The sequence below is a fragment of the Streptopelia decaocto genome (assembly GCF_964273445.1).
Source record: "Streptopelia decaocto genome assembly, chromosome: 2".
NCBI lineage: Eukaryota > Metazoa > Chordata > Aves > Columbiformes > Columbidae > Streptopelia > Streptopelia decaocto.
Window position 1 is genome coordinate 157,627,843 of NC_138655.1, and position 576,716 is coordinate 158,204,558.

At 42.2% G+C, this 576,716-nt stretch overlaps 6 protein-coding genes and 1 long non-coding RNA gene across 7 annotated transcripts; 2 read left to right on the forward strand and 5 right to left on the reverse strand.

The window, feature by feature from the left end:
- Window positions 1–21,363: 21,363 nt before the first annotated feature.
- On the reverse strand, window positions 21,364–237,366 carry SCN5A (sodium voltage-gated channel alpha subunit 5). The gene is made up of 28 exons (XM_082046668.1): window positions 237,309–237,366; window positions 195,290–195,608; window positions 193,477–193,587; window positions 188,293–188,390; window positions 184,751–184,879; window positions 179,855–179,946; window positions 171,721–171,951; window positions 156,494–156,557; window positions 141,865–142,006; window positions 140,135–140,332; window positions 135,439–135,621; window positions 132,640–133,041; window positions 123,836–123,968; window positions 120,146–120,384; window positions 115,390–115,563; window positions 113,587–113,943; window positions 92,325–92,795; window positions 78,021–78,149; window positions 71,133–71,253; window positions 61,207–61,361; window positions 56,512–56,685; window positions 41,069–41,191; window positions 34,785–35,066; window positions 28,183–28,236; window positions 26,466–26,607; window positions 25,281–25,381; window positions 24,518–24,788; window positions 21,364–23,482 (listed from the first exon to the last, which is right to left on the reverse strand). The coding sequence occupies exons 2-28, from the start codon at window positions 195,554–195,556 to the stop codon at window positions 22,248–22,250; spliced, it is 6,078 nt and encodes a 2,025-aa protein (XP_081902794.1). The 5' UTR covers window positions 195,557–195,608; window positions 237,309–237,366; the 3' UTR covers window positions 21,364–22,247.
- Window positions 237,367–259,403: 22,037 nt separating this feature from the next.
- LOC309435882 (sodium channel protein type 5 subunit alpha-like) lies at window positions 259,404–292,171 on the reverse strand (the record flags this gene model as incomplete). The annotated part of the gene is made up of 26 exons (XM_082044624.1): window positions 259,404–260,602; window positions 261,986–262,256; window positions 262,545–262,645; window positions 263,256–263,397; window positions 263,870–263,923; window positions 264,738–265,016; window positions 266,446–266,553; window positions 266,812–266,985; window positions 267,824–267,978; window positions 270,373–270,493; window positions 272,667–273,104; window positions 274,782–275,135; window positions 275,896–276,096; window positions 276,446–276,684; window positions 278,123–278,252; window positions 278,989–279,390; window positions 279,935–280,117; window positions 281,078–281,275; window positions 281,761–281,902; window positions 282,565–282,622; window positions 284,959–285,171; window positions 286,023–286,114; window positions 286,885–287,013; window positions 289,135–289,242; window positions 290,823–290,941; window positions 291,917–292,171. The coding sequence occupies 26 exons, from the start codon at window positions 292,169–292,171 to the stop codon at window positions 259,404–259,406; spliced, it is 5,865 nt and encodes a 1,954-aa protein (XP_081900750.1).
- Window positions 292,172–317,257: 25,086 nt separating this feature from the next.
- Window positions 317,258–354,336, reverse strand: LOC309435883 (sodium channel protein type 5 subunit alpha-like; the record flags this gene model as incomplete). The annotated part of the gene is made up of 25 exons (XM_082044625.1): window positions 317,258–318,408; window positions 319,499–319,763; window positions 320,591–320,691; window positions 322,687–322,828; window positions 323,779–323,832; window positions 324,748–325,002; window positions 326,897–326,985; window positions 328,558–328,765; window positions 329,207–329,361; window positions 330,105–330,216; window positions 332,456–332,908; window positions 333,665–334,018; window positions 335,156–335,308; window positions 335,423–335,661; window positions 337,762–337,864; window positions 338,511–338,699; window positions 340,008–340,202; window positions 341,483–341,627; window positions 342,699–342,762; window positions 343,400–343,606; window positions 345,857–345,948; window positions 348,708–348,836; window positions 349,888–349,989; window positions 351,330–351,448; window positions 354,064–354,336. 25 exons carry the CDS (start codon window positions 354,334–354,336, stop codon window positions 317,258–317,260), a joined length of 5,349 nt encoding a protein of 1,782 aa, XP_081900751.1.
- Window positions 354,337–368,431: 14,095 nt separating this feature from the next.
- On the forward strand, window positions 368,432–401,407 carry WDR48 (WD repeat domain 48). Its single transcript, XM_082046059.1, has 19 exons — window positions 368,432–368,520; window positions 379,206–379,346; window positions 381,042–381,120; window positions 381,393–381,475; window positions 381,594–381,723; window positions 385,769–385,857; window positions 386,391–386,492; window positions 386,852–387,076; window positions 388,388–388,462; window positions 388,803–388,905; window positions 389,206–389,303; window positions 391,197–391,304; window positions 391,698–391,794; window positions 392,316–392,411; window positions 395,701–395,806; window positions 397,204–397,291; window positions 397,816–397,892; window positions 398,659–398,851; window positions 399,437–401,407. The coding sequence occupies exons 1-19, from the start codon at window positions 368,473–368,475 to the stop codon at window positions 399,530–399,532; spliced, it is 2,034 nt and encodes a 677-aa protein (XP_081902185.1). The 5' UTR covers window positions 368,432–368,472; the 3' UTR covers window positions 399,533–401,407.
- Window positions 401,408–403,111: 1,704 nt separating this feature from the next.
- GORASP1 (golgi reassembly stacking protein 1) lies at window positions 403,112–414,345 on the reverse strand. The gene is made up of 9 exons (XM_082046065.1): window positions 414,201–414,345; window positions 410,440–410,520; window positions 408,926–409,129; window positions 408,170–408,256; window positions 407,683–407,813; window positions 407,013–407,154; window positions 406,064–406,208; window positions 405,556–405,714; window positions 403,112–404,945 (listed from the first exon to the last, which is right to left on the reverse strand). The coding sequence occupies exons 1-9, from the start codon at window positions 414,261–414,263 to the stop codon at window positions 404,662–404,664; spliced, it is 1,296 nt and encodes a 431-aa protein (XP_081902191.1). The 5' UTR covers window positions 414,264–414,345; the 3' UTR covers window positions 403,112–404,661.
- A 25,094-nt stretch (window positions 414,346–439,439) lies between these two features.
- Window positions 439,440–455,893, reverse strand: CSRNP1 (cysteine and serine rich nuclear protein 1). Its single transcript, XM_082046066.1, has 5 exons — window positions 455,754–455,893; window positions 448,384–448,579; window positions 445,355–445,614; window positions 444,278–444,574; window positions 439,440–443,180 (listed from the first exon to the last, which is right to left on the reverse strand). Exons 2-5 carry the CDS (start codon window positions 448,553–448,555, stop codon window positions 442,197–442,199), a joined length of 1,713 nt encoding a protein of 570 aa, XP_081902192.1. The 5' UTR covers window positions 448,556–448,579; window positions 455,754–455,893; the 3' UTR covers window positions 439,440–442,196.
- Window positions 455,894–545,229: 89,336 nt separating this feature from the next.
- Window positions 545,230–549,691, forward strand: LOC309436552. Its single transcript, XR_014183367.1, has 3 exons — window positions 545,230–545,368; window positions 547,877–547,999; window positions 549,089–549,691. It is a non-coding gene; the product is annotated as an uncharacterized lncRNA (long non-coding RNA).
- The last annotated feature ends 27,025 nt before the right edge of the window (window positions 549,692–576,716 follow it).

The window sequence follows — 576,716 nt, forward strand, 5'->3', positions numbered from 1 at the left end:
AGAAGTAGGCTGCTGACCTAAGCACTGTGTGTTCTGGTTTCTGCACTTATGCTGGAGCAGAAATAGTGTGGTTGTGTGACCCTCATCTCTACTTGGATTATTGCACCTGCATGAAAACAAAAATCATGTTAACTCCATGGAAACCTCAAATGGAGAATTCAGAAGAAAAGCTTTCCTATTTCAGGAGAAATAGTTTTTAAAAAACGAGGGAGTTCAGTGGGATTTTTCAGCCTCTGAAAAAAATTCTCAGTTATAATGAGTCATCTTTCCAATGCCAGAACTTAGAAGAAAGCTTTAACGTTACCTTTTGTGAATGAGGAGAGCAATGTCCACATCACAGTCTTTGTCTTCTAATTTAGCTAGTGTTGGGAAATTTTCCTATTTTATTTCAAAAAGTTCCTCCTTCCTCTAAAATAAAAAAAAAAGAATCCCCTTTCAAAATATTGGTTTTTTAAGATTCCTTATCAGAAGAAAGGAGGATACGCACCCAGAGAGACTATGTTTTTCTAGGAAGCACTTCTGCTGAAGTTCTCTCATCACTGCGATGCCGATCCAGGATTGACTCACATGTGGACTTCCTGCACAGCTCATCTACTGGAGGTGGGTGACCTGGCAGCATGGTGGCAGGTTACATTCCTCTGCAGACATAATGTAATTCATACTTGAAAGGATTATTTTAGTTCCTCACACAATAGTCAGCTCTATATTAACTGGAACAGATCTTTCTTCAGCTCAGTGTGAGCCTAGATTAGGGGACTAGAGCACCTTTCTTGGGAGAAGCTACTGAGAGAGCTGGGTCTGTTCAGCCTGGAAAAGAGAATCTGAATGGGGATCTCATCAATGTTTATAAATATCTCAAGGGTAGATGTCAAGAGGATGGACCAGACTCTGTTCAGTGGTGCCCAACAACAGGAAGAGGAGCAGTGGGCACAGACTGTAACACAGGAGATTCCATCTGAATATGAGGAGAAACTTCTTTCCTTTGAGGTGCCAGAGCCTGGACCAGGCTGCCCAGAGAGGTTGTGGAGTCTCCTTCTCTGGAGACATTCAAACCCACCTGGATACCTTCCTGTGTGATCTGCTCTGGTGAAGCTGCTTTAGCAGGTGGGTTGGACTGGATGATCTCCAGAGGTCCCTTCCAACCCCAACCGTTCTGTGATTCTCTCCTCCATGGACAGCCAAACTCGGAGAGCAAAGCACCCACGTTCTTTCAGTCCTGCTCTCTGAACACCCTGAAATTATAACCACCTCGGCCATAACCCTTGAACGATCCTTTCTGCACATCTTTGTTAGGAAGAGCGTACTCAGAGCTGATCCGTGTTCTTCACGAGCACATCCAGAACTGCTGATGAGAGCAGGTAATGATGATATAAAAATGGGTGAAATGTTGTTTTAACTTGGAAGTTACTTGTCTCATCTCAGAGGGAACAGCTGGCTCATTTTCTAAAGTGGCCTGGTGCTCAAACTGACTTCACATGCCTTGGGTTCAGGGCTCCCATAGGATGCTTTCTGATGTTCAAGATCTCTTCAGACTGCTGCATTATGCCATGCCCCATGGTAATACCCACTCTCAGATCTGTCACTCAGAAGTCACTGTCCTTACTTAACATCTGATAACCACTTGTCTAATGACCTCGTGGGTTGACCAGAGGCAGGCAGCACATTGAAACCTTAGTCACAGATCAGCTCCTGCACAAACAATGAGTCCCTTGCTCCTTCAAGGGAGATCGAAGTCACCTGAACACCAGTGCAGCTCTTCTCCACCGCCCAGACTACATATGGCAAGGAGAAACTGAAGCACTCCTTGATTGGACATTAGGGACTGGGACTGAGTTTTACTTTACCAGACAATGACTATTTTCCTTTACAGTGTCTTAAGACATATCTTGTCCTCTTCCTTCAGTTAATGTGCTTACTGGGGGTCTGGTGTTGTCACCTCAAAAAGAAGTGGCACAGTCCTACCAGTAAATCACTGTCCTTTTCAGATTTCCTGCTTTCCAATCTCAGAAGCCATACATACCAGGCTTCAAGTGCCATTTAAAAGCCTGCTCATGTGCTAGCTATTACTTTCCCTGTAAACCGAGGGGAGCGGACAACGTGCTGGAGGTCAAGGCTGCCATTCAGCCAGAGAAATGGGCAGACAGGAACCTCACAAATTGCAGCAAGCACAAATGCTCTTGTAATTTGCTCAGCAAGAGCAAATGCCACAGTCCTACACCTGGGGCAGAATTGCCCCACAAAATTGGAGCAGCTTGGGACTAACCAGCTTTGCAGAAAGGGTCCTGGTGGGTAACGGGTTGAATAGGAGTCTACTCTTAATAGTGAGGGTCTACCACATGCTGGGCTGTATGAACATGAGTAGAACTAATGTAAATGTTTCCTTCTCTTGAGCCTCATAAGGCCGTATTTGGATTACTGTGTCCAGTTTCAGGCTTCCCAGTTCAAGGGGGATATGACAAACTGGTTCTCATTCAGTGGATGGCCAGCTTGACGGTTAGGATGCTGGAGGGCAGAGAGTGTGAGAAGAGGGGGAGAAAGCAGATTTTCCTCGGCCTTGAAGGAAGAAAAAACTAAGAAGGCACCACACTGCTGTTTTGATCTACCTGATGTAGGATCAATGAGAAAATAGAGACATATTTTTTTCCCAAGGAGCACAGCAAAACAATGAAGGGCAGTGGCACAATTTGCAGCAATGGAAATGTCAATTATATATAAGGCGGGGGGTGTCGGGGGGAGCCCCCAAAAGAGTGATGCAACCTGGAACAGGGACACAAAGGCTGTGCCATCGCAGTTCTTGCTGATATTCAAAACCTGAGTAGATGGGGCTCTGAATCACCCAATTTAATATCAAACACTTGAACTGCCCTCTGCTTTGAGCAGGGCATTGCACCTCCAGAGGTCCTTTCCAGCCTAAATTATCCTATGATTTTATGGCACATTACTGACTTCTACTGCAGAAATCAAAGTTATAAACCATGGGTTTTATTCTAACTCTAGGCAATCTTTCAGATCCCTTCAGTCTATGCTTTTAAATGGTTGCAAGGTGAGGATTAGAGACCATTAATCTGATCCGGTATTCCCTGGGCAGCGTGGGAAGCGGAGGAGATATAATGCGAGCGCAGGAGCCGGTATCACCAGGGAGACGCAGCACACTGAGGTCTGGGATTTCCCGTGTGCTGAAGCCTGTGTGCCAGGAGTATCGCACTGTGATAGTTGGAGTTAAGAAGAAGCGTTAGCAGACAAGCTGTGTCACCGACCAGTAGAAAAGGATATTTGGGCAGGAGAGAGCAGAAGGACTAAATTTCTGGGTGATGCTCGTTGTGGGTTTAGCAGGTGTTGCTTGTGGTAGGAGGATGCTGATGCCTGAGGCTAGACAAAAGGGAGAAATTTTTTACACTGAATAGTAAACACTGTCCCAGGTTGCCCGGAGAGGTGGTGGATGAACCATCCCTGGAGACATCTCAGGCCAGGCTGGACAGGGCACTGAGCAACCTGATCTGGGTGAAGATGTCCCTGCTCATGGCAGGGTTGGCGCTGGATGAGCTTTGGAGGTCCCTTCCAACCCAAACTATTCTCTGATTTTATGATTCTGTAACCTTTAAGTCAGCGACCGAGCTGCCACTGTGAGAGGCTGTGGCATCGATAACCCCTTAGCACGTCCTTGCAGGCAGAAATTGAAGCAGGCAGCAGCTCCTAAAGTCTCTCCTGCTCACATCACTGTAACCTGCTTAATCAACTGCCTCTTCATTTAGATACAGCCCTGGTACAGGATGACTGGACAAAGAAGGTAACCTTCACCCATCTCTTAGGAGCATTGCAAAGCATTTCATTCTTCTCCTCCCCCATCACTTTTTCATGACCTCAAACTCCCCTGGAGGACTGTCAGAGTTTTGAATGATTTATTCCAGTAATGGCACAAGCCCTGCAGAGCCCAGCTCCTTCTTGTCAGCAGCTGCTGGCTGTTTGGGACAGCTCAGGTCACCAGAGGGTGCTGCTGGGGCCCTCCAAGCACCAGCCTGGCAGATTGAAAGCAAAATAAAGGTGCTCTCATGCCCCAGCTGCTGTTTTCTGTGCGGTCACCCGTGTACTTTCAGGCAGGTTGGCCTTTTCTCCTGTGCACTCCCCATTCCTGTGAAAGTAAGCTGTGTAAAAGGGCCTTTCTTTGCCATCTCAGGGTTGCAGCATCCTGGAGAGAGATGGTGTGCTCTCCTGAGATTTTGCTCATTCTCGTCCAAAAAGTCACCTGGCAGCCCCTCGGTGCAGGACGAGCAGGAGGGTCTATAAGGCTGCATGGATGACCATGGATATATTCTTCTTCCACCACCCCAGAAGGGAAAGCAGAGGATGTGTCTGTATCTGTGCATACGTGTGCGTATGCACAAACACTTACATGTATCTGCAGATAGAATCACTTAAAGCCCGTAAAATACAACACGTAAGTGTCACAGAGCAGCAGGAAAGTCCGTCTGGACCTTTTGGCTTCTTGTGCCTAAAGCTGCTGTTGCGACAGATTATCCTGCCTGTTTCTGAGGAATCCTTGAATTTAGTCTTAAATGTTTCGATACTGTTTGGTTTCAGCCAAGTTAATCCTCGCTGTCACTCGAGTACAGTTATTGATGTTCTACTCAGAGATTTGCAATTGTGCATAATGGGGCTAAAGTCCCTCCCTGTGTTTTTCATGCTGCTTTCAGAGAGCTTCTGTCGGGTGCGGAGGAGTGACCGAGCATTTTGCAAAGGAGTTGCCTGAAAATGAATTCTGCAGTCCTAAATGAGCGGCTTTATAATCCTTCTATCTGCTTCAGGCTGTCTCAGATTAATACTATCTGCCAGTCGCTTTCCCCCTCTCTAAAAAAGACACATATTTTTAGCCTCTCAACAAATCTGACACACTGGAGTTTCCTTTGTGTGTAATCCTGCTGTCACCATTTCTAAGTTGTTGTTTTTTGTTGTTTTTTTTATTTATTTTTTAAACTCTTCTTAACTTCATGTAGTCCAGGGCTGGGAATTTTAGATCAGTTATTGAAGTAGCTAGTGCTTATGATACATGTGTATTTATATTACTTGCAAGAGACACAGCCCTAAAAATTGGCACCAGGGGAAAAAAAAACAACATTATATAGGTCTGTAGAATCACAGAAAGGCTTTTATTCAAGACAAGCTCCGCGGTGGAGGGAATTGCTCTCTCCTGCCCACAGTTTTAACGTGCCCTGTGCAGGCCAATTGTGGTTATATAATACTGGCTCTGGAGCAGATGCTGCCGTGTTTGGGATGGGAGATTATAGCTGGCATGCACGACTAATGGAAGCTTTCTGACAAATGCAGCCACCCCTGCCAGGCGGGGGATCGCGGCGAGGCGGCCGCTCTGCAGCCTCTCGCTCGGCGGCTCTTCCCCGCCATCCTTTGCAGTTGGGATGGAGTCGGGGACCAGAGACGGAACGGATGCTGCAATGGGACACGGTGCTCCCTTTGGAGCAGGCAGCCTTCCAAAGCAACAACAGCAACAAAACCCAATAAACTGAGCAAATACTCTCCTGCTCAACTCGTGTGTGGCTGGAGGTGGACGAGGGGCTGTAACTGATGGACTGTAACAGTTGTCAGGGTGTCTCGTTTGGAGGAAGATGATATACCACATCCAGGATGGTTAGTGTGCTCCTGCGGCTGAGTATCTGATTGAATATTTCTTCGTGTTCCTTTGTGATTTGCCACATGTTTGGCGTATCGGGTGTCTCATTACCTTTTTCAGCGCCGTGACTTGGCTTTGTGGCATGTGCAGCGTAATGCCACCACGAAAATGGAACAGGCCCTTATCGCAGTGTGCTGGGTACAGCTCTGAGATAGGCTTTAACACTTAGGTATCGAAAGGCTATCGGAACAACCCCAAATCTGCTCTGACTGTTGCTTCATAAAATCTCGCATGTGATCTTTTGGTGGCTTGAGCTTTTTCCAGGCAGGTAGGAAACGGGAGAGAAGCAGAAGTAAAATCTCTGGCTGCTGTTCACAACATCGCTGCTCCCTTCCCCATCCTTGAGAGACTTTCTACGTCTGACTGATCAATGCCAATCCCTGCTGTCCCCGAGGGGCTGCAAATGTAGCCTCCCAAACATCCTACAGTTTGACAGACACGGCCCTTGCAGTCTGCTGGGCCTCCATAACCCTGGGCTGCTACATCGCGTTAAAGTGATGGACGAGGAAGAGCTGAACCCAGCGGATTCAAACCGCTCCTTGGCAGCACTTAAAAGCTGCTTCAGATCTGGATCCCATTAAAAAGAACTATCCAGTTTGGTTATCAAATAAAACACATCTATGCATAAGGCTCAATGAGCCAGTATTTCTAGTAGAGACTGGTATTTTCTGGTTTGACATATGTGGCACCATTGATGCACTTATGCTACCTTTACAGAAAAAGCTAAGCCATACTAGGGGTAGGATCCAGCTTTATCTTTCTCATCCCAAAATAAAATAATGAACAGGCTACCTCCTACTTATCCACATTTGGCCATTTCCAGGTTCACCTCTTCTGTTATTTTCTGATATCTGGCAAAACAGGCCTTTTGCTATTGCCATCAGTATTTGAGTCAAGCAGGGAGATGAGGGGAGTAATACATACACCATGAGACATCTCATCTGCCCATATGGACAGGTGGGAGAACTCCCAGCTCACCTCAGCCATTTCCTAAATCCCCACTGAGACAGGGTATTTCTGAGAAGAGAAAAAATAGAAGGGAGATCTGAAAGGTATGTAAGTGCCTCAAGTTTGCCTAATAATGTCACTTGGAAAGGTCTACCTGGGAGGTTCTTCCTACCTTCCCATCTCAGCTCAGTAGCCACCTCCACAGTCCTGAATAGTGACAGGTCAGATGTGTCAGACCTTCAGCCAAGGGAGGGTTGGACCTTTCTGGGCTGCAGACACGTATATTAACTTATAAGTAACACTTCAGTTTTTCCTTTTATTTTGCTCTTTTACAACCTCCACACACATGCATTCCATCCATCCATTTCACAGAGGGCAGAGAAAGCAGACAGATTCCTCAGGGGTTAATCTGCAACATAACCCTTGGTTTACACTTCAGGATCTTCTAGGCCCTGGTACCGGAGGTACCTGAGCTTGTTTTAAGCCTGCTGGCTTGCAGCAATATAGTTAAAACAGCACAGAGGTCAGCATGGGCTTCATAATTTACCCAAGCAGGCAGATGCGTCAGTTCATAGAGGGCTCTGTCCTCATGTCTGTGGTTACATTGCCACCAGCACCTGAGCTATGTAATGCCCATCTTGCAAAGACATGTCTACATGATTCTGTAGCTCCCGGTAGTGGTGTTACCAGAATAAAATCTTGGGCTCCTGCCGCTGTCCAAACCACAAAGCCTCCCTTCCCTCAGTAAACAGCAGCTGCTTCTTTTCCCAGAAGCGACCACATTTCAGCAATGGCTGTCACAATGCAAATATTTTCTAACCCACCACAAACACGTGGGTGGACTGTACTTAAGGGTTTGCGTTCTTAAAGTGAGAGATGCAAGTGTGGAGCTGGATGGTCTCACTGGGTTGGTTTGTTCATAGTGGGTGCAAGAGCAAATGATCACAGATTTGCTGTTCAAGAGCCGTGCTGTCAGCTGAATCCAAACAGTTCACTCTGTAACTAATGCAAAAATACAAAAAAGGTACAAATGTCAGTCTGTTACTTATGCAAAATATTAGAAGCATTGAACCACAGGAGGAAGAGCAGTGATCCTCTTCATGAACCCAATTGTAGTCGAAGGGTGGCACACGGACACTGGCACTGTGGAGCTCAAGCCACGTGTCTGCACCCCAGCTCCTTTGCCTCATTTGGACAGCAACAAGAGATGGGACTGCAAGTTATTGTGACTCTGTGGGGCTCTCCACAGACCCAGCAATAAACAGAGAGGCATTATTTCACTCTGTAGTGGGAAGGAAGCTATGGAAGAGCTTATTAACATGACCACTACCACCAAAATCCTCTAGGACTACTGTGGTCATTTTCTTAGGCTGTTCTGAGGAAAGCAAAAATGACAGCAGGGCCAAAAAGTGTTATGGTAGATCAAGGAGGCTTCAGGTAACAGCTTTCAGTTGCTGCTTCTCAGCAGGGTACTTCTTAACCCCCTTTTTCAAATTTTCATGAAGTTGGACATAGTTCAATTGTAAACAGCATATAAAGAATATGTCCAGTTATTTGAAGAGATATCAGATGACCTTGATTCTTTGTGGCATCAGCCACCTAGGGCAAAGACTGTCTATTCATGGCCAGGGCTGGGCTTGACATACAAAGTCCCGCAGAGCAGGATGGACCTGGGCAGAGCTAGGGCAGCTTTTCTGCCTTTGCAACCAAGTCCAACCAAGGCTTGAAATTGGTTTAGCTCAAATCTTAATGAAACAAAAGGCAGATAAGGAAACAGCATATTCAGAAAGAAGACTACAAAGTCCAAATATTTGAGCTTGATATTTCAATATGACTTATTCAGCCAAAGCTGCCATTAATAAATATACATGTACTTTTGATTCAGTCAAAATGTTTAATATAAAGTTGACCAAAACATTTGAATTTGGGACTTCATTCAGCTATTGAAAGAAAAACATCTGATGGCTGTGCTTCTCTCACTGAAAGTCAGGGAAAGAGAATCATTGTTAGCCAGCAATGAGCTGGAGACCTCCATGCTGAGAGATGGGGATAGAAAGAGAATAGGAGCCACGGCGTTTCTGGAGGGGACATCAACACGGCTGATAGCCCTGGACTGCCATGTGGCCTCTTGTGAAGCATCTTGTGTCCTTTTGAGCCTAAAACACCGGTCATAAGCAACGAAGGACAGACTGCATCTGCCCCATGGCCAGAGGACATCAGTCGTCAGTGCTCTTTGGAAGGCATCTTGTGAAGAAAGGGGGAATCCTTGGCTGATTTCTCCCTCTCGGAGAGCTGGCTCTTGCCGAGCATGCAATCTTTATAGATACTCCAAGTGTCAGCAGAAAGCTAACTCCTGGAACTCACCCACTGCTTCTCACGCTGATTTGTGGCAGAAGATTGCATTTGCTCTACATAAAAGCCTTTGCTTGTGCACAGCTGAATGATTACCCATTTTTAATGTGCTATGACAAGGACGACTGGGTCTTGAACCTTTTGGCCCTGCTGCAAGATCACTTTTAGCCTGCAGTGCAGTTTGAGTTTTCCTGCTGAGTGTGTCAGGAGACATACCAAGATTTCTTAGATGCCTCTTTGCTCTGAACGGAGGGACAGCTGCTGTTACGAGAGATGCCCAGAGCATCCTTTATGGATCAGCAGTAGTCATGCTGCACGCGGGGAGACGAGGAAAGCTGATTTACTGCTGAGTCAGATGCATTTGTCTCACTTTGGCCTTGGGTCCTGGGATGATGTTGCTGTCACTAGCAAGATGAGTTGTCACTAGCACAAGGAGCCTCCTGCCTCCCTCTCTGATCCCTTACAAACAAAAAGGAAAGAGATTTAGCAAGCAGGAAGCAAAGATAACAGCAAACTGCAGTTATATATTGGGTCAGCAGCTGCTTGGGGCAGGTTTCTAGCCCAGCAGGTTTTCTCCCCAGGAGTGGCGACAGCAGTAGCCAGACCATGCTTTGCATTCCTTGTGGTCATCTTCTTGCAAGACAGCAGACATTTGAACTTCATCTATATTAGATTTTGTGGTCACCTTGTAATGCAAGTGTAATTGAGCCCTTTTGTGGTTTTGGCTTTATTAGTGTTGCACTCGTTTTTAGCGTATAAAATAACCTACCTTTTCCATCCTCTGAAAATGAAAACCATGTTTTGGCTCAGACAAGTATCATCAGAAGCCCAGGATGGAGATGTGGAGTCCTCTCCAGGTAAATCAGTCTCAGAAATTCCTCCTGCAGCCACGTGTTTCCATGTGTATACACACACCCCCCTACAGATTTGTTTTTGTGCTTTTATGTTTTACAGTATGATGAGATTGGTTAAACTTAGAAAAAAAAAAAAAAGACAAAAACCAAACCCCAGACATTAATTCCACAAAGCCCTCAGTTCCTAGAAGCCTGCCAAGGAGAGCATATTCTCAAATGAGAATTTACTACACATTTTGGTGACTTGACAAATCAGCCACGTTTCTCATCGGGACTGAACAGATGGAGAAGCAGCCTGTCTGGGAAAGTCCCTGGGTTTCTCCAGGTGTGTGAGCCCTTCGTCAGAGTGATTATTCCTATACCACTAAGTGAGACACAGCCAGGTGCAGACCTCAGTGCTGGCACACTATCTTCCAGAGTACAAAATTCCTCTAAGTGCTGCACCACTTGCTCCCTGTGTGGTTTCTGGTAGCAGTAGCAGCTTGGTGGCGTCCTCAGGTCATCCCATGCCACCCATATTTAATCCCCCTGTACCATAACACAGCGCCCAATTTCTCATTGATTGTCTCCCATCAGCAGCTGCGTGTTCTACCCACATTTCATTTCCCAACAGCTGTTTCCCCTCTCATAAGGTCTTGAAGCTTTAGTGGAGGCTGGTCTACCAGCAAGCCCTGGTAGGTGAACAGTGAAAGATCCCTGTTCAAATCTGGGTCAGTTTGCATCTTCCAAACATGTTTTTCAGGGTTTAGACTGTCTAAGGACTGCTGCAGCTCACCGGGTTGGAAGGTAAGACCCTGCTCAGGCAGATCAGAGTTTAGTCCTGCCATCCTAGTGAGCCTCTGGACAAGAAGAACAACCTTGGATTAATTTTGGTTGCCAGCGTGGGTGTAACCCGTATGAGTTGGAAATACTGCCCAAGATGTGGCCCATGCAGGTGAACAGACCTGCCTGGCTCACTGCTCCAAAAATAATGATGTCTGAGGTTAAAAGAGAGCATGGTTTCATTGTGCTTACCTAAATCCTATAGCCAAAGTAAAACCCAACCCAACCCAACCCAACCCAACCCAACCCAACCCAAACCAAACCATAACAGTCAGAAGTTAATGTGTATCCTTATAAACAGGGAAATCAGTAGAAAACTTGCACTAGGAACCAGTGCAGGGAATCTCAGCGATTTTGCGGGGGTGGGGGAATGAAGCATGTCTCATGCTGGATGTGAGGCATTGACTTGTGCACAGTTGTACGGCTGTAAGCCAAGGGACAGTGGATTCATATCAAAGGAACTACCTTCTCATATATTTTGTCAGTGACATCACGCCCTTAAGAAAATCTGCGTCTTGCAAGCAGGCCTGTCTGACCCCATTAGCTTGGGAGGGAGGTGAGCGTTTGGAATGGAAACTCTCATCCTGACTCTTTCGTAGACCAATAAGACAGAGCACCAAGGTGAAAACATCAGAGTGACTCATAGCAAACTGAGCCGAAATAGAGGTGATATTGAAGCATTAATAACAGAATCTTTGCACTGTGGCGTTTAGAAAACCAGCTTTAGTGACGGCAAAGCAGTGTAGAAAGCAGATTTAGAGGGTGAACAAGCTGCTTGGTAGGACTGGAGAGCATGAAGTCTCTCTCCTTCAGTAAAGGGATTTATTTGCTGAGTAGGTGATAACATCAAACTGACATCCCTGGAGAGAGAGCATCCCTATTTAGGAGAGCGTCATGAGTATGTTTTGTCAGTCACTATGAAGGTATTTACATGCATTTAATCCATGCAGTCAGCTGGTGTGAGAGTCAAAGCTCTCAAATTAGAGCTGGGCAAGGACCTTAAGCTTCAGGCTCCAGGGATTTGGACACAGCTCTGAGACCAGAACCATGATACTTGCAACCGTCAACTAACTACACCAAGAACAGAGAGAATTACAAAAGCTTATATTGCTAATTGCAAACATCATCAGATAAAGAGGTTCCTACAGGTTTATGTTTTATCTCATTCTTTGCTCTGGGAAGCTCCCTTTAAATTTAGTTGGAGTTTGCTCCAGGACTGATTGCTAAGGAAGACACACCCTGGTTGCCTTCATGGAGGTGATAACATGTTTTTACTGAAAATACCTTGTTTTGCCCCACACTGGTTCTGAGCATATGGACTAAATTCCTTTCGGAGGAAACTAAGAGGGGAGCATAAAGGGTGTACTTTGCTCACCCTTCCCAATACATGTTGCGACACTGAACTGATTTGAGAGGTGCAAACCAGTGAGTCACCCCTCACTCCCCACGTCACATACAACCTTATAAAGCAACAGCCCTACTACCCCTGTTAGATTTGGACAGGGGCCACGTTTACCACCTTCTGTGGCCTGGGTAGCTCTTCACCTTCCCCCTGTCAGTGTCCAGGAGTGTTTCTATGCCAGACACTCCAAGAATGTCAAGGCCAACTAATCTTCAGGCTGATCTTCCCACCCTTCTGAGGGAGGCTGAGGTGTGAGGAGATCACAGCTGCTGGGTAGCAGGTTCGTGCTCTGCGCCCTGAAGCTGTTAAGTCCTTGAGACCCTACCCAAAAATAAGCTCCGCAGCCTTTGTGGATTATGATTCTCAGCGAATGCATACCATATGTGAAATGCAAGACCTCCTCATGGTGCAAGAGCATGGGTCAACAGCGAGCTGACAAACGGGGGCTTTATCCTTGGTGGTCACACCTGACAGGCTTCCCCTTGCACAGTGTAATTCTGTTTCACTGACTTCTCTTCAGCTATACCAAGGCAGCCCAATGACAGGCTTTGAATAGGATGAGAATCATATAGTCATTGAATCATAGAACAGTTTGGGTTGGAAGGCACCTTCAAGGCTCATCTAGTCCCACCCCTGCCATGAGCACGGACATCTTCACCAGATCAGGTTGCCCAGAGCCCCGTCCAGCCTGGCCTGGGATGTCTCCAGGGATGGTTCAGCCACCACCTCTCTGGGCAACATGGGCCAGTTTTTACCATTCAGTGTAAAAAATTTCTTCCTTATGCCTAGCCCAAATCTCCCCTCCTTTAGTTTAAAATGATCACCTCTTGTTCTATCACAACATGCCCTGCTAAACACTCTGTCCCCATCTTTCTTACAGGCCCCTTTTAAGTATGGAAAAGCAACAATAAGGTCTCCCTGGAACCTTCTCATCTCCAGGCTGAACACCCCAACTCTCTCAGCCTGTCCTCATAGGAAATCCCACTTCACCCAGCTGAGCATTTCTTTTTCTGGTTAGCCACTAAAAGCTTGCAGCGAAATGAAGGCCTCCTCCCCGGAGCCCAGCAAGCCTCCATCTGTGAGAAGCTAGTTGGTTTCTCTGCTGGTCGCTGTTGTCTTCCCAGTGGAGTAAGCGGGATGACTCGTTTAGCCAGGCTCTATTGCAAATGCTGTTAGAAGGAACTGCATTATTTTATATATATTTTTCTTTTTGCCAGGCACACACTCTTGGGAAAAGGAATTCCACTATGGCAAAAACTTAGGCCTTAAACCGGGGCATTTTGGTTGTCGGTTTGGTGTGGTTTGGTTTGCTTTGGTTTGTTTGTTTATTTTGGATTTTTAGTTTTGTTTGTTTTTGTGTTTTGTTTTGGTTCTTTTAATCCTATACCACCATCCAGCTGTGCAGTGTGCCCTGTCATATGGAAAGGACAGAAACAGCCTGGCTGTTGAATACTAGAGATTTAATATTACAGGGTTCCAGAGGGGCTTTTCTCTGACAATGGGGAGAAAGAGGATTAAATCCAAGTCCCCCAGCACAGCCCTGAGTTTAAAACAAAATAGAAAAAAAAAAAAAAAGAAAGGGGATCTTACTTCCTGTGGACGTATTTTTTAGCTCACCTCACCTTCTCTTTTGAGTTACTGCATCACAGTACTTTGTGACACACTTTCCGGGAGGTGAATCCAGCCACTGGGGTCCCATGTGCAGGAGCACATCCAGATTGCTGCCCCCGCACCTCCCCGCTGAGCAGCCTGCCCAGCTAAACCCTGCAACATTTCTTTGGGGATAAAGGAATACCAGAGCACCAGCCATGCAGGTGAGCAGTTACCTGTGCTGTGCACACACGGAGGCATCCGTCATAGGCCTCTGAGCTGCCTGCATGTCTGCATCGCTGCTGATGCTATTGAGATGAACATCACCTATGGCAAGCAATTTACACTAATGTCACCGCCACTGTGACACTACTTAGTTTACCCCCTCGCCCACCCACTATTCAATAACTACTCATACCAAAGCAAATCAAATTTCTCGTGTACTCCTATCCCTTCACCTTGCTTCTCTCCTTATTTTCTCAACGCTTTAAGCTTTTGATGAGACCCCCTTCACAAAAGTGAGGTGAGGGAGAGAGGTACACGGGCTGATCTTAGTCCTAAGGTGCATAGCCATTCTCCCAGCTCCCCATGGAAAGCAAAAAATGCAATAGTTTCAGCCTTGGCATCTTCCCATTTGTTAGCAAAAGCTATCCAACAAAAATCCAGACAAATCTTGAAGCACCGGAACTAACAGCATCTGTTTTTTCTGTGTTTCATGCCATGGAATTGATGGTCCCTGGTGGTTAACAAGTGCAAATTAATTGTTCCCTCTACAAATTGAAGCAATTAAAAGATCTGCCCTCTCTGTGAAAATTGTTTGTCTCTCCTTAAGACTCTTTTATAAAACATTTCCTTATTGCTGAAGCCTAACAGTGGATATCTCCTCAGACATTTATTTTCACAAAACTCGTAGGAATTCAGTTATTTTTGAGGCTCTCAACCCTCCATCAAAAAAGACTGAAACAGGACAGGGGAGAGACACAGGCAGATGCCCATGGGTGCTCTGAGCATGTAGCTTGTCTCCACAGAAAGCCAGACAAATGACAGAATCACAGAGTGGTTGGGGTTGGAAGGGACCTCTGGAGACCATCCAGTCCAACCCACCTGCTAACGCAGGGTCACCAGAGCAGATCACACAGGAAGGTGTCCGGGTGGGTTTGAATGTCTCCAGAGAAGGAGACTCTACAGCCTCTCTGGACAGCCTGTTCCAGGGCTCTGGCACCTCAAAGTGAAGAAGTTTCTCCTCATATTCAGATGGAACCTCCTGTGTTTCAGTCTGTGACCGTTGTCCCTCATCCTGTCGTTGGGCACCACTGAACAGAGTCTGGTTCATCCCCTTGACACCCACCCTGGAGATATTTATAAACATTGATCAGATCCACTCTCAGCTTCTCTTTTCCAGGCTGAACAGCCCCAGCTCTCTCAGTCTCTCCTCATCAGAAAGGTGTTCTAGGCCCCTCATCATCTTTGTAGCCCTCCACTGGATTCTCTCCACTAATTCCTTGTCCTTCTTAAACTGGGCAGCCCAGAACTGGACATAGTGCCACCTTCCCTCCTTTGAGGGCTGATATCACCATCCATCTTCCCCTTCTGGGCAAGGGACTTCTGTCTCCTAATGCTCAAGAAAAAGTTATCTTCACCCTGTTTCAACCACAGGCTTCAGCAAAGGCCCTGCACATCTGCAGCAGCTCAGCACAGCCCTGCTGAAGCACTTGTCATGGCTACAAAGCTCCCCCTGCAACATCCAGAGCAACCCACCTTCAAACTACAGCCAGTAAAAAATAATGTATTCCTTCAAGATCAATAAAACACCTTTCAGAAATACTAGGTGTGCCACCCAAGCACTGCCATGCTCCATTGTGAGAAGATGCCCCTTGTTTTGTTTAGAAAAGGGCCTGTATATAGGAGACAACATTGGGCTTAGGGTCCACTTTTCCTTGTGTCTGGGCTGCAATTGCACAAATATTTTCTAAAAAGCCATGCCTGCCTGATGCAATGAGCTTTTCTCCTTCTCAGACATCACCAAGACAAACGATGCTCCTGTTTCATCCTGTAGGACTTAGCTGGTCCTCAAAAAAAGCCAAAATATTTATTTGCATTCCAAGATGTCACTGAGGCCACCAAGGGTGAATTGTCCTGTGTAGCACTGGGGCCCATGCTTCCAGGTTTGTGTCCTCAGCATAAATCATTGTCAACTGCACTACTTGTCCCTGAGGTAAAAATGAAAATTATCTCATTTATGCTTGGTCTGCAGGTGTGGGAAGATTAAAAATTAAGACAAATGTGAGAAACTGGAACACTTTATGAACAGTTTATGAAAAAAGGGTTGGCAACCTGTCTCCTGTAAGGGTAACCGCTAAATTCCCTTTGGCTTTAGCGTAGCTGGGATTTCACAGAACACCCAGATATTTTAAAATACAGGTACAAAGTTCAAGTCACTTTTTCAGCATAGTAGAGCATTTTAACTCCTTTTAGGGCCTCTTTGCATGGCTTTATCATAACTGTCTCAGTCTTTGGTCTTTTAAAGCCCCAGGTTTTATGCTATCATAGTTGTTAGAAAAACAGAAAGCTCGAAAATATGAGCAGGACATACTATTGAAGTTTTGGGGAAATAAATAATAAACCCCCAAACAAGATACATTCCTTTAGAATTAAAATCTTATTTTTTAAGCCACTCTGGTGAAGTTTGAGCACCGTACTGTGACTTACGGTGTTGTGTGGCATTCAATATAGTTATTTTCTAGGGGAAAAAGACCCCCTGATGCCCTGGACTGGCAGGGATTCATGACCTGACATAAAGCCACGAGATTCCAGGGACAACAACGGTCTCAGAAACTTTGCGGCAGCAAAAGTACACGGGCCAGGAGCCGCTTGAAGTCCTGTTTGTCAGCTGGCTAAAATAGCTCGAGCGGAGGTGCTGACAAACCCATCCCCACACTGCAGCCCAACACCTCCAGCCCTCGCGGGGTTATCAGTGACGTTTGACTCCGAAGCATTTTTTTGCTCGCTGCCAATAGCTATTCCCTTTAGACTATGTGCTTTTGCATGCTTTCCCTTTGACACGGCTGCTATTTCTTTGCAATATGTAAACACTCAGAAGGATTTCCATGTTTGTTCTTTACCCGGTGCAGACGGACTTTCACAGCTCGCTGGGAGAATTGACGTGAAGAAGCAGCCGTTTCGCAAGCATTTGATTTTTTAACTTTTTTTTGGTGCTGTTCTCCTGTCTGTTTTCTCATGTTTTAAATCCAGTTGCACTCTTGTCGCAGCAACCCAGTACACAGCAGAAAAATGCGTTGCTGTTGTCAGAAACATGACACTTACTGTCATCCTACATGGGTGTCCTTTTAATACTAGAGCCCAGCGGAGGCTTCGCACTGCATAGCATTACAGCAACTTTTGATGATTATAAAAATCCTCTCTGGATCTAAAGCAAGCTCTAATGTGTGGCTTTTTCTAAGAAAGCTGCCTGAGTTTGCCCGCACTGCTGTAACTGTCTGTGCTAACTCGGACTTATTTCCAAAATGATCCTAGTGTTTAGTAAGACAATTTGCATCAGAAGTAAAAAGGAACTGAAACCACTAAAAAAACCTCAAGATGAACCTGGAAATTGCAGGACCTGACTCTGAACTCACACGTTTCACACAGGTTTTATTTAATAGATCTGTGGCTTTGTAAAATCAACAGAATTTGACTGATTTAAAAAAAACCCAAACCTATAAAAATTGACATTAACTGAGGAGCCAGTCCTCCAGGTTCCTTGCTAAGGGCTGGAAAACAATAAATTCCTTTGGCAAAAATGGTCAATATTATTTGACATATCATCTTGAAAAATGTGAAATCTGAAAGCCTTTAGAAACTTCCTCAAGATCTACATGAAAATAATGAAAGGCCTATAACCCAAAGCAGGCCCTAGCACAGTGAGGGGAACACATGTATAGGAGTTAGGTTATTCTGACAAAAATCTACATGTAGAAATTCTCATAGTGCCGATTATGGCCCAGGAATTCCTTCCCATGGGAATTCTGACTACAAATTCTAACAAGGAATTTCCTTAACTAGCCTGAACAAGTCTCTATAGAGAGTTCTCATTTCACCAAACTGCACCTTCCAACCAAAAATATCTTGCTGAAAATTTTCCAGACAGATTTTTTTCGATACACACAATTACTCAGAAGTCATATTATAATACAACACATCGTAGCAAAGCTAATTAAAAAAGTCTTTTGCACAAGTTGGACTTCCTCAGGTTAATGTAATACATGACTATAAATTGATTTTAATAAACTAATTCAAAGGACTGAGTGGATTTTTTCAGTGCAGTTAAAACCAGCTCAATTTTGTTCCGTTTTAATATGATTAGGAACCTGCCATGTTTAAACAGAAATCAGAGCACTGAAATAGGGTAACAAAATTGGTGCTACCCTGGGTGAAGATAAGGACGATTCATTCAATGCTGATAACAGCTAAGGGTTGTCTGTGTCCCTTCTGAAGCTCTTTCCTGGATTAAGACATGGCATGTGTTGAGAAGGATGCTACTCTTTGTTTAATATGAATTTTAACAAATGACTAATATAATAATAAGTAGAAAGCAAATCAATATAATTAAACTGGAAAAATATTCATATTAGCATTAAGAAAATATAATTTTTATATATATATATATTTAGTCTCTAGGTGGGATCCCATTTTTCCAGTAAAACCCTTCCTCCTCCAGCTAATTCTACTAGGCAGGTTGGGTTGAAATATCAATGCTGGGCTCATCCTGTAAGTTACTCTCTTTGAAGAGAAGCTTTAGAATCTGCTTCAAATCCATCTGAAGTACCCCAAAATTATCCAACGATTTCAACAAGCTTTGTCTCAAGCCTTTAATGCCCTGTTGTTAATCCTACAATGTAAGATGAACTGGAAGGGCTTTAATTGACAAGCCTTCTAACAAAAGTCACCATGCATTTCCCAATCAAATGTGCTGAAAAAGAGTCAGACATATAATAACATAGATGTTGATAAAATAACCCCCCAAAAAAGGCACAGGAAATATTTGTTATCCTTATTTATTTAATAAAGAAACATAATAAACTTGAATTTTTCCAGGTACAAACAATATCTCTATGATATTGGCTGATATTTTCCTTGCTCTTTTTGTAGCTTGAGTGATTCATGTGGTAGCCTTTATTGAACAAATCAACAAAAAAATGGTAGCACTCACCATGCTTATAGACAACGTGGGCCAACTATTGAGTTAGTGTCTTTAACCAGATCACTGCACTGGGAGGTTGTATCATTGCTCGATTCAGATTGGCATCTCCATTAATAAAGATCTGCAAGTGGGGTTATTTGATGTTTTTGAGGGCAGTTCTGCACACCACACAAAGATACCATTCCCTCTTCAGCTCTAAAGAAATGTACCACAAAACAACAGAAAGCCCAATAGAAACCCAACCTTCCAGTTACAAAGCTTTTGAAAGTAATTTACAATTCAGTTTTAGAAAGTTGCACTGTAAACATCTATAGTTAAGACGCTCTTTCAGGTTTTGGTTTGGTTTTTTTTTGCATCGTGGTTACTTTTTTCTTACAGGTTTTGGGTAGAAGACAGAATGGTTTGTAATTGCATCAGTACTATAGGGTCTCACAGCAATGATAACAAAATATTCAACACAAGGGTGAAATGACCAGAGGAAGAGCTCTTCTCTAATATAATCAGTGACCAGCTAATCATCCCATTATATCCTGTTCATTACTGGGTCTGACTTTTAGTATCAGTCAAATATTTTCTAATACAAGTTGCAAATAATTAAAATATTTAAAACAGCATGATCAACACCGCACTGCTGAGCACCGGCTGGCTTTTTTCTAGGGTTTTGAACAGTTTATATTGTATGTGGAAAAAATCAGATAAATGCCTTTTTTGTAGTATTTTCCCCTCTTCTTTTATTCTAAAGCTTTGAAAGGAAAATAATGTTACCAGTTGTCAGCCAATAAATGCTTGTTCAGCAAGTAATGAATGTACTATTTTCTAATTAAACAGTTTCATTATAGGCAGCAGCTCAATGCTAATGATCAATAAATCCCATTGAGAAGAAAACATTTTAATCAGTAAGTTGTATCCTCTGAGTGTCAGCCACTCTATAAACTCACAAGATACATATATATGTATAGGTATAAGTATGTGTGTGTGTATATATATATGCATATAAATATAAAAATCGCATACTCTTTCTGGGTGATATGTACAGTCAGAATAACATTACAGCATAAATACACAGGGAATCTGTATAAAGTTTCTCTAATTTGAGAAGCCTTGAGCATTTTTTTTTTTGTGGGGTTAGGGGTGGGGAGGGAAGAAAGAATAAAGAGTGTTTTCACTTTAAGGAACGAACAGCAGTTCCCTTAAGTTAGAATCTAATTACATACAAGATTTAAAGGCAACAAAATCCCTGGAGGAACAGCCCTATGTTATATACCATAGACATGGGGTTAAAAGGGCAAGAGAGCATGATTATAATAATACTTATATAGTACGTTTCATTCCCTTATAGCACTTTGCAACCAGAAAAGTCTTACAACACTCCTGTGAGGTAGGTAAGTATTATTATTCCCATTTTACAGATGGGTAAACTGAGGCACAGATAGGTTAAATTATTTGCCTAAAAATCATGTAGTAAGAATTAGGAATAGACCCCAGGAATCCTGATGGCAAATCCTCTGAATTAACTGACAGACCACTCTCAAGTGAATGCCTGAGACACCTCTCAATGAATGGAGAGAATATATTAGCCCATATTTACACAGATACATCGTCATCCTTTTGACATGTTGTATTTACATATTCTGACTTGTTTAGAGGACAGATAACAATGGCCATGGATAAACTTCACTGTAACATATAGCTTTAATTCTTGTTGCCAACTCCATGAGGATTTTGACTCCTTTACAACCTGGGATGTAACTAAATGTCAATTACAATACCCCTTAAATACATTCTTGATATCCTTGCTTCTCCAAGGTGAAAAGCACAATTACTCTTCCTTAAAGTGCAATGGCTCTTTATAGAAATCTCAAGATTTTCTACAAAGTCCAACCAAACCCAAAGACAGTCAGTCTGAAAGTGAAAAAGAACTTGTCTGTAGTTACGGACTTGTCTCTGTATTCCAGAAATGCTTTCTCACATTTGATTGAGGCTGAAACTTAAATAGTAATCTATGTTAGCACGTAAAGCCTCTAATACTCTTCTACAGCCACACACCCACGTTTCACCCCATTCTCATTTCTTTGGCCTGAAGCTGATGGATACATCAGCTGTCAATATTCCTTTGCCTGCAAGAATGAGGATACTTCCTTTTTCTAGTAAATTCTTTTTATTGGTTCCTGTATTTCTTCTCCTTCCCCAGTAATCTAACTATACTGTCTGAGAAAACAAACGGTGGACACCGAGTAGAAAGGATTCAAAACCTCAAAAGTTACATATGGATCCAGAGGCAATTCCCCTCCCACCTTCTTGATCTCACTGTTGCAGCCGTTCTGCACGGCCCAGTCGGTGTTGTTTATATTATTACCATTAGTAGCAGTAGTATTTCTGGAATAATGTTGATGCACAGTTTCCAATAAGGCTGCTTAGCTCAGTGTTCCTGGGGAAAATGTAACCTATCCCACTACCTTAACATAAACTTTGCCAGTGTACATGGTGCTTTGGAGCACGACACACAAACGTCATGCGCTATGTCTATGGCGAGTTTGATTGCGGTATTCAAAGCAGATTCTTGAAACATACTAAAAAATTAGTGCTTTTATTAACAGTTTTACAAACAGAATCCATTATTGTCTAGTTTCCTGAAGAACAAGCCATTTCTCTCAGTATTTTGACATAATTTCTTTTTTTTTTTTTTAATTTTATTTTTTGTATTTCTGCTGATGAGCAGTTGCAAGTCCCAAGAGGGAGGGCTTACTGTAATAAACAGTTAAAATGTTGCTAATTTGATAATTTACTTTGCAAAAACTTTCTTCTTCAAACGATGGGGATCCCGCAAGTTCCTATTACCTTGACTCAGAGTTCATCATGAAGAGTGTGAGGATCATTAATCTCCATGGAAAAAGAGACATCTTTTTTTTTAAGTAAAAAAATATCAAATATAATAAATTTATGAAAGACCATTCACAACATACACAGTAAGTGTTACATTTTGCTACAGCAGCTGTGATATTTCTTTTTTCTTTAGAACGCAAGGTCATACATTGCCATAAGTAAACACACTAATATGAGTAAGACCTTAAATGAATGTATACAGCCAGGCTTTATCTGTGGATAGATATACACTGTGTTTACTGTTTTAAAGTCTAGCATATTCTTATTCACACCATTGATATAACAGCTATGACCCTGCAAAGATTTTTCCTGTGCATATGTAAATATAAATATTGAGCCAAGTCAAAAAGAGCAGAGTCAAAGGTTATATGACTTATTAGACTCCTGTAGGTAAGGGTAAAACCTCCGTTATTTCTTTTGCAACTAATGTTTAATAAGAAGGCTGCTTCAATCGTTGTGTAGTTACAGCATTACATTCTGTAAACAGTATTTTAAAGCATTCTAAACAAACATTTAAACAATTGATTCTTTATCCCTGTCTGGTGAGAGCAGACAGTCAATAGCCTCATCACTTTTGCTCGAGTCTGTCATCTTCAGCTGCAGATTATCACTTGTACCTCTGGTGACGCTGTCGTAGGATGGAGGGAAAGACGTGGAGGACAGAGTTTCTGATTTGTCTATTGGCCTGCCATAGTTTTCGTTCATCATGAACGCAATGAGACCCTCCTTCTCGGGTGCATCATCCTCAAGGATGCTGCCGTCAAAAGTTCTGTGCCGGTACAAGTAAGATGCCTGCTTCATGGAGCGCCGAAACAAATGTCTCCTGTAGGCCCGTTGGATGACAATGGCGGAGACCTCTTCTTGTTTCCGTCTGAGAGTTGTTGTAATTGGTTCGTAAGAGATCTTAGACGGATTTGCTGCCATGAACTTTTCTTCCATCTGTATTTTAAGGGCATCCATCTCTCCAGATTCTCCTAGCACCCGTTTTGTAAAAGCAAACAAAATATCCAAGCAATGGATCCTATCTCCACTGACCATGGGCAAGTCCATTGCTATGAGTTTGATTTTGTTTGGTTTCGCTATGCGCAAAGGTTCTGATAGTGCGTCTGCAAAGTCTGAAAGTGCAGAATACTCAATAAACTGAGTGGCTTCAGGGTCAAACTTCTCCCAGATTTCATAGAACATATCAAAATCATCCTCACTTAGAGGCTCTGTACTTTCCTCAGTGGCTACACTGAAGTTCTCTAAAATAATGGCTATATACATGTTTACAACAATGAGAAATGATATAATGATATAAGTAACAAAGAATAAAATCCCTATGGCAGGGCTCCCACAGTCTCCCTTCGAACCATTTGCATTCGGAAGGTTTGGGTCACAATACGGTGGTCCAGTGTTTAAAATAGGGTTGAGAAGACCATCCCAGCCAGCTGATGTTGTGATTTGGAAGAGACAGAGCATGCTGTTAGCAAAGGTTTGGAAGTTGAACATGTCATCAATCCCATGCTCCTTCTTAACATAGGCAAAGTTAGCCATGCCAAAAATGGCATAAATGAACATGACCAGAAAAAGCAAGAGTCCAATGTTGAACAGAGCAGGTAGGGACATCATTAAGGCAAACAGGAGAGTTCGAATTCCTTTGGCTCCCCGGATGAGTCTTAAGATCCGGCCAATTCGAGCCAAGCGAATGACTCTGAAGAGTGTGGGAGAGAAGAAATATTTCTGGATGATGTCAGAAAGTACGGTGCCTTGAAAAGAGGCAAACAGAGAGTTAGTACATGGAAAATAATCATAGAATGGTTTTGGTTGGATAGCACCTTAAAGATCATCTAGTTCCACCTCCCCTGCCATGGGCAGGGACACCTTTCACTAGTTCAGGTTGCTCAAAGCCCCATCCAACCAGGCCTTGAACACTTCCAGGGATGGGGCACCCTCAACTTATGTGGGCAGTCTGTTCAAGTGCCTTAGCAAGAATATCTTCCTTGTATCTAATCTACATCTCATTTCTTTCAGTTTGAAGCCATCACCCCTTGTTCTGTCACTACATGCCCATTCATCTATTCCCTCCTTCAAAATGGAAACTGTATTGGAAGAGCCACATTTCTGAGTTCCTCCTGCTCACTGGATCAGTTGATCATCTTCCAGTTGAAGTTATTTCTAACTTCAACGAAAACTCTTTTGGCAGGATTCAGATTCACATTTGACGTGCATTTCTGTAACATCTACCATGTGATTGTTGGCGCCGCAGGACAGCATAAAGCACAAATTGACAATACAACTACATGTCTCTGTTTTTTCCCTTGGCTGGATGAGGCTTTGGAGCTCCAGATGCAACAGGACTGAAAACAGCCAGGCTCACTGCACCTGCCCAAACCTGCCCTGAAGGGCTGTTTCACACTGGTGTAATAAAAAGTAAATAGCAAAACAACAGCAGTCTACATGTGCCCTTTTCATGTGGCTTTTTTACTTCTCTTTGGCCATTATGCAGAACTGGGGTTAAGTGTATGGTACCGGTTCTGCACGATGTTTTATCATTAGGAACCATTAAGTGTACAGTGAAACTAATACTGTGGTGTGATAAACCTCATAATTTCACTGATCCCACAAGTTATTGTTAGGCAGTATTATGTTTTATTATTTAAATATTTTTAAAAAATATGGTTAGGATCTAATTCTCTGAGTTGAAAGTGTGTTTTATGGCATGAAGCCTTCAACTTTGTCTAATTAAATTTATGTCTGCCTTTTTAACTTTGGAGTTTGAGGGAAAATCTGGATTTGCCTACCTACGATAGACAGAATCACGACGACAAAGTCAAATATGTTCCAGCCATTGGTGAAGTAGTAGTGTCGCAGGGCCAGCATCTTGATGATGCACTCCCCAGTGAAGATGGCAACAAAAAGCATGTTGATTTTATGGAGGATGTTCACTTTTTCTTGACTTTGGTCATCTGTTTCCACCATCATGGTAACCATGTTAAGGCAGATGAGAATCATGATGGAGACATCAAAGATTTGTTTTGAGACAACATCAAAAAGAAAACCTTGGTATTTGTTCTGGAGGAAAGGAGAAGATTCAGTTAGGAAATTTGAACCATATCAAAATGATGACATAATTGTCTCCTGATTTATCAAAAAGTAGAAGAAAAGAGGCAATGTACTGCTTCTGAATAGAACTTAATAAACATAAAGATGATGAAGAATGGTTGGGTGATAGAGTTTTCAAACCCATTTAATCCATTGCTTCTTGAAACTACTGAAAAAAGACCTTGGACTGGGGCCATAAATTAATTCAATGCAGGCATGTGGCCACAGCCATGACTACATATGTAAATTGGACTTTTAGTCAATATTGGAGAACAATTGAAATTTTGTACCACAGAGGTCACTGGACTTGCAAGCACTGTCGAAAATCAAAACGTCTAAACACTAAGTGGCTTTCACCTGGAAACAGTCACTCTTCCTATGTTGGAAAGCTGAATTGCATTCATTCAATTAAATAAATATTCAGCTATTACACAGAGTTCAACTGAATGATGCCGTTCTTACCAGTGGCCTTGGGATTGGCTTTTGAGGTTTCTTAGATCCCAACTTCTTCATTGCATTATAATACTTTTTCTGTTCTTCTGTCATAAAGATATCCTGGCCACCTAAGTACAGGGTGAGAACAAAGATATTATTTTTGATGAAAAGAGGTACACTGCCTCCATCCAGAATTCAGGGCTGCATCCTCTTCTGTTTTCTTATTTCCCTTTTCATGTAGCTTTCATCAAAATATCTAAGAAGGGCTTGATGAGATGCAGTGCTGGGAGCTGCTTATTGCATGGAGTGGAAGAGCAGGAGACACAGAGCAGTTCAGGCACCGACAAGGAGCAAGACTCAGATTCTGTCGGTGCTCAAGGTATGTCCAGGGTGAAAGGGGAAAATGTAGGAAACTCAGCCCTTTGTTTAGAGCCTACAAGGCAGAGAGAAACACAGCTCTAAGGCCAGGCTGCTCCTCCGTGACCATGGCTGCACCTTGGGGCAGGGAGGTGATGGGTTGAGAAGAGGTTCCACTGCTTTTTGTGCAGAATCATAGAACAGTTTGGGTTGGAAAGGACCTCCAAAGCTCATCCAGTGCCACCCCTGCCATGAACAGGGACATCTTCACCCAGATCAGTTTGTTTAGAGCCCCATCCAGCCTGGCCTGGGATGTCTCCAGGGATGGGGCATTCACCACCTCTCTGGGCAACCTGGGCCAGGGTTTCACCACCTTCAGTGTCAAAAATTTCTTCCTGTCTGGCCTGAATCTCCCCTCCTTTAGTTTTAAACCATCACCCCTTGTCCTATTGCAACAGGCTCTGCTAAAAAGTCTGTGCCCATCTTTCTTACAGGCCCTTTTTAAGCACTAAAAGGCCACAATAATGTCTCCTTGGAGCCTTCTCTTCTCCAGGCTGAACACCCCAACTCTCTCAGCTTGTCCTCATAGCAGAGCTGTTCCAGCCCTCTCACCACTTCTGTGGCTTCCTCTGGACCAGACTATAATCCCCTAGCCTGGCTTTTCAGGATGCTCATCCTGTGGAGGCATCAGCAGCTGCTACAACTGTGCTTTTGCAAAAGCTCTGCAAGAGGGTTTCTGAGGCTGTTCTGTCAATGATAATCTCAAGCCTAATGTGGCAAAGCCCCTGCTTATACATCTATCTCTTGCCCTTATCTCTGCAGCAATCACAAAGTGATGTGTAGCATATGCTCTACTTATCTTTTTCTTTTGTTGGTTAAAATTGTCAATGATGACACCAATGAAGAGGTTCAATGTGAAGAAAGACCCGAAGATGATGAAAATCACAAAGTACAGATACATGTATAAATTAGACTCCCATTCAGGCTGCTCCTCACACTGCAAAGGGAAAAGGGAAAATGCAAAAATGAGACCATCTCTGCAAATATCACAATATTAATGCAGTTTAAAGAAAACTGTCCATCAGCAATAAAGATTATGGAATAGGCTAAATAGTGTAACTCCCACTAGCAGAGTCAATGCTCCATGGTCTCTGTTTGAAGTTTACTACTGGTATCTGCGATGCCCTGGTCATTTCAGCTGCATTTCACAACACTGTCACAGCGATCACACTGCTTCCAAAAGTGCAACTTCACAGTAAATCCTATAAAATGTTCTCAGTCTGAACCCAGAATGGGAAAATAATTTTCAGATTATCCCTAACCTTACATGAAGCAATAGTACTTATAAAAAGGGAAAGTACGATCGCAGTGTATTTAAATGCTACTTAAAAACTCTGTATCGAGAGTCAATGTGTTTAGAATTACAATTTTTCTTTTGTGAAGGGTGGAAATGAATAAAATCTTTTGTGGAAGGGCTGAGCAATGAAGTCCGGTAGCCTCAGATCACATAGACCACAGTTCGCAAAAATGCTCAGATTTGCCTCACCAGCTCCAGGAATCTATCCAAGATGCTAGAAGCTCGCATTTCCCTAAATACCATATTTTCTCATGGATACCCATGTGTTCAGTTAGTAGCCGGGAGGATACACACACGTGTACATGTAGTACAAGAACACATCAACATCATGAGCCATGTTACACAAAGGTACTTCTTAGCTCCATGGGTGTCATGAGTGTTTTTCACCCCTTATTCCTCCATTTATGGCTCGACTCCCTGTTATTCAATTCAGACTGCCTAATTCTCAATACCTGGTGTAAGCTTGTTCCTTTAATATTATTAAAAGAGCTACAACATCTTCATCAATAAAGAAATTAAAAAAAAAACCACAAATGAAACAAGAAAAACCCCAAAACAGAATCATGCATGATCTTGCAAGGGAAAAGCCCTTAATTTCAGGAAACTTGAAAGCTGAACGAGATGTCAGTAGGAACTGGTTACTAGCACAGGGCAGTCAGCAGTACCCAGAGGTCCAGCACGTTTCAAGCCAGAGTTCAAGTTCACACCAGCCTCTTTCCCTGCCAGGAGATCCTCCACCCTCCTTGGCTGGAGCTGATGGTTACAGACCAACGAGTTGCTGAAGGAGAAGATATAGTGTGGGTTGAGGATGGAGATTATAAGATAATGTAATTTAAACCCAGTGCTTTTTAAGAGGTTCTGGTTATCACAAATTAGATCCATGGAAAATATGGCAGTCAGCGGGGAAAGTGGAAGAAAGAGAGAGAACAATTCAAGTTTTTGACAGACTCAGTTTCACTCTGGAGGGGCCTCTTTGCTGTGAGTTTGCAGTACGAATAGATAAATCAGCTGTGTAGAACTGAGAGCTGCATTTGTTTTAATCCCAGAGTCATGATGCTTGAGTACCAGACACTAAAAAGGAGGATCCACAACTGCCTCAGCAAGAGTAAGACAGGGACTGGGAACCTGCCTGTATTTGGTTGCTGTTGTTACACATGATGAGTGCTGCAAAAATCAATGAAAAAGGAAATAACTGATTTCCTTGTAGTTACATACCTCTCGTGAATCCACTGCTGCATACATAATGTCCATCCAACCTTTAAATGTGGCCTGAAAAATACCCCACAAAACACATAATTAAATATATTAAATAAGCATATCTTGAAATTATGATATCACCTTTGTGACAAGTTTTCAAAATGCACTGTTGAGCATTTTCTTCACAGTTAATGAATTGCCTCTCTTTTAAAGCAACATGTGTCCGTGAGTTTATGTTCATTTAGACATTTAAAATCATTCCAGAATGGTTTTCTCTTAGATTCTCTCATTCATGTTTTCTGATTTTCTGCAGTTGTAGGGATAAACCAGAGCTTTTTAAATGAGATTTTAAAAAGGAGAGAAAACATGGAAATTAAATCTTTGGAAGCTTTGACCTTAAGAAATTCAAATAATGAAGAAACACAGTTACATAAAACAACACAGATCACTGTCCTGCACAAGTCTCAGACCAGGTGAGATGGGTCCTATCCACATTGGTTGTTCACACTGATGGGCAGGGACCACACTGTAGGATCCCTGTGAAGCTTGGAACCTTCCCTCTTTTAAAAAGGGGTTAATCAAGGCAATGATGTCAAAACCCAGGGAGATACATAAATCTCAGCTGACTTGAAAGGAGCAAAGGCAATCAACACCTGCTGTGAGCCTGGCCCCAGAAACTCCGTCTGCTTTACTGTTCAGATTTTATTCCTTGAAATCAGCCTTTCTAATTATCATTTTTTAAATAGTTTAAGCAAGATGGGACTCCACAGAAGCCAGTGCCTTTTACTGGAACCTGCACTGGAGAAAGGTTAGTTTCTCCTAGGAGAAACATGCAGAAGTGATTTTTACTATTCTGTAGCAAAACCATGACTCACTGGTCTCAATGTATGTCTCTAATTAGACACAGACTGATGCTCAACATACCTGGCATTAGGTCGGACTTTGGTCTAAGCCACATTACCTTTATATTAGTCCTCTGGGGTTGTTTCTTGTTTGACTTCTGACCCATTTAGACTCATCCTGGGTTTAAAATCAGTGTGAGGAGATAATGTGGCACTTTTTAGATTTATTGATTTAATTGGATTTACACTAGCAGGCAGGAAAGATCCATGCCCAATTTTCTTTTGAATCCTACTGACACTTAAGTTGAATTTTGTCGATCGTGTGCAGACATGCGATTCCAGATAAAGCTAATAGGAATTTGGCCAGTGGTTCCCAGGAGAAACCCAGATATTTATGTTGAGCTTGGTACATCCAGCTGTTTTAGAAATGCTCCAATATATACTCTCCAATATTAAATTGAATCCTGGAGGTAATGCTGCCTTCCCATTTCTCTCTGAATGCTACTGAGCCAAAGGAAAACATTGTACAAGAGGTCAACCATCTTTATCATGAAAGTATTTATAAAATAATGTTTGAAATGTTGCACTCATTTTTACCTACTGGGTAAAAGAGATTAAGCCCTAAAAATCAGAACCTTTTGGAAAATCTGTTCCATGGTACTGTGTGTTAGGAAACACTTCAGGTGTAAAGTGTTTACAGGAATGACCAGCGGTTTTATTGACACAAACAATTATTTGAACCTGTTATACTGATCCTCCTTAATTGTTCTAATATTTTCCCTTTTTCACTGTTCTCTTTCTGATGTGATGGACGATTTTCTGATGTCATTACATTGACTTGCAGCTTCCAGCTCAAAGTGCCATTCAGGAAGGGTAGACAGGATGAAACAAGAAATCCTTTTCCCTGTGCAGCAAAACAATATGATCTTACCCTGTACTCTTCTCCCACTTGGGAGGAAATCTTTTCTCTTGAGTAGCTATTTTACCCCTCAATATGTACCACAGATACAAGAGACTCTACTGCAAGGCACAGTGGCTTATAGCAATAACAGATGATGAAGTAATCTGACAAAAATAGATATTAAGAGAATGAAGTACTGTGATTTTCTGTTTTTCCCAGTTGTCCAGAAGTAAGAGAATTAAAAATCCACTGGGCTTCTGGAAAGCTTCCCTAGGCACTTCATCTGCAGAGAGTAAAAGATACTGAGAATGAAAGAAATATAACACTGGGAAAAGAAATTATTTATCTGGAATTAGTAACCACTTACACTCTGGATAAGGAAGTGACAAAATCTTCATGGGAGTGTTCGTGATATTATCCAGCCTGGAAGCTCTCCAGAGAAACACCATTTTCTACTGAAATTGTCATGTGATGAGATTATCTACTGATCAACTCATCTCGGGATGGGATTACATTTTGTTATTTGACTGGTGGTTATAGCTGCAATGCAGTAAATTAGTGGGGAGGGGGACAGGTGGGATGGCACTAGCTACCTTCAAACCATTTATTGTATAACCAAGTGGTGCCTTAAAATTAAAAAACCACAAACCTTTAAATCTACGAAGGTTTGGTTTTTTTCTAGAAGGGTACTGCAATAGTGCAATAAAAATGGCTGCTATGATGGCATAAATACCGGTCTTTGCACTTCCGAAATTCTTCTTTAAGCATTACTATTGGTGACAGAAACTTCTAAACTTTACAACAGAGCCACAACAGTACAGCCAAACTACACGTCTTTAAGTTGGCTGCTCTAACTCCACTGTCTGCCGGCTCTTCTGCTGAATTTTCACACTGAACATTTCTATTCTGTTTATTTTGCATTAAGATGATTTGTGGGCAAGTGTTGGACCCACCAGAGCACCCCGGAGGTCTGCGCTGGGCATTGCTTCTGCTCCCCTTGAATTTCCACCAGTAATTCCCCGTGGAAATACTGCTTACTCCTGATCTTTGGACACGTGGAGAAATCTACCCTGTCGCAATAATTTATCATTTGTTCAAAAGCACAGATTTTTTACACATTTTGCATACATGGTGAAAGTAAAATCTAGCATTACAGTTTACAGAAGTGCAAGAGATCGAGTAACTCAGTAACTTTAGACACACGCTGCTGTCTCATGACCATTTTGTAGCTGATTTATGAGCTCCATCATGACTTTGAACCTGGTATGAGAGGCTGATTTAACTCTACAGCTCCTGGTTGCTGTACTGGTCTAAGAGATCTTCTGTTATCTTCCCATTCTTTATCTGGAATCCCAAACTTACATTACATAGGACATACTAGATGTAAGTCTGTTCCTGGTTAAGGAGAACTCTTCCAAGCAAACCAGATGCTGCATGACAGACCACTTGTTTTCTTGGTGTTCTTCAATAAATTGCAGAAATTTCAAGACATGTTGCAAAAAAATACGTGGAGGTGATCACAATGTGAAGGGAAGGATTCCACAAGGGAAATGCGAAACTCCTACTGGAAATTTAAGATAATAGTTTGTTCAGCTCAAATACAGTTTTATAGAACATAGGTGCTGTGATCTGCAAAGCAATTCTGGGAATATAGAAAAAGCATTACCGAAGCACTGGGTTGTAGCAATTATTTTTTTCCTATTAGATTAGGGTGTTAAGGGTGTGAAATCCCCAGAAGAGTGAACCATCCTTCTTGCAAATTAAAAAGTCGTGATAATAAAGATCTTTTCCTCCCTGTGAGTGAGGCATTTTTCTTGCTCGTAGAGTGGGCAGAGACTATGTCCTATTTCAGTAATCTGTTGAGAGGCAGCGCTTTTGTTAGTTGCACAAGCTTTAAACTTGACTGACCACTTCACAGGAATGTTTTCTCACACTCATTAATTCAAAGTGGCATCTTCAGAACAACCTGATGGATCCTAAACACGGTAGGAAAAGAGCAAAGGGTATTTGGGGAAAGTTTCATGCAATTCTCAAACACACTGTCAGAAAGTTTGCCTCTGGATAGTTGTAAGCCTTACAGTTTCCGCAGTAGCAACTTCTCATTTATTTAAAGGATGCTGTTGAAGTGAAGACAGAACATTAGGCAGAAAAAATTGCTTTATGTATTTCCATTTAGACTTTCAGACACATTCAGGCATCCAAAGATAACTTCAGATTCACTTAAAAGGTGTGTTGCACAGCAGCTGCAAATGTCAACAGTCAAAAGACAAGTCCCACTTAAGAGCTCATGTTTTGGATCCTGGAGGGTTTTAACCAAAACGCTCATTTCGTCACTGCTCTGCACTGTCTCAGCGTGCACGAAGATGTATCAATGTGTCTGTCTCTTTAGGAGAGCTGCCCTGTTAACTGATACCCTGCAGTTCCTATGGTAGTTTGCTCATGAAACGTGACTCCATACAGAGGACATTTGGCAAGGAGGACCTGTAACCGACACCCCTCGGCTGGAGTCTCGCAAAAGCGATCCAGATGTTTGGGCCCCTTCTCTGTGGGTGTCATCTTTACACTTTATTGCCTAAGACTGTTGTTAGCAGCAGACATTAGAGCTCCAGGTGCAGGCTGAAAGTTAAAATCAATCCTCTAATGACATTTGGCTCCTGCTCTTCCTCCTGGAAGAAGCCAGCACCTGCCATAGGAACTGACAAGGTTTTAGGAATCCCTCGTTTCCTACCATCATCAGTTCGTCCAGCCTGCACAGACTCTACATTTACGGCACTTATTTTGTACTTCTGCAGCTGGAAAACCTGCTTCTTTGCTGCAAAATACAGGATCACAAGTTTGAGTGAAACCCGCAGGGCCATCAAGTCCATTTTCAGCTGAAAAACAGCAGCACTAGACCATCCATTCATAAACGTGCCGTGATCCACCTCACGACCAGTGATGGTTTTGCTGCCATCACTGATCCCAGCAGAAGGCAGTCCCACCTGCTGAACCAGCCAGTGTCACCAGTGTCCAGTGCCCAGGAACTGATGCTGCAGAACAGTAGAAGAGAGCACTTCAGGATACTCCTTAGACAATGCCAATTTAGGAAAAGTTGCAGATTTTCAGAAAGTGAGAGCGAGTCTTACAAAAGAAATGGTGATGGAATAAATACTACTCCGATGGAGTTTTTCCACCAAACAAACCAGGCATCTGTTATGCAGTCATGGAGGAGATAAGAAGGTTCAGGTGAGGCGTGATAATTTAAACCTGGAAATTTTTGCTCAGCTAGATTGGATGTTTAAATAAAAGACAAAGAAAGCACTATATAGAACGGGAAATCTAATTAAGGACGTTCAAAGTGAATTAATGTACCCTGCATGTGTGAGCTGAATATCATAATTACATGCAAAAGATAAAAGTCTTGCTCTCAGTGGAAAGAACCAAAAGTGATCGTGCCCATTCTAACCTTTCTGCTTTCCAGAGGGTATGAAAGCAAAGACTCGATGGACAGCAGTCAGAAGATCTCAAACTCAAGTGTCTGTGTACCAGGAAAAGAATATTTAAGGATATATATTTCTACAAGCAAAGAAAACTACTTGATGGAGCTATTTCATGAGACTGTGGCAGAGGAAAAAAGATCTGGGAGAAAGCAAATTTGTATCACAGGAAGGAGAAGGGCTGGCGGATCTGATGGGGACGGGTGGGAGGCTCATGCCCTCTTGGAAGGGCAGGCAGGGGTTTGGGGCAGTACCCTACTGCATTGCAAAGGGTGGATGTCTATATGAGATGAGAATTGATCTCCCACCACACAAGTTTTTACAGAACCAAGAAATGCCATCACAGATGCTTCAAAAGCGTAGCTTTCCTGTCCAAGGATATAGGACTTGTTTCACTCTGCGTACATAAAATCCAACACAGCAAACACTCCTAGAGCATATCCAGCCCTTGCCGTCACCAGGTTTCAGAGCAAATTAGGCACAAAGGAAGCAAGCATAATCACCACTATTTTACATGAGGGCCCCATGGAACTGAAACACAATTTGTCTGAAAGCACTCAGCAGGCCAGCAACAGAACCTGGTTGAGAAGATGGAGTCTCCTGTGGCTCCATCCATTAGGTTGTGCTGCATCACAAGTAAGTATCAATGCATACAACCCATTTATCCACATTTGGTGCTGAAACAGGTTGTAAAAGTGGCTTCCTTCTGGCTTTATAGAACAATTATTACCATCATCTTCATCCTCAACAGTCACTTCTCTGATACGCTCTCATGACCTTTCCAGAGAGACCAGGCTTTACAGAATTACACCACTCTGATTACCACCATGTTTCATAGTTAGGTTCAAAATGACTAATTATGTTTAGCAGGTAGAAATGAGGTGAGGAACCATGAGAAGCACCAGTGTCCTTCCCAAACATCTCCAAGGAAGGTGAGCACAGGACTGTAAATTAAGATTCCTCTGTGATCCCAGCTTCAAGCAGTAACTTCAGCTGAGTTACTGAAGATACGGTAACTTCACTTTTTCGCAGCAGGGTACAGTGAAATCCCGGGCCGTTCAGGAAGGGCAGTGCACTCTTTCTGCATGAACTGGAGCATGACTTTTTGTTCCTGGAACTGAACTTTGCTCTGGATTACAATATTGACCAAATGATCTTTAATTCACTTCAATAGTCCAATTACCTCCCAGAGGACTACATTAGTGATGCACCAGAAACTCAAAACCAGAAGCTGGCATCAATATCTCTAGGCCAAATTGATACGCCAAATATGACTCTTTTACCCTGATGGGTAAGGCTGAAAAACTCAGAAAAGTATAGAGGTTAACCTGAGCCTATAAGCTGATTATTTCAATTGGAACAAGCAACATTTGCCTATTAGTTCCTGGTGGTCACACTTACCACTTGTAGCAGAGCCAGGTACCCAGCACCAACATTATCGAAGTTAACTTTAACTTTCGTCCAGTAAAATGTGCCTGACACATTATAGAGTATACAGTCACTCATGTTGTTAATAATTTTAGGGTCTAAAGGCATATCTCCTTCTGTCTTATTAATGCACTTTCCAAACTTCCCAGCGAAGAGGTTCACTCCCATGATGCTAAAGATGAGCCAGAAGATGAGGCAGACAAGCAGAACATTCATGATGGAAGGGATGGCTCCCACGAGGGCATTGACAACCACCTTGGGTGAACCAGGAGAGAAAACACAGAATTAATGTCAGCACTTACACAGACACTTCGCTAATGAGCTGTTGTGCACCCTTGATTAACTGGGCTGAACCCTCACATGGTGACAGGTGGATAACTACTAACACTACCTTAGGAGCCAGACCACCATTAAAGGCTTCACACTTGATTATATTTTCACTCTTGTAATTGAAGAGCTAATCTGTTGGCATCCCACCTATGGGATGATGTTTTTTCAAGTGGAATCTTTTGATGCAGGAGCAATCTGCGAAGTCATCATGACCTCTCAGATTCTACTGGATAACACACTTCAGTAAAACCATCTCTAATAATCATATGATTAACTGGAAATGGCTGGGGTTCATCACAGTGTCTCAAAATAGAGAAAAAAAAATCTGAAATCTTTTACTGAACTCAACCTCTGTAGTTCTTGGGATGTGAACTCTAGCTGCGATAAATTTTGCTTATTTAAATAATAACTGATTGAAACATACTGTGCTAAACCAACTTTGACTTTCTGTTCAGTACACATGATTAAAACAGTGAAGCCATTCTAATTTAACAACCAAAAAAAAAGCATTATTTTTCTCCATTACATCCTCTGCAGCTCCTACAGACCAACCCAGGAAGGGCTGTAAACCCCTGTGTAAAACCATACATTTTCTGAGTGAAGAACGCTATGAAAAAATGTAGTTTTCCCCTTTCTATGTCAGCTCTTGGTATTCACAGGTTCTGGAGATGCTGCCATTGCACTCAGCCCAGGCAAAACTGCCCAGCAGCATTGCTGCAGACATGAGCCCCGCTACATGGATTGCTCTCCATCTCTATCTCATGCTTTGGAGATTAAAATCATAGGCAGACGCTAAGCTCTTCTCCTTCTACATTTCTGAAACTGAGACAAGGTGATATTGATCCATAAAAATTAAATTTTATTCAATTGTGAATCTGATTATGGAAAATGTCAGCTCTTGTTTTCTCTCGTATTAGTGTCCAATTTTCTGACAAGCTAATAATGCAACATTTGTTTCCCCATAATTTTTTTGCATTGCTGAGAAAGAAAAATACCCGGAAGAGTAAAATGGTTTTCATGCATGTAGAGCAGCAGCTTCATCTACAATATATAATACAAAATTATGTAGATCTTTCAAACCCCAGATTTATATTTTGTGCATTTATGAATGAAGCTAATTTTCACACAGGATATGGCCTCGGCCCTTGTCAAAGGGGGTTTCGTTTGCTGCTGTATGGGACAGTATTTTTGTTCCACTTTAATCCATGCAGCACAAAGCCACTGCACTTGTATTAGATTTGTCACTGAACTCAGTTCCAACCCGCAAGCCCTGTGACAGGACACAGACATCCAGGTTTCAGCACGGCCGTGCCCGCATCCTGCTTTTCTTCCTCCTGCTGAATTATGTTCAACGGCTTGTAGATAACAAAACACGACATGAGGCTGGAGCAAATCCTCTAACACTTCTCCGAATGAATTATTAACAAGGGGTTTCATTCTTCTCTCACTGCTTCTGCTCTTACACCAGCAGGATGCTGTTTGGTCTGCTGGAAGGACTCTTGATTTGCACTGAGACACGTGACAGGACTTAAAGACCTGAATACATAAAGGTAAGTTGTTATTATAAATTCATGTTAAAGTTCAGCTGCAAACCTTGCCAAGGAAAGAGCTACACTTCTGCTGCACCTAGGAACAACAACATATACAGCCATGTAGAAGAAAAGGTTTCATGCCTTTTGATTTCCACCAATGCCTTTATAGGTGAAACCATCTTCCAGGTGATTTCTTTAAGCATAGAAACTGAGCTACACTTTAATCTACAATGGTGCAAACCTAGAGCTTGTGGCCCAGGTATAGATTTGGTGGCCTAGCTCTCCTAATCTCACGGGCCACTTTCTCAGCTAAACCTGATTCAGATTTTAAATCCAGAAATAGACTCGCACAATGTGTTAATCCTCCCTTTGCTACAGCACAGCCCACCACACTTTCTGCAGTAATGCCAGGCTGTACCTCCTAACCAAGCCTGGGCATAACTTCTGCAAAAACATGTAATTTACAGTGTCAAGATTTCAAATAACAGGCAAAAATTATTATTACTAGATAATCTATTCCTGGTGTCCTTTGCTCTCACTGTTAGAAACAGGCGCTGTGTTTTTAGTCTGGATTTGTTGAACCTGAGGCACTACCTGTCTGCTGTTAGACAATCTTCTCCTATCATCCCTGTCTGCACTGTGTGTGAGTTACCACTGAACATCATTGCTTGGGGTAATTAAAAAAACAGAGCTTCTTTCTAATGGTCATGGTTCCTTCAGATTTCTGATTAATGCTCATAGATCCCTGCAGAGACTTTCCCATTTGTAATACCCCACTTCCAGCAGTTTCATGGAATTCCAGTATTGAAGCACTGCCCTCTCTCTCTGCTTGCTGAGTTATTTCCCTGCATATTGAGGGATTGTATTATTCACCTCATTTATCAGACCTTCCCAAAAAAGCTTGTGTCCCATTGAACAGTCATTCCAACCCCTAAGTCCTTCCCAGATGCTGTTTTCCAAGAAACATCCCCCAGAGTGACCTACTTTCCTCCTCCCGAGGTGTACGGTGTCTGTGGTTTTATTAAAATGCATGTTGTACGATTGATCAATTTTTCACTGTGATCGAGATCAGTCCGTATAAATCCCTTATCTGCAATACCACTTAGTACTCCGCTCGCTTTGTGTGTTGTCAGCAAAGATTTTACATTTTCTTCCAGGTGCCGTTAAAGTCCAGAGTAAGGACAGTTCTTATTCTGAAGAATCCCTTGCCCCAACACACTCATCACCAAATTTACAGTGTCATCGCTGTTTACAATTACTTTTTGAGATCCATCACCCATTTTAAATTAAACTATTTTGGCTTGGTACAAAGCTCATGTTTTCATCACAGTGTTCTGTGGTATCAGATTCTTCTCTGAAATCTGAGGCTATTGTATCAGCACGGTTACCGTCATCAGCATAATTTGTAATCAAATCAAAGGACCATATCAGTTTTACAAGAACTATTCCCCTGAAATCATGCTAGCTAGCATTAATTATGCTATTTCTTCCCTGCATTTATCTTGTAGCAGCCTCACCATGACTTTGCCTAGGATCATTTTCACATTAAATGGTCTATCATCATCCCACTCCTCCTTTTGAAATACTCCAACAACCTCCCTTGCCGGGAAGAAACTTGCAGGGAAGTGGCACATCTGAAATAATTCCCTGATGGACAACAAATGAGGAGACATGGGAGACTTCATGATTTGGGACAGGCAAACCTAAGTTAATTTACGCTGGGCTCTAATATGGCCTGGGAAGTGGTGGGTGACACAGGGTGGTGGCACATGCATGGCACCCCCAGGGTCTACCGTAACTGTCAGGTGGGAGACTGGTCTTATGGGAGTATTTTTTTGGGACAGAAGGGCAGGAAGGCAACAGTTTAGATGTTTTTTTGAAAATTCTTATGGGATGGGAGCTGCTGAGACTTGTGTCAAACTCAAGACAGGTTCCAGCTGGTTTGAAGACAGGGAAAGGACCAAAGTCTGATGGTAAAAGGTCCTCTTGGTCATCCAAGCCTCAGGACCAGTCATTTCCAAAATTTAGGTATGGCGTCAATGAAGTAAGTCTCTTACTGCAGTATAAATGAGAACTTCTTACCCATGTTCTAGCCATGTAGAGATCTTTCAGTTATTCAAGAAAAAGACATTATAATAGAGCAAACTCTTATAATTTTCTTACTGTCAGTGTTTGCTTCTCGACATTATCATTATATAATCCATCACTGCGCTAGCAATTTTCCTGTGCATTTTGGAGCATATGAGCTCCTAATAATGAAAGGTCTAACTGTCCCTAGTCGTGTTAAGTGTGGTTAGACAAACTAAAAATAAAATGATTTGATTTTCCAATAGCACGTATTCTCAATTACACTTTATCACGGTTTACAAGCTAATTCACTACCTCCAGTAGCTCAGAAAGACTGAATATATTTCATCTGCAGCAAAGGTACAGGGAAGGAAAGGGGTGTTGAGTCAGGGACCATGGAGACCTACAAGTAGGAGCACATTAGGAAGGAAATTTGCTGGGCTGATGTGTGTGTCTACACCACACAGGATCTCCTCCAAGCCATCCTCTTGCTATCCTCAGACAGGGATGAGGAATTTTCAGGCTATTATTTCTTTCCTATTTCAGCCTCACTTTTCTGATACGTTGTACTAGTCTGCCACTGCTTTTCAGGTTTGAATCCAATTTAGTTAAACTGATGCAAAGTCATGGGTGAACGTTCTTATGTCATCTTAGAATACGTTAAAGGGTTTTTGCTTGAACTTGCAAATCCACCAGTAGAAGCTAAGCCTTCATAAGCCAGATTTAAATTGATTTGAGAGAGTCTGTGCACAAATCACTCTGGTAGTTAAGCTAGTGCAGCTTTTGCCGATATCAACGTTTGCTCAATTTATGTATGTTTAATAAAGACTTGGAGTGAGGTCATAGAATCATAGAATCATTTTGGTTAGAAAAGACCTTTAAGATCATCGAGTCCAATCATTAACCTAACACTGACAAGTCTACCTCTGAACCATGTCCCTGAGAACCTCATTAGATGACATCGTGAGAGTGAGAGCTTTAATTGATGTCAGTAGTAAAACATCACCTTGTGCCAGCTGAGGATCTGCAGCTTTTTTTTTGTGAAAAATATTTGAAATATTTCCTGTGTTTACTGAAAAAGAGTGTGGTGAACAAAACAATTAAGTTTTGGCTGCCCAGATGGACAGAGCCTCTTGAATCTTTTTGTCTTAGTATTAACACAAAGGAGAGCGGTCTGCAACAAGATTTGTCTGATCTTCATCCACAAAAATACTATGATTTAGATAATAACAAGGTCTGCGGGACAAAGACATAGATCCCCAGTTCTGGTCATCCACACAACAGGCAAAGTATGGGTACAGTGTTTTCATAAGTTGCTCTATCACCATATTTCCTGGGTTATCACAACTAAGCTCTTCTGCCTTCAGTCTGTCTTACAAGGGTATTGCAATGAGAACAGTGACTTACTAGGAGCTCAGTGCATGAACTACACATTTTAGTCGCTGATGATTCAGACAAAAATTTTGTCTACAGGAAAGCTTTACCCTCAATATACTTCAATATGAAAGCTGTAGCATTTTTTGTTGCCCTAGTAGAGAGATTTGGGATCATCATGTTTTATGTGCTTTATCTTGCTAAGCAATCTGCACAATTAGCATTAACCTCTGTTTGTACAGAACACAGTTGTCATCTGCAGGTCATGCATGGTGCAAGGAGTTAAATAAAGTGCTTAACTAAACAATAACTGATTAGTGTACCAGGTAGGCTTAACAAATAAACTTGTATGCTGTGTGAATATAGTCACGCCGGCAAAGGAATGAAGGGAAAGAGGTGGATGCCCAATATGGAGCAACAAACACGAGCTACATGGTTTTAATGTAAATCCTGACATTCTGTATTAAAAATGCAATCTGTTCAAAGGAAAGATTTTATATAATCATTCATTTGCTTTCCCTATCTTTAGCATTTCTAATTTTTGCTTTAATTATTAGTGAAAAAGTCCTTAAGAACTTTCCCAGTCAGTGTCATTTTAATACATGTCACAAGCAAGGAGCAAACTTGTAGCTTGGTTATTCCCCTGATACGCCTTATAATTGAGAGGTAATTGTTAGTCAGATGCTTCCTCAGCCAAAAATCTGTTTTTTAAAGCACAATGTGACAAGTTAGGCAGCAGGATTAGTTTATCATTAAATCCACCAGAGGATAAAGCTCTAATGATACAATTGCAATCAAGACAAAGGAGGGATTTCTGATTTTGTTGTTTTGATACAGTGTTATCATCCATTTTCTTTGGCAGACAGAATGAAGACAAAACCATGTGCAACTGTTCCCTGTTACATGCTTGATGTTACACAGTTGAGCTTTGATTGATGCTTTATCTGTTCTTACCCTCATCCCTTCGAATCGTGACAATGCTCTCAAAGGTCGCAGGGCTCGGAGGGTCCTGAGGGATTTAATGGGACCCATCTCAGAGTATCCAAGTGTATTGGCTATGAGGCTTATTAAAGAGACCTGAATGAAGACACAAAGCAAAAATCCAATCTGTTAGTACAGTCCTGCCATTTGCCTTTTCTTCTGACTTTCCTTCCTGAAAAGAAACAGCTGGATAGTTGGAAACAGCTGGAACAGTGGGGAAAAAAAAGAACGGCGCCTTAAATGGAAACCATTAAATTAGACCAACACAGAAAAATAGGAAGTTTTTACATCCGCACATCCACAGAACTCTTACCAACTCACAAAACCTTTGTTTCCACCTTAATGCAAACTTTATAGGAAAAGAGACTTTCAAAGACGTTGTTTTTCTTTCAACTAAGCACACAGAAAACCTCTTAATGTCAGGTTGCACAAGGTGGGTGAGAAAAGAGATCACCATTACAAACCCCTACCTCGATGATGCTTGTGCTGTAGGTTTCCTGTACACCCCTCAAGGTCTGTATATCTTCCACTACTGAAAATACGATGATTCACGTGTTACAATTTAGGACTTTCTGGCTAAAAGCATCTGTAAGATCTAACCACTTCCAGCAGAGAGAAAAACAAGTAGGATTACCATTCAGTTACCGATCTTAAACTTACTGATTAGAAACGAGTCTTCTAGATTGCTGGTAAACATGACTTTGTACCATAGACTCTAAAAGAATGATGTGCATGGCTCTCTGATTCTGAACTTTTTCACTTTTTCTGGTTTCTGCACAGCCTTCAAGGCAGAAAAAAACTTGACGGGTGTTCAATGTTGAGGTTCATACCTCTTAAAGACTATTTCTGTGAAATAAACTATCCATGTCCAAAACCGGAGGAAGCACGGAGGGGTTCCAATGCTCTTCGTGTTCTCAGAGCTTTTGTAGTTCCCAGCTGGTCAGAAATGTTAATGCCACCAGGCACAGGACTGCAGTCTGGATGAACTGAATGGCAGCAGAGGTTGCCAGTGAGATTAAAAAGCCCACAGAGCAATTGGGTTTTTCACACCCAAATCTGTGTTCACAGCCTGAATTCTTACGGAACAGGAAGTGAGAGACAATCAGCTCTCCTGCCAATCTGAATGTATTAAAAAAAGAAACAAAATAAATCACCACTTGTTATTTAGAAAAGAGAGACCTATGCACATTGCTCATCACAGATCCCTTACTCCCGTCTTACTCTGTCTGTTTTCACAGCCTCAGTTATCATGGTACTGGATTATCTCACACCTACTAATCATAGAATCATTTTAGTTGGAAGAGACCCTCAAGATCATTGAGTCCAACCATTAACCAACTTTGGCACTAAATCATGTCCCTAAGAACCTCATCTACGCATCTTTTAAATCCCTCCAGGGATGGTGACTTCACCACTTCCCTGGGCAGCCTCAGTGCTTCACAATATGAGTGTGCAAACTTTGCCTGCAAGGAATGTGCTTTATTGTCATTTTAAAGATAGAAAGGAAGTCTGAACCTGGGGATTCTTCTACACGATAAAAAAAATAGCTGTTTAATGTAGAAGGAAATTCTAGGCTCCCCCCATGAAGACAGTTAGCTCTAGTGGAAAATCTTCCTATTTATTTTAGGGTAGAATGATTTTTCCTCTGAACCCCACTGTTGGCTGCCCAGCCCAGTTTCGCCCAGGAGGTTTGTGATAAAGCAGGATAAGATGAGCCTGGTTCCCTAAGTCACAAGCTAATGTCCTCTATGGAGGGACCTTTCTCTTGAATATGCATTCACGCATGTACCAGCGCTGTCTGCACAGCTAAGCATCTTTGTAAAACTTGCTCAATTTGTTAAATTATTTACCTATTGATGGCTTTATTGTGGCATGTGGGTGACAGCAAGCCTAAGGGCAGGAGGTCTCAGAGACACCAGGCCTGGGCTGGACACAGCAGGATGGATATCTGCTGGGGTAAGACAGCCCAGATTGGTGGATGACAAAGTGGCACAGAGGCTGACTGTCACATTTCAACATGTCACTCTTTAACACGGTGTGACACAAACTCACCTCCCACGTACAGACCCAGCGGCTGATGCGGAAGGAAGGCCTTAATAAACACTTCCGTGTTTTAGTGGTGAATGTGCGATAAAAACATCACAATGGACAGGCAGACCAGATTCAAGGTCTGATGTCTTAGGACCTTCAGACACTGGGCAGGTAAAAGTCACCAGTGAAGCCTTTGCTTCCATCTCTAAAAGAGCAGATCTGAACACATGACATGAGCACACCTAAGAAGTTATTTTAGCAGAAGTAATGGTATAGGTTTGACATATATTCACTAGAATGCTTCTTTCACCTAAATCCTGCTCAGTCAATGCTCACAGTTAAAGATGAAAATCTGGGTTTGACTTCAACACCATTTTAAACTCACCAATGCTTCCAAACCGAGGCAGCACCCATTTTCTGTCTTCCCTATTTCTTACCACCCTTGATTATACCCTGTACTCTGAAGCTTCATTAGCATGTAGTTCGAAGCCTTATCCTCTCATTCCCTCTCCCCATTGACTTGATGTTGCCTAAATAAGGAGAAAGGGCTGATGGATTTGTCTAATAACAGCAAGCAAATATGCAGCATACTTCTGTACTAAAGCTATTCAATGAAGTAATCTTAAAACTGTAATATAATTGGCACTATTGAGATGTCATGATAGGAGTAACACTGTGGCATATACTTCTGTCTTTGGTAGAAAGTTTACTGCAGAAAATGGCCTTAACCGCTCACAGCCTTGGAGCTCCCTATCCGGACAGGCTGGAGGTATAAGAAAACCAGCTCTAAGATGGCATGCTCAATGACAGGAGCCAAGATGTCTACACTCACACATTTCAAGGGAAACTCATCATCTCTAAAATACATGTAGAGATTTAAAAGAAAATTAATGAAATACAGAGCACCCAACACCCTTATTTGGTAGGTGTACCCACAATGACTGCAAGTCAGATGTTCCCAAGGTCTTCAGACTGCCTTGGTTCATGCATCTGCATGCTTCTTCCCTCATCCCAGATTTATATTCTATAAATTGCCTTTCTCCCAAGGCAAAAGATGTTCTCTTCAAATCATGGAAGGCCAGACTTCGGATCTGAGCGGGTTACCGGTTTCTTTAGAGTATCGTAAGTGTCACCCTGAAACACATCACAGGTGCTCTTGTCCTCCTGACACAGATTTACACAGCATTAGATATCTCTTCAGAGGATTAGGACGCAAAGCTGTGTAATACTTGGCAATGATTTACAAGGCTGGAGTCAGAGCTGAGCTTAGGACAACTTGTTTAAATGCTCGGCTGTTGGTTTTGAAGGTATATCCGTCAAATTTTATTCATAGGAGATTTACTAACGCAGAGACTTGGCCATTTGGACTTGATTAAAAGTGACCCGGAAGGCTATTTTTAGGGAAAAAATCAAGCAGTTTTCAAAATCGGTGCTGACTGCCCCACATAACCACAGGAAAAGGTGAAGTCAGCTGTTTCTGTTAGATTATTTTTTCCCGTTACAAGGCTGTGCAGCCCAGAGCTGCTCTGAGGTTCTACTTTGCGCTCTGCTTGGTACCAAAAACTTGCTGGCACCCAGAAAACATCTCCGGGGTCAAAATAACCTCCAGATTCTTTTCTCTTTGTGAATAGTTTTTTAGGTTTTTCAGGAAAAAAATACCCCTAAAGACCTGGCAGCAGTGGAACACTGTGGAAAGCAGGCAAATCCTAAGGATTCCTAAGAAGCTTTCAGAGGTTTCCATTTAAACCTTCCTTACCCTTAACTTAATCAAGTAATAAGGTCCTCTGTATTAGTTCTAGACTGTTCCTTATCCCCTTGACTTGCCGTTTAGTTGGTGCCTCTGAAGTCCCCAGCGTGATGTCGATCACTGCAATTTGCCATCTAGCATGAACCCCAGTGTACAATCTGGCCTGCAATGAGGGTCCCTAAAGTGGGGAGTGATCCTCATAAATCAGTGTAGTCAATCCCGCCTCCACAGACATTAATGGCAAAATTCTCACCAATTGTACGGGTCAGGATTTGTTTCATGTGGCAGCTCTTCCCTTTTGCTTTCCTCAGATCACCTCAGCACATCCCAACAAGAGCTCAGCCTTAGCATCTCAGTGGCTTCCCAAAATTTATTGCACCCTGAAACAGTCAGGACTTGGTGCCCAGCTCAATGGTAGAATTTCCCAGCAAAGCTCAGGCTCCAGGCAAAGCCACATTGATGTTACCTACACACCTTCCCTTCTCCTTGCTATCGTAACAGGCAGGGAGTGTTGAGTTTTCTCTGATCCTGGCATTTAGAGAAGTTTGTTGCCTCTCTTCCTTACTTTCTTTGCCCAGAAATACTTTTTCTATAAATTTATATTTATCCATATATACCTAGACCCATCTATGTATCTATATAGACGATATCTATAAAATATTCTATCTATATACTGGCATTTCTGTATTTCTATATTCCTACATGCAAGTTTATTTATATAGATTTTTACAGCGGTTTGTATGGCAGCTGGGTAAAGGGAGAGATAAAGGAAACCCACAGCTTTCATTTTAGCTTTTTCCATGTTATGCTCAGGAAAAAAAATGAGATATTTTACATCTTGTGAGTGCATTGAGCACTAGAAATCCCAATCATAGGGATTACCAGGCCTGTGGCTGGCGTTCTGAATCCTCCCGTCATCTACGTGGCTTAGTGGCATTAGCAGCTCGGGTCTAGAGTGCTCCATTGCAAGATATTCATATGTGTTTCCAGGGCAAAATCAAGAAGAATCAATTAATTTAGATGACTAGAACACAGGCAATGGTCTCTGAAGAGAGGATAGCCTCACTGATAACTGTTCAAAGTTATTGCCTAATATAGTCTAGTGAGATTAAAGCCTGAATTTCTGAATTATTTTGATGATCCACCACTACATTATATTTGACAAAAAAATAACGTCTTCTCCAGGCAACAGGAACTTCTCTTTTCAGTAACTGCCACTTTTTTGTTTTACTAGTGGAAGATTGTCACTCTTGAGATGAGAAATACGACTCATTTGTTTGTACTCGGGTGTCACCCATCTAGTGTGAGGTCCCCAGTGTGCTCACGTGGGTGCTCACAGTAATTAATCAGTTCAGAGACACACAGCATTTTTTAACAATTAAAATTGTTCATTAAGAACACACAGGGATAAAGTTATACAGTAACTATACATGTCTTTGTTATCTGACAGTGACTTAAGAAATCCGTGTTGTAAACCAATAGAAACCCCAGTAAAGCTGTCAGAAGGGAATTTTAAGGCTGTAGAAAAACAAAGTAGGAAGTGCGATAATGCAGCTTCCTTTCAGTGCACACAGGGGAAATAGTCCTTAATCAAAAGATGACAGACTCCTTTTCACAAGGAGCTGTTGCATTTGTAACTGTAGTGGGGTCCCTTCCTATATACATAAATCTTAAAAGCATATCAGTAGCACGCACAGGCTCCCTGGCCATGAAATGATGCTGGTGGCACAATCCGAAGGGCGCAGTTTTAGGGCAGTGCTTCACCTCAGGCTGACAGCGTTTCTCGTAGCAAGGAGGTGGGTTTGAGCTGGAATTGAGGCCGTTCCTCTCCTTTTTGTATTTCTTTCCACCAGCCTAAAAGCACATCACAGTGAGCATCCACTGGACTGAGCTGGAAGCAGACCTAAGCAGCACCATTCCAAGGCAGATGCTGCTTGGCATCGACAACATTTTTGAATTAACCCCAGATTGCCACTGAGATGAACTAACGGCAGAGCCCAGAGAACAAGAAGTTCTGCCTGGGCAATGGTAAAAACCCTCCTTGGCTGGTCATATAAATCCTAAAACCCATGAGAAAAATGAGAACAGCTACTAAATGTCTGCCTGCTGCAGCAGACAGCTGTGAGTGATACGCTGCAAGCTGCTGTCTCAGGGAGAAGAAGAGACCTTCCCAGTTTGGGCAACAGCATATGCTTTATGCAGCTAGGGATTTCATCAAATTAACCTGCTTGTTCAAATTGGAGGGGAGGGAGGCGGGGAAAAAAAAAAAAGGACATTTGAAAAGGAACACAGCAGTTGGGTTGAAAGCTCTGGCCACTTATTTAAATAAGCAGTTTCTGCTAATGCAGGTCCCTGGTGCTTTCAAAAAGCTTTTCGTGTGCCCCAGGAACCAGAGTCTCCCCCTCTCTAACTGTACTTTTTTTAACAAAAAAAAGAATAGTAGAAGAAAGAGAGCTTGGATTGCTGTGGGTGCCTCTTTCCATCCTGTCCATTGCTGCCAAGGACAGCGTTACCCCAAGAGCAGATCTGCACAGCCAGAGCAGCAGCCCGGCATCTGTAAAAGCCAGGCCTGTGGTCCCAAGTTGCTCCTTTGATTTGATAAGGAACAAAATTAGGTCTATACCCCAAACACAAACTGGAAAAACTACATCTGCAAATAAATTGAAGTACATGGAACTTATTGCCACTCTGATACACTGTTGGGTGAAAAGGACTGGTAAGAAGGTTAGTATTCCCTTTAGCATCTAACATTTCTGAGCAGAGGTTTATTAGAACGTTATTTTTAAAAAACATCTCTTTACCCTTTCCCTCTGATATTGTATTTTCTGCCATATAGATGCCTCATTGTATGACTGCACCTGCCAATCCAGAAATTGTATGGTACGAATGAAGGGCATAAAGTTAAAGGAAGGTTTTAAAATTAGGACACCAGAGAGAGACTAAGGTGACCTAAACCAAATTCCGACCTCTGCTACCTATTTCCTTGAATCATAACCCTCACATTCAGGTAAAGACTACGCGCTGCTCTGGAGTTAGTCCATGGCATGGAGATGAAAGTGTGTCTGCAAATGAGTTAATGAAGAGCTTTCCTCACCGGCAGCCGAGTTCATTACTGCTTGTGGAGTGCTCTCGTGTATTATAATATGATGGGCTACATGAGTGCCTACATTAATTATAAACAAAAATTATCTCCTGGAAAGCCTGATGGTACTTCTTATAACTCAGATTAAAAAGACTTTTACATCATCCACTTATTTTTTTTTCCTAGGACATTTCCTCTTGTTTTTTTATTTAGTTATTTACTTCCCCCATCTAATACTCAAACTAAGGCTGTGAAACTCTGTTAGTATTCCATCTTCTCAGCTTGTTTCCTGGTCCTCATGTCCATGCTTTTTGAGGCGGTGTTTCCTTTTCAGAGGGCAGCCTTGATGCAAACAGCATGTGCCACTCCTGTTGGCTTAAATGCTTTTGAATAAATCATTCCTGCATCCTAATTGCTTCCTGGCGGTTTCCAGAAGAACCTCTTTACGTCTTGCTGTTCTCTTAATCTGTCACCTCCTTTACACCTGCTCAGGCTTTTCTAACAACTCCAGTCAAATCCCAAGGCAGTTGGCTGTGAGTCAAGAATTAAACTTCAGCTAATTTCTGAGGGTGAGTCAAACGACCTGCTGCTGCGAGCTTACATCCAGCGAGACGGCAAACTGACTTATTGATTTGCAGTTTTCCCACCCCTACCATTTCCAAATGGATTTTCAGCCTGTCTCAATTCACCTTTTCACTGCAAACAGACACCTTTGCAAGACCTCCAGGTCCGTTTATCAGCTCTGGGTAGGGATGGCAGAAGGATTCCTGTGACTTTAGGGGAACAGGTGACACTCCGTGATCAGCCAAATCTTGGCCAAGACCCAAGGTCTTTCTCCTTGTTGCAGCAGCGGTGGCTGTGTGGGTGCAGCTGCCTTGAAAAGTCTGGTATTTCTACTGGGATTTAGAGCAAAAGGATTTCTTCATCATCAACTACGTTCTGCTTCTCATCCAGATGCTGTGAGGAGACACCCTTGATTTAGGACAGCTGAAGAGGAAAGATATTGTAGCCTTAAGAAGATCTCCAAACCCACCGCATAATTCATCCCAGGGTACCTTCTTGATGCTGAATGTTGTTGCCAGGAGTAGATGGGAATAGACTTGATTATTATTTATTGTTTGAAGGTAGCGTTATAATGCCAGGGGTCTGCATAGTTATTACTGAGAGCACATTTCCCTGGGGGCTCAGCCCCATTGACTCTGCCCTTGTTTGGTTTCCACAAGGTGCTGTTCTGCATTGGGTCAGTTTCCTAAAGCATTGACTTAATCAGATGTTCCTAACCAATATGAAAAATACCAAGTCGATGTGGGAAATATGACAGCCTTAGCCTGAAAATCATCTCTGTTTAGTTGGATTTTTGAAGCTGAGTTGATCCTGGTATTGCATTGAATATGCTAGGATGGAGAGGGACTCAAAATAATTATAGGTTCCGTGATTTCTGCCAGAAAGGACAATAGTACAAGTAGGAATCCTACATACTACAAGTCCTCATCTTCATTTGCCTTAGCAGACCAAAGCCAGTCACACCAGGGTAAGAGGCCAGCACAAAGTCTCTGCACCACTGGAGCTTTCAAGTTTCAACACAATTCCTTTGATCTCTCACTCCTCTAACAAAGAAGCCCTGACCCCTCTACAGGCTGTATCCCTCCCTTCACTTCTTCCTTCCTCCTGCCACCAGTCTCTTGAGCAGCCCATGGCCATTCTGGACAGAGCTACAAGGGTGGTGGGAAGAGGTTTTGCCGTTTGCAACTGTTGGGGTTGCAAAGGTGCTGGTCATCAGGCAGAGCAATCATAGAAACATGGAATAGTTTGGGTTGGAAGGGACCTCCAAAGCTCATCCAGTGCCACCCCTGCCATGAGCAGGGACATCTTCACCCAGATCAAGTTGCTCAGAGCCCTGTCCAGCCTGGCCTGGGATGTCTTCAGGAATGGGGCATCCACCACCTCTCTGGGCAACAAGGGCCACTGTTTTACCACCCTCGTATAAAATCTCTTTTTTCATGTCCAGCCTGAATCTCCCCTCATAGTTCAAAACCATTACCCCAGGAATTGTAGGACAACCCTTCTCTGTCCTTGCAGAGAGTGTGGGACTCTGTCTCCACTGTTAAGCAGAGCCTACATCTCTGTCCCAGCTCTGGTCCTCCATGCAAGGAAGAACATCTCTGTATAAGGAATTTGGCTGTTCCACTCACAGCAATGGAAAGGGTCAAACAAGCCACATGCAAGAGCTCAAGGTTTTATTCATTATATTCTTTCCAAGCATATTCTACTAAAAAGGGACATTGAAATGTGCTCCGTCGTCAAATAACTTCAAGAAATAAAAATGGTTGGTAAACCTAGTTCAGCACAATCTGAGTTGAGAATGGTTTTTTACATTGCTTTCAAAAGCTGAAATTCTCCCTCAGTAATTGAAATTCTTCAGTAATTGCTGTAATTCTTCATATTGCAACTGTTTAACAAGGTGTAGGCAGGCAATGAGCTACACTTACTACTGGACTTTTCTCCTCACGTTCATTTACTGTCCCTTTTCCTCCAGCTCCAGCATGTTTTGTCCTGCTGTGCCCTGTCTGAAACTGAGCTTGCGTTTTCTCTTGGCAAAGCCCAGTTGCTCCTTTTAGCATCTACGCGGTAACTAACATGAGGTGCAAACCAAGATAAGACAAGACATTTTGATGTTTTTGCATGTGTTATGTTGAGATAAAGCATGGGGAGGCAGAGGGGAGATTTACGGCCTCCACTGACCTGCTAACACACAGTAAAACCACTTATCTTCATGTGGATTTTTTTTTTCCCCTTATCCTGAATTAGGCAACATGTATTAAATGAGCTTTTTTTCTTTCTTTCTCTTCCCCAAACCAGGCTCCCTGCCTTCTTGAGAGGGATTCTCTTTCCTATTAATTCTCTGAGAGGTTTATGCCATCAGCACAGGCCCAGAAAGAATGTGCACTGAAAATCTTCAAAAATCCCACATGGGCATTTGCTTCGAGGAACTGGGAGAAAACCAGTCAAAAAACGAGCTCTGAATTAATAGCATCCTGTTGTAACCTGCGGATTTTTGATAACTTGCAGAGAGCACTAATAAATTCTCTCACAAGATGCTCCTCCAAGTGACAAGCTATATTATTTTTACTTTGCCTTGGCTGCATTTTTGTCATTCCGTTCCTGTGCACTTTTCTGAACAGAAAATTCGCATACAAATTGGATTTCAGTGCTGTTTGAGAACAACTCATTACAGCAGATTGTGTAATTACTGGTAAAGCAAACAGAAATCACCTTGCTAATCAACAGGGAATACAGATGGAAAAAACAATTAGCATAATCATAAGCCATCAATATTTACTTCACACAGCAAGTTTTTAATTGTCACTTAAAGACAATCCGACACAAAGGCATAATTTAATTCAATTCAATTTTTAACTGGGGATGGAAAGACTGGTTTAAATTGTTCATCTCAAACTCAAATATTATTATCTGCTCTTTAACTCGTCTAGCAGTGAAGTTTCCAAAGCAGAAATCTTAGAGCAAGTGCTTTCCAGGAAACTCTCTTGGAAAACATAATATCTGTATTTTTTAAGCATTCTTTGAGAGTGATGATGCATGTAATGACTAAACATCCATGAGCAGTTCTCAAAGAACCAACAGGAAATTTGGCAGCAGACAGGAAATTTGGCAAGCTGCTCAGTGGGGAATACAGAGCTCTACGTACAAACTCAGCCGCTCCAGGCAAACAGCAGAAACATGTTCTGTTATAACCATTCACAAGAGGTATGTGGGGGGAAACCTATGTATTATTCTACTTCCACAGAAGCATCTACAAGATTCTGCCTGCTGGACTTGTTGGATAACTCATCTGAGATGTCTGGTCTCCAAATCCATTGCTGAGCCTTGCTTGAACTATTTTGCAGACAGGTATGTTGCTTCAAGCTGTTGTGAGCCCCTGCCTCCAGGGTCACAGAGGTGCATGGAAAAATCTTTCTCCGCGGTGACTCAGCTGGAGAGAAACTGTTGGGGGCATCAGGTGAAAAACAGAGAACTCGAGATGACCGTCCCCTCCTCGCTGCAGGATGCAGCGTTAGGGCCCATTGCTGGAGATGGCTGAAGGGGAAGGAGGCTGCCAGCAGCTTTAAAAGAGCAATTGCTAAAAAAACCATAGCTTTCACAATTATCAAATCTTGAAAGATGAGACAATATTAGAGAGAACCTCACCTCCCTTCATCTCAAGTCAGTAAACGACAATCAGTTTTTATTAAGCCTGGATTGGGACTAACTTTTGGTCAATTAAATCGAACCCAAAAGCTGCAATGGAGATGGAGGATTTGTGATAATGGACTTTTATAAGCAGATGACATTAGTGCCCGCTTAAGAGGATTTTTCTGTGTATGCCACATGCAATGAAATTGGCTGTGACTTTTCTTCCTGAGCATTCTTACTAACAAGTTAGAGACTTTACATCCCTTTCCCGAGAGCTTTCTTGTGACAGCTTCTGTAGGGTACCAGTCTCTCCCCTCTGCCTTCAATGCATGATCAGCAAGCGAAGAAGCTGTTGAATGCAACACCTCCAGTCTTTAAATGATGCTAAGCTCCAGATTGATGCCTTTCCCAAACTGACCACTGTGATGGAATAATCCATCCGCTGTCAGCAGAGACCGGGACATAGCTCAGGATTAATTGGCTGAAGCTCAAACTAGATAAGCTCAAGATAATGTTTATAGGTCAGAAGAAACAATTGAAGTGAACATCAAACACGATGCCAGCATGCACGACTGGTGGAGTTTATCTGTCTCTTGTTTTAAAACCCTGTCGCAGGACACGCCTGGTTGAAAGCAGCTTTCATAAACATGCGTTCTGAATGCCATGTGCCTCCATCTCTGGCCAAGTTCAGGCTCCTTGTTTAATCTGCTTTGTACGGAGAGGTTTTGATCACATGAACGCTTGGAAAATATCTATTCTTTGTGAAAATATTTGCCTGTGCATCTTAGCAAAGAGGATTGTGAATAAACACCACTCCTGAAGGTGATATTGATGTCTATCTACACTTCAGACACACTGCACTCTCTGCTTTTCCCTCATTTAAAAGAGTCATGGACTGGCTGCCCAGCACTCCAATTCACGTGCGTAGAGAAGATATAGTTGCAGTGTAGAAGGGGGTTACGTTTAGCAGTATACTTGCTATTCGCAGGGAGGTATCGTATAGATGTACATTAATGCTTTTTGTTCAGTAAATCCAAGGTTCAACAGACATCTAAGGCATCTTTTCCAGGTGCCCTCAGTTGAAATGTGTTTTGTGGTTTGATTACTCTCAAAGAAATCTGTTGCGGTGTTGTTGATAGGACTTTATTGTATTGAAACGTATTTAAAAGCACTCTCTTATGGCTTTGCTACACTAACACACTTCTGTGAGATGCAGAGAAGCCCATTATGAGAGATCATCCTTTAGGGACTCTACATCCAGCAAAAATAGCTCCCAGTTTGTGGGTTACTGTGCATTTTGATGTTCAGGTTTTGCAAGACAGAATCTTCATTGGCAATCCACAATTGTGAGAAGGAGCCTTTGCTGTTCCACAGGCCAAAATCAGTGTCAAAGGTCTATCACAAGGCAGGGTAAGTACAAAAAACCAAACCAAACCAACAAAATCTGCAGCAATACACTTTTACCCTCTCTGGGTTCACTTTCCATTTAGAAATAGTGAATACTTGCAAATTTGAGCTAGTTTTATGAATTATTCACAAAAGAAAAAGGATTCTGAGTTGCATTTCTGCAATGAGAAAACACAGATGATAGATGGTTTCACATGTCCAATAAAAAATCAACCATCGCAGCTTGAATTTTGAATACCGATACCAAACTCCTAATGAATAATTTGCAGATCAGGATTTTTTAAGTGAATAATTTTAAACAAATAAATTTTACAAAATCAGACAAGTGGTTCATCTGCTTCTTTTGGAGCAGCTAATTCACCCATTCACTCCCTTCTGCAGCTCAGTTGCAGTGATTTGGTTCTCAAAGGACCAAAAAGAAAATGTAAATTGAAGTAAAAAGTGTGCTGGAAAAAAGAAAGCATGTCACTTTGACAATTCAGAGTGGCAGGGTGTGTGAGCAATAGGGTAGGAGATCATCTGCTAAACCCACTAAAAATACAGTACTGGGTTCTCATAATCTGCATTGGGAATGGGAAATGACTTTGAAGAAAAGAGTGGGGCACAGGGAAAAGCTTTTTTCACTGAGAACACTAAAGGGCAAGTGATTTCCTAGAGTCAGTTAATAAGTAAAACAACTCAAGGATGGAGCAACTTTTTGGCAAGATTGGGAGCCTGCAAAAACAACATTTACATGTGGGTTAAGAAAATAAAAAACTCTAGGTCATTAAGAAGGCTCTGGGGTGGATTTGCTGGGAATAAGGGGAGTCCCAGGGGCTTCTGAACCCCGTTCCCTGTAATGTTGTTTTATGTCATATCTGCTCGGGATGGGTGGCGAAGCCCCTTTCCCCAGCCCACCTGTGGCTGCCTCTGAAATCTATCATATAAAGTACATATTTCTAACAAGAGTGGAACTCATTTTGAACTGTAAATGATGCAGCAGGGCTCCAAACTGTTTCACTGAATTCATAGTGCAAACTCTTGTTCCTATCAGGAAGACCCTTGCTTATAGTTGTGACAATATCTGTCCCTCATCCAGCCCTTCTAACCTTCAGAAGCTTATTAAAACAATAACTCCAATAACAAATACCTGAAAGTCAATATCATACTTTAGGGGAGTCCTATTAGTCCCATTCTACAGACTGAGAAACCAGGAAAGAAAAGCTAGGTCACTCGACCTAAACCACAGGGAGCACTGTTTTCAGGGTTGGACTATAACTTAGGAACCAGTGGTTTCAAATTTTGTGGTTAGATAATTAAAACAGGCCTTCCTCTTCTGTTGAAGCTGATCTGTGAAAAATGAGTGCCTTCCCTTTAAGAGGTTTCCAAGCATGTATGCAAAGAAGAATTTATGACTTACAATTTATGTAAAGAACTTCCTTGTCATAAATCAATTTATTAAAGCTCTGGAGAAGCTTCCAAAGGCTCTGATCCAGCAGTGCACTTAAGACATGTCCATAACTTCAAACAAGTAAATCGTCCCATTGAAGTGCTTTCCTGGACTAGGGCCAAAGAAAGTGTAGCTGTCCCCTGAGTCTAGGTTCAGATGTAAAATGGGGAAAAATAATTTATCAAAAGTTTTAAAAGTTACAGTCATGTCAGAGCTCTGCCAGCCTTCCACATTAATACCTCAAGCTTATAAGAAATGGCCTCAGGGAGATAATTGCTTCCTTAGTGATAGACTGTGATGAAATGTTAAACCCCGTCTGGAGGATGGGGCTTGTCCTGGCTTTTGGCTGGCTTGTTTTTTTGCTGGCTTTTCCTGAATTTGGCAGATCCCACATCCAGGCAATGTGAAACTTCAAAGGGGACATGCCTGGTACCAGCAACACTCAGAATCACAAAATGGTTGGGGTTGAAGGGACCTCTGGAGATCATCCAGTCTGACCCACCTGCTAAAGCAGGTTCACCAGAGCAGATCACACAGGAAGGTGTCCAGGTGGGTTTGAATGTCTCCAGAGAAGGAGACTCCACAGCCTCTCTGGGCAGCCTGGTCCAGGCTCTGGCACCTCAAAGGAAAGAAGTTTCTCCTCATATTCAGATGGAACCTCCTGTGTTTCAGTATGTGCCTGTTGCTCCTCATCCTGTCATTGGGCACCACTGAACAGAGTCTGGTCCATCCTCTTGACACCCACCCTGGAGATATTTATCAGCGTCCCCTCTCAGATTCTCTTCTCCAGGCTGAAGAGACTCAGCTCTCTCAGTCTTTCCTGATAAGAAAGATGCTCCAGACTCTTCATCATCTTGTAGCTCTCTGCTGGACACTCTTGACACTCCTGGGGCATAAGCTCCCTTTTGTTGAACTATTATTCATTTTTAAGAACTACCCTCACAGAAGAACTAAGCATTGTGATATTTCAAGGATCTAGAGTATTTTGTAAGGTTTCGTAATAGTGAAATTACTTGGACAAGAGGACTATTCACACCTTCTTCTGGACTCCTTCACTGATAAATACTTGGGAGACAGGACTGAACATACTGTTACGCGCCCCTGGCAGCCTCACCGGGAAACTCCGCCAAGGACAGCTTCTCTAATCTGCTGAACGACTTGTGTGTCGAGGTCATGTGTGGAGCACTCAGGGGAAACTGGACCTCATGCTGGCCGTCAGTGTGGAAGGAGATGTCAAATGCTAAAAGAGAGAGCAAGTTCCTCAGGACAAGAAGGGAATGTGGCTCAAATTAGCAGGGTAACACCTCTGCATAAACAACACAAAGTGATCTCTGCTTTGGCACGCTGACTTTTGGGGATGCACGGTTATATACCAATTCTGCAGATCTCCTTGGAGGTTTGCCTAAGGTTGTTGCTCAGAATGAGTGACAGCTGTCATTTTGCAAAAACAAAGCTGATGAACAACAGCTCGTTCTTATGCATGACAAAGCCCAACACAAGAAGCATCATAGTTCCAAAATGATACTTACATCTACAATTAGGAAGTCAAGCCAGCACCAGGCATTGGTGAAATACTTCTTGAAGCCATAAGCCACCCATTTCAGGAGCATTTCCAAGACAAAGATGTAAGTGAATATCTTGTCAGCATAATCCAGCATAGTTTTTATGTTCTTTCTGTCTTCAAGGTAAATATCTTCAAAAGCCTGGAAGTACAAAAAATTGATGAAAACCATCTTCCAGGCTGTGTTAGAAAGCATTGGTGCTGTACTTCAGGTGTATAGTATTATCTGATGGGATATCACATGCTGTCTGTGATTTCTGATATATCTTAATGTTACCATCAGAATGAGTGCATAGGCACAAATAGGACTGACCCTAACCTGAAAGAGACCTGTTCAGCTTTCCATTACAATGGACATATGCTCAGCTGTTTCTCTCTCCAGCCTCTACTGATCAGACATCCTCTGGGTGTTAAGAGTTGCTCAAGCATCTTAAATTTGAAAACATGAATCTGTGAGCAGGGGCCACCCCAAGCAGCCCAAGGACATCCTGCCTCAGGTCCTGTCAGCTGTGCCACTGCTATCAGGACACCTCAGATGTCCCAGGTCATAGGACACCTGCTTTTAGGAGGCAGAATCCAACCTTTACATTTAGCTAAATACATCTTATTGCTAATGATGACAAATTGGGTTATTAACGCCTGTGTTACAGAGGGCCAGAGTTCCCTGGCTTCTGTTCAGCCATCACATTTCAGGTAGCTACAACTATCTGCCTCAAGAAATGCTTATCATTATTCACTTAACAGAACAATTATATTTTAAAGGTCAAGAGATCTATCTACCCATCTCATCTGTCTCTCTAACCTTATGCAGGGCATCATCAAAGGAAGTTCAGTATCTGTATCAAGTACAAGCAACTTAATAACCCCTTTAAATATTAAAGATATAAAACAATATGCCTACTAAAAGAAAACGAAAAAAATTGCCTCATATTTAGCTTTCACTTTATAATGTACATCAAATCAAAGGCAGAATCCTAGTGTCAGGGTTGCATATATACATCCCGTTGTGGGGTTTCTAAGTCAAGCAGTGGTTACGATCTGTGTCCCCAGCTACTCTTGCGACTGTCATCACACAAACTGCTCTCATATCCCTGTAACCTGGATGACCCAAGCTTCGATATCTTACCCTCCTCCTGTTGCGTGACCCAGAGCGCTTGGCAGCCAGAAACAACATAATTTGAGAGGGTCTGTGCTAATCGTCTTAATTATCTGCATTTACATATTTCAAGATCTGTAGCTACTTTCTGAGGAACTTCAAAAAGTTAGCAAACACCCAGTGCCTGGAGATAGAAGAAGCGTGTTACTTGTCACTCAAGCAGTCACACTGCTCTTTTGCCTGCCAAGGAACAGTAATTAAACTGACAAGAAAAGCTCTGGCAGCCCGTGCCAAAGCTTGTCCATTTGTCCCCACACTTTGGGGTGACGTTTTCACTGCAACTCGGTCTCCTATCTTGCCTTCAAAAATGATATTTCAAGAGTGTGAAAGAGCTGTTGGAGAAAGCCACATAAAACAATACACAGAGAGACTGGAGTTTATCACTTCTTGTAGGGGCTCACTCACTTTGTCAGATGACTTGCTGTACTTTGCAATTACTGCAAAAATAACAACAAACTATTTATAGTGATTTCCTCCTCTCCCTCCTTTGCTCTCCCTATTTTCTACTAGCTTGTCAAAAAGTACATCGTGTTTTGTCTACTAAAAGCACACTGTGAGTCAGGAAGCAGCTTAATAAAGGATGATAAAGATGCTACCTGCATGCCTCAGGTGCACTCATTACCCAAATGACAAAACTCTGTCACTTTGCATATTTTGCGTGGTGGCAACAGATGAAATCTTTGCGTTACAAAACATTATTAAGGGTTATTTCTTCTGCTTTGCTTTGTGTGTTAAAAGTGAATTAAACTGGATACCCAGAGTGTTATCTATCCCAAACACAGGCTCCCAGTTTGGGTGCTTATTGGTTAAACGCATAAGAAGGGGCTTTGGATCGTTTGCAGTAAACTATAGATATACTCTGGTGGTTAAACTACCACACACAAATATATATTGGCTTTTAAACTCCCTTAAGAACTTAGCATGTCCCAGGGATATAGACAGGTAAACTCAGTTTTTGGAAGATCTCACCCCAGAATAGCAGACAAAAAAACATCGTGTGATGCCTCTAACATCTCCAGTTAAAATACTGAAGCGCAGTGCTGATATGTACGAAAATGCAGCATAATTTACCATTATACAGAATTGCACTGGCTAAATTGAAAATTGCAATAAGTAAATGAAAGCACGCAATGAAAATTAAATGAGATTTATATAGCAGTGTTCAGTATCTAAGGCACTTTTAATTACGTATGTAAAGAAATGTATTCATCTAAAGTATATTATAGCAAGCGACGTGCCCCCTTTAAAATGTGTTAAAAATTAACATGCTGATTCTCAAGCTGGTGCAAGAACTGTCAAACTCCATTGATTTCAGCAAAGCTATGACAATTTTAAGCAGCCTATTATTTACCAAGTTTTTCAGCCTCTTACTTTTCACAATAAAATTGGTGAAATTTCATCCTGTTCCTGGTGGACCTGGAGAACAGTCCATGCCTTTCCTTTTTGCATCAACATTTATGTATTTCCACCTTCTTGTCTCCCTGCAGAGACTTTCTTTAAACTACATAAACTCAGTACTTGTGTGTTTTCCTCTCTTTTTTTAGGCCACTGGTAATTCGTGTTGCTCTCCTCTGGAGCTTCTTCAATTAGCCCTTGTCTTTCCCAAAGTGCAATGCCCAGAGCAGAAGCCACTGCTCCAGCTGAGGCCTCCTTGATGCCAACTGGAGTGGAAGAACATGCTTATTTGTACAGCTCAGTGGGGTGTTTGGCTTTTGTGCGGTGCTGTGGTGTAGTTTACTCCATCCTGTTTGTTGCCTGTTCTCTCTCCAGCCCTTTTTAGTAAATCTGCTACCTTAACAATCACCCTGCGCCGTGCCTTTCTGCCTGTGATTATTCCTGATGAGGTGAAGCAGGCACCTTTCTAAGATAATGTTCCTCTCACTGAGGGGGACTGATCTGTTTCTCTCAAGTTAATCCTGACCTCCAGAAATACATGGATAACCTGTCCAAACGTGGCACCGCCTGCAAATTTTGTAGGTGTATTTCTTACTCCGTCACACAAGAGAAGATCGGTGACCACCGGACCAAAGCCTGGAGAACTCTTGGTGTATCCCTTTGCCTCATGCCTGGATAAAAACCTGGATAAGTCCCACCAACTACAGTGACATTCCTGACATGTAAATGAGCAACATAAATACACGCTGCCATCGCTACAAAGAGTCCAGGGCTGATGATACAGAGAGGGTAATCCCAGGGTGCAGTGAGGTCTCGGGAGGAGAGGATCCCTTATCAGAGTCCTGGGCAATGACCAACCAGCCTCCATACATACACACTCATCTGTGCAAGGAAGGTACGGTGTTTTAACCTAAGGTGTATTCAAAATATGATAGGTGCCCACTAGGTTGATGGGTAGCACTGATTCAGTGCCCCCTGCAACTGTACGATTTGCTCTGCTGGTTACAAAATGCTAGGGAAGAGAAGGAAAGGGAAGAGAAAGAGGGAGAGGAGAGGGAGAGGGAGAGGGGGGAAGGGAAGGGAAGGGAAGGGAAGGGAAGGGAAGGGAAGGGAAGGGAAGGGAAGGGAAGGGAAGGGAAGGGAAGGGAAGGGAAGGGAAGGGAAGGGAAGGGAAGGGAAGGGAAGGGAAGGGAAGGGAAGGGAAGGGAAGGGAAGGGAAGGGAAGGGAGAAGAGGAGAGGAGGGGAGGGGAGGAGAGGAGAGGAGAGGAGAGGAGAGGAGAGGAGAGCAAGAGAAAGAGAAGAGGAGAGGAGAGGAGAGGAGAGGAGAGGAGAGGAGAGGAGAGGAGAGGAGAGGAGAGGAGAGCAAGAGAAGAGAGGAGAGGAGAGGAGAGGAGAGGAGAGGAGAGGAGAGGAGAGGAGAGGAGAGGAGAGGAGAGGAGAGGAGAGGAGAGGAGAGGAGAAGAGAAGAGAAGAGAAGAGAAGAGAAGAGAAGAGAAGAGAAGAGAAGAGAAGAGAAGAGAAGAGAAGAGAAGAGAAGAGAAGAGAAGAGAAGAGAAGAGAAGAGAAGAGAAGAGAAGAGAAGAGAAGAGAAGAGAAGAGAAGAGAAGAGAAGAGAAGAGAAGAGAAGAGAAGAGAAGAGAAGAGAAGAGAAGAGAAGAGAAGAGAAGAGAAGAGAAGAGAAGAGAAGAGAAGAGAAGAGAAGAGAAGAGAAGAGAAGAGAAGAGAAGAGAAGAGAAGAGAAGAGAAGAGAAGAGAAGAGAAGCCATCCCTGGAGCAAAGTACAAGCCTCCAGATGGGAACTACCATGGTGCAGTCATGGGATGCTGCAGAAGTAACTCCATGATACTTCCTCAAACAGATTTCCTTGAGGATTTGCTTTTCAAAACATGTGCATGTCATAATGTTACATTATAACAAAAGGAAGTTTCCCAACCATATGGTAAAGGCAGGTAAAATCAGAAAAGCAGAAAACTAATTTTAACCCTAAACGTGCTTTGCTTTGAGAAATGATCAGTAAGGGCTCATAAGATCTTAGAGACAGCTAACTAGAGGACACCTTCTATGAGATCCATATCCACGTCCAACCAGCTAGGAAATTGTGTTGTATTTACCAGGGCTCCGCTGCTCAGCAGGATCATGAATATGATGAAAGTTTCAAACCAGTTGTGTTCCACGATTCTGTAGCAAGTTTTCCGCAGCCTCCACCAAATTTTGCCTGGAAATTTCGTGATGTCCACTAAACAGCACGGGAAGAATCGCACACACACTGAAAAGGAGAAAAACAGAAACAAAGCAATTGTTAAAAAAGCCCTTTTAATGCACAAAGCTGTGCTAAACGACATTTCTTCTAGCAACAAACTATTGCATGGAGTTTTTCCTCCCCTGTTTTTCTCACCGATCTCTTCTAGTCTGCCTTTCATTTCCCCCGTTACTGCTCTGTTAAAAGACATACCAAATGACTTAAAATGTGTCCCAGTGATTTCTTGCTATGTTTTAATGATACAGAATATCTTGGCCATGAGTCACCAGTGCCCCAGGTTGATCACATTGTGTTAGCTGAGCTCAGGCAACACCCTTGATCAGGACTAATGACTCTAGCAGGGCATTACCAATAGTTTCCACATCCTTTTGAACAGAGGAAGGATATTTTCTTGGTACTACAATACCACTACAATTACTGATTAAAAGTGGCAATCTTATGAAAGCAACATGAAGGGAAAATGTGCGACAGCGTGGATGGGACCAATGTGCTGAAGAGACTCGAACAGCAAAAGCAGGAGCAGATTTTGATCTCTTGGACTCTCATGAGCTTAAATGAGACATTAGAACAACTTCGGAAATACAATTGGGCTGCTAAATTCTCTTTAGTGTCAGCAGAAATTTAGATATCCAGTCCACAGCAGGTTTCCCACTGATGCTTCACAGCATTTTTTGACCTTAGTGACAAATACTGTGTGATAGCTGAATGTTGTGGTGGTAATGGAGACCACACAAGGATTTCTGATAGGCGAAACCATGGCCATTGTTAGCTTCCTTAGCAACACTTATTTACTATAGTAAAAGCATATTGTCACTGGTAAAAGACAGATCCATCTTTCCCATTTAAAAAAGCACCATGTGCATTGCCTTGTGCTGGGTAAGAACCTAAAATTGTGTGAGAGGACGCTCTGGTAACCAGGATGTGTCCTTTTCCAGGCTGGCCATTCAGCCTTCTATCAGATATTTTGACTCAAATTCCACAACATTTACCCTCAGGAACTAGTTTATTTCTAAAAGGTAAGCTTATTGCCCAACATTCAATCCATGTGTTTTATAGAAAGAGACTTAGCTATGGAGGTTTATCAGTCTCACCAAGAGACTTAGCTATGGAGGTTTATCAGTCTCACCATGAGAAAAAAAAATCACAGTCCAACTGCTTCCACAGCTGAAAGGTGTCCAAGATCACTGACACGTCTTGAAGCACACAACAGCTGTTTGGAAGCTACAGGAGAGGACATCTCACTGTGGTGATGTAATGCAATGTTATTGCAAGTAGAAATAACGTTTAGGCAAGGAAGCTGAGGAAGGAAAGAGGGTGAGTGCCAAGGTTACACTGGCAGTAGATGCTGCTAATTCAAGGTGGCATAACTGAGGCGCTTGAGCTGCATGTGATATGCAAGGAGATAAAGTGCTGCTCCTGGGATGCCGGGATTCCCAAGCAGCTGGACATGGGGCTATGCTGGTAACAGGCTGTGCCAGGAGGAACAGACCTGGTAAATCTGCTCTGGTCCTCCTGGTGTTTTCTGTTAGTTTTATTATCCTATATCCCTGCCACAGAGCAGCAGAACTGTAGGATGTTTCATATGTCAACCACTCCCAGAGCTTCCCTTTCCCTCTCATTTCTGAGATTCTGTTTAGGTGTAGGCTCCTGGCTGTATGAGGTTTTTGTATGGGACTAACAGGACACTGAAATCATTTATGCAAAGGTAATGGGACAGTGACACACGTAACTACCTGTTCTCTACATGCCTGCATCACACAGACCCACACCGGTTCCCAGTTTGCCATGGTATTCTGGAATTCAGAGAAATTCTGGGCTCAGTTGAATATACTGAATTAATCAAAGTATTTGAGAAGAACATAATGCTAGAAGAAGATAGAAATGTAAGAACAAGCTCTCTGCCTCTTTGTAGGTCAGGTGCCACTCTGGCAAAGGCAAGTCCTATCCTTCCAAGCACTTCAATCCAAAACACCAAAGAATCATGTCAAGTGATAAAAGGATATCATATTAATCACTACTTTTTGCTAAAACAGGTACACTGCTCATAGATGGTCACGTGTGTGATTTGGGTATATTTTAGGAAGCTGGTAAATGAAATAGACATCAGGCATGCAATACTGCATGGTACCAGGATCCCTGAGCTATAACATCATATGAGCTAACACATACAGCAGCTCTGTTTAGAGATGCCCATGCAGTACAGTCCCACCAGCATGACATGACTGAGGGTGTTATTAGTTGCATCTCTTAGCAGTGCTATCAGGAAACTCTTCCACTACTTCCCATCCCAGAACTTGTACGGTCATTACCCTCTTTCAGGTGTCTGGTCCACACTCTGTGCTGTTACACAGGTACACTGCCCACCTCATTGGCAACTCAGCTCTGGATCAGGAAGACCGAAGTCTTGATCTTGTATCCCTCATTTGTCAATTCTAATGAGCAGGTTTTTCACTATATAAGTGTGGATTTCTCCTGTTAGGCAGAAATCCCCCTTTTTACTGGGAGCTGGAAGGGCTGTGAAGCTGGTGAAGGGTTTGGAGAAGCAGCCGTATGAAGAGTGGCTAAAATCACTTGGTTTGTTCAGCCTGGAGAAGAGGAGACCGAGGGGAGAGCTCATGGCAGCTCCAGCTCCTCACAAGGGGAGGAGGAGGGGCAGGACTGAGCTCTTCTCTTTAGTGACCAACGACCGAACCCGAGGGAATGGCAGAAGATGTTCCAGGGGAGGTTTAGGTTGGACATCAGGGAAAGGTTCTTCACCCAGAGGGTGCTGGACACTGGAACAGGCTCCCCAGGGAGGTGTCACAACCCCAAGCCTGACAGTGTTCAAGAAGAGACTGGACAACATCCTCAGACACACGGTGTGAACTGTGGGGTGTCCTGTGCAGGGACAGGAGTTGGACTCCATGATCCTTGTAGGTCCCTTCCAACTCAGGACATTCTGTGATTCTCTGATAATATGATATGATGTAGTTTTAGGTAGTCCTGCAAGGGACAGGGAGTTGTGCTCAATGATCCTTCCAACTTGAAATATTCTATGATTTTACAATTCTGTGTTAGGTATCTGGTCTGCATCGTTAACTGCCCTGACTTTAATCTAGCTGCAAGATACTAAACCCAAGCTGGCGTAGGCTTCAATAGGCACCACCAGAGATGGTTCAGCTCTTCAGCATCTCCTGGAATGCCAGACTATCTCCATCATCTACAGACATCCTACGAAAAGTCCTCCAGCTTAAGCACCTCAGGGGGGCACCTGACATTAGGCTGGGTGAATCTGATCCTTTGTGCCTTATAACTGCATAACCAGTGTCTGGGCTCAGCTAGTAACAGGCATGATGTGCTCTGTCATGCTCTTACAGAGTAGAAATGCTCTGTAAGTACAGTTGGAAAAGGTTAGGGTCTTCAGGGAAGTGGGTTTTCCCCATTGTAAGACAGCTGGATGAATCATTCCCCAGAAGAATCTGCCTCTTTCTTTCTGCTACACAGGGAGCCTATGTGACGACCTGAGCCCAGTCACAGCTAAAACTGGGGGATCACCTTCAAATTAAACACTAATGAGCAGGGCACCATGAGTTCCAAAGTCACTCAATTTGTGACAGAAAATACTTAAAAAAATGATATAAACAGGCTATTGCTGATTCAGTCAGCTTCCATCTGATAATCTACAGGTATTTTTAAAGACAGAAAGCCAACTAGGACCACTGATGATATTTTTTTTAATGCTCTTTGATGGCTTTCATGCAATTCCAATCTGAAAAAAGTAGTCCTGGTTACTGACAGTAATACCTTGAAAAATCCAAAATAGCTCCTCAGATGAGTCAGCCCAAAATCACAGTGCTATTAAATCCCATGCTTTTGATTGGTCTCAATTCAGAAATGTTTAGATCAGATTCTGATACAATTACTAATGTCAAGTAGCACTTTCGTGAATAATCATGCTGGCTGCATTTCAGATGAAATGCTATTTTTAACTATTCATAAATCAAACAGGAAAAAAAAGAAAACTAAAAGAAAAAAAGAAAACTGACCACAAATGAGACTTTTAATGAATTAGTAAAGATCTATTTCCATTTCAGATTTTCTGATTTCCCTCACTGACTGTTATTTCATGTCTGTGCTTTTCTGGACTCTCTCGTAGCTCTGGTAGCCTACTGTTCTGGTAACACTGACCCAAGCTTAAATGCTCAATTCGCGTTTCACAGAAAAAGTTTACCTGACCTTTGTCAGCATTCTAATAGTGTTTTTTTCATTCGTTTTTCCATTTCTGTGGAATCAGAATATCAAAAACATGCCAATGTGTCTAAGGCATGATCTGGTGAGGGTCTGGGTCTCAGGAATCATAACTCCTATTGGCTTCTATAACAAGACAGGTGGTCAGCAGAGCCCGGCTTCAGGTTTTGAAATCTACTTTATCCACACGAAGAAGATTATTCATTAACACCTTTTAGCACAGCAAGTGTCAGGGCAGGAATAAACCCTCAGCATTACTCACACTGCTTTGTCTAATAGGTTTGTGTTATCCCCCTGAAATCAAGGCTAATAGGGAACGGGTTGTGCAGAAGAAGCTGACCGCCTTGTGATTTAGTCAGGACTTAGTTTTGCCACTGTAGTTTATGGTGAGCTACATCTTTTTTGAGAGCAAACAGACTAATTTCCACCACGGCCTTTTGGGTAGTAGGTTACCGCTCAACAGAAACACAGAACAGCAGAAAAAGTCATTCTGAAAGGCTGAGTTATTTACTGGTAAATCAGTGAAGCTGCATCAGTGGTCAACCTGTCCAAGAACAACGTCTGTTTTCAATTCTCATTTGAACATTATATACCATTTGTCATGAAACAGAGACCTGTTTACCAAGAAACCTTTCTAAACACTCCTGTTTACCATTACATTATTTACTTTTTGTTTGTTTTTCATAACAAGGGACTTATTCCCTTCAGTCACTGGGGTGTCCTATAGCACAATCGCAAATTACAGATTAAAATGTGTCCACTGCAGATATGACAGAGAAATCTCTTACTTGAGCATCTGCCTCAATCATAAGCAAGTCGCTAGAAAAATAAAAAAGCCAGGAAAAGTTTAATTTACAATGCATTTTGTGTAAATATTCCTTGGTTCCACATTCACATTTTCTAGCCTGGTGCATTATTATAATCATGGAGCTGTTAGACTTGATTGCATTACCTTGGTGCATTGGGAAAAAAATCTCTTTGTAAATGTGGGAGCTATACTGCAAAACCTTCATCCTGCATGCATGACAGCCAAGACTATTGATTTCAGACTTATGAGTAAAGACTTTACAAATGCTCTGCTTGTTCACACAAATATATACATTTAAATTTACATAAAATTATTTAATATGTTTTGGATGGATTGGGCTGCTGATTCTCTTCTGTAAACCAGGAACATCAATTAGTTTCTTCTGTACTGTGGTCCAGTAAATCAGGTACCTTATGCTCAAACTGTGGTAACTTTTTTACTACCTTTAAACAGGAGTTCCCAATTATTGGAACTTTCATTTTTAGAACAAAACAGTATTTTGCTTAGCTTTGAATGCTACTTACAGCATTGCTTGGTTTGACACAAATACAGCTTCCTCAGCATAAACTCAAGCAGGTAGGTATTCATAATATGGTTTTAATATATATATACCTGCCAAGCTGTGTTTCTAATGACCAGTCTGGTTAGCTGTGTATGCTGAAGCAATAAAGCAAGCCTGGCTGTAGTCCCTTTGTAAGGCCCTGGCTGTCTCCCCATGCTGGAGGGAACATTATTTCTGCAGACTCTCTTTTTCTTGTCTTCTGGTCCCATTAACCCATTGACATGAATGGCTGCAGCTCTAGGGTGAACATGGAAAAGATTTGCCACCGCTTTCTCCAGAATTCAGGTACCTGAGATACACGAGGAGATTTGAGCCTTGTGTCATATGAACAGGTGCTGCCAAGAGAAAATCTGACAAATCCATAGTCTGCCAAGTGTTTTTACTCTTCCAAGGGCTTTGCAAGGGTACATTTCTTGTTTATTTGCTGCTCCTCAAAACATATCCTCTTGGATGGCACTACAAATGACAGTGTGATGCCTTGAAGCAACGGCAGTGGGCAACCTGGCCTACCAGCGATGTCAACCCTGCTTTGAGTGAGGGGGTGGACGAGTTGAAATGTAGAGGTCCTGGCCAACCTGAATAATTTAATTGTGTACATGCAATAGGACTGTAGAAGTCATCTGATGTCTGAAAATTGTATACAACAAAATACTAGCATGCCCTTCCTGTCACAAAAATACAACCTATCTCAGGTACCATGGCTACAAGAAAAAGATACTTTTAAACTTGGTTTTGTTCCATGATTTCTCTCTAGGATGACAACACGTTGAGTTGGGTTTGGTTTTACTCAGATTTTAAACATCATCTGGTGGTCGTCCCTGTAGCTTAGTTTAGATTTGTTCAGTTTAACAGTCTATTTTTGCTCCTCTTCACTTTTTTATTTCTAACCAGCCGCTAAGTGTGGTTGGGGAGGGCATGACGCAGATCCCATCATTAATCAGAGTAACTTCACTTTAGCACATGGCATTTTCCAGCTGCGATAATTGCTCTTACACGGTCACATGAAAAATGGGTTTTGGGCGTCCTTGGTGTCACGAGTTGCGATCAACCGCGCGTTGAGCAAGGTAGCTCATTCTCGCACGACCATCTGATGATACTCCTTTGAAACCTCTGCCAGCGGGCTATGTCCGGGGAATTACGCTTGAGGACACAGTGAAAACTTTCTCCTATTAGGGTCTGGGAGAGAGGAGCATGCTGGGGCCAGGGGGTTCTCTTTGGATGACCTTCTGTGAGACACAGAAGATAATGTCCAAACAGATAGCAAATTTTGATGGAGAGAACGCATACCAATGGAGGTAACAGGACTGGAGTGTTGCAAGGCATCTGGAGGAAAAAATACCCAAATAGCTGGCATTGGCTAGATGTTGCCTTCGCATCAAGTGGCAACAAGAATGATCTCTCAATTTCTATCAGTTTTTTCCCAGCAATTACTTGCTAGCTGCCAGACCCATGACCCTACCTTGGCTTCACATTTCCCGACCAAAGAATATTCCCCATTGACCCTAATCAAAGCTATTTTGAGATGATAACGAATTAATAAGTCTCCCCAAGAAAAACAACCTATGGCTTATCTGGGTCACCCAAGTCCTGGAAAACTGTGACCTCAGCAAACTTTCAGTAACTATTTCAAGAACATGCATTATCTTCATTGCCTTTGTTATCTGAAAAAGGGGGCTGAATCCGGAACATATTTGTTCAGGACATAACCTGTGCTGGATGTGTTTAGAAATGTCATAGTTTGAATTTAGATAGCTGGTGACCTAACAGGGTGAAAACTTAACCCTTCCTCTCTCACTCCTCCTCTTCATCTCACCTAATCTCCTTCTTTCACAAATATTAGCTGGTCATTCTCCCAAATATACCAAATACTGTTGTATCTATAAAAAGCCAGTAAAGGCAGCACTAGATAAACTTGCCTGGTGCATGCCCTTCAGAACTTCCATTTTACTACTGTATAAACTTGTCATATCTTTGCTAACTAGACTGTTTTTTTCTTGGCTTGCTTGTTTTTTAACTAGACTGAACTTCATAAGGTTTAATTGCAATGCTGAGTTTGGCTAAAAAATATAGGAAAACACTTTGTTTCCTTGCATAAATAAAAACAAATATTAATGTCGTTTCAGTAAGAACCACTTGGACTTTCAGTTTATGGCACTTTGACTTGAAATCTTATGAGTGAACATTTGCATGTTAAGTTTATGCATTTTTGCCAAATCTGTGAGGAATGTGATCACATTTAGCCTACACAGTAGCCTCTGAAAAACCTGCATTGATATGTGCTGCACAGGAAGGCAGAGCAGATATGTTGGGGAGGACATCACCTGCAAATGCATCCCCAGTGCCCCAGGACACCCCACACTGAGCCAAGGGCTGGGAGCAGGTTCTCCTTCCATTCCTAGTCAAAGCTCAAGGCTCAGCTGGTCGTACCCCCGGAGAAAAGGAGAACACCCCGACTTGAATACACATCAGTGCAGAACCAGGAGAGATGAGGAATAAAGGGTAAAAGAGAGGAGATGCTCAGAGGGAAGGAAGCAGGAGCCAGCAGGGTGGGTGTAACCTGGGACAAAGTTGGGGTTCAGCCCACACCACCTTCGTTTCTACATTTCTCTGATGTCAGGATGACGGGTGGCCTTCAAAACTGGCTTAATGCTTCCAGTGATCCATCTGGAAGAGCAGCGCTTGCTACCCTCTGTCCCACTGACAGCAGTGGAGAAGATCTGGCAAACTGGGTTGGTACGGATGTGGTCCTGCAGGATGGAGTTTCAGGCAGTTCTGGTTATTTTAAGACAGAGCAAATTACCGAGTGCTACTCCTCTGGGAATGAATCAGGGCCATGCACTGAATGAAGCGATGGGTTGCGGGATGTCTGCTTGTTTCTTTTAAAAATTGGAAGGTGATCATCTCCAAGCACAGTTTCACAATTTGTAAACTGGCATCTGCCTAGCATCAGTCTTACAGCACTGGCTTGTTTAAGCAATTATAATATAATTTCTCACTTTGCAGTGCACAACATAGATTGCTGCTCAGTAGCCTCATTAACAAATATATTGTGAAAGAATGAAAACACCAGATCTAATTTCTAAATGTTATTGTATGGGCCAGAATAGATATACCATGCTTTCTCGCATCAACTGCATTAATTTCTGGCTGCTGCTTTTAAGCAGAGCTGCCAAAAAAATGTTTAGATCCTAGGGACATTTGTAAGCCCTGCAGGGCTCCCTTACCTCATTCAATCATCTTTCTCACACATACAGAGATGCACATTTTTGCTGACTTCAGGGGCATTCATATACCCAGCAAATCATCTCTGTCTGATCCCATCTGAGCAGCTCTGTTTTTATTTATAATAATACTTGAATTTTCAAGGGAATATACTAACATTCAGCTAACCCTGTTTTTCCTAACCCAGATATAAAGGAGAATGAGGGAATTGACTGAAATAATATTTGGAATAAAACTTACTCTGAGAAGAAATAACTTAGGATGTTATTTACCTTATAGATTAAAATAGATCTTCTGATGCAGCTGGGTTTTAAACCTGCGTTTTGGAGCAGGTTGGTGTTAACAAATTAATAAAATGATGGTGTATTTCAGCATTAAGAGAGTTACGTAAATGTGAATTGTTATCTAAAGTAAGTAAAATACCCTTTACATAGCACATCCCTGGTCAGATGAAAGTTACTGGATGTGCTAATCTTAACAGCCTTTAAAATAAATGGAAGACAGTCCCTGGGACTCATGAACACTCCAGACAGTTTCTGCTAACTGCCTGTATACAGTTAAGCAACAGAAACTTCCTGATCTAGTGAGTTCTCTACAAAATTTGATCATGCACACATATTAACAGGCAAAAATCTTCATTGGCCAAGTGAGAAAAGTCAACATTTAAAAAAAACCAAACCCTTTATGGCACAAATTAAAAAAAGCCCAGCACATTAGAAGCTGCATAGTCTTTTAGAGCATGCTTTTGGCGTATCTCACCTTGGAAATTCAAAGACTAGTGATAACAAGTGATTCTGAGTGTGCGTTTGGAACATTACAGTATCTAAGAAATGAAGTGCACCCCGTGAAACGCTACTGCAAGCAGCCAGAGCAACGTGGTGTGAAGGTGGAGAAATGTTCACTAAGAGAAGAGGAGGCTTCTTGCCTCAGCACTGCAGTGAAATACACAGGCCCTTACCTTCGGGGAAGCAATCTTCAGGCTCCATCAGCTCCTCAGCAAACTCAGGGATCTGCTCCAGCAGTTCTGCAGGATTTGTCAAATCCACTGTGCTGCCTTCAGAAAGACTGATTTCATCAAGCTTGTTGTCAACAAGAGCAAAGATGAGGAAAACAAATTGATCAATCGCCCCGAAGGAAGTAGCTGAGTTTTTATTCCACTAACCAATATCCCAGCTAAAGCCACCACAACAGAGACATCGCCATGCATTCCACATGATGCCCACTCCTTGAGTGACAGCTCTGCCTACGCTGCGGTGAGCTAACGGTTCAACAACAACAAAACGTTAACACATAAAACTTACTTTTTAGAACAAAAGAGAAGCAAACCGTATAAAGAGACTAACAGCCATTGAATATTAATGGTAGGTGGAAGCTTGGAATGATGGAACCACTCATGATTTTAAGGCTTGTGCGTCCTGAAGGCTCATACCTTCAGATGGGGGGGACCAGAAGTGAGACCTAGCTCCTGAAATGCTGAAGGATGAATCTGATGACCTGTGTTGGGTTCCTGTCTCTGGATCCTCATTCTTGAAGCTCCTCACCCATGGCTGATGGGTGAAACCTGCACCTTGTGAGCCAGGACCATGCTCTGCTCCCTGTTGCCACAGCTTCTCCTCTGAGACGAACAGAAGTCCCTCTGTCACCAGGGCCTGGTGACACGATGCTACAGGCACACATATTTGAGAGGACCCTTCTACCTGCCTGACTTGTTCCCACCACATGATGTGACCCCTTGCCTTTTGGTCACACACTTCTGCTCTCAAGGTGACGTAGCAGGAGGGACACGTGGCTTTTGAAAGCCTTTCAGAGGCTCTGTCACTTGCCTGAAATATTTGATACCACCATCTTAGCTGCATTATTTAAATTCAGTGTTTCTCAAATCCTCCGCAAAACGGGGACAAGAATATTTGTGCTCCCTGAAGCATTGGTTGTCTTATCTATTTAGAGCAGGAACACTCAAGTAGATGAGGGTAATATATTTCTGGGAAATATATTACTCTAAAATTTTGTTTAGAGGTTGAATTTGCTATTAGAAGAGAAATGATGCATGATTAAATAACTCGCCCAAATATGAAACAGAAAATTCATTTCAGGCCAAAACTTTCTTTTGAGAGAATCAAAACATGTTCTTTAGAAGAAAGTAGGATTTTTTTCCCATATTTTATTTTACTAATCAAAATAAAAGATTTCTATTTTATGTTAATCCAAAATTATGTTTTACTTGATTATTCAGCTTGGCCACTAAAGTGGAAGATTTGCCAAGCCATGCTCAGAGTTTGTTTCTGACTGTACTAGGGCACTATCTGGCATAAGTGAAAAACACCAAAGCTGGTATCTTCTGTTGGTCATATTTGTTAACAGTCTTATTCTGTTCTCTGAGTACCTATTGAAATATTTTTGTGCTTTATCTTGCAATACTATTGTGTTTATTCAAAAAAAAAAAAAAAGAGGACAATAATACTTACCCATGCTTTTAAACAACCTGTGAGAGTTATATGAGAGATGGCATGTACACATAAAATATTATTTTCATGAGGATGATGGTGATGGAGCTGGAGAATAAGTATATAGCTTTATATATTTATTATTAATGTGAAAATGGGCCCTTTGTTTTCCAGTATATACGGTCAATGCAAAATTTATAGCTGAATTCAGAGAAATGCTGAACCTGGGGTAAAATGGGAAAGATTGACCATTCCAGCAACGCTTGCAAGCAGGGATGGAAGCTACTTGTTTGCAATTAGCTGCAGCATCCAGAAGGTCATAGTCTTGGCTAGGGTTTTTAATGCTCTACTCAAAAGGACTGCAAACAATCGAGAAGAGACCTTTTAAAAACAGAGTTAGAACAGAAAGCACAGGTCAAAGTCATGGATAAAGCCTCTAAAAAATCCATATTCAGAATTCAACTGCTGAACAGAGCCCATTTTCTACAGACTACCAACTGTATATGATGGCGGAAAAAATGTCATACTAAGTTTTAGCACAGTCAGAACTTTCTGATACTGTTCATTAGAGAATGCATTTAGTCATTATCTGCTCTGTTATGAAGACGTCAAAACACAGATCACCAAAATAGTCCTAAATCATACACAGCTGTAGGATGTAGAAAATAGAGGTTCCAATGAGAAAAGAAGCCTTGTTGGATATAATTCTTACCAACAGATGGAAATGAAAGAAAAGTGTGAGAACATCAGTTCAACAGCATTGTCAATGAGAGAGCTGAACTTAGCAGAGACAGGTTAGGAAATTCACAGAACATAACATGGTGCAATTGTAATAGACTACAGGAAAAACATCTTAAAGAATCAAAAAGTCTTGAGAGTTATTTATTGGGAAGAGTTTTCAGAAAATATTCGAATCCATTAGCATCAAAAGGGAGAGGAGGACCATGCAAGACAAAACAGGATTTCTTCTGGAAAGCTTTCAAAGAAGAAGAGGCAGCAAACATGGATTAGGAAAACACAGGACAAAGGTTTGAGGGTTCAAACTTTGACTAAAAAATGAACCATACATGTGAGAGAGGAGAGAAAGATTAGGAAAGCTTGTAGGTAAGAAGCAAAAGTTATTCTTTGCCAGAAAAGTTACAGGGATTAAGAAGGTTTTCATGAAATCAGTAATGGAAAGAGCTAGAGATATAACAACAATAGATGAGGGAGATGTAATTAATCAAAATTCAGTTGCCCGAAAAAATAAACGCTTTTTAAAAGAAACCCACAAGGCAATCAATAAAAAGAGGAGGGGGGGAAACCTGTTAGAATTCATACAAACTTATGTAGGAAAGTATCTAGAAAGCCTGAAATGTGCAAATCAGCAGATCCAGACAAGGCACATTGCAGGGCATAAAGGGATCCCATACACCAAGTTAACACACCATTAGCGATCAATAGTGAGTGCTCATGGAAAACTGGAAACAGCCCAGGAGAGCAGCAATAAGTAAACACGATACTGAGCTTAGAGAAGAGGAAAAAGGAACAATCATGGGAATCACAGATCAGTAAACGCTCCCTGTAGCCTGTGATTAAAGTAAATTAAATAAAGACTCAGAGGAGAAAAGGAGAGTGCCTTCTCTGAGTGAAATGTCATAGAGACATAAAGGCAGCAAGGTTTTCCTGTATGCTGGGGGTACTGTGCGCAAATGGGGTGCAAAGAGGCCAAAAGAAGGCAAAAAGGACAAATATTGAATTTCCTGTTTCTTGGAATGAGTGGAGCAAGTGTGCTAGGCAGAGATGACGGGATCTATCACAAGCCCCTTTGGGAGACCTCCCACTAGTACATAAATTTGTGATGCAAAGGGTAGTTTTTGATGAGTATCTGGGTGAAGTGGCTGTTTAAAGTACCTGGACAGGGCTTCCACAGCCACTGCTTGTGTCTGTAATAGTGGCAAATTGATTGAATTTTGGGGTTGTCATACGCAGGGGCAGGAGTTTGGCTCAATGATCCTTGTGGGTCCCTTCTAAATCAGGATATTCTATGATTCTATCTGAATGGGTTTTTCAAAAATCCTTTAGCGGTGAGATACTGAAATCTCATTGAAAGTTGATGTTTGCTCAAGGTTTAACTCTTATCACCCTTCCCCTCTCCCTCACCTCTGAAGATCACAGCCTTAAACTATCAAATTGACATATGATATATAAACCTTGAGAAAATATCTGGATATCTATTATAGAAAAGTCTACTTTTAAAATAAGTTGTATTCACCCATTACTGTGTGGAGAAAAGCCATCCTAAGCACCCAAATGTAACACAAAATTTGTCTTCAGAGGAGGAGGTCTGTAAGGATTAAAGTCAGCATTACGTTCAGTAAAGATATGGGGGTACTGGCTGATATAATTCTCATGTTAGCTGATAACATTAAATCTGAGAGAGTATTGAAACTGAGGAAGCAGAAAGGAACAGAGAGGGGAAACATGGAGAGAATACAGCAAAATGGGTCTTGACTCAAAACAGTACAAATGAGAGAGTTCCAGGGAAACGTCAGTAGAAATCCTGGAAACTTAGAGGAATATTAAAAAATCAGACATGATTTTGTAGTGGATATAACAATAAAGAAAACCTATATGAAAGCATCATGTCTAGGTAATGAGATACTATTTCCTCTCTTTACAGTCTGTGGAAGTTGTATTTGGAATACTGTGCCTACTTCTTGGCAAAACAACTCCGGAAAGGAACAGTTGAGGGAGTTGCAAAGAAAGAGGTAAAAAGATGTCAGAGGGCACAGAGATACTCATTTCAAAGAAATAATGAAAGAAAAATGGCATATGACTTCAAGGGGCAAGCCAAAGACAAAATGAAGCAAACAACAGTCTGTTATATTAATTCATAAAAAGAAAATTCATAAAATTGGTAAATGAGAGTAATGAAGCGGTACTTTAAAAGGGAAAAGAAGAAAAAAGTGGGGAGTTGGTTATTAAGGCAATACACGTAGCCATGAGGTTTTTTTCTAAGCAAATGAACTGTTCCCTTTGGTAAATGAAGAAATCTAAGTTGCCTGATACATTTAAAGGTAGATTCCACAAAGCTGTACAAAATATTTTGTGGGGCATTGTTTTGGCAGCGAAATCAACCAGTTTGTCCTCTGAGGTCTTATCCACCCGTGACATCAAGGATTTTATTTCTATGGTGTCTTTCTGGTGATCTATATAGGATGAATTTTTAATCATATAATGTATCCTTTACTGACATCAACAGCGTTTTATTCAGAAGAGATTCAATGCTTCCAGTTATCGACTGAATCACTCACAGCCCTGCCTCTTGGGCATACCAGATCTGTTAAGTTACTTCCTCGCAGTTGCTGGCTTTATTTGGCTAGTCGCAAGTTCTTGGGACATTCATCAAAAAGATGATTAGCATGTCCTCGTACGCTGGCACAAAGATTACTTCTGAATAGGAGGAGTGTAAGTATGTAACGTCCACACAAGATTTGGCCTTCAAAAATAGCATCCTTTGGCCTTTGCTCTTTCATGTTGGCATTCATAGCCTCATGCGAACTTCCGTTTGACTTCAAGTCATCCCTGGATTATTGCCATATTCCTCCACCTCTTTCTAAGCAGCCGCAAATAGAATCAATTATACTCTACTATAGAAAGGTGACACTTGTGTTCCAGGACCCTTTGAAAGTTGAGGGAGGAAATGGGGATTATTTCTTTATCACGATGTTGCTGAATATATCAAGGCTAGAATGTTCCTGATTTATCATGACATTTTGTTATAGCACTGAAAAAGGACAGAGTTTTCCAGTCTCTGTGTTAGGATCACAGGGTTTATTTATCTCAACAAGACACTTAAACATGAAAGATATCTAATATCCTGAGAGAAAAATTCCTGAAACTGTCTTCTAATTCCTCCTATTTACAATGCTTCGTCTCATTATTGTAAAGTTTTGAGGTTCTTTGGTAAATGTATATACATTTTTTCCCCTGATACTGGGATATCAAATATTTGAGTCTCCTTCCTCTAAAGTTCAGGATCTTTTCTTGCTGAAGACGAAGTTCAATATGCCAAGAAGTATTTTGGTAAGGAGAATTGCTCCTTAAAGAAATACCTCGTGGCTTAGGGGATTTCTGGTTGCTATGGGTGGAATTTAGCTCACCTAAGTGTACAACTCATCTAGTTACCTTGGGTTCCCTTTGTAGTCAATGGCGAGAAAGAGACACTTTCAGAAGATGATTCATCTGACCTAGTTTAAATGTTGCTTTCAGCCAGAGATGAGACGCATTTGCCTAACTACGTTGGCTCCAGATCCCCATTGACTATAAAGGGACCTCAGATGACAAGTTCAGATGCAGATGTCCACATTTAGTTCAGTAAATTCCACCCCATATGACAATATGAATCAGCAGGCCCGGAGAAGATGTGCTCTGGCTCTGTGATGTTTCCTGTTGTCCTGTCAAGATTTCTCCACAGGATCGTTCCTGCTGGGCACAATCTTGCCACCAGTTTTATAGCAGAATTAGGAGAGGTGTGATGCATGTAAATACTATGTCACCCTTTCTCCTTAATTAGTTCAGTCCCCCAAAACCATGACTGGTTCCAATCTCAAGGAGCTATGGAGTTCCCCAAACTCCCAGGACATCACCCAAAACCTCCCGTTCCTCCCTTCAAAGATGGGAATCCATGACTCTCTAATAACAAAAGGCAATTTTATGTCAATAAAATTCTAAATTGGGAAAAAACCTAACAAGCGAGCAAGAAAGATACAGTGAATTTAAAGTGTGGAGTCAATCAGTGTGCACTACAAAGATATGTAGTTTCGATATCCATGTTTATAAGGACAACATATTCTTACAAATTGAAAATAAATGTCAATGTGCAGACATCAAGAAACAATGAGTGAACTGCACTTTGTCCATCATTGGCTGAATGATACCAAGGCTCAGTATTTAGTGTCTTCATGCCAGCTACTTAAATTGTGGCACCTTTGTTGGTTCTATGTGCTAACAGGAAAATAAATGGTAATCTGCTACAGACAGCAGATGCCCTCCAGTGAACTCGGTCAGCAGATGTCATTCTTAGAGCTACTTTACAGTGGGAAAACACATACATATTTGCTCCTAAAATAAGACAGTAACATTATAGAAGACTTTGTGTTTTTTCAAAGTGTCTTGTCATCTCATCTCAATTTTCCAAGCTTTTCAATTATTTTTATGACAACGGAATCCTCTCTTTTCTTTACTAAGACTGTAATACCTACTACATACTATTGCTCTCCTACCATGGGACAAACATGTATTTTTTTTACAAGCTATAAATGCAACATAAATCAGTGACATGCACTACGGAGCTGGTGCAACAGATTGCATGCAGTATCAGGTAGGAAAGTTGTTTCTGTTACCTCTGTTTTCCCTACTGGAGGTGGTGGCTCAGCCTTCAACTGCTTATCCATGTGCAACTCATTGAACTCTTCACAAATCTCAGAGTTCTGACTCCGGACGCCTGGGCTTTGGCATCGCTGCCCCCTCAGCTGCAGCTGTTTGTCCTGCTGGAAATAATCCTAGATGGGTTTATTTTCTTTTTCTTTGGTAGCATGCTTATTTCTTAAGGAGAACTCCCCAGATAGAAGAGAAATAACCTGGACTATACTTGTCAGTGGATGACATCTTAAGGAAAATGGTAAGGAATAAGATAACACAAGTTTATGCTGTAGCTTTTCAGCTTTAGCAACTCGTTATGTCAAAATACCTGGCTGTACAAAATGGAAATACAGACAGGCCAACTTTTTTTTCTTCTGAGCTCCTATTCAACAAAACACTTAAGACTACTTTGCATCCACTGATGCCAACAGGACTTAACCACAGGTTGGAAGAAGAGCACATCCTTAAGTACTTCACTAAAAAGGGGTGAACTCTGGAATCAGAGCAATATTCTTTTTTTCCTGCAAACATGTCTAACTAGACCCAGTGCTTCCTAGTACAAATGGTGCCATTAAATCCAGCCACTTCTTCCTGGGGGGGTGATTATTGCTGCTGAACTCTCCAGAAGGACTAATGGCAGTAGAAAGAACGTTTGCAGGGTTGGTCCCTACATGTGGAGGCCCAGGTTCTCTGCTGGTGTAAATCAGTGTGGCTTTATTGATTCACCTAAGACAGGGATTTCTCTGAAAACTCCATAGCTCATCACAGCACTACCATCGTTCATGCCATTACTAATGCTGCTACTAAAATATTGATAAAACCCAAGCCGGTTTCAAAGGGTTGTGCTGAATTGCTTACAGAAGGACTTCCATGCTGAGAAAAAAATTACAAGCATAACAAGATTTCAACAGTAATTATTTAAACCTATTTATCTTTCACTTGTCCACCCTTTTTTTTTTTCTCCCCCCCGGCTTGACCAACATTCGACATTATTAATGTATTAAGCGAGTTTCCCTTCCCCAGAGAGCAGCAGCCTACCTGCCTCACTTCTAAAGCCACATCACCACAGGAAGTCCCTCAAGAGGTACCAGGAGCAGAAAAACACTTTATTCCAAATATAACTATCCGAAAGAACAGATGACACAAAGGAAGCAGTTGGTTAAGCAAATTGCTCTCCGTGTAAATACTTTCAGGCTGTCAGGTTCGTACCAGTCCTTTCAAATGTCGTTCCGTGTTTCTAGCAAATTAATTTAAAATCAAATTACTTGTTTCCTGCTTCAGAGGGCATGTGGTCTAAAATATATTCTAACTTTAATAAATGAAATTATGCGTGTCCAAGCCTGTACTACCCTCCGCATAAGAATGTATTACATACAATTTCTAGGCACAGTTTAGCACCGATCTTCGCAGGCCAGAGATTGCTCCATAATCATTAAGTTACAGTTCTGTCCCTGTCAAGAAGCAACACTCTTTAAGGTATATCTTTGAAAACAGTGTAATGTTCAGGGGAGAAGCTAATGTGGAAGGCACAGTATATACAAGTAAGGAGTATAGTTCCCAGCCTTAAAAAGTTTTTTTTTTTTTTAAATGAAATGTGAATACAACTTAGTACCAAGTAACCTTAATGGTATGATAGTGGTTGTAACACTAAAACAACAGAAACAATTGTTTTATCTTAAAAATGCAATGCAACCTGAGGTGACATCTCAAATTCATTAATGCAGAAAGGTTGTACACTCAGACTTATTAGAAATTATGCAGCGTACGAGAACAGACTCTGTAACTCAGCTGATCTGACAAATATTCAAGTATAGTGCAAATTACTGCACTACACTAGAGTCAAATGCCAAACCTACAACAATTCTTTATTTACTAACCCTCTGATTTAGCAACACTTTCCTAGAGCCTAAACTCCAAGAAACATGGACCCATCTGCTTCCCAGAAATCACAATTGCACAAGCTATCTGATAAGTTAACATTAATTAGAACTGATTAAATATATCCTGGCAAATTATCCAACGGGGATAACATGTGCCTGTGCTCAGACAATGATGTGGCTCATCACCACGTGTTTTCAGACTTGTCCTTCAAATTTCTAAGGTGGGAGAAAATCTCTAAGATATATAAACCTTTCAAAAGAACTGATTGTATAGATTGATCCCCAAAGGAGTGTTAGGGAATCAACTGCTGAGTTTTTTCAAACAACTGAAGGCAGCCTTGGTAAGCCACTCTCATGGGATGCAACAGTCTCATTTGCAGCACACGGCACCTGAAGATCAGCACAGACCTGTCTGGGAAAAGGTGCATTTGTTTCATTTTGTTTAACTTTGGACTGTTTGCTTTTGTTCTGATTCCAGATGATTCATTCTTCTGGCAGCAATGGCAGCGGGTTTATCTCCTGTAAAGCTCCCCACCGTGGGTGGTTTATATAATTTGTTTTTAATTTTTGTATCAAGTGCCATGTTGCCAAGGTAATACACATTATGTTAATATTTATTGATTCAGTTGTTTTCGTAATTTATAAAGTAAAATCATTCGGTGATACAAAAACTTCTTTCTGCGTGCAAATGGAGGGTTGGGAGCCTGGGACAGACATCAGCTCCTTTAGACCATAAGCCAAAAGTTTGCTTATCTCTCCTCTGATTTGGGCCTTAAAAAGAGGTGATCTGCCAACATTGGACCAGCAATTAGCACATGGAGGAGGATGGACATGGTGTTGTCCCCTTGCATGCTGCAGGTCAGTTGTAGCAGCAGAAAAACAGCAACCAGATTGAAAATAGAGCGTAATCTGGGTGACATCTCAAGTGTGTTTGTGCACGGACCCACGTACTTGTTTGCTGACACAAATAAGTACAAAGGCTCCACGCTGCGTTCTGCCTCTGAAAAGCACGGATCGGCTAATTGTTTCAGGCTCAAATGGGGATTAGTGCAAATGCCACTCGTTTGGAAAGAGGACTTGCTGTTGGCAAAACAAGACAAATGCCTGTCATCAGCACGGATTCACTTTATTCCTTCCCCATGGAAATACCATTTTTTTCCATCCTGTGCAAACAAATTTAGCAAGAGGATCCCAGGACCTGCCTTTTGGATGGCGAGAGCTCAAATGGGTTCTCCTGATGCTTCATTCACTCTCTAGTTCATGACCCTGGCTTGTAACATTTGTTCCCTGATGTCCTGGCCATGGCTGTTGTGGGAAAGAAGACGTGCAAAGCCCTTGATACCAGGAAGCTTCCTCCCCAAAGCAGGTGGGGAGGCAAAAAATGGGAACTGGCCCTGGAGCCCTGACCCCCTTGCAACTGTCACTGCAGAGCCAGCAAGCAAGGATGTGGCAGGATACATTCATTTTATGAGGTCGACAGGGCATCCCCTGCCTGTGGTGAGATGGTGCAAATGCAAACTGACCCTTACTAAATCTACAGTGCAATGGCAAGCTTCAATCCTATGTATCTTCTCTGCTTCCCACCACACTTGTGTACCTCTGTCTCCTTGAAAACCTATTTTGAGGCACTAATGGGATTTCAGGGATGTTCTGCAGTCACTTTGCAGGAATGAGGTGGTCAGGACATTTCCAGGTGCAGACTCAGAGAGGTGGAGGCTTGTCATGGTCCTCTCACATACAAGTCTGCACATACTTGGTCATACAGGTGGGACCCTGCTTTACCATGGGACACTACCCATCAGAGGAAGCATCAGCAGCAGCAAGGATGCTGCAACAGAAATATTTCTGGTTTAGCCATTCAGAGATGACTGACACTATGAAACTGAGCCTCCTCAAGAAATGCAGCTCAAAAGAGCAGCAGTTAGTCTTTTAATAGATGACAACATATTTCAACCTGCAAAGCTAGCTACAGCCAGTTTTCGGATGTCATAGTAGGAGTCTGAGGAGCTTTTCATGTAGAGCAAACCCAGTTCAGCAGTGTGACACACACAGTTATTTGAGGCCTGTTTACTCCGTAAAGGAATTGTTGATGTTTGTGTTCCTCCTTGCAGACAGCTATGGATTTCATAAAATTACCGTGCCTGGCAGCAACTGGCATCCTTTCTCAGCAACAGTTTGCATCTAGTAACTGGCACCCTTCCTCTGTGAAGAAGCCAAGAAGTAAATGATCGTGAAAACCGAACTGTTTATATCCTACCTCTACAAAAATGGAGAAGCGAGCAGATTGCAGTGCTGCTGAAATGCAGAGAACTTGCATTACTGCCTGGGTGGCACCTGTTTTGTGTGTAAACAGGAGACTACAGTCTGCAGAGCTGTCGGGCTGGCAACTCTCAGATATGCTGAATTCAGTCTTTCTGAGAAGCCTTGAAAGAATCTGGGCTAAAATGGGAGATAAATTGATAACCATGAACCAGGGAAACGAACCATGGGTTCTTATTGCCAGAATAGATCATTTATGATCTTGTTTCTCCTCTTTCACAAATAAATGTCAATCCTTGTAGCACTGATAAAAACAGTAGATTTATCTGGCTGCACATTAAGCATGAGAAGTCACCAAATACACCAGGAAAATCACCTCGCTTCCTCAGTACAAGAAGTGGAAGATTTATATAACTTACTCTACTAGGAATAAAAGAGGGCTGGTGTGCAGCTGTCAACTTCAAGCGTGCACATTTGAGAATCTCTCTATCCCGCTTTGAAGAATTGCTTCTGCAAAGCAGAGTTGCTACTCCTGGGTTTAATAAGAAATCAGAGGAAGACCCGGAGCAATATCACATCACAGCACTGGGATCACAGCTAAGACATGGAGACGACTCACGCTACGCTACATTCCTTTACAAGTCCATTTTATTAGCAGACTACAGCGTTTCCAAAACTGATATAAAGCATATGAAGCCCTACCTTAAGTCTGCAACACAGGAAGCACGTACATAAATTACGAGCTGTAGATTCCTCAGAGAGGGTATGGAAACGGAAAAGGGAAAGTCTAAACCTGATTATTTGAGACTGGGCATTCCTACTCTCCATCCTGTGCCACCTAGTCCGTTATTCCACTTCAGCAGAAACAACCAGACATCAGACCAGAACAGCCTGTAGATTTTCAGTTTTGCTGCTCTTAGCTACTCCTGCCAGTCTTTTCTGTTGCCATTCATCTGTGCAAAAGCCAGAAACAACCTGGTGCAAAGGGAGTAGTAAAAGGCCAGAATTAGAAAGTGCTGCTCACATTTGCTGTGTGACTACATCTGGATTTTTTCTTCTTCTTGATGACCCAGACTTTATTGGGACCCCATTTATTAAAGTACAAATCACTAACACATGCATGCAGAAGAGCAATGTTTGCAAAACAGGTTAAACACAATAGTCTCTGGGTCCAGAAACAGCATAAGCCTGTTCTCCATCTCCCGGTGAAGGCACCAGTAGGTGAAATGATGCTCCTAACCTGGATGTCCACAGGTCCCCAGGGAGTTTCCACTTGCGCTGTCAGCTGTCAGAGTTAATGCCATTGTAGTTTGAACTTACACCTGTTTAGCTAAACACAGAACTTGTCCTCCTGATGGACTTCAGAAACACATTTTTCCCCCCTGAAAGCTGTAAGGTATTTGGAAGCAAAGTGCAGTACTTCTTATAAAAAAAAAAAAAATGTGCACCTGTGAATACTTAGCTGGATAAAAACACCAATATGTGGCCCTTAAAATTCAGAATGGCCAAAGCTAAAGCTGGCCAGAAACCACAGCTGCTCAGCAGAGGCTGTTAAGAACAAAAACTCCCCTGGAACCAACCCTGGTATTTTCTTCCATTTTGAATAAAGGTGAACTAAAACTTTGCCAGACAAACATCGTCACAGCCACTAACTGCTGGTCGCTGCACAAGGGCTGGATGCTTTGCCAAACGTCATCCCTCAAGGAGGGAAACAGCAGTTCGGCGGTGCTACTTCTTGCATTAATCCAGAACATTATAAGCATTGAAACTCTGGCCACGGAGGAGCAAGGAACATTATTTCTAATGCCCTCTGCCTTGCTGGCCTAAGATCTTTTCCCACACCAGGCAAACACACTGCCCATAATAAAACACAGATTCATTATTCCAAGGGTTGACTCTTAAAATTAGTCTAAGTGGGAAAACTTGGCAAAAAAGATGGACTGTCAAAGTTAATTTAGCCTGTTATCAATTCAATAGGCTTAAATAGGCAGTGAAAGTATTTCATAAGTGTTCATTGTTCAGAGTTCAAGCTAATACCTTCTGCTAAATTGCATTTTGAAGTTTAATCACACTCTGCTTTATGTTTCTTTTGGTAATTGGGATCTCTCCACAGTATAATGTGAAGAACTCAAACTAATGGGCTCCTCTGATGGAAGTTTAAATTTTGGAAGTTTGCCTCAAAGTGCAGTGAGTGAGAGTGCCTGAAATAACCCGTTACCTTTCACCCAAATAAGACATTAATATTTTGATCCTTAAGGAAATCTTCTATTATTATAGGCAGTAGCAACAAAATAACCATTACTTTAAATTTTGTTATTTCGGACCATAATTAACAGGAATAATTTCAACCCCCCCAACACACACACACACACGCACTCACTGTCTCACTCAGCACAGGAGCTGCTGGGGAACTGGCTGCTGTTCATTTTGTCTAAAAATTTTAAATGTCGGCATTTTCTTTACCAAAGGGAGAAACAGTAAGAAATGCTCATTTCTAGGCAGCGTTTCGCTGCAGGGAGGGACATGGATACTGGGAAATGGCACCCACTAGGCTGTGACTGACGCGTAGGTCCCGGTCTGGGCACTTGTCCAAATGCATGTTGTCAAGTCCGCTACGCCTGATATCGGCTCTTTCAATGCCAGGCTTTTTTTTGTGTGTGTGTGTGTTAAATTCTCCCCCCTCTTTCTCTCCTCCATCATCTCCCTGTGTTTCCTGCACCTCAGGCGTTATGCTGTGGACAAATATATTTCCCTGCCACCGCGTCCTGAATAAGCATCCTAAAAACCTTTGTTCGCAGTGTGACTGCTCTAATCATGTCAGCAGGGACCTGACACGGAGTCTTCTCCTTCTGCCCCATCGTACTGAAATAAAACAAACACGAGTATCTTTCTATGTGTAAAACCAAAGATTAAGACGTTTAAATCTGGATAAAAATACAAGAATCTGGCCCTGAAGATTTAGAATGGCTAAGACTGGACAGACACCACAGCTGCTCAGCAGGGGCTGTTAACAGCAAAAACTCCCCTGGAACCATCCTGCCTTGGTATTTTCTTTCATTTTGAATAAAAACAAACTAAAAACTTCACCAGACAAACATCATCACGGCCACTAACTGTGGCTTTAAATCTGCTGCTGTGGCTTACAGTCCTTTTTCTAATGGCTTTGCTGCTCTTCTTCTGAAAATGATAAATACAGAAATATTCTATTCTATTGCTCAAAACAACTAGAAAATAGTTGAGTTCTACACAGTTTTCAGGAAACGCAAAGCAAAACATACAGTTTGAGAAGCAAGAAATCCAGGCAAGCCACATACCTAATAATAATGAAAAAGAACCTTGCTATCTTACTTCATGATCAAAAAATATGGGCCCAAATAAAGCTGACAAAAAGGATGCTGTAAGATTTATTGCATGCTGCATGCATATATACACATGGGCTCCCTCTCCTGCCAGTAAGAACTGGGGAGTCATCAACTGACTTCAGAGGTATTTTATCCAGTTGCACTAAAAGAGAACGTGTCCCACAGACTGGAACTGAAAGCACATGGAATATAAATACTGTCTGAAAGGGCATTATGGTTCCTGACAATAAAGTATATTTCCTGCAGTAAAAGGTTGAAATTAATGTGCCCTGTCAAATAAACACATGACTTCATAGTATTGCTGATTTATAGACATTAGAATTATTAGGAGCACAAGACACTGCCACAAAAAAAAAAATTATATCAAAATCTTTAAGCGCTGCCATTTTCATAGCAATTTTCAATAATTTCAGCTACAGGTATGTCAACCTGGAATAATTCTATTGACTTTTACAGAATCACTTCAGGTTTAGGAGCAGGTCAGTAATGCACAGAAATTGTACAGTGAAATTTCCACTGTATACAAAGGAAACAGATGTGGGTCCAGATGCAGATGGTGAACTCTCTGTTACCTGAGACATTTCATCTTTTCTCTGCCTTACAAATGATATATCACAGCTAAAATAAACTTAACAAGCTCTGTGCAGAAATTACTGGCTTTGACTCAGTGTTATGAGAAAGCTAAACCATGAAGATCCTAATGTTCCTCTCTGATCTCAAAATTATGAATCTCTTGCTGGTAGAAACATGCAAAACAAAAAAAAGCTATCAGAAAATGTTTCACCTCGTCAAATGAAATAAAATTAGTGGGTAATTCTGAAGTAAATATGGGGAAGAAGAGAATGAAAGCTTGGGGGTTTGATTCAGCTTAGAGCAATATAGAAACCATACCACTGAACAGAGACTGTGGTGGCAGTCAGCTCTGTCATTGACATGTACAGAGGCAGTCACTCCTTTAAAGTCTGGAAAACTGATTTTCCTGGAAAATGTAGTGGTGGAGCCCAGGCAAGGGTATACATGAGGGGAGAACTGCCAACTGAGGATAAATTAAAAAATGGAATATGACTGAGAAAGCATGGCGTGCTCTACAGCAAGGAATACTCGCCCTGGGTGCAAAACTCAGGCAACTTGCACCCCTTGGGTCCTCTGTGCAGACCCAAACCTCTTGAAAAATCACAGCGGAGGTGCTGCTCTGCCTTGGGGGGGTCTAGGAAGAGCACAGAGAAGTGCAGCTGTGCAGGTGGGAAACCCCAAGAGACGACGAAAGACGTTGTCCCCTTCCCACAGGCAATGTTCCCTGTCGGGTCACGGGAAGGCACAGCAGGCACAGCAACAGCTCTCTGCTATTTAAGGATTTCCACAGCCAAGGGTAAGCCTCAGGCAAGAGGGTGGGCAAGCCCTCCACCAGCTTTGAGGTCTCGGGATGGCACAAATGAGCCAGTTGGGGCTTGGCGGCTGCGCACGGAAAGTCAGATCTCCCGTGGTGTGCGTGCCTGGTGCCGAGGAAGGGGTAAGAAGCTGAAAAACGCTCCGTCCTACAGCAGGCAGCCAGCACTTTCCATATGACCCAATTAGCCACTCCGTCGGAACAAATCAATAATGGCATTTTCTGGAGACAAGCAGGCAAGTGCTGCTGGCTCGGCACTGCGCCGCATGTGAAAATACAAAGGTGTTATCTCTGCGGAAAGCAGCATCCGTGCCTGGCTTTGACACGGCAGAGAGGGCGAATGTGAGATGTGACCAAGAGCCACCAGCCACCACAGCATGGATTTTCTTCTCTGTGACACACTACAGTCAGCTCAAGTCAAGGGCAGTGGTTTGAGTAAGGCAGAAGATGCAGTAATTAAATTTAAGAAAGGGGAGAAAGCAATAACCACCCCGCTGGGCTGACGCAAACAATGAGGAAAATGTAGAGCCGTTTTCTGAGGTTGTGCTAATGAATTTTGCAAACTGTAGGAACTCATCAATACAGAAAAGGGTCCAGATCCCATGCAGAAAGACCTGGACATTGTTGAAGCCTGGGGTAATAGAAATGAGACAGAGTTCAATGGTAGAAGTGCAGGACACTGTACTTTGGGAACTCTTTCACTGGGTTATTAATTTGGAACCTCCTTTTAGTCTCTCACAGGATACCTCTGAACCACAAAGTGATGTTACTGTGAAAAAGGCACACACTATTCTGGGCTAGACCTGTGGACACCTAGAAGGTTAAGCAATACTAAAGCAGGAATTTTGAAGATTTAAGCTTTGGACTTAATGTTTCTAATGTAAATAGTACAAACCCTTCTGATGTCTGAAATTTTCAACGTAACTAAACTGCAGGTAAACTCTGGTAGGATCCACTGCATCAGGTGGACTGGACTGTGGGCAATGAATCATTCCATCACCTTATTGTCCCCATTATTTGTTTCTTACTCCCTCAGGAGACTGACAGTTGATGTCACATATGAAAAGATGGTCTTTATAAGCAATTACAAGACACTCTATGGAGGTTCAAAAAAATAAATGTTCATGTTTTAATCATCTAGGAAGCCACAATGAGAACCTGAAAGAGCCCTGAGAAGATGCAACATTTGCTGTGGTTCCTGCTGAGATTTTGAGAGCTTTTCTCCTGATAGGACAACCCATATTTAGGATGATACATCTCAAAGAAGGAGTAAAAAGGAAGACAATTTTCATGTAATAGAAGGTTATTTGGACACCATGTCCAAAGTATGATCAGGTGGATGATATTTTTTTGTTGTGATTATTCTTGTTCTCATTCTACTGTTAAACTTCTCTTCAAATCCTGAAAAAATCTTGTGGACTGACAGGGAAACACTTCCCCTCACTGCAAGCAGGGCAAGGAAGGGGTTTAGGTAAAGCCCTAAGTCAAAATGTCGCAGTGACTGGCATCAACACATGTATCACACAATAGAGATTAATTCATGAAGTTCAAGGCGGTCCTTTCTCAGCCTCACTCCTCTTCTGCCAGCTTCTTGCACCTGTCCTGACTTCCATTGTTCAGCTCTTTTTTCTGATCCTTTCACCGTATGTGTGGGCTACAGGCATGTGCCTCCTGCCTCTCTGAGTCAGAAGAGCATCTCACTTGCATCTCAGTAATCAAAGGAGATTTAGAAGCTATCAGGTGGTCTCGCTCCTTCGAGTGATGTGGCAATGACAGTGCCACAAATTGGGAGCTTTCAGGAAGACGGCTGCTGCCAGTGTAAGCTTTGATAATAGAAATGGCAGCTGAAATTTAAACTTAGACATTTCTATTACTCAGAGGAAAGTGTGCAGTCACAAAAGGTTTTCGCATCATCTGAAATTTCAAACTGCTGCACATAACACTGTGGAGCCCATTTCTCATAGCCACAATGGCTTACTTTAGAGTAGTTTTGTGACTCTCTGAGAAGAGCACAGCACTGGTACAGGACCTGTAAACTGAGCTGATCACCACCCTAAAATCCATCACTGGGATCAACAACTTCATGATTTTGCTTGAGAGCAGCCTCCCTTTATCCACCTGAACACAACAGATGAGTCTGGACTGATGTGAGCGCATGATGAACAGAATATGGTCCAGGATCTTCAACTGACAGAGAAGTGTAAAGGATGTGTAGGGATTGAGTAGATTTACCTAGCCTTGCACTTGAGAGGCATGAATACATAAACTCCATCTCCTTTCTCCTCCTCTCTATCGCACCAAATCTCCTTGCAGGAGGAGGAAGGCAGGTTCTGGCAATGCTGCCAAAGGGCTGCGAAATTCTAGGTCAGCCAACAACTATAAAGTGAAGCAGGGTACATTGTCTTCTCCTGAGAAGTAAATATACATATCACACTCTCTTTGTACATGCTAAAATATTTAAATATGTAAAAATATGGATTATAATTAGGGGGAAGTTAGAATAGATTTGAATGTTTAGTGTAGCCTCGATAGTTCTTGTTTCGTTTCTGTGTGATGCCCTCCACACAAAAAGATACTTCACTGTAATTGTGCCCTTTCAGAGCAATCATGTAAATTTTGCTCTTGTTCACATTGTTCTTCCTTTGCGAGCTCTGCTGTGGTTATTGTGGCCATCCTGGAGGAAAGGAGGTGAGAACTCCCTCAGAGTTGGGGTTTGCAGGATTACAGTGAGTGGGGAAGTTTATTGCTCAGAGTCCCACAGGGCTGCCCTTGATACAAAGGTCAGCACGCTGTAATTCTCACAACTCGACATCCAGGGAACTGGGATTTCATACTGACCTCCAGGTGCAATAACTTCTTCTGCAGTAACCTTGACTAAGAGAGGGTTTTTTTTTGTGGGTCCAGAGATCATAGATCGTTGGAATGGGCACCATTAAAAATTGTAGATCTTTGAATCATTCAAGATTTGCTTTCTCATGGCTCTGCTCCTTATGGAGACTTTTACAGCTGTGCAAATTTATCAGGGTTTTGCAGGAAAGCAAATGCAAAGCTCATCATGCAATTATAATTTCTGCTGTTGAGCATCTTCCTATTTTTATTTAGTTATTATGCCAATGTATTTTGAGTCTTCGAGTTGGAACCCCCCCACATACACACATTTTCCTCTCTAGAAATTTGCACAGGGGAACAGCAGTGACCTGCAGCAGCTGTTTGTCAAAGCCTGCAAAACACTAGTGACAAAGCTAATTAATACATTTCACAACTCCACGCCTTCTATTTAATGCACACATTAGCAGTGAACTACATTATTTCACTTGCAAACCAAACATCTTGTGGAAATGTGACAATGTTAACCTAGTGTTCATTGAAAATTTTGTGAAAAGGTACAGTGTGGAGTATTTTGGTTTACTTCTCCTACTTGGTTCTTACTATTTGGTTTAATTCTGAATCCTCAATGGTTGTATCATAATATGATAATATTTCAATATTATTGAAATAATTTGAATAAGTTTTCTTAAGATTTTAAAATCAACTTTTATTTATAATGTTCCATTTCAATAAAATGCCTACGCTTCTACATCAGTTCTCTCCCTTATGACTCCAGTGGATCTCACTAAAGGCCTAATTCCACACTTACTGTACAGAATAAAATAGATGACTACCTGTCCCATCTACTACTATACATGCCAGCACCTGCATGGACACATTGTGCAGCTAAATAGACATCCACATCTCTATACTTTTAAGGTACCATAAACTGTAAAAACCCCAAACCCTCCATGCTTTATGTTGCACCTTAGCTTGCAATTGTGAACATTGCTATGTGAATACAGTCATACAACATACACACCTGTGCATACGCACACAGACACACAAGCGTCTGGACCTCACGGACACTTATGTGCAAAGTTTCAACAAACTTTTGCTTTGTATTGTGAAAGGAAAACCTGAGAAATTTAAAGATTGTGACCCTCTGTCAGATGTAGCAGAAAGGTATAGATACCTTTAAAAGGAAAAAAACCCCTCCAGAATTAAACACATTTACATGCTATTATACTCATTTATGCTACTCAGTATTTGCAGACTTGTTAATACTAAGAAACCCATCTGCTATATTTATGTTTCACTTTTCAAGTGTACTCTGCTTGTAGGTTTAATTCAACGCTGGGAAAAGAAAATGACTTCAAAGAAAAAACAGATATTAACCACGCTACCCACATTGATCCGCAGGTCATTTCAGTAGAACTGTTCCTCAAAAACGATACAAAACATCTCCTACAAGCATTTACCAAAAATTTTAGACTTCTTTTTTTGTTACCTAGGTGTCCATTTGGGCAGCGGGGCTTGACCATAGAGTTTTCTGACCCCTCACCCTTCAGCTCCCCAAGGAGATGGTCAATGTGTAAGACTTGCTGGTGAGCAGATACATAAACACTGAAAGTATTTCCACCATGAAGCAGGAGAAATTAACATTTATCAGTCAATTTGTGCCCATCTCCTGACAGAGACTCCTTCCTCAGGTTTCTTTTAGGAACTTCTTTAAGAACAGCTTTGCTTCAAAACTTTCTTCCCCTCGACCAAGAGATTGGGGATCCCTTCTGGCAGCTGGATCCAAACAGCAGCTTTGATCCAGTGCCTGCTGAGCTCCACAGGTATCAGCCTGACTCAGAGGATGCTGGATCAAGGCTGAAGGGTCTGGAAAATATTAACTACCTACAGTGCATGGAGCCAAGAGAAAAAGCTGTTAGAAAGGGGAGAGGAGGAGAAGAAGAAAAAGAAAAGTGTGCCCATGAAGATTTTTCTTCTGCATTTTACACCAATACTCTGAACCACACAGAATTTTTCAGCCTTTACTACTAGAGTGCTCTGGGGAATATGAAAATCTGCAACGTCATACCAAAGAAAAGGCAAATAACTAATTTTTCTGCCTGAATACATACAATTACATATATTCTCTCTTTCTCTGGTGTCTTGTCATATCAGCCTCCACCTCACTCTGTTTTTAAGAGAACTACCTGGCCCTCAACTCTTGCTGCACAAATCAAACAAAGCCATTGCCTATTTTTGCGCACTGAGAAAATTCCATCATAATTAGAGGACCTAAGATTTGTTCTGTAACATTCCCATGATTCAGCTGAAAATAAAAACACAGGCTCCTGTGGGGGAAAGGGTTTAATTGTTCTGGTTAGAAGATTTAATCTAGACAAGCACGAAAAATACCAAGGGAATGCCTCTTGTTGGAGACAGAATTTTGCTCTTAGATATGCACGTGTAACTTCTTCTGAAGTTTACAACATATCAAAGGCAGGATTAGGCCATAGGACTTTTGCATCATGAGCCATGGATCCAGAGCAAGGGAAGGAACAAAAGCCATCTCAATAAGCTGCAACCAGCAAATATTTAGTTGCCTACCTGCTCCATTTCCGTAAAGGTGCTTTGCTCCTCATCTTCCTCCTCAATATCCGACTCTCCCACAGCAATAGGAACACAAATTGAAAGGTCAGGATTGGTCATAAAATCATCGTTGTCTGTAATTCCTAGGTGTTTCTCCCCATTTTTAGTCATCCCATCCTCAGCGTGGTTCTCTTTGTGATTCTCCATGTCTTTGCCAAGCTCAGCAGTTGTGTGACTGTTCATGCAATTGTTAAGGGCACCCGTGTTCTGGGCAGCAAGCTTCATCATTGCCTTCTTTTCAGCCGTCGTCTTGGGGTGCCGGAGAACATTGCAGCAAAAATTCCATGTCGTGCGTTTCACATACTGAAGACCCCTGTTGATCCGAGCAAAAGCAAGCTGCAGGTTGTTCATCTCCCCATCCTCATCTGGTGCTGAGAGGTTGTCAGCACTGAAAGAGCTTAGCAGCAAGGCCAGGAACAGGTTGAGCACCTGCAATGAATAAAGTTAAAAGGAAATCAATGACCCTTAATAATAAAGGGCAAATGTTTGGTCTTCGAAGCAGAAGGGTCCGAGTCTCATCTCATCTGTGCCACTGTACCACCAGCATTTGTGGAACTACCTCTAATAACAGGTGGTTTCAGTAGGAAGAGGAGGTCTGCAGACACATCTGAGCACATTAATTTCAGGTGCAGAAGTATAGCATAGGCAATAAGACACTCTGACATTCCCTTTCCACCTCCAACCTCCCAAAATATGAAAAAGGCAAAGCTTAGAAACAGAACATGTGATAAAATTTTCATTGGAAGTTACATAGTATAAGTATTCTCATAAGTGGTGGTATTATGATTTTCCTAATTGCCAGTATTCCATCTTGGAGAAAATCACTAATTGCAACGTTAATTGACATCCAGAAAGGTACTGCTTACATGTAGAAGAAGACTGTAGGAACAATGTTTCCGGAACCTTTTTGTTTTTTACTCAGTGTAAATATTGTATTTCATAGCATATAATAAATAGGGATCTGGACAAGCTCAAGAAATGGGCCCATGCGAACCTCATGAGGTTCAATGAGGCCAAGCACAAGGTCCTGCACGTGGGTTGGGGCAAACTCTGGTATCAATACAGGTTGGGGATGAAGGGATTGAGAGCATCCCTGTGGAGAAGGACTTGGGGGTTCTGGGGAATGAAAGATTGGACATGAGCTGGCAACTTCAGAACTGTCTAATTTATTGGTAGTGCTTGGCAAGATTAGACACAGCTACACATTTGGGTGACATATTTGATGATTTAAATCTCCTCCCAAAGGTGACTCAAACCCATATTAACTAAAATATATTTACTGAAAATGAACAAGGGCCAAATTGACCGGTATCAGTCTGGTATCAGACTCATCTTCTGCCTGTTCAAGGTAGGTGGGTGCCAGCTCTGTGATCTCCTGATACTACTAGAAATACTTGTTAGTCCCCTGGCTTCTGTCTTTCTGATAGTATTTTAAATGGATACAGTCTGTTAGACCAAAATAAACAGTATACGTACTGCACCTTACCAAAGAGCCACAAGCTTTTGCTATCATCCCCCCACCCTGTTCCTCCTTATTTCAAATATTCAAAATACATGAGATGGAACTTTGAAAACCAGTCTGCTCTTAATCACTCTGGTGACACTGCATTTGAAGTGTCTTGTCAGTGCTGTTTTGTAAAGTACTCTTTGCAATCACCATGATTATAAATGAAAGCAGTTGGTAGCACAGCAGATGCCCGGGTCCATTATGAACTACTGAATTTCCTATTGCTACACTGAGCACCACCCTGCTCTAAAGTAAAGTGAGATTAAAGCTAATTGTTTCTTAGATGGTCCATCATACTGGAGTGTCACTGACAGCTTCTGTGGGTCTCCTCTTGATCATTGTGGTGGTCTGGGGTGAACCAATCTTTCATATCCCACTCAGAGGTATTGTACGTGGTGTTGTGCAATAGGTAGTTGAAAACCAGAGTACTGGATATACTGCCAAGCAGTTGGGAGCCCATCGGTGAAGGAGTTGCTGGTAGAATCAGTTTAGCCATTTCCAGCCAAGTCTGGTAGAAGGATGTGGCCTCAGAGATAACCACATTGCTACAAGTGTCCTGAAAATCAGAACATGTGTATGGAAGGGACACTGCCCAGGTCACCAGTACAGACAGAGCTTGCACTAAGCCACGGTGTGTGTCTCCTTCCCAGTGGCAACCTAGGGACATGGGAAGCAGCTGGAAGAAGGGAGATGAAAAATAAATCCAGAATAAATATCTTCTGAACTTTATAAGTTCAATTCAGTTACCTTAACAAAGGTGCCTATTGTTGTCTGAGGTTATCTGAGGCATCTGCACCAGACTTACAGGAGATGTGTGTCCTCCTATCATCCAACCACGGCACAACAGGTATTACAGCAGGCCACAGACTGGCAGTGCTCAGGGAACTCAGCGACGTTTCAAGGATGGTACCTGCCTCCAGACTTGAACACCAAAGCCTGAGGGTCTAATGGGGAATTTAAGCCCTATTTCAATTAAAATAAATTAATCATGTAGACAGTGGAGCCTGACCAAATACAGGTGACCATGTTCGGGCTGCATGCAGCTGCCAAAATGTAGTTATCAAGTGCCCACCAACCCGAGCATGTCCAAGCCATCCTGAGGAAACTGGCCCACACAACATAGTAGTATGGGAGGTCAGTGTCTACTGGGAGACCAGGATGGACACCTTACATTATCCCCGGTGGGATAGACAAAACTGAGTCAACCCCTAGACCTCTGCAGACTGCAGTGGTACCTCAGGCATCTCCTCCATTCATTAATACCTCCATGTGGACACCCAAATTTTGTTATCAGAAGCTGAATTTCATCCTGTATTTCATTAATTCTGCCATCCACAGAATAACTTCTTTGCAATTTCTTGATTTAATTGTCCGTATTTATTTTGGATGTCAAACTACAGTTACATAAGTCTATCTAGATACACCTGCAGGTGTATATAATGGGTAGTAACATTCTTAGTGTTGTTATTTACCATGGATTATTAAAGCAATGTTGTTTGCTTCCCAGAAATGCAGCTGACATTTTGCACAAAAAGCTATTTGCACTTCATGCTTTTAGCCAAAAATAAATCTCAAATATCATTCCCTCCTTCCTTTGTGAGCAGGTAACCTCAGAGGTGTGTTGTTGGGCATTCAAATAAAGAGAACTGCGGTATAAGCACTTTTTGTTTACTTATTCTCCCCCATTTCACTGTACACTGCATTTTCCAGAAAAATATATGCTCAACCCATGACACACCACATTTCCTGTAAAAGGTTACTAATAATATCCAGTCGTTCTGGTTGCTAAAGCAATGCTTTCAGTTTAAATAAAAGCAAACTAAAGACTAATTCAGTTTTCAAAAGCAATGGCAGATTTGTATGTCCATATGGATCCCCTTAAAAAGGAATCCACTTTCCAGTGATACCAAGCAGTCAGTCTCTGAAAGCAAATCACTTTTTTGGTGCTTGAGGTTAGGAATCAAATGACAGAGACACTGAAAGAAACCCCAGCTCCTTCAGCATAATGATGTTAAGCATTTACCCTAATGACAGTACAGCATGCTTTGATGGGCTTCCTCACTTTTTCTTGCCTTTCCAAAGCTGGTGACACTGGTTATGCAGTTACAAGGCACAAAGGATCAGATTCACCCAGCCTAATGTCAGGTGTCCCCCTGAGGTGCTTAAGCTGGACAACTTTTCGTAGGATGTCTGTAGATGATGGAGATAGTCTGGCATTCCAGGAGATGCTGAAGAGCTGAACCGTCTCTGGTGGTGCCTATTGAAGCCTACGCCAGCTTGGGTTTAGTATCTTGCAGCTAAAGTCAGGGCAGTTAACGATGCAGACCAGATACCTAACACAGAATTGTAAAATCATAGAATATTTCAAGTTGGAAGGATCATTGAGCACAACTCCCTGTCCCTTGCAGGACTACCTAAAACTATATCATATCATATCATCAGAGAATCACAGAATGTCCTGAGTTGGAAGGGACCTACAAGGATCATCGAGTCCAACTCCTGTCCCTGCACAGGACAACCCCACAGTTCACACCGTGTGTCTGAGGGTGTTGTCCAGTCTCTTCTTGAACACTGTCGGGCTTAGGGCCGTGACACCTCCCTGGGGAGCCTGTTCCAGTGTCCAGCACCCTCTGGGTGAAGAACCTTTTCCTAAAGTCCAACCTAAACCTCCTCTGGCACATTTTTCTGCCATTCCCTTAGGTTCTATTGTTGGAAGACTAAAAGCATCATTCATGACTTGTCAAACACAACCAGGTGTCCAGAAAGTCCTTCTTGGTGTCAGTCTGGTACTCCGTGCCCCAGGCCAGTGGCGGCCAATCTTTATAACCAGGCAACCTTCACCAGGTGAGATTTGATCATGGATGCTTCAGCCCCATCCTGAGCAGAACTGCAGCACACAGGTAGCAAGCCTGGCATTGCACAAAGCCCTGCACCAATTCTGTGGTCACAGCAAGTAAGGAGCACAGAGGCATAGAGTTGTGAAGCTAATTCCTATCTCTCCAGCCATGGGGAGAAAGCAGGCTGCTGAAAGGACCACTCTTCCCCAAAGAGCCCTAGGCAGGGGCTGCTGGTGGAGGCTGGGACCCACCAGTACTGCCGTGGTGGTTTGCCTTCTCCACTCCTCAGCTCCATCATCTCCTTTTGTTTTGGTGATCACAGTAGAAAATTGGACAGTGTAATTTCAGATGACACCTTTTGATCAATCCCTCTTTGAAAATACCTGCTTACAAACTGTATTGCTGAAGTTAAAATACTTTTGGGTGGTGACTTTTTGAGTCCCTGGAAGTGTTTAAAAGATGTGTAGATGAGATTCTTAGGGACATGGTTTTGTTCTAGAGTTAGGCTACGGTTGGACTCAATGATCTTGAGGTTCTCTTCTAACTAAAATCATTCCATGATTCTAACTTAAAACCAGGCAACTACTCCTTAATTTTCTTTCCATTCTCCTATTTACCTTGATTTGACAAAAATGGAAAGATATACACATTTATGTGTTTTAGCCTTCCACCTGTTACTCAGTCAAACAGTGTCCAGCCCCTGCAATCCTTCTACACTCCTGTGAATTGCTTCAGCGATGCATTTGTTGCGCTAAATATGAGCTGAAAATCCACTGGAAAGTCCAAGGCCATTTCTGAGCAGATGGAAAATAATTCTGTATTTCATTTAGCTAGGAGTGAGCATGAAGTTGCACCTGCCCAAGTTCAATGGCAGGGTTAAGTGGTCTCCAAAGGGAGGTCATCAGCTACTGGTTCTGTTTGATTGAAGGGGATCACTTTTTCAGGCAGGAGGTTCAGAAAGCAGAGCAGTACAGGAGCTGTTCTCATGAGCTTGTAAACCCACAGGACCCTTCGAACATCTGAAGACACTCAGACTGCAGATGTGTATTGTCACCTCCACTGCAGGAGATGGGAGGATAGGAAGGACAGTTGAGGGCACATATGAGGGACCCGCATCACCTGAGGATGCTTCCCTGTGGATGAGGAATCTCCTAGGAGTCAGCTCAGCAGGTTTTTCTATAACAACAGGGACCAGAGCAGAAAACATGCCCTGTCGCTGAATTCCGTCATGCAAAAAAGCAAGCAGTTAAAACATATTGTATCCCTGTGGCAGCAAATTGTCACTTCTGTCACTCAGCTGCACAGAAAAGCCCAGACAGAGCAGCATGGTGAGGTACTTGCCAGAATTACCAAGGACTCAAATCTAATACTGTTTGGGGTTTTTTTTTGGTGAATAAAACAAGGCCCGTACACCTCAACCTATTCAAACCCACTTCTCTACCAGTTCTTGTTAGAGGCAGAACCAGCAAGAAGCTCTTCAGGTATCTCCGACCAGCAGAGGAAACTGATTTTCTTCCTTACTATTTGTTTTCTGATGGCAGTGGACATCTGCACTGTTCTTTGCCGAGCACAGATGGGAAAGATGCAGTTTTCTCTTTGAAGACCTTGATGACTTCTAGCAAGCATAATACAATAATACCAACTATTTTATTTTGTTTACTGTAGCAAAATCCACAAAGCTGCAAGGAAAAACTGCTCATAAAGGGGCTTTCACTGCATCAAGGAAGTGCAAGATTTAAGTTTAAGCCAGAGACCTACAATAAGAGGTCATCTAGTCCATCGCTCTGATACTGGAGGATTATTTCCATCCTTGGAAATATATTTTCCAATTCTTTGTACATTTTCATCCCAGGGCAAAATTTACCAAGAGAGAATACTCCTGCAAAAAGCAATTTACATGATCGTTTTTTTTTCTCTATTCCCTTTTTCTATTATTTCAGCTATTTGTGCTTGGTTAAGAAGCTTATATCCTCCCAGCCCAGTTTCTCTTGATCCTGTAGTCAATCTCATAATCCCATTCTCATGATATCTTAGTTTGTCGCTGTCAAAATGATCATGATACCACAAGCATGGAGTGTGGTCCTCATGGCCAGGGGCAGATGGGAGAGAACACAGATTGGAGCAGGATTGATCTCCTTCATGTATCTTGCCCAATATCAGTTAGGAAAACACATGGAAATGGGGATACGGATCTACTGTCCTGCAGCCAGACACATCCTCAAGTAGATCATGTTTGATCCTACAAGGCAGGCTAGAAGCTGTAGATGAGAGGTTTGTGAGGCACCATAATACCAGTTTGTTCCAACAGGTATTTTTATCTACTCCATGTTAATCTGCTTGCTGAAATAACTGGTTTATCTTTTTAAATATAAATAACAGTATAAATAAATATAATAATACAAATTAATAGAAACAATACACCAAATTCAGCTTATTTCCTATGTAAGATCTCTAAACTACCTAATGATGGTAATGAGAGCGGATGTTCTCCACAGGAAACAAAAATGGAAGTAATGTGGTAGGAATAATTCTCTCATATGCAAATACAAAAATGGCTATAAATTCAGTGATTCCATGTAAATTATTTCAATTTTCACTAAGAAATAAAAGAACAAGGCCCGATTTTTTCCCCCTGTCTTCACAGCTACCACATGGATTTCCCCTGCCCATGCAGAACAGCGCTCACAGAGATTGAGCTTGAAAAGCTGAGCCTTGGGGCACGGCTGACACTCACACTCCCTTTAGGGCAGACAAAGGCATCCAGGGTTTCCTTTACAGACAGGCCTGATCCAACCCATATGGCCAGAGGAGCTTGAGCTCAACATGTCCCATCCTAAAAATGATGGTTGCACCAGGTGAGATGAAACTAAGGAGTAAAAATGCCTTTTATCGCCATTGACTGTAAAGAATATGTGGTATTTACCATAAGGCCAGGAGTACTGCTGACCATTCTCCACTGCTGGCATTGACATTCCTTTTCCCCGCAGTTTCAGCCGTCTCTTGTGCAGCCTGTGGTGTTGAACCAGCACCAGGCAGAGAAGTGATAAAATCATAGAATCATTTTGGTTGGAAAAGACCCTTAAGATCACTGAGTCCAACAATAACCTAAATTTAGCACTAAACCATGTCCCTAAGAATCTCATCTATGTGTCTTTTAAACCCCTCCAGGGATGGTGACTCCACCAGTTCCATGGGCAGCCTGTTCCAATGCCTGACAACCCTTTCCATGAATAAATGTTTCCTAATGTCCAATCTAAACCCTCCCTGATGCTCACCCATGTTTGATGGTGTGTGCATGGTGGGGGGGGGACGGTCACCCTATTTTTCGCTTCAAAGTTTAAAGGGGTATGTATAATTAATGGGACAGATTACTTGGTGCTGTTCTCAACACTTCACATAGGAGTACATCTCCTTGAGTAATGGGAGGGTAGATTAAGCCAATTAATTACACTTCAGAGCACCTTTGTGTCACATAGGAGTTTTTTGAGGTCACTTTAAGCTGCATTCATCCCTCCCTGCTTTCAGTGGAGCTGTAAAGCTGGACTAGCACCGGGGTATGTTAGACTTGACATGGGTACATCCTTTTGAGAGGGGAAGGCAGGCAAAGGGCATCACATCAACATTGCTCTTGTTGCCAGTCTGACACACTGAACCACACAATGAAAATGCCTCTTCAGAGAGGAACGTCGAACTGAGATGGGAGTCTGATGCTTCACCAGCTCCTGTCTTGCAAGGACCAGTCGCCAGCCTCTGCCTCTCCTCACCCCCAGCTTCTACAGCACCCCAAAAGCAGGCAGAACAAGGGGACTTACGTCATTGTTACTGTGAAACACAACCCATGACACTTCTCACCATAACCTGGTGGATCCCTCACATTGCCAAGTCTTTTTCATTGTTTTACCCACCTGTGTTCGTATATACATGTACACAAACCATACCACTCCAAGAGCTGGTCAAGAACTACTGAACTGAATTTAGATTTTTTTTAGATTATGACTTTCAGTGTTTTTTGAAAGTAAGTCCCTTAAAAGTATCAGAAGATGAGTCTCTGGAAACCAAGTGCTTCCTGACCAGAAAGTCTTAGTCTCAAAGTCCTATATGAGAGAAGGGTGAGATGGTGAAGGGAGGCAGATAAATTCTTTCCACTACTGAAGCCACACCATAAAGCCAAACATGTTCCTGCATGTTTTTCTTCAGACATCAAAACAACACTGATTCGCCAGCATAGTAAGAGCTTCATCAGAACTGCTGTGGACTTCTCAAACTACTGTCTGGACAGACAAAATGTGGTATCAGTCAAGTCCAGTTGTGAACTTCTGCCAGTAAGACAGCTGCATTCACAATGTTAAAGGCTCAACATACCCCAAAAGCACCAGAGAAACTATGGAAAGTTTATTGATTACAAGCCAAGAGACAAGTACCTTTTTGCTGAGTCAACAAAAGTGTTTAGCTGTCATGGTGACGAGGGTGTCAAGACAACTGGAGAGCAAGACAGACTGTACAGGCTTGGACTGATTGTAAACACTTGAGAGTCTCCCAGTAAGGAGTTAGAAACACCTGTATTATCCCTGGAATATTTTCACTACTCGAATGCAAACACCTCATCAGCTCCTCTACTCATTATTATACAATGACTAGACACAAGAAAAAAATACACTAATTTTGGAAGTTTAAGCTCTGTGGTGTTTACCTAGAGACCAAACCAACCCTAACCCTGCATGGCTGAGCTCACAGGAATAAAACTGTGTGGTCAAGGCAGAGCAGGATCCCTGGAATCATCCCTTTAAAACTCAGATCCTACATGTTCCCTGACATGGGGACACCTGGCCATGACCAAAGACTACATTTAGTTTTGCGCTCAGCCACCTATTGGTCGTCATGTCCCTTGGGCCACCAGGACTGAAGATTAAGAGGTAATTCCCATTCACACATGGCAGGAAACATCTGGGGAAAGGTCAAGGCCACAGAGAAATGAAAGGATACAAAACCACAGAAAGAAAACCAGTGATAATGGCTATAGTAATGAATGACTTCCCTGCATTGAATTAATTACACCAAAGCAAAATCAGTATGAGGGTAGGCCTGGAGACAAGAAAATAAAATCAGAGAGTCAAGAAATAATTAATATTAGTTTTTCTTCTTTTTTTTTCTTTAATGAGTAGGGGAACACTATTTCCTTTAAAATGTTACTTTCTAAGCCATTTCCTAGGTTTGCTATTACAACTCGGGCTTCATCACAGAATCACACTTTCATATTAAGTGAAACGTGAAAAAGACTCCTATTTAGTGAAAATTTGGGGTGTGTGTTTTGCAGGTGCAGATCCCTGGGAGGGCAGGACAGGGTGACAGAGCTTTCTGCCAGCCAGGAGGGCCTCTTTCAGGAAAGCTGCAAAATAGATTTCTGCTAGTAATTTTGCACACTACGGAATTTGCGTTCATAGCACATGGCTGGGCTCGCAGCTTTCATATACCTCTGCTGGAGCACACAAGTGACCTAAGAGCAGGACAACTACCTTTCGTTAGAGAAACAGGGCAGAGAGGTTTACCAGAAGTGCTACTGATTACACATCCAAAACAAGAGCCACTCTGTATTTGCAAGACTGACACACGTGCCTCCTTGCTGTCCTCAAAAGTGACCCATTTCCAACGCCTCAATCGGCTCCTGGCTCCCATGGAGCCCCCACTCAGCACCCCGTCCCCTTTGGTCTCTGGGTTAGCTGTGGCTACTTCTGCAGGTTTCTTAGTTCCCAAAGTCTCAGGGAGATATCCTTGTTCTTTTGCAAGGAAGGGAAGGAGGTGGATGTCCTCTCGTCCTGCAGTGTGTGTCTACAGGTAGTTGGTTCTGAGCCGTGTTTTGCAGAGAAGCATCACTAAAATCAGAAAAAAAGCACTTCATGGAGGACTGGCTACCAGCATCCTTCAAGTCAAGTCTGTGCTCAACCGCATGATCAAAGCAAACTCTTCTTTCCAGGCATGATGACCTCATCTTTGACTACTTTCTTGTATCAGGAAATACAAAAGGTATTTTGCTGATGTGGAAATTTGAAAATTATTTTATTTATTAATTCTATTCTGCGTGCCTGGCTGCAATCCCATGAACTGGAGTTGTTTTAAATCTTCTGTAATGGAAGATGGACATAAAATTGGGGAAACAAAGGAGAAAGTTGGTGGTATAAGTTGTCCGTAAGAGCATTTTTAGGAGTTCATGCTTACTGCCAGTCTGCTAGAGAGGAGAAAGGAACCGAGAGCTAGGCAGCTAGACCATTTTACAATCTAAAAATTGCATCTGCAGTAGTAAACAAAGACAAGCCAAGACCTGTTCTCCATCCCTAGGGGCAAGCAGCTGACCTCCCTTAGCCCACTCCTCCCCCAGGCAGGTTTGTTTGTGGCTTCTGTCCCCAGACAGGGCTGTCCCTTGAATGCTCAGGCACCGGCTGTGACAGGGTGGCCCAGGGAATGTGCAAACCAAGAACAATGAGGGATGCTCATAATGTTTGAGTTCATGCCCTGGCCAGTTCATAGGTACAACCAGCTGCCTGTGTTTTCAAGCAGAGAGACATCGGCAGGCATTTTGCGCTGGCTGAAACTACCAGAAATTGGATGGCATGACAATTAGATGTGGGACACCATTGATTACAGGAGAGGAGAAGGGACATGGAAGTCCTTCTGGAAGAAACACCCACAGGGGAAGGGAAACAAACTGAGAGTAGAACTGCTTGAAAAATGTCCATCCTCAAAGACAAATGTAAGTCCCTATTTTCATCCCCATGAAAATTCAGCACAGAAAACATCAACGATATTAACAGTACAGCTGAGTCCAAACCCTGGTATCAGTTAGCATGTATTCATCCCCCCACAAAATATGACTGTGACCCACAGAAGGCAGAGCTTCTGTACAAAAGGTGGCTTGATCAAAAAATAAAACCACTTTTGCATTGAAATAATTACAAGAGTTTCAAAAGGCTTTGGGGTAGAGACTTGGATTTTGCTTGTGTATTGGGAAGGGTGACATGAAGATACACAATGACATGGAGATCGGAGAAGATGTCATAGAAGGCAAAAAGCCAAAGCAATGTTGAAAGAGGAGGAGATTTGCTCAAGGCATAAGAGTAGGAAGACTACAGCTGAGATATGCGGCAATGTCAAAGAGGGGATTACTATAATCAAGGCCAGAACTAACCAAAAAGAAAGAAAATACAGTTTAGGCAGAAGAAAAGTAAAGGAAGGGCAGATCTGGGTCATATTCAATGAGAACTAATTTAAACAAGAGTCTGGCTAGGGAAGATCCAAACAAAACCCAGACAATTCGCACAGCGACAATAATAAAAAGAGACACATTTAGTTGTACCTACCTTTGCACACTCTTGTCCATTTAAATTTGACTCAATGTCTTCTAGATTTTTAATATCTACCTAGCTATTAGCAAGAACTCAACAACTGACAAAACCCCACTTACACTATTGACCAAGGACAGGTGTAGTACAAAAGGTGGGCAGTATTTTCCCCTGCTGATGTCTACTACATTAGAAGGGCTGCAGGTTTTATTTTGAAAACTCAGGTACTCTTCAGTCCCCAGACTATGACCAAATCTCAACAAACAATATGCTAGTATCATCTTCACAAATAAAAATTATATATGTACATATAGATATATATAGTGGATTCTATTAAAAATATTTCATCTTGTCAGCAGTTCATATAATGGAGTCAATGCTTAAGCAATATTTTTAGAGAAAAATCTCTGACTTGGAAACACAATTAGAACAAAAGGCATAAGGATGGTTTCCAAGGGGCAGGTTGATTGAAATAATGTATTGGCATTCCTCTTGCTCCATATTTCTAAATCATCTCACACCCATGCAAGTCAATGGGAGATAGTTTGATATTCCCTGATATACGTACCTACAGAAGACCACTAGCATTATGATCAGATTCTGTTCCTCTCTGATACACTCCAGTGACTCATTTATAGATCAAAAAGCAATACTTTTAATTCTACTGATGCAAATCTGCACCAAATGCCAAAATCTGTCACAGCTCACCAATGAATCTCATTTGGATTATTGTTTTCAGGAATTCTTTACTTCACAGATTTAAAAAGAACCTTAGGCCAGTTTTTGTTTTCAGCCTCCTTTGAGCTGCATCAGAAACCGCTGCTCCTCTTCTGTACGCCATGTTTTATTAGGGTTTTGGCGATTTGTATTTAAAAAGATTTACCCCTCTGTGGATGGATGTTGCAGGGAAAAATTGGCAGTTTTGAGTATATGTTCAACATGGACACCATATAGTACCTTGAAACAGGAACCGAACACACTTGTCCCTTAATACAAGATGTGTGCTTGGATTTAGTCACCAAGCACCAAGATTCGACTCTTCAGAAGAAAGAACTGAGCCTGTGGCAGGATACAGAATCTCATAAATCTGGAGTGACAGAAGGAAGCAGATTACTTTTTCGGAGTACATTTTGAATGCAGTTTCTCCTCCCATCTTGTCTTTAACTCATATGAGGATGAAAGATTTCCATCTCTGCTAGGAGTCATCAGAGGCAACTGGACTGATTGACAGCTGGTGTCAGGATTTATCTTTTTGATTCATCACATGGTGCTATCTCTGTCTGGTGAACCTTCTGTGATTGTTGAGGATGTTTAATACTTAAGTAGATACAGCCAGATTTTTGGTCAAAAGCACCAGCTACCTGAGTGCTCTGCTTCCCAGACGCTGCTCAAGCAAGGGTGGAAAATGGGAAATACAAATAGCAAAAATTGCTTCGAGACACATGGACTATGCAGGTAGCTGGCAGGAAAAATATGGAGAAGCTGTGAAATGTGCTGGGGTCTAGCTACTTTCCTCTGAGGTTTGAATTCTCCAGTATCACACTAAATGTATCTGCTGCCAGCTGTAAGCATACATCAGTAGAAACAAAAAAGATGGTAACTTGTTGACAGTTGTTTTGATTCTATTTTGCTTGTGTCCCCAAATGTGCTTATTCATGTATTCTGGGCTGCTCTTCTGCAAAGCTGCACGTGACTCGAGAAAGAGAATTCGCCTCCCTTATATAAGTTCCCAAAGTTGATGAGACAGACTCAAATGACACTTCCACTTCTCGCTAATGATCCCTTGGGCTCTCTGGCTACTTTCAGACCCTCTTAACTCTCCAGCCCCCATCTCCAGTATTCCCCCAGCTCTCATTAGGGCTCCTGCAGCTTTCTGATGAGTCCTGCTCCTTGGCGCACCCTGCTCGTCGCGTTGCAGATTTTGTGTGTCCTGACGATGACTGTTACTGACATGCCTATTCTCGCCTGTTTGTCACAGTGGCCTTCTCAGCTGATGTAACCAAAACACAAGCGCACATTTCCAGAATGCTGGGAACTGCTGAAAGAGCAGATAAGGCAAACAAAGGCATCCAGGACACAAACTTGGAGGGACAGAGCGAGCAGAGGGAAGGTAGCACTCATTCAAAACTTAAGACAACCTGAACTTCGTGTTTAATCTCCTGTGGATGCACATTTCCTTGAAAAACACTGTTCTTCCCCAGCTTTATACAGTTGTATCTTATTCCCTCTTCCTTCCACTGTGCGAGAAGTGGAACTGGTGGGCCCCAAGGAGTGTACCTGCTTGGTGGTAGAAGTATAAAGCTTGAGGACACAGACCTTTACTCTGGTTTGAAAAATCAGAAAAACCCTAAAACCCAGAATGTTTTAACTGGTGTTTGTAATACCTTCTCCCCAAACTTGCTTTAATTTCCAGCAAGCAGATCTAACCTAATATTTGCAATTAGGAGGCACACCATATTTTAAAATAACCGTTCATTTATATTAATCACCAGATACAATACAAATACTACATTTCCCTCCAAGGAGATTAACCTTTATTCACAAAGTGGATGTCTTCAGTGGCCTCAATGAATAAGAGTATGTTTGGCATTAGAAGAACAAATAGTTACTTAATTCAGGGCAGCAAGTCTCATTACGACTCTTGAGTTGTATATTTCTCTAGGGATAGACAATAACAACTAGGAAAATGGGACTGGTAGTTCTAGATTTGTACGTAACTTGAAAATAAGGAGATAGCTGGAAAAGTGCTATCATGTCATCAGTGTGCCATTTTCATTTAATGAATGAGGCCTCATTCCTTTGGGGTAAAGCAAGACTTAATCACCCTGTAAAAAGTTTCATGGGCTTGAAACGCCCTGGTGTAATGATTAATGTCTTTTAAAATTGTCAGTCTTGATGTTGCTTCCCTCAGTGACAGTCCCTTCATGTTAGGCAGAAATACAAGTCTCATCTGAAGACCTCCTTTTACCATCATAATATGCTTTGGCCATCTGAGCTCTCTAAATGTGAAATTGTAATCCACTTTTACCTAGGCCTGTTATATGTCTAGGTATTTTGCTATTACTTGTGATTTTACCACAAGGGACAGTGATAGTCCTCTATATCACTTTCACGTAAACCAAGAGAAAACCTGACACATCACCATAAACCTCTTTCAAGCCTCGTTGTGATCTGCTGAGAAATTTGCAGTGATGGAGATGCATCAGTATTGGGTGAGACAGGATTTCATGGCTGCTTCTACACTAATAAATTAAATGTGCCCAGGAACATTTTTCTGGCACTGGGGACAAATGTAAAAAGATCATTTTGCTCCATATTATTAAACTTCTTTGGACCCTGCACTGACCACAAACTTCGAGCTGCGATGGTTCCTTGCCTGTGAAACTCCTGTACAGTTGGCCAGGTGATGGATTCCCACATGGTGGCCTACCAGTTCTCCTACACAGGTGGCCATATGCACTCTCTTATGTTCCTCGATTAGAGGTCATGGTGCTCATGTAGTAGCACTTGATAATTAACTCTAGGAAATGGTTTTATGTAAAAACAAAGTCCCCATGCTGAAGACCACACAAGGCAAATAGCAGCCCCATCTTGCATGTTTATACACTATACATCACAGCTACCTCTTGTGAATTCTGTTTTCTTGACTGCTAACACCAAACTAAAGGCAACATTAGCAAGTAAAGAAAAACAAAAACAAACAAAAAACCAAAACAAAAAAAACCCTGGAGTAAATAAATCTAATCAGAGCTAAACATTTACCACATGCCTTGACTTTGTTCTCAATGTTGAAAAAATAGGCAGGAAAGAAAACAGTTTATCTGGATAGACACAAATTTGCAGGCACACACAGAAACTGATTTTGCCTCACTGTAGGGTTACAGGCATATAGCTAGTAAATATTAGATAGCCACATGGAACTCAATGTCTCCTTATTTTACTTTGGGTCTGTCACTTAGGAAAATTATTCAGGACAAGAAATTGCTGTGATTTTTTTCTCAAAGAATAAGCTTCATATATACCTGTTGTCACTTCTCTTCCCCACTCAAAAAAACCTCCCCTCTCCACATATCCCCCTTGCACATCTGCCAGGCCAGGATCCGTGCTAAACAGCCCTTCATCCCTCTCACCCTTCTCCTCCTTCTAGAACAGTTATTCCCATCCGTGTTGTATTGGTGGTGCTCAGGACAACCTTCCAGCATCAGGGAGGGAGACTCTTGTGGAAGAACATGTTGACGTGGAAATGCTAAGAAGTTATGCAGTGCTGACATTCCTCATAACTTCCTTTCTTTCTTTCTCACCCTGTTGCAGAAGCATGCCTCTGTCAGAACAGGTCTGGTCATATGTCATTTTATCAACAGATTTTGGCTGTTAAAGATCAAAATGATGATGAATGAGAACTAATGAGTTTTTTTGGCATCTAACCAGTTTAAGAATCCACAGATTTTAACGTGATGGAGGTTTAGCAGCATTTTCCCAGAACATCTCTTCAAGGAACTGTCCTACACTGAGCTGTAGGAAAGGCATGTAGAGAGGAACAAACCTCTTTTTTTCCAAGAACGCGACATTTCCAGATTTCCGTGTGCCACAGTCATGGGTCATGATAAAACAGAAAAGATATCCATTAAGGCTGACTGAGATGTGGAAGTAGAATAAAAGGATGGATTCCAGAAGTATCTGACTTTTTCAGATAAAAGTTTCCAGTGTGTTTAACCAAAGTAGGTCACTTCAACTTTAATCCAAACCATGCTGAGCAGCTCTGCTGCTGGCTACTCAAACTGGCATAGGAAGACAAGACTGGAATGTCCTCTTGGGCCACCAAGTCAAGCCTCCTCCTAACATTTCTTCACAAAGTAATCAAGCTCCATCTCACACACTGCTGGTTTGGGGCTAGTCAGTCCTGCTGGAAAATCCTCCTAAACAACCTCACCGTGCTTATAGTCAGGAACCTCCTTTCCAATCCCAGCCTAAAGGCACCTACAGTGATTTATACTGTGTTGTTCTGGGATGTGCAGTATCCTGCAACTTAAATTGTTCTCCTCCTAGGCCTAGCTCTGCATTCCCCTCATCCCATACTGTGCTTTTCCCAATAGTACTTAATCCTTCTTGAGCATCAGTCATTAATGCGGTGTATTGCACATTCGGTACTGCAGATCACTGTGCAACAGCATTCATACTCTCCTTTCTCCTCTGTAATTACCTTTCCTGATATGTATTAGAATCTTATTCACTTTTTTAATGGGTGCAAGGCATTGGTATATTGGTACATCGAAACATTGTACTGGCTCAGTCAGCCAGGGTGTTATGTACATGAAGATATCTATGGCTGAGTTTACTTCCCAAGACTTCAGGAACAGAAACAGGTACTTTTAGGGTCTATTTAATCTGATGTATTTCTGATGTCTTTTTAGGTAAGATATTTTGTGACTTCACAAACTCCGTTAACCAGATCCGAGCACAAAGGCATCTCCATGCAGTTATCTCAGATATAGATGTCCACAGTGGCTGATATGTATACTTTTATTATCCTCTCAAACATTTGCTGTTGGTAACCTACTTGGCCATAGCATAAATTCTTAAATAGGGCTGAGTGCATAACCTTACACTTCGTATTGTGTAATTACATGCATCACACATTAATTCAATGATAATGGTTTTGCAATTCTTCCTATAGGATAGACTGATATGCTAGAAATCGGTGGTTGTTTATGCCTCTGTGTTATCAGAAAATGTCATTAATATTTTCCTGAATAAATAACATTTCCGTGGACGGCAGGCAAGAAAAAAAAGCCTAGGACTCATCCTAAGAGGCCTCTTCCAGGGTTGTATTTCACCTTTCAGAAAAATTCAGAAGATGTCACTTCCCTGGTTACAGACTCTACGTCTGGGCATGCTTGTGACTCCAAGAGGCAAAATCCACCATGGAAATGCAGCAGTGGATTACCAGCTTGTGGTGGATTGGGGAATGGTGGTGGATGTGCTGTGGAAGTACCAGGGATGTATGTAAATCAAAGGTGAGACAACAGCAGTGCAGAAACTCAGCCCTGAGGGTGAGTTAATTACTGCAGCTGTTAGCCTGGGGTAACACTGATGCTTTTTGGGTGCTGTTTATGTCATACACAGTCAAATCAGAGCATGAGCAAAGACAGTGAGTGCCTTTCTGCCCTGTGTCAAGCTGCCCTTCACTTGGTGGCACTTCAGGAGAAGCTGGTAGAAAACAGGCTTCATCTGGGGAATTATTTTCTTGCATTCTTCTCTTGTGATAGGACAAGGGGTGATGGTTCTAAACTAAAGGAGGGGAAGAGTCAAGCTAGACACCAGGAAGAAATTTTGACACTGAGGGTGGTGAAACCCTGTCCCAGGTTGCCCAGAGAGGTGGTGGATGAACCATCCCTGGAGACATCCCAGGCCAGGCTGGACGGGGCTCTGAGCAACCTGAGCTGGTGAAGATGCCCCTGATCATGGCAGCGGTTGGACAAGATGAGTTTAGAAGGTCCCTTCCAACCCAAACTACTCTATGATTCTAAGGGTGGCCAGCAGAAGAATAAAAGGGTGACTTTGCCAGTGTACGTAATGCACACACGATGAGGTTGGAAGGTTGTAGCTTCCATGACTGAGTGTCAGTTTTATTCATGCACATGGTTAGCACTCATTACACACAATTATCCCGCGAGAAGTGGCTGTGTCATGCTCAGTTCTCACATTGGCTGACCCAGCAGAGTAGGGGGCATCAGGGAGAGCCTCACTGCAAAAACCCTCCTTTATCTTCTTAATAATTCCTGTCTCAGTGACTTTCCTTATTAACCTCAGTAACATAAATGTACATAGGAAATATTTTAAGTCCTTTACAAAACTTCACAGTAAGAGTAATTATGCAGTTAGCAATTTCAGAAGCTCTTTCTTACAAATGAGGGAGAAACTATTTTATTATCTGTCTGGTTTGGTTCTACCTTCCAAAGTGGCTTCAATGACTCCAAAAATGCCTTCTGACAATAGTAGCACAGTATTATTGTGCAAAAGGCAGTTACACAGCACATAATTTTCCAACTATGCTGCCAAGTTTGGTTCTTTGAAGATAACTCAAATACCAGCTGACCGGCAATAAACATAGTTTCATGTGGCACTGTGCTGGTCCAAGACACCTTCAGGACATATGAATGCAAACCAAAGATTTAAGATTTACTAAAATACCTTTCAACAGCCGGACTGCTCTAACATGAAATTGCCAAGGGCACTTACTAACTTTCCTAGCTTTTCTTCCACTATTCCTCTGAATTTATGTTACTGGAGCTTGGTGAGACCTGCAAACCACATCACTGACCATACCACAGAATCGCAGTGGTTTTAACTCTTCCAGCACCAGTCTGCAGCCATCACTTTTACAGTAGTTAAAGAGCAGATGTGCTACGTAACACACAGCCTTGAAGTTGGGAAAGTGACCACAGACACTACCATAAGTACTGGCATATGTGACAGATAAAATATTTAATCTAGATGAGTGTGCAGATCTGCTACACAGAGAAAAATGCAGTAGGATTTCCTCCATGCTTTCAGAAACTAAGAAAGCATTCAGAATCCAAACTAGATATAACCTCAGGATAATGTTTTTTCATATCAGAACTGACTCTGGAAATGCAGAGGAAGAATAAGGATCTCAGCAAGTTAAAAGAGAAACTCTGCTGGCACGGATAGCAACCCAGTTACAGGTAAAACACTTAGCACTCGAGTCTTCTAATTTTGAAGGGTTCATGGTGCTTTTTGGGTACTGGAAGTTCTGCATAGGATGATATTCAGCAGATAATTGAGTTCGGGAGTTCAATGCACTCTCAGTGAGGAAAGCAAGAACTGTGTTGATGCCAGAGGAATAAGGACCTTTCCTGTACCTGCTAATCAACCTCATGAAATCTCTGTGTAACACAGTTGACACAAGATGAGTCTCATGATTCAGAATCTGTTGTTCTTTTCACACCTATGAATCATTTCCTCTTTTTTTTTTTCTTTTGAGTGATATACAGACAGTAATCATTCCTATTCACCAGTCACTGCCACATGCTTACTGGCTGAAAAAGATAAAGCTGACATTTTTGGTTTCAGCTGACCAGTAACTACAGCTTATCCGGGCTCAAAGAGGTTTTCAATATGTTTTTATACCTGAGACAGACTTTTTTGAGCACTGACGGTTAGATAGTTGTAGACAATGCTAATGCAATCTCTGCTGAATCAGATTTCATATTTAACAGAACTTACGCACACTGATGATTGTTAATATCTAAGTGCATCAGATGTTGCAAATTCACATCTTTCAATAACCCATGAATATTTCAAATGTTAACATTTTCCCCAGAATTTACCACATCTTATTTTCAAGTTTCATTATCATACACAGAATCCATTGCTTAATGGCAGGAGAAGATTCATTTTCTGGATCACATGCTAAACTCTCCAATAAGATATGCAGAAATTAATAATTTGCCCCAACTCCTCTATTTACATTTAGCTCCAAGAAAAATCTATAGAAAGGGAAGTTAGGGAAAAAAAAATAGGTAATCTGCCACTTTCTGAGTAAACATAGTTTAACGTTTTGACTTTATATTAAAAAAAAAAAACCCTATGAAATATAATTTGCTTTTGCAATGTAATATTTCAGTGGAAACTTCTAAAATACAAATTAACGTAAACAAAACAATGTGCTCTGTTTTTCTACAAGATCTTTCAATAAATTTCTACCCCAGCAGCTGAGAACCTAAACATTGGGTACTTAAAAGCATAACAACCACCAAATGCAATTGATAGCAAAACCCAACCTTTTTTTGTTTTTTTAATAGCAGCATCTACTATTAAACAACTCACTACATAAACAGTGAGCCCATTAGAGCCACAGTGTCAAAGATGCTCTGTAAGCTGAACAGGTAAAACATTGCCACAATGACTGCGAGCCAGCAAAGCGCTCCGTAAGATGTCAACAGGGAAATACAATTCAGTCTTAATAGGTTCAGAGCTTATGTAAGCCACGCTTATGGGATAGTCTATTAAAAAGGCAAGTGAGCAAGTGACATTGCTGTAAACACAGCATGCAGCTCCCTAGAACATCCAGGATAAAGACATTCAAAACTCCACTCAAAGACACTGTGTTAGTTGTAAGGTTCATGTGTTCTGGACCAAACATAAAGGGAAATAAAAATATCTCCCGAAACAGTGACAGCTGAGGTGATATTTACTTCTATATGGAAAAGAGATTTGGAATCCATTCAGCTCCATGAATGGCTTCAGAAACAAATTAAATATGACCGGCCCATATGCCTTTCTTCTAGTAAAACTTGACTTCTTTCACAAAAAAAAAAATAGTAAGCCTTCATTCCTAATCAGTAATGAAATGCTATCGATTTTGTACTTGGATGTGAACAAGTTTCTCTGGGTGACAACTTGGTTCATCAAATTAAACCCACGGAGCAATGTGAGATTTGCCATTTCCGGATTAAAAAAATGGTATATTTTCACACACTCAGAAGGGAAGGAAGAAATAAAACATCTCGAGAACTCACCACCAGGTTTCCTATCACCATGACCAACAAGAAGACGAGAAGGCACAGCGGCTGCCCAGCGACTTCCATGCAGTCCCACATGGTCTCGATCCACTCCCCACACAAAATACGGAAGATGATGAGGAACGAGTGGAAGAAATCGTTCATGTGCCACCGTGGCAAATTGCCAGTCGTGCTTATTTTCTTCACGTTGTCCATGTAGCTTTTCCCAAAAAGCTGCATTCCTACCACGGCAAAAATAAAGACGATGATTGCCAGCACAAGAGTGAGGTTTCCAAGGGCGCCCACCGAATTACCAATGATTTTAATGAGCGTATTTAAGGTCGGCCAGGACTTTGCCAATTTGAAGACTCGCAGCTGTGAACAAAACATAAACAACAGTGTCAGTTCACAGAAGCAAGAGAAATTTCAGCTGATTAATTATTAAAGTGGGTGACATGTGAAAGATGTTAAATGCCACAGTATGTGCGGTACAAGGTGATTTTAGCTGTACTTCCTGTTAACCCCACTACATCTATTAATAAAATATCAGTTGAGCTTCTTAGATGAGAATTAACCTTCCCAGAGCTCTGCTCTGCCTTGTTAGACAGATGTGCTTTTAGAGGCTTGTTCCCCCAATATCATGGTGGGGAGAGGATGTAAGGAGGAAATCTCAGGTCTTAATATATCCTTTTACGTTGCTTTTCCTCTTCAAATTAAACAGCCTGGCAGGCATTTGGGGGAAAGGGTTTAGGGTTAGATCCTACAACAAGAGAAGCAAGTCCTCTGTGTTTCCGAGCAAGCTTCAGCCAGCTGCTATTAGCTGTTAGTTCCCAGGGTGAAAATCACCTCTGTGCTGAGGATCACACAGTCTGTGCACAACCCACGTCCCACTTAAAACCCATTTTAAGGATATAAATGGTTCCTAGCCATTGTGTTGTGTTTTCAACTGAAGGCTTAATTTCAGCCCTATTGAAGAGGGATTGCTCAAAAACTGACAGGAGACTCTCAGGACCTAGCAGCAGCGGTGAAAAAATAGCATTTTCAATCAGTCCAGAGAATTTTAGGGGAAAAAAAAAAGAATATATATTTAAAAAAAAAAAAAGGTCTTCCGCTAAATATAACCATAACGGCTTATTTTTCTGGTCTTCACAAATCGTGCAACCATATCATGGCCAGAATGATTAGCATGGACATCCTGGTACATGAAGTGCAACGCAAATGTCAGGCTGGCAAGGAAACTACTTTTCTGTTCCAGTATGTCAACAGTCTCTCATTAATAGAATACCACTATCCCGGGCATAACAAAGGGGCTGACAGCTAAGGAGTTCCCAGGAAAGACAGATGCTATGTTATGCTGATCAGTTCTAGAAAAAAAAATAAATCATTCCGTGAATAATTCAAAGACATTTTCTTTTGACAACATTTAAAAGAACGGTGGCATGTTTATAACATAATATAGGAATAACAACTTCTAAAACAACAAGTTACTGGCTCTTGTATTTCTTGGGCTATCAATTATCTGCTGACTATGCTAACAGGTGTACAGGTATAAAATGGCAGATTTTTATTACAAATTGGAACTCAAACATTTTAAGTGTGCTACAAGTACCTGGCACAGATAGAAGGAATCAAATTATGTTCTCATTTACCCTGATGTAAATCTGGAACAATTCCATTTATCCCGCAGCCTATAATTAGTGTCATGTACTGTTCAAATTAAAGTCTTTATCGGCAGATTTGCTTTTAAGAAATTATGTTGCATTCATGTCAGAGTTTATATGTAATAAAAGAAGAGGGGTAAGAACAGAATAAGACCATTACCAATCGAAAGGAGCGTAAAACAGACAGGTTTCCCATGCTGGACAAACCCAGTTCCATCAGGCTTAGTATAACAATTATGCTGTCAAAAATATTCCAGCCCTGCTGAAAATAGTAGTAGGGATCAAGGGCAATTACTTTGAAGATCATTTCTGCTGTAAAAATCCCAGTGAATACCTGCAGAAAGAAAATATGAAGTCAAAGTAACTTTTTAAGTACAGCTTCTTGCTTGCAGACTTTCCACTGGTACAGCTGAACACAGCAGAAAGCAAAAACATTTTAAAAGCAAATACTCTATTTTGTCATGGCTGATTCTTTATCCTTATTACAACTTTGTCTAGTCTTTTCACAATAATATTCAATACTGCCGTAAACTTGCAATGACATCTGAGTTCAAGCTCTGGTTTGGAACATCCATTTCCATCTCCTTCTGCCACCTGAATAATCTCAGTGGTAGAAAAGAAAATGTAAAGGTGCCTTTTATAAAGGTTAAATCTGTTCATTTCAGTGGAGAAACCTGAATGAATAGAGTGGGAGTGTTAAAGGGGTATTTGGGTTGTAGTGTACATGCTGTATTATCCTTTTTATTTTGTTATTATTATCAATACCAGGGCAACGCAAGCCTCCAGTCATTCTGAGGTTATTACTGGCAGCAAAGGTGATTATAAACTCTTAATTTGAGTCCTAGTCTTTTTTTAACAATAGTCACGGCAATTTTCTTTTCACAGTATCTTGGGAACATATTGCTTATTTATGACCCAGTTCAAATGCCGTATGGTGGAACTTCTAATTGGAACATTTTTCTTTAAAACAACGTATAGATATTACCTATGAGGCAGAGGGAGAGGGAAAGGGAAGGCTACTGACAGCAATTTTAGTTTTAACATATTTCTGCAAAGTATCTCAGAGAATCAGCTCTTGTCCTTTCCCATGCCCTCCTTAAGTAACAGTTTAAATGCAGAACACAAGGCTACAATCAACTTAAATTGACTAAATGTGGGCACCGAGTTCTTCATATACTGTTTTATTTTTGTTCCAAGGCCCAGTACAAGCTGCACAGAGCTTTATGTTTCTGAAAAATCGTCTATTGTACATTTGTATTAAAGCACGTGGTTTTCCGTGAAACAATCAACATTAATCCATTATGTTGGTCAAAAAAGAGAAGGGAATCCAGAGCTCACATATAAGTAATATACACTCAAGGAGAAAAATTTTCCTTCCAATATGCTGAATATTTGCAGCATTATCCCAGCAAAACCGATCGACTCTAAGCAACAAGAGATGAGAAACCCATTAAGACATGGAAATGAAAAGTTAAGATTATGTAATTATGATATTATGGAACAAAAATACATTATCATAGCCTGCATTTGAGGTATGCTTGGCTTTACTCTGTAAAGCTTCAGGAACTAATTCTTCCAAACAGCCATTTTACACAATTCCTTGTGTAAAACATCTTTTCTTTCTCATCAGGAAAACGATGCCTTGGACTGCAACAACACATTGGGATAAAACAACATCCAGTCACCATCTCATACCAAAAACCCAACACAACAACCTGTCTCATGTTTCTCACTAGCCAACAATTTCTGAGTCATGGTGGTCAGAAGTACCACAGATTCCCGCTAGAATGCTCCAATTTCCCTTAGGACAGAGAACAAGACAAAACTGGATGTCTGGGAAATTGTATCCAAGGGACCGTCTTTAAAACCACGATGCCACGCTGCGTGCATTATGCAACCATCTTGCTGAGAAATGACTCAGGAGGATCACTTTCTTTGCCTGAATCATTTTAATCAATAGCCTTCTGAGAAGGAAATGCCACAGTGAGATAGAAAAATGTCTGTGCCTTCCTCAAGGCGTCAGGAACCGTGTACATGTACCAGCTATGAATTTCCAACAGTGGTTGTCAAATTACCGGCACCTGGTACATGGCGACTTGTGCTTGTACAAGTGGCTGGATACTCAATATGATAAAGGCTGGAAAGAAAACAAGTAACATTCCACTGGTGCTAAATATGCACTGCTGATTTGAAAGAATCTGTCTTAAAAAAACCCACCAAACTTCTATCATTTCAGCTATTTAAGCTCTAATTTTGCATAATGGTGCCTCAGTTTCTAAAGGAAAACAAAAATTGGGAGAATCTTCCTCTCTCTGCCTATTTTTTAAGTGGTGGTACCATGTAGGCAGATGAACCATGTAGAGATGTACATGTGCTTGTCAGGCCTTTTGATCTCATTTGAAAACGTTGGTTCCTGTAAGTGATGAACTAAAGGATTCTGAAGGCAGCAGGTGCGGCATGAATTAGATGGACAACAGGAGTGGGAGATCTCCAATGTCTGGCAGCAAACTAAGAATTGCTCTCCAAGAAACTGAATCCATACTCCACTTTTGTTCTTTCATTTCTCTCAGAAACACTTGTTTTGAGGAAAAAATGGCAAAGATCTGCCCTTTTAAGTACTTCCCCCCCGCTTTAATCATCACTCGAAGAGGGTTAGATGCAACGGGAAGATGACAAACAGACAGCAATGGGGGTAAAGGAGGGGTCTGGCAGTTGGTGGCTTTGAGGGCTGCAATCACCTGGCAGCCTGCCCTGGAGCTGGGGCTCCCTTCCCTTTCATAGGGGATTGCAAAAAAAACGTCAATTTTCATTAGAAATGACTTTGCAAAATCCTCCATGAAATGGAATTACCTTCCTCTGACCTGCTCTACCCACGATCAATCCAGTTATGTAGGGGTTTAGAAAAGCTGGTGAAGGGGGAGCTGGGACAGGCTGGTCTCTCACCAGCCCACCCTGCGATCTCAGAGGAAGGGGAGCCCTGTGCCACCAGTCTGCTACAAAAAAATATATTAGCAAGCAGTTTTGCTTATTTTACACTTTAGCATGAAGAAGAGAAATAGCTCCAGGCAGTGCTGAGAAACTCACAGTGATTTTTTTTTTTTTCAATAATTTTGCAATTATTTTTGCAAAAATTTCTTTGCAGTTCCACTCCCTGCTCATTGTCCCTGTTCCCCTGTTGGCACCTGGCTCAGCCCTGCGCAGCCCTGGCAGGTCTGCAGGAGTCACATTGGCAGATGGGATGCCAGGGCATAGAGTTTCACTGTCTGTGGTCTGCAAAGGGGGAAGCTGATCTGCCACAAGCAGAGCGAAGAGCAGACACATTCACTACCCAGAGTGCCAGAGGGGTGAAACAGCAGCATTGCCACCTGCTCTGATGGATACTGGGTCCCAGGGAGATTTTTAAAGTCATCTCAGAAGGCCACAAATTGTTGAGCAACAACCCCATAAATTCTTGAGCAACAACCCTGCGCAAGGGTTGGCTGCAAAGGGGAGCCCAATGTGGTCCTGCTAGATGACTTTCTGAGCTGCCCTTGTCTACTGCTTCCCATGGAGAGCAAGAATGTCGGTCTGAATCAAGAAAGACCCAAACTGATTTTTACTTAGTACAACAACAGAGGGAGATTTGCCATGACACAGCAGCTTAACAACGAGAAACTGGTCCCACAGCCCAAGAGAAGAGCCTCAACCTGCTCAAGGAGGCCCAGAGGTAAAATAACCAGGACCAGGGTAAAGAAAAAAACCCATTAGTGATGTACCACATATGCAAGGACTGAATCAAAAAGTCTAATTATTGCTACTATACACCTAACCCTGCCAGTGTAGGATGCTTCTCAATAAAGGCTGACATCTCATCTATAGCGTCTCTGCATACTCCAACTATAGTCAATGGTCACTACAGTCACTGGCCTCCAGGACACAGTTCACCTTACTCAAAAGTAAATGTGTTTAATACATTACACTAATTGTGCCTTAAAATTGTCCATTACTCTTCATTGACTTTAAAGGGAGACAAAGACAACCAGCTCTGACAGAGCCTCCTACACTGTAAGTACCTAAAGGCAGGCAAAGCAAATCCCACTTTGAGATACCACAGCCTTTGTTGTTATAGAAATAAAGGGCTTTTCTCATCTCCACTATGAGCTTCTCAAATTCAAACTCAGCAGCGTCCACCTTCCATGGTACTCCAGACTTTCTTATGATCCCACAGGATCTCTGTTTCTACCTCTAGATTTTAGGGGCAAATCCACCACACCTTAGCTAGGCGAAATGTGCCTTTTCCAATATAGACTCTTCTAAAATTAAAAAGAATGTAAACATTCGGTTTTAAAGCAGTAAAACACGGTAGATTTAAACATAATGTCAGAGAAAGACAATTAAAGAAACAGCTTCTCTTTTGTAGTACAAGAGGAATTTTAGTGACCCACCGGGTTAACAAAATTGTACCATGCTGCCTCTTGAAAGCCTGTTCTCCTGTCCTGCACATACACTCAAACATCACTCTATTTCCCTCCAAGATCTTGCCTTATTTTTTTTTGCAGGTTTCTTTAACTTAAAAGTCACTATTAGTCACCAAGAACTGCTTTACCAGAAATCCCAAATAAACCTCATTAACCTTTCTCTTATCTCATTTCCTTAAACAGATACAAACTAGATACCTGTATCAGGAACAGCCCAGAAGCGTGGCTTTAATAGTTGCTAATAACATTAGAATATGTTAGTTTAATAAAAATAGATCCTTTTCCTTCATCATTTCTCTTTGCCCACAGAAAGGGGTGACTATGTGGACTTGCTTGACATGTCATAGGCAAAGCGATGCTGACAGAATATCAAAACGGGATCTTCCCAAGCTGCAGCCAAAACTTTAAAAAGCAATAAAAACACTCCTCAGGCAGCACTTCAAGTTCATGTTCACTTACCAGATTGCCTATGTAAAGCATGTGGTCAAACTCCTTCGTCATCTTGTAATGTTCCAAGGCCATGAAGAGCGTGTTCAGCACAATACAAAGGGTGATGGTGAGGTCGGTAAACGGGTCCATTACCACGAACTTGACAAATTTCTTGATTAAAAGCCAAAGTGGGCAGCAATCCCAAATGAGAAATTTAACAGCAAAGTGGTTCCAGCACGGAGGACATTTCTGGTGTGATTCCTCAAGCTCTAAGTCACAAGCAGTAAAGTAACAGTCAATTCACACTGAGTTATATGACAAGAGAACACCTGAAATGACTCATAACATAAAGGAAGGCCCCTGAATTACCCTGAAGGTTTTTTTTTTTAGGATAAAAACATTTCTCTCCTAACAGGCTGGCAAATTACACACCTTGGGGTTTTTGCCAGTTGACCTGCACTTAGCAGACAGTGACCTATTCTGAATGTAATAACCTTTTAAAAGTGTCACAACCAAAAAGGGAGAATCACACTAAATATATTAAGTCTAGTATTATATATAGGCTCGGATTTTTACTCCTTTTTCCATTTTGGCAAACTCAAATGGATAAGAACACGCTATCTTCATTTAACTTAGATTAGAACATATTTTTTTCATTCCTAGGTCCTCTTTTTTGAAGTAACTTAAGTGATACCTTTTAAAGCAGTTAAGAGATGAAAGAGTTTAAATCCAATATTTAGAGCTCATTTAAATGCTTGAGAGCCAAAGTATCACCAGTTATCAATAGGGTTTCTGTTCTTGATGTGCAATCCAAAAAGGCATTAAGCCTCTGATTTCTTCTGAGAGGCCCAGATACAAAACCAGGGGAGTGCATAAGTCAGTTTGAAAATGCTGCTAAAGCTCCAATGAGCTTTTCAAAGGTGCTTTTAAATTATTACCTAAAATACAACTTTTATACGTTCATTTTGTTTGAGCACAAAAGACATGAAATAGCTTCATAAGTATAATTTGTGTTCAATGGTAAAAAAGAAAAGCTGAAAAAGACAGTTAATGGCTGAATGATAATGATTAGCGGAATTGCTTAATGCTTTCCTTTTCTGATTCCTTTATGGGTATGGAATGCTGTATAACGGTTTTAGTCTATATAATTAGAACCTGCACTGATAACAGGAAAACTTCAGCCAAGGCTGTTATTTCAGTCAGTCCATGAACAGCCTCCTTTCTCAAGCCAGGATGCATTCTCTCTGCATTTTCCTTCACTGGACAACAGAACTGTGGTATTAGGTGTCTTGTAGAAGGTTTCAAAATATCAGATGATGTCCTTCATGCACAGGTTTTGCACAGACATCTACACTGCTCCAAGACCTCTGCAAAACCAAACTGCTCCTGAGGAATAACTATCTCTTTCCAGGCTCAAACAGAAGGTTTAGAGGTAAGTGCCTCAAATCATGTGAGGACTGTCCATACCCTGAACAATTTCAATGCAAAGTCTTAATTTGGCTTTTTTTTTGGAAACCTACCTCAAAGTAATAAGGAATTCAGGGAAGCCACTTCCTAAAGGACTTAATTTTCCAGGTAAATCCAGAAGAACACATCTGTCTATATCCATACTCCTCATAATCACTTCTAACCAACCCTGCTGATTCCACTGTCATAAATTTTGCGCCCTTCATGACGGACACACATCAGATGTGACACATTTCCCCAAGGCTGCACACTGGACACAAGCCCCTTTAAGTCCAGGTTGCTGCTAAAAGGGTAGATGCATCTCTGTCAGTGACGTGTTATTTCTTGTCCTTTTGCCAGCTTTTGTGCTCCTGGACCTTCTGCGCGAGCTGGTTCTGCTCACAGATCCAATTGAAAACCAATTGCTTGTACAGTCTAATCAACCTACAGGAACACAGCAAGGGGAGGAGGAAGGTGTGACTGTCTTCTTTCAGCCATCATGTGCCATTGAAAAAGTTTAAATCAATTAAGAACCCACATCGTTTCCTCACTACAGGGAACCTTTGGAAACCACAACAGATTTAATAGGTTTTGAAAGACACGTACAAAAGGAAAAGTAAATATAGACTCAACTGTTGTGGTTTTGTTGGGTTTTTTTTCTGTTACTTTATATTGTTTAAAAAAAAAAAATAAGAAAAACACAGTCAAAGTTTATGTTGGAGGTATTTTTCCTTTCATTTTTGAATGAAAAAAGCATAGGTCCTTCTTTGTCTGCAACACTTTGCAATGTCTGCGAAACACAGCCAAGTGATGAATGGCTGAGAGCAGAAATCAGGTAACCAAAGGCGAATGGATTTCTGGTCTGGCTGTTGTACACAATTTGGCACAAATCCTACAGCTATTATTATAGTTAAAGCCTGGGATAGATTTTATTCTGATTTGATATTCCTCTTGTTAACAAGTATTGGATTTCAATGACTAATCAAAGGCTGGGAGTTAGAAAACCTTTGATAAAGATTAGAAAGGTTTTCTTCTATATGAGGTCAAAAATGCACACCCTCTGAGTAACCCTAGACTTGATAGTCTCTATTTCTATGGCAAAAAGTAATAGAAAGCATAATTAAATAAATAAGCAGAAGTCCAGCTCAGGCATTTTAGGCATTCTAAACACATTACAAAGAAGCAAATCAATCACAAAGTTAATTGCTAAATACCTCACAGAAAATAAGTAAAACCTTTGCAGACTACATTAAACATTAAAGCGATTATTTACCTTTTAAGAATACAACTCGTTATTTATTTAAACATATCTATATGTCTGTTTTGGCCACACTACTGTTGACTATAACCACAGGGGATGGTAAAAAGCTGAGGAAGAAGAAGGGCTTTGTGGTTAAACACTGGGCTGTGTCCAAAGACCTAGGTATAGTGCCTTTCTGCAAGGCGTTTCCCACAGAAGTCCTTCTGTCTTGCCTTCCTACTCATCAGTAGGCTGCAGGAGAATCCAAAATTCCCCTTGTTCCATGCTGCATTCTTGACAGAAGTTTTTCTATACTCTTAGTTGCTCCCTTCTATCTTATCTCAATTTACAGTCTAGACATGAGGAATTTTAAGTTCTTTCATGCTGTATGGAAAGAGCCTAGAAATGTTATGTCTTGCTATGGGTTGTTGTCTTGCTATCAATAAGTTTGTGAAAGGCAAATGGAAAGTTCCTGTGTATAGAAAGACAGAAGGGAAATCCTCCTGCACCTACTGAGAGGCCTAATGAGCAATGGAAACATTTGCTGTGAAATATTTGCATGGATAAATGGGTCCTTTGAGCACCCTTTAATTTCATGGTGGGATTCAAACATCCACCAAACTGTTGTGTCCCACCAGCTTCTCTGCATGAAGGAGACTTTCTTCCCCCACAGCTTGGAAGTTCTGCATGTAGCTGGTGACTGCACACACCAGGCTCTGCATCAGCTCAGTCACCCAAACAGTCAAGTCCTCCACTGCCCTGTATCTTGGTTAGCCCTGTGTAAATTAAATGCCATGGAGGCACAAAACGTTACCAGATCTGACTTTTTGATTATATGTCCAGCATTTTGTCAGAATTTTCACAAGTGCATTGATAAGATAGTGATTATATTGCTTTCCGTTACAGCTTCATCTGCAAGAACTATCTACAATGCGTTCTCACAAAACAAGATTTATTATGATCTTTTGTGTCACCTGTTCCTGCATGTCAAGGTGCATATGGCTTTGAGTTGGGGAACTAAAGATGTGTCCTACCTTCCAGGGCACTGGTGATGATGCTGACAGCGCTCACCGCCCTCTGCCTCTGAAAGGGTTCGTCCGAGTGGTCCACCGATGGGCGGTGGGTCATTAAAAGCTGCTTCTTGCTTGCCTCGTCCGAGGGGGAGGTCTGTTTAAATGAACACATGGGATCAGCAGAATAAAAACTAGGCAGACATAGGGTAGCACTTTCAAAGTGGTCTAAGCACTGTTTTTCCCATCTGAGAAGGTTTAAAGCTCACTGATTTCCCAATTAGACACATGCTGACAGGGTACTGCTTTTGAAAGTGGCACTTTGAGCCATTTTGGAATCTTTGCCCTGACCTTTACCTTCATCTAAACAGGTGAAAGGCGCAGGTGAAAATAAAGGGACGCTTCGGATGCTGGAGAAACAGCAATGCTGCTTTGCCATGCTCTTAGCTTCTGAAAGAAGCCCTGCTTAATTACATTAATTATTTCTGAAATGTGTTAACTGTTTAATTATACCATTAGAAGAGGAAAAGAGGCATGTGTAACAGCTCCATTACAGGCCTCTGATACCGTACCAAGCAAACTGGCTCCTCAACACATGTTTTTTCTTGTTCTGTAACACTGCCAAATCTCAGGAACATATTGTCATTCTGGTGATCTTTGGTGTCATGGATTCTGCAGCTCTGCAATTAGGAGAGAATCTCAGCTGCTTTTTTCTCAGGAAACATGAAAAATAACCCAAACTCTCTAGTTCTCATGTTTCTCAAGTAAAAGCTTAAAAAAACCACTACCACCACCAAAAGCTCACAAATAAATACCAGAAAAACAGAACTCCCGAATTGTCTTTACTTAATGTTTCATTTTAAATTAGCTTTATGCTTTTTGAAGGCTTGGGTTTCTGAAGTCAGACAGAAACACAGTATAGCTGCAGTCACACACTCTATTAAGTACTTTATATTGTCAGCTCACAGGAGCAAGATGCCAAGACTTTTATTATTACGAGCTCCCACTTCATATGGAGACAAATCTTGCTCGTTTTATTCCTCCAGCTCTCCCATGGGCAGAAGGAAACATGGTGGTTAAGGTGTAAGGATCTGGGAAAGCCAAGTTAACACCATTTTCTGTCACAGACCTCCTGGTCAAGATAGTCAGACTCCCAAAATAAATGTTTTAAAAGCCCCTGTCCTGCTTCTCCAAGAACACAGACTGTCAGGTCTGACACAGTATGTACGCAAGCAATGAACTGCAGATAGATGGATCCTGATGGTTCTTGAAATATAGCTCAAGGAAATGTGAAAGGATAAGAGGTTCCTATGAACATGAAAACATGGTTTATAGAGATGTCAGAGTAGCTGCTTTTGGTTCACCACAGTCAAATGAAGTACAGGGATTGGATTCAGTCTTCTGGATCTTCTCTCATCACTTGGGTGTGAAATTGCCCTAACCACACCAAGCAGCATCCAGGATGTCAAGCAAGACCTGCCATGGGCAGCAGCTTCACAGCTCTGCTGTCCATGCCTGGGATGTGTGCCCAGAAGGACTCAGGATCCCTTCTCTTGGCCATTCCTCTATCAAAACTGCTCTTCAGGAAAGGCAATTACATGAGAACAGCAGGAGAAAAGCACAGAAGCTCTATGAGCTGTCTTTCTGCAGTGTGACCTCTTCAGGGCAGGGGACATCCCCTTGTCAGGTGGTTGCAAAGGACAAAGCCACTTGGGACACCAAAAACAGTCAGGATACTTGGTCCAGGTCACTTCAAAGTACTGCAGTTGAAAATATCAATCACTGCAAGACCAGAGAAGATTAACTTTTAAAGCAAGCACTTAAAACTTTAGCAAAGCCAGGAAAGCAGCAATACTTCTAAAGTGCTTATGTTCTCTTTTGTTAAAACAATTGGCTCATTGTCCATTGAGTTATTGACAAGTCAACTCAACGTGAGAGGTGTAATCGGAACCTATTCAAACAGACTCCTACTTATGCACAACATAACAAGAAAACACTCTTCCCTTGGCATAGAAGCTGGGGAAACCAGGAGCGGTATTTCAGATGCATAAGTTCACTTGATTCCCTTTACCTCAAATACATTCAATTAACAAAAACGAAGAAAGAACAAATGTTTTATCAATTAAAAAAGCATCTACAAAATTGCGTAATACTTTGCACTAGTTTGGAGTACATAACAAATACATGGGACTGAAAAGTAATAACTAGAGAAAGAGATAAAAGACATGAGGGAGACAGATTTCTAATTAGAATAAACTAAAAATGCAAAAGCAAAGGAAAAACGTAAAAAAAAACCAAACCACCAGATAAAAACCCAATTATTCCAGTTCCCTCTGTCTGTAGCATGAATAGGAAAAACTCAGATTTAAAATTCCTCTGGATCATCTAACTCATTTTAAACTGTACCATCTTCCCACCCTGTCTGACGCAAAGCTTAGGACATACCAGTAGTGTGTCTTTCAACAATCTCATCCCCAGAAGTACCAGTTTTCTGACTCTCTACAAAGATACTATATTCCTATTGATGTGTGCAGAAGTGGTTGCAGAAGTTATGGGTTGGTGGCCTTTATCTGAAAGTTACCTTTTAGTCCTAAGTGCAAAGAGGATTCACTGCAGAGGTTAAATGTCTAAGGAAAAACATTCACAGAGTCATATTTCGTGTTTGATTCAGCTAAACTAGGGTAAATAAAAAGTCTGAATTAAACAGGTTTGGAATACCCTTCATAAAAAACATGGAATCATAGAACCATTTTAGTTGGGTGAGACTCTCCAGGTCATCAAGTCAAACCATTAAATTAACTCTGGCACTAAACTGTGTCCCTAAGAATCTCATCTAAACATCTTTTAAACCCCTCCAGGGATGGTGACTCCACCAGTTCCCTGGGCAGCCTGTTCCAATGCCTGAGAAAAATTTCCATGAAGAAATTTTTTCCTAATATCCAATCTAAACCTCTCCTGCCAGAGAACCAATTTTCTTTCCCTATATTTGATGTAATAGTCACAATTCAAATTTTGGAGTCACTCTATTTTTCTTTCCAGCCCAGCATCCTCTATCCTGCCATCTGTGTCATGAGAAGTGGTCCCCAACACTTCAGGAGCTCCTGCTGGAGTCAAGGGGACCATTTGCCGTGTGCGAAGGGGTATTTCTGAAGGAGATGTGCATGGCTTCTTCTTTCCTTCATCTGTGGAGGGATGAGCTGGTGCAATTTGCTGCTGGACTGCATTCAGAACTAATGATACCATGTGTGATTGATGGTCACCCACCCGTCCCCGCCGGGGGGCAGAGCCCCATGCCCACTGCTCCCTGCCAGCTGCTCGGTACCACGAAACGTCACCCCCAGAGCCACACAACGTCTGGCAGGCAATGTCGGGGTGTAAGAAATGCTCCTGTGCTCTTGCAGGAGGACGTGGTCTCTTTCCCAACATAGCAGTAAATTTGGAATATCACACAGTCATCTTGCAATTTACTATAAAGTATTTTTTCCAGGAAAGGAAGTTTCCATCCAGGTGAATTGCTTAAAAATTATTGAAGTTACTTAGTGACATTCATGAGCTTTTGTTCTTTGTAAAAATAGATCTGTGACTTGGTTTTTTTTTTTTTTTAATTATTTATTTTAGAACAGAGATAGCTAATAGTCACGCAATGAACCGGCAGTTTTTGCACTCTGAGATAGAGAGCAGTTCCAGGAACTGGACAAACAAGGCAGCATAAAGGCTATTATCATTACAGAGAGAATATACAAGGCTATTATCATTACAGAGAGAATATACACAGTCATTCACCATACTTATATTTCTGTAGAAATTAAGCAAAAATAACAAGAGTCCCCACAGTTATGCAAGGAGCCTCCTTGGGATCCAGATGAGAAATCACAGTGGACTTAAACACAGGCACCTCCAGCAGGACAAGATTATTTGTGTTGCTCCCTGATTGACTGGAAATGTTTCTCCTTTGCATTAGCTAAATTCTATAGGGACAGATATACTATTCAGTAATTTACATGTAAATGAGAATGCATAAACTGCAGAATTATTTTCTTCTGAGCTATGTCAAAACTGTTATATGAAAATGGGCTTACACACATCAGCATTTTAAAGACCACATTTGGGAACTGGGACAGGTTTAATTTTCTCCGTACAGTAAAAATCTTTTCAAGCATAAAAAGAGGTGGACAGGGCACACCATGAACAATGGACCCAGTAAGGCACTAGCACAAATATTTAATGAGATTGAAGGTGATCACAATAGCGTACAACATTATAAAAGAGGCCATTTAATTTTGTGGATACTTGATTATTTAAAGAGATGCACTGTAAACTGAAACAGCTTGCAGTATTTGTGTCAAATCAGAATGATTTACACTTGGGTTGTGCTGAAGTAAAATTCTAAATGAGCAGAAACCAGAGCTGTGGTGACAGCTCTCTGTGTGACAGTGGCAGAGGGCTAGCTAGCTTTCGTCCATTTGACTTATTGGTGGCAAGTCTTGGATGACTTATTTTGTTGACCTTTTTCTGAGCATGGAAACTGCGAACACTTTGCCTTTTTCACCCGTCCCATGGTAAAGCAAGAAGGGGAAAAAAGAAATTTTACCTTGGGGCAGTTTCAGGGTCAACAAGAAAATCTCAAACCAATGTGGTCAGCAAAACTGTTCTATGCTTAGTGAGAAGAAAAGTCAAGGTCTTTTTTCCCCCATAGAAAAAAGACTAGGAAACAAATTTATATAAAGATAACTTTCTAAATCCTTTGTTTGGGATCTCAATAAGCAGCCTGGCCCTTCTTAAGGGCTCATGCCCCAGTCGTTTTCACTGCTGTCAATTCTCGGCATTTCTGATTTCCTAAAATTGAAAAAAAATGTGCAGCCAAGAGAAAACTGAGGAAAGGTTGTACGTGCACGAGGGAGCCCCCAGGTAACTCCAACCTCCACCTCGCTGCTCATCCCAAAGCCATGTCACAGGTGGCCCAGCTCTGGTGAGTGGGTGAGAACAAAGCGGTGGGGACCACCACCCCACAGTCACCTGCCCACCTGCAAACAACCACCTCCTCAGTCTCATGTCCATTTTTCTGCCACTTCTAATCTCCAAAGTAATTGGAATGTCCGGCTAAACCAAAAGAACACAGTCATATCCTTGCAGAGTTACAGAAAGGGCTCCAGTTGGCTTTAGGAGGCAAGAGAGCTGCCATGTGTATTTTTTAATCCTCAAGAAATTCTTGAAAACCACAGGTGATGTCTTACTCATCCTCACCAGATCTCATGGACAAATTGAGCTCCAGGTAACGGCTCATTAACTTAATCCAATTCTGTTGAAACAGATCAATACCTTGTGAAGGGAGATGCTATTCTAACCTCTTAAATAACTAAGACACACCAAGACACAACAATACATAGCTACAAATAAATACTACAAGAATGTGCAGAAACTTCAGTTTGTAGTGTGCCCTGAAGTTACTTGCATAACATGCAAACTTTCTCTAAAAAAGGCAAAAAGCCCAAACTCCCAGTCCAGCGATCAGCAGGATCATAAAAAATGCATCATTTTTTCAAACCTCTCAGTCTCGAGTCAAACCAGAAAAAAGTAGGACTTTAAGTAGTCACCAGGTCATGCATGTGTCTTATTTACAGTGGGTTAAGTCTGATGAATCAGCAACTGTACCACTTGAAAAAAGCTGGTAGGAGCACAGGACCAGCCCTGAACCAGTCCTCTGCAGGATGCACCAAATATTTCCAGGACAATAACTAGGATTTACCATGGTTTTCTTGGGACAAGCTCTCTGCACCACTTGGACTTGAATGCCTGTTGCCCTTAACATCCAGATGAAGACTGCCTGGCCCAGAGTCACCTTTGTGGAGGGTGTTTGCAGATCATACTTTGATCTTGCACTACTTTGCTCTTCATATGATCTCAGAGGGCTTTCTATCTTGAAAACTGCAGTGTAACCTTCTGTGCTATCAAGGGCTGCTCTCTAACAACGCTGCCACCACTCCTTGTGGGTGCTGTTATGTGTCATGGGAACACCAATGGGTGTAGCAAGTGTGCAGAGAAGCATGGGTTCTTTGAAAAAGGATAGGATGCCCCTCCTCTTGCTCAGGCTGTGCACTGAAGGTTTTGGTGACTTGGCAGGACCACTCTGATGCAGAAGACTGCACAGATGGATGCCATTCTGCCAGTCACAGAATCACGGGCTGGTTGGGGTTGGAAGGGACCTCTGGAGATCATCCAGTCCAACCCACCTGCTAAAGCAGGGTCACCAGAGCAGATTGCACAGGAAGGTGTCCAGGTGGGTTTGAATGTCTCCAGAGAAGGAGACTCCACAGCCTCTCTGGGCAGCCTGGTCCAGGGCTCTGGCACCCTCAAAATAAAGAATTTTCTCCTCATAGTCAGATGGAACCTCTTGTGCTTCAGTCTGTGCCCGTTGCCCCTAATCCTGTTGTTGGGCACCACTGAAAAGAGACTGACCTTTAATTTCTTGTCCAGGGAAGATACAAGAGCCCAAGTGGGTCTTTTTCACCATGGGCTTACACTTGTATGAAATAAATAACAGTGGCAAGGTCAGTGGAGTTAATGTGGCAACTTCAACTTCACCCTGCAACATCTTTCTTTTGCCTCCCCCAAACATATGAAGGGACTATAAAAGAAGTCTAACAAATAACAAACCCAGCTTCAAATTTTAACAAGAAAAAGGTGAAACTAGTCAAACGCTAAGCCCAGAAGCACGTTGCTTTATCCCTGAGCACACTGAGGTGTTGGATTTGTTGATTCCTTTTGCCTGCACTCCACAGCTGAGGCTGCACATTTGTGCCCAGCGCTTATGGTTCCTGTAGCGAATACATCTGTACCGTAATGGGCTCCTTGCCAATTAGCTTTTAACTCCAGCTCACATTTTCTGGATAGATTAGATACCAAACCTGTTTTACAGAAGACACAACATCCTTCACATTGCATCACCGAGAGAGCATCTGTTACTATAGTGCCTGGGTGTTATTTCCTAGATGACCAGGGAACTGCCAAGTGAGCTCACCCACCCGGGCCATTCAATTTTCAACATCCATTTTTTTTAAAAAGGCAGGAAGCTGGCAAACAAAAATAAATGCCAGCAGAGCTCAAAGCCTCCCTGTCACCTCAGGGCCCAATCCTGTGAAATACCAATATTTGCTGTGAAAGCTTGAGTGCTCTCATGCTTTGTTAAGCTTTTTTTCTGACAGCTGGGAGAGCCTCAGCAGCCTGCAGAGCTGCCTTCCTTACAGAGAAAAGGGAAACATCAACTGCTCATCTACTGAGGCCTTTTTATTTTCAGATTTATTTTTTCTAACAGATGCCAAGCTTTCTTCCACAGTTCCTTTAATGCACAGCTTTTTTACACCAAGTTAAGTGCAATAAAACCCTGCTATCTACAAATAGTATTTCTTATGCTCAGCTGCCTAGAGATTGCTCTCAGGATGGATCTTCCTTGTCTGCAAAGAGTAAAAACGGGAGCACCCAAGCCCTAAAAGGACAAAGGTGTGAACATCTGAGAAAGTGGTAAGAGCCTCAAAGTTGTCAATAAAACAGGTAATTCTCACACCCCCCAGTTTCCCACACACGACATGGCCCCTCCTGTCAAGTACAGTGTGAAAATCTATTTGCAGGACTACAGGGAATGTCCAGATAGGTGAGGAAAAAAATTCAAATCTTGAAAGGGAAGAATCTGCTTGGCTTTAAAGAAAAATAAAACAACAACGAAACCTGCTCAATTTACTGATAATCTGACATCATGGCCAGGATCCATCTCACTCACCTAATACCTGTTAGAATCGCATTTGCTCATTTCCCCATCAATGTAACCTGGTCTTGACACCTTATTGCTCTGAGTGGGCTTCATATCACCTGACTTAAGACATGTGCAATATGGAGTTATTTACCTTGTAGTTAAAGTGAACAGAAGGAGGCACTTTTAGGTAGAGAGATTATTCTGACACATTTTAGAACTCTAAGATGAAATAAATCCTGCCCACACTGACTGTAACGACTAGACCTCTATTGCTTTAAAGACTTTTGAGAATGATGAGCTCCAATGTAGATTATCTACATTAAAAGGATTAAGTCCCACCATATCAAACTGGCAACCTGTCCAAAGTGCCCTGCATGTGTAGCAGCTGTTTCCAAAACACCATCTCATGGTTTTCTAAGTAAAGTCACGCTTGGCTCCTAATGATATCAATTGCAATGGTTTTATTTACAGCCTTATTAAATATTTTGCAGCAGTGATGCTCTGCAACAAAGATCCTGGCAATCTGCAAAAGGTTTGAAGTTGTTGATCATCTGCTCATCTTTCCTGCATGTTATTTGAACTGGATACTAATCTGTACTTGGATCTACCTTTGGGCTGTAAGAACAGCCCTCCATGAGTAGCTACACAGAAGACCAGAGATTAGATGTAAACAGCTAGCAACCAGTGGGGGAAAACGCAGTCTCAAGATGGTAAGACTCACACTGAATCATTTTAAAAACATCATTTTCTAGCCACTAGACAATGTCAGATATTGAAATGTCAAAAGAAACCAACTTAAAACATGTCCCTACAAGAAAAATTATCAAACCCAAGACTTAGGTATTTGCCTCCAGCCAGCTCTGAAGAGTAAGTGTCACCAGAATTCATGAAGCTCTCTCATGCAGCACTAGACACACGTTATTGTGGGATTAAGCCCCTTGTCTTCCCACCCTGACTAGGATGCTCAGTCTGGGCTTCTCACTGCAGACCTCAAATCACGTGTATCAATTACAGCAAACTCCAACAACATTCAGAAGGAAACAAGAGCGTGAATCACATACAAAAGTTATAAAGTACTCACCAGGTCGCCTGTCCCAGGCTTTTCCATAATAACTGGGGGGAGCAGTAACCCTGCAGGAGAAGTAGGGTCTGGGTTGAGTGCCCCGGTGCCTCCTCCTATCAGGGAAACCACACCATTGCAATCCACTGAGCTGTTCCTTTTGCCCGTCTGGGTGTAGTTGGGAGTAGTAGGGTGAGAACAATGGCTCACTTGACTTTGCACGCTCAGACGCCTCCCAGATCTTGGAATTAAGAGAGAGCCCCGGTGGCTTTCATTTTCCCCAGCAGTGCTGATCTCATCATCGGCAAAATCTGTTTCGGAGCCAGTGTCTCTGCCACGGAGTCGGAAACTGAATATGCTCCCGTGGCTGGTTCTGCGCTTCACCAAGTGTGCGCTGGGACCATAACTAAGGCCAAGGAGAGTCTAGAAACCCCCAGAAAGGAAAAAGGGGAAAGAGAAACAACATTTTGCAACATATTTTTTTTTTCAGGAGTGAGGAAGGTCTGGAGAGAGCAGTAAGTTCCATTTTAAATCAAAAGCTTCAGAGAAAGACTTAATCGCGCGTATCCAAACCTCCGCAAAGAGGTTGAATAGTCATTGCTAGCCATTAGGTATTTGTCTAGTAGTTGACAGTTAAAGATGTGCTAAAATAGGAGGGGTCAAGGAGGCATTTGCCTCCTAGCGTGAGACTTCCTTTGCTTCTACTCCCCCCCATCTGATAAGTGCCGAAGGACCTGGGAAGGCAGCACAAGGAGTGGAAGGCAGGAGCAGGGAAGGGGATCCAGCCCTGGTTTATCGCATTATCACACGTCTTCATAACAGCTGGGGAAGGAACATTGCAGTGGGAGAAGAAGAGATAAAGAAATGGGGCAGGAAATGAACTGCAGGGAAAATGAGAAGAAGAGGGAAGAAGAAGAAGCAGAATACGACGGAAGAAGGTGATAAAGGAAAACAAAACAAAAAAAAAACAAAACAAGAACAAGAAGAAGGATATGATTTATTAGTTTGTAAAATTATTATCCCAATGCATATGGCTGCTTTAAGGGGTAGGTAACCTCAGTACACAGCAGCTGCCCTCATACTCAAACATCAGCCTTGAGGACCAACTCTGACATCAGCTACTGAGAGCGAAACTCTGACAGAGCATCAGCAAGACGTAGCCAAGGACTAAACACACCTAAAGCCTGGCAGAGTAAAGAGGATGTTCAGAAAATGCATAAGGAATTCAAGTCTATCTCCTTCCCTTGTATCTTGAAGAGGAAATTATTGGAGTAAGAGCTTTTAGGCAGAAAACTATTTTGATTTTATGGCATGTACAGAATTTTCGGTTTCTCCAGGACTTTCTTGTGAGCCAGGTATATACAAAGAGAGGTCAGATCTCCACAGCACCCACAAACCAAAATGAAATCAGGCTTCATTTGAACTACAGTTTACAACACTGAGTTATGTAACGATGCTATTTTGTGACACTGGCACAGAGAAGAGTACAAAAACCAGGCCCTTTTCTGACTAAAAACAACACATTTGGATTGCTACCAAATTTTAATTGGTCAAAAATTCATGCCTGGGTTTCCATGGCACAGTCGTTGAGACTGATTTCTGATGGCAACACACCTCCAGCTGCTCAGACAGCATCTGAATGATGACTCAGCCTTGCTCCCTCCAACCATGCCAGACACAGCCTTTGCAGAGGGTATTTACTACAGCTTTGAAATGTGCCTCCCATGTTTCTCATGCGTATGACATCCAGGGGCGAAAAGTGAAAACAAGAAATAGTAATCTAAGAAACAAAGTGGCAATGCACAGCTCCAATCCATGGTCATTCTGGTATGTGGTGTCTTGAAACACATCCAGAATGAAGCTAACGAGCAATTCTAGCTTTAACGAAGGTGTGATTTGTAACACGGCCCACTCAACCAATGAGATTACAACAATAACTGTTAGATTAAAAAATGCGTGTCATTTACAGAAATCCAGTTCTGTGTAAGATTTGTGAGCTGGGGAGTCATTAATTGGTCACATTTACTTACAACACTTACATGTTTTCTATGAGCTTTTTATGGCTGCCAAATACCCCTAAATTCACTGACAGCAAAATGTAAAAGGACTTAGCCCATTACATGGCTATTCAACAAACCAAAATAAACTGATTTAAACTTTGCCCTCAGTTAAGCAAAGACTAATTATCTGCAGCTATTTATGATGATTTGATACATACAGCATGTGCAGATTCATATTCATGCATGTCAGTAACATTTATATAAAACCCTATTTAACAAGTCTCACTCTTTTTTTCCTTGCAATAGAAAGTAGAAACAAGTGCCTCAAAGTTTTGACTTGAAGGCAACTAGCAAAGGAATATAAAAATTTTAATAATGTCTTTGTATAGCATTTAAAAAGCCCTCAGAGACAAGTTTCTTCCTTTTCTCCTGCTCTATTTTCTTTTTAAGATTTGCAGGTTTCTTCTAAGAATTTTTCATCTCTAGGAGGGATAGGATAGATATAATCAGATGAATGAAATTAAAGTAAGAAAATAAGCCAGACTGTGGGTAATCTTGAAGCAAAAAAAAAAAAGGTTTAAAAAATGAAACAAAATATATTTGTAGGAATGTTTAATGGGCATTTTAAATTCATTTTGAAAATAAAGTGGTAATATGTTTCCTTCCACTGTTCTAACAGAGACTGTCTGCAGGTCAGTCATGATATTAAATATCTGATTCTTCTTTACTGCTGAAACTTTCAGCTTAATTGCCTTTTCAGAGCCTGGTCTGTCCAGCAAAGTGCAGTGTGGAATAAGTGACGTTTCAGATCATGGCTTACCATTCTCCTCTGGCTATCATCATAGTCACACTTGGGATTCTTTTGGTCTTCCCCATACTCTTCTGTCCCCAAAGATTTATTTTTCTTTCGCCTATTTCTTCTTTCCTTGGCATTTTTTGACGCTGAAGGTGACATTTCCAATGAACTAAGTGACATTGAATCAATTCCTTTAGCAGCTAGTGCCTAAAACAGAAGATGGTAAAAGGCATAAAATGTATTATTTGAGTTTAGGATCTCAGTGAGAACTAATAATTACTCTGCTCAGTAATTATTTTTCATTCTAAGTTTTAAGGTTGTATAAGAGAGAAATCAAAAATTCGAACTGGTCATTAATGATAAAACTATCTCACATAGAACAGAATCACAGAATAGTTTGGGTTGGAAGGGACCTTCAAAGCTCATCCAGTGCCCCCCCTGCCATGAGCAGGGACATCTTCACCAGCTCAGGTTGCTCAGAGCCCCGTCCAGCCTGGCCTGGGATGTCTCCAGGGATGGTTCATCCACCACCTCTCTGGACAACCTGGGACAGTGTTTCACCACCCTCAGTATAAAAATTTCTTCCTCATGTCCAGCCTGAATATCCCCTCCTTTGGTTTAAAACCATCACCCCTTGTCTTATCACAACAGGCCCTTCTAAAAAGTCTGTGCCCATCTTTCTTACAAGCCTCTTTTAAGTACATAAAGGCCAACACAGATGGAACCAATGTTAATCTGTTTCTAACCTCTACATTTAGCCATAGGAAAATAAAGAAGTAGTGAAACAGGTACAAATGCACATGTGCAGGTCTGCCACCCTGATCCAATGATGGAGCGTTAGGAACAGCTGCATAAAATAACGTGATTGACATGAAACTCACAAACATTCAACATTTCATGAAAAGAGCAGCCTGTGTGCACACACCTGCATGTGTATGCTGCTCACACAGTCTCTGATCCAACAAAAAATCAAAAAAAAAATCTCAAGCTGGGGAACCTCAGATGAAACCCCCCCTGGATTTGAGCCCGTTGGACTGAGAGGGCTGGATGGGAGGAGAGCCAAGCTGGCTGCCAGGGCTTTCCTCCCCTATCAATCGCTCACAGAGGGATGCTAGGAACAGCAGGCACTTCAGCTGGCACACTTTTGTAAACACTTATCCCACGGAGCAGCATGGGCAGCGACGATCAGAGATGCAAAGAGAAAATTGCAGGCTTAACCGGAGATAAGGTGGACTTTGCTTTGCCATGTGCTTTGGTGCTGCGCTGGCTATCGGGCGGGATTGCCGCAGGAGCTGACTGATAACAGACCAGCTGCTAGAAACCCAGCAGAAGCCGAACACGAAAGGCTGAGCATACAAAGCCACAGCTTTAGAAGCAAATGAGCAGCCAGGAGGAAGAATCAGTAGGTGTGGGGAGGAAGCCACGGTCCACAACAACGTAAGGGGTCACCATCCTTGGTGCGGGCAGGAGGAGCGAGGGGGCCCTGAGCACAAAGTACGATGTCAGGTTTGGAGCTGTTTGCTTCTCAGTGGATCTAGAGACAAGCCCATTTGCAGAGCCCCCAGCCAGAATATGTAAAGTGAGTGAATCACAAAAAAAAAAAAAAGTCTCTCCAGGTTCCCAAGATCAGGAGAAACAGATGAATCCTCAGCGCTATTGTCTGTAACCAACTAGAATCAAACAGGCAATCAGCTCTCCACAGTAAAATACTCCCTTCCTCCCACAAGCATCAGTCCAAGGAAAGTGAAGGCACTTAACAGTCGTGTAAAGAATCAATCATGTATTTCAAGGAGTAGCAGTAGCTCTATCAAGCTGAGAGCACAACAAAACTTAATTCCTGTGGGAAATATCTTTCATGAGCAAGCTGCTTGGAGCAGAGAGGAGGAGGGCTCAGACACCAGTCTAGGTTGTTCTTTTTCTTTATTTATTTTTTTTTTAAATTCAATTGATTTAATTGCTATGCTGAAGTGCTTTCTCTTCCTGAAGATTCAGCAAGACTTTTGGTGTTAAGTTCAGGATTAGGAATGTGTTAGACCAATTGTATAAATTGACTGATAGTCCCCAAGCAGGCCAATCAGTTATATTTGTGCACTCTTTATACTGCAAAGTGTAAAAACTGGTCTAAAGAGTTTTGGTTTTGTTTTCTGATTGCCATCATATTTTATTGATCTGGAAAATATTGTAGGTTGTGTTACTAAGCATGTTATATGCTTACTGCAAAATAAACTAATCTTCAGTTTCTGAGCATTTTCTTACCTATTCCTTGAATTCATGGAGTCATAGAATCATTCTGGTTGGAAGATACCCTCAGGATCAGAGAGTTCAACCATAACCTAACTTTAGTACTAAACCATGTCCCTGAGAACCTCATTTGGGTGTCTTTTAAACCCCTCCAGGGATGGTGACTCCACCACTGCCCTGGGCAGCCTGTTCCAATGCCTGACAACCCTTTCCAGGAAGAAACTCTTCCTAATATCCAATCTTAAACCTCCCCTGGTGCAACTTGAGGCCATTTCTTCCTGTTACTTGGGAGAAGAGCCTCCTTTCAGGCAGTTCAGAGATCAGAAGGTCTCTACTTATCTACACTTTCTGGTTGGGTTCCTCTGGCTGGATCATGTCCCGATCTTCAGCCATTGCAAGCCATAACCCACCACAGTAACTCCCAGGGGAAGAAAAGGAGTGTGGGATTGGGCATGTCTGTCAAAGATGGGTGGTGGTTGAAGGATGGAAGAAAAGCTTAGCTCAGATGAGCACTGACTATGCAGGAGACAGGACGTGAGGCAAGAACTTAGCAGTACAGTGAGAAAGTCAAAACCAAGATCTTGACAAAGGCTTGGAGAGCAAGATTAAAACTGAGTAGAGATGACCAGAGCGAGACACTGGAGAAGGACATCTGAAAGCTGCAAGGTGCAGCCGCTCAGTTCACCTTCCTGAGACTCTTCTTCTTCGGGACATGGTTCAGTGCTAGACTTAGGTTAGGCTATGGTTGTACTCAATGATCCTGAGGGTTTCTTCCAACTGAAACGATTCTATGATTCCAGAGGTTTAATTTGAAATATCAGGGGTTGATCTTCAGATTTACTGGGCTTCACTAGTGAACACGGTGGACGCCAACTGCTGTACTCCTAAATTTCCTTTCCATAAGGTTAGAATAATTCTCCAGGAGTATTGCAAATACAAATGAGTATTTTTGAAGCACACAGAATCTGAGCAGTGACACGAGGCACTACAAAACCTCTGAGGACGGTAGTCATTTTGTCTTTGGAGCAGGCTTTTTATGCCTGAGTTGGGAAGTCTGCTCGAGCTGGCCTAAGGCTAGAGAACAAATGATGAGAAAGCGCAGAGCTGCTCTTGAGTCATGCACTGTCCACCCTTTGTACTGAGCAAGGCAAATGATAACATGGTCGGCTGAAGAAGGACTATGTTATAAAACATATAGACAAATGGAAACAATTTAGGTTTTCAGGAGCAACCTTTAGTTTGACACGTTCTGACTTTCAGGGCTTAATGTTCCTTTTTTGTGTACATACAGGCTTAACTGAAATTAAAGCCTTTGAAAGGAAATTCTTAAATATCTTTAATTATAGCTGGGGCTACCAAAGTTGACTGTTATTAGGAAGAGCTCAGCTGGAGTCAAAATACATGAAAATTTGTACAAAATAGATACAAGTTGGAGCTTAGTTTGGTCCCTTACATTAGGGCAGAAATTTACTCTTTTCAAAGTGCTTGTACATAGACTAAATTGCATTTACCTATTACTTAAACTATCAAAGAAGACCTTTAAAAGGACTTAAACAATGTATAAGCCTCTACTAGCACTCTGTCAAGGGTAAATTGCATTTTCTATTTTCTTTCCAAGGATTTAAATGGGCCGTGGATTAGGCCCTGAAGCCATGTGTACCCGAAAGAAAATTATGTATATTAGTTTCTATTGTGTATCAAGGATTTATTTGTGTCAACTACAGTGCTACATGTTATTTCAGACTAATTTTCTTATTGTCTTCTTGTTCATAGCATCTAAAATGTTCTCTTCAGCTGTTTAATGACAGCTTTCTACCCAACACAAGTGAAAGGCAAATTAACTAGTGCTATTAAGGCTACATGGCTACACTCACCATTTGGCCTCCTTGTTTTGTTTAAACTTAGGACATAACATTAAATCCACATCATTTGCATAATGTGCAAAGCTTCACCTCAAGATCTCCATGTTCACTTGTTCACGTATGAAGTCCTACATGCTTTAAATGGGTTATTCTACGTCTTTATCTTCATTATCCAACAGTTGGATATTCATGGCAGTTTGAATGAGACAGTGAGGAAATGAATATGTGCTAAAGCGGTGGTGGAAGAAGTTCAGCTGGGGCTATGGCTGAGCTACCAGAGCAGCTGTTCTGTGCTCAAATACAGGTATAGTTTCAGAATCATTTAAATGTCTTATATGCCAACCAACATAAATTCCTCTGCTGGCACATGTGGTACAGTTAAACCAATACAACTCTGGATACGTAAACCGTAAATGGCCCCAATTCTAGCAGGAAAACCTGTCATTTTTCTTTTAGAAAGCATTGTAATAACTCTGCCTAGGACAATAAACGTTAAGCTGCTTTCAATCAATCTCTTAATTCAGTTATCACATAAAAATAAAATAAAGAGAATGTGAATCTCAAGGTACCATGCGTTCAAGTTACCCAAGGCTAATCACGTCATATAGCTTACTCACCTCCTGCTCTTTCTTTAACATCTCCATGGCTTCTCGAAACTTTCTTTCCTTCTCCTCTGTTTCAGCAATCGTGGCTTGGTTCTGCTCTTCGTACGCCATGGCCACAACAGCCAGAATCAGGTTGACCAGATAAAATGAGCCCAGAAAGATGACCAGCATAAAAAAGAGCATGTAGATCTTCCCAGCAGATCTGAGAGTCTGGAAGCACAAAGGTAAAATCACTAACACTTGTTTACAATTTTTTTTTTTAAACAAACAAACCCCACAAAACCAAAAAAATCCCATGTTTTTTAAACTTAGATTTACAATATAATTGAATTCAGCCTTTGTTAATAGCCCAAACAGAATCCCTTTGATGACAAATGACAACCGCATGCAGGGAAATAATCTTCTCAACAATAAAGGTTTATACCTTAGTGAAAAATTATGTGCCTTGCAGTAAAATTCATTTCTAAAAGAAGAATGCTTTCCTCCTTTACCAAATATTTCTGCTGGTTTTCTTTGAGAATATATAATCTTACAATCAGTTGCAAGGAAAGCTTCCCCCAGATAGCTCAATCTATTTCTGTGCAGTGTACAGAAACTTTCCAAGCAGGATTCATGTTATATCCCTTCAGATGTCTACAATGTAGGTCCTTTACAGTCAATAGGGAGGAAAAAAGATAATTTTAGGGTGCAACTCATCTGAAAGTTATTTAGACATCTGCCTCAGGATAAGAAGGAACCAAACCTTGGGTGCTCTTGAGTATATTGCCCGGTTCTCCACCAGATTTATAGGCATAACTGGAGTCCAGGGCAACAAGCTGAGCTTATATTGCAGATATGTCTCATGGTGTGTGACTTGATGGTGGTGATAGAAACCACTGTGTGATATTATAAGGTCAAATAATAAAAGGGAGTGATGTTCACCCTTATTTGCCATGACAGTTTCAGCCTTCCAGAGTTGTACATACAGCTTTGTGACAGGTAAGCAATATAGTTGTTTAAAGAATCTTCAGTTTCATTGTTCTACAATTTCCCAGAATGAAATTGTAAAACTTGCTACATGTGAAGCTGAAATCCCCTGTACTTTCAAAGATGTCTACCTCAGTATCTTGAGTAGTATCTGTCAGTACTAACTGACTAACTTCATTTCCTTATAAGAATGCTTGAATTTTACAATTTTGAGATGTGGAAGTAAATCTTCAGTGGCTTCATGGGTAGAACATGTAATTTAGTAGCAAAATACCATATGTAGTTCTTCAGAGTTCACATACATTTCAGAAAAATATGTGCTAAAAGGAGCATAAGTTGACCATAATGAAAAGTTTGCATCAGAGAAACTGAAAAGTACTAGGTAGTCTTGCCATCTGCTGAATTCCTGTTCATTACCATGCCTTGCAAAAACAGATATGCCAAGTACACAGGTCCTTTTCTAGTAATTTTTTGAGCTGGGCTCAAAAGGTAAGTTCATATTACACCAGCCACCAAAAAAAAAAAAATATATATATATCATTAAGCGGTGATGTGGTGATCTTCACTGAGTGGTGAACTTTATTCAGATTCAGGTAAAATACACATTCAAAGCATCTTTCTCTCAGTACCAACTTTTCCGTTAACAATTGATGGTCCTCGTCCACAACACACACAAGACAGTTTACCTAATAACCAGCAATTCTTTAAGTATTGAATATATAACTGCAACAAGATGATGTATTTATATTTTTAACTGCAATAGAACAATCTCATACCTGTTGATAAAGGCGTTCCCAACAATCTTGAGTCATAAGACGAAACAAAGAGAGAAAGGCCCAGCCAAAAGTATCAAAGCTTGTGTAACCATGGTCGGGATTTTCCCCGGCCTTCAGACATATATATCCCTCTGGGCACGTGCTGCAAAACATGAAGGACAATACATGAAATGCATCATAAATGGCTTCAGCATGGAGAAACTGCTTTCCAAGGGCACATATTGAATGCTCTTGGTTAAGAGCCCAAATGCTCAAAGGTAAATTCCTCCAGCGGGTGAAATACAGGAAACAGGTGGATGCCAACTGCACAATAGCGAAGATCTTCGCAATTTTATTTTTTCTTTGATAGGATAAACTGGAAAATGGTAACCATAGCTTGAGCTGCAATGACAAACGAGCGCCTAACATTTCAGATACTTGGAATAGATCGGAATTAGGTGCCTAGGCAGGACTTAAACATGACTTCTCTTGGCACTTATTCCTAATTAAGAATTATGAATTTGGTGTGTCCTATTACGGTTGTAGCTAATATTGTGAACAGTGAACCTGCTTTTCTGGCCACATCGCCTGACACTGGCAGGATAACATCAGTACGTGTCATCTGAGCACCTTCCTGATTGCTCCCTACGCCTGACCTTGTTCTCACCCCCCGCAAGGACTAAATCTTTAATCTAAGAAACCCTTTGTTCCACTCACCACCATAGTCTGGGGTCATGACATTTTTTTTCCGTTCGTGCCAGGAAAATGTACTTGCAGATTCACGTATTAAGTGGCATGCAGATAGATAGTATGAATTTCACTGGGTCTCACTAAACTTTGAGAGTTTTTACAAGTAATTGTCTAGCCCCATATGCCAGAAAAGGAGAAGAATGCCACGTAGAAGAGGAGAAGAACTACTGTGTATCATAGGAAGAGAATATGAGATCAAGGATGTTGTCAGTGCCCTGGAGCCCTACAGTTTTTGGGCATTTGTTAGGTGGGAAGCATCAAATTATCTGGAGAAGCAGATCTCAGCAGAATTTGCAGTAATACCAGCTCCCTCTGTTCTCCTTGTGCTTCAGATCGAGATGGACATGGTACAATTTGGTGCAAATTCCAGCTGACACACCTAGGGATGGTTGGAATAAGGGGGATTGTGAAAGCACTTTGTCAGAGATCAGAGACACTGAGAGTAATCAACTTCCAGGCAGCGTTTTGATAACAGCAATACCCTCTGCCCTGGCAGATGGTGAGCTTGATGTTCTGCCTGTCGGATGGAGGAATCAAGGTTTTCTGAACTGCCTCCAAATAGGATGATTATTGTAATATCCAACCATTTTAGACACTTCACCATTAATGTAGAGTGTGTCCAATGTGTACAGTTTTTAGCACCCCCCCTCACCCCGCCCCGCCCAGCAATAACCCACAGGCTGTTTCAACCACTGCTATTTTTTTTTCCAAAGTAGAATATTGCCACAAATCAAAATGCATAGTGGTAATAGAAATATAATCATAGAACCATTTAGGTTGGAAGAGACCCTCAAGATCATAGAGTTCAACCATAACCTAACTCTGGCACGAAACTATGTCCCTGAGAACCTCATCTAAACACCTTTTAAACCCCTCCAGGGATGGTGACTCCACCACTGCCCTGGGCAGCCTGTTCCAATGCCTGACAGCCCTTTCTGTGAATAATTTTTTCCTAATATGCAATCTAAACCTCCCCTGATGCAACTTGAGGCCATTTCCTCTTGTCCTATCAGTTGCTAACTAATGCAACCTATCACTTGCCAAATAATGAAATGTAATTAAAAAAAAAAATAAATAACTGAAAAAAATTAACTCCTGAGAAAGCAGAGTACAGCTCAGCATCAAAAATAAATATTTTTTTAAAAGATCAGTTTTATCTTGATATAAATCAAATCTCTACAGCACTGGATAGCAACCCTGTATTGCATGTCGAGATAAGAATACATTGCTATATGTTTTGAAGTCATACCAATCTACAGTGTCAGCCGCCGACATTAGACATTCAACAACACTTTAAGAAGCTTAAGTTCATATCATTACTCAAGCACAAATTTTTAAGTATGTCTGCTTTGAACACAGAGAAAAGGAGTGCTGAAGCATCACAAAATGTGTGCCTAACCTTGTTTGCAGCAGTCTTCAGAAGAAGCAATAAAAATGAAAAAGAACAGTTGATGCTTAATGAATTAAATGTAATACAAAAGTGAGAATATAATAAATCATTCTATTGCCTTAGGTGAAGGCAAGTTAGTTTATACCAATTGAGAATGTAGACAATAGGAACTACATCTCACAAAGAAAGAAGAAGAGAGATGCTTCTAAATCTTTTTCCCCGCCAGCCTACAAATGCCTCCTTCTAGATCTTTCCTACTTTGACTACCTATTGTCCCCTGGCAAGACCGCAGTTAAATAAAAGTCACAGTAACATTACAGAGTTAGAAGAGCATGAAATGCAGAAATCTCAGCTTTCTTCCCCTAAAATATGCAGATGCGCACTGAATCTCTCTTGTATATCCATGTCCTTTTTTGAGGCGGCTTTTTCACTACATCTCCGCTCTCCCAAAGGCAGCATCTGCTGTCACTCTCTACCTTAGATACACGAGATTTCTGCCTCTGATCTGCTGCTGCAGACTACGGTGCCCGTGACGTGCTGCCGACACTCTTCTAGAGCTCCCAGAGATTGATCCTCTGGGTTTCTGAGAAGGAAAACCTTTCCGCTCACTTGTGATAAGACATTGTGTCCAGACAGGACACAAACACTTTTGTAAAGCTCTTTTTCCTTTTGTCGTGAGAAAATGACTGAATGCACACACTGTGCTTGGCTGGAAACTGAGCAACCACGTCTAGAAGTGGATGGACTTTCCTTAGTCTTCCACAAAAGACCAATCCCAAGTGGTGCCAGTGAGCTGGTCTCACAGCTCATGTTTTAACATTATTACTAATGGCTAAAACATCCGAACGTGGCTGTGAGAAACTTGATGGTGATTCCTTTAATGGTGAACTTAATCCTAGGTGGGGCATTTGTTTGGAAATTAGGTTTCATCTAGAATAAATTACCTAAAATCTTAGGCAAAATGGAAATTTTACCATTAACTTCAATATGAGAGAGACTTTCCTCTTAATCCCTTCACCATTTTGAGCAAGAAAGTCTGAAAGAAAGGAGATATTAGGAGAATTGCACTTAGATGTATTTTCATAGGAACCTCTTGGCACCATGAGATTAGAGGCTAAAAAAAAAAATCACTCTTAGGTTCACTGCCAATGCTGCTTCCTGGCAAAAATCTGTTTGGATGCAGAACAGCATTAGAGAAACTGCTCAAAGCACTTTATCACAGCTCCTTGGAAAGCCCTAGGACATGGAAATGCAACTCCTCTGACTGTGAAAGTCAGCAATGGTACCTCAGAATACTATTTTCTGTTTATAATACAGCTATTTTATCATGTTTCATTCTGTCTTTATTTGTCTCTAAAACCTTTTCTGCTCAGAAATAGATTACTGGTGTGGAAAGATCTGACTCCGCAGTGAGGGTACACGGTTCTCTAATATTACATTCAGGTGTAAGAGCATTCAAACGAGGTGTCTTCAGCACAAAAAGCATGAACTCCACATCAAAAATGCTATTAATATTAGCTCATATCCTTCTTACGGGGACTAGAGACACTTCAGACAAAATACCCTCCTTTTCAAATCCTTATTCTTGCTCACTGTTTTTTGTAGCCATCAGAAGCAATAAACCATGGGGTGTGGGGAACGCCTTAAAAACACTGAGAGGGAAACAAAATGCTTCCTCCCAGAAAAACACTCTACAGAAATTCAGGTGTAAGACTCTCCCATGAGAATATTATTCTGCAACTGACACCATTTCCTCTGAGGATTTTTTTAAGGAGTCTCAAGATTTTGCTGAAGCATCTTTGATGTGTAATATTAAGCCTTACCCTTCAGATTTTTTAGTAAAATCTTCAGCTTCTTTTACCTCAGGGAAGCATTTCACAGGATCGCACTCTCCTCTGATGCATAAGGATGGACAACAGCAACAAGCTGCATAAATATAACAACCTCCACAGGAGCCTCACAGGATGCCGTTCAATTGATCACAATAAAATTAGTGTCATTGATTTGGAAAAGTTAAAAGCATCAGTCTACCTACCTATCCGTCAGGCTGTAATCACCATTGTAAGCTGGCATTGGTACAGGAAATTAAAGAACATAAGAAACAGCTTTCTTTTAAATAACACAGATTGGGAATGCCAGAGAGTTGTAGCTGAGGGATGTAATTACAAAATGCTCTCACTCCGGAGTTTAATCTAGGCAAGCCAAGTAACCTGCTGATCCAGACAGTAGTAGCCAATAGGGTTGTGCAATAAAAGAAGATTTGTAAAACCACCATGTGCTGGATTGTAACATTCAGCCCCTGAAAATATGAGGAGGGTTGTTCATGTGTTACCGGGAATCAGCGCCAAAGAGCTGCTGATGTCGGCTGCAACATCTGCAAGGTAAAGGCTGCACTTTCAGTTGGTTTAGGTGGCAGACACACTTTGGCTTGCTACACCAAATAGCATATAAAAGCAGCAATAAGAGGAGATACGCTGCATACCACAGACACACCAAAAGTTAAAACAAACAAACAAAACTACGAACAAACAAACAACCACCAAACCCAAACAAAACTAAACCAAACAAAAATGTGATGAGAGTTCCTTAGTGTTCCTGCTTAGGTCCCAGCTTAAGCCTAAGAATGCAGAAACCAAGCTGAAATGTTTATAGCTGATATCTTCGACACATGGTTTATTCCAGAGGAATGGGAACCATCCTGGTGAGCACGATGGGGTTTCAAAGCTTGGCAGTAAGAACTGGAAGGAGAGACAGTGCCCATGGCCTCCCAAGGCTCGTTGATGTGCATGGTAGAGTCTTTTTCAGCCTGTCTCTTTGTATTAAATTCCGCGGGTCACAAAGGAAAGGCTTAGATCTCCTTTAGGTCACAGACCTGAGTGCTTTTCGCTGCTCCTCCCATGTTTTCTCACTTCCCTTGGCTTTGAGGGTGGAGACCAGCAGCCAAACAAGCAGTGAATATCGAGCAGTGCTTGGAGTGAAATGGATAAAGATCCTTAGACTAACATTTGCTCCTGCCTGACAAGATGAAACTACCCATTCTGAAACAGGGCAATATTTTAAAAAACTGATGTTGTAAGGGTGACTGGGCATGTAGGAGAAAGGGGCTGAAAGGCACCACCAAACCCAAAGCCAGGCATTGCTGTCAGCAGGTGCTTGGTCTGCCTGAAAGTCACAGGTCACTCTCCTTCTTCTCTTTCTTCTTTTGTTATATTAAAACCTAACCATGGTTAGAGGGTCTGAATTACAATTTCCTATTAATTACCATCTAAGAGCCAACATCTGCCTCACAGAGTTATGCCTCACATTGGTCGGGTCTCACTAGGAGCACCCAGCAGCTCTCACTCCAGGCATCCAAGGGGTCAGAAAGAATCCGAAGGATGTATTTCAAATCCAGGGGTGCCAATGGTCTGAAAGGAAGGACATTGAAGCAAATCCAACCAAACAGCACAGGAGAAATAAAAAAAAATTAAAAAGAGGTCAGAATAAAAAGAGAAAGAGCAACATCGACAAGGAGCTGAAACTGGAGGAGCAAAGGGAAGGAGATGCCCATGAGCAGGCTTGCTCACAGGTTCAGAGCACCCACTGACCTCTGTATGCCACAGTATCACAGTATGTTTGGGATTGGAAGGGACCTCAGAGGATCATCTAGTCCAATCCCCCTGCTGGAGCAGGAACGCCTAGGTGAGGTCGCACAGGAACATGTCCAGGTGGGTTTTGAATGTCTCCAGAGAAGGAGACTCCACAACCCCCCTGGGCAGCCTGTTCCAGTGCTCTGTCACCCTTACTGGGAAGAAGTTTTTTCTCAAATTTAAGTGGAACCTCTTGTGTTCCAGCTTGATCCCATTACCCCTTGTCCTATCGTTGTTTGCCACCGAGAAGAGCCTGGCTCCATCCTCATGGCACTCACCCTTTATATATTTATAAACATTAATAAGGTCACCCCTCAGTCTCCTCTTCTCCAAACTAAAGAGACCCAGCTCCCTCAGCCTTTCTTCATAAGGGAGGTGCTCCACTCCCTTAATCACCTTTGTTGCCCCACAGACTTCCATCCACAAAAAAAGTTTCAAATTCCTCACCGGCTACTCATTCAGGTAGATGGAAACCACTGGTTTCAGCCTGAGACGTCAGACCTCTCCATGCACACATGCAATCAGCGAGAGGAAGAACCCCCTCTGCCGCAAGGTGCCTTCTTTAGACTTCATGCTACAGCAAGGTAAGGAAACTCTCATTTCTTCCCACTCAATCCAGTGGCCCAACACCAGATCTTCTGTCTAACCCATCAAACAAAATGTAGGGCAATAATTTATCACCATAAACATAATGAAAGATTACTGCTTAATGAAGACTGGAGCCCACAGTCAGTCTGCTTCTCTCTTGTGGCTGATGAGCTTGTTACAGCTTTGTCTAAAAGGTAATATTACCCATCCTTAAGAACTGAGTGGATTTATATTTAATCCCTACTCCTGCTATTTAACGAGAGACGTGATCTTCCAAATGCACAACTGATCCCCAGGAGTGAGGACTGGTATTGCTGCCCCTAAGCCTGTATAATACATAAAGTTACACCCATGGCCCCTGCAGCATCTTTCAGCATCTTACTTGCTTTGTGTTTTTTCTCAAACTCAAGTGAGAGGCTTTCTCATCATGAGCAAATCATCCTCATTTTCGTGACACTGTGGCCAACACAGAATACATGGACAAGTTTATGTGATTTACATTAAAATCTAGTTAAATTCATTTAAGGTATGCTGTACAGTCTGAAGGTTGGTAATAAATTTGTTAATATTGCTTGCTAATCTGGGGTATAATTAGATTACTTGTGCTGCTAATTTAAACAACACACATGAATCTTTCCAAAATAACCTCACTTTGGTGACATCTGAAGAATCATAGAATCATTTAGGTTGGAAAAGATCTTTATGATTGAGTTCAACTGTAAACCCAACACTGGCACTAAACCATGTCCCTAAGAAACTCATCTACAGGTCTTTCAAACCCCTCCAGGGATGGTGACTCCACCACTGCCCTGGGCAGCCTGTTCCAATGCCTGACAACCCTTACCAGGAGAAAAATTTTCCTAATATCCAATCAAAACCCCCCTGGTGCAACTTGAGGCCATTTCCTCTCATCCTGTCACTTGTTTACTTGAGAGAAGAGACCAACCCCCTCCATGCTCCAAGCTCCTTTCAGGCAGTTCAGAGATCAGAAGGTCTCCCCTCAGCTCCTGTTCTCCAGGCTGAACCCCCCAGGTCCCTCAGCCGTTCCCATCACACTTGTGCTCCAGACCCTTCCCCAGCTCCATTCCCTTCTCTCAACTCGCTCCAGCACCCCAAGGGCTTTCTTGGCATGAGGGGCCCAAAACTGAACACAAGATTCAAGGTTTGGCCTCACCAGTGCCCAGTTCAGGGGGAGTAAGGTCACTGCCCTGGTCCTGCTGGCCACACTATTCCTGACACAAGCCAGGATGTTGTTTGCTTTCTTGGCCACCTGGGCACACACTGGCTCATGTTCAGCCACTGTCGATCAACACCCCCACATCCTTTTCCCCCAGGCAGCTTTCCAACCACTCTTCCCTAAACCTCTAGCACTGCCTGGGGTTGTTGAAGTTGCATAGGGTACTTGAAGAAGTCACATTTGGGAACTGTATTCCCTTTCAAACTACTCCACCAGCCTTTCCAGTCTTTCCCTCTCATTAGCCAGCTGTATCCCATCAAACTGAATTGGTGGGAGTTATGAACACAGCAGTCCCACTAGGCACATGCCAAAGCTCCCAAGGAGCCCTTTCCCTGTGATGGACCCATTCATGCAGCAAGTCAAACACATGCTACCAGTTTAAAACCATTACTCCTTGTCTTATGGTAACAGGCCCTGCTAAAAAGTCTGTCCACACCTTTCTTATCAGCCCCTTTTAAGTATTGAAAGACTGCAGTAAGGTTTCCCCGGAGCTTCTCTTCTCCAGCTGAACACCCCAGCTCTCTCAGCCTGTCCTCCCAGCAGAGTTGTTCCAGCCTCAGATCATTTCTGTGGTTCCTCTGGCCCCTCTCCAACAGATCCATGTCTGTCCTGTGCTGTGACTGAGTCTGGGGCCTTCTGATACCAAGACAGCAAGCAATAGTAACAAAAACAACAACAACAACAATACAGATTTAAGTTCAGGCAACTCAGAGCTGCAGTGGCCCAAACTGCCAGAAGCAGATTAAAAGAACCAACTGGGTGCATTATTCTCTGCTGCAGTTCCCCAATTTCCAGTGCAGCTGCGGTTGTGTAAGTGGGCATGTTTGGTTGCAGGGGATGAAGAGCTGTGGGAGAACATGCTGTTTGGCACGTTCTTCTGGCAGACACACACACTGGTCCAGGCTCTCCGCCTGCTAAGGGCTGGGCAAGGGCTGCAGCACTGGGCTGCACAAAGTAACACCAATGGAAGCATCTGATAACAGCTCTGCTCCTCAGTACAGTGCATGTTTCTTCTCTGCCCTTGAGGGATGTGATAAGCCCTTGCAAGGGACTTTAAATCGTTGGGTGGAGAATGCATAAAGGCAAAGGAATGATAATACAGCTTGGAGAGATCCAAGTGCTGCATCGCTGGACATGTCGCAATGAGTATGCTGACGGTACAGTGGTGTGGAGAACCTACCATAAAAATGTTGCTTTTTGTACTCAGGCTGACTACGAAAACAGGCATCTGATGCAATTATGTGTTGGTTTTAATTACCTTAGTAAAATGCCACAACAGAAAAGGAAACAAAGCTTTTTTCTGATGATACTTTAGAAGTAGGACTTGCTCAAAAACTTTGAGAAGTGTTACACCACATGGTCTTTCCTTCATTCCTTATATGCAATAAGCTCAGTGACAGCAGAACTTACCAAACCATACAGAACCTTGTCCCATACTGTACATTATTTTAATGTACCCTGTTAAGAAAAATCAAGGTCATAGTGAGGATAAAGGTAGCTAAAGTTTCTATAGCAACAGTTACCAGGATGCAGTTGCCAAAGGTGCTTTCTTGATGCATCCTGAAGTATCTTTTCTGGCTGCTTTTCCTTCCTTTTCACTAGACTTTTTGGTAATATCAGTACCGACACGATGCAAATGTGCTTTCATTGTCAGTATCATCTCGTAGACTATTCCTGCCCACGAGCTGAATATACAGGACATATCATGTGAAAAGGAAAGAAAAAATTACGCAGTCTGACCTTGAGATCCAAAGGGGACACAACTGACTTAAAACATCTACACTTTTCTGAAAAGCCAGCTGCCTGTTGTAGTTGCAAGTGAAAAAGTGAAAATAACAAAGATAAGTTTCTCTTTTTTTTTCTGCTTGTTTACCTTGTACATTGATAGCATCTTGTCTGTTTGTCTTTCTCCTAATGGACAAATTTCCTTGCTGTTTCTATTGCTCTTCCAAGCCTTCAGGCAGAAGGGGAAGAAAAAACAGCAGTTTAAGCACAGCAGAAAAATGTCCTCGTGAAATAACAACAGGATAAAAGTGGAGATGCTTTAGAGCTGAAATATATCTTGCTTTTCCATGGACCAATAACTCCACACTGCTGCAGCCCCCATATGCCTTTACTATGTGGGGAAGCACAGGACTCTGCGGTATTGGTCATTTCATCAAAATGAACGGCTGATAGTCATGGAGAAGGAGCAAGCTGCAACTGCATAGCTGGTGTGGAGCAGGTTGGTGCAGCTGACATGAAACGGTTCCCAGAGCCCCCTCTCTGGGAAACGTGGTCTGGTGGTCGCAGCCGGGTGATGGCTGGTAGAGGCAGTGCTGGTGTGCTCTAGTGAGATGGCTCATTGGATCTGAAGGTGGTATCAGGATGGCATCTCCTCCTGACAGCAGTGCCCTTGGAGATTCCCTCTCTTCTTGCCTGGGGCCAGGCACGAAGGTCCTGTGTTTGTCCTTGCTCTAGGTCCCTGAACACACCCTCAAGCATCGTGTCCAGCTATGAGACTTCCCTTTGGCACTGTCACCATAAATACTCATCTATGGATATGTGGTAGCTTTGCCTTCAAGGGTCATTTTCACACAGTAGGGTAGATGCCTTCAAAAGAACTATGATGCCCAGCTGTAGAAGTGTATGGCGTTGCTTGCTGTCATCTGCCCTTCTGCAGCCCTTGCAAACCATAGTCCACTTGATGCTAAGACTGGATTTCATGAAGGCTAGAAGAGACTTCAGCTTCTGCTCCTAGCTAAGAACCAGCACAATTTGATTATTGTGCTGGATCTCTCCTGGACCTTCCTCAGGGCTAAAACAAGGTGTTCAAAATTGGATAAGCTACTACACTGGGAATTAAATTGAAAAGCAATATTAGAGAATTTGTAATCCCTTTGAAAATCAGACTATCTATAGGAGCTTTCTCCATTTATTTTAACCAAATCAAATAAAAGAAGCTGAAATTGCAAAGAGAACCAACTTGGACAAATCCCAGTGCAGCCACGTCCAAAAGAACAACCAAATCTAACCCTGAAACACATCTAGGAACATGAATAGTTCTGCAACTACACTCCATTTTCTTTGTTAAAAGAGCTTTGCTGTTAGCTTTGCTTCCAGTGTCCAACCAATCTGTGACACACATCTCAGAGCAGAAAATTTTTCCATTAATGTAGCACCCTGAATGTGCCTGTTGTGAAACACTGAGTATGCATCACTAGCATTCACTTTGAGTCAAAGAACACCTTTGATCACAATCATTTTATTTCTCCCCACTCCAAACATTACTTCTTGTTTCCATTAGACTCTGTTCTTTGTAAATACAAAGAAAAGTCTTGCAGTACATCAAGGGGGAAAATGCAGCTGGATAAAAAAAATGAAAAAGACACAAAAGTTCTATTTGATTAACTGAAGAAACATCAAATTTCAGGCATTGTGAAGAAAGTTTCTGAGGCATCACATGGGAAACCCCACAGACAGGTTAGTCCTTGTGCAACCAAGAAAAAGGCCATCTCCCTATTATTTCTACCATGTCTCTGCAACGTGATTTTTAAAGTAGCTCCTTGAGGTTGCTTGAGCCTACCTAAAGACATAAACAAATGTTTTTTCTTCCAACTACCAGTTAAAGTACTAGAGCTATGTGTGCTGCTGCTGAGCGACATACATCCATTCAAATCCCTTCTGAACTAGAATCAATATTAGCTAGATCCATTACCTCCTGTTTTATTGGCAGTTTGGGTGCTTGTTCAGAAAACAGTCCCTCCTAGTAATGTAATAAAGCCCCCACCTTGGAGATAATTAGGTTGTCTGAGATATAGCATCCACTGACGATCATTTCCCTGCTGATTTTGGCCTGCTGCTCCAGCTCAAGTTGCAGTCTCCATCACTACCTGTTCTTACATTAGACCATCTGAGTCTCATCACCTAATAATTGCTATAGTAGATTTAGGTTGTTGTTGTGTTTTTTTTTTTTTTTTTTACTCTGCTATAATAACAGCAACCAGCCAAACCTCAGAGTGTCATTAACATGCTTTTAAAAATGCACTAAGATGGCTTTGTCAATTATCTCGAGATTTAATATCCCAGCCACAACACAGATATCCCTCACTCTAACAACAAATCCCTCCAGGAGTGCACACATGACACCACCTTCCCCACATTTCCTTTGGGTCCTCATTGCACTCCAGAGGCTGATAAAGTCAAGCTCCAAATTGGGAGCATAAGCACGCTGCAAAAATGCTGTGAACATCCAGACATGGCCTTGCCATCTGTCTTTCCTGATCCCCCTTCCTGACGCCTTGATGGGATCCCAACTTAAGCATCCACATGTGTCATTAAATTCTGTACTAATAGACAGGGTAAAACCACAGTGTGATTCGTCCACTCACTCTCAACTCACCTCCCCTGATCCTGTGGTACAACTTGTCCTAAAAGGTCCCCTGCATTCAGATTCTACGTTTTACTATTGAATGTACTTGGTCTTGGTTTTGACCATTGAAGGAAGAGAGAAAACAAATCCCACTCTGTTAGATACATCAGCCTGTAAGTTACGGTCTCTTGTAACAGGTGGGAATACATGACTTTGCAGGTCCCCTGAGGCCTTAGGATCACCTTCCTAATTATCTTCATGTCTTTAAACAAAGGGATGAGTGTCAGGAACTCTGAGCAAATTATAGCAGACAAGACAATACATGCTAGTCCTGAGCTAAAAAACAGTGTAAAGTAGGAGTATTTATTCCACATTTTTAGGCATTTAAATCCAAACCTTACCCAGTGGTATTAAATACTTAACTAAAATAGCAAGAGGCTGAGGAAAAACAAACTGATGCACAAAGAGAAAGTCACTGTCCCTTAATGGCACAAAAACTGATAGTTTTTAATGTATTTATCAAAACAAGCACTCAGATTCTAAACACGGGGGTGGCATTTTCCTCCTCTTATGCACAAGAGCTGGAATTTCTCCCCTGGCTGTTTCAGGCTGTGACTCTATCGTGGGCACAGTACCTCCCTTGGAGGCTTTCTCCAGTCATGGCTTTTTGCTGACACACTCAGATTTATTGACTTTCTAGGGAAGAAAACAAGAGTGGTTTTGCTAATATGCTTTGCTAGAACCCAACCCTTAAAACCCTACTAGCTACTAGCTAGATTCTCTGTGGATATTGGATCAGTATTTAACTTTCCACCATTTGGGCAATTCCATAGCAGTAGTCCCTAAGCTATGCCTCACAATCTATAATCTAATCAACATTTTTGAAATTGTTTATGACCTTAGCAGCCAGCCACCACAATAGTTCAGATCATCAAGGACAATAATGTATAATATTTAATGATGTGCAAAATATTGTTGCTGTGCAGAACATTTCTTCCTCAATATTATTGCCTGTTGGCTAGCAAAGGCCAAAGTCCACAAGCACAGGTAGATTGCCAGATCCTGGGATCCCCAGGAAACATCCCAGTAGTCTTGGAGTCCAGCCTGAGCCTGGATAAATGCAATGTATTACAATCAACAAAGCATTTAATTACTGAATGCTGACATTGTGCCTTCCTTGGAACAAACAAAGAGGAAAACATGGCCCTCTGCCCAAGGAGCTTACAGGCTAAATTAGACTGGCAACACAGATCAGTCACGCCAGACATGGAGAGGGAAGGCTGACACTTCAGCTTTCCCTTTGTTTTATGTAAATACAGATATAGATGGTGTCAGCTGAAAGTCAAGTGTCTCTCTCCAGGACCCCATGGGTCTTCTTGCCCTCCTGTCCACAAGCAAGTTTGCAGGTCCTAACAGCCTACAGTCTTAGCATGGTTTACAGTCTCCTCTGACCACACAAGATACCATCTCTCTCCATCCCATCTAAAGTCTTCTGTTTCCATCAAGATCAAGAGAATCTGTCAAATAAGGTCACACAGGCAGTGCACTTAGACCCTGAGGACTGGATGCAGGAGGTACTGCCAGCATCCACAGATTGTAGGGATATGAATGAAGTCCTTTATCATAGAACGGTTTGGGTCAGAAGGGACCTTAAAGACCAGTTCCAAATCCACTCCTATGGGTAGGGACACCTTCCACTTGCTCAAAGTCCTGTCCAGCCTGGCCTTGAACACTGCCAGGGATGGGGCATCCACAGCTTCCCTGGGCAGCCTGTTCCAGGGCGTAACCACCCTCATGGTGAAGAATTTTTTCCTTATATCCAATCTAAATCTACCTTCTTCCAGGTTAAAGTAATTACCCCTTGTCCTCTCACTACACACCCTTGTAAAAAGCCCCTCTCAGGCTTTTCTAAAGATCTCCTTTAGGTACTGGAAGGCTGCCATAAGGTCTCCCCAGAGCCTTCTCTTCTCCAGGCTGAACAACTTAAACTCTCTCTGCCCATCTTCACAGCAGAGATGTTCCAGCCCTCTGATCATCTTCATGGCCTCCTCTGGACTCACTCCAACAAGTCCATGCCCTTCTTATGTTGGGGGACCCTTTTATCCAGAATAAGTTAGTATACCACAGGAATTATTCTGGATCTCTTCACTGTCTACGCTATAAGAAAATCAAACATGCGTACTCTATAAACACATCACGTACAAATGTAGAACACAACTCAAAACTGGGTACCTTCCCATTTCCAAAGCATGTTATTTTGGGGACTAGCATTTGTTGATTTGTTTATCTTCCTTTGCCAAAAGCCAAGAATTCATCATCAGTCTAAATCCCTCCAGCTTTTCTGTTTCCATTCCTCTTTCATTTCCTTTAAAATACTCTTCACTCAGCCGAAGTCTTTCTTACTTTTCACTATTTTTTTTTACTGAGAAATTTAAACTTATTGAAAAAGAACTGTAATAAGGCCCCTAAAGATTTTAGACCTGAATAAGTGACACACACAAACTTCTTTTCCCTGCAGTTCAGAAAATTGTATTACTACGCAAAATATTGCCATTATCCTCTCTCCTATTACGACCGACACAAGGAAATTGAAATATATACTTCATGCTGGTGAGAAGTGGACAGAATTGAAAGAAAACATAGGGGAAAAAAAAAAAAAAGCAACAAAACCAAACCAGAAGTGAAGGTATTTTTAAAGCACTTACCCAGCATCAGTGCTATTGCCACACAGTAACACATCCTCTGTACCATTTTTTATGAAATAGTTCACTGCAACAGAAATAGAGAAATGGCTTTTTAACAAGTACATTCTGGGAGCTACAACATTCACAAATATCATCCACCAACCAACATCTTCAATTGGTACAGTAATTGAAATATGAAAGGCATGCTTTTGTTTTGTTTTCCTAATTTTAACTTCTATAAATTGTAAAAAAAACAATACATTTTTTCAAAGCTCTTCAAGCACTTGCTACTTGTATTTCAAAATGACCAGTTTAATAAGGTGGCAGTAGGGCTGTGGGCAATGTTTGTAGGAAACATCACCTAGTCATGTAACAATACTAACGAAGCAGCCTACTCCTTCAATCTGGTGGATTCTGTTCAGCATAGAAAACATACAGTATAAAGCAAAAGAAACATAAAACCACAACTTGTTAAAGAACAAACAAGGAAGTATTCATAAAGACAAATATTTATCAACACAATCATCTGTAATGGCCATGGAGACAGACAGACACTTCTCAAGGGAGACTCAGAGGAGTAAGCTAAATGCAAGTGCTGTGGATCATTCCCTGGTTGACTATCAATGAGGCTTAAGGAAATTAGCATCCCCAGGCTAATGAGAGCCTTTGTGTACACACTCCCTCTTCTATCTCCAGCCAACAAACTCTAAAATTCAGAGAAACAGAACAGGAGGCCAGCTTCTTCTCAAAAGAGTAAACAAAACTGGTTTTCCAGAGAGAATCTGAAGAAAAGAGAGGTTCTAAGGAGCATCTCTAAAACTCGTGTGGTAGGATGGATAAAAGCGTCGATCTAGAAACATAATAAATGTGAAACAAAGCAGATGACTGATGGAGGGTAGACAATCTAGTGTGCTTTGCCTCAGCAGAGAGGACGTGTTTCCCTGTTGACATAAGACACGGCGGTGGCAGCCTTGCAGATGATGCTCAGAAGAGGTTCTCCATTCCAGGCTAAGTCTCTGTTGTGAAATGCTTTAAAAATCGAGAGTGACAGCTTATCTAGGCAGGCTATGCAAAGAATGCTCAATGGCTCAGGCCACCGAACAGATGTGCTGTGGCTTTCTCAGTAAAGCTGCGAGCAGTGGAAAAGCCGTGCCCTGCTGCATGCCAAGAGGGAATTACTGACCATGAGCTTGTGGTTACAAGAGCACGTGATGGTGTTCACAAGTTATCGGAGCATACATCCAAGCTCAGACTGTATGCTTTTCCACTTTGTCTTACATGTGGGCTTTCTGCAGAAACATCTCAACCGACAGCAATACCCAGGTATACAATACAATTAAAGATCTGTGATAGGTCACCACAAATAGGAGAAGGATGCTGTGTCTTCCCTCTCCTTCCACCCTCCAATTCTGGTGGTAAAAGACGTGTGCTTTTCTCAGGACAGATGGTATCTTATTTGGGGTACATAGTGACATAAACCCATCAGACTTTGGGGTATGGAGGAAATAAGGCACAACGTTGAGATAAGAGACAAACAACTGCAGAGGTTCTGCAACTTGTTATGAAATGGCCACCACACGGGGTACCCTGAGCTTGACAAATACGCATGACTCCCTGGGATTTGCAACTTTGCATATTGCAAATGCTAAAACCAGGAAGACCATAGATCTGTCACTGTGTGTTGACCAGTTTCTTTGAGGGGTGAAGCTCTGGAGCACCGTGTTGGTTGAAGACTGAACCAACACCTCCTGGTCAACCAAATCAGAAAATGAGAACAGTGTGAGAGCACAGAAGGAGGAAAAGGAGATCCTGTGTGCAAACAAGAAATTTAAAGCCTCAAGAACAGAAAAAATCTGATGTCTGCTGTTGACAAATATGTAACATTCCTAAAACAAGCAATACGGGAGGTGCCAAAGAGTGGTAAAAAATGCATGCTGAGGAACCAGTGCGTAGATGCTGCTGGGAGGGGGTAACTTCACCATGGAGTCTGCAACTACACAGCAGAACGTCACAGCTACCGTGCCAAACCTCAGCCTGGGGAAAAGCTGAATTGCTGAGTCTCTACTGATAAATGAAGAGGGGATTAGAGTATTATACCCAAGGAGACAAATTGCTGTATTATAAAAAAATGCGCACAACAATCAATTTGTCATTCAAAGCAAGTTGATTTGGATTTTGATCAAGCGCACTGGGCAGTCGGAGGTCTTTAAGAAGCAAACAGTCATCACTCTTGCTTTTAAAAACAAACCACCTTGGGATCGTATTAACCTATGGCCTCGGCTTTCCATCAGTTAACTCTAACATGGACAAAGAACATAAAACTCCTTTTTCATTTACTGTAGGATTTTCTCTCTGAAACACAAACTGCTCAACCTCATCAACACCACCTGAAAAACACAATGACATTTTCATTGTTTTGGAAGATTATTTTGTTTTGTTAGATTTTTCACTGAAAAACTTCTGCACGTCAGCGGGAAACAACTTAGGAAAATGAAAATGGGGAAACAAAACTGAAAAACTACATATTAGGTGGGGTTTTCTTTCAATTTCTAAAGTAAAATCAAGCCAAAACAATGATGTTTGTGTGCATATGTGTGTGTGTACACATAGTGTTTATGCAACATGCCATTCTTTGCAAAGGAAATGATAATAAATTTTTCTATTGGCTTTAGTACAATGTTGATGTCACAGTTATGGTGTATACAATGCCTTTTAGGAACTTTTCTACAGGTATTTTCAGAGTAAGATAACTACTTGATCATATTGAAAGAATTTGAAAAAATGAGTCAGAAAAACACAGGCTTCACATCAGTTTCTGGTCAGTCGCACATTATTTACTCCATTGTTTCCAGATAAACTAACCTATTTTTCAATAATACAAAACATTTCTCGTCAGTACTCAGCAGTCAAAAATTCAACAGAAATATGTTTTCTAATAACCACATGTTATCTTCAAAACAAACACACATTTGTTCCTGAGGCTTATAAATATATACTGAGACCCTGTATCTCCAGTGCTTAACATCATTTGTGTCGGATTGTTTCAACTGCTATTAAATAGGTGTATGATGAATCCTTATGTTGGTGTTGTCGTTCCATGGCTTCTGTTTTAGAGGTGCCAAGTTCAATGAAGTAATCCTGTAAAGTGAGTGCTCACAAGCAGCCTTTTACCTTCTAACAGGACAGTGAAACAAGGGCAACTGCTTCAAAGCGGCTCAAGCATCAGTAAAAGTAAAGATTTGGCCCAAATCCACAACCTTAGCTGGGTGTGATGGAGCTCACAGTACCAGAACCTCAGTACAACTCTTACTTGTGCCAGGTAGGTAGAAAGCAGTAGATGTTTAACTGCATCTACTATGGGTCACATCTTCCTTGGCACTGACATTAACACACCTGTAGCATCAAAGAGCGGACATTCATCTAATGAATTCCCGTGTTTTGAGGAAAGGGTTAGTAACAAATATTACTCAGCACAGTTGTTAAACATTAACGTTATTATCTGGTAGGGACCACTGGTGGTTGTCTTGAGATGTGACACAAAGCCCAGACAGCAAAATGTCATGACTATGGAGCCAAGTAACATCTGATCTTTCCCATCACCAGCAAACGGACCTTAAACGAAACACAGACCAGGAAATAATGTTCACTAATCCAGCTCTCCATTACATTTACATCAACCCATAGTAATTCAATCTCTCCAACATCCTCAGACCTCCTGGCTTTCCAGGGACACCAAGAAGCTTGGTAGAAGCCCTAGTGATCACTGGTCCCTTAAAAATTAGATTTGAAACCTCATTAGGAAGATGAAAATATATCAAGTAATTTTTTCCTTTGGTAACACCAAGAGTTAGATAGAATGAGGAGCAACGGGCACAGACTGAACCACAAGAGGTTCCATCTGAATATGAGAAGAAAACTCTTCCCTTTGAGGTGCCAGAGCCTGGCACAGGCTGCCCAGAGAGGTTGTGGAGTCTCCTTCTCTGGAGACATTCAAACCCACCTGGACACCTTCCTGTGTGATCTGCTCTGGTGACACTGCGTGAGCAGGTGGGTTGGACTGGATGATCTCCAGAGGTCCCTTCCAACCCCAACCACTCTGTGATTCTATGAGCTGCTGTGTCTCCGCAAGCCCATGCTCTGCATTCTGTACTGCTCAAATCACACATTAGCCCTACTTTTAAAGTTGCTGTATGCAAGTAGAGAAGAAATACACACATTCCTCTAGATTATCTTGCACCGTCTTCCTTCCCAAGTCAATTCTCATTATTTCTGCTGTTTGATTCTACACTTATTCAGATTTGTCGCTATCTTTCAGATTTCTGCATTGCTCCATTCCACACCAGGCAATTCTAACAGAGCAAACATTCACAATGGCTCCAGCTTATACTTTGCACACCTACATGTCACACCACTGCGCAGAAAGCCAGTGGGGTGTGTAGATCTGCAGGGTAGAAGTCCTCCCCATTTCTATGCTAAGGAAAAGTTTCCAGTTCAGAAAAATAGAAAAGGTTAGAGTCAGCTTAGAAAACACGGTTTCTGAATCCAGCTTCTGTTCCTCCTTCGAAGACTCAACTGAAATTATATTTTGCTGTTTCTTACAACAAATTCATTCCAATTTGAAAGGAAAAAACCAAACAACTATATATTACCTCACTTGCATAAAGAGCAGCATTAAAATATCATTAGTCACTACGCAGAGCGGAGTCCTCTGGCTGACTTTCTAACAAAAACTTCAGAGAGGTGTCTGTTATCTCAGACTATTTATTGCAGCCACACGGGTGCTGGTTGGAGGTTTTCTCCCTGCACTACAGCTGGCACAGAGCACTGACAGTCACCAAACGTCCTGATTCCAAATTTAAAATGCAATTCAGAAAGCCCCACCACCTTACAGCTGTGATACGTGACACAGAATCAAAATAGATAACACCCCCGTCCTCACCCTTCAGCCCACCGGCACAAACACACCGTACCTCCTGGTAATACATAATAATTAAAATAAATCCTTGCTGCACTTGCTGTGTGCACACTGTGTCACATACGGTGAAGTCCCTAATAAATGAAATTGAGTTTGAAGATGAAAAACATGCCTCACAAAAGCGATGGAACAGGCTGTATTAAGGGTATTATTAGGGAAGAATGCTTGGGAATAAACAGCACTGCCAGTTAGTTCTTCCCTGCTAAGAGGGGTTGCAAATAATTGTAATAATCAGGTGCTCTCCTGTTGCTCACCTCATGACAAGGGATCGGACTGTCCTCTGCCTCCCCTGGCATTTGCTACTGCCAGTCCTTCTGCTGGGTTTCACAGGATCTTCTCTCCCTTTTTCCTCCCCTTTCTTCCCATCCTTCCCTCCCTCTTCCCCTGGGCACTTGCTCCTGTCCAGCTCTCTCCCACCACCTTGCCCCATAACTGCCTCGGAGGACGTTTTCCAACCTTCAGTTAAAAAAGGAAGAGTTAATCGTGAGGATGGCTGGGTGGGTAGAGGGGCAGAGTACAAGCAGACAACTCTTTTTTCAGGTTTTTACATCTTTATAGGGTGGTGAAACACTGTCCCATGTTGCCCACAGAGGTGGTGGATGCCCCATCCCTGAAGACATCCTGATCTGGGTGAAGATGTCCCTGCTCATGGCAGCTGTGGGACTGGATGAGCTTTGGAGGTCCCTTCCAACCCAAACTATTCTGTGATTCTATAATATCCAGCATTGGCTTATATGTGTATTTAGGGTAACTACACCTCTGAATTCAGGGACTGCCCTAGGCATCAGCTGTCCTGCAGGACATATGGAAGGGTTGAGAAGAGGTCGTAGAACACCATACAACAAGGTGCTGGAAGGAAAGCGGTCTTCTTATGCTGAAGTGTCTCTGGCAGACACCTGTCTGTCTATCCCCCTATGCCTGACACCAGCTAAAGAAGCAATTTCCCAACCAGGGCTCAGCAGTCACCATAGCACAGAAAAGAACATGTCAAATTTTGACAGTACAGCTTTTTCTCCTCTTTGAGAAAAAGCCACTAAAAATATCAATCAAGCCCTCCTCCAGATGGTTCCTGCACACTAGGAAGAGGATCTGAAAGCCTCCAAGATCTGCAGCACCTGGTTCGTGCTGTTTGTGTGGTCCAAGGGAAGGAAAAGCACATCAGGAGCATTTGGAGCTGTGGACCAGAGGGGAACAGAGAATTTAGATGTTGTCAAATTGTTTTGGAGACCACACCAACTCCATGACCATCCCAAGGAAGACAAGACAGGAGATGATCACCAGTAATAAATACACATGCTGGCTTTTAAACATCTTCAGATAACCTCCTTCCATGTCTCTGTGTCTGACCAGGCACGCAGCCCCATGCTGCGGATGTAGGCTGCATAGCACATAACTAAAAGCATGGTTAGTACCATTTGTTTAGACATACACTCCACATGAATAGGCAGCAAAATGCTGAAGTGTGCTCTCTGGACATTTTGTAGAGGTTTTTGCCTTTTGGTGGTGTATTGTTTTTGTTTTGTTTTTGGTTGGTTGGTTGGTTGTTTCCCCAAGTGTTTCACACAAAGGAATTAAAATCAAAAGCTGCTGCAAGGGTTGAATGCATTTTTGATTACAGATGCCAGAAAATAGAAGAAAATACTCCTGCTTGTACTGTGATAAAGAAAACAAACGAATTGGATCAAAAGACAGAAGACAAAGGTTAAGATGAAAAGTCAATGTGCAGTATCTCTGAAGGCTAGCAGAAGGCTGTATCTGCATCACTTTACTACATTTTAAAGTACAAAGGATAGAGAGGGTGAGCAGAAAGGTGACAAATCTACTATACACAGTATTTTCCAGGTAAATCAAGTCCGAGGCCAGGACTGAATGACGAACACTAAAGAGGCCTATCCACTGATTAAAAAAAATAAATAAAAGAGTAGAGAAATGCAAAGTGAGATATTGTGCTGTCAGCATGTGAAGTAAACAGTGAAAGACAAAATCCATCCATAATCTCGTCAAGTTTTAAATTCCCTGTATCAGTTCAGGTATAGATATAGAATACTTTTAGGGATTCTTCACCAACACTTTATGTAAAGTGAAGCTGTGACCAAAGAAGACTGTAGTATGGAGAGGCAGGAGGAGAAGGATGGATAAAGGAAACATCCCATAAACCAGCAGCTTGTCTCATCCAGAGGACAGACGGCAGCATTGCTTTCCACGGGTTAACTGCTGGACTGGAGGGTATTGAGAAGAGGGTATTGAGAATGACTGGTAAAAGTTTAAGATACAGAGCAATTGAAAAATTTGAGATCTTAAAAAAGAGGTGACTATCAGAGTTCCGGTCACAGAACATGATAACGATGTTTTTTGCCCTAAGAAAATTGAGGGGGGAGTGGAAAGGAAAAAAAACCCCACAAAACTAAAGATAAAGGAAATATTTTTCAGTACACTTGCCATTTCAACTGCAGACGTTACTGCTGCAGGCTGCCCCTGTGGCCAAAACATTCAAAGAGAGATTTGTTGCTTATGTAGATAAGGATATCCAGAGTTATAACAGTTCATGTTAATAAAAATATAGAAAAATATCTATAATCCAGGCTGTATGAATTTCTTCTGGAACACGTGGGGCTGCTCTGTGCCAAAGACAGATGCTGTTTTAGGTATAACCAAGGCCAGACTGAGCCTGGCAATTCCCATATTTTATCTCCATCTCACTTGAGTGAATTCAGTGTTGACAAAAAGTATCAGGAGATAATATTTCCTTACATATTCCTTAAAATCAGCGCAATAAGGGAAAGCACCAACACAAGCCCTTCTCTGCCGGTGGGTTCATGGTGCACCTATACTGATGGCTGAGAATTAAAAGCAAAATCTCCCTCTTGCCTTTGCAAGGCACATTATTGCTGGACATGGAGGAAGCAAAAGTCTCTGGACAGGCTCCAAAGGGCACAGACGAGGTCCTTTCAAATGCACATCACTGTGCAAGTACATTGGTTTGGTAGCTGACGAACAATTTGAAGGTGGAGGAAAACTCTGAAAATGTTCAGTCTGAATCTTCCACGGCAGATCTCTCCTCTAGCAGATCTCTCCTTTCTGTGAGCAGCAACGCAGTGATGAAAGCAAAAGAAATGTACCTGAGGGGCAAATCTTCCTGTTTTACAAACTGTTCCAAGATAAGACACCACAAGGCCAAAAAAATGCCACTGAATGGCTGGGGAAAAAAAAAAAAAGGCAAGTATTGGATACAACAGTACCAATTCCTATGTTTTTCTGATCCTTGTACTTTTTTTTTGCTGGGCCTTTCTTTTTCTATTTAGCTTAAAACATTAAAGCGCACAGATGCAATACCCATGTTAGTAACACATCAGAGCATTAATGTTTGAGCATTTATGAAGCTATTTGTCAAAAGATCCACAGCACCTGAACAAAGCCACAATATTTACAGTTAATGGTGGAGTAACATGCATAGATTCCACGCTGACAAGCACAGTCTGAAAGCCCAGAGAGGTTCTTTGTCTTAATCATTGGTTCACATACAATCATACATAATAAAACACCTATTCCAGTCTCAACCCGATTTATTGCTTCCCTCTTTCCTCCCACCTCCATAATTACTCATCAAACACTCACTGTCTTCTATTACCACCTCAGAAAACACCTCAAACACTTCAGCTCTCCCCAAACTCTCTACACTTATTATCTGATTCAGACATCATTATTTTCTATACAGTTCTCATACAGTTTCAGAATATCTGTTCATACAGTTCCATTTCAGTGGTTCTAAAAGTAAAAATGAAGCAGTTCATCAGGCAGAGCTAACAATCAGGCACAAAACTTAGAGAATATGTATATATGTACACACGCATATATTTCTAAATATTCAAAGACATATGCCTCAGCATTCATGCCTGTTTGCATCACCAATGCATTATACCTAGGGCATCAAAGAGGAGGTGGTGAAAAGACTCTAGAAATATTTCATACTGTCTAATGGTCTGGAACCACTCCTGATTTATCAGCTCCAAGCAGCCAGACTGGTCCTGATTGCATTCACACCCTGTGAAAAACCAGCCTGTGAGCCCTTCTCAAGTACCAAGACCATTATTTGGATGGATATCACATCAGTCACAGAACCACAGAATGGTTGGGGTGGGAAGGGACCTCTGGAGATCATCCAGTCCAACCCACCTGCTCAAGCAGGTTCACCAGAGCAGATCGCACAGGAAGGTGTCCAGGTGGGTTTGAATGTCTCCAGAGAAGGAGACTCCACAGCCTCTCTGGGCAGCCTGGTCCAGGCTCTGGCACCTCAATGGAAAGAAGTTTCTCCTCATGTTCAGATGGAACCTCCTGTGTTTCAGTCTGTGCCCGTTGCCCCTCATCCTGTCATTGGGCACCACTGAAAAAAGTCTGGTCCATCCTCTTGACACACACCCTTGAGATATTTATAAACACTGATGAGATCCCCATTCAGTTTCTCTTTTCCAGCTGAACAGCCCCAGCTCTCTCAGTGTCTCCTCTTAAGAAAGATGCTCCAGAGCCCTCATCATCTTTGTAGCCTCCACTGGACTCTCTCCAGTAATTCCTTGTCCTTCTTAAACTGGGGACCCCAGAACTGGCCACAGAATTGCAGATGTGGCCTCACCAGGGCAGAGTAGAGGGGGAGGAACAACCTCCCTCAACCTGCTGGTCACACTCTTCCTCAGTTGATTCCTCTCAGTAAAAGGTTAATAAAGCTTAAACATTTTTTTTTTTTTAAATTCAATATGTTAGAGTTATCTAAAAGAAATTACATGGTTTTATTTTACCTTACAAGATACTGATTATGAGAGAAAACATTCAAAATGAGAACCTTTCAGAGTGTCTCTAAGTAGGGTATTTAGTTTAAAAAAGAAAAGAAAATACTGGAGTTTAAGATTATCACCTCAAAAGTGATTTTATAATAATTTTACTATATTTTAAAGTTTTTTTTTTCTTAAGTGGTTTTCTTATGCATTGTTCAGCACTTCCATTGAGCTCTGCTCTACAAAAGAACACACTATTTAAACTGAGACTTCTACTTGCTACTTACTGACTAGTCAATAATCCATTTTAGTAATGGAATACATAAATGACATTAAAGATTCTACAATCATCAGCCATGTGAATCAACTACACTCAGTCCCTTGGTATGTCTAAGCCAGTGACATATCTGACATCATTTACCTTTCAATCCACTCTGACTCACACATTCATAAAGCTTCACTTCATCAAATACATCTTTAATTTAAACACCACAACCTAAGACAGGCTTTCAAGCATGCTATTTGCAGCTGCTTTCCTAGAAATCTTTATAAGTATTGGAATTAAGATAACTGACAGCTCAATAACTTTGATATTGATATATTGATCACATAATTTTCATAATGCTGTGGATGTAAACTATCGCTATTTTCTACTTTTTTTTCAATTCATTTTTATATATGAGCACTGCTGCATCTACAACTTCAGATTCCCCGGTTTGTTATTATTCATGTCTAAAAATAATCCTCCTTGGGCTTATTGATTGCAGTCCCTTACCCAATCTAGAACTGAAGGTAGAGAAATCATTACTTACCATAGTCAGTGTTTTCCCAGGTGAATGAGCTGTGTCTCCATTTTAACTTTACCACTGGCACCTGACATGAAGAGTTTTTTAGCCCGATTCTATCTAATGCTCAACTGTCCCCCATCCCATACTCCATTCATACAGGATAAGAACAGTCCTATGGAAGAGGCTGGGAGACTGGATGAGTGACTTCTGTCTATATCTTCCTTTCCCCCCCGCCTAGGTTTGCACTGGTAAGCATTACTCATGGAAGGCAAAACCAAACTGGAATAACTCTTCTGATAAGACGACTTCTTAGAGGCTGGTGTGTAAATTGTAAAGACCTAGAGTCATTTACATTGGTAGAAAGAACAGAAAATCCCTCCTGTTCATCACAAGGCACATGTGCTCACCAAAAAGCAAATTTTCAACCTGTGTCTCTGCTGTGAGTTGAGGAGAGACTATGCAGATGTCTTATTTTACCATGACTGTTGTGCCCAGTAGAACTAAGTCAAGAAACCACCTGCAGTAGCTCAGATGAAGATTCTTTCATAGAAATAGCTTTTAATGAGAATGCCAAGAAAGTGCCCTTATTAACAGTCTGATCAGGAACATTCAGTGTCATTTCTGTACACTAGAACTAAGTGATTAGTGAAAATAAATGGAAGAGATCTCTCAGTGTGAATTTCCCGAGTCCCCATGCTGGGAAAAACAAGCGAAAGTGTCAGGTGGATAGGCAGGAGATCCTTACTCCTGGTGGGATTCAGTTTATATGATGGTCAGGAGGAGAAAACCCAACAACTCACAAAGACACGAGCAACCTTGCAATGCAGGATTCACAAGTTCATGCAAGAATGATTAAGTAATAGCCAAAGGCCTAAAAGGGGAGGTGGTGAGGGCTGACTGCTAATGGATCTATCATGCACAGAAATGGACCAAATATTTTTTTTCCAGATTTAGGAAAAAAAGACTTTTCTTCTGCCACTAGAATTCCTTTCACCACCAGTACTGGTGCTGTTATGCTGCCTTTAGTGGTGGTGGAGGCAGAAACATGGGTACAGAGGGGCTGGGAAGCACCTGCACCACCAGCCAAGATGGTTGTGGTGACCACAGAGGTAGAAGAGGAGTGGTGTGCCTAAGGGCAGGAGCTCCTGAACCCTGGGGGCATGGCTGGTATTTCCTCAAGGATCAACCAAAACTCAAGTATCACCACACATCTGTGGTTAAGCCAATGATGATGCAAATTAAGTTTACAAATTGACTTTTTTCCCCCCATCCATAAAATCAAAACTAGAGGGTTAATAAGACAGATGAGAAAAATTTCCTGCCTGGGGGCTAAAAGAAGATAAAATTAAAAGAAAAAAAAGCAGAGCTGAAGCTATCCTAGGTCTTCTACAAAACCAAAATGTCTCCTGTACCAAGTGGCTGTGGCACACAGCTATCTCAAGCTAAAAGGGGCTCTGAAAGACTGAAAACTGAGTTCACATTATGACTACGTCTGTCAGCTATTTCCTCTGCAGCACCAGGCAATCCCTCACTGTATTGCCCTTTTAAGGGGTTCTACTCTTTTTTTGTTTTCCCATTCACACAAAAGAGGTTCAAGGGCACAAGAGGAGGCTGATGCCATTTCAGAGGCTCCCTACTGTCCTTTAAAACATGAAAAACTCTCTCGGATAATCCAGAGCAAAATTTTATTCTCCAAGAGAGCAGAACTGGCATATCACCCCTTTTGGTGTCCCAATGAATAGAATTAACAAATAATTTTTCCAATTTTGTTTTTGAGTGGTTTTTACTCCCTTATTTCTTCACATCCTTTAAAAAAAAAGTATTATGAATCTCTGAGAATATTTCAAGTTTCTGTTTTCTTTTTAGATTAGTACCCCTGCTCCAAACTGACTCAGCCACATTGGTTTTGAAGTCTCCAAAGAGCTTCTGTAATTGTCTGTGCTCCCTTCGAGTGAACTCTACTTTCTCAACATGTTGGCCAATTTTCTCCTCTAGTTCTTCTTCAAAATAAACACTGACACTACTCTGTTTCTTAATACATTCCTCTTTTTATCTAATTTGGTCTGCCTACACTTTAATCTAACTGTATGTATTGCTTAATTCCCTGCAGCACTTGAAATTCAGACTGTTATTAAATTGTGGTCAGTACTACTTTGTTAAACAGTCACTTCATTTCACCATAATACTTACGCAAAATGAAATATAAAGCACTATCCCATCTAGTTACAAAATGAGCCAGTCCTTCCATTTCTGAATTACTTTAGTGCAATAGTCAACATTAAATGAAAATGCTACTTAATATTGTTCTCTCCAACCTAATAGTTAAGCAACCTCCTCCGGCATTTCAAGGAACACTTCATAATTCTTATTCAGAAGCCAGTATATTTTTCCTATAAATCTACTTTTCTTCTAGTTGTTCAGTGGCTGGCTGAACTGACTCAACGCTTCAACTATATTTTTGTCCATCCTCCATAACTAACATCTGTTTGCTATAATGAACCATGTCTTTATTTTCAGATATTGTGAAAACATAACAACATTCACTGGTGTAATTCTTACTTACTATTAATGTCACATACTCATACTTTAATTCACTTTAATCCATTACCTCACCAAGTTGATTATCTCTGTAGCAGGTAAATCTCCTTTAGTGATAACAACTATATTTTCACAACCATATTAACCATTTCTGGATTTACTAAATGGATTTATGGGAGCCTCTCTCCTTCTCCCCATATCAGGACCACACAAATAAATTTGGTCATGGCATGCTGGAGCAGCTGTACAATTCCTCCCATTTAAAACAATGCTGCAGCTGGTCCTGACATTAACTGTGTAACCATCCAGTGGTACATTTACCCTATTCCATTCCTAGAGAGCCAGACTATCTTCACAGCTCCACTTCATCCCTTCACCTTTATTGCAGGGCTTTATACTTCCAGCATCACTATTGTATCTCTCAATGCCTCCATGAAAGAAGGAGAGCATCACCTCACAGAGTTGTCAGTTATCTGTGGGTGAAGGAGCCGTGAAGAGCCTTAATTCCCCACAGGTGCAGAGACATCTTTGGTAGCTCCTCAAGCACTCATCTCCAAGCTGGAAGTATGGAGAGCATGGGTGGGAAAACATGCCAGCAGGCTTATCACCAGAAAGCATAGGTTCAATGTAGTTTTTATTGCTCTGGCACAGAGATATTTCCACATTTCAGCTGACAAGAGGGTGATACTGAGGTGACACATAACCTGATGGTCAGGGTTAGTCCCAAAGATGACCCCCATTCAGTCAGAGCTTCATGAGCCACCATTCCTTAATGCTGCATCAACCACATCATGCATTAAACACACCAATGCTGAGGTTTTTTTACTCCTTGAATAAGACCTTCCTAACATCACTTCCTTCCAGGAACTGAGGACGCCAGAATTCACCAGTGGGGAATGGTGGGACTGCCCTTGGCCCAGTCTCTGGACCACGTAGCCTGGCTGAAGACATGCACCATGCTGAGAAGCCAGCAGAGGTTGGGGCAACCTTATGCCAGGCATCCAACTGAGCCCTGGGTCAAGCCAGGCAACTGCAAGGAGTCAGGTTGATGGTTTTTATAGTGCAGATGGCTGGAGATACATGAATTATGGACTGTAGGGTCCACATAGTCAGAGCAGAAGTACCCCATGACAAAAGTGACCAACCAAACCAGTACTTCCCAAGCAAATTTCCAGTTAATGAGCTATGTGGTTCATTCTCCTCCTCAAAACAAATGAAATACCAGAAGTCACTGGTCACAAGTTCCTACCAATGCATGTCACTCTGGCTGCTTCATTCTCTCAAGAGCATCATTGAATAGTTTCAGATGTGACCCACGTCCATTGCAACTGGTGTGGGTCCTCTGTTGACACAAGGGGTTTTGGAGGAGCAACAGCTGGGCCACTTGTTTACATTCTGAAATTTATTTACATGAAATGCTTATTTTTATTTTTTTTAAATGTTAATAAATTAGTTCAGTGAACCTATTTCATTGTAATGCAAAGTACAGAAGACTGTTGAGTATTCAATATTGCTTTGGCCTAGAAACAAGCCTTTTGATAACAAACATCAGAGCACCAGATACTGCAGGATGGCCAAACCCAGATAATGAGTTAGGGCCCTAATAGCATAAGAGTTCCTTGAAAAAATGCCCTTGGGATTTTTCAGATTAATAAATACTGAATTGCTCTGCTTCACTTTTTGATTTTTTTTAAGACTCTTAATTCAAATGTTAGAAGTTTTTCTAGAAAATGTAAGAGCTATGAATTATCTTAAAGAAACAGCATGCAAACAAGACCCACACTCTGAGATGAAATTTTCACGTGACTGCCTGACTCCAGGAAAGAGATTTTTAAGAAAAATGTCATGAGACACCCTAAAACTGTGATCAATGATGTGCCCAAGGACCTTAGTCTGTATCATAGGAAAGCACTAGAAATACTTTTAGCATGAACTGTGAAGGCACCACAGAGATCAGAAAATGCTAACTAGGTCTTTTGAAACCACATTAACATAATGAAGAACAAGTAGTCACATAATGCTGCATTTGCTGATTCACATACAGATTTTACTAAAAAAAAAAAAAACAACCAACAACAAACAAAACAACCCCAAGAAACACCAACCAAACCAAACTAATACAGAAAAAACACCCTGTCAACCCAAACAACCAAAAAGCAGACAACAAGGGAAAGAGTTTACCTGGATCACTAAGAAATTCCTCTGAGGTGTTCCACATCCTACCATCCAAGTACAACGTGCCGTTGGTGAAGTTAAACTTGGTGTAGTCCCTGACACATTTGTGTCGCAAGTTGCCCATGAAGAGCTGGAGGCCTATGAGGGCAAAGACACTCAAGCAGAAAACGGTCAGGATCATCACATCAGCAAGTTTCTTAACAGACTGGATGAGTGCCCCTACAATGGTCTTCAGTCCTAGGGAGAAAAAAGCCAAGAGTTTATAGACTGAGAGGCTTAAAAATGCCTGTAGACAGCTGCTTTTCAAGATGAAATATCTCCATGGAAGTGAAATTAAAAAGGGTTTCTACTATGTATTTGTAACTGGAGAGCAGAAACGAGAGACAAGTCATCACTATGAACATTTAGTTTGGCCTACTTTTGTCTGGACAAAAGTCTTGGTAATACTCTTACACAAACACCGATTTAAAAATGGAAGGAAAGAACTGGATGGAGGAACAGTGAGATACAAAAATATTCATGGATAAAGAAAATATGGAATGCCTTTTATATTTTCATGAGCCAAAGTAAAGGTTGTAAAGCCTAAATCCTATTGAATTTTCAGAATGTGAATTAGTTTTAAATCACTCAGGTGACTCTGATAACTTTATCCCTCACATAAACAGATGAAGAGGTACAGAAATGTTATTTATTCCCCGATTATTTTACATATTTTAGTACCAAATCCAGCTCGCCGTCCTCATATGAACAATTCCTCTGCCTTCATTTGCTTAAGACAACATCAATTTGGGATTAGAAATAAGCTAAATAATATGGGCAATCAAATAAATCCAGTGGAAACTATTTGAGTAAAACAACCTGAGTCTTCAACAATACCTGGGCAAAGTTAATTATTTTGTAACATGCTGCCAATGTAGATAAATCGTTTTATTACAAACACCAAAGGCTTGGGTCACACAAATCAGCTTCTCCTGTGTTATTTCACCCTGTAACACTAGCTTCAGTTTATTATTCTACAAATACACAGATATAAATAAGTACACTGTTTTCTCAAAAGATATTGCTTGCTTTTGAAGTGTTCCTGCAGATCAGCACAATTTGAACTGATTGAACATTACATGAACACGATAAAACCACTCTTCTCAAAAAAAGACCCTTCTAAACCTGTGTGCTGCAGTAGGGCATTAATATCAGCTGCACGAGGGTAGTAATCTTGCTGGGTCTTTTACTATTTATATTTCATTAATACTCAATAAGTAGTAATCAGTGCTTCTGATAATCAGTGCCACCACTATGGCAGCAGTAAGAGAAATTTAGTTAAATGGAAAAAAGAAAATGCAAAGAGGAAACAGGAGGAATTCTCCTGGGCAATTCTCACAAGCATGTTGATTTGCTCACTGAATATGATCACACACATTAATTCTCAGTTCCCTGGAATTCTACCTCAAGAGTTTGGCAGTCACAAAGGCTGAGCTAGTGCTGTATAATTTAAAATAATATCAAAATGTACTTGAGGACTCATAGGAAGGCAAAATGAGTTATTGGTCTTGCTTAAAATTCTGTGGTTCAAGTAAGGGGAAATCATAGTTTCTCAATAGAGGATGAGCTGCCAGAGTGGCCAACAGGTCCAGCAGCCTAAAATATTCCACTCCTGAATAGGGTATTGCCATTAGGTTAAACTGCGACTGATATTAATGGATATTAAATAGCCATTTAACTAAAAGGGACTGACCCATCAGGTGTGGGTAGCCCCTTTCTCCCCTGAATTCTTTGTTTGCCTCTTTTAAGTTAGTTTGTGTGATGGTAAAGAGGGAGAGATTCGACAGCTCCCTGCTCTACTCAAAAATAAAGCAAAAAATATTGCAGTACAAACATTAAGCAAAACCTGGATTTTCATGCTACCTGTACCCTTCACTAGAACGAGATTTTACAAATCTGTTCAGGTACCTAGGAAAAGGACAGCTTTGAACTTTTGAGTTCATGTATAGATTTGGCTACCTATTTTCATGCCTAGATAAAAAGTATAACTCTGCTGATAATCTAGTCTTGGGTGAAATTAGTTCTAAAGGATTTCCTGCGCTCTCACCCTTATCCAGTGTTAAGAATGTAAGACCTTTAAGAGAGTCGGGTCTCAAACAAGTAGTGGGGTGGGGAAAAACAACTATGATCTGTAAATGCAATAGAACATTTTTTTAATTCTATCTACTATTCTGAAATGGTTTTGATTATTCTCATCACTGGCTGTCCTTTGAAAGCATAGACATTTCTTCACTGAAGCTGGTGAAACTTGGGAAGCCCAAATGGAAACCGAGTCTTAAAAAAGGGATAAAAGCCAAACCACAACTTCTTTTAATTCAGTAGCCTCTGTGGAATCCCCGCAGCACATTTATTTGTTTGTAATACAAATTCAAGCTTGGAGGCTGCATTTGTATCGTCTAAGTACACTAATTAATCTTACCCAAATGGGCAAGGACAATGGGAGTCCTAATGTGAACAGGGATAATATTAGGAAAACAAGACCTACAAAATCCTCATCACCAATAAAATTTCTCTGTTTTGAAAAGCAAACCCCAGTATTGTTAATTTCAAGGTCATTTCATGAAACATGTTTTCCTCAGTTTACTTACTGGGGTTTTAAATAGAATAGTAATTCTATACTATTAGTTTTGAAAGTTCATTCCTTGCAGGTATCAAATAATTTCTTTGTGAAAGGGCTTTCTGCTTTACTTTTTTTTTTTCTGTAGTTGTTTTTTTGTTGTTGTTTTGTTTCAATAGCATACAGGCTTCCAAACATTTTAAGAAGATAATGTTTTAGTAATACAATTGCTGTAATTAAAAGCTTTTAAAAATAACTTGTGCTCTGCCTCCTGGACCTTTCTTAAAACTTTCCAGGAAAACCAATCAATCAAACTTTTTTTTTTTTCCTCACCCTTTAAATACAAAATTTGCCCAGAAAATGAACTACCATCCATCAAGTTTCTTGGCACAACTCACTGCTAAGCAAAGTGTTTAAATCACCATACATTTAAACTTTCTGTGCCTCATAAATGGAAGGGCTGAGGGAAAATAAGGACATCCAGAACCTCCCGCAGGTGCTCTGCATTTCTCTGAATCAATCCTATGTTTGTAAAAACAATGTTAGATGTATTCAAATTCAGAGCACTGTTAAATCTTCTAGATAAATAATCCTCCCTTGAAATAATGCCAATGAGAGCACTGCAATATAGCTTAACAGAAGAGACTATTTATGGGACATTAAAGGCATTTACTTAATTCTTGCAAGTCAAACATTGAAACAGGCAGCATGCAGAAAAAACTGAGGATCTGATCCAAAAGTTGAGTAACATCTACACCTGTTAATGACAACGGGTCTATAGATTACTCCCTATGGAATAATCGATACAGCTTTTTCCTGAATCACTGAATTCTTTCCACACTTCTGGGCCAAATCCTGCTTGCGTGACATGAACACCACCACAGCATCCAAAGTCAGTGGAATGGGGACTGTAGAGGCAGCCTGACATCTGCAGAAAGCAAGAAGGATTTGGCCCAAACACTCCTGTTAATACATGTAGAAAATAATACATTCAGAGGTTAATTAAATAATCAGTTTCCAAATGCAAACGAGAAACCATAAAAAAATGCAAGCAACACCAAACAATGAGCAATGGCAAGGTCTCACAACACCATCCATTCCTCCCACGAGATGTGAGAAAGTATTAGCGTAATTCAGTATGACATCTATACCAGATGTTGGCAATCACCTGTAGAACATCAGACACTTTCATGCACAGGCTGGAAATGAGCAGGAAGAAGGAAAAATAAAGAGTTGTGACTTGCACATGATTGTCCCCATCTAGCCTACCCCTTCTTATGAGGATACACGTGTCTTGCAAATGTCTGCACTAGTCACATGCATGCAAGGAGAGAAGATTTCACTTTTGACTAATGTATTTTGTCATTAGCTAATAACACGTGGGGCAGTAAAAAGTTTAACAGCGTGCTGGCAAACATGAATTTTCCTGTGGACCATCATTGCATGGAAATGTGACTGTCAGGCCAGTTTCCAAGGAAAACATAAATATGTCATGTATTTCTCACCTCTGGGATAGTTACATCTTGAGTTAAGTGATTTACCCAACAGAAGAATGACATTTATCTCTCTGCAGGAGAACTTCCGTGAGATTGAAGCAGTGAACAGGGTTCAGTCTCCTCCACACAGTTTTAATTCTTGTGCTCCGCGCTCTGTTCTGGCTATCAGTAAAGTACTGGATAACATTCACAGCACTATTTATAGCCTATAGACTCACACTAACTTAAACGGGAGCTGGATCAGGCCCCAAAGTGCCTTGGCCCAATTTTCTATGAGGTCACCTTTCGCAGGTATCCTGTCATTTTATGTGAGATGTTCGTGATGTACATGCCCATTCCACAAAGGGCAGCAGAGCTTCTCTGGATACAGGTACTTTACAAAATCCTGGTCGTGGGGAGGCACAGGAGGGTCTACCTCAGGGTTTTACACCACCTCAATTAGTAGTTATCAAAAAATGCCGGTGTTTTCCATGCAGGTAAAAAATGTTTTGAGACCCTTTACTGTTCTGGGAAGGGTTCCTATCAAGCACACTGGGACTTGGATATGCTGGTAATGGGAGACAAGTGAGTGACTTCAGTGGGTTATTCAGCTGCTGACCATGTTCCTATCTAAATTGAAAATGAACAAATCCAGTTGCCATGGCAATGTGCAAGACGCTAAGTGATAAATAAAATCACTGAGAGTTAAAGGTTTTATGCTCCTATAGAGAAAATGTTAACTGTTTCTAAGAATCTCAACAGAATGGATATGTGAAAAAATGAATAACTTTCTTTTAATGAGGCTGGATAAACAGATATCCAGCTACTGCACACAGCTCTTGTTCTCCCCATACCATTGGCAACTGGAAAACAGAAAGAAATGGGTGTGTTTAGTGCAGAAAAGGGAAAATTGAGGGAACCCGTGAAGGTCCTCTGGCATGTTAAGGGCTGCCACGGAGGGTAAGGCCTGATGCCCTGGCTGTCAGGTAAAAAATAATGAGCTGATAACGCACTAAGAGACTGAGACTGCAGGTGATCCATGGCCCTGGGGAGCAGGAGATGCCAGCGTGATGGCCACCAAACTGAGCCCCAGATCTCCAGTGAGCGGGAAGCACACAGCTTCCTGGTAAACACTAATATTTGGGTCGCCAAATCTGCATCTGAACTCGTCCTCCCAGGGCAAATCTAATGGCAAAAGTAACGAGGTGCTGGAACAGACTGCTCAGGAAGACCATGAGGCTTCCACCTTTGAAGGATTGTTAGAATAAGTCATGTAATAAATATCAGGCCAGGACTGAGCTGTCCTAAACACAGCCTTAGGCCAGGGGAACGGACTCCGAGAATTTGGGAGATCTTTCTGAGTCCCGTAAATGTCCCTGTGCCTGCATGTGCACTTAGAGCAAGGCATTGAAGGTAGGTGAGATTTTTAAAAGCACTAATTGTGAGCTTTACCGACTCCCTCTGGAGTCAATAGTGAAACTCATTGATTTCCAGTGGAGCAGAACGCCTTTGAAAACCAGCCTCTAAGTGCTTTGCTGGACTGAAGCCTTATACTGTGCAGGACTTGGCCCCTTACTTTCGGTAAACAATTTCACTGAGCACGCTGAGTCCAAGTATGTTTGTGCAAACAGAACTACCTGATAGGAAAGTGGGATCAATTTTATTAAGGAAAAGCTTAGATATTTGCAAAGGAGAATCCACCTCTGCATTCTTCACCTTAGGTGTAAGAGGAAGCAGAAATAACAGGCTCCTTTGACTCTCCCTAGCACTTGAACCCAAAATCTCATGGAAGACATTAGTGTTCAACATATACTCATTTTTATTGTGGAAAAATATTTCATTTCAGCATAAGCCTGTGTTATCATTAAAAACTCAGACTGATCTCCAAATAAACCACAGCATCATGGCCAATATTTCTTTTAAAATACATGTGTCTAACTGAAAAATGAACCAACTCCTCTGAAATTATCTGCTAACATTAAAAACAAAAATAACTCTGTTCTACAGGCAGCTGGCTGTTCCTTAGCAATTTGTAGCTCTCCACATCTGTAATTTAAACAGGGCACAGGTAATCTTGACAATAAAATCTAAGGCCAGATGATATATTAGTATATCTTCATGCAGTTATGTCAGGAAATAATTTAGTTACTTGTACCTAAAGATGCAGTTATCAAAAAAACTAATCAAATAGTCAGTCAGAAATAAAAAAAGAGAACGTGAGTTATTATATATTACTGTAATAAATAATACTCCTCATTTTTTTTAATCTATTAACCAACAAATGGAAAAATTCTGGTTTTAACATCACTTGGTTGTATTAAAAAAAGAAAATCTGAATCTCAGTACTCCTTTTCTACTAAAAAAACAGCCAAAATTTATCGATTGCTGCAAAATAAGATTTTGCTCTAACTGATATAGGGTAGCAGAAAATTGCTATATATATATATATAAAACTCAGCAATATTGACAAGCTCTGCTCTGAAGAGGCTGAAGCTTGAGACACGATGGAAAGCAAATGGTGTCCCCTGGAGATGGCTGTACCTTCAAATTGCTAGCAAAGGAACCGAGGAAACTCCAGTTTTCTTTCTGATTAGCCATGACTATCCCACACGATCTGTTAAACTGTGCTCAACTTTCTGTTTCCCAAGAAAAGAAAAGTCCTTTCTCAATGGATATACAATTTAGAGAACACTGAGCAAATCCTCTCTGATAAGAGATCATTCTTTTTAAACTTAAAGACAAAAATTAAGACAGAAACTGAGTTCAAGGAATACCAGACAAAATAAATTATCTTAAATTAATCTTTAAAAGCTATATTTTGACACACACTTCCAATGAAAAGTACCTTGCTCTTTCAATAATTTCACCGATTTTCATCACTTTAATGTTCGAATGAGGGAGTAAGCCTTAGATACATGTTTTCTTAACATATCAGTTCCAGAATTCCTATTTCTAGTTCATACTCCATGTGAATGCCATTCATAAAAGTTTACACCATGGAATTTATTTAGATCTATATTACAGTGTAGTTGTACATAATATGATAGATGGAAAATCCTTTCTAACCTTAAAGAGCTGTGCGTGAGAATCTGAGCAGTTCTCTCCATGTTTAGAGTATTTTTGACACGTAATTGCCAACATCTGTTCAGGATTATCACCGATAGGATCTACCATGCATGGTTTTTGCTATCTTCTCTACCTTGTCATGCAGGTTGGAGATGTTAAACACTGAGGCTGAATGAGACCTGTCCATAGATAATGCTTGGCAAGAAATTATTGTCATATGGTTAGTCCTCAATGGATTCATCTCTGCATAAAGTACTTAATAGCAAATGTCATTTATTATTTTAAGAAATAGTAATAGATTAGATAAAAAGCTATGAAAAAATAGCTTATTTCACTACCAGATCTGTAGTAAAACACTGATCCTTTTTGGGTTATTTTTTGGGGGGGAAGGCAGTGGGGAATCATATCCTTGAAAATGTGAGAAGACATGAGCTGCTGAAATGCTGAACCTACCAAAATCAATGATGAAACATTTTCTGATCTTTTCAGGGTCTGAAATTTAAATAGTGTTTCTGTCACATGCAAATGGATAAACACCATGACAAATTAGGCTGTGCCTGCAGTCTTGAAACCTCAGCTCATAGCGCAGATATAGATTCTTCTATTGATGTGCTTTTAAACACGAATATGCATTTTGAGGTCATTAACCTTCCATTTTTAAAAATCAATATCCGAAGATTTTAAAAGTTTCATTGCCATTTTCTTATGGTTCATGAATGAATGCTTTATGTATGTGATTCACGAGCCATGGTATACCGCCGTTCTTACAGCAGCACTTGTCTTAGTGAAGTCTGTAATTCTGGAGGCACTGTAACTTCTTCTGCCCACAAAAACAGTATTGGAAAAACATATGAAAAATGTATTCTATTGACAGGTCACATTCCCTACATTCCTCCATTTCCTGATCAGCATCTATGGTTAAGTCATTTGTAATTACTGTGTTTACTACTGGAAATGGCATGTAGGCTTCAACTGCAGCCGGAGTGTTTAACCTGATTTTCACCTGAAATGACTGAGATTGTTTTCAGCGCCCGCAGCACTCTGAACGTTCGTAAGGCTGAGACATTGCCCAGGTCCACAAATTCAGTTATGTATCTGTAACAAGGGAAAGTCACACACAGACAATGACAAAACACCAGCAAAAAAAAAACAACAGTCAAAGGGACAAAGAGAGACAGAGAAAGAATCACTTGTAGCTGAGAGCCAAAACATAAGGATCAGAGCTTCTTACCTGGAATTACTGAAATAGTTTTTAAAGCTCTCAATACCCTGAAAGTCCGAAGAGGTGAAACACTGCCTACATTCACAAATTCTCCTACATACCTGTAGAATTAAGTCACAGTTATTTGGCATTATACAATAGAGGATGAGACTAGTCTGAATGAAGAATACATTCATAAATAGTGGGAGTGAACGCAGCCGAATGAGAGGTGCGTCCACTTTTCAGGCTGTTCTTCAATGCCATTTGTCATGTTTTTTTTCATAATTCATGTTCTTTCAAATGGCTCTTGAACTATTAAACTTATCTAATAGGCATCAATTCTTTAAAACTACTGGGTGAACTTGTTATCATGCTGTTCAGCAATAAATACTTAGAAGATTTTACCATCATGTAGTATAACAAAAATTCTTTATGTTTTAGGACACATTAAGAGTTATTTTGCTACTCTTAAGAAAAAATAAAAGCTTCAAATACCCAAGTAATTTTTACATAATAGCTTCTGAAACTACATATAGGACAACATGGGAAAATATCAGTGCAAACATTTCTACTGCGTTGTTTATTCTAAGATGCTCTACACTGTGGTAAAGCAAAAGTTGGTTTCAAGAGTTGCTTACAATTTTATTTTGTTTTGTACATAAAAACCGTGCCCTTTGGCTGCAGGAATATGGATTTTGAAAGAATATAATTGCGATCCTACTAAAAACTACTTATGATTAAAATACCAACCGCAGTTCTTCACTGCCTATTTTGTTCATCATGGAGAACCATGCCACATCTGAGCAACATGCTCCCAGAAGGGTCAGTTATGGAATGAGTTTGGCATTTTCAGCATTGCACAAAATTATTTCCTCCAAGTCAGTATACAGTAGAAGAAAAGTCACCACTGTATCTTCTGAACAAAAAACCTCTTGGATCATTTGACTATTAAATTTCTATTAAATTTCATTTGCATATTCTGCCTCTTTAAGGCATTTGTTTTTATATGTCAAGGGAAAAAAAAAACTCACCTTGTTATTTTACAAAGTCTGTTTAAGTGGATTTTGTGCAAAGGCCTCTGGGGAGGACAAAGCATCCTCTTCATATCTACTAATCCAGATTATAGCCTGGAAGAGCAATATTGCTTCTCTTTTTCATAATCTCATAGAGGAGCCTGGGCAAAGATTCACCTGTTTGGTAATTCCTCCCCAGGTTTTCCCAGTGCTTTTCTCCCAAACTAGGAATATGGTTTTGCTGCCCAGAGATTTGTAAAAACACATTAATAATATGTGAACAGCATATGAAGCAAAGACTACTACTGCTCGTTCACAATAGTTAATTAAGATTTATTTCAGCCATTTCTTGGATGAAAATGCAGCAGACCAGTTCCTCCATATCAGGGACTAAGAAGCAACTGGAACTCCCATCCTGAATTTTCCCGTTAGCCATCTTATAATTGTTAAGGTTTTGCCAGGGAACTTCCCACCCAGAGCTGGAGCTGCCTCACATGTTTGGGAAAGTACTTGCTTGTCTGGGAAGGAGTGACCTAAACAGGGACAGTTTCATAATCTCCCCATTTATGGCCCCACAGAGGGTCACAAGCCACAGCTGTGTCTCTTAGCACAAGGCAGAATAAAAGCCCTGGAGACCTGTGGCACCACTTAATCTCTAGCATGGTATTTAAAACTACTCTCTGAAACCCAATCTGTGCTGCTTCTGCCTCAAAGAGGAGGTAATAAGTTATCTGGCAATAAATGTAAAGCAAGTGACAGTCGTACCACTGAAAGAATCCGATCTTCCTTTACCTCAAAACCCTTGGTCCATCTAGATCTCATGGCCCATTATCAGGCTTTCTCATTTTGAACCTTCATGCCATCTTTGTTTCCAGATACAGAAATACCACTAGAATCACACTAGCTACTAGCAAAGACAACACCGAGTTACCTGTATAATCACTCTTACTTTAAATTACTTGCAAATTGGATTTATATGAAAGATAAATCATATCAGAATAGAGTCCGTTATCCAGCGCTCTGTGCTATCCACTGCTTGCATACTTGGGAAGGAGGTTTCGTTGTATATATTAAGATCATATAATAGTCAGATTTAACTCTCTCACTGCTGCCTGTGAGCTCATGGAAACACTTTCCTATTTCTTTTCTACTCCAGAATTCAAATTATTTTTCTATTCCAAGAATGTTAGTACAATAAGTCTTAAAGAAAAATAGGAATGGATGCTGGTTCTGAAGAGTGTAGCCATTGCTATAATTTTATACTGAGAAGCTTGATTTTTCACATAGAATCATTTCAGTTGGAAGAGACCCTCAGGATTATCGAGTCTGACCACAACCTAACTCTAGACTAAATCACATCCCTAAGAACCTCTCTAAACACCTTTTAAACCCTGTTTTAAGGATCTTCTAACTAGGAGATGAAATATCATTTGGAAAGAAAACTGAAACGCAGCTAGGAAAGAAAGCAGAGACACCCAACCCACTCATTAAACAAGCCTTAAAGAAGTTTTCATGAATCCTTGGGCTGGAGCACTGAGTGGCCTTTGAAGTCTAGAAGAATTAGAAAAGCAGAACAAGGTCTAAGCCCACAACCTCTTGGCACCAGACCCTGGTTTCTACCTGCAGGGAATGAGTTCACCTCTGGCCAACTGTCCATTCCCAAGATCTGTGCAAACCTTCATGTCTCTTCAGCTCCCTAAACCCAAAACACTCAGAGATAAGGCAGATAATTTAGAAGATATCCAGACCTTGCCCTGCACTGAATGTTCAGACTTGAATTTCAGTGACAGGAAAGAAGATGCTCCCAGAGCAGTTCTGCAGGGCCAGGGGTGATACCCCAACCTCTGTCTGAGCAGAGAAGATGAAGTGCAACAGATGCGTTGCCAAGGTTTCAAGCCGTGGCTCATTGTCCTCTTCTCTGTGCCTTTCTACCTCACTGCCAAAAGCCTCCTTCCTTGTAGAACTGAGGGAACCCATGCACAGAAGTCCTTCATGTTGTCCTGAATTCACACACCTGCAAATAAACTCACATCCTAACTCACAAACAGGTCTGACAGACAGGAGAGCAGGCAGGTGACACTTTTGTCATTCTGTCCTGCCTCTCAATGTTGCAGGAGAATTGAACTTAGCACTGCTTGGTGAAAAGTTTATCTGAGAAAAATACCTGTTTGCTGACCTCTAAAAGCTCCTCCCTATCTGTGTTGCATTTTTTTTAAGGCTTATCATGATGCCCAGATGTCAGTTCAGCCAAGTCCACAGGAATGCAGTAACAGATACCAGGATCTGGCCTAGGGCTGGCTTGGATCCAAAGCCTAATAAAATAAATGGGAGGCTTCCCAATTAATTCCACATAGGTTTTACACATCTTCATGCTGGTCTTCTGCTAAATGCTGCTAAGAATTGTAGAATCGTGGAATTTCTCAAGTCGGAAGGAACCCAAAAGGATCATCGAGTCCAACTCCCTGCTCCTCACAGAACTACCCAAAACTACATCATATGACTAAGAGCATCGTCCAGACTCTCTTTGGATAATTGGTCCTGATTCCCGCAGCCTGCCAGGGTTTTTCCAACAACTTCAGTGGCCCTCACTGGTGTTTGAACTAAGTTCCATTGAACATTGTTTACCAATTTTGGTTCTGTTCAAATGTCACAGGCCTAAAAGTTCAGCTCAAATGTCAGTGCTTGTATCTCACCTGAGGCTGTGAATGATGAGGTTTAAAGAGGGCAGCGAGAACTAAACTAAAACCAGAACATAATATAGGTATCACTAAGCAGAAAATACAGAGAGATCAAATGAAATCCTTCTACAATTAGGAAATGGGGCTTTTCAGAGCATCTCTATTAGCTTCCACTTCAGGACAACTTGTGCTCTTCATGTGCTTTTCCTCTCTACTTTGACTATGAAGAAAATCTGGATTTCTAGCTCAGCTGGAGATACCGACGGTGTCAGACATCTGCTTTTGGCCGGAGCTTGGCCTGACCCTGTGTCTGCTGTGAGTGTTGGCTGACTGCTCCCCTACCCTATGTATTTTTAGCTGTCTAGATGCCACAAATCCATCAGCATCTCCATAGCACAAGAACCCCTCATGTCCTGAGTGAACTCTAACAATCTAGGTAAACCTATACAGCTGAAGGGGAACGTCATGTTGGGGCCAGATCTCTATTCCCAAGAGATATATAACAAGTCTCAGAGGCCCTTAAGTTAATGCTCTATTGTAGGAAAATAGTAATTACTTTGAGGGTGAAGAGGATTTATGAAGCGAAGAAAAGAAAAACACCTTTGGTGCTGTTAGATATAGGTAGAGTATAAATAGGGATTTAAATACAGGGGTACTCAGTCATGTAACACTTACTCTTCAGGGGTCTGAATGTTCCCAAAACTACAATAGATAGGCAAGTATTATTAAAGATATTTTACAAACAGCTCTCTCTGTGGAACACAGAGAAAGTAAATAATTTCCCCAGAATAATCTAGTGAATTGAAAGAACAGAACTGAGAATTCCTCTGACTTCTTCCTCTGAAAGCACTCAGGAAAAAACCCCCTCCATCCTAATGCACTTCAGCATTTTCTCATTTTCAGTACAATTTGAGTGGAAAAAAAAATAAAATAAGAGAACAGCTAGATATTTTTTTAAGTTCTATTGTATATTGCGGTCTTGAAAAATATAGAGGAGTGCTACTTACGCCATAACAATAACACTGAAATCCAGCCAGTTCCACGGGTCTCGAAGGAAGGTGAATTCTGTCATGCAAAATCCTCTCGCCAGTATTTTTATCAATGACTCAAAAGTGTAAATGCCAGTGAAAGTGTACCTGGGGAACAAAGCGGCCAAGATAAGCAAGGGCATTAGCAAGCGGTAGATGGCAGGAACAGCAGAGGCACGGTCAACCCAATCCTACTTGTCTGAGACACTCCCGCCCATCTCGTTGGGGTTGTTCACCTGAGTCACGATGAGCAGCTCCATGTGTGGACCAAGGAATATGTAAGAAATGGGAAAGCGCTAATGACAGCGGCAGGATAATTTTCTCCATAGGGAGTACCTTGATGAATCCCCACTCAGGCATGAATACTACATTTCTAAGCTGTGCTATGGGACTTTTGAAGCTCTGCCTGCAACTGCCAGTTAAAGAGGAATGGATTATGCCACATTCCTTATTGTTTCTCTGATTTGAAGGAGGGAGGTTGTTTCATTCATACCTCTCATCTCTTCCTGCTCAGGACATTTTGAAGGACAGTGAGTTGAAAGAAAAAAAGTCACCACTTGTTTTTATTAGCTAAAAAGGTTATTTTTTCCCTTGTGTTTCACTATCCACAGTAAATCACGCCAGCCCTCAGAATTAAACAACAGAATGCTCTCACTGAAAAAGAGGAAAACAACTCCCATCCGAATACTATACGTAGTAATTTTGACCTTCTTGACAGTAAAAGAGACACAAGGGTGTTTTTTTTCCTTAGGAAGATAAGCTGTTTACTACCGACAGCCTCTTTACTGTGATGATCTTGGATAGAACACACATCTCACCTTTTGTAGTAAACATGATATTTGTAATAAAATTTAGTAAATGCTCTGTGGGGGACAGTAATGTATCTGATCTATAACATTCAGATCTGTATTCAGTCAAGGCTCTACCTACTGTTAGAGACATACCTTAGGGCATACGACACCTCTTTTTAAATGTTTCTACCCAAGACATCTACTCCAATGAGACTAGCTATTCTAGGCCATATCTTAACCAAAATAATAAATGTTTAGTATCCGCCACTGGCACTCCCTATTCCTTTTCTCCAATTGAAGATGCAGATGATACCAAAGCCTGTTAAAGACAACAAACACCTGAAATTCCACAGAACATAAATCTCATAAGTCAGGATGTCAGGGTTTTCACTAGAAACACTAGCCTGGGTTTTCTGTTCAGCCCCTAAACATCAGTAGCTACGATGGTGCCATCACATGCAGAAAAAAATAGGAGTTGGGATTCCTGTTTAGCAAAAACAAAAGGTGTAAGCAAATAAAGTTGATAATATAAAGAACTTATGCACTATAAATAAAAAGGAAAGGTTTTCTCTTAGCTGTATCCTGCTGATCTGCAAGTGGGCACACACAGAGGTAGTGGCAAATCTCATGCCTTCCTGTCATCATGTCACACAGCAGAGCTCACTACATACATTATAAAACCTCAGCATGCTTCATCTTAAAGCCTAGATCAGCAGGACTAGTTTTGTGCAACAGTGGGCATTAAAAATTTCTCACATCTCCTCTCTGACCATACGCCTGTGTATTACCCTGTGTCTGACTTTTCCTGGCTCCTGTTTAGTTTTGCTCTGATATTTCAAATATAGGTCACTCATGTGACAGTCTCTTTAAGCATGTGTATTTAGTAATACATGCAGAAAACCCCTGCAAAGAACTGGAAAAAATACTTAACGGTACATAAGCTCATTAAAATGATAAAGCACTTGTATTTATTCAGCATGTCAGATGGTTTAATTGATTGTATAATCATCATCTAATTCTAAATGGATCGGGCAAAGTCCTCCAGGAATTGAACAGCTTCTTTAACAGCAGAAGTCAGGATTAAAAAAAATGTGGTAAATTGAATTTATTTCTTTTTCCAAAACAGAAAATGTTTTAAAGGAAGAATCTAGGACAAATATTTGGACAAGGTTACTCCTGTATCCCCTGTGAGTCTCTGGAACAGCAGAACAAAATGGATTAAATGTCTCTTTTCCAAATCCAATATTAATCAATTTGAATTACAGTTCATTGGGTTATTTCGCTCCTTGAAAGTACTTGCCTTTGATTTCATTCTCTGCACTTGAGGAGGAAAAGCTGAGAGGTATGAGGGGACACAGGAGAAGAAGAAACATGGAAGAGAAAATATTTACTCCATCCCACATGGGTCCATTTGCATTTCTGCTCCAAGTTTCTTGGATGCACCACTTGGTGCACTGATAACATCACCCACATTGTCCTGACTATGGAAGACAACAAGAACTTCTTGTGTTCAAATTCCCAGATGTACACCTAATTTTGACTCACATGAGTGAGATGTCCATGTTTCAGCTGAATACATCATGGCTATGGTTCTGTGTGACAGTTTTCAATAAGAAAAGGACAACATGAGAGGAAAAGGAAAGTCACAGACATATTTGAGGGTAGTACACTATACAGAAATACATGAAACATCCTGGGATTAGGATGTTATTGTGATCAGATGAAATATTTGGTTCAGCACTACCTATAATTAGTAATTTATGGCCTAGAAGATGTGCCCTGCATGATTTTATGAAACCTAAAATAAGGGCACTTTACTGTCTTTCCTCACAGCCCTGAGTAGACCAACCACCAGGCTACGGAGCAGCAGATGGCTGTGTTTATCATATGTCAGTCAGAAATAAAAAGTGTGTTCTGATTGGTTCAATGAGCCAAAATAATTGTTTAATGCACTGTACGTTGATTAGCTTGTGCATCTGGTATCTGTTTCTAACAGGAATATTTTAAAGCAACTTAAAGAAATGGAATGGGCTTTCTGAAGCCTGTCAGTCTCCCTTAATAATATAATAATAATTAAGGAAAAAAAAAAAAACAAAAAAAAAAAAAACAAAACAAACCCTTCAACTGATATCTTTGCTATTTTTTCTGAAGGTCTGAAAGCTATAAAGACATTCATAAAGTGTTCTCAGACAATTTTATGCTTGCTCATAAGTATGGCTACCACTGATTACAGGGGAACGCTTACCATGACACACTCAGTCCAAAAGAAACTTTTGTCTCCAATAAGTTTCAATTTAAGGACAGAACTATGTACACCCAGGAAGTATTTTCTGAAATAATTCAACTTAAACTCCATCAGCCTATTCCGTTGTGTCCACCCACTGAATCTCTTGCATGGGAACCATGGAAGTCTGGACAGTTGAGTTGTTGAGATTGAGAACTCAATCAAATTGAGTTGTTCTCACATGTGATTTCATTCAGAGGTAGCAGAGCAGGTGCGTTTAGCATTAAGTATGAACTTGGTAGTCTAAAAATTGTTACTTGACTTACTAAGGGAGTTTTCATAAACAAGAAACACCTGGCAAAATGTTTTGTCAGGACAGATGCTATGGTCAGTGTTAATGGAAAGAGATTAGACAACAGCAAAGAAGATGAAAAGAAAAATGTAACAAATGGAAAAGGAAGGATGAGATAAAGACAGGGCAGCTGTAAAATAGCAAGGATACTTACTCAACGTATTTATTCCATGACGGAGTCTCTGATTGTGCCATGAATACGCAATTAGTTAAAATAGTGCACATAATAAACATACTGAACAATGTAAATAACTGAATTAAGGAAAACAACTCATATAAGACTTCATAAACTTTTGTCATTTCACACAAGATGTGACAGCTCACTCATAGTTTGCACAATGCTTAAAAAGCACTATAGACATTTCCTTTCAAGTGCATGAGGAAACAAATAATCATGTGAACATAAAAAATGAGGAAATCTTCCCCGTTTTATTTTTCTTTGCCTGCATCTTTTAGAAATAACCTTATACAGCAAACAAGCATACTGACTCTGCAGTTTTCTGAAAACACAATACCCCAAATTTACAGCTGTGTTGGTCAGATGACAGTGTGCATAGGTGCACAACTTTGCATGAAAAGAGGGATTAGTATCATTTAAGTATCAACGGAAAAACCTGTGTCTGCAAATCCCCATTATTTTGCATCCTGAAATATTTCTCAGGCAGTAGGGCAAGTTATAAATCTGGTCTTTGTAATCTCTCTAATGGGCTTGAGATCTCACTTTCAGTATAAAGTTTCACCGAAAGCTAATATGGGTTTCAGAGCACTAATTTTAAGGCTTGGTCTGCAAACTCTCACGGCAAATACAGAGTCTTGTTCTGCAAAGCCAACTGCCTCAGCTGAAGCACCAGTTTCCTTAATTGGAGACTAAAACGAACCTCCCAAGTGTATAGTCCATGCACTTAGCTGCTAAGCTGGGGCCATAAATATGAAAAGGAGCACCCTAAACCAAATTCCTGAAATTGAAAACATAGTCCATTGAACTGCTGTCCTAAAAGCACATGCCACTTTCTGCAAAAAAATGGCAAAACATGAAAGGATTCTCCTGCATAAATAATAGGTCGTGTACTAATGGAGAAAGTTTAACTGATTAAGTGGAGAGAAGATAAGGCAAAGGAAAACAGCCTACAACTCAGTCAATAGGTTGGAACCCATCTCAAGGAAGAACAGTAGAATACAAATGTAATTTATTTTGCCTTCTTTAGGAAAAAATTCAAGTGTGGGGTTATCTGTTTCACCCCTTTACTGATCCCATTGGTGGTTAATTTTTGTTTAAGAATAGTGATCAAGGAATATAATTTCAAAGGTACGTCCTAAAATGTTTGTATAAAAATTGTCCTTTCACAGAGCCAAAATCTCTGCTGAATACAGAGTGGAATGTTTTCCGATGGGCCACATAAGCAAATATGAGGTTAAATTGGTAGTAACCAACCTGCATATTCCCCAGCGCCATTGCAGGAGGCAGTAATTGAACTCAAAGGGACTGCTGAGCTCACAAAATTTTCCACTTCTGGGGCCAACACCTCCTGCTGGAGGACTGGGAAGGAGATCTGATATTGAGACACATTTTCTCAAGTCAGCCTGAGATGCATATCCAAAAGGTGTGTCCATCTGGTTAACACAATTACGTTGTAAGCTTACCGTCAAATGCTATGAAAGCAACAACTGTAAAACAGAGGGGTATCTTTAGGCTAAGCCAAAATAAATTTTGTCCTCCAACTGAATTCCAAGCAAGGAAATCCCTCTATAACCACCCATTTTAGAACCACTGGTCTGATTTATACATCCTTGTTTTCTTGTGCTACGAGTTGAATCTTAACAGCTTTCCCAGATTCTCCTTCATAGGCAGGTATCATCACCTTCTTATTGAAACACCAAAGAGAATATACTGGAGAACACAGGTTGAAAATGTAAGGGATCAGCTTTGGGACATCGAATGCACTCTGAATTCAAAGAGTTTCATGACCAAGCTGAAAATTACACAGAACAAAAAAGAAAGAAACATTTCAGTGGTTATGCACCGAAGTCAGAGACCTGTGTTGAAAGAAAGAAAATGGAAATTCCTACAGAATGAAAATTAGCATTCCTTCCTGAATTCTAATGCAATTGTTTGCATTAGAAAAAGTCTGTGATGATGATCTACTCAGAAACAACAAAGTAAAGGAGATGAAATTGAGATAATCTATATTACCACCATTGTCTGTTGTGAATTCCAGTTTTTGAAAGCCTACTGATCCATGAGTTGACATGGCTAACTCATCCAGAAGCATCGGTTGGACTCTGTTATGGACCACAAACCAAATATAATAAGCTCATCAAGTTCCTTTCTGCAATTAATTAAACCTATTATTTCAAATTTGAAGTTATAGAGTAGCCTTTAAGCAAACTGATTATAAAAGTTATAAATTTTAACTTTTGGCACAAAGATATTGAGTGAAACACAGCATACTTCTATTCTAGACTTCATTATGATGGATAATTGTTAATTAGCAGACTGAATACTAGAGGCTCTTTAAGTGATCGTTGCCAAATTACATGTAATACATGCAAGCAAAGGTTAGTCCCAATCAATAGTACATATAATTGGTGCTTCACAAGGTCTTATTTTCTCTTACAGAGGGAAGTGTGTAAAATGAGATGGGAGGAAAGTTGCAAGCAGAAACTATGAACAAAGACTAGAAATTCTTTAAGATTTTTCTTTTCTTGTCTGATGGGCCAGAATCCATAATTCTAGCATCCAGGAAAGTAATTTTGGCCAAAACCCCATTCTGGATCAGTGACAAACTGAGAGCAACTATCTACAATACCTAGAAAAACTAGGACTAGCAATTGCTATGGATTTTATACAGGGCAGCAAACTGCTTGGAGAAACTATGGATACCACAGAATGGTCCTTGGCTTGCAGACAAGAACAATGAAAAGGAGTCTCTTAAGTATACGGTATTCAAGGAAGTGTTAGTAGCGGTTTAATCTTACTAAAAGATGGAGATAGTAAATAAATATGTTTATAATAGCTAATAATGATGTAGAAGTCAAAAAGTGTTCATCCAGTGGGATGCAGACCTACACTCCCCGTGTCCTCTGTGACAGAAATGGACCAGGACCTTGTTCTGGGCAGCCACCAGGGCCATGGTCCTTTCTTGAGGCCTCCTAGACTCTGAAGAAGAGGAGATATAACTAGAAGTGGTTTAGAGGTAGGCTGCTAATTGAAATAACTCACATTACTAGTAGGCCATAGATGTTTTTTCCCTTTGAAAGGTATATTTTTGAATGAGTAGACTAGTGAGGCTTGGCTAGATGAGCAGGGAACAGATAGGATCAATCCTGCCTGAAGTCTCAGAGGAAGAACTCCATATACAGCTAAGTAACCAAGAAACATGGCCCCCACAGCTTCTATATAGGTTGATTTTACTCCGTCCTCTCTATTCTGTTCTACTGTTGGCCTTCAAGGTACACTCAATGACTGGAAATGGAAATATGGCATCTACTAAAGAAGTTGCTTCAGACACTTATGTGACAGGGCACCATTTGTTAATGCTCTTTTTCGGCTTCTGCCCAGGGGAAAATAAAGACTGCTTGATTACACTCACGCAAGACAACAGATCTGATTCCCAGATTCATGTCTGTGATATTATCTGCTTGAGTACTCGCCAATTCAGGCTCCTTTCTGCCTGGGATATCGACTGCCTGCTCAGCCAGTTGGCCTTTGTGTTTCAGTTTTATGTGAAAGGACTTTATCGACAGAAAACAAATCAGTGACTGATGCAGGAACTTCATCGCTTTTCACTGGGACTGGAGCTGTTGCCTCCTGCCTGCGCTTGCCAAAGATTGAGCCGTTGGATTTCCTGACATTATCAACACAAGGTTATAACCTGGGTCTTTCTGGAACTAAAATGCTGCCTGCATTTTGACCTTCCACACCCACAATTTTACATCTCTTATTGACCATATTTCTGCTCCTGACATATCTTTCAAATTCACTCCTCTGTACTCTTTATCCATCAAAGTAACGCGAGACGATTTCTTGCATACTCTGCTACTAAGAGCATGTAGCTCCTGTGTACTACACACACCTGTGACATCTTGGCTTCACTAGTCAGTATAGAATAAAGTGAGCAGAAGACAGAACAGGCCTCCAAAGCTGTAGCAAATATTCACAGATACACACCTTTTTCTAAGAAGCTCAGTTTTCAAATTCTTCTCTTAGTCATATCTGTGCAAATTCATTGACCTCAATTAACTTCAGCAAGGCTGTGCTGATGTAACTGTGCTGCTTGCATGTATAACCTGGTCCATAAGCAAATATCTCTGCAAAATTCTATGGTAATACACCACACTTAGGAACCATACTAATGTCTTGGCTCTTATCGCATATTCATTTTTGCACAGAGAGAGTTATTGTTACTAGATGCTTTACCTTTTTTTTTTTTCCTCATATTAGATTATCTATGTTCTCATTTTTTTCCCACTACATGAATTTTTTCCCCGCTGGGAATCTTGCTTCTTTCTCTACTGTTTCCCCTGAAATTTGATAATAAACCTATGATTCTAAGATGCTGCCTGATCAGTATTTATTAGTTCTCTCTGGTGGCCATGAGCATTGCAGATGGGGGATTTCCATCACGAAACCATTACACGATCATCACAGCAGCACGTGGAGTCTTTGAATTATCACTGCCAGGTCTCCCACGTGCACTGCAGAGAAAGAATGCAACTCAAGAAAAAGGGCGTGTTTTCAGTAATGTTCACACAAAGCTGAACATTTGGGTCAGTTTGGTCTTCCAGAGAGATGTGACTGTGTCAGAATACAATGTTTCTGTGGCCACATTAAAAAAAAAGAGAGCAAAAGAAAAAAATCAGTTCTGAGATAGTTCAAAATTAAATTCCATCTGCATACAATGCCACAGAGTCTCATGGGAGAGGTTGCTTAAGAGCTCAATAGCAAAACCCTCCATCAGCACAGGTTTCTCCAGGTGTGCTCCAGCCTCCTGGTTCCCTTCCTTTCTAAGGTTCAAAAGCCAGTTTCTTCCACTGACTCTTTACCAACCACAATCAGGCCCTTCACACCTTCTAGTCCTGAGTAAACTCACCAAGACCCTCCAGTGCAGTTCATGTTATCTGATGCCAGCAGTATAATATGGTCGTTTTCACAGCTCACAATATAACAATATAAAACAAAACAAAAATCCAAGTGCATTTCTGCTCGTGCAAGCAAATTCAGCCAAAAGATTTAAAACAGCTTAATGAAATCAAATGGTTTCTGACTTCCATCCATCTGTGTTTCAAAACCACATAAAATACACAAGGAGGGAAATCAACAGAAAGGATATGAATGTACCAAAATTTTAATTGCTGCTCTTCTGATTGGATGGAAAGGACTAAGTATATACAAGGCAGGAGTGGCACTAAATCGAAAGATTGTCTTCCCTTTGTTCAGTACTATAAATGTCTGGAAAACAAAACAGAAAATGAGAACATTCAGTATTTGCATTTATGCTCAGCTTTTCCCAGCCCACGTCCCATTGGGAAATTCCTGCCAGTATCTCATACTCCTTTCCCTACTCCCTCCCAAGAACCCCAAATTCCTTTTCACTCAAGTGAAAAGTTTTGTCCAAACCCTTCCAGCAGAGCTGTTGCCTATCCTATTGCAATAGCCCAATTATTTTTAATTCCTTCACTCCTTACAGGGTCCTGTGCCACAACTCCCATCACAGCACTGTGAAGAGAGTGGGATCACCTTCAAAAATAAAACAATTACCTGGACACTAAACGGTATTGGAGGGACTATTATGATGCTCTTCCTCCCAGGTGCTGGGAACCTTATTGTGTTGTTACTCGATCTTCCCTACCTTGAGCACTTTCTCTCAGTCGATACCTGTTGTTTCACCAACTAAGAAGCTGCACAAGTCACAGCTCCGCAGCAGGACCTGACCTTGGCACTCAGGTTAATATGGGCAGACGAAACTGATACTCCAAGTTATCTTATATCCAAAGCAAAAGTGAATTGGATGCTGGTCCAATTTACAGAGCTCTGAAGATGCCCCACTATGCATGGAGGAACTAATATTCACTCAGAGACAGCATCAGGACACTCAATAGATAAACTATAAGCAACTCACCCACCTTGAGCCTAAGACTTTCATGACAGTGAAGTTGCAAATGTATATCCTGCTGCTTGTGCCTTGGAATAACCGGCAGATTTCAAGGTAAGTTAATTCTGGCCCTTCCAGGTAAGTAATCTGTTTGTCCCTATCCATTTAACTTTTATTCACTAGCCATTCATTGCACCTGTTCCTACACTGTTTCAATAGAGGTATTATCATGATCATATTGATTTATTATTTACAGGAAATAATATAGCAAAAATCAGAATACCAGTACCTGAACAAACTGGAAGGTGCCTAAAAAATATACTGTGTTTTGAAGCTTTCTTTTGTTCCCTGTGTTGCAAAATGTTTGCAAAGGGGAATGAACTGTAGTAAGCAACCAGCCCAGCTCGGCTGTCAACAGTCTTTTGACAGAAGCTGTTTGTGCTGCTGTGGCTTCGGTCCAGCCTACACGTGATTCCTCATCAGGTGATGCTCACTTGGGGTGAACCTCACCCTCCTGTAAAGCAGCAGCATTGCAAAAGCTGCTCACATCTCCCTTCAGCTCTTATTTTGGTCATCTTAAATGGAGCTGAACTACCCCTCAGCAGGCAAAGAACCACCGCTCTCCAGGAACGGTTGCGGAGGTGCCTCCTGCTCTTGTGTAGAGTGCTAGCACAAGGCTGAAGTCACCCAGAAGTCCTTCACATTAAGGGGCTTAAGAGATAACCAGACCTGTGAAGAGTCAAGGCTCATGCAGTAGGCAAGACAGGGTAGATAAAAACCTCTGGCTTCATTTAGCTGAGCTACTGCTCTGCTCTTTTCAGACACTGTGTATTCATACCCAAGGTTATCTAAAAACACCTAAGTTTTAATTATGGTTTTTTATCCCTCTCTGCCCCCCTGCTTAGATGTTTTCTGGGAGCCCTGCTTGTGACAAAACTCTGATCCTTAATCTGGAAAAAAACATTTTTACAGGATGTAAAAAGATAACAACCAGAGCCCTCAAAATAGAGACAGAGTTTATGCTTCAGCAAAAGCAAAGGATGTCTGGTTGGTGCTCACCTTACGATCATTATAGAAAGGGTCAAGGTCCTCCAATGGCTCTCCAATGAGCTCTGGAGGAACAGTCCCATAGATATCCGGCAGCTTCTTGCAAGCTTGCAAATCAAACTGAGGCTGAGGCTTCTCTTCTTCGCCCAGCTGCTCTCTATATTCCTGCTTTGCATTCCTTGCAAGCTTCTCCGCAATTCGTTTCTCAATAGCAGCCAAGGATTCAGGCGTGAACCGGTGGAAGCTGTTAGTACCCGGTGGTAACAAGAAGTCAGCCATCTTTTCATCCTGCTTTGTCTTTACTGGTCTTTACTCCTAGTACTGGAAACAGCTGAAACAAGAAGTACCAAAGGTTAGTGACAGAAGCCAAGCAAGAAGACCAAAGCCATCAGAATCAAAAACCCAACCAACCAAACAAACAAAATGAACCACATAACCTGTTGGCTATCTATTATCAGGAACCCCTTCATCTACTTTCATGTGGTTAGTAGAATATCAAGGAAAACAGAAAGGACTGAAACTATTTTGAAGTAGAAATCACTCACCATCAGAGCTAAAAAGACTTTGTAGATAGACTGGAGTATCCTTATGTTTTTCAGTCACTTGGGATCCTAAATCCAAACTAAGGAGTAACTCAAGATTCACACAAGCTTAAGTTTCACTGAAAGCCACAGTAATTTGGATTCCTAACTCATTTTTGAAAATGCAGCTCTGGGAGTGGATGAACGATGTGCCTAACATGACTGCAAGGCAGATTTAAATCAGCCCATCTTTGGCCACATGATGCAAACTCTAAAAATGTCCCAGCTGTTCTATTCCAAATTTAAAGAGTGAAGAAGGGTCAAGTTCAGATTCTTAAAACACATAGAAATTCTTTATAATATCTGTCTTAGGCTTCTGCAACATAATTTTTATTTTCCTTTGGGATAGGAAATACCATCTTCAAGATATCTGTCAAGACTTTTAAGCATTTTCTTCTCCTCCACACCCTACAATCTGAAGGATGTTGGAAGCCCAACTCTGCCTCCCAAAGCCCCGGGACCTTCATGAGAGCACTCCAGGCTTCTGAGATGCTGAATAACCACAGCTGCCAGTTCACCACATCTGAAAACCAGGCCCCTTCCAACCAATACCAGTTTGAAAATCTAACCCAAACCAGAGAGGTCTGACCATCTTGGGTTGATGGTGTTTCATTGCAAACACTTCCAATTCTCACCTGAATGAAAACAAGTGAGAATTGCCACATCTCTTCAACTTGCATGAATTAAGTTAAGCATGAAAAACACAACAGAACGCCGCCTACTATCCGCTCTAAACAACATGGATAGCTGTGAAAACTAATGTAAAACTACTGTATGAAAAGGGATGAGGCTTATCCCTGTTCTAGTAGCCTGCACAAATCCACCCAAGTTCACTGAAGCCATATTTTCCAATTTAAGAGTGACTTTAGTGCTATGTTTTTCCAGCAAGAGATATCCTCACCATGCAACAATTAAGACTAATTTCACAGAAGAAATACAGCCCATGTTTTTTAACCACCACCAGACCATGCATACTGAATCAGAATATAAGCTGGTGACAAACAAAATAGTAGATTTTGAGGTGGGCTGTCCCATCGCATTCATCGATGTGTGCAGGATACAGTTCTTTGTTCAGTTGCGATTGTTGTTTTCTCCTTTCAGATGGTATTTGTCTATTTAGAGTGGATAGTTCCAGATAGTTTGCTTCTATTAGGCTCTGCGATGACAGCATTTTTGTTAGCAAACAAGACTTTAACTGGACTCTGCATGACAAATAGCATATTTATTGACTCAATTTATTTAAGTACTCTTTCAAATAACCACTGTTTTTCCTATTCTGTCTTTGTTTACAAATGAATTCATTACATTGTCATTGATCACAGCCTATCATACAGGAATGATTTACTGGAGCTTGTACATTATACTCTGCTTTACTGCGTGTTTGAACAAGCATGGCTAAAATGAATTAGCCCCCCTCGAGTTTGGGTATTCTGACTTTCTTCTTTGTTTAGATCTATTCTCTTTATTCCCTTCCATTCTCCCCCCACATCATTTGTTTTATTCCCTTCCTCCTGAAAAACAGGAAATTAGAAGCTTTCCTGCAAACTGAGTTTTCTTATGCTGAACGCTTTGTGACTCAGCACCAGTGCAAGCAAGTAGAATTTCACTTTCTATAAATTACATCAGTACAGGTGGTCATAGAATTCTCAGTTTTTCTATCATTTCAGTTTTTGTTTCTTCACAGTGAAACCTGTTTCTGTGCTGAAAGGGACAACAAAAATCAGTGGCTGATCGGTACTTTTGGAAGGGCACAGACTAGGTCTCTAAACTGGAGAGGGGATCATTGTGGGCTGTTAGTTGAGGTCTAGAAAATTGTAAGCACTGTTAAGACGGCGAATGGGGAATGATTGTTCTCATAATAAAAGAATGGAAAACCTTCAAATGAAATCACAGAGCAGCAGGTTTGAAACAACTACTGGAGCCACTTCCCACATGGTGCAGAGTTAGGCTGTGAAACTTGTTGGCTGCAAATGGCAAGGATTCGGAAAGCCACCGGACAAATTCAAGGGTGAAAGATCTATTAATGGTTTTGAAGAAAAAATGCTGTCTCTGACTGAGAAAATCCCCTAGTTGCAGAACATGGGCACATGCAAGAAAGACTACTTATGATATCCCTAGTTTTACACTCTTCCTAGGCTACCAGTCTGGAGAAACCCGTCATCTGATCTTATGTCCTTTTGTCCTTGTGTAGCACTAATGTCAACACGAGACAGGCTATGCTTCTTGGGCAAGGGCTCAATCTGCCTGCCAAGTCATAGAATCATAGACTCTTAGAATAGTTTGTGTTGGAAGGGACCTTCAAAGCTCACCTAGTCTAACAAGATCAGGTTGCTCAGAGCCCCATCCAGCCTGGTCTGGGATGTCTCCAGGGATGGTTCATCCACCACCTCTCTGGGCAACCTGGGCCAGTGTTTCACCACCCTCGTTGTAAAAAATTTCTTCCTCATGTCTGTCCTGAATCTCCCCTCTTTTAGTTTAAAACCATTACCCCTTGTCCTCTCGCAACAGGCCCTGCTAAAAAGTCTGTCCCCGTCTTTCTTACAGGCCCCTTTTAAGTCCTGAAAGGATGCAATAAGGTCTCCTCGGAGCTTCTCTTCTCCAGGCTGAACACCCCAACTCTCTCAGCCAACAGGTCCATATCTGTCCTGTGCTGAGGAACCAGAGCTGGACCAGCACTCCAGGTAGGGTTTGTGGCTGGCCTGAGCTTACACGGACACAGAAGCACACAGAGAACTGAAGTTAATACCCCTGTACATTTGCAGGTGCTCAAGATCCACACTGCACCAACTACCTGCTCCTAGTACTTCAGAGAACAGGTAGGCTGGGTCACTGCCTCCAACCTACATTCCCTGTACTGGAAAGATGGTGGAAGCCACCTCTCCACTACCTTCTCCTTATAGGTGAACTGGAGGCATGGCCATATAGCGTGAAGGACACCAAGTACCTTCCTGAGATAAGAGAATGTGTGGAACGTTTTTGCTAAGTGCTGCAGTTTTCATGGATCTCAAAAACTTAATCTTCACTAGTATGTTCAGCATCCTTCTCAGACCTTCTTAAAGACTTCTGAAAGAAGCTATTCTGGCAACAGTGAAATTAAACAAACAAACAAACCCAACCAACCAAACAAAAAACCCCCACAAACAAAAAAGGATAGGGAATGGTGAGAGACACAAAATAGCCAGAAAAACCTAATCAAAATGAGAAGTTGGGGTTTTTTTGGTTGTGCTTTGTTTGGGTTTTTTTAAATGCTTAAAGCTTTCTCTTATTAGAAAATTGATTCAACTTCCAACTGGTGAAACCAGATCTTTTCAATTTAATTTGTTAATTCCAGAAAGACAGCTGCCTAGGAACAACTGGAAAATCCTACACAAACATAGAGTTTTGCTACTCTTTTGTTTACTTTTCCAACAGCCTTACAACTGAAACATCTTGGCATGTTTTGTGCTCATATTGCATATAAGTTAAAGTTCCAAGTTTTAGTATATATATTTAGCCTAATTCTTTTTTTTTAATTTCACATGCTTTCAGGAAATGGACAAGATAATTTAATGGGCCCTCTCTATGTCTAATTTATTTTAATCTATTAATTGCAAGCATTTCTACAAATAGCCAGGGTTAGCCCAGATATTTCTTAAAAGAGTAAAAAAGCACCACAACTTACAAAGGAAAAATCATCAATGACTGACTCAAAGAGCTGGAATGCCATTTCTTAAGAGATAATACCTGTTGTGACTCACATTTTACAATATAAGCCTGGATTTTTGCATTCCTCTTGAGCATATTTTTGAAGTGCAAGTCTTCAAACACATTGTTTCTGTGATATCACCATGCACAGAATGAACATTTCCCTCTTGCTTTGTCTTTGTTAAATTCAGTTAACATCGGTTCTTGCTGATAAAAATGTACTGGTTATGTAAACAAAATGTGCATACAAAAATAAAGCCCCAAGACGCATATTTCCTATGGCATGGTAAGAAGTGAGAACAGTACAAACAAATAAGCTAGCGTCTCTATTTATTCACAAGGATAAATGTCATTTTCCATTGCAGTTTTAGCCTTGCTGTCATAAGCTTCAGCCACCCCAGCTCAAAAGACCTTTCAGGTTCTCAGAACGTGACCCGTATGCCCTACGAGCCTTTCTTTGACTCCCTGTGGATGGGTGACCATCACCCAAATGGCCACTATGGGTAATAGGTAGTGTAAATACTGGGAAAGTGGGTCCCGCTCACCTCAAGCTGGCTGTCCTCCTTCTCTTGCATGGGCTTTGTGGACTCAGACTACCACTCTGGTGCCTACCAGCCCCTCATCATGGCCCAAGATGCTTGAAGAATAGTGTAGAATTCTTTGCCTGACAAGTATCAAGGACATGCATGCATATATTTCAGACATTTGGCAATGGTAGAAAAGGAGCCGAACTTGAAGGTCAACAATGAGAACGTGGCACTCATAGGCCGAAGGTTAGATACCATCAGACATGCTCATCTTGAGTAGGATTGTATTCAATCAACCCTACTGATTTCCATGATGCCACTCAAGAGTCTACCATGGGCTGAGTAGATGGATGACAGCCTGTAGCACCACATGCATTTCCCCTGTGATTCTACTAGATCTAAAGCATAAAAAATAATAATCAGGAGTCCTAAATTCTCCTTTGATTTAAGAAGTGTTTGTGACTAAATATAGACTTTGCATTCCTACTGCTGTGGTAACAGTCATGAGGATGGGTTTATCCTAAATTTTTGAGACTACATGGAACCCAGTCATCTTTTTTCCCCCCTCTTTTCCATATAATCTCTTTGGTGTTTTCCTTTGACCTGCAGAGCACTGCAAAACATGAGAATAATAGGCTAGGGAAATACAGAACCCTATGATGACATATCTAATTTAATGTTACTGGCCTAGATTCACAAATTCTCATGCATAAGTTTACACATACGCACAAACATTTTATCATGTTTAAAAAGACTACAAGGGGATATGGGACTGCATGGAAGTTTTATTCCAGGCATGAAGTAATGATTTCATGGAGAATTCCTGGTTTTAACTGCTATCAAATAAAGACCTTCTACATGAAGAAACAAAGATCAAGAGGTTAAAGGAGTCTAGGAGACTTACACACTCTTCATAATTTTCCTGACAACCAACAGCCAAACTTTTGAGACTTAATTCACTTATATTTATACCACACTTCAATTCCACAGCTATGAGGTGTCATGGGAAATTCTCTTTTAACTGAAAAATTTCAGTTGCTGCTAATACACATTCTGAGGGTCTGTGCGCTCACATCAAAACAAGGGGGAACTAAATAATACAGTCCTTGAAATGTTACACAGCACATTCATTACTTCTGCTTAAACTGATATCTAATTTGTTTCTTTTTTCCAACAGGCATAATTTTGTCAAGCCCATAAACAATGATTTTTTTGTAGCACACGTTCCTAACACATATAATCAGCCAGATCTCCAGCTGGCTTAAATCAGCAGAGCTCTACCCATCCCAGGGAGGTCACGGCAGCTGGGGAAGTGATCTATTAGCACTAGGAATATTTGGATAGAAATGCTTTCTTTAAAGAAAGTACCTTCACACTGGAGCACAAACACCAGAGAGCGTGTAATTGAGGTTTTAAAGTAGTGACCTAGAAGGTAACCAAGCTTGCAGGGAGCTGGAAAACCCTGGTTTTTTTTCACAATGTGTGAAGGCAATCTGTAAATGCTTCTTCATCCAAGGGTGTCTTGTTGGGTGAATTCAGAGCTGGAGTGCAAAAAACAGATGCTGGAGACACCAACACCTGGTGGGGACCAGGGAGGCTCCTGTGGCTGGCCTCAAGTGGAAAAGTTCTCTACTCCACAAAAATCTGATGCAATGTTTAGCTCTTGAAGGAGATCTCCCAAGAAAAGCGCAGCATGGAAATCAGCCCCTGTCTGACGCAGGAGGAGCTGCGAGACAGAGTTCCTCTTGCTGCCCGCGTCACGAGGCAACCCTGCAGGTTGATATGACATCGCGTAACACAGATTTCCTAAAATGAGCCCTGTTTGTTCACCATGCACGCTGACCAAGGGCAGAAATAAACATGAGAACTCATCGCGTTCACATCGTTCAGGAAAATAACACCCCCACAAAATGTCCAAACCAAAACCTCAGAGTCACTGAGCCACGAGCCTTTCATCACAACCAGGTCTGTCTATAATGTAGCTTCTTTTAAATCCAGTTTAACCAGTTTTGCTGGCATTCTGACATTACCAATGACTTATTGATAAGATAAAGTCTTCAGAAAGCTAACATGTGCTAAAAGGAAATGAATTCAGAAGATTTCATCCTGATACTGAAATGGTATTTGGGGATGACAAATGTTATGCCAAGAATTAAATGCTGGCACTAAGTCTTCTCTTATAATAAAATATATAAGTGTGCTAAAAATATTCTGCTTTCTTTGCAGGTGTTTTTATTTCAAATTATGCTGCAACCAAATAACATAAATAAGCAAGAGGGAAGCAGCATATTGTAGTTACCAGTGTGCATCTCTATATTTTGCTGAAAATTATAATTCTCTGCACCTTACAGGTTTTCAGATCTATTTTAATTAACTAGAGATTCACCTCAGAGTTATTTTACTATAAACTACCCAGCCTTCGGATGCAGGGAAACATTTCTCCTTTGCTACTTTAAAACTAAAGAGCTTGCAAAGAGCTACCAAGAAAGAGGAATGTTTTCAGCTTAGGATGCAGTCACTAGCTTTTGAACAAGAAGTAAGAAATCTACAGGAGGAATCCATGTTGTGCCAAGTATCATACACACTACTCACACCATGAGGTGCTTTGAATGCCCATATGAATAAAATATGTCAAATCTGGTCCATTTTATTCACAGAGTGTTTTATAAGGACATTCTAACGGATATAGGATGTTGTAAAACAGCTATTAGAACATATTCTGAAGCCATTATGGGACATTTATACTGCTGAAAGATGGCAGGTTTTATTCTGGCCACCAAAAGCTTTGCTATATGCTTCCAGAGAAGAGGGAGACACAGCTGGAAAGTTGTCTGATGTATTACCACTAAGTTATAAGCATCACTGATCTCCCCGCCCCCCCATCTAAGTTATGGAGACATATTTCATCAGCAGGGAAAACCAACAGACTTATAAAAGCCATCAGCAGAACTGGCACGTTTACATTAAAAAAGATGGATGAAACTCTGTAAGTAAAGCCAGCACCTCTTTCACAATTTTAGCACTGAACTAACAGACAAACATGACATAACAACTGAACTCCATTATTCAGAATAAACAGAACAATATAGGTTTTCCTTCTTTCAGGTGACAGAAACAAAAAGAGACAGCAGTGAAGGGTCAAGAAAATACTAGATGTGTAAGGCTGGGACAGACAAACACAAATTACGAAGCATTAAACTGTGAGAGGTGGCAGGTCCCCTTTTGACATCCTGCAAATACGAAGTGAGACAGCAGGTCCTGCCAAGTCTGCAGTATCGGAAGCACTTTGCTCCATGACCACCATCCTTCATTGAACTCCACCCCACCTGCAAACCTACCCCCAGCTTCCCATCCCTCTCCACCTCTATCCCTTTCCTAGACACTCACCAAGAAAATTCCAAGTCAACATTACCTTCCCACAAACCTCTCCCTGTCCACAGTGATAACCCTCAAGTGGAGTACTGCATCCATCTCTGGAGCCCTCAGGTACAGGACACACATGGACCTGTTGAAGAAGGGCCAGAGGAGGCAACCAAAATGACCAGAGCAATGGGACACTTCTTGTATGAGAACAGGCTGAGAGAGTTGGGTTGTTCAACCTGGAGAAGAGAAGGCTCCAGGGAGACCTTGTTGTGGCCTTTCAGTGCTTAAAAGGGCCTCTAAGAAAGATGGGGACAGACTTTTTAGCAGGGCCTGTCATGATAGGACAAGGAGTGATTCTTTTAAACTAAAGCAGAGGAGATTTAGACTTAGATAGAAGGAAGGAATTTTTCTTACACTGAGGGTGGTGAAACACTGGCCCAGGTTGCCCAGAGAGGTGGTGGATGAACCATCCCTGGAGACATCCCAGGCCAGGCTGGACGGGGCTCTGAGCAACCTGAGCTGGTGAAGATGTCCCTGCTCATGGCAGGGGTGGCACTGGATGAGCTTGGGAGGTCCCTTCCAACCCAAATGATTTTATGATTCTATGACATTCACACCAATCCTATGTGATTTTGGCACAGTTACTTTATTCTTTCCTTTGTCCCATGAAATGCATCAGTGTCTCTCATGGTAAGTTCCCCTGGACAAGGATGCATAGTCCCTATCTATGGTTTTAGATAGTGTTCAGCACTATGATATGCAGGCCTTATCAGCAGTTTTGCAATAAAACACACCAGAGAAAAAACAGAAGGCACAGATTTAGAAGTGCACTGGCAAAATTATCCTGCTCGGTAATGGAAATACAGACTCACAAAGGACAAATTGAACAAGGAACCTATCAGCGAGTAGCCGGTCACTGCTTGCTGGGGTATATTAAATATTCAATTCATTATTTAGTGCATTGTAAATTTGACAATACCATTTGGATAAAGCTAGTGGATCTTCCACTTGATGGAAGAGATTTCCCTCCCTGAGAGAAAAAGATTACTGCTGTCCAAAAGGGAGGGATATTCTGCCCGTTTGCAATTGAAAACCGACATGGTTCAGTTGCCAAGTTTAGGAATCAGAGTTAAGAGCTTACATGGGCTCTGGGGGTGCAATCCTCAGCTCACGTCAGTCAAGGGGAATATTTTGTGTGACAGCAATAGGTGGTGGGTCAGACCTCTGGCGCCAGAGACACAGAATTATTTCACTTTTGTCATTCCTTTAAAATACGTTTACTCCAGAAGCTCAGCGTAGCTTCATGGAAAAGATGCAATGGATGCTGGTGCCAACTGACAGCGATTTGATTTGAATTACATAATACTCTAAACCATTATGTAAATGAGGCCGACAAAGGCAAGGAGGCAAAGAAGCCAGGGATTTTTCATTGTATTTGGTTTTGTTGTTGGGATTCTTTTTGGTTTTTGTTGGTTTGGTGGTGGTGGTGTTTGTTTGTGTTTGGTTTTTTTTTTAATAAAAAACAAAAAACGAGTAACCTTTAATTGCCAAGATTGCCACCTTTTAGCTACTGCATTTTGCTGGCAGGTTAGCTAAATTAAACTTTATCTCTCCTGACATTAACCAAAACCTAAAGCTCATCTGAGCAAAATGACAGGAAACATCTAAAGAGTGGTGAACATGGATGATTTTAGAGGTATGAGTGAGTCACATCACCAGGAGTGGTTTTGGCTATGACCCACTGATGTCAATGAGACTTACGCTTCTGAGAACCCTGTGGATCTCCTGAATATTCCTCCCCTTTTCCCCTGTATAATTTCCTCATCTTTTAACATGAAAGATTTTTTCAGAGTAAATAACACATTGCACAAATATTTTTTTTCCAAAAGTCATGACATTTTCTGTTAATTAGCAATAATATAATCATCCAAATGAAACTGCTGGGGATATTGCATTTACTAACAAGCTACATCCAAATATGCGTTTATGTGTCAACAGTGCATGCTTGAGTGGTTGGTAATACTCAATTGGGCTTGAGGCACAATGCACTGGAAGCATACAATAATGGCCTAATATTGCAAACCCTGTTGTGGATTCTTGCTTAATTTAGCTTATGGGACCAAACAGTCAATGAATAAACCAGAAAATAATACATCAAGTAGCCTGTGAAAGAGGAACATCTGATGATGGTATCGATGCAGGACTTTTTCTAAATGGAAAATACACTAGATCCAGAATTTGTGAACGTGTTTGCACTTCCTGAAAGAAAAAACACTATTCCTAAAAATAACTTTATTATTACTAATAGCAGTGATAAACAGAAATTACACCAAGAAGTCATCAAATATCTTGACCCTAATCCCTTCCTATGGCCAAGGTTCTTGCTGTGCTAGAGGCCTTCAATAATATATGAAAATTGGCAGCGATGTAAGAGCCCCCAAGAGACATTGGGTCTATGAGGTATAATAGCACCTGCTCTGGTAAGGTCCTAAAATGGTACAGAAGTTACTCTACTTCTTGAACATTCCAAAAATTTGACAAGAAAACGGAAGATTTTGGTTACATCTCTTGTTATTTGCCACATGAGGGGCTAATAATTCATGTGCTGCTTGCTCCTCTGTACATTCACCTCTATCCTTATCCATCCTGCAGTATGGTTTCTCAGCTCAGACAGGATAAATAATATATTCTAGAAAATTTTAGCAAAAAAAAAAATATCTATTTGATATGTAACTCCTGTGAAGTAGCCTCATACACAGGACTGAATAAACCAACAAAAATCTAGCTTCTCTGATGCATTGGAACAGATTAGCCAAACCAGAGAAAGGTGGCATGTCAGACGTTCAGGGAAAAGTAAGCACTGTTAGGACATGAGTCATCTCTCCTGTTTTTCTTGTCTACTTCAGTGAGATAAAACTCTGCTTAGACCCTAGCAGAGGTCTTGATGATTTGATTTGTTTATTAGGACACCTAAATTTAGGTGTTGATATGCATCTGTAGGTACCTGTGAAGTGGATGTCTATATTGCATGACTGGTTTTCTCTGACAGAACAGGGACATCCAGACTGAAATCAGTCCCCTCTCTCCAAAATTCAGACCATTATGGAATATGATGCAACATATGTGATGTGTGTTAGCTTTTCTTCTGCTTGTGTCTTCTCAGAAAAAAAGGGACCAGCTACCTCTACATGCATCATGGTAAAGCCACAAGTCATGGAGCTGTATCATCCCAGTGGGTGGCAAAGTCTTAACAATTCTACAAGAGCTTTCCAGTGCCCACAATTACTTTATAACATTAAGTATAGATCTTCAGCTTCGACAGACTGCATACATTTAATTAGTAAATGACAACCACATTGTTCCCAGAAACATGATCACCCAGGTTATCCTGATGCTCTCAGACCCACCATGGATGCACAAATCTAGAATAGTTTTTTCTTCCACAAATTAAAGGGATGTTTGAGATCTGAATTGCGCAATTACATGGAAAAAAAGGTTATTTTGAGCTAATATTTTTAAAAGTAGAGTGAAATACAGACTAGTGGCATCCATGACTCCTAGAGGACCACAATGGAACAACCTGAAAAAGATTTGAAAATGCACATCTGCCCTACTTCACAGCCAATTTCTTACTCCAGTCTTGGGCTTGTCTTGCAGATTATGTCAAAACATATAGTGAGTTTAAAAGCAAAACAAGGGGGATAGCACAGTTCCTCCCTTCCCACACAAGTGTTTGTTCTGGCTCCAAAATATGCTTCCCCAATGCTAAATCCCTTCCAAAAATATTCCCGAAACTTGTAGTGCTAACTCCAGAAAAGCTGTCTGGGATCCAAGTTCTCTACTGCCAAAGAAGAGATAAATCTAACTGGAGGAAAGAAAAGCAGCAAATTTGGGTGGCATTTCACAGATTTCCCTTGTCCACATCTCCAGGATACATTTCACACTCTCTAAGGGACTAATGACCATCCTTTATATAGGACAGTTGTATATTAGGTCCCCCTTACCTGATAATTATCTGTGGTGGGTTAGCCTAATATGAGCAGCTTGGTAGGCACCTGGCAGCCAGACATGGTTAACCCACCACACTATCCTTTGAGGAAACTGCTTCTCACTTGTTCTCCAAGTCAGTGAAATGCAGAGAAGTTAAAGATGATGTCCTGGAAGTAAATGGTCACAGCAGACCAGACTGCAGCCTTGGTCTACAGTGTGACTTCTTCCTCCCCTTTCCATCCCCCAAAGGGATGGAGCTGGCAAAGAGAGCTGTGTAAAATGCTGTGACGAAACACAAAAGAAAGCCAGCCCTTAGATCCAAGCAAGAAGAACATCTAGCTGCAAAGATCAAACCATTAAAAGCATTACTGATACTCTCAATTCTTACAACTTACAATATTCCCAGGTGAATCTAAATTAAATTGAAGGTTCACATTAAGAATGTACTGGGAAAACCCATTTCACATGCTTAACATTTACTCTCTCAGTGGCTAACAAGAATAAGTTAGCCCAGGACTGAGTTCTGCTGATATATCGTAACTCACTTCTTACACATCCGAAGCAGAAACATCTCCATGCCTGGTCTACTTGTGTCTATTATTTAGGTTTGGCCTGTCAGCGCAGACATCACTAACTCCATTTTACCCAATAAACACTGCAATGAGCCCAAAAACTGATGTGCTTTGCTTTCTGTTGGCTGGTATAGATAAGTAGCAGAGGTACATGCCCTGGTCTTCAAGTGTTTCTGGTGTGGCTAGTGATGCCATCAGCTCCAGCCATCTTGTATCTCACTCATTGCCACCTTCTTCCTGCCTTGGAAAACACAATTTGGGTCCATCTTTCCAAAACTGCCCCCAAACCCAGGGCCAAGACTGTTCACCATGCTGACCTTGCTGTTCCTGCTCCTTCTCACATCTCCACCTTCATTTGGATGCTCTGACTTAAACTAACATTACTATAAAACAAATAGAAATATTTTACTGTGCATTTCTAAAAACAGAATTGCAATCATCTGTGCTTCCGTTACTTTAAAACTAAATTTATCAAGAGATTATTCTTCCGTGAGGTTTAGCACATGAGAAGTCTTATGTTTTAAAGTTCAATCATTTCACAGTTATTTATGAGCAGAAAAATCTTACGGATTAATTTTATAAAGAAGCACAACCAGCTTGGGGATCAGATCTTCTTTTGGTGTAAATGGTCAGAATGACTCTTCAGCCCATCGAGACTGTTTTTGGCTGTCTATATTGCTTCCTATGTTCACAGGTAATGTGTAGCTGAGCACCAATGAGATAATATAGAAGGGTTACAATTCTCTTTCAGAAAAATCTTCCAAGTAACAGCTAAGACTCCTACGACTGCATAAGGGGAGAAAAGAAAACATCTAATTCTCTGGGGTTTTTTATTAGTTTAGTTTCTACATTAGACAGTTCTTTGAGTGCAATTGATTTTGTAGTTTCCGCTAAAGTTTCCAATTAATCATCCTCCCTCTTTGTGAGGATGTTTTACACAAAAACAGGAGACAGGAAAACATTTTAAAATAGGAAAATGTGCTTATAAAACCACAACACTGGCATGGATATGCAGAAGTGCAGGTTCTATATGAAGCCACCCTTTTGAGAAGATGGGGGAGCGGAGTTGCCTGCCGTGTGTAACAGCTGACTGCAAATTTCCTATTGAAACACTGTTTCTATAGAAAAATGCTTTTCCAATAAGAGAAGCATTTCAGTAAAGAGCATCTACTTTGAGACACAAATTTCTTTGTAAAACAGAGAAGCCTCCAAACTGAAAAGGGAACAGATTTCTCAGGGAAAAATCATAAAGAACTCTCTCTCCAAGAATGATGGGAAACAGACCAGAAATCACCCTAATCACATCCCATTGCTGTTTCTCCCACTGGCTTGACATCCCTGTATCTGTGGTTTTTGAAGTATAAGAAAAAGATTGGGAACTTTACATACTCATTTTGAGGTCGGTATAAAAATGTATTTTAAAATTACTCAGTTTCAACCAGACAAATGACTTTTCTTTAAATCACAAAGCAATGAAGGTGACAATATATATTCAAAACCAGGAAAACACTCTTTTCTTCTAAAAGTCATCATCAGATTCTCATACAAGCCTGAAACTCTTGACTGAGGACAAGGATCTTTTGGAGCTTTGAATGAGTAACAACATGATTATTACCAAAATAAATAAAATATGAGCAAGCTGCCACTTAAGCTATGGATTTCCCACTGCAACAGCTTCAAAACTTTCTTGAAACACAACAAATATATTAAAAAAAAAAAAAAGGGAGGCAGACGATAAAGCTCTAACTGATAGCATGAAAACAACAAGCACTTTGATTCAGATGAATAAATAATGATGGCGTGTTATCCAGGAAACAGCACAATGCCAAGTCTGTTTGATCTCAGACCAACTGTTGGGTAAAAGTATTCTGAAATGCTCTCTTGGGCAAATGAGCCAGTTGCATCTCATCTTTGGGACTTTGGTTATTTAAATGGGGCTTTCATTAAAAGAAGGAATTCCATCCTAGAAAAATATTACAACATGTCACCTTCCTAAGGGCAAACCCCAGCCTTACCTGGCTCACTGTGGGCTGGGGTCTAAGGAGTCAGGGAGTTTGGAGCATCCTCTGTTTTTGCCTTCCTACCTCCTAAATCAAGAAGGAAGCAATGGGAAAAGGAAAAAAAGAGGAGGAGACTTGCAAGCACTGTCCCCTGCATCTGATGGCTGCTCCCAAAAAGCCATTCTCCCTGCAGACCCCACAGCCCACACCTAGAGCTACAAAGCCCTAGGACTATCTCTTCCCCTCGGCCCTGCACAGTAAGGACCGTGACCCTCATTTTACGCCTGGGAACACACACGAGTCTGGCTTAGGAGCACAGGGATGTTGAACACTCGGTGTCACAGCATATGGAGTGGACAACAAAACTGGTGGTGGTGGTGGAGGTACATCCTCAGTGTTCCTGGAGCCTTCTCCTAGGAGAAGTGACTGAGGCAGCATGTGATTTGAGGAAGGTTTCTGGATGGACCAGCGAGAAACTCTGCCCTGGCTCCAGCTGCTCTATCACCCCCTCTGTTGCACATCGTGGCTCCAAGGCTGAGACCAACCCTTACATGACATTCCAAGGTGGGCACTGCAGCTCACTACCAGAGGGTAGAAAATGTTGCCTTCCCCAAGGTCAGTCTGCTACAACCCACCTTCTCTCCAAAGAAAACTCCGTCATCTCTCAGGCTAGCATTTCCATTTCACAACCGACTCTTTTACAAGAGAGTTATCTTCCCGTCCTCAAAACATCTAACAAAACCTCTATGTTTATGAACACGCATTGCCCAGACAGGTGTTTCTAGACTTGTTCACATTTTTCAGCATAATCCCATTGAATACTCCACTGGACACATGGCTCTGTCCCTACAAATGGGGCTTTGGCAGTCTGAGAGCTCAGCTGAAAAAAACCCCAAGCACTAACACAGGAAGCATAAAAAAATCTCATAAATGCTCCAAAGCTTCAGCTTCCAATAAAAATACCAACTATAACAACTGCCAAGAATTATGACTGTATGACACTACATCCATCTCCTTACTCTTACGAAAAAGCAAGCATGGGTATCTGATGTGCAGATGGGCAGTACCACACAATCTGCTCTGCTCCCAAGTCTGTGTTTTAATGGATGCTCATAGGTTGTCACAAAGCAAAAGTTGTCATCTTCTGGAAACAAGTGAACTCTGCAAAAAGCTGCTTTTAGGGTTCGTTGTAGTAAATGGACAAAAGTGATTCTGGACTTACGGTCAACTTTTGTATGCTGTGACGTGAAATGTCTTTCAATCTGTTTCCTGCTGTAACAACTCTACAGGACTCTGATCACTAGTTCTAAATAGAGGAAAGTAATTTGCACAATTTTTGCAATTTAAAGTTAATATTTTTGGAAAATGCAAATCTGATGAGCTTCCTTTTGCCTCCAGCGCATGAGAAGTGCCAAGGTAAGATCCAGAGCGGTGAGATCACTGAGATACTCCACTCTAATCTGGAGAGATCAGCAAGATAAGGGTTGTTTTACATTCAAATCCCTGATTTTACAAACTATCAGTTTAGGCAGTTGGTGTTGGGTGTAGAGTTATTGAGATCTTTGCATCATCACCCCAGTAGCACTTGTCCTCAATACTCAGTGCTAATAACAGAGAAGTGATGTTTTGGAGACTGAACATGGAACTGATTTTAGTCCATCAAAAACTTGTGGCACTATTAGCTGCAGCCCTGAGCTGTAAGAAAAATATTCTATGACTTTCTAGTCATAGTCCTGATCTATCTATCCGCAAATTTCCAAAACTACACCAGATCCAAGGTGGAATAGATGGGCAAACAGGGATACAGAAAGAGTTGCAGGCAGGATCAGGCTTGAATTTGGCATCCTCTAAAAACACCACCAGCGTTAAAGTGCTGTGGGGTCCACAATAAAGACATACTGTCAGCATCAGTTTGCATTCCCTGAATCTCTCTGCTGGAAATGTACTTCAGTCATGTTTGCTCTCACTCTGACTAGCAGCACTATGAGTCTTTGAGAATACTCAGATTTTGCCCCTGTTTTTATGCATATTGTTTCTTGGTGCACTTCTTAACAGAAATAGGGAAGCATAATTTATTAGAAGTGATGGTATTTTGATTTGTGACCATCAATAAGTCTGTGGCCTTCAAACACTATTATCAAGACATCCATTGAACTGGAAGCAGCATTAGAGAAGAGACAGCTAACTCAGCGTTAATCAAGGCTTTCTGTTCTTCCAGTATCTGAATATTGCCATCAGGCTTTCTGATAATACCAAACCCCTGACAATTCCAGGCAATCACACACTGATTTATTAAGGTGGTCACATAGACAGGTGACTTGTGATACTGCACTGCAAGGATAACTTCGCAGATTGACGGTTAACATAATCATTTCTAGGGCCGTGCACAGGATCTGGTGTTCACATCAGATTTTTCATGTCAAGATTCAGGAAACTCTGCAAATAAACACGATCATCTAGTCACAAATTTGTCTCGCTCTACCAGCAACAGAAATTAGAGAAGGTACAGTATCCACTTGGAGAACAGCCCAGACTCCAGAACAAGCCCTTTAGTGATCTAGCGAAGATCACCAGTATAACTAGCATGTTTGCTTCTCTGCCTGACCAAAAGATGCTATGCACAAGCTGAAACTTCATCATAACCAGCATCTACAGGCTTTTAAATCTGGAGCTCAGATTGCAGATGTGTTGGTCAGCTGCAAGAACAGCATCTCCATCACTGCTCTGCACAAAGAAATTGCAAGTCTGGCTCTTTCCACCTTTCTTAATATTTATGCATCTGGTCTGGCAGCATCCATCATCGGGGTTGCCTTAGTAGGTGCCCCAGAGGGATGAAATAATAGCAATTGCAAAATGAGACACAAGACGAATGGAAATAAAGAGGGTGGAAGGGAGCTAGTATCAGGAGTCTTTTAGAGTCAGGTTATATGAGGCTATATCTCTTGCAGCACAGGAAGAGAAAACACCACCACAAATTAGCAACAAAGGAAAACAAGGAGTCTGAGCTGGTTTCAGTGGGGGTTTCAGGTGGGAGAAGCATTTGGCAGAACCTTATACAGAATACACGTTGCCTGGGTAGAGGCATAAAGTACTTTGCAAGGTATTTTGCAGCCTCTAGGAATGGGCAGTGACCCCCACTTGTGAACAGCACAGCGCACACCCAACTCTCCCATAAACCAACCCAACAAAAGCAGGGGCAGAAGTTCTCAACTGCCTCTGGAGAGCAAACTGCCAAAAGGCAGCAGCTCTGCGGCCCACAGGAGAAAATGAAACGTCAGACTTCAGCTGGGAAACTGCTTTCTGACACTCAGCTATTTCCAGAGCTTTTTTCTGGCTGTGGTGGGAAATGGTGGGGTTTCCCCCTAGCTGCACACCCAATGCAGCCATAAAGGCAGCTTGGTCCCTCCTGGACAGAAAGGTAACAGATAATGACCCTTTCGAGCACAGTGCTTCGTTACTAACACCAAATTAAGTACCTCCTCCCAGATTTCTCCAAGGTATTAGGAAAAGGTTCTCCACCCAGTGGGTGGTGGACACTGGAACAGGCACCCCAGGGAGGTGTCATGGCCCCAAGCTTGACAATATTCAAGACGCATTTGGACAATGCCCTCAGACACATGGTGTGAATTTTGGGGTTGTCCTATCCAAGGATAGGAGTTGGACTCATGATCCTTGTGTGTCCCTTCAAACTCAGGACGTTCTACGATTCTAAGAAGAAACTTGGCTGAATTTCTGTTGCATTGTAATCGGCTTCATATTAACAGAAACAACAAATCTAATTACTAATCTGAAGGCTAGGCATGGTACCAAGCATTCCTTCACAAAGTTAAGTGCCCAGCTGAGGAGGAAAGGCAGGGATGGATTTTCAAGTGTGCATAATTTTTTTGAGCCTCTGAACAGAAGCCCAGCCCCAAAAATTCCTGTTGCTATTTTTCATTCTTTGACAGTAGCACCCAGAGGCCCCAAATACATCTACTTTGCAGCTGGATAAACACACTGTGGATTGAATGAAGGGCAGGAAGGTGTGAAGTTATTTGCCTCTTCCACCAGTGAAATGAAGGGACCCCAGTTCTCCCAGGGCTGCCCAGCAGCCCATCCTCTGCCTCTCCATGCCAGAAGTGCAGCTGCACCATGAACTGTGGTGAGACACACTCAGAAGGTCTGAAAGCCCAATAAAGCACCAGATGAAACCTTTCCCTTCACAGGTGTGAACTTCATCTGGTGTCTATCACTTTGAACAACCACATAGTCCACCAGGTCATCCAAATTCCTCCAGAGTTCAAAGCACTGATTTTGAGCCATAAAACCTCCCTGAGGGTGCTAAACCCGCAGCACTACAGGTGCAGAGGAATCAGGCAGTTTCTCCAGGCTCTTGTCTGGAGCTCATTCCCCATCCTGCTCTAGAAAGCTGCCTCCCGAGCCTCAGCAATGCTCAGAGCCCAGGCATGTTGTGAGGGATGTCAGAGGAGGAGGGAGGGAGGAGAGCTGGAGCCCAGCTGGCTCGCTGGATTTGTGTGCGTGGGCGGCAGGTTCATGAGCAGCTACTCCTTTTATTTCTGGATTTGCGTGTCTGCTTGAAAATTTGCACCAGCTCTGCTATATAAACAGGAACACAGGAGGTTGGGGTGGAAATGCCAAGATAACCCAGAACCCCAAATCTTAGCCTCGCACCTTTCATTCACATTTCCAGTTCCATCTCTCAGAAGCCTGAAATTCAGTTCCAAGTCATAATGCCTTCACAGGCTTTAACTGTTGATTTGCTTTTTTTTCTTTCAACTGAGGCTGAATTTCATGCCAGCACCCTTTTCTATGCAGACACAGGAGCTGTACACAATGATCCTTACGGGTCCATTTCAACTCAGGACATTCTATGATTCTAAACCCAAACCCTTTCTGACACTCCTCCTGGATCATGGGATCACAACTAACAGAGTTAACTCTAACACAAAGGGTCATCAGCTTTGCTGTACATGCAAAGTAGCAACCTCTGAACTAGAGACCAAGCACAGCACCCTCATGGGCTTCCCCACCTCCCAGAGTTTATAAACGTTGATTTATAAACTGAATTGGCAGCGTCTAGACAGATGTTGCCAATTGTGAAAGGTGCCGCTCAAATATCTATTTGGGGCTGAGATGAGCACAGCCTCATATCCATACTCATCTAAAATATTTCCATGTTCACATTTAGACTGAGCAGAAGAAGCAAAGTCCTCATCAGGTGCTCAAATACACAGAATGACCAACCTGTTCACATGTCTTACAGCCCCTCAACAAACAGTGACTAGTCTATGGGGCTTGTCTCCTGGCAGCTAAATTCTGTTTTGGGCAAAGGGGTTTTGGGTAACCTGGAGCCACTCCTCACATACACACGTGACAAATTTCAGTTGCTGAGACAGAGACAATCAATACCACATCAATGGGATGAGCACATTCAATATTGCAGGTGTAATGTAAATAAACAGAGGAAAGGACAGAGGCATGTCTGCATGTGCTGCATCACTTGTTTGTAAATACTCAGAGCTTCCAGTATTAACTACTGCAGAGGCTGAAAAAAACCCAGGATGTACAGAGAAAATCACAGGAGTCTTTGCACTAGATTTTTTTTTTCCCTTTTTAGCCTAGTTTTCTGAGGAAACAGGCTTATCTGATCATGCTGTCTGTCTTTTAATCCCCTCTAATAACTTTGAATCCATTGGCCAATTTCAACCACACTTGAGACAGAAGTAGGCATTTCAGATACACTAAACACCCAGTCATCCTATAGAAATGAAGAGCTAAGTAAAATAAACCAATAGTAGTTAGTGTCCCCACTATGGTGTAGCTCTAACCCCTTATCTATTCTGAGAGATGGCAGGCAGTATGTCCATCACTTTAGGGATGCAAACGAATCCTCAATAAGCCATAGCACGCATTACCACTTACCCCCAAATGTGGTCAGGAAGATACTATGGGCTTGGAATCATAGAATCATTTACGTTGGAAGAGACCTTCAAGAACATCTAGTCCAACCATAACCTGACTCTGGCACTAAACCATGTCCCTAAGAACCTCAAAGGCAAGTTAAAGACAAAGGCATCAGGTCCATAGGAAATAATGCTAAATGAGTTTTGCTGCTCACAAAGCAACACGAGCTTTATTTTTCCTGTTTTAGGATAATAGCCTTAGAAAAGCAGAATCAGTGTGGTTGTGTGGGGATTAATATCATGACATTCTCTCTTATCCTCTTCCACCTTGAAACAGTAAAGTCTAAAACTTAGCTCCTGAAGAGAGAGGAGGAAACCGACAGTGATAACATGAATCAATCCCTTAAAGCAGCACCATGCAGAATAGTGACACCACAACAGACATTCAGCCTCCTTGGCTGCATTCAGTCCTCATTTTGGTTCAGGGGTAATAACTTCATGCAAAGCCTCTGACCAGGGCGGCAAAGTGGCAGGGAAAGACTCCAATAGGAGCCTGATTGTTGGGCTGAAACTCTACTCTCCTGAGAGCAGCATATGGTACACGAGATCTTCAAAAGCAGCCTCTGAATTTACACATACTTTTAGCTTTATTTCCCTGACTACATGCACCACATTGTAGATCCGCACCTAGAAACAGCATCTTGGTATCCTAACAAGAGATCTTGTGCATGCATGCACAATGTGCTGGTAGCCAGTTTTAATCCAGGAACAAAAATACACTCCCAAACTCATGTGCCCATGCAAACGGATGCAAACAAGCACAGGACTAACAGGACGTTTTCCTACATGGTAAGTTCAATGTGTTTCAAAGCTTCCACCAAAAAAAAATATCTAGCTCAGCTGCTGTATATCATGAGAAATGGCTGATGGTCCCAGTACCCTGGCAGACTGCCTGGCTACCAGCTGTGGTCTGATTTCTAACCCTGCTAAAAACAGAGGTCTGCCAGTGGACACAGTGCCACAAAAAGCACAGAAGACAGAGCCTGCCTTCAGATCTGCTTGCAAAACCGCTACCGTGGTCAACGAGACGCACACAAAGCTGTGGGCAATGCTTTAGGCGGTTGGACTCACTTCACTATGGCTAGCAGTGACCGAGCATCCTGGAAGTCAGCAGGAAAACTCAAGCCTGGGTTCTGCCTGCAGGGCAAGTTCAAAGGACTCCAGACTGGCCTGTGGCCAGACAGAAAGGAGTGTTTAACTGGGTGCCTATAAGAGGCATTTCAGACATTCCCATAAAAATGCCATTTCCATGTAAGTCCTACACAGGCAGGCTTGCTCTGCTCCTCTCCCAGTCAAGGAATGCAGCAATTATGCCCACAACCGGAGGTCATCGTCCCACTCAACAGCCAAGATGCTTTGCTATCGGTCAAACTCTAGTTCTAGAAGGAGTTCTCACCTCAAAATCAGTGCCTGACAGGTAATCCAGAGCTGCTGGATTTGGAAATTGAAAGGACAAGGTACAATTGAGGTGCCTGGACTTGGTGGAATTGAATTGAATTTTTGTGGGTTGGTTAGTGGAGGCCTAAAAGATCAATTGCTGTGGACTCCAGGTAGCTTGTGCTCTGTTCCTCTCCTTACCTTGTAAACACTTTCCCAGGCAGCCTGTAAACACACTTCTGATATATTAACCCACAGCTATTAACAACCCTGTGATTTTCAATGCCACATCTGCTGTACCCATCTCTATGGTTCAGGATTTACTGTCCACGTGTCCTTCAAGTCTTGTCTTGAAGGCAACCTCAAAGCTGCCATCAGAAAGCAAGGCAGTATGATCTTTTTTCCCCAGAGAATAGTTCATCTAATTGCTCTTTCCTCATTACTCCCATCTCTGTATTCCTTTATCTTGTGAACAGCTTTGTTCAGGTCAAGACGCTGAGAAAATTCTGGGTTACAAAGTTGTATACACCTTGGTTATAGTTCCACCATGAAAGCCAATGACATGCTATTTTAAAATCCTTTTCCAGAAGGTGCAGCTCACTTGTCTACCTGTTCATCCAGTTCCTGGAACAGACCGGGACCTTCATGAAAGCCAGGTGATTTTACCTCAGATATGATAAATTAGAGTGATGTCCAGCAGAGAACTACCTTCAAGTTTTTTCAACAAGAGTAATGTGGGCTTTCTTCTTCCACACCTTATCCTTTGTGGCATATGTCCCTTGGGTCATTTACAACATGGGGTATTATTTCTGTCTGTGCTGTATAGGAGCACCTTTCTTTTGTTTCAAAAGACTGTACATAACCTTTACAAAATGAAGTTCTCATGGAGTTCATGCATGCCTCTGCAATTTCAAGGTTGCACTATCGTAACATACTCAACTTTGGGCTACGTTTAAGACTGTTTTGTCAAGAATGTAGCCAACTGCAATGTGAAGCTGTCTGCCTTCTGAACAAGACCACCTGAGTACATTACGCATGGGATATGTGCACACCTGACTACTAATTCACTCCCATGTGTCATTCAGTGTGAAAGTCCTTAGCAACAAGCTCAAAGAAAGACTTGAGCCTCTGCTGTACTGCCACTCTGATGCAACTCTGTGATGGAGCTAAGCTGTGTCTGTAGGACAGATCCTACCTCTGGAGTTCAGTCATATTGGGAAAAACATCTCACCTCCATCCTGCCTGAGTTCAGAGTAAGATAAATAATGTCCCTCTATTCGTTTACAGCTGAATGTGGGTTTCTCCTTAATCTCTGAGCTGCTGTTTGGGATCTGAAGACAGCTCCTGCTGTGCTCTGCATAGTCCTAGATTATTCTAGGATTGGTCCTGTCTTAACTACAGTAGAGTGAACCTCAGCTGTAGGGCAAAGGTGTCTTAAGTACTCCCAGCAAAACAGTAGATAATACTACCACTTGAGGCTTGACTTAGCACTTGGGCTTGATCAACACCCAGCTCAGAGGAGGTGGGAAACAAAGCGTGACCCCAACTCATGTCTCCACCATTTCCCCTGCTTGCTAAACAACAGTATATCTGCACAGCCGGTAACTGGTGCCCAGCTTATGTGCCAACAGGAACTGCAGCTCGCTATGCTCACTGGTTTACTGCTAATGCAACAAATAGCCTTGGGTGCGCAGTATTTGTTGTGACAAGCTGGAAGAAGTCCATGCATCAGATGATGAAGTTGTTCTTGCTACTAGCAGGTACCATTGTCTTTTCTGCTGAACTAGCAGCACACGTTCTTCTCATTTTGCTCTTAAATTTTCCCCTTTCTGAGCACTTTTTAAATATTTTACAGACATTGTATGCTCATGGCTAAGCAATCCAACACATTCTCAGCAGTTTTGTTGAGTCTGCATTTTCAGAGTCTATGCAGAGTTAGAATCAGGGTTAGAGCTACTCATGCCACACTTTGAAAGTTCTGTTATTCCTACAGCACAATCTCAACATGCATGGCAAATTTTATACAGAAAATAAAATAAGCAGGCTCCTACAGAGGCCTATTTTGAGGACTGAAGAGCAGCATAGACCTTGGCTGAAAATCTCAGCATCCCTGAAGACAAGAGGGTTTTTTGTGTTTGATCACCCAAACACCGCATTTTAGCCCTCCTACTTCAGCAAAGCAAAAGGTAAGAGCACAGACAGTCTAGGTTCTTATGGCACAAGTACAGAGACAGAAGCACCTCTCCGGGCAATCACAGAATCATAGCATAGCTTGCTACTTTGGTAACAAAGAAGAGCTCTTTAGATTTTCAAAATACAAAGTCCATATGGGTTACTCAGCCATAAAAGCCACCATTTACCAAAAGTAGTTTTTCTCAATCTGTATTTAAACATTTCAGAAAGAAACTGGCCTCACAATCAAGATGTTATTGCCTGAATCCAAATTTTAAGCATGGACAAGGAAAAAAAAAAATAGGAAAGTATTCCAAAAGCAAAATGCTATTAACTGTCAAGAAATCATGAAAAGCACAATAAACCTCACGTTGACTTTGGCAATTTGAAGGTGAAGAATGAAAAAAAAACCAACAAAAAACAGATATATATATATATAAAAGCTAACAACACCAAAACAGACAAAATATAATTTATATTACTAAATATACCACTGTGGTAAATGTTTAAAGGGCTACAGATAACGTTAAGACCTGTTATTTTGCCATGGGAACAATCATAAGACAGAGGGTAGTTCTGGTGATGTGACAGAAGAAATGGGAATCTTTCCCTCACCAGCACTCTGTGTGTGTTCCTCCACCTTCCTCTGCATCATCCTTCCTCTCACAGCTTCAGACTCAACCTTCTGGAGGAAGAAGATGGGATGAAGTAGAGCAGCTATAGCTGCAGGACTCCTGAGCTCAGCAGCCTGGGGAAAGGTGAGTCCAAGAAACCTTATTGTGGCCTTTCAGTACTTTATAGGGGCTGATAAGAAAGATGGGGACAGACTTTTCAGCAGGGCCAGTTGGTGACAGGACAAGGGGTGATGGTTTTAAGCTAAAGGAGGGGAGATTCAGGCCAGACATGAGGAAGAAATTTTTGACACTGAGGGTGGTGAAACACTGTCCCAGGTTTCCCAGAGAGGTGGTGGATGAACCATCCCTGGAGACATCCCAGGCCAGGCTGGACAGGGCTTTGAGCAACCTGAGCTGGTGAAGATGTCCCTGCTCATGGCAGGGAGGTTGGACTAGATGAGCTTTGGAGGTTCCTTCCAACCCAAACTGTTTTGCTGTTCTATGATCCTTTGTCCGTTTCTAATTTGGATGCTGTCGAGTTTCTCATTGGCAGCAGTGGGGGATATCTCACTGCTCACCACATCCCTGCACACACATGCAGAGTCCTCAATGGAGCAAAAAGAAACCTGTGGCTTCATGCAGTGATGGAAACCAGAGGTGTCCATTCCTCCACCCCTCCCTGGAATCCCCCAGTACTCCAGACCGCAGCATAAGGTAGGGCGGGCTGCTGGCCTAATTCCCCAATCCTCCCAGCCCACAGCAGTGCTATAAACCAGCTTTCCCAGCGCAGGGGATGGTGTCACGCTGAGCACACCTAGGTCACACAGTGCAGAGCCCTGTTCGAGATCCCTGGACCAGCTCCAAATGAGTAAAAGCATCCATAGCACATAATACAGCAGCACACAATGAGAGTAGGTCAGGTCCTAGAAGCAATAAAACCACATTAGCAGCCTGTAAAACTATGCTAAGTAGCCTCTCCGGTTGTGTCCTGAAAAAAAAAATAGCCTCCTCTGGTAGCTCTTTATGCAACCACTTACATGATCGCCTGTGATTTTTTAGGTGCACAGCAAAAGCTCTTGGGGCATGGACTGTCCCTTGGGCACGGTGGGATAGTGAGGGATGGTGTGGACTCTTGACAGCTCATGCAATCAGCCACAGAGAGATGCTGCTGGGCTTGCAGCAGAGCTTCCTTGCACTTGGTATGTGACTACCTGCAAGGTGCACGGGGCAAGGGGCTTTGGGGTGCAGGAAGGAGCGGTGAGGGCACTCCTTTGACCAAGAGTACAGAAAACCCGCTGCTTTTGAAGGCGACGACATTTGAATCCAAAAACGAGGTTTAGAAATTCTTCCCCAGTAAAGCCAGTGAAGCACAGCTTTCCCACAAAGTCAACTTCATCATTCTTCTTAATATTTATTATTAATATTTATTATTGCTTTCAGAGCACATAGGAAAGGTAATTGGTCCCTGCCACAAGGTGCTTCAATTCTTTACACATAACCCATGTTTCTTCCAAGAGACATCATCCTACAGCTGATACTAGGATGAAAGGAAACCCAGCAGAGATTGCATTTTTGTTACGTATTTTTCCAGCAAATAACTGATTAAAGTTTGCATTCCAAGTTCAGCTACGCTGTAGGCCTATGAAAAAAAAATCTTCTAATTTGAAAGTCATTTTCCTCCCCTGCATCTAGGACAATCAGCAGCATGAAACATAAAATAATAATAAATAAATATGCAGCAGCCCAGAGTTCATGTGCAGTCAAAGCCAGGAGGCCTTGCACCTCTCGCTAAAGGATCCTGGTATTGATGGGGTTGAAAGGCTTGAGTTCTGATACTTTCAGTAAATGGAAGAAAATCTCACATGGCTTGTAGGGGTTCAACTGTGATTTGGGAAGTTATTGGTCCTCCTTGGTGTTTGGCTCATTGACCCAGTTGCTTGTAGCTCATCTCCCAGCTTGGGCTTTCCCACCAAGCAGAGGACTTCTCCTGAAGTCCTGGGTATTTCAGCCCAGCAAGAGCATGCGGAGGTCACTGACTGTCCCAAGGATGCTTTTTGTTGCCATGTCCAGCTTGAGATTGAGAGAGGAGCAATTTACTGCGTGACTGTAGAAAAAACACCAGCAGCTGTAGGCTGATGACTCTGGTTTTGACCCTGGTATCATTTTCCCAAGTCCTAGTTATATGTGGGCTGTCCGCAGAAACACAGAAGATGGTGGCATGATATTGCAAGCACATTTTATGGGGGGAAAAAGAGCATATTTGCAGTTACCATCATGTGATAGGATGTGGGAGCACGGATCAGACTGCTCTGTACTAACAGCCGGGGGCTTGTAGCCCTTCTTACTCTGTCCTTTATTAACAGGAATACATCAAGGTTTGGTGATGCAAAGCAGATCTGTTTTGCTGAGGCTTTCTGCAGAGGAAGGATTTTACCTCTAATGAGATATTGGGGACTTCTCCCTTTTCTAGCTCTCTCTCCAAATACCAGATGCGTTATCCTTCAAATTCCATGTTGACCACATAGTACAGAGACTATACAGTCACTCAGTCACTCTCCATGAGCACTGAAGGGCTCAAAAAAGTTTTACCTCCTATCCCATGTCAACCAAAATGTCTTGCACGTTGCAAGGAAATGCTGCACACACTCCATAATGCAAAATGTTTAAAGGAAAAAAAAAAAGTCAAGAATAAGACATGTAACTCTATTGTCTGTGATAGAGTACAAAGACAGAGTGAGAAAAGTTTATACACAGACATTTCTGGCCTTTTTAAGCACAAGAAGGAACTTTTCAAATACATAAGGAACAAAATGTATCCTGTAAGTACTGTCAGGTGCAACAGCACGGAAAGAGCAGAAGTGTTCAATACATATTTCTGTTCTTGGGAAAAATCCATGAGACAGAGCAATCATATGCTGAGAATGACATTCTTTCCAATTTCAGAGCGGTAAGGAACTACAATATACACCAACCTCTTTAGCTAGGCTTTTTAAATCAAAAAGTCAGGATAATTGCACCCTAGAGTTACTACAGACTTGGCCAAGATGTACTCTGAATATCAATGTTGCTTTCCTATGTATTGGGACACTGTTGTACAGCACCAGAAGAAAACCATGGCTGTGGCAGTATTTTATATGGATGAACAGGAAGATCTGAGTGACTGTCTGCCTCTCTGCTTTCTGTGCAAAAAAGCACAATAGCTGATGCAGGCTTTGGTTAATCAGGGCTCAAAGGACAGTAATATAATTTGGTGGGAGCATTACCCCTGTAGAGCATTTCAGGTTTGATGTCCACAATGCAAGGGTTATGATGATAAATTAGAAAGGTTTAGGGAAGTATCACTAAGGACAATTACGGGCTGGAAAACAGGCTTACAGTAAATGCTGCAAAGAGCTCAATCATACCAAAGAGAAAGTAAAGGGATGAATTAATCACTGTACCAGCACCCTTGGACAAACACGGCTGCAACAATACTGCTACTCCACGTATTACACAGTGCTTTGCAGACTAAGATACAAAAAAAATGCAGGGACTAGGAACTGGAACAAAAGAAATATGAATTAGGCACAATGTGCACACTTTTAAGGAAATTATTTAATCATGGTCTACCAAAGATTGCAGATTTACCAAAGGCTGAAGGGTGGAAAATCCATCCCTCTCATTTCCTCTTTTCTAGACAGAATATGCTGTAGATCAAACAATAATAATTATGAGGAGCCCTCTAACATTCTGGAGACAGAGTAGATGATCACAGTTTTACTTTACAGATTTATCATCTCTAAATTATGGGGTTGAGCCTCAATTTTATAGCTTAGAAAAATATACCTACATATATAGATATTGCTTTTCCATCCCACTACCAAATGAACAGAAAGGCACAAGTCAATATCACACACTTGGGCTTCAAAACACCATACAACACAGCGTGCACATAGCTCTGTTATAAAACGTGATGGGAGGGACCACAAAGATATCCAGTTAAAAATAAACAGATGCAACGGTGAAAAACAAACATCACTGCAAATCTAGAGAGGCTCAGGGTCCCTTGCCAGCAGAAAGACGGTTCAAATCCCCGTTTCTGCTCCAGCGCCTGGTGCAGCCTGGCTGCTGTCGGGGCTGCGTTAGAGACAGGCGCTCGTCGCCCCACGACATTGCCTCCTTGGCACCCAGCCTGCCAGGGAGTGGGAGATAGTCAGCCTAAAAATAGGCTGTCCTCTGGTTTGGCTCTCCCTCTGTCCCCCCGTGAAGGCACAGTGTTGGCGGTCCAGGAAAAAAAAAATATATCCAGAAAAGCAGCAGCCTCGGTGGATGAAGCCGGGTGGTATTTTTGGAGATGGAGGAGCGGGATGAGGCGCTATGGGGGTGATGTCGAGCATCACACAGAGGGTTCCCACCTGACCTCCTGCTTCTGGGATGGAGTGATTTCCACCACCTTTATGAGGGGAGCTGCAGCCCTGAGCCCCCAGCCCAAGTGGAGGTTTGGGGACAGAGCAGAGCCACAAAGCCTGTCCCTGCCCCCCGGACGCTGTCCCCAGCTGACCCACAGCCAAAGCAAAGCAGCTGAGCTTGGCTCTTGTGGCAGCTCCCGCCTTGTTCCCCACTTGGAAACTCTCTCCAGCCATCCCATTATCCTGCGGAGGCCTTTGCTTCAATGGCCTGTGCAATTTCTCGTTCAAGGAACCAACATTTTCAGGCAGCAAAGCCTCACAGGACAGTTTTTAATAGGAATTTCATTGACATTGAAGATCCTCGTAGGACTTTCATGAACACTTGAACTTTTGTCTGACATTTAAGTGTCTAAAACTCCGTATGAAGCCCAAATTAAGAGATCTTACACTCTTCTATTGATGCTTTCTCTCATATGCAGCTCTACCAAGCTCCTGAACATCAGTAACATTTCAGAAAGCCTTGGTTCTGCTTTTAACTGGATACAACAAGTCAAAAAAATCAATTAGAGATTGATCCCAATTCTGCTTTTTAAAATTTATTTTTAGCGTGCAGTTCAGTAACAAAAGTGAAGGACTGCAATCAATGAAGCTAACTTGCTTTTTAGCAAAGCCATTGCCTGTATTATAAGACATTTCACAAAGTTTCCCAAGATCATAAAAGCAACTGTGTAAACAGCGTCACTTATTGAACTCTGCGGAGTGCTCTAACAGCAAGACTGATGGGTAAGCTGATACACGGTGTAGTTGCTATATGCGATAATTTCCCATGCTAATCAGAGTTTTCACATTCTTTAACATTATAGGAACCTCCTGAAAGAAAATACGTACCAGGGCACCACTCAAATATATGCAAATCTGGCCACGACCAAAAATTTAGCTTGCAAACTGGCATTGGGAAGAACATATCCAACATATTTTACATATACAGACCTAAATATGCGAGGTGCTGTTTTTTGAGTTTTGCTTTGGTCCTGCAAATCACTGTGAGTATTCCACCACCACGATTTAAAATGGTCATGAAGTGATGGTGTCCGGCATTCCCGGTAAGATTCTGGTCCACTGAAGTGAGAGAAGAAAATGCCCTTGCAAGAGCATTCACCCATGTGTCACTGCTCAGCTTGTTTCCTGGCTGAGCAGAAATTTGGGTTAGCATCAGGGAGAGATAACTCGACAGACTCACGAAATTTAAGGCACTGTTATTCCTTGGCCACCCCCAAGGACCATCTCACCATAAACACAGCAGAGCTGCCACAATGCCCACCTTGGAAAATGAATCTATCAACCATGGGGCTGATGGGGCTGCCCATCAGCAGCACTCACTGCTTTACAAAGCTGCCCCCTGCCCGTGATAAAAAGGCTGAAAATGAAAGAGCCCAAGGGGTGTGCATGTGTGTATGGGATGAGGAACCTTCCTGAAAGGGCCCACCCACACACAGGATAATATCCTGTGCATTTTGGGGAATGAAAACTTCTATAGCTGATGAGAACAATGTTGATGGTCACATAATCATAGAATCATTCCAGTTGGAAGAGACCCTCAAGATCATAGAGTCCAACTATAACCTAACCTAACTCTAGTACTAAACCATGTCCGTAAGAACCTCATCTATGTGCCTTTCAAACACCTCCAGGGATGGTGACTCCAAAGCATGGAAATTGTCCCTTCAAAAGTATGTTTTAGAACACCTTCCTCCTGGTCCTGACAGACAAGCAGCCCTCCAAAAATCACCTCTCTAACTGACATAAAGTATCTCAGCTAGGCCACCCACTGCAAACCAAATCATGGCCTCCTGCCCTTAATATATACAATTTTCAGCACTCGGTGTGCATTGGCCTGTGTTTTCCCTGGTTCCTTGTGACCTTTAAAACTCCAAAGTAACAATGCATGAAATTCCCTCCTGCTCCTTTCCTCCTAGAGACTTGGCCAGCAAGGATCCTGCAGAGAACTGGCTAGAGCTCATTACGTGCTTCTGTGCCGGATCTGCCTGTGACAACCTCGTGATGGTTCCCAGCCTCGTGCCCCCAGGATTTATTGTTTGGGGTCAGAAGATCCTGTTTCTATTTATCAAGAAAAAAAAAAGAGGCAGCCAGGACACACGCATGTCAGTCCTCCAGCAGGATGCTGAAGAAAATCTGCCAATTATTAGCTCAGAAAGCACACCTGCCCATAAACACCCTACGCAATACATAGGCGAAAAAAAACCCACAAACATTTTGAGCTGCAGCCGACTGCAGAGAGTGGGTTTGTTTGATCAGGGAAGGCAAAAGCTGCTGCAGAGCGGGGTGAGGAGGCTCTTGGCCACCTCCACGCTCCTTTGATCCCGGGGCCATGCTGGCTGCGGGCCAGTCCCCGCTGTGGGCTGTGTTAATCTGCACTGGCCACGGGTGCCTCCCGGGAGGCTCGGTGGCAGCTGGGGATTACTGGGGTCAGGGACACCCTCCATTTTCCCTTCCTCATATCATTCACAGTGATGGTGAGAGCAAGGGCTGGGGGAGAAATAGCTGCAGACTCGTTGCAGGGGGTACACACGTAGTGGGGATCCTCAGTGCATCGCTGCTGCAACCCTGCTTCTTGCAATAGCTGGGCACTCGTGTCACGTCTGACTCCAAAGATACGCCAGTTCCCAGCAAAATGGGGACTATGAGACTGGAAGAGCTGGAAACTGCATTTTCAATATCCCTGCTTAATCCCAATTTGTTTATATATATATATGCATCTATAAATAAAACACATTTCAATATATATTTACGGTAATTAATCCATATCTGATGCACATAATTGGGCAGCGATGCCAACACAGTCAAACATCCCCCACACGCACAGAGAGTCAGCTGTAATAGTGTGTGGGGCAGGGTTAGAGCAGGAGGACCACGGTCCTCTGGGACATCATCTTTGTCCCTCTTTCACCTCCTCCAGCCTTTCGACAGGACCACAGGCTCTCTCATGTCTGGTCCCTTTGGTCCCTGACACCTGCTCCTCAGCAGATGGAACATGCAGACCTGTCCAGAGCCTCCTGAAGCCAACAGGGATCTTTGGTGGGTCTGGATCAGGCACTAAAATCCATGTGATGGAGTCCCTTCAGATGTGGTTTCAAAAGGGGATGACATCCCAGGGCTTTGTTTCCAAGTTCACTTTAAAACCACACAATTATAGCCTCCACCTGGCATTACCTGATGCCACGAGCCTGGCTGATGTAGGTTAAGCACTCACTGGCCTAACAATAAGATACTAAACACAAAATGCAATACAATACAGTATAACATAATAAAAACCGTGAACAACCCACATTACTTAAGTAATCTGCTTCCCTATGGAGCTCATTGCTGTTTAGTATGTGACTGAGTCACCCTACAGCCACTTTCTTATGTATGACATTCCTTTGAGTCTCTCTACTCTCTATCCAGGAACATCATTTGGCAACGCTTGCAAAACCCTTGCAAAACCCTTTAGTTCTGAACCTCTGCGTCGAATTGTCCAGTGAGTTCAAAAGCTACAGGATAAGACAGATGAGTAAAGAGAACGATAGAAACAGCCTTTGGGAAACCGAGCAACAAAATATTATTTTGTATGCCTGGTCTAATGAATGACTAAATACATAGAAAATTAAAATTTCCTGCGCAACAAAGTAATTATGCTATTCCCTACTTACATTTAACCAATCGAAACACTAAAGGGACACAAAAGACATTACATCTGGCATAATAGTTAATCAAAAAACACCTAAAAGGCAACTTTAGAAAATTCCAGGGAGGAAATTATGTTTCAAAGCATAATGCCAGATCCAAAGAAGTCAAAAGGAGCTTTACCGCTGGCTTCTAGATCAGGCCCTTAAAATAGTTCTGGAAATGTTCCAGAAAACTTATTTCAGTTACATTTAAGCTCTGTGCTTTTCAACTATTCAGTGATTTTCACTATTAAAACTGTCCAGGGGACTCTTATGCTCACAAACAAGCCCTCCACCTCCCTTATGCTGCTTTTATGTTGACACTGCATCACTGACTTCAATAAACAGTCTCCTGATTCACCCCGTTACGAGACAGTGAGCAGAATTAGGCACCAGAGATGTGTCTAAAAGCCTTGGTTTCAGGTTCTGAACATCACTTTAGCTAATTAATAAAAGAAAACCACAGCCCAGAACCTTTCAGTGTTTTCAGACCATAAACTCACATCCAGCCACTTGCTCTGTTCCCAGGAGTCTAGTTCCCAGGACTTTTTTTTAATTATTGTTGTTGTTATTATTATTATTTTGGGGGTCTTTTTTGTCATTTTCCATATTTCTTTAAAAAATGGCAACATGTGACTTAGTGCAGTGTTTCTAGGTCCTTTTGGGCCTGCCCTGAGGAGCAACTGAAAAGCAAAGAGCTTCCCTGTGTCCTGACTATTCAGCTCACAACACACAGAGCAAGACCTGCCAGCCCAGCACCACTCAGGTTTCACAAAACAGGGAAAACCTGGAGGAATCTTTTAACAAAAAGAACAGTTTTCCACAAATTGAGGAGGACCATGGTCCTCTGGGACATCATCTTTGTCCCTCTTTCACCTCCTCCAGCCTTTCGGCAGGACCACAGGCTCTCATGTCTGGTCCCTTTGGTCCCTGACACCTGCTCCTCAGCAGAGAGAACATGCAGACCTGTGCAGAGCCTCCTGAAGCCAACAGGGATCTTCGGTGGGGCTGGATCAGGCACTAAATCCATGTGATGGAGTCTTTTCAGATGTGGTTTCATGGCTGTAGGAGAAAGCAGGTTCTCCAAGCCATCCTGGGCAGCCAGGACACCTGGACACCTTGCAGATACTTGTAAAGACACAGTGTGGTCACGGCAAAACTTTTGGGGATCATCAAGTTTAGGCAACTTCACAGAAAAACAAAAATCAATGTAACTCAAGCAAAATTTCCACTAAGGGCAAAGAAACCCAAGAACTCTAAGACTTTCCCAGGAGAGTTTCTACCCCATTTTCATCACCCCATTAAGAATTCAGAGCCCCCATTCAAAACTGCCAAAACCCAGCAGGAAGAGAAGCACAATGCAACTATGGCACATTTGTTCTAGACCAAAGTACTAAAGTACTGCCTTAGCTAAAGTACTCCTAGAAGTATCAAGAAAAGATGGGACAAGAGGGGAAAAGCACAGAGAGGATTTATTCTGCCTTTTTCTTCCCGTATTCATATGATGATTCCTTTTTTTTTCCTTTCACTTATGACATATGGTTTCATAACAACTATTTACTTTTCTCTCTTTATCTAACAGCTGTCTGCTGAAAAAGAAGGAAAAATAAACTAAACATCTTAAAAATGAGAGAAACTATTCATATGCAATATATAATTGCATGCTATATTTAAATCTTTGTACATTATCTTTCAAATTATATTTAGTTTCAACAGGAGGGGGAAAAAAAAAATCCCGCTCACTTTCTAAAATTAGCAACAGAATTTGTATATCGTTTTCAAATATAACCCCTCTTCCTCAGAAACTTTTGCCAGGGAATAATTAATGGAGACAGGAAATCTGACTACATCAGATGTATTTTGACATTGGCCCACTAGCTGTCACCTACAGCAAAAAAAAGTTAAAAGGAAGAATATACAACAACAGGGAAGTCCTCAGAGAAAGGACTGCGTAAATCTGGATTAGCTCCACCAGAGACAAACAAATCGATCTGGATTTATGTCAGCAGACCCTAGAACAGGATTCATCCCTCTGTTTGATGGATGCAGGGAAGAAAAGAGCTACAAGGACTTTGGCAAACCGGGGGAAGTTTTTCTATGCACTGCAACTCCAGAGGGGTTATTTCCCAAGTGACGCACAGCACACGCCGGCAGCAGCCCCTGCACTGACATGAATGAGAATTACACGCACGCGTCGAAGGAGATTAGACCTCTCGACGTGCAGCGCTGTTGAAAAGAGATAAAGGGGTAAAAATAAAATAAAATAAAAAAATTCTTAAGATACTTGCAGTGCTTTCCAGACCCTTTTGCTGCAGACACCACTGGTGATATCTCAGACCGCTCCAGCAGCACGGGAGCCACACATAGCTCGATGTCGGAAGCTGGAAATGGGGTTGGGGAGGCAATGGAGACGACGTGCTCAGCCCCGGGGAGGGAGAGAGGGCGGCTGCGTCACGCCGTGGCACTGACTGTACTAATATGGGGCCAGAAATCCTCGTCCGGAAGGAAAGGACAATCCCTGTAACATGAGAGCACAAAGCGGGGAGCAGACGCACAACCTCGGGGGGCTTTGGAGGGATTAGGACATCCCCAAGGCAAGAGGATGGGACCATCGGCTGCAACTGACATGGCAGGGAGAGGAAGGGGCTTTGGTGCAAGGGGGTCCCTTCCCCACAGCACCCAGCTCTATTAAATGTGACATAATTACTCTGTTACAGTCAGGCAGGTATTTCAAAGAGGCTTTAGTGTGACTTTATAATTGTGCATTATGTAACAGCTACTAACGTGTCAGGCCTCCGACAACAAAGTGCCCGTCTACAGGTCAGGCTGTACTAATACCTTAATGATGCGTTTCAGAGCCGTTGAGTCTGGGCTGAAACTTTTTCACTGTTTCCCCCTCCATCCCCACCCAGGGGATTCAGCAGCATCTCCAGCTACTCACAGACCTTCCTCCCATCACCAAAAACCTCCCTCTGACATTTCTCTCCATAGATCCATGCCCACTGTTGGTGGCTACATCACAGGGAAAAACAAACATTTCATCACGGAGCTTTACACGATGGTGAGGATTATTTTTGTTGTTTCTTTAATCATCACTTTTTTCAAAGTGCGTGTTTTCCAGGGTTTCCCATGGGCAGTGTCTGCCCTTGCACAGGCCGGCAGCAGAGACGCTCCTCGGAGGACTGAAATGGGTTGGCAGCGGGGCATAAAATCTGAGCTGGCTCCTATGAGGGTGAATTTCTGCTCACTGAAAATAACTAGAAGTGATCCCTCTGTGCTGGCCTGTTTCTTATTACCCAGGACTAAGATTATGTGACCTGGAGCCGTGATGCACACACAGCTTGTTGGACCCAGCGTGCCATAAGCTGGCCAGGAGAAATGCTGGTGTATTCAGCCACTAAGACACTAACAAAACTGTTCATTTATTTGCATGACGTGACCACTTCATTATGATAAGAAAAAGAATCTTATTAAAAAAATCACTTCAGAAATAATACAATCTGTAAGAATGGAATTTGGCCTAAAAAGTTAAGATCTAATCTATCTCCAGCTAACGAGTCTTGAAAGAATTTGTCCATGATAAAGTTTTTCGGTAACTTCTTATCATATAGATTTTTCTATTTCCTCTTAATAAAACCCCCAAAACTAGCCACAACTCCCCCTTCCTAAGACCCCTTCAAAACCCCAAAATCTGCCTTATTGTTCAAAATCAGCATGCAAATGCCATGAATATTGAGAGGGACTCCTTGCTTCTAACACATATCGCTTACTCATGTCCACAGTCTGCATTCAGCTACCTAACTTTTATATGCTTAAACATGAATCTGTTGTCAGTAAGACTTTTGAAATGTCCAATATTAATACTGGAGATGGATTAAAATGAGTAACACACAACCTACAGATGACATTCAAGTGATAACTTGAATGCAGAACGGTTTTGGTACCTTAGGAATTCAGCAAGGTTTAAAAGGAATCTGTAACCTGTTGGTAAGGCTCTCTAGCATGGCAGTAAAAGCCTCTTTGGCAGAAGTTTAGTGAACCAGGAAAGTTCAAGGTGAAAGATGAAATAAATAATCTGGTAAAGAATGGACTTATTTTTTCCAAGATGAAAAATAAAAACCTTCTCATTTTAAAAAGGCAAAGGGAAAACTCAGAGTTTACAGAATTGTTCATTTTTCTTTGTGTTTTGGTACAATATTATTTGATGTGTGATATATCTACATTTAAAAAGCTCTTGCAATATTATGATAAAACTTTAAAAAACCCGAGCTATTCGTGTAATGCAGAATTGAGGCTTTAAAAGGCTTTGTTCATTACGAAGAGCAGGGAGGCATGTTTTTGCCATGAAAGATAAGGGATCTTTTGATGCTGACAAAAATTTTGCACACAAAAGATTCACAAGGTGACCTCCTTGCGGGAGGCCAAGCCGCACATCCTCAAAGGCGGACGTGTTAGAAGAGAGGGAATTCTTGTGGTTCATTTGCCACCTTTCCTGGGAATAAACCTCGGTGAACTGGGACTAGTAAGAAACCTGAAATGGAGGGGAACAAACGGTACTCATTACAGCTGGTATTACATGCATTTAACAACACCAGTGTGTCCACTCCATCCCCAGCCTGCTTAGGGACTGGGATGGGGGATAACTTGGGTCAATATCTCATTTTTCTCCCAGGCTGAGATTTGGGATTTCACCCACTGCAACCGGGCAGCCCACAGCTGGCCCAGTAACACCATCCCAGGATGAGTGGGAAATAAATAAGGAAACATTATTAATTAAAGGAAAATAAGGTACATTTGGAGCTAAACTTAAATGAAGTCACTGTCTGTATAAAGAAGCAAAAGGATACTCCACAGCAAACTTTCTGAACTACCTGGATCTCTTTAGTGACACAAAAACCAAAAGAAGGAGAGAGGGGTTAGGGACATTTCAGTTCTGGAAAAGTTTTTTTTTTTCCTCATTATTAGTAGCTCTAATTACTTTGAAAGAAGAGCAATGAGATAAATCCTGCAGAGCCAGAAATGTGACCTGATTTCCTTCCTGATTTAGAAACTGTCACTTTGCAAAAGAAACCCAAAGAGACAGAGCCAGGTCAAAGAGGGCCCATCAGTTTGGTTTGCAGAGTAAATAATAAACCAAAATCAATAGTAATACAACCAGGATTTTCTTTCAGTAGATGTTCATGAGGACAACGCTATTTAAAAGATAAATTAAACGCAGGTTTATCTGAACTGTTTGCAGTCATACATGACACCATGGAAGAGATATTCACTATAACCAAACAGGAATATACCCAACCAACTTCACGTGTTTTCCTTCAGGTTAGAGAGTAAAAGTTAAAAGCAATGACAGAATTTCAGATATAAATTGCTTCATACTATGATTAAGGCCCTATGTCAAGGCAGCAGGTAAACACAAAGCACAGAAGTGTGATGCTTAAGGGTGACACTGCTTCTGTGATACCCAAGTTTTATTTAACAGAACCGAGAAATTACTTGTTGTCACCTTTTAACTATCAGAGTTATAATTTTCCAAAGTAATTCTTGAGGACGATTGCAGACAACTTACAAGGTAGTAATTTACAGGAAGGAGTGAGCACCCACCCTCTGAAAACCACAGTCCCTTCTATGTTTTTCAAACTGAGCTTCCAAAATCTAAGACATCTGAAGTGATAACAAATAATAACCTGTTCCTTCAGAAAAGCATAACCAGGATTTCCAAACGGCCACCAACATGATTTAATACGTAACCCCAAAATGTTCTTTCCTCACACGCATGCACAGAGCATTCTGAGAGAGAAAGAGAAAAGAGAGAAAGAAAGAAAGAGGAGAGAGAAAAGAGAGAAAGAAAGAAAGAGGAGAGAGAAAAGAGAGAAAGAAAGAAAGAGGAGAGAGAGAGAGAGAAAGAAAGAAAGAGGAGAGAGAGAGAGAGAAAGAAAGAAAGAGGAGAGAGAGAGAGAAAAAAGAAGAGAGAGAGAAAGAAAGAAAGAAGAGAGAGAAAGAAAGAAAGAAGAGAGAGAAAGAAAGAAAGAAGAGAGAGAAAGAAAGAAAGAAGAGAGAGAAAGAAAGAAAGAAGAGAGAAAGAAAGAAAGAAGAGAGAGAAAGAAAGAAAGAGAGAGAAAGAAAGAAAGAGAGAGAAAGAAAGAAAGAGAGAGAAAGAAAGAAAGAAAGAGAGAGAAAGAAAGAAAGAAAGAGAGAGAAGAGAGAGAAAGAACGAAAGAGGAGAGAGAAAGAAAGAGAAGAGAGAGAGAAAGAAAGAAAGAAGAGAGAGAAAGAAAGAAAGAGAAGAGAGAGAAAGAAAGAAAAAGAGAAGAGAGAGAAAGAAAGAAAAAGAGAAGAGAGAGAAAGAAGAGAAAGAAAGAAAGAAAGGAGAGATCAATCCCTGTCTAATATCATAAAAAGGATTTTTTTAAAGAAATTAAAACTAGCTATATTTCATAAATCTCACCTGCCCATTAGGATGTCATTTCTCATCAGTACATTTCTAAATACAATTTTCACAACTCTTTTAAATCAAGAACACAGCAACTACCCAACGCTTCTCTGTAGTCTGTAAAATCCTGGGAGGTGTTTGCTGGTGCCACAGGTGTTAGTCCCTCATAGCGAGAACAGAAGCCAGTTTCTGATTCAAGCCAGGAATACAACACTTCCAACTCTGTTGCAGTTTTAAAGTCTGTACCCGTAAGCTGCCACTCACAGGAAGCCTCATGGTCTACATACACCGTTCATGGTCAAGGAATTTAGGCTACATACCTAATGATGCAACTGCATACCTTCGTGATCTCTGACAAATGATTGAGAATATGAAACAACATCAGTTCTTTACCATACTGTACAGAGTTTTTGTATGGTTTAAATCTGCAGGACTCTTCACAGCATAAACTACTTTTCCATGCAAACATGGGCATTAGAATCTGACCCTCTGCGTTTGTAAAACCCTCTGAGAGTCTCAAGCAGTAGTACAAACCTGTCTTGGTTTTGTTAAAGAATGAATTCAGAGTGAGTGTCAAGAACTGAGAAAAGCAATGAAAAACATCGAACTTCAGTCATATACAAGTTAAGTAACATATTCATCTATGATTATTTCTGGCAATACTGTGATCTGCCTCATACCAAAGGTTACATAAACTCCGCTACTTACGGCTGAGACCTTTTGGCACATTAATCTAAAAATATCACAACTTTCAGTACACACTTTCACTGCTTGAATGTCAAGACACTTGCCCCCAAAAAGACATGCTTTTTTTTCCTTAAGGACCCTCTGTTTCTGAACCTGTCAACTGTGTTTACCATGTGAAACAGCTACACCAGAGGAAAAGAATAATAAATAAATAAATCAGTGGACATCACTCCAATCCCATTTACATCATTCCCATCCTGTCCTGACACTGGGCTCCCCTTAACTTTTTAGGAACCAGGTATCTCATCAGAAGCAGTGCACCCAAACCGACAGCAGCGACACTCTCAAAAACCACCACTTCCTCGGTTTGATAGAATAAGAGGGTTTCCCTCCTCACTGCCTTGCAGCTCTGACCTTTCCAATTCTCTGCCACCAAAAGCTTATAGGATCTGCCGGATCCATCTGCGGCTCCACCTGCCCTGCTTTCCCACGCCAAAAGGACGGATCAAATATACGTGTCTGAAAACACATCCCTGCTTTCTCTTCATACCACCCGGGGCGGGGGGGGTACACCCCCTCACATGCCAGTTTCAATGAGAGGAAGCCTCCAAGCTCACTTCTGCGAAGCCCCGAAATCCTGGGAAATCACAGCAAAATTAACTTCAGCACCTTGGACAGGACACGCGAAGGGGAAAAAATAAATAAATAAAATAAAATCACCAAAATCAGCCCATCGGCCCCAAAAATGCTCCGCCTGGACATGACCCTCTAGGACAAATCTGCGGGCCTGTTTATTTTTAGTATTGACAAATCCTCTTTGAATCGCCACGTTTATTCCACCATCCGCCCTGTATTTCGGGAAGAGCTGCTTGCCAGCCCCGTGGTGGGAGAAATTGGGGCCACTTGCTCCAGATCTGACACCCATCTGCGGGATCAGCGGCTGCCCCAGTTGCGACTGGAAAGGCTCAGCTCAAGCACTCGCAAAGCTCAGCTCATCCTCCCCAGGCAAAACAAGACCTGTTGCTGTAGGTGTGCGCGGCTCGTGCGTTTCTCTGCTTTCTAGAAGCTCATCTTCACCTCCTCACCCAAATATCCAGGAAAAATAAAACTGAAAGGTCAGATTTATTCCCTTCGCAACCACACTTTGGTTGCATAAGTTTTGCTTTAATTTGGCTTTCATTCTTACATTGCTCCCAGTATGTCACTGTTTCCCCCCCAGGGCTGCCTCCATAAAATAATGATCACCTTTGCCAGAGTGCAGAACAGTTCTCCCCTTTTTACTTTTATTTGCATAAACCAAGTCAACTTTTTAAATTTCTGCCAGTAAAAACTCCAAATGTTATAAGCAGGGCTATTCTACAAATAGCTTTGAAGTGAGTGGTGCTGTTAAGATGTATTCTTAAAATACGTCAGTTCGTACAACTAGTAATGCCAGTAATATTCTCATGATACAGGAAAACGATACAATTTCCCTGCCATCACAGAAATACTCATTCTAGTTCACTTCCTCCCTTCAAAACGTGCCACTAAATTGCCACTCGAACACACCTGACACCACATGACAACGAACCAAACAATTTGCAGTCTATTTTCTGTTTTGTTATTTCTTTCCGGCACTTCTGGGCACGGAAGCAAGATGGAAACTAGACCGATTCTCCACCAGGGTTACCCTTCAACAGCAAAATATATATCAGCCCATATGCTCAGCTTTTACGCCCCGTTGCAAGCTTCTCTGAGCCAACTTCTCTCTCTTCCAGCCCCGGCAGCCTCCCCGCCACCCTGCCCGGACGGGACCGCTCCTCTCACCTCGAAGGAAAGTTTGGGGAAGGGAAAACCCCGGCACTATCAATTCCTCCACCGCGACACGCTCGGAACCAGGCATCTTTTCGGCTTAATTTTTTTTTTTTTCTTAAAAAAAAAAAAATAACAAACAAACAAAAAAAGAGAGAGAAACTTACATTGCTTTATTTAATTTTTCCTGCTAAACCAAGGGTCCCAGAGCCACTTCATTGTATCCACAGAGTTTTAGTCCCCGAGCGGTGCCGTCCCGCGGGCAGGGCCCGGTTGCCGGCCGCATGGTTCGGAGCCGCCGCGCCGGCTCTGCGGCTGCCGCGGGAGCGGAGCCCCGGCCGGGCGGCGGGGGCGGGCGGGGACCGGGGGGGACGGACGGGGAGGGAGGAGGGAGGCACCGCCCGCCCCTCCGAGCCCAGCCGGGCCCGCAGCGACCCCTGCCGCCGGTGGGGGGGCCGGGGAGGGGGATGCGGGGGTGGGGAGGGAGGAGGAGGAGGGAGGGGGAAGAGGGAGAGGAGGAAGGATGGGAGGTGGGGAAGAGGGAGGGGTGGGGAAGAGACCTTATTGCATTATCGGTACTTAAAAGGGGCCTATAAGAAAGATGGGCACAGACTATTTAGAAGGGCGTGTTGCAACAGGACGAGGGATGATGGTTTTAAACTAAAGGAAGGGAGATTCAGGCCGGACATGAGAAATTTTTTACACTGGGGGTGGTGAAACACTGTCCCAGGTTGCCCAGAGAGGTGGTGGATGAACCATCCCTGGAGACATCCCAGGCCAGGCTGGACGGGGCTCTGAGCAACCTGATCTGGGTGAAGATGTCCCTGCTCATGGCAGGGCTTGGACTGGATGAGCTTTGAAAGTTCCTTCCAACCCAAATGATTCTATGATTCTAAGAAGGATGGGGAAAGATAGAGGATAGGGAGGAAGAAAGGATGAGGATGATGGCAGGATGGGCAAGAAGGATAGGCAGGGGTGTGGAAGGTAAAAAGGTGGGAAAAGAAGAGGGGCAGGGAGGAAGGAGGGTTGGGGAGAGCTAAGAAGAAAGGAGGGATAGGGAAGAGAAGGATGGAAGAGAAGGCAGGGTGGAAAAGAAAGCAGGAGAGGGGATAAAGGTGGCAAGGTGGGATAAAGAAGACTGGGGAGAAAGGTGGGAGAGGGAAGAAGCTGTGATGGAGCTGCAGTGGAAGCTGGAGGTTGCCACAGTGCAGGGGGGTTGGAGAGAGGGTTCAACCAGAGGCAAGGGAAGGGGTGCTGGGAAGCAGGACAGGGCAAGGTGCCACCAGCATGCAGGGGAAGGCGACAGGCGTGAACAATGCCAAAGCCAGACCCCCTGCTCACCCCATAGACTGTGGAACCCAAAGCCTCCTGCAGCTGCCTGCCCCAAGTGCTTCAGGCCTGGGTCACACAGGGCAGCAACCCCAGTGAGCAGGAACAGCAGCTTTTACTGAAATTAAGCTGCCCAGGAATGACTGGGAAGGTCACAGATGGGTATTTACAGGTGGAGAGAGGGCTGGTGAGAGTCTGCTGGCAATATTGAAGTATTCAGGATGGTAAAAGTGGAAGAAACTTCTAAAGAACTGGTAAAAAACCAAAATGCTGAGCAAGATAAAATAGGGCATATGAGAAGAGAGGGACATCACTTCACTGGCTCAGTGATGGGCTGTGAAGTGGCTGTTACCACTCCAGAAAGAGAGATTTGAGCTGTAACAAACACTCCTGCAAAAGCATCTCAGGGCTTGGTAGTGATCAAAGAAAGCAAGAGCTGGGACAGGAGGAGATCATGTAGGGGAAACTAAAGAGGCTGCAGAACAGTCTGTAAAAAAGAGCAGCAGCAGTCCCAAGGAGGTGGATGAAGAGCAGATGTCAACTGGAAAACAAGTTAATACACCAAGAAGTTATCTGTGAGAAATTAAAAGTCTCAGTACGGGAAAGCAGAAAATGCAGAAGTGGGAGGAGGTGGAGAGAGGGAGCTGAGAAGAAGGGGTAAGGGTCAGAAACTGGAAACCAAAGACTACAAATGAAGGGAGATGGAGAGGAATGAAGACTGGGAAAGGCAGAAGGGGATGGACGTGAGCTCCCTGGTGGGAAAACAGCCTCTGAAAGCCTAGAGCAGTGCAGAGGCACAGCACAGTGTGCAAGGTAGGAGACTGAAGGAAGACAAATCCTCAGGGACTTAATCACTCAGCGTGAAGCTGAATGGTGGCTGTGCAAAGGGAATGATGTTCTCATGAGGACCCAAAGTGCACACAGAACAAACACGTCTTCAACACCAGAAAGGCAAACTGAATCCTTGGCAGCTCGGCCCCTGCCACTGAATGCCTACCGCTGTGCCAGCACATCTCTGCAGGACATCTCTACCTTACAAGAGGAACAGCTTTTATTTTTTTCCCCCCAGCAGAGTTTAATTGATTTCCAACACTATTTTAAGTTCAACCAGAAAAAGGAATTCACGCCAGAGCAAAAATGCAGTGTAGCAATTGCTGATGGCCTGAATCCGGTGGAAATCCTCCACCCTGGGATGGCCATGGTATGGTCCCACCACGTAGATGCTCTCAGCACCCAGAAACACCCCCAGTTCTGGGTCCAGCATCACTGTGGGGGGCTCAGACCTGTACAGACTCCTACTTGGAGCAATGCTCTACATCACTTCTGAAAGTGGTGTTTCTTCCCTGAAATCACCCAAGTAGATAATATTATTACAGATGAGCCAGGCTTGTGCAGAGAGAGGACAGTTGAATCTATTGCTTCTTTCTTTGGAGGAGGTGTTAATTAACAGACTCCCTTGGCTATGGCATAATGCTCTCTGTGCTGATGACAGGTGAAGACGTATGTTTTGGGGCTGATTTACACACGTATGCACTAGAAGGAATTTTTGGTTTGGGAAACCCTTGCCTGTGCTTTCAGAGAGCAGAGCTTGTCTCTGCAGCTTGATCTTACACAGACACTGCTGGAGTTTTGACTTCGAATCAGGAATTTCATTTGACTTCTGAAAGTCAATATTTTAGTCTTTTCCATCCTGTTCTTGCTCCACTCACAATCTGTGAATGAAGATCCTCATTTCTGTCCTCCCTCCTTCCTTAGTAATGTCAGCAGATTTAGTGTCACAACCAGCTGTTACAAAGGAACCTCAAAAGTGAATTTTAGGTGGGCAACAGGTTCCAAAACCAGACTTTATCCTAGACAGAAAAGTGTAGCAAATAGACTAGAAACAGGGTTTATACACTTATTTAACACTCCAACAACATTAAATACAGGTTGGGATATCATTTGAGGAGATTATTGGGGTACAACAACATAAGAATAATGAGGATCCACAATGTACATTTATACACTCACAAAAAACAAAACCAGAGGCTCCAAGGTACCCACAAGAAATAATCACTCGCCTAGGTTAGGCGAAGGCTCACACTTGCCTGGTTAGGCGAGGGCTCATTCAAGGATATATCCAGTAAATAACCACTCACCACAGGAGGAGGTGAGGGCACTCAGTCCCGGGAAGTCTCCTAAGACAGCATCCCAGTCTAAGGGGAGGGCTCCAGTTCACAGACCCGCTGCTCCGAGAAGACCACTCCAAGGTGGTCTCCAGCGGGGACACTATTTTATAGCCTGTCAGATCTGGCTGTGAGTATTACAACATGGTCCAGAAGCTTCTCAGCTTCCCTGGGCACCTCCCTTGCTGAGGACCATGTCAATTGACTGATGGTCCCACCCCTCCTGCCCCCCAGCTGGTGGGGGTGAAGTCACCCTGCCCGGGAGGGAGATGTGACCATCAGCACCTTGGTGCCACCCTTGATGGGTGTATTGGGACAGGCACAACGGGGCACAAAAGGTGCTAAAAGAGCCATCGACTGCCCTAATGAGGGCTGTGGATCTCAGGAGGGTGCAACTGCCACATCAGGGAGAGGAGCAGAAAGCCCACAAGCTTTCACTCCATGTCCCATCCACTGTCCCATCTCTTCTCTTTCACAGTCTGTAATATGTAATGCTACTCTAAATTTTCAACTCTTCTGCTTGTTGATGGAGGGACGAAATACACTAAACCCTGATGAAGCACCAGGAAAACAGTCTGTTTCACCTGTCTTTTGAAATTGAGAAATTATTCCTAATACTAGCAAATCCTCATTCCCGGGATAATGTAATCAGCTCAGTCTGAACCCAGCTTATAGAAAACACAAAAATATTCACAAAGGAAATAAAGAAGATGCATTACAGGAAGGAAAATCTACCTGTCAAATTTATTCCATGCAAGGAGCAGGATGGAGGGAGGCTCCCATTTGCTCCCCTCTAGTTCAACTCACAGTCCAGAAAACCATCCCTTCCCCCAGTTTTCAGTTCAAATATGTACATGTTATTTGGATTTTTTTTTTTCTAAATTGCCTTTGAGTGCTGCTTCAGAAGCTACAGAAACATAACCCAGGAGCATAAGCTGAATGCAGCACTTCAGGCGTGGGTTGTGAGTCCATGCAGCATCAAACTCATGCAGCAAGCGGGAGCATCCTTGGCACAGGAGCAACTTATAATGCAAACACTAATCATAAAGCAACTACGTTAACTGGAACCTTATAGACAGACTGAAAAAAAAATCTATTAAATATGTGCTGCCTTGCCAAAAAAATCTTCCATTCTGCAAGAAACATTCAGGTAATGCTGGCTTACCGAATGTCTGAGAAAGTTCAGGCGAGTCAGCTGAAACCCAATAAATGTGCATGTCAGATGGAAGTAAGTACCAGCAGCAAAATAAACACTATGCAGGAGATCAGTTATGTCATCTTTCTATTCACTTCTTTCCAAAAACATACCTTTTTCCCCACACAAAGCAATCACTGCTTTCTTAAAGGTATTATATACAGTGGTGCTGGTTGCAATGAGCCATTTATTCTTCCAAGATGTTTATAAAGGCTTTCTTTCATCCCATATACCTACACATTTGTTGCCACATTTTTAAGGAAACAAAGAAATCTAAAACTGTGCAGTTCTTGAAACTGTGAGTTTTAGAAGACATTCTTTGTTTTCTTTTTTTTAATGATTTTATTCAGAAATACTTTTCTTGCAAATCTTCATTTGGCAAAACAACAACAACAAAATGTATTTTTATTCAAAATTTGAAAGGTTCTTCCCCGCCCTCCCACCTGCTGGCGCTCAGTGGAGTGCTCTTTGATTTCCACAGACCCTGGCTTTCTAGAAAGCCTTTTACTACCTGGGCTAAGTGGTGTGAGAAGCTTCTTTAGCACAAGGTGCCATGAGGCTGTCGCACCCAAAACTCAGTTTAGCCAATACTTCCCTCTACTGGGAAAGAAAAATATTGCGATTTGTTGTAATTCTCTTTGAAATAAAGGGAGACAGCAGGAGAAGGGTTTTCCTATCTAAAAATGATGGGAGATTTAAGGTGTGTGGGATGAAGAAAGGGTTCAGCATTAACAACACGCTGCTGATTTATTAATTGGGCTAAAGGGTTTTAGCCATCCCATATGGACCTCCTCCCCTTCAATGAGGATCCCCCACAAGCTCCCCAGCCCCATTGGAAGCAAATGGAGCAAACCTGCAGGGCACCAGGGATGGTGATAAAGCTTCATTGTATAATGTTGTCCAGGATCTGGGCTTGTTTCTCCCTCTGCAATAAGAGCCCTGATTTCTTCTCATCCCCCCACTTCAATTTCAATAAGCAAAGAGACCCTGACATAAACCCAGCTGCTGTGTCAGAATACATCTGTATCAGTCTTCAGCTTGCATCTTTTAATTAAGTGTATCATCCTCATGGAGCATCTCTCATCAAGCATCCATGGGGAAATCCTGTAACGCCTGGCTAAATTGCTACATTTGTTCAATCAGACTCGAAGATACAATCCTAAAGTGAGCTAATCTAATTTAATTGGGGAAAAAAAAAGGGAAAAAATTACAGGCAGGCGGTGCCTCTGTCAACAAATGTGTCCAAGTGTGAAGGAAGCATTCAGTGCCCTGATAGACACATAACAGCTCACACCATTAAAGTTAAATTTATTCTGTCTCCCTGAAATGGCTTGCCCCCCCCCATACTCCACCCCAAATTAGTCCACTTGTGTCTCACCAGAATATAGCTGTGTTTTAATTTAGAAGGGGATGAAGGTTGTGCTGTGCTGAATTATGTCCCATTACCACACTCTTGCTGCCTGTGGACAGCACAAATATTTGGTGATTAAGCCATTCAGAGAGCAGAGAAATGCTCCTTTGCTAAGTGAGGAGAGCGTTTACATGGGGTTTAGTGATTAGCTGTGTCAGAAAGGCAGAGCCTGGCTTTACAGCAAAGCTTTCTGTTCCTCCCATGTCCCCTGCATAACAACGAGCTGCATGCTGGATGAATTCCTGACACCCAGAATTGCAAAATTCACCTCGCATGAACTTTCTTTTGCTGACTTCCCCCCAAAAAGTTATCAACCCACCCACCCCCTTTTCCCAGGTACTTAAAGCCTCCTACAAGGGAGCAGTCACACACTGAATTTTGCAAAGTGACCAAGAAATAGAAATATATTCCCCTGCTTTTGGGGTCAAAAGCACAAACTCATGACACTGAAGCTGCTTTACTCTTGCAACATCCCTAGCACAGAACACCATTATGTCTTCCGTGGCTTTGAGGAGCAGTAAGACTTGGTCCATGGAGGGACACCAAGAGAGTTCCTTGGTGTAGTTAGACTTGAGATGCCCTGGGGAGATGTTTTAGGGCGAGTTTTGGCTAGGGTCTCCATAGGGGAAGGGCTTCAAAGCAGAACAAAGAGAAGTTAACCATTTCTAGAAAAATATCCACATAGAATCTAAAGTATATAAAATATTGGTGCCTTGTAGATGCTGCAAGATCGACCAGAGATGATGTAATAAAATCACATTTGATTTGTCACAAATCACATTTGCTGTGTGCTTTCCTTTCCTTGCACAGGCACTTTGAGGAAATCTTTGCCTTACTTCTGCCTCTAGAGCCACCTCTTGCACATTACACAGAGGATCTCCAATGTATCCCACTAATGTTTCCAGGCTGAAACTAGTACTGGCTTGTCCTTTGCAATTTCTTTATGTTAAAGATACTGAAAAAGACAAAAAAAAAATCTCTAAAAGAGTCAGAGAAAGTTGGTTGGTTTTGGTCAAACAGTACCTGCAATCCTGGAGTTAGAAATGGGCCTACAGGTGTACCATGGAGGCACAGCTGATGAGAAGACTCCCACTGGATGGAAATTCAAAGTGATAAAGAAAAAAACATCTTTTGTCTTTATTGCCCTGATCCCTCTTCTTTCTTTCATTGCTGTCCAGTATGCTGTCCCTCCTCCATTTTAACACTAATTAAAGTCAAGCTTTCTTCCAGTACATTTACTTCATATTTTACATGAATCATGAAACTTTTTTAATTTGAATCTTCTAATTAATTATAATGCCTATTAGTTTGCATTCAGATACTGTCTTTTCAATTTCTGGGAAGTGCTTGGAGTAGAAAGACCCAGTATAGCTAAGCAATGAATACCACAATGTGTTTCAGCATGGAAACAATCCTGTGGACTTCCTGGACTGGTCTAGGCCTAGTGATGCTCACATGGGCCAGATCTCAAGCAAACTGCGGTTTCAAGTGGTTAAGTGACTCAAGAGATTCTGAGAAAAGCCTGACAAATGAGGGAAATTAATCTAACCTATCCACCCATTCCCTTTCTGGCATGGTTTCCTGTAAGGTTTCTACGTCATCTTTATCCTTCAGTGGCCTTTTTCTGATGCTCATCACCAATGTTTTCATACTTACTAAGTTACAAATCAGGGGTTTGCAGGCTGCAGGGCTTTGATTGCTGATGTTATTTTGCTTGCAAAAGTCTACAGTCTACCAGATCACTTCTTTCTGGTCACATTTCCTTAGCACACCTGCTTTTCCATCCATTTCCAACCCAAGTCTACTGCAACAGCACAGAGATGTGACAACAGAGTCTTTCCTTCTGAAAGAGGAAGAAGTTAAAATTACTGAATTCAGGAACTGTCATTAGCATTTTTGCAGCATCTTCAACCTGAGCATCTTAAGGAGTACCAGGTGGACACAGGGCTTGCCATCAAGCTCTTTCATTGTAAAACTCCTTATCCTGGAGAACTGTGTTCAGCTCTGAGGTCCCCAACATAAGAAGGACATGGACCTGTTGGAGCAAGTCCAGAGGAGGGCCATAAAGATGGCCAGAAGGCTGGAGCACCTCTCCTATGAGGACAGGCTGAGAGAGTTGGGGTTGTTCAATCTGGAGAAGAAAAGACTCCAGGAAGAGTTTAAAGCAGCCTTCCAGTACATAAAGGGGACCTACAAGAATAATGGAGAAGGACTTTCCACAAGCACTTGTAGTGATAGGACAAAGGGTACTGGCTATAAACTGAAAGAGGGTAGATTTAGATTAAATATAAGGAAAAAAAAATATTCACCACAAAGGTGGTGAGGCACTGGAACAGGCTGCCCAGAGAAGTTGTGGATGCCCCATTCGTGGAAGTGTTCAAGGCCATGTTGGACAGGGCTTTGAGCAACCTGGCTTAGTGGAAGGTGTCCCTGCCTATGGCAGGGGGTTTGTAACTAGATGATCTTTAAGGTCCTTTCCAACACAAACCATTCTGTGGTTCCATGACATTGCATGTACATGGGCAACGTGTCTGAGCCCTGTTGCCTTCAAGGACTGCTCTCATGGGTGTTGGTACCCATCTTCCTCCTGCTGGGATGAAGGCACAAGGAGGATGGGTGATCAGCAAAAGCCTGGGTAGAAGGTTATAAGTAGAAAAGGACTGAAAGACAAGTAGGCACTTCACAAACTGGTGGTTGTGTTGAGCTGACCCATTCCTTACTTGTGAAATACAAAAGGCACCAGCGAGACCAAAAACCAGGAGAAACTTCCAGGCGCAGATCTCAACCCTTTGAGCGAATGCTACACAACCAGAAATAATTACCAAATATATGCACCAGCTGCCTGTTGCTTGAGTGAATACCGAGTCAAGTATTGCTCTCACACTTCTCTTTGGGGTTTCTCCTTTTCTGCTCTGTCTGCATGTTTGCAAGCACAGTCTGCAAACATCTCACCCCTCTCCCATTTACTCTAACTTACAACTTGTACTTCCATCAGGTCCCACCACCTATTCCCTCCCCATCTTCCTTTTCCTAGCAAGCAATTTTTAGACCAAACTATTGAGACAAAGTTACAGTCTCTACAAGCAGATCCTCTGGCACAAATCACCTGTAACTAACATAATAAACCAGCCTGCCACTCACAACAACAAGAAAGTGCAGGAATATGACAGCATTCAACCAGGATCTGGTTTCTAATGCAACAGACCCAGCTACTTGCTGGGATAAACTGCAGTGTAGTCACCAAGTCCTCCAAGCATCTGGAAACTTGCCCTGTTAAAAATCAAGGAATCCTTTGAATCGTTCTGGTTTGCCTCTTTGGAGAAGACTTTAAATAAAGCCATAATTGCTAAGGGTCTTAGCTTTTCATATTTCATTCTTAATGCAATATCCTACTTCTGACAAATGGAGCCTTTGAGAACTGTACTGCCCATGACTGGAAATCTAGCATTAAAGCACATCAACACTGAACAACCACATTTTGCTTTACAAGCTGACCCCCTCCAAGTGCAGCGTCAGATCCTTGCTGGATATTGAATGCTCTCCTCAGCATCAAGCAAAGTCCATTTTCTCTTTTCTCTGCAGAGTTTGAGTGCTCTCTCAGAGAGTTTTTTAAATTATTGTTTTTTCTTTCATCCATTTTCAAGCATTGATTTGGGGGTGACTTTAAATGGGACACAACTGGTGCTTCTGCCAGGTATTTTGAAAGGAATTGCTGTCCTCAACACAAACACAACCACCCACAGACAATAACACAAAATCCTAACAATTAACTCTGCTATCCAAAAGAGTTGGATGATTGCAAGAGTGGTCTCTATGGGCATTCGGAAGTCCAACAGAAAGGATAAATGCTGGAGAAGCACTTCCCACTACCTGACACTTCTCATATTTTGCTTTTTCTAATGGATTTTCACTTTTTTTTTTTCTGCAGTCACATTCATATCAAAAGAAAAGGGAAAAACATCACTGAATCTGGTTCAAATGGATGGCTTCAAGGAAAAATTGAAGTAGAAATATATGTAAAAGGCAGGTACCAACTTTTGATTTGATTTACCTCACTTTTCTTACTAGTGGGGTCACATTTTACTGTGTTTGTACAGCACACTGACATAGTAACTCACTCATGACAGCCCCTCCCCAAGAACCTCCCACCACTCTGCAGTCCCACTGCACACCCCAAGTTTACCATCCAACACAAAGACAAGCAGATCTGTGAAACCCAGCCCATACAACAGAGCAAGAGTTTCATTTATAAGCAAACAAAAGCAGTAATTTCTTCAAAAACAAACAAACAGGCTGAACACTCCAAGTGCCCATGTTTTGAATGCCTAGCTCCAATAATATCACCGTCAAGGACTTCTGAGAAATTCAGCACAAATCTCTCTCTCTCAGCTCTATTACCTCCTTAGATACAGAGGCAATAACTGGTTCAGGGCTAGAATCATAGAATAGTTTGGGTTGGAAGGGACCTTCAAAGGTCATCTAGTCCGATCCCCTGCAATGAGCAGGGACATTGTCACCCAGATCAGGTTGCTAGTTGTCCTGGTTTTGTTAAAAAACAAGTTTCTCTTTCAGTGAATTTGCCTGTCAGCTAAAGCTTCATATTAGCTGCATTTTCCTGGAGAACCAGATACATGTTTTGGTAAACATAGCAATGGAATGCAAACTTATTGATAAGCATGGATGGACATCTCGCCAGAGGGACAACGAGAAACAGGTGGCCAAGAAACTGACCAACTGTATATAACATTCCATTCACCTGAATACTTCATATAAAAGTGGAAGATCACGAGGATCTCGTCCCTTTTGCCTTCTTTTCCCTTCTGCTTATGGCCGACATTAGGAGAGGACCTTGCCAGTTGTCCGTGCGAACTGAGGCCAGTGACAGACTGAATCCAGCTCCGGTTGGCTGCAGAGTCCAGTCCAGGACTTTGGTGGCCGTCTCTGCAGTTCCTGAGACTTTCAAGACTGGTTTTGTATATTTTGTATTATTTTCTCTATTCTTATTAGTAGTATTAGTAAAAAAATTTTAATTTTTCCAGCTTTCTTCTCTCTGTCCTTCTTTCCCTCCCGATCGCCTGTCCTGAGTTGGAAGGGGGGACAGGGAGGCGCAAAAGGGGGAAGTAGGGGGGAGAGGAGGTTAACAATACATCTGCCAGGGTTTTATTGCCACCCCGCAATCTAAACCCTCGACACTAGTGTAGCACAAGAAACCCAGAAACTGAAACAAGGGGGAATACTCACTGGATAAAGCAGATTTGGGCTCACTACTGAGTCTGGGACTTTCTCCCAGAACTGTGATTGTCCAGTACACCCATCAGAGGTTGGTATTTTACAAGGTTTGTGCATTTTTTTCTTATCTTGTGTGAGTTATAGCAGGATTCACGTGTCTAAGTGTTAGACAAGTCCAAATCCAAATAAGTCATATCATGTCTCCCCTTCAAAGTGTCACTGTGGAGATACATGTGATTTTTCTGTCACTTTGCTGTCTGTAACAGCTGCCATACTTCAGATTTTTCTTAGATTGAAGAGAAGGGTGGAGATAGTCCTGAAGAACGTGCAGTGCCTGAAGGTGCACTTGAGAAAGCAACAACAGAAGAGGGATGGTGCCCAAGGAACTGTACTGTAATGAGTTTATTTGTCTGAAGTTGTTTGGAGTAGATGTTGGGACTGATGTCAGCTAATGGGCTGGCAAGACTTGCACAAAAAGAGGAGAAAATTGATTTTTAAGGAAATTTGCAGAATTTAAGTAACAGGAGGATAAAACAGTATTTGCTAAAAGGCTTGGTAATGCACATAAGGCTGGCTTAGAACACAGTTTAACTAAAAATGGGAAAAAAATCTGGATTGTTTCTAATGTAAAAATTTTATATTAGCTTGTCTCATGACTGACCAAAAAGAAATAAAATCCAACCCCAAACCCCCAAGCCTCCATATCTTCATTGTAGTTCATGATGATTTTAATAGACAAGGTCCTCAGCTGATATAAATGGCCTCAAAAACATCAGTCAAATTATACCTATTGAGGGCCTAACTCAGGAATTGCTTGAAGAAGTGAAAAGTGAGTAAGTTCCTCAGATAAATTAAAAATGAATGAACAGCTGCAATTAACTTACTTCTGGGTGATGGTGGGTGTCACTATAATTTTTCTTACTACTGTGCTGCAGCCTCGATGAAAGAGGGAACCAGGGAACTAATTGCCATATGAACCTAAACATTCACCAGCTGCCTTTTCCCTGAAAAAAAATTACTCAAAAATAAGTCTCCAAAAACTCTACGGAAGAACAGGAGCAGGAAAAGTTATTCTGGCAAGAAAGTAATCAAATCCAGTAAGATCTTTGTCCTTAGATAAATGAGGTGTGATAAATCATACATACAATGCAGATGGGGATGGGTGCTGAGCACCCAGGAGGGGCTATGTGCATTGTCTTTCCCATCCCAGCAACATCTGTGGAGGAACCCACATATTTAAGTTTACATCAAGCATCCTGCTCCCTGCCTAGGGAATCTGACAAATGTGCTTGCAGAAGATTTGCCTGTATAGAAACCCAAGAGTGCAATACAGGATGGTCAAAGGTGGTGGGAAGAGCGGTGTGAAGGAAACAGGGACAAACTCACCCCCACCAGCCTCCCCGGCTGCTCACCATCAGAGGTGGCAGCAGTGCTCATTGACGCATTTTGCAGCAGGGCCCAAAATAGCTATTTTTGGTGGCTGTTGTAGTTTCGGTTGTCTTCCCAATTTGTAGCAGGGGTTTATCCAGACCTGCACAGGGCTTTTTCATGGGATTTGATTCTAATTGCACAGACATCTTCAGCTCAGGAGTGAACCACAATTTTCAAGAGCATAGCAGCGGTCACTCTTGCCTGAGATTATCAAACACAGTTGCATGAAAGGGAGAGTTTTGGCATCCTCCACTTTAATTAAGCATTTTGATCCTGCAATCAATGCCAACAAACACAGTGTATGCTACATCATACGTGATCCAGTGAAACATTAATGCTTTGTTAATACCACGGCAGGACACACTGATGAGGCTGCCCTACAGTTGGGTATCAATGGAAATGCTGTCATTGCATTACACACATTTTAGCACCATTTCCTGAATACAACTATCTGACAAGGTCACTCGTCTCTTCTGGCATTCCCGACATACATGTGACAGGGGACAGCTTCTGTGTTGAGTCCTGTGATGTAGTATCACATCAGACTCACAGTTCTTACTTCAGAATAAAGCTGCAATTTACACAGTGAGGAGAAACTTTGAAAATATACCTTGAAGCTCATGGAAGTAAAAGACCTGCCAAAAAGCATGAGCCCAAGGTGAGAACTGCATCATGCCTGTTACCGAGAGACAAATTCTGGACCTCGCTGCCCCAGGGACTCTCTCAACTAACAGTGGGTTTAGCCATTGAGAAGTGACAAACCAGAGCAAGGGAAAATATCTATTTGAGATCTCCCCCGCCCACCTTTTTTTTTAGGGGTGTGGGGTATAGAAATTGTGTGAGGATACATTTGAGGATCACCTAGCAGAATGACCTAAAATTTAACTAACCAGTTCTCTCAATGTCAGATGTCATGGAGACAACCCAAAAATCAACTTCAGCAGGCAACAAGCTCCAAACAGACTTTATTCTAACCAGAGCTGTTTAGCAGTAAACCAACTACAAATGGCGTTCATTCAAAATTATTCAGCATTCCAACAATGTTAAAAAAACCCCCACAGGTTCAGACACTTGACAGAAGTTCAGTTACTAGAAAACTGGCTCAAATCTCAAGGGATCAGATCCCAAAACTCTAAAGTGATGATTCAAAATACACACCTTCCCACTCTCTGTCAAAGTGAGGACTCTCAAGGGTACTCAGATCACTTACAAGTTTGACAAGATATCTCAGTCCCCAGGGAATGTTCCCTAGATGGCCAGTCTAAGGAGGAGAGTCTTCAAATGCAGACCCACTGCTCTGAGGAAGGGGTCAATAGGGGTCTTGAGCAGCCTCCGTTTATACTCTAGTTGAACCCAAGCTGTGGTCATTTATGGTAGTGGTCCAGAAACATCTCTCAACCAAGGCATCTCATTGGTCTTTCAACCAAGGGAGCATGCATGACCACAGTAGTCCAACAGCCTACAAGTTTCTGGTGCTTTCAGGCAGAGCGGAGAACGTATCTGCCACATCAGAAAAGATGTTTCCTTTCAAAAGTCAGTGTTGATTTGAAGGAACAAAAGGTGAACTAAGACAACCATTTCCAAGTCACTAATCTTATGCTGGTCCTGGTTGAATTTTCTCCTTTTAGATATGTGGAAACATACAATATTTTGATTCCCCCTTTAGGTTAAATTGACATAGGCTAAAGCCACCACCAGAGCAGTAAGCAAGCCCAATTGTTTCTCCTCAAGATGGTGCCAACAGACATCTGTTTTCTGCGTTGACTCAGGCTCTTCCTGGCCCCTCTTACAGCACAGGGTCATCTCCTCCTACCAGGGAGTTTGACACAAGAATTAATTATCAAGGCGCTCCCTCACTCACCATGGGTAGGTAGGTCACCTCCTTGAGATCCTGCCACTCCCAGAAGCTCACATTTTACCCAAAATCATCCAACTCCATTAAACCCATCCAAGGCTTCTTCCAGCTGCTAGTCCTCAAACCACTTCTCCCCCCAAAACTGCACTTAGCTCTCCCACAACTTACCTTGACAGAGCTGAGACACACTTCTCATAGATATCTCTGTTCTGAGCAATCAACTCCTCCAATCTTTCTCCCATCTTTTATACCTTTCAGCTGGCTCCTGATGGCTGAATGGATTAACACCTTCCCTGCCACATCTAGTAAAGCTTCTGACAGTTTTTTTCTGCTCTTCAGCTCCCAGGAGAGGGAAGATTGGCTGCATACTATCATGGCTATAATGACCACAACAGGCAGCAGCTAGAGTGTTGGTGGGTCAGATATAGGAAGACACAGGAAAGAGCCAAAAGATTAATTGATTGACAAGAAAAATGCCTGTGTGAGATGTTTTAAGAGGTCATTCCACTCCCATTACAATAACAAATAGAGAGGTAATAGTGAATAAACACCTTCATTGAATGAAACTATCAGGTACTAAAAGACTCATTCATGTAGCATTAAAGGTATATCAAGAACCAGTAGCTTGAAGCTGAAGTCAAGCTAATTTAAATGAAAAGGTAGGCTTGTGATTTTAAGAGTGAGGCTAATTAACTCAAACAAATTACCAGGGGGCAGACATTCCCCTTGAAGTCTTCAGGTCAAGAACTGTAACTCCAGCTGGACAACTTGTTTTAGTCAAATGCAGTCCAACACTCACCTGCAAGACATTTATCGGCTTTTGAGCTTGTTTTTCCAATTTCTTTCAGTGGCAACATGACACAGCTATAACATAATGACCTGCACTAAGGTCACTCAGTTTGCACTTGTATGATCCAAAAGCAGAGCCTCTGGATCTGCTTTTCATACCAGCTTGCACAAACCTTAGTTTACTGCCTGTCCAATAATCTTCTGCATCTATTTATCTGCAGTTACATTAACATGTGTCCTGCACATGACTTTGTGAGCAGGCCAGCCTGCTTTGCTACACCCTATAACCTCCTGCAAAAGTTACTTTGTACTTTTTGCAGGAAAATCTCTTTCCATCTTCTGGTGTCACTGTCCTAACACATGAGGTCTCAGTTAGGGACCATCTGAATTGACTGGATGGGATAAGCAAGTACATTTTGGATGTCTGGATTTTGCTGTTCTGGAGCAACTTGTGCTTTGAGACCAACAGGGTATGTAAGACAAAATTATTAGGTGCATTTTCCAGGTTTTCTCAGTGCCAGAGCCTTGGCCCATAGTCATGGGATCATGGAAAGCTTCTACAGGGAAAATTCACCACAGGGGAGCTGCATCCCTCCTATACACTTTGGAAGAAGAGTGAATGACACAGGCTGTATTCAAAATAAGCACTGCTCAATGATCTGTTTTAACCCTCATGGACATTTGTTCCCATCTCAGGAACAGTCACATCTCTCCTCTCGACTTTCATTTTGCAGGATTAAATAAGCTACGACCCCAAGCTTCTTTCTAAAGCCTTTCTAATCTCCTGTCTATCATGGAAGTCCTTCAATTCTTGTTTGATTTGTATGAATTTTTCTTGAGCATCATTTACAAATGCATGCATGGGTACAGATGAGACCTCACCTGTGCCTGCTCATTGCATTAGTACATCCTGCACTCCATGGACTGTCTCTCAGCTGATAGATCTTCACTCACATTTTTCTATTTAACCATATCACATTATGCATCACAACTATTCTATTTCAGTAATTTAACCAGGTCTTCACAGTGCTCTGCTTTTTCCATCATCTGGTAGCAAACGTCTCCATCTGGCCCCCAGTAGAGAACTTCATGTTCTGCACTACAACATTTTGTCTATCAGAATACCAGTAGAGAAGGTCTACCACCTTCTTCCTTCTTAGTTGCCCCAGAGACAACCCAGAAAGTTCCAAACAGACTTTATTCTAAGCAGACCTGTTTAACAGAAACAAACTACAAATGTGGTTCATTCAGAATTATTAAACACTCCAATAAAATTATACAACAGAGGTTCATATACCAGTTAGGAGTTCAATTACTGTATGACTAACTCAAGGAGATCAGATCCCAAAACTCTAGAGTAATGATTCAAAAATGCGCATCTTTCCACTCTGTGTCAAAGCAAGGACTCCCAAGAGTACTCAGATGATCTCTTACCAGGTTGGCAAGGTGTCTCAATCCACAGGGAATGTTCCGTAGATGGTGTCCCAGTCTAATGAACAGAGTCCTCAGCTACAGACTCACTGCTCTAACAAAAACCAACTCAACAGGGATGAAACCCAGCTCTGGTCATTTATGGTAATGGTCCAGAAACTTCTCTCAATCAAGGCATTTCATTGGTCAAGGGGCCTGTCTGTCAACCAAGGGGCATGTGCCTGGCCATAGTGGTCCATCAGCCTAGAAGTTTCTGTTGCTTTTGGGGCAGGGGGGAGCAGAGTGCATCTGCCACAGCAGCAAATAGATTTGAAGCCTATTTTATTCAATTTTCCACTATCTTCCTAGTCTTTCATTATGTCCCCTTCAAAATGTGTTTCATAGCCATGGAACACACTCAGTTCAGATTAGCAAATCTCTGATTGCTTGAATTTCTTCTTGCTTTCTAGTCAAATACAAGTATGATGTTTGGGGGATTTTTTTTTCCTTCCTGCTACCTTCCTTGATTCAACGGATTCTCACAAAATCCTTAGAGTCAGATTTGCAGTTTTATGTGCCAGTTCTCAACAGTATTTTTGAATAGGGTAGCCCCTATTGTGGCCCCTGACTCCATTGCTTTAATTCCTTTTTGTGTTCATCTGTGGATTGACTCAAATTTCTGTTTCATATTCCTATTGATGGTCAAATTCTCTTTGGAAATTATCACTCATTTCATTTTCTGAACTATAAACTGCAGCTTGCTTTCAGCACAAACCTTTGTCCCACTCTCTCTAAACTCTCTGCTTGCTGCTAATATTCCTTTTTAAGGCAATTATCTATTTCTTTAGGTTTTGATCTCTGCAGTTGAGATAAACACCCCAACTTTTTTTGCACTTTGACTGTGTCATTTTGATCTAAAACCACTAGGAGGAAGCATTCAACAAGTTTCACTGTCCTGTTGCAGATCTCAGCCTTAATTTTATAAAGTTCAGAGAGCTGTGAGTAGGCGCCAAGGATCCTGCTGGGTCACAGATCCCCTTGACAGTGCCATGTAACATAATCCCTTGAAGAAACGAGTAACTACTCACCTTTTGGTAAGACTGGCTCATCTGCCTCTGCTGCAATGTTACTTCATGACTCCATTCTCTGAAGAATAAAAGCAACTTCTATTTTCCAAGGTAATTTTTTTCCTGACTATTCTATTTGTCCTTTAAGCACTTTTCTCCCTCATTTTTATTTTCCCACCTGCTTTGTTTTCTGAGAATTATGATGCATCCTCTCAGCTGTTATTTCTAGGCTGCACAAACTAAACTTGAATCTCTTTTCGTAATATACATTGTTATTCATTCTAGTACTGCCTCTCTGCACTTGATCCAATTTTAATTCACAACTGTTGAATTGCAAAGATATCTGGCAAATGGGAGGAAAATCTTCTCTTTGCTTTAAAGTGCAATAGGGGTTTCATACCACGCAGCTCCATTGATTTGACCAAGAGCTGAAAAACACTGAAATATATTATCAGCATGGTACCATTAATAATTATAATCTCAGTCATGCTAGCTTATGCTTTTTGCTGAAGAAAATAGATTTTTATTGGTTAGTTCCATATAGTCCTTTTAAAAATTTTTGTCTTTAAACCTTTTGACTGGTGTGCAAATATTCCAGGCATTTCCATTACTTTGATTTCCTGTGAAAAATATGTGTGCTTTAGGTAGTGAAATCAAGCCTACTACAGAGTGATACATTGTTCTGATATTCTCATGTCCTTCATTTCTATATTTGTTGTGCATCATCACTATCAAAGGAAGAGATAAAAACATAACTTTATTGAGCTGGTGTTGCTCATGGGCTGTCAGAGAGAAGAGCTCTCAGCCTTCATAGTTGTGTTGCCTCTGTCAATAATCTCTTTAAAAATGCAATACTTTGGGGTAAAATTTATGTGTGATACCTAGATTATGGAAGAGGTAATGAAGACAGTGGGCTGTTAATGCAATTAATAGTGGCTAAAAGGAGGCTGACACATAAAACGTTGTTCAGGAAAACCAAAAAGGGCAACAATCCATCTGGAAACAAGACTGTAGGCCACTCATCCATCACAAGAAACTAGGATTTTAGTATGGACATTGATAGGATCAGTAGCTAGCAGGACTAGGGCAGTGATCATCCCCCTGTGCTCAGTGCTGCTGAGGCCGCACCTCAAATCCCATGTTCAGTTTTGGGGCCTTCACAGCAAGAAACACATTGAGGTGCTGGAGAGGGTTCAGAGAAGAGCAATGGAGCTGGGGAAGCGTCTGGAGCACAAGTGTGATGGGAGCAGCTGAGGGACCTGGGGGGGTTCAGCTGGAGAACAGGAGCTGAGGGGAGACCTTCTGATCTCTGAACTGCCTGAAAGGAGCTTGGAGCATGTAGGGGATTGGTCTCTTCTCCCAAGGAACAGATGATAGAATGAGAGGAAACGACCGCAAGTTGCACCAGGGGAGTTTAGATTGGATATTAGAAAAAAATTCTTCCCGGAAAGGACTGTCAGGCATTGGAACAGGCTGCCCAGGGCAGTGGTGGAGTCCCCATAAAAGATGTGTAGATGAGGTTCTTAGGGGCATGGTTTAGTGATGGACTTGGCAGTGTTAGGTTAACAGTTGGACTTGATGATCTTAAAGGTCTTTTCTAACCAAAAATGGTTCTATGTTTCTAAAATTAAGAGGGTTTAGAGGAGAACCAGAAGGATTAAAGAACATGCCAAGAGGCTTAGCTTCACCGAAACAGTAACACCTTTACTCAGAAAGGTTTCTGCAGAAAGCAAAATTCACCCTGGGGAGTACTTGTCATTTCTTGCACCAATAAACAGTTTACTGAAGGTACTAAATGGTCTTTTGCATTCATTCTACTATACTAATACAGCTCTGAGTCATTTTCAGGATGGCCTTCCCAGGCAGATGGACTTCAGCAACCCTTGTATGTATCTCACTCTCAATTAACTATTCTTACAATCAAAAATACACTGTCCTGGCACACAAACTGGTAAAGACAAGTTGCATAACCTTTAGGTATGGATGTGTTTAAATACATAATCTCTCAAGAAGGTGCGATGTCAGGAGTGCTCCGTGCACACCCAGATTGATGAGAATGGTACGTGTGGCCCATTACTGCTGCTTGATGGACCCTACACATCATGAGAAGCAGACATTTGGCAGGCTGGACCTGGGAAACACCATCTCACAACTGCCATGTAGTCAATTTCTAAGTTGTGGTGAGTGACAAACTGGGTGTTTCAAAAATCATTTTAGCCATGGAAAGCCATTTAACTTTATTAATTATTTTTAGTTATTAGTTTTATCTTTTAATCTGAAGGAATAGAGTGCCCTGGCTTCCAATGGCACAGAGCTGTTGACTTCTCTGGTATAAAGCAGATTGACTACGCATCTATCTTAAAATTTGAGGGAGTATTAGTCAAAACTAATTAAAAATGCTGTGATGGCTATGAAAAGCTAAGGGAATACCACAGAGGACATTAAAATGTAAAGGTATTATAAATATTATTTATTTGCAACCATTGTTCAGACAGTATTAACTGAAAACAGTCTCATTATTAAGGTGTAATTCACCATTCACAATAAAAGAGAATTTCTGTCCAAAGAGCTCACAATCTGAGGAGGTGAAAAAGGCAGCAGAGGAAAATGACACAAGACAGGACATATAACTGCAACTGTAGAGAAAGGGTGTTGAAGAGAGGAGTTGCAAGCAGAGGGTACAGCAGGTCCCCCTCAGTTGCAAAATCCATTTTCCTTTCTGTGTGAAATCAGCATGGAGGGTAAATCTCTCACGAGCCATGACAGAACCTGCCAACCCCAATAGCGATCACAAAGCTACGATCTTGTGACAAAGAAAAATCTAAAGCATCTTATGCTGACTTGCATGTCACATGTTTGAAGATAAATAAGAAATTAAAATGTCAAGAGTAATTTATGACTATGTCTGGTGCATGACGAAGAATAAGATAACATTGTTAGATAGTAAAGTGCATCAGCTGAAAGTATCTCCAAAGTACTGGTACAAAGGTGAAAAGATGGAGCTTTGTTTGGACATGTGTTTTTCTGAGAGGAACCCCAAGATAGTGAGGACATGAAGAAAGATAAAGACCTTTATGAGGAAAATGTGATGAAAATAATGAGAGAGCATGTACACATGTAGCTTCATGAGAAATAGAGTTTATGATTACATCCTTAGTCTTACATTAACCACAAATGTTTCAACCCAGATTTCCTAACTGTCCACATTACCTGTACTTTGGTTTCTTCTAATCTTTGCAGTATAGAGAAAACTGGTCCTCCCCTCAGAGAAGCACAGGCAGAAGGGGGAAAGGCTTCTGCCACTGATGGGACACATCTCCCTTAAGTCAAGGCCTCACTCCATGGCCATGGATGACGCTCACCACCATGACCAAGCAGCTCTGATGGGGCTCTCCAGCTTGGGTTTCTGATGTGTAAGGGAGTCGTTGAAGTGATGCTGCCAATTTTCCCCCAGTGGGAATACTTATTTGTGTCTCTCTTGCCTACCACAACTGGAGGAATGAACTTGAGCACAAAACATAACCATCGTGTGAAGTTTGAGGAAGGTGTGTAATAAACGCTGTTGTTTATGGAGTGACTGATAGACACACAGCACAGTTGCCTTTGCCTCTCCGCCAGAGGAAACCAGATTAAAAAAGATAATCCTCATGGACAAAATACAAAGCAAGATTTTGCTTATTTGAGTAAAACCTCTGGAATACTGAGAGTTGTATTTATTATTTCATTAAACTACAGTAACACAACTACAATAGCATACATGCCATGACTTATTCTGTAAATCGACCATAGTGGAAGAAGTCCACTACACTGTGGCATATCTGTGGATCATGCAGTGGCTATGTTTGTGGTACATCAGTACTCAAAACATTAAAAAAAAATCAGCAGCCATTTGCTTAACAGATTTATAATGAGAGTATCAGTTAGGAATGGAGTAAGAGTAAATTTTAGCTCCTTTCCCTTCAGCAGTTTCTCTTAATATTGACATTCTTTTCCTGTTCTCTGGTAGATCTGTTGTCACTTGGACTTTTCTCTACTTCTTGCACCAGGGATAATGTCGGCAGATGTTACCTATCACAGCTGTGAACACACAGCAGCACCCAGGTACCATGGGACCCGCTTTGCATTGGGGTGCCCTTGGTCAAACAAATCCGAAACCTTTCATAGCTTTTGTCTCTGCACATGTAAATATTGAACAAAACTGAATATAGAAGAGTCAAAGGCTACAATTTAGCAGCTACCACAGTGACCATGCCTGACTGTGGTTAGCTATCATGACCAACAAACTTTGTTTAATAGGGAGGATGCCTCAGCTGACATGAATTTTCAACATCAGTTTCTGTGAACATTTTAAAATATTCTTAATAACATTGTCACTGATGAACTATTTAACATCTGAAGATTGTTGATTACCTGTAATTTCTTCATTCTCAACCATGAGATTGCCACTACTGGCTCTTGTGACACTGTCATACGATGGAGGAACGGATACTGAGGACAAAGTGTCAGACTTGTCAGGACTCTTATCATACTTTTGACCCATCATAGATGCAATAAGTCCTTCCTTTTCTGGAGCAGCATCTCGAAGAGTGTCAATACTGCAAGTTCTGTGATGGTGCAGGTAAGAAGCCTGCTTTACACAGCGCAGGAGCAAATGACTCCTGTAGGCACGCTGGATGACAGTGGCAGAAGCTTCCTCTTGTCTGTGTCTGAGTGTAGTAGAGATTGGCTCATAGGAATTTTTTGATGGATTGGCAGCCATGAACTTCTCCTCCATTTGTACTTTCAGAGTATCCATCTCCCCAGAATCTCCTAACACTCGTTTGGTAAAAGCAAACAAGATATCCAGGCAGTGGATCCTATCTCCACTGACCATAGGCAGGTCCATTGCTATGAGTTCAACTTTGTTTGGCTTTGGTACCCGTAAAGGTTCAGCCAGAGCATCTGCAAAGTCTGAAAGCGCAGAGAAAGTTATAAACTGAGTTGCCTCAGGATCAAACTTCTCCCAGATTTCATAAAATATGTCAAAGTCATCTTCCCCTAAAGGTTCTGTACTTTCCTCAGTAGCAACATTGAAGTTCTCCAGAATAACAGCTATGTACATATTTACAACAATGAGAAATGATATGATGATATAACTTACAAAATAAATAATACCTATGGCAGGTTTACCACATTCACCTATAGTACCATTTAGGTTTGGATCACAGTATGGTGGCCCAGTGTTTAAAATAGGACTGAGAAGACCATCCCAGCCAGCTGACGTGGTGATTTGGAAGAGACAGAGCATGCTGTTAGCAAAGGTTTGGAAGTTGAACATGTCATCAATGCCAGCTTCCATCTTCACGTAGGCAAAGTTAGCCATGCCAAAAATAGAATAAATGAACATGATCAGAAAAAGCAAGAGGCCAATGTTAAATAGAGCAGGTAGGGACATCATTAATGCAAAAAGCAGAGTTCGAATTCCTTTGGCAGCCCGGATGAGTCTCAGTATTCGTCCAATCCGAGCCAAGCGAATGACCCTGAAGAGTGTAGGTGGTAGGAAATGTTCAAATGCTTTACCAATGCCAGCAAGCAGTAAGGCTAAAATGAAAAAGATAACAACTGGTTAGAATATAATTTCTGCTTAACTAGTAGTAAGATTATAGTATCTGTACAGTTGGAAAATTTCTGATGTGTGTGTGCTAAGACTCTAGCAGAATAACCTTTAATAGTATTTAAAGCTCAAAAATGAGCTGTAGAAATCAGCAATTACGAACTACATTCTTCAGCCACCAGAAGATAGGACCCATTGCACTAAGAATGGCAAGCACCTTTCTGTGCTGTTTTCAACTTCAAATATCCATATCAATCAAGACTTGTTGACTTGTTTTCTTTGACAATGAATACTTCAGTGGGTGTAGGTTGTGTATTTACCTTCTAAATTTGACTTCAAATACTAACACTGCAAAACCAAACTAAGAAAACAAGATATAATAACAGTGTCGTGGTCATAATTTAAGTAGTATAGTCAAGAGATGTATGTAAAAACGGTGATGAACATAGAAGTTTTGCATGTCACTGTACAATGGCATTTAGTTCATCCAGGGACATAGCTACACTTGGGTGTCACTTTATCATTATTTTGCATGAAAAAAATCACAGATCTAGTAGCACTAGAAGAGATTTGGCTTTTCTAGGTTTAGAGGTTTTGATACATTTTTTTGGATATCCACTACAGGAACTTAATTTCTTGAGGAAGAGCTATACTCTCACTGCCACCCAAAATGTAACTCATGCTGGAGAAACAAAATACTTTTCTTCACCTGAATGCCTTCTGCTATTTTGACAGTACTGGCTCTAGAAAAGGTTAAATTGGCAGGAGAGCTCTTTATTCCATTCTTCCTTTGCCTTCCCTTCGAAGAAAAGCTAACACATTGATGGTGTTGTTTTCTATTTTGTCACACCCTTATTTTCTATCAGCTGTGCCTGTGTTTCCAGAAACTGAATTCTGTAGCCTATAATCTAATTCTACCCTTCATATTCTCTCAATTCAATTCACTGTTACAAACACAGATGACAAAAACCAGCAATTTTCATCTGATTGAAGATTTCTTAGTTGCCCCTAAACTTGTAACAATGGAAATTATCACATAATGTAGTACTGGTATGATGGGTTATTAATTCTGTCTTTCAGACTAGAAAAATACAACCTGAAGAACCATTATGAAACATTTTACTTAACATAGTCTACATTTTAAAAAAAGATATATTTCTATCAAAAGAATATAGTAAATATTTTTGAAATCTTATTTAATATTATTTTAATAATATGGAGGGGGTTTAGATCATGTAGTTTTCCTCAACAATTTATAGTATTATGATTTCCAGTTCAACTTTCATTTGCAGTTAAAAAATTTTATCTATTCTTTTTTCCTGAAAAGAATAATAATTTACTAAAGAATACACCAAACCAGTTTTACTTACCAATAAGTGACATGATCACAACAACTAAGTCAAATATGTTCCAGGCATTTGAGAAATAGTACTGCCGCAAAGCCACCAATTTCAGTACACATTCCGCAGTAAAAACAGTAACGAAGAGTATATTGATTTTGTTAAGGACTTCAGTCTTTGTGAGACTTTGGTCATAGGTTTCTACCATCATGGAGACCATGTTAAGACAGATGAGAACCATGATGACAATATCAAAGGCTTGGCATGTTACAATGTCAAAAAGGAACCCTTGGTATCTGTTCTAGAGGAAAAAAGAAACACATCTGGCATCAGTTATAGAAGTAGGGAGTACTCATCTGTACATGTTTCCATCAGCTCCAATTTTTATGTTGAAAAGTTATTCAACTATAATGAAGTCATAGGAGTTTAAGAAAGGCAGAATATAAAAATGACATTAAAAATGCACTAAGTATCAATGTGAAGACAGTATAAATATTTTGTATGCAATATGTAAACATATGCACTTTTCAGTGAATTAAATTGCACTTTTGCAAAGCATTTTCTCTTTGAAGAATTCAGACAGTCTTACCAGTGGTCTTGGAATGGGTTTTTGAGGTTTCTTGGATCCCAACTTTTTCATTGCACTGTAGTATTTTCTCTGTTCTTCTGTCATAAAGATATCTTCCCCACCTAAGTATATAAAGAAATGTCACTTATTTGGTGAGAAAGCAGCACTATTGTAATTGCGAAGTCTAAAATGCTGGAAACTAACACTCCTTGCTGTTCACATCTTACTAGCACTAGCCCTTTTCATAATTTGTATCCAAAAAAACAGAGTGACACAAACCATAAATTCACAGAATAAAGTCCTGGCTAGCTCAGAAAGCACAAAAATAAAGGATCTAGTGAAAACCTGGATAGGAACAACTCTTTCCCTGGCTTCCCACCTCCTGTTCTTGTTGAATATTCAAAATACTCATCAGAGCATCCGTCCCAAAGCATTTTCTAAGTAATTAGTCTCATGCTGTGCTTAGTGCCAAAAAACAAGGAGCAAAATTTTAAGGGGCTGCAGAGAAGAAGTCATTGTCTTTGAAATGCTGGGAATGACCTGGGTATTCAGGTTACAGGAGAAAAGAAAGAAGGAAGAACCTCACCCTGGGTGTTACTTCTGCTGATTTAATTACTAATGCTCTTGTAAATGCCAATAGAAGTTTTAGATTCTGTGCACAGCAAGGACCATGTTCTGTAAAGACAGCATTGCTTGAGATACAGTGGGTGCCATGGAGCACAACCAATATACTTATCTTTTTCTTTTGTTGATTGAAATTATCAATAATAACACCAACAAAGAGATTCAGGGTAAAGAAAGATCCGAATATGATGAAGTTCACGAAGTAGAGATACATAAACACATTGTGCTCCATTTGCGGCTGCTCATCTTTCTGCAGGGAGGAGAAGCAACACGAAAAATTATCAACAACAACATGGGTCCAATTCAGAGTAATATTCATATTGCAAATCACTTCACAAATTGATTCCAGGAGATTTACAGCCCTTCTGCTACTTCTGACAAAATTGGTATATCTTAACACTACCAATAATGCATAACACAAAATATTATATGTATACCAGATCTCCATCAATGATACAGGGCACTTGGAGGTGAATTCACATGGAGACCTTGCACTAGAGGTAACTGCATTTAGGTGAGTGGATCTGGGGTTGAATCCCACTCCCTATTACCACAGATTAGGATACTATGAGTCACTCACAAAAGAAATGTTTACATCACCTGATAAAAATAATTACTGGAAAGATTTCCCCAAGCAGCAGATATAAAAGTGCAAAAATCGTAACGCTTTTGTAGAAAGCAATAGCATTAACAAAAAATATAGTCTGAAGATAGTCACTGACCTCTCGTGAATCTACTGCTGCATACATGATGTCCATCCATCCTTTAAAAGTTGCCTAGAATGAGAGATTATGGAAAATGTGTTGAAATTTCAGGGTAAAATCACAGAATACAGAATGTTAGAGATTGGAAGGGACCTCAAAAGCTCATCCAGTGCAATCCCCCCATGGAGCAGGAACACCCAGATGAGGTTACACAGGAAGGTGTCCAGGTGGGTTGGAATGTCTGCAGAGAAGGAGACTCCACAACCATCCTGGGCAGCCTGGGCCAGGCTCTGCCACCCTCACCATGAAGAAGTTTCTTCTCAAATTTAAGTGGAACCTCCTGTGTTCCAGTTTGTTCCCATTCTGTCTTCACATCATTTGCAATATTCAAATTACACTGGCTAGAGTAAGAGCCTTTGATATGGTCACACACACTGCACCAAGCTCTGACTTCAGGGAAATGTGCCCCTGCTGCATTTCTGGCATTCTCAGCCTCATCAAGATGTGGAAGCTTGCTAAGGTGGGACAGAACATATTGCCCTAGGATGCCGACAGGGCAAACCTTCACTAGCATGGACTCCTGAAGGCCTTACAACCCTTATGGCTGAAAAAAAAAAATCTCTATTACACAAGATTAATTTGGTATTTTCCCCAGATTTTCATCTGAGATTGACTTCAGCACTCAATCTCATGAAGCTGCTGGAGGCTGAAACAGCACTTGTCCACCAGATGCTTACTTTATCACCTGGAAAATCACAGCAGGATGTAATTTGTCCCCCTATTTCCATTATGGTCTTTTCCATCACCCACAGAGATGACTTGGGAGCTGATAGGAAGTCAAACCCATCTGACATGGTGCTGGCTAGTGAAGGCGAACAGCACTTACCACCTGAAGAAGAGCCAGGTAGCCAGAGCCAACATTATCAAAGTTGACTTTAACATTGACCCAGAATATTTTTCCTGAGGTATTAGACTTTTTACAGTCCATTATGTCATTGATTGAATCATCTAATTCTGAATCTTCTTCTGTCAGATTGACACATTTTCCAAACTTCCCAGCAAAAAGGTTCACTCCCATGATGCTGAAGATGAGCCAGAAGATGAGGCAGACAAGCAGAACATTCATGATGGAAGGGATGGCTCCCACGAGGGCATTGACAACCACCTTGGATGAAATGGGAGAGGAAAAATATGCTTAAACAAAGATGACCTCAAGTTTCTGCTGCAATAAGCAGTCATTTAGTTATCTCAGCAAAAATAAACCAAATGTTTTCCATATAAATACTAGTCACAGCTGGCATGGGTATCTTGAACAAAGATTCAAAGGTATCTCTTAGACTTTCAAAGGAATAGTTGATATTTTGGGGCTGCTGTGAGCCACTACCACATAAGTATACAACAATGTGAGTCCCTCTTCTTTTGATGACTTCCCATGGGTTTTGGAGTGGGGGATGTCCTGTTTGTGTGTTTCAAACTTTTATAACATAAAATTTCTGGACAATTTGTCCATAAGCACTAGTGCAGAGGATTGGATTATTAAGACTGTAGAAAGTAGTTTTTAAAAGGACCAGTAACAACTCTCCTCTAGTATTTTGCTAGATCTACTACTTTTAGTCAATTATGATTGTGTTTGGGGGTCTATAACCATGAGCTGAGTATTTTTCTGTGCTAGGTGCTGAACAAGCACAGAAAATGTCCATGTAGGTTTTAAGTGCGTGCTAAGACATAACAGATTGCTTCATAACATGGGGCAGTGAATGGAAACAATGAGAAAATAATGTAGAGTTTCACAGTGAAGATGGTGAACTCAGCAGTCGGGTTGCAGAGAAGAACTTGATGGACCAGAAGAAAAATGGAAGAGGTTTGTGAAGGCCACAAACATTCTGCACAGCAAGACCGAAAGTAAAATTGTACTTGTTTCAAAACTGACTCCAGACACAGAAATTTTGACATTAAATTAATAAACAGATGTATTCATTTCTCTCCACCTTCACAGTGACAAGGATGTGATTCGTAATTACAGTCACATCCAGCAGTTTCACGTTGTTCCAGATGCTGCTTTGATGGAAAAAGGCAGCAAATATTCTAGAGATAAACACTCCTGCTCTTTGAAAGAAAATGTCTATTTGGAAATATAATTTGAGCAAAGTACCTCTTAACAGTCTAACACCTTTGTAAATCAATCCAGTAGAAACTTGCAAAATGGAGGTGATTCTTTCCTCTGAGTTAGCTTGACATCAGATTTCAAAAATGAGAATTGTGCTCACAGTAAAAAAAAAAATTAAATAGAGAATAAATACTACCACAGTGAGACAGAAACACAACAACGTCTGAGCAGGAGCAGAACAAAGTTCTACCTAGTCTAATTTTAGGTTCAATGGCACTAGGATTGATCACTCGAGGAAAGTCTATAAGTAACAGCCAAGTACAGAAGAGTGCAGCAAAGGTGCCTTTTCAAAATTCATTTTGTAAGTCCTAAACTGAACTTGAAGTCCTAAACTGAACCTGTGAACTTCATAAAGACACAGTCATGGGCTATGAAATTATTACACGCTAATTAGTACAGACAATGTTTATTTTGTACTCAGTCTTACCCTCATCCCCTCAAATCGTGACAATGCTCTTAAGGGTCTCAGAGCTCGGAGAGTCCTAAGAGATTTCACGGCCTCAAATGTACTGCCTAAGAGGTTTATTAAAGAGGCCTGAAAGGGAAGACAAAAGAAAGTATTAGCAACATTCTGACATATTTTTCCTTTATTGCTGTTTAAAAACGAACAAACAAAAACCTAACAAAACACCCACATCTCCCCATATTTTCAATGCCTGGAGTGCAATTTCCTGAGACGATAATTAAAGGAGGTAAGAGTACTGTCTTATCTTCATATCCAGAAAACAGTCAGTGATTCTGCTACTGCCTCCTGTGTCAGGACTCACATAGAAATGCCAAAGGCAGAACTTACAGCCACAATAAAGAAATCCAGCCAGCACCAGACATTGGTGAAATACTTTTTGAAGCCATAAGCCACCCATTTCAGGAGCATCTCCAGAACAAAGATGAAAGTGAACAGTTTGTCAAGAAATGCCAATATCATTTTAATTCTTTTTCTCTCATTTATATGGATGTCTTCAAATGCCTGAAATCATAATATATAGATAAATGGCAAAAGTTAGAGATGAGCTTTTTAAAATGAAAATTTATCATCATTAAGATTTCTTAATCATTTGATATGTGTTTTACACAGAACTAAACCTGGGCTTTTACTCAAATCTATGTCAGCTGATAAAACTGTAATTCTCCTTATCCTTTCTCTTTCTTTTTCTCTGTCTAGTACACACACATCATACACACCTAGGAGGAGAGTATAAACTTAGAATCACAGAATAGTTTGGATTGAAGGGACCTCCAAAGTTCACCCAGTGCCACCCCTGCCATGAGCAGGGACATCTTCACCAGCTCAGGTTGCTCAGAGCCCCGTCCAGCCTGGCCTGGGATGTCTCCAGGGATGGTTCATCCACCAACTCTCTGGCCAACCTGGGACAGGGTCTCACCACCCTCAGTGTCAAAAATTTCTTCTTGAAATGAATTTCTAAAAATATACTTTCAAGAGGACCAAGTACTATTTGTTTTAAGTATTAAGTTTATTTGTTTTAGTCACAAAAAAATCTATTTCAAACTGTGAAATAACTTCCAGAGAAAGCCAGAAATACCCAGTATACAGTCAGAATAAAAACGGATTCTGAGAACTGCACATTTTAAACATTTTTCACTCTCTCTCATCATTTGAAATAATATGAATAATGAATTTGCATTAATTACAGTAGTGAATAAATGACTGCTATCTGAAGCCTCTTTGTTTTTCTCCTGTTGAGTTCAAAGATGTTCACTGTGTTTTCTGCTAAAAACAACTTATCTGAGTGCAAAACAAAGCTAAAATGCTTCTAAATAAATAGATAAAATTGTGTTACACTAACCAGGGCTCCACTGCTCAGAAGAATCATGAATATAATAAAGGATTCAAACCAGGAGTGTTCGACAATCTGGTAGCAGGTTTTTCTCAGATTCCACCATGTTTCTCCTCCAAACTTTTTGGCACTTCCCACATAACAATGAAAGTATCGAACACAAGCTGGACGTGAGAGACAACAATGAAAGTATGGAATGAATGTACATGCATATGAAGGGTTGCTCAAGAGACGCCTTGCAAACTTCATCGTTGGATTTTTAAATGTTGTGCCATGAGAAAACAAAATAAAACAAAACCAAACCAAAAATAATCTAATTTTGTTTGTCTTGTAACTCTTATTTTTATACATATGAAGTAGGTGAAGGCCCTTTGGACAACTTTCCATTGTTTCAAGATATTTCTGAGACACTGGATTCACAAAACTCCAGGTCCATGGGAAGAGACTTGATGCTACAAAAGCCTTTCTCAGTTTCTGCACAGTTTGGAGAGCACAGACAAGATACCCTGGAACAAAAAATCTTGGAGACAGAAAAGGTAAACTGTTGCTTTCAATATTGCAGCATCATATCCTGCCTTGCAGGGCATATTCATTTATTTATTTGCTTCTGAAAGTAGCCAACACATAGGGACCATAAAATAAGACATCTCCTTTCAAGCTCACCAAATTACTTCTTATAACAGGCCATGACACCAGGGCCAATTAACATTTCCTGACCACCTCATTACAAAACCTTGGCGTTTATTACTTATTAATTTTGCCAAAACATTTTGCTAATATTTTCCTTGATGTGTGCTCTATGCTAATCCATGTTTCCATTATGGCAAAAAATTTCAGTCAGAAGGCTTCTGTCATTTCCAAGTGTGAAAAAAATAATGTATACATGTGTTATATATATATACGATGTCTTACACACATATGAGATATTGTTGTATATATAACTCATATATATAATAGAACATAATATACGCAAAAATTCTGATTATCTTTCCTTCAATAATCCCAGTTTCCCCAGTAATGTGGATCTGGGATATAAAATGAGGCAGGGAATGGCACTTGCACAAGATAGGGACTTTTTTTTGTGCAGAAATCTGTGTTAGGTACAGATTTGCTGCATCTTCAGTGAGTTCTCCAATGGTTTGGCCACAGTAGGCACAGTCCAGCCTGGGACTACAGACCACAAACAAGACATTTCACATTTCTTCTCTGGAGCAGGGAAAGAGAAAAGAGAAAAAAAAAGAGAAAATAAATAAAATAAAATAAAATAAAATAAAATTTATTTCTTTTGTTCTTATGGTTGTACTAGCAAAACTCGACATCAATAAAGTAGTTTTGAAAAAAACCCTGTAGCTCCGAACTCTGACATCTGTATTATTAATGCAATATTTGTGAGTGTGTTTTTCTAGAGAAAACAAACTGCAAGGTAGGTACAGCCAATCTCGCTCTGGATTTATGATGTATAACATAATAATAAAAATACATATATTATTAGTAGGCAGAGAATACTTTCCATTCAGGCACAACACCCCTCTAGCTTCAAATAATTCCTACATGCTTCACTGTTATTGACTGAATCCTAAAACTGTGCGCTAGAAGTTTCATTGACCCAAAAAGGGCACAATACTAAAACAAACAAACAAACAAACAAAAACAGAATAGAAGAAAACGTGGGACCTGGGTCAAAATGGTCATGGTGAGCCAGGCTGACTGGGTGAGCAAAGAGCAAGTTGGAGTACCAGCAAGAATTTAATATAACACACTTTGATAAAATGAGCCTATAAACTGACCTGACCTGGTTTGTTCTCTCACAACTCATACAGAGAGTGCAGTGATTACCCCTGGCTGTCAGTAGTGACAGTTATTTGAGAAAAATCTCAAGAGCTATTTCTTTGCATTTTATGGAAACCGCATACTGTTACATATGTTAGTGTAGGAACAATTTCTAAAAGTACTCAACACATCTCATAACAACTAGCAAAGCTAAATGTTGTATGATGAATGGAGAGAGAATTCCCAGATTCCCAGATTATCATCCTATAGAAATTCAACTTCATCCTAGCATCTTCTCTCTGCTTTTTTTCACTCCTTTGTTTCTTATAGAGATTGCTCATGAAATGCTATTCAAGGAATAATACTTTGCATCAGTGTAAATGTTTAACAAATCTGATGTGCCAGACACCTTGTTCCAGGGGCCATTGTCAGGTGAGAACTGATCACATACACTTCTCTTATGTTAATCCCCCAAATGTTACCTTGATGTTGTCCAATAGAGTGAAATTTATTTCACTTCACTGCAATAATCTCATATTTTAGGGTTGGATCTATGCCATTACCCAGGTCCCAGTTAGAAGCAACTGGCTTTAAAGGAAAAGGGGTTGATTTTTCAGGTGCCACAATCTGTTGACTAGAGAGGGACAATGATTTGGACAATTTATCTCATTTCCAGATAACTAAAATTAACTGAAAATAATCTCACCCAATTGGTTCAGCGTCCCTAGAGAACCAAGTCTGGTTTTGACTCTTCTCACTTCCCAGTAGTGAAACCATGAGAGTCTTACCTTCTGGAAAACATTTTTCTGGAGTCTTGAAGTCTTCAGCAAACTCTGGAATCTGCCTCAAAAGATCTTCAGGGTTTGTCAGATCCACGGTGCTGCCTTCAGAAGAGCTGACACTGTCAAACTACCGAGCAAAATAAGATCAGGTATTGATTCTTTCTACATTCAGCTCCAAATGAATAAATTCATCCGTATACAAATAAGATTCAAAATTCAAACTTGGCTAATATTTCAAGTAGTGTGGGTAATGGAACAAATTTCATGATTTTTGAAGTATATGAGTTTTAAGTACCAATCAAAATAGGGCCAAAGCTGTAGAATGACAATATCTATCTACATGAACCAGATTTAACTGCCTAATAAGCTGGTAAATTGAAGAGCTTTTGAATTGCTTATAACTATATGTAGTCCTCAAAGCGGAATGAACTACTTGGGTTAAAACCGTGGCATCGTATAAAGCTGCATTCAAACGGGAGAACCAGATAAATATACCTGGTATTGTACGAGGAACTGAGCACCCATGACAGTATTTATGAAGCAGAAATTGGAATCGCATCACATATTCTCCAATTACAAAGCTTTTCGCTATCCTATTACACTGAATATAATATATGATGAGTCAGCAGTGTGTTACAAATTACTTTATGCTTTTGTTCTTTTATATTTGTGTGTTGCTGTCTGTTACTTTTTTTTAATGTATTCTTTATTCAAAATTATTCTAAAAATATTTTAAATTAACAACTATTGTGTTTAATGTCATAGTGAGAAACTCAATTAAAGTATTACATTTCTTGAAAAAGATACTTAGGACACAGTCAGACTTGCTGGAATTTCCCACTTTTATGTGGAAGCGTATCTTTTTCTGTCTTTTTTTTCCTCCTCTCCATTTTTTCGTAGACTTAGATTTCAATAAATGGAAAGTAGCACAGAGAATTTTATGAATTATTTATTTGAATTGAATTATTTTGTAGTTCTTCCATTTCTAAACACTCTCTTGCCTATACATACATTTTTCTTAAACATCAATACCTAGAAACCCGGCATGGCTTTGATTTCATTCACATAATTCTGGCACCTTCATTAACCAGCCCAATCGGCTACTGCAAGCTCAGAGCTGCTGCTCCCACTAAATTCCAGCAAAACCTTGAACAGAAATATACCTGTGCTTGACTATTTTTTGAAAGTTAATACTGTAGGAAAAAAAAATGTTTACTTCATTTTGCTCTGATGATGACGGTTCAAGCCTCCTGTCCTTTCCGAGGTAAAGCACACTGAAATCTTCAGAGGAAAATCCCGATCCTTTGCTCCAGCTTCCTGAAGTTTTCCCTCTTTCTCCCCTTTGCCTCAGGTGATTTTCATCCTGAAAATAATCTGTGGATTAGAGGGGGTTTCTTTTCTCTTTCGAAGGGTGGACAAGTTGGAAGGGAAAGAAAGATAAGACATGCATTTAATTTAAAGTGGGTCTCTCCAGACGAAAGCCATAAGGTATGATCATTCTGAGTCTCTGATTTTACCTAAGGATAGAGAAAGGGAATTTTTCCCAATGGACATGCAGCAAACTGAGGAATTAGTACTTTAGTGAACTAGTCAAAAGTTAAGCTAGAATTTATGCATAAATATTAAAAAAGAAACTTAAGGTGGGAAATTCTGAGACCAGAACGGCATTCTTCTGTGGTTAAAATACAACTGAAAAATTCAGAGAAAGCAAAGAAATAGGATAATATATGCTATTGTATAAGAAACATGATCTTAACAGAGTAGCTCCATACTTAATCCTTCTAAAAATTACTATGTAGCACACACAGCAAGGACAAATACAAAGAATGGACCAGAGCTATAACTTCATATTATGAGTCTATGATAATGTTCTTTCTGCAGAACATACATTTTTGTTGTGCCATGTAAATAATGCCAAAATAGTTGGCATTATTTGCATAACTGTTTACATAAATATTACAAGTTCACCAAGGACTGGCACAGTTATCTAAGGGCTATGTAATTACCTGTGTGTAATACAATGTGTCAGCTATGAATCCCTGCAGCAAACCCAACGATTCAAGGTCTTCCTTTTAAGACCATGAGAGACTCTTGATTTTTAAAAGGCTCCAAGTGATAATTTACCTTCACTTTAAATATTAATATTTTTGGTTCTAGTTCAAAATTTGGTAATTCTCTGGAAATGGGTCAGCACGTACCCCCCATGTTCTGCTAGAGACAGTCTTCTACCATACATGAACCCCTCAATATATGCATATACATATATGCACTGTTCCAACACAAATAAAGAAATGTATTACCTGCTTGCTGTATTCTATGTCTGTAAATGTGCTCAGATTATCATCATCTTCAAAACCCTCACTTGTATTCTCTGCTTCAGCAATAGGGACACAAACAAATATATTGGGATTGGTAATAAAATCTTCAAGATTTGAGCATTTGTCCGCATTTTTCTCAGCCCACTCATTATTGTAATTCTCTTTACAATTTTGTATTTCTTCACGCTTGAACCTAAGTGAGTTCTGCGCAGTCAACTTGATTTTCTTCCTCTGTGCTTTCTTTATATGCTTGAGCTTTCCACAACAGGTATCCCACATAACACTCTTCACATAGTGAAACCCCTTGTGAATCCGAGCAAAGGCAATCCGAAGATTGTTCATCTCTCCGTCATCCTCTGCTGTCTGGAGAGAGTCTGTACTGAAGGAATTCAGCAGCAGTGCAATGAAAAGGTTGAGAACCTGAAAGGCATTGAAACAATAATAGTAAAATTAAAATTCAGGAGAGTAGCTTTCAGAAATCTAAATTCTAATTGTGAAGAACACAGATACTATCAAAGTTCAGTCTTACTGAGCAAGCAAAAGCAAGGTAATAATGAAATTACTATGACTGATCACATTATGGTTGAAGAAATAAACTTCTCTCTCAGAAAGTCTGATGTTCCCGTGAGCTTCTTCCATAAAATGTTATTTGAAGTGGTAGCTAAAACAGATTTTTGCATGCCAAATACAGTATTTGGTCAAAACAACTTTTCAAATGTTATAGTAGTAATAAAAGCTATGATCATGGCTTGTTGGTTTAATAATATCTCTTCCTTCTTCAAACTACAATTAAATCAGGCCTCCACGGAGCTACTTCCAAAATCCTATATGAGATATGGAGCTACTTCCAAAATCCTATATAAGATCAGATTCAGGCCAGGCTATTCCATTAAATATGCAACACTGTCACAAAAATAAAGAAAAATGAAGAGAAGCTCAAAGTGAGGTTTCAATTTAAATAGAAGAATTTATGAACTTCACTCTTTTTTTTATTTCCTAAGGGAATGGGAGAATTTTTAAATTTTTTCTGATGTTGCCATATGGGATGGAATCTATGTATCTTAATTTTTATGGTGTCAGAACTGGGCAGATATCCCCCCTGAGTCATTGAGGACCCCAGTCAGTGGAGAACATTGGCCCTCCAGAGACCAGTTCATCCCATCTGTCTTAGTTATTGACCTTAAGCTGGAACAAATCTCACTCTTGGATACCTTTCTGTTTCCTTTGATACTAAGAAAGCCTAAACAAGGAGTGTAGGCTAAGCACTTAATTGTTCGACAGTTAACGTTAAGTGATATGAATAACTCTCACAGCATTTCATCCCTGAAATCAATCATTGCATTGTAGAACAGCTGGGACTTAAAACCTGGGTATTCTGGGTTCAGCCAAAGAACAGGTATTTCCTGTAAGGGACTGCTCAAACTTAATTATTTTCAGCGGTTTCTTGAATTAAGGGAAGACTAGTATATGAATGATACTAAGACTGACATGGCAAACAAAGCTACTAACAAAAGATATTTATGATTCGGGCAGAAACAAGGGAACAGGACTGAGAAGGCAGCCTGTCCCTGGGTTGAGTTTGCCATAGTAGGATCTAGCTCTTTGGTGTAAATGCACTTAGAGATTATCAAAGAAAATCCTGATTTCAGTGATAGGAGTGTAGGTTCTGCCATTTGCTGATAAAGAATTCAATACGTGGGATCTTAAAAAAAATACCAAACAAACACATTTTAATTTACAGATGGACTTAAGCACTTAGCTCCACTAATTCAAGCGGGTAAGACATAAGCCTTACTGGTTATTTACATCCAAATCCCAAAATGTGAAGAAACATAGTTGCCTGTATTATATTTACTGCAAAGATATTAGTTGTCACATTGCCATGTGAAAAGGTCAAGTGAAGCTGTGTGCAGAGCACACAAATTGTGAAAAGATGGGCAGCATCTCAAAAGTGAAAGGCAAGAGCGGTTTTTGCAGACCATGTGGAAACTCTTTCACCTATGTTTCGGGAAACTACTTTTTTTTTTTTGACAAAAAGGCAATTAAGTAGATTCTACCATAGACGAGATAAAGAGAAGAAAATTCTGGAAAACTCACCACTAAATTTCCTATCACCATGACCATCAGAAAGACAAGAAGGCACAGTGGTGGTCCAGCAACAACCATGCAGTCCCACATGGTTTCAATCCATTCTCCACACAGAATTCGGAAAATGACAAGGAATGAGTGGTAAAAGTCCATCATGTGCCAGCGTGGCTTGCCATTTTTGGTTATTTTATGGCTGTTCTCCCAATAGCTTCTCCCAAAAAGTTGCACCCCTACTATAGCAAAAATGAAAATGATGATTGCCAGGACAAGGGTCAGATTACTTAATGCTCCGAGAGAGTTACCAATTATTTTAATTAGGGTGTTTAAAGTTGGCCAGGACTTCGCCAGCTTGAAAACCCGCAGCTGTGTAGAAATATAAAACATAATGTTAGATGTTGGTAGAAATAGCCCATCTTTTCAACACTCAATTCTTGCAAAAACTATTTTACAGATATTCTGAACTATTCCAGCAATGTAATATTTGTGACACCATGACACTAGTATTATTTCAAGTATTTACAGTTTTTTTTAATTATTTTTCTTTTTTTTTTTTACTGGGCAAATTGTATAGGACCAGACTAACTTGAATCCCTGGTAAGTGTTTGACCCACACATGCAGGGATGCATACAATGCGTTTGATATAGACTATGGTGCTTGATTTGCATGTAACACAAAGGACCAAAGCTGGGAGACCAGCTACTATATTACTATAAAATGGCTCTATCATTTGGTAAAGCAACCTAAATTGGTTCACAGAATACAATATGCATACCTTAACATCATTTCACGTCTATTTTAAGCATTTTTTTTTCTATATTTATACTCTAGCACTTTTTTGTGTGTTTCCTGTACTAGATTTTATTTTTGACACCACTTTTATAACTTGTCTACTCTGTAATATTTTTTCCTCTGAATATTTCCTAGTACGTTCAAGAGAAATATATATCTCATTGAACTCTAATATCACAGGGAGTTTAAGACTCTGTTTCCTATTCCTAGTGCCAAAAGGAGCCGGGAGGGTGGGGGAAATAATTTTCTGCATCCTAACTGCAGAAAACAGAAGTATTTTCTATTTATTCACAACATAATGCTTTATACAATTGAGTAAGCATGAGGCATTACCAGTCTGAAGGATCGTAAAACCGTGAAGGTTCCTCCTCTTTGCCTTCCTTTCTTGCCTTTGTATCTGGGTAAACTTAGTTCAATTAAACTCAGGGTGACAATTACACTGTCAAAAATATTCCAGTGCTGCTGAAAATAATAATAAGGATCTAGAGCAATGATTTTTAAGACCATTTCTGCAGTGAAGATTCCTGTAAAAACCTGTGGCAAAGAAACAGTAGCATCAGCCCAAAAGTTGCCATGAATTTATCTTATCTTCAGGTCCTTTTCCCGTAAATAAAGTAACTATTCATGGACAGGTCAACAAAACCCATTTTTATGAACTCTTAATGCACTTTCAGTTAAAAGAGAAGGACTGTTTTCTGATTTCTGAGGAGTGTGTTAGAAACACATCAATAAAACCTGGGATTTGTCCATATTAGAAATTTAGAGTTTATAAATGCACAGTCTGCTAATCTTTAGTTTTTACAGTTACTCTTGATGTCTCAAGTAAAAACACCCATCAATCAATCCCTGGTATAAAATGTCACATAGTTGAGAATTTGCTTACCAAGTTGCCTACTTTAAGCATAAATTTAAACTCATCTGACATATTGTTGTGCTCAAGTGCCATGAACAAAGTATTCACCACAATGCAAACTGTGATGGTGAGATCAATAAAAGGATCCTTTATGAAAGCAGCCACTTTTTTCTTGATTCTCAACCAAAGCGGACAACAGTCCCAAATTAGATACTTCAAAGCAAGATCTTTCAGGCATGGTGGGCATCTCCGCTGGGATTCTTCAAGTTCTAAATGCAACAGAAAACCCCAATATGATTAAATAGTTATCACCGAGCAAGATGATGAAATAATAACTTCAAGTACTCAAAAGGCCACAGAAGAAAAAGGAAATCCCACATTTCACACAGAGTCCTGAAGCTTCCCTGTACTTTCTACCATTCATGTAGTCCCTACGTCTGCTAATAAACATGAAGATAAAATTCAGAGAAAATTGGATTCAAAACTCATTGACGCAAACGTAGTTCAAAAGACTTTGGATCAGATTTTATTTGTGTTTGACTCAAACTTGTGCTATAATCATCTGGCTAAATACAGATGTTTATGATGCAGAGGCCACATCTCAGCCTCTTGCACCAGGAGGTCTTTATAGTCAATATAGCAGCTAAGGCACTTCTCACCTTGTCCTTACATAGATGTCTAGGACACTGGGTCGACCACACCCAACATCTGTCTCCTTTGACTCTCAAGGGAGTCCAGAGAGTCAAGGTCAGCTGTGGACATTCTGGTTTTAGCTGAGGCAAATCCAAACCACAGTGCCTTAAATTTGGCCTTAGGCCACTTCTACTGGAAACGACTGGTGCAAGTTGCCATACCTCTACATTTTCTATAGGTAAACATGGGATAGAAGCTGTTTTGGCTTTGTCGTTTACATGGTCAAATAGAACTCTCATAGCCTTTCTTTCTTCATCATGAATATTAATGGTTCCTCCAAAATGCTTTTGACCCTGCTGAAGTCCTATGCAAATTCATTGACAAACTAGAGCTTACTTAAAGCTAAATAAAAGCACAGCAGGAATAATTAGTAATCTGAGTTTTGACGACCTGAAAATTGTTCAAAGATCAGATGAACCAATGGAAAACAAAACAAAACAACAAAGGCAAGCCTTCCTCATCCTGGTCTCCTGGTCCAGAAAACAACTAAAAAATCTGGTCTGAAATTTTTCAGAAATTGCAACAAAACCATCAGTCAGCATGTCAGTGGCCCCCCTCCTCCCCCAATTCACCTGGAAAGGTAAGTTAAAAGAATAAAATGGTGAGGTTAAGTATTCAAAACCCAGAAGGTCCTGTAATCTTATTGTTAGATTCTGCACGCCTGTGTCTCTGCCACTGACACATCACCAGTCACAGTGTCAGGAGGAGAAGACAGTATCCCAGTCCTGCACCTCAGATGCCAGAGAAACTCCTTCCACCCACTCTCACTCCTATCCCCATCACTGTCCTACAAAACGAGATCTTACAATAGGCAAATGCTGTGCTCCAGAACGTGAACACTGTGTGATAATGTGTTTGTTGGTTTTTATTTTTTTCAAAGAGCCAAATTAATGACAAAATTCCTAACTACACACCTACAAATCTCTGTTAACCTTTAGGAAGCATATTGACATTTTGTTTTTTCATGCTAGCATTACCTTAGGACTGAAATAAGCATAATGAGGAAGCACTTACCCTCCAAGACACTGGTAATTATACTGACTGCACTTGCTGCCCTTTGTCTCTGAAGTGCCTCATTAAAGTGCTCCACTGACAGACGAGGAGGCAAGTGCATCATGCTGCTCTCATCATTTACAGCTGGCTGCTTAAAGAAGGGAACATAATTAGGGAGATACCACAGGAATAAAATTAAGTAGGAAGTGATGATGGGTAACTATGAAATTTAATAGGGACGATGACACACAGCCAAATAAATGTACCTTTATACAAGAAGTAATAGATGTTGAGACTGAAGGTCCTACTCTTCAGTAATAATGCTGCAGTAAATGGATCCTGCAAGCACGTAATAGCAACAAGGCAAGCGCGAACCTTGGAAATAAGTGTATGAGGGAAGTAAGCCTAGGAAACATTCCAGATACTAATGGAAAAGGAAAGATGGGCAATAACCTTGTAGAAAAGCCTCTCTACCCACTTGGGGATCTTACAGACAAAGCTGCTGCGTGATGCTAAAGGTGCTGTGAAGGAGAAAGAAATTACAGGTGCTGCTCAAAATTACCCCCTGGACAGTGCGTGGGATAAAAAAGATACTTTGGTGACTTTTAATTCCAGCACTAGGAACCTTCAAAAGTGTGTTAGTACAGGTTGTGCAAAGTAGAAAACCAGGGTTTATAACAGGAAGGCTGAAGCAATGAACTCTAGTTTTTGGAAACTCATCAGAATATTAAAAAACACTTTCTACTGACGACTTATAAACTCCCCATGTCAGTATACATAATTTCACATCACTCTTTGCCATTTCACTGAAACCCTTAAGACAAGAAAACCCCACCATTTATGAAGAAACCATAATAGGAAGTATATACTTTGTATATTTTACTTACCATATCACCCTTTCCTGGGTCTTCCACTACTGGGGGAAGCATTACTCCTTCTGAAGACACCAGATCCAGACTGTGCACCTTGCTGGTTCCTCCTCCCATCACCGAGATCACCCCATTGCAGTCGTCCACGTTACCCCTCTTGCTGCTTTGCCCACAGTTTGGGGTACCAGGGCGAGAGCTGTGGCTCATTTGGCTTTGGACACTGGAGCGTCTTCCCATCTGCGTGACCGACAGCGACCGACGCTGGATGTCGTGTTCCCCAGCACTGTGGGTCTCCTCAACACCAAAATCTGTCCTGGAATCAATTTCTAAAGCGGGTGTTTGGAAATTAAACACGCTCCCGTGGCTAAGCCTGCGCCTCTCCTGATTTGTGTTGGGACCGTACACCAGGCCAAGGAAAGACTAAAAGCCCAGGAAAAAAAAGAATAAAGAGAGAATGGCATAAAATCATAGATAAAATTTTTGGGAAGCAATAGATGTCTAGAGTTTCAGCACATTTCCTATCAATGATTGCAAGTCCAAAATCTTTATTTCCTTTAAATTTTTCAAGAAGGATTATGCTTAGATTTTGAAGGGCTGATAATAAAATCCTATTAGCTGTAGCAGCTAATTTTGTGATAAGCTTTATATTTAAATTAAGACATTTTTAACAGAGAATAATGGCAGAAAAGGTAAATTCTAATAGTCATTCACTTTTTTTCTATTTCTCAGTGTTATGGAAAGTGTATTTGAACTGTTAGAACTTTCCTTCCATACTTTGTTTAGAATATTTCCTTTTCAAAATAATTTTTACATATAATTCAATCTTATTCCAAAAGGTTGTTTATTTTAAAGATTTAAGAGTGATCAGTGTTTGTAATAGGATTTGGTTTGTGCTTTCAAGCAATTTATTTTAGTATTAAAATTGGAAAAGCTGTAAGTATCTCAGACTCAGACAATAGATTACCAACTTTCGTTGAATGTCTGTGGACTGTGACTTGGGGAACTGTTGTTCTTCTTCATTATCTTCTATCCCCAAGGACTTGTTTCTCTTTTTCCTATTGCTTCTCTCTTTCATTTCTTTGGTAGACAAAGAAGAGGCTCCAAAGGAGCTAAGTGACAGGATATCAATTCCTTTAAGTGCCAATGACTGAAATTTAAACAAAAACACGGATGATATTTTGGCTGGATGCTTTGAATATAAGCAGAAAGAAAACACTTCTGTGCTCTATATTATTTCCTCTTATTAAGCTGTGTTCCACAAAACTCTTTAAAAATCTTCCAACAACACTAAAAGAAAGAGGAGAGAATTTCCCCAACATATGGAGGACTGAACAATTTGCTATTTGCAGTAAGTTACATGATCACATGTATTGGGCCTGCCAGAGGCAAAATAATTACATTATACCTCCTATTCCTCCATATGGCAGATTTGCTTACAATAAAAATACTCAGTTTGAAAATAATACTGTAGAACATATCCTTTTCCCCAAATAAATGCTAGAACAGCATTAAAATTCTGTCTTTTCATTGGAGATCCTTGGGACTATATTCACGCTGTGGCTGACTTTCATTTCCATACTGAATTTAGGACAATGTTTTCAAAACACAGGAGTATTTTGTTCCAGAAGCTTCTAAGCTATTTCAGTTACCAAAAGACTTTTCATTCAACTACAATGTTTTGCTTCAGATGTTAATGCAGTTGATTAATGGAACTACTGTATATTTCTCTGGTCAGCTGTCCACAATGATAAATGAAGACAAATTTAAAAACATCTACATTTTCTTTTGGAAACAGATAGCTGACAGAATTTTGCATTTTCAATATTTTAAAATACTATTTTTGAAACTTTGAAATATATTTTTCTTATAGTAACAGCAGCCTTAAATGCTCATTATCCACAAAAAAATTAATTCACAGGAAAAATACACAGCTGAACAAGGAATTGCTCCTGTAGCTCTTGGAATCACTGCTTTCTGTAAGTTATCACTTGCTCCTCTTCCCACAAATGACTACTGTATACACCTGTATACAAGGACTGACGCTTTTTCTTATGTGTCTGACAACAAAGCACTGAGACTAAAGCTTGCAAGGGAATAATTTATGTACCTCCTGCTCCTTCTGTAGTAATTCCATGGCTTCCCGAAATTTCTTTTCCTTTGCCTCCGTTTCAGCAATGGTGGCCTTGTTCTGGTCTTCGTATGCCATTGTCACTACAGCCAGAGTCAAGTTGACTAGATAAAATGAGCCCAGAAAGATCACCAGCATGAAGAAGAGCATATACACCTTCCCAGAAGCTCTGAGGGTCTGTAAGCAACACACCCCAGAGATAAAAATTACCATAAAAAATACAAACCAGGCTTTCAGTGTGTCTCTGAAATTCTTTAGAAGCATTCGGCTTCCCGGATGCAATGCTTTGGGAAGCTTAAATCGAAATACACCTTCCTTGGCCCTCTTCTCCTTCCTCCTACACCATCACCTGTGAATCACTGATCTCATACCCCATAAGAACAACTGATGAAGCATTGTTGTATTTTTAGAAGATAATACAGGACTTTTTTAGTACTTTTTTAAGTTCCTAAACCAGCAGGGTGAGAGGCCCGTTATGGAGAAGCTCTTCAGCATCCCTTTCCTAGGAGTCTCGGCTTGTGCGAAGGGAGAAGGGAAGATGTGGGCTCGATGACTTGCAGATCCTGCTTTTATTTGAGTTTTCTTGTCCTCGCTACACATTTTCTGCCTCGGCTTTTGCTCTCCCTGGAAAATCAGCCCTGAATTACGCACAAAGTTGGTACCTGCTGGTACAGACGCTCCCAGTAGTCCTGGGTCATCAGGCGGAATAAGGAAAGAAAAGCCCAGCCAAACGTATCGAAACTAGTGAAATCGTAATCAGGATTTGGTCCGATTTTCAAGCATATATAATCTGGAGGACAGACCCTAGAAGTAATAATAAAAAGTGGAGCTCTTTTAACCATGCACATTTCAAATAACACTTCAGCTCATGTGAGATTTCTGATTATTATTCAGCTCTGCTGTTCATTAGATCGCAAACCAATTTTCTACTCTGGGTAGTATTGGCTGGAACGTGGGATGGAGAAAGCAGCACCCACAGCCCAGCAACAAAGGAAGAAGCCAAATCACCAACCCAGGACAATCCTTTCTTCACCAGCTCTCATCCCCAGACCCTCACTGCAAAGCAGCGACATTGTCCAACCTGCACAAACCTGCCCTCCAAAATCCATGTTCTGTTTTTGTAGTTTAACACTCCTGAGCCTTTACAGAGAGGAGGGCAGATGTCCTGTGATATATCAGATCCTTCGTGTTTTCAGTTCTCCTGTACATCCATGGGGAAGAGAAAGACAGCACTTCTGGAAGGGCTTAAAGGGTTTGAAACCTGAATAAGCCAATTGCAGGTTCATGTTTCATTCTCTGAAAGTGTTAAATTGTCTGACTGTTTACTGCATTTTCTTGTGCACATTCCTGTTTCTGCATTCAAGGAAAGCCTAGAATTTCTGCTTGTGTCTCTTATGACTGAGCTAATCCAGAAGCACTGAGGCAGAGAAAACTTCCAAACAAGAAATATTCATGCATGCACTTACCCAGCACCAAGACCACATAGCAAAATATCTGAGGTGCCCTCTTTCTTAGCAAAGTATACTATAAAAAAGGGGAAACAAAATTAAAAACAAAGCACTTTCTAGCCTCAATCCTTTAATATGAGCAGTGATGAGTAACCTGTAAGCAGATGTGCACACACAGACGCATGTTTCCCATGCTCACAGTAACACCAGATTGCAAGATGTCCTGTACTCATTTATAGACATGCATATGTGTATACACAAATTTCAGACTGAAGGCAGTCTTTAAAACACAATTTTTAAAAATATTTTTTCTTCAGCCACATCAGCATAAAGGAAATTAAGAACTGGAAGGCACAGGCTCAAGCACAGTCCCTGGTGTGGTAATCATTACCACAAATTCTGGCAGTTTTAGCCTGTAGCAATTAACCCTCTCCAGGGCAGCATATAACCATCATTTGGGGTTGCATGGACCAGTTCCGTTTCCTAAGATCAATAAAAGAAAAACCCTGCTTTGAGGAGGGAAAAAAGAATATTTGGCTATGTGGATGTACTTTATGCCACATCACTGCTCTGCTGAGCCGAGCAGCAGGTCCTAACCCTTCTTAGCTGAGAAATACAGATTTCTCCATTAGGATGCTGGAGCTGTGCGTTTTTTGACCTCCTCCCCTGTTTCTCTTAGCAGGAGTTACTCTGATGCATGAGCAAGCAGCAGACTGAAAGTGATCACTTTACTGCTAATAGCTAATTAACCCCATTAAGGTATGGGTTTGTTATCCCAGATGCAAGGGAGTTCTCATGTCTTCACTGTGCTTCCCAAACCTCACTTGTGCTTATCAGGTAAGACAGCAAGATTCAGAGCCAGGAGGAATCTTTAGTATCAGCTGTACCATACCATAAAAATACACCATAAAGTAATGAGTTGCTATCTGGGCTACTTTCCATTCATTTTTTTAAGAAGATTCAGCAACTGAACTTCAGGGAATCATAACAACACAGAGCTCTCCACATTGGGGATGGGAATGTCGCACAGTCAGGACCTTAAAAATGTATGAAGCAGCCCATAAAACATATACAAAAATAAATTAATAGAACACTGGTCTTACAGTGCTGTAAGTCCTAAATCCTGTATGAAAGTCATTTTCTAGCTTTCACTTAACGTATCTGAGCCCTCCTGTTCCTTTTGCCACCATTGCAAATCACTCTGCACGCAAGATGCGCGGCATAGGACGTGAACAAGACAAAGCTTGTGAAGAAACACAGATTTTTAATTCCTTGAGCCCTACTTTCTCCAGGCAATTGCCTTTATTCATCTGCAATGTTCTGCATTAAAAAAAAAAAAGAGAAAAATATATTTTTGTTTCCTGTTTCTTCAGCACAGAAAATTAGTATTTTTAGCTAAAGTTTGCCACATCCATGGCATCTTGTGTACTACTCTAGTCACTGCCTGGTTTCTTTTGAAATTTGCTTTCACTTAGGATTTTTACAGTATTCTGTATATGTGAATGACTTATGCGTGGTTTTTGGTAGGTACAAGAGTGCCTTTTAAATTGTATTTTCTCAAAAGCCTTTCATACAAAGACTTTCTCCCCCTGGACTATGAAGTTATTAAAGAAATCCTGCCTGAACAAATCTTCTACACGGAGTGTATACAAACAGCAATCCTGTGTGGATTTTCTATGTATTTCAACATTTCCCCTGGCAGAATGCTTTGCTCCCTATATAACTGCTGCTGTGTCTGAACTTGCTGGTGGAGATTTTCTTCAGTGATGAAGCCTTCTTCATGTTTCTGGCACAGACATTGTTCATTTTGAGTATATTTTTTTCATGTGTATTGAGGCTTTTCCTTTAGCACAAGGCTTTTCCTTTCTGAAATGCATCTTAGGGCTGCTGTTCCTCTGAGAACACTTTAGTGCATTTTCAGATCTCTGCTCTATGCTTCCATCACCAACCTCAGTCAAGACACATACATAAAAGATGTATGTTGTATATATCTTAAAAAAGACATAAGATACATATGACACGAAGAGGAAAGTAACTTTCCTCTGTTTCAAGCTGAATAGTAATTACTGGGCAGCAAAATTAAGACGTATGGAGTCTTCAGCATATAATAAAAGGCGAACTTTGGGGAATTACAGCAGAGAATGAGCTAATGTGTGTTTCAGTTATTGTCATAACATTCTGGGAAACAGCTGGACGTTACTGGAAAATTTGGGAGTGCTATTTCCTATAATGAAGGGAAGGGATACATCCCTGGATGCCTGCAAGCTGCTCTGGCGCTTTGAAGGCCATTATCATGTAGTTACTCCTCAAAATATCAATCATCAAAACATCAATAACATTTACAGCAGTGGTTATATATGCACACATAGGTGTCTATACTGTCATCTAAAAATAATTAAGGAGAAAAGTTACCTGTGTCATTAGCAAACATTTCATAGGATTCATAGGTTTTGTTATAAATTTTTCTGGCCTCTGTAGAGTTGCTGATGCACTTTTGTCTTAGATTGCCCTTAAAAAGCTGGAGGCCTATGAGGGCAAAGACACTCAGGCAGAAAACGGTCAGGATCATCACATTGGCAAGTTTCTTAACAGACTGGATGAGTGCCCCTACTATGATCTTGAGTCCTGGGAAGATAATATATAAAGGAAAAGCAGGATGGAAAACTGAGATTCACACGTCACACTCGGTTAGAGTTAATACAATGTATAACAACCAAAGCACCAAAATTGCTGGATAATACATGGCAAATATATTTGCAATGCAAGTATAGCTTTGTTGTGAGAGTGATTAATATAAGAACAATATTTTTTTTCCTCATTTGATTGACTCTACAATTCCAGATGTTCCTTTAATCTGCATTAAATATTTAGGCAAGGATGAGGAACCAGAGGTAGTCTAGTTTTTCTTATGCAGAAAGAGTAATATGCATAATTCAGAAGTGTTTCCAACACTGCTAATCTGTGAAGAAACTGGAAACACAGGAAACAATAATGACTATGGTCAAAAAGGCCAGAAAGTAAAGACAGAGGCAACCTACTTGTTCTTAATTTGTATTTTGTCATAAGGAAAAAAATCCACTGGCTTTATAGCTAAGGGAAAAGTGAAAAAGAAACCCTTTTCCGAGGCATGAGGTCAGATGATTAATAATAAAGTCCATTCAGTCACCAGAGGTGTTTCTGTTGAACCATAACACATAGACCAGCTAGAAGAACATTCTGTAAAACTGATATTATAAAGTGTTAATAAAATCTTTAAAAGCCTGACAGAAATAAATTAAATACCAGATTGTTTCTAATACTTGATTTATTCTGGTTGGGCCAGGTGAACTGAGACACTATTTGTGTCCACAAACTCAGCCATGTCTGCAACCAATGAAAGATACAGAAGAAAAAAAGAAAGCAAGCCCCAACATTCTTATTGGACCAAAAAAATCAGTTGTAATAGCAGAAAATACTCAGCAAAAAGGGTGTCTTACCTGGGACTACTGAAATGGTTTTTAAAGCTCTCAGAACCCTGAAAGTCCGAAGGACTGACACACTCCCCAATTTACTAAATGCTCCCACATACCTGTAAAGTCAGAACATGATAGGTCAAGTGGTTGAATGGAGTAAACATGACAATTATTTTACAGTGGTCATTCTTAACCGTCAGTCCTTCTGAGCATCTTTTAAATATTCATAAACTATGTATCAAGGATTTGTCTGAAGAATTCTAATATAGAAACCCCGATTATTAGGTAATTCTTGGCTTGTGCATGGCCGCTTTTTTTGTCAGCATCTTAAAATATCATGCATTTAAAATACAATCAAAGATAATGCTCAAAATTATTCAATTCAAGCTGAAATGCTAACTGAACTGGCTTGATCTCCCTTATGTAGCCGCAGTATAAAAGTTTTCTAATTACTGCAAATTGAAGCTCAAACTATGATTTGTGGAGATGAAGACCTCAAATTTGATCCACCGCCCTATACACATCGCTCTCTTTTCATGCTTACACTTTCATTCACAGGATCAATATATCTGTGTTTGACAGCTCAGCTATTATGTTTAACTGATTGAAATGCACCGGGTCATGTACTTTCACCACAGAGTTTATCTTGCTCTGCAGAATTCTATTCCCTTCTTGAAAGGCTCACACATTTTTTGTGTGGCAAAGAGTTATTGTCCTAGATAGTTTCAGATGCAATTAGGACCCACAGAGTTTGGTTTGGGCTTTTCGTGGGTTTTTTGTTTGCTTTTTTCTTTTTACTGCAAACATCCTTTTGGACCACAGCAACAAGAACTTCAAACACAGAGCGCAAACGCAGGTAATCCATATTTTATATGTTCCCACTTACGCCATAACAATAACACTGAAATCCAGCCAGTTCCACGGATCTCGAAGGAAAGTGAATTCATTTAGACAGAATCCTCTTGCCAATATTTTTATCAATGATTCAAAAGTGTAAATGCCGGTGAAAGTAAATCTAAGGAAGGGAGAAAAGTGCCAAAGGAAAATAGCTATATTAGCAATTAACAGAAGAGACACAGCAAATTTACTGTCTAGGCCAATAAACAAAGTCAATACTGCAGAAGCAATGGCAAGATTGCAGTTGTTTTCAGTGCATTCTGTCAGTATCTGACTGATAGGGTGGTTAACTGCAATCTGGACATGGCTATTAACGTGCACACTTGTGACAATGTTTTTTTGGTATTCAACAATTGTTTTCAGACTCTTTCATGTGAATCTCCATAATTTAAAAAACACAAAACTCATAGCTACTTGGTAAAATAAAGATCAACATTTGTATCTTCCTCTCATTTCAACTGGCCAAGCGAATGTGGGATATGCTGTGTGTTATTTACTTTAGGCATGCAGCATCCATTTCTGTGCAGAATGTTTAAAACCCTTAGAGAAACACAAAGTACAGGATTTTCAATTTAAGATGGCAATTATTCTTATTAATGGAAAATTATCAGTAAAAGCTCTTCTGGACTTGGTGAGTGCACTTATCATTTCAACAAGGCAGCGATCTCCCTACAGGATTCAAAAGGCATTCATTTGGCAGTCAGCAAACGCACTAAGAAATTATATGGATGTAGCGGTTCCCTTTTCATTTGGAAAGAAGTATTCTGAAATTATTGTTGAAATACATCTGGACAGTATTTTTGATGCCAACAGCAGATAAAAGTCTTATCTAACCTTTAATGCTGTCATAGGTAGAGAAGTATTTCAGCATCTTCTGGAGAGATGTATATTAATACCATGTAGTCTCTTGTTCCTGCTTGCATGAGGATTTGCCATTCCCAGCTCTTTCAGTGTCATGTATCATGAGATAGTCAGAAACAATTCCAGAGCTATTTTTAAAATTAAATATTTTGGAATCTTTTCCTTTGGATTAGGTGTTAGAATTGTCAGGGTTCATATGCTAACATTTTTTTTATGCCGAACTGAAAAAAATGAGATCTGAAATATTCTTAAAAGAAATAAAAACATGGGATTATCCATCTTAAATGTGGCTGTAAAGGCATGGATTTATTGTGATTTAACGTTGCAAGTGTCGGCAGCACTGAAAATACTCGCTTTGCTTCTCAAGAGTGTCCTGCAGGCCGGGAGCTTCTGACAGAATGTTTTATTAGAGCAAATAGTAAACGTTTCAATATTATTAGAAAGTATTTTGAAAGACAGCAGCTCTTGATGCACTTCATCAGCATCAGCAACAATGAGAAATGTTTTTGGAAAAAGAGAAAATAACTACTAAGTTGTTTCAGAAAGTGGGATAATGAACTGGAGCACTGGTACAGTAATGAAGGTAGTTCAGCAGTGGAACTTAATTTACACTCACTCTCTCCTGTAACTCCACCATTACTGAAGTTATCGAGTTTTGAGACAAAAACACTCCATCAAAGAAAAAAAAAGTACAAAGTTCTAACACAAGTGACTTTCCTTCTAAATCACCTGCAAATTACAAGTGGAGTCCTTCAGGGATCCATACTGGGACCAGTATTGTTCAATGTCTTGATGAATGACACAGACAGTGAGACAGAGTGCACCCTCAGCAAGTTCTGCACGACACCAAGTTGAGTGGTGTAGCTGATGTGCCTGAGGGACAGGATGACATTCAGAGGGACCTGGACAAGCTCAAGAATTGGGCCCATGCAAACCTCATGAGGTTCAACAAGGCCAAGTGCAAGGTCCTGCACATGGGTTGGGGCAAACTTCAGTATCAATACAGGCTGGAGATGAAGGGATTGAGAGCAGCCCTGTGGAGAAGGACTTGAGGATGCTGGTGGATGAAAGACTGGACGTGAGCTGGCAACGTGCACTTGCAACCTAGAAGGCCAATTATATCTTGGGCTGCATCAAAAGAAGCATGGCCAGCAGATTAAGGGAGGTGATTCTGCCCCTCTGCTCTGCTCTGGTGAGATGCCCCTGCAGTGCTGGTCCAGCTCTGGGATCCTCAGTACAGGACAGACATGGACCTTTTTGAAGGTTGCTTCCAACCCAAACCATTCTATGATTCTAGATCAAATGAAGTTTGGAAGACAAATACCAATAATTCAATATAACTACAGAATTAAAAACATACATACCCACAGATACTTACTCAACATACTTGTTCCATGAAGGAGATGAAGAAGACTTAGCGGACTCCGTCAGAGCCATGAATACACAATTAGTTGTAATAGTGCACATAATAAAATAAGTGAATAATGTAAGTCACAGGAGTGAAGGCAAAGAATATGACATTGATTTAGAAATGTAACTAGATATATTATCAGTCATAGATGTAGTATCTAGTTTTTAGTTTAAAGCATATGTAAGAACAGCATGCACATGGATTTGCTGATTTTGAGTCACATGAGATGACAGTACACTACCGTTGCTATTCATGCCATCTGGATTTCTGTATGGGCCAGCAATTTGCTGTGCAAAGCATTGCAAACTTTGCAAAAGGATCCCAAATCAGTCAAAGTTTGGGAGAACTGATAGATTTTTAGTTTCATTTTATAGCATAAAATTTAAAAACATGCCCAAGGTCACACAGGTGAAGCCCAAACCTTACTCTAAATTGGTAGAGCTGCACTCTTCTAAAGGGACAGTGTGAAGCCTGTCAGGATAATTGCAGGTGTCTCAAAGGACATGAGGTTCCCATGTTTAGCCACCTCTTGGAGTTGCCCAGCTGCTCTCTGGGACCTTCTGAGTACAGGATATGAACAGGAATTTGGGAATCTAGCTCATGTGTAGACATCTAAGCTAATGCACTCAGCTCTGGAGCTGAATCTCATGCCATCTGTCCTATCACAGCTTTTGGCAATCCAGAAGGTAAATGTCCATGGGAAAGACATCCAGCCTTTCCATCATCCATCCTCTTCACCCACATGAAAACCTCTTGGCGTTAGCTCTAGGCATGGTCAAACTGTCACAAACCCAGGAGCTGGACCACAAGTGTTGAAATGTCAGTATCAGCCAACTTGCTGCCTAGGGAAGGTCTCGTATGAGAAGCATCACTCCTCTGGGGGTGTCTGTACCCTGCTACGATGACAACTTCGGGCCCATTGCAGCTCACTCAGCAGGAGAGGGCTGGAAAATCCACACAGGGACACCACAGACTCAGCACTGGGCCTGTTTCCACCCTTAACTGACCGCTTTATTACTCTGACTTAACTCCCTAGAGCCAAACCAGAGCAAAACAATAGTGATTCCTGTCCCCCAGATTTGACATTTGAGGTGAGATCTATATTATCTTTATATTCCAAAGGCATTCCTGCAACAGCATCCCTGAAATTTTCACTTTCATATCTCTAGGATATTTACATTTTTAATCTGATTTCCTAATGAAACTAAATTTGCATAATTTTTATTCCTATGTGTTTTCATGTGTTCCTGCCTATCTCAGCCTATTTTTCTTAAAATTAGCCAATGGCTACTCAGCTTTGGCACATCCCTGCAATTTGGGTAAACAGAAGAGGATAGAGACCTTATTAGTCTTAAGGAGAAAGGCTTCAGCATGATATATTTTTTTGAGACAGCAGGTAATCCACATCGAAGATAATTCTCAAAACACGAATCTGTAGAAAATTAGGCTTCAGTACCCGCAGTCTACACAAAACTATTTATTTCTAAGTAGCACAAGAGCATAAGACAATAAAAATTTCCAAGGTAATTCATAATCAGAAGTAATCTGGAGTGAATCAAAGATTAGATTCATTCAATGTTCTAAAATATGAAAGCACAGGATTACACAGGTTTTTGTAACGAAAGAGAGCAAATGAAACAAAAAATAAAGGATATGAATGTACTAAAATTTTAATTGCTGTTCTTCGGATTGGGTGGAAAGGACTGAGGATCCATAAGGCACGTGTAGCAGTAAATCTGAAGATTGTTTTCTGTTTGTTTAGCACTATGAAAACCTTTAAAGAAATAAAGAAATGAAGTTTTCAGGAAAGTGAACAGGAACATATTTTTATATTATATCCTGTTGTATCAGTGATGAGCAAGAGCTTGTTGTTAGCTTTAATCTGTTTAAATGGGAAGACTCTTTGTAATACTTGACTATCATTATAAACTGATGAAAGAGTTAATGCCTATTAACAATCAAGCTGAAAAAAAAACCATCCTCAACGTGAACTTACTTTCTAAACCTTAAGACTTGTGAAGAGTTGTGTGAAGAACTAATCTTGCTTGTGACTTTTCTCTTAAAATAAATTGAACCTCTCATTGAGTCAAGATACACATAGGTGGAAGGAAGAATTGCAGCCTTTATCATTATTTGCTATTGTTGATAGTGATCCTCTAGCTCCAAGACTGTAGAAATTAGTTCAAATTATCAACTATTCCTGAAGAAATAAGCTTAATTTCTAATGGATTATTTCCCGTTTCTTTGTTCTTTATTGAAAATCATATTCTTCAATGCTTCATAACTAGAATATAGAAATTTAATAAGTAGGCAAATGTTTCAAAATAATGTATATACTTAGATGATAATTTATTATACATGTAAATGAAGCATAAGTATTGAGACAAAGAGGAACACATTGTCTCAAACCCTAAAATTTAAGAAAATTTACAAAATTACTATAATTTCTTGTAGATCTGACTCAAAACCTCATTTTCTTTTATCCGTTTTATTTTTCTGCTTCCATTCTGATTCAAATGTTAATGAAGTTCCTATTATTTAATGTCTATAATTAAAACTTAAGGTTTTTTCAAAAAGGTTACACCATGTCTTTCAGCTGTGCCAACTGCTTGTATTATTATAACCTAGAAAGGGACAATAGTTTTTCCAAAGGGATGTAAGCAAAACTGTTTAGTAGATCATTCACATAAACAATTCTTATCAACATAATAAACCAAATTAAAATCCAAGCATCTTGGTTGGCTCTAACCTTACTATCTTTGTAGTATGGGTCGATATCCTCCAGTGGTTCCCCAATGAGGTCTGGAGGAGGATTTCCATAGAGAGCTGGTAGCTTCTGGAAAGCTTTTAGGTCAAGTTGAGGACGTGGTTTCTCCTCAGGTTTCTGGTCTACAGTATTTCTTCGACAGTTCCTCTTGGCAGCAATTCTCTTTTTGATAGCAGCCAAAGATTCATGAGTGAATTTATGGAAGTTGTTGGTACCAGGTAGTAAGAACTCAGCCATTTTTCATTCTTTTCCTATCACTGGCTCTGTTGAAATAATGAAAACAAGTAGAAAGGAAGTCAAATAACTCCAAAACAGGTAAGTTATGAAAACTAAACTATTGGTTGCCCATACATGCCTAATAACATAAACTTTCTGAGCCATCAGCTTCTAAAAGGAAAAAAAAAGAAGATATGATCAATACCTTTTTCAGTGAGATGTCTGTTCAATAGTTTTTTTAAAATATGTGTATCTGATAGGATGTGGGCAGACCTCTATAAACTCAAGAGTGTATTTAGAGCATCTAATTTAACCTGTTATTCTAAATGCTCTTGAGCTGTTCAGAAAAAGTCTAAGATGCTGGTTTAACCCCGTATTTGGAAATGCAACAGTAAACCCCACCGATCTGTAACAACATCACATATGTGCAAGCTGCATCTGCAACAGAGGGACCAAGTATTAAATAAGCTAGTGCAGATGTAAATACTCAGAAGGAGAATCCTTCCTGGTGGTGTCAGCATCAGAACAAGCAGTGTCTAAGCATCAGAAGCAGAAAGTTTAACTCCTGACCCAGAGTTAACACTGACTGAAACACTGACAATGATCAGGCACAAAGTTTATATTTTATGCCTGCTTGTCAGAACAACAAAAGTGCGACTATACCAGAAAAATATTTTGCACTATTTAATGGAGAATTTTGGTCAGGTATTGGATATGATCCATTCGACTAAATGCTACTAGAGTCCATACTTTGGCAGTACAGTAAATCCAACCTTCTACTTTAATGCTGTGAAAGGCTTCAAAGCAAGACCATGAAGTCTAAGTGTATTAACAGTGAGAAAACTGATTATAGTACACAGAGTAAGGTGATTCAGACCTGCATCCTTGTGCTAAACTCACACAAAAGCTCTCTAAGGGGACTCCTGTAAAATATTTTCTTTGATTATGACCTCTAGGAAGACACTATTGATTCAGTACGGAGCCACAGAGCTACTGAGCCAGTGGATCCCTGACTCCAGACTTTGAAATCATCCCATATGGTTGAGGACTTAGAATTGTAGAATCATTTCAGTTGGAAGAGACCCTCAGGATCATCGAGTCCAAACATAACCTAACTCTAGCACTAAACAATGTCCCTAAGAACCTCGTCTAAACGCCTTTTAAACCCCTCCAGGGATAGTGACTCCACCACTGCCCTGGGCAGCCTGTTCCAATGCCCGACAACCCTTTCCAGGATGAATTTTCCCAATATCCAATCTAAACCTCCCCTGGTACAACCTGAAGCCATTTCCCCTTGCTACTTGGGAGCAGAGACCAACACCCTCCATGCTCCAGCCTCCTTTCAGGTAGTTATAGGTAGCAATACTGTCTCCCCTCAATGAAGAGGCTTTGTTTTACTGGAAATATATAACTTCATCCTCTATGTGTTGACACCCTGTATCTTTCACTGCTGTGCAACATCATTTCATTTCTCCCCAGACACAACATGATTTCGGTTGTCCTCACATCACTGAACTGTAGGAAACCATTGCTCTGAGAACAACAGCTGGAGGCCAGTGACAAGCTAGCTGCAGTGAATTCTCTTCATTTTTGCAGCCTGCTTGCCTGTTCTATTTTAAAAGCACACAAAATTATAAATATGAAAAGTAAAACTTGCTTCCAGCACAAAATAGCAACATTTCTGGGAGAGAAATAAAACATTCAGACAAGAATACTCATTCTTCTATGCTTTTCAAGATCAAGCTAACAGTCTGGAATCTGTGTGTAGTATTATAACAAAAATGAAAACCATACCATCCACTCCCAAATTTTTAAGACTTCAGCTAGCCAAAGTGGTATTTGTTTTGTTGATGCTCAGAGTAATTTAGATGTTGTGGTATCAGTAATGAGAGCTGTGAATGATGCATGAAATGACACAATTTCTGTGCAATGCACGGAGGGAATACAATAATTACTTTATTCTTCTTTGTGCCAGATCATCTAAACATACCCATTCCTCCACATGGCACTTCCATTAAAAAGTCTACTTGATCTCAAAAGTTCACCATTTAAATTCTGAGTTTGTTGCGCATTTATTTGTGGTTTTCTCTCCCCTACTCCATGAATCCATCTTTCAAATCCCAGAAAAAGAAACGTAGCCACAGCATTCTCCCTCAAGACTGTTAGAAGGTAGAGCAAAATCTAGGAAGACAAGATGTTGCTGGCCAAAGCCAAGGGTGGGGAAACAGGAGAAATTGTGAGGACACGTAGAGGTTTCAGGTCCTTGGCCAGAGCTGGAAACAAGGCATGGGAGACATTCCTGGTGCAGGTGGTTTTACAAATTGCTCCACAGGTGAACAAACATTAAGGAAAGGAAAAAAACAACTCTTGTGCTTGCTGTCCCACACACCATTAGCAAAATTTCCGTTGACAGCAGCTGCAAGCCGTAGAGCAGAAGGCTAAACAACACTTCTTATTCATGGGCAATTCTGAGCTGCTCAGCCTAGTCCTGAATAATTATTAATAAATGATTGTTGAAAATGAAGTAATCCAGAAAAAGTGCATTCCTGATCCATTCAAGCATCTTTAACAATATCCCCAGAATAATTTCTGTTACTCATAGTCTCAGGGAGGATTGCATACACAGAACAGCTGAGATGTATTCAGTTTTTTACATGACTAGGGCTAGATTTAGTAACTTGACCAAAAGAAGTAAAAAGCGTTAACGCAAAACCTTTTTTGCCCTTGATGTCACAAAAGGAACAAAGTATTATTTTCACCTTGTCTCGTGACTTGAAATATTTACAAAAGAGTGTGACATGTAATATCTATTTGAAATGAGAAGCTTTCTTACCCTTTGACGGACTGATAGGCCAGAGAAAGCTGAATGAAATCAATATGACTGAAGAATAATAAAAAGAAAACAAAACAAAAAACCCCACGTTTATTGTTTGCTCTTTTAGCTGTCAAACATATTTCCCATGAGTTATTTCTCAATACCAAAGTGTGTAGCTAGGTAGCTTTCTGAAGTAAGGCTGCTTTCTTCCATGTGTGTTTTCCTCTTTAGGAATACTCATTGTGACAGGCTAGGAAACAGGGTTATTGTCAAAGATGTTTTCTTTCCTTTTCTTACTATTACAATTGCCCTAATTCAATCCTCATTTGATGAATAAAAGTTGTTCTAAATTACTTCATTTCTCTGCTTCATGATCTACTATGGAAAAAGGTGAAAACATGTTGACATTACTGTGATCAGCATGACCAGGGTGATTAGTATGATCAAGGTGGCCAGGATTAACTAATTACAGGTTTGATATGGACCTTGGAAAGACATGCCAAGTGCACCACCCAAAGTTAGTACATCCGACTTTCCAGCAGATAAGACAACTTCCTACAACTGACTGAGGAAAAGTTTCATTAACTGCAGTTCAAAACTTCTGTAGAACTGTTCCATTCTTTCCTCAAAAACTTTTCTGTATATTGAGGCAGATGATTTAATCAAACCAAACTGACATCATCATAATGATCTTTAAAACGTGTATGAGAATAACTTTTGTATGTGATTTTTTTTTTAATCACAGAATAATTCAGGTTGTGAGAGAACTCAGGAGGTCTCTAGTTTAACCTGCTCCTCAATATAGATCAGTCATGAGGTCAGGGATTTATCTAGGCACCTGGACACATTCCTGTGTGATCTGCTCTGGGTGAACCTGCCAACCCCAACCGCTCTGTGATTCTGTAATAAATCCCGCTCTTTCCATCTGGGATTTACAGCTTATAGTTCCCAGCACTGGGGAATCAAGGTAGTAAACAGTGTGGAGGTTCACAGAGACCTGATAAAGTCTGTTAGCATTCATTCAGAAACCCCCTTTGGGTGTCATTGTACCCACCTCATTGCAGACATCCCAGAGTTAGACACCTACATCTGCACTAGCTCTCCTGAGACACCTTTTCACATTTCTTTCAGGGTGAAATGAATCACACCTCAGACTGCCAGTGATTACAGCTGATGACCTAAGATGCCTCAAGTGAGATGCGATAAATTCAGCTTTTGTATCCATTAGGTCTACTCCTCTGACTGCCTCAACTAATGGACAGCAGCTAAACTTCCAAAGATTAGTAATTCTACAGTCAGTGCTAGGACTGGGCAAACATCATTAGTCACCAGCAGACTGTGAGCATATAAATATTCTAGGATTGCCTTATATTACATTACTTCCTTAATGACTACTTACAGGACAAGCTTTCTTAGCAATTAGTGAAGCGTTAAGTCACGTTTTCTTTTACATTATAAGGGTGGACTAATTTTCAGCTACTTTGCTATCATAAATAATTCAAATCCAGGAATTGGAAGCGCTTGAGCAGTCAATTGACAAGTTGTCAAATGGCCAGTTGCAAGCACGAAGACTCTGCGAAACTCTGTGTCAGCACAGGAATCTGAGAGAAAAGAACTCAAAAGCTTTTAATGACTAGTTTGTTGGTGTAGGAGTTAGGTATAACCAGCGTAGTTATTGGCATAAGCCAAGAAGTGCAAAATTGTTCAGAAGTGGCCAGAACAAGATTGTGAGCACCACAAATCCAGTGATGACACTGCAGTTTGAACTGGGTGATCATCAACAAGGAATTCCGTACCCAGCCCTGTAACTCGGGGTAGTGGGGTTAACCAGAGGACAGAGAAAGACTGGTGGGAAAGTCCATGATCCAACACCAGAATTCAGGAATATCTCTCCAATCTATGAGGAATTCGGGAAGTGGAGAAGACCCCAAGGGACTCCATGACGCAGGACTATGGATGGCATGACTGGAGCTGCAGTACAGTAAAGTCATACAATGCATAAAATTGCTTATATCTCTGATTAAAGTGTTTTGGTATCCAAGTCCATTGACACTCAACACTATAGTCCTATATGGTGACAAATTTCATAGAGATCTGAGATAAAAATATCCTTCCTATGTTGCTACTGAGAAGATCAACCGGTTGCTGGACAGAGATGCCAGGGCAATAAAGCTTAGTTGTGGAGTTCTAAAAAACCAAAAAGAACAGGCAGGTTAGCACTCAGCCCTCTTCTAACTTGAATACTATATGTGCTTAAAAAATCCTGAGTGAAATGAAGGATATCAGATTTAGAAGTTGTCGGACTGAGAAATACCAGCTGGTCTGGGAGCAGCTTTGAGAAACATGGCAAGAGAGCATGCATTTCTCATTTTTCAGCCCTGTGAGGTGGGGTAGAAGAGGAAGAAAAGGAGAAGGAGGAAGGGAAATCCATTCGTCGGCTGGGTCCTGCCAAGGGGACAACAGTGGAAGGAGGGAGCATGTGCTGCAGGCTGCGTTTAGCAGCCAGGAGTGAAAAGTGTGAATTCTAACCACATATTCTCTATAGCGCTGGGCTGAACCATCTGCAGATTTTATGGATATTCAAGCTTTGCCGCAAACAGATGGCAATTGAATTATCTTTACCCTCAAGGAATGAGAACTAAGCTCTCACTACCTCAGATTTGCGAGAGGCTAAGGGCGTCTATGTAAGAATTGCTGCAATTTTATTCAGATGGCATCACTAAATGGTAACTTGAGTTTCTTTATATTTGAGATTCAGGGGTCTAAAGGCCAGACTGCCAATATGTCAGATTTTTTTTCTTGCCACATGTAAGCAGTATTTCAAATGTGGTTAACGTGTTAATAAACTTTTAGCTTGTATTAGTATGACTTCATTACAACAAATGAAAGCTGTAGAAACTTATTGAAATACCTGAATTGGATTTTGGACTGTTACCATTAACAGAGTGCACTAAATGCACTAGAAGTATCACAGATTTGCCATTTTGTAGTTCGGAAGATTGATTTCAACATGTCCATTGTGATACAGAAAGGTCTTTTAGCGGCTGACTATATGCTTTGGAGGCCAAAACCTTAGATACAATGTAAGAGAAACATTTTTCCCCAAGATCAAAACAAAAGTCAAATAGTCCATGAAATAATACCTGATTAAAAAAACTGTTAATAAGATACAATAAGAAAACATTCACAGCGCAAGTTTACAAAACCGAAAAAACTAACCCCAAACCTTATCTTCAGTACGCAATCTAAATTTTTACTTTGATTGCCAGAAGTTTGGTGATTCACAAATTGTATGAAATTTTCAAATTACATGAAGTTTTGTCTGCCACAGTTTTCTGCACAGGAACATTTTTCTGAAGAAATTAAAATATATCTAATCAGAAGCCAGTTCTGAACAACCCATTTGCATTAGGTATGTCATTTCATGATGCCATTTAATAATGACATAGCACCTAATGTCATTATTAGGTTGTTAACTTTTCAGAATTAACTTTACCATATTCTCTCTTCCTCCAATGAACTTTTCTCCATCAGCAAAGAAAATATTCTCTGGTTAAGTCAATTAGAAAGACAACAAAAATGTAATACTACACAAAATCAAAACCTATGAAATATGGTAAAGGAGGAGAACTGGTACCATGGCAATAACCTCTTGAGCAACTGGTTCTGTCAGATCTTTTTTCTGGTAATCTCCACAACTAATCATCATAATGAAACACCTTTGTATAATGTACAGATCTATTCCACTTAAAATCACTTCTCTAGAGGTTTACCTGTTGTCTCTGTGGTCAACTGAACTCGTGTACCCCACTCTTAGCAGATAAAAGCTATTGCAGCGGCTTCAAATGCAAACCTGAAACATTTAATTTCTTCTGCTTCATCAAAGCAAAGACACCTGTTTCTGTGAGTTTTAAAAGACTGTCTTCTTTTCTACTGCCAATTCACCACCAAACAGTCAAATCTGTGTTCTCCCCTTGATGGCATCATTTGTTAATTTACTTTCCCATCAATATTTGCTTACTAGTGTATCTGCCCCACAGTGAATCTTGATAAAAACTTTCACCAGACACAGTTCAACATATCCCACAAATAAAACAGATTTAATTAAGCCTCTGTTTACAAAAAAAATCCACTTAAAATAAGATCCATTCTTCTTAAGTCTCAAAAAATAAACGTTGGTCTGTATAAGAAGAGTATTACTAAGCATAAACCTATGTAAGAGAGAGTAATATTATAAAACTTAAGGTTACTGAAATATAAATTATAAATAAAGAATCTGAACTTTCTATATAAAATATACATCTCTGCCATTCTTATTCACAAAAGAAAAACTTCCTTATAGACCTCTTCATTCTTCTCTGTGTTATTTTTGACCCTAGTTAACTCATTTCAGCAAAATAACAAGTCAAAAACATAGGGAAAAGTCCTGTGCAAACAAGTTGCACTGGAGAGAATAAATATTAACTTCTCCCTACTTTCATATTCTTTTACATGCTACTCACAAATAAAGTTTTTGCTCAGGTTCTTTAATTATTTTTTAGGCAAACAGAAGGTCACTGAATCCTATAGAAGACCCTACCACAAACAATCTTTTTTTCTAAGAAGAGAAAGTGCAGTAAACCACAGGACTTACATTATTTTCCATCCCCTCTAAGTGCAGGTTCGAAGAGTCACTTCTTTCTATGCAAGAAAAATAAATCTCATCCCAGTTCTTCCCCAGGAAATAGTTGGGAAAACCTCCTCACTGCCTTTATTATCTCTTTTTCCCCTTTCAGCAATCCCTCACCACTCTGGCAATATTATTCTTTCAGGAACTGTGTTATTTGTACATGGGGAGTGTTGAGGGAGGCGTCTATTTAGCCATTGAAGTAACTGATGTGATTATACAAGGTCTCATGGGAAAGGCTATAACCTCAGTAGGCAAAACTGCGGAGGCTCCAAGCTGAGCATTTCAAGATATTGTTCCAGCCCTGGGTTTCTGAGTGTCTTTCACAGAAGAGCAGGAGTGAAGCAGAACAAAGTGGATGGAAAACATGGGGGCAAATGTGTTTGTGAGCCCCACAGTCAGAGCTGTCTGTTCTATAAGAGGTTTTTTTGTAAAAGGCATTTGCCTTCAAATTTTATTTGAATATTTCCGTCTCAGTTCTCTCCTTCAGTAAATTCAGAACATGTATAATGCAGAATCTATTCATTATATTGAAAGACTATGGCTGAATCTGGGTAGGAGGCAGGAAAACTGATAACTTCTGTGTGTATATGCACATATGTATAAAAAAATATTAAAAATATATAAATATATATAAAAACATAAGTGTATATATAAATAAATATAAATAAAATACCAGTGCATATATATGGTTTATCTATATGATAATATAGACAAGGAGTAGTTGAGGAACCTGGAAGAGTTCAATCACTCCTGAAACCCCTCCATGGCTGAAGCCACCATTGGATGGGATGGGAGTGAGACTTTGTCCTGGCAGCTACATCTGCACTACAAGAGAAACAGGACAGGACTCATTCTCTGGCCCTGAACCTAAATGGCACAGTAAACTTCTGTCTGTAAAACTCAATTTTCCCATGCTTCAAAATCAGGGAAGGAAAATCCGAGTCCTCTGCTCCAAGGAGGGACTCGTGCAATTTCAGAGGATCCTGCAGGAGAACCTGCATTTCTCTGGCAGCGTACTCGTTTCTCCAAGTGGTTTTGTTTAGGGGCAGTGGCTGTGATGTTGCTGATAATTACTCTAATCCAAAGGATCCTGAGTGTTGTGTTTCTGAATTAGCCAGGCAGCTGAACTTCTTAAGGCAGAAGGAAGACTTCTTTACATTAATCATTGGCTGCATAAGGAAAAAATATATCATCAGATGCTAAAGAGGGAAGTTAAGGCTGATAGATTAGTTTCAGTTTATAAAATGGGATGAATCAAAGGAAGGAAATCCAAATGACCCCTGTTTGGAGTTCAAGAAGGTACCTCTGCAGAATGAGAATGCACTAAAAATGTGGGCACTGTTTTGACCCAGATGATCTGTGTGCCAGATCCTTCCATCTACTAAATACGATCAGGTTCAATGAAACAATTTTTTACCTGATCTGTATTTTGTACTTGGCAGCTTTCATTGAAGTGTAAGAGAAACTTTCAAGGAAAGTAGTCTTGCAATATACTGGGACAAGTGCTATTTTCTGTTGAATTTGGGTTGGTTGACCATCTCCTATCTTTAAAGGTAGCTTCTTTTGAAGTATGTAGGACTCTGAGAAACAAGGGAAAGCAGTCTTGATGGTACACCATGTCTCTGACTTTGATGTATTGTTGGAACATTTTTGTCTGTTGGTAAAAGCTTTGGTTCATTAGGCTCTAAATTTAATGAGATTGTTGCTGTAGGAATTTTAAATATGTTTTGCATGCTTTGGACGGGGCACTGTACAGAAGGTTTAGTTGCTTGGGAAGAAGCACCTTTGTAATGATCAGGAAGACTGTCCACAAATGAAATTATGAATCTCATGGCAGTTTAAAACAAATAAAAGACTTATTAATCCATCTGGCATCACAATTGTCACCACTATCACACTTTGAAGTAACATCACAGACAGAAAGCAGCATGTCCAGATCAACCACATTAATCTCAGCCTTCATGACACAAATTCAATTATTGTCTCGTTACCTGAGAGCTGTTTGTCATAGGTCTTATATAGCTTTAAAACTGACATTAATTTTAGAAAGTTTGAGCTGGTTGAAGTTTAGCTTAGGTATCCATAAAGATGGGTGAACTTCTCCTTTCAGTAAATATCTGCACCTTGCATTCATGTGGAAGGAACAGAAAAATAAAAGGGTAGACTGTAAAAGATATTTATGCCCTCCAAAGAAACATGTGGATGCCCAATAGGATTTCCAGTGTCTGAATCAATGTGACTTAAGCTTCTACACGTTTTTAAGAATGCCATTGTGTCTCTAATGTCAGTTATGTAGATACGTTTTGTAACCATCTCCAGTGCTGATTTACTTGCATTTCACCCACCATTAGAGATGAAAAGTAGACTTGAAACAGCAGCTAGTCTTGGCTTCTTGCCTTTTAGCTATTCTCTTCTGCTTTGGGGTAAAGGTAACCTGCAGAGGCAGAAAGGAATTATTGTCATTTATGGATGAAGAAAGCAGGAATGGTATCTCATGTTTATCTCAAGACTTCCCCAGGTCATTGCGCTAACCTTGAGATGAATAAGTTACCTGTCAGCTTTGGCCCATACTGAACCAGAGATAGGCTTAGCTCTCAGTAATTAAAAATATCCCAGGGTGTTTTCAAAGGGCACTTTTTTTACAGGTTGCATTCATTGCATATTCCTTGTGCGTACTGACTTATTCAATTCCATTGATTGCTCATGGCAGAGAGATCACTAAATCAGTTCGAGCACTCAAACAGTTTCACCCCTATGATGGCTTGAGAAAGCAGGTGTTTTGCACCGAGTCTCCTTCTCTGCAGACGTTCAAACCCGCCTGGACACCTTCCTGTGTAACCTCATCTGGGTGTTCCTGCTCCATGGGGGGATTGCACTGGATGAGCTTTCAAGGTCCCTTCCAATCCCTGACATTCTGTGATTCTGTGATCTGTGCTGCGACATGTTTTTTGGGGCACAGTTCCCTGCGTGGCCTGCAAAGGGCAGCAAATGCATGAAAAAGGGAGAAATATCAAATCACAGCAGCTGAACAAAACGCATGTTTAGATGAAGGTGAGATAAGCAGCTGTTTAGGTTCTGTTGATTGTAGTGGTGAACTCTCCCATGACTATAAACAAGAAGTTAGACGTGTCCCACCTCCTTTTAAATACAAGAGGAAGAAACAGATATTCCTGCTGGGCAGGGAAAGATGAGGCACCTTTGGCAGTGACTTTTCCTTCCCTGTCCAAAATTAAATCCTCATTTTGCCCATTGTACTCGCAGCAAGGCTGTTTGAGTCCCCTTTCCTCTATCAGTAAGAAAAGTGAAGAGCCTCCAGCATCAGCAAATTCAAGGCAATGAGAGCAGCTGGAGGGAAATAAACCCCAGCTAAAAGAAATTTGAGGTAGACATGTAAATGCTGCTGTAACAAAATCTCAACCTTGCTAGATAAGGAAGAGCCAAAAAGTATTCCTGATTTGTAAAGAAGACATATGGAAATAGTCCATTCAAAAATCTAGGCGTTTAGAGGGAAAATGTAGAGGGGTATTTAAAAAGCTGAGAAATAGCTGCATTTTCATATGATACAGAAATGGCTTAATGTAAGTGAGCAAATACTTGATGTTAATGGGTATTTGAACTTAAGAAAAATTCATACTTAAGAACAAGTGAAACATTCATGTGACGTATGTTTGCTATTAAAAAAATAATATTCATTAAATACAAAGTAGTTTAATCTATACTAGAGCTGAACAGTCAGCTTAAAGTGAGATTCAAATTGCCTTTCAGTTTCACCCTCTGCAGTGTAGCAATAACTTTGGGGTAGGGAATGGTTATGTAAAAATCGTACAAAATAATTTAATTTCTTAGTTCTTTTAGAAATAACCACTAACTTATTTCTGTATATTTCCTAGTGATGCTGTAATTGGTATGTGTGTACCTACCTACCTGTTATGATAAATTATGCTATTTAGTAGCTATTTAAGAAATAATGAATGGAAGGTAGATTGTGAAAAATTATATATCGGGTGCAGCAATCAGTCAGTATCTATCCAGCTTTTACATAGATTTCATTGCTATAGTAACAGGGAGACAATAGCAAACACAATGGCAGTTTTAATTGGGAGAAAGCAGATGAGGTGCACAAGTACAATCACTTTTGCATATACTTCTGGAATCTCACAATATCACCAGATTTAGTAAAGATTCATTTCTGGTCCTTTCTGAGAAGTTAGATACCAGTTCGGAATCATAAGTGTAAATTCCTTTCACGTTTCACTGTCATCATCTTTTAAGGACACCATGTGGGTTTTCATCTTGTAACCTATCCCTGTTTTTAATTTCTTAAAGAAACATCGATCAGAACCATTTAAACTGCACAACATGGGAAAAGGAGATGAAAACCAAATAGAAAGTGTGAATATCTAATGTGTAAAATTCTTCATCTGGAAAACTGTCAGTCTTGTGATATCTTATTTTCACTGTTGCTAACAATATTTTGTGTTAAAATACTGGGACAGATTTCAGATATTCAGATATTCAATGCAGAATTATATAGTCATTAATCAAAAGAAACTTTACATACTCAAAGCAGCGTACTTGTAAGTAAAATAATAAATGATAGCTTTTTGATTGCAAGTATTGTGATTTCTAATGCCAATCAGCACAGACTTGGAGAAATTAATTTCACACTTCTGTGTATGTATTATTTCAGTATAACATTTTCAGTTAATTTAGAATTGCTTAACTGAGGCAGTTTTAAACAGATAAATGAAAGACCATATCACCCATCTTATGCTTTCTCTTTTCGCTAAAGAAATCACCATGATGAGGTTTATAGCATAAAATTTCCACTTTTTTGTGATGTGTTGTTGACTTTATTCTGTCAATGAAATTATGGTATGAAACTGACCTCCAAAATGCATAACCGCTTGTCAGCTCAGGTATTATGTTGATTTGTACAACGTTCCTGTGACTTTACAAAATTGGGACCTTTCCAGTGTTTTTTGTGTTTGGGGTTTTCTTGTAATAACACTGTTAGAATACAATGGAGACTCTGATCTTCTGGTCAAGAGGGGAAACCCTCATAAATTGTTGTTTATGGGATGAATATTGACATACATGGGATTTCTAGCCCAGTCTGAAACTAAGGAAATGATGCTGCAGAGAGCTTTTAGTGATTTATGAAGGCCTCTTACTCCACAGAGATTAGAATAGCTTTTCTAATATATTACATTGCTGCTTTATTTTTAAAAGAATAGCTGAAGCCATTTTCTGATCCATATAATAGTGAAGTCTAAATGGTATAAAGTAGTTAATTGGCATCTTTGTCAAAATAAAGACCTAGTATAAAGGAATCTCATTTCCTTTTATCAGAGAATGAAATTATAAAAAAAAAGAAAATATCATGGCAATGTAAAATTCGGACTCTTTTGAATGGATAATTGGTATTACAGAGTAACAGGAAATTGCCTTCTTTGTAAGTATGTATTAAAAATCATTCTGTTACATAGAGTAATCTTCAGCTTTCTAAATGCTCCAATGCACATTTCAATCAGGAAAATTTGCTTATCATCTACTCAAATGGAAAACTATGGATTGCGCTTTTCTCTCTCCTCAGTGGTCTATCAAAATAATACTAAGAGAATTAGGGTAGTGAAGTAAATCAAGTTAGAAAATTAATATTCCTAATACTACTTCATCAAGCAGCATTAAGCACATCTAGAGATTTCCCTGGCTCTATCAGACACTGGATAGTTACTCTTTGAGAAATGGTTTTTAATCCAATAATTTCTATTTTTTTATGAAGAAGCAAAGCACAAAAACCTGATCATCTGATGTAAATCAGAGGCAACTTTAGTTAGTTGAAGATATTGCATCCTGGAATGAAGATCCAGGCAGGTGAGGATAAACTGTGGCCTTCAGGAGCAGCCAGTTTTAAGGACCTATACACAGAGTGCAAGCAGATGAGCTATTTAATACATAATAAGATTATTGACTAAAGCATCTGTTTGGCAGAGGATGGTGATTTAGAGACTGTATTATTCATCAGATTGGAATAGCTGAAAAAAAAAAAACAAGAAAGTAAAAGTGTCAAATACTGTTTTGAAAATGAGATGCTCTTCTGTGTGCTAAATAGTTGTAAAAGCAGATCTAAGATGACCCATCCCCAGCAGCTGGTTATACCAGCTCTGCACAGAGGAGTTTGTCACTGCCTCCCATCTTCATCAGTTTTCTGCAGGCATTTTCACATTTTCCTTCGTAATTTTGGTAACGTAGTTCTGTGAATTCTTTCTTCATCATCTCCACCTTTTATTTTGTGTTTTTCTGTCTAATTAATGTCTCACTGGCTCTTGCAACCTGTGGTCGAAGAGACCTGAGCATACGGTATTTTTTTTCCCCAATTTTTCTTTGTTTTTCAGTTGATCTTTAAGCTTCTTTAACAGTGTGAGAAGAGGCAAATTTCACAGCCAAGCCACCAGTTCATCACCACGAGGTTTTTCGACCTGTTATCTCAAGACAGTTGAAGAGCCCTAATCCTGCTGATCTGAATCGAGCGTGTTCATTCCAGCCGAGATGTCCAAGTCCTCTGATTAAGGGCCTAAAAAGCTGCTCTTAAGCATCGTCTACCAATAAATCCGGAAACAGCAGCAGAAATGATTTGGGGAAGGAAGAAAGGTTTTGGACACAAGGATGCGTGTTAATCATAGGCTGACTATCTGGGTATCCGCAAATTGAGAAATTGTTATGTTCTTAGAGCCAAAAAGTAATTTAATTTGATGATATTAAAAATCATTAATTATCTTTTTAAATATATGGGAATGTTTTCTTTCATTAAATTACTTTTTTATTATGCTCATGTGGAAATTAACATCTTTTAAATATCAGGTATCAAGAACTTTCTTTAAAGAACAACAGGAAATGACTAATACAAATGTACAGTGAAACCATTTACACAAAGGAATCTTCCTCCAGCTCTTTAATGGACTAATGCATGCTGAATTGTAACGGGGCTAATTTGCTCAACACCTACTTAAGGAGAAGACGCTGGGGTGCTTGATTTTTCCCCTCTCTTGGGTCTGAAAAAGCAATATATTGCCTACATGAAAGCATCTGTGACACTTTGATAGATACAGTGAACTGCAGCCAATGCATAATTGGACGATGCTAAGAGAAATGCCTGAAATTGTCTCTCAGAAGACATGTTTTAAAAGTGTATCAAATGCAACAAACAGAAAGGAAAAAAATCTAGGATTTTTGTCATAATTAATCTCACCCTTGTCTTTTAAAACTGAAACTAGAGCTTTGAATTTGTGGAAATAGGAGCACGTGATTGGAAGGTCAAAGGAATCGCTGCCATCCAGAGACCTGGACAGGCTGGAGAGCTGGGCAGGGAAAAATTTAATGAAATATAACAAGGGCAAGTGTAGAGTCTTGTATCTGGGCAGGAACAACCCCAGGTTCCAGTATAAGTTGGGGAATGACCTATTAGAGAGCAGCTTAGGGGAAAGGGACCTGGGGGTCCTGGGAACAGTAGGGTGACCATGAGCCAGCACTGGGCCCTTGTGGCCAGGAAGGCCAATGGTACCTGGGGTGGATTAGAAGGGGGTCGGTCAGTAGGTCAGAGAGGTTCTCCTGCCCCTCTGCTCTGCCCTGGTGAGACCACACCTGGAATATTGTGTCAAGTTCTGGGCCCCTCAGTTCCAGCAGGACAGGGAACTGCTGGAGAGAGTCCAGCACAGGGAAACAAAGATGCTGAAGGGAGTGGAGCATCTCCCGTGTGAGGAAAGGCTGAGGGAGCTGGGGCTCTGGAGCTGGAGGAGACTGAGAGGTGACCTCAGTAATGTTTACAGATATATAAAGGGGGAGTGTCAGGAGGATGGAGCCAGGCTCTTCTCGGTGACAGCCAATGATAGAACAAGGGGTAATGGGTTCAAACTGGAACACAAGAAGTTCCACTAAATTTGAGAAGAAACTTCTTCTCAGTGAGGGTGCCAGAACCTGGAACAGGCTGCCCAGGGAGGTTGTGGAGTCTCCTTCTCTGCAGACATTCCAACCCGCCTGGACACCTTCCTGTGTAACCTCATCTGGGTGTTCCTGCTCCATGGGGGGATTGCACTGGATGAGCTTTCGAGGTCCCTTCCAATCCCTGACATCCTGTGATTCTGCTGTTACAATGTGCTATGTCCTAAGCATCTGCGCTCTATCAGACACAAGTATTTCTGTGTCAAAATAATACAAAGGCCAGAGGAAGTAATAATCTGAAATAACATCAGTCTCACCTGGGTTGCTCATCCTAATATTTCTTGAGACACACAAGCTTCATTATCCTCCAAAACAGAAAATCAATTTGTCTACTGCAGTTAGCACTTGTAAGATATGAGAAATACACAAACATATTTGCACATATAAACGCATAAATTTCTTTGGTTTTGGTGATTTTGTTTTTATTTACTTTCTCTCCTCCTGAGTAAATAAAATATCCTGTAACTGGGGCCACAATTTCATGCTATTTTATAAGCACTTTCATTCTTATTTACTTACAAGAATATAATTTTTTTCTAGGTACCAGACATAAAACACATAGGGCACAAGATATTTAGGGGTGGATTTAAATCTCATATCTTAACCACAACATTTTTATCATACAGTTTCTAACAAAATATAAAATATAAAGAAATTGAAGTCACAACGGAAAAAACGTGGGAAGAGAAAACGTGAGACGGAAAAGGATTTGCTTGTATTTATCTACAAGTTTCATACAGCATCATACAGTTACTGAAAAGGTATTCAATTTCTATGTTTTTTTCAGTGAGGGAGGTTGGCTTTTGATAAAAAAAAAGTTCTTTTATTTACAAACAGAATCATCAGTTCCTAATACAGGAACTGGTGTATCAAGTAGACAGTACTTTTTAAGGTAGCAAAATCTGACATTTTTCACACACAAAAAAAGGCTTTATATCTTTTATTTGTGAGATGTTTGACCCATAAACACTATTTGGCTTAAAATTCAAGAAAAAGCTAAAGGGATAGTGTTAATAACTAGATTCAATTACATCCAAAAATCTTTAAAGTATCGGGATTTATGGGAACACACAAGGATGCTTCCAGTCTACACTTACAGCACTGGGCATCTGTAGTATAGTCTTTGTTTATTATTTGTTTCTTCTTATTATATACCACATATTTTGAAGGTTGTGGGAAGAGCAGACCTTCTTATAAGATTTTGGGGGATTTTCTTCTTTTCCTAGTGTCTGAGGTCAGCCAGAGACTTTTCTCTCTACTGTGATAAAGGAATAGGAAATTCAACTTTGCACTTAGTAGGACTGGCACCAACAAATGCCAACAGTGTTATAAACCCAGGAAATATCTTTATGCTCTTCAACATGGTAGAAAGATGGAACACGACAAAAGCCTCACAGGAGCGATGGAAGAGAAGGGTGAAAATAAACAGGTTTACTTAATCACCCTCAGAAAGCCAGAAAGGGTCTTGTGAGGAAATGGCTTATTACAGACATTTACAGTGATCCTCTTTGCTCAAAACTATGAAATATGGGCACTGTTTAGACAGTGGCCACAAAACCAGATTTGAACCATTGCATTTTCTGGTGAGAAGTGGCTTATTGGACAGTGTGTGTTGTTATAACATAAGTGGGACAACAATGTGACACCTGGAAATGAGTCTCTGCCTCTGCCAATCAAGGCCATTGTTTTCTCCTTCACTACAGCTGGATGTAGTATTCAAATCCACTAATCAGCATCATCAAAACAGGAAATATGGAGACAGAATTCACTTTACTTCTTATATATTATTCATGGCGTGCTATGAAGTTAATTTAATTGCACTACAATTAAAATACCTGTTCCTATATACATAGACAAACATACAAAATTTATAACCTTAAATGAAGATGGCTGTTGCCACTGTCTCTATAACCATTAAGATGAGTAAATATGTTCTAAAATCATATATAAATATATATTTTTACCATTGTCCTATCTTTAACAAGTGCAAAAACCTTTCTCTAAATAGATATTCTTGACTCTGGGTAACTGCAGAAAGAAGAACAGCCATTCCTGGATAGCAGAGTCCAATACTCTCTGACCAGATTATTTTAGATATTGCATACATGGAAAGTGCAATGCTTAATATCAAGTTTATGTATTTGATGTTATGTGGGATTTTTGATATAGCAGAGTGACACATAAAATGCTGAAATCACAACACAAATGCAAGGTTGCACTTAGCAAAACAGAGCAATTACGATACATGGTTCAATCACAAACCCCACATGATCTCCAATACCCTCACTATTATATGCTCACCATCATGATGTTAGGCATCCCCAGTCACCAGGAACAAGTATGTGTGTTGAAGCAGCTCAACCTCATTGCTCTCTTTGAAATTCTTTGTTAGCTATTCAGTTTTTACACTCTTTTCCCCCAATACTATATCCACCAACTCAGGGAGACGTTCCCTTTTAATGAACTCAGTGAGAAACATTTGTAACACCAGCTGATCCACTCAAATGCTAACAGCTGTTTATCTAAATAAAGAGCCACCTTCCAGTCCCCTTTGTGTTGAGATAAAATCAGCTTTTTTTGCAACAGCTGTGGTTAGTCATAACCTACATTATTCCCTGAGCTTCTGGGGTCCATCACCCTTGCCCATCTCCTCTGCTATAGGGCTTTATTGGGCAGTTTTACAGGAAGAAAATGCCTTTGCCCTGACCTGAAAATTGAGTAAATGTATAACATTCATTGGGCAATATCAGTTTAAGAAGCAACAAGATTCTTTTTAGGCACTCAGGTATATTAATGCATGTCACCCTGCGTATAATGAAACAATATAACATAATGAAACAAAACACCAAGATAAATTTTAATGTAAAAAAACTATTTCTGTTTTATTTGAGATGGTATTCAGCTGAAGTAGAATAGCGGTTTAGGCATTTATCAGTTTAAGCATGTTTCAGGCTGAAACTCCAGGCTGCAAACTGACCAGAACACATAGTACAAACATACTTTTACATACAGTATTCTCAAATAAATACCAACTAGTCATGTGTGCAGTAGAATTAATAAAACTCTACTTTTTCTTATTAATTGGTATTTTGTTGACAGATTCCCAGGTGTACAAGAAAGTGCAGCTTCCACTGGCTTCATTCATATTTCTACATTAACACTCTTTCCTACCTGGGTTATTTGGGTGTTTGTCATCTGGATTAAGGGCTATTTGTTAAAAGAGTAGCCCACTACTCAGACAAAATTGGGATACCTTAACTATTACTCAGTGTATTCGATATTCTCACAGCCATTGGATGTTCTGTCTTTTACACAGCTGGCAGACAAAACAATGTATAGGATGAATCTGAAGTTAAGCAGGGTGGACATAATGGACATAAGCACGTGTTTTAAATTGAATGGGATGTCAGAGAGCCTGAGCAATGAGTGATGGGCACCACATAGGTGGAGGAAGGAACAAAATGCTGTTCTTCAAAGGTGCTGTGGTGGGTCTTGTTGCTGCTATTTGGATTAATACTTACTGTTGTTTCATTGAAGAGGGGGAGAAATTTTCTACAGATGCTGCTCAGGAGGGCAGATGAAGCAGCAGCTGGAAGTATTTTGGTGGATTCCTGTGTGCAGATATCGTAGAATCTCTCTTTTTACACAAACACGGATTTCTGCTGCAGCAGTTAGAAGCTTTGCCTGTAGCTGCAGCAAACACAAGGACAACTTTCTATTTACTTCATTATGTCTGTGCTATTACTCCAGCCATAGATAATTGAAGTAGTGGTATGAAATCTTTGCTGATAAATTCTGCAGAGCCTGCTAAGACAGGTAGCATATTAGGACCACTATTAAAATACTCTCCCCAGTTATACCCAATTCGACTCAAGAAGGGCATACATATATAAAATTTACATAAGTGTTGATCTTTCTCGTGACTACTGTAATTTACCTTTGAGCATAAATGTTTGGGCAGCAAGGTAGCGTGGCTGTTGTCTTAATCTAACCTATGAATCTATAACTTTTAAATGCTCCTGCATAAGCCCGTGTTCCCTGGAACCTGGAGAGAAGAGGAAACTGCATTGCCCTCAATCTGCCCAGACCCATAGCAACTCTGCATTAAGGTAATTACTATTATCAAAAATCATCTTGGCCTGTCTTACCTTAGCTTCATGGAGCCACAAAGCAGATAACTGCAACAGATTTGCCCAAACAGCTATATTTTCCTGAGGGGTTGCCAAAACATCTCTATTACTCTTTCAAAAGTCTCTATAAATCGATAAAACCACTTACTGGGTTGATGCCTTCACATCATTTCTGTGGGAGGGCAAAGAGCCGAAACTTGTGCCACCACATTCAGCTCTGAAACCACTTAATATCTTTATCCAAATATTTATAATGGAGAGGGGTACTGGAGAAACTTTCAGAAAGAAATCTGACATGATGTTGTAGAAGTTACAGAGGACTCATCCTTTGGTTCCCGGGGTGGACAGATAAGAAATCTCTTGTTAATTTGCACTAATTTGTACAGAGAGTCTAGAACTGCATATCTGAAATAATACTGATTGGTATGGACTCAGACTCCCAGATAATACAAATGCAACCAATGGACATGATGCAACCAAGGACAAGAGGCAATGGGTATAAACTGGAACACAAAAGGTTCCACTTAAATTTGAGAAGGAACAACTTCTCAGTGAGGGTGCCAGAGCCTGGCCCAGGCTGCCCAGGGAGGTTGTGGAGTCTCCTTCTCTGCAGACATTCCAACCCGCCTGGACACCTTCCTGTGTAACCTCATCCATGGGGGGATTGCACTGGATGAGCTTTTGAGGTCCCTTCCAATCCCTGACATTCTGTGATGCTCTGTGATTCTGTGGCTGTTGATTAATGTGGATAAGTCCTGTTTAGCCATAATTTTTCTGTTTGAAAAAATGTGTGGCTACTGTCATAGAACCGTAGAGTAATTTAGATTGGAAGGGACCTCTGCAGTTCTACTAACTGAACTCAAGGCAGATTCACCTTCAAAGGTAGATCCAAGTTTGGAGCTAGATCAGGCTGGTCAGTGTCTTGTCCAGTCAAGTTCTGAATTTGTCCAAGGACAAAGATGCCACAACACCACTTGGTGATTTGTTCCAAAGTTTATCCACCCTCATTGTGGATTTTTTCCTAATGTCTAATCCTAATTTCCTTCTTGGAACTTGTGCCTGTTGACTCTTACCTGTATCTGTACATCTGAGTTTGGCTCTCATATCTCTACAGCCACTCATTGAGTAGTTGCAGCCAACACTTTCAACTTTTCTTCTTAAGACTGAACAAATCAATCTTTCAGCTTTTCCTAGGAAGTCATGTGCTCCGATATCTTGATGGCCCTACACTGGACTTCCTCTAATATATTTTTTGTTTTGAGGAACCCAAAACTGGACAATACTTCAGTTGCATTAATTTGCAACAGACGTGGAATTTGATTCTTAATCATTTATGACTACCATGGTAGTGGAGCACTGGAAAGCTGTGATGGAATCAGTAGAACCTGAGACAAACTGGGACAGTATGTGCCAGACTGAGGATGAAGTCAGAATTTTCCTTCTGTTCGAAGTATCAGAAATATTGGACATTTTGCCCTCCAGCGTAGATCAAATCAAGCAGTTTGTTGGGAACTGCTTATGTATTTGTTAGGAATACAGACCTCTAAGATACTGGTGGAGTCTTCTTTTATGCTATAGTTTTCACTTTTAGAACTAAAGTCTTCTGTTTGTTATGTGGCCAGGGAAAGCATAATGGATGCTATCCTCAGCCTTCCTAGATTTAGCAGGCAATATGTGATTCCTGAAGTGTGTGTTCAACATACCAGATAGTCCTTTCTCATTCAAAGTTCATCTCTTCTCCCTGTCCATTTCCATTCTCTTTTCCTGAACTACTCTTTACTGTTCAAGGTTTCTTTTGTACCAGCTGCTACCAAACAATCAATCTGACCTTTAAGTTGTACCATTTCTTGTTCTTCTAATCTCTCATCTTGCTAGAAATTGGTGACACTTAGGGATACCAAAGGGGAAGGATCATTATGCTGCTATCTGGTTAGTTATCACAATCTCTGGCATTTTCTTACCTTTGTCTTGCATCTGTGATGAGATACTGTGATAAGGGAATTGGCTAATGGGATTACTGATTGCCTATTTTTACTTTCCTGTTACATTTCTGTATTATTCTTGGTGTTGAGGAAGTGCAACCTGGGTGAAGACTTTTTTATAATGCTACTAAAAATATTAATAACTATGAATAGTGAAGGGTTTGGAGGGGAAGCCATATGAGGAGTGGCTAAAGTCACTTGCTCTGTTCAGCCTGGAGGAGACTGAGGGGAGAGCTCATGGCGGCTACAGCTCCTCTTTAGTGACCAATGTCAGAACCTGAGGGAATGGCAGGAAGATGTGCCAGGGGAGGTTTAGGTTGGACATGAGGAAAAGGTTCTTCACCCAGAGGGTGCTGGACACTGGAACAGGCTCCCCAGGGAGGTGTCACGGCCCCAAGCCTGACAGTGTTCAAGAAGAGACTGGACAACGTCCTCAGACACATGGTGTGAACTGTGGGGTGTCCTGTGCAGGGACAGGAGTTGGACTCGATGATCCTTGTGGGTCCCTTCCAACTCAGGACATTCTGTGATTCCATGACTGTGTTCCTAGCATTCCTGACCACATCTCGTGAAGTTCACACATGTTCAGGCAGTTTTATCTGGAGGAACTCACAGTTCCAGATACCAGAATTATCAAAAACTCTCGCCTGTTCACTGCTATTAACTCACCACCATATACAGTCTTCTTAAGACACTCCATGTTGCCTCAGCAGCTGAATTGACTTTTGGGCAATTCTTGCATGAAGAACCTGCAACAACTGGGTATCATCATTCCCATTTCAACCCTCCAATAGTCAACTAAGGCTGCTTTAATGCTTAAGCAATACTAAAAAATTGGTCAGACTTTTAAATTTGCACTGTGGTGAATTCAGATTCTTTTCTAAGTTTCTGGGGCAAAATAATCACTAATGTGTCCGTGGCAGGTGTGATTTTGTCCAAAATCTTGTCCAAAATTACTGCTGCTACAATGGGAATAAAGTGTTTACCTTTGAAGTATTTCTAATTCCGGACCACAGCACAGGACCTGCTGTTGCAGTCAAATGACATCGTTTCAAATAGTAAAGATCAGATTAATTTAAAAATACCCTGGAATTTTGTTACATATTATTAGTGTTTAACATTTTTAATTTTTATTTTATTTATTTTATGATTATTATTTTATTGTTTTATTTATTTTCTTTTTATTTTTTATTTTAATTAGTGTTTATAATTTTCTCATATGGTTCTTCCAGTCTTTCTTTTCTTTTCCAATGCATAAGAACTAAGGACTCTTACGTCTTTCCTAACAAACGCTTTCTGCTACATTACTATAGAGTTATACTTGCAACTACCCCTCTGGAAGCTGCAGACAACAAGGTCTGTCACTCTGGTGTATGTATAAACCAGAACAGTCAGTGAACAAGCACCTGCTGGAAACTGTGGTTAGATTGAGAGCCTGGAAAAAAAACAAAGTTATTTACAATTAATTTAATACCCCCAGGCTGATGTGTACAAGTTCGACAGCTGTTTCACTTACTGGTCATATTGTAAAACACAGTAAATGCTGCCATCTAATGGCATCTGGTCAATGAGCAAAATCTCTCGGCCCATTCCAGCTCACAGCGAACAGAATAAAGAGTTTCACCTCAAAAGCATCACTGTGAACCATAGGCACGAAATCCACCCAGGCTGGACAGGAGAAGGTCTCAAGCAAACAAACCCAGCAAGTCTCTCTCCTTCCCTGCCCAGTGCTGTTGACACCAATTGCACATTTCTGAGTTACCCTTCTTAGTCAACTTTTTTCTGAACAGAAGCTGGTTGTGGAAGTAATAAAGCTAATTCAAAACACCCTGTACTTGGACTCTAACTCTCAGCTTTCATGTGCCTTTCTTTGTCCTACAAATAGCTTAGCTTTGACTATATCTGTCATATTTTAATAGTACTTAACAAGGGAAGTGTCGCGGTTGAGACAGACAAATGACCAAGTTCTTCCAGAATGAAAGTAGTAGATGCCATTTATTGCCACAAGTGCATTTTTATACAGTTTTACCAATTCATGTGTCTCTTCACTATTGGTTACAAGTTACAGCAGTAACATCTCATTGGCTCTTTTTGCTATCATCAATGTTACTCTTTTACTCCCTTCTCTCTCACGGGTACATCCTTAATATCTCCGGATACTCCTTTACTCCCATCTTTCTCATGGGTAGCCCTTCATATCTTCAAGGCTATTTTCTGTTCCCATGCCCTCCGTCAGGGAATCCACGGACCCACCGTAGTCCCCCACAGAGAAGTAACAGTAAAAATTGAAAAATTACCTTATTGTTCCTGCTATTCTTGGCATGAAAATGCTAAATCTTCTCTCATTCCCTAAAAAAACATTTTGAGTTTTCTTGTCCTAATTGTTAGCTATTACTGTGGCTCTACCTCTCTTATAACAGATTATTTCTTTTATTAAACTGAAACCGAAGATCACTCAGACAAAACAGACAAAAACGCGTTAAGCATTTGAGCTCTTTATTGAAGAATCTAAAAAATTCCTATTTCATTAGTAGTTCTGAGGCCACCATGAAACTTCACCTGACCAACTTAAACTGCCCAAACCTAGTAAAAGTAATATCAATACACATTGTTCATACATCTTTGTTGTTTTGTTTTGTTTTCAGAACCAATGAAATAAATACTTCCTCTAACTCTAATAAATGTTGGCTCATAAGATATACCATGAGCTCCTTTTCTTACTATGATATTTGAATGAAGTATAATGATGAAATTTTATATACAAGAATTCTTAAGATTTTCTGGAAACCATAGCTCTTATATAGCACCCTTTGATTTTGGTAACTGTTATTATCCCAATTTTCATACACCGAATGATATAACAAACAAATTAAACACAAATTTCAAGCACAGAAACCCAAGGATGACACGTTAAATCCATCTAGATGCAAGTGTAAAGACATCTCAAAAATTCTTAAGCATAAACAAATCCATCTGAAGGCACTAGGAAGAAAATAGTTCCAAAAAACCATAGAAATTAGTGGCTGATTATACTCAAGTGTCTTAAGTGAGTTTTTTTACAGAAAATCTAGTAATTATTTAATTTTGCTACAACAACCGGTTTTTGAAACCAGGCTTTATCTTTAAAAAGATATGCATTGTTCCACAGCCTATTTGCTTATAAATCATAGTACAGTTTAAACTGATCTTTTACAGATTTCTTCTGTAAACACAGAAATATGAAGCAATGCAAAACAAACAAACAAAAAATCCCCAGGTCTAAAACCTAAATACTCCAGTCGTGAGGGAAAAAATAAACCTATGGTTTGATTTTCCTCTAATATTCATGACATAGTTGTTAAAATCTTAATTATTTTAAGAAGCATTTGCAAAATTGAAGAGTCACAAAAGGGTCTAAAAGGGTCATCATTATTCTGTATATAGAGTATTACGCTTTGGGATCAAAATAGTTTCTGTATCTCAAAATAACTGGTATTGCTTTAATAAAAAATGCTGCAGCCTGGGGCAAGCTTATGTGTCCACATTATCACTATCTGTTTTAGCAGTACCATCATAAAATAAAGGGAGAGATATAGAAGATACAGTCAGTGATTTATCAAGCTTCCTACCATTGTTTACATTAAGCATCGATGAAATAAGCCTTTCCTTCTCATGTATTTCTTCTTCAAAGACAGCACTGTTACAACGGTTATGACGGTATAAGAATGATTTAGTTTTAAAAGAACGCTGCATCAAATACCTCCTGAAGGCCCTCTGGATAACAAGAGCAGATACCTCTTCTTGTTTTCTTTTAAGGGTAGTGGTAATTGGCTTGTAAGAAACTTTAGATGGATTGGCAGCCGTAAATTTTTCTTCCATGTGTAACTCAAGACCACCCATATCTCCAGATTCTCCCAAGACCCTTTTAGTGAAAGCAAGCAAGATATCCAAGCAGTGGATCTTATCTCCACTAACTATAGGGAGGTCCATGGATATGAGCTGGATTTTATTAGGCTTTGGAATGCGCAAGGGTTCTGCCAGAGCATCTGCGAAGTCGGAAAGAGCAGAATATTCAATAAACTGTGTTGCCTGAGGATCAAAATTTCCCCAGGTCTCATAAAACATATCAAAGTCATCCTCACAAAGCGGATCTGTGCTCTCTTCAGTGGCAACGCTGAAGTTCTCTAAAATGACAGCTATGTACATATTTACAACAATGAGAAAGGATATAATGACATAGCTTACAAAAAATAAAATACCAACTGCCTTGTTTGTGCAAGTATTTCTCTCCTCATTTGTTATATTCAAGTTGGGAGCACATGAATTAGAACTTCTTAACAGAGGCACCAGAAGACCATCCCAGCCAGCTGATGTTGTAATTTGGAAGAGACAAAGCATGCTGCTATCAAAGGTTTGAAAGTTAAAAAGGTTATCAATCCCACCTTCCCAGGCAACACAGGCAAAGTTTGTCATGCCCACAATGGCAAAAATGAACATAACCAGGAAAAGCAAAAGACCAATGTTGAACAGAGCAGGAAGAGACATCAGTAACGCAAAAAGGAGAGTTCTAATTCCTCTAGCTTTTCGAATTAATCTCAGGATTCGGCCAATTCGTGCCAAACGAAATATTCTCAAAATTGTAGGAGAGAACGAAGTCTGAAAGGCTTCAGAAAGTCCAATACCTTTGAAATGGAGAAGAAAATAAAATGTCGTTAAGCCATATCAGTGAAATTCCCTATTTATGTCAATTTTGCTATTAATACATTCTGTGCTTCAGATGTTGAAAGTAACGTTGATCATATTACATCATTTTCAACAAAAACATTATCATCAATACTTCGATTGCTTACAAAAGAGCTTAGGAAAAGAAAGACAAATTGGAATACATTTAAATATTAAAGAGGCATCACAATTATGTATCGTTTGGAAACTGCATTCTCCCAGATTTCTCTAATTCAAGGGGTGGAATTAGGCATTACTCAAGTACTTTAAAAATTCCTTTTAAATCTGATCATCTCCTGTGTTGGAAGGTATGGGGCTTTCTCTTTATTCTATGATATAACCTGAGCCTGAGTAGGAAGGACAGACCAAATAAACTGTACAAGAAACTAAAGCTAATATGACCTTTTGTAGAGGAAACAATAAGCATCTAGTCTCACTTGAAAAGCAAAACAAAACCAAGCCAGTTTCAATAAGACTTTTCAGTCAGAAATAGCAGCCCACATTTAGAATGGTGCTGAGCAATTAAATTTTCCTGAGCTTTCTGAATCAGCCCTCGGAATCTGCCTTCTTAAAAGAAAGCCCTGGAAAATGAAATAAATCCTTCCCATTTTTCATATGAATGTATGTGTGAATATATGAATGTATGTGTGAATATATGAATGTATGTGTGGATATATGAATGTGAAAACAATATTTAATGTGATTACATGTAAATTGAAAGCATAAAACCATTATGACAACAGTTTATGTACAATATCTTAGAAAACATGTTACTGCATTAAATTTCTGTTCTGCTAATTACTTGATAGAACTCATACTTTAAAAAAATGAAAACTATGAAAACTACCCATTTACCTTTTGGTGTTTTGCAAAAATATAAGGTATAACGAAAATGTATCAATTTAAGAGTAATCCCTTAGCATATACCTTGAAAAAGTACAATGGATCTGGAATTTGTACATCCGATATATATAAGTAGTTACTTCACACTGAAATTTGGCTTAGTATTGGTAAGTCATAGTACCTGATGTAATAATGATTTATACTTACTAACTAGTGAAAGGACCACAACAGCTAAATCAAATAAGTTCCAGCCACTGGTGAAGAAGTAATGTCGTAAGGCTAGTATTTTTATGACACATTCCCCAGTAAATACCGCCACAAAAAAAAAGTTGATTTTATTAAGAACATCCTTGACGCCATCCTGGTTACTTTCTGCCATCATAACGATCATATTTAGACAGATTAATGTCACAACAGCAACATCAAAGGCTTTGTGCGATACTATGTCAAAGAGTAATCCCTGGAACACATTCTGTGGAGAGAACAAGAAGAACTGCTTAATGCTACTTCTAAGACTCGGGCTACATTAAAATATTAATCAGTAATTTGTGCATAGAAAGAAAATTTAAGAGAGTATGGATTTAACAATAAGCTACTAGAAGCATTTTTGGGTGATTCCTTCAGACCTTCAAAACAAACATTCAATACTTGGCTAAGTATTTTCAGGTATCATGCAACCACATTTAATTATACAGCAGGAAAACATTCAGAGTACATTGTGGTTGCTCTTTCAATAGAAATACTTATTGAAGCAAACACTTTAGGATAAGCGATTCTAATTAAAATGACTTAAGCAAGAAAAACCCTAAATAGTTGCTATGTGAAGCCAGGACTGGAATGAAATTTAAGAATTATAAGAAATAAAGCATGAAATTATTATAAAATAATATAAAAAAATATAAAATAATTTAAAAATAATTAAAAAAATATAAAATAATATAAATAGCCATGGGACATGTACTACTCACTACTCATTCTCACCTGCAATAATCCAATTAGTTGCAGAAGCAATATCATGCAACTTAAGTAACCATGTTATAAACAGCAAATATTTAACGAACCTTTAGAAATAGGTTGTATATTTGAATAACTGATAAATACTGTGTAAATTCCCTTAAATTAATGCCCACAAAAAATATTGCATTAGATAGAATGAAGAAAAAGAGAGTAAAATGCAAATACTACAGTGAATGAGGAAGGTTTTAATGTGGAAGTTTATTTCCATATGCCTGGCTACTGAATTTAAATATGGTCATAATCTTTTTGTCTTTCATCATATTCTATTTAAGATGGTCTCACCAATGGTCTTGGGATGGGTTTTTGAGGTTTCTTGGATCCCAGTTTTTTTAGAGCGTTATAGTATTTTTTCTGTTCCTCAGTCAGAAATAGATCTTTTCCACCTAAGTAAAGAGAAAAGATACTGTTGTTCAGCTGAAGTGTAAGCTGTCAACCAGATAAACACCAACAAGTTTATGTAAAGGAAGTATGTTACAGCTGTCGTGAGCGGGATCTAAGAGAGCACAGAGACAAAATGTGTCTTCAGCATTTCTCCTTTCCCCCTTGTTCTTTGAAAAGATGTACTGCAAAAAGCTGATCAGAGTTTGATCGTGGAAGTCTAGTCTAGGCAGCGTTCCTGAGTCTGTTTCCTCAAATGTGAGAGACTTTCTGAAATGTTAAAAATCTCTTTCATATTTTTAAAATGACATAAGACTCATCAACAAGTAATATACTTTCCATCTATATTTTTAGGAAAGGTAGGAACAGAAGTATATTGCTGGGCTAGCAAGTAAATGGAGGGTTATGAATAAGCACTTTGGGACCAAGTTCTGCAAGGGGCTTCCTGATAAAAAATTTCTGGTACTCATCTTATTACCACCTACAGCTCCGGTATTATCTAGCAATTATTTCGAACCAAGTATTCAGGGGAAGCCACTTTTCATAAAAGCACTGACTGATTAGCATTTTGTAAAACAAATATATAACAATGTTCAGTAGGGCATGTGAACTTCGAATAATTCTGGCAAGGCCTCTGAAAATTCAGTTTAACTTCACTATATGGAATCTTGATGAAAATCCCCAAAAAGCAGCAAAGAAATGAAAAAGAAAAAAATGCCCACTGATAGCATGTACTGAGAAAAATTGTTATGTCCACATCAACTTCTAGTGAGTGTTCAGACTCATAAGATGCTTAACCAGTGTTGTTTCTGTCTGTTGGGATTGTTGCAACTGGGACTTTGTCAGAAAAGGAAATTATTATAGTGAAGTTGGACTGTTGTTCCTCATCCTACATATCCTTTCTGTCTTCAGATGCAGAGAGCAGAAGGATTTCTTGGTTGCTGTCTGTCTCTACCAAGGGCAGAAATTCTTTGATATTTGGTGTATAATTCAGCCTGTGGAAAGAATAAATGTTTCCTGTACAGATTTTGTCTTCCAAATGTGAATGTTGAAATTGTAAACCTCCTATAGGGGTCTGCTTTTGTGTCATTTTTTTTAATGAGCAAGATGCTTATTTGTTTCGAGAGCTCCAAGTGGATTAATTGACTCAGTTTGCCCTGATATTATGGATACTTTAATCCCCTAAATCAATCAAGGAGAGAACTCAACAAATAAACTTAGCACAAAGGAGCTGAACTAACCCAGGGAAGGCTGACTGTTGTTTCCTTTGGTTGTAGCATTTTCTGTTCTAAGATTTTTACTTCCATTTCTTACTGAATAAAAATAACAGGGAATCTAAGAACTATGAATTGAAAACTGGAAGCAGTCAGTGCTTTGTGGGCTTTAAGAAGCCTTTAAATTTCTAGACAACCTTTTCTTGGAGTCATGGCTTGGATCTTAGTGCAGAAATTTTTAAAAACCCCAGTAAATTAATCTGTAGAGTTACTTCATTGAAGACAGAATTTTCTAAATGTAGCTAGCATTAGAAATTCTGACTAACAAGGCATTTTGAAGTTTCTTTAGCAGGAAAGCAGGGGTTACTTCTCCCATGAGCAATAGTGTTTCTTGATTTTCCTTATCGCGTTTGTTAGGTGTTTACTCTCAGCAAAAAGTCCTCCTCTGTTCTCCAAAGCAAATCTTCAGAGCAGCAGACAAGAATTCCACTCTCCTGAAGCAAAGTCTATATAACTTTTTTTGGCTTCTCTTTTCTAAACCTACCAACTCCTTGTCTTCCTACTTGGAAAAAATTAAGGATCTGGCATGAAAATAGAATTTCCAGGTAAATTACTAAAAGCTTGGAGGAAAAGGGGACTCCTATTTTCAAAACTTGGTATGTAAATGTTATTTGAAGTTTCTCCAGTAAAATAGTTATCTGAAAATGTTAGACATCTAGATGTCAATGTAGCATTCATTTCATCAAGTTGGGATGATGAGAGAATCTGAATTAGCACATGAAGTACTTATCTTTTTCCTTTGTTGGTTAAAATTGCTGATAACCACTCCAATGAAAAGGTTCAGCATGAAGAAAGATCCAAAAATAATGAAAATCACAAAATACGTGTACATGGCTAAGAAGGCTTCGAACTTTGGCTGTTCATTTATCTGTTAAAAAAATCAAACCAGAAAAAAAATAACATTAGTAAAAATCAGATAATCACAGCTTTACCATTTCCAATTTATAATAACAAATCATTTTATTGTTAGAAGGGATAAATTATTAAAGCCTTTCTTTAGATGTGCGAGTAGAACAAACTGTCTTGTTCATTCTTGTTACGGTTCATAAAGATAATTTCTAACAAATATAAATAGCCAAATCCAGCTCTAGCAAATTCTTAAGTAACAGATAAACAGTTCAAATCAGAAGTAACACTGTGAATGTCTAAATTAGACAAAAAACTCAGGCTAAATGTAATGGTGAACAACCATCCCCTTGCATGTTACCCCAGAAGAGACGTAGTATTAAAAGTCCAGCTCACTACAATCAGGGATACAAGGAACGATCCTTTTAATTAGCAGCTATTTCACTGCATTCAAGAGTGCAGTGCCTGAATAAGTAAGTAAAATACAAAGGAAATTAAACATAGAAAAGTTGAAACACACTGTACTTGTGAGAGGGTGAGAAACAACCCATGGAAATGGGGAAGAAATAGAAAGAAATTCAAATATCGGGAAAAAACCTCCAGAAATAACTGCTAAAGATGCATGCTGTTTTAATGCTATTGTACACATTTTAAAAAGATGGAAATTCACTTCAGAGACACAGTCCCTCCAAGACCTTCAGAACTCTGTTCCCAAAACAGACTTGTCCAAAATTTTCAATATCTTGCCCTCTGCATTCTTGACATAGTAGTTTTTTGTTTGGTGTCCCTCCATTTTGACCAGTTTTCTTTTCCCTAATTAGTGGATATTTGGTACTCCAAGGATTATTGTTTCACTATGTAGTTTGAAGGATTCATTCGCTTATATTTTTGACTTGTTACTGCAAATATAGCTGAAAAATGAATTGTATGGATAGAAAAGGAAAGAAGGAAAGGGAAAAAAACGTGACGTACCTCTCGTGAATCCACTGCTGCATACATAATATCCATCCAACCTTTAAACGTTGCCTGAAATAAATTGTTTATTAAGGTTATTGGCACTAGAATTAGAATAAATAATAAGAATTTTTAAAAAATAAAGCTAATATAAATGTGAGAAGAGTTGAGGAAACTGAGCAATGTGCTATAAAAAAATGTTCATCACTTCCTAAGATCTGCTTGGAAATGTAATTCACTGGAGTTCATTAAAAGAGTAAAATAATTATTTCCTGAAAAGGAAAAAAAAAATGCAATGAATCCTGTAAAGTGTGTTTTACTGTTAACTCTTTTCAAATTGAAATTTTGTAAACTCTCTTCTTTTTGACAAAGCTGTAAAAGTTTCAGCTTAACTGGCAGATTTATCCTAAAAGGATAAAAGTAATTTCTAAGAAAACAGCAGACAATTCTTTCCAGCAATTTTTAGCAACTCTGCAGAATCAAAAAACACTTTGGAGGGTTCAGGGCAAAGAATTTCATCTAGAAGAAGAGATGTGGATAATGACAACTTTTAAAAATGCCTTTCTCTCCTTTGTTGTGGTGTTAGGGAGATGAATAAATTAGCATCCCAATACTTCACGACATATTATAATATAGAAATATAAATAAACTGCTTCATGCTTTTTCTTTCTCATCCACTCAGAAGTAACTTTTGCTAAAGAAAATGAAAATAACTTTAAATCAAATAACATGCGGACCATTTCAAGCTTCGTATGTTAATCAAAATTAAAGCAAAACTGAAAAGCCATGAACCACCATGCTTGATTTTAACACACAGTTGCATATGCTAAAGTGTTCTTTAGGAGGAACTGAGCAGCTTAAAGATAAGAGCTAAAAAAATCCCAGATTTCATTGATATAAACAGAAGTGTAGTGTTGTCTCATGGCTGGACTGCTCAACACATTTCCTTTAAGAAGACAAAACTGAGCATGTTTTTGCTTAACTTACCACTTGAAGAAGAGCCAAGTATCCCATCCCAACATTATCAAAGTTTACGTCATTATTTGTCCATGTTCCATTATACAAAAAACAATCTGTGATGTTTTCAATGTGACTGGTATTTCCTTTCTCGAGTGTGCATTTTGAAAATTTTTTTCCAAATAATTGTACTCCTGCAATGTTAAATAGGAGCCAGAAGACAATACAGACGAGCAAAACATTCAAGATTGAGGGGATAGCTCCCAAGAGTGCATTCACAACAACCTTAAATAAATGAAATTAAAGAAAAGAATTAATTATTCCCATTCGTTAGAACACCTTCCCAGAAAAACAGTTATTATTTCTTCTTCTGTATCTTTTGCAGATTTTCACCCATAGAAAACTAGTAGATAACAAATCTAAAGCGGCCTTAGGCCCAACTTAAAGCTTGTCTTAACATGTAATTCTGTGGCATCTATCTTGCCTTTTTGAGGAAGGAAGTAAAACAGACAGCAACAGAATTATCCTTGGGTAAAGAAATACATAAAACAAGATTATGAGTCTGTAGTAACTATGGGATCTAAAAATCGGTTATATGGCAATGGGTTTTATGATCTGCATTTGCTATATCGTAAATAATCCTCCATTTTATATTGCAGGGGTTTTGTAAGAGAACAACAGCTTGCTCTCCATAACGAAATGAACCAAATAACCACTGGCAACTGACTGCACATGGTAGATGAAGTAGAGAAGTTTGGGTTCCAGAAGACCAAGGTGTTTTGGTCAGCAGTGTTCCTTCATTCAGGCTTCCTTGAGGACAAGGTGAATGCAAACCCATGATGAGCACTAAATGGTACCAGTGAAAATGGGACTCCAGCTTTTGGTGTCTGCACTGGTGACATCAAGAGACCTGACAAGCGGTGACAAGATGTCATATTCATGAATCCAGCACATTGATGCTGCCAGGCAGGACCACGCTTGTTGCCAGTGTGAATTTGAGGACTATTCTCTATTTCTTTTCACCATCTTTCTCCACTTTCTCATGGGGCACAGTGAAAAACCTCTCTGGAAATGTTTTCCTGCTATCATAATGAGCAAATTCTGAGCTTTTTATCCTGGCCTTGGATACTAGAAACACACAGAATGAAGTACATTGGAAGATCAGCTGTTCCAACATAGACCAAGTTGCTTGGTGTCTCGTCCAGTCAAGTTCTGAATTTTCTTACAGCTGTTAATTAAGCCATTAAGCAGTATTGCTCCTAGGACTGACCTCTGAGCCACCAGTTGCCAGTTGAACTTTATCCTGATGATCTCCGCACATTGAACCTGGTAGTTCAGCCCATTTTTTGCCTAGTTCACCTATCCAAACCAGATTTATATTGGAGACCACAGATGGCTCTTCCCTCCCTCAGGCATCTCAACATAGAAGATGATCAGGTTTAAGGGGGGTGGTCAGTAGGTCAGAGAGGTTCTCCTGCCCCTCTACTCTGCCCTGGTGAGATCACACCTGGAATATTGTGTCCAGTTCTGGGCCCTCAGTTCCAGAAGGACAGGGAACTGCTGGAGAGAGTCCAGCGCAGGGCAACAAAGATACTGAAGGGAGAGGAGCATCTCCCGTGTGAGGAAAGGCTGAGGGAGCTGGGGCTCTGGAGTTTGGAGAAGAGGAGACTGAGGGGTGACCTCATTAATGTTTATAAATATGTAAAGGGTGAGTGTCAGGAGGATGGAACCAGGCTCTTCTCGGTGACAACCAATGATAGGACAAGGGGTAATGGGTTCAAACTGGAACACAAGAGGTTCCACTTAAATTTGAGAAGAAACTTCTTCTCAGTGAGGGTGCCAGAGCCTGGCCCAGGCTGCCCAGGGAGGTTGTGGAGTCTCCTTCTCTGCAGACATTCAAACCTGCCTGGACACCTTCCTGTGTAACCTCATCTGGGTGTTCCTGCTCCATGGGGGGATTGCACTGGATGAGCTTTCCAGGTTCCTTCCAATCCCTGACATTCTGTGATTCTGTGAATTCTGTTAGGTATTATTTCAAAATAACAACCATAAGATGTAAGTAGGCAATGTGAACCACCTTAATGCCATCAGGACCCAAAATAGAGATTCAAATTGTAATTTTCACAAAAATTTCAAATGCAGTTATTACAAAATATGCACACACCCGCAATATCCTTACCTTTATCCCTTCAAATCTTGACAAAGCTCGTAGAGGCCTCAATGCTCTAAGACTCCTGAGAGATTTCAGTGCAGCCCCAGCGGGACAAACTGATGTGGCCTCGGAAACATTATTTAGTCCCCAGGAAGCAAATGACAGCTGTGTTCATTCAATTGAAACTGGGATTATTAAATGGTATAGAAACATTTCTCTTCTTTGTGTCAGTAGACAATCATAGGCTGAATGTTACAGTATCTTCAACCAGTATGTCAAATGCAGAAAATACACATTCAAGGTTATCATAATATAATCTACTTCACTCTTTCCTAGTATTTTTCAAATAATGTAATTCTTTTTTTCCAAAACCAGTTCACAGAGTATTTTGGAATGCTAGTATAACAACCAAATTGGTAATTTCATATACTACAAGACCAGAAGAGATAATTCAAATAAATTATCCCCATTTCTTGCATAGTTTTTCTCAGAGCTGTATACAGTGATTCCTTATAACATATATAAGATGGTGGTGTGGAAACAAAAATTATATTTCAAAAGACACCACCCAGTCTTCATTTTAATTTTTTGTAAGAGAGAAGAAAGAACTAAAAACATCAGAAAATTGTTTCAATAATTGTTTGGATTTTTTTTTTTTTACTGTTCATGATTTGCCTCTTCCTTCCTGTTTGAATTTGTTGTTTCATTGTTTAGCCATTGGATATTTTCATGCTTTTCCTCTTTTTTGGACAGGATTGCTACTATTATTACAGAAATGTATTTGCTAAAGTTATACTACACATTCTTAGTAAATTGTCATAATACTTTTCTGTTGAAATTTCCTAATACTTCACAACTTTCAGTGCTAACCATTCAGAGGCCACCAAACAGATACTTTGATGTTACTGGAAGTTTAGATGCCCTAGTTTTAAATATTTAACTTCAGTCTCTTCCCAGTGTATTGTTGACAAACAAAAATATCTCATTCTTATATGGCAAGATTATATTATTTAACTTTGTCTTAATTCAGAATAAATATATATATATCAAACAGTGTACCCCCTCCATCTCACTACTGATGACTTGGATGAGGCTCTGAGAACCTGATCTGGTGAAGGTGTCCCTGCTCATGGCAGGGGTTGGACTAGATAAGTTTGAAGGTCCCTTCTAACCCAAACTGTTCTGTGATTCTATGATTTCAGCATTTCTCTTAGTAACTATAAAAAGGATTGCAAGGATTTCTTTGGTTGCAAAGCAAAACATATTTTCCCGCATCTCTAAATCTCCAGTAGATGATTTTTCCAACAATATTTTTCAACTCCTTTACCATTAAATTTCTTCTCCTTTGAGGAGGCAATTCTACTTTTTTTCTGTTTCTAAATGGCAGAGCTGCCAGCAGCTTCACATTTTTCCTTTATCTTAACTAATCTTAGTTTTATTTCTGATCACTAATTGCACTCTCTACACTCAAAAAATGGTTTTAGAACCAACATGGTCTTCCATGGCAGTGATACATAATACATTTTTCTTAAGCAACTTCTGATTATTACCTACAATTCCCACCTAAATTTATCCTAGAGTCTCTTTTGATTGCAATTTTTTTTCACTTTTTGGAAACTGTCATTTACACTTGTGTTTATTCACAACCAAATTTTACATGTAGTTCTCTGTGTAGAAAATATCAAAACTCAACATGCAAGACAAGCTTAATATAATACTTACACATACAATGATGAAGTCAACCCAACACCAGGCGTTTGTGAAATAACTGTGTAAACCATAAGCTACCCATTTCAGAAGCATCTCCATAAAAAAGATGTAGGTAAATATTATATCAGCATACTCTAGGATCATTTTCACAGTTTTTCTGTTCTTTAGGTGAATATCTTCAAATGCCTGGAATTTCAGAAATCAGTTTAAAAACCGTTCATTAGTTTTATGGAAAATTATTTTAAAATTGAACAGAAATACACAGTTTGGCTTATTATTCTAATGTTTTACTGAGCAGTCAGGCTGCTTTACAAATTTAGAAGTACTTCTATTTTTTTAAGCTTTTGTAAGTAATTTCAGGCCCTGGTTTAGCCTCCTAATTAAGTATACAAGTGTGTGAAGAACTATGTTGCATGAAGAACAATGAAGAAGACGATGATTCCAAATATTTAAATATCTTATCCAAGTGGGGGAGAGCCTTATAACTTCTAAGGGATATGTTTATTATACTCCTCTCTCCCTTGGGAAAGGCATGTGAGAGTAGAATTTAATTAAATACAATAGTGTAATTCTTTTCCTTTACTGACAACGATCAATTCAAAATTTGAGAAATTAAATTATAATTACCAGAGCAGCACTGCTCAAAATTATCATAAAAATTATAAAATTTTCAAACCAGCTGTGTTTTACAATTCGGTAGCAGGTTTTTCTAAATTTCCACCAAGTTCTGCCTGGAAACTCAGTGGTATCCACTATACAGCATGGGAAACATTCAACACAACCTGAAAAGAGAAAGAACAGTATATTGGCTCCATGGAAAATGTGGAGACATGGAATCTAAAAAGTGTAAAATGTTTTAAAATGAGCTTCTACAGATGATACAAAGAATGTGCTGTTTTACCTATGGAGTAATGCTGTGGCTGAAATTATCTAAAGATAAAGAAAAGATTTGTAGGCTGAAATAATATCTTTTAATAGAGCAACTCATACATGGAAAAAGCAGAGAAGCTATTGTGTCTAGAAGCCCTACAGAATTATTATTTTAACTGATTATTTGACTTGATTGCACTAGAGAGAAATTACAACTAGATTCTCTGTGCACTGTTTCGCACCAGAAACACATTTCTTCATTGAGCACTTTTGCTCATATACAGATCCCTACAGTCTGATGCCTTAACATAAGACTGAGTCACTCACCAATGATGGCATTTTGCTACCTAAACACGGGGATATAGAACCATTTTATGTCTCTTTGGATATTCTACAGCTTTTGTGACAGTTCTGACAGCTTCCAGCGGTCGTCTTGTGTACTCTCAGGCATCTCACATGGCACTAAGTACCTGTGTTCAGGCATCCCAATCCTACTCCAGTTCTATGTGGACTTCAGGTATATTTATTTCAGTTTTTATGTTTATAAACAAGTGTCTCAGACAAAGAGTTTCTGCCAATTTGGAAATGTTCCAAACAGATGTCTTTGAATCACTTGGTTCATTTGGTGTCACCGGAATACATTAAACATTCTTACTTTCTCCAAAACAGTCCTTTGGAAGGTGTGACTTTTTAGGCTGGGGAAACATCTCCAGAAGAATAACTGGATCCACAGTGCTGGCTTCAGAACAGCTACCGACATCATATTTCTGCACAAGAGAAGGGCAAAGAAGAGAATTTATTTGATTTTAATTAATAAGGTTACCTCCCCCCAAAAATCTGCAGTGTATAAATTCATAAGGTTGCTGAACTACCAAAATAAAATTATAAATAATAGGACAGAAAAGGCTAATTCCTACTCTTTGTTTCCATGGCTTTAATTTAATAAGTTTCTCAGTTTCTTCTACTTGTCTACATTGGCCTTGCAGGAATGAAAATGCTTAGAAGATATTATATTGTGCTACAGCTTTACTTTAAAGAAATCTCTGTTTTCTTCATGCCTATCCAATTCTCTTTTCATTTTCAGAGATACGAGCTATGTCTCATAAGGCTTGAAGATGGAAAGGCCTGGCAGGAAAGAAATGTACATATGGTCTAAGCATTCCAAAGAATTGTAGTTATTGGTAGGTAACTTACAGACTTAGTTAACACAATAAGGAAAAGAAATATAGAGAAAAATGAATAAAGCAATCTATGAGCCATAAAGTGTAAGTGCTCTACATGACATGGAAAGGGAAGGCATGAGGAGGGGGATAAGAATGAGAAGCCAGAAGAAGGGAAAAGTGCCACTGTTGGTAAGACACCAGGGAATCTTCAACACATTAAAAAGATAGTTATTTAAATTCATGAACATTTTATTATTTTTAATGTTAATTTTTTATATAAATATAATTAATGTATAACAAATAAAACTTCTGGCAACTTTATCTAAACACAGAAAATGCCAAAGTGGTTGGACTTTTGGAGGTAGTAATCCAGAAAGTTGCTGAACTTCATTTAATTTTGTGGGTCATTGGAGGGAAGCCATGATTCTTCAGCTTTTTTGTTGTGGAACCGTACTGTGTAAGTTTCTAGATCAGAAAAGTATGGTTGTTTTGGGAACCATTTCTAGAGAACAAATCTTTGCATCCGGCAAAGACAGCAGAGAGAATTATCTACAAAAATGAAGAGCATGTATCAGACATATAAAGAGAGTGTGTTTCTTGACTAATTTATGTTCAGTTATTTTTTACAGAATAATATATTAAGTTCCACTGCTGGCCACGGCTGTTTATGAGAGACAAACCTCAATGCTTAAAATTATTATTACTTCTAGAAAGATGTAGCATCTTCACAGGATACTTGCTAATCTTCAGAAAATACCAGTTTGTCCCCTCAGTGCTGAATGAGAGAACTGCTGTGACAATTTTTATCTTTAGCATATTCCATAAGATGTTAAAAGTTATAATTAGCTCTTTTTGATCTTTTTTTTTGGTATGTTTCCAAAAACACACTTACAGTTTCAGAAGCCCCGGAAATCTGACTCAAGCCGCTTGAACTCCGGCATTGGTCTCTACGTCTTAATCTGTCTCCCTGCATGAAATAATACAAAAGAGTTGGTTTTCCACATTTTTCTACCTGACAGTCACTATTAAAAGTCAAAATTCTGTAGTGGAATCTAAAGAATCCACAAAACGTAATAGTTTTCTGGTTTTACAGGTAACTAAATGGTATCCCTCAAAGGCATATAAAAGAATGGTTTCTTCCTCGGTTGCAAATAATGTGGTCTTGTGGTTATACTGTGGAAGGGTATCATTTCTCAAGATCTCCATTTAGCCCACTGATGGATTCCTGCATCCAGTTCACCAGGCTCTGATAAACTGGCTCGTAGCAAACTTTGCAGCTGGACCCCAACAGTCTCACGTTTCTAGTTGGAGGCAGAAGAGCTCAGCGACTTCACTCAGCTCTCCGCCCTTGCCACTAAAATTCCAAGCAATACGAGATTCCACTGCAGCAGGAAAATAATGTTTAAAATATTAAGAAACTATTATTTTAAAGTGAAGCTTTTCTTTGCACTCCCTTTGGATTCCATGCAACTGAGAAGCAACACTTAACACAAGAGGCCTGCCTTCCACAAATCCCTGGTGCCATCTGTAAGGTAAAGGAGACAAGAAGAAAGAATACATCTTGATCAAACTTCATTTAGCAATTGACAGCAATAAATGGAAACAAAACAGACAGAAGCAGAATTATGGCTGTCAATGTGGAGAATGGTGAAAAAGTGGATATGCGGCATCTCTTATTGAATAACTAAGACCATTTGGTAGTTCTTGCACTTTGAAGGTACTAGAAGAACAAAGAAAGTAAAATGGCAGAAATGACAGAAGGGATATTATTTACTCTTGAGCCTTTGAGATTATATCTACAGATGCAAGTTACAGTAATTTTTCAAATATTCATATTCCTTACCTGTTTTCTGTATTCTATTTCTGCGCATACACTGTACTCATCATCACCTTCATCAGTGTAAGTCTCTGCTATAGCAATGGGAGCACAGTTCCTATGACTGGTTAAAAATTCTTCATATTTCCTTGTTACTGGGTAATTCTCTTCAGTCTTGTAACGCCCACTGTCAAACCAACAGTTGTCTACATCCTTTCTGACATCTGTCATGGCATAGTTATTTTCCTCTATGTCTTTGGTAGAAACTTTCACCAAAGTCTTCTTTTTGGCTGTTGTTTTGAGGCTTCGTTTCATTATTTTGCCACAACGGTCCCAAATTTTGTCTTTCACAGACTGCAGGCCCTTGCGAATCTGTGCAATGGCAATCTGACATTTAGTCATTCGTCCAGGATCTTCTTGTCCCACGGAGGAGTCTGTACTGAATGAACTCAGCAGCAAGGCAATGAACAGGTTGAGCACCTTAAAATAGTTAAAGTAAGTTGGAAACACTATTACTAACAGAAAAAATATTTCAGAAAATCCTCCTTAGAATTTAAAAAATTCAGTCTTGCTTTCATCAACCACTGCAATGAAATTATTTACTGTTATACTGGAATATTAATATAGCATGATATGGCTCCTTCTAGAAAAAAGAAAGCAAGAGAAAAAGGAAGTGAGGATTTGGGTATATCAAATATATTCTCACGTACTCTGATGTCCATAATGTACAAGGAGGTGGATGTGTTGGAAAACAGTGGACAAAGGTAACTGTTAATAACACCATCATCAAAAAGGATCTGGTATAGGCCAACAAATCAAGCAAAAGAAAAAGACTTTGTCTTCCAAGTATATATATATTAGATCTTGTATATGTCACGCAAATAAGAAAATCTCAGTACTGTGAGCTTTTGATAACATAAGGATGAATTGGTAAACATTAAAAGCACTGAACAGTTTGGTTATTTGATCCTAGCAACACAAAAGATGAAGAAATCAGACACCAAATTACCAAAAGCACTGCAGTTTTATACTCTGGGTAAAAGGAATAATTTTGTGTGAGAAAGAGAAAGACAGGGGAAAATGAAAAAAAAAGACAAAAGACAAGCACATATTAAAGAATATCCAGAAAAGAGAATAGTGCAAACACTCTTCAAATTATAAAGTTTGCCTTGGAAAACAAAATGCTAGTGTAATTGAATGCATTAAGTAGAGACTGAAAAATAGCTTGAAACTCACCACCAGGTTTCCTATCAGCAGGACTAGCAAGAAAATGGGAAGACATAGCCCTTTTCCAGCCACTTCCATACATTCCCACATGGTTTCAATCCATTCTCCACATAATATTCGGAATATAATCAGAAATGCATGACAAAAATCCTTCATATGCCAGCGTAGATGCTTACTGGTGCTTATCTTACACCAGTTATCCTCATAATAACTGCTCAAAACCTGCTTTCCTACTACAGCAAAAATAAATACAGTGATAATCAAAACCAGAGTGAGGTTACCCAGAGCACCAACTGAGTTTAGAATTATTTTCATAAGAGTATTTAATGCTGGCCAGGACTTTGCCAATTTGAAGATCCTGAGCTGTAAGTAAAACACAAGAGAACAACGTGAGTGGCAAACACTTCATAGGTACCAGAGCACACATACAAACCAGACCCTGTATTTATCATGCTGCCTTTACTTCAGTAACATCATTTTCCCCCCAAATAAAGGTTATTAATTGTTCTGATCCAAAAGCGCTGTGCTTAAGCTCAGATGGTTAATGTTACCAACAGCACAAAACTGCCAAAACTTTCAAATTGTTTGAGCTCAGTTAGATACAAGAATGTGTAAGTCTATTAGTATTAATAACAAAACCAATAATAATAGTAATAATAATCGAGTGGCTTATATGTCCTTGGAGGAGGCTTATGAAATGACTGCATATTTGACCAAATCAAATGTAATCAGACAAAAATGGAAAAAATACACTTGAAATAGGACCTGAAAAGCCAGATGGGATCTATTCTTTGTACCCTCATGAGCAAAGAGGACATTTTTAGTCAAATTAGCATTTGGGGCTGTTAAAACTTCTTGGTCACGATACACAAGATGAAACAGAATTCAACTGAATTTCTAGGGGTGATGACTCTGAAAAGCCATGAAGAATGTTAGAATTAATAAATTTAGCATTATAAGTACATAGTGAGGCCACAAACAAAAAGGTAACATTACACATAGACATCTCAGAGCTACTCCTCCTTTCCCCTAACATGGAGGAAAACCATGAGGAGACCTCAAGGTGAAGTTTGAGCCTTGAGGAAACCTGGGTTTTTTTTGCACAGCTCAAAAGGAAAAGCTGTGAAGGAACCTTTGCTATCCCTAAGCTCATGAAAACACTTAGATAATATATTTTCTTAATGGAAGATCTGAAATGTAGTTGAGAGGTGCCACTGTACAGACCTAACGGGGAACCGGTGAACCCTCTGCCAACTCAAATCTCACTGTGCCAGAGGATTGGTAGCATCCAATATACACAGTATAATAAACATATTGAATATATTCTTTAATATTAATTTAATATTCACTCTAATTAAACATTCATGTTGCCTTACTATTTACTAAGAAAGAGAACTGATTTAACAGATTCATCAGTAAAATAATTCGAGACTATTTCACTGTATCTTTTACAAATCTATACAACACATGTAATTTTAAAATGAATAAGTAAATAATTACCAGCCTGAAATACGACAGATTTGTTTCAAAGCTTATTAGGCCAATCATAACAACTATGCTATCAAAAATATTCCATTTTTGTTGAAAATAGTTGTAAGGATCTAGAGCGATGATTTTCAAGATCATTTCTGCTGTAAAAATCAGGGTGAAGACCTGGAACAAGAAATTCAGCAAGAAATCACTGAAAAAGTATGACTCCTTAAGGGACTGTCCAGTATATATATGGGGTTATAACACCATATTCACTCTAACATAGACCTAACTTACCTTGTCACTTATACAAATCATTCGTCGGTAACTCTTTGGCATGTCAGGGTACTCCAGAGCCATGAAGAAGGTATTCACAATAATGCAAACCATGATTAAGAGATCAGCAAATGGATCCAAAATTACCAATTTCACCTTGTCTTTGACTGCTCTCCAGAAAGGACAACAATTCCAAATTAGATACTTTCGAGCAAAACGTTTCCAAAATGTGGGGCATTTCATTTTTGACTCCTGCAGTTCTAAATGACAAAGAGGGAAAGTGACATAGGAGTAATCTTACGTGGAATCTCACACTATGAAGAAAAAGACAATCAGTCACAGAAAAGATTGAAGAGAAAAATCAATATTGTGAGCAGAATGGCATCATAGAAAAAAATCACAGAATCACAGAATGTCAGGGATTGGAAGGGACCTGGAAAGCTCATCCAGTGCAATCCCCCCGCCGGAGCAGGAACATCCAGATGAGGTTACACAGGAAGGTGTCCAGGCGGGTTTGAATGTCTGCAGAGAAGGAGACTCCACAATCTCCCTGGGCAGCCTGGTCCAGGCTCTGGCACCCTCACTGAGAAGAAGTTTCTTCTCAGGTTTAAGTGGAACCTCTTGTGTTCCAGTTTGTACCCATTACCCCTTGTCCTATCATTGGTTGTCACCGAGAAGAGCCTGGCTCCATCCTCCTGACACTCACCCTTTCTATATCTGTAAACATTAATGATGTCACCTCTCAGTCTCCTCTTCTCCAAGCTCAAGAGCCCCAGCTCCCTCAGCCTTTCCTCATAAGGAAGATGCTCCACTCATCCACACATTCTACACAAACTAATCACAAGCTATTTAAAGGTCACCATCCAGAAATCTCGTCATTACAGGAACAGGTAATATCACCCATCTTTTCATATGTTTATTTTACTACTGAAGGATGATAAAGAATCTGCATTAAGGAGAAACAACTGCCTCTGGGAAAACTGACGACGTGTTTTCTGAGAGCTGCATCTGTGCAGTCACAGTTGCAGCAAGGGCTGAAAAGACAGTCCAGGATGAAATGAAGAAGGGTGTCTTCCATATCTTGGTGTCCATAGTTAAGGACAGGGTTATAAGTCAAGTTGGAAGGGACCCCAGGAGATGTCTAGTGCAACCCCCTTTTCAAAGCAGGGTGGCCATTAGTTCAGAGACTGAATAACCTATTCCTCTCTCTGACTGTCCTCATGGTGAGAGCTTCTCCTTACACTCAGTTTGAACTTCTCTTCTTTCAACTGTTGTCTCATCTTCCCACTGTCCACGACCATGAAGAGTCTGGCTCCATCTTCTTGATAATGCCTTCCTACACACTGGAAGGCCGATACTACCTTCTCCTCAAAACTTTCTCTCCAGGTTGAACCAGTGCAGCACTGGGCGAGCATTCCAGCCCATGACTTGGTGGCCCTCTACTGAACTCAACGTATTTCACATACTGGGAAGGTTGGGGGGCAAACTGAGCATTTTATATGGCCTAGCATGTGCTTAATAAAGGGTGATAATCACTTTTCTCCTGGCTATGAGCCTTTCAATATAGTCCAGGATACTGTTAGCCATTGCTGCCAAAAGGGCATGTTGCTGGGCCTTTCTCAGCAACCTCCCCACAAGGACCCACAGGACCTTTCCTGCAGAGCTGCTTCCCAGCCAGCTCTCAGCCTGTATTGTTGCAAGAGGTTCATGCAGATAAGGAGTAATTTACATTTGTCCTGGTAGAACTTCCATAACATTCCTGTTGGCCCATTCCTCCAGCCTAAGTCCCTCTAGATGGCAGCCTTTACCTCCAGTGCATCAAGCAGTTCCCCCTGCAATTTCGTGTCATCTGCAAAAGCTGAGAGCAAGCCCTCATCTCCCCCAGGTCATGTGTCCTAAGATACACCCTGTGGTGCTCTGCTTGTTATTAATACCTGCCTCCAGGTAGAACATAACCTGTTCAACCAGATACTTGAAGCCCAAACATCCAACCATTTTTTTGTCCAGCCATTCAGACCCTAACACCTTAACTTGGATGGAAAAATACTGTGGGAGGCTATGCTGAGAGCCTTGCTAAAGTCAAGGTAAATTAAAACAGTGCTTTCCCCCCATCCAGAAACCCCAATTATTTTATTGTGCAGGGCAATCAAGTTGGTCAGGCATGATTTACCCTTGCTAATTGTCAGTTACAGCTGAAGTCACGTGAGATACGAGAAAATTTATATTACTGAAATGTACATTTTATTGCAGCATAATTTCCCCTAGTGACTTTTAAAATAATGCTGACTGTTTGTGACATTTTGATCTCTTAGGTCAAGTTACAAAATCACCATAGGATAAAACACTAAAGTATGACTTACGCAAATTATCTGTAATAACAGTGGCTGCACTCATTAACCTCTGTCTTCGAAAAGGATCTTTAATAGCATCCATTGACAATTCATAGGAGAGCAGTATCTGCCTCTTTGGTTAGAAAGACAACAGAAGATAATATAACAAGAGAATATGAAGAAATGGCAATATAAAAATTATGTCCAGTATAAGATAAATATGCCTTTTTAAATACACATTGCAATGAAGACTGAAAGAATGTAAAACAAAACAATAAAACAATATCATGTGTTTGCCTTTGAAGGCGAAGGACATTTAAGCAAAAGCAGTAATATTTTTCAATAAGTTTTTTCCTCCTGAAAATGTTTAACAAGAATAATAATAATGTCATTATATAAGAAGTATAGAATCATTAACAGGGGAGCAAAGGAAACAAAAATAGTCTTACCAGTGACTGATAAAAAGAACATACAAAAAAAACATTGACAATCAGTTTGAATAATTTATTGGCTGTTTATTAATTATTGATTATTAATAAATAATAAATATTTACTAATATTAAGAATAGTTATTTGGTTTATCAAAATTATCAGTTTTCCCAGCCCTATCAAACCTATTAAGATCTATACTAATATTGAACCACCTAAAACTAGGAATGGAGCTACGATGTTTTTATTAGAAGGAAAGCTAAACTCAGTGTTCCTGAAGTGCACTGAAGAACGGACAGGTCAACACACGTATCTTTATGGGGCACACTGAATTATTACCGAATACTTACAAGCTTCTTGTGGCTGCGATCAGGCTGTGAATTAAATATAGTCTCGTCTTTGCCACGATCACCTAAAATTAAGCTTTGTTGTAAAATCGGTTGCTCTTTCATCTCTTTTTCTTTTAAATTTTTCAAGTCAGTAACTGACATTTCAGATATGACATGTAAGGCGTTATTACTCTCTTTAGCAGCCAATATCTGTAAAAGAAACAGCAAAAAGTCAGTCTGTTAATACATGGTGAATGGACTAGGATCATATACAGCTTAATTATTATGCTGTCTGAATGCTTTGCGCTAATAATTCTTACCTTTCAAATATTAAGCTACGGTTAAAAGATGGGAGTACAAAATCCTATTCATGATACTGAAAGATAAAGCAGGGTTACTTATCAGCTACTATAATTAAAGTTTGTCCTTGGCACTTTAGATATTGTATTTTGTATCTGAATTACAGAATACTAAAGCATATCCTTTTGCTTTCCCTTTCTTACTTTGGAAAGGACCTTGAAACCAGAGACAACAGAAGACTAAGGGCTCAAACTCAGTCCTAAAATGTTAAACTTTTCTTAACTACTAATCCTGTTGAAAGAAAAACAGAAGAAAAGCCTAAGTAAAGCTTGGCAAGCTGGAATTTCAGAGAGAGAAACACTACAGGCCTGTTGACAACTGTAGAGGAGGAATTCGGTAAACTGGTGATGCCTTTCATTTAATGCTGAAATTGGATAGTTGTCAGAGAATATTTGTATGTCCTCTTATAAGTCTGACTTTTCTGGTTGCTCAGAGGTATCTTTTATAAAAAGTTAGAAGATAAAATATGTCTTTCAGTAACTTTCAGTCTATCTTGTTGCCTCAGCTCAGAGCTTCACTTCTCAGGAATAAAGTAAGAACAACCAGGTGATCCCTGGTCTCCTACAGGCCAAGGAACGAGTGAATTAAGGCAACGCTGTGCCAAGAGGGAACACTGTAAAAACACGATGTGTGTGTGTATCAGCTCTACAACAGCAAAGAAACTCCTGCAGTCTCTGGATGTTCTTCTGCATTAATACGGAATTAATGGCATTAGCCTGGCCAAAGACTATTCCTTGTCAACTCATAGACCTTTTGCATGCAATTCATCAAAAGAGGCATGAAATCCCCCAAATAGCTGTGTACAATGGCTCTCGGAAAGTTTGCATTTTTAATCGGTCCTGAAACCTATCAGCATCAGAACTTCCAGTTTCAGGAAGCTGTAGAAATGACAACTTTGCAAATGTATCCACTCACACTTCCTTCATCAGAGTGCGTAGTAATAACAAGATGGAATATCCAGAGAAAGGAATTTCTGTACATGGCATGAGTGGTAGTGTACGAGAACGGGGCAAACGACAGAGTGCAGGCATTTATGCAATACCATAAAAACTGTATTCTTGCCAGCAAGCTGCTCCTACACAACATCAGGTGTGCAAATTCTAAAACTTAAAATGTTTTAACTTGGATTCAATGTATTAAATATACTAACTTACAAACCTGTTCATTCTCTAGAATTCGTTGAGCATCCTGAAGTAATTTTTCCTTTGCCTCTGTTTCAGCAAGAGTAGATCTGTTTTGCTCTTCATATGCCATAGTTACTACAGCCAAGATCAGATTGAAGAGATAAAATGAGCATAAAAAGATGACCCCCAGAAAAAATAAAATGTAGTTCTTTCCAGATGTCCGGATAGTCTGTGAGGAAAAGGTAAAGATTGCAATAAATCCTTAACAAACTAACATTTACAATAGAATTTCAAACCAACTTGAAACAATTTATTTTCCTATATAATAAAAAGGTTGACATATAGCACTGTTTTCTTTCAACAACAGTAGGATCTGCCTCTGGTCTAAATGGTATAGAAGGTCAAGAAATCCTTCTAGTCAGGAGTTCCTCTGGCCTTCAAGTAAATGAATTTCAGCTCTTAAAACTTCTCTGTGATCATAATTCAGTGAAGAATTAACAAAAACCATTCATAAAATTAAACATATCCCAGAAAATCAAGGAAGTGATCATCATGGTTTAAGTTATAAGAAGACAATTTCAGTTGTAAAGAGGTATACAGGTGACCACAAAATAAATTCATAAAACCCAGTAACAAGGATGAAAGATCAGATATCTAAACAGTCAGGAAAGATGCTATATTTAGTGAATCAGAGGCAATATTTAGAATGATTGCTTATTTTTACATTTATTTTTTCAAATGGCAGCAGAGGAGATGGCTCAGAATTAAGCTCTGAGGCATTCAAAACTAAAAAGCACATGACCTCCAAATGGTAGGAACATGTATCAATTAAAATAATACATATATATATCAGTTAATAAAGCTTGCTGGAAAAAAAAAGTTAAAATGGGCCATATGGAAGCTATAGAACAAGTCAGAGAATAATTTTCTTCTAGCAAAGGCACTGCATAGATGTAACAGATCCACAGTTCTCTACATGCAATTTTTCTACCATTTTTGTCAAAAACCAGAACTTAAAGGTTAAATTCAACTCTTGGAATCAAAACATAAAGGCTCCGAGTTTTTTAGTACTAGTTAATAAAAATGACCTGAAATTTAAGTGTATACGTTGAGCCAAAAGGTTTGCTGGGAGTTAGGACATAAATGGATGAGAAACAAAGTGCATAACAAGCTCCCACATGCCCTGCGGCAGCACTGAGCTCACCAGCTGGATCTTCTATATACCTGTTCCGTTGGTATTATTATTTATGTATTATCATTTAACTATTAATCACTGACACAAGTATCTTCTCCAACAAAACTCTGGGCATTCACAGCAGGATTGCTCCCATCTACCATCACTTGCAGCTGTTACAACTTAGTCACTTGAAGCTACTTTCTTAACATTTACATTGAGTTTAAAAGAAATTTGGTTTCAGGGATGTTAAAACAGGTGTAGATGTTTCTAGTGGACATAAAGCTCTAAAATGCATGTCTAATGTCATCTTAGCAGGTAATAAAAGTACCTACTTGTCTGTAGAGACGCTCCCAGTAATCCTGTGTCATCAGACGGAACAAAGAAAGGAAGGCCCAGCCAAAATGGTCAAAACTTGTATAACCAAAGTCAGGATTTTTCCCAATCTTCTGGCATCTATAGTTTTTTGGGCACTCAGTGCTATCCACAACAGAAATGTTAAACAATACACACTTGCAGTATTAGATTGTACCTGGAAGCATCCAGTACCCAACACCAAAACCAGATTTGTTCAGTTTATCTGAAAGTCTGCTTTATTATTCCTCAATGTAATTCTGCCAGAAGGTCTGAGTCATATCAGACAATCCTAGAAAGCTATTTGTCTGGTCAAAGAAACAAGACAGAAACTCTATTTGTGTCTAGTTTCTGGCTAAACAGAAATGCTTCACTAATGTAGGATACAAGCAAACAAATACATATAGAGGGGGAAAAAAATAGAAATATGTTTGGTTTTAAATAATTCACCAATATAAGAAGAGGAAAGTTTATTAATACCTCAAAACTCTTTACTAACCTGTTCCCCTCCTCCTTTATATCATTCTACATTACCAGTGATTATTACATTACCAGTGGTTAGGAAAAAAACCCATATTAATGAATAATTTAATAAATTAATTAATAAATAATTCCTTGGCTCATAGAATCATAGAGTCATTTTGGTTGGAAGAGATCCTCAAGATCATTGAGTCCAGCCATTAACCCAACACTGTCACTAAACCATGTCCCTAGGAACCTCATCTACATGTCTTTTAAACCCCTCCAGGGATGGTGACTCCACCACTGGCCTGGGCAGCCTGTTCCAATGCCTGACAACCCTTTCTGGGAAGGATTTTTTCCTAATATCCAATCTGAACCTTCCCCGGTGCAACTTGAGGCCATTTCTTCTTGTCCTATCACTTGTTACTTGGGAGAAGAGACCAACCCCCCCCATGCTCCAAGCTCCTTTCAGGCAGTTCAGAGATCAGAAGGTCTCCCCTCAGCTCCTGTTCTCTAGGCTGAATCCCCCAGGTCCCTCAGCTGCTTCTCATCAGACCTGTTCTCTAGAAACATCTGGGTTTTCATTTAACCACACCCCCCACACAAATTCCACCCTCCTGAAAAATCACCACCATTCCTTTAGGCCAAAAATAAAATCACAGTACATCTGGAGGAACAAAAAAAAAAAAAAAAAAAAAAAAAAGAGAGAGTACTAAAACGGTTTTGTTCACTTACTCAGGATCTGAACTGAATCCACAGAGCAATATTTCAGAAGAGTTATTAACTCTGTAGCAGATATCTAGTAAAAATGAACAAGGAATCATTGAATCAGATGATGTCAGAACTCTGACATTAAACCATATGTTACTGCACTTTAAAAAACAGCCTGGTGGGCCAAATCTCTGTGAAAGACTCATGTCACAACAAAGAGCACTTAGGGCTGATTCGAGCAGATCTGTCCCCATGCCAAATTAAACAACCAACCAACCAAACCAAACAAACAAAAAATCCACAAAACAAACTAACCTGCATAACTCATAATGTAAGATTGTATTTAGCAAACAATAAAAACAAGAATCTCTGCAACAAATAGGCAAAATCTCTGGATAATATAGCTTAAGCAATGGAAAAAATCATTCTCTGTGAAGTACCCTTAAAATTAGGATCCCCATGCAATGTACACTGGAAAAGAAGCAAATGCTTATAGAAAACTCAGTCTCTTCTGTCCCACAGACTGCTAATCTTGCTCCAAATCCCACATTCACTAATCTCAGATTCTGCTGTCCCACAGATTTCATGTTGCTATGTGTGCAAATGGAAGGACCTACCTTTGTGTGAGAAATACATGCAACTATATTTTAACATCTCTGTGAAAAAACAAGACGTACATAGGCAGATAAACAGATTACGTAAAGGGAGAAAAGAATAAAATTTACCTTCCTCGCTTGGTAAATATATCTTGGCATCCTTACACAACGTTTCATTGTATATTGTATTATTGAGGACACATTTGGCTGTTAAATTGCCCATAAAAAGCTGGAGGCCTATTAGGGCAAATATACTCAAGCAAAAAACAGTCAAAATCAATACATCAGTAAGTTTCTTAACGGATTCAATAAGTGAATTTACGATGACTTTCAGACCTAGAAAAATAAGATTCAATGATATGCAAAATGAGAAGAGGAATGCAATAGTGTTCCCATAGGAAATATACAACAGTTGCAAGTATTTTAAAAACAATCAGTGTAAATGTTTTTTTGACTTCAGAGTATTAAATGAGGTAAAATAAAGCATATGCATGAGTAAAGTATTTTTACTTAAATTTCCGAGTGATAAATTACTTGGCTTTGACTTCATTCTAACACTAAGTTTTATAACATGAAAATTCTAAATTAAGATGGCATCTAAGCAAACTCTTAGGAGCTCTAATGAATATTAACAGATTTCTGTGCTTGATTAACATCAATCAAGCACTTCACATTGTGTCAAATACATATTACCATAAAGGACAGCTTCTGCTGACCTCAGGGAATTCTCTCTTAGAACATAAGGCCTTACAGATGTCAGCAGTTTAAAAGCAACAAAATATTTATGACAAGGGAGGGAATAAATATGTGTTAGGGACCACCCAGCTGGAAAACAGCTGGGCATAAAAGGACCTGGGGGTTCTGGTGGACACCAAGATGAACATGAGCCACCAATGTGCGCTTGCCATAAAGAAGGTGAATGGTGTCCTGGGCTGCATTAGGTAGAGCACGGCCAGCAGGTCAAGGGAGGTGATCCTTCTCCTCTACTCAGCACTGGTGAGGCCACACCTGGAGTACTGGGTCCAGTTTTGGGCTCTCCAGTACAATAGAGACATGGACATAATTGAGAGAGTCCAGCAAAGGACCACAAAGATGACGAAGGGACTGAAGCACCTCTATCAAGAGAAAAGGCTGAAAGAGCTGGGACTGTTCAGCCTGGAGAAGGGAAGGCTCATGGGGGACCTTGTGAACAAATATAAAAACCTGAAGGGAGGGCGCAAAGAGGATGGAGCCGGGGTCTTTTCAGTGCTGGTCACTGACAGGAACAGAGGCCATGGGCACAAACTGAAACACAGGAGTTTCCCTCTGAACATCAGGAAACACTATTTCACTGTGAGGGTGACTGAGCACCGGCACAGGTTGCCCAGGGAGGTTGTGGAGTCTCCCTCCTTAGAGATACTCAAAAGCCATCTGGACATGGTCCTGGGCAACCAGCTCCAGGTGACCCTGCTTGAGCAGGGGGTTGGACCAGATGATCTCCAGAGGTCCCTTCCAACTTCATCCATTCTGCAATTCTGTGAAAATGGGTTATATATAAACTGAAGACCAATATTCTGGCAGAATAAATGAATTTGAAATATGACATCAGCAGAGAGTGTTATCCAGGATTTTTCCAGAAGTCTTTCATAAGAAAAAAGTAAAGTTACATTTAACATCTGTTCTCCAAGGTGAATATGAAAGGGAAAGTATGGACAAATGGTTTTGACATTAAAAATTAAACATGTCCTATGTTTGATTACTGTTAAAATTCCATAGCAAAATCAAAGATATGTTTGTAATTACATAGAAATAGTAAAGTTACTATATATAATGAAAGTGGGATGTATAGTCATTTATAGATTTTCAAATGAGTTTTTGCAGTTAGAATACGTAATTCTTACTTTGGTATCCTAAGTAGCAGCACAGCTTACAAAAATTGGGCATTGGAACAGACTGCCTGGGGAACTGGTGGAGTCACCATCTCTGGAGGGGTTTAAAAGGTATTTAGACGAGGTTCTTAGGGACATAGTTTAGTGCTAGAGTTAGGTTAGGTTATAGTTGGACTCAGTGATCCTGAGGGTCTCTTCCAACTGAAATTATTCTATGATTCTATGATGTGGACAGCATATGCAAAATACTATTGATGAAGGTATTATGCTCAGTCCATACTGCAGCTGTGGTCAGTAAAGAAATCAATGTAACCCTGAAATATCGTGAAGTCTGCATTCTGGGAAATAAACCATAGAAGACTGAGCTAAGGAAGTACAATGTGAAACCAGAAATATTTTGGTATAGCCATCATTATGTTAAGACAACATATTGAATAGGGTGGCACGGGGCAAAGTAAAATTGAACATTAGTGATGGGATAGAAAAAGAAGAAAATATAAACATTTGCCTGTGTCAAAATAATTTTGAGGAAAGATGATTAAAAAATTATGTTAGGATACTGCTGAGAGTTGCTACAAAATGCAAAACTGTCAGACCTTGAGATCCCATTAACCATCACAAAAAGTGACCAGAAAACCGAAGACAAGAACAGGAGAGGAATTAGAAATAGCACAGTGCTGAAGCAGGGAGAAAATTGGTAAGATATGTTGTTCCTTACCTGGTATTACTGAAATAGCTTTCAAAGTCCTCAGTACTCTGAAAGTTCGAAGAGCTGCAACCTTGCCCGGACCTTCATAAATAGTAACATACCTATAAAATTAAAGCACCATATACCTGAATGACAAAGATCTGGCTTTTCAGAGCATGAGTATACTGAACACACAGTAACGAGTAACTTACAGAAAATAAATAGGTCAAATACGTCCTAAGGTAGTTGTCTAAAGTTAAGAATATCTAGATATCTATATAAAATAATGGGACTTTTGAATACTACCTTTGAAAAGAAACATGGCAGGTTTTTACTTAGTGTGGATTTGGATGCTTAACTTTTGAAGTGCTTACTCATCAAAATGTCAAACATAAACCTTCAATGTCACAACCACACCTTCTCATACTGAGACTAACCTGATTTAGACCACATGAAAGTACATGATGTGGCTACCTCAGAACTATGCAATATATACTTTAGGAGAAGGGAGCCGAGCAAAACTAGGATTATAATATGTTAATTCTGTACTACATGGCTGTCTTTCTAACTGTTATTTAACAGTCAGCTGAGAACTTGAGTATTGAAACTAGTTTCAATTTAGTCATTTCAACAATTTGAAAATTTCAGAAAATTAGGATTTTAAGAGTTGCATGTTCTACACGGCATTTTATATTTAACAGGTTACCCCAGATTTTATAAGACTGTCAGAATGGACATGAATTGTGACTCTTCTTATGACAAGGTCATAACTAGTAACAGAATTGCTTAAAATAAAGTCTCAATAACAGCATCTGAGAAACATCAGTTGGAAAGGACCTCTGGAGGTGATCTGGGCAACCTCCCACTCAAGCATAACTTTCTCAGCAATACATCAGAACGCTGGGGGTTTATCTGACCTGTAAGATTAACAAATTCTCAAATACTTTAAGTAATAACTTAACCATTAATTTCCAAATACTTTTATTGATTGCATGATAGGACCCCAAAAACCCAGAAGGTACTAAATTGCAAAGTGCTTATATCTGCTTGAACATGAATTAAGAGTATGGGTAGGGAAGCAGGACCATAAAATCAAATTGTTCATACAGCTGTTGGACTAATTGATAGCCACTGATGATTAACAATATGTAAGCTCCTTAGTGGTTTATAGATTACCCATAAGAATACTTTGTTAATATACATGTATCGGTGTGCAAAGACATCTGAATTCATAATCTGTTATTTACAAACAAGGCAAAAACAGTCAGAGATATGACAGTTGATGTAGCCTTTGGTACAGAGCCCATAAGATGGTAGAGTTTAAGACCCAGAGAGAAGGTAGCAAGATGAAGAGTACAAAAAAAATCTTAGACTTTAGGACGGCAGATTTTAGCGTGTTCAGCAACGTAAAACTGCCCCAAAGGAAAAAGAACAGCTGGTTGATCTTCAAGGGGATTTTCTTCAAATCACAGGCATGATACACTCTACTCTGTAGAAAGGTGGATGTGGCAGAAAAGGAGCTTAAGGAAAACTATTCAGAAATACTAAATGACAGAGATTTGGTTTGAAAGCTCGGAGTCTGGGCATGAGGGAATCTGTTCACTGCTGCAAGCAAGACTATTTTGCTTTCCAGATTAACATTCTATATTTGAGATGCAAATTCTGACTTGGTTTCTTCCTCATTCCTTGTCCACCTGGCAAGTTGGTTTTGATACAAATTTAATATTGACCACAGCAGCGATTCATCTGGACTTCAAGAATGACCCACAACAGATGCTTTCAGGGGATTTTAGAATCAAGGCAGTGATGCTTCCCAGATTTAATTCTTCCAGCAAGTTTATAGCTCAGGGACTTTCTGAACAAGATACAGTATCTTTGTGTTTAAAATAACCCTGATGTGTTTTCACCCAGGATTTTGTCCAGATGTCTTCTGAATGCAACTGAGATGTTGGCATCCACAACCTCCTATGGGAATATGCCTACATGTAGTATGAAAAACTACTCCCTTCTTTTTTATTCTGTCATCTGACACTTCATTTGGTGCCCTTAGCTCTCATTGTAGGAGAAAAAAATAAATTATTTATTATTTTTTGGCTCCCTGCCGCAGACTTCAACCATTTTCCTGCTCTGTATTTTTTATGAGAGTTCTACTCTATTTAGATTCTTTATTATGTGGAATAAAATATGTACATCTTGTCTGTATATTTTTTAATTCTGTCATCTTTTGAGATGTCAGGAGCAAAACTACATATAGTCCTGAAGAAAAATACAGGCCACACAGTGAAATAAATCTGTGTTCTGCTTCTTTATTTCTTACCCATAGTGCCCTCATTTTCTAACTCCTTTTCTGACCAAGATTACAAACTGAAGTGCTGTTTTCACATGATTGTCTATTTTAACTCCAGCATCACCTTCCCAACAAGTAGAAGCTATTTCAGAGCCCATAACTGCCTATGGCAAGCTAGGTCTGTTTTTCCTTAAGCATCACTATCAGTCTTGGGATTTCATCTGCTATTTATCGCCATGTCATTCAACACCTTGTGACCCACTTTGGATCCTTCTCAAATGAGTTTCATCTGATCTAGAGTACGACTAAGAAAATACATGCTTGCTTTTGGCTGGCTAAGCAATCGCCTCTTAACAAAATTTAAATACATACTAAACTGAGAATAACCAAACAGCTCTAAGATGAGCTTTGCATTTAGGTCTTGCTTTAAGGTCTAGGACTATTTTTCACTTTGCAGATATGCGAAGGGTGATTGAACCACAGTTACTCTTCAGCAGGTAGGATGCCCACCACTCTAAAGAACTTCAATATCAAACAGCATTTCATCTGCATGTTTGTCTCTTGAGTGTAAAAGAACAACTGAGTTTTACTTACGTTACGACAATAACAAAAAGATCCAAGCAGTTCCATGGATCTCGAAGAAAGGTAAATTCATTCCAAAAAAGTCCTCTTGCTAATACTTTTATCAATATTTCTCCAGTGTATATGGCAGTAAAAAGATATCTGAGAAGGAAAGTGTATATTAAATTTATAGAAATAAAAATATAAATGAGATTCAGGCATATTCCTGCCTTCTCTGTGATTTAGTCACTGAATGGAGATGAAGGTAGAAAATGTGAAGGAAAATAGGACAGTTTATATTACTTTCAGAAACATTGTGGGTATAAGGTGATGCCTTCCTGAATTTCAGTAAGATTTCCATGTGGATCTCTATTCACAAATGTTCACCTAAACATATCATGCTATTTCTGGATGAATACCTCACATTCCCTTACGAAAAGATTTTAAGACTGTGTTTATGATCTAAAGCAGGCTGGAAAACTTCAAAGCCTCAACATTTTTGGAGGAAAATAACAGCAAAGATTTATTTTAATCTGTAAAGTTTGCACATTTTGTATGTTGATTCTTTAAACTTTATCACTAAAAGAAATGCTACATAAAATTAAGCTATCATTACCACCATGCTTACCACAATATAAGTGGAATTAAAATTATAGGACCTCTGAGGCCCCAGACACATCTTCAAGGTTTAATTCCAGAACATTGACTCAAGTTACACTGGATACAGATTACAAAAGGTAACATGACATTATAAATAGATGGTTTCCTAATGTGAACTGAACTCGGGTGTTCCCAGAAAACAGCAAGAAAAAATTGAATGAATATTCACCCATCTATCCTTTTTGCATGAGTTGGCCATAACAGCCATTCAGGTTATTGCCTTAGAATGAGAGTTATTCAGTTAGAATCCTGCTGCACAGTCTCTAAAAGGCTTAATCTTTAAAAGGAAAAATGGGGTAGCTTTCTGTGTTACATCAGATGGCAAAATTAGCCAACATTGAGAAAAGGGCATATGGTGTAAGCCTCTAAGAAAAGGCACTGAAGCTCTATAGAAGACTGTGTGATATAATAATAATAATCCTGAATCTTCCTCAGAGGTCTGTCTGAGAATTTTCAAGCCCCAGAATTAGATTACCACATTATTTAAATTTTTTGGTCTGGCATGTTACTATCCTTAGAAAAAGAGGGAACAAATGGCAACTGAGATACTTACTCAGCCCAGTTGAGTGCATCTGGAAGCTTATTCACAGCCATGGAAACACAATTGAGCACCACAGTACATGTAATAAAGCCAACAAATAACGTGAATAATAAGCTAAGGAAAAAGTGCTATATTATAAAACAATAAAGTTCACAAAAGTTGCTGATTTACACACAAAACCACATACAGCTTTTCAAATAATTACTTTGGTTTTCAATATGCTCAGGACTTCTCATGTGTTTTCTGAAGAAACTGATGTCAGATCAAACTTCTGCTCAGCTGGGTAAACATCCTAATTTCAAAATAACAATAATTATCTCCATGTGGAGATCGATTTGGAAGTGAGGACACTAGTGGGACATAATCTGTTTAACAGAAGAGATGAGAAACATAAACAACTGGAAAAAATCTGAGTCCTCTGCTGTCTACTGTTATTTGAAACTTTAGAAACCTCAATTTCTTCCCAGCAGGAGCATGGAATAAAGAGAAATGGGCAACAACCCTGAAATAACTAGGGGTTTTACACCTAGGAAAACCAGATTAAAAAGCTTAATTATCAATAACCAGTGTGATTTGAAACTGGGAATCCATATATACATTCTTAGAAGAGACAACTTTGCTCTGCAATGAGTTCCGAAAACTTTCTTATTTAATATGGCAGGTGATGAAAACATACACAAGAAAAAATACCCTTTCATGAAAGTTCACTTGTTCCCTAATGAAAGGGAGATTTTCTTTAAAATAAACATTGTCCTTACATTTAGGGTTTATTTGAAACTGAACAGCAAATTTAGTGATATCTAATAGCAGGAATACACATTCAAAATCAGCCATAAGTTCTCATAAAAGGATCTATTTCTACAAATTAGTCAATTCCAAATGAAGACAGATGTTCTGCAGAAAGAGCACGAACTACTCAGCCTATGGTTTTGCACCTGCAATCCTTCACATTTTTCCATTCTTCAAACCCCATTGCAAAAATATGAAAAACGGGTGCTCTTCAGAACTTTCTAAATGGGAGCATGAAATACTTTTCTTAGGATAACATCAGACACCCTCGGCACAGCATTGCCATAAATCACATCCTTCATGTTTTAATAGCTAGAGAGTCATTGGTTTGTGGTGGTTTTGTTTGGTTTGTTTCCTTGTTTTTTCAAGCTTGTCACCACAGTAGATATTTAGAAAAACCTCCAGAAAAGGGCTAAAATAACAGTGTCCTCTAAATGTTGTTTCATAAAACTATCTGCAAATCTGACTTAAAATATGAGCTTTTTGACATTTTTACTTGTACCAACACCATGTAAATATCTCGGCTATTGTGAAACAAGATTCAATATAACTGTTTTAAAAATCTCTATCACAGCCGCATGAGTTTACATTTACATTAATATGAACCACAGAAAATGGCACAGTACCTTTTAAAACTGAAGCAAGATAAACCAAGAAAAGGATATGAATGGATGATAATTTTAATTGCTGCTTTTCTGACTGGATTAAAAGGACCAAATATACACAAGGCAGGCGTGGCAGTAAAGCGGAAAATAGTCCTCCTTTTATTTATCACCATAAAAGTCTACAAAAAAAAAAAATCATGTGAAATATTTTAATGAAAGAAAATTGTCCCCCCAAAATTAAAAGTTTAGCTTTTCATATCTGCATCTAGAAATATATATAACTGCAATCAAGAATAAAGCTTTCCTGTATTCTTAATTGGAGCTGTGATTTGATGATACTATGATTTGAAAGACACCAGTTCATTATTGCCTGTGAGGAAGAGGTAGTAATGGAAATGAATTTGAAAAGCAAGTGACCATATTCACTTGGTCAAAGTAATTAAGGGATACTATTCTAGGATTGCAATAATGGTGTTAATCACACTCAAAAGTACCTGACTCTTGGGTAGTGTTATAGGCTACAAAATATTCTTTACAAAATATACATTGTGTAAGATTGCCAGAATCCTGTCCAGTCAAAATTTTTATTTTGAAATACCTCTGAATTATCAAATAAAACTGTAAATCCTCTCTAAGCCACCTTAAGGTCCATGCAGCTCAGGACTTTTGCCACATGAAGTAAAAATGAAATCCCTTAAATCAAAACCACAATTCACTATATTTTTTGTAACTGTCTTGTCCTGGTTTCGACTGGGACAGAGTTAATTTTCATCCTAGTATCACAGAATCACAGAATGTCAGGGATTGGAAGGGACCTCGAAAGCTCATCCAGCCCAATCCCCCCGCTGGAGCAGGAACACCCAGGTGAGGTTACACAGGAAGGTGTCCAGGCGGGTTGGAATGTCTGCAGAGAAGGAGACTCCACAACCTCCCTGGGCAGCCTGGGCCAGGCTCTGGCACCCTCACTGAGAAGAAGTTTCTTCTCATATTTAAGTGGAGCCTTTTATGTTCCAGTTTATACCCATTGCCCCTTGTCCTATCATTGGTTGTCACCGAGAAGAGCCTGGCTCCATCCTCCTGACACTCACCCTTTACATATTTATCAACATTACTGAGGTCACCCCTCAGTCTCCTCTTCTCCAAGCTCAAGAGACCCAGCTCCCTCAGTCTTTCCTCATAAGGAAGATACTCCACTCCCTTAATCATCTTCGTGGCTCTGCGCTGGACTCTCTCCAGCAGTTCCCTGTTCTTAAACTGAGGGTCCCAGAACTGGGCACAATATTCCAGGTGTGGTCTCCCCAGGGCAGAGTAGAGGGGCAGGAGAACCTCTCTGACCTACTAACCACCCCCCTTCTAATCCACCCCAGGATGCCATTGGTCTGGTATAGTAGCTGATACAGTGCTCCATTTTGGAATGAGTATGAGAATAATATTGATAACACACTGATGTTTCGGTTGTTGCTGAGCAGTCAGGAACTTTTCAGCTTCTCACACTGCCCACGAGAAGGCAGGGAGTGATCAAAAGGCGGGGAGGGGACAGAGCCGGGACAGCTGACCCCAGGGACCAAAGGGATATTCCACACCATATGACATCATGCTCAGCATATAAAAAGCTGGAGGAAGAAGAAGGAAGGAGGGGGATGCTAGGAGTGATGACATTTGTCTTCTCAAGTCAGTTATATATCATGGAGCCTGGTTGTCCTGGAGACATCCGAACACCTGCCTGCCCATGGGAAGTGGTGGCTGAATTCCTTGTTTGCTTGTGTGTGAGGCTTTTGCTTTACTTATTAAACTGCCTTTATCTCAATCCATATGTTCTACTTTTTCCAGTTCTCTGCCCTTTCACACTGTGGGGGGAAGGTGAGCAAATGGCTGCGTGTCTTGTTTAGCTGCCAGCCAGGTTAAACCACATTTGTTCAAATATATCAGCCTTAGTTTCTCTTCATCAAGAATAACACTTAGATAACTTTGAGGAAAAAAAGAAAAAAAAAAAATCTCTTTGAGAAAAAAAAAAATAAACAATCTCTGGAAGAACAAAGGTTTTAACACGTTCTCTAGTTAAACTACTACATTCCAGTGACTTTCTGGTATACAGAAAAGACAGCAACATGCATGGAACCTTCTGCTCTTCAGGTCAAGTCCCCAGTCACAAAATAGATCTTTCATTTTGAATGGATTCCCAGAGCATCTACCTTACACACTCCTATAGGCAACAACACAAAACACCTCGCAATAGCACAGAGTATATGCAATATAAATATGGTAAAATTAACAAAACTGATGAGACATGACATAACAGAAAATTAATTTATATAATGAGAATATATGGTTTTGGTACACGGAGTACTGGGAATATCTCACCTATGTCTCCCCTAATTTGGATAATATTTGTAATTCAGCAAAAGCATCTGCAGTAAGTGAGCAATTCCAGTACACTCATCTACTCTTTGACAGGTACTGTTTAAACTAGAGTGAGTTCAGCCCCTCACACATCATAGAAACTGCTCTGGAAAATAAGGCATCAGTTATCCTGGACCATCTTTCCTATCAAAATGCATCAAATGTATCCTTTTTTCATAATTAATTCTGATTGTTGACTGGAACGTAAAATGCCTTCACATTACATAATGTGGAGCACACCTTAGCACTCCCACCCCAAAATACGTTAGTAATGTTCGAATATCTGTCTACAGAACAATCAAATCCCAGCATCCCCTGAAGAGAGCTTTTACTGTCTCTTAAGAGTTCAGTGGACAAAATTAAATTTTTAAAAATTGCTTTTGAAAGTTTTAACCTGGTGATCACTGTAGTATGGATCAAAATCTTCCAGGGGTTCCCCAATGAGCTCCGCAGGAACATCCCCATACAGAGATGGCAGTTTTTTGCAGGTTTTCAGATCAAGCTGAGGAGTAGGTTTGTCTTCTTCAACTCCTTTGTCTTTATTCTCCTGGTCAACTTTGGCTTGCTGCTCTTTTTTCTCAGCAATTCTGTCCTTGATCGCTGCCAAGGACTCAGGGGTAAAACGTCGAAAGCTGTGAGTTTCTGATGGCCAAATAAAGGAATCCATTTTTCTTTCTTTATGTTTGCTTCCAGTGCTAGAAGTAACTTAAGAGAGAAAGCTATTGACAATTAGAAAATAACAGAAATAATATACAACTTAAAACTAATACCCATTAGATAAACCATTTCTGTACTGATCAACCCTCACGATGCTCCATACCCACTGACTGTTTTGCAGAATGTAAACAACCTAAAGACACCACAAAGAACAACTACAAACCAAATAATCAAGTCAGTCTGGTATCACCCTCCTCATAACTGCATGTCAATAGGAAGATGAGGCTCTCCTAGAAGGTTGCAGGTTAATTAATGCTTTGTGGCTCTGCAGTAAAGCGTCTGCTGTTTCTGGAGATCTTGGCTATGTCTGTTTGTTTAATAACCACTCTTTCCCACATATCAGAGGAAACCAATTTAATCACTATTAACTACTGGGATTTTGATCCAAGTCATCGACTTGTTTATCCATGCCGACAGATGTGGGTCCATTCTGCCTCCCGTGCCAGCCTGGAAAAAGGTAAATATTACAAAGAAACTTCACCTTCTCACATATTCACCAATAGCACCACTCGTCTGGGGATTAGCAGAGTACCTTCAATAATTTGTTTTCAATTATTCTGCTTGACTTTAAATCATTGACAAAGGGGAAGGGCGGCAAGGTAATGAGAAGCACTGAAGTGGCGTAAGGCAAATCACTCTTAAGTACTTGGTTACTAACAATGTTTGGCTTGAATTTACGACATTAATTGTAGATGACAGCAACTTATAGGACTGCAGTTCTCATCCACAAAAGATGAATAAGATTTTGACCCATTCCAGGATGACTTGTCGTGTGAGACTCGTGTCAAAACCAATTGCTCCGATCTAACAAACACCTTTGGCCACCAACAAGTCTATAAATCACTCTACATTTTTGATTGCCCAAAGTCCAGCCGTCCTACTTTAGCTTTGGGGACCGTGTTAGAGATCAGTACTCTCTAATAATTACAGCTCTCTTCTTTAAATGCATAGATATATTTCTTTTTTAAAAAATATGCAACTGCCTAGAGCCAGAATGATTGTGCAATGATTTTATATTGGTTTAGGGGATTTCTTTTTGTTCTTTTTTTTTCCTTTTCTGGGACTTTACAAGTTTAGACCTGCTCAGGGATCACAACTCAGAGGTCAAAATTTACCAAGATAACAAATTAGAAGTATATAACTGAAGAACTGTTGCTTTGAAAAACCACACAGACCCATTTCCAATGGAAAGGTCAAAAAGATAAAGTGAAAATCAACATGCTCTTTTTGTGTTGTTGTTGTTTTTTTTTTTTTAATTTGTAATAATTCTAAGAAGATTAATTCTATCTTCAAAGTGTTTTTAAGGACAACAGAGACACTAAGCTTTTATGCAACTACATTGGCTGTAACAAATGATGCAAAGAAAATTGTTTTAGTAAATATAAACATCGCTTTAGTATTAAGGATTTGGGAGCTGAATTTCCAAAAACCCACGAAAGTTGAATCTGTCAAAAGCAACGATCAAGAGCAAATAAAACCCTACACATCCCCTTCAGCAGCAGTGACTAGAAGTCATAATTGGACAAACATTCACAGACAACGTGAAGGGACTTTTTCTGAAGACCTGTAACAGAAATATACTTGGGCTCATGTGGAACAACAGACTTCTTGGCCTTTCATCAGCTGCCAGGAACTTACAGATTGTGACTTAGGTTGGGAAACAAGAAGCTAAGAAGATGTGACTGAAGAAAAATCTTTGCAATACAGAGGACTAAAAGCTTTTGAAAAGACAGAGCGACTACTTGAAATTCTTGAAGCTCAGCTGAACTCAACCACCCCACCATATGCTGCTGAACTAGCTGAAATTTTAAGTCAAGACAGTGAGGTAAAGTGTTACCCTTAGAAATAATTTTGGTCTTTGCATTGGATGGAAAAGTGTCCCCAGTAAAGGATTCTGGTGGGGAAGCTACAGGAAAAGTGTTCTCAGAAGTCAGCTTAAGCACTACTGAACGGGGTGTCTTCTAGAACCTGGGAGAACAAACTTGGGTGTGTAAATACGAGTTAGTGTGGGGAAATCCTAACTGAATACTACCTAAAGCATGATGCTGAAGGCAAACACAAGGCTAGAATCCCAGACTCTTAATTTCCAGTACATGATAGGTAAGAAATTTCAATTTAAATTAAACTGAGATTTGCAAAACCTACAATAGGTTTTGATACCTCTGGTCCTATAGCAAAAAGTGGTCCAGCAGTAAGAGATAAAATTCCACCGGTGGGACCTTCAGTTACTAAAGGACCACTTTCTACAGCATCAGAGATACAAAAATATGCCTTCAAATTCTTATTTCTTTAAAAAATCGAAATGGAAATTTCTTCTGTTTCTTATATTGAGATGAACTGAATTCAGTGTATACAGCTACAGTTTTAGGTTAGTCTAACTTAAGGCTGACTTCAGGTACTGTGAAAATGACACCATCTTTTCATGTCAAAACCCAAGGAATTCCAGATATACTGATGAAATTTACTGAAAAAATTATCTCCAAAGTATTAGAAGAGGATGAACATCAAGCCATTAAATGAAATGGACACATGGGGACTACTATAGTACAATTATCTATAAAAATTTCTTAAGATAAAAGCTATCATTTAGGCCAATTTTCTCCAGAAGAGCAAAGTACTGCCAATTATACAGTGTTTCAGAGATACAAATTACAAAATGCTCACTGGGGTAATGACTAATCACTGAAGATGCTAACGGATTTACACAATTAAAATACAAATTCAAGCCTTCTATGTAACTCCTTAATTTGGTGCCATTTATGTGAATTTCAAAACTCATTTCAGCTCCCTGAATTTCCTTTTATTGTATCTGCAGGAAGGTAACACCAATCAAACTATTGACCACAAGATACTCTATGGTCCATAAAGGGATTTTAAACTAACAGAACTGCTCAGTAAAATACTATCAAAATCAGTAAGGGGCTATCTTGAGGAGAAGTTTCCGAAGTATAAGATAGGAAAACTAGCAGGAACATAAACAGGAAAATGTTCTTGTTTGTGTTTCAATGTAGTTCTAGCACGTATTATAAACAATTCTGAGTTTCAAATTTTTTCTGTGTGTTCCCTTTTCAAGAGCCACCCACTCAATATTTCTTTGGAGCACCTGGAACTGAAAAAATAAAGGGCAAACTATTTCACAGAATCACAGAATCACAGAATGTCAGGGATTGGAAGGGACCTCAAAAGCTCATCCAGCCCAATCCCCCTGCCGGAGCAGGAACACCCAGATGAGGTTACACAGGAAGGTGTCCAGGCGGGTTGGAATGTCTGCAGAGAAGGAGACTCCACAACCTCCCTGGGCAGCCTGGGCCAGGCTCTGCCACCCTCACCATGAAGAAGTTTCTTCTCAAATTTAAGTGGAACCTTTTGTGTTCCACTTTGTACCCATTACCCCTTGTCCTATCATTGGTTGTCACCGAGAAGAGCCTGGCTCCATCCTCCTGACACTCACCCTTTACATATTTATCAACATTACTGAGGTCACCCCTCAGTCTCCTCTTCTCCAGCTCCAGAGCCCCAGCTCCCTCAGCCTTTCCTCACACAGGAGATGCTCCACTCCCTTCAGCATCTTTGTTGCCCTGCGCTGGACTCTCTCCAGCAGTTCCCTGTCCTGCTGGAACAGATTTTAGATAACAGATAACAGATTTTAGTTCCTTGTAAAATCAAACTTGGATATTTTATTGGACTACTGCTGTTTCTAATTACATGGACATTTCTTCCACCCAGCACTTGGCCCACTCTCCAATTCCCACTCACCCCCCAGCCCCACCCCAACCAAAACTTTGTGTTCGGATAAGTAACTACCAGTATGGGGTTCGTTTGTTTGTTTTAACAGGTATAATATAAAAAGTTATTCACAATAGCAACATAATACAATTAAATCTATTCACTCATTACCTCCAGAAAAGAATGCAACAGGCTAGATTGTATGTTGCTTAAACACCTCGAAAAAAATCACTCACCAGCATTTTTGTGAGAAAAACATTCCAGATTTGTGTAGGTAAAGAAATTCCACTATCTCAAGATAAGTACAGCTCAGGTTAGGTAGTACTAAAGGCAATTTGAAGACTACTGGGCATAAGCCAATATAACAAACCAACAAGACAAAAAGTAGTCAGCAATTAATATGAGAAATGTATTAATATTTAGTAAAATGTTATATTGCCCCATGGAAACTAAAGGAAGGGCTGCATGTTTACAGCAATATAGCAGTTCTACATTAAGGGCACATTTTCTTATATACATGCTACCTGTACCTAAACCAAAACCACATCTAAGACTTAAAAACGTGTGCACATATTTTTATATATATACTCCAATGTACACATACATCACTGACTAGTTTGATCAAACATGCATAGATTTAAATTAATAGAATTAGCAACTGAGATTTTTCATAGTACACAAATATTCGGCAAAACCAAAATACTTACAACATCCCCTTCAAAATAAAAACCCTTCACACGGATTTCTTAAGCTAATTTTGGCTGGCTTGTATCTTCAGAGACAAAACGTCTTCCTTTTCTCACCTTCACTATTCTGCTTAAATGAACATCCTGCCCATGCAGTAAGTTTTCTTTTGTACTGGGATGCTGGGGGAGGGATGGAGGGAGGAGCTTTGTTGCTCTTCTGATGGAAATAAAGGAAATTTTGTGATCTCACTGTAAAACACTGTAAAAAAAAGGAAAAAGTGCAGGGTGATACTTTTGAAGAATAAACACCTGAGTATTAATCAATTATTTTCTTTCTGTTGAAATCAGTTACATTTATTAAAAGGAAAGAGGGGTTTTTTGTTCAATCAGAAATATATATGTAAAAACCTATGAAAGCAAAAGCTGCCCTGCTTCGTATTTTATTCTGAGGTTTCAACCAGATGAACTTTCCAGTATGCATTAAATACTGGCACAATTTTTACCCTTCATTAGAAGCTTTTGGTTAGAAATTCGACTTACATATTACTGTTTCTCATTCCTTAATTTCTATTTTTTATTAATCCCAGGCTATGATGTACGTTCATTGTACCTTATAAAGACAAAACGTCACAGTCAAATATTCTGTCTCATATATGCAGGATCAGAGCCCAAAACACATTCAATATCACATTATGCCATAACTTAAACATACAAACCTTGTTTGAGCAAAATAAAAACAACAACATTTATCCTCATCTCTGAAATCAGTTATATTTATTAAAATAAAAGTAATGTCTAAAGCTTGCTAGCAACAGGTATCAGATAGTAACAAATAAAAACTAGTGGTAAGTCCTATTGCTAAGTGAATTATTTCTCTTTGAGTTACATCAACAGAATCCATTATTGTCCAAAAATTACTTTAATCTTTATTGAGTAGATTCTAAATCTTTCCTATTATCTTTCCTGACAATAAGACAGTTACTATGGGTTTGCTGGGAGAATTCTACCAAAGGAACTACGCTGTCCTTAAAAGCCAGGCAGCCCTAATGCATGCAAACAGAAAAACAACGGTGCGCAAACACTTAACTTTATAGGCATCATCAGCAAAGGAAATAACTAAAGATGGTTTTAAAGAAAGAAAGACACTAAGTGTTCTGTCAGGCAAACAGCAAAAAGCCATTTTGAGTGTAAGTTATTTTTCCAGAAAGCAATAGCATGTACTTGAGACAAGTTCAATTAAGAGAGAATTTGAAAGACCAGTAAAGCATTGTTCTGTAATGGCACTATATCTGCTACGGTCAAAAGCAGCATCATTTATAATGCTCGACCAGCTAGTACTACTACATAGAAGAAGGATCCTTACCTGGATGTATATTTTTCTGCTGTAGCTTCTTCATCAATCTGTCCCTGTCAAAAATGGGGCACAGGGAGTAAAGACAGAAATAAAAGGAGGGAAAAGAGTTGCTCCCCTTCTGCCCTTTTTGCATGCTCTAGTATTTACAAGCAGAAAAGAGGAAGACATAGAAAACATGATTTTTATCTGTAGCTGTTAAAAGAAAGCCCTAGGGCTTGCAGCCACGAGCAAAACATTTGGACAAGTAACTCTTCTTGTGTCACTGTGTAAAATTTTCTCCTATGAGGAAGGCAGTTTCTTAAAGGCAGGGAGGGGGCAGAAAGTCTGCTTCACAGGAAGAACATTGTTTTCTTCACAGTTTCATTCATTATGTTCATTATAGAAATTTAGTCATCATATTCTTGACAGGGATATGTCTCTTCCATTAACTGCAGGGTATAACACTCTTCCTTTTTCCTTTTTATTGTCAGAGCACAAGAAAAATATGTTTTCTTGGTAGCATTAGTACATCAGCATTAGTCTAATGACTAAGCGTGTGTGGATGTCAAGAGCTGAAAAAACCCAGATTTTTGCATAATTAAATGTCTCTTGTGTCTGCTCCATAACTCTAAACACTAGATGTGGCTTTAAATTACTGATCAGATGCATATGGTAATTGAAGATATCAAGGCATTTGGTGGTTTATGCACAATCCAACCTCAAATTCTATCCAGCCGCCCCATCTGCTGGCTTCGATCTACAAAGAAATGCTCAGTGGGATAATGCTGGAAATCTGTGTCTCCTGTATTCAGTGGGATAACAGACACACAACACGTGCTTCTGGCTTAGAGGGAGAAGGGTTCATACAAGGTTTCTCTTCCTATTTTTCCCATCATTTAAGTCCCTAAGAAAATCAGCATGATTTCCCTCCTTTTCCAATCTGATTGGGGCCTTTCCTCAACAGCTGACTGATCAGGGAACCCCTGCGATTTGTGAGAAGTCTGAAATTCAGATGGCTGAAAACCTAATCTCACTACCCCCCGCTTTAAGATACATCTGCATCTTTAGGATACTAGTTCTATAATTGGCTAAAATTACAAGATGGACACAAGATACCAGACGGATACAAAAGGGAATGGAACTTAATTTCAAACAAATAAGTCACTATCATCAACTGACAGATCTGTGAATCTAATTCTGAAATATGTATACTGACCTATTCAATAGTCTTTCTTATGTATTATTCACAAAATACACATGCAAAGAAGTTCAAGTAAAATAAAAAGTGTTTTACAGAGAGAAAACAAATACATTCATCAAAAAATCAATGGAAAAATCAATATTACTTAAACACTAAAAACATATAGTAACTTCAACCATAGTAGTAGGAAGGAAAACTACTCAAGCCTAAGAAGGAGATTCCATATTTTCAAGAAATGGATCCTGCAAAACAAAGTCATGCACAACACATAACCAGATCATGGCATCCACTGATGAAGAACTCTATTGAATTTGATATCAAATATATTATGATTGCTTTAATTTAGGTTAAGATTCTCACAGAGACAAAGCACGACCACTAATTACAGAGCTTACTGCACCTTCTGGTTATGATTCGCTGCCCATGAGTTGACATCAACCGTGAGTCTCAGACAAATACAGTGATGCCAATGATCCTCCATTAGAATCAGCAAACGCAAACCAGTTGCACACAGAAACCCCCCCCAAAACACAGAGAATTCAACTGTGCACATAACAGCAAATACGTATGAACGCGGACATCAAAATACTATCCCAAAGGCAAAATCTCTGTCTCTGGAGAGCAGGGAATGGAAATCATGTCAGATGGAGCACAGGTATGGTATGTTTTTAGCTTCTTTAAAGATAGGAACAGTACAGGAATACTTTTGGGCATAATAAAAATAAACACAAATCATAATCACAGCAAAAAGCTGATATTGAGAAAATCAGCTGTTATTTTTGCCTCACTACCACACACAATGAAAAAAGTCTTCCAAGTAACTTTAAAAATAAAGTTCCTCCTCATTAATGCCACTTTCTGGAATCGGGTAACCTGCAACTGTGATATCATGACAGAAAGAATTCCTCAATAGAAAACGCTAGTTATTCTATGTTAGGAATCTGATTTTCTCTTGAGCCCTCAAACTTGCACACTGTCCTAGAGCAACAGTGCCAGACACAAATTTTCAAGGTACGAACCACACCGTTTCCTCGCCTCAGCTTGAAATAGAATTATCACTAAACACTGGGCAACTTCTTCTGCTTTTGGTACCATGGCTCTTCAGCTGACCTGTTGCAGGACAGCCACAAGACAGCAAAATGGAACATATAGATACAATTGCACAAATATGGTCCCTGGTGACTGAATTTTCCAAGGCACTGATGCCAAATGCAACAAAAAATCTAAGTACACTTTCTATTCTGGGTGTAGCTCTTTAGTTTTTTGGGGACACAAGCTCGTGCTGAAAAGACAAACTAATCAAAACCATCTTGATTACGTCTTTCAGGTAAATATCTTTGAAAAATGTGGTACGGGATAAAATAGTCAGCAAATTCAGTGATTGTTTCCATCATAATCATTAAAATAAGAAGTTGAGACCTGACTTGATCACCTCATAAGAACTTATAGATGAATGAGAACTTTAATAGCAGACAGCTCTTCAATCCAACAAACAAAAGCTGAAAGTTGAAAATAGTTAAATGTGGACTAAAAAAAGGGCACAGATATATTTAACAGGATGGACAATTAAGTATCCGAGCAACTTATGAACACTTGTGGCCTTCTCGAATACTCAAAATCATTGCAGTTTAATTAGATTAGTCCTTCATTTTCTAATCCCTACCTAGCTCTATTTACATACGGCCACAGTTCAAAAACTGATAGCAGATTTTCATAGGACAGTATTTCTTTAAAACGCATATTCAGAGTAGTATAACAGTTATTAACCCTGGTGCTTAGAGCTCATAAGTGGTATTTCTTACATTTATGTAATGGATGCGGTTCATTGCTCAGCCATAAAATTTCCTACTCTTTGGTAACTCAAGCGTTGCATCGGATACACTTGCAATGAAACTTATTTGCAGAGATTTCTGTTTACTACACCTGCAGCTTCAGAGAATTTGTGATCCTCCCTCCTGTCTGGAACCTGAACTGGCAGACAGGGAGGGAGGCAGGCCCACAATTTGGGAAATACTACAACCTCTGACATATCACAGTAAGAGCCACCTCTAAATAATTCATACGTATTTATCATGATGCAAACTCAAATGCCTCCATCGTGGGCTGAATTAATTCAGCTGCTGGCCAGAAGCTTCCGGATTCTCCTTAATTTCAAGACCTAGATGAGATTCCAGGAATACATCTTAAAAAATATCATATCCCCATAACAAGAGAGATATGGTACAGAAGGCAAAAAGAAAAGTAGTGGGGAAATACATCTTCTTTGTTATAGTTAGAATGCAGAATAACTAAATATTAGGTATACAAAAAGACCCCAAACCAACAGACACAGATAAACTATTATATTACACAAAATATCTAAAGGCATGAGTCTGCCAGTGAGAAAAAATTAAGGGCTCTGGCAAATAAATACTAGAGATAAACTATAGGTGTGTCTCAATCCCTCTTAGAAAATAATCAAATAGTGTAAAGTACCTGATGTATTTGCCAAGATAGTAATTTATATGATTGCCATTTTCCTTTTTTCGTGCTACATGATGAAATAAGAAATCACACAGACATGGAATTTGGTATTTGGTAAATAGCTAATTGGCCTTACAGAATAACAGGAAATAGCTTTAATGGTAAGTACACATTAAATGCATTGTTACACAGCGTAGCTTTTTGCCTAATCACCTAATGTACACTGACTAAGTCAGAAAATGAGCTCAGCGCCTGAAGTTCAAGTTACTCCATCTGTTTCTTCTTAGTATTCTGAAAAACAGTATTAGTATTTTTGAAGCATTTTATGTTTCTCAAAAGATACTATGAGCACACAATCTCTGAAAGATTTCCGGAACTTCTGACACCATCTTGGTAACACAGTTTATTCTTGAAGTCTCACCTTTTATTACATGGCTCTGAATGCAACCATAAAATGACAAATGCAAGAGCCCTAGTAAAGATCGGGCCAGCTGGTTTCAAACCTATATCTTTCCACTGCGCAACATTTTGCCCGTTCCAGCTTTAAAACTGACAAGAAGAATCACAGAATGGTTGGGGTGGGAAGGGACCTCTGGAGATCATCCAGTCCAACCCACCTGCTCAAGCAGGGTCACCAGAGCAGATCACACAGGAAGGTGTCCAGGTGGGTTTGAATGTCTCCAGAGAAGAAGACTCCACAGCCTCTCTGGGCAGCCTGGTCCAGGCTCTGGCACCTCAAAGGAAAGAAGTTTCTCCTCATATTCAGATGGAACCTCCTGTGTTTCAGTCTGTGCCTGTTGCCCCTCACCCTGTCGTTGGGCACCACTGAACAGAGTCTGGTCCATCCTCTTGACACCCACCCTGGAGATATTTATAAACATTGATGAGATCCCCTCTCAGCTTCTCTTCTCCAGGCTGAACAGCCCCAGCTCTCTCAGTTTCTTCTCATCAGAAAGATGCTCCAGACCCCTCATCATCTTCGTAGCCCACTGCTGAACTGCCTCCAGTAATTCGTTGTCCTTAAACTGGGGAGCCCAGAACTGGCCACAGTGCTCCAGATGCGGCCTCACCAGGGCAGAGTAGATGGAGAGGAAGAACCTCCCTCAACCTGCTGGTCATACTCTTCCTAATGAACCCCAGGCACCATTGGCTTATCTTGGCCACAAGGGCACATCACTGGCTCATGGTTGACCTGTTGTCCACCAGGACTCTCACATCCTTCTCTGCAGACCTGCTTTCCAGCAGGTCAATCCCCAACTTGTACTGGTGTCTGGTGAAGAGTTTTACCCCAAACCAGCATCAACTCTACTGATGTAATTCCTGGAGATATTTGTTTACTCTTTTGTTACAACAGATGATGATTCCAAAACCTTCATATGCAATGTATTCTAGTGCTTCACTATTCTCACTGACAGTTTTTCTTGTGCTTCATCTGCATTTCCTGAACTCCAATCTCAGCCTGTTACTTCTTGTTTCACTCATCGCAGACATGAATATGAGTTTATTCCACATTTCTTCTTAATTATTTGAAAACTGCTACCACATTCTCTTTCATCCTCTCTTCCATAGACAAAAATCCACCTGAACTTCACACCGTAAGTCATACTTCCCTGGCTCCAAATCACTGTTACAGCCTATTTCCAAATCCTTTTAAGATTTGCTTGGAATGCTGTGACTGTCCAACCTCACAAAGAGGGAATGGAGCAGCAGAGAGAAGCAGCGGGGAAATTCTATAGCATTCTTCAACCTACTATTATTAAGGAAATATCACCTTTACAGTCTTACTTATTACAATGATTATTCAACAAGCAAACACTTAAATTCTGGGCATTTCCATCCTTATTTCTCTCCTTATCTCAACATCCTGGCTTCACTCCTGAGACCTATTCAATCCTCCACCACTTCCTTTTTGGCTCAACAGTTGTTTGCTCACTCTAGTGTTCTCAGAAATTCACAATTTCGCTGAAGTTGATCAGATTTTAATGGAAATTGAAAAATAACCCCTGGACTCATTCATACATCATGTTCCTTCTCTTCCAAAACCAAAAGCCAGCAACTAACATTATAAACTAGGTCATCTTTCCGCTTTCCTAAAATGACACAAACAAGATAAAAGTTTGAAAGGTTTACTGCATAACAAAGGAAAGTTCACATACAATTTTTTTTTTTTTTTTTGCGTAATATCTTTAGTTCAGGCTTGATAAACATACACACACACACAAAAGAACATTTTCACTATGTTAATACTCATATTTTTGGCAGCCCTCAGTACATATGATCTTTGTTGGACTACGTAATCTCCAGAGATCACTTTCAACTGCAATGCTTCTATGATACAAAGGGATCACTATACTTTTTTTGTCCTTCAAGTAATGATTTGTTGATCTGAAACACTGTATTATACATATATTAGTAACAGTGACTACCCACAAAAAGTTATTTGATTCACAAAACAAAAAGGAAAAGCAATTTTTAAATTGCATAACAAAGTAAAAATCAAATGTTCTCTGTCCATAAACAAATTCAGTTTTAAATCAAAGGTATAAAAGATGACTGCCCTTGAAGACAAAATATTGAATTTACTAAATGGATAATCTATTGGTGATTATCAATAATGAAATGAAGATTAGTGTTTATGAATGAAATTATTGTTTCATTTTATCAAATAATAACACAAAAATAATACAAGAATTTCAACATCTTAAAGAGAAAACAAGAAATGACTTTGAAGTATGCATGAAAATTATTGTGTTATGAAAAGAAGTCGTCAGCCTCTTAATGGACTAATGCATACTGAAATGCAGTAAGGCACTTTGCTCAGTATTTACTTACAGAGAAAACTTCATGCTGCTTCATTCTTTTCCAGTCCAAAATCCAATAAAATTACACACTTTATGCATGACAGCATCTGAGACGCTTTGACAATTACCATTAGCCTGAAGCCACTACACAGCTAAACTCTGAACAAAAGAAGCCTTAATTTTATATTTGAAAAAACCTGAAATGTATTAGATAATAAACACATTTGACATTTATCTTAGGAGATGTCCTACATTATACGCTTCCCACTGCTGTAACAAGATGAAATGGTAGAAATATTGTGGCTCAGGAAGGACTTTGGTCAAGGCAGATCTCATTTGAGAATCATACACTCGCAATTGTGATGAGGACGACGTGCTTTCAGCAATGCTAGAAAATGTGACCTGTATCAAAATAAGCAAAGTTTCAATTAGCAGAAGTAAATGGCTTTATGTCTTCTACTTATCTTTGCAACCAGCATTGAGCAAGAATGTGAATACCTGAATGTATCTAATTTTCCTTATCCCTTTATACATTTTTTTCTCACAGTATTTTTTTTCACTATTAGCATCTTTCCTGCTCTACCATAATGAAGTAACCCTTATAACAAAGAGGTGTGCTGAGAAAATAGTCCAGTACACAGCTCCATACAGATCCTCACCCAGCACATGGTCACTGCTGCAGCTGAACACTTTGCGCTAATAGTTAAAGCGCTAAAGAGATATTTGGGAGTTGAGGGGTGGGAGATGCCTGTGGAAAACAGTATTAAATAAATTTCATACCATCATACGATTATTTTCAGGAAACTTTTTTCATTAGACAAAATCATGTAAGTCTTTCCTGGTTCTCTGGGGAAGGTAATTGAGTCTTTGCTACTCGCTCAGTGGAGCTGCCTTAAAAAAGGTGCGAGTCAGGATCTCATTTTTAAGCGATGGTCTCCCATAACACAACATGAAAGATAAAAGGGTGGACCTGACATTGAAAGGGTGTGAGTTAGAGCTGCAACACCGCAAACCACAGCCTGCCTGACGGCTTAGAGCCGGAGCTCCTCAGGGCTGGAACCCAGGTCAGCCCGGTCTGAAGCCTCAGCCCTGAGTGGAGCCTCCATGGCGGGGACAAGCAGCCTCAACCCATGAGTCTGGTCTTTTGGGAAATATATGGGCCCCATGAACAGCAGCATGGGACAGATACACCCACCCCCTGTCTTCTGTGGGGAAGGGCTGTTCTTTGCTTTGTGTATAGAAAAGTGGAGAAGGGTCTGGAGCACAAGTGTGATGGGAGCGGCTGAGGGACCTGGGGGGTTCAGCTGGAGAACAGGAGCTGAGGGGAGACCTTCTGATCTCTGAACTGCCTGAAAGGAGCTTGGAGCATGGAGGGGGTTGGTCTCTTCTCCTGAGTAGCAAGTGAAAGGGTGACACAGCCTCAAGTTGCACCAGGAGAGGTTTAGATGGGATATTAGGAAAAAATTCTTCACAAAAGGGTTGTGAGGCATGGGAACAGGCTGCCCAGGGCAGTGGTGGAGTCACCATCCCTGGAGGGGTTTAAAAGTCCTGTGGATGTGGCGCTTAGGGACACTGTTCAGTGTTGGTAGTGTTGGGTTTATGTTTGGACTCGATGATCTTAAACGTCTCTTCTACACAAACCTTTCCTCCCACTCTCTGACTGCAGCAGACGGAACATGGCGGAGGGCGGGGGAGCAACGTTCACTCCGCCCCCCCGGCCCCGCCCCCTCAGGCCGTTTCCCCGGCAACGCCCCGGGCGGTGACCGCCCCGCCCCGCCCCGCCTCCCTGCGCGGGCTCGGAGCGGAGAAGTGGGGGTGGGACTTCCGGGGCCGGTTCGCCCTCCTCGGAAATGACATCAGAGTGTCAACATGCAAGATGGCGGCGCATCACCGGCAGAACACGGCGGGGCGGCGGAAAGTGCAGGTGAGGGCCCGGCGGGGGCTGCGGGGGGAGCGCGGTGCCGTGGGGCTCCGGCCCGGCCCGGCGGGAGGAAGGGGACAGCGACTGCGAGGTGACTGGCGGCCCGGGAGAGGGGCGGTGGCGGCGGTGGGTCAGCGGGCGGGGGCGGCGGGGAGCGGAGGGAGGGCAGCAGGATTTGGGGTGTCCCTCGGGGACGCTGCCGCCCGGCCCGGAGGGGCTGTGTGAGGGGCTGCTCTCAGCTGGGGCGGGCAGGGATTTGGGGTTTCTATGGCAACGCAGCCGCCTCCTTCACCGGATCACAGAATATCAGGGATTGGAAGGGACCTGGAAAGCTCATCCAGTCCAATCCCCCCATGGAGCAGGAACACCCAGATGAGGTTACACAGGAAGGTGTCCAGGCGGGTTTGAATGTCTGCAGAGAAGGAGACTCCACAACCCCCCTGGGCAGCCTGGGCCAGGCTCTGCCACCCTCACTGAGAAGTTTCTTCTCATATTTAAGTGAAGCCTCCTGTGTTCCAGTTTGAACCCATTGCCCCTTGTCCTATCATTGGTTGTCACTGAGAAGAGCCTGGCTCCATCCTCCTGACACTCACGCTTTACATATTTATAACCATTAATGAGGTAACCCCTCAGTCTCCTCTTTTCCAAGCTCCAGAGCCCCAGCTCTCTCAGCCTTTCCTCACAATGAGATGCTTCACTCCCTTCAGCATCTTCGTTGCCCTGCGCTGGACTCTCTCCAGCAGTTCCCTGTCCTGCTGGGACTGAGGGGCCCACAACTGGGCACAATATTCCAGGTGTGGTCTCACCAGGGCAGAGTAGAAGGTGAGGAGAACCTTTCTCGACCTACTGACCACCCCCTTTCTAATCCACCCCAGGTACCATTGGCCTTCCTGGCCACAAGGGCCCAGTGCTGGCTCATGGTCATCCTGCTGTCCCCAGGACCCCCAGGTCCCTTTCCCCTACACTGCTCTCCAACAGGTCATTCCCCAACTTATACTGGAACCTGAGGTTGTTCCTACCCAGATACAAGACTCTACACTTGCCCTTGTTATATTTCACTAAATTTTTCCCCGCCCAACTCTCCAGCCTGTCCAGATCTCCCCTTCACTTCCCCAATGACACTGCGGTGAAGGGGAGACACCCCCAGTGGTGCTTGGCCACCCCCACTGACATCTGTGGAGGGGGCGAGAGGCTGCCTGGGCCGGCCGAGGGGGAACAGGTGCTGCTGGGGTTCCCCGGCCAGGAGGAGTCAGAGCTGAACCACCCCGCCCATGGTGGAATCATGGGATCATTGTGGTTGGAAGAGACCCTCAAGATCATAGAGTCCACCTGTAACCTAAATCTAGCACTAAACCGTGTCCCTCAGAACCTCATCTCCATACGTTTTAAACACCTCCAGGGATGGTGATTCCACCACGGGGGTCAGCACAGAGTGTGACCTGGGTGCTCGGGTGGGTGTGAACTTTCTCAGCTCCCCTGAGAAGACGATCAGACCTCATGGTGTGGGCTCATACGTAGCTATGAGTACACTGTTGTAGCCTCGGTGGAGACGGGAATGACTGGAATGTGTGTAAAAAGTCAAAAGTCTTTAACTGTGAAAACAGTGAAAATGGTTTTATTGTGGTCCTCAACTTTTTTTTTCTTGTTTGTGATACTACCAGCACTTAAAACATTTTTGCAGCTTTCACTATGGGAAAGATTTAATGCTTTATCAAAGTGCAAAGCTGCCCACCTCTGCTGGTAAGTGCAAATTTCAGCTGTATCTGCCCGCTGTGATCAAAAGAAATATTGATTAAGCCTGAAATAGCGTTAGGATCCTTCCAAGCAGAGATGGGTTTGGGTTTTGAACACTTCTTTTGTGTTTGATCACGCAGAAGAAATGTGCACTTCTTTATAGCCTTTAGTGTTTTTCATGGTTAAGGTAAGCACTCGATCAATACTGTATAAAGAATTCCTTTGCCCTTCCAAAAAAACCCTCCGATATTCTTTAAAATACTAAGAATCTAAAATATAATATCTCTTTGTTGACTTTGTTGCCTATGCTGTAAACAGGTTTTTTCAGGTTGCTCTCCTAAGGAGGAGGATTTTATGATAACTAGATATTTCTTTGATGTAGTCCTATTTCTTTATGGAGTATTATTTCCCTGCCAGCAATATGCATCAAAGAGAACATTGTTTCCTTTTTTAGTACTTCATTCCTTTTCCAAACATTACTTAACCGAAAAGCTTATATTTAGAGCTAGTTTTGTGCTGCTTTATGATGTCTTCTTTTACTCTTTCATTGTGTTAAGTGATTTTTTTTTTTTTTTTTTTTTTTTTCTCACTTCGTGTACTGTTGCCCTGATCTGTGTCTCAGCCAGTCCATTGTAAGTCTAGATCTGCAGAGAATAACTTTGGTTAGATTATAAGTGCATATAAAGCTCTAGCCAGAAACTATATACTTTCTTGCACTCTTATTATTTCACCTACTCGGTTAGACAGGATTTTGTTCATGTCATGGAATTCTAAGTGGCTGTTGAATCCTGCCACTGATGGAAAGTTAAAACCACTAATGATTTATTTTACTTTCCAATGGCTCAGCATTTAGGGTGCTGCTACATCAGGTTTTTGAGAGAGTGAGAGGGGGATAAATTTTTCCCAAACCAGTGAGGCTGAGGGAGGAAGCTTTTTAAAGAAATACCTCTTGGGCTTGAGGAACTTGGTTCCTTACATGGCAGAGGATCTGGTTGAAGTTTATGGAAATGGGTACTATTATTATGTTGGATGCACGTGTTTTACTGATAAGTAGAAACATCCAAAATAGTCAGTTTAGGGTGCTTCTGCATGTAATTGTATGTTTAAAAGGATTTAATCAGAATAGTTATTTTAGGCCTCAAAATAAAGTCTGTGCATAAAGAAAAAAAAAAAGGTAAGAAGTTAACTGATTTAAATATAAATCGGCCATTTGAGGTGTCCAGCAGCAGAACATTTAAATGAATGCAAACATTTTTTGTTTTAGTTCAAGCTTTTATGTGGTTCAGCCAGCAGTTTTAAGCATGTTGATGTAGTTTACCACGTGTATCAAAGGGATGTCTCCTGTTGTAATCTTTTCTATGTGTCAGTTTATGAGACGTGATCAAAAAACTTCCTGTGTTTCTTCTTTTAAATTAAGAATGTAATTATTAAATCATTACTAGGAGCATATTTTTAGACCTTTTCCATTGTCAAGACTTCCTTTCAAAAAAATAAAATTCCCTGGATTAGGATGTTTCCCCTTGAACCTCAGTACCTTCATAGCCCTGTCATTTTCATATATATATATTTTTTTTAATACTTCTATTGCTGAATTTTGGTGGAAAAGGGAAAGCAGAGGGTTGGGGGCATCTTTTAGTATTTCCTTTGCAGGGAGAAAATGTATGGATGGCTGTGCATGCATACATATAGAAAACTACAAGCACTTTCCAGACTGACCTGGCTGTATGTGTGGTAGTTTTGCTCTGAAGGCCCTACGGATGAATTGTGGTAGCACAGAACCCAGCCTAACAACCACTGGATTTAAGAGGCATGCCAGAAAGCTTAAGGAAAGTTTACTGGTGTTTCTTAGGCTTAACTCTTCATGTCTGAAGGCTGCAGAAGTGAATTCACAGAATCACAGAATGTCAGGGATTGGAAGGGACCTCGAAAGCTCATCCAGTCCAATCCCCTGCCAGAGCAGGAACACCCAGATGAGGTTACACAGGAAGGTGTCCAGGCGGGTTGGAATGTCTGCAGAGAAGGAGACTCCACAACCCCCCTGGGCAGCCTGGGCCAGGCTCTGGCACCCTCACTGAGAAGTTGTTTCTTCTCAAATTTAAATGAAACCTCCGGTGTTCCAGTTTGTACCTGTTGCCCCTTGTCCTACCATTGGTTGTCACTGAGAAGAGCCTGGCTCCATCCTCCTGACACTCACCCTTTACATATTTATGAACATTAATGAGGTCACCCCTCAGTCTTCTCCAGCAGTTCCCTGTCCTTCTGGAACTGAGGGGCCCACAACTGGACACAATATTCCAGGTGTGGTCTCCCCAGGGCAGAGTAGAGGGGCAGGAGAACCTCTTTGACCTACTGACCACCCCTCTTCTAATCCACCCCAGGTACCATTGGCCTTCCTGGCCACAAGGGCCCAGTGCTGGCTCACGGTCATCCCGCTGTCCCCAGGACCCCCAGGTCCCTTTCCCCTACACTGCTCTCCAACAGGTCATTCCCGAATTTATACTGGAACCTGAGGTTGTTCCTGCCCAGGTGGAAGACTCTACACCTGCCCTTGTTATATTTCATTAAATATTCCCCCGCCCAACTCTCCAGCCTGTCCAGGTCTCTGGATGGCAGCACAGCTTCCAGTGTCAGCCACTCTTCCCAGTTTGGTGTCATCAGCAAATTTGCTGACAGTGCACTCTATTCCTTCATCCAAGTCATTGATGAATATATTGAATGTTGTCAGGTTTGGGAAGGGGATGGGGACGCAGAGGTGTGTCAAGGAACGGCTGTGTGGTCAGAACCTCTTGGCCACGTGTTGGACCTTTCACATGTTTTACTGGGAATTAAGTCAAGATGAAGCCACTTTTCAGCAGGTGGCGTAAAGCAGCTGCCCTTGAGGGGCTGCATTGTCCCTGCTCCCTAAACTTGCTGCCTGGCCAGAATAAATTCGCCTTCACACTCAAAACCTATTGGCAGAACGTGCGAATTCTTGCCATAGGCGATCTGGATCAGCATCTTTATTATGAAATTATCAAATGAATTTGAAGTCCCTTTTTACAGGACGAGAAGATCTTTTTGCACCAACTTTGTCATATCAATGCATTGATACTGCATTTTGACAGCAAGTAGAAAGTAGCGAAATAAAAAAAAACCTTTACATTTAGAAACTATTTCAGCTACTGATTTTGTTAATACCAGCATTTATTAAAAGTGCACTAGATTTTGTATGCTGTAACTTATTACATTTTAGATCTGTATTATTTACGTATTTTACATACAGCAAATTTATAATTTATAAATTATGTTCATTTTATATATAATACTTAAACAAATTGCCAGTAAGTTGCTTCCATTGTAAAAATATAAAATTAACTTCTTAACGCTCTCTATTATTTTTATTCTAGGGCCCAGAGCGCTTGGTAAAAATTCGAATATCAATATGTTCCTAATTTAAGACACTATTTTAAGGGATATATCTGCCTTGCCACGATACTAAGGCAGTAGATCTTTTTTTCTTGGTGGTTGACTGCTGCTTCTCTTATTTTTTATTGAATTCACATCAGATCTCATGGAATCCTTCTAGTGATTTTGAGGTGGGGGTATTTGTAAAAGCAGATTCTACCCATCCTTTAAGACAAAATATGTTATAAGACGTGCAGTGTAACAAGGGTAATGAGATTTCAGATCAGCTGATACACTCATCCATTGTCAATCCTGTAAGAAATTTTCTTGGCTTTGTGTGCTGAAATGTGTCTGGTGACAGTAGCTTTAGCTCTGGAGCTCTTAGTCATTAAAATGGTTAATCCTGATCCATTTAGGGAACTGAATGCCATAAATTCTTTATAATGAGGGTCCATCACCTTGTGATGTTTGTGCACTGCTCCAGTGAAAGATTCCCATTTTTTATGGGAGTTTATCAAAGCTAGAGCAGTATAAATGCAAAATGCCTTGGTCATTGATTAAAATATTTCATATCCCACAAATCTTGCCCCTCCCAGACAATCATGGCAATAGAACAATTACCATCTATATCATAGACATTATTCTCTTTGTGGTTTGCAAATTATTTGTGAATTGATGTGATGAACAAAGTAGAAATGTGCTCTGGGTTTGAAGTGCTTAGAGTTGTAACTTCCTAGTGACTTTCATAGTCCTCTCTGGACCTTTTTTTAGGGTGATAAAGATGTGTGTGCTGCTGGTCGGAGCTGAATTTTATCACAGCAGTTTCTTCTCAGCCAAAAGCCTGTTGCTTTTACATTGTTTAGGTATGTGTGTGTACACACATACTTGAATATATACCTTATATTTTTGTATTTGTTTGTATACTGACTAGATTTACTAATAGTCCTTATGTTTCTATACTTAGTGACAGTCAAATGTAAAAACAAACAAACAAACTTTGACCTTTTTTCCTAAAAATAATGATACAATGCAGAACCACATGTGGATTATCAGCAATCTTCCTCTGTTCATCTTAGGGAACTTTTGGGTTCAGTGGACTTTTCCTGCTGTCCACTGGTCTTACATAAGTGTCAGGTCTTTTAAATCAAATTGCTGTTGCTTTTATTGACCCATTGAAGTTCCTTGTGTTGAGAGGCATTTCAACACCCTTTCAACAGATTTTGTGGAACCCTTAATTTGTCCCTCTGTGTTGATATATAATTAAAATATTTGAATACAAGCCTGATGCTTGTGGTGTTACACCTCTTTCTGTGGTGTACAGCAAATGTCTTGTGAGGTTATTTTTAGTTCAGCCGCATAATCCGCATGTCTTGTTCTACTTCTTTTAATATGTTAAATGATTATTTCAGTCCCAATGGGGCCATTTAAATTTTTTTTTTGTTTGGATGAAAAAATAAATTTATTAAGTATTTCCAATGTAAGCAACTGACAGTCACTAGGATGTCATGAGGGCTCCCGTGAGGGTTGGAGTGTCCATTTTTGTGCCATAGTCATAATTTGGCATCCATATTCTGTTCTTGAAAAGTGGTTTGTTTTGTCCTTACCTGACTGCTCAAACAGCAGCATTCACTTGGAATGTCGGTGTGGTGTCCAATAAACTTGCTGACCACAAGACCGTTTACCAGGAAACGTTCACTATTCCTTCTGTGGGTGGAAAATAAAACTTTAAGTAGAAGAAACACATGGCCTAAAAATGTACCTACTCTTTCCTCTCATGCTGATGTGGAACCTCCTGACAGCAGCTTAGAGATTTACTTTGGGGGACACGCACAGCACGGACCAGTCTCCACCACAAAACATCTTCTTGCCACATGAAACATGCAAGTATCCTGAGAACATTTACATGACAGGTGATCCTTGTGGGTCCCTTCCAACTCAGGACATTCTGTGATTATATGATCATATGATAGGGTTACTCAGGGCTTGAGATCAGACTTCCCAAATGGCCTCACATTGGCTCCCACTCTGCCTCAAGTCTGGAATAAAAAAGTTTGCCAACAAGTGAAGAAACTCCTCTGCAGACATGAAGAAACCACCTCAAATGCTACGGCCCATTACAAGCTGTTAAGTGACTTGAATCACGTTAGGTGAGTGATTTCAAGCCTGTGCTCAAGCAGGACAAGTACAGTCAGATTGCATAAATTGAAGAGGGAAATACCAGAAAATAATCCTTGGTGAGTACATAGCCCATTGTGAAAATCTAACCCAGGTGCCAAAAAGAAATCCAATAGAGAATCCATTAGTCTGTGCATGTCCCAGCTGAATACAGAATAAATTTTGAAGTAGAACTGTAAGTGTGGGGAGAGAGAAGAGGAACTGGTGGAATTCCATGAACAGTAGCAGTCACTACTGAATAATTTTGAGTGTCAAGCTTTTTTGTTGTTTTGCCATGTTTTTTTTCCCCATCAAATCTATCATGTTTTTCCAAAATAATGTAACAGTAAGAAATAATATTTTAATCTTTTTTTTTTTTAAATTCAGTTGTTACAGCAGAGTTGCTTTGTCAGGTTTCTGAGAGGAAGAAAGAAGGGTGATGCTGTATTTAAAGCTGAACTGGTACTGAGACCTAACATTCGCTCTTAGATCTACCATAGACTCATCAATCCTGAAACAGTATAATTCCTCTTTTTGTCTCGCGTCTCGTAATATATAAACAATACTTGCCAAGAGATGTTTGACTAAATTCACGTGTGCAAGTTATTAAAAGGAATAAAGGGCTTATTAAATTTGACCTTCATTTGAATATTTCAGTACTAGTGGTGTTGGGATGCAGTTGTCAGTCTTCCCTGGTCATGGAAAAATAGTGCCCAATCGAGCTGGCAACCACCGTTTCAGGATCATTCTAGGTGGAAATTTAATAGTAATGCAAATTCCATTATAGAAAGAAGTGAAAATGATTTTACTGCATCTAATCTCTATGAGCTTTTTTCACTGCTAGTTTCTGTGTTAAGAACAACATTTAGTTCTTTATTTTAGTGACAAAAGATTTTATCCATTTCGCTTTAAGAAATTGTGAAACAACTTTAATTCTTGATTTTTAATTCAATTCTTTAATTCAAGATCAACATAGGGGTATGACTCTCAATTTCCACAGTCCTGTAAAAGTATCAGTCATATACAGGGGTGTCAAACTCATTTTCCCTGGGGGCCACATCAGCCTCATGGTTGCCTTCAGAGGGCCAAATGTTATTTTAGGACTGTATAAATGTAACTATTACATTTACCTGACTTATTTGAGTAAGCTACAATTTGCCTGTTAAAAAAAAATAATAATAAATAGTTATTTATGACTGTTCTTTACTTGAACTCCTCTAAATTAAAAAAGGTAACATTATGAGCAAAAAGCTCCTTAAAATGCACGGGTGACTAACATAGTTTGACAGTCTTATTTATGAGTGGAATAAAGACCTTGTATTGTACCTGAAAATACAGCAAATGTGGGGAGTAACTGACAGAAGAGAAACAAATCAGAAAACTGAGCATTTGTCAAAAAAATCTCCTGCGAGCAGTTTTGGAAAAGCAGGAGCTGAAGGGCCCATGCTCATCTTGAATCTGACACTATATTTTGCCAAGAGATCATTTTCCTGAGTAACTAACATCAAATTCAATCTACTGACCTTTAGGTTCTCAATTCCTTTAAGTTATGTCTTATCTGCTCACACTTAATAATTTTAGCTGAATATTTTCATTGGCTTTATTCAAATAGTTTCAAAGCAATGGGAATTTGATGGCCATCCCTTTGCCTTGTGTTTTGTATCACATTAGACCTTGACTTTGTTTGTAATGTTCTTTTACTTAAGTGGTTTGTGCGGGTCTTCCAGCAATGTAGATATGATATGATCAAGCCTGGGTGAGGAGTTGCACATATATCTTGCTCTCTGCATTACAAAAAATAAATATCTTCAAATATTTGAAGTGTTTTATCGTAACACTGTGGTGCGTGGTTGATGGTGTCTTCTCTCAGGAACATTGCTGAAGCTGTGTGTAGGTGGAGACTTGAGCACGGATAGCAATAATCTTATGGATGAGTCTGGAACTGCTGAGAGATGTTGGAAATTAGGACATAATCTGAAATTGGAGCTGTGACTACGAGGACTGTGAACAAGAAGAGCTTTAAGTAGAATGGGACATAACATCAAAGTTGTAGTAAATGGACTTGTGGAATGATAATGGAGAGTGTTAAGGCAGGAGGATTCAGGAGGCTCTTAACATTGATGTGTTGGTCTATAGAGCTGTTGCAGCCATTTCTAAAGCGGAGAACAAGACTCTTTGTGCTTTCTAGAAGCCTTATTTCTCTTACGGTGCTGCACTGGGACAGGATAATTCAGTTGAGGTGTTGCCCACGTTCCCCAAATGGACCAATCAGTTCTTGTGGTATAGAATCTGAGATGCTCTAAAATGTTTATTGAATAGTAAGGACCACTGAACGTTTTATTTCATTTGTTGGTTTTATTCTGTGTAACTGAGATCTGATCTGGAAAACATTTTCTTTATACTGCTATAATGCACTTACTGGAGTGAAAAATTGCTTTCAGATCTCTAGCCCAAGGCTACTCCTTGAAAGCATTTTCAAAACACTGGTACTTATGTATCGAAATGATCCCTGCTGTGGGCAGATTGGATTATACCAAGCCTAAAGTTTACCCTGTTGTTCTTATTGTATTTTACAGAATCTGGGAAGAGTCATAGTTGGCAGTTTCGCCTTCTTTTCTCTACTTGTGAGGGTTTTTCTCATAGTGATGCATTAACTCTGAGTAAACCCAGTGGTCAGGAGAGATGCAGCACAGTGTGAATGGGGTAGTTCTGAAAAATCTGCGGTGCCTTATAATTCCATTTACTGAACAGTAATAATGGAGAGTGCTGTAGCCTTTGCAGTATGTCTCCTTCAATGTCCTTTTAGTGGTTCTGAGTAAAACAATGAAGTAACCTATACACACAGTATGGTGAAATACAGAAGGAAAGAAATGAAATGTATAAATATTTGTTGTTATTTCAGACAGATAAATTATTCTTCATATTCTACTAGAAAGTAAGTTTCAAAATAATAGTGACACCTGAAACAGATATCTGGAATTTTAATTTGGTTTGTAGTCCTTAGTGAACGTGTCCTCACCCTCGTGAGTTTGGGAAATACTGTCATCCCAGCTACAGAAACTAAGAACTGAGACACAAACTGTGTGTTGGTCTGGGATCACCCAGAATATCTGTGCGAAGCAGGGAATTAAACGAAGGATTCTCTGGGTCTAAGCTTGAATTTTAATGATTAAATAACCCTTTGGGCTCTGCTTCTAGCCCTGCTGATATCTTTTCTAGGATCCTTCCCCTTTTTTGAGGAAGGAAAATGACTCAGGTGGTGCTGGTAACTCCCAAACTACCTGACTTATTTAATGCTTGTAAAGCTCTTAGTATTTTCTACCTGAGAACTTCACGAATGTGGAATTAGATGTTGGCATTTTATGACCAAGTCCATATTTTAATACCATAATTGGATTTGTGTGAATGTATTTTAGGTCTCCTATGTGATTAGAGATGAAGTGGAGAAGTATAACCGAAATGGGGTAAATGCACTTCAGCTGGATCCAGCATTAAATAGACTCTTCACCGCAGGCCGAGACTCTATTATAAGGATATGGAGTGTCAATCAGCACAAGGTAAGACAAGAGAGGATTCCTCCATCTAAACTGACTTTTCTTCCAAGTTGTCATGCTAGTGAGCTTCTTACAGGTATACATCTGATACTGTTTTTAACAGCTGCTGTTATTATGATAGGAAAATATTTTTATGCTGTTCATATTGTAACAAAATATGTGGGATTTTACAAACCTACATGTGGGCTTATCCATCCAAAGAACAAGTCACAGCTGAGAGAAAAATGTGAAATATAGAAAGATGTCATTTGCAGTGATGAGAGAGACATAAATAGAGTCACTAGGACTGTGTATTTTCTGTTATGAGCATATATTTTGATGGACTGTTAAATTTGCTTTGTGGTATTTCAAGAGAATATTAAGCCATCTCCCCTTTATTATTCTCTGAAGGAGACTCTGGTCTGCTTACTCACCATTGTGCTTAATCACTAAAGAAAATTTATTAAAAGACTTATGTTCTGTTGAGGGGAGAGAACTAAATGAGTGGTCACAGAATTGCAGAATGGTTGAGGTTGGAAGGGACTTCTGGAGATCATCTGGTCCAACCCCCTGCTCAGGCAGGGTCACCTGGAGCTGGTTGCCCAGGACCCTGTCCAGATGGCTTTTGAGTATCTCTAAGGAGGGAGACTTCACAACCTCCCTGGGCAACCTGTGCCGGTGCTCAGTCACCCTCACAGTGAAATAGTGTTTCCTGATGTTCAGAGGGAACATCTTGTGTTTCAGTTTGTGCCCATGGCCTCTGCTCCTGTCAGTGGCCAGCACTGAAAAGACCCTGGATCTCTTTCACACCCTCTCTTCAGGTACTTATATAATATATGGTGATGAGATCCCCCCCCAAAACCTTTTCTTCTCCAAAAGTCCCAGCTCTCTCAGCCTTTCCTCATGGAAGAGGTGCTCCAACCCCTTCATCATTTTCATTTTCTGGACTCTCTCCAGTATGTCCACGTCTCTGTTGTACTGGAGAGCCCAAAACTGGACCCAGTACTCCAGGTGTGGCCCCACCAGTGCTGAGTAGAGGGGAAGGATCACCTCCCTTGACCTGCTGGCCGTGCTCTACCTAATGCAGCCATGGACACCATTCACCTTCTTTATGGCAAGTGCACATTGGTGGCTCATGTTCATCTTGGTGTCCACCAGAACCCCCAGGTCCTCGTCTGCCCAGCTGCTTTCCAGCTGGGTGGCCACAGCGTATACTGGTGTGTGGGTCCCACTAAACAGAAGGCCAGTGTTAGGAACTTGAGCAGATTATTGGAAACCAGGGCTTCCATGTGTGTAAAACTTCATGAAGTTCAGGACTTTGAGAGATCCTGAGAGATCCTTGTATTGTGTTTTGATTATTCTGTTCCTCTTCACAGCAGAACAAGTCCAATCCCATAAATGCAGAAATAACATTAGCTTTGGCGGTCCCTCTTGTTTTAATTATGATTTTTCCTGTGATACAAACCCAAACACTTTAAGGTGAAATTATACATTAAACGAAAGCGAGAATTTTAAATGTATAGGAATTCCACTGAAAAGTAATTAGTGGTATCTTACATAGCTGTATAATCCTTTCACAAAAAAATTCTGGAATAGTGACTTCAACTAACTCTACATTCTGCAACTTCTGGTCTCTTTGAAGACTGAAGAAAATGTCACAACAGTCACAATCTTTTGCATTTGTGAAGAGATCTTATAAAGCTTTTTCTTAATTTGCAGCAAGACCCTTATATAGCATCTATGGAACATCACACGGATTGGGTAAATGATATTGTGCTCTGCTGCAATGGTAAAACATGTAAGTACTGAAGTGTTTGAAAAGTACAGTATTCAGAAATTGTGTGTAAAAGTATATTCTCTCCTTCTTTAATTATTTCCGATATTTTCTTACCATATAAAATGAGTTTCTGTGATGTGTATTGTAAATTGGGTAAATAACGTAGCAGGTGTTTTACTGAAAATTTTAATGCGTTTAGATACGATTATTAAAAAAATTCAAGAGTAGCACAAATATGATCTATAGCAATATATAAGCCATTAAAATTTACTCTTTATTCCTTTTCAATTTAGTGATATCTGCTTCTTCAGATACTACTGTTAAAGTGTGGAATGCACATAAGGGATTTTGCATGTCGACACTAAGGACGCATAAGGTGAAAAACTTTATCTGTAAATCCCGTATGTTACCACTGACAATCTTTTAAATATTAAGATGTAGACCTCAAAAGGATAATGTTGTTGATTCATGTTGTTATATTTACTCTGTTATAGGATTATGTGAAAGCCTTAGCATATGCAAAAGATAAAGAACTGGTAGCATCTGCTGGGCTGGACAGACAGATATTCCTCTGGGATGTAAATACTCTAACAGCACTGACTGCCTCAAATAACACCGTAACAAGTAGGTACTGAGGGAGGGGAGACAAATGCAATGCATTTTATTGAGTAGTGTAATTCTCAAGATCAATTTAAGACTATATAGGTACCAGTTTGTGTGTACATAAAAAATGCGCGAGAAATTTTAAGGTGGTTTTAGTTTGTCCTTAGTCCATTCGTTGCATTATATAATAGCTAAAAACCTAGAGCAGCCAACAGTCATGGCATTTAGAATAGAGGACAGGTCTCTTTGAACATTTTCTTCTGAAATGTTAATGTGCTGGTCTTCTCTGAAAGTTGATAGAGCTTTAGCTTGAGATGCTTTTTGCTCCTCAATTAACATGTTATAGAAATTTTCCCTTGGGTTATTTGTCAGTGCATTTTCTATGTATTGTAATTTGGTTGGGTTTTGATTTGTTTGTTTGCTTAGGGAGGGAGGGGGTTTGTTTGTTTGTTTTGTGGGGGTTTTTTGGTTTGTTTGTTTATATAGATGCTACCAAAAATGCAGCACAGCTCCTAAAGGAGAACTTGGTACATTTACCAAATCTATCTGTTGGAAGAATAAAGTTAGCTAGATAAATTTAAATTTAAGAAGTGTGAAGTAATACTAAGCACTGATTACATGTAAGCATAGCATAGCAGTTATATTAGAACACAAGGAGAAGCTGTCCATAGATTCCTCTTGTCAGGGTTAATCCTTAATGTCATAATCATCTTTCAAGAAATGATCTGTCCTGTTTATCTATCCTAATAAAGGCATTACAATAAATCATGAGATCTTTCCCCATAGCACAATTCCAGCACCGCCTTCTTCGAGCAGTCAAGGTAGAGCTGGTTAAGTTTCTCTTCAGGAAAGTGTGACACCAAACTTCAAGTTCAGTTACATTTAATTGCTTGAGTGATTAATGTAGATCTGTGTCATCAGCATCCTGGTTTGTCTTGGCTATTTTACAGTGTATTTTTTCAGAAAGAGGTCTGGTTTGACCACAGCATGTTTTGCTGCTTCTAGATAGGTTGGCATGGGCTTAAACTCTGCCAGGGGAAATTTAGGCTGGATATTAGAAAGCAATTCTTCACAGAGAGAGTGGTCAGGCATTGGAATGGCTGCCCAGGGAGGTGCTGGACTCACCGGCCCTGGAGGTTTTTAAACTCAGATTGGACATGGCACTTAGTGCCATGATCTAATAAATGGACTAGAGTTGGACCAAGGGTTGGACTCAATGATCTCTGAGGTCTTTTCCAACCCAGTCGATTCTGTGATTCTGTGAAAAATACTGTTCAAAGCATCTGATCTCTTTTATTTTATACTTAAGTACATAGGTACTTATGCTGCATTGCAGCACACAAATTTTCTTGCTTCCTCATTCGTAGGTTAGGAATGACTCAAGAAAAATCTGCAAAACTAAAGTTTAGAATTAGCACAACAGACTTCAAAAAAATTTCAGGAATATGTGATTCTGTAAATAAGGGGCAGGCATATAGTTGTTTTGCTGTGGTTTTTGACTAATTCTGAAAGGTGTGTTAATTTTATGGATTCGGTAGCTTCTAAACACAAAGGTGCATCTGGTGGACAGAACTGTTAGTTTTGCGTTTATTGTGTCTACAGGACTTTTTCATTCAAGTATAGCCCTATGCTGGCATGTCTGTGTAGCCTGCGGAAGAGAGATGACTTCTAGTGAGCTGTGTTGGACTGCAGAATAGTATTGGGATGGCACATGGCTGCACATGACTAAGTAGATTTACCTTATATTTCCCAGAAATTTTCTTTCACTTAAAGGAGAATTATCACCAAAATTTGCTGATAACAGAAAACAAGATTTGCTGATAAGTTATGCTATCTTCTGGTCGAAGAGAGAGTTTTTGAAGGAAAATTTGGTTGTGTGTCAAATAAAACAAGAATATTTCTTGTACACAGCAGCAGTGGTACAGACCCCAAATGATTCAAGTGACTCATAATTGGAAGACAGGGAGTACTGAGGAGCTGATGCTTGTTTTGAGCCCAAGATCAAAGAAGTGGAGACATTACCTCTAAGATGACAGAAATCAATTTGCATTTCTAACATTAGAACAGGAACTTCATAATGGGGAGGAAGGGGGAGCAGCGAAATAGTTTTTCTTTCTTTCTAGTGCTCCTAACTAAACATGTTTCTGTTGGGAAGAACAGAACACAGTATATATCCTTAAAGAAGCTGGTTTTCCTCAGTCTTTTCGAACAATATTGATGATTTTTTTTCAGAGTGCCAGTGAATCACAGAATCACAGAATGTCAGGGATTGGAAGGGACCTGGAAAGCTCATCCAGTGCAATCCCCCCGCCAGAGCAGGAACACCCAGATGAGGTTACACAGGAAGGGGTCCAGGCGGGTTGGAATGTCTGCAGAGAAGGAGACTCCACAACCTCCCTGGGCAGCCTGGGCCAGGCTCTGGCACCCTCACTGAGAAGAAGTTTCTTCTCATATTTAAGTGGAACCTCTTGTGTTCCAGTTTGAACCCATTACCCCTTGTCCTATCATTGGTTGTCACCGAGAAGAGCCTGGCTCCATCCTCCTGACACTCACCCTTTATATATCTGTAAACATGAATGAGGTCACCCCTCAGTCTCCTCTTCTCCAGCTCCAGAGCCCCAGCTCCCTCAGCCTTTCCTCACACGGGAGATGCTCCACTCCCTTCAGCATCTTTGTTGCCCTGCGCTGGACTCTCTCCAGCAGTTCCCTGTCCTGCTGGAACTGAGGGGCCCAGAACTGGACACAATATTCCAGATGTGGTCTCAACAGTGAAGATGGTTCTTGTGCATTAATTTCCTATCTGATTACAGGGAAGCAATGTACACAAGCCAGCATTAAATAGAAGCCTGTTTTTAAGGAGTCTCAGCATAGTCATAATTTACATTAAGTGGAGAGATTTTGCTTTTGAGAGGTAGTCTCTTCCAGAAGAGGGTAGAATTGAGCTTTGCTTTTGTTCTGGCATAAATTTTCCTTCTGTGCACTTAAGATTCTCTCTTCCGTTCCTGATGTCCAGCTTGTGATAACACTGTACATTATCGTTTCACACATTATTATGGTTATTGAACAGTGCTAACCTTCAAGAGCTTTCAGTTCTGCTTTTTGCCTTCAACTATTCTCTGGTTACAGTGGAAGTGTATGATTTTATTTTGGCTACAAATAACAGATTTCATTTGAAAGTTTGCATTTGGTCAGCCATAGCGAATGGTTAAGAGGACCCTGAAGTAAAGCTGCATAATTCTTCCACTGTGACAAAATGTTTGTGATATTGGGTCACAAAGAGTGTGTTAGAAACTTTATTTCCATAATATACATAAATTATTATATAAAGTTTCACATTTTTTCTGGCAAGTCAGTTTGTTGCTATTATCAGTGTTTTTGGCATACTGACCGTATGGTTTTGAGGCTTGATGAAATACTCATGGTGCTGTCTGGATAGATGATTTTTATTTGCTGTGTCTGTGCTTTCCCGACTTGAAGGATTAGTACTTTAATCTCCTCAAAAGTAGGTTGGGCTCAAAGGTACAGAATTCCTCCACTCTTGACAGTTGTGATGCAGAGGAGTTGCCATATGGTTTTCCCAAATGCAAAGGCAGCGTGTGTGCTCGAGGAACACATTTCAACACTGCGGTGTAACTTCAGTAATGCATTTCTGCTGAACTAAGAGAACAACCTTTCCTATATAATATAGAATTTTACTGCTACTGGACTTAGGAAAAAATCTCTGCACTTAAATCCAAATGCTCTGTACTATAAGATCACATAAGCATCACTTTCTAGTAATGGAGTAGAGAAGAATAAGTACCTTGATGGTCCTGGCATTGAATTGTGGTGCCAAAAGGGCACCAGGGTTGTAATGACCATACTTTGTCTTTATGCAGCAGTAGATTAAGATTGGGAGGGGGTTTTCCTAGCAGTAGGTTGTCTATATAGTCTTGGTTTTAAAACTGGCACTGTTTTCATGAATCAAAGGGTATTAAAATACCCTACAATACTATTTTTGAGTGAATAAGTGTGTCTTTCAAATGACAGCATTAACATAGGAAATGTAAATTTTATTTTGAAATAGCTTCTTCCCTGAGTGGGAACAAAGACTCCATCTACAGCCTCGCGATGAATCAAATGGGAACAGTTATTGTATCAGGGTCCACTGAAAAGGTAAGCAAAGATCTGGTAAGGCTCTTTCCACGTCAGTTCAAAGTTTAATATAAAGAGACAATTTTAGTCATTTTCGGTGTCATGTCTGTAGCAGCTTTTGTTGTTTTAATAGTGAGAGTAGACAGTTTTTTTTAAATGGGAGTCCAAGTGTAGGATACAAATTTCCAAGTCAGTATAAAAATGACGATAGGATTCACCAGCAAAGCATCTGAGAGGATTCTCAGTATCTTTTCTTTTTATCCACATCACACTCTTCTGTTTCCAGTCGCTTCCATTCTTTAATTTCTTAAGAAGACAGAAAAAGCTGGAACACATTAAATTAAAATCAACTGAAGAAAATCACATATGGTTATTAGAGGTGCATAACACCTAGTTACGTCTATCTTGTTTTAAGGAAGTATGTTTCTGGTAATGGATGTCTGTGTGTTTGGAACAAGGGTCAGCTTATTCAGAAAAGCTTAATTTTCTGTAGAGAAAACGCTTTGGTGGGAAGAACGATGTTAATGTGACTTATCCAATGTCTGTTTACGTAGGTTCTAAGAGTGTGGGATCCAAGAACTTGTGCAAAACTAATGAAACTCAAAGGGCACACGGACAACGTAAAAGCTTTGCTGTTGAACAGAGATGGCACCCAGGTATGGGCTTTAACTTGAGACAAAGGCGTTTGGCAGCAGAAATGTCATTAGTCTTTTGCAATACTATTTTGTGTCATAGATTACAGAGGGTAGCTTAAGTATTTTACAGATATTTAGTGATGAAGGGAGGGATGCTGGTGGGTGCAAGCTGTTTTATTACATGTGCGTTGATGTACAGAGGGGGTGGTTTAGGTAAAATAGCTAGAAATTGTGACTGTAGTTGTTAACCTGCCAGTCTTCATTTGGCACCATATTAATGGAAAAATAGAGCCATAAGAATGAAAGCTCTTTATGAAAGAAATGATTGTAAAAAACTTAAATACCTGCTTGATTAAAGTATGATGGTTGTTGCTGCTCAGTGTCTTTCAGGCAGCTCTGATGGGACCATCCGCCTGTGGTCCCTTGGGCAGCAGAGATGCATAGCCACGTATCGAGTCCACGACGAAGGCGTTTGGGCTCTGCAGGTCAATGAAGCCTTCACTCATGTTTATTCGGGAGGAAGAGACAGAAAGATTTATTGTACAGATTTACGAAACCCTGATATCCGTGTGCTTATCTGTGAAGAAAAAGCACCAGTTCTGAAGGTAATTCTTTCAATCAGAGGATCACAGGATGGTTGAGGTCATCTGGTCCAACCTCCTGCTCAGCAGGGTCACCTAGAGCTGGTTGCTCAGGACCATTTCCAGATGACTTTTGAATATCTCCAAAGATGGAGACTCCACAACCTCCTTGGACAACTGTTTCCAGTGCTCAGTCACCATCACAGTATAAAAGTGTAATTATATTGTGTGTTGTTGAGAAATAAGTTGATAAAAAAGCATATTGGGTAAGAACTATTTGCTACACCACACCTTCAGTATATTGGCTTTGTCTCTTAAATTGCATCTGAAATTTAATTGTCTGAAGAAGGTAAGTGCCTGGCAGCTACCTAAAATCTACAATTTCAGATATTAATGAAATTGAATATGCTTCAAATGTGAAAAGTTGTTTTTGCCAGACTCTAGAATGGTTTTAAGAAACTAAGCTGGCATTGGCAAGGCTTTACACAAAAATAATGTTTCTTAGCAGCAATATGTGTGCACAGGACTGTGTTGGAATAAGTTGCATACTCATGGGAACTAGGAGTAAAATTTATTGTGGGGTTTTTTTGACACATAAGCATGATGTTTTCTCAGCTGCATGCACACACAAGTTTTGAGTCTTTTGAAAAGACTGTTTTTTGGATTTATTTTGCCATCTGTAACTCTGGATGACATGACCTTGGAACATATAGATGTATAAGAAGTGTGCAATTGAAACAGATACCAGTATATGAGCAATTTCACTTTCCGTATGAGTGAACTCTGGCTCAGCATATTCACATAAAATCCTGGACATGTTAATGTAGAAGTCAGAAATTGAGAAGTTCAAGTTAGAAGACTTCTAAGTTAGCTACCGTGGTTCATTCTTGTCCAAGAAATAGGACTTTATAGTTATATAAAGTTATATAGTTATATATGTAGTTATATAATGTTCTGCTTTTTAATTAGCACAAAACTTCTTACACTTTCTTCTTAACCATGTGAATTATTTAAATGCAAAGTAATTCAGGGAATATTGTACTTACCAAACTGTCTGTTAGACAAGAAGCAACTTTAAATACTGTTTAGACATATTGTATCTACTGTTGTCCATGTCCAGAATTTATTTGTTGAATATTTGAAACAATTTATCTGGAGTTTCAAAAATGGCAGCTTAGTTATTTTTCACTTAAACTCTGCGTTTCTTTAGTAAACTGAAAGTAGTGCTGTTTCTGAGATACATCCAAGTATGGGAGCAGGTCTGCACAGAGCAAATATTAATTGAACAAAGGGAAATTAAGTGTGCCTGAAAGTATTTGTGCTTTCATTATTTAGATGGAACTTGATAGATCAGCTGATCCTCCTCCAGCACTTTGGGTTGCAACAACTAAATCCTCTGTGAATAAATGGGTAAGTGATACGTTTTAGACGCTGTGAATTCAAGTAAGTAGTCATGGGCTTTGCAGTCTTGGTTTGGGAACTGTTGGACTGTTTGCAATTTGAGTGTGACTTGCTGTGATCTGTAAGCTTTCTTTAAAACGAATCATAGAATACTAATATTGAAATTGATGGAAAGGCATTGAGCTATGACTTACTTTGCTACCTATTTATGCTGCTTTTAGAAATAAATGATGTTACTTGGCACCGGACAGTTAGCATAAAAATAGCAGCATGAACCAGCAGTCGGTACAGATAAAAGCAAAGTTCATAGATTATTATGAATGTGTCATTATTTTGTTTCTTTCTTTAGACTTTGAAGGGAATTCATAATTTTAGAGCATCTGGAGATTACGATAATGATTGTACCAATCCCATACCACCCCTGTGTACACAGCCTGACCAAGTTATAAAAGGTAAACAACTGTCTTATTAAGTACATTATAAAATCTGTTGTCATGAGCAGAAATGGTAGATTTTTAAGACTGGCTTAAGTTTTCAGGTAGTTGATACTATGATTTCAACTGAAACAGTGTGTTTATCGTCTATCTAGTGTTAGTTACAGTTAAAATAGTGTTTAAACCTTGGAGATATCCAAGTCTTACATGAAATAGCAAAACCAAAGAACGATCCTGCATGTCATGTTATACAGTTAAATTTAATGTAATGTTAGAAAAAAATCACTGTATTGACCTCAATTCTTGTTTATTTGCTAGGGGGTGCTAGTATTATTCAGTGCCACATTCTTAACGACAAGAGACACATATTAACCAAAGACACAAATAATAATGTGGCATACTGGGATGTCTTGAAGGTAAGTATGTAATTTCAGATTAAATAGCTACTGTTGCGTGATTAATTATTTTGTACCTTTTTTTATATATTATTTGTAGTGAGTGAGATTCCTGTGGTAGAGAGTAAGTCATCTTTCTGTCCCAAGACATAATGCAGAGTTTGCTTTTTGAAAGGGGAGTGTGCATTTCTGAGCTTTTCTGCTCCTTTTCCATCGTGACGCTGCCATCTGTATTCACCTGAATTTGGTGAAGTATTGACATCTCCATTCACCTCAAGTTCAGACCCTTGAATTCTATCCTGAAAATAGTGTTTGTTTTGGTTGGGTTTTGTTTCAAAGAGGGCTCATAGAGGCCCATGGGCATGTCTGCCCCACATAGTATGGAACAACCTAAGAAAACTTGCCCTGCAAAAGGGAAACATGGGCTTCAGGTCCTGCTACAAACCCACAAGTGTGCTCACTAGTGTAGTATGGGAGCATAAACTCGCCACTTCCCTTGTTAGTTAGGGCGTAGATGAGGTTCTTAGGGACATGGTTTAGAGGTGGACTTGACAGTGTTGGGTTAACAGTTGGACTCGATCTTAAAGGTCTTTTCCAACCAAAATGATACAATGATTGGAAGGAAAGGCAGCAGAAGGGGCCATAGCTCCTGTCACTTGAGAGGCTTGACATGGCATTTCCGTATCTTGCTTTACCCAATGATTCATCAGAGGAGAGGGGGAAAAAATGCGGAGAGAAAGGACTGGAATCCCAGCTCAGTGAGACAGTCAGCAATTTTGTGTCTTGTAAAATTTTGTTTGAAATTTTAAATGTTTTTCTGTTTCATCTTGATCTATGCAGTATTCCAGCCAAGATTCAGTAATGAAGCACACTCACCTAACTTACTGAGTTGCTGACTGAAGTGAGAAAAAAGGAGATTTAGTTGGAGAATGTAGATTTGTACTAAAAATTATCCAGATGAGTTTTGTGGACAAGTGGATAGCTTTTCTTTCTATTGGTTTACAGTCGGTGTATATTTAAGTACAGCATTAGAGCTCAGGACCAAAGCCAAATGCTAATGTTAATTTGTACTTTCATTCAGTTCTCTCTCTTTTGTTAGGAAGGGTTTCAGAAGCATCTCTTAGATATGTTTAAATGAATATTCACTTTAGAGATGGGGTTACTTGCCAGATCAGCGTCATCTTACATGTAGGACACTGCACTCTAAAGCAGACACTTTTTATTGAGGACGCCAAATAAAAGAGGGAAGGTTTCTTACCTGTAGCTGCACCCTTCAGTCTTTGCTTCCTGTAATTTCTCCTGCATTTTGAGGCAATAAGTCGTGCAAGGCTACAGTCCTTTGAGTTTGCTTAAATCATGTTTCAGGGTTCAGGATGTCACTGCAAGTGAATTATAAGAATTTAGATATTAGAAGACTTAAGGAACCTTAAAAGGATACAGTAAACCAAACTGAGACAGGAAAAAAGGATCAGCACACAAATTCACTCTCTGCTGTTCGCATTGCAGTAGTTGAGCTGAATTTGTTCCTAGATTTGCAACAAATATTGCTGTTTGATGGCGAATTTTACTGAAGTATTGATACTGATGGGGAGAGGAATGGCAGAGGCTGCTAGAAGACTCAGTGATAGGGCAAATGGTTTTTATTAATGTGAAGCAATACTTCCCTATCTTTCCACTGTCATGATGCCACTACCTCAGAAATAAATAAGAATTACTTACCACATAAACTATCGTTTAATTCTTTTTGAAAAATTTGAACCTTGAACTTGAGTGTTTCTGGACTACAGTGCTCATGGAGGAGTCATAAGTCATAATCATTCCAAGTGTATATGAAAGATCAAGTAAAAGATGCAAAGTGTTGATCTGACTTGATACTCAGAATTTTAAAACTTGTGTATTTCTTTTGGTGTACAGGCATGTAAAGTTGAAGACCTGGGGAAAGTCGATTTTGAAGAAGAAATTAAGAAGAGATTTAAAATGGTGTATGTGCCAAACTGGTTCTCAGTAGACTTGAAAACTGGGGTGAGATACAACTCCTAAATACATTGTTTTAATGTCATATTTCATATATTTTCATACACTGCTTTTTCACAAAGGTTTTAGTGTGTCATAGGTTTTGAAGAATGATCATCTTTTATTTGATGGATTGGATGTAATTTGAAGCAAAGCAGCAAATTTTACCTCACTTCTTAATAATCTGAATAACAGATTTTATAACTTTTTTTCCTCATAGTATGATCAGTTTAAATCCAGCAGTACCAATTATCAATTAATACAGTTTGGTAAACAAAGTGTGCTGTGCTGCATTTAGAAATTCTTTATATTCCCAGCTAAGTATGAGCAAAATAAATTTATAGACTTTTAAAATACAAAACAACTATTGCATTTCTCTTTCTGGTGGCCTTTTTCCAACAGATGTTGACAATTACTTTGGATGAAAGCGACTGCTTTGCAGCCTGGGTTTCAGCAAAGGATGCTGGATTTAGCAGTCCAGATGGTTCTGATCCAAAATGTAAGTTTTAACTAATATTAGTGTTTTATTGAGACCAAAACAAAGTAGGATTTGTGTTGCAGAGTATTCCAGTGCCACAAATCTCAGCAGCTGGTTGGATTTTAGGGCTTATTTTGAGGCTGAATTCTGCAGAGAATTCTCCAGTGAGAATGTTTGCTTTTTGTTCTGAAACGTTTCAGTCACATTCAGGTTTTCTATTTAACTTGGTGCTAAACCTTCAAGAAGCAAAAGGGGAAAAGTAATATTCCTAAACTTGGACTTATTACTGAACCTAGAGGATGTTATAGCATGCGAGTTATTACACAGTAGTGATTCTATAATCAGCTTTTTCAACAAAGAGTATTGTCATGTATCATTCTGAGATTGCAATAGGCAGATTTCTGTGCCCATAAATAGTTTTGTTTTGGGAACAGAACTGCTCCAACTTTTGGGAATGTTTTCAGCTGTAAGTCAAATGTCAGAATATTATGATGCCAACGGTATTTGCGTAACTGAAGTTCTACCTCGCGATGTCTTGCCAGTAAACCTTGGAGGGCTTCTCCTGCAAGCGCTTCTGGAGTATTGGCCTAGAACACATATCAATCCAATGGATGAAGAAGAAAATGAAATAAATCATGGTTAGTGTTTTAATATTTTCCTTTTCCTAGGATTTATTAATACATTCTGTTTATACTTCTGCTTCTTTCACAGATACAACTTGACTTGCTGTCTTAAAACTCTCTCTGTATGCATTACAAATGGTTTTTAATGCTTTTAAATTTGCTTTTCACCAAAATTTGCTGAGGAGCTTCTTCTGCAAGTGTCAGTGAAAATCCTAAGAACTCTAAGTCTGTGAAAAAAGCAGGTGAATAGATGATACTGAAGTCAGAGAAACATGATGCTGTGGGGAAAACCAGTTACTGGCAAAACTAAGGTTTGACTTGGAAAAGAAACAACCTCCATAATGACAGCAAAGAGCGATTGTTGAGTTACTCAACATTAGCCAGTATTCTCTTGACATAATTCCAGTTTTCTTCTAGGTATTATGAACAATATAAGATAAAGATTTATTGGAAAAAAATATATTCAGTAGATATTAGAGTAATACATAGGGTAGGTTTATACAAAGCCACCTAAAAGAGTGGTGTTTTAAGGTAAGAAGGCTAAGTCTAATCAGACATGAGATAAAAAACACAGCTATTTAAAATGTAAGATAGCGGCTGCATTTGCAGAATGAAAGACACTGTGTAAATCCCAAGTTTGTGGATTATTCTGAAATGAATTCAACCCAGGTCAGGTTTGACTGAAAAGTCTTATCTTTGGCGATTAAGAAATTAGGCTCTATAGATAATACAGTTAAGAAAACTGTAAGTTCAGCAATATCTTGCTATTTTATGACAAAGATTGTGCCAAGAGTTAGCTACGTCCTTGTTTCAAAAATGGTCTCCATGGAGTGTTAAAGCACTTGGCCGGCTTTTCTGGGGAAATGTGCTGATTTTTGTACTTTTGTGTATTGGCAATTAAGAGCCAGACAATATACGGGAAGTATAAGTCAGGCTTTTGTATTGTTGGAACACTGATGCTGCGCCACTTATTTCTGTGAATAGTTGTGGATCAGTGGAATCTTTAGACCAGAATCAGTCCTCATTTTCCCTTTCATGTGTCACAAACTGATACTGAATGGTGACTTAAGAAGATAAAGTGTACCTGCTGGACACTGAAATTAGTGTAAAGAGAGAAGAACTTAAATATACAGGGTTGTTTCTCTCAATTATTAACAGAACTTAGGAAGAAATCTTTCAAACTGAAGGATTTCTCACTTGCTCTAACTTCAGTATCATATTCATCCCTTCTGTTAGAGAACAGGTTTTCTTTTTTGGTTTCTTTACTTGGTACTATATTGATATTTCTTTTACTACATGTGTGGCTGGTCAGAAAGCTGAGGAATTATTCATCTCATGAGACTAAAATTTCCTCTTGAGTCTACCTTTTCTCTTCTTGCACAAAGTCTCTTTCACATGCACTTACACTAAGGGCTTCAAGTGATTGGTGTAATGTGTAAATTATTTAGCGATTGTCCATTGTTTAGACAACTTGATAATTTAAAAAAAGAATTTAACAGACTTAAAATAATAGGAAGATGTTGATTAACCTTAGATCAAATTTGGCAAACAAGTCTTGATATAAATGGATAAATATATTTGTGTTATTTGAAAGATTAAATCAGTTTCTAATTTTATTCTTTTTATTTGAGACAATGAGACAAGAGTGGAAGGGCAGAAGACAGGGACAATGCCTGATATATTATCCTTTTTCCCCTCCTTCATGAGGCTTTATGTTGAAACCCCACATACACAGGATTCTGGAAGGATCGTTTTACTTGCAGTGTAAATCCCTTGGTCCTAATTTGTTTTTCTTACGTATACCAGAATAAATAGTATTCAACTTCATTGATGCCAATGGAAATTCAATATATTCATCAATGATTTGGATGAGGGAATAGAGTGCACTATCAGCAAGTTTGCTGATGACACCAAGCTGGGAGGAGTGGCTGATGCTGGAAGCTGTGCTGCCATCCAGAGACCTGGACAGGCTGGAGAGTTGGGTGGGGAAAAATTTAGTGAAATATAACAAGGGCAAGTGTAGAGTCTTGAATCTGGGCAGGAACAACCCCAGGTTCCAGTATACGTTGGGGAATGACCTGTTAGAGAGCAGCGTAGGGGAAAGGGACCTGGGGGTCCTGGGGACAGCAGGATGACCATGAGCCAGCACTGGGCCCTTGTGGCCAGGAAGACCAATGGTACCTGGGGTGGGTTAGAAGGGGGGTGGTCAGTAGGTCAGAGAGGTTCTCCTGCCCCTCTACTCTGCCCTGGTGAGACCACACCTGGAATATTGTGTCCAGTTGTGGCCCCTCAGTTCCAGCAGGACAGGGAACTGCTGGAGAGAGTCCAGCACAGGGCAACAAAGATGCTGAAGGGAGTGGAGCATCTCCCGTGTGAGGAAAGGCTGAGGGAGCTGGGGCTCTGGAGCTTGGAGGAGACTGAGGGGTGACCTCATTAATGTTTATGAATATGTAAAGGGTGAGTGTCAGGAGGATGGAGCCAGGCTCTTCTCGGTGACAACCAATGATAGGACAAGGGGTAAGGGGTTCAAACTGGAACGCAAGAGGTTCCACTTAAGTTTGAGAAGAAACTTCTTCTCAATGAGGGTACCAGAGCCTGGCCCAGGCTGCCCAGGGGGTTGTGGAGTCTCCTTCTCTGCAGACATTCCAACCCGCCTGGACACCTTCCTGTGTAACCTCATCTGGGTGTTCCTGCTCCATGGGGGGATTGCACTGGATGAGCTTTTGAGGTCCCTTCCAACCCCTGATATTCTGTGATTCTGTGAAATAGTGTTGATTTTTTAATCTTATCCTAAGTGTCTAATGTGGAATCAGGTTCTTCAGTGTTCGAAGACCATACTGCTATAACTAGCTAAAAATAAATTGTATTTAGAATGCAGTAACTTCAAGGAAATACAAGTCTGAGCTTTACTAGTCCACTATTCTGACATCTGACAAATCCAGGTAGAAGAGCAAAGCAAACATCCTGCATAGTTGGGAGGGGGGAATGGTTTCATCTCAGTGGAATATCTTTAGTTTGTTTCTAATATTAGTATTGTGCAGTTTGACAAATGCTCAGAATTCTGCTCAGGAACTAGAGAAAAACAGTCATCAGGTTGTGGCTCATGAGCTCTATTGCCCTTTTCTTCAAGATTTTTGAAACAGACCTTCCAGAAACCTGTATCGATCTCATTACCCTCTAGTGTTCCTTTTAATATATTTGATATCTGTACCAGCTACAGATGGAAAAGGCACTTTTTGCTCCATGTATACCCAGTTTTAAGGCCTAGTGCATTCTTATTGTTGTATATATTTTTTCCCAACAGTGAACGGCGAGCAGGAGAACAGAGTCCAGAAAGGAAACGGATACTTCCAAGTGCCACCACATACACCGGTTATTTTCGGTGAGGCCGGAGGACGCACTTTGTTCAGGTATGAAAACTCACGAGTGTAAATTCAGTGGCTAAACAATCACTTCCTTTGTGCAAGAACAAGTGTTATCAAAATGTAATACTTGCGTCTGATTTGTACCGTGTATCCAAGACACACCCCTGACAGGCAAAATAAGCAGCAATTAATTACAATTTTGCATTGTCCACCTGAGTATCTGAGTTTAAACATCAACAAGGTGTGGGGTTTCACAGTGGTAAGTTGTATTTGTTCTTAGTTGCATGTCATTTTTTTAGATCTTTTTGGGTCCTCTCTTCCTGCAAGCCAGTTAACTAAATTAGAATTAAATTGTGCTGCTTCAGACTCTTGTAAAACTTCTGTTATGGCTTTGATGTGCTGGTCTTTGAGCATTAATGACTTAGACAGGAGATCCTGCTCACTAGAGAGTTGGTTTATGCTCCCAAAATTAGAATTGGTGACCCATTAGAAGGTCCTCAGCTCGGCAGGTGGGAGCACAGGCTCTATGTTATAATCTGTATATGCTGATTTCTATTTCTTTTCATTCTGTGTGGAAAAGTCTGTGATACATGGTACATCAGAGACAGTTTAATAGTGCTGCAAACCAAATTCCAAGCTTTCAAATACCGTGAAGCATTTTAACATTTACTGATCTAGTGGATTTTAAATTTGACGGGTGGGATATATTTGACTTATTTTTGTTTCCCAGGCCCAAAAGTAGGTACCTTTCACTCCATGGATTGGTCAGTAAAGCAGAGTAACCTTTTTCAGCTTTGAAAACTGATGTCAATGTATTTACACTGTAGCTGTGGCTTAATATTTGCATCCATACTGTACTGGTGGATGTTATACAGGTTGTTCTCAAACAACACTTGACAGACACTGTTGGAGAGAACAAGCCATACTTATTGGACCTCAAGAGTGTGTTGCAGGAATCTCTGACAAAATACTTGATTGGAATGTATAAATTACATACGGCTTTGTTTCACCGTTGCATGTAAATTGGTTTTGTTCTTTCCATTTGGTGAGAGCTTAGCAAACGCTTTACATGCAAAGCTCATTTTTTCTAAGCAGAAAATAATTACTTTATACCAGGTGCTCCTCTTCCCTTTCTCCTGACAGTTTTTTGCTTCAATATTCACAATCCATGAGCAAAGGATGTTTTTAAATGTCTCTGTACCAGGGGCTGTGGTCTCCTGAACACCTCCCTGTTTGTGCTTTGGGGATCTGTCTTCCTTTTTCTGGTCGTTATGGAAAATACGTGATCACTTCCCCAATAAGTTTGGTGTTGATAAGTATAAGGGCAGCTAACCAAGTTCAAGCTCTTTGTCCATTAAAAGGGCAGATCGTCGCTTGAAAGCTTTTTAATGCCCATTACAGTAATTGCTTCCATTCACAAAGGTTATTTCTGCATGTCTTAGGTTATTATGTCGGGATTCAGGTGGTGAAACGGAATCTATGCTTCTAAATGAAACTGTGCCACAATGGGTGATCGACATCACTGTGGATGTAAGTGTCACATATGTAGATTTTGCCTATATTTTAAGGTGAACTGCAGGTTTTTTTACCTGTATGGAATCTGAAATGACATTTTAAATTTGTACTCTGTATTTAAAACAAGTGATCTCAAGGTCTGTATTTGGGATTCATGATCTTTTGATGTGTCCAGTTATTTCTACTCACTTTCTTTTGACAGAAAGTCTTAGAAAAAGAATTGAAAGCACTGTGCATAACTGGTATCCTTTTAAAGTGCAGAACAGAAGATACTCTCCATATTGCTTTGATACTACCCAATTTCCTTTGAAATAAATGATAATTTATATTTAAAAGCTAAATCTAATGTGCATCATCTAAAGTGAAGCATCTTAGGCGTGTGAGTAAATTGGAGGTTGGCTGTGCTGGTTATATTGATTAAGAATCTCTCTTGGGTTTTGATAATTAGGAGCTGAATATACTTCACATACTAGCTGGTGGAAATAGGAGCTGATCACAATCCATCCTAAATTAAAACTTCTCCATTTGTTTCCTTCTAGAAAAATATGCCCAAATTCAATAAGATTCCCTTCTACCTCCAACCTCATTCATCATCAGGGGCAAAAACTCTAAAGAAGTAAGTAATGCATGTTTGCATTAAATTGTTGTTGTCAACTAATGATATTTATATTATGTTTCCTATTTCTAACTGTGATGAATAATAGCTTTTTAAAAGGAAAAGGTACAAAACCTGCCAGTAAGGAATGCAAGACAGTCTGCCCATCACATTAGCTGTAACTGGGAGCTGTATAGGTTAGAAATCAGTGCAAGTCCTCAGATACAAAGTCAGTGTCATAGAGAAAACACCCCAAATTGTTACATATAAATGGTATTTTCCACAAATGTCTAATGCCTCTTTAAGTCTTGTTGAATTCTTTACATCAGAGACAATTTGTGAAGGAGCAACTTCATAGACTTTTTCTGTACTTTATGGAGAAACTGCTGCTGTTTATTACTTTAGAATGTCCTTTTATAAGTGGGGTGAACACCATATTCTGGTTTACCTCTTATTATTCCATATATCTCTGTCCTACTCTTACTGATCCCTTTTCTATTGAAAAAATAAGAGTCGTGTACAATACTCATCATCCAAGATTTGATTTTAATTTGGTCTTTTGCATATCTTAGAGCTTTTTTGTGTCCCTTTAGCTCTGTGGATCTTTGGAGAAATAGCTGTTATGATCATGATATTCTGGATGGTTCTGATAATTCACTGTTAAATTTATTATAGGAAGGTCTTATCTGTGTGCTTGCATAATTTGCTACGGATTCAGGTATTTGGAAAATAAGAAATACAGTTTCTCAAGTTGTTTTTCCTTCTAAACTTCACTTAAATTATCTAGAGACCGACTGTCAGCAAGTGATATGCTGCAGGTGAGAAAAGTGATGGAACACGTGTATGAGAAAATCATCAACTTGGATAACGAGTCCCAGACAACCAGCTCTTCCAATAATGAAAAAGCAGGAGAACAAGAAAAAGAGGAGGACATCGCTGTGCTAGCGGAGGAGAAGATTGAGCTGCTGTGCCAGGACCAGGTGAGTTACTCAAGCGTTTTGGCCTGTGAACAAAAGCAATGTCCAGCAATGAAGCAGCTGTGAATTTCTGAATACTGAGCTTGAAATGCTCTATGGTACCTTTAAAACTAAGGAAATGTTTTGACGTCTTGTTAACCGGTTGCTGACGAAAGTTCAGAGAGTCGCAAACAGCTGGATCAAAGAATTTATGTAGCATGTCTGTTTAATTTGGTTCTGACTGGTGGCCTTGATAGGATTGGTCACTCCTACTCAACAAATGGACTTAAGAGTCCCACAGAGTTCCATTTCTAGCATTTTTGGCATGTTTTTAGTTCTACTTTTCTAAAATTTGTCCGAAATCATGAATTGTCTAGTAAGTGTAATAAGCGCATGAAGATTGAGGAGGTGGTTGCAATGTGAAATTAAATGTTACATTGGTAAAACCTTCCAGCAACGCAACAGATTTACTTGCTGGTTGAAAAATCTGAGCCTTTGCATGGTCCATCTTTGATGCCAATTCACCCGTGGGATTGTTTTGCCCAACCAGAGCGTTTTAGCTTTGAATTTCTGCCTTGTGGAATAAAAGATGAACTTCTTACCATTTAGGTTTTGGATCCGAATATGGACCTTCGAACCGTAAAGCACTTCATTTGGAAGAGCGGGGGCGACCTGACGCTTCATTATCGCCAGAAATCGACGTGAAGGGAGCGGTGGACCCGAGTGGTTACTCATTTACTTGACCATACTGTACTGGTTCCAAGAGTTAGTACTATAGAAGCCCACTGAACCCCTAAGGTAGATGAGACTTCTAATGACTCAGTATGGACGGAAAGTATACATTTAATTGAAGCGACTAATAGATCTGTAATATAGAGGAAAAAATAATCTATATGACTTAAACTAAAGTCTGTCCTTGTCTCAGCCAATGAGATGGGAAGTCCCTGAGTGGTTGGTGTTATATGAGGTGTACAGAGAACGGGTGATAACCCAGTGCAGACTTTTGCTTCCTCCTTTTGGCTTTCTTGTTTTTCCAGAACATAATATCCTCATCTGCTCATGCTCGATACTAAACCATTTTGACCATATTAGTCGCCGCGTTCACAGAATAATCCTGAACTACACACGAGGTATTTTTAGTACATTCCATTCATAAAGTTCCAACAGTGCTACTCAAACATTTCTACCACTTAAAGAAATTGGGAAAACAGCAGAAAATAGGTATTGCCTACTTGAAAGAATCGGCCCGTTTAATTGCAAACGAAGGGTTAACGTCAGATTTGTTTTAATATTGCAACTCAGTTGCTATTGGCACCAAGAGTAAGAACACTAGATAAATATTGCAGCAGGGTCGGTCCAATGGTGCTGTGCATCATAACAGAGTGAACATGCTTTGCAGCAAGTTAACGAGATTGTTTTTTTAATATATATATATATAACTACTTCCTGCACTGTAACCTGGGTGTTCTAAAGACACACTAGTCTAATTTTTGGTGACTGTGCTCCAAAACTACGTGACATTCTCTTAAAACTTCAGACCATTCTGAAAATACGTTTAACGTTAAACCTTAGAGACTTCTGAGCAGATTTCATATTCATGATATAAAAATACTTACTCTTCTTTTCTGAGGTTTTATATGCATTTGTTCTTTTGTTATAGGTTTTTGCGGATCTTCTTTTCACTGTTCTTTCTAAAAACCTGTGACTGTCGTAGCCTCATAGTCTTTTATAGAGTTTAACTTATTGGGGGGAGGGACTAAAGGCATTTCAGCTTTCTGTTAGAAAATGTGGGGCTGTCCCAGAAAACCATTTGTAGCCGGAGCAAATTATAAATCCTCATAAAGAAATTGTGTCCGAATGATTCTTGTCTGAAGCAGAAGCACAAGTGCCTTCAAAGGGCAGTGGATTATTCGAGTTTCTTCAGGAGACAGACGCTCTTGCCCTTCCTGTGTCTTGCGATCAAGATTTAGGTTGAGGCCTAAAGAAAGTCCCAATATATTCTGTTACTGGGATTGTATTGGTCAAAGAAAGCGTAAAATATTTTTCATTGCATTTTATTTGGAAAAAATAGTCGACTCGTTCCCTTCTGCACTCGTAGCCTCGCTAAACAAACTCATTGCTTAAACAAAAGATGCGGTTCAGAACTCAACTAGCATGTCTTCTTCCCTGTCTTTTGAGAGTCGGTTTCAGTTTTTAATCCCAGTTTGTGTGTTTGATGCAATTGTGCCGTACCTGCACATTTTTAGTGATATTTGTGAATTAAATGCTTAAACAGAACTGTAACTTTTACTCATAATTTGCCCTTTGTATTTATTAATAGCAAGGGTTTGCGCTTGTTCCAATAGGCACTGTTTGTTTGGTTGGGTTTTCTCTGGTTGTTTTGCTGTCCTGTTGTGTACATTGGAACCGCTCCAGGAATTTCGTTTGAAATCAGCCAAGGTTGTAATTTTTCTTCTTTTATTTCTATTTTTTTTGCCCCCCAAAACACAGTTTCAGGAAAGACTGACAGAAGGGTCTGCAATGCCAGAAGGGTAAATGACGTTTCACAGTTGTATAGAATAAAAGGCTTTAGTTAAAATATTTTCAAGTTGTTCTGTGTATTGGATCAATTACACAGTTGTAGAGCTTGAGCCGTTACCATTTCATGGTTGAATTACAAAGGACTTCAGAACGCTTTGAAGCCTCAAGAAATGGCATCCCTTAAAGATGATCTTGTAATATGGTTGGATATAAGAATTGAGCAGGCATGCAAGCCTTCAAATGCAAGCTCTGATGTCCTGTTGAGGTGGAGGATGCGCTCCGGTGATGCTGTTTGCGTGAGCAGCACGTGCTTTGCTACTACGAAAATGATTTTGTGTAGTCCCTAAGAAGAGATGGCCTTGCTACAAGTGACTCATGCCTGTTGTCACACAGTTTTCTGGATGTGTATGAGTTATAGCCCTGTAAGAGACACACGGGTGGGTTTCCTGATGCTGAAGGTGCCGGTATAGAATACTCAAAGCCTTTGCTGTGTGAACTCGCAACAGCCGGGCTGCTCTCAGAGAGGACGCAGTAATTCAGTGCCTAGGAAGGCCGACGGTACCTGGGGTGCAGTAGGAAAAGTGTGACCAGCAGGTTGAGGTAGGTTGTTCCTCCCCATCTACTCTGCCCTGCTGAGGACACAGCTGGAGTTCTGTGTCCAGTTCTGGGCTCCCCAGCTTAAGAAGGACAAGGAATTAGTGGAGGGAGTCCAGCCAAGGGCTGTGAAGATGATGAAGGGGCTGGAGCATCTTTCTTATGAGGAGAGGCTGAGAGCTGGGGCTGTTCAGCCTGGAGAAGAGAAGCTCAGAAGGCATCTGTACAGTTAAACTGCACCTCAGCACTTAAATGATAAAGTTAATGGTTAGAGGTTTAAGGCTCTGTTTGGTTTTCTGAACAATTATGTTAGGTCATTGTTCATTTGTTATGAACATCTGGGCAGGAACAACCCCAGGTTCCAGTATAGGTTGGGAAATTACATATTAGAGAGCAGTGTAGGGGAAAGGGACCTGGGGGTCCTGGTGGACAGCAGGATGACCATGAGCCAGCACTGGGCCCTTGTGGCCAGGAAGGCCAATGGTACCTGGGGTGGATTAGAAGGGGGTGGTCAGTAGGTCAGAGAGGTTCTCCTGCCCCTCTACTCTACTCCTGCCCCTCTGCCCTGGTGAGACCACACCTGGAATATTGTGTCCAGTTGTGGGCCCCTCAGTTCCAGAAGGACAGGGAACTGCTGGAGAGGGTCCAGTGTAGGGCAACAAAGATGATTGAGTGGAGCATCTCCCTTATGACAAAAGGCTGAGGGAGCTGCAGCTCTGTAGTTTGGAGAAGAGGAGACTGAGGGGTGACCTGATTAATGCTTATAAATATATAAAGGGTGAGTGCCATGAGGACGGAGCCAGGGTCTTCTCAGTGGCAAACAAAGATAGGACAAGGGGTAATGGAATCAAGCTGGAACACAAGAGGTTCCACTTAAATTTAAGAAAAAAACTTCTTCTCAGTGAGGGTGACAGAGCCTGGCCCAGGCTGCCCAGGGAGGTTGTGGAGTCTCCTCCTCTGGAGACATTCCAACCCGCCTGGACGTGTTCCTGTGCGTCCTCACCTGGGTGTTCCTGCTCCAGCAGGGGGATTGGACTGGATGAGCTTTTGAGGTCCCTTCCAATCCCAAACATACTGTGATACTGTGATTTAAAGTCTTCATAACCATAAACCAACTCCCCCCTCCCCTTCCAAGAGCCATTAACACAAAGCAGGGTGGACACAGACTGCTGCAAGTGTTCAAGTCTTTTATTACTGTGACATTTGAAATATAGTGTGAGTTTTGACATTCTCCGCTCTGAAACTTCTAAAGGGCGCTTGTAGTACAGCACCACTCAAATGAGCTACTCCCAGCTTAGAAAACAGTTTTGCAAAGGGGTTAAGACTAGAAACAGTCCTAAACAAACAACAAATAGATTGCTTAGATGTCAACAGGCTGTAAGACCAAAGAAACTTAGCAATAGCTTAAATTACATTTATTTTTAGTGTTTGGCTGTTGACCCTTGTACCAGTCAGTTGGGAGAAGAGGAAATTTATTTTAGCGACATAGAAGAAACAAATCTGTTCACTATGAACACACCATTTAGCAGAGCAGACTTGAAATCTCTTCATTCTACTGCCTGCAGGTAGGGCTTAACAAATTATTCTTTAAATAATTCTCTTAATGTATGGAAGATTCTCACCACACTAATGGTACCAGCTCTAGTGAAGTTATTCTTAATTAACAGATTTAAAATCCCATGATAAATGGCTGCCCTGATGCTTATAGAAACACCCACGTGTCTCTTTCATTGTTCATTTCATGTTTACTGTTACATTCAGAAGCTGTTTGAAGACAAGTGCAAAACAAAAAAGCTACAAAAAGCAAGAGGTGTTGCTGCACTAACATCTTCCATCCCCATTTCTTTGTGTAAAACCAGAAATAGGTACAAAGAAAAGCACAACTAAGGAAAAGCTATTTCTCTGTCACTACAGAAATGAAGACACATTCAACTCCACTGAGAGGTTAATCACCCTGAAAACACATGGGCCTGACTTAAAATCATCTTTGACTTCAGTTTGTTTCAAACAAACCCTCATCATTTCCTCCCCCCACCTTCTTTAACTGTACGATCACCACATGATCCATCGAAGAGTTGAAGTGAATGACAGGACCCACCCACACGATGTTGTCCCATCTATACGCTGCAACTTCAAACCATAGGGTAGATGCAAAGAAGGTACGTGAATAACTGTTACAGATAAGGGACGCTAAAACAAGAAAAACAACAGTTTGTAGAGTAGGAATAAAGATAACATGGGGTAGGAAAGGGCCTTGGAAGACGTAAGACCTGTCAAATTAATGTGTACCATTAGAAAAGCTTTCTAGCAAGTCAAAACCATCAATATTTTTTTAATGCCAATAATCATACTGAGAAAATCATCATTAGGTGTTCAGGCAGCGTGCCCTCACAAATACATTCAGGAGCACTTGTAGGCAAATGTGAGTTCAGGAACTCAACATTTTGCCCGTCTCCAACTTTTTTCTGCATTGATTTCTCCATTAAATTGGTGATTTTGGACAGCATCCAAAGTTTCAACACAGCTGCTCAATCATTAAACAACGATTGGAAAAGACAGTAAGGTATGTATTTCAGAAGATTTCTCTTATAATATTGTCTTACACTAACAAAATAGAATCACTGTAATTCTTTCAAAATCTTTCAAAGTTATTTCAAGAAAAATATTCCAAGCTGTAGCATTACAGCATATACAGTCTGTAAACAAAAGCAGCATCCATTTCACTCATGATCTTGTGCAGCTTCTTCCTCTCTCTGTTCACTTGCTGCTTCGTCATCTGGTTTCACTGGAGTCGTGGTTAACGAGCTCTCAATACTGTCTACGAGCAGCTTTGCTCCTTCGTTATCGGGATCAGTTCCTACTGTTGTGCTTGAAGAAATTTCATCAGGAAGAGCAAAAGAAGGTAAAGATGGAAGTGAAGGCAGTGGGTCGTCCAACTCGTGCTGCTTGGCAGAGCCTTCGGAAGCCATGGTTACATCTTCAGGGTCCAAAGCTGTGGCATTTTCTGGAAAAATAGAAATAGTTTGTAAAAAACCAAAAGCTGTCAAGCCAACAGGCAGTGCCTCTGGTTACCACACATCTAGAGAATCAGCTTGATTGAAATTCCTCGCACAGAAATGTCACCAGATTCACACTGTCCAATACACGGGCTGCGTTTGCTGTGTTCTCCCCAAATCCAGAAAAATCTGATGGTGAGAGTAGGTTTCTAAGAGACCACAAACCATTTGAGCTGCTGGATTCCTATGCTAGAGATGTTTTCTTTTGTACTACAAGTCTTATTCACCCCACCTTTCAAAGGGAAAGGCAGTCATCATGTGAAGATATTTTTGTTTTTAATAGAAAAGTCACTGCCACTTTGTTTTCAGTTGACAACTGTAAAGAGAAGCCTGTGATACAAAAAACTCATTTACACTGATTTTAGAAATACCTCCTTTTAAGGTCAGTTTAATTTGGATCATCAACATTTTCATTTAAAGAAAAAGACACCCATTCTATAATCTTATTAAAAAGCCTTATTAGTTTTTGTCCACTTCTACACCTGATTTCTGCTACTTTTTCCATTGTGTTTCCAGAAATGAGGTCAGAGGCCTAAAGGAAATCTTGAATACACTCACCAAAATAACCAGAAGTGTCATTGTTTGACATCATTAACTCTTCAGTGCCCACTAAAGCATCTGCTGCTGGCACGTTGAAGGAGGCAGGTGAAGCCACGCTGGACACTCTTGATACATCAGTGAGTTCAGGGAATGAAAGACCAGACATATCTAGAAATCCTGATGGAGAAAGCAAATATTAGAGTCCTATTTTAGATACAACATAAAATTATCGACTCAAAAAGACATGTCATACCCAGACTCAAGTCAGTGATGTCCCCTTCCCACTAAATGCAAGTAAATTTAACCTAAAAGTTGGCTGTCATCAGTGGAAAGGCTTCTGCAGACCGTTAACCTCAGTCAGGCTCCTAGTGCCCAAATTCTACAGTTCTGAAACCCACTCAAGTCAAAAAACTTCAGGGAAAACCACCAGCAGTGCTTGTAGTTCTGTATTTAAGTCTCAAACCATATTAGTTGACTTAGATGACCTCTAAAGAATCGCTGAAAAAAAGCACCAAAGAAAATATACCTGGATCCATAACTCTCTGGAGGGGGGGAGGAGGAGAGAGTGCGCTTTCTGGTGAGTAACTACTCATTTCTTGATCTGGGGAATGATCCAAGTGTGTGACTATTTCAGAGTTGTCACTCTCAGAAGTTGGTGCCAATAACGGAGTCTGGAATAACACAGTAAGAAGGAAAACTATCTTTTTATATTGAAAGCTTCACCTGAAGGCAACCTTCCTATGAAAGCATTCTGCCTTGGTCTCCAAGTACATCAATTCAGAGAGAACCTACGAGGCTGAAAGCGATACTCAAGCCACTGATTAGGACATGTTCCGATGTAGCCTTTTAAAGCCAGTTAGTTCTTAGAAGAACAATCCACGCTTAAACTTTTTTTAAGAAGAAATTTTTGACACTGAGGGTGGTGAAACACTGTCCCAGGCTGGCCAGAGAGGTGGTGGATGAACCATCCCTGGAGACATCCCAGGCCAGGCTGGACGGGGCTCTGAGCAACCTGAGCTGGTGAAGATGTCCCTGCTCATGGCAGGGGTTGGACCAGACGAGCTTCAGAGGCCCCTTCTAACCCAAACTATTCTGTGACTCTGTTTTACTTCCTAGTGAGAAGAGTATTCTTCTAATTCACTGATACAGCTGTAATATGCAAGTCTTCAAAATAGGAAGAAAATATCTGGCAAAAATTTATATCGGCCAACGCTGGTGAAAAAGTAATTATAATATATGTAATTGCACCCAAATGCAGTGAGGAATATGGCAGAATAGCGACTGAAAGTTTTAGAAAATAAAACATTTCTTGCTCGTGCTACTCTTCCTGTCATCTGTTCAGCATCATGGGCTCCCACTTTCCCTTCACCCAGCTCATCAAAATTGTGTGCTGCACTCAAATATACTGTATTACGAATGTTCCAACAGATAGAAAAGTGTGAAGCTCCAGAGAACATAACTAATTCCTGACATACCTCTGTGTAACCATTAGTAGACGGTACAGGAGTTCCAGCTTCTGGCAAGGGTGAAGGTGGTTTGCTCTCTGGCTTTTTATTTGACACTATAGATTGTGTTGGAATTCGGTGCAAATAGCCATATCCAATACCACATCCTAAACTGTACAAGAAAAGTAAAACAAGACTTGAAAAAAAAAGGTGTTCTTAACAAAGCTAGTATGTGTTTTAAATTTGGAAGAGTTTGAGTCACATTCTACTGCAAAACCCACCTACCTGCAAGAATAATTTCATGTTTAGCACTCGAGGAGCACTCTGCAATTGACCCTTAGACATACGTAATTTACCTTTCAGTTACAAAATACACTATCTGATCAGGTTTGGATTTTGTTCTCGCTTTAACTGAACGTTTGACTGTGAGAACACAGCTAGTGAATCTACTACCGGGGAAGTCACCACAGGTTTTGCCACTGGTTTCCACTCAAACAGGATTAAATCCAGAACACGCCTAATTCCTAGTTCTAAGCTTTCTTTTTTTTTAAGGAAATATGAACAGTTTTGTATGAAAAGTCTAAGAAAACAAGCCTTAACTTGAAAACAAACTGTAATCAATAATAATAATACTCTTAACATCTCATTTACAGTTAGTATATAACCTGTCATCAGGCAGTGACTGTCCGGAGATCAGTACCTTCCTTCTCCACCCCAAGCTCCATTGGGAGTCACAACTACCTCTCGAATGGAATCTGCTTCAGTGTTATAAACCATCAGCTTCAGCGGCTTCCCCTCATGGGATTCAATCAGGGAAAAGAAATCCTCTGACTAAGAGAAAAAAGAAAAATAGTTATTAAACTCAAATGTGTAAGATAAGTAGCTGGAAACAATTTAGCATTTTACACAGTTATTTACTTCAACATGACATATTAAAAACTCAAAGACAGACTTAACACTCACTGGTGTAGTTTGACTGTTAGGGGCAACTTTTTTACTGTCCGATTAAAAAAGATAATGTTTACCTCAACCGTAAGGCATCTGTCATAACCATCAACCTCCCAAAATCCCCAAAAACTATCCCCATACATTTGATGTACACGCAATTAGGTTTGTTCAAAAAAACCCCTACAACATACACTTGGCAGCATGAAAACAATCAGTGCTTGAAGGAACACGCGCCCTACCTCCTGAAGAATCTGATCAGATCCAACGATGTAGTCGGTGTACGGCTGGAGACCAGCGAGAGCTGCAGGAGATGTGGGTTCAACATCCTGTGAAAGAACAACACGTATCATCAGCAGGATACGCTACCCCAAGATCAAAACTGAAATCTACCTCCAAAAGCAACAGAAGGAAAGAAGGTTTTTATGGATGGGATAAAACAGGAGCCCTTGAACAGGCTACATCTACGTGTGACATCTTTTAAAACATGCTGAATGAGAAAGACCAAGATACTATCAATTCAAAATGAAATAGTCTGAAGATGTTAAAAAGTTGCATTTATTTAAACAACCAGAAACATAAGAGTCTTTCCTATTCTTTCCTACTCTCAGCTCTCCCTCTTCATTTTCAATAACTTTGTGGTGCTTTTTGTAACATTAATATTACTTTGATGAACCTGAGCCAACACAGGGACACCTATTGAGCCAGATTATTTTTCGCTTTTGCCATTGATTCTTCAACGTAAGATGAAAAATCCTTTTCCCCATCAAAAACTCTTTGGTCTGGCTGGGATGAAGTTAGTTTTCTTCACGGCAACAGGCAACACTAACAGCAACCCACTACTTGTCCCTATTCAAATAGCTCAAACTTTCAAGGCTGTGTTCCCTTCTTCTGTGCAATTTCAGCATCATACTTCTACATATAAGTTACTTCTAAACATTACACTTTAAAATAAGATTGTATGAACATTAACAAGCCACCAAAAAATTCTGTCTCACCAAAACATGCCACACGTGTTCATTGGCTCCCTGGAAACTGCAGAACCTCACGCTGGCTCCTAGAAGACCTTGTCCTCCCCACATGTTACTGGGGATCACCTCCACCTCTCTTACTTTCATTGTTTTGATATTATACACCTCCAGCTTCACTGCTTTTTCAGCATTTGCCTTCAGCAGATCTTTCAACATATTGTTTTCTTTATTCTGTAGAGCACAGAAAGAGATACATGATTAACATTATTTCTAGTTGCACCAGTAACACAGACATCACACCTGTGACAGAATTTAGAATCATAGAATAGTTTGGGTTGGAAGGGACCTCCTAAGCTCATCCAGTGCCACCCCTGCCATGAGCAGGGACATCTTCACCAGCTGAGGTTGCTCAGAGCCCCGTCCAGCCTGGCCTGGGATGTCTCCAGGGATGGTTCATCCACCACCTCTCTGGGAAACCTGGGCCAGGGTCTCACCACTCTCATTGTAAATAATTTCTTCCTCATGTCTGGCCTGAATCTCCCCTCCTTTAGTTTAAAACCATCACCCCTTGTCTTATCGCAACAGGCCCCTTTTAATTTGAATACAATGAACTAAACCCATCAAAGTTTAGGCTCTGTGTTTCACAATCAGTCCCAGCAGTTCAATTTTCTTTTATTAGAAAGAAGTCAACACTGTCAGCTCATGTCCCTTTATACAAGTAATTACTGTTACTCAGTTTCGTCACTTACTTTGCTGTTCTACATAACTGCTATACAATTACAGCAGCGATATTAGATCTCGACTGTGTAGTCATAAGGATAAGCAGCAACATTTTACTTCACACCACTAATCCCAGTCCACACTCAATAACCCTTCAAAGCCATCGCAAATTGGCTGTGAAAAGACAGATTACTTGGGAGCAGCCTAGAGAACTATAATTGTTTTTGTCATGTTAAAAGATCAACTGTGATCTTCCACCATTACAATGATCACTTCAAAAAAGACACCTCTACTAATAAAAGCAAGACAATAAATTCAGCTTGTTTGGAGGTAGGATGAAGCATACAGCCAAAGCTGTGAGCCTTTTAAACCAAAAATCAACTCTTCTTCCATACCTCACCATACAGGAACTGTGTTCCCACTCCCAAGTATAAGCAGACAGCCCACGACTCTTTCTCATGTTCTATCAGATGTTGAAATAAGTTTGTTTAAACAAATGTTGAGCTCTTACCATTGACTCGCCCATTCAATAGTCACATTGTGGCAGAAAATAAGCATGAATGAGTAATATAACAAACATTGTGTTAACGTGTTAAGAAGTTAAGAGGTGACTAAAGGCATAAATGAGACTTCCCTCAAATTTGGATCCAGCCAGAGAGGAGACTTTGAACGCCACCAGGTTTTCCTCTACATTGTTAATGCCCTACACAATGTCCACTATGAAAACTTTCTTTATTGTGACAGCTTTGGCTTCTACGTTTCATCACTACAATACACATATTTCATGCAGGGGAAAAAAAAAAGAATTATTTGAGGCTTACAAGCCTAGTGTGTCCTATCGCAATGATGAAATCAAAGTAAGGTTCCAGTCCTCCTTGTTGAGCTGGGGAGTTTTCTTGAACCTGCAAAACAGATTTTACTCTTATTATACACTGAGCTCTAGTTACATTAAGCGGCAATGTTAATCTTTACACTTGATTCAATATTTACTTTTGAGTTCAACCAGAGATGTGACACCACGTAACAGACCTGAGGAAGCAGTCCACAATGGTGAACTTAGTTTTATAGAACTATGAACAACTGGAGTCCTAACTAAGCTGTAAAAAAAGAGGTATTGAACCCCATACAAGACACAAGTATTGTGATGCAGAGTCTGGAATACAGAATTATTAAATATTGAGGACTTTGGAAAAGGGCTTAGTTTTCAAAGCACTGCTTCAGGATTTTATTCCATGCTACTAACAGCCTGAGCATCACAGCCATTTTTTACATAAACATAATTTACAATTAGGTTCCCACAATTTACAGCACATGAGAACAGGAACACTTAAACAGATTATGCTACAAACATGTGACTAACCACAAATACTGGTCAAGAAGATTGCCATCACTTACAGAAAATCCAGAAGAACTAAGAGTTGCAACACCTCAATTTCACTATAAGCAAGTTATCGTAAAACAGATATAATAAGGAGATATAGAGAATAGCTATTAAAACACATTCACACCAGGAAAAAATAAACACCAGAAATTACACAGGAACTTGATACATGCGGAGTGTATGAGAGTACACTCACTTCAAGGTATATTAACAAAGCAACATAACTTTAAGAGAATTATTGCAAACATGCTAACAATTCATTCTGCATGTAACTTTACTTTTTGTGATCTCAGCAGCAGAGCCCATAACCTGCAATATATCTGACTCCTAAAATGCCGCCCCACAATTTAAGTGCTAAGGTAGAAACCACGCATCATCTAAACTAAAATGTTAATTGCTAGCAAAGTTAAAACTGCTATATCTTACATTTGGTGTTGTGTTACTAACCTACCTTTTTTTTTCATAATGTTGTATCGGTATTGGGGCTTAAGCTGGCACAACTGTCTATGCAAGTTATAAAATATACCTAAGTAAGAGCATAGTTACTTCAGTAAAAGCTTTCATAGAGAAAAAAAATCATGCTTTATCACTAAACAGTCAAGACTGACCACTGTAACCACTATAACTTTCATCACAACCCTAAACTGCATGAAAAGCAAAGAGCCAGCTTGTACTGAACCGTGCTGAAGGTTAAAAAGAGTTTACCCTACACCCCAATTCTAAATAATGTGCAAGAAGCCTTACAATGAAACTAATACCTAACACAATGTCAAGGACGAAAATATACCCAAAAAGAAGTACATGGGAGTTATGATGGAGCTCGTGACATTGCTGTTGAGATGTCTAATAGCCATACAAATTCCCCCCACAAAACTGTGAGTTGTAAGCCTGCAGAATGTGGTTTTCAAAATGACACCGTATCGAAAGCTGCATGAATTTCCTGGAGAAAAAGAAAACAAAACAAACAAAACCCCAAACGAGAACAAAACAAAACCACCCTTCATCTCCTGCATACTGTAGGTCACTAAAATCATCCTCCAGTACAAACAACTGTGCAGCATCCTGCACTTAAAAGAAGGAAGCACTTTGTGACCGTCATTTCTGATGGAGATAACTAATTGAAGGACACTGACAAAAGCAGATCACATAACAACACTGGTACCCTTAGCACATCTGGGGATGTTGAGAAACACAAACTGCTGAAAAGCAGCACATGACAACATTTCCACTCTTATTTCAGGGAGGAAGACTGTAAACTAACTGAAATAATTAACTGTTAACTTACCAGCAACACCTCTGCCTATCTTTAAGCTCCAAGATACACATTTAAGCAAACATGTGTGCAGACAATTTGCCAGGCAGAGAAATTAAAACAAATTCACATCTAGATGCAGCACTGTGAGACACAGCCCCTCAGGAAAACACTGGCTGGAGGTGTAATTAAGCCCCAGCCAAGATGCTGTAAAGATCCTGAGAGAAATTAATCAAATCGTCAAGACAAGAGAATTTGAAGGGGGCAAGGGGGAGGAGGGGGAGCAACACTACTCTTACAGAATGTCCTGAGTTGGACAGGACCCACAAGGATCATCGAGTCCAACTCCTGTCCCTGCACAGGACACCCCACAGTTCACACCGTGTGTCTGAGGGTGTTGTCCAGTCTCTTCTTGAACACTGTCAGGCTTGGGGCCGTGACACCTCCCTGGGGAGCCTGTTCCAGTGTCCACCACCTCTGGGCGAAGAACCTTTTCCTGATGTCCAACCTAAACCTCCCCTGGCACATCTTCCTGCCATTCCCTCGGGTTCTGTCGTTGGTCACTAAAGAGAAGAGCTCAGTCCTGCCCCTCCTCCTCCCCTTGTGAGGAGCTGGAGCCGCCATGAGCTCTCCCCTCAGTCTCCTCTTCTCCAGGCTGAAAAAACCAAGTGACTTCAGCCGCTCCTCATACGGCTTCCCCTCCAAACCCTTCACCAACTTCATAGCCTCCTCTGGACATTGTCCAGTAGCTTTATCTCCTTTTTATCCTGTGTCCCCAGCCCTGCACACAGTGAATGCTCCAGGTGCAGAGCAGAGCGGGACAATCCCCTCCCTGCCCGGCTGGCCGTGCTGTGCTGGGTGCACCAGGACACGGGTCCCTCTTGGCTCCAGGGACACTGTTGGTTCAACTTGCCATTGACCAGAACCCCCAGATCCTTCTCCACAGAGCTGCTTTCTAACATATCATCCCCCATTCTGTCTGTACAGCCAGGGTTGCCATGTCCCAGGTGCAAAATCCAGCACTTCATAGAATCACAGAATGTCAGGGATTGGAAGGGACCTTGAAAGCTCATCCAGTCCAATCCCCCCCCGGAGCAGGAACACCCAGATGAGGTTACACAGGAAGGTGTCCAGGCAGGTTTGAATGTCTGCAGAGAAGGAGACTCCACAACCTCCCTGGGCAGCCTGGGCCAGGCTCTGCCACCCTCACTGAGAAGAAGTTTCTTCTCATATTTAAGTGGAACCTCTTGTGTTCCAGTTTGAACCCATTACCCCTTGTCCTATCATTGGTTGTCACCGAGAAGAGCCTGGCTCCATCCTCCTGACACTCACCCTTTATATATCTGTAAACATGAATGAGGTCACCCCTCAGTCTCCTCTTCTCCAGCTCCAGAGCCCCAGCTCCCTCAGCCTTTCCTCACACGGGAGATGCTCCACTCCCTTCAGCATCTTTGTTGCCCTGCGCTGGACTCTCTCCAGCAGTTCCCTGTCCTGCTGGAACTGAGGGGCCACAACTGGACACAATATTCCAGATGCAAATTACCCTTGGTTCAACTTCACACGGTTGGTGACTGCCCAGTTCTCCAATTTGGAGACACTTTTAAAGTGTTTCTAATTCCTTCGGAGAAGCACAAAGGGCTCTCCCAGCTGCCCAGACGTGGCAGGTGGTGGCTCGGAGCCCCGTGGCGGCGCCAGGCGGGTGTGCGGCCGCGCCGGGCGGGTCCCCGCTGCCAACCGGAGCGGAGCGGCCGCCCCTCCCCTGCCGCCGTGGCACTTCCCCGGTAGGAGCTAACAACCCGGACCAAGCAGCCCGCGGCCCCCAGGCAAGCAGCTTCCCCCGCGCCGGGCCCGGCCTCCCTGAGCCGCCGCGGGCAGGAGTGGGGAAGCGAGACCCCCCGCGCCCCGCCACGGCCCTCAGTCCCCGCGGAGCCCGGTGGCGGCCGCCTCACCCCGTGTACGTGGAAGCCCTCGGCGCCGCCGTTCGGGACCTCGGAGCTCGAGCCCAGCCCCATGCCCGGCACCGCGGGACGGGACGGGACACTCAGGCGGCAGCAGCAGCAACGAGCATTCCCCTCACGCCGTTCCCTCGGCTGAGGGCGTCGCAGGCCGAAGCAACAGAGAGCCGAGCGGAGCGGCCGCCCACGGCGGAGGGGAGCGAGAATTCCAATCGATTACCGCTCCCTGCCGGCCCGGTGGGGCGCGTGACGTTCAGACGCCCTTAGAGACGGGGGCGGGGCGCGGGAAGCGAGGCGTTGCCGGGGAGGCGGGAAAGGGCGGGAAAGGGCCGGGCGGGAGCGCGGAGGAGAAGCCGCACGGTGCGGGGGTCGCTGAGCGTCGTCGGGGCTTGGCCGACCCACAGAGCCACCGAGTCATAGCCCTGAGCGGGGCTGCGGCTGCCGCCAGCCCCTCGGAGTGGGGCAGAGGCCCAGGGCTCGCTCCCGGGAAGGGAAGGTGGGCGGGTGGTCTCTCGCCCTCTCTTTTGCTTGAAATCATAGAATCACAGAATGTCAGGGATTGGAAGGGACCTCGAAAGCTCATCCAGTGCAATCCCTCCACCGGAGCAGGAACACCCAGATGAGGTTACACAGGAAGGTGTCCAGTTGGGTTTGAATGTCTGCAGAGAAGGAGACTCCACAACCCCCCTGGGCAGCCTGGGCCAGGCTCTGGCACCCTCACCATGAAGAAGTTTCTTCTCAAGTTTAAGTGAAACATCTTATGTTCCAGTTTACCCCCCTTACCCCTTGTCCTACCATTGTTTGTCACCGAGAAGAGCCTGGCTTCATCCTCGTGACACTCACCCTTTGTATATTTATAAACATGAATGAGGTCACCCCTCAGTCTCCTCTTGTCCAGCTCCAGAGCCCCAGCTCCCTCAGCCTTTCCTCACACAGGAGATGCTCCACTCCCTTCAGCATCTTTGTTGCCCTGCGCTGGACTCTCTCCAGCAGTTCCCTGTCCTGCTGGAACTGAGGGGCCACAACTGGACACAATATTCCAGGTGTGGTCTCCCCAGGGCAGAGTAGAGGGGCAGGAGAACCTCTCTCAACCTACTGACCACCCCCCTTCTAATACACCCCAGGATGCCATTGGCCCTCTTGGCCACAAGGGCCCAGTGCTGGCTCATGGTCACCCTGCTGTCCACCAGGACCCCCAGGTCCCTTTCCCCTATGCTGCTCTCGAACAGGTCATTCCCTAACTTTTACTAGAACCTGGGGTTGTTCCTGCCCAGATGCAGTACTCAACATTTGCCCTTGAACTGGTTCTGTGTGAAATCATGGACCGGTTTGGGTTGGAAGGGATGTTCAAAGCTCATCCAGTGCCACCCCTGCCATGATCAGGGACATCTTCACCAGCTCAGGTTGCTCAGAGCCCCGTCCAGCCTGGCCTGGGATGTCTCCAGGGATGGTTCATCCACCACCTCTCTGGGCAACCTGGGCCAGTGTTTCACCACCCTCAGTGTAAAACATTTCTTCCTCATGTCCACTGAATCTCCCCTCCTTTAGTTTAAAACCATCACCCCTTGTCCTATCTCAACAGGCCCTGCTAAAAAGTCTGTCCCCACCTTTCTTACAGGCCCCTTTTACGTACAGAAAGGCTGCAATAAGGGGTCTCTGGAGCTTCTCTTCTCCAGGCCGAACACCCCCAGTTGCCAAGGGGAGGATTAAAGTGTAAGGAAAGGAAGGAGAGGACTTGGGATGCAGCAAACATGTGGGTTACAACAACCTGGGCCAGTGTTTTACTCAGCTGCCAGGGTCTAAATCAGCACCAGGATGCTCCATGATGGATCCAGGCAGCCCCTCCAGCAGCCACTGTGCAGCTTCAGGTCTCAGAGCCTTTATTTTCTTCCTTTTTTTTTTTTTGTTTTGTTTTGTTTTGTTTTGTTTTGTTTTGTTTTGTTTTAACAGACTTTCCCTTATAAATTCATTTTTTACATGTATATTCTTACAAATCTCTGTTAAAAAAATCCAGTTTGTTACTGTTCTCCTTCTAACAGCATTAAAAAAAACCCTTATACTCCTGTCAGTATAATCCAGAAAGATTTTTTTAATTTTATTTTTTACCAATACCTACTTTGCACATTTCAAAAGAGGCAAATTTCTCTTCTGTTCCTCCCCGTTGGCATATATTATGTATTGCACTCCAGGAAAGTATTACCATCATCTGAGACAATTTGCAGCCTTAGAGCTGAGGAAGCAAATCAATGGTCCAGTGTTGCTGTTTCTCAAGATATAGGGAGCCTTGTGTTTGGGTGCTAATTAAGAAGCGGTGATATTTCCATTCCCCTGAAATTCCATATCTATTTACTTAGGGTGAATTGTGATTCTACCTTTAACTCATTGATGGAATAGATCTGATAGTTTCTAGAGTAATAGTAATAATTGAAGCATTATTATATTAAGTGCAACTCCTTCGGTAGTTATTGCTCTCACCTCTGAGATGTCATTTTCCCAAAGGATCCGTCCACGTCATTTCTGTGGTTCAAGTGTGACGCATAAAGACAGAAAAGAAGAAAAGCTGCTTCCTCCATCCTCTGCCTTCGCTTCCAAGTGAAACTCTTAAATTTCCTGTCACTTTAATGGCTATTTATGTTTGAAAGTCATACATACAGGCTCATTTTTCTCCAGGATATTCTCAGGAGCCTTTTAAAGTAATTACTATTTTCTGGTGTTACCTCTAAGCTGTGATTGTAGATCCATGCATTGTATTCATGGTAGATGTGCCTGTAAGTATTCAGGAAAAATAAAATTGCCCCAAACATTTTCTGTGTTTCCTGCTACATACATTTGGGAACCTTTTAATGTAATTGTATTTTCTCCTTAAATTCCTTTTTGTTTTTCCAGAACATCTTTTATAGTGGGTGTGCCAATGAGTAAACTGTGGTGTCAACAGGAGGTTAAAGAGCCTATCGTGAAACAAACTAATAGAAACTATAATAAGTAATAGTTTTAGTGGGTACCTGAGTATTATATTCCTGGGAAGAGTCAATGTGGCTCTGCTAAAGGGATGTCCTGTCTCACACATCTCTTGGCGTTCCTAAAGGTGTTAACAAACATACAGAAAGGAGTGATGTAAGTCCTTAGATTTCAAAAAGTCCCTTATCAAAGCTTTGTCAAGGGCTTTTAAGGAAACGAAGCAGCAATACCATGAAATATCTTTATTTAGGTGAATGGTTAAAAGATAAGAAATAGATGATAGGAGCGAATGTTCGCTTCTTGGAAGGATCATCCAAAAAGTTATCGGAAAAAACACAAATCTTGCTTTTCTTCATATTCTAAAAGTCCTGCACAGAGAGGGAAACAGGGAGAGGACAAAGTGAACTGATGTCATGGAATTATTCAGAATAGCAAAACTAAGGAGCAGTTGCAGAACTGCAGAAGGATCTTAGAAGATGAGGTGGGTGATAAAACCACAGGTAGATAAACATAAAATTACACATGTGGGGAAAAATCCTGACTGATTCCACATGTGAAATACGGGGCTCTGAGCTGTTCAGCAATAGTCTGAAGTGGGATCTGGAGTTTACAAAGTGACATTTCTGAAATCAGAAATAGCCAAAAATCCAACCCATTAAGAACTATCAGGAAAACAATGGAGACTAAGAGAGAGGACATGGTTGAATATAAACTCATAGAAGAGTATATATTTTTGTATATATCACTATATATATATGAGTATAAACTCATAGTTTTCCCACATCTTGTCCTCCTACTTCAAAAAGAAAATTAGTAGAAATAGGAAGGCTTGCAAAAGGGCAGCAGCAATGATTAAAGGTGTCACCGGTTACCACATGGGGAACGATCAAGTGAACCAGGGCTTTTTTACATTTGGAAAAGAGAGAATGTTCTATAAATTCATTTGTGGAACAGGGAGTGGTATCAGGAATTGAGTGTTTGCCATCTTTCAATGCAGTAACAAGGGAACTGTTGAAACTGTGAGGGCACTCATTCAAAATAAGCAAAAAGAGGTGATTTTTCATGTAACGCTTAAATTGAGTTCTGAGATACTGATGCCAAGAGTTTGTGGGCAAGTGGGTAAGTTCACTGAAGAAAATCTGGAGAGGGCCAGTAAATACACAGAAACCAATACAACAAAAGCTATTTTCTGAGCCATCAGAAGGCTGGGAACTCTTCAAAGGAAGTGTCACTTACACATTGCCCCATCTTAGTCTTTGCTGGAAGCTTTAGAGCTGCTGGTGTCACTGTAGTGGGCTAGGTGTAGCTTTAGTGGGCTAGACATAGCCTTGATTTGACCTAACTCTGCTGTTCTTAATGCTCGTAGCTCATTACTTGTCGCTGTTCTGCGTAGTTTACAAAGCAGTTGTAGAGATGTGCATGCACTGAGAATAGCTTGTTGTGACAGAACACGCAAATAAAACAAACTACCTAATTAGACAGTGGCTTGGAGTTCATTTGTACAAATAACTTTTAAAGTAGTTGCTAATAATGTCTGAATCAACCATCCACCTGCAACGTCTCTGCTGGTCAAATACATAGTGCTCTCTCACAGTCAGGAAAAGCCAGAAAGAACCTTTCTGGTGGGTCATGGTGTTGCCTTTTGGAAAACATTTTTGCACACAAAATGTGTAAAAATATAGGTCAAGGGTTTTTTCCCCTGTGCTTTTATGTATCACTTTCACAAGTTTCAACAGTCAGAAACTTGGCAATACCTTAGTCCGGTGTTTCATGCATTCATCCAACATAAATTAGGAGTTGTAGAATGAAAGAAATCTGAGGCGATTTGATAGATGTGGGTATGTTTTAAGTAATATTTTGTCTAATTTGCTAAATAAAATACCACCAGAAAGTAGTGCTGCTGTCACTAAAATTACTGCAAAAACCAAATTCTGCCCTGGGCCAGTCTTTTGCAACATATTTTTGTTTATTTAGCAAAATAATTCAGTTCATGTTTATTCAACACTTAAGCAACACTTGCATATTCAATTTGTCAAGTGATACGAAACTCAGAGACTTCAATAAATTATTAGACAACAGCATTGCAGAGCAGAATTCATAGTGATCACATTATGGTATTCTCATGAAGAGAAAACAAGTTTTATTTTCGTGTAGCTACCTTGAAGATGAGTCTCTGCTGCACTAAAGCTTTATTTTGAGTAGTTTCATGTGTGTTTCTAGAACACCAGCACAGGAGTATTTCACAGAATCCCAGAATGTCAGGGATTGGAAGGGACCTGGAAAGCTCATCCAGTGCAATCCCCCCATGGAGCAGGAACACCCAGATGAGGTTACACAGGAAGGTGTCCAGGCGGGTTGGAATGTCTGCAGAGAAGGAGACTCCACAACCTCCCTGGGCAGCCTGGGCCAGGCTCTGGCACCCTCACCATGAAGAAGTTTCTTCTCAAATTTAAGTGGAACCTCTTGTGTTCCAGTTTGCACCCATTGCCCCTTGTCCTATCATTGGTTGTCACCGAGAAGAGCCTGGCTCCATCCTCCTGACACTCACCCTTTAGATATCTGTAAACATTACTGAGGTCACCCCTCAGTCTCCTCTTCTCCAGCTCCAGAGCCCCAGCTCCCTCAGCCTTTCCTCACACGGGAGATGCTCCACTCCCTTCAGCATCTTTGTTGCCCTGCGCTGGACTCTCTCCAGCAGTTCCCTGTCCTGCTGGAACTGAGGGGCCACAACTGGACACAATATTCCAGGTGTGGTCTCCCCAGGGCAGAGCAGAGGGGCAGGAGAACCTGAAATCCTACCAAAATCACAATCTCTACTAAATGCACAATGATCCCTTTGAGAAACAGTGAGCAAGAGAATCATGCCAGATGTTGACTATGTTGTTTAATACAGTTCGTGTACACTGATGATGACAAAACAATGAAGAGCGATATTGATAAAGAACAACATTTCCTTTAAAAACCGTGGTCTATAAAGAGTCCAGTTCAGCAACCAGCAAGGATTCTTTCAAATCCAGCATAATTTAAATGTTAACTTAAATCATGCCAGATTTGGTTTGTTTTGGGGGCTGTAATTAATAAGATACAGCAATACTGCTTATCTCAGGAAGAGGGTAAGGTTTTTCAAATTAAAAATGGCAGAGCCGAAGGACCAAAAAGAATTCAGATGCTGCCAACATTTCCAGCTTCCTGAAGTAGAAAAATCTATTCATGATCTACATGTGACACTCCAGAAACTCCTGAGAAAAACATGGGTTTTACTCACAAGGGGGCAGTTTTGTAGGTGAAGTCAATAAAACAGGTTTCACATTTTCACAAGCATAGAATTAATATTTTTTCTGTCCTGCAATGAGTATATTTTGGGGATACAGATCTCCGATTTTCATCATTCCGGTACTTCACTCCTTTTCTATGAGTTTTCTGGAAAATATATAATGATGCCAACCTATCATGCCAGCAATTTCATGATTAGTACTTTCAGGAAAGAATAGTAGACTCGGAAAACAGTTATTGGATCTTGACAATCAATCATCCATTTTAAGATAAGCCAACTTCAGTATTATCTGAGAAAATAAAACATAATTAAAAAAGAAGTCGTTAGACAGCAATTTCAATAAGTATCAAGAGCCTCTTATTTTCTCTCTGCTGAGTTCTATCATTGAAGACAGAAACAGAATAGACCATTTTTTTTTCAATGCAATTGCAATCTATTCTTATAATTATACCAGAGATAGATTTCCCCATTAGCACAATTATTGCAGTATCGAAGTAATTATGAACAATCAGCAAAAGATATTCTTTACTGATTTTTCTTGTGCATCATTAATTATCTGAAGTGACAGGGCTAATGTTATTTCTATGGTGAATAAACAACTAGAGGAAATGGAGAGGAAGTGAAATACAAATAATATGATGGCCACTCTTCGAAAGTCAGTGTGATCCTGGAAAATGGGAATAGCAGTTCTATTTAAATGAAGCTGCATGTGCTTGCTAGACACCAAAGCCTGTAATATGCTGCATATCATTAGTTCTCAGTAAAAGCATAGATGGAATTCGTATCTAATTCAGTGCTATTTTCTGCCAGTTAATGGCCCTAAGAATCAAATGTAAATGAGGGTTTTTCCAAACCAATGTTTTATGGGCTTCAAGAATTAGCTTTTATTGCAGTAGAAAACCATACATGAGCAATTTTATTAGTTGTAAGTGTGACCTGATTTTTTACATTTGTAATACGGTACTCTCTTCTTGTGATTTACTATATTACTTGTGGATTTTAAATGTTTTTCAGTTTGATACATTTTATTGAATGGATAAATAAGTACAAAAATGGCTAACATGACTGTATTTCTCTTTTGTATTCATGTCCCTTTTTGGCTCTTATTCCATTCAAATGTCAGAAATATGATTTAAGAATTCACCCATGGTGATTCTATAATTTTGAAAAATCAATAATTATTTTATTTATTTTTGAAGACATGACACTAACAACAATTTCTCTCATTTTGTATATGGATACTACGAAGGAGATGGTGACTGGGATTTAAAAAACTACTTTCTTTACTATCTGTTGGAGTATACATTAGTGCATTTTTATAACTCTCAATATTTTGTACATAGTCCTTTTGACTCAGGTACTACTGGGCATCGATCAGTGCTGTCACCTTCTTCTCACAGGATCACAGAATGTCAGGGATTGGAAGGGACCTCGAAAGCTCATCCAGTCCAATCCCCCCATGGAGCAGGAACACCCAGATGAGGTTACACAGGAAGGTGTCCATGAGGGTTTGAATGTCTGCAGAGAAGGAGACTCCACAACCTCCCTGGGCAGCCTGGTCCAGTGTTCTGTTACCTTTATTGAGAAGAATTTTCTTCTCAAATTTAAGTGGAACCTCTTGTGTTCCAGTTTGTACCCATTACCCCTTGTCCTATCATTGGTTGTCACCGAGAAGAGCCTGGCTCCATCCTCCTGACACTCACCCTTTACATATTTATAAACATTACTGAGGTCACCCCTCAGTCTCCTCTTCTCCAGCTCCAGAGCCCCAGCTCCCTCAGCCTTTCTTCACACGGGAGATGCTCCACTCCCTTCAGCATCTTTGTTGCCCTGCGCTGGACTCTCTCCAGCAGTTCCCTGTCCTTCTGGAACTGAGGGGCCACAACTGGACACAATATTCCAGGTGTGGTCTCCCCAGGGCAGAGTAGAGGGGCAGGAGAACCTCTCTGACCTACTGACCACCCCCTTCTAACCCACCCCAGGTACCATTGGCCTTCCTGGCCACAAGGGCCCAGTGCTGGCTCATGGTCACCCTGCTGTCCACCAGGACCCCCAGGTCCCTTTCCCCTACACTGCTCTCTAATAGGTCATTCCCCAACTTATACTGGAACCTGGGGTTGTTCCTACCCAGATGCAAGACTCTAAAGACTCTGAGAACAAATTGGTCCTGGCTGCTCCCCAGGGACACATTTCAATGTTCTCTGTTGTGTTTCAAAACCCTTTAGCAATGATGAAGAGTGTAAGAGAGATTCATGAAAATGAAATAATAATTGCAACAATTTCTGAGAGTTTTACGGAGCAGTTTCTTTTCTGTTTGTGTGGTTTTTGGGGCATCTCTGTGAGGAGTGGACATCTGCATTTAAATCACCTTTTCCTGCTCCAAAATAAAGAACTAAATTCAACTTTCCTCTCACTAGGATTGTGTCCTAAAATCCAGACTGATATTAAAACAAATCTCTTCAGTCATTGCTCTGTCATTTTGCATGAATAGCATATTAGATTTTAGAAAACACACAAGCAGCAATCAAACCCAAAAAATAAGATCTTAATACAAAATGTTTAGCTTTTAGAGGTGCCAGCCGGTAATAAATAAAAATGTTGAGCGAACATGTATTTTAGACTTTTAAATTAATATAAAATTCAAGTTTTCACTTTTTTGAAGAATCAAACTGGAAGACAACTGTTTAAGAATAAGATGACCCAGACATGAACACTGAAGCCTGTGTGTGCAGCTTCAGGTTCACAATGGGGGGAAATGCATTCATCGTAGCTGTATTATAAACATGATTCCATTTAAAAGACAGTGAATAACAGACCCTCTCTCTTATAGCTACTTACACTATTTGCTCAGACCGAAAGAACCCTAAAGTGGCAGTAAATTGGATTTATCAATTTTAAACCTCCTTTACCTGCTGGGATTGTGCAGAAAGGTTTTAAATAAAGCCGGTCAGATTGTCGTACAGCAGCCTGTGTTAAGGTCATTATGTGTTAATTTTCTTTTTCCCTTCTTATCAGTTGTTCCATCCAAGTATGCTCTCTCCAAAGCTCTGCTTGTAGTTCCTTAATTGCCCATCAGTTCCCATCTGGAGACTTTTGGTCTTTGTCATCATTTTAGTCATCCCTTGTCTACCACATTTGTGTCTCTGTATTTGCTTTATCCCTTTCCCTTGCACTTGTTATCCCCTCTGAACTGAGAAAGTCCTTGATCTCACAAACTTAATGAAGCAGATGCTCTCACATTCCACGTACCCTCAGCAGTCTGTATATCCAGCTTTGTTAAAAATCACTTTCAGAGTAATTTGTGTGTGCATTATGACTTGCCTGCTCCTCAGCCACCTAATGAATTTATCAGGCAGCACTTTTCATGTAAGAGTATATCACAGTATATAATAACTACTGTTGCTTTGTCGCTTGCCCTGTCCATCAAGCATCATCATGTGAAACATCAGTAAATATGGGTTAAGTGTGTGTATTTCATGAGACTGACCTTAAACTTAATAAACATTTTTATCATTAAAACGAACATGCAGACGTTACATCATGTCATTTTATGACTTCCAGTGTTGAAATGGGAAGTTTTCTCAATGATTGGTTTTATGTTTCCTTCTTGCTAAGGATTTCTTTTGAGTGGGATGTATTTTAGATGAACCTCAAATATATGCTTCCAGATACAGAGATAAATGATGTGGTCTGACAAATCAGACATTTCATATCATACATCCCTTTTCACAACTCAACAGTACTTGAAATAAAGGCTCCATGCTGTAGCAATAAAAAGAGGAGGAAAAAGTGAGGTCATTTGTCCCTTTATCCTAATTTATTGGCCACTGTAGCATATTTATTAAGTACTGTACATTAAATCAATGTTTTGTGTCCATAGACTTCTTTACTTAAGTAATAAAGGCGTTTCCGTTCGTGTTCTTACTTGTTGCCAAATGATGATAAGCTAGGAATACTTATGGGTTTATTAGCGCGTTGATCAACTCAAACTCAGAAGAGAAGGAATATAGATTAAAAAAAAAAAAGAAAAAGAAAAATTAAATACTCTGTCTGCATTGGAAGGAGTCTTCTCTAGTCCTGTTTAAAACTATCTCTCTTGAGAAGAGGAGCGTGTCTTTACATTAGCACATACTTAAGTTAACAATGTGCTTAGACTATCATGAAAAGAGAGGTTACATTGAATTGTTGCTATAAAGAAGAATGGAAACCTTGGCATTCAACTGCAAAAAATAAATCTGAGCCTTTCAGTTCTAGAAACTTAATAAGTAAAGATATACGTAGGGCTGAACTGTGTCATGCCAAAAATCCATCAAGCCAATGCCCTCGTGACCATGGCCGACAGCAGATGCTTAGGAAAAGCCTGCAAGAGCAGAGCAAGTGTACAGCTGTGCAGTAGATATAGGCAATAAACCCTCCCAATGTCTGGAAGTCAGTTTGAGCTTTAGGACCTCCCTGAAAGATGACTATATCCTCAACTTTGTGCTCGGAAGCTCCCCGTGGATCTCTTCAAGTCCACCCAAATCCTATTTGCTCGTACAGTCCTGGAATCTTTCCCCACGGTCCGTCCTATCCCTCACAACCTCCCTTATCCTTCCCATCACACCTAAAATTATCTACTAATGCTACTGTCAACAAAATATTTAATTCTGATGCTCTGAGAACAAAGACAAAAAGGCTATATACTAATTAACTAAACATTGCTGGATCACTAACTAGTTAAACAATCCTAGAGCACCAATTAACTAAACAGTGCTAGAGCCTCAACTCAGGAATTGTCCTGCTTTTTCGGTACAGCTAAATGTTAGCACAGTCTAGCATAGCACTGATTTGCACCAGCCCATGCTCCCCATAGCAACTTTTACACATTGTTTGGAAAGTTAGTATGGACAAGAGATCGTGTTCCATAGGCGGCATGGGTGACACCTCTCTGTTTTAGAGTACAAAAGAGTTTTGTCATACAGACACAAACAGGACCACTTGAGTTGGCTTTGTGTTGCGATATGTCCTGTTTTGTTTACCGGTAAAGACCTAGAGCACAGAAATTCATTTTTACCTATGCTTGTGAGAAACCCTGAGCTGGCTCTGACTTGAGATGGTCCTTCAGAGAGGAAGAGTCCTGGAATATGATTCCTGGACTGTGCATGTTCTGAAACAGATTTCATGGCCCTTGGAGGGTTACTGGCCTCTGAGAATTAGCAGTTGGTGCGATGTGTTTTGGATGGTAGCTCTAGACCTTGACATCTCAAGCTGAGCTTCACAACTGGAGCTCCGTGCTGATGCTGCGATACTAAAAACTTATCACCCTTCTCATTGCCATAAACTGCAATCATCTCCATGTTTTATCATTTCCTTCCCTTGCAGTTAAAGTCCTAACTCATAAATTCGAATTTTCTCACCATGGCAAGTGCTTGTACATGGAACAGCTTCCCAGTCCCACTGCTCACACTCCCTCCTCTCCATTTATGTGTCCTGTAGTTTCACCTCTTCCACAAACCATCCATAGAGAGCTGTGAGAGAACAGACTGCCTTCCTTTATTGAATTACTGGGTATACTGCTTCTTACAGAACTTGTTTAGAAACTGCTTATAGAGATTTTGCTAAGACTGTGAGCTGTGGACTTTTGAACTTTCTTCCTTGTTCAGCAGAAAAAGGCCTCAGAGAGGTTCAAGCTACTAGATAAGGGGAGCTGCATCCCTGGAGATAAGTAAAGGAACAGAATGGAGTCTAAGAGAAGACTAGAAACAGGAGAATGTTTTGGCTATTGCCAGAGACCTTCTCCAACATCCCAGCTGCAGGTGCAGAGTAGCAGCTGATGGACAGCACATAAATTGATGTTCAGGCTGGATAGTGGGAGACAACTACCCACAGAGATAAGAAATGACCCGCCTGTTGAAAAAGAAGAGATGCAATGAATAACAAGGAGAGCTCAGATTCTAATTGTGCAGTTGGCATGGACTGATGCACAGGGGGTGGGGGCTTGGATTGTCCAAGGGTTTTTCTGCTGAGGGTTCCACTTCAGGAGTCACCCAGCTCGATCAGCTCTATGCTGTATCTTACAAATAAATAATCTATTTAAGAAGAATTTCTGGAATCCATGCCTGAATCTCTGCTACAGGAAACTGAGGGAAAAGAAACTTCCTTAACAAGAGCCCAGAGCAAAACACAGACAGTCCCTCAAGAGCTCTACGCTAAAACAATGTCTGAAGTGGAGGAATTCTGAAAACAGCTGTAATTCATCATCCTCGGTGTCATTTATTATTCCTTTGGGCATTACAACACGGCCCAACATCAAAGCCACTCATCTGCAAAATGAGTACGATACCATGCGCGTTGCTGTAGAGTACAGATTGTGGACAAACAATTACTCAAGCTAAATGTCATGATGTCCGAAAGGAGAATAAACACACAACAATGTTCTTCAACAAAATCGTATGAGGGGAACACATAAAGTCTATGGAAAAATAAATTAGCAATAGAGGATAAGTGAGTTTGCCAGGTCTAACAGGCATGATGAATGTAGTGAAAGTGAGCGAAGAGACTGTTTGGCTAGGAGGCCACATTCTGACCTTCTAGCCAAAACTAACTGGAAGCTAAAAGTGATTTATGATGTAAGGGGGAAAAAGTGTTCAATGACCTAAAGATGGTCTCAGTGCTGAAATATCACACTGAACTTTTTGTGGCTTCCAGTAAAATAGAAAAGATTTGTTAAAGACAACCGAAGGGATGACATGGAAAAGGTCCTGGTCCTACTATATCCATTCCATGGACAGCGGATTCCATTAGCTTACCTGGGTGGATGAGTCTTGCTGTCTTCTCCAGTTGTTTTCCTTAACTCTTCCTTTTTTACTTGACAACTGGTCTCTGGCTGCAGTTAAAGTTCAAAGTGATCTTTACTGCCCACCCACTGATGGACTGTGTGTCTCAGTTTCCTCTGATTATAGAAAAAAGTCTCTGGATTTTCCACCAGCTACAGGCATTTCTTGTTTTCTTCTTGTTTTCTTGTTTCTTGCAGTGTGGAGGTGTTTGTGTAACCTTGAGCTCTACCTTGAACAGGTCACTGCTCCCCCCCTTTTTTTTTTCCACATAGAGAACATTTTTGTTCAATTTAATGAGTTATGAGTATAGATAATTTGTATCAATCACAAATTTCAACACAGTTCCTTAGATATTTTAGTATAAAAATAACTTCTCTTGGAAAAATGCTACCACTTCATTCAAGGTGCTTCAGTATCTGGTTCTTAGTTGCCAGAGTAAGGTGCCATTGAAGTATTTGAGATGGGAAAGGGTGAACCTCTTTTGGGGACTACAGGAAGCAGAAGTCAATTTGTATGAGAACTTTGCACCTGGGAGCCTTTTAATGGCATTTTTCAACCATGGAGGCTTTAAGAATCACAGAGTGTGATCACAGTGACACCGTGGGCAAGTCTCAGTCACTCGATCTTTCAGACTTGCTTCAGGTTTGTGACTGGCAGTAACTGGCAAAAAACGATGCTTGTTAGGAATCCACAGGCCAAACCGCACGCGTTTTTGTGTGTGGTTAGGGACAATCTCCAGAAGTCCCCTAAGGGATGCTCTTCAGATGGATGTACTGACGGGGTGAGTAATTGAAGGCCATGAGGCCCAACCACACAGCTGGAAGTGGCAGGTAATGCTGGTATCTTATACTTGAAAAAAGCCTTATATATTGAAAAAAGAGAGTGAGAAAATGACATCTTCCACTGCCCAAAGCCACACACACCTTTTCTGCAGAACGGCTTGGCTCGGGTGTAAAATATGTTGTTGTTTGGTCCAGGTATCAATTCACATTGCCTGTGCTGACTCCCCGGGGTGCTGTTCTCACTTCTGCGGTGGAACCCTTACCAGCTCCCACTGGGTGATGACTCCTGCCCGTTGCCTCAGCGTGTGAGTAGGATAAAAAGCATTAAAGCTCCTTCTCTTGTCCTCATTCTTGCTGCAGAAGTGAGCCAGACCCTTCCCACCCTCTGGGCTCCCCACCGTTCCTTGCACAGCTGGACGTCTCGCTCTGCACTAATCAAGGGAACTGGAAAACTCTGTTTGCTTCAGCGTCGACTTTACGCATTAATTGCAGACTTCCTGGGAGTGGAAATCAAGCTGATTGCTGATTTGCATAAGGGGAGGTACATTTGCATGAATGCCAGCATTCCAAATGGGTTTGCATCCTGAGAAACCTGCACAGGGATGGAAAAGTTGTACAAAATGTGCGTTGTGTCGCTCTTAGGCCGTGTTGTACAGTTTGCTCTGCAGCACGTCTGACATGCACTGCCTAAACGATGCGGCGTGACACCAATAAGCAAACACTCCTCTTTAATTACATAAGCCCTTAGTGGATGTGCTTACAATAAAGTGTAACAAGCTGATCCTTCACACCCTGTTTCAGACAGATGCAGAGGTGCAAAAATGAACGTTCTCATTCAAAACCGAGCTCAGCGCTGTATTAGCTGACACTGCACCTCCACTTGCTTTGCCAGCAAACTGCAAGAAGCATTTGCTTAATTCGTAAGACCATTTAGCCACAGTCCATTGAAAAACCTCCGGTGGAAGGTGCTTCAGAAATAATTACATTGGTGGGAGGTCTCAGTGATGCAGAAATTACAGTGCAAAGCTAGTGGTGGGGAGTAGTTTTTACATTAGTTAATCTGTGATTTGTTTTTTTGTGTTTGGGCCGCAAGGAGCAACCTTGGCTCTGGGTGAGCACAATCTCTTGGAGATGGGTGGTACTGAGTACTGTGTTCATGTGGATAGAGTCTTTGTTCATAATGTTTGGAATCCCCACAACATTGCCAATGGGTAATTATTTGAATATCATCAAATTGTTGGATGGTACTCAACACCCAGTCCTCCTACCGTTCATATGTATATTCAGTCCAGTTCCTGATGAGGTTGGATTTGTGGGAAGCGCTGCAAGATGACACAATGGAAATTTCTCAAATGTCCTCATCTCTTGGATGTGTTACACGGTGTCTGTGTGGGTCAACTCAGTCCTGTTTTGCTCGACATGGGGCAAAGATGAACCTCACAGAGGGACTTGGGACATACAGCTGATTCGGGGGCTTGCTAGCAGTCCCAGCACTGATGAAGGGAAGCTGACGGTGAAATTGCTCTATACAACTGTCTGAAAGGAGGTTGTAGCACGGAGGGTGTTGGTGTCTTATCCCAAGAACAAATGATAGGATGAGAGGAAACAGCCTCAGGTTGCACCAGGGCAGGTTTAGGCTGGATATGAGGAAAAATTTCTTCATGGAAAGGGTTGTCAGGCATTGGAACAGGCTGCCCAGGGCAGTGGTGGAGTCACCATCCCTGGGGGGATTTAAAAACACATAGAGGAGGTTCTTAGGAACATGGTTAATGCCAGAGTTAGGTTAATGGTTAGACTTGATGATCTTGAGGGCATTTTCCAACCAAAAGATTCTATGGAATGCCAAGGGTCTGTCCTAAATCCCCCTTCAGATGCACATCTGTCCACCCAGGTTCCACTGAAATTCGTTCTGCAGTTGGTTGCCTCCAAAGAAGCAGGAGCTTTTTGGGAGGTGTTAGCCCTTTGTCAGTCTGTACCATGGCCTTTTTCAATTGCTTGTATTTTCCTGTTACCTGTGATAGCTGTAAGGATTAATTCATTATATTTGCAAGGTGCTTAGCTACTAGAGCCTAGAGAGTGAAAAAATGTGAGTGCAGACATCTGCTTTATGACTAATTCAGGAATCTCAGTAAAGAGTCTTTTACCTGTATCCCATTTCAGCTATGACACGGCTGCACCTTGACTCTCCCGCCTACGACACTGGGTTCATTGAGCTGGGAGTGCTTCCACCCGAATGAGAAGTTTTGCCTAATAACCATCCCTGCTGTATTACTGGATGGGAGGTAGTTGGGGTAAGTAAGTGGGAAGGAGGAGTGAGAGAGTCCAGCGCAGAGCCACAAAGATGATAAGGGAGTGGAGCATCTCCATTATGAGGAAAGGCTGAGGGAGCTGGGGCTCTTGAGCTTGGAGGAGGCTGAGGGGTGACCTTATTAATGTTCATAAATATGTAAAGGGTGGGTGTCACAAGGATGGACCTGGGCTCTTCTCGGTGACAACCAATTACAGGACAAGGGGCAATTAGTTCAAACTGGAACACAGGAGGTTCCACTTAAATTTGAGAAGAAACTTCTTCTCAGTGTGGGTGACAGAGCCTGGCCCAGGCTGCCCAGGGAGGTTGTGGAGTCTCCTTCTCTGTAGACATTCCAACCTGCCTGGACACCTTCCTGTGCAACCTCATCTGGGTGTTCCTGCTCCGGTGGGGGGATTAGACTGGATGAGCTTTTGAGGTCCCTTCCAACCCCTGACATTCTGGGATTCTGGGATTCTGAGTGTTGAGGGTCCCTCCTGGTTTCAGAGGGACCACTGTGCAGGTAAAGCTCCCCAAGGCAGGGTATGGACTTCCTTCCTCAACCACTGGAGCTCCTGGACCAAACTCTTACCCTTTCTCTGCTGGCGAATGGCAGCAGTGTGGACACACTGCAGGAGCTGATGCTGATGGCGGTCGACCATGAGATCTGCTCCCAGGATGACTGGTGGGGATCTCAAGCAAAAGTCACTCTGATCTGTGCTGGTGGAGATGGCGTGAGGTCTGGGTGCAGTGTTAAGATCTGTTATAATCAGAGCATTTTCAAGCTCCTTTATTAGTCTTTTATTCCTATCTGACCTTGCTGTTCCTCCAGCTGCGACACTATTGAGTTGGCAATCTCAGCCCATTGAAAGTACGACCCATCTAACTTATTCTTAAATTCATTCCGTGTAGGATGATTGTTTTCTAAAAATTCATTTTCTAAGACTAAGAGCATAGAAAATGACCTTTCTGGATGATGCTTTTCTAGTGAGGAAGCAATAAATTCAGTGTAAAACAATCCCCTGTGTTGTTAGACACGCAGGGGCCCATACTCCAACCAGGTGGGCAAGCCTATCTGCAGCACTTAGGATTTCCAAATAAATGCCATGTCCTACTAGACATGCAGCAGGGTCAGTTAAGGGAGGGGAGGAGGAAGAGAGGGAGATGTACCTGCACAATAAAGCAATATTTGTCTTTTGATGAGCTACAATAGCACCTTCTGGGAATACACAGGGAATCCCACAATCTTCCCTCTCCCCTTTTCTGTGTATGAGATGAGCATTTATGAATTAAGGATTTTGATTTAGCTCTTTCTCCATTTTAAAACACCTATGGCCTATCTCTCCTAAAGCCTGCACACTGCACACACCTAGAGTATAGCAGTTTTTTTGCAAAATCCTCTTTATTTTTTTTAATGCATATTTCTTCTCGCCGAAAGCCACTAGAGGGCATTGGCAAACCAGAGGAATATGCAACACGGTCGTGAAAAAGAAGTTTTGTGGGTAGAGAAAGATAAAATAGAACGCACGCAGCCTTGCACTCTGTCCTCCGTGTGCGCTTGCAGACACACAGATAAGCAATGACACACAGGAGCTGCTGTTCGCCGCCGTTATCCAAAGGTCCTATTTGCAAACAGATAAATCTTCCTTATTACGGCAAGTGCAAACAAAACCAAAACCAGCGGCGCTGTCTTTAGGGCTTGTAAAAGAGCCGAGTCCCAGCTGTATTTTTAGCTCTCTGCTCTATTTGCACTGCACTTGGCAGTGTCTCCTGGGTGCTCTCTAGTTTGACTGTTCTCCTCTTTTGACAAGTTTTAAACCCCCTAAATCTCAGCTTTCCTGCCCCTTAATATCAGTGAATGGATCTTGCTCCTTTTAAGACAGTGTGTGTGATTTCTGCTAATATATCAAGTTCAAATATTTAATTTCTCCTGAAAGAGCCTAGATCTGCTAGGCTCAGTGATGAAGTAATGTCCCTTAAAAGTGAATTTAGGAGCTGAGTGACAGGAGTAAATTGGCATTTGAGATCTTGGCTTGGCTATATTTGAATTTTGAGTTTCAGAAGGAATTAAAAAGACATAGGTCAAAGGCTTTGGGAAATTGTATTTTTAAAGGGAGCCCCTCAAACCACTTCTACAAATTACTCAGATGCTGCGAAGTGCAGCATTAGTGCCTTGGGGTCTTGCAGTGCCTGGGCTGGGGGGTCTAACTCTGTGTGCATGGGCAATGGGGGGATTTGGGGATGTCACACAGGGTCCCAAACCCTGATGCTTTGACTATGAAAAGCACTTAAGGACCATTAAGCTCTCACCTTTATTTACTCCAAAGTAGTGGCCAAGTATTTATTTCAAGGGAGGTGTAATATATAGTAGTTTCCTATGCAGGGCATCTCAGTGAAGCAGATTTATGTTGGAGGGAGATATTTTTATGTTATTCATCCTCTGTCCCCCTCTGTCCCTATTGAGCCTCTGTCCCTGACCTGGGCTGAGCAGAGCTGGGAACTGTTGGGGACATTGCTATTCCCTGAGCCAAAAGCACTCCAGGGACCACATTAATAATTTAATGAAAATGCACGTGCCTTGCCACAACCCAAAATGCTACAGCCATCCTGCTTGTCCCCTGACATGACAGTGGTGACAAGCTGTCTCTGCTGTTGTCCACAGCCGTACAACTGCCCCTGGTCTCCATGGGGCAGCCGTGGCCATCAGGTACTTGAAACCTGTTGTGAGAAGCTGCTCCAAAAGCCAGGCTGGACATCGCTCCTTTAAATCCTTCCTCCACATCAGCAAGACCTGGACCCGTTCCTGCAACAGCCAGGAGGAGAAACATCAGGCTGTGCCCGCAGGAGCAGGAGAATCAGGTGCTGGAGACATACAGCTCTAATTCAGGGTCATTATCACCTCCCCGGTGCCAAGAGGAGCTTTTCTTCCCATGTTTCGATGACAGGAACAGCTTGTGCTGCTCAGCCATGATTTATTATGTAGGATAAGAGGAAGGCGATAGCCTGGCAGCATGCAGACAGCGTGTGTGCTTCTCCTGTGCCTCATTTACCTCTCGCTATCCCAGAGCCTTGCTAGAGCTACTTGTTCCCCAGCAAAGCTGTGATATCAAGGAAAATACTGTGCTTCACGTGGGTTTTATTGTTTGAACATACTACGTGTCAGAGCGATGCAATATCCCATGGTATTGGGAAAACATGGCTGGGCACAATACGATAGTGCTCACAAAAAATGTTTCTATCCGTTTCTCCAAAGCTGGGTGGTGAGGATGCAGTGGAAACCAGGGAACCAACTAGATTTCGTAAACTTTGTGCTCTCCACGTCTTTATGGGGAGCAGAAAAAGGAGACAACCATGGTAACAGGACACTTATGTCCTGGGATTGGTCCCACCACGGGTAGGATGCTCTGGTGAGAGGCAGGACCAGCTACAACACCTTGAGCTCTTTGGGATGGAAGGCTGGAGACGCCGTGAAAGACAGCTTGGGGGTGCAGGGGTCAAGTACAGTGCTCAGTGCCATTAGGGATGTCTGAGGAGGTCCCATCCCATCCCATCCCATTCCATCCCACCCCATCCCATCCCTTCGTGCTGTGCCAAAGGGACACAGCTCTATTTAGGACCCTCATCATCTCCACCAGCCCCATGGGTATGTCTTCATACCTTTGAGCATCTCAGCTGGCCCAAAACACAACAGAACCGGGAAGATTTAAGGTCCCATGGAGATGAGCTCAGCCATGGGGCCTTCAGTCACACCAGAGCTGAATAGAGATGTTCTGGTTATAGACATCTCCTCATCCAAATCCTTCTCTGGGGCTTTTATCCCCCAAAATCTCTAGTCAAAATTGAACCACTCCTTCATCCAGTTGTTCCCTTGGTTGCTTGCAAGCAAAAATCATGTGTATTTAGGAGTAAGACCACAACGGGCTCCTTTGCCTGCTGACAGCCATTCAGCCTTCATTACCAGAGAGCACCTTGGGATGCTTTGACTATGAAAAGCACTTAAGGACCATTAAGCTCTCACCTTTATTTACTCCAAAGTAGTAGCCAAGTATTTATTTCAAGGGAGGTGTAATATATAGTAGTTTCCTATGCAGGGCATCACAGTGAAGCAGGTTTTTGTTGGAGGGAGATCTTTTTATGTTATTCATCCTGGTTGCAGGGATCTCCTGGAACATTTTACCCTGGCCATGTGTCTCATGCCATCCCTGGGGAATCAGGTCCCCAGGCCACCTCAAGCCTTTCAGCCTCCTTGGCTGGGCTGACCTGAAGGTCTTCGCAGCCTCCACGCTCATACAAAAGTATTTCAGATTGGCTGGTTGCAGATATTCCCCCTTTAGTGGGTTTCATGCACCGACAGATAAGAGGGAGTCAGGGCATGTCGAGCCACAGGCAGTTTGGTCCCTCACTGAGTTTCCCTGACTGAAATGTAGGAGCATCCATAGGGTTTTTGAGCATTTACCTTCTGGGGATGGTTTCGTCCAGCTGTGGATGTGTGTGCCAGGCCAGGTGTGGAAACACAGCCAAGCCTCAGGAGGTCCCCACCTCTCCTCTGGGCCTTAAGGCCACTTAAGGTCCAGGCCACTTAAGCCATTTTATTATTTTTTTAATTTATCATATATACATATTTTTTAATATGAAATCTCAGTGACATACATGGCGTCTCTGGTCGCACAGAGGACAAGCAGCATTGCCCAAGAGCAATTTGGCCAGCTGAGGCAAAATGCCGGTAGATGGCAATACTGCCATTCACTCCGCAGCAGGTTTAGAGTTATCAAACAAGCTGATGGAAACGTGTGGATTAAGCAGCACTGAAAACTCTGAGTGGTCATGGCTGCGAGGAGAAAACTCAGTTCTCTCTATTAACTGCTTATCCACATTCTCATTTTAGCCAGGGCTCTGGCTAAATAGGATTTTTTTCTGGTTTATGGAGGGACGACACTAAAACCAGAATACTTATATTTGTTCACTACACTTAGCACCGATGCTGAGGGGGTGCAGAAATCAAACTGTTTTTATTTTAGTATGTAATTTGGGTTTATTTGGTGGAGAGGACACTTTTTTACAGCATGATGAGGATTTCTGTGATGTCAAACATCATTACATCATTAAGAAACAGCAGCTGAACGGTCCACAGGAACATGCCAATGAGAGCAAATTCTGCAGGAAACCCAAGACAATTGCCAGCTCTGAGTTAAAACTTCAGTGCCTGCAAACTTCTGCTCAATCCATGGAAAATATATGTGCATGGACAGAGAGAGTGCCCCTGACAGCGGCAGAGCTCTTGAAGCCAGCGGGGATGCAGAAGCATCACCTGGGATGCAGTTTATCGCCTTTGCAGAGGGCCTGGGGCAACCTCACCTCCCCCGTGGTGTCACGCTGCTCGGCCATGCGGTGCAAACCTGCCTTTTTGTTTCATCAGCCAGACAAGCAATGAGAAAAGGTTTGTTTCTTTGTTTTTTCCCAATGCCGTCACCTGCTAAGTGGACACAAGCCCTTTGCGTGCAGGATCCGGCCCTACAGAAATGCCAATGAAGGGTGCTTGCTTTTAGGTTTACGGTATCACCCGCTGCTGCGGAGCCAACAGCCCTGACCTCAGCTTGCCCTGGAGCTGCTGGGTTGGGTCTTTTTTCTCTGATGGAGATAAAGTCCATCCTACCTGTCATTTTATAGCTGTTCCTGCTGAGAAAAGTCCTCGGGTGTCTCGTTCCTGCACGGCGCCAGGTCTGGAGGAGCCTCACGTCACGTTGCAGCCTGTCCCCGTGTCCCCGTCCCTCGGTCACCAAATGACTCATCCCTTTTCCGGAAGCTGCTCCACCAACCGGGGAGAAATACTTTATAGTCTGGTGGCTACACGCACAGTTCGGCTCTTGTAGGCACCTAAAAATGAAACGAAAATGGGTGATGAGTAATTCTGTGCATCTGGGTGTTACAAGCAAAGCAGACAGGGTGGCTGTACAGAGAAAAGAAACAAAAGAAAATGAAATAGGGTGATGAAGCCCTAAGCAAGGTGGGGAGTGCACAGATGGGTTTAATTGGGGTCAATGAATCACCGATTCCTGGGGTGGGAAGGAGCATCGCTGCCCACTGTTGAACAGGGTGTGAGTCCCAGCTCTGTGTCACCGGGTTGGGGCACGTCTGTCCCGGTGTGTGCAGAAAATGAGCTGGTCTCAACCCTGCCATGGCCAGGGAGCAAATCGAGGGTGGGGTTTGGTTGCACCCCTTTGACACTGCAGCCCTGTAAAAGCAGAGAGGCTATGGCTTTAACATCAACACCTGGCAGAGGGGTGATCCTCAACAAGCCAGGGAAACTCCACCAGGGCTTCTCCTGCCTTGCTCTTCAAAGCCAATATGAACAACTTCAAAGCAAACATGAACTCTGCTCTGCTGAGCCCCCCCTGCAGTGCTGGTCCAGCTCTGGTTCCTCGGCACAGGACACACATGGACCTGCTGGAGAGGAGCCAGAGGAGCCACAGAAATGATCCGAGGCTGGAACAGCTCTGCTGGGAGGACAGGCTGAGAGAGATGGGGGGTTCAGCTGGAGAAGAGAAGCTCTGGGGAGACCTTAGTGTGGCCTTTCAGTGCTTAAAAGGGGCCTGTAAGAAAGATGGGGACAGACTTTTGAGCAGGGCCTGTTGTGATAGGACAAGGGGTGATGGTTTAAACTAAAGGAGGGAGATTCAGGCCAGACATGAGCAAGAAATTTTTTTACAACGAGGGTGTTGAAACGCTGTCCCAGGTTGCCCAGAGAGGTGGTGGATGAACCATCCCTGGAGACATCCCAGGCCAGGCTGGACGGGGTTCTGAGCAACCTGAGCTGGTGAAGATGTCCCTGCTCATGGCAGGGGTGGCACTGGATGAGCTTAGGAGGTCCCTCCCAACCCAAACTATTCTATGAACTCCTCTGGGCACAAAGACTCTGTTAGAAACTCTGCCACGTCCCTGCAGAGATGCTGGGCTGGCAGATGCCCATGCTGGAGGCTGGTTGATGGGATGTGGCAGCTTGGAGATGTTTCAGCACTGTCCCTTGGGACTGACGGGTCCGCTGGCCCTGATGCCCTTCACCAGGCTATGGCTCAAAGGCATCGCCGTGAAAAACCACCAGTGTAGCAGCTGGAGCTGTGCACCAGGAGGTCTTCTCCTCCCAATCAGAGAATAATTAATGTAACAGGGAATTACAGGCACCCCCCCCCCAAACAAAAACAAAAACAAACAAAAAAGCCCCAAACAAAATAACAAAACACAGCCCCTTTTCAGAATTGGTGCTTTTGTGGCTCATCAAATAATTTGTAACAAATAATTTATTCAGTTAATTGAGCTGCTTTGCTCTGAGGGCAGATGGCAACCTTTAGAAGTGAATTCCCAGTGGAAAACAAGACAATAACATTCTTGGGCCAATTTCCCTTGCTCTCAGATCAATGCCAGTGGTGATGATTTATGCCCGTGCTGCTGGGCGTGAGCCCATGGGATAGGTGTGCATTTCCCCATCCAGGCTTCTGGGATTTATTCAGCTTTTCCTTCACACCATGTGCTGGCTCACACCCTCACCCTCTTCTTATTTTCCTGCTGTTGCCAGGACCGAGCATATTTTCCCTGATTTTTCCCCCAGGATGCAGGGTTGTGCTGATGCTTCTTCTGGCTGCAGCCCCAGGGGCGCTGTAGAATGGTGAGAAACAGTTTGTGGCCTGCAAAGGAAAGGGATTTCTGGGGTTTCCCAAGGTTTTTCCTATATGCTCCTTGCTCATAGGGATGCTCTCTTCTGCATCATCCCATGGAGAGGTGCAGCCACCATCCACAAGCCAAGCAAGCTCGGGGAACAACACAGCCAGACCACAGCCCCGTGCACAGATTTTAACCTTTTTTAGGGGGAAAAATAAACATGAAAGGGCATCGTGTCACACAGATGACACTGGTGGAGCAGGAAGCAACTCGAACAGGACGATTGTCACGTGCCACCGCAAGGTGATGTGCCAGGGACATTGCCATGGCACGGTTGAGCAGCCAGAGATACTCTAGGAGATGCTCTTCCAGGCCACAGATCTTGCTCTTCCAAGCATGAGGCTGCATCACGTTTTTGCCCTCAGATTAATTACGTAAATTGCCAAAAAGGTCGTTGTAGTCCCGACCCTGGGACAAACCACTCTTGCCAGCCCAGACTGTTTCCCAGCCAAAACATGATGGTTTAGCTTAAAATTTGAAGGCAGGGGCTGGCACTGGGCGCCCGTCTCTGTGGAAACCCATCTCTGGATGAACTCAGAGGGACTTTGGGGCACCCCTCGTGCATCTCCAGCTGCCCCAAGAGCTTCTCCCATGCAACATCCCAGGGCTTTGGTACTGTTCCTCACATTTCAGTGCTGAGGTGATATCAAGGCCTGGGGACACCTTGGAGGCTCCTGGGAAGACTCCCCTGCTTTGCATACCCAGCTGCCACACATGAAGTAGATCTCCACAGGGGTGGATGAGCTGCCCTGGCTTCCTGCTTTCTCCAAGGGACATGTCCCTTTCACTCCAGAGACCGACCCTATGGCTGGTTTCCCAGTGTGGGACTGGTCTCATACTGGTGCTTAGCATCCCCCATGCCTTGTCCCCCATGGGAGGGCAGGGGGATGTTGTACCCTGGGCTGCTTTTGGGGTGATAAAAACAACAGGGTTCCCCAAACTCAGGACTCCTGGAGGACACCAGGATGGGACAAGGACTCCTGGCCCTGGTAGGATGCTCCCATCCTGTGGTGGGAACCCCAGGACACCCCTTATCTTCAAAAAGGGGTCAAAAAAGCCAAAAACAAACAAAAAATGGACAAACTACGCCATACAATGCAGAGTACACATCCATCAATGGCCTCTAGTTGTGTCAGGGGAGGTTCAGATTGGACATGAGGAAAAATTCCTTCACAGAAAGGGTTGTTGGGCATTGGAACAGGCTGCCCAAGGAGGTGGTGGAATCACCATCCTTGGAAGGGTTTAAAAAATGTGTATATGAGGTTTTTTGGGACATGGTTTAGTGTTAGAGTTGGGTTATGGCTGGATCTTAAGTGTCTCTTCCAACCAAAACCACCCTATGATTCTATCATCATTCACATTTCTGAGCCACGGTGAAGGATAAAAAGGGTGAGGACGCTGCCGTATTCCAACAAAATTCTTTTATTGAAAGTGTAATGGAAATTTCTTCATATTGCTTCAATGAAATGAGAGACAGCAGCTGTAGACAAATATGCTTCTTTTTTATAAACAAATGCAAATGGATAAGGTAAAAATAAAGCATTTCTTTAACTTGTACCTTTAAGCAACATAATCACAATATATACACAAAAGAAAGCTAAAATAAAGCTATGTTGAAACCAAAGCGTTTCAATCAATACATTAGATAATTACAGATTGTGTCAATAAATACCCAGTTTTTAAACTGTTTAACAGGCAACTTTTTACACAGATACCGAGAAGAAAAAAATAATTGTATATTTACAATTCAGTGCCCTGGAAAAAAGAAAAAAAAAAGGAAAAATATCTTTTTTCTTTTTTTTTTTGGCACCAACACAAAGAATAAATTATAGAAAAAAATCCACAAAGGCAGGAGTCTACCCCCATCATTCATTTAAAAAAAGTGTGTATATATATATATAAAATATATGCATATATTTTATATATATAAATATATATATATACGCAGAGAAACCCAGGAATGTTACAAAATATATTAGTGCCAATAAATAGAAATGGTACCAGACTTTCAACTGTCAGTATTTTTTTGATGCAGTCTGAACGATAGAAACTACCACCTAGGAGATAACTGAAGGGGATTTTTCAACCTAAAGAAACGACGACAAAATAATAATAATTAATAATAATAATAATAATATATATTTAGGAAATCCTCCATCTGCCAGTAGTATTCCTGCAGTCGCCCTCCTGCCCGGTGGGGACACCCCCGGGGACGATGCTTTGGGGGAGGATGTGGGTCAGCTCCGCTTCCAAGTTGACCGGCTCAATACCAGAGATGTACAATTAAATATAGGAATAAGAAACGATTAAAATAAACCCCAAACAACCCATTCTCCGCCACATTCGTACACCAGAACTTTCCTAAATAGCCGGCAGGTTTGCGCGAGGTGCCTGTGGAATTGCGGGTAGCCGAGAGCACCATCCCTCTTGTCAGGGATATAAACAGCTCAGCCAATGGAAAAACAAACTCAAATCCATATTTTTGGGTATTTCATTTGGGTGTCTCCACCAGGAATCACTCCCATTTCCCAATATCACATTTTCCAAGTGGGATTTAAAGCCAGTAAGTTCCAAAGTCCCTTTTGTTGTTCTGTTATGTTTTTCATACCACTGGCGTAGGCACTTAGTGTATCACAGGTGTTATGTCCAGTTATATCTCACGGCCAAATAGTGTCATGTTCTCACACTGATTTAAACAGCAAAAGGCCAAGAGGGTCCCCGATATTCTTCCTAAACGCAATGGTTGCACTTTACAAACACAAAAGCCTTCGCGTTTTTCAGCTTTGTTTCCAGGCGTTATTTTTAATTCCCTCTAAAACCGTGCTCAAAGGATAAATAACCCAATAACCTTCATATCTATCTAATTTTACTTGATTTACCCGATTTGCCTGTATGTATATATATTAAAAAAATAGTATAAAGAGTCTGCCCCTGCAGATTTCGGAGCTGCGATGCCATCGGGGAGCCCTAAGGAGCACTTGCTGAGGAGCGTGAGCACAGTGTTGCTGGTGTTGGTTTTGCTCAAAGGTCCTTCCCATGACAACCCTCCCATCACCACCACTATGGGTTCCTCCGCATGTTCAGGCACCGCAAGGGATCGCAACAGAGCTCATGGCCATAATTTAGGAGAAGGGGTTTCATTTCTTTTGTTTGCTTTAAATAGAGCTAGTCCGTGTTATTTCTGGAATAGCTGAAGGTTTTGGTTGGTTTGCTCTCCATTGAGATGTTAAGGAGATGAGACATCATCACCACGTTTACTAGAGGGTTGATAAGAAACCAAAGGACGTTGCACAAACGTTTCCCCCATTTCCCCCCTCCCAGCCCTTTGCATTCAGCTCTTTTAGAAATGTGAAGTGAAGACCCAACAGGCAGCACCTTTGAGACTCAGAAAAATCACATCATCTTTAGGACGGGTGCTGCTGAAGACCTTACTGCCCTTCCAGGTCATGGGTAAACCACAGTGCTAGTAATGTACTACAGGTAGAAAATAAATAAATACAGATATATTATGCAAAAAACAAACAAACAAAAAGATTGTGCACATAATACATCTGAGGTATTACCAATTTAAATAAGGTTTCATGCTAGTTCAAGCTTCGGTGGCTAGTTAAATTCTGGAATTTGCAATAAATAGATGAAGAATGATTATGTATATAGTGTATGGATCTCTTCTGTAAACGTTGTCAGATTTAAACGTAAGAGCGTGTCGGGCTAACTCTTACGCAAAACCACAAATTTTCACAATAAATACAGCTTCAAAAAGTTGTCGTAAAAAGTTCCTGCAACACTGAAACGTTTCTAGAAGGGGCTGTGTGTACGACTGGCAACGTTAGCGAGGAGTATTTCTCAACAGGTCTTTTCATACAAAACACAAGGAAATTCATACGTGAAAGTCTTTTTCCCTCCCTCCCACCCCACCATGAAAGTTTAGAAACTTTTGCACAAACAGCAAGAGAACTGATTGTAGCTGCAGTATGTCAAAACGTCCACGTTCTATAAAGACCAAAAATAGTTTGTTTGCTTAGAAAGTTTTGTCGTTGTTGTTTTTTTCCTCCTTATTTTGAGTAGCAACATCATCCTTCTTACGAAAGTTTGCCCATCCGACTGTTCTTCAGGTTTCATTTTGGCACCGGTCCTTGCCGCCCCAGCCACGTGGGCATTTCACACTTTGACCGTCTCCATCAGCGATGACTTGATGGCATCCTCCAAAAGTTGATTGTCTGTGAAAGGGGCCGGGGTTTCGGGGACGGATTCTGACAAACCGATGAGGGACTCCAAGAAACAGGAGCCCTGATCTCCAGCTTGCGGGAAGCTGGGGAAATTAGGCAACTGAAACTGTAACGCTGAGAAGTTATCGAGGTTCTCATACTCCTTTAAGGAGTTGTAAAGGGGTCCCAAGTTATAGTCTGAGAAGGACTGGAAGAAATCCAAGGAGTCGGAGGAAAGGCTGAGGTCGGCGTAGCTCTTGGAACAAGGCTCGGCTGGGGACGGGGCGCAGCAGGACAGCCCGTCGCACCGCGCGTGGGCAGCATCCTCCAGCAAACCCCCGCCGTCCTGGTTGGCATTCTCGTCCAGGCACTCGGAGAGGTGGGACAAGTGGCCGGGGACGGGCTTGGCCTCGCCGCCGTGGTCCTCGATGAAGAAGTCAGTGGGGTTGAAGCAGCTCAGGTCATCCTGGCCGCGGCCGCCCTCTTCCTCGGCGTCCGAGTCGTTGAAGTGGAGGATGCGGGCCAAGCCGTCGTCGTCCACGTCCGACTGGGATTTGTCGGAGGGGAGGCTCTCGTAGGGCTCCTCCAGGTCCTCGCTGGGGTGGGAGGAGATGGAGGAGTCCGTCATGTCGCTGCTGCAGCTGTTCTCCCCCAGGGCCTCCAGGTCGGGGCTGAACTGGAAGGCGGGTGCCAGCGGCACGGCGCGTTCCTCCAAAGAGCCCTTCCCCGCCGCGCATCCCAAGGGCGGGAGCCGCTCCCGAAAAGGGGGTTCGGCCTCTGCCGCCTTCTCGCTGCTCTGCTGCTGCTTCTCCAGCTCCAGCTTCATGATGGTGTGGATGAAGTGGGTCTGAACACGGGCCTGGTTGAACTCGATCCTGCCCTCGGTGTTGCCGCAGCCGTCCTTGGTGCAGCCGCAAGGGAACGAGGTGTGATCCATCTGGTGCGAGGAGGAGCAGAGGGTTAGGAACGAACCCCGAAAACCACGCGCGACTCACCCACACTGAGAAGCCAAGTAACAGCTGAGAGGCTTAAAAGCAGACTGAAAAATATCTAATAATAAAAGACACCCCGCTCCTTTGAAGTGTTGTCATAAAAAAGGTTGGATTTTAGTACAACTGAAGTTAAAGCGTTCCAAAAAAAGCAAAATATGTCTCCAAAAGGAGACATAAGGGGGCAATCATGGGCTTGTAGATATTGCATCATGGTATTTAACACCTTATCTCTATCATGAGCTTCTGCCCCTTGCAGAGACAAGGTCAAATTTCTCAACGGGCATCTGCAGCACCTCAATGTCCCCATTATCAGCCGCTAGAGGGGGGCTGTGACATGCACATGGAGCACCCGTCTGCCTGTGCACACCCGTCCGCCTGTGCACACCCACCTACACCGCCCCAGCCTGCAGCCACGGTGTTGAGGCAGGGAGTGACACCCAGAATAGGGAATATGGCTCCCCCAAGACACCTGGACAGGCATCCGTAAAAATAAAAATAATACCATAAGGTAATTGAAGATACAGGGATCACCCCGCTTTGCAGGTGGTCTGCACAGCCAGCTGTGAGCTGATGCTCAGCTGACACTCCCACATTCAACAAGGAAAAAAAAACACAACAAAACAAAAACACACTAGAGGGAGGAGGAGAAATCGCAGCCTCACACAAGGAGCAAGCAGCTTTTGTTTGCCAAGACGTTCCCAGGCGGCCCGTCCCCAACAGCAGACCGAGCAGGGACGGGTCTCGCGGGGACGGACACTCGCGCTGCGGGCTGGGGCGCATCCCCGCGGCCGCACCGTCAGCGTGTGGACGGCTGCACGTGTGTTTCGGGATGCAGACACTTTCAAGCAGCATCTGCCTCACAGCCTGGGGAGCATCTCCAAGAGCTTTTCCCACCTGCTTCGCTCAAAGCGCAGGTGGGAACAGATGCATTTTACAAGCTGCCCTAACTGTCCTGCTTGCTCAAAACCCCGCCGCTTTACTTAACATATACATCAGCTGGAGTCGCGGCTTTTCCGTCCCTGCCCAGAGGCGAGGGCAGTACCTGACATTTGATGCCTGCCAAGCTGCAGCTGCAGGTCTCGGGGTCGCAGACCTCCCGGCAGTCGCAGCCACAGTCCTCCCGGGACAGACGGATGTTGTGCAGCTCCCGCTTCTCCTCCTTGTCGATCTTCTTCACCCCCACGGCTTTCAGCAGCGCGCGTCTCTTCTTGGCGGGGTAGGGCTGGAGGAAGAAGCCGTCCTCCAGGTCCACGTTGCTGACGTCGATGTCGTCGTCAGAGATGTCGTCGATGGTGAGCTGGTTGGCCTCCTCGGACTCCTTCGTGCCGTTCATGGTTAGCTGAGAGGAAGGAAAAAAAGGGCAAAGCGTTAGGGACCTGTTGGGGACACAGAGCCAGCAGCACCTCCTGGTCTGTGCACAGACTGAAGCACAGAAGGTTCCATCTGAACATGAGGAGAAACTTCTTTCCTTTGAGGTGCCAAAGCCTGGACCAGGCTGCCCAGAGAGGCTGTGGAGTCTCCTTCTCTGGAGACATTCAAACCCACCTGGACACCTTCCTGTGTGATCTGCTCTGGTGACCCTGCTTGAGCAGGTGGGTTGGACTGGATGATCTCCAGAGGTCCCTTCCAACCCCAACCACTCTGTGATTCTGTCAGCAGAAACAAAAAGGGAAAGATCTGCCCCCTGTGGCAGCCAACCCCAGCACCAAAATCTGCATTACAGGCCACAAAGACCTGACAGACACCTGACAGAGTTCAGCCAATTTTCCGCCACCTTTCAAGGGTGGAGAACTGAGCTGAAAATCCCACACCAGAGCCTGTGTTTTATTGGAAATCCAAACAGGGTTAAGGACTGGTACCCCCAGGCCTTCGGAAAGGGCTGTCGGGCATTGGAACAGGCTGCCCAGGGCAGTGGTGGAGTCACCATCCCTGGAGGGGTTTAAAAGATGCACAGATGAGGTTCTTAGGGATATGGCTTAGTGCCAGTGTCAGCTTAACGGTTGGACTCAATATCTTGAGGGTTTCTTCCAACCAAAATGATTCCATGATCCCAGACAGGCCATTAACTAACACCCCATGCACCCACTCCTCACCAAGCCAGCCCCACGCTCCTACTCACCTTCCATTTCAACGCTTCCAACTTCTCCTCTTTCAATTTCTCTTCGAGTTTCTCCCGGCGAACGTTTTCCTGCTCCTTGGAAAACTCCGCCAGCGTGAACTGCCGGGAGGAGCTGTGTTTGCTCACCATCCCCAGGGTGCAGCCCCCGCGACTGGGCACGCTCGTGAACCCCTGGCAGCGTGGGAAGTAAAACACAGTGACCCGGTCAAACTCCACATTGTTCTTCTTTAGTCGCTTGGTTTTCTTCAGGATAGACGTGGCTAAAAATGGGGAGGGAAGGGAAAAAAAAACAACACAAGAGGCACAAAGTCAGTACTGCCATCCTGCAACCAGGATAGAAATACTACAAACAGGCTGTAAATATGACAAACAGGCAGGACTTGCAACTACTCTCTCAACAGGGACGTGATGGGACAAGGTAACAATGTCACTCGATGGCTTCTGATGTTTTAGGAGCTAAGAAGGAAAAAATTCTTCCTGGAAAGGGTTGTCAGGCATTGGAACGGGCTGTTCAGGGCAGTGGTGGATTCACCATCCCTGAGGGGTCTAAAAGGCATTTAGATGAGGTTCTTAGGGACACGGTTTAGTACTAGAGTTAGGTTATGTTTGGACTCAATGATCCTGAGGGTCTTTTCCAACCAAAATGATTCTATGATTCTCTAATGCTATAAATGCAAAGGTGGGATGAGGCTGGAGGGCAAACTAAGCCAAGTCTCAGTGCTTTGGAGTCACTGATGAGATTCACCCTAAGAAACAGCTGCTGCTTCTCCTTCCCGCTTGATTTCCTCCACGAAACACACATTTGCTTATTCTTCACATGCAGCAGAGCATAACGAACAAGCAACAAACCATCCTACATGCCTCTCTGGCCCTACACCCAAGTACCCTGCCCCACGTTCAGAAGCTCCTGGTTCACTCCCAGGATGCTGGAGCACCAACACTCCAGTGCTGCCTGGCTCCAGCTTTTATGGCTGGGTAGAAAACAGCCAAAATGGCTGTTTTTCTGGCACTTCCTTTCACCATCCACTGGGAGGAACTATGAATCTATAGTTTATTCTCAAGAGACTCGTTTGAGAGCAGCTGCAAAGATGTTAATCTCCGCGCAGGTGATCCCAGGGTAAACACGGCAATACATGACTCTGGTTTATCTTAAACTGCTGAAACACGCTTCATACCATTTAAAGCGGAGCCTCTCCAGAGATACCCAGTTCTGCGCGTTTGCACGTGCAAGCGTAGCAGATGGGGGTGGGCTAATTAGCCAGGGCAGTTCGAGAGTCAATGAGTTTCCACGAGCGTAGCTGGCTGTGGGAAGCACAGCAAAATGCTTTCGCTGCTGCAAGCGTGACAGTCGGACACGCACGAATTCAGTGATGGGGGTTTTTAGCGCCATTCTCTGCTGGTACGTGGATGTCTTGGCTGCTACCATGGAGAACAGGGCAAAAAAACCAACCCAGAAAGGATGGGTGAGTCCCGCAGAGCCGCGCTCTGGGTGGCAGAGCCACAGGCAGCCCCACAGCGAAGAACCAAAAAACCCGAGGGGCTCGGCTGCTTTGGCTGGCCCCAAACGCTGGGAAAATGCAAGACTGGACAGTTAGCTGCACCCACGTTTCACAGGTCTTGCTGGTGAAAATATAGCATTTCAGTTTCATATGGAAACAGAAAAACAACAAAAACCAAAACGTGTTCAACCAGCTGCGTCAGCAGCTTCTGCTAAAGAGCTGAGGGTTTCACACTGGGCTCTGCAGTCGCTTTGATGATATCTCTGCACTGCGCGTTGCATTTTCATAATAACCTTGACTCAATCTTCTAAAACATTAGCTCTTTATCAAAAGGCAAGTTAACCACCGCGATCATCTATCAGCTGAGCTGCTGCACTTTGGCATTTGCTTCTCTCTCCCCGCATCCCCCCCCGCTCTGAAATTGTTTTCCCATCCCTGACCCTTTTCCAATGGAGCCAGAGAATACAAAAAGTTCATTGTTTTGTCACAAAACCTGGGAAGACAAGCAAGAATGAGACTCTTTATTATTACAAGACTTCTAAAGGCTTTTCAGACCGCTGCGTGTTTGTGTATGTCTGCTAAGTGGACCTTAACTGCTATATACAGTGGGTGTTCAGTATAATTTACTAGGTTGGACTACTTCTCCTCTGTGAAGATGCTCCCCTATTGTATCTTTTATTTTTCCCCCTCACATGGCAGATAAAGGATTTTACAACCTTGTCTTCTGCGTGTTTTCCTAAAAAGCTTTCAAAATTGATATTGCTGGGGAAACAAAATAGCATTTATCTGTAGTAGGAGCAGAGGCAATGTCAAATGTGTCATGTTATTTGGCAAAGCACCCAGCATACGTAGAAAACGTTCTGAAATGGTAATTACGCTACTGGTTAATAATTTTTAAGAACCAGCATTATGGGCCCTTGCTGTCTGTTTAGTTGTTGCCTATGGAAGAGGCAGGTTCCATATGAATATGAGGAGAAACTTCCTCCCTTTGAGATGCCAGAGCCTGGACCAGGCTGCCCAGAGAGGCTGTGGAGTCTCCTTCTCTGGAGACATTCAAACCCACCTGGACACCTTCCTGTGTGATCTGCTCTGGTGACCCTGCTTGAGCAGGTGGGTTGGACTGGATGATCTCCAGAGGTCCCTTCAACCCCAACCAGCCTGTGGTTCTGTGAAGAGCTTGACAGGGCATTGAAGGATGGTGGGATGGTCCAACCAGCTTGGAGGCACCTGCCTGTCTCTGCACACCCAGGTCCTTGGCTTTCTGATCCTGGAAATCTCCATTTCAGCAAAACCATCCTAACGCAATGATACATGCTGGGAGGAAGGGCTGAGAAAGACTACCCTGAATATGCTGACTACAAAAAACACGATAAATTGGTGTAACGACATGGAGCTGGCGTTATGGCCACTTCCACCCCTGAAGGTGTGTGTGCTCCAAGGGGGTCTCTGCACAAACAGAGGTGACAAACCCACCACCACGCTACGAAAAACCCATGTGCGGGCACGTCTGATCCCAGAGAAGATACTCACGGGTGAAGCTGGGCGTTAAGGCAGAGCTGGGCTTGTTCTCCCCGCGGGAACTCTCCTCATCCGACTCCCAGCCCGAGGACGCCGAGGAGGAGAGCGGGGAGCAGGAGGAGGAGGAGCAGTAGGTGCTGTCATCCCCCAGCTCTTCGTACTTCCTTTTCAACACTCCGCTCATGGTGACGCCGTATTTTTCATATAACTGGAAAACAAAGGAGAAAAGCGACATAAAGCGAGGGAAATGCCGGCAGTTTCTGGTGACAAGCAGGATGGTTTCAACCCCCAGCAAGACTTCTCCATCAGGTCCACCTGGCCATGCAGGTGTGATTCCCTAAAAGTGCTCCCTCCAAAAATCCACCACCTTTCTAACACTCTCTGCGCACACCTGCTGAATTTCTCTCCCATTTTACAACACTGCATAAAAAAATCAACTATCATAGACAACAAACTGTCCAGAAACCAATTCAATCAACACCAACGTTATCAAACAATAAGTATTACATTTTGCTTACTAATTCTTTTACGTTAACTCCTTACCCAGATCGCTTTCTATGCAGTTACAGCTTTAACATCTTGCTAATTACAAAAATAAGCCAGTTTGCAGAGAACAATCTGTTGGCATGATTTACTTGCTACAGCCCCCTGGGGAAACAGACTTATTAAATGAAGCACTGAAATACAAATATATCAACTGTGAAGAACAGCCCTTCTCCTCACGGTGCCTTTCATAGTCAGGCCCCCATTCAATAAGCTATTCTTGTTTAGGCTGGGTTATGTATCAAGCATAGTAGGAATTAAAGACAACGCAGCTAATTAAAAACAATGGAGTTCTGTACTTGCTTAGATTCCTAAAAAATCCCACAAAGCACAACTTTGTTTTACCTTTGCTTTTATAAAGTTTGCGTGTTTTCTGCCTCCTGAAATACCACAAAAGCCAACACTTTGCTTACAATAGGCAAATCCCACCTAACCTGGGATGCTTTTGCATGGACAGTTTCTCCTTTTGGATGCTGGCAACTCCTTACCAGATGCTCCCGCTTCTGCAGAAGTCACTGCCAGCTTATTCTGAAGCCAGTGAGCCGTATCCAAAGCTGAGAACCAGGCTGCTGCTGGAGGAATGATTTGCTTTGAGCCCATCCCATGGGGCTGTAAGGCACAACCAGGGCAGGAGAGATGCAACCCCAGCCCAGAAACCCCCTCCAGCAAGGAAGGGAGAGCCCCAGCATTGTGGGATGCTACCAGCCACCCCGGTGCTTCAATAAAACCAGAGCTAATACCTAAAGCATCGCTAAAATTCGGATGATACTGGGACAGATATGCACAGCCCTGGGTTGGTGACAGTGCAGATACGGGGGTGCCAGACAGCCGGTTCCCTCCTGACACCTGAAACTCCTCCACCCGCCAAATTTATTCTTTGTAACCGTAGCACTTTCTCACTCTCTTTTGCATGTCTGAGGTTAATTTAAGACTCTGAAAAAGAAAAAAAAAAAAACAAAAAACAACCCACAAACCACCAAACCCGCCCTCCTGACAGCCCCAAGCACACCAGCTCCAAACCCTCCCAACGACGGGATTTTCAATATCGCGACAGCGCTGGCAGGACAGGAGCAGAATGCGGTGCCTTCAAAGCCCTCGTTAATGATGTTTACCAACAGCTTCCCAGGAGACAATAGTCGCCTAAAAGGTCAAAAAACCACCCTGGATGAAGCAGTTGCTGGGCCTGAAGAAGTTAATAATTCACTGCAATGTGCCTACCAGGCTGCTGCATCCCCCACCGCCCCCCAAACTTGGGGGCCGGGGAGAGGCAACCCCCTCCATCCTTCCTCCTCCTCAGCGGGCCTGGAGCTGCAGGTGATTTTACCACAGAGGGGTTGTTGGGTTTTTGGCCTTAATCCCAAACAGATGGGGAGAAGGTGGATTTGGCCACCCTCCAGTCCCGGCAGCACAAGTCCTACCTGACACCTGGGTTAACCCCTTCCCAGCAAAGCGGAGCTTGCGGGCAGCCACAAAGCCCAAACCCGGCTGCAATTAAAACCCTTTTACTTCTATTATATTTTTGTGCCTTCTGCTCTGCCTCGCGCTTGCGTTAAGAAACAACCAGGGTCAAAGAAACGCCCCCCAAATCCATGGCAGGGGTTCGAATCAAAACCTGGGCTGCAGGCAGAGGTTTGCTCATCCCAGCTGACCCCAGCGTCACAGAATCACAGGATGTCGGGGTTGGAAGGGACCCTAAAGCTCATCCAGTGCAATCCCCCCATGGAGCAGGAACACCCAGATGAGGTTACACAGGAAGGTGTCCAGGCGGGTTGGAATGTCTGCAGAGAAGGAGACTCCACAACCTCCCTGGGCAGCCTGGGCCAGGCTCTGTCACCCACACTGAGAAGAAGTTTCTTCTCAAATTTAAGTGGAACCTTCTGTGTTCCAGTTTGTACCCACTGCCCCTTGTCCTATCATTGGTTGTCACCGAGAAGAGCCTGGCTCCATCCTCCTGACACTCACCCTTTATATATTTATAAACATTAATGAGGTCGCCCCTCAGTCTCCTCCAAGCTCAAGAGCCCCAGCTCCCTCAGCCTTTCCTCACACAGGAGATGCTCCACTCCCTTAATCATTTGTCCACCCAGAGCAGCCAAAAACTTTGCAAATAAACCCCACAAAAAACCCTAATCAAACAAACAACCAACAACCACCACAAAACCCCCCCAAAAAGCCACACGTGGCTTCAAAAAGCATCAGTTTGCGCCACAGAGCAGCTGCTCCCTGCTCCAAAGGACACTTCTGATGTCACCATCCAGCCAAGGGAAGGGGGAAACCAGCTCCCCAAAAAGCCCGCAGGACACATGCCCAATGGCAAACACCCTCGGAGATGCGACACTAACCACATCCAAGCCTTGCAGGAAACACCGGAGGGTGGTGGAGCAGCCACGGTCACACCACTGAAATGATGATAACTCCAAGGTCTGGCCCAAAATAAGCCCCAAAACTCACGTTACATCTGTTTCTACCAGGATCTGCCTGCTCTGCAGGACTCCCAGAGAAACGAGAAGGTGGACACGGTGATGCTGCAGAGCGATGCAGCCCCTGATGCTCAGGTCACCTGCAAACCCCACAGCGCCCATCACAAGCCGCATCGCCTCCCCCCAAACCACAGAGCAATTAAAAACTGAGTGTTTTCCTCAAGAGAGATAACCAGAACAACACAAACAACAAGGCAGAGCCAAGGCAAGTTGTGTGTAAGGCTGCAATTGTTTTACTTTTTTGTTAAATATTATCATCACTGACTAGACACGTCTGGCAGAAGGATGAAGGGAGGTGTGCGCATCTCCTACGAGAATAAGCCAAATGCATAGAAAAAACACACCTTTGGCATTCTGTCTTATTCAAAACACGTATTGTTTTGTGAATGCAAAGTAAGCGTCGTGCAAACATGATTCTCAATTAATGGGAAAAAGCTGGTGAACCTGTTGCCCACCAGCCAAAAACACATTAATTTTTCTCCTGTAACGCCTTCCCCCTTCTTTGCTGATTTACAGCTGTGATGTTTTCCAGGTCAAGTTTTCAAATCTTTCTCAGGAGCTCCACGTGATGTAAAGGGGCTGCACCCATTGGTATCGACTTGTACCCACCCCCAAAAACTCCTCCAGATGGAGGTTTTGCTGTCAAGGCAAAGACCATCCTCTCCCTGACACTTGGGAGCAGAATTCACATCAGCGATTTGGATGCTGCCTTGAAACCCATGTCACCCAAACCACTGGCCACTCAGCCAAAAAAACCCAGAGGCCAATTCAGACACAGCGAGGATATTTTAATTGCAGTAATTCCACGTGTAATCTTAAATCCACATTTATGTCTTACATTGAAGTCACAAAAACGTGTGCAGCAGCACGAAAAAAATATATATATTTATATCTGTGCTTGCCGTTGCAAATCTCCGCAGGCACCACTGAGTGCAGGATTTTACCACCTTCTCCTTCTCTTTTTTTTTTTTTTTTTTTTTTTTTGCATAACCTGAAATAAAATAATCCTATCTTCCTTTTAGTTGCCAAAAAAGACATTCTGTTCTTGGCTAAGGCTTCTTACCCATCTATTTTACTGAAAACAGCTTTTGGAACAAGTACATAATGCAATGGATCAAACCCGCAGGAATTCCTCTCTGGCACCAGAACTCCCACTATCCTGGGAATACTTTCTAACAAATATTTAGCCCAGATGTGCATTCCTTTCTCTTTCTCTCCCTCCTTTTTTTTAAGCATTAAAGTTGGGGGGTGGAGTGGGTGGGGGTGGCCATCCAGTTGGGGGGAAGGGAATCGAATCTGCAAAGTCCCATTTCTGGCGCTCAGCAAGTCGCAGGGCAAAGCCCTAATACACTGGAATGCGAGGAATTAATGTTTTAACTATCCTCCTCTTGGACGACGTCTCAACAGTAAATATTTCGAGTAATTTAGATTTAAGAAGGTTTGGCATTTGTTTAGCCAAGCGCAGAGGAAGGCAACTAAAACCCCGACCGGTGTCCAGTGAGTCTGTTTATAAGAGACTCCACAAAGAGGCATCATGGCTTTGTGCAGAAGTATGTAGAGATGTTTAGCTCTTTATTTTGGGGCTATATATGTTTTTTTGCACCAGTGCAAGCAAAGCAAAACAAACTTCTCCCAGCGTGTCCAGCGGCTGCATTTGCTCGTGCCACAACTCCCACGGTATCGCAGAACACCTACGCGCAAGGATATTTCACATTTTGGGCTTTCTGTCGGTGGAACATCCTAAAGGATGGAAGGATCCCAAATCCACGCACGGGCTATAGACAGCAAACTTCCTTCTGCAAAGCAATTTGGGTAAAACAAACGAAAAAGGCACGAACCCCAGGGCAATGTATGAAAAGTATTTCTTTCCGAGCGACTTTCTGAGCCAGTTTGTCGCCTTTACAAGCACAGGGACCTGCCTGCAGCCCAGGGAAGCCAAGGTGGACTCTTCCCGGCACACCAGGAGCGAGTTACCAACTGCGGAGCCGTGAGTCAGAGCGGCTCCCGCTCCCTCCTCCATCGCCTCAGTGGCTGTGCAGGTCTAGCAGGAGTAAATATTAGTTTAAAAAGCACCACCACATACTTTAGCCAGGTACGGCTACCAGCGCAACTCATGGAGCAAACCCGGGGAAGTTTTTGGGGTGGGTGTTTTATTCGCACGCTGATGTTCGTGGCGGGTCGGGCGACCTTGGGGTGCAATATCGCCAAAAACTGGTGCGGAGCGGAGCTTCCCGCTGAGCTATCCCAGACATTTGATGTCTGACAGCAGCGGTGAGTCCAGCAACGCCGCTGGGTTACTTAATAATCACCGCGCTATCAACACTGATTCATTGCTCGTCCATTTAACTACTCTTAATTCTTTACATATTTACTTAAGTGGTTTCCCTGTGACAGCCTCTGCCATGACACCACTTCCCAATTTCGGGGCTGACCCAGGGCGGGAGGGTCAAGGTGAGCAGGATCATCCCATCAGGACCCTCCAGCCCCCACGTGTGTCCCCAGCCACACAAGCTGTGCTTTCCAGTTCAGACCAGATTATTTTCACTCAGCTGGGTCTAAGGTTTCATAACCTTGCTCCGGTTAAAAATAGCCTCTGCCTACTATGCTACAGCAAAACCCAACGCACCCCGTGCCACGGAGCAGGAGCATGAATCAGTTTGTAGCACCACGAGTTCATTCTCCTGCCAGAGACTAAACAGGCAAAACACCTTCCCCAGGAAAGAGCATCAGAGGCATTTACTCCATCTACTAATTTTTGGAAGGCCACAAAGAAAAGGGCTTTTCAAGCTTTTTCTATCAAGCCCTTATTTCTCACTGGCCGCTCGAAAGGTAAATAAGAAACATTAGCAAATACATTAAAGGTTATCAGACATGGCCCAAATGAAACGAGGTTCAAATGTACTTGGCGCAGATTGTTCTGTAATAAATATGAAAACAGAGAAGTGTGCTTTGTCTAGGAAAATCCTCTATTTGATTACACCTCATGAATAATTCACACCAGGTTTCCATATTTGTCCTCCTGTAGGTACACGCCGTGCATTACCTTGCCTGCTATATATACGACCGCATTTCCTGCGCTGAATTATTAAAGGCTTGCCGGGAGCTGCAGAGTCTCTCCACACGGAGAACAAACCAAAAAATAAACCCCCCCAGCCTTGATGGGCTTCATCTGCAAACCGCTCAGCAGAGGGGGATATATATATATATATATATATATATATATAGTGGGGAAAAAAAATTAAAATGAAATAATAACTGCGGATGAGTTCCCTGCAACAAACGACAAGACTTTGAGGTTTGTAAATGGCCGTGAGGTTTTCCTCTCCATCCCACCGAGGCATTGTCGTTACCAGACGTTGGTAAGGCAGGGCTGCTTTAGGAAAGGGTTGTCCCTATGTGTCAGCCTCTTCCTACAGCGACATTATGTAACTCGGAGGTGACAGACACTTTTGAGGATGCCGGGAGGGGGACATACAAAAAAAATAAACATGCACACTGAGGAAATTTAGTAGTTTGGGTTGTGCGAGGTGATTTTTTTTCTCTCGTCTCAGGTGTGTAGTTAAAGCCCCCGATTTTTCTTTTATTTCTGGGGGCGGGGGTGGGGGGGGGAGCCCGCTCTCTATCGGTCCGTCTGTCCATCCGTGCGCCGGTCGGTAGGTGTTGCTCTAGCGACGGGAAAGCATTCCCAGCCGGGCAGATTTGGGGAAGAGCGAACCGGCAAGGCTTCCCCTCTGCCTCCCACCCCCCCGCCAGCCTTTCTTTCAACATCAGAAAATTGGAACCGCAACCGTAAAGATGGAGCGGAGCCTTAACTGACGGGGTGAGGGGGAGGGAAACTCAGAGCGACTCTAAATAAATATATAGGTATTTACATGCATATATAACGCGGGGTTTTCTACCGAGGGGAAAGTGCGGGAGGGCTCGGGGAGCAGCGAACCCCCCGCCCCCAGGGAACGCGGTCCCACCGCGCCGGGGGTCCCGGACGCTCCCGCCGGGCCAGCCCCAGCCCCAGCCCCGCCGGGCTCCCGTCGCCCCCGGGCAGGAGCAGCCCGGCCAGACGGCGCCGCTGCGGCGCGCCGGCCCGGCTCTGGGCGGCGGGGAACCGAGACGGACCCCCCGACGGCGGAGTAGGACGGGCTCTGCCCAGGACCCCCGACAGCCCAGCACCGCGCCGGACCCCGGCGGGCAAGCACCGACCCGGCTCTATACCGGACCCCCAACGGCCGAGCACGGCGCCGGACACCGCACCGACCCCCGAGCGGGACGGCGGAGCAGCAAACCTCCCCCCGCCGCGGCGGACCCCCATTCCCTCCCACGCCAGCCCCTTCCCGGCGCCGGCTGCCCCCGGGCCGGCCCTACCTTCGGCGGCGGCGGGTCTCGGCGCGGCGGCTCCGGCTGCAGCGGCGGTGCCTGGCGCGGCGCCTCCCGCTCTGCCGCTGCCGGGGCTGCGCCGCCGCCGCGCTGCCCTTTTTCGTCAGTGGAAAACTCCGGGCTCTGACGCAGGCGGTGACAGGAGCGGGGCCGGCGTGTGCCCGGCCCGCCCGGCTTCCCGCTCCCCCCCGCCCCGGGGCGGGGCGCTGAGTCAGGGACGAGGGGACGCCCCGCCCCGCCCCGCGCTGGGGAGCGAGCGGGGAACGGGGGAGGGGGAGAGATTGGGGATGGGACACAGCTGGGGGGGGTTGGGAGACACAGGGGGTGGGGAACCACAAGCAGCCGTGACCCCTAAAATGCATGTTTGTGTCCCACAGGAACAGCTTGGACCCCCAAACAGATTTGGGTCCCACAGGGAGTTGGGGATTCACAAGGGGTTTGGACCCATAAAGAGGTGTGGACCCCCAAATGGATGTGGGTCACGGGGGGGGTTTGTGTCCCACAGGGAGTTGGGGACTCACAAGGGGTTTGGACCCATAAAGAGGTGTGGACCCCCAAATGGATGTGGGTCACGGGGGGGGTTTGTGTCCCACAGGGAGCTGGGGACACACAGGAACAGCTTGGTCCCCGAAACAGATTTGAGTGCTACAGGGGGTTGGAGACCCACAAGAAGTTTGGACCCACAGACAGGCTTGGACCCTAAAATGGATGTGGATCTCAAGGGGGGTTTGTGTCCCACAGGGAATTGGGGACCCACAGGAACAGCTTGTACCCCAAACAGATTTGGGTCCCACAGGGAGTTGGGGATTCACAAGGGGTTTGGACCCATAAAGAGGTGTGGACCCCCAAATGGATGTGGGTCACGGGGGGGGTTTGTGTCCCACAGGGAGTTGGGGACTCACAAGGGGTTTGGACCCATAAAGAGGTGTGGACCCCCAAATGGATGTGGGTCACGTGGGGGGTTTGTGTCCCACAGGGAGCTGGGGACACACAGGAACAGCTTGGTCCCCGAAACAGATTTGAGTGCTACAGGGGGTTGGAGACCCACAAGAAGTTTGGACCCACAGACAGGCTTGGACCCTAAAATGGATGTGGATCTCAAGGGGGGTTTGTGTCCCACAGGGAATTGGGGACCCACAGGAACAGCTTGTACCCCCAAACAGATTTGAGTCCTACAGGGAGTTGGGGATTCACAAGGGTTTGGACCCAAAACCAGGTTTGGACCCCAAAATGGATGTGGATCGCATGAGGGGTTTGTGTCCCACAGGGAGCTGGGGATCTGCAGGCAACATTTGGACCCCAAAACAGATTTGGGTGCCACAGCGGGTTGGAGACCCACAAGAGGTTTGGACCCACAGACAGGCTTGGACCCTAAAATGGGGGTGGGTCCCAACACAGAGAGCTGGGGACCCACGGGCAAGACATGAACCCTCAAAGAGATTTGAGTGCTACAGGGAGTTGGGGACTCACAAGGGTTTGGGCCCAAAACCAGGTTTGGACTCCAAAATGGATGTGGGTCACATGGGGGTTTCTGTCCCACAGGGAGCTGGGGATCTGCAGGTCATTTGGACCCCAAAACAGATTTGGGTGCCACAGGGGGTTGGGGACCCACATGGGGTTTGGACCCACAGACAGGCTTGGACCCTAAAATGGAGGTGGGTTCCAAGGGGGGTTTGTGTCCTACAGGGAGTTGGGGACCCACAGGAGCAGCTTGGACCCCAAAACAGATTTGGGTGTCACAGGGGGTTGGGGACCCACGGGCAAGGCTCAAACCCCCGAAGAGATTTGAGTCCTACAAAGAGCTGGGGACTCAAAAGGGGTTTGGACCCACAAAAAGGCTTGGACCCCAAACTGGATGTGGGTCATGTGGGGGGTTAGAGTCCCAAAGGGAGTTGGGGATTAGCAGCCAAGATTTGGATCCCAAAACAGATTTGGGTACCACAGGGGTTTGGAGCCCACAGGGGGTTGAGAACCCACAGGTAGGCATGAGCCCCAAAATAGAGATGGCTCCCAAGTGGCGTTTGGGTCCTACAGGGAGCTGGGGACCCACAAAGGATTTGAACCCACAAACATGCTTGGACCCCAAAATGGATGTGCATCACACGGGGGTTTGTGTCCCACAGGGAGTTGGGGATCTGCAGGCAAGATTTGGATCCCAAAACAGATTTGGGTGCCACAGGGGGTTGGGGACCTCCAAGGGCAAGGGTTGGCCACCAAAGTGAGTTTGAGCCTCACAAGTGCAAACTGTCCCACAGAGAGAACTGGGTCCCTGAAAGGGACTTCGGCCCTATGAGCGAGGCATGGCCCCCAGAGACATTTAAGGCCCCACAAGGAAGAAGCACAATATTTTGGGGAGTTTGTTTCCCAGCACAGCTGGGACGGGGGTTCCATCCGAAACCTGCACCAGGTCACTGCCCAGCTCTGGTCGCTGCGGTGTTCAGCTGAGGATCTCCACATGCTTCCCGCTGACCACCAGGAGCTTTCAGAGATCATCAGCGCTGGGATCAGACTCCTTGCAGTGGTTGGCAAGGTGCAGACTGACCCAGTGTTTCCCAATTTTGGCACTTGGCTGGATTTTCACCCCACGAGCTGGGGCTGGGCCAACAGCCAGTGGCATGGTCAGAGTCCTCATGGTGTGAACCTGCCTGCTCTTGGTGCAGATCTTTAAAATGTCACCCAGCTGTACCCCACAGGGCTTGGATACAGCCAAGCTGCAGGAGTCCCTGTGTAAGATCAAGTCCATGAAGGTGGGACGATTTGTCTTCCTTGGCTCCATGGAGGAGCCTGAGGTTGGCCATACCAGGGTCTCCTCAAATCCCCCTCTGCATCCATGTTCTGTTGTGAGCCCCTTAGCTCCGTGGTTCTTCCCACACAGTATTGCGAGCAAGCACCTGCCACCCCTTTCCAGGGATATTATTTTAGGTATTATTTTAGGTGTAAACCTCTTAGAATGCGTTTTTTTTTGGTAGCAAGAGTGTCTCACTGGGAAGGTGCCCAGTCTGACCATGAACAGTGAAGATGAGGTGAGAGTTTCAATGTGGTATGGCTTTTTCAGAGGAGACTGCTGTGAAAATCTCACCCTTAGTCCTTTTACCAGTTGAAGCTTTCAAACTTTGGAGCTAAAATGTTGGGAAAAAGGTCTTCTCTTGTGCCAAAGCCACTTTGATACCAACATGTGAAGTGATGCCACCAGGATTTTTACTTCTGATCTTGCCCAGTGTGTGTGATTGATGGGCCAGCCCCACCGGCCACCCCGATGGCACCACTGCAAGGACAGCAAACCATAGCGATGTGTGAGGGTGAGCAACCAGCGTGGACTGAGAACAACTTCAAGCTGATTTTACTGCTGTACTTGATGTAATTCCATAACTTCGTGGTTGCCCCACGCTCCTGATCTCTTGGTTTGCCACCCCGTGTCTCTCTGCCCAGCCCATGAAACCACAATGACAGCTCCTAGCTGTACAGAAGCACAGGAGGGATGAGTTGAGAGTTTGCTTCAAAGATGCAAATGTCACGGAGGCAATACGTAATTCTAGATGGTGCCCTGATGACGGGTGGGCCCTGTCTTGGAGGCACGAGGGCCTTCCTGAATGTGTTGGCGTACAGCACTCGACCGCCAAAGAAGTGGTTTTCCTGAGGTTTCGTTTACCATGTTTGGACATGGCTGTGATTAATATTTCCTAACAGGAAGACGTCATGCGTGCAGGCTTTCCTCTTCAGGGTTTGGGTCGAGGGTGACCCAGTTCAGGTTATACGCTGGCTCCTCATTTCCTCCCCCTCGGAGACAACACCCATCGCTGAGCCCCAAACGGGTCCTGGCGCCGGGCAGTTCTCACCGCACAATCCCAGGGGACCCGGAAGGCTTTGCTGTGATGGGACCAAGACATAATATCGCCTCTTTATATACCGTGTCTATGAGATGAAGGGTGGGGGGGACATTTGTCACCATCCCCGGGCTGAGTTTGGCATGAAACCCATGGTATGAGGGAAAGGGGATATCCTGGAAAACGCTCAGAAAGGCTGCCAGTGACCTCCGGGTTACACATTTTATCCCTTGCTTGTATTAATTTTAACGAAAGTAAAGCCAGTGAGAGACAGAGTTCCATGCAGAGCAGAAATTATTTAGCGATTCAATCAGGTGGTGAATAATTCTGACCTCGAGCTGCTCGTACTTGTGTGTGTGTGAAAGAGAAGAGAGGTTTGAAATGAAACTTTCTGGCTTTTCTTTTTGAAGCAGCATCTTTTTGTTTGTTTGTTTTAAAATCAACCTAAAAGCGCTACTACATAAATAAGGGGAAGCTTAAACAGAAATATAAATAGCCCTCAACCAGTATGTTTTCCTGTGTACGTTGAATGAAATATCTCTGTTTCACTCAATGTGTGTTTTGTTGCATCTCTGAGCCTCCTTCCTCCAACAAATGGACTCAAGAGAGAGAGAGGGGAAGAAAAATAAATCTGTTTCTCTTTAACCTGAGCCGGGTTGGTGTGGTTTTTAACACGGTGTTTTCACCTCTCGAGGAGCAACATGCAGCCCCCAGGAAGGCTCTTGCTCCTTTGGCAGCACCAGCCCGGAGCTGGTTTTCCTGGCTGGGCACCACTCAAGCGATGATCTGGTGGGAAGAAATTCCCTGCTGAATGTCCCCAGTGGTGATAAGTGACCTGGCAGAGAGCAGCAGCCACAGAGCAGGGGCAGGGAGCCCAGTGGGGACGACCAGATTGAGATGGCTGCGTGAGGCACAGGGTGGTGAGATAAGAGGTGTGAGCCGGGCAGGCTCTGGATGTCAAGCTCCTCGCTGCTTGTTTTGTGTCTGCCCTGCAGCAGGAGAGTCACTTTCCCTGGGGTAAAAAGCCTCTTGGTGTTTGGGGATGGAAAAATCAGGCATATCTGGGACTGGAGATACAATTTATTTTTCTGATTTTACAAGTGCATCCCAAGCATGGTTCTGGAATGGTTTATTGGCTGTATCTGGCTGTGACCTGCTGCTGGCTACGGTAGCAACCACCTGAGAATAAAGACAGAGGGACATGGGAAAAGAAAGCACCACCACTGAACCAACCTTCCTTGAGCAATCACATGTCCAGCATCACCTCCAGCTGGTGCGGTGGCCCCGACTCACCCCGTGTCCCCAACTTGTCCTGTTTCACATGCAGATAAAATGAATGCTTTACTTTTATAACACATTGTGCAATCGCAATAAGCTGCCGCAGCTGCTCACGGGCTGCTTGTCTTGGTGCCAGGGCTCCTTCCCACCCAATGCGTCTGAAATGCAAGTTGAACAAGGGCATTGGGTTGTTTTATTTTGTTGTTTTTTTCCCCTGAAAGATGGACGTACAAGTGGAAAACCAAAGGCTTCACTCCAGCTGCGCTCTGAGCTGTTCACCTATGCTGGGAACAGTGGAAGGGATGCGGCTGTGCTGGGACAGCCTTGGGTGAGTGAGTCCAGCCATGAAGATGTGATAGAAGGTGTTCTGTGGTTCCTCATGGATTTTCCACCAGCACAACCCCATCAGCTTCTGCAAACCTGCTTCTGATTTGAGCTGATGCTGGTAGACAGTCAGATCTTTAGCATTTAAGGCCCTATATGCCCTGCTGTTATATACTTTCTGGGTAGTTATTTATGCATTTATTGAAATATGCTTCCCTCATGCATTTTGTGATGCTGTCAATCCTTGGTAAAGATAGGGGCACCATAATATGGTGCTCTCCTAAATGTACAGACATCCTGTATATTTGAGAGAGATGGATAATATGACCTGTTTGCTGGGGAGTACTGATATAATTGTTGGACTCCCGACAAACACGCAAAAATCATCAACCTGAGGGAATAAATGTTATTTTAAAATGCAGGCATGAAATGGGAATTGTGAAAGTGCCGTGTGGTTTCAACCACTCGCTAGCAGTAGTTAGCGGCAAGGAAAATAAGTACGACAAAATAAAATGTGCTACCCAGACAGCTGAATTCAAGTGGGGCACCTGTGTCCTCAATTAACCCAACTAATAGTTAACTTTGCTGTCAACAGAAACCCTCTCACCAGGATTTAGAGGTGGGAAATGCATGAGTGCTGTATTTTTCTCTCCTTGACATTTCGTGAGTCGTCTGCTTTAGCGCTGAAATGTCTCAAGCGATGGGACCGTGGCAATTTCTCTTTCGAGGGTATCGCTCTCGCACAATAATTAAATCTCTGGCTTTCAAGCATAATTGCCAATGACAGTGCCTCCAAAGTTGCTTTTTAAGCTCGACCTGGCAGAAGGGGCTTCCAGAAAAATGAAGAAGCCAGGGAAGAGTTGCGAGCATCAGCAAAGGCAAGAAGCAGAAATAGAAACTCTGTCTTTCCCCAGAAGTAGGGACGACAACCATCCCTAAACATTGAGGGGGCCTAAAATTCATCGCGGTCCTGGATGCCTCACAGGCTCTGAAGGAAATGGGAGCTTACAGTACAGCTCCATCATTACCAGGGTCGTTGGAAAATGGTCATTTTTCAGCACTAGGACCTGTCTCCTGCTCCAGGTTGGTAATTGGTGGTGTTGGCAGGGAGCCAGGCAGCGCTCGCGGCTCTGTCTTGAGAGGACAAAAACCTCCATTACTTTATGCTCTCTAATTCTCCCAAGGTGTGCTGCTGTCTATCAATGGAGTCGCCATGAGGTAATAGAAATTACAAACCTCCCCAGACTTATTTGTCTGAAAGCGTTTCTTGTAAAAATAATTATGTGAGTTCTCCGGAACCGTGGTACATGAGAATGGCAGAAGAGAAAGTTTGCAAATTAAAAAGGCAACAAAAGGCTCTTTATCGTAAACTGCGAGGGAGACTGGGCGAGAGGGTTGTTTCCCTTCTGTTTGGTTGGCTGGTGGCAGCTTTTAGAGAGAAAAAGCAATTTTTGTTGTCTGTGTATCACTTTGCAGTGAAGCTGCTCCAGACCCGTCCACCAGATCCGGGTAGGGTGATGGGTTTGGCCTGGCACCACTTGGGGTTCGAGCCACTGTCTCTCCCCATGAACTTTGGAAAGCCACTTGACCTGTCACTTTAGTGGCTCATGATGGGGATGTCACACTTCTGGTGTGACTTGTTGTGTCTGGTTGCAGGCTGGGGATGGAGCTTTGCCTGCAAGCCCTCACCAGCCCTTGCCCTCCTCCCAAGAGGCAGCCTAAAGCCTTCATCGCACCCCATTCTCAACCAGCAAAGCACCATCTGGAGCAAACATATTTGCAGTGATGTGACAGACAAGCTCTGGAGGAAATACCTGAGCTGTCTGAAAAAGTTACAGCCCCCCTGCCTCCCGTGAGTTCAGACTCCAGAATCTCAGCACAAATCTATTCTGATGCAAAGTTTGAGTCAAAGGTCTGGATTGTGAATGGGAACATCTGGGGAGCCTCCACACCTTCCTCCGGCACTGCCAGGGCAGGGGAGGGCTGGAGGCTCCTTAAGCCACTGCAAGTGCTCATTTCAGAGCAAAAAAGCCAGGATCTAAAGCCATTAAAAATAACTATAAAGCTAAAGCTCAATTTTCTCCTCTAAAGAAGGTTTTTGCAAGCCCACAGGATGGGACAGAGGCATTGCTTCCCCTGGGCAGCTTCTGTGATTCTTGAGCTGGACTAAAACAACAGTAAAACACATGCATGAATTATATACATATGCAAATAGATGTGCGTGCATCTCTATATGTTTAACTTGATTGACTGAATTCACAGCAAGTCTCACAACAGTAAATTCTGCTCCTGAGTCACCAAGAGTGTTTGGTGGCCATGGTGGTCACAGGCGACACTTTGGTGCTTTCTTCTCAATGACAGAGCTCCGTATGACAGTGCTTGTTCAACAATGGCAGATACAAAAAGAGCATCAGGTCTGCATTTGTGTGCTGGTTTTATCTGTGAACTGTCACTATCCTTCTGACACTTGCCCAGGGCCACCAGGTTTTAGTGTTAGGTCGTGGCAGCATGGAAAATTTGCTCTGAAAAGGGTAAGTGCATGAAATTAGGTACAGAGAGTTAATTATTATTTGTCTTTGCTTGTGCTTTATGGGCTTGGTAGCAAGGCATGCTCCTGAAATGCTTGTGATCAATATTGAGGCTTCTGAGCCAAATTCTTGTCTGCTGTAAAGCTGTTTAGCTCCCAGCAGGGCCACTGATATAACTGCCACATCTGAGGGTCTCAGTGCTCCCCAATGTCACCGTGCCATCCTCATTGCACCCTGAGGAGCAGGACCTGGCTTTTACCCCCAGTTTTACCAGTGGGAAACTGAGGCACCAAGCTGGAGCTGTTCTTTTGGAGAAGGATGGGGACAGACACAAGTTTTCGAGACTGAGCCTATGCCAGCTGTTGCCAAGCTCCTCTGGTATCAGTGCAGTGGGTAAGCTCCAAAACCAGGGACTTTGACTGAAACCCCACCAGTGCGGGGGTTCAGGTGTTTCTATAGGAATCCTAAAACCTCACTGCAGGCACCTGCTGCACACATGTACCTTGGCAGATCAAGCTCTGCATTGCCAGGTGGAATGTGCACATAAAAACTACCATTTGTGGCAAAATCTTGATCCTTTGGTAATTTCATTGCCAGCCTAAACAGGCAACCTTCAAAAACTGGAGGCCTGACCCCAGAGGACCCAGGAGCACCCACCTCTTCTACCATCTGCAACAGGTGACCAGTCTGGGCTTTTCCTTTTTGCCTTCCCTGCAGATGCTGCTGCCCCAGTGTGCTGTGCTTATCTAGAAATGCTTTTGAGCTCTGGCTCCTGTCTGTGGAGCAGCAGTCTACCGCGCTTGAAAAGGTTACAGAGCCCCCAGCCACCTTCTGCGGAGTCTGTGCAGGGAGATTCCTGCTGTGTGGGCTGGGGCTGTGACCCCCATCCCAGCACCCACTGACCTCACCTGGGGTGTGACGGGCAGAGACAGGGACACAGGCCTTGCTGGGGCTGCTTGGTCAGACCCATTATCCTCCCTACTATAAATTAAAACAATGGGAAATTTTGGTGAGCCTTATGATAAGAAAAACCTTGACGTGCTGGAGCGAGTTGAGATAAGGGAATGGAGCTGGTGAGGGGCTGGAGCACAAGTGTGATGGGAGCGGCTGAGGGACCTGGGGGGTTCAGCTGGAGAACAGGAGCTGAGGGGAGACCTTCTGATCTCTGAACTGCCTGAAAGGAGCTTGGAGCATGGAGGGGGTTGGTCTCTTTCCCAAGTAACAAGCGATAGGGCTAGTGGAAATGGCCTCAAGTTGTGCCAGGGGAGGTTTAGATTGGATATTAGGAAAAGATTCTTCCTGGAAAGGGTCGTTGGGCATTGGAACAGGCTGCCCAGGGCAGTGGTGGAGTCACCATCCCTGGAGGGGTTTAAAAGGCATTTAGACGAGGTTTTTAGGGACATGGTTTATTGCCAGTTTCAGGTTAATGGTCAGACTTAATGATCTTGAGGGTCTCTTCCAACCAAAAAGGTTCTGTCACCGAGGGGTGACAAATGGCATGCTGGAGGTGGTGGTGTGCGTCAGGGCTGATCCATGGAGCAACACTGTGCTGAACTGGCCTCCTGTCCCTGCATGAAAGGACTTCTTGCTTTCCTGGGATGCTCACCATCAGAAGTCTGTGTGTCTCCTAAAGTCTGCACTACTAATGGTCCTGGAGGACACAACCTTCCGCCTCCCATGACACCCGTTAACTGTGCAAAGGTGTTAGGGACCTGGGCAGCCCCGCAAAGTAACCTGTCCCCAGTGTAGCAGTGTGGGTGATTTGGGTTTTGATGTATCTCACCCCATCTGAAGGTTATTTCCCCCAAGTCATCCTGTAAAAACGAGGAGCTGTATTTATGCTTCTGTCCCTTTACTTTCCCCAAAGAGTAAAAATGTAAACATGAGAGATATGTATATACGCTTAGAGATACATTTATTAACATAACGTATACATGATGGTGACATCTGTGGATGGTAGAAACATCTAAACCCTAACATTCTGTGATTCTGTGATAAGACAACAGGGTAAATTATTGATACTCCATTTAACAAGCGGGAGAAAGGGAGAAAGGAAGATGAACATTGTCCTGCTGGGGCCAAAATGCCCATAAACTAATAGGAAATAAGAGCAGCTTAGCCAGGCCCAGCTTAAGCACAACCGTGCTGCAATTCTGAGAGGACTCAGGAGAGGTGATAAACTTGGGTCTTTTTGGTTTCCACTCTGATTTTCAAGCTCCTAAACATTTACACATGCCAGCTTTTCTCCTCAGCTGTGGCAGCTGCAAAAATGAGTTTTCTCCTCCAAATGCAAGCCAAGATTACCATGTAATGACTTGACCCCAGGAGACAGACTTCTAAGAAAAGCACCAAAAATGTGTCAGTTTCCCTGCACCGGCAATATGCACATGCGTGTCCAGACATGGGATTTAGGGGGAGGCTTTGGTAAGCCAGCATTTGCTACATGCAGTCTGAAGGGCAGTGAAAAGAGGGAGCTTTTTGTTTCAAAAAACACCGTTTATATTATTTTTTAAGATAATCTGCTCGAGACAACAGAAAGAAAAGACAAGAAGAACAGTATAAAAAAAAAATGGAGTTTAATTCAAAAAAATTATGTTGCAGGAGGCCTGAAACAGCTTTTTAGGAGTGATTTTCTGTTCATCCATTGACCTGAGGAATCCCTTCCTTGCCCAGCTCTGCCCACGGTGTAATCAAGGTTGTATCATGCACGTTGGAGAACATCACAGCTTTAACGCCACAGGAAAACACTGCAGGGGAGAAACAGTTCTTGAAGTCGAGCATTATAATTTACTAACAGGTTTATTAAAATCTTATTAGAAGATTATTTTGTAAAGTCCGTTTTACACAGCCGTTGCCCTTCTGTTGCTGTCTAATCCTGGAAAATCTCGGTGAATGAGTCATTTGCACTTACTATCTATTACACCCTCTTATTATAAGCCTCAGTGTGTTTGCGTTTGCTTCAAATAGTATCAATAGATCCACAATAGTGCCATAAAATCTCACATGCTTCCCTTTTTGGAGTCTCTTTTGCTGTTGGAAGAGACACGTCTCAATGTGGTTTCGTGGGGTTGTTCTGGGGGGACTCAGGGACCATTGTGTTTGGAAATAACCTATGGCTTCATTCCCCCAGTCCTGATCCTTCTGAGGAGGCTCTTAATGCATGTCTTTTGGGTTTGGTAGGTCAGAAACACATGGTTGAGGCTCAAGGATTTGCAAAGGACATTCCTGCTTCCTAAAAGTGACCTCAGACACCGACTACTGTTATCCATTGCATGTCATGACAAGGAGGACATCTGGCAGTCGTGCATATCTGAGGGACACTTTGTATATTTGCTTGTTTTTGATACCTGGAGGCTGTTGAGTATTAAATATGACTTCAAGGGCTAGGATCCTTGCATCTCTGCCTTGTTTGACTTTAGGACATGAGGTTACTGCTTCCATGAAACCATTTGAAAAAGGGTGAAGGAGAACCAGATACAAGGACATCAATTTCTGGAGCAATGTTGTTTAGCAGGAGGTGCAAACACTGCCATATAATTAAAAAAAAAATGCATATATCGGTAGGTATAGAGTGTGGTTTGATCACAGCTTTCATTCCCAGTGATGTCCTCTCCCTTTACCAGTTGTTGAGTTTCACCGTCGCTTTGGTGATGCAGCCGCCCTGCCATGTTACAAGCCCTGGGCATGCAGCAGATGTTCTCTCAGCCCATCTTCCTCCTCCTTGTACTCACTCAGGAGGGACTGATAGGGGACAGGGACATGTGGGGAAGCTGCCCTGTGTCCAGATGAGCTTTCTCTGGTTGTGCAAACCATGTTCTCCTGGCATCCTGGAGCAAACCTTTCCTCTGGGACAGCTGGCCAGGAGCTAAGGGAAGAGAATTGCTCTGAATGTAACTGCAGGAGGGGAAAAAAAAATGCACATTCAAGGTTTAAAAAATTGCTGCAGGGAATGTTTCCGTTGGCAGAGTCACTAGAACCAGCACAAATGATTCGAAACGTTTTGTTAAATGAAATTCTCAGATGATGTCAGAGCTGAGGCTGCGTAGCAAAACGAAAAAAAGAAAGAAGGTTGAAACCAAAAAGAAAAAATAAAATTACACCCTTTGACAAGGAGGGATTAGGAGCTTAAAATTATATTTATAGTCTATCCAAACATTTGAAAGCTTGGAAATTCACAGTTCCAGTGCTTTAGCTCAGCTCTAGAGTCCTGCCAGCCTCTCAGCGTAAGTCACGCAATGCAGCCAGCTGGGCTGGGCTCACTGAGCTCACGAAGCCTATTTTCTGTTTTCCAGCCCTGGCTCCCATTTCCTGCAGGCTCACAAACAACTCCTTCCACCTCTGTGTGCCTCAGTTTCCCCCTCTGCCAAATACAGACAATTCTGTCCTCCAGCGTAAAGCACTTTGAGATTTCACAGAATCACAGAATGTCCTGAGTTGGAAGGACCCACACGTATCATTGAGTCCAACTCCTGTCCCTGCACAGGACAACCCCACAGTTCACACCGTGTGTCTGAGGGTGTTGTCCAGTCTCTTCTTGAACACTGTCAGGCTTGGGGCCGTGACACCTCCCTGGGGAGCCTGTTCCAGTGTCCAGGACCCTCTGGGTGAAGAACCTTTTCCTGATGTCCAACCTAAACCTCCCCTGGCACATCTTCCTGCCATTCCCTCGGGTTCTGTCGTTGGTCACTAAAGAGAAGAGCTCAGTCCTGCCCCTCCTCCTCCCCTTGTGAGGAGCTGGAGCCACCATGAGCTCTCCCCTCAGTCTCCTCTTCTCCAGGCTGAACAAACCAAGTGACTTTAGCTGCTCCTCATACGGCTTCCCCTCCAAACCCTTCACCAACTTTGTAGCCTTTAGAAGAGCAGGGGAGCATTTCAGTCTCTTCTCTCCCATGGCTCAGCACCTGTACTGTGTTGGTCCCAATGAAATAGCAGACTGATCATTCAAAAGTCAACAGTAGCTCTTTGCAGGACCTTTTTTTTTACATCACCCATTCCTGTTGGACACAGAAATCGCATGGCTGAAGACAACGCTGCTGTTTTCTTTCATGCCTCTTGCACCTGCCTGTTTCTCCAGGGCTGTGCAAAATAACCACGTCTTTGTCATGGCTTTACTAGCTCTCTTCATCTTTATTGATTAATAGGTTATAATCCTCTTTTAGTGAAAACATAACCATGCCCGCGACTAGAGGATTCAGATATCACCGACGGGAAGATTACGACCTCTTAGTCTGAACACGGAGACTGTCAGAACAAGAGCACTTGTTAAGAGGAAAATCAATGGTAAGCTATTTGGAGAGGAAAAAATATCCCAACCACCACAAACGCATTAAACACAGGCTTCAGTGCTCCACGTTTGTATAAGCCCAAATTAAACGCGACCATAATAAACTGTTTACTTGCCTTGGGTTTACCCAGTAGAAAGGAGATTTCAGTTTGCTGTAACGCCTGTGACAGTGGAAGTGTTGGGTCTAGTTTGTGGTAATATGGTTGCTGTTATTTTTTGCTAGAAAATATTTCAATACTTTCCCCTCACTTCTTTGAGAATGTAGAACAGCTAATTGTAAAATGTTAGGGCCGTAGCCTTGATTAGTTACACCCTTGCTGGAGGAGTTGCGGTGGCTCATGACAGTTTGTGAGATGGAAAAATGGGGTGTCATGACCTTTCTCTTCCCTTCCTTCCCCCTATTTCACCTTGCTGAAGTGCTATGCTGGGACTGAAGGGGCATTCACGCAAATCTTAGGTACATCCCTTAGCCTAGTGTCTTCTTAATACCCCAGGCAGTGCTTTCCTTCTCGTCCCTCACTATTTGCAAACCTTGTTATTTCCCGAACATCCAGCCCTGAGCATCAGGGAGGGATTGCAATCCTATACGCTGCAGGCAGCCCGCGATGTGCAGAGTGTTTGTCTCACCCCTGTTTTTAAGGCAAGGATGCTGCTGTGGGTTTGTGAGCAAGGGGACATTTAAGCAGGGGTGACCCTGCAGCTCTGCTCCCCCTCTGGAGCCAGGTCCGCTGTAACCAGCCGCTTTTACCGGTCACCAGAGACACACAGAGTTAACAATAAATAATGAAAAAGAACTAGATTTCCTTTGTTATGCAGCTCATTGAATGAGGTTTCCCACATCTGTAGAACTCACCACATCTTTTGTGAGATTTGACTGTCAGCAAGATGTTATGAATCCCAGATGTTAAAATATGGATTTATTTATAACTCGGTGCTTATAATAGAGCACTCAAAAAGATTATATCCAGGCCCCCTCCTCAAAAGATCTTCTTTAATAAAAGTATTAGTTTTTATTATTTTTAAATTATTCTGGCTACGTGATTTATCTTTGGTATTACCTCCTTCAATGCCCTTTAATTACCATGGCTTTGGGACCGGTGTGCACTGGGCTTTAAGGAGCATTGGGCAAGAAGAACTGGGCGCTGACTGTCCCATCCTGAGCGAGATCGCTGCTGTTCAGAGGCTGGAGAGCTGCAGGGGGAGAGGGGTGATGTGGGGGAAATTCCGCCTCAGGAGTTCCTTGGCAAAGCTGTTGAAGGCACCGCCAGCTCCGGGCACCTGCGAAACTTGGAGCTGGAGGTGTTTGGTATCTATTGCAGCCCTGAGGAAATGCTCTGGTCAATAAAAAAGCGGCTCCCCGCAGCTGGTGGCCATTACACCAAACGCAGCGTTGAACATGCCACAGCTGCTATTCTGGCGGAAGATGGAAATGTTCTTGGAACTGTTTTTGGAGCATTAATGCTTTCTCCCTCCTTCCTCCTGCCCTTTATTTTTCAAATTGCTGCAAGAAAAACCTGCAAGTGAAAGAAGAAGGGGCCTTCCATGGGCAAAGGCAACCTTGAGGGTTGGGGTGCAAATATGCCCCCGAATCAACACTCCAGCAACACCTCCAGATCATGAGTGGAGCTTGCACTTGCAGGCAACAATAGACACACTCCACCACAATCATCCCATGCTGTAAACAAAGAGAACAGTTACAAAGGGAAGTATAACGGGTCTCACTTTGCAGATGAGGAACCGAAAGTCAGTGATTTTACCCCGGCTCACACCAGAAGCTGGCAGCAGTCTCAGGAATCATGAGGTTTGAAGCAGAGGTGGTGGAGAGCGGTGGCTCCTTCCTGTCCCTCTGCGGTGGCTGTCTCTTCCCCCCACCACCTCCCCTGGCCACAGCAGCCTGTGTTGCTGTCTTGTTCAGAGACCTCATCTGGATTTAGGCAATCCTGTCTCTCTTCCCTTCCTTTTCTCTTTTCAAGCAAGATCATCTCCTGGGTCCACTTAGGAGAATGGCTTTGGTGCAGAGAGCATCTGGCCAGGTGTGACCATGCCACCAACCCCTTGGATGCCATCACCACAGCCTTTAAAGATCAAACCTGCTGTCCACACTGCAAATCTGCAAGCCTGCAAAAGAGTTCCATCTCCCAGACCATGTCAAGCCCCATCCAGCCCTCATACGATAGTCTGGAGCAAGGTTGGTGCATGAGATCTCAAGCTCTGGTTGCCAGGGCCAGCTGATCAAATGGAAAACACACAGCCCATGAGCCCTGATGAGCTCAACTTTGCTCTTGTGCTTCACCAGGTCCGTGTTTCACTAGAGAGGTGGTGGCTTTCTGCAGCTTTCCCTCTGGGGCTGAGCAGTTTGCTATTTTAAGGGCAAAGCAGAAAGGAGGATGCATTGAAATGGCACTTCAAGGTGGGCCTCCCGCCCCCTGAGATTTCCTGAGCTGGAAACCTGACCCTTGTCTGCATCACACCAGTGAAGAGCTGATGGAAAGCCAGGAAATTGACTGTCAGTGCTGACGCTACACAAATCTCATGGTGCTGCGAGGAGGAGCAGCAAGTGAGTAACGTGGAGAAACTACCTGGGCTTGGCATTTCGTGGCTGCTGGAAGATGCTGTGGAGAGGACCAGAGCTCTGGTGTAAATTAGCAGAAGAGAAAAATCTTTGCAGGGAGTTTATGGGACGCTCACCAGCTTGTAAATATTTTTTGGCATATCAATTTGTGTGTCATGAGATTTAAAACCTTCATCACCCTAACGTTTTCCATCCCACAGCGAACTCTGATCTGCATATGATATGTGCTAGAGAAAGTTTGCCAGTACTGTGATGTTACAAAACTTGTGAAATGCCTCACTTAACCACAATATTGTGCGTTTTCCAAGCCACATACCTATCTATTACAAGGTCTTTCAGATAGAGTTATAGACAGACTGTGGGTCATGAGATCCTGACCTTGGTGTGTTTTCACTCCCTTCTTCTCATGAATTAACTCCTGAACTATTGACTCTCCGTTGAACGGATAGCAGAGTTCAGCCACATTTTACATGCAAGTGTCTCCATCCTGTATCTCAACAACTGCAAACCCCAAGGACGAGTAAATACTTCAGCCTCAGCCATAAAATTGATGTGTTGCAAAACAAAAAAAAATGGGTTTAGTAACTTACAAGGGAGATAACCATCAGGTCCATAATGAGCCAGAACTGAGAGTTATCCTGTCTCTCTCCTTGGCAGTGTGGCCGGGAGAGTTGGGAGTATATATCCCTTTGCAGGTATGTGGTATCTGCCTTATATCTTCTTCTCTGAAAGTGGAATTCAGAATTTGTGTCAAATCTCAGCCTTGTGAGCCCCCCTGAAATGAAAAGATTGACCTAAGACTCACCAGGCTTGCAAGAACAATAATAAACTTTAAGTTCTCTTCTTGCCCTCTGTCTGCAGTTCACTCCCTACTAGGTTAGTGAGTTTTCCTCAGCAACCTGAAAGGCAAAGAAATCATCAATAAAACATGAAGTTCCCAAGATCTTGGGAAATGCAAAAAAAAGCAATGAAAGGACAGAAATCACCCAAATTGCTAGTACCATGTTAACAGATCAGCAACCACACTCTGCTGCTGTATCAGGGTGCAAATGAGCATGGTAAATCTGACTACAGCTGCAGATCGAACCCCTATTTTGTGATTAAATAAAAGAAGGCCCCTAAAATATAGCCTATAATGCTGGTATATTAGAAGCTGTACAAGATATTCCTGCATCGCACATCCTGCTGAGCAGAGTCCTTAAGTAGCTGAATTTTAAAATCTTAAAATAAAAGGTGCAGTTTTCTTTAGAATTAGAGGTCAGATGGAAAACATAGTTTAAGATCTGGTAGAGAATTTCTCTTTATCTCTTTATTCTCTTTACATCTGAAAGTTGCTTGGCTGAGGAGTGAAATACCTTCATACATTCCCAAGGCTCTCTAGCCAGCCTGGCTCTGAAAAACACCTCTCCATGTTCCTCTGACATGAAAGGTTAAACGTTTGAAGCTTTTCATGCTGCTTCTTCATGTCTAGCTGAACATTAAAACACAACATCCGTCTCCCCACTCCAAAACACAATAGAAGCAGTGGTGGCATATTAATAAATATTTTCACTTGAAAAGATTATGAAGGCTGAGCCTCAAAGCAGAATATTTCCATCATCTTGGCAGGGAAAACTCACTTATATGCAACCCCAGATTAAACTGAAACGGGGAACAGAGCAGGACTGAACCCACCTGGTGCAACACAAGGGTGATAGGGAGATGGAAAACATGTAGGATGGCTTTGCTCACCTTCCTGTGTGATCTCCATAAGGTGCCACTACCTGAAAGGAGGTTGGAGCATGGAGGGGGTTGGTCTCTTCTCCCAAGGAACAAGTGATAAAACAAAAGCAAATGACCACAAGTTGCACCAGTGGAGGTTCAGATTGGATATTAGGGAAAATTGCTTCTGGAAAGGGTTGTCAGGCATTGGAACAGGCTGCCCAGGGCAGTGGTGGAGTCACCATCCCTGGAGGGGTTTAAAAGATGCATAGATAAGGTTCTTAGGGACATGGTTTAGTGTCAGTGTTGGGTTAATGGTTGGACTCAATGACTTTGAGGGTCTCTTCCAACAAAAATCATTCTATGATTCTGTAATTCTATAAACAGGGCAATAACACTTCCCTATCCCAGACATGGCCTGTTAGGAGAGGTTAGTGATACATGAACTTGGGTCACATCCAGGCTGCCTACACATTTTGTCACTGGAGCACTTTTGCTGCAGAGATTGGAGCTGCTACCCCAGGCTGGCAGACTTGTTCCTGCTTCCTTGCAGACCCTTGGAGGTCTACAAGAACCCATGGCAACACTTGAATTAGGCTCAGTGGTCTGAATGCTAACATCTACACTGGTACCTAACCAGAACCTGGGCACAAGATCAAACACTCTTCTGTGATCACCAAGAAGTTAGCTCATTCACTGGCATGATTTTTGGCCCATGCCAAACTAGCAGGCCCCCATCTGGCTATAGCTCAGGCATTGAACGGGCCAGGGTGCGTGAGCTTATAGGCAAGACCACTCTGAGGGGTTTGTGGAAGGAGGTAACTGTATGGAGAAGGGTCACCATGAAGGTATGAGCCATGTCCTGGTACTTGTCCTTAGGGCCAGAAGAAAGGCTGAAGCCAGCTGGTTCAGCTTGGTTTGCTGCTGTAGCTGCAGCCAACATGGGCTGCCAAGCCTTCTGGCTTGAAGTCAAAGATAACGCTAAATATTAAAAAAAAAATGAATTAAAAGGAAATTGGCCAGCTAAAGGGTAACCAAGCATGAGTTCAGATAGGGCTCTTAATGCCTAGAGCCTTCCTTGAGCAATGGCCAGTCACATCAAACTCCTTTCCCCACCTGAAAGTCCTTCAAAACTGGTGTCTTGGCTCTCCATAAAACCTCAAGGTATGGAAAAAAAAAGGCAGATAAATGGGGGAGGTTAACATTTCCCCAGGTTTCCTCAGCCAGCCCTTGTGTCTCCGAGTCGGGATGATGGCTATGTGAGTTTGGGCCGTCACACATTTGCCTGGGATTTCAGCCTGCCCTGGGCACATCCTGTTCTGTGTGCTCAGCCCATCCATATAGCACATTTGCAGCACTCTGACAAGCCCAGGATATTCACGTGGTGCATTTTTTTTCTTGTTTTCCAGGAAATCCGCTGAGAATCCTACAAAGCGGGAATAATAAAATATGCATGATGCCTCAGTGTTCACTGAATGCATTAGCCTTTGCTGCACTTTGTCTCACTTCTTGCTCTCTGTCCTGCCTAGAAACTCCTTGGGCCATGGAGTGTGCCCCTGAGTCCTTAATATTTGAAGAATGCTCTAGAATGCCCAGTTCGTGGGTATGTCTTGGTCCTCACATGGCTCCATTCAAACTGACTGGTCTCTCTGAAGAGAGAAAGGTGATTTAAACAAGATGGCAAAAAGCAACTCCTGTACTTCAAAGCTCGATTCTGCACTTCTGCACTGTTAGGAAAAAAAAAAAGAAGAAACATAAATGGAAGCACATCGGGCAGGACATGCTACATGATGAGCAACTGGATTAATCTCATAGGCACAGGTTGTTCTGAAGGTTAACTCTCACTGTATGAGGAGCATTCGCATTGGAAAAGCCCTCTCAGAAGCACAATAGGTTTTAAGACACATATACAAGGCAAAACTTATTGAGATTGCAAAGCAAATGAGAGTCCTCCACAGCAGAAGCACCCAAAACTAAGAAAGATGAAGTATATGTCTCTTATAAGATGCTTCCAGACTTTGGTTTAACAGATTTGCTTTCATAATTTGCCCACAATCAGTCACCCATTTAATAAAGATCATCTTACCAGTAAATCTAAATATCTAAATTTTCTTCCATTCAGCTGAAATCCTCTACAAAAACACCTGCGTTTGCATTACAAGAGGTTTTTCCCTCCTTCTCCGCATCCTGCAATGGTCTAGTGACATGGAGAATTTCCCTTTTCTGACGAAGCAAAGCAGCTCTGTTGGAATCAATCCTGAGAATGAGAAAATAAGATGCTTTACATGGATATCACATGCAACCCATCCAGACCCTGCTCAGCTAATCAAAAACACAGCAGCTCATATTCAAAGCTTCCTTAGGCCTGACTGAAGAGTCTGGAAAGGCCCCTCTCAGCGTCCACCAACAAATATCCATCGTCCTTGCTCTGAGCCCAGCTGGCTGGAAAACTCCAGAGCTCTTCAGAAGGAGCTGTCAACCAGACGTGTGAGCCATGATAGAGAAATAGGTCAGAGCCATCACGTCACGGTCTGATTTTCAGTGTGCAAAGGCATTTTTGTAAATCAGTCTTTAAATACATGAAAAAAAGGGGGGATGAACCTTAGAGATGCTGCAGTTACCACTGGGCTGGTCCGTGTCTTTATGGCAGCACGGGAGTCCTTTGGAAATAGAGCAAAATGTCTCAGGATTGGCTCTGGTTAAGTGCCTGGAGCATATTAGTCAAGATGAAGCTCTTGGACATGAAGGAGAGCTCTTCAAAGGCACAAAGGGAAACCTAACTCCTCTTGAATTTCATGCTTTGGAAAATCTATCTAGCCATAGTATTTTTTTGCTTGACAGGCAAACTTAGGCTCAAGTTTCTCCTTTTTAAAATAAGCTTGACAAGCTAATTAATTAAAAAAAAATCCAGCGATCATGTTCTGCTCTCGCTTGTGACACAGTAACCATTAGCGCATTAGTAGATAAATTTATCTGAGCTCAGTGGGAAGTTTGCGTATAACTGGTTTACATTAATTAGTAGGTCAACGTAGTAAAGTTAAGCGCACAAGCAAGTCTGATCAGGACTAGAGAAAACATTAATGTGATTAAGTATGTCATTAATTGATGATTCAGAAGAGCCAGACTAGAGGACACCACAGAATTACTCTAGATTCATATTCTCTGTTCTTTTTAACTATTCTGTTTGGGTGAGCCCATGGGAGGATTCAGGCACACCACAAAATCTGGCTAATTACAGCAGGACCTGAAAGACAAAATGACAAAACACAGTGGAGACAATTTCCATGACCTGGCGAACTAAAACTGATTTAGTTGTGAATTTTCAAGCAGCTGATCGCTTTGATTGTGGCCTTCTGTCCCAGTTCTAGGAGGCAAAGTAGGTTGCTTCATGGTCCTTTAGGTATTCCCAGGATCCTGGGCAAATATAAAGCTAATAGATTTATATTTTACTTCTTTTTATTAACTGTAAGGCCAGGAGGAAATTTTTCTTGTTTTTATTATTCATTTATGTATATTTTAGAAAAAAATATATCCTGTCTGGTTTAAACAAACTCTATGCATCAAAAAATCAAATACAAATCTTAGAAAATAGTTCCTGTGGTTGATAGTTCTCATCGCTGAAAAATATATATCTTATTTCTGATATGAATTTGTTCAGCTTAATTTTTTCTGATGTCCGATCTTATTATGCCCATATCAGAGATGCAAAGTATCTATCATATTTTTATGGCATACCGGAGTTAACTCATCCCTTAGCTGCTTACTGGCTTTTCTAGACATCTTGAGGTCCCTTTAAGCCTTTCACTGTAGGCCATATATACATGCAAATCCTTTCATCAATCCTATGACTCTCTCCAATTTATTAACATTTCTTCAACTGCAGAAGTACGACTGAGTCAAATCTCACATCTGTCTGATCTATGCCAGATACAGACCACTGTTCTGCACAGTGGTCTGGTTTTTACCTTCAGGATCCCTCTAAACCCCTGGATGATATTCTCCAAAATCTCTGCTTCCTGGGGCACTGACCTATACAGTAAATACACACAGAAATTCTTCATTCCTCAAAGGATAAATGTACAATATGTATTGAATGTAGTTTGCCTGCAATGAAGGTAGCAGGTAATCAAGGGACCCACTACCCCGACCTCTTCTGTCTTTGGCAGTTTCCAGATTTCCTCATCATTTGCAAACATCAGTAATGTGTTTCTTTCCAGAATTCTAGCAAAAAAGGTTAGAGGGTAAGGCCAAAAACTGAGCTCCGCAAAGAACCACTAGAAGCACAGGAGCTCAATGAACTGTCTCCTGTTGCAATTAGGGTTTGAGATCTATCAAATGTCCAGTTCTTAGCAGATTTTACGTATGCCGAGTGGATTTAATCAGCTTAAAATACCCCGTGCTACCGATACCTTTATAAAGTGCCAACTCTATTAACACTGTTGTCCCTATCAACAGCGAAAAGGTAAGTTTACTTTGACAGGATCTCCTTTCCGTGAACCGGTGCTGATTGGTATTGACTACATTAGTGGCTTTATTAATCTAGTAAATTTGAACTGATGCAGTTATCAGTGGTTTATTATGGTGCTAGGATTGATACAGTCTCCAATTCTAACCCACAGACAACCTGGAAATAATGAAATTCAATACTAAATAGCCCTTGAGCAGACTGGTGGAAATCCTGGGGTTCAAGTTATCCATTTAGCTGTAGTCACTTGCTGCTTAATGACCACAAGAAGTATTAGCGGAGAGGGAGTATTTAATTTTTAACACATAATAAGACTCTGTCACTGGGCTTTTTTCACCAGTACAGTACAGACATATTTACTGAATAATTCTTCCCTCTGTCCTTCTGCTTTATCAATATCCTACAATTTCTGACTACTTATTGTTAAAATCAGCTTTCTCTTTCCTCTGAATGTGTCCTGTTTGTGCATGGACACCCAGACATTACCCTATAGCTAGTCCATATTCACTCCTGTACCTGGGGCAGTGGCTCAGCTGTGGCGTTTTGGGGCAAGAGTAAATCATGTTCCACCCAATTTGTAATTATCAGACACATTTTCACTTAAATTCTTTCTTTCAACTTTTATTTTTTGTCTTAGAAAACTGACCATTTTAAGCAGCTCAACAACACACGTAATATGCACATGTGTGTGTGTGTACATACATATGGATTTTCTTCTCAGTCTGCTGGGTTTTGCATGCCTATTAGAAAATATACCTATTCCCATTTCAATCCCTGCTTCTGTTGAATTTGGTCAGTAAAGGAGTAGCTAAAGATGTCTTTGGAAGATAAGGGAACAGGCTCCAGGAGCTGTTAAATCCAAGCATCTGCTGGAAAGCAGGACTCTCCTCCCACGTCAGAAGCTGATGCTGGATACCCGCCAGCTTCTCTGTTCCTCCCACACCGGGATTTCTTCAGCTGTCCCTGCAGCAACAGCAGTAGCTACTTTAACTGGGAGAAGAGGAGAAGGGCTCCGAGGTATCTCAGAGGGATGTTCCCCCCACTCACATGTGGGGGTGAGAACTATGGGGAATCTTCTTAGAGCAGCTTCAGTGTTCGAAGTGAGATTCTTACAGATACTCTTCTTCTTACCTGACAAGTAAAATACTTATAGCTCAGAGAGCATTGTACCTCCATGGAGGAGAAACTTCAGAAGGAGATCAGGTTAATTACAAGTATGATCTAAAGGTTCAGTGTGTGTTGGAATGGTTTCTCACACCCAAGGGGTAAACTAAAATCAACTTTTGGTGTAAGGGAGCATCCTTCCTTTGGATGAACCTGGGGTGGAGTAGCCAGTGTGGGACTCTTAGGTTGAGTGCGTGAGCATCTCCTCTGGTCCATATGGTACCTGAGATGTGTTTTGTGGTTCTTGGCCCACCACCGTTTTGGTACACAGGTTATGAAGCCAACTGTGCTAGCTGAAAAGCAGAAACAACATGAGGTTGTCTCTGAGAAAGATGGGTGGGCCACAGCAATGAACATCCCTTCTCTGAGCTCTAACCTTCGGCTGCTGTTAAAACCACTCTGAGTGCTGTTACTTTAAGGCTTGGGAGCAGTCATACTCTCTTCATTATAGCAAGAAGAAGGGATTTTCTGGTGAAGACACCAGCCTGGGGCCACTCAACCCAGCTCCTGAATGAAGACTTTTTCTATTCAACATACCTGAAGGTAACCACCCATGTTAGGCCAGTGTGATCCCTCTCGAGACAGCAATGGGAGCACAGAATCGCAGCTGACCTATGTGTAGTGTAGTCAAATTTAAATGAAACAGCTAAATTTAGTTTTTTTGGCTGTGAGATGAATCTTATCCCACCATGCCTTGTCCTAAGCCAGTTTACCCTTGGACTATCATCTCTACAGGCCATGGCCAATACACTCTGTTTTTCTGAGTACAACCCTTCAAAGATGTCTGCTAATCAAAGGGGTCTCACCACCACCTTGGTGTCCTCTCCCCTTCTCATGCTTTACATGATTCCTGTTTATTTTGGCAAAATACACATTTCTTAGGAGTCCCAGACCAGCTCCAGACCCTTCTGGTTTTAGCCAGACTTGGATCCCAGCCCATCTGTACAGGACACCTAAGCTGGCAGTGCTTGATTTTTACCAAATACCTTGGCCTCAGCAGACTTGAAGCATCGATATTTGATGCAATACGGAGGGGGATAGCCTTGATTTGTGATAACACTCAATGAGTGTCCAAGAGCTCTCCTAAACCATTGTGTGTCATCAGTAACGTCAACAGAAAGGTCAGCAAACTCTGTGAGCTAAGCTCTGACCTCTTGGATAGCTCACGATTTCCCAACGCTCTTGTGCTGCTACAACAGTGACACATTAACTCGATGTGCTTATACAGGTTTGGCCTGAGGAACTTCTACAACTATTTATTTCCTGCCATTCCTTTTCTTCTTAGACCTCGGAGGGAACTGAGTTTTCAGAGATTTCTATTGTAAAACTTGATTTGCTCTGATGCAAAGCAAGCCAGGCAGAGTGAGCTGTGACTCTTTTCCTTCCTTGCTGTCTGCCTGTCTGGCATCACTTTCTCTTGTAAGCTGGGCTCTTAAGTGGAGACAGTGCATCCAAGGTAAGGATATTACCTCAAAGCTCCTCTCTATAAATAGGCCTGGCTGCCGCCCCGAGGTTGCTTGTTCTGCTGTCAGAATATGGCTAAATGGCCACTTACGGATTCCAACATGTGCTTGATGTGGAGATTACAGCTGCTATCCAAAACAAAGAAGCTTTTTCTTCTTGCGGCGCGTTCCTCCCTTTACGAGGCAGTGTGGAAAACTCCCGTCTCTTGAGACGGTTTAATCTATGCCCTGGTGGTTCTTTTGTGTGAGGACAACACAGCTTCCTCCAGACCTAAATGAAACCAAGACACTTGGATGTCTGCAGGAATATGTTTGGTGTCCTGCAGATCACAAGGGAGGAAAGGTGCAATCCCTGAGGGTTCACCTATGGAGCAAAATGCAAAGGTGCAGAGTTATGTCAACACATCATGGCAGAGAGCAGGGATGCCAACCTGCACCCCAAAACAGCCTCAGTCCAAGAGTGTGGCATTGCCCTCGTACCCCCAGGAGCCTTCACCCAAAGGAAAGATGCTTGGTTTAGGTTCAGGACCATGTTCATGTGCCCGTGGTGGTAGCGAGGGTGTCTGTGAGCTGCAACGAGCAGAAGGTGGCAAATTAATAATTGTCAGTACAAAAAAGTGAGATTTTGTGGAGAAAATGATTTATTAAATGCTCCTGCACAGCTGCATTTTCTCACAGCAGTTTTAACAGGGCCAAAGAAAACTCTGGTTTTCTTGTACTTTGTTCTTACACTATTTTTTCCTGCTTGAGGCTTTTTGCAAAGGAAATGGGGATGGCTGCACTCACTTGATGGATGTGGGAACTGGGAGAACAGGTGAAGGGATGTTTCCTCCTGTCCCCCAGCAAGTCCAGGCAGGGTTTGGAGCAGACTGCTCCACCGTGCATCCTCCGACAGAGGAGAGTTTCCTTCATACCAGAAAACCACAGCAAAACGTGAGCGTGACAGAGCACTTGGGCAGCCTTGTCCTTGCTGGTGTGGTGGGGCTAAAGCATGGCTAACCCAGAAGCAACTTCTCTTTGAGTCCTGGTGATGGAATTTGGGCCTGATTTATTCACGTATGCTTGGCTGGCATCTCCAGCTGCCATTGTGTCTCTACAAAAAAGAAGTGTAATTAATTTTCTCCTAGGCAGCCACAAGGCAGATGGCCATCATGGGCTTGGCAACAACAAGCCAGTTGGCACGGTGAAGGTAGTGGCTGAGGGCTGACTGTGTTCCCCCACCTACCAGCTTTGCTATGGGAGTGGGGTATATTCTGTGAGTGGCCAGTATTTATATTTGCTTGTAAATTGTGGCCTGCAAAATGCTAAATGAGTCCGGCTGCAACCTCAGAGCACAGCCCGGCTCCTGTGACCACAGGTTTGAGTCTCACAAGTGGAGCCATGCTCGCCTGCACCTACAAAAGAGCCTTTTGTGCATTTTTCTCCTGCTCCTCCCAATCTGTGCACTTCATGGTCCGTGCCTGAGCCTCGTCGCTTCTGGCCATGCTGATACTTGTGACTCAGCTGAACTCTCTTCCAGCTACCTAGAGCTCTTAGCCATCAATCAAGACACCTACCACTCTTCTGCTGCCGTCTGCTCTTCTCCTTTCCTGACATCTCCAGAGCTTCACTGCTCATCCACCTGCCATTTGGTCACACGTCTCATGGAAAGTATCACCCAGGCAACGCTTCCTGGCTCTCACCACAGAAGTTCCTTGCTCAAGAAGGAAGATGTAGCTCTTGGTGATGGGAAAGCTGATGGTCTGCTCATGCTTCAACCTTCACCAGCAGGTCATGGCCAGCAGCAGGTAACACCTCTCTCCACCTGTAGTACCCATAGCCTGAGTTGCTAAACAAGGTTTGCCATCATTTTAGGAAGGCAGGACTCATCGTGCAGGCTCTGCTTATGTTGTCTTCAGTGCTCAGCCTGCCATCCTCTGATGTCTTCATTTCCCCCACTCGCTGTGGCTCTATCAGTCCCTCAACCTCCCCACATTACATGAGGGAAACCTCAGCTCATGCCTGCGACCATAAGCTCAGTTTCCTTCCCGCTGCATTTATTTCCCAGCAATGGTGACAAGCAGCTTTGATTTACTGGCTCCGAGGGAGTTTGATTTTGAATGTTTTATGCAAGCCAGAATGTGGCTGCATCCAGGGGCAGGACTCCGGTCCTGGTGGCTGTGGCTTCTCCTCCCTCTCCAACACAAGGCTGCACAGGTCCTCGGTGTGAATAAACACCCAAAGGGATATACTTCACCACTTGTCTCGCACTAATGCAGCTCTTGTCACCTGGTGATTTTTGATGGAGTTGTGTGCACACTAGCGGGAGCTTGCCAGGCTAGAAGTAATTAAAAAAAAGGTTCCTTTCAGCATGTTATAATAATTCTGAATTATTAAACAGGACAGAATTTTTAAAGCCTAATTCACTTTTCCATTATTTATGCTGTTTGCTTCAGTTTTATCCCATCTTTTGGGAGGTATGAATTCACCAAAAACTTTCGCTTTCAGCTTATGAAGATGTCAGCGTTGGAAACTGCCAAGCATTCAGTACTGCTTACTTAAAAAGCCTGGGTGGGGGCTGCATCTTTTCCCTTTTCCATGCACAACATTTAAATTTCAGGCCACTTTTGGCGCTGCATCTACAAGCTGAGGAATTTTTCCAGTTGCAACAAAAGGCCGCTAAGGAGCAGAGAAAAAAAGTCAGCACATCAAAGGTACAGGGCAGGGAGCAGCACACGGGCAGATCTGTCCTGCAGTAGGTATGTGATCAAACAGATAAGCGTCCATGCCTGCAGCCCAGCGTCTTCCAGCCCTTGCTAATACATCCCAGCTCCAGCAGCAACCCTTGCTTCGTAAATGCTCTGAAACAAAAGGGTTTTAAACCATAATTTACTGTTTCTTTTTTCCGACATATTTCTAAATCGGTTCAGTATGGTCTCGAACCACTAAACTGAAGTGCTTGACTTGCTTCCAAATTGAAGTGTTCATAAAAAAAAAAAAAAATGCAAGAAAAAGAGAAGTGCTCTGGTAGTTTAAAGCAGTCAGCCCTGCAAAGTGATTTAAAACCAGTCGAGCACTTCAAGTTTTCATAAGCACTTAGCTCTGGAAGCAGCCCGAGCCCTGGACACGTGCGTTTGTGGAATCATTTACCATTATTAGAGAGTTTGAATGGTGCTTGAGCTCTCCCTCTGTCCCGATAAGCACTTAGATTGCCGATGATTAGTAGGGTGGTTTCAGGCTTGTGCGCAGTTGAGAGTGATTATTATAAAGCGTGCTATCACCTGTCCCTATCTCCAGCGATCTGAGATCTTCCAAATTCATTAATTCCTTCAGCTCATCTGAATGGAAATTACTAACTAGATGTAGTTACCTCAGTGCAATTTTATAACGTGTGTCATGGAGAATAATAAATGTTTGCAGCCAGGGCAGATGGAGCAATAATGTGCATTCCATAGAGCGTTCTTGTGCTGGGTAAGACCTGTTATTAAGGTATGTGATTGTAGAAACTCTGTGCACCAGCCACGGACTTGGAAATTCTGCTTTTAGACGCCCCGATGCTTCCTTGAGCTGGAAAGGACAGAAGGACAGTACTTGCTTTTCCCATGTGTTTTACTGGGTTATATTGCATTGCGTTGACGGACAATAGTAGGTTAACCCAGGTCCAGATTCTTGCACCAGCATATAGGAAGTCAGCAAGGTTGTTAGATGAAGCTGTGCAAAAAAGCTGATCTTTCAGGTTTGCTGGCTGAACTGAGTTAAAAAAACTGTAAGAATTCGGGTTGACTAAAGATAGAAATGTTTTGCTTCTCCGAGCTAAGCAAAAATCTGAAAGAAACAACCCTGTTTCTTGTTCTTTACTTGTAAACCTTTCGGTTGTTAACTGCACACAAATTTTGAAATAAAATTCTGTTGCAATAAGAAAAAATGGAAACGCTTTGCCTTGAAATAATCTCAGCTATTTCCCCTGGGTCTTTTGCCGAAGCGGTAAAACCAGCAGAAAATACAAACCCAAATTCCTAGTCTCCCATGGAAATTTTTGGCTTGCAAGAACCCACATGGTCCAGTATAAAAGTGACATGAAATGCCCAAGTTTGTGCATGAAACAAGTGGGGTTTGTGACGGCTGCTCTGCAGACCAGCTCCTGGTAAGACGGGGCTTTGCAGAAGCCCAGAGCTCTGCTGCTGCCGGGAGGGAAGAGGACGGGAGTTTGAACTTTCGAGAGGGTCCCTAGGTTCCTCCATGTGGAAAATCAGAACAATCTGCTGGCAAAGAGGTCAAATTGGAGGCAGAAGAAAGATAATCCCACCCCTGCCTCCTCCCAGGCGTGCAGCCAATGGTCTCCAGCACCCAGGCCTGAGTTCCCCCAGCCTATCTCGAGGCATCACAAGCTGGCTTGTCTCTAAAAAGAAAAAAGAGAGGGAGTTTTCCATACAGACAAACAATGGGAGCAGTGATGCCCTCCCTGTCTCCAGGACCACCTGCCCCCCCCATACAGGGGCTATCTCTGTGCTATCTAGGTAGGTTATGAAGTGCTATAAGGGTCCCTCAGCCAGTGTGTGGGTCCACAGCCTGTCCCAGGTCTTGGTCGAGTGTCTCTTGAAGGTGGTGAAACCCTGTCCCAAGTTTCCCAGAGAGGTGGTGGATGAACCATCCCTGGAGACATCCCAGGCCAGGCTGGACGGGGCTCTGAGCAACCTGAGCTGGTGAAGATGTCCCTGCTCATGGCAGGGGTGGCACTGGGTGAGCTTTGAAGGTCCCTTTAACCCAAACTATTCGCTATGATTCTCTGTCCTGTGCTTGCCCGTGGTCTTTGCCTGCAGAGTCTTGGAGCATTTTATGCACAGCACTCATGTCCATAATGCTATCAACTCTTTCCTGGTATTTAAGAAAGCAGATACCTACTGATTTCCTTCCATAAGTAATTTCATTGTCTTTAAAAGCTTACTTCAAAGAGTTTGCAAGGTGCATGCAGATATCTTGAGATTATGGTGGTATAAGATGCAAACAGGTCAGAAATATTGAACTTCGTTTTAACTGGGAAGTGCTGCATACTCCTCGGATCCCCCACTGAAATTCAGCTACCTGAATTGCAATCTTTCATCCAAATATTCTTTTCTTGCAAGAACAAATTCAGAGAATATATTCGAGAAAAAAGAAAAAGAAAAAACACAAAATTGTTGATTTTACATATCCTGGATTCCAGCATCCTGAAGAAATGTACTGCAGAAGGCCTTTTCCACCCTTATGTTCATGGAAAAGCAAACAAACAATTTTGAAACAGATTTAGCAGCTGCTTCTTGAAAGGAGAAAGTCATATATTTACACGCTGCCCTGCTACCCTATAAAACATGGAGATATTTGGTCCGAAGAGGGTTATTGCTTTCTGGAAATACAAAATGACTTTGAAAGACCAAGTCATAGACTAAATGTAGCTGTGACAAAGGGGGGACAACTCTTGGGTAGCTGTGCTGGTGTCTTTAATTACAGCAGTGGAGTGAGAGGATGCTGAGGATGCAGTTCCTGCTCTGACCACTGGCTGTTCTGATGATGCTGTTCAAGCTCTTTCACAGCCCAGTGCCTCAGTTTCCCCTTCTTCAAATGGAGGCTGGGATTCAGTCCTGCCCTGCAAACAGCTTCGAGCTGTGGTAATGCAGTGATGTAAACCAGAGGTCTGAGAGGTTTGTGAGCTGGTTTTGGGTTTGTTGTTGTTTTTGTTTTTTTTTTTCCCCTAGATGCCTGGGTCTCTTTTGCCTCATTTTACAATCCTAATAGAGGGGGGAAATACACCTGAATTTGCCATGGTCTGGAAGGAGAAAGTCATTCTCATTATTAAGCTGTTATTTTTATGAAGCCATAACTTACGGGCTCTCAATACTTATGTTATAGTAGTCAAAAACCAGGATGAGATCCCATAAACTGTTCTTTATAGTAACCAGATGGTCATCAAGGCTGCAAAGGTACCTGACAGTGCCTGTTACAGGGAAACACCTGCATGAACCTTAACTGTCTCTGTGCCAGCTCTGTCACCTCTCCTACAAAAGCTGGGTAGGTATTAGGGGTACATTGTCACACTCCCTCTCCCCAGACCTGTTAACCAACCCTGTCCTGTCACAGGGACGTGTTACCAGCCCTGACTTTCTCTTTTGTTTTAACCCCTTCATTGAACATAATGTGGGTAAGTGAGCTATTTACTCCAGCCTTTCTCCACCCATTCGAAAACTGGGTTGGCTTTTTCTTGGCTTCTTGCTTTATTTCTGCTTTCCCTTGGGAGATGCCACTGGGAAGGCTCTTTAACAAGTCCCCAGCTCATGGTGGACAGGGTTTGTGTCCCCTCCAAGACCTTCTATTCTGGGAGGAGATGCCAGGTCCCACCAGCCTTCCCCATGGCACCCAATGTAACCCCTCTTGGAGGCCACTTCCCTCCCCATCCTTTGGCTGTTGGCTCCCCTCCTTGCACTGGTGATAGCCGAAATGAGCTTGTGTGATTATTAGGTTGGTGCTAACTCATGTCACCTTGACCGGGAGAGATTGTCAAGAAGCCTCTGGAGCACGTTGGTCGGCTGAGGGCAGGAGGATGCTTGGAGAGGGTGTTGAGCAGAGGATTTCCAATGAAATCTCTCTGGCAACTGATGATGAGACCTGAGGAAATGTCAGGAAGATGTGCCAGGGGAGGTTTAGGTTGGACATGAGGAAAAGGTTCTTCACCCAGAGGGTGCTGGACACTGGAACAGGCTCCCCAGGGAGGTGTCACGGCCCCAAGCCTGACAGTGTTCAAGAAGAGACTGGACAACGTCCTCAGACACACGGTGTGAACTGTGGGGTTGTCATATACAGGGATGGGGTCTGGACTCAATGACCCTTGTGAGTCCCTTCTGACTCAGGACATTCTATGAAAAGACATCCAGGCACGTGTGTCAGTGCTGTTGGCAAAGCATCTGCATGACTAATAATTCCTAATAGCAACAGGTTCACAACACCTGCTGTGGCAGGGTGGTGCTGTTACTGAAAGTCTTGTTTCATCTCTCCTAAAAATCAGAGATGGACTGGTTTTGCTGTCTGAACTGGTAATTAAGCAGAACTGGTGAAAACAAAACAAAACAAAACAAACAAAAAGCAAAATGAAAAACCCTGGGGGAAAAGACACACCATTGGTTTTGCAAAGGGAAAGGCTGCTGTTTTAATCCACCTGTATCCCAGCCTCCTTAAAATATCATGCAACAGCTTTTTGGTTAACCTTTATTGGTTAAAATAATATTGTTCAAAACCAATGTTTCAGGAGAGGCAACATCTCCTGAAAAACAATTGCTTCCAGTGAGCTGTCAGGAGATACATCTTATTTGATAGCATTTCTCTTTGCCCAAAATGGGTTTTTGTAACCTGTGGAAGCAATATCCCCTAACCACACCTCTAAGTTCTGTGGCTTTTGAGCAGAGGGGAAGCACTGAGACTCCTGAAAATTCCTCTTGTCCCCAACAACTGGATGTGACCTCCATTTATGTGCCGCTGTCCTGCACGGCCCGATTCCCCTTGAAAAAAAATAAGAGAAAGAAAGCCCTTACTCATGAGTTCTTTCCTCAGAAAGCCACGCCAGGCTCCGTTTCCCAGAGGATGAGTCACCCTCGGCCTCGCCAGCATCCTGCCTCATCCACAGCTGAACGGAGGAAGGGCAAGAATGTGTCCAGCAGAGAATTTCCAAAGAAAAGGTGAACGTGCCTCGGCACTGAAGTCACCGATGCCACCGCCGCATCGACACGCTGTGTAGCCTTCCCCCGCCGTGCTGGCCGTGGGTGTGGGGACACTGTGCTGAGCACCGCCGAGGAGGAAATGCAGCCCGTCCTTCCACTAACACCTTCGTGATGGGATCGCCCCTCCTCTCCAAATAATAAACATGAGCAAGCAGATTTTCTGCCCTAAAGTAACAGGTATGCCATAGTCCTAAAAGGAAACAAATGGCATTGGAGATTCCTGTAACAAATGGCTATTGCTACACATTCTGTAGAGTTTTTAATTGTGTTTAATTTTTAATATTTAAGTTTTTAATTTTTAATTGTGTTTATTTTCATTATTTGGTTACATATATACAGTACTGATTTCTTTATCTCTTTATATATGACTTTCTTGCCACAATATTTTGGTGCTTGGCTAGTATTAATGTCTTTCCTCTAAAGATCATGGGTTACCTTTGAAAAGTGCAGTCAAAAGTGATTGAGGTCTGATTATTCAGGTTTGGGGAAGCTTGAAGGTCCTTTGGTTGCCATAAGCTTAAATAGTTTCAAAGCTGCCTCTCCATGCCTTTCTCCCCATTATCTCCTTCTCCACCCTCTGCATCTCCACCCCCTGCTTCTCCATCCTCATCCCCACAACAGGGTTGCCTTTCTCCCCATAACTTCTAACAGCAACATGTCCAGCACACCAGTTACACTTCAGAAGTGCTCTCTAATGCCTCTAATCCACCACTGAAGGATGAGTTTGCATCTGTCCCACAGCATCTCCACCTCTATTTTAAACTGAGCTTCCCGACACTTCCTGAAAATAGTTGACGGCTTATGTCCCTTCCTGAGAAATCAAGTGTTGCGAGATACATGGATTGGAAAGGGCAGATATCCAGAAACAAGGAACAGTGGAAAGTGTTGATTTCCAGGCTATTCTGGTGTGATAGCAAAGCATGACGGAAAAATTGAGAATTGGGTGTTGCCAATGCTTTTGAGCTTAGTGCTTGTACCTATAAATAGAGTCACCCGACATTATTCTTAGGAATTGAGTCATTAGTTCTTAATATTTCTAGTAAGTCAGTGGGAGTTGTGCTATTTAGGACACAGCCAAAAAGTCGCTAAGCCCACACAAAAAGTCAGCTACAAAAAGTGATTAGTAGCCCTTTTAGTCTTAAGCAATGTTTTCCCTAACAGGAAGATGTGTTTAACACTGAGATAACTTATTCAAATCAGCTGTGTGCAGCCCTTTTTAGCTATAAAGGCACAAATTCAGTGCTTCTCCCAGCCCCTGGCTGCTCCCCTTTGCAGTTACCAAGTGTTTTTCTCTTGGGTTTTTTTGTCCCCAGGGGTAGCTCAGCCTTGATGAGAGCAATGGCCAGGCTGGGATGAGGTGGTGGTGGTGGAGGAGGAGGTGATCTGTGAAGGCTTAGAGAGGTGATGTGGGTCCAGACGTGTTGCAAAGAGAAGTCTGGTGGCATCTCATCATGCAGCATTTAGACCCATGTTTGGGAACAAGTGTGGATGTCCCAATAGCAGCATTTTTTTGGTGTGTGAGCACAAAATGCAGAGCCCAGGGGTGATTTTTACCTTGTTTTCTGCCTTTCCCTCCTTGGCTCCAGCCTAACATGTCCAAACTGTGTCTCTTCCACGGAGAGAAGGAAGTGAGGATTTCCCTGCTGCTCATGTGGTGCTGGCTCCTGCATCTGGTCTGCAAAAGTCACTTTATTCATGCGGGCAGGAAGAGGATGAGTAACGGACCCCAGAAGTTCTTCCCCCTGTAGATTTATGGTCCTTTCCCTGTGTGAGGGCTAAGTTCTTTCCTTGAGCAAAATTCCTAAATCAATGGCTTGATTAATAGCTGGGAAACATTTTTTCCCATTGAGTGTGGAAGGACTTTTCACATGGTATTAGCCAAAAGAGCCAGAGAAGACCTACAGATTTCTTTTGCATTGTATAAAGTAATCAGTTTTAAGAGCCAGATGAATAAAACAACCTTCCTGGGTGTTCAGTCATACAAAGGAGAATAAAATGTACAATAAAAGGCCTGAGATACTCTGGAAGTCTGCGTCTCTCTTTAATTCACAGCATGCCAAAATATGTGACTAATGACCATCTCAAATTGCATAAAGACCTGAACTAGTAGAGGTCACCTTAATTTCCTCCACCTTAACTAGTGCATCTCTGATAAGTAGTGTTCGTATTAGAAGAGTAAGACAAAACAGAGCATTCCTCGTCTGAGTGTACACAGGATGAGGGGGGAGAAAAATCTCAGAAATTAATGTTTGTAGTGTGCTTCCCAGAGTGGCTCCTGTTCAGACAAGCATAACATTTGCAATTTCCCTTTCACATTTTTCACTGGGTCAGGGCGTTTTTTTTTTAAACAGAAATAGCCACTAATCTATTCAGAATGTGAGGCTTGATCAAGACTGGACTTTGGACAGTCTGATGCTACGTGAATTTCAGGTTCATTTATAACTGACACCACATTGTGTTAGAGGATGTGACACAGGAATAAGACAGACTGTCTCTGCTTTACTGGGAGAAACTATGTGCTGTGTCTTGAGTCTGTGCGTAGCTCAAATACAGACCATCACCACGCAAGAAGAGCAGGAGATGGAAATAGTGCGTGCATTTTGGTGGATTTCAAAGCAGTGCACGGATGCAAATTGGACCTTTCAGGTGTGGTTGGGGTATTGACAGCTCCGGGTGCCAGTTGGAAATGGGGATTTGTCTTTCAGCCAAACCAGATCTGCTCCTCCTCACAGTTCCCCCCTGCCCTGAGACATTCACAGCAATCCCTTGGCTCAGAAGAGGTGTCTCCCCGCTGGCAGGACAGGAGGTTTCTCCCTTTGCAGCTTGGGGAACAGAGGAATTAATCCTTTGGTGGTTATTTTGGGAGGTCTGTCCTTCTGCTGGTGGCCGAGGCGTTCTGAGCGGGCAGATGTGCAGGCAGGGGTGTTTACAACTTTGATCCCCCCATCCTGCTGGCCACCAGGAATAGGTAGGGGGATATCTTACCCCAAAGGTACTCAGCTGCCAACTCAAGATTTGACCAAGAATAGTGAGATTTTGGCCAAGTGTTCCTTGCAGAGACAAGGCGTTGCATGCAGCCCGAGCTATTATAGCCAAGGGTGCGACCTCCCAAGTGATGGAAACATGGCAAACCACCTTGCGCTGCTGAATACATCAAATTAGAGGGTTCACCTTCAATGTAGGCCTGTGCTGAGGTTAAACTTGACACAGTAACAAGGGGTTTGTTCTTGCAGAAGTGCAAGGTCTGGGTTTATCATATCTGCTGATAGCATGCCCTCCAGCATGCCGTAACACCAGAATTTGCTCCGACACAAAAACCCTCACATTCACCTCTTCGTGCTTTACAGCCCAGCACCTCTGTTAACCCCATGGGACCCCATGATGGTCAGGACTTGAAAGCACAGGGCATCAGGCCAGGTTTAGCTGCCTGATTGTGGAAGACACCAGCTCTAGGCTACCTTGATGAGATCTCCATCAGCTGCAAAGGGAGACCGGGGAGACTTGCTCAGATGGGCAATTTAGGTGTCTGCTCTTGTCAAATGGGTCACACCCAAAATATTCAAAGGCAAACAAGCAGGCTTTCCCATGAAACCTCCTGTTTACTATTCGAATACAGACACCAAACCTGATTTTGCACAAAAGAAATCAAGTCTATTCTTACTTTGGTGTGATGAATGCTGTTTATCAAACCAGTTTATTTCTTTACGTGGAGTAGATTTCGAGAGGTTTATCGCAACTAAAGTTTTATGTGTGAACACCAAGGAAGCCCCAGGAATAGCACCAAACTAAAAGAAATTTATCTTCTGCTCAGACACAAATGGTGGTCAGGGAAACACACCAGGAGAAAATATGAATACTCGGCGGATGGAGACAACTGCACATAATCCCCTGGGTGGTATTCCGGCTCTAGAAACTTAAGCCAGAATTTGAATTTTTGTGTAGAAAACAATTTAATAGATTGTTTGTTTCATTTTTGGCAGTTTTTCCAGCTGAATCACTTTGTAATCCACTCTCACGTCCGCTGGCGAAGGGGAAAGGAATCCTGTTGAAAGGGTAGACGAGCATGGAAAAAAAAAGGCAACAAGCAGAAATCGTAACTTCTCAGCATTCTCAGCATAAGGGCAGAATAAATATGACAAGAGGACTGCGTCCTTCCTACATTACGCAGTCACCACCATGGGGAAGGCGAGGACGGGTATCTAAGGCTCCAAAGAATCCCAAGAGATGCTGCTGACCATTGCAATCCCCAACCCGGTCTCTCCCTGTCTTTTTTCTGCTAATAAGAGCTGAATTGGCTTTAAGGATGTGCAGAAAACCAACAGCGCTGTTCTGGGTCCTACAAGAGCTGCCTGTGAAGACTGAGTGTTCCTGTTGTGATATTGCTGCTTGGTGTAACCACAACGTTTAGTTTAGCTGATAAGACATGGCAGCGTGATCTACTGTGCTGAACATCTCCCGAAATCAGATTAGAAAAACGTGGCACTAGAGCTGGGAAATGTTTATTGAATCAAGCGACTCTGGGTGGTTAAAATGGCCTTTCCCCTAAATTAAAGACTCATGGCAACATCCTATTTTGATGTTTTTTATTTTTCAGCAAATCACACCACAAACAACAACAACAACAAAATACATCCAGTTTTCATTCAACCTCCCCCTCTTTTTTTGGAAAGAGAAATAAATAAGTTTTCTGTGTGTAAAAAACTAAATGGATGGATGTTTGCACTGGTACAGATGAAAAATGTCATATTAACAAATAGCTCTTGTCTAAAAATTGTTGAATGAAAAGATTTGCTATGCTGTTCACGAAAAGTTCCCTATGTGGATAAATAATTCCATGTAACTCCTCCTAACTACTGACTGCTCTTACAATATAGCTGGCTCCCAGCAGCAGAGAAGGGCACAACCTCTGAATGGATCTCATCCATCCTGGGGCAACTTAGATGAGGGATGGCTTAGCATGTAAGAGTTTGGCTCCTGGGGATCTCCAGGCACGTCTTCTCTGGGTGGTCTCCTCTGAGTGTTTTGAACTACGCTTTGCTTTCAGGAAGGCTGCCATCATTTTCTTAGACTCGAAATGTCACTGCTGCACATGTCCTGGGACTGTGGTTACCGTGCCCCACAGCTGCACAGACCTGGACACCCTTCTGGTCTCCTCCAAGTGCTTCTCTCTGCCCCCATTGCACTTAGTGTTGTTTGCTTTTGTTTGTCTGTTTTCCCAAAAACGTAGCCCCAAAACAAGTCAGGCAAGGAGAAAATACCAAGATAGTTTTTCAGCTCCTGTAAGACTGACTGATTTGAACACGTTTACAAAGGGAAGCTTGGGAGCACGTATGGAGGCTGTGGGACCTGCTGGGGACGTGCCACAGGAGTTTTGCAGCATGGGGACCCACACTTTGCCCCTGTCCACCCAGAAGTGTAGGCTGTGCACCACTGAAGGAATTCCCCCATCTTCCACTCCTGGGCTCTGCTGGGTCCGTGCAGCTCAGCGCTTGTGCGCATGTGGGGTGAGTGGATGGGGGTTTGGAGGTGCCCCCAACTGAGAGCACAGATGCTGCTCCGGGGAGGGGTTAGATTAGATATTACAAAAAATTTCTTCTTGGAGAGGGTTGTGAGGCATTGGAACAGGCTGCCCAGGGCAGTGGTGGAGTCACCATCCCTGGAGGGGTTTAAAAGACACATGGATGAGGTTCTCGGGGACATGGTTTAGTGCCAGTGTTGGGTTAATGGTTGGACTCAAAGATCTTTAGGGTCTCTTCCAAGCAAAATCATTCTGTGATTCCTGCAGGGTGGCTGGCAGGGATGAGAATAGATGGTGTTCATCCCAAATGTGAAACGTCAGGTGTTCACCACCTTTTACACCAAGTTCCTCAGAGGCTGACCCTTGTACACAGCTCTTCACACAGGATGGAGACTGCCATTTTTGCTTTGGAGCAGGGATTGGATTGGAGACTTTTTGCATTAACCCATGTGGCTCCAGAGTGAAGCGTATGCTTGTGTATCTCTGAATATATACAAAAGTATGCATGTGCATGTGTGTTTGTGTGACTCAAAACTGCTTTCTCCTAAGTTAATTTACTGAACATTTTTAAGCAGTGGGAAGCTGGGACAATTGGTGAATAGGTTAAAAAAGAACACTTTTTCTTTTCTTTTTTTTTTTTTGTGCAGCTCCAGAAGCGAAGCACAGTTAAAAACACAGAACAAAAACCACCAAAAGACCAAGAGCAACAATAGGGTGTTTTCCTTCCTGTATGTTTGTTACAGTTCTTGCTGGCCATGTGAAAAAAAAAAGTCAAAATAAAATCTGGCACACAGGTCATTATGTTCTTTGGGAATCAGAAATAGACTGAGTGGGCTTGGTAGGCAAACACGCATTTCACAAGATCCTTCTTGTCACAAAGCCAATATTTGTTCAGGAGAGAATTCTTCCTTTGGGTAATTAATATTTTTTCGCTATTTATTGCTCACTGGATGGAAGTTTTGGAATGCATAAGGAAGGGGGGGGACCTGGCAGAGTTCCTCGCAGTTATTACATGGCTGTTGAGGCCTCCAACAAAAATCACAGCACTGAATGTACATTCCTTTCGTAAGCAAAATGGATCATCAGGCGGTGGAATGGCTTCAAAGGAATGTGTTCATCATGCCTTTGACATTTTGCTACAGCTTGAGCAGGAGGGAAAAAAAAAAAGAGAGCTATGGATAAGCACTTTCCTTAGGTTGTACATTTGTTCTTGCCCGTCTACTGTGAAAGAAGATTTCCACTTGGCACCTGAGAGGCTGGAGCCTCAGCTATTCCTCTTCCAAGCCAGACATTCGAGAAAAGCCAGAGAGTTTACATTAGAGAGGAACAGGAGGTGGAGGAAATTGTAAACTCGAGTGAGATGTTATAGGGCAGGTTAGATGCTGGTGGGTAGACTAACAACACTGGAATGTTATTGCTAAAATCTGGCTCCTTCCAAAAAACCCGTAACATTGTCAAAGCCTTGAGTTTTGTCTGCTAGTTTCAGACATTCCAACATATGCTTCTTATTTTGTTTTTAATACTTACAGTCCATCCAGAGACAATTCATGGCAACTGTGGCTATTGTAACACTATATAAAACACGGGGTTTGATGACAACTGATATGAAGTGTGATTGGAAAAAATAATGCCCCCTGGTAATGATAATATTTCCTGCTCAGATTGGTCTCACGATAATAAGCCTGCTCCAGTGGTGTTTTCAGAGCTATATACAGGACTCTGGTATTACATTACAGCTGCTGCCTAGTTATACATCCGTGTGAATAGGAGGGAATAAATGCACATGCAGAAGTATGAGAATGTCTGAAAACAGGGGACAAACAATGGCAATTTCTTGTTTGACTCATAGAGGGTGGGTGAAGCATCATCTGCTTGGACCTGACTGATGAGGGAAGCATCTTGCCTCATTCCAACAAGGAAAGAGATGCAGCTTCTCGAGTGTGTCCTCAGGCATGGGGAGTTCTGCATCCCCCTGCCCCAGCATCCAGCTTGTCCCTGGGACCTTGGCAGCCTGGCTCAGGAGGTCAGAAATAGCCCAGAGCAGGAAGCTTTGCTTTCAAAGGGGAGGGTGGATGTGGATGAGAAGCAGAGCTGCTCTGGATGGAGAGGGGGGAGAGGGGGGCTGAAAACCTGCCCAATGGATGGGGTTGCGGATGGTTCTCTTCATCCTGTTCCAAGAGGAAACAGGTTTGAATCCTTTGTTGTAGCTCCACGAGCAGTCCGGCTTGCGGCTCAAGGGGTTTACTCTCATGGACGAGCAGAGTCATCACTGGCTCTGCATGGCAGCGCTAATACAACCCTGTTTATCTTGGGTTTCCCCATCTCATCTGTCTGACTCCATGGCACCTAATTACAGCAGTGCCAGTGGAGCCAGGGACGGGCTCTGGGTTCTGCCCACTGGCTTCTATAATTTAAATCCTCGCTTTTTCCAAAGGATAGATATAAGCAAGAAATTTTTTACAATGAGAGAAGTAAAACCCTGGCCCAGGTTGCCCAGAGAGGTGGTGGATGAACCATCCCTGGAGACATCCCAGGCCAGGCTGGACGGGGCTCTGAGCAACCTGAGCTGGTGAAGATGTCCCTGCTCATGGCAGGGGTGGCACTGGGGGAGCTTTGGAGGTCCCTCCCAACCCAAACTGTTCAATGATTCTATGATTCCAGGTTTCAGAGGTCAGTGGATGCAAGGAGAGGAAGATGAGGGACTGGTTTCTTTGGCCAGAAGTGCACTAATATCCACACTGGTGAAAAATGTGCCCAAGAGGCCGGTGCTGTAGGGCTGGGACACAGTGAAGATCCTGGTTCTATCCACTAGCGTTACATGACCTGCAGCAAATTCCTTCCCAAATTAAAGGCCTAAATCAAGTCTAGAGGATGGCAGATAAGGGCACCTCCCTTCTGTTTCTGTGTCTGGATCCAGCCCTGCATGGCAGTGAGATCTGCTGCAAGGCTGTACGCTCATGCCAACGCATGGCTAATGCAAGCCTTGGGCAGCTTCATGCTCTTGAAAGTCGCCACAACAGCCCTCAGAAGACAACTGCAGCTGGAAAAGTTTTTTGGAAAAGTTTATCACAAAACATGTGAGCAAAAGAGAAATTCCTGAAGGAGGAAAAAAATAAAAAGGTCAAATAGACTTTTCTTATGGACCTAGGGGAGGCATTTTGGGTCTTTCAACCTCCTTTCTGCCCCACACAGAAAGTCTGGAAGAGGATGAGGGTGAAATGTCCCATTTTAGAGGTTGGTAGGAATCCTGGGACCTCTGAAACTGAGCTGTAGGATTTCATCTCCAGAAAGCAGGGATGCACCAAAGACTCCCATGCCAGGGAAATGTGCTACCAAAAGAAGAACTGAGACAATGATGGCACATGTAGAATCCCCCAGAAATTCACAGCCCTTGGACTCAGTGGCCTGAGAACACGTATCTGGAAGTTATCTAAGCAGGAGGACATAAGACAAATTTGGCAAACAAGATCTGATCTTGCTCAGAGAGGGAGGGAACTGAGTCATCCAGATACACACTAACATCAAGGGGAAACTTCAAAGAGACCAAGAAATTCAGGATCAAGGACTCCAAGGAAATATCTTCAAAGGCTGAGCAATGTGACCCTGGGGCTGGGAAGAGTGCTAGTGTCCACCCTCTCTAGCATGATGGAGGAAGGAGAAATTACACAACTCTCAAAAGTCCACAAACATGAGCAAAGAGACATAGAAACTGGGTATTGTTCAAGATGACTGGCGTCACGCCTTGGGAGCGAAACCAGCTGAGGTCCCCACTGCTTTCGTGAGGGAGCAGACAGGACTTTTCTTGTCAAATCTCAATGACCTGGCATGAGCCTTTAACTCTGTGTCACAGATATTGGTAGTTAAATTTCCAACTCATTTTTTTTTCTTCCCAAACTGTCTTTCACAATCACTGCCTTGCTTTGCAAATCATGTCAAGCTGCCACTGTGGTAGGACCCTTGTTTCCCATCTCAGTGATGCTGTGCAGGGACAGCAAGTGTGGGGGACATTGGGGGGATGAATTACACGTGGGGACTTCCCAGGTTATTTCACCTCCCTCTTCAGTGCATGTTGCAGAGTTGATTACCACACTGTGTCTTCTTTTGGTTTTGTCCCCAGAGATTTCCTTCCTCCTGAAGACTTCTGGTGTGAAGGGATGCAGTTTGCTCTAGGTTTGTTGGCCAGTGCCGTGGGAGCTCATTTCCCTGTCAAGGATCCCAATCCCATTGCAAGCCCCAGCATTTTGACAGGCTTTGGAGGTGTCCCTACAGCTGCCCAACCTGTCCCAATGTGCACATGTGCTGTATTAGCAAAATAACCAGGAAAATGCCTCTGGAGGAGAAGGCTTTGGAGACATTTGCTCAAGCAAAGTCTGATGGCAGATTTGCCTGACACCAAAGGGAAAGAGATTTGCAACTAGCAGAGACACTGAGTCCCAGGAGGAGAGGGAACAGTCTGCAGCAAGGTGAAACACAACAAGCAGTATTTCTAGAGTCAACACGTGGGCCTGAGCCTGACCCTTCCTCTTCAGAGAGAGCAAGAAGAGGGGCTTGGACCACCCAGCATCAGCCATGGTGTGATCTGAGCAGGTTTAGTGTGAATGCCAATGAAAAACCCCAGAGTGAGTTTTACTTGCCCTAAAGCTCCAGCCTTTTCACAGCCAAGACAGAATGGTTGAGGTTGGAAGGGATGTCTGGAGATCATCCAGTCCAACCCACCTGCTAAGGCAGGTTCACCAGAGCAGATCACACAGGAAGGTGTCCAGGTGGGTTTGAATGTCTCCAGAGAAGGAGACTCCACAACCTCTCTGGGCAGCCTGTTCCAGGCCTCTGGCATCCTCAGTGTCAAGGAGTTTCTCCTCATGTTCCTCATGGAACCTCCTATCCTTCAGTCTGTAAGACACAGCACTCCATGATGGGTGATAGGAAGAATGGCTCAAGGGATGGAGATGCTGGGGCCATGCACCCAAATGCTGCAGAAGAGTGCCAACAGGGTTAGTGTGGCTTACCCCCAGGGCAAGAAGCACACATCTCCCATGAACGCTGCCCGTGCAACACATCCCCCTGTGCAGCCTCCACACTGCAGCTCCATCCCACAGGTACCAAGTCTGGCTTCATCCAGCTGGTTCAGGGAGCTGCAGAATTGACTGAGAAACGTGTTAGCAACCACCATGCGAGCTCTCCCCGGGCTACCACTTGCCAGGTCCTGCTGCAGCCCGTGCTATCTTGCCCTGGCTGCCGTGCTCCTACAGGCGGCTTGCACAGGTAGGCATCTCGCCCAGATCTGCCCTTCCCCGGGCTGGGCAGACACGAGCACTCAGCTGTGTGGGTTAGCTGTCTGCCTGCGATAAAAATCACAGAAAATAAATGGCTTTTTGGTAACAGCTATGATTTTCTTTTGTCTTTTATGTCTACCAGCCTCTCCTGAGTGCTGCTGTGAAGGAAAAAAAATTCCCAATTAGATGCACAGAGAGGATGCTTCACCTAGCAGTGAGCAGAAACTATTCTCATGGCCCTGGAACCAAGCTATGACTAGAGGCCAGATTATAATTTTAGTTATATTGGCAGAAGCTTGGAAAAAAACTCACTTAACTTGGATTTGCCATGGTGTAAGTGCGATCACAGTCCCCCGCTTTGCTGCTCTCAGCCTGCCCGGCACTGCCTGCACCCTTGCTCTGATTCACGGGTGCAAGTTTGGCGTTCTGGATGTGATCACAGACGGTTATTGCCAGCCAGAAAACTGGCTCACTTGACATCAGTAACAACAGGCTGCCAACGCTGTGACTTGGCTTTTAGCCAATATGTGATTTTTTTTTGCTTGGTGGTAGAGAGCTCTGATAATTCAAAGTGTGTGATTTTGGGGTGTTCCAGGCACAGACCTCATTGTGCATCTGTATCTCAGTCTGATTTCTATTTGAGACCAAGTGCAAGAAGCACGACTGAGCTTGGTCTCCTCTTTCCTTGTGGCTAGAAGATCTAGGCAGGAGGCACGTACTCAACAGGGCTCTGTAATACATTGCTTGCCAGCAAACATGGGCTGGCTTCTCCTACTATACCCTGGACAGGTTAAAAAAGTTCAAAGGAGATACATCACCAAGTTCTGGAGAGATGCAGGGAACCTGACAACCATCTGGATTCAAGCTCATAGCCCTGCCACAGGACAATGTGGAAGAGAATTGATTAAGACCAGGGCTGAAGCTGGTCAGTGTAACCATGGGGACCATTTAGAGATCTTGCCAGCAGCATGGTGTGGAGGTAGAAAGGCTAGCCCGGCAGAAGAAGGAATAGTTCAGGTAGCTGGTCTGGTGTGAAGACTGAGAGCACCACATCTCATGTCCCTGCTCCCCAGGCTTGTTCCTGAACAGGTCACTTCAGATCCCAGCTAGATGACTTCAGAAATGTGTACACAGTGCGAGGCCGTGTGAGCATGGGGTCTTTTCTACTGGCACTACCTAAAAACCTCTTTACAGGAAGACCCTCACCAACTCTGAAGCCCTTGGCTAAAGCCTTGCCTCTCTCCAGGCCTCGTACAATCTCCTTTCTTGTCCTGGCAGAGGAAACTGAAGCTGCTTTTGGCTGTTGCTGCCTGTTCACCCCCAGGCCCTTGCATTTGTGGGGTGCCAGGCAGAAATTTTCATGAGCCCTGGCTGGAGGAACCTCGACTTTGTGGGAACTTTGCAGCTGCCCCCTCTCTGCTTTCCAAACATTCGGGCATGCAGCTGGTGCAACCATCTCCATCTCGGTCCCTTTCCCTTCAGATGGGTTGGGAGCAGGAAGGAGGAAAAGAGGCTTTGCCAAAAGAAGGAGGGCTCTTGGCTTCAGTAGGCTACAGAGGAATCGAGAGAAGAAGGTAATGTTATTATTTAGATGTGATTATGTTTATTTCCTGTAGAAACTACGGTAGAACCATGAAAAAATTATGGCCACGCCATGAAGATGAAATGAGAAGACTGAATACTGAAATGAGAAGATGTGGAATACACCCTGCACCCTGAAATCAAATTTCATTCAAAAAAACTGTTCAAATCTCTCTGAGGAAATACGTAATTGCTGTGTTTTCAATGCACTAAATAGATGCTTCTAGATTGGGCAGTATCTGCCTGTTTTACCGAGTCACATCCATCCATGCAACACTAAAACCAGCAAACATTAGCAGCACAAAATGGGAATGTGCCCACTGAGGAAGGACCTGAAAAATAAAATAGTTTGCCCAGCTTTACATGGAGTGTTCACCTCTGAAACTGTTATGCAATTCTGAATATTGCGTGTATGTGTATGTGGCTTATTATTAATTCATCCTTTGGGATTGCATCCTGCCAGGACAAAGTATACTTATAAACCAGTTATGTAGGTGTACTGAGGCAGTGTGTGCCAATGATGTCAAGTGAAAGTGTGTTGCAGCAGTGATTTAAATGACAAGGCTATGTACTGATGATTTGGACCAATATCTTCATAGCAGAGGCCATAGGATTCTCATCCACAGATTTCCATAAGAAACCTATAACTTCTGGTGGAGGATTTCCACTCCTTGTCACGAGCTCCTCTGGGCCAAGCACACTGTAAATTAAGTTGCTTTATTTAAGGACTAGAACCAAAACCCTGGAGCCAAACACTTTCCATCTTCATTCATGTATGAATTTGTGGCTTGGGCCCATCTCCAGCTGTACTGCAAAGTGTCTTTTATTTTTCTCTGTTAAGGTATAGACAGATCCAGCAGTCAGGAAATTATGTCCAATGCGTTGTGTCTCACGTTCAACAGGTCCATTGATGTCCACATACCCATATGCAGAAGTTTTATCTAGAGGAGTAAGAGTGGAATACAGCACTGATGCCCCATGTTTTGTAAAGGAATATTGTACAAGACTATGTAGACGAGGTTCTCAGGGACATGGTTTAGAGCTGGACTTGGCAGTGCTAGGTTAACAGTTTGACCCAACGATCTCAAATGTCTTTTCCAGCCACAATGATTCTATGATTCTGATTTGTCATGTGTAAGATTTGTGTGCAGCTTGGCTCACAGGGTAGGAGAAGGAAACCAAATCCCCGAGGGCTGAAGATCTGCCCTAAGCCCTATCAGGTGGTGGGAGGTGGGACCAGAGATCCACCACCACTACTGCCTGTGCCTGCAGTCCATGGCGTTCATGACTAACAAAGAAGCACGAAACACAGAGAACAAAGAAGAGATCTGCCCAGAGATACTAAAACCACTTATCTCTGCTGCTTTGCAAACTGAAGCACAGCAGGCATGTGGGTGTGAGGAGGGGGGCATGGGTTCCCAACCCTTCTTCAAATCTGGCCATTTTGCTGCCCAAAAAACACACACCAGGACTTGGTGATCTGAATGGAGAGGATCACACCCAGCTCAGCGCAGAGTTTCAGGCGTTCATGCCATTTCCACCATCTTTTCTTGTGCAGCTGCAGAGAGTGGCCAGGCCAGCCTGTTCTCATATGGACATAACCCCTTGCCAGCAGGAAGACAAGCAAACAGGGTGAGATGTGGCTTAAAAACACTCTCAAGTCAAGGAGGGCACGTCTTGGCTTCCCCTGAATCTGATTCAGGCTGCAAGGCTAGATAAAAAAACAGATAACAAGGGAATTTTGTGCATTTTTAAACAAAGGTGCCTGGACACCAAAGAGCTGAGAGTTACACACTGGGGTGGTTTGAAAAAAACAGGTAAAACCTTACCTGTCAGGAGAGACTTCAGCTCAAGGGTAGTGATGCCCTTGCAAATAATACATCGTTCATCCTTATTTTGTAGCATTTATGAAGAAATGTGGGTGCAGAGTGGTTAAAGACATGGCTCAAGGTCTCAAAGGAAAGCTAGTACCAGAACTAGGAACTCTAACCCCAAAGAGTCTTCTCCAAAATAAGGGCTGAGAGGGAGAAAACCTGGAGGACACCACTGATATGCCAGTGAAAAGAAAATAATTTATGCTTCAGTATCTGTGTCCCTCCAGTAAAAGCTGAAGCCCTCTGAGATGTGCTGGGATGCAGGAGCACAGATGCTTGGACTACAGCACACCAGCTATATGGGAACGTGTCTTTATTTCAATTGCTTTGGTTTTAGGGGGCACTGAACACAGTTCTTTTTAGGGCATGAAGGGGTTTAGATCAAACAGGAAGATTTAAGCTGGAGCAGGAATAAAATCTGAGTGTGTCGAATTGGTTTGTGAAGGGCACATCGCCCCATGTCTCTGCATCCTCCCATTACACAGAAAATCTGAGAGGTTTGAAGAGACAGACTGGGTCTTTGAGGAAAAAAAGACAGGGAAAAAACAGCATTAGACGGGGTATTACCCACTGACTGCTATTTCATTTCTTGGGAGAAATTTACGATGTGATCATTAAATCCTCAAGAGACCAACCTGAACAGTGTTTTCTTCCTTCTAGGCAAAAATCTTGAAACTCTTAAAAAGACATCGTATTTCACAGCCCAGCAATCCGGCAGCATTTAAAGAACTGGAGAGAGAAGAAGAATTTTTAAACGAGCAGTCTTTCTAAAACAAAACAAAACAAAACAAAACAAACAAATCCAATCAAACAAACAAAAACACAACTAACAAGCAACCCAAACCAACTCTACACTGTCAGAATTATTTTCAGGAAAAATAAATAAATCCTAATGTCTGGTAATTTTGTGTACAGAGGCCATTCACAAGAGTGCTGTGCTTGCTTTGCCCCTTATCTCTGAAGATCACTGCTCAGTCACTAAGGCAAAAGCTCTCTGGTTGTGACATTTAACTGCATTTCTGCTGTTGTGCTTTAGGAAGACAAACAGTAGGATCAATATAGAAAGTGTCACAATATTCGGGTTTTCTGTCTCAGTTTTATCTCCATCCAGGACTGGTACAGATTCATGGTTTCGTTAAGCTCTACTGCTCAACCTTGGTGCAACCAAGTGGTCGCAGCAACTTCTGGTTCTCCCATCTTGGTGGCATTTGACCCTCTCAGATACCAACAGCGTTTGACCTCAGAAAGCTGCCCCTGGGTCAGGGAAGGGTTTTTTACCTTCATTTTATGGGGGAGAACTGCAGCAGAGGGATGAAGTGACTTGCAGAAGATCACAGAGGCAAAGTGGGTGTCTACCAGCATACCTGAAACCATAACCACAAAACTTTCCACTTCACCCTGACAAAGCTGCTGAGGAACAGAACTAAAACACAAAAGCCTCGTATAATAATTCAGTGCGGATGTCACCCACACCATTACAGTTTTGAGGATGGCACAAAAATGTCCAGATCAGATTAAATTTGTGGGCCTTCAAGACCTGTAGAGCAGAACCTTTAAATTTCTAAAATCTCCAGATCCATTCGTATTTTCATTTCTGTCAGGTAGAAACCACAGCTCCTTAATACAAGACGGTACTTTCCCTTGTTATTCTCAAAGCAACCCTATGCTACTCCTCAGAAGAATGGGCCTCCCTGGAGAAGACACTATGAGAAGAGGACACAAGGTCGCCAAGCCATCCAAAACCAATGCCTGCAGCACTCGGCTCTGCAAAATTCATTAGTCTTGCCATTTGTGAGGAAAAGCTTGCCTGGTAGCTATCACACATTTTTAGATAGATGACCTCGCTTCCCTGCATTTCAGTGTATTTCCTGTGTGATAGCCCACAAATCTGTACATCCCTGTTGCTTAAAGATATTTAAGTGATTAAGTCCAATTGCAATCCACATCCCATCTCCACATTGCTAAATGACAGCACCAGCCCCCAGATGCAGTAAGGATGTTGAGGATGATGAGGCATTAGATACTGTGAAAATAAGGTTAATGACTTTCATCCTTCAGTCCCTCACAATTTTGAAGAAAAATACAAAAAAAGAAAGAAAAAAAAGAGTCCGAATGAATTTAAAGCTTACACCAAATTACAAAGAACCACAGGGTTTTGTGAAAGTATTCGTGGCATCTGTACAGCCAAAAAGGTGCTTTTCATCTAGCGTGGGTGAAGATTATGCAAAAAGCGAACACCCTTCTCACACCACCATAGGCACCTGGACAAGACGTGTCTGGATGTAGATATTTAGATATGACCTGCTCCCCATACAAAAGGCTCTCCCACCCTTCCTCTGATCTGTTCTGCAACTGACCTGCTGCAAGCAGAGGGATGGGGCACCCCACAGCTCCTGCAGTCATTGCTGGCTTGCTCATCCTTGCAGTGTGGGCTCCGGGCTGTTTCTGCAAAGTAATTTCCTTTTGGTGACACTCAACGCACTTGGACTTCTCCCTGCTGTGTAAAGACTGGGTTGGCATCTCGTGCTGTGGAGACAAAGTTAAATTGCTGTGGTCTTCCAGGATGAAGCAAAGCATGGAATGATATAGAATCAGAAAGTCATTGCAAGAGACCCTCAAGATCACCGAGTCCAACCATTAACCTAACAATGGCACTAAGCCATGTCACTAAGAACCTCATCTACATGTCTTTTAAACCCCTCCAGGGATGGTGACTCCACCGCTGCCCTGGGCAGCCTGTTCCAATGCCTGACAACCCTTTCCAGGAAGAAATTTTGCCTAATACCCAACATAAACCTTTCCTGGTACAACTTGAGGCCATTTCCTCTTGTTTTATCCCTTGTTTCTTGGGAGACGACACCAACCCCCTCTGTGCTCCAAGCTCCTTTCAGACAGTTCAGAGATCAGAAGGTCTCTCCTCAGCTCCTGTTCTCCAGCTGAACCCCCCAGGTCCCTCAGCCGCTCCCATCACACTTGTGCTCAGGCCCCTTCCCCAGCTCTGTTCCCTTCTCTCAACTTGCTCCAGCAGCACCTCAAAGTCTTTTTTGTAGTGAGGGGCCCAAAACTGATCCCAGGATTTGAGATGTGGCCTCACCAGTGCCCAGCACAGGGGAATGGTCACTGCCCTGGTCTTGCTGGACACACTAGGGGCCATATATGCCCATCTGGGTCCAAGCCTGCTCAGGCTTTCTTCTTCCATCTCTTTGAGCTGATGACTGCAGGGCAATTTGTGCAGGAAGAACTTTATTCCAAGGAGGTGGGAGAGGCAAAGTGGAATTAGTTTTAAATCCACCCAGGGACAGATTGACATGCAGGTAACTTACATTCCTCACATCCACCATCCTCTACAGCCAGTCCAGCCCATCGAAGTAGCCAGGATACCATATGTCATCCTATTTAACGGCAAGACAGAGGATCAAAGTGCTGCTCTAACACCTCACCTTGGAAATTAAAGAGAATTTGAAGATAAAGAGCAGATGTGTTTTCTCAATGTGCGCTGCCCCAGCAGCACAAACCATGCCCAGGTGATATCCTGCAATTGCCTTTCCTTTTTTTTTCTTAAAAAAAAGAGACTGTCTCGGTCTTCAGAAACACAGCCAGGAAACTAATTCAATTTTTTCGGTGACCCTCCGCACTTTGAAGGGCAGCTAACCTCAGGCCAAGCTCCTGGTTAGCACAAAAGGGCAGAGGACTGTTCTTCACCCGAATCTTGGCACTTTCAAGTATTTTGAATGTCTCGTGTCATTTAGGGAGGAAAATGCTATTATCTGACTCTTCACATTGTGCTCCGGTGACAGCATGCTAAATTTGGAGTAGTTTGAGTTCAAAGGAGAATGATTTACGTGGCAGAGGGATCCTGGACTCTCTGATCAGCCGAAATAACTGGTCAGACTCCCATGGAGTTAATGCTGGAGTCCTCAGGGAAATCAGTGGGAGTTTTCCCGTAGGCTGGCTCTGCGGTGGCTTAAACAAAGCAAGGCAAGGGTTTCTTAGTCAGACGCTGAAAGAAAGAAGTCTCCTCACAGCAATTAAAATATAGAATTCTACTTGAAAGTGATTAATATTTCTAGTGTCTACTTATAGCCAAGCCACATATCCCCAGTCCTACCAAATATGAACTTAAATACACAACACTCTCCGGAGTTACTTCTCAGTTAATAATTTATGTATTCTGGCAACAGATCAATGCAACTAGAAACTAGTTTAGTAACTTACCTTCGGGGTTGTCTATCTATAAACACTGCAGATTCCTAAGTTAAACAGAACCCAATTGTTTTCCCGTGTAATAGAGGCCAGGGCCTGATTTATATAGTTAATTTAAATGGTAATCTTAAAGAGTTGAGAAAAAAGCAGGCTGTATCATTAAGGGTTATGAAAGAGGGAGAAACTGTTTACTACTAGGTTCAGAAATATGTGATATAAATGAAGATAAAATTCAAGTATCAAGACAAAAGTAATAAAATTATACCGGTATGTGTTGTCTGTGCTTATATAAAAGCACATTAGTCCTGGCTGATTTTTCGCGAGGTTACTCTGCACCCACAGAACTGTCTGATGCTGGGATTTGTGTGCAAGTGTGCAACCCAAATTCTTGCCTTTTTAAGGCTGGGCTGAGTCCAGCGTCAGAAAAGCGGGTAATTCCTGCCTTGCTGTAGCTAGAGTGGGACTTCAGGCAAAATAAGGGTGTCCAGGTTTGCCCCTTCTCCTTAATCGTCTCTGGAGAGGAGAGGGGACAGCAGCCTTTCTGGATGGTTGTGCACCGAAACACGGCTCGCGTTTGAAAGCGCCTTGCAGTGACTAATTAACAGGCATCTGTTACAACTTGTTGAGCCTTATCTTCATTTTCATAGGCGCTATTTTGGAATGAAGTTTTATTTAGGCTCCGGCTCCTAAACGTTGCTCAAGAGTCACATTACAGGATTAGCCTTCCTGACAGATGGGAGGGGATGCTTTGTGGTTAGCAGTGCGGGGCAGGAGTCAGGAGGCTTGTCCCTGTCCTGGCTGCTGCCTTGTCACCTGCTCTGAAGCTGCTCCCTTGACTCGGGCAGCTAAGCCTGCACAGATAGGAAGGCTTAGTTCACATTCATGGAGCATTCAGAAATCCTCTTTTAAAAGGTGCCATGTAAATAACGATTTAATAGTTCTGAATTATCCTTCTGCAAATATCTGCTCCTGCAAACTGAGCTGGATGATGTCCCCCTAGCTGCAGGCACTTCTTCTCAGGGACAAAGCCTTGAAAGATTTACCATTGGGGCTTCACCTTGGTTCGAGTCAAGGTAAGCAGGGCAGAGACCTCTAGATGTAAAACCACAGCCCATTGAAGCTAAAAACCTCTAGATGGGATAATAAAAGATAGCCTGTTTGTGGGTCAGTGTGGAGGATTACAGATGCTTACCCACATTGTGTAATCTTATCTCTGAGTGTTGCTCATGTGAATCGTGAATCCTTCATTTGCGTGTGCATGTGCACTAAGGGGAACCTCCAGATCTCATGAACTGACAACTCAACCCTTCTTGGGTTTTTTTTTTGTCTTTATCAAACGCAAACCAATGAAGGCTCTTCAGAGGCGGATGTGTGAAAGTTTGGAGATACTGAACCACATGCAAAGCTTGTCTATGTAGGAAGTCACACTGCAGATAGGCAAGGTGTGAACAAAAAGCCCCTGAATAGGACTAGTGAGGTTTCCTTACATTTTGGGATCAAATAATGGAAGTGATCATTCTGATGGAGCATAGGGTAGGAAGAAACCCCGATCTAAGCTGGGTAGCAACATAAGCCATCTTGGCAGGAGGAAAACAGAACCTGTACCTTAGTTTCTGTTGAGAGATCCTGTAGATCTGCACATTATCTGTGCCTATGTTGGTGCTTTGGTTACGAATCATCTGCAGAATTGCATATGTCAGCATCTGAGACACCCTTATGGACAATGGAGAGAAATATGTGTGTCCACATGGGAAACTACTCTGGAGTCCCTACAGTTCTTTAAATACACAGTGAACACGATGCGAGGTTCACCTCTCCCCCTGCACACACTCTTCCACGTACATGGGCTGCGCACTTCTGGTTTACCAGTTTTAATGGAGGTGACTGGAGTGGAGAAAGCTGATGATGAACTCTGGGCTCCTGTGATGGATAACACGAAGCAATCCCACCTGTTTGTACTCATTTATCGTGTGTCAGTTGGCCTGACTGAAGAGTAGAAAGCAAGCTGCTCTCAGTTGACACCCACCAAACCACATACTTTTTTAAAAAACAAAATCAAATTAATTTTAAAAAAACCCTATTATTTTATAGACGGGATCCCTCAGCATCTGTATTGGTGTAACAGGGCTGAGTAAGAAGATAGCCCATGAGTGTCTAATCCCTCTGATCTTATGTCATTGGAAGATGTGAAGGATCAGATTCTGCTCTTAGTTACACTGATGTCAATCTGGAGTAACTCCAGCTGAGCCACCATGGATGAAAACAGCATGACTAGAGCACAATTTGGTCCCTAAGAGTTCCACGGTACATCCCATTAGTATGAATTATGTGTGTGCATTAAAGGACTCATAAAGCCTTCAGATTTTGAGAATGAGATAGAAATTCAGCCCCTCTGCTGGCTTTCCTGGAGTGGAACTGCTCCTTGCAGAGGTGAAAAGCGGGTGTTGTAAAGTCTCTTGCAATGTTTCCCATTGCCCTTGCTCATTTCCAGTGGAGGTCAGTTCATGTCACCAAGTCGTGTGGTTTTTGCCTTGCACATTGTGATCTGCAGCATGATACAACACAGCAGCAAATGGCTTAGATGTTTGCTAAGGCCAACTTCTCCTTCAGGCCTTTTGGGGGAAATTCTCACTGCTTTTCCCTCAAACAAACAAACAAACCACACACACACAAAACTTTCCAAAACATCAACACTAAATACGTATGATCGAGAAAGTCCCAGGGAGAGAAAATGACCCCAAAAAGCCCAATATAGTGAAGCAGTCACAGAAAAGGGACATTAGTTGATGTGGACTCAGAGCAAGGGAGGACAAATTTGTGGTTCATATTTCCAGAAATCCCCCCACGTTAGCTGTGAGTTAAAGAAATCTTGGTTGTGTCTGTAATTTACCACCAACTTCTGACAACAAGACAAGTTGTTTAGGGCTCAGTCTGATAAAGGAACCTTTGTATTTCACCACTAGGCATTATGGCACGTAATCACAGACTGATACTACAGGACAGATCCTGAAACCCTGTTAGGAAGCTTTTCCAGAAGTGCAGGTATCTCTGACGCAAGGGCCAAAGAACTGCCACCTTTTTCCTCCCTTGCATCTAATGGCACTTGGCTTCTTTAACGTGCAACATTTCAGTTTCAAAAGGTGGGTGAGCATTGCCCCCTTCCCTGGACCAACCTACTGACCGGCTGTGGAGGGTCGTTTGTGAGATGGGGAGACTTGAGGTTGTCCTCAGGCTGTGGAGCACAACAAACACCTGCTTCCCACCTCCTGGGATTGCCATCTTTATGCCATGGCGAGATTCAAGACAAAAGGGGGATTCAGTCCCCCATGAAGGCCAGGCTGGATGGGGCCCTGAGCAACCTGATCTGGGTGAAGATGTCCTGCTCCTTGCAGGACATAGATGAGTTTTGAAGGTGCCTTCCGACCCAATCTATTCCATGCTTCTTTGACACTGTGATTCTATGATTTTGCAGGCAGGCTGATCCCGCCTGTGTGGGTGCACGGAGCACGGAGTGGGTAGGATCCCTCTGGGGTGTTAGTCAGAGGAATGGCTCATTTCTGGATGCTGACGAAGCTCAGTGTGACCTTGGCATGACCTGGGCACCGTGCCACATCCAGCTGACTGCGTCCAGAAACAGCTCTGGGCCCCCGAATATATTACAAATCTTAAAGTGAGGTGCTCACAGTACCTTTGGTTTGGATTTAAGTCTTCAGGGTTTCTATGTTGAACTTAAATGTATATATATATATTTTTTTACATGGCCTTTAATCTCTTTGATGTTTAGTTCCCAGTAGTAAAATGGGGATGTTAATATTCAGCCCTTTGCCTTCATTTCTTTTTCAGACAGGATCCACCTCTGCTCTTTATTGGACCTGCAGTAATAAATGCAAAATAATTGTACCCAAAATAACCCTGCAAATTACTCTATCATGAGCACTGTAGACTGCAGCACTTTTTAAAAATAATTATTGTTTTATGCAGTAGATTTTCTAAGTAATATGACCTAATAAATCTTCAGAGAAATACGAGGACACAACCCTTTCATGTCCTGCTTGTGATACTGGGAAGCAGTTTGAGTCATTCTACTGCTGAATCAAATCCCCTTGCAGCTGCCTGGCTGGGTGACCCTGCACAAATCCTACCGGTACTGAGAAAAATCCGGTTAAATGACAATGTTTTGCTCATTTAGAAAACGGAAGAAGCAGGGAAGTGGTATTTTGCTGTTCTTTGGGGGAAAAAAAGTTGAAAAATACAAAGCCCAACAGAAAGAAAAGAATAGTCTGTTATAAAGGTAGTATTTTTTTTCTTTTTCCCAAAGATCTGAACAAACAACAAAGATTAGAAGAAGTGGGTTGATGAAATTGTGTGCCTGGACATTGATGTTGCTTTGACTGAGCAGAGTGTCTGTCCTAATTAAAGACATTTTTTCCAGGGGGTAGAAATGCACTTGAATCCTTGTATGTTTGTGTTGGTCACTTACAGAACATGGGAAGCTGTGGCTTTGCTTTTTCCTTCAGTGAGGATAAAAATACACATACTGCACATTTGGCGTTTCATTTCTCTGTCAGTGGGGAGGGTGAATTTTCAGCAGGCAGCCATCCCTTCTTCTTCTTTTTCTTCTTTTCTTATTTTCCCTTTTCTTTTTGTTTGAAAGGAGCATTTGATACTGATTGAAGATGCCAGAATGACACCTCTTTTTAGGGACCAGAAGATGAGAGGGTGCCTTGGGCAGCTGCAGGGTGGATTTCTCCCCACATACGTCGCTCCAGCTCTGACGTGACCCCCAGCAGTTTAGCAGCCTCTAGAGCCAGAGTGAGCATCTCCAGTTCATGATCCACCAGGCTTTCTTGGAATCGGTCGGACAAAATAGAAGAGGTGTATGGACTGCTGGATCACCTGAGCAAACAGGTCTGTGTTCACAAGGGCATTCCAACTGCAACACAATGTGTTGGTCTAAATGGTGGCTCCATCTTCACCATCATAGAGAAACTATTTTAGGAGTCCATGGCCTGCTGGTTTATCATAAGTGGCAGGAAAGTTTTTCTCTCCAAAAAAAACACCCCCTAAAGTACATCCAAAAAATCCCATACCCAAACATGATCGTCTTTTCTTCTTTTTGGCCTTTTCTGACTTTATTACTCCCGAAGCTTTGGATGACATTCTTGTCACAGCGGTCACACCAGACCAGGAGGAGATGGCGGCGAGGCCAACCGCTGTGCTTTGCTGGGCCCTTTCTGTTGGAGGGGGCATCTGCTACACCCAGCTGTGGCAGTGGCTTGTAAGTGATGGAACGCTGGACTCGGACTGCGATTCAGCTCATTAAAAGCACCCCAGGGGCTGCCATGGTTATTTGCCCCCTGTAGCGCTGGCATTTTTAAGGCCAGGTCAGAACTCATTGCTCCAGGCTCTGTACTAAAGACTCTCTCTATACCCTTTGTCAAAGGACATGTATTTAGCCTGTCCCTCATCTTTATCCACCATGTCGAAGGCAGAGACCTGTGTCTGAGCAGACTTCCATCCCTCCGCTTCTCTCCTCTGAACAAATGTGGTCAGCGTGAAACAAAGCCCAAAGCAGCAGCACGTTCCCCTGCGAGCAGACGGAAAGTTTCAAAGGCACAAAGGGTATTTAGGCACCGACTTCAAAGTCAATAAGTTGGATCCTGGAAAAAAAAAATCTCCCCCGTAGCCTTTATGTCATGCCACTTAATAAGTAATTAAAAGCTCAAAAATCATGAGTCTGCTGCTTTCATTACTTCCTAAAGCACACTCGATACATCATCGCCCTGTGAAATGCTTCACATGTACCGCATCCTACTTTAAATATGCCAAACAGTGAAGTGCTTAGCATTACAAAGGCAGAGACATCAAGGAAGCTTTGATAAAATCTGCTGAGCAGACAAACATCTCTTTGGTTGGCACTAGCCAGGCTAGGTTTTTATTCCACAATGATTAAAAACATTTCAAGTGAAGGCAGCTAGGCTTGTATTTTAGACACAAGACCATTAGGTGACAGAGAGTGAAACTTTTCATTAGTGGGATGCCAGCTGAAGGGGATTAACCCATTCAATGTTCGCAGGATGTCCCTGGTGGGAGGCGAAGTCTTTTCAGAGATGGCTCTTTTCTGGGAAAGGGAACTGAAAAAGGGATGGATGACTTTGCTGTGTTGGTGGCAGAGAGGAGACTGACAACGTGATGCTGTGTTTCCCAGTCCCAAAATGATGTGAGGTATCTGAGATATATTTGTAGGGTAGGGCAAAGCTCTTCTGAGAAGTCAAGGCCAGCCTGACATCTGTGCTGTTGCAAAAAGCTGCCTGTAAAATAGGCAGGGCTTTATTTTTTTCCCTCTCCAGCTCTGTTTGTGGTAGAGCACGTCTGGCTGTAAGCTCTGGATAGTACTCAACATGGTGAAGCCCCAACAGTGACAGGGTGTGTTCCTGTGATATAAATAGACATTTAAGATGAGCTAAATTTACTCAGTGAATCATTTATTTGCTAAAAATGTGGTTTCAGGGTGGCCACAGTTATTTGCCAAATATGATGTGTATTCTCAAACGCTTTTGGATTAAATGAAAAAATTTGGAAATGTAGAAGCACTTCATTTCAGCATTTCCAGAAACAAGCACATGCAGATACACATATATCTCAAGCTTGATTATTCTCACAAATCTGAGGAACCATTCAGAGAATGGAGAAGACAATAACATTTCTCTCCCCAGTTACCCCCCAGTGTTTTCAGCATCTGATTGGGAAATCCAATGTCCTAGGAGAGCGCTCCCTACTGCGATAATTATGGAGTACTCTGACCGGGGTGCCTCTTGTTTTCTCCAGTTTAAATCACTTCACTTTGTAAGAATAATTAAATACCCACTGGACGAGAGCGAGGGTGACAATAATTTTGTGGTTAGAGCACTCCCCTGGGATGAGGGAATTCTCCCAACAGCCACATCCATGAGTTGTGTTTATACAGAATGAAACAACTCCAGAAGAAAAGGATGACAGAGGCTGCAGATTACCCTATAGCCTGGTTGTTGGAGACATAGGAGATAATGACAGTGTAAGGGCTTGAAGCTGGTCTCGCACAGGGCAGGTAATTGTTTTGCTAAGTGGGATGCAGTTGTGAGAGTCCTTTCATGTAGGTTGCAAAAATGTGGTAATTTGGTTCCTCCACTCCATCACAGCATAAGCACATTTTTCAAACCTCAGAAAGTCTTTTAGGATGGGGAAAAAAAAAATCTTCCCATCTATTTCAAGGTCCCTCATTTACTTCCCATTGTTGCCCGGTAGGCCAACTGGTGTGCTTCTAAATCTGAGGGTGGTTGCACCAGGGAAGCAATGATAACTTCTTATACAGTGGCTGTGATAAGCTCCATTACCAAAAACCAACTTCACCAGCTCTTCCTATTCTTTTAATGAAGCTGTGGGAAAGCCCAGCATACATGAACCAGTCTGCTAAGAAGCCAGAACTGCGTCTCTGTCAAAGCAAACAGAAAATAATAATTTGTGTCTCATTTGCTGGATTTACAGCAGAAAAATGTAAACCAAGAAACTGCAAGTACATTATTGTTCTTTGCGGTGTTGTATGGGGGGTATATTCATTGTAGGTTTCAGTCTTCCCAGGAGAGGCAGAAAGACAAGTAGTTTTTAAAGAAAGCTGAGAGGCTCAGCAATTGCTTGCCTCCAGGAGATATGGATGTGAGCGAAATATCAAGTAACACACAGCACGCATATTTTCTAGCACCTGAAAAGCTGAGGTTTCTACAGAGCAAGCCACCACATACTTGTGGGATTAGGCATGTTAAGGAAAATGTACTGTGCCAACCAGGCTATATATATATAGCACGATGAAGGGCTTGTTCTTCTGCTTCGGCTGGTTGATAGTCGACTCCATTTCAAGGCAGAGAAGGGAGGTTCCTTTTTGCCTCCTTGTTTGTCTTTGTGCAAGACTGATAAAAACAGAGAATGAGCTGAAATCAGTGTTGTCACCTCACGGAATAAATAGTAAGAGAGCTAAAAAAAATAACATGTGGAAACTTTTATGCTTACAGACTGTCGCCTATGAACAATTAACTTGAGCTGAATGCAAACAGACGCTTTCAGAGAGGGTGAGTGTTGGTAGAAATATTTAACAGGCCATTTAAACCTGACTGGAAATAAAGCCATGCAGAAGCACTCAGGTGGGAGAAAAAATCCTGTATGCAATGCTCCCGTTCACACTGGTTTCAGTGAAGGAAGAAGCCTCACGGCCATTAAGACGTCTCCATCTCCTCTGTGCAGTGTGAAGGAGGTTTTGTGGTCCTTCCAGACATCACACTTTTATCACTCTGCTTAATGATGTCCAACTTCACAAGGTCATTTGGTCCTTTTGTACTGAATGTGTGACTCATAGAGCAAGCAGAGGTGCAGGTATCCAGAAGCAGGACCCACCTGCACTCCAGAAGGGTTTAATTCAAGCTCATTTGGGGAGGTCATTTGGTTCCATGCAGAGCTGTGCTTAGGCAGGGTTTACTCCTTTGGACTCAGCTCTGAACTGATGCCCTGAAGTGCTCCTGGACTGGAGCTAGCATGTATGGGATGAGTTTTGAGTGATGACCATGGACAAGTTTTGGGGTGATGCTCCACCAGCCATTACATGGTGGTGGCAGGGAGCTGGGGTGCTGGGAACGCAGGATCTTTTGCACTTTCTCAATGTGAAGGAAAAGAGAGGAATGGTGAAACCCCTGGAGCTGCTCTGGCAAGTCATCTCCCCAAAGCAGTCCAAATCTGCAGGGAGCTCTATTTCTCCTCTGGCAGGGAATGGATGTGTTTTTAAGTGTTTGCTGCGTAATTGTGACCAAATACCACAAAGATGTTCTCTTGAAAATGCATTTCGTCATCATAAATACAATGCAACATGGCACTTCCTAAGCAAACCATCTGGAGGCTTGTCTGTTATGAAGTTATTCCAGAAGAGTTCCTTTACCTTAGATTCCTGCCTCATCTTAATCCAGATTAATTTTTGTGTACAGACAAGCCCTAAGGGCTTGACTCAGGGAACGCTGAAGTAAATGAGAACATTTCTGCTGAATCTTGGATCAAGCCCAAGGTGCTTCTGGCTGCCTCTCCCTTAGCATTTTGGTTTGGAGCAGTAATGATGTTTCACAGCATCTCCCTGGCTTGGCCTCCTTCACCCCATAGTTTGCATAACAGCTCTCATGAACACAAATTTGATTTTATATTCTTTTTTCCAGTGGAAATGAAACCAGCAGCTCTGCTATGGCCCGTCATAGGGTTAAAAGATAATAAATTGGTAGCTGGTCCTTAAGCCAGCCTTAGTGTGCATGGTGGGGATTTTCAGTGTAGGTGACTGGAATAAATCTAACTTGGAGTAACCACTGTGAACTGCACACAACGTAGATGCCGAGCCCTCAGCACCAGTGTGTTTGACCTCCTGATGCTCTCCTATTGCTCTCCTGCTAATCTAGATGTAACAATTACTCGTTAATCTAGATATGGCCTGTACAATGCCTATCACTGTCATGTCTGACTCCTTGCAGCCACACACCCAAGGCGAGATGGCAACCTCTGCTTTGCAAATGGAGATGTGAGGCATTCCAAGGAGGTAGGAAAGCTGTGATCTAGTTACAGTCTCCTGGGTGTTGCCTTGAGGATGGTGTTTCTTCCCAAGTTGGCCCCAAACACCCACAGACTGCCCTGCGAAGGGTGATGCTTGTGACGTGGGCTTGGTGCAAAGGGATTTGGTGCTTCGCTCTGCTCTGTGCTATGCCAGCAGCTACCAAGGTGTGGATTTCAGCATGCCCAAAAGGCCAGATTGAGCATCCACAAGCTGGAAGCACATCCAGTGCCTCTCTGAGGCCTAAAAAGAAAATTTGGGAGACATAAAGGCAAATTCCAAAGCCTGTCATTCACTTGAATGAGGAAGAGTGATGAAAAAATAGTTCTAGCTGTGACAGAACCTATCTTTAGGACCTCTGTCAAGTCACCTCAACTCTCTGTGCCTCATTTCCCCTCGTTACCAAGGGAGAAATGTGCTGAGGTCACATCTCTACTGGTAACCCAGTGCTGGGGTGTGTTACTGGGGATGGGACCTGGCAGCACCATCACCAGCCCAGCTTCCAGCACTTCTGCCCCATGTTAGCCAGCAGTGTCCCCAACAGCTGCCTGGGGTGGTACACAGATAGCACAGGCCAGGGGCTGTTCCCAACAGAAAGTCTGTGTGTGGCTGCTGTGTTTTAGAGCCTAAAGGGGGTTAATGGACACAGGACCTTCTGTGTTTGTGGTCTGAGAGACCAAAATTTGCCCCAGGCACTTTTAATTTACTGGCCCAGATGTAGCATCACCCAGTAGCCCTTGGATCCCATGGTCTGTGCTGCTCTGTTAGTATTGAATCAAACCAAATGAGGTCCAGGCTTGAGTGGACATGACCATAATTTAATAAAAAAGTTTCATTTTTGAAACTCGCACTAAGAAATTTGCCTGTCCCCACTGTAAACACCACCTTGGCTTGGCCTCCCTCCGCACAGCTCTCGGTCTTCTCCCCATTCTGGAGAGCAGTAAAAATAGGTAATATTTAATGAAAGGTCAGGTATGTGGGCTGAAAGCCAGGCGGGGATCCCGGGAGGAGGGAGCTGGTGGCTTTTCAGGGCAGCTGGAGCGGTGCCTCCATTGTAGCCACTGCAGCTCCCTGGTGGGACCGGCAGCACCAGCCCATGACGATGCCATCCCGCAGTCAGGAGGGGAAAAAAAGTACAAGGAGACGTACTGTACGGTCTGGTACTGATTACTACATTTATCATTCTCAATAAACTCCGTGAGCAGCCAGCCCCTGTACCCTGTGTACTCTTACAACTCGTTTCTCTGTGAAATTGGAAACGGGACAAAGTCAATTATGTTATTTTCCAACAGCAAACCTCTGTGGGATAGTAACTCAGATACTGGCTGCAGTTTGGGGAACAGCGAGAGTCCCACTTGATATTTTCTTAACAGTGGCAACATGGTCACAGTGATGCTTTATTCCACCGAAGTAAACACCAGAAGGATTTTTATTCTTGAAAGCCCTGTCCAAAAGAAAATAAATCAGTACAGCCCTTCTGCTGCAGCCTGATGAAAATGAGAAATTAATCTCCACAAGCTCTTTGAGGAAGCCACCTGGTTTTTGTTGTGTTTGGATATCACCTCCTCTGGAGGGGCACAAGCTGAGGGAGGAAAAGTGGTTCAGGATTGGCACCTCACCAAGAGTTTGGAGGGCAAGGGTGGATCAGATAAGCAGAAGTCTAAGACCATAAATACCTCCACGTCACTGCAACGCAAACTGCAGCAAATCCCCCTGGAGAAGCAAAGTGGATGTGTAACTAAAAGTAAGTTGGAGAAAACTGTCCTGATTTGGGAATTCAAGCTTTTGAAGCCTCTGAGAAGTGAACGGTGGTCAGAAGTTTCCCAATCATGTCTGTTAATTACTGAAGATATTTATTTTTAACCTAAGGCAGGCTCCTGCCATCATAATACTTAGCAGGGGACTCACATGGTGCAATTGGCTGAAAATCAAAGCCACTTGAATGAAGCCTTGCTCTGTGAGTGAGCTAGCCCTGTGGGGATGTCCCTGCTTCACCTCTCATGCTGTGAGGCTGCTGGGTCCAAGCTGGTAAGAATCTGAGCATCTTCTTTGTTGGAGTCACAGAGGCCTCAGGGTTCATGAGCTCAAAGCTAAAACCATGGAGAGAAGGGACTGGATTAGCGTGGGTGAGCTTCTGGACCAGCATGGGGACAACAAGGATGAACCTGTCACCTTCTCCGTGGTTTACCCCATGGAAAGCTAAGGGGACACATGGTCTCACCTGTGGGACACTGATCATAAGACATGATGCTGGGCATCAGCCAGTAATGTCATGATGCCAGACCTGTCCCATCTCACATGGCACAGCAACATGTCTTCTCATCATGCTTCTTGGGTTGGCTGCCAGCTCTGTCTTGGCTAGGGAGGCCAAGGAGCCAGCTGCAAGACTGTCTCCCTGGCTTCAGCCCTACAACCTGTCCTTCATTCAGGGGGACATTTTATGTGATGGAGAGGAGGGAGGACAAGACCTTTGCCACCCAGGGCAGGTTGCAGATGCTATTGAAACCACAGAGAGAAGGAAAGTCTTGCACAAGCCAGACCTCTAGTGAACTCCTCCCATAGCAAAATAAACAATGACATCTCAGCCTAGAACACCAATTTTTTAACAGATATTTTATCTCCAACACACGTATTTCAAGTTTGATTTGATGGCATTTTCCTCCCTGAAAACTGCTGTCTTTTCTCCAGAAGCAGAGAGTAAATATCTGCTAATCTTACTGTTACAAACAGGGTGGTGTAATATTTAAGTACACCTTTCTCTTTTCAACTTGGCTTGCTGGAGAGCACAACAAAGTGAAGAAGTCCATCTTTCTCTGTGTGTGGCGGCAGGGGGACACGAATTGACTAATGTCACCTTGGACATGTGCTGAAGGCTGTTTAACCCCCACTGACCCAGCCATGAAAAAGACCTGTCTCATCCTCACCAGAACGTCATGGGCAGCTTTGTCCTTGGTAGAGAAGTTCCCCATGATGTGCCCCATTTCTCCTCCCAGATCTCCCATAATTGTTGCATCTGAGGACTTTGGCCTTTTGTCCAAGATTTCTAAACATCCCAAAATCCTAGACAGGGAGGTGATGTGGTGAACCTGAAGCCCACAGTCACATGCTTTGTCACAGAAAACCCCAGTTTGTATTTGTATGCTGTGGCAATACCATAAGCACGCAAGCCCAATGGGCCTCGGCTCTTACAGATCATGACTGACACCATCTATCCCAGAGCTGCCCCAAATAAAAACAGTGCCACATACAAAGAAGACACACCAACCAAATAAACAAATGCCTTGAGCTGCACTACAGACCTGGAAAAACTACCTTTTATTTCTGATAGTATCTGGAAGGCATGCAAAAAATGTGGCCATGAGCAGCACTCCTAAAAAGAGAGGAAAAAAGGCATGTTTTTTCCTCTCTTCTAGTTTTTGAATGCAGAGCAATAACCAGTGGAGATAAGCCCTGTCATGTGTGTATTCTTATGGAAAAAAAAAGGGGAGAAAAAGGCTGAGGTGGCACTGGAGTGTTCCTGCCTTGCAGCGGGGGCAATCAGGCACCCAGGCGGTTTCCATGGCTCAGCACTCGTAAATCCTGCCCGTGACTCATCAGCTCACAGGCCCCAGCAGCTCAAACCCTGCCTTTTCCATATAGATATGGGCTCTCTGCCCCCGTTTTCCCTTCTCCAAACCTTCCAGTGTAATCCAGCAAGAAGCCTACGCCATTGCCTCCACCAGGCATCTCAAGGCAGGTCCATACGTGGAGGTGCCACAATGACTCTTCCTTCTTCCAAGTGTCTCCACTAAAAGCATTGAAATTGCAGGTTGGGTCTATTCAGATATTACTCTGAAATTTGATTTATGATGTATTGTCTGCCCTGAACACAAGGTGTTGCACATTCCATCAACCAAAATACTTAATTCAGAAGGATCACTTGTGAAACTTTTTCTTCTATGATATCAACCATCCTTAGGAACTGGGAACCATTGCCCCTGCCCAAACTGATTGTGGGAGCAGGAATCACAAGCTAACTTCCCCAGAATACAATCTTCTTCCCAAATCAGGCAAAGGGGTAAAGCAAAACAGCACTCAGGAAGGACAGAACAAGTTCTTCCAGGCACTTTAGTCCCGGACTAGTTAAGCAGGTTATAATGGTCTTTAATTGTTACTCCCACAAACTGCAACTTTATTTACTGCAGCTGATCAGCTCTCACAAAAGGACTGAATCGTCCCCTTGCGTTCAAAAACCAGACAGCTCGCACCCTCATCTGTGATAATATCATTCAGGGGGAACATTTCTCCATGGTGAGGCAGGACCACTACAGCCATCATTCAATTTAGGAGAAAAAAGATTAGATGAGAGTGCATGGAATATACATTTATTCCAAAAGGTAAAAATATATTTGTACAAATACATGTATAATGGTCATTATTGCTTTGTAACATTCTGATGGCTTTTAAAAGATTGCAAAGAATTGTGCCTGAAGATTTATAAAACCTTTTCTATCCCCTGCAAAACAGCTTTGCCTCGCTGCTTATATAATTTGTGTATCACAGTTCTGTATCAGTGCTAAAATATGGGAATTGTTCTAGGCTTCAGTATTCTAGCTTAAAATAGTACGGGAGAGTACTTCAGTTACTACTGTAATCTTGTATTATTTACTAGTTACTAAGTTATCTTTTTATATTTGTTGTATTTCCAAGTATTTTCTCCTGATTGCTATGCTTTGAAGAACACGGTCTCCAATCATGGGATAAACAGATGAAATATTTCATGTAGATGAAGTGGACTTGGCAGTGTTAGGTTAATGGTTGGACCTGGTGATCATAAAGGTCTTTTAAAGGTCTTTTCTAACCAAAACAATTATATGACTCTACGATCAGTAAAGGAATATTGTGCCAAGGGGAAGCTAAAATCATTCCCAGCCACTGCACTCTCTAGGGATATTGTATCTTCTGAACCAGACATGCTGCATAAAAGACTGGGCCAGGAAGTGAAATAACAGGGCAAATCTATCAAGGAAATGAGAGCTCTTTTCTGCTCTGACCTGACACTGTCTTTAAACAGGGAACAAGCCCCAGGAAAAAGTCATAAGCACCATTATGCTACCCTTCCAGTTGGGAAACTGAGGCAGCCTAGTCTGGTTGTCCCTTTAGACACCTCTCAGCAGGTATTTGTAATGATGCTGGAGGAACACCTGGACAGGGAGGCGTGCTGGTGCTGCCTGTGTGCAGTAGGAAATGTCCTCTTCTGGGTCCTTCCCAAAATCTCACAGTTGGTACAGTTGGCAATAAGGCCTCTGTGACAGATGCTTTGCCACAGCTGTGGCCCCTCTCCTGGCTTGAGGTCTCTGAGCGTGTCCCCAGCTTTCCCATTCGACTTTATAACTCCTCCAAAGCTGAGCATCCCAAGTTTGCTGGTTTCACCAGCTTCATCTTGCTCCCCTACAGCTCATCAACTTGCCCAAAATGCCAATCACAGCCTCATATTTCTAGGGTTAGGGTAATAGATTCATGGTTAGAATTGTGAGGTCTTCAAAAACAGAATTCCTAGTGAAATGCACTGTGACTCCAGACATTGGAACAAGCCATTCTCCTAGCTGCTCCTGCGTATTTGCCAAAAACCTTATGATATTCATCAGTGTAAAACGCAGAGACCCAGTTCCCATGAAATGACAGCACCATCATGGTCACTTTTCTCTGTTCTTGTTCCCTGGATATATTCTGTTTCCTATTTTCACATGATACTAATGCAGTATTGATGGTCCATGCCTCCTTCAAGCTCTGATGGCCCAAAACACCTTAGAAACCTTCAAGGCTTAAACTACCCTGTGTACTACTCATCAGAAAGTATCCATTTTACACTGAGCTTACTAAGTGTATGGCCTCAGGCACATTCTCATCTTCTGATAGGGCTTGCACAACCTTTCTGGTACTTTATCAGCAGCAGAGCAGGAACACGGTGCTTTGCTCAGACCTGACCTCCTCCCTTCCACTTTTCAGCCAAGGGGGATGAACGTCCTGGGTCACCATCTGCAACCAGAGCAGGACCAAAGCTTTGCAGCCTCCGCTGCCAAATGGCATCAGCAGAACAAAACCTTTCCTCCACCATGATGAGCTGCAAGTGGTTTGGCCAAGGAAGGAAGAGCATCCCTTACCAAACATGGGTAAATTGGAGCAGTGACATGGAGAGGAAGAATGTTTAATGGGATTGTAATGCTGCCTCCAGGTGTATGCCAACCTCACTGGCAAGAGGAGAACTGGCAGTTTTACACTACTCAGGGTTTTTCTGTGTCTTCCTCCAAAGCTTCTCAACCCTGGAGCATCTCCTGCTCAGCCCAGAGCCCTAACCTGGCCAGCCCACCTATGTGGCATTGTATGTATCCCCCCAAACACTCCTGTCAACCCTCCTGGGACACCCTGCGTGCCAGAGCAGCTCTGGCACCATGCTGCTTGCCTGAGGTGTGCTTTTTTTGTTCATGACCCAACACTTCACAACTGCAAATGTTTTAATATTCATACAATACCCCCCCAACGACTGCGTTCTTCTCCCATGTGGAGATGAGTTTCCACTTGCCGCACCACGTTCTCGGGAGAGCAAGGCAGAATGGAATTAAAGGTTTCAAACTAGCTCAGCAGAGATTAAAAATGTTGCCTAAAGACAGAAGGAAAAGATTGTTAAGTGAGATTTAGAGATGCCCTGGGCAGGTGAGGGATGATTGCATCTGATTCCGATGGTACATCTGATTCTTGTGCTGCCTGGGAAGGTCTCTTTCTCTCCTGAATCTTGTTTTTGCCCCTTCTTTAGTCTATCTGCAGAACCCTTCAGGTAGAAAATGCCCTCCCTAGTTTCAGACTCTCCAGAGTCTCTCATATCTCCTGCCACTAACTATGAGATGAGGCAACGAACACTTAAATGGGTCCCAATTTTCTCAAACCAGACAGCTTGTACATGATTTTATTACAAGCTTCTCTTCTATGACTCAGCCCTGTATGAATGGCTAGAAATGAACATCATGCTAAAACTAACAAAGTGGGTGCCAAGCGAATTTTTTTTTCCCCAGGATACCATTTTTCCCAGAGTCTCACAGAGGTAATTAAAAGGTGTCAGCTTTTAGAAGGAATATCCTTGACAGTAATATGCTATAATTCAGACTGAACAATACGTTCAGTTTGTTCCCTGAACCATAATACAGTACTGTAACAATGCAGTGCTATATTCACTAAAGATTATCCTCAGGAAAGAACGTCCTGAGTTAACTGAAATAGGACAAAAATCTTCACATGATCATTGACAGGTCTGATTAAATTTATTAGACAAAATCAAGATAAGTCTCTGTGCAATACTGCGATTCAGAAGACCCCTGTTCAGCCCCAAGATCAAGAACTCTTCTTGTGGTCATAAACCATTTTAGCCATGCTTATCTGAAAAACAAGAGTGTTCTTCCATGCTGCAGCTATTTAGATGGCTCTTGCTTTAGCACAGGGTTGTCCTGTTCCTATTTCTTGACACAACACCTTATGCACTGAAACCACATGACTTTCAGGGTGCTTTTAGAAGTTTTTTGGATATCAACATGTGGCTTTTTTTTTGGCTATTATTCCACTGAGCTGGAGAACTGATCATCTTTTACTTTCTTAACTAGGACACAAATGGAAGAGAGATATTTTCCCATGGCACCAGGCACCCAATGATCAATGTCTCCAAAAACCAGAACAAACAAGATGCAAAGCAGAATTAGATTCAATATCTTTTAGGTCTGTCTGTCACTTGCCTTGGATGCAGCTCTGTGAAACTGAATCTGAGCTCGCACTTTACCCTTGGGACATAGGAGCCAAAGCACATAAATAAAAGTTAAAGTGGATATGAGCTTCTAATAACCAGAAGAAGTCATGAAACAGATGTCTACAACCAGACAAGACACAGATTAAGGTGAGTTTGCCCCTTGCTATTTTGAACATCTTATTAAAAATATCAAGGCTGAAACTCCTGAGTCTTACAGGTGGCCAAATCTGCTCTTTTCTCTAGATTTACACCTGGGTGGCCTCACTGGTGGTGATGGTTTGCCCCATCATATTTCATGGCAAGCTGGATCCTCGGGTTTCTCATCTGAGCTCAGCCTAGATTAAAGCTTCAGTGAAGGTCGGGGTGTTTGACCTGGGATTATTCGTTTAGCAGTGTTGTGGGATCACGGCCAAATTTCTCAGCAAGAACCTGAACAACTAGCGAAACCCAAGCTTCATTTGCCTTCAGGACTGGGCAAATGTGTTGTTTTAACTTAAAATGAGATTGGCGTTTAAGGACAAAGTCTGGGGAAGACCCATGGATCTAATCAGAGGGTTTGATCCAGACTCAGTGGCTGCACTTGTGTATTTCCAGGCAGTTCCTTTCGCTGGAGCAGAGCACATCTCGGCTCCGAGCATCGGGGAGAGCGGGGTCACAGGAATGCATTTCTGCTGCGGAGCAGAAGTTGCTAGGAAACCAAACAAGCAACAAGTTTATCTTCCAAGCCTGGGAGCCTGGAAACTGGAATTATCTGGGAGGAATACCCTTCAGTGGGAACCGTCGCATCTCGTCATTCCTGGCTGAAAACATTCCAGGTTGAGATGAGGCGCTGACGTGTGCCCAGGAGCTCTGAAGTGACCGGGTTTCCAATAGCATCGCAGTGGAAAAAATGCTGAGCGTAATTACTTTTCAAACATGTGAAGAAAAAGAACTGAATCAAGCTAAAAGGGCTGATTATCTCAGGAGGATTTTCAGCAGCAGTGAAGGCATGTGCTCACACCAGTTGTTGGTCAGGTCAGGCGCGTAAGGCCATGTCCCACCAGGGAATCAAAGGCCAATCATTCCCTCTGGGCCTGTGTGTAGCTCTCAGATGAGTTTTCAATTCAAAAAGCAGTTGAAAAGATCACCAGCCTGCTGAGCCACCAAAGCTTTAATTAAAATAACACCAATACCATTAAAAGCAACTAACATTGATACATCATGACACATTTTGTAGTCCTTAGCTTCTGCCACACTGCTGGTGATTTCAATCTAGTTCTTCCCTATGGTGTGGCATGTCCCTGTCTCTTGATGGCTCTAGTACCAGGAGAGTCTGCAAGTAGAGCTGTCTCAGGTCTCAGAGCCAAGGCCATCTGGTTGCTCAGCCTCAGGAGAGCCAAGGACAGTCAAATACACCTTCTTGGTTCTGTGGTCGGTGCTCAAAGGGCAACTTTGGAGGACTGATATTTCTGGGGTTTTCCTCTGTCACTCCAACAACATTGCTATATGAGACCTGGCCTCAAGCTTGAGGTGGTTGGAAAGATTTTCTCATGTGAACAAGGTCCACCTTCAGCCAGACATCTATATTATGGGCTTTTCCCAGTGTGACTATGTTGGTGATAGAAAACTCAATGTACAACAGCAGTTACCATCAGAGTTCGGAGTCAACCAAAGCTGAAGAAACCCAGCTAATTACAGTACATGGAAATATTAAAATTATTTCATTTGGAGGCAGTCTAATGTCCTAAAAAAGGAACTATTGCTCAAGGTCCAAAATACAATGTCTAAAGGACTGGAGAAGCAACAAAGTCTGGTAGAGAGAACACAGATCTTGGAATTAAGGGACAGACACACACATCAGATGAAGTACTTAGAAACCTAATTCCTGATTGATTTCCTCAGATTTATGTGTCAAACTGTCTTTCAAGATCCAAAGCCCAGTCTTTAAAAATCAGACACACCGTAATACTCAGGCAGATGTTTACGTGTATTGCTGCTGTATGTTGGAAAGAAGCAGCACTGCAACTATGTGTCATATGCCGTGTTCTGGCAGCTACCAGTGACAATTCTTCTGCTTGAGTGTCAGAAGCTTTTTAGGACAGGAGCTTCCAAGTTCTGTTTCTGCAGGAGACATCTAAGTGTGAGTGAGCATGTTGTGCAACGTAATGCTGGACCAGATGTTCCTGGATGGCCGTGGGTCTGCAAAAAATTCTAAAGAAAAGGGAGGAGGTCAAAAACATCTGTGCATTGAATGATCATTCTTGTGCTTCTTCATAAAAAGTCAGTTTTTCAGGGTATATCTGAGCATCCTTGGCACTTTGAGAGTGTCTTCAGTTTTGCTAGGGCTGACAATAAAGTCCATGATGTGCAGGTCTGCACCACTTGCACCATTTGAAGTTCATTCTTGGGCCAAGACAAGCATGTAAAAGTGTAACGGTACTGTTATATCATAAGAATTAGCAAGGGTGCATCTCTTGGGATACTCTTTATCTCCCAGGCAGGCAACACCACTTCAGCTTCCTCCTTGCACCCACTCTGCAAGTAGAAGCACTTGCAAACGTGCAATTAAGAGATAACGTCAGTGAGATAGAGCGTAATTGCTGGATAATAGTCTCTTGCCTCTGTGCAACTACTATGACAAAACAGTGGCATTTATTTCCCAAGCAGAAGATGCAGCTTCGACCCTGCGATAGCACAATTTTACAGTTACCTCCATGGTGGGTCAGGTCAGCGGTTGCCGTGCCCAAGTGCATTTCATTTTGGCTGTGGGCTGCTGGAGCAGTTGCTCGTTCCTGAACAGTTTGCATACCTCGTGGCTTAGAGCACACGGATATGCCCAAGTTGCTGAAATATGATTCAGTCCCTGGCTCTGTCACAAACCTCCTGCTTCCCTTTGCGCAGCCTTGCAGGGGAACAGCTGTGCATGGTGGTGGCATGAGCAGCCCTGAGGCTGGACAGGGAAAGCTGCACTTTTTACTCAAACCAACAGGTCAAGAAACTTCATTATATACTTTTTGCAATCCAAGTTTGTTCACTTGTACTTCTGCATCATCTCCATCTGGGACACAGAGGACAACATTTTGGGACACAGAGGAGAATCACCATTCGTGCTGTGACCCTTTTTGGTGATATCAGAAGAAAAAAGCAAGAACTGATGGACCAGTGGGAGAAAACCGTCTGTTTGCTCCTAAGTCTGAGTAGGTATTCCCTGGGTAAGCAGCTGTGCAGATGCAAGACAATTGCCTTCCTCCCTTCCCTGGTGTTACCACTCCCTCCCCAAGGTCACTCAGTAGATGGGTCTGCTGAGGATTCATCTGCTTCGTGTGAAATCTCCCAGCCATGACAAGGGCTCTGGTTTTTGTCTGAAGCTGCTCAAGGAGGTCGCAGGATCCCAGCAGCAGATGGAGCAGGGGGGTGGTGAATTCCAGGTGGCAGGTGATGGAGACGAACAGGGGGAATCTCAGCCAGGCCCAGGAAATACCTGCCTGCAATTTCCCCAGGGATCGAATGGAACATACCTGGCTGGGGCGGATAGACAGTTTGGAAGAAGGTTCATGTTGCTCAGATAGACACTTGGCTTAGTTCCAAGGGTGTCAGTAGGCAACTTTCACAAGAACAAGACACGTAACCGAAAGCTCCCAGTGCTATTCTGTGCTATTTTTCCCCTAATGAAATTGGATAGGTCTTATCTTTTTAAGGAAACTGTCCAAAATTTGTTTCCTGAGAACGTCCCCTTTCCCCCCCACACCCTCTCTTGCCTAATTGCCACACCGAGCTAAAAATAAATGCACTGCTTTCCACTGAACTGTCTGTGCACAGGAGACAGGGTCTCTTTGGGAAGCGTAGCCTTTGGGGACTACTCCGCAGCAGAGCAAAACAGAGCGTGCAGATAAGACCTGTTGACTGGCAAAGCAAACCCTTGGCTGGCTGACTGTTCCCTATACCCAAACTTCATGCTTACTCAGCCTGTTCTCCTTTGTAAGGCTCCCCTGACTGCCTTGCTGCTGCTGTTTCTGTGCTTCTCACCCCAGAAGACCTGAGAGCCAACTGCTCAGCTTCACCTCTGCTGCAAATGGATTGGGATCAATGTGCTTCACTGGGCCCTGGTGTGATTTCCTCCCTGGGGATCTCACAGTGCTTTTGCTGTCTTCTACAAAGTACTTAGAGGTGGGGTCTCCTTGCAAAGCTTGGCCAGAATTAATGTGGTGCTGGTGTTGCCTCCCAGAGCTGGGGCCAAAGTAGGTGAGAAAACCACCAGACACTGTTATATTAACAGATGCTCATCCCAGCTCCAGTGTCTGCATCCTCTTCTGCCAGAGGAAGGGTCTGCAGGCTTGCAGCAGCAATGGCCTCGTGAAAGATCCCCTCAGGAGCATTGCAGGTCTGAAGGTGGAAAGCAGAGTGCTAAACATATGGAAGGTTGTTCTACTGTGCCAAAATGTCTCATTCAGAGGTCCACACTGCCATGCAAAGCCTCCTGGCCAGTTTTGAGGAGCTTCATTGCTCCTACTTGCAATAGCCCCTCGGCTCAGTCCTTCAGCACTGGTTGAATCACAAGGACAGGGAGGGATGTGTTTTGCTTTGAATACAACAGGTTACATAGACCTTCTTTTCCAAACTGCCCTGTGCACTTGCTCCAGACCCCTTCAGGCTGGCCGATGGAGGCTTGGTGGGATTTTGTTGTTTAAAAATGAACTGCAAAGAGGGACTGAGGTGTGTGGATCTAAGTAGGCTTCTGGCTCCTCAAACCACAGGAGATGTAGTTTTTTTTAAGTGTCCTGCACAGTCAGTGGAACAGAACTGGAGAGCCACAGGGAGAGGACAAAAAATCCTCTCTTCCACTGCAAATATAAAGGACTGTTCTCTGAACAGCTCAGTCCTGAATGCAAAAATTTATTTCAAGGAGAATCTGAAAGGAGGGAAGGTCTCTTGCTCCTTGCAATGATCTGCAATTTTGCAGGAACACCAGGTACTCGGAACGTAACAGGAGATGCCCAGTTAGACCGCATTTTCAGATGTCTAAATGATTCATCACTCACAGGGGCTGAATAGAAAATGGGTTATTTGGGCTCTAGAACTTGATTACCAAATGGTGGGGATTTCAAGAAGAGTGTCCTGCAGCTCCTGTCTCATACCTGCCAGGCTTGTGCAGACATCTCAGATGCCCTCGGCCATCTCAGACAGGACCAGGTGTCTGCCTTTAAGCAGCAGAATTGCACCCTAGATCTTCAGTGGAAGCTCAGACACATAGTTTATGGGTAGACATCCACAGGCATTTGGGTATTTTTGTCCCTGTTCCACTTCACAGGAAACAACTCATTTGCATTTTATGGGCTGTGTCAAAATGTGGGCAAAGGAAGGAAAAGGAAATCCCTGGCAACCTAAAGACCTTCCTGATTTCAACCAACTCATGGACAACTATCTCATTTTATCCTGAATGAGAGATTAATTCCAGCCAAGTTAGCAGAAACTTTACATGTTTTCAGCTTCCTGAGAAAACCCACTCACTAAAGCTCCCTAGAAATTCAAATACCAGATTGATAAGGTCAGGAAAAAGCAATCTTGGCTGCTTATCCAAAGGCTAATCACTGATCTTTTGTGCTGGTTGAGTTTAGTATCTGCATCTTGATAAAAAAATAATCCTGTCATCAGCTTCTGCTGAGAGAGGGTGAAGGGAGGAGTTAGCAAGAAATCTGGTGCCCTTCTCCCAGCGAGGGATTCTTGTGAAGCACTGACGCGTCTTATCGAGCATCATGGATTTTCATTTACTTCAACATGTTTTAGATCAAGAGGAAAATCTGGAGGAAGGAGGATGCATTGGGCTGAAAGATGTTGAGAGTCCCAGCATTGTGACATTGAGAAGTCTGGCCTCATTTTCACTGGAAGGATAACTGGGAACAAAGATGCCACACTAAACTCTTGTCCTGGTTTTGTTAAAAAACAAGTTTCTCTTTTAGTGAATTTGCCTGTCAGCTAAAGCTTCATATTAGCTGCATTTTCCTGGAGAACCAGATACATGTTTTGGTAAACATAGCAATGGAATGCAAACTTATTGATAAGCATGGATGGACATCTCGAGAGAGGGGCAACGAGAAACAGGTGACCAAGAAACTGACCAACGGTGTATGACATTCCATTCACGTGAATACTTCATATAAAAGTGAGAGGTCACGAGGATGTCATCACTTTTTGCCTTCTTTTCCCTTCTGCTTATGGCCGACATTAGAAGAGGATCTTGCCAGTCATCCCTGCAAACTGAGGCCTAGTGAGAGACTGAATCCAGCTCCGGTTGGCTGCAGAGTCCAGTCCAGGACTTCGGGTGCCGGCTCTGCAGTTGCTGAGACTTTCAAGATTGGTTTTGTATATTTTGTATTATTTTCTCTATTCTTATTAGTAGCATTAGTAAAACATTTTTAATTTTCCCAACTCTCTTCTCTCTGTCCTTCTTTCCCTCCCGATCACCTGTCTAGTGGGAAGGGGGGAGAGGGAGGGGCAAAAGATGGAAGGGGGAGGAGAGGAGGTTAACAATACATCTGCCAGGGTTTTATTGTCACTCCGCAATATAAACCCTCGACAACTCTGCAGTGTCTTACACTTCTCACTTTTTAAAAATAAAAGACAGAATTTGCTTTTTTGGATGTGCTGCCTGTCTGTTGTTATTTTCCAGAAAAACAGGGAGAAGGTGCACATTTTTTCTGCTGGTTCCACCCTGCCCAGCTCTTTACATTAAGGGATTTTCTGGGAAATGCAGAATCTGACTCAGACCATGAATTATCGGGTCCAAAGCCCTTTGACATGACTCTCTCTGACTTCGGAAAACTTTGTACAGCCTGGCTGCGATTTGTAGCCCTGAACATTAGACAAGTGAAAATAAGTTGTTTAAATATGAACTAATCTCCCTCGGGTTCCTTTTACAGCCCGTGAAGTGGAGTCAGACGCTGCTGGAGAGTGGTTCCTCTGACCTATTTTGGGATGGGGTGAGTCACTCCCTGAAAGAACCTGTTTTTCCCTGTGGACCAAAAGGAGAGTCCAGGATGGCTAGTTCAGACTTGTGTGCCTGACTTTGAGACAAATCCTGCTCCACCTGCCTGTTTTTACAGGGCTGCGCATTACTGATTTTCACTGCTGGTGCTGCGTGGATTGCATTATTGCAAGAACAGATACGTTCCTCCATTGCCACAGCATCTCAACCAGACATCGCATACCAGGATTTGTCTGATAACTATTCTGATCACAGTGTTAGTGGCTGCCAGGGTCAGCCTGGTCTTCCAATAAAGCTAAAACTGTCACATTTTGTGCAAACAGAGTCATAAATGAGATCTCAAACGCATTTCTGTTACAGTGGAAATCAGGAGAGATGTTATGTCATAGGGTGAGCCCTCTGCGTCGAAAGGACTAGCAACAAGAGACTAAAAGCAAGTAAAAGACAAACTCATTATCTGCGTGTACACAGCAAATGGTGTGAAAAGAGCTAGTCGTCCTCGGCTCTCATGTGTGCTGGTTAATATCTACTGTGACTCCAGTCAAACCGATTTATTCTAGCACAGGTGAAAGCCATATCTGGTCTGGGAATTGTAAAGAAAAAGGATGACAGAGTCAGGGAGACTCCCATGGTGGGGATATGCAGGCAACTTCCTTTAGTGTTCTTGTATCTAGTGTTAATTCTAGGAAATAAAAACCATTTGACACATCTGCTCTTGGTTATTTGCACAGGCCCAAATTTGCCAAATCAGTTGTCGAAAGCTAGACACTGAGGCTGTCAACATTCCTCTCCTTCTGAATTCAGTTGTGCTGATGGAGACATTTCCAACCTGCTCTTTCTGCCTCCGTCACTCTCCATCTGGACCTTCTCACCTCAAATTTGCTGCTGGTTTGCTCCAGAGGCCAGTTCCTAACCCATTCCAGCTCAGAAGAGCTACTTGAGCTAAGATCAACGTGTTAGTCCTCTTGAAAAAGGCCTTTCCCATAGCTTTGGCAGCTGGATGTGTGCTGGAAGACGCACTGTGTTCCTTCAGACATTGTCGTTTCAGCTGGTCTCCAGCTTTCCCTCCAAGATGAGCCAGAGCACATCAGACATCATGGATGGTTGGAAGCTTCCCTCATGCTTGAGCTGGTGGAGTCTGGATCAGCTGGTCTCCCTAAAGAGAAAAACCCCATGCAGCACTGGGGATGCTGAGGGTCTTGAGATGGGTTTGTTTAGCTGTCAAGGGTTGGGTATCCCTCTCCTCTCCTCTCCTCTCCTCTCCTCTCCTCTCCTCTCCTCTCCTCTCCTCTCCTCTCCTCTCCTCTCCTCTCCTCTCCTCTCCTCTCCTCTCCTCTCCTCTCCTCTCCTCTCCTCTCCTCTCCTCTCCTCTCCTCTCCTCTCCTCTCCTTTTCCTATCCTTTCCATCTCTCTACATATGGTCACCATGTGGAGCAATACCATGGTGCTGCAGAGGAATAAGCATCTCCTGGCATCTCCAACCTTTGCAAAAGAGAAGGTTCCCCGACATGCCTGCATGTTAGAGACTCCCATGGAGTGTTGTTGAGGCTACAGCACACCAAATCAGCTTCTTCTGGGTTACGTCTGAGATATAGGAAAGGACAGGGTGGCTCAGGCTGCAGGTAGAGCTCCAGCTCATATAGAGGACATGTGTTGTATTCACTTCAGCTGATCACTGACACATACACACCAAAACTGGGCTGATGAAAAACTTTCCTCCCACCACCCAAGGTCCATCTCAGCCTCTTGCTGTCACTCCTACATTCAGCTGTGATTTGCTTCCACTTTTCACCAGTTTAAATAACAAGGGGTAAATCACAAGGGGAGAGGAGAACACAGCCCTGAGAAATCCATGAGGAGGTGGCCACCAGCCACTGGCATTAGAAGAAGCCTGGAGCTATTAAGGTAGCACAAGATACAGCAGCTTCCATCAACTTCCACTAATGGTCCTGAGCTCAAGTAGCAGCTGGAGATGCTGTCAGAGCTCATACAAGCTTGGTTTGCTTGTGCAAGGGCTGAGTGATGCTCATGACTGAATCTCAGCCAGACACTATTTTTGAGGGTCTCTCAAAAAGCCCATCTAAGCCACATGCTTCGATTACCCAGCCCAAATGTCTGATTGCAGCTGGTCCATGGAGAACAGCCTTTGCTAGTGTCTCAATGAGATTCGACTTGCCTCCCTAGAGCACTCCACACCTCAAAAAACCACAAGTCTTCCAACAGCTAATTAGCACAATCTTTAGAAACTCCACTAAGCAAAAGCCACCAGCCCTCAGCCCTCCCAAACCTTCCTATTTCTGTTACATGGACATAAGGAACAACTTGTCTGACACCTGTAAATTTGCCTCATGGTAAAACCATGTGAGAACATGGAGAATGTGTTCCCTGGATCTTCAGGTACATTTTTCCCTGGGAAAATCAAAGAGAGCAGAAAGGCAAAAAAGAAAAAAAACTAAAAGGAATTAGTAAAAAAACCAACCACCTCTCTGTTAAAAAATAAAAGGTATGGTGATGGGAATAGGGTTCCTCTTCAAAGAGGGGCTAATTGGTTTGTATAAGCTCTGTCAGCACGGCTGGAAGAAATCCGTGCTGTACATCGCTTGTTTGGCTCCTCACTTCCAATTCCTATTCATGTATGCACCACGTTTGACTGCAAATTGCAGCCATTTCCATAAATTCGTCACCTCTTCCTCTGAGTGCGTTAGCAAAAGAGGGAAATCAAATGCTCTGTACTTTCCCTCAATAGCTTTTAGCGCATGTTTTGGCTTTAATCGGGAACAAAATGCTTTCTAAGTAGCATCTGATGTTGCTGGTTATCTGCTTGCTGCTCTGTGGGTTTATGGCCTGGTGCATTTAGATAACGGGTGACATTAGATGCTAATAGGAAGGCAACTTGCTTCAGACAGGGGTTGAAACATGGCTTAAGCACTACTACAGGGAGGAAAATGTTTGCTGGGGTTGCTTTCCTCACATCTTAATGATGCTGTGAATTAATTGCGTGTGCACGCTAATGTAAGGAAGAGTTTTGGGGCCAAAAATGCTAAAAATGGAGAAGATAAATGGTTCCATCGCCAGACCAAGGTGGCGATGGGGTGTGCTGAAGGAGCTGGAGGAGAGGCATCGTGTGCCTCCAGGCTCCCAATGAGGACACACTCCAAGGGCTGGAAACCACCGGCGATTCCTCAGCCGGGGATTCCCAGGGGAAGGGGTTGTGCCAGCACAGTGCAGCGACAAGTTTTGCCTCCTCTTGGCTAGAGGAGGGACCAGAGCTGGGATCCAGAGGAGCAAATTAAGGCTATGACAAATGAGCTTTGACAGGAACAGCCGTAGCAGTTTTCACCTCTGTTGGCAGAAAAGCAACTCTTCCTGAAGCTCAGCTGCTTGGGGTAGAACCCGACCTGCCAGCAGTTTGGGCACCAGCACCACCATGGCAGGACCAAGGTCGTTCAACCACCCTGGGGCTGGTGGAGCAATGCAAAACATCTGCAGGCAGACTGGGCAGGGCTGGTCTGCCAAAACCTTTTATTTTCATCTGGCAGCCCTTGGCATTGCCGCTGCGATAACTTCACCCAAGTCACCTTCAAGCCAAGGTGAACAAAGAACTGGAGTCAACAGGCCCTAGAAGGCCATTTGAATCCCTCCTGAAGGGGAACTGGTATTTAAATGAGTTCAGTGCCTATTTGTGCCAACTTTACATTACTTGCGCAGTGTCAAGTGGCTGTGAAGAAAACTTAGGTGAGTGAAATTACTGTTTCTGAAGAGAGGGGGTAAATGCGGTCCACCCAAATGCAGCCCTCCTGCCAAAGGGAGCATAAATTAGCATCTCTGTATGCCGATGGCAGACCATACTCACACCTGCATCAAGTGCACGTCTGTCCTGCATATCGCTCCTGCATTATTTCCTTGTGACTTTGCAACCCTGGACACTTTCACCCCTTTCTCCATGGACTGCAACAACCATTCTGCCTTTTGATTCATCTGGGTGGAGGAATCAGGCTCACTGGTGCATTGCTGTTCCTGACTGCTGAGATTAAATGATCTTAATGATAACCGAATTATTATTACATTTTTTTAATTTAGCACAGACTAGTACATCAGGGACAAAACATTTAAATAGCCTTCAAACTTCTATGTGCTTCCAGCATCCAGCTGCTGTTCCTGTCTGAGCCTGAGCAGAGTAGGAAAGCCCAATCTCACATTCCTGTTTATCTGCAAAGTGATCTTGTCGCCACACCACCACCCCCCATTCCATTTTTACAGGCTTTTTTCCTTATTAAGGTGTAAGTAGCTTATTCTTGCATGTCCTATGCAAAATCCAGATGGTAACTAGAAAGGGCAGCCCCATCAGACACCCACCAGCTGTCGCCTGTAGCCTCCACGCCAACCATCCCCAAAACAGCCTTTTATTGCCTGCAACTCTTTAGTTTACACTAACATAATGTTGTTTGTTTTTTTTTTTTTTTCCTGAAGAACAATGAAGTTCTTCATCTGAGTTTCAGGATTATCACTGCTTTTAAAGAAAATGCTGGCCAGCCAGTAACTATGACTGTGATTAGGGGATTACAGCTATTTCTTTTTCCTCTCCTTGCAGAGGATAGGTCAGTACTTATTTTTTTTTACTAATGCAACTAGCACCCTCTTTTCCCAGCTCTCACTGGTGAGTTATTACTGTTAAACATTCAAGAAGAAGTGTAGAAGGAAATTCATGGACAAATGTACGTTTTTGCACATTTTGGCAGGTATTTACTTGTACTTGTATTTTATAATTTTTTTAAAAGTTTTCCTATTTTCTACCACTATCTCAAGTTTTCTATTATCACTCTAAAGAGGATGGTCATGAGCCCTGCTATCAGGCTAATAAAGAGCAGTGGAGTCAACAGACCTGTGATTGTTGACTTTAAGCTTTGGGTCATGCAACAGAGAGTAAAAACAAGTCCCTTATGACAATAACAAAGTCACTGGGGTTAATGTGTCCTTTTGATGCCAGAGATCTTTTAGGATTCACGTAATTCAGAGGAACAAAAAACTTTTCAAACTCCCAGATGTGCACTCTTTGATTCACTGTAATCCCTGTAAATTTAAGGCAAAGCCAGATGAGCTGTTTAAACCAGGACTATGTGCCCAGCCTGAATTCTCACCTCCAGTCAAGGCTGTGTGCAGACAAGAGGAGGATGCTGCAAATGCATGGAGGGTTTTAAAGCTGCCTTTGGGAGGCTGAGGTAGGAACCCTGCAGCCCAGGGCGGGATGGTGAGTCCTGGAGATGCTGACACTGCATCCTCCTCCTCAGCATGTCATAGAATCATAGAATCACAGAACAGTTTGGGTTGGAAGGGAACTTCAAAGCTCATCTCATCCAACCCCTGCCATGAGCAGGGACATCTTCACCAGCTCAGGTTGCTCAGAGCCCCGTCCAGCCTGGCCTGGGATGTCCCCAGGGATGGGGCATCCACCACCTCTCTGGGCAACCTGGGCCAGTGTTTCATCACCCTCAGTGTCAAAAATTTCTTATTTGTGTCTACCCTGGATCTTTCCTCTTTTAGTTTAAAACCATCACCCCTTGTCCTGTTGCTACGGGTGCTAGTAAAAGGTCTGTCCCCATCCTTATTATCATCCGCTTTTAAGCACTGAAAGGCCACAATAAAGTCTCCCCCCAGCCCTTCTCTTCTCCAGCTGAACACCCCAACTCTCTCAGCCTGTCCTCCCAGCAGAGCTGTTCCAGCCTCGGATCATTCCTGTGGCTCCTCTGGCCCCTCTCCAGCAGGTCCATGTGTGTCCTGTGCTGAGGAACCAGAGCTGGACCAGCACTGCAGGGGGGGTCTCACCAGAGTGGAGCAGAGGGGCAGAATCACCTCCCTCCACCTGCTGGCCCCGCTCCTTGTGGTGCAGCCCAAGATACAATTGGCCTTCTGGGTTGCAAGCGCTCATTGCCAGGTCATGTCCAATCTTTCATCCACTAGTAGCCCCAAGTCCTTCTCTGCAGGCCTGCTCTCTCCTGACAGTGGTGTTCAGTGTCTTCCCCCGGAGCTTGCTGGGCTTTGTGTGAGCTGCGTTTAGGCATCTGCCCCTCCTCATGCCCTCCAGAGCTGTGGTATTTAGCTCAAGGCAATGTGCACTTGAGGACAGCAAGGTAAGAGTCATGGTGAGGGGCAAGACAGCACCAAGCCCCACATGGCTCCAGCCCAAGACATCTGCTCCTGTTCTGCTGGGAGGCTCCACTGGAGCCAGGAGCAGATCTCAGGAAACCAGGCACCAGTCCTCACCACTATTGCAAAGCAGCTTTATCAGAAGGCTTCTGTGATAAGAGAAATTATCAGCTAGCTGCCTTGTTAAGTGGTTGGGAGCGAGTGGGTGTGCAAGACCTGAGTGGTCCTAGCAAAGAGAGATCAGTGTTATCCCAAGGAAACACAAACCTGGAAGCCTGGGTGGATATTAATAGAAACTGTGTGAAATCTGCAGTCCCAGAAACCCTGCTGCTCTCTCAGAATAATTAGCTAAATGCTAAGTGCTGTTTGCCTGAAAGCTGGAAATAGCAGTGCTGGGAGAAAGTAGAGACATCGGTGCATTCATCGAAGCAGGCGTTGCTAACTGGTGTTCAACGATTAAAACGCTTTGTCTGGAAATGCCTGTGAGTGTTAACCACTCCACTGCTGAGAGATGCCCTTGATATCACTGCCGAATGTCTAATTCCTGTCTGTTGGGACCTGCCTTCTCCATCCAGGTGCTTCATTCATTCATTCATTCAGGTGGTGGCAATAAAGCAGCCAAACTGGTTTTAATGCTGTGCTTAATTCTGAAACCTGTCACGTTGGCTTTGTTTGGATGATAATCAGATAAAGTATCCAGCTTTTTCCTTCAGACACATCCAAAAGCTGCACAGAGGTCCCATTACATTGATCTAACATGACTAGGAGTGATCCATGGAGCATGGGAGAGGTGTGAGATGGTGATTTGAATCTATAGGTTCCCTCTTCCTGCAAAGAGTAAGATGGTAATTTGTCCCGCTGGGTCACTAAAAGTGGTGGAGTATTGCAATATCGGTATCACAGAGAAAACAATTTAGGCTATGAGGCAATTTTCTTTATCTGATTCCTGCCTCCAGCCCTCAAGGAAGGACAGTGTCACCCTCATGCCTCGCATAAGGCTTGAAAAGACAGTTTGGTAAATTTAGATGAGCCTCCATTCAACTGAAGGTCATGAAAAGAGCTATTACAGGGATCAAGCTGGCATCTCAGCTCAGAGACAGAGCATCAAGACAGCAACTCGAGATCTAAGGAGCTCTCCTAGCAGCTGTATGTACGGCCATATGGTGGGCTTGGATGAAGACCTTGCTTTATGTCTCATTGCGTGGGGATTCCTAAACTAGCTGGGAAGCCCAGGCAGAGCAGTATAGTCAGGGTGATAAAAGTTTGGCCTCACTGAGGTGACACAGTGGATGGATGTGTGGGAAGCCAGCGCAGGCATCTCTGACTCACAATTATGTTCTTGGCAGTTGTAACGCATCAACCCCACTTAAGGTGTCCTCACTAGACTCGATGATCTTAAGTGTCTTTTCCAACCAAAATGACTCCATGATTCTATGAAAATGGCTTATGGTCCCACCCAAGTGACAGCCTGAGCATCAGACCTCAATACCTGGAAACTGAACTTCTGAAGGCCACAAGCAACAGAATTTGTAGGTGGAGTTGGCCTCCGCAGATGTTCCTCCCAGCGAACTGATTTGTCAGAGCTTTTTCACCAGGCAAATGTAAACAGGCTGTGCAAATGCAGCCAGATTATCTCTCTATTATTTATTTTATTTTTTATTTTCTCTCTCCAGACATACTTTGGGGGGCATTTGTTAGACCACAGCCACAGGATACTTCAGCTCTGCTGAAGACATCCTTGCCCAGCTGGCAAACCAGCCCAAACCGTTTGCAGAAAGGGGACCTGGTTTTGTTATTGTCTTCTCAATTCAGACAAAAGAAAAAAAAAAAAAAAAAAAGACAAGGAAATAATACCTATTTTCAAGGACCGATTTCCAAGAATTCAGTTCCTCCTGTTGGGGCTTTCCTGTTTCAGTTCTGGTGAATTTACCTCCCATTCTGCCCTGCTCACCAAGACACTGAGCCAAGATTTAAAGCCTAGGCACTCCTTTGGCTTCCATACCATACACTGTGTCCTGAAAGACAGTAACACAGCTAGCTTGCTCTTTCTGCAACCCCAACAACAAAGCATCTGCTAACAACTTGACTGCTTGAGATCTACCTCATCCTGAGCCCTTCTTGGATGCTCCACCACTCCTGTGAGACCCATAGTGAGAGTGGGTCCATTTGGGATGTTCAAGCCACAGGAAAACTGTGGGGTCCACTTTAGGGGCTGATGGGTGAAGATGCAGAAACCTTAGAAAATCTGCAAGAAAGCCACCTGCTCAGGTGAAACCTATCCTCATACCATGTGTCAGTGCAGAGATCCCATTTTCTGAGCTCAGTCAAGCCAGTTGTTTGTGGTTGTAGATCCCTTAGCAACATTTAGGTGTCTTACTCCTTCAGCTGGGCACCCAGATACCAGATAGGCTCTTTCCCCTGCTGCCCAAAGCTACCACCGGGCTTTGGATGAGGAAGGCCATATATACTCTTATAACCACCGCTGATAGGCCTCAGAAGACCCCATGACCTTGCTGCAACCATTAGCATCTATTTTACACTGACAATGCAGTATCTTGGCTATGTATTAACTTTTAATTTCATCGCCCATGTAGTGATCTTCTCTTCTATGTGCCTGGCAGAGCTTTACAGCAGGGCACCAGCATGCCCACAGCTTTGAATCTTCTGCGGCGACTGTCAGTGATTTACTTTTGCTGATTTGGCAGAATTTCTTATCCCAGAAAGAAAGAGAAAAAACAACTATGACAAAAAAAAGCTGATCTGATTTTCTGGCAAATAACTTATCTTGACAGAAGAACTATCAATCTCCAAACTCCTCCTCAGTGCTCCAGCCAGAGACTCAGCCGGAGAAGCTGCCTGGGTTCCACCCACAGAGGTCAGCCCTGAAGTAACTGATAATTTGTGCAGCCAGGGATGGGAAATGTAGTGGCTTCCCCTCTTCTAACTATCCTTTCTTCTTCCCCATCTCTAATTATCAGAGCTGGCTTTTTTCCCAAAGATGTCCCAGAGCCACCAGCTAGCTGAAAAGACAAGCACTGTCTGATTGACATTTTTCTTCGATTTGTGGACATCCAGGAGAAGGTTGGCTGAGTTTATTCCAAGGTAGCTAAACAATGAGTTGAAAAGCTCCTTCTCTCTGGTCACAAGCCCATAATTAAGACTCCTTGGCTCCTGGAAGGGCCAGAAATTGGGCACAAACGCCACACCCGAGAGCTGAGCTGGAGGAAAAGTGAGCAAGGGTGAGGATGTACCTTAAAACTTTCAAGCTCCGAACAAGCAAAGTTCAATGTTTTATTGCTGTCCCTCCTGTCCTGGTTTTGTTAAAAAAAACAAGTTTCTCTTTCAGTGAATTTGCCTGTCAGCTAAAGCTTCATATTAGCTGCATTTTCCTGGAGAACCAGATACATGTTTTGGTAAACATAGCAATGGAATGCAAACTTATTGATAAGCATGGATGGACATCTTGTGAGAAGGACAATGAGAAACAGGTGACCAAGAAACTGACCAACAGTGTATAACATTCCATTCACATGAATACTTCATATAAAAGTGGGAGATCACGAGGATCTTGTCCCTTTTCTTTTTTTTTTGTCCCTTCTGCTTATGGCCGACATTAGGAGAGGACCTTGCCAGTTGTCCCTGTGAACTGAGGCCAGTGAGAGACTGAATCCAGCTCCGGTTGGCTGCAGAGTCCAGTCCAGGACTTCGGGTGCCGGCTCTGCAGTTGCTGAGACTTTCAAGATGGGTTTTGTATATTTTGTATTATTTTCTTTATTCTTATTAGTAGCATTAGTAAAACATTTTTAATTTTTCCAACTCTCTTCTCTCTGTCTTTCTTTTCCTCCCGATCGCCTGTCCTGAGTGGGAAGGGGGGAGAGGGAGGGGCAAAAGGGGGAAGTGGGGGGAGGAGAGGAGGTTAACAATACATCTGCCGGGGTTTTATTGTCACCCCGCAATCTAAACCCTCGACACCTCCATACCTGATTCAAGCATCAAGCAGCTCTGAGAGGTTGGGGTGCTAACGTGTCCTCCTGCTCTTTCCTTGGACCTCGTCTGAATTATTGGTGCAATTTTTCTGGAATGACTTAGACAGATACCAAGCAACAAACTCTGCTTTGGGTATGGAGTTCTTTGTTTTCCCTTCTTGCCTACATATTTTTGAGCCAAAACCCACAAGAAAACAACAAATCCTTCCACCTGGCATGAGGCTTGCAAAAGAGGCTCACTAAACTTTGATGATTACCCATTCAAATGGAGCTTTGTTGGACAAAGAGATAGCTGCTGCTGAGGACAAGCCAGTTTTTCAAGACTCAGCTCAAAGGGGCTGCTGGCTAAATGTGGGAAAGCTTGGCAAGGGATTTAGCTCCACCGAGGAGCCTGATCAGAGAGCCAACCTGACAAAGGGTTCTGGCACTTAAAGAAATCAAGGTCTCTCCAGCCACTTAAAAGGAAACTTGTGTTGAAGAAAGAACAAAGAGACAAGTTGTGGGGTTTTTTTGTAACACAGACGTCCTTTAAATTGAAGAACCTGCACAGGGAAATCTTCTTTAGAGGAGGGAGGGGAGAAGTGAATGGTTTGGAAGAGAAGCCCTGTGTAGGAGAAGAAAGATACATGACATTTTTTTGGGCATATTAATAAAGTCAGCAGAATGTAAGAAAAAAAAACAAAAACAACAAAACAAACCAAAACTCATGCAGGGAAATGCCTGCAGAAGATTTATTGTTTTGTCTCTGCAGCTGTTTATTCCTTGTGCTACAGTGAAGAGTGATTGTGCTTTGTGCTCCTGCAAAGTACGTGCACTTGCTTGATCCTGCTGCAGCAGGACCTTACGGGAGAGGAACAAACTCGGGATGTTCGCAGAAACCAGCCGGTGCATCTGCACCAGCAAGTCTCATTTCTGGGGCACAGTGGCATAAAATGGTCCAGGGAGCTCCAGGAAATCTGGAGAACTGCAACCTACTTAAATTAAGAGGTGAGGCCAGGACACACCAGAGCTACCTGTCAATGGGTGGTTCGGTGGAGATGCTCATTGGAGCTGTGCCAGATGGCAATTTACACAGAGATGCAGCAGCAAAGCTTACACCCTTCCTCACCATGACTAAAAACCCTAGCACAAGATACTCTTATTAAAAAAAAAATAAAAATAAAAAAAAATTCTCTTTTCTAGTCCATTTATTCCTTTTTGGCTACTGGTTTGTGAATGAACAGCAAAACCTCTGGTCCACATGCAAGAGTTCGCTGATGGCTCTTGTACCACGTCCACACCAGTGAAATGCTCCTCTGTGGATGGTTGATCAATGCTGGTCAGCAGCACTGGCTGGAAATTCACTTTTAAAATAAATTTCTTTTGAAGACTGAGTTTTCATTAAAGGGATTTTAGAATTGTCCCTTTTCTGCAAATTGGAATTTGGAAACACTTGTTACTGGAGAAAAGACACCGAATGCCTCAAATCATAATGTGTCTATGTAGATGTATACATATATATATGTATATACACACACACAGAGACATGTTTACATTTTGTATAATTGTATGTGTATGTTTATATGTATATAGATATATTTTTCCATAACAAGTGGTCATGCAGCTTTTCTGTGAAAAGGGGGAATTTTTTCACAGAAAATTTAGACAAAACTGAAACTCTTCTCAGTGACCACCATTTCCCCTGGGATGCCCATTGGTTCCTCTTCAGTGTCACAGTGTTTAACCAGATTATGATGCCCAGGAGGGTGGTAGCACATGTGGTTGTGCCAGTTCCCCACCCTGGAGACTCCCTGAGCCTTGGGGAACCCCAGCACTACACAATCCCTCACACCACAAAAATCTTGTGTGCTGCTGCATGTCTGCAGGGCTGGCTGGTGTTTCCAATTTGGAGCAACTCCACTGGGAAGGTCCAAGTTGGTGGGTTAAACCAGCCATGGGCTCTAAGGCTCTGCCTGTGGCTTGAGGAGGGTCAGCAGCTTTGCCCACCTGTGGTGGCCAGGGGCTGTTTCATACCTGTTCTGGGTTTAACATGAATTTGGGGATGAATTACACATTTGAAAATTTAGTCTTTTAGAGCCCAAACATGATTATTACAGTTAATAGAAGGGCAACGTAGCTGGTGAAGGGTCTGGAGCACAAGTGTGATGGGAACGGCTGAGGGACCCGGGCGGTTCATCCTGGAGAACAGGAGCTGAGAGGAGACCTTCTGATCTCTGAACTGCCTGAAAGAAGCTTGGAGCATGGAGGGGGTTGGTCTCTTCTCCCAGGTAACAGGATGAGAGGAAATGGCCTCCAGTTGCACCAGGGGAGATATAGATTGGATATTAGGAAAATCTTCACAGAAAGTGTTGTCAGGCATTGGAAGAAGCTGTCCAGGGAAGTAGTGGAGTCACCATCCCTGGAGGTGTTTAAAAGATGTGTAGATGAGGTTCTTAGGGACATGATTTAGTAACAATGTTAGGTTAATGGTTGGACCAAATGATTTTGAGGGTCCCTTCCAACCAAAATGATTCCATGATTCTAAGGGGTGAGTGCTAAAACCCATACACTTGATGAAAGGTAGATGTCCTGCTGCTTTGCTCTTTTACAGTGAGGAGGGCGGCAACAAGCTGTGAACAAAAGAGTTATGGGGGAAAGGGAATATTTAACTTCTTTCCTGTCTCCTGTTCGCTTGCAGAGTTGCCCTCCAAAGAGCCCTGGCTTTTATTAGTTCTCCCTGCTTTCAGTACGTGATCAGATACCATCCGTATGAACACCACATCTCCGTTACAAGCCAGCGCTGGCTCCGAGCCATCTGTGGATGTTTGTTGTGCAGAGCAGCCTGCAGAGCCTGGCAAAGACCTTATTGCATCGCACTGGGGTAGATGGAGACCTGGAGGACAGAGTCCTAATGACCAATGCGTGACGCCTAATGTTGAGCAGACGTGATGAGTGTCATGAAGGGACTGATGATGGGACCTTGTTAACTTAAGGCTGTGTCCTCAGGAGTGAATACTGAACAATGTTAAATTCACACCCGCAATTTAAAGATGTGGGATCCAGACTTTTGGTTTAGGTTATCGAAGTGTAATTGTCACCCAACAAATATTACAACAGGGCTGCGTTCCCAGCCTTGTACAGCTTGGGTTTGGATTTAGTCCTCATTCCTCACTCTTATTCATATAAAGCTCAACAGCCTGGGGCTGCTCCGCAATTCTTGGCTATGGGAAAGAAAACGGGAAGATGTGGTTTTTGGGAGGGAGACATAAGTGGATATCAGTGGTGCGATAGGAAGGTCAGCTGGAGGAAGGAGAGGTCAGGACTGAGAGAACACGGATCAGATAACGGGTTAGGCAGGGTGAAAAGAAAAAAAAAAAGACAGGAAATTCACATTTGTTACAGGAGAAAAGGAGGAAGCAAGGGAAGAGGATTAAATGGGTGAACACACAGTTAACGTCCAGAGAAGATGTGAGGTAGAATAAGGCAATTTTTTCCTCCAAAATATACAGATGGGCATGATTGAAAGCAAATTTAGGAAATTGTTCCTGCATGGGAAAAAAAAAAGACATTTTTTAGTAGAAATATTTCATTTCCCTTTCAAGCTTCTCTCACATTAGCAAATTACCTGACCAATTTATAAAAACACTTAAGAGATCACTGTGGTCAGACAAAGTGCTTGTTCAGCCTGAAACAAATTTATTTCATTGAAGTGTTTCTTTCCCCCTTCCTGGCTGGAAACTGTTTGTTTCTGGTTACCCCACAGCAAATACTTTTATTTTTTCCGCTCTGGCCACCCTTCACCCCTATCAGTTATTTGTGCAGTTCTGCTTTTCAGCAAATTTACACAGCTGACAGCCGGGGATATGAGTACCGCAGATGGGTACGAGAAGGAAGTCCTGTTAAGCAAGAAAGGTGATCATTAGAGTCTGACCAAATCTATTGCCTGTAAATATTAGCAAAGCAGAGAGTATCTCCATTACATGGGCATGACCACGGAGAGGGAGGTTGCTTTGCGCTCTCAACAGTACCACTTAAATCCAACCCGCAGCCAGCTGGGTTTGAAAGAAAACAGCTTTCTGAGCGCTTTTCCAAGTCTCGCGTGTGTGAATAAACACTCCAGCTCGCAGAGGAAGCTGGTGACAGATGGAGCAAGAGCTCGGCTCCTCTGTTGCGCTGGTCTGGGTTCCAACCACAAAACCGCACTGACTTTACCCATCAGCTAACCTGGCTCACCCATGCATGGGCAGCACTGAACCAGAAGCTGGGTCTCTCCAATGCTTTGCATCCCCCTGGAGTTTGGCACTTTCCTGCAGCACAGTGCCGAAGTACCTGAGATGCCTCCAGCCTTGTTCATGGGGGCTGGAGCTCCGAGCAGGGTAAGGTACAGTGGGAAAAGGAGGAAAAGTTGCTGGCGCTGAGCAGCTGTGGGTGCCCATGGGCTGGATTACCCTGCTGGGGGCATATTCACTGCTCTGAAAACAACAGACAAACACAGCCTTGCAACAACTTGAATTTAAAGAGTTGTGCTGTCACAACTCAGATCAGCACAGGTCCGCAGGGGTATGTTTTTACACACGTGTATTAGCACGGGTTCTTCCTGAGCTTGTTTTCAGACTGGCTGCAAAGCAGCCCATGATCACTCGAGCAGCAATTTATTTTTGAGCAGAGCATCACCTTTTGCTTTCACATCGACTGCCTGACTCCCAGCTGAACCAGGAAAAAGAAACAGCACACAACAAAGTCGTCGCCGTACAAAGCAGTCACGCGGGGGTATGCCAGGCAGACTTTAGTTTGCATCTCCAGTTACAAACATACAAATTTCTCAGGCTGTCAAAACCTTTTTATTTGGTCTAACTGGGTGGAAAGATAGTTTTAAACCATATTTTGTCTACTGCTTCTCTGCATTTTAACCGGGAGCACAGTCACGGCAGCACAGGCTGAGAGCTTTTGAGCAGCGTGTGTAGATAATTACTTACTCAGGAGTGGATTTTTTTGCAACCAAGTTTCTCTTCCCTTATTTATTATGTGCCTACATTATACTCAGTTCACAGAACCTGTTCACATCCAATTCCTGAAGGTTTTCTAGAAGATCATGTGATTTCCCTTGCTCTTAGGGCCACTCAGGTGTTTACACAACGCACCCCATGCAGAAGCAGTTTCATTTTTGCAGAAACACCGCCCAGCTGTCTCTAATTCCTTGGACGATCCTGTCCTAGCCAATGTTTTTTCTTAAAACCAAACCTCTTCAAAGCCCACAGCTTTATGGGATTTTATTAACTGGAATTTATTTTCGGCATATTTGAAGCCTTTATGATTAAGAGTAACCATCAAAAAAAGCAAATAAGACCCTTGTATGTGATTTTGTTTCTGGGAATTTGGAGACTTGCATGCTGATTTTGTACTAATTGGACCTACATGTGCTCAAGTGTGATTTTGCAGAGTGTGGAGGTTGGCTGCAGCTGGGCCATGGGAGCAGCAGGGTCAGGAGAAGCAGGGTCCCCAGGAGCGGGTGCTGCTGTCCTGCAGTGTCCCCAGCTCCCACCAACACCCTGGTCCTCCCACCTTTGGGGGCTGAGGGCTGAAGTTATAGGAAGTGGCTTGTGCTGGGGTTATCCGTCCAGCTCTGGTTGCATTTGTGCATATATATATGTGTGTGTTCCTGCATCACACACACAGAGCATCCTACCAGTATCCCCATGGGGCCTTAGCTACACAAACAAATACAAAGGAGCTCAGAGAGAATGAAAATCCCAAGCACTTGAGGCCTTAGGGCTGCCCCTGATGCACACCAGGCAGCCTGTACCTGAACCTTGTTTCACTGCGCTTAAAAGCAGGATGAAAACACCCTCAAACCCTTAGCCAGCATAATTTTTTCTGCAAATAACCTCTGAAATGTGCATATTTGCAACTCTTATTTGCACCCTCGAGGAAAAGTAACTGCTGCTTGGTATATGAGGGAAAGGCTGTGGATGTTGTCTACCTAGACCTCAGTAAAGCTGTTTCTCACAGCATTTTCCTGGAGAAACTGGCAGCTCATGGCTTGGAGGGGCTTATGCTTTGCTGGGCGAAGAACTGGCTAGATGACCAGGCCCAAAGAGTTGTGGTGAATGGAATCAAATCCAGCCAGTCATGAGTGGTGTTCCCCAGGGCTTGGTATTGGGGCCAGTTCTGTTTAATCTCTTTATCAGTGGTCTGGATGAGGGGACTGAGTGGACCCTCAGTGAGTTTGCAGGTGGCACCATGTTGGGTAGGAGTGATCTGCTGGAGGGTAAGAAGGCCATACAGGGGGATCTGGACCGGCTGCATAGATGGGCTGAGGCCACCTACGGGCTGAGCCGAAGGAGGCTGAGGGGAGACCTTCTTGCTCTCTGCAACTGCCTGAAAGGAGGTTGGAGCATGGAGGAGGTTGGTCTCTTCTCCCAAGTAACAAGTGATAGGACAAGAGGAAATGGCCTCAAGTTGCACCAGGGGAGGTTTAGATTGGATATTAGGAAAAATGTCTTCCTGGAAAGGGTTGTCAGGCACTGGAACAGGAAAGTGGTGGAGTCACCATCCCTAGAGGTGTTTAAAAAGACATATAGATGTGGCACTTAGGGACATGGTTTAGAGGTGGACGTGGCAGTGCTAGGTCAATGGTTGGTCTGGATGTTTTAAGGTCTTTTCCAACCTTAGAAACTCTATGATTCTATGATGCCAAGGGAGTAGGATGGGCTGAGTAAAGATCTTTTTGCTTTCTTTTTGTTTTGTACCCTGGGTTTCATACATGCTAGTGCTGACGTGAGCAGGGTGAGTAGCATTACAGGTCCTTAGGCCCTCCCTAAACGTGCAACTGGTGTTAATCAAGAAACAAAACCTTTGTGCCAGAATGGTTTATTTTATTCTAGGAACTGCTCCAGACTGTTCCTGCCAAAGCTCTCCTCTGATGGCAAGCTCTGCATCTTCCCTGGAGGACCCATATTGTGCTGCTTCTCGCACCCAACCCTTTTAAGTGCACATGAGCCCTTGAGGTGAGTTTGTTATCCTGACACAAAACATGACTGATGTCCCTCTGGGCTGCTTGGTAAACATCTCCTCTTGCAAACACGGCCTCCAGGCACCAGTTTGTGGTCCCGGCTGGTTTTAGCTGCCCTGATTGTGGTTTCCCAGGTTGAAGTGGGGAATGGTAACGGGTGCTGAAATGAGTAAGGCGTGCCAGCATGGGAATAAGGGATTAAAGAGTAGACACGTTGCCTCCTCAGACAATTACTTCTGCTTGGGGAAAAAGCAACTTCTGGCAGGCAGGTAGGGTGAGCATCTTCTCCACTGTGGGGTCCGCAGCTCCTTCACTGTAGGTGTGTGAACACCCGACTGCTGGAGGTGAAGGGATGTTGAAGACCTGCTGCATTCGTGGCCATAGCCCAGCTCCATCTCTCAGATGGACATGGTCATGGTGCTGCTGCCCCAGGTGCTGGCTGTACCCCAGGATGTGCCTTCAGTGGCCGAGTGTGGGAAACCCCAGCAGTTTTGGGAGTTTCGCAGCTCCATCTGCTTATTAGGTTCAGCCTTTCCTCACATATGAGAAAAAGATAACACCGCAACATTCTCCAGCCACTGAGAGGAAGTGGGCTGAACCCAGCAGCTTGGTTCCCAGAGCACTTCAGCCCTTGTCTGCTCTCCAAAGCCAGACGACTTTACAGATGCTCAGCACCATCAGACCCAAGTTATATTCCTTCACCATTCCCCCACATTCCCCACCCCACAAATCTACAAAAGCAAAACTTGCCTTTTCCTTTCATTAAAAAAATTTAAAAGGGAGAGAGAGTGAGCGAGTGAAAGAGGAGGTTTCCAGCCTTTCTGGTTGCAGACCAAGGTAAACTCTTACTTTGAGTCTGCAGCCAGGCAGACTGCAACAATAACACCCGCAGAAAAGGGTGTGCTCCCATTCATCTCAATGGGTGTTAACCTGGAAGGGTAATTATGACCCCTGATGCCAAAAGCTCTAACCGTTTCACTGCTGAGCACCCCAGCCCATAAATAAAGCCTCTGGCCAGCAGTGCAGAAACCTGGGTGGGAGGGAAGCTGTGTAGCAATGAGGCGTTGACTTTTGGATCTGCCAGGAGTCTGAAACGCTTTGGCTGCTGCTGAGGCTCCCAGAATTTCTGCAAGCCAGTTTCCACCAACACCATGACATAGATGCTGCTGCCCTGGAGGATCAGCCAAGGGAGGGGAGCGATGAGCCCTGAAGAATTTACTGGGTTTTCTGCATGTGCTGCTTTTGCCTGGGCTGGAGTTAATTTTCTTCATAGTAGCCAGTATGAGGCTATGTTTTGGATTTGTGCTGAAAACAGTGTTGATAACACAGAGATGTTTTCATTATTGCTGAGCAGTGCTCACACAGAGTCAAGGCTTTTTCTGCTCCTCACACCACCCCATCAGTGAGTGGGCTGGGGGTGCACAAGGAGTTGGGAGGGGACACAGCTGGAACAGCTGACCCCAACTGACCAAAGGGATATCCCACACCATATGATGCCATGCTCAGCATATAAAGCTGGGGGAAGAAGAAAGAAGGAGGAGACACTCAGAGTTATGACATTTGTCTTCTCAAGTCACCCTTATGCATAATGGATTCCAGCTTTCCTGGAGATGGCTGAACACCTGCCTGACCACAGGAAACAGTGAAGAAATCTCTTGTTTTGCTTTGCTTGTGTGTGAAGCTTTTACTTTATTTATTAAACTGTCTCTCTCTCAACCTATGAGTTTTCTCACTTTTACTCTTCCAAGTCTCTCCCCCATCCTATTAGGGGGAAATGCGCGAGTGGCTGCGTGGTGCTTAGTTGCTGGCTGGAGTGAAAGCACAACACTGCAGAAGCAGTCCTGCAGTGACACATTCAGCTCAGCTGCACAAAGGAATAAATGTCTGGCGAATACCTTCTGTGGTATTTCCCTGGGAAATTCAGCTGGCATTAAGATAAAGAAGGTCCCAGGGAGCAGTGTGGAGGTAGATGTGTGAAGCTCACCTCCTTCCTCTGGACCAAGCATTTGTGTCTGGAACCCCCAGCTGAGGTGGGGTCCTCACTGTCCCTGGAGCTGCACAAAAGGCACATGTTTTAATAATCTAATTAGCTGAGACAGACAAATAGTAGGAGGAAAGGAAATATATAAAGAAAGGGAGTGGTTCAGGCAGAGTCATGCAGGTTCTCCCACCTCCATCCCCTGCTTCTGCAGAGCTCTAGTCCTTATCTGAGTTAAAAAAAACCCCCACCCTTCATAATGCAAAAATGAGAATGGACACACAGCCTTCTTCTGGGCAGAGACGTGCAGCAAGAGGCATAATCTGCTCCAGTTCATTAACTCTGAAACCTACTGATAACGGCTTAAACCAAGGCTCACTTACTTATTTCTGCAATAAAAGCATGAGCAAAAAAGACAACCTGGCATCTTGCTGGTGTCCCATAAAGTAAGAGTGGCTCATCCCTCCTTCTGACACCCTACATAGGTCAGCAAATATCTGGGGAATTAGCATTGTCACTTTGTGCTCCAAAAGGAAAAAAATGATACAAACCCTCGGTGAAGTTAGTATCAGAAGTTATCCATGTGCCTTCAAATGATTTTTTCTGTTACTCTTAATGTTTCTTATGGTATATCTCAGTGGGGCACAGCTGTGACTAATGTAAATAACTCTGTTCTCATCTGCTGAAAGTAAAAGGAAGGAAATTAATGACAGCAACAAAATAAATCCCAAACCTCTTACAGTCAGTGCTGGCTCTGCCCAGTTAACCCTTGTTTGGTTTTGTTCCCTGATAGCCAGGGGAGGTAGCTTCCTCTTAGCTCATGCCATCATGGCTAATGGCCAAACGTCAGGATTTTGATCATGTATAAGTCCCTCAGATGTTAAATATGAGGGTGAGCAGCACATATGAAAAAGGCTCTGATTAATTTTGTCCTAAGACAGAAGTTGAAAACAAGGCAGTATAGGTAGGGGCCTGTTTCTTTCCATAGTTCGTCACTATAGTTTAGTCATAGTCTATTAGTATAGGATAGTCCCCCTGTACTTGGCACTGCTGAGGCTGCACCTTGAATCCTAGGTTCACTTTTAGGCCCCTCATGACAAGAAAGCCCTTGAGGTGCTGGAGTGAGTTCAGAGAAGGGAATGGAGCTGGGGAAGGGGCTGGAGCACAAATGTGATGGGAGCGGCTGAGGGACCTGGGGGGTTCAGCTGGAGAACAGGAGCTGAGGGGAGACCTTCTGATCTCTGAACTGCCTGGAAGGAGCTTGGAGCATGGAGGGGGTTGGTCTCTTCTCCCAAGTAACAAGTGACAGGATGAGAAGAAATGGCCTCAAGTTGCACCAGGGGAGGTTTAGATTGGATATTAGGAAAAAATTATTCCTGGAAAGGGTTGTTGGGCATTGGAACAGGCTGCCCAGGGCAGTGGTGGAGTCACCATCCTGAAGTTATTTAAAAGATGTGTAGATGGGGTTCTTAGGAACATGGTTTAGTGCCAGAGTTGGGTTAATGGCTGGACACAATAATCTTGAGGGTTTCTTCCAGCCAAAATGATTCTGTGATTCCAAATGACAGGGTGCCATGTCTTTACACAGTCATTTAAAGTGAGGTAGAGCTTGATGTCTCCCCCAAAGAAGCTTGTCCCCTTCCCACTTATGCCCTTCTAGTAAAGCCCAGGACCACAGTGCGTGTGGGCTTGATGCACCTGCTAAGTGCTATTTAAACTGAAAAATGCATAAATAGCATCGTCCTCCTTTTAAAGAAGAGGAAATGGAAAACCATAAATTGAGCTGTTTGCAATAAGTCATAGAGTCAAAGCTCTGCAAACCTTTCTGTATGTAAATTTTGCACCAAAATAAACACACTTTGCACCGTTTGTCCCATCAGTGCAAGTGTTGCACATTGGTCTGAAAAGCAGAGTTTCGTCCTGCTGGTGAAAGTCAGTCTTTGACAAAGTTCAGTCATTTGTTTTTCAAAATGAGTGTTCCCACACATATCTGCCCTTAAACAGGTGGGTTCATTTGGAGTGAAGCTGGGAGCTAAATTCTTTGTGGATTGTCCATATAAGATCCCACACAGATAATGAAGGCCCTTAACGTTAACATCCCTTAGGCTGTTAATAGGCTTTTTCTAGGGGGCTGGAGTGTAGGGTGAGCACTTGGGCTAAAACACATTCTAAACTTCAAGGAATGGGAAGGGCCTAGAGGTAATTTGGTGACAGATTTCTCATTTTATTTCTTGGCCAGACTGGCAGCTGTGTAAACTTTGCCCAGAAGAGGGGTTAGCCCCATCTCAGCTCCTTTCGGACTGATTTCACCTTTGGATTTGAGTGATGAGGGAGGATGAAATCTGCACTTTGTCTTGCTTTACGTTGTGTTGCTGTGGGTCTGATCAGCCCAAAGATGGCTTTTGCTGTGACCTCTTCCTCTGCATGCTCAGCACTTGGGCTTGGTTTTAAAAGAGGCAAAAAACCTGCCTAAATGCGCTACTGTCTCATGTAACCACAGCCCTTGATGGAGCAGATATTATTGCATGCAGCAGAGGACACCTCCCACTTCAGAGCTGTTTCCTGAAGCAGAAGGGCAGTGAAGGGGGGGAGCTGCCCAGGTTGCTTTGAAAGACAAGGAGCACAAGGTGTTCAGCAGCTTTTCGTGCAAGTTGCAAAAATCAACCCCTTTGATGCTTTTATTCCCCTGTTGAGTCAGGAGTGAGAACCCACGTGCTGCCTCTCTCTGCCTGCCCACCCCTTTGGTGTTAAAGAGCTGGGACGGTGCCGAGCAGCTGCAACTTTATTTGAGCTTTTATCTTTTGTTTTCTTATTTAACAAGCCCAAGAAACAGGGAAAAAAAAAAAAAAGTATAAAGATTTGCACAGCTTTCAAAAACAAGTCAGAAGATCATAGAATATTTTGGGTTGGAAGGGACCTTCAGAGTTCATCTCATCCAACCCCTGCCATGAGCAGGGACATCTTCACCAGAGCCCAGTCCAGCCTGGCCTGGGATGTCTCCAGGGATGGGGCATCCACCACCTCTCTGGGCAACCTGGGACTGTGTTTCACCACCCTCACTGTAAATAATTTCTTCTTCATGTCTGGCCTGAATCTCCCCTCCTTTAGTTTAGAACCATCGCCCCTTGTCCTATCACAACAAGCCCTGCTAAAAAGTTTGTCCCTGTCTTTCTTATAGGCACCTTTAAGATGTACAGGACATCAGAGGCTTTGCTCCAAACTTGACAATATTGCCCTGATTTTACTGTCTTACAACAAGATGGGCAATTCAAAAGGGGACAGATGGCTCATCACACTTTCTTATCCTACTAAAATGATTTGAAAACCCATTTTGGATGTGAAGGGAAGGAAGGAGTTGAATGTCCTGAGGGGATCCTCAAATGAGAAGGTGCTTCAGAAAACTTGTGTGTGAAGTAAAATAAGACACAGGTGCTGCAAAAATGAAGCAGCGAGGTCTTTTGATGTGAACCGAAAAACACAACTGAAACTGTTGTGTTGTCTGTCTTTGACCACTCTTCCTCATTTCCACTCCCTCTGCCGTCTCCAGAGAGGCAGCTGGGGCTGTCACACAGACAAGGCGGTTAGGATGAGAAACCATCAGCTGTAGTCCTGGTTGTCCCTTCTTGCCCTAACCCCTCATCCTCCATTTTTCAGCCTGGTAAATTAGGGATGGGACACCCTTCAGAAGACATGATGTGAATTTGCTTATCTACTAGTTAGGACCTTGTTCCAAGCACCTTGTTCCCACCAAGACGGATGGAGTTTTGTCCTAGGTGTCAATGGGAATCAGTCTTCAGGAGTTGTGTCCAACACCATCCTAAAAGACTGAGTATCTTGCCGCTGTCAGTGCAGATCTACAAATTTGATGCACAATGCGACTGGGCAGATTGGTAGGGAAAAAGTCATCTGTTCTGCCAGGGAGATGTTTGTAAGTATTTAAATGGCGCTATGTTTGATCACACAAAAAGGAAATGTTTCCGTGATGCAGAAAACCCAAAGACAACTATTCTGGGTAATGAGGTTTGAACAAGATCAAAAATCCATTGTACTCATCACTGAATGTAAACAAAGAAAGAGATGCTCCTTATAGGTCTAGATGGACCAAGGTGAGACAAGAATCATTAGTATAATGCTCAGCTTACAGGTAGGCAGATTAAAGATTTATTTTTATTTTTATTTTTATTTTTAGCTAGAGAAGTGACTAGGGAATTAACTTTCTATGTGAATTTAAAATTCCACAGCACTTGTAGAGCTGGAGACTATATCCAGATTAAAGGATGAATGTGTTCCTTCACTTTCAGTCCCAGATGCCCAAGGGTCAGGGCTGGGGACCAGGCTGGAGCCCCTTCTTGCCCCACAGAGGCTGCCAGCCTGGAGACAAGGAGAGAAGCAGTGTAGCCATAGCTTTTGTGCTTGGGTTCTCAGGATGGGCTAAATGTAATTGCACCAGATACTAGAAGCGGGATTCATTGCAGGAACACTGGACATCTTCAGCTGAGGTGCTCACCTTGGGCTCCTTTTGCAGCCAGCATAAAGTAAGGTTCATCTGACCTCAGATGACATTTCATTTAGGGTGAGGTGAGTCACCCATAAACCAAATTCAGGGTGACTAGCTCAGGGGCAGAGACCTACTGTAGAGACGAATTCACCCTCCATATGGAGCAAATGCATGTACTCTGGGTGGCCATGGATAGCTGTTCCAATCTGCTTCCTTTCGTAGTCAAGTCCTTAGTGATTTGTCCGGGGATGTGGTGGAGCTGGGAGACAGACCAGCTCTCTGAAGCTGCAGATTTAATGCCCAGAAAACATGGTTTCCTTCTAAACACAGAAGCAGAGTTGGCTGGAATTTAGAATTTTTGTCCTCTGGGAAATGTCCACATTTGCTTCCTATTTATCATTCTGAATCTGAACAAAAGCATGAAATTTTAAAATATTTGATGGAACAAGAATGTAAAAGCCATTCAGTCTGCCACCACTGAAACATTTCACTTTGATAATGTCAAAACTGAACATAACAAAGGCACATGCAACATAAATCCCAGCACAATAAAATACAACACACATTGAAAATGTTTCAATTAATATTGCAATACAATACTAAATGAATCAAAACAAGTTGAAACAGTATCTCTCTGTGTCACAAAAGTGTTTTAACATTGTTGAAGTGAAAGTAAGGAAATGCAATTTATTAAAATGTTTCACTGAAAGCATTTAATGAAAATTTATGTACTCTTGTGAACGGATTTTAAGAACAAGAGTGATTTTCTCAAAAACGCTGAGCAGCTCTGAGGTGTGTGGGGTTTATTTTTCTGCAAAATAAGGTACTTCCAATAACTGGCATGAACTTGAAATCATAATGTATTTACACCTACTCAGAGCTGGTAGAAACAATTCCTTACACCCTTTTTAATGCACATGACAGCCCTTCTCTTGTTATATGCAGGTGCTTTTTGGTTGCTGGATAAATTTCAGAGTTTTGGTAGATGGCAACATCTAGAATGGGCAATATCACCCTCAGACCTCACAAATCCATCTGACCACTGTGATATGTCATGCACATCAGAGATGAGTTATCTGCCAGATCACTCCTTCCTCATTCTATATTAACAAATGAGCTAACTAATTATTACTTCCGGCTTGGCCAGAGTGATGCTTTTGTTATCTACCATTGGTGAGTAATTGTCACAATTAGTCATGCTCCAAACAATAGCTGGATGATCACACGTGCTGGATGGGTCCCCTCACCACTGCTGGCTTGGGCATCCAATGCTATTTTCAGGATATTTTAAACCCAAACTAAAAGCAAATCAGAATAGAAGAGAGGAGGGAAATGTGTGTTCATGTGGGTGTTCCAACATGACAAAGTCACAGTCTTTTTGCAGCTCTCAGCAGCAGGGGAAAAAGAGACATTGCCTCTGTGTCTTGGACCTCCATGCTCAGCTGGGACCTTCCTCACCATTCAGTCTCCCATTTGCCTCAGTTCCCATGATTTAAAGTGCTTACAAAAAGCCATCTTTTCTTTTTCAGAGGTTGTCCTATGTCTGTGTTAGGTAAAGCAACTGCTATTTGTACTGTGGGTGAGATTCGGAGGGGAAAGGTGTTTCAACACACTCCTTTGGGGGGTGGGGCCTTCATAATTTCCATCACCCGCAACAAGATAAGCTGAGTCCTAGTTTGGCATTGGAAAACACAAAATTATGCCTTTTCAGCTTCAGCATTTGTGTCATGAGGATCTGCAAGTGCCAGCCTGTGGCTGAGTGTAATGAGTCTGCAAATCTCATCAGATGGAGGCTGTGATGAGTTGCCAGGTGGCTGGTGCTCAGCTGGAGTGCTGGGTATGGTCACATCATCTCTGAGCAGAAAAGGATTAGACTCATACAACATCTACCACAAACCAGTACCAGAGATAGTGGGTACAAAGAGCACAGGAGCTATGGTCCATGTTAGATGCATAGATGAAGTTTTTAGGGACATGATTTAGAGGTGGACTTGGTGATGTTGGATTAACGGTTGGACTCAATTATCTTAAAGGTCTTTTCCAACCAAAATTATTCTATGATTCTATGTTATACTCTGCCCACTCTTCTCTTGGACCAGAGTTTTTCACACCCCAAGCACTGCTCTTCACATAGTAAGCGTGCACCAGGCAGGTGAATACGTGTTATGGATTGACACAGATCACCATCCAGGACTGGCCCTGCTGAAACCCTGGTGACAACAAAGCAGAGAGGACTTGGTAGGGGACCCCACTCCCTTGCGGGTCTTTGAAATGGTTGGATGAAAACTGTCCACTTAGAGCAACCTTGAGTTCTCAGTTCTTGCTCTCCAGAAGGAACCAAGTTGGAGCCACCTGGGAATATGGTCTCCAAGATGGGAGTGGATGGGACCAGGAGGCCTCAAATGGCTAAAGAGAGCCTGGCTACCTTTTGACACTTGTTCTATTGTTCTGGGTCTGAACTGTGCTTGCAAAAGTCAGTCCTATGGTATGTAAATCCTACCTCGAACCTCCTCCAAACTGATCCTTTGTAAATGCATGCCCATAGCACAGTCTGGCAGCAGTGAGGGGAACAGTGGAGAAGCCACCACATCATTCAGCACTGAGAGCACTGTGGAAAGGCAAATCAGTAAAAGGAGCAGCATGAGAGAAGCCAGTGTCCAGGAAAAAAACCCCAGCACTGTATGCTTGATTGCCCTTCTCAGCATGTTCCCCTTTTTCACATGTTTCAGCCTCGCTTATCCATGGTGAGGGACAGAAAATGGATGAATTTTACCTGGAGTGTTTCTCCTTGTTTCTGGAAGCACTCTTGTTCCTCTCTGCCTCTCCACCCCAGCACCACACAGCAGCACCCTCCCTCACCCTTCCACCATCTCCCCTCCTCCCCTTCCCCCTCTTGCTGTAGCTTGACACAGAGGAACCTGAAAATTCGCTGTGATGTTTGAATCCCAGCCAAAACTGAATGCGAGACCCCGCGACTGGTCCGAAAGCCTAAAAAACATATGGCATTAATTCTGCTTTCCCACAGTTCCTAAAACTGCAATTAAAAGCAGCCCCCACCAAACAGAGCCCCATAACTCAGCTCTGTGATTTATTGGAATAACGAAGCTTTAGGGGAAAGTTGGCGAGGACCAGGAATTCCATGTCCGGGAGCCGGGCTCCATGCACACAGTTTGTGTACAGTCGAGTTTATTTTATTATCATGCCACTGGTGGAAGAGCAGGATCAGAGAAGGGACATTCCTTTGAGGAAGCTTATCTTTGGCACCCATTTGGCTTCCAACAATAAACCAGCCTCTGCGTCTGCAGGAGATGCTGCACGGCAGGAGCAATCAAACGAAAGCTGGCTGGGAATAATCTGTCTCCGTGCTGCAGCCGTCCAGCGGGTGAATGAAGTGCTTGCTTTTTCCCATCAGTAACAAATAAACGTGGCCCATGAGATGCCAAAGACTGCAAATCTCCTCTTGCCCAAGGAGGTGCTTTATCATATTTGCTTTCTCAAAAACAAGGCCTTTCAGCTCTTTAGCTGTGAGCAAACATTAAAGTCGAGCTGTGAAGCTCAGATCTAAGTTTTTAAATATAGCTCAATATTCTGGGAGGGGAGGTGGGTAGGGGAGAGACATTCTAGCTAAGGATGCAGATTTCTGCCTGTCTGTCACTTTCCTAATGCCTGTTATGATGATCCTTTCCAGTGGTTAAATGCAGTAGCTAAGTACAGGCAGGATCAAGCTAATTTCTAGGAGACATTTTATGATTTTTGTGACCTGACACACATCACTCTAATGCAAGTGATAAAGGCAAACTTTAGCCAAATTGAGTCTCAGGGTAATGACAGAAAGAACTGCAGTGAGAAGTGCCTTCTTCATTTAAAAGAGAGTATAGTAGTAAGACCAAACACAACAAACCTCCACCTACTTTGCAAAACACAGGGTGTTCTCCAGCACTGGTTTCCACCTCCATACCTGTTCATATGGCAGTCTGTAGGAGCACTGGTCTGTCTGTATTTACCATCACACTTTTTGTGATGGATTTGCTTACCCACACCACTGAAAAGGCAACTGAAGGTTGCCCGCCACCCAACTTTATTTGATGAGCAGGAATATTTTGTATTGCAACCCATTGCCACACACTAGTTTGTGTAGAGGGCTGATAACATTTTAAAAACAGACTTTCAGGTGCAGAAGAAGATTTTACCCACCCCATGCAGAGCCTTAAGCTGCAAAGCCTTGTGTCACTGTGTTGTACAGCTCTTGTGCTAGTAATTAGCAGAGTGGGGTACTCCCCCTACAAAGGGACCATTTGCTGAACACCTGCCTTGATAGAGATCTCCAAACATCATTGCTGATGGGGAATTGTCACTATGCAACTTTATACTAGAGCAGGTGCAGTGGAAAGCTGGCTGCAGTGTCTGGTGACAGGAGACTGAAGTTGTTTGGTTTGCTTTGCCTAGCAAAACAAAAGTGAGACATAAGTGGAAATAAGTCTTTTTCTAATTGTCTCAGGAATTAAGTTTTGGCTGGCTCTTGGAGCCTTTCAAGCAGAGGAGTGGAAGCAAGAGACCTTCATGGTCTGAGAATGGAGTTTCTGGAAGGGACAACCTGACAAGACAGGGGTGAACCTGAGGTTAGACAGTGAAGTTTGGTAAGAGTGTAGATGATATTCACCCCATCTAACTTCAGACATGTCCTTAGCTGAGTAAGTCCCTCAAGGTCCCCTTCATAGTCAATGGGCAGAAACAGAAACATGCAAGGCATGATTCACCATAGCTGTTACACATCTTCTTTAGGCCAAGACAAATCACTCCCACAGCCCATAGAATCATAGAATCATTTCGATCAGAAAAGACCTTTAAAATAATCAAGTTCAACTGTCACCTAGCATGGCCAAGTCCACCACCAAACCATGTCCCTAAGCACCACATTAACACACCCCTGAAATACCTCCAGTTATGGTGACTGCACCACTTCCCTGGGCAGCCTGTTCCAATGCCTGACAACCCTTTCTGTGAAGAAGTTTTTTCTGATATCCCATCTAAACTTCCCTGGCACAACTTGAGGCCATTTCCTCTTGTCTCATCACTTGTTACTTGGGAGAAGAGACCAACCCCCTCCATGCTCCAAGCTCCTTTCAGGCAGTTCAGAGATCAGAAGGTCTCCCCTCAGCCCCTGTTCTCCAGGCTGAACCCCCCAGGTCCCTCAGCTGCTCCTCATTGACTGTATTGACTAGATGTCCGCTAACAGTAACATGAGCAGGGGGTTCTGAGCTTATTGCTGCTGCTGTCTAAGTGGGTGCTCAGTGATGCAGGAAACCTTTGGACCTGTCTCCTCACCCATCTGCTCTATCCCACTCTGACAGCCCAGCAGAAATCCAAAGTGCTACGTCTTCAGATCCTGCCCGTACAGGAAAGCTGTATCTGATACAATTGAACCGTTAAAGACAAGAGTGAGTAGAAATGCTGGTGACTGCAATGATACTACAATATCTCAGATACTTAGTCAGAATGTGTTGCTCACAATCTCTGGATAAATAATCAGCAGATGCAGGGTCTGGAAAGGGAGACACATTGGCAGGGACTGTTGGTCTGTTAAGCTTCTTTCGTGGTCTTCAACCTAAGATCTTCTAGGAATTTCCTTTAACTTACCTCTGGAGAGTGTAAGAACCTAGGACAGTGTGGACACCTGGGCTCTTTTCTACTCTCTTTCATTAACACATTAGAAATATGACTTTTAATATTTTCCTCCTGGTCTAGAGTCTAATAGTGATGTCAGGAGGCAACTGCAGCCAGTACTGCATGAGGGAGCTATGGCAGGTGTTTGGTGGGTGCTGTGGACTACAGGATTCACTCCAATTTTAAGGGACAGAGTGGGGTAACTCCAGGATCTAGACCACTTCTGTCAGATGATACTACATTGATTTGTGCAAGGAAGAAGAAAAATAAGGACAGATAAATTAAAACTGGACTAGCTCTGAGGTTGACTCATTGGACAATATGCATCTTCATCAAAGCCAAAGGCAGGTGAGGATGCAAACTCTTGATGTGCTGGTGCTAGTCCACAGGGCATGAGTTTATAGCAGGATGCTGTGGTTAGGAGAGCTCATGTCGACGTACAAGGAAAGGACATGGTCAGTAGGAGGAGACAGGATCTTACTACCTCTGTAGGCAGCATTAGTGAGGCACAGCTAAAGTAATGCAGCCAGTTGTGATGCCTGGAATTTTAAATTAATTTTGCAAATCTGGAAGGAGTACATGAGCTGAGAACTGCTGAAACTGCCACACAGTGTGACTCTGAAGAAGCTCAGATCTTTTGTTCTTCAAAGGCAGATGCTTCCCACCTTTTTCTTACTTGTGACCTCTGTGAATTGTCCCTTAAAATGCAGACACTGGCAAATTCCAGCCTGTAGGCAGCTGATGTCCTTTTCCCAGCCTCTTCCATGAAAGATTCAGAAGTAATCACTGTCCTACCAGGTATCCGAGGGCTGTATGTTGCAAACCACTTCTGTAGAGCAGCACCTCTCTCATAGCATAATGTTCTCCTGTTGCACAGACAAAGCCAAAATGAAATACAGAGGTCTGGAGAGAAATGCAAATGGGAAGATGCAAACAGTTGGTGGCAATGAACACAAGATGGGCCCTGCTCCTTGACATCTCCAAAATAGGTTTCAATATTTTCTGATATGTTGTCTAAGCCAGTAGCCTCTGAAAAAAATTTCCCTTTACTGTTCTTAGTCACCTTTACAGACCCTTCCAAAATAGGCTTTACACCCACCATTACTCACAGACCACAAATGGAAAACCACAAGTTTGGCAGGAAATTATAGGAGCACAAAGGAGAAGACCATGACACTCTCTTCTGACCTAAAAGTCTGTTGTATAACGGAATAGTGCTTGCTTTGCTCAACAGAAAAATATACAAATAATCAGAAAAACATGGCAACAGGATGACAAAACTACGGTATAATATTTCCCAGAATGACCTCAAAGTCATAAATCAAATCTCTGAATTGTCAGCAGCAATCCAGCTGAACAGCCAAATTGCCTCACAATCCAGCATATTTTATTAACCGTTACTACAGTGCATTATTTATTTACAAAGTGCTGTACATGTAGACACTGTTTTACAGGTACATAAAAGACCACCCCCAGGAGCTCAGTTACATTCAGGCACACAAATATGATATTCATGGCAGCAGCACTACGAGTTAATGATTGTGGTGCTGCTTCAGGTTTCTTGCTTCCTTTTTGATTTTATTGCACTGAAGTCAAATACATTTTAAACTCTGGACTTCGAGTCAACCTGTCTGCCTGAGGCAGTATATGGCCATATTATCTTAGGATCAGGGTGTCTGATGGGCTTATTTGTTCTACGAGGGTAGCTAAACTCAGGGTTGTGAACTGACTCTTGAACTGGCTGGAAATTTTCCACCAAACTTTTCTGTCTTTGATTGCTAGTGGGAGCTGATGTCTTAGAAAAACATCCCAGGCCAGGCTGGACGGGGCTCTGAGCAACCTGATCTGGGTGAAGATGTCCCTGCTCGTGGCAGGGGGTTGGACTGGATGAGCTTTGGAGGTCTCTTCCAACCTAAACTATTCTATGATTCCATGAAAACTGTGATTTTTTCACACAAACCAAGCACCTCACTTGGATGGAAGTTGGGCTTTGCGTTTGCTTGTGTGTAAAACTTGCCCTTCCCTTTTTCCTGCTCTGGGAAATGGGAGGAGAGGATTAAAACAAAATGCTACATCATGGGGTTTTATTTGTTTTCTTTCTGAATGAGGAAAAAAATACCCTTGATTTGCTTTAATCGGTGTTTATCACTGTATCACTGAGTGTCTCCCAGGCCAGGAGGTGGACACAGCCACGTCTCCAAAGAACCTTTGTGCCCTGTGCTGAACAAGATGCATTGAGCTCCAAGTGGAAATGTTTTTCCTTTGGGGTCTTCCATTCTGCCCTGCACCGCAGGCTTACGGGTGATGGTATTGAGGTTTCTTGTCCAGTCCACCAACCTTCCATGGACCTTTAAGATCTTGAGGGTCCACACAGCTGGATCAGGACTTGGTCTGGTGGGGAGCAAAGACCATACTTCAACATATTTCAGCCCTGCCTGTGTATGGAAGAAGCAGTATTATAATAAAAGGAAGCATACTGCTTGCTTCATGGGCATTTAGAGTCACTGCTACTGCTCAAACCCATCAAAGGGCTCAAGTTCCTATGGTGATGAGAAAAAACAAAAGAGTTGAGCAATTAGGTCAATTGTAGATTTACTGGGGATGTTTTCCCCCTTTGTACACCCGATGCAGTTACTGAGCAGCATTTTTCTCCCAGTACATGATTTCTTCCAATCCCAGTTACTGGTGGGAGGAAAGACATGACAAAATCACTGTCTCAGCAGCAATTTCTCATCCAGCCAGAGCAAGCCAAGAACAATTCCCACCATCAGCATCAAAGTGCCCTTCTCCAGATGTCTGGAGGAAAGACGGTGTCTGTCTGTCTGTCTGACAGGAAGTCGCCACGTCTCTCAGGGGTGTAGGAGGAATTGCCTCTGATTTTTTTCTTATACTAGTGTTATTACTCTAGAATTAAATATAAGACAGGATCCTTTACTGATCCCAGCCATTGCAAAGTGCTTCACGTGCTGGCAGAAATCCATGTGAACTATTAATTAATGACTTAATTGCTAATTATTTCAGCACTGGAAAGTATGCTAGACCCTCCCAGTCTGCCCAGGTACACAACCCTGCCCTGGGGAGTTACTGGCTCATTTCTGACTGCATGGAACAAGGTTGTAATGAAGCAGTGAAGAGTTGAGGAGGGGAAGAGAAGTTGAGGCATCTGCTCAGTCTTCGCAATCACCAGTGCCAAGCCTGGTATGGCAAAGAGATGAAAAATTAACACTCAGAACAAGGACCTGTTTTGCTCACTTGTTTCTCACCCGCAACTAAAGACAACTTCAAGAGGAACATAAAAAGTACACAGGACGTAATTTCCTGATATATGAGAAGTGAAAGAAGCTATGAAGGAATGTTTGGGTGGTTAAGACGTAAAATTGTAGATCTCCCTTAGTGGAATTAAATTCTTCCTTGGCCAAAATCTTCAGTATGACCATCAATAAATATCAAACTCTTCAGTACGCGGGCTGCCTAACTGGGAATAGCAACGTATGCAAGAGGGCAGTGCCAAGAGAAACAGGAGTGATACTGGGGAGTGCTGGTAGCCCTGGTAGCCAGGGCTGGCAAGAGCTGTGGCGGGCAGAGCTCCATGCACAAGCCGTGCTGTGACTCGCACAGCCTGCCTTTTCCTCATACCCCAAAATACAGGGATCTCCAGTCTCGCCTGGGGCTGGATACGCTGCCAAAAATACAACCCCTGTCGTCCCTGGGAGAGCTGTGGAAATGCGAATCTGGGAGCAGCCTGGAGCCATCACCCGAGAAGTCATCCCAGGCTTTTCTTTTCCAGTGCTCTTCATTTTGTGGGATAACTTGTAGCGGTGGAAGTTAGCATATGGTCCTCCTGTGGTGCTGCTGCTGCCACCCCTGTGCTTGGTCTCCAAACAAAACTGTGGTGGGGTACAGCTCTGAAAATAAGCCTATCCAGATTTCTGCTGATGAATGCTCTTCCTGGAGCCCTTATCTTACCCTGTTTGTCAGGAGTTCATGAAGGGTTGTAAAAATCTGGCCGGACTCTGCTGCAGCACTACCAACACCAGAAGCAACAGTCTCTTTGGAGGTAGCATCTCCTCACCCTCAACAGCTGTGATTTAATAGGATGGAGGCAAGAGCATCTCTTGTACAAAACCAAAGAGAGGTGGGCAAAGAGTCAGGTGTCAACATGTCCAAACCCCCTTGCAGCAGGGAACATCCTCTGGGCTGTCACCATAAAGAGTCACATCTTTGGAACACACAAATGGGATGTAGCCCCAGAAGCCCAGATTCTGTAGACACTTCACTTTTCTGGTGTGAGCATCCTCTGAGAAATTCCACAGGTTTACAAAATTAAGGCCACATCTAAATCTGTGAGTGAGGAGATGAGTACTGGCAGTCTCGCTGCTCAGAGAATGAGCATGTGTGAGTTCAGCTTTTCCGTGGACACAGCAGGAAAAAGCTGACGGTAGGCAAGATGTAAATGATACACATCTTACCAGGGAGGCAGGAAACATATCTCTGTGTTCCTGCTAACCTTAGAAAGCAAGTGCTTGGATTGCTACACAGAGGATTTGTAGCAACAACGAGAATGTAATTAAATAACAGGGATGATCTCATTATTGTAATGATGAGGTGTCATTTAATAAGGAGAATCCAGGACTGGGAGCTGAGAACTAGAGTCCTAATCCCAGCTCTGACCCCAGCTCCCTTGGCAGCCTCCGGTAGGTCACATAAGGCCAACACCCTTTTTTCAATGTGTTTTTATGAAACACACAGCATCAGAAGACCCTGGTACTTGCAGAAATTATTGCAACAAAGAGAAGAAAAACAGTACAATAAAAAATTGCCTTGTCCCTTTACCTTCCCTCTAAAAGCTGGTTTAGCACAATTTTCCTTTATATAAGGAACAATAAGGTTCTCTAGCAGATGATGCTTATGTAGCGCTCAGAATCAGGAGGTCACCAAAGGAAATGATAAGGCTTGCTTTAATCCTCAGGCTCTTCTAAATGCAAGCCCAAGTGACTGATTATCAGACCCTGCTATAGCATTGCTGGGACATACAGCCTCAGATAAATCATTTCCCCAAATAAACTCATTTTTATTTATATATATATGTAGCTGTATCTGTGTGTGTATGTTTAATCTGGACTATCAGGATGGTTTCAAAACCTTGTCACAGAAAAGGCACAGTTTATTTTAACTGGAGACCTACCCACACATGATGTGGATCAAAAATTGAGTCAATCCAAAGGCTGGATGTCTTGAATCCAGCCTACCCCTCTGTCCGTCATCCATCCATCCATCCATCCATCCATCCATCCATCACTCCTTCCTCTCTTCAGTCAGTGCCAGCATTCTTTAGCTTTCTGATGCTAAGTTTGGTAGATTGTAAGTCATGTCGCCCTCTTCCTCCCTCATTTACTCCTTTCAATGTGCTACACATTTTGTTTTTCGAGGCTGGGTGCCCCGAGGGGTGTTGCAGGCCATGCCAGGCAGAGGGGCAATGGGCTCTGCAGTGCTTAGAGTAGAGCTGTGTATACCTCTGAAATGATGCTTTGGGTTTTCTTATTCCTTACCACTCAGCATGTCCTGCAACAGTAATTTGAAGGCTGAGGTGCCAAGCAGGGTCTCCTCAGAACCCAAAATTGGCTTTTGAAATGCAAGTAGCTCAGCAGTTCCCATCAGCAATTTTGGGGTTTCTGGGCCACCCACGAGATCTTAGTGCCACCTCATAGAATCATAGAACAGAATCAGAGAATAGTTTGGGTTGGAAGAGACCTCCAAAGCTCATCCAGTGCCACCCCTGCCATGAGCAGGGACATCTTCACCAGCTCAGGTTGCTCAGAGCCCCGTCCAGCCTGGTCTGGATGTCTCCAGGGATGGTTCATCCACCACCTCTCTGGCCAACCGGGGCCAGGGGTTCACAACCATCACTGTAAAAAAATTTCTCCCTCATGTCTCACCTGAATCATTAGTTTAAATCCATCACCCAATGTCCTATCGCAACAGGCCCTGCTAAAAAGTCTGTCCCCATCTTTCTTACCGTCCCCTTTTAAGTACTGAAAGGCTGCAATAAGGTCTCCCTGGAGCCTTCTCTTCTCCATCCCAGCATATCTATGTCCAGGCTTTCGCCCTGATTGTTCCACCATCCCCACCCTGTCCCCATGTCAAGGGACTTGCTGGAGGGCAGCGTCCTGTCCCACAGGTCAGAACGGAGACACCTCCACTGCATAGTGTGGGATGTTCCTCTCTTTTTACTCGGCATAAGAAAGCTGGAGAATGGAAGGGATTTTTCCCCACAGCCTGACCTGCAAACTTTTAGCAAAGTCAACAGCTTTGCTCTCTGATCCTTCCCAGAGTTACAAAAATCTAAGACTAGAGCAGCATGTGTAACAGATTTCAGCTCAGTACCACAGCCTTATCCCTGAACAAGTCTTTGCTTTTTAATTTTACCATTTGATTCTGAGCTTTACATGACGCTTCTGTTTTTCCTTTGTTTTCAAATGAGCAAAACACAGTGGATGAAAACACTGAGCTACTGTGCCTCAAACATGCATCATGCACACACAGAGCACTGGGACACATCCATGAGAAACTCTCCTCCATTCAACAAACAACCCACAAGACAAAATAAACCACTGGAGAATCCCATGATCAAGACCACATTACGGGAATCCAGTGTTTTGATCTTTTCCATGGCAGGATTCGAGGTTTCAAGGCTGCCAGCTCTCAGGCTTTTTTCCATTGCTCAGATCTTGGAATCTTTGTTTTCCCCCTTTTTTTTTTTTTTTTAAGGATGATTTCTAGCCCTGTCATTTAGGGAGAGAAGCTTAAAAGCCTTAACATATCAGTTTTCTAATCTTTAAACCCACCTTATAATCTGGTAGAGGACCAATTATTCATTTTTGAATTTCCAGTGTTACAATATCAGTAATGTTGTTAATCACTCATATAAATATCGTCATCCAACAGAGAGTTTAATGAGGATCGTAATGAGCTGCTCACTGTCTGCAGTCTACAAATTACAACTATTGCGGGTCTTTCCTTCAGCCTTACGTTGATAACATAAAACTTCTTAAGTAAAGCTGATAGCAGGTCTCATCTGCACCACTTAAAGCAAGTAAATGACAGAAGTCCTGACTTTTTAATCTCCTGACTTCTAAGTCTTGACCCAAGACTTGTATCAAGTATGACTTAAATAACAGGCATTCAGAATATGGCCTGATGCTCCTAGACATAGAATTATAGAATGATAGAGTAGTTTGGATTGGAAAGGACCTTCAAAGCTCATCCAGTGCCACCCCTGCCATGAGCAGGAACATCTTCATCCAGCTCAGGTTGCTCAGAGCCCCATCCAGCCTGGCCTGGGATGTCTCCAGGGATGGTTCATCCACCACCTCTCTGAGCAACCTGGGACAGTGTTTCACCAGCCACAGTGTACAAAATTTCTTCCTGAAACCTAGTCTGAATCTATCTTCTTTTAGTTTAAAACCATCTCCCCTTGTCTTATCCTTTAACAAATATATATATTTTTTATTATTTTGAGGATCTAGGGAATTGTTGACTACCTGACTACTACTAAATGACTGCTTCTGCTGGTCCCAGAGCCCAATAGCTCCATCAGTGCTTGTTCCCATGCCTGGAGATCACACCTGGTGGTTCTGAACAGAAAAACTTGTGAAACTAGGCTGCAAAACACAAGGTTTCTATGTGTAGCAGCCCAGGCTGGATTTCCCTTTCCTTTCCATGGTTGTCTGCAGTGCTTCAGGAAGGTTAGATATAAACGAAACAGTTTGAAATATTTCAAATGACTGATTTCCAGCATCTCCTCCCCACACCCACAGTGGAAAAGCAAACCTTAAACCACTAAATTTCTTTGCAAAACTTGTAATGAAAAATTCATCCTGTTTTCTGGCTGCCTATAAAACCACGGAAATAAAATTGGTGTTTCTATTATTGCTATTGCTATATGAAGCATAGCTGCTTTCTGACAGCCTCTTTGAACGGAAGAAAATGTCTAGTTTTCTTTAGTTAGGAGACAGCTCCAGGACTCCCCATTTATGGGCTGAGCTGGTTAAAACTTAGTAAGAGGGAACCCAGAGAGTTTCCCCGTAGTCTTATTTTCGTTTTTCCTAAGTGGGAAGTGCATGAGTCCCAGATTCTCTATTAATCATTTGAGGAACCACAAGAGAAAGAAAAAATGTCAACATGAGTTCCTCTTCCCTCACGAGCTGGCTTGAAGGTGGTTGTGGTTGGGGAGAGGGGAGTGGAAATGAAGGAAAAATGACACAGCGAGATAGTTTAATAGAAATCCCAAACCAAGGGCTGGATCCTAAAGTCTCTCTGGCATTGGTGGTAGGTGCACAGGCAGACCCTTCATTCAAGGGTGAAACCATGGAGCGGGATGTACTTAGTGCTGCTCTATTGTTGGAGGGTAAAAATAGTGGGAGATGGATGACACACTGCTCCTCATGGGGCAGGGGGAGATAATTTCTCTGTGCACACATGAAGGGATGGAATGATGGAGGCATGGAGGGGTGAAGGGAGGGAGGGATTGGAGGGGGAGGTACAAACCATTGGCCCCAAATGACATCCTAACAGGGCACCCACACCTGATATTATCCTGCCCAATGGGTCTCCATTCTCACCTCTCTCACCCCCAACTTCACATTTCAACTCTCCTGTTCTAAAATCTTTCCCACCTTCTCCATCTGTCCCATCCAAGACAACTCATCTCAGTTGCTGCATCTCCCCTTCCTCCCCTCAACTCATTTCCCGTTTTTCCCACAACCAAAGCAAATGAAAAATGTGCTTGGGTAAGAGGGGAGAATGAGACATGGAGGTGGGGGAAAAAAATAGATGTATGTCAGCCTTATGCTTGCACTTTGAAAAATGCAAAACTCCTCTATCCCAAATGTTGATGAAAATATCATTAGAGTGGGATGGTAAGGAAGGCGATGTCTCAACTCAGACAAAGGGGAACTGGGGAGGCAGGAGGAGTGACCCACACAGCCCATTTGCAGAAGGGACACCCTGTACCTACAGCTTAGACACATTTATTTGAAGTGTCTGTGCTTGAGTGACCTACATACTGAGCAAATGTGACACTGCACTGCCGAATCAATACCTGTCAGGTCACGTTACCTAGTATTGATGAATACGGTTGTTAATCCCAACATATTGTATTTGTAGAACTTCCTGGTCTCCCCAGGGCTACCTGGGAGGAGCTTTTGCTTGGCTGAAACTTCTTTAAGGGAGAGAAGCTTCATGGGGGAGAGGTCTTTGTGTATGGACCCAAATGTGTAACTTGTTGCTACTGGCCTGCTCTTAAGGTTTCCTTTAACTCCAAAGGCAAGTTTTAGGAGAATACTTAAAATCTGCTTTACAGATCCTGATTTAGCCATGCAATATGAGTGTTTAACTGAGGGAACCAACTGTAAGTATGCTCACCCTGGGCTCTCCTTGTAGCCCTTGGAAGACAAGAAAGCCCTCCACAGAATGCTGAGTCCAAGGCTGTGAATTGCTGTCTGCAAGGACCTGTCTCCTTCCACAGCCATTAATGGTGACCAGGATGCTGGACTCCTAACAGAGATGCTCCCAGCAAGGTGGGATGGATCCAGATGGAGCGGAACTGTGACACTGGCATGTGGGAGGACCGGCGGGCGAGGAGGCAAGGGACAATGACCAGAGTCACACTGTTAATGTGAGCTGGTGCTGTGGGCTGTGCAGAGTTGGTTCCTCTTGTCCAAGGGACTTTCCTTCTGCTCTCACATCCCGCATGAGGTCTGATTGTCACTCTTCAGGTAGGACTCAGTCACACAAACCCACATTGTCGCCTTCGCTATCCCAAAGCCCCACTCCTCTTCCCTCCCTGGCAGGGACCAGGATGATTCTTGCAGGCTGCACCATAGCTCAGGGGCTTCGGCATCTGGACATCACGGCCCAGCAGCTTGATCTGTAGCTAACCAGGGTTTGCTGCCAGGCTTATAAAATCCCCAATAAAAATTATTTTACATTGGCTTGAGGTCCCTGAGTCTGTTTGTGTGCATGAGGTGCATTTTCTTCTGTGCCCTTGTGTGCTCCATGGGATCCTGTCAAACCCAGCACTTCCTAGCCCCAGAGTTTGCCTTTAATCTGAGTTCTCCTTGACACCAGCAGGAGCTTTGAAAGGCAGGCTTCTATTTTACCTTTATTTTGCAGCAAAGCTGGGTCATTTTCACCTCTCGATGAGGGAAAGGAGACAACAACCACAGGTGGGAGAGTGCTCCAGCAGTTGGGGCCCTGGCCAGGTTCCTCTTGCAGCTGGCTTGAAAGAGCTCCCAGTCACCATCTGTTCTCAGGAACAAAACCATTGTGGTTTTGAAACACATGCACTGACATTAAAAAGGCACACACAGAAAAATCCCACCCGAGCAACTTCATAACAAGAAGTGGCAGTGGCAGCCTTGCTAAAACACACTGCTGCACTCAGGCTGATGTTGTTGGGTCTAATTGGAGGCTGTTGTTTTAACCCAACAGTCTTGTTTTGATTTGGACAACAGCTCTTCATGTAAAATTTGTTCCCAACAGGACTCTCAGGAGTCCCATTGGGAGTGCTGTGGAAGAGAGCAGGTGACAGTGAAAATCAGATGGTGGGAAGGTTTTGGTGAGTTGTAGCCAGTGTATTTGTGTGTGCAAAACCCCAGCCACCACCTGGATGGACTCCAGATGGCTCGTCTGTGTGTCACAAACCTCACAGTGTGTCTGCTTCAGGGAATTCAGGTTTCATTTGGATAAAATAAAGGGCCTGTGCTTCTAGCACAGGAAGAGATGGATTTAATCTCCCTGGCTGCTATAAAGTGGCCAATGTGTGGCTGGGGTGCCTCAGGTTAACCAGATCCACTTTCTACAGAGAGGAAGCTGAAAGGAAGCTCTCACTGCACTACTCCTATTGAAATACCCCCTTTCCTTGCTGAGCTTTCTGCTTCAGACCCTGGTCCAGAACAGCTACGTGTCAAGCACCTCCAACTGCTATCGGGCATCGTAATTTTGCTTGTATGCCCTGGAAGAGTCTGTCAGCTGAGCTATATATTTAGCTAGAGTCTATGAAGCCGTTAGGCTGCTGCTTTGCATATGAAATGCTGCCAAATCAGAAGAGCAGAGCCCAAAACCTTGGCCCTGGGTGATGGTGAAGCCAGGCTGGGGTTATGCAAGAAACAACACGAGCCAGAAATGCATGATAGGTCTGAGTTCAGAGAGGGGACTCAAACCAATCCCTTTAGCTGGCTTTTCTGCTTCGACTCATTTGTTCTGAGCAGCACAGATAGAGAAGGAAGAAGGGACAGTCATTTGGGCTGTAGAGAAAGCTCAGATGAGAAGTGTTCATCCCTTTGCTCATCCATTCTCTCTCTCCAGCAGCTGTGCCAGCAAAGCCTGAGGAGTAACACCAAGGGCTCCTATCTGCTCAGTGCAGCTCCATCCATCATCAGGCAGCAGGAATGCAAAAGCTGTCTATAACTACACAATGATAAAAACATCAAAGGGAAGGCGGGATGGAGTTAGTGTGGTTCCAGGGGAGTTCACTGTGTGTACAATGGGAAATTAAAGGAAAAAATTGAATTAGAAACTCAAGGGAATCTTCCAAATGGCAACAGATATTGGAATGATTTTTGTTGCACCATGAGAAGGCTTTCCCTTCCTCCACATCTCCGAAAGCATTAGGCAGGCTGTGTGGATGTGCTGGTGTGTGTGAGAACCACATCGCATGCTTGCCCTCCAGAGTTTCCCTTCTCTTATTTAAAATAGGCAGAGCTCCAGTTTTTAAGGTCTGAACAAACCCTAGAGTGTGATGCTGATGTGCTACCTGAGTTAAGAGCAAGCCAACTCCTGTGTTCATCCTCCAAGTCCCTCTTTTCTCCCACTGACCATGGGACAAGTCTGTCTGCTCCCCCCAAAATCAGAGGCAGCTCACAGTGGGCACTGCCAGCCCATCTGCATCCAGAGGACATTGTGGTGACAGGCCAGGTCTGACCTGGGGGATCAGGAGCTTTCTCTACAGCTGTGATGGGAGGAGTTTGGGGGAATTCACCATTTCACTCCATCTCTGTACTATAAAGATTCAGGTTCTTTATTAACAATCCTGCCAAGTATATGCTACTGAGAGATGAAGAGGTAAAAATGCAACAGTGAGCTCCTCTTGACCTCTGGATAAATTCCTGTTCTGTGTTACTTCTACAGGCTGGGTTTTGTCTTTACAAGCAGGCCCTTTCTGTTTCAGATGGGGATCATCCAAGTACTCACAGCTGTGGGTCACTTCAGGTTTATGGCTGCACTTTGCCTCTGAAGACTATCTCTATCAGTATTAATTTATTTTGTGGGGTTTGGGGAGTTCAAAACCAGAAGACAAGAAGAGAGTAACATATTTACTTGGGTTGTTTTAAGTTGTGCAAGGTCTGAAACTCACTGGAGGAGAAGCAGTTCAGCAGCTTGAAGCTAGAGAGCTTGACAAGACTAAGCTGGCTGAGGATGTGTTGCATCAGGTGTACTGGTGCTCTAGAAACCCTCTTTATGCCTCAGTTACCAAGCAAGCCCTGATGCTTGACTCTGCTCCTTGCTCTGACCCTGTTCCCTCTATCTCAATGAGCAACTTCTCCCTGAGGACTCATACAAGCCCCCAAAGTCACTCCAAAGCTTCCCACTTGGCCCTTTCTAGTTGGCTTCAACCCAGGTGTTCCCATTCGGCTTCACCACCACGGGGTGCAATATTATGCCAGACAGCTGTGAGACTTCTGTCCTGCAGGTCAAGGTAGCGGGACAGGGTGAAGCCCTTTGTGCCCTGCTAGCTCTTGGATGTTTACCAGGAGCCCCGACACATTATCCCAGGGGTCAGGCTGCTGGGCAGGGGCAATATGGTGCTCATCTCTTGCTGGGTTATGGCAGTGCTTTGCACACTCCACATGCAGGCTCTGGGCACATGTTTGCTCCCCTGGCAACTCCAAGCAGCAGCCAGAAGAGGTATAGTAAACCAAGTCTGCCTGAAACCACTCACAAGGGGGTCTAATATATGCTGCTACTTCATGTTAATTTGATTGCACTCAGGCTTACTTCTGGGATGAGGTCAGATAACCTTTCTCTCTGTGCATAGTGAACAGGGGCTCCTTTCCTGCAAGGGGAGGAAGAAAGGAGTTATCCTATCCCACATATTTGCTGCATCCCAAATCCCCTCCTTCCTTCCTTTATGCTTTAATCCTCCCCTTGGCAACCCACGGTCCTGATGACAGACTGAGAGAGTTGGGGTTGTTCAGCCTGGAGAAGGCTCTGGGGACACCTTATTGTGGCCTTTGCTTACTTAAAAGGGGCCTATAAGAGGGGGAGAAGCATTTTAGTGAGGGCTGTTGCAATAGGACAAGGTGTGATGATTTTGAAGTAAAAGAGGGGAGATTCAGGACAGACATGAGGAAGAAATTTTGGTGAGACACTGTCCCAGGATGCCCAGAGAGGTGGTGGATGCCCCACCCCTGGAGACATCCCAGGCCAGGCTGGACGAGGCTCTGAGCAACCTGAGCTGGTGAAGATGTCCCTGCTCATGGCAGGGGTGGCACTGGATGAGCTTTGGAGGTCCCTTCCAACCCAAACTATTCTATGATTCTATCACAGGGAATACGGAGGGCAAGGCAGTGCTGTGGGGATCCCAAGTGCTTTGACACCAAGGCAGAAGTGACCACAGCAGGCTGGGACAGTGCTTCATTTAATCCCCAGCGACTCTAACATCAACCAGCTTTTGGCTAAGGCCAGACTGTGTTGGCAGGTCACCAGCGGGCACAGGTCTCTGTGACAGCCTTTGCCTGGGTCCATGAGAGCACACAGGGCTGTTTGCACCCTGTGGGCTGCAATTTGCATCCCGGCTGCGGGGTGGACTCTGGGCAGCAGTCGGAAACCATCCCAAGCAGGGAAAACAGACCTGTAGGCTCCAGGGAAATACCCACAGAGTGCCCTCAGGAACAAAAATCCGCACCAAATTCTCCTTGGTTATTACCGGGGGACAAGTTACTTTAACCTTGGGGCCCAAAGACATTCTGGGATGATGCTAACCCTGAGCTGACTCATAAGCAGACCTTGAAACTGGTGGATGTTATTGCTGGCATCCACCAGCAAGCCTCAGTGCAATTTTAACTCATACCTGGCTCCAGGATCCTTTACTAAAGGATTTTTGGGAAGGGGAGAGGTTTTGTTTGTTGGTGTTTTTCCTGAAGTCTCCTGCTGACTACAGCCTAGGCGACATCCCAACAAGGCACAGCACTCCCCCATCTGCAAAATGACTGTACAGGTGCATTTACCGGGCAATTCCTCCCGTATCAAGAGGCTGATGAACCACCAGCCCAAAATGTCCATCTGTCCCTCTCTGTTGATCAAAGGGAAGCCTAGATCCACATGACAGTCACTGGACATGTCATCTCCATCCCCAGGCAGGAGAGGAGCCTGGGCTTTGGTGCTTGCCCACCTCATGCTGGGTGGCACCACAACAACTCAGGTGTGCTTATACTTTATGTATATATATATATATATATATACAAAGCATACTTATCAGTATTCTGATAAGGATATTGATATTGGTAGCAAGAGACAGCATTCCACACATACTGCTGGAGAGTCTGGGCCTTAATAGACATCTCATACATATCTTTTACTTAAAGTAAATTCAGAGGGGAAACGAGATGAAACCTTGGTCCAGAGATGGACAAAATCCAGTTAAAACCTGCGAGAAGCCAGAAAAAGCAGAGGGAATGCGTGAACCTGCCCAAACCTTATTCTTCCATTGCACTGCTCACTAAACCTTCCATTTTAAGTACTACCTTTGTGCCCAGTGTAGCACTTAAAATGTTTCTGTGCATTAGGACGAAGGCTGAAAATTTCCTTTGATGGTTACAGAGGCAGTCGGAGGAGAAAAAGCCTTTCAGAGAAGCCAGGATGGAGGTATCTGGGTTGCAAAGGAGCGTGTCCGTGCATCTGCAGATGCTGGATGAGGCTGTGGAAGTGCCAGCTCGGGTCGGCTGAGGCCACTTCAGCTCTGATCAGTGCCTCCGACTGGCAGCTGAGCTCCAGGAGCCAAAGGCACAAGTGCTGCTCCCCTGGCAGCACTCAGATGTCTCCATTGGAGCTGGACCCCGAGAGCAAAGCTCCACGTGAGCATTTTCCTAGTGACTCTGAAATGAAAGGAGAAAGCAGAACATCCCAGGCTGGAGGACACCATGAGAGTCTTGCCTTGGACCAAGGACCAAAACAGGTCTTTCCCACATGGAAGATGTTACCCAAATAATGTGACAGAGTGCACGGAAAGGCAAACGTCATACTATTTTACATAGAATCATGGAATCACATAATAGTTTGGGTTGGAAGGGACCTCCAAAGCTCATCCCTGCCATGAGCAGGGACATCTTCACCAGCTCAGGTTGCTCAGAGCCCCGTCCAGCCTGGCCTGGGATGTCTCCAGGGATGGGGCATCCAACACCTCTCTGAGCAACCTGGAGCAGTATTTTACCACCCTCACTGTAAAAAATTTCTTCCTCATGTCTGGCCTGAATCTTCCTGCTTTAGTTTAAAACCATCACCCCTTGTCCTATCACAATAGGCCCTGCTAAAAAGTCTGTCCCCATCTTTCTTATAGGCCTCTTTTAAGTACTGAAAGGCCCCAAGAATGTCTCCCTGGAACCTCCTCTTCTCCAGGATTTCCTTCCAGAACAACCTTTTACTCGTCTGGACAGTAACCGAAGACTTGGTGAGGACTGTTTGAGGTCTCTGCTCTGCCACAGACCATCTGTGTGAAGGCATTGAAGGTATTTAGTTCTTCTGCACTTCAGTGTCCCTGCCTATAAATCAGAGAAGAAATAGCATGTCACTATGCTGTGAGGTTCTTGTGAGGATAAAAGGGTTGAAAGGCAGATTGTCTTAAAGAGAGCTTTATAAAGTGTCATGGAAAAGTGCAAAGACCCAGGACCTTGTCAGAGGTTTTCTAATTGAAGTGTCTCAAATTCAGGCTGGACCTTGCTCTCTTGAGAGTGTGTGTGGTAGAACACTTAGGCTCTTGTTGGTAGCATCTCCCCAGCTCAGGGCTCTGACACGATGCTCAATGGGCAGAGGGGGTGGCAGCCCCCCAGTTCTCGAGGTGCCTCCCAGGTGGGGAGCAGCAGTGAGGCAAACATGTCACCTTTGAGAATCTCATGGCCAAAGCTGGGCAATTTTATGTCCTGCTGCAAACAGTCATGGGTAGATTTTGCTACTCTAAAAGTTTTGCTCATCAACCCCAGCTTTCATGGGGTTAAAAAAGGCAACCTCAAGGCACTGTTAATTTCCTACATTTCCCTCTCTTTTAGATAAATCACAAGGATGCTGTGGATTTCAGACCCTTTAGGCTTCTGGGATTCTCATCAAGGGGTTTGGAGGGAGAGCTGCCTCTCATTAGCAAGGCTGTTTGCATAAAAATAGGAGCACTGGGTCCGATTCTTGGAGCTGGGAGCTGCTCTAATGAATATCCGAACACCCCCAGCTCCCATCAGGGCACTCAATCTCTCTGGCAGTTGAGCCCTCTAAGCTCCATGTCACTCTATACAGGCATTTTGGGTG

Excerpts from the sequence above, each read along its gene's own strand:
- SCN5A (XM_082046668.1), bottom strand. The coding sequence starts at position 195,556 with ATGGCTGACTTCTTGTTACCACCGGGTACTAACAGCTTCCACCGGTTC. Across the intron at positions 56,686-61,206 it reads TGCTGAGCAGCGGAGCCCTG|GCTTTTGAAGATATTTACCT; the intron begins GTAAATACAACA and ends TTGTACTTCCAG. Across the intron at positions 41,192-56,511 it reads TTGACTTCCTAATTGTAGAT|GTCTCTTTAATAAGCCTCAT; the intron begins GTAAGTATCATT and ends GTCTTCATTCAG.
- CSRNP1 (XM_082046066.1), bottom strand. The coding sequence starts at position 448,555 with ATGAGCGGAGTGTTGAAAAGGAAGTACGAAGAGCTGGGGGATGACAGC. Across the intron at positions 445,615-448,383 it reads CTTAACGCCCAGCTTCACCC|CCACGTCTATCCTGAAGAAA; the intron begins GTGAGTATCTTC and ends CCCCATTTTTAG. Across the intron at positions 444,575-445,354 it reads TGGAAGCGTTGAAATGGAAG|CTAACCATGAACGGCACGAA; the intron begins GTGAGTAGGAGC and ends CCTTCCTCTCAG.
- GORASP1 (XM_082046065.1), bottom strand. The coding sequence starts at position 414,263 with ATGGGGCTGGGCTCGAGCTCCGAGGTCCCGAACGGCGGCGCCGAGGGC. Across the intron at positions 410,521-414,200 it reads AGGGCTTCCACGTACACGGG|GTTCAAGAAAACTCCCCAGC; the intron begins GTGAGGCGGCCG and ends TCTGTTTTGCAG. Across the intron at positions 405,715-406,063 it reads CCAGAGAGTTATGGATCCAG|GATTTCTAGATATGTCTGGT; the intron begins GTATATTTTCTT and ends TTTCTCCATCAG.
- WDR48 (XM_082046059.1), top strand. The coding sequence starts at position 368,473 with ATGGCGGCGCATCACCGGCAGAACACGGCGGGGCGGCGGAAAGTGCAG. Across the intron at positions 381,724-385,768 it reads CTCAAATAACACCGTAACAA|CTTCTTCCCTGAGTGGGAAC; the intron begins GTAGGTACTGAG and ends ATTTTGAAATAG. Across the intron at positions 385,858-386,390 it reads TATCAGGGTCCACTGAAAAG|GTTCTAAGAGTGTGGGATCC; the intron begins GTAAGCAAAGAT and ends CTGTTTACGTAG.